We start from the raw sequence: 572,171 nt of genomic DNA on the forward strand, positions 1-572,171 counted from the left end.
TTTAAGTACAGACATACGAAAATAGTTAGTCATACAATACAATCATAGTTATTAGGGTGTAGTGAAATATATGTAATTGTATTTAAATTAATTTAGCAAAATAATTTAAAAATAAAATAATTTATATAAAAAATATTTCTTATATAACAAAGAGTTTTGCACATTTTTATATTTTTATTCATGCAATACCTAGAGCATATGCCGGAAATCGGTAATACCTAAGTTTGTCTTATTGCATTGTTTGTCATATGCATATCAATTTTGACACCCTATACCAGGGACATAGCTATAAATACTTCTTGACACCATTTCAGGGTGTGAGACAAATGGACAAAATTTGATTTTGACCACAATGTGCAATGTTACACCGCGAAATATTCGTCATAGACCCCCCTGCCATACCATTTTTCATATCTCCGTTCATTGTAAATTCTAAGGGGTAGTTTACACTATATGTAAATGTCATATGACATGAAATTTTCCATCGTTATATATTCGCTAATATGTGTAATATTGGAGATTTTCCTTACGCCATTTACTCTGTGCGTCCACACCAGCAAAAATGTAAAAAAATACGTCTCCACATTGCCTCCGTGGGTAAATATGGAATGTTTTTATTTCGTGTCATATGACATTGATAGATAGTGTAAACTACCTCTAAGCAAACATCAGGCCTCAATTATGTACCGATCGTTACGATTTTTTTATTTTCCAACCAGAATAGAACCCTACAGTTCAAATCTCTGAACTAACTTTGAGGAAGTCTACAATTTTGTATGACGATCAAATTATAACACTGTGAACACAAATTTTGGGGCAGAGATAATTCTTTTTGGAGATGAAAGCCCTTGGTGAGTATATTAAGAACCCCGAAGGACCTTCAATGTCTTTTTCGTCCTTTATTTTAAGAGCCGCTATTAAAGTACCACAAGATGCCGTTTTTCAGCTTCGAAATGTTCTGCAAAAATGTAAAATAAAGGACGAAAGAGACATTGAAGGTCAAAGTGCTCTACGAAAATAATCCTCATTAGGTTTGACTGAAGACATGTCATCTCACATATAAGCTAAATCATTACTGAACAAAGATATAACGCTAATTCCTGGTGACTTACAGGGTCTCTAGCAAAAACTTCATTACGCAATAACGCGGAAGTTCGACTCACGGCGGATCTGTCCTTCGGGGTTCTTAATATACTCACCAAGGCCTTTCTTCCCCAAGAGGAATTTTCCGTGCCCCAGACTTTCACCTCCATTTTGTTGCACAGTGTAATTAGTATGTGAAATTGTGTGAAATATGTACTTACTTAGCTGGTCCATTACACAACATTTGTTCCATAGACCGACTTGTTTGTGCCATCTATTCTTTGGCCTGCCAATTCTGCATGCACCGCCATGCGGCCCGAATTTATACGCCTTTGTAGCGGGTTCATCATCGCTCATTCTTATTATATGGCCTAGCCAACACAATCGCTGCATATCGATACGTCTAACTATACTGAAGTCATTGTATAGCTGATACAGCTCGTGTTTCGTGCGACGTCGATATTTACCGCTAACGCAGATTGGTCCTTAAATATTTCGAAGAATTTTTCTCTCAAACACGCCAAGCACTGCATTATCTGCTTGCGCAAGTACCCAGGCTTCGGAAACATACATGAGCACGGGTAGTATCAGTGTTTTGTAAAGCGTTATTTTTGTTTGACGAGTTGTGGCTTTGTTTTTAAAGTGCTTACGTACGCCAAAGTAGCATCTGTTGGCCAATACAATTCTTCTTTTTATTTATTGTGTTTACGGCGGTGCCGAGGTATACGAAGTCTTTTACAACCTCAAAATTATAGGAACCAACTTCAACAGTTGGTCCGAGCTCAATGGACGCATTGCGCGTCGACACCATTAACTTGGTCTTCTCGCCGTTTACCGCAAGACCCACTTTAGCAGATTCTCCTTCGACCTTCATAAAGGTATGCGTTAGTTCCTTTACTGATCGTCCCATGATTATATCATCAGCATTAGCAAGTAACATGTGGCTATTGGTGTAGATTCTGCCACTTCTTTTGACGTTTGCCTCTCGTATAACCGTTTCTAGCAGGATGTTGAAAAGATCACACGAAAGGCCGTCTCCTTGCCTGAAACCTCTTTTGGTACAAAACTCTTCGGAGAGGTTCTTTCCTATTTTAACTGAAGATCTTGTATCAGTTAGAGTCATTTTACAAAGCCAAATGAGCTTTGCGGGGATACCAAATTCAGACATGGCTTGGAATACCTTCGAACGTAACGGACTGTCGAAGGCTGCTTTATAGACAAAAAGGTGGTAGGTGTCGATCTGCATCTTTTGGGTCTTCTCCAGGATTTGCCGCAGGGTAAATATCTGGTCGATGGTGGACTTGCCAGGTCTAAAGCCGCATTGGTAAGGTCCAATTATTTCGTTGACGATGGGCTTTAGTCGTTCGCACAATATCCCTGACACTATCTTGTAGGCGATAGGGAGAAGACTTATGTTCCTATAGTTGGAACATAAAGTCTTATCTCCTTTCTTATGGACGGGACACAGGATGCTCAGGTTCCAATCTTCCGGTACGCGTTCTTCCTGCCAGATGGAGCTAACTAGCTGATACATACACCTATCAGCTTGTCGCCTCCGGTTTTTAACAGCTCGGCTGGTAGACCATCAGCTCCTGCTGCTTTATTATTCTTCAGCCTGTTTATTGCTGTCTTTACCTCATCTTGGCCGGGTGGTATATATTCAATACCATCTTCTGGGATTGGATCTGTGGTATCTTCGTCGACTTCGCTAGTATTAGATACCAACAAATTGGAAAAATGCTCTTTCCATATCCTTAGTACACTAACTGTATCAGTTACCAAATTACCTTGCTGGTCTCTACAGCAGGATGTGTCAGTACCAAAGCCATCAGTTTGATGTTTCACTCTTTGGTAGAATTTTCGGACTTCAATCTGTCTCCTGCACATCTCAATTTGTTCACACTCCCGCTTTTCCATCTCTCTCTTTTTCCTGCGCAAAAGACGTTTCTCCTCTCTCCTTTTCTCCCGATATCTCTCTCTTGCGCTACGCGTTGCTACTGATTGTAAAGTAGCCCTATATGCCGAATTTTTCTCTTCGGTAGCAGCACGACACTCCTGGTCATACCATGGATTCCTTGGTGGAGGTCTCTGGTATCCAACTACTGATTTTGCGGCTGTTTGCATGGAGTGGGCAATGTTTTGCCATTGTCCAGTTATGTTATCGGGACAAGCAGTGCTTTGATGTGTGAAATATGTACAATGTCTAAATGTTATGTTTCAAAATTATATTTCGGATGTAGAGAAATGATGTGAGTAGGTGCCGTTTGGGGTTGTGATCTTAAGAGATATTGGTTTGTCTTGATCGACTTTAGATCAGCATCAGGCGATTAGGCGCCCGTGTGCGCTCATTTAACGTTGCTCTCTCCACACACACAATTCAACCCATTGAAAAAGCATGCACTCACACAATGACGGACCGTAAAGTATGCCTGACCCTGCTTTAGATATTTTTAGTATATTAGAAGCGATGACGTTTACATTAACATATAGTTTTGAAGAAGGAGGAAGGTTAGCAGCTTCGAGCTTGCAAAGAAGACTCCAAGCTTTGCGACTGGTGTGCTTAGAGTCCATATTGTCGACGGTGTTGACCCACTCTGATTTTTTAACTTCGTAAAGGCATTTTATTAACTCATTAGCAACTTCTGGGCTTTTTTAGAGGTCCCTTCCACACAAAGCCCAGAAGTTGCAGAGGAGTTAATAGAAAAGCCTTGAGAAGCTAGAAAATCAGAGTGGGTCAACAATATGAATGTCAACTGTCATTAAAATTAAACAAAACAAGTGAAAAAGTATCAGTTGGCAAAGCCGACAGAGATACACCCTCAGCTTGCGACATAATGAAAAGAAGCAAACCCAATATGGGTTGCTTCTTCAAAACATTACTGTTCACGGTGCTCTTGAACCAAATTCAAATGGACGTTGCTTACACCTGGGAAGTTTTTGCGGATTCTGAAACTACAATGTTCATAGATGAGAAAAATCAAAAAACAAAACAAAATCGCCGGAGCGCTTTTTAAATAAAACGCGATTCAAGTTTACATTTTTAAGGGTTTTTTAGGTTTTCACGATTTTGCTTGGAAATCGCAAATCCTATCAAAATGGGACTAAAAAATGTTGAAGCTATGAAAATTCTCTACAAGATTGGCTTTAATGATGTCTTCGTAGTTTTTACCTTAACTAACTTTAAATGAAAACCGCTTACACCAGGGAATTTTTTGCGGATTCTGAAACGGCAACGTTTATAGATGAGAAAAATCAAAAAACAAGAAAAACCTCTGGATGGATTTTTTAATAATTCGCTATCAAAATTCACATTTTGCTTGGAAACCGCAAGTCCTATCGAAATGGGACTAAAGAAAATGTTGTAGCAGTGAAAATTCTGTACAAGACTGACTGATTTTTATATTCCCAGGTTTTACAAATCATATGTTCGATGTAATAGTCAGTAACACCCTCATCCCATTTGATGGTAAAGGCCCTGATATAGCAGTGTCCGGTGATGACTCCCGTCATTACTCTAACTTCTGCTTTACTCAGGTTCAACAGGGAATTCGTTCTTCGGCCAAATGGATCTTGCCACAATGCACCTAGGTTCATTATGCCATAATTAACTGGCTCTTTCGTCACAGAACGGTTCAATTCTTTGGAAAAAGTGGCAAATGGGTGGTATGATGGAGTCAGCGATTGCTAGATCTGCAGACTGCGATTCTCGGCTAGCTAATTCATCTGCTCTTTCATTACCCATATAGTCGCGGTGTCCTGGTACCCAGCATAGCCGAAAGCCGTTAGTTTGCGTTCCCAAGGCTGATCTACACTTAAGGACGACATCGGACTTGATGTTGCAGGATTTGATGGCTTTAAGAGCCGCTTGACTATCCACAAAGATAGTCACCGGTTCAAAGATTTCAGCATTCAAACTTTTTATAAACTCCGCTGCCTTCCCAATCGCCAAGATTTCAGCCATGAAGACACTACAGTTACTATCTAGCCTGTAAGCGTACTCAAGAGATAGCCTTTCACAGTAGACGCCAGCCCCCGTACCTTCCTCCGTCTTGGAACCTGTCTGTATAAAAAGCCAGACCGTCCAGAGGGGGGTTACTGCGGTTCCAGTCGTCCCTACTAGGGATAACGACATCTATATCGTCAAATCTCAGGACTGGTGATATATAGTCGCTTAGTTTTCCACGTTGGTTCACATTGATACCAGATTTATTCAGGATACATCCATGCCCATAGGCACAATCGCGCCAGAGATTCTGTTCATGCAGCCTTAGGGCACTACGAGTTCACACACTAAATGCTGAAGCTCAGAAGCCTTAGGTTCAGCATTACGTTCAGAGCAGCTTGGGATGTGCTCCTGGTGGCTCCAGTTATAAGAATCGCGGCAGCTCTTTGCACCTTGTCTATTTTGCTAGATGTCTATTTTTGGCGCAGTGAGTGCCACCAAACAAGAGAACAATAGGATAAGATGGGTCTCACCAAGGTGTCCATTCTTGCATGAATAAAGTGCAATCACTCCTCTCTTCGCCCGCTCCTCAGCATTCCTATTCCATCGTAATTGACAGTCCACGATTGTTCCAAGGTACTTGGCCTCGAGCTGAAGCTGCACTTCATCCAGTGTTGGTGGAACAAAGACGCTGTGCTTACGCTTCCTCGTGAACATTACCAGTTCTGTCTTAGTTGGGTTTATTCCACAACTTTGATGCCTTAATTATTCAGCTCCGTCAGAATATTGTTTATAACAAGTAGCCACAGTAACGGTGAGAGCACTCTACCCTGGGAGTGCCTCTAGTTACTGTTTTCCTAATTTTTGTTTCCCCAATATTGGAGTTTATAATTCTGCTTTTAAGCATATTATTTATCCAACAAGTTAGTGTTTCAGGTGTGTTAACTTTTTTAAGTGAGAGGTTTATGGATTCAAGTTCTACACTGTTGAAAGCTCCTTCTATGTCTAGAAAGGCAGCCAGTGTTAAGTTTGAGTTTTCCATCTTACTCTCAAAAAACCTAAGAACCTAATGGGTCTGTAGTCCTTTGGTGCAGAGTGACTGGGTTTTCCCGCTTTGCGAATGTAAATAACTTTTACCTCTTTCCACAGACCTGGTACACACGAGAGAGTCAAATACGCCCTATAGATCTCCTCCAGGATTTGATATAAACGTGGCCATGCAAATTGAAGCATCACCGGCGTTATACCATCCGGTCCAGGTGACTTATATGGCTTGAAAGTGTTGACAGCCCATTTATTTTATTTCTGCTAACCACCTTGCCAATGAGATCCAAATCCACAGCCTCTTGAATTTGGAAGTCGTCACACTCACTGTTAACGGTGTCCGCATCATTACAGCCTGGGAAGTGGGTTCCTGCCAAGAGGTTAAGAGTCTCTGTACCAGAATCTGTCCACGCACCATCTTGTTTCTTGATCCATCGGGAGGGGATTTAGGGTCCGTGGAGAGTAATCTTCGAAACCTAGTTGCGTCGTTGACTCATTCTATTTACTCACAGAAATTTGCCCAAGACTTTTTCTTTGCTCGCTTGATTTCACTCTTGTATTTATTGAAACTCACCTTGTAGGAGTCCCAATCAATGTCGAGTTTAGTCTCATGCGCCCTGGTGGTTTTTCTAAGCTCGCCAAGTTCCTTGTTCCACCACACCGGCTGAGATTTCTTCCCAGGATAGGTTAGTGGACAGGATTCCTTATGGCAATGGAGAAGAACGTCTGTAAGATTATTTACAGTCCCATTAAGTTCCTCAGCTGTTTCTATATTAATATTATGAGCCAGTTGATAACTCGTTAGTTCCGTGTATTAATCCCAGTTTGTTCTTCAAAAAAAACACCTCGAAGAATATCTTCATATGATCCAAGAAGAAACATTCTTTAGATACCCTCCAATTCCTTAGGAAGGAGTCTTCTAGATTCGAGAGGGTTAGGTCGATGACCTCCTCCCTATCCCTAATTTTAAAAGTTGGATCATTTCCCTTATTACATATTCGTAAATTATATGATAAAATAAATTCGAATATAGACTCACACCTTTTGTTGGTGTCCTTGCTGCCCCATTGAAAATGGTGAGCGTTTGCGTCGCATCCCAGGATCACGTTGCAGGATCATCTCATCGAGCAACCTTCGGACATCCAGGTTTGGTGGGTCTGGGTCCTCATAAGGCATGTATACGGATGACAGTAATGTGACCATCCCCGTACCATGCTCCAGCCTGACGGTACACATGTCACCGTTGCTGTAATTAGATAGAAAGATTAAATTTAAGCTCTTTTTACCTACTATACAAGTTGAAATTTGCATTGCTTAGTCCAGAAACCTTATTCTTATAGATATAAGGCTCCTGGACTAAGACAATATCTACTTCAGAGGTCGTGAGGGAGAAGAGTAGTTCAGCGGCGGCGGCTTTGCAGTGATGCAGATTAATCTGCAAGATGCGCAACCTTTGCGCTTCCCTACTCTTACTGAGTTTCGTGGGGTGCACTCAGTGGAAACCGAACCCATCCTGAACCGAAATTCAGTTTTCCCTCACGTTCTCAAGTAGGATTTCCTAGCTACTTTGGGAAGATAGCAATCCTCATACCAAGTCTGTAGAATATAAGTGATAATTAGTGTGTTAGTATATTAGTGAATATGAACCGACTTCTGACTTGGATGTCACTGCTTTCTCACCGGAAGTGGTGAATATTTGCATCGCATCCAAAGATAACCTGGCTAAAGCTCCCCAGTTCGTCAAGCAGCTTTTTCTGATCTTACCTGGTGGGTAGGGTGCTTCCACATGCAAAACATAGAGAGTGTCTAAAGGCTGCTCCGCGCCCCTTCTATCCGCACCATTGTGATGTTCTCAGTACCCAGTAATTTTTGTTTTATTGTCATTACAATGACACCGATGCTCCAAGTTGTAGTGTTACTTCAACACGAGGGGCACTAGAAAACCTTCTGGCCTAGGCAACATGCACTGTCGTCAGGCGTCATTTGACATTTTTTTTTTAAGTTTGACAGCTTTTAGCCTAAGCGTACTCAGGACAGTTTGACATACGACCATGTGTTGGGTTGTTTTAGTGTGTTGAAAAAATCACTTTGCAAAAAATGGAATTTACTTGTGAACATTTTAGTACGATAATTTTTCACAAATTTCGACGTAGACAATCGCGGCAAAATGGCATCGATCAAATTAAATCTTTGTATGTCGATAAAGAACCATCCTATAGCACTATGAAAAACAGATTTAATGAATTCAATCGTGGCCCGGCACTCGCCAAAAACGAAGGTCGTGAGGGTCGTCCATAATCGGATGTTGTGCCAGAAAAAAAAAAATAAAGCCGTGCGTGACGGGTAATGCAAGATCGCCATGTCATATACCGTAAGATAGAGGCACCCTTGGGATTTTTCTTTCACCAACTAACATTTGATGTTGCATGAACACCTGGCAGCAAAAATGGATTTTTCTCGTTATATCCAGCAAAATTGGTTAATCGTTCAAAAAAAGGCTATTGTGGAGCCTTTTGCGAATAAAAACAATCGAGGTGCTTGAAACGATATTTATAAGATCGTCACAGACGACGAATCTTGGATCTACGCTCGATTAGCTCTTCGAAAGCGAGCAAAATTCAACGAAAGTTGTTCATGGATGAGGACCTTCAAAGCAAATTTTCGCCTCTTTCTTCGGCAAAACTGACAGTGTGGCGACTATACGGCTTGAGAAATGTAGGACTGTTAATTCTGAGTGTTACACTACAATATGTTTGTCTGAAGTCTCCTGAAAAATTCGAAACACGAACAAGAGAAGAGAATCGTTCTGCATTATGACAATGCGGGCTACAACACATCGATTCAAACCTGCGCCCGTTTAACCGCACAAAACGTGGAATTTATGGGTCATGCGCCGTACAGCCCTGACTGGGGATTAAATGACTTCATTTGATTCCAACACATCAAGAAAAAAAAGGCGTGGTCAACGATTTTCGTCGCCAGAAGTTGCTGTAAAAGCGTTCAGAAACCATTTTTTGTAGGTGTCTCAATCAAGTCACTGTAAACAACCCAACACATGACTGTATGTCAAACAGTCCTGAGTATGCTTAGGATAAATACTGTCAAACTTTCCAAAAAAAATTCAAATGACACCTGACGACACTGCGTGTTGCCTAGGCCAGAAGGTTTTCTAGTGTCCCTCGTAACATATGAGCTCCAAAACCTTACTGTCTTTTAATTCAAATATGTATAAATAATTTTATTCTATTTGCTTTGGTTTTCGGGCGTATAGCTATCAACGGTCCTCATACGCTCTAGAACATTGTTATATTTTATTTGTGTGAAATACGTATCATATTTAACATAAATTCGATTTTAGCATTCCCCTTCACTACACCCTAATATATATATATAGGAAGACGGAACATACAGTGCAGTACACATAAATGGAAACATAAACCTATTATTAAAAATTTGAATGCGAAAAAAAAATTGTGGTAGGGAAATTAGAAAGTTATCAATCATATCATAATTATATTTTAGTTCAATTATATTATAATTTACAATAAAATAAAATTATGTATAAGAACTAAAGAAATTACATTTAAAAAAATCTGTTTTAGAAAAATTATTTCAAGTACGTTTCAAACTCCTGTAAAGAATTCGTGTTAGAAAAATAGTCTTTTATTTTTATTCAAGGAAACTTCCTTAAAAATCATAGAATTTATTTTACACATTTTCATAATTTTCCTACATTTTATGATTATTTTCTTAGATAAGTTAGTACCAAAATATTTTCCACTAGTATCATTTTCTAAATCCTCTGAATATAAAAATAAGTATTATAAATATATTATCATTATTTTAAAATTATACACATCTAGTAAATAGAGTTTAGTTTATATAATATGTATGTAAGTATAAATATTTAGAAAATTTATAAAGTGTAATTTATAAGTGTGTAATGTGTAAATGTCTACAGATATATTGTAAATGTATATGAATAAAAGTAAACAAAATATATATTAAGACAATTTATTTTACAAAAACAAAAAAAAATATCAGTTTATTTATTAAATGACTTCACATTGTAAAAAACTTAATTGCTCCCAAATATAGTTACAAAAACAAATTCCCCAAAATAAAATCTACAGTTTCTTCCCATACAATTTTAAATTTCAATAAAGTCCACAAACTAAACTAAAAACAATAAACAATAGTAATCGCATAAAATTTTTTAATTATATATATATTTTTGTAATAACCTCTTATATTAAATAATGTAATAATAATAAAGTCACAATTTTATTACCCCTCCATAATTGTAATGATTTTTCCGAAAATTAATATACAAACACTTAAGAGTCTAACAACAAACTTAACATTAAGAATAAAATAAATGAATAAACCCTAAAATAAAATTACAACAACTCTCAATAATAGAACATATATTTTGGAATACTAAACAAAATGAAATTTATAATAAATTAAAACAATACTATTTGTATGATTTACTTTGATTTTTTAGTTTCCTTTTTAATTTAATTGCATTATTGTTTTTTTTTTCATTTACTAATGAAATGTTTTTTGAAATATGAACATTTTCCATTTAAAAAGTTGTAGACTTTTCCTATGGCGTATACGCCTCAAGAACACGTATACGCAGTTAAGTACCCCATCATATTCTTCAATATTGAACATTAACCCACTTAGCGCAGATACTTTTTTGCGAGAATATGACAGTAAACTCCACGTGAGTTTTGTCTTTCTGCCGTTTCAAATTAAGTTTAATTCCACAGCAAATAAATTCCTGAGTATATATACTGTCAATCCAAAATGTGTGATGTTTGCCCCTGACGCAGGTGCTAATGACATTAATTGTTTAATATGTTGGATATGTATACACGTTCTCCATCTAAACGTGGTGGACGCTGTTGGTTTGGACTTTTCGGATCGTTATCGCGGGAAATATGAACAATAAAGTTATAGCGCTGTAACAGAAACCACAAGGACAACCTGTAAAAAATCGGGTCTTAAGTGGTTATGGCCTCTTACAAATTTTACGAAAATGAAAAATTTTTTTATTGGCTCAATTTTAAGCGCACATAGAATAGAATATGTTGCATATGCTGCATTGCAGTCGATCGGACATAAATTAGCTAAGATATCAGCGTTAGAAAGAGAAAAAATCATTGTGATTTGTATTTGAATGCGGTGAAAGCTGTAGCTCGAAAACGGATGATCCGATTATTATGGGATTATTAAACATATAAAAAGCCTATACAAAAGCGAAAGACTTTAAAAAAATGTTGACCGATTTATGGCGAAAAAACTATCCTTTTCTTTAGTTAAAATCGAAATGTTGAATTTGACAGTTCAAAATATTTTTAAAAATGCATACTTTTAAATTCCGTTTCGCTTAAGTACAAGATCATTACGTTCTTAATGATCCACAAAAACATGTGATTGGTTTATTCGTTTTCGAGCTACAGTGGGCACCGCAAATTGCTTTAGTAAAAACAGTGCTTCGTATGCGCCCATTTCTCAGAACACTCTTCAAATTTTTTTCAACAAAAAAAAAAAAAAAAAAAATCTGAAAGTAGTCCAATGTGTGATCTATCAGATGAAAACAAAATCTTTTAAACAATTTGGTAGATTTCTTGTTAATTAATGAAAAATTTCATTTTTCGTGCTCAATAAGTGGCCATATTTTTAAGTAGTCCTTTAATTCATCTGAAACAGCACAACTTATACTACATGTGGGATTTTTGTTGTTGAAAAATATTGCATAGTCTTGTGGTAAATGGATAACTGCGAAACGGATGGGCCGATCTTCGTATAGTTTCAAAAATTTCGATTTTAAGGAAAAAAAAACTTGGCAGTGTTTTGTCAAAAATTGGGCAAAAAAAAGAAAAACTCTTATGTATTTAACCCTGCGTTTACAAATGACAGGACAGTTGACTTCATGTACTGATTGTCAAAATCCCACAACTTGCCTGTGTGACGTAGGCGTCCCGACAACTGCAAAAACAGTTATAAAATGTTGAATGAAAATCGTCGATTTCTTTTTGTTTTCCGTTCACATATTTTGTTTTTGTTCATGTTCTTTTGTTTTCAACACATTTCAATTATTATCTCACTTATTTTTACAAAAATGTCAAAAATTTGTCTTCTCTAGTGTCTGTGAAAAAATGATGGACAGCTGGGAGACAAACGACAAATGTATGTATGTATGTGTTAGTAAATCAGAGTTATATTTGAAGACAAACTGTCTGGTGTAAACGCCTAGTAATAAGCTCAACAAACCATACGAGGGCTGCACTATCTGGCCTAGGCAACACCGCATGTTACCAGGTGCCATTTGAATTTTTTTCGAAAGTTTGACAGTTTTTGGCCTATACGTATTCAGGACAGTTTGTCATACGACCTTGTGTTGCGATGTTTACACTGACCTGAAAAATCACTTTGCAAAAAAAATTTAATTTACTTGTGAACATTTTCGTCGGAACACTTTTCACAATTTTAGACGTGGATAATCACGGCAAGAGTGCATCGATTCTATAGCACGGTGAAAAACTGGTTTAATGAATTTAATCGTGGCCGATACTAGCAAAAATACGAAGGAAGAAAAAAATTAAGCCGTGCGTGAGCGGATAATGCAAGATCGCCACATTATATACCGTTAGATAGAGGCATCCTTGGGCATTTCTTCCACAAACTAACACTTGATATTGCATAAACGCCTGGCCGCAAAAATGGATTTTTCTCGTTAGATCCAGCAAAATTGGACAATCGCTCAAAAAAGGCTCTTGTGAACAGGTACAAAGAAATTGTGTGAAAATAAAACCGATCGTTCTGCTTCAAACGGCGTTTATAAGATCGTCACAGACGACAAATCTTGGATCTATATATAGGAGCCCGAAACAAAACAGGAATCGAGCGTTTAGGTCTTCAAAAGCGAGCCAAATCCAACGAAAGTTGTTCATGGAAGCAGACCTTCGAAGCAAATGGTCGCCTGTTTCTTCGACAAAACTGATCATGTGGCGACTAACGGCTTGAGAAATGTAGGACGAATAATTCTGAGTGTTACACTTCAATTTGTTTGCCTAAAGTCTCCTGAAAAATTCGAAAAAAGAACAAGAGAAGACGAATCATTCTGCATTATGACAATCCGAGCTCTCACAAATCGACTCAAACCAGTGCCTGTTTAACCGGACAAAACGTGGAATTGATGGGTCATCCGCCGTACAGCCCTGACTGGAGATGCAATGACTTTATTTTATTCCATCATATCAAGAAAAAAAAGGGGTGGTCAACGGTCTTCGTAGCCAGAAAATGATGTAAAACATTTGGAGAGTTTGACATACGACCATGAGTTGGGTTGTTTACAATGGCCAATTTTCTCCGATCGATTTGAATTTTTTGCGGCATACTCTGCTACCTATACTTAAAAATCAGCCAATACTTTTTTTCGATTTTTTTAATGTGAGTAGAGGTAACCCCTTAACTGCAATTTTGTATGGGTGTATGAAGGGAATACCCTAAATATTGGGACATGTCAATACTTCAACTTGCCCTAGAAAAATTATACTTTGTAGTAAAGGTCGCAAGGACGATACACTATTAAAATTCAAAAACGATCCGGAAAGTGATTTCAAATTGGGTCAGAGTGCAAAGTGCAAATGTCTTTCCCATAAATTGGTAGAAATTGCAAAAAATATTACAGATATGACCATTTAAATCATCAGCCACATTTGCCTAGCAGGGTATAGGAGAAGAGAGCTCCACTTTTGCTATTTTCTTTTAAATTGGGGTGCATTCTTTTGGAGTTTAGGAACGCTGTACAAGCAACAAATTGTAAAAATAATCTTGCAGGCAACAAAAGACTGTGTCTTCCTCCATCTTAGACCCGTCTGTGTGTATTACCAGACCGTCTAGAGGAGAATTACCTTCAACCCATGTATCCCTACTAGGATATAGGATAAGAAGTGTGAAGTTCGCCACGATCCTGACTCTCGCAGCCTAAAAGCCGTTATTTGGCATTTGGGGTTCTCAGTGGTCAAAATACTTCTACACCAAAAATTATTGACATAGGCACACGTTTTGTTATAGTTCCCCATATAACGGTACCGCTCGATTTCGGACAACTTTACATTTTAATCTACTTTTTCGGCATACATTGGCTGTTATTCGTTGTTTGGGGTTCCTAGTGGTCAATAAACTTCCCCGCCAAAAATTGTAAACACAGATCCATGTTTCGGAATAGCCCCCGGTACCTCTCTATTTCGGATGCTTTCAAAATTTTGTCTACTTTTATGCCTTAATTGGCTGTAATTTTTATTTTCATTAGGTCTATTAGGTCTGTTCAATAACACAAAAAAATTTTACAAATTTGTACAAATTTGTACAAAACAAGCTTGTTCAGTAAAACAGAACTGTGAAATACTTGCAAGTACTTTTTACTTGCGAAGTTATCTAACAGACCTAATGTCTTCAAAATTTTCTCTCCATCATTATTGTTGGTTAGTATGGTGTAAGGTGTAGCTTTCTCATGTGGCTTCCTCGGCTGTTTTTGCTACATCTTCTATCAATTTCTTTTGTCTTTTCTTGCAGCTTTCCTGGCATCGGTGATTATACTCGCTTTTTTCCTGAAAACTCGTCCGAAAACGCCTAAAGAATAAGGATTTTATTACCTTGGCCAGTGTTAGGACATATATGTACATAGGTCCACTACTCCTGGTATTTATTGTTCTTTTTTTTCAGTCATATACAGTTTAAGAAGGATATTGTAAACTAACTAGTCGTTTGCACCAGAAATTTGTCTTGAAATACATCCCTGATTTACTAATACATACATACATACATTTGTCGTTTGTCTCCCAGCTGTCCATCGTTTTTCCACAGACAGTAGGGGTAACAAATCTTTGACACCTCTATTTTCATTGGACCATAGCCGTAAACCTCTCACGTATTTTCACATACTATATAAGCAAACAGTGGCTTAAAAGTACTAAAAAAACAAGTAAAAAAGTATCAGTCGGCTTTGTCGACAGAGATATACCCTCAGCCTGTATATATTGAAACAATTTTTCCCAAAAAACTTATGTATGTATTTAGAGGTTTTTATAAATTTTGGGAATTTGAACCAACGAAAATATTCATTAGGATTAGGGATCAAAAGTTTTGCGGAGGAGATACTAAAAGGAATGGATCTACATTCACCATTATGGAAGTGGATCTTCAGCCACTCCATATGGTGCCATATGGGGTTTTACACACTTCGGGATGTTTACTCAAGAAGTATGGACCTGTCCCTGAAAAAACGTTTACCATCAACAAAAATCAAAGTGATTCGATAGCAGGTCTTAAAGTGAACTTATCCGACATTTTGTGTAGGAGGTACCGGATGGATTGGACAAATATAGTCCATATTTGAACCTGATCTATATCTAGTAGATATATTAGGATGTGTAAAGTATGGACCTATTCGGCCATTCCCTTTAAGAGTTACCGTATGAACAAATTTTCCAAACATTTTTGAACTTTTGTGGGGGAGGTACCTGAAGGAGTGGTCCGATATGGCTTATCTTCAAACTTAGACTATGTTTGGACAAAATATTACTAAGGGCAAATTTTGGGCCGAATCGGCAGATCCGTTCTAGCGTTATTTTGCGCTCCAAGCACCTCACATCGTGTCATAGGGATTTTTTACAACTTTCAGGCTATCTTCTCAGGAAGTATGGACTTGCCCCTGATGAAACTTGTACCGTCGTATGGAGGGCAGTGAATACAAGTTGCTAAAACAAAAATCACAGTGATTCGAGGGATGGCCCTAAACTGAACATTTCCGAAATTTTGTGTGGGAGGTACTCGAAGGAGTGGGCTGATTGAGTCCATATTGGAACCTCATCTTCCCCTTGTAGAATGTATACGATATACAAAGTATGGACCAAATCGGTTACTCCCTTCAAGAGTTATCGTGCGGACAATTTTTCCGAACATTTTTGAACTTTTGTGGGGGAGGTATCTGAAGGAGTGGACCGATATGGCCCATCTTCTAACTTAAATCGAATCTGGACAAAATATTTCGATACCCAAAATTTGAACCGAATCGATTGATCCGTTCGAGAGTTATCGTGCGCACCAGCCAGCCAGACAGACAGACAGACGGACGGACATTGCTAGATCGACTCAAAATTGTCTGAAACGGATATCGTAAAAACATACTTGGGGTCTAAAACCATTATTTCGATGAGGCACATTTTTGGTCGTATCAAAGTGTAAATACCCTCTTTAGCCTAAAGGCTGAGGGTATAAGCACAATTTTGGCAGGTCCGATCTGGGTTTTCTATATTTTCCAAATTTATATTCACCACAGATGTTTCAATTTATAACGGAAACCCATCAATAAGATATTTATAGTGTCTAATCACAACGACAATCTGGATAAAAATTGTAAACCCTATATCAACAAGTAAAAAAGTATCAGTCGGCTTTGCCGACAGAGATATACCCTCAGCCTGTGTATATTGAAACAATTTTTTTTCCAAAAAACGCATGTATTTAGGGAGTTTTAAAAATTTTTGGCGTTTAAACTGACAAAAATGTTGATTAGGATTTAATATCAAAAGTTTTGCGGAGGAGATACTAAAAAGAATGGATCTCCAGCCACTACATATGGTACCATAGGGGTTTTTTAGAACTTCAGAGATGTTTGCTCAAGAAGTATGAACTTGCCCCTGAAACAACTTTTACCATCGCAATTGAGGCAGCAATGCAAGTTGCTTCAACAAAAATCAAAGTGATTCGAAAGCAGGTCTTAAAGTGAACATGTATCCGAAATTTTGAGTGGGAGGTACCGGATGGAGTGGACAAATATAGTCCATATTTGAACCTGATCTATATCTGGTAGATATATTAGGATGTGTAAAGTATGGACCAATTCGGCCACTCTCTTCAAGAGTTATAGTACGCACAATTTTTCCGAACATTTTTGAACTTTTGTGGGGGAGGTACCTGAAGGAGTGGACCGATATGGCTTATCTTCGAACTTAAACTATGTTTGGACAAAATATTACTAAGGCCAAACTTTGGACCGAATCGGCAGACCTGTTCGAGAGTTATTTTGCCCTCCAACCTCCTCACACGGTGTCATAGGGGTTTTTTGCAACTTTCAGGCTATTTTCTCAGAAAGTATGGACTTGCCCCTGATGAAACTTATACCGTCGTATGGAGGGCAGTGAATACAAGTTGCTAAAGCAAAAATCAAAGCGATTCGAGAGATGTTCCTAAACTGAACTTTTCCAAAATTTTGTGTGGGAGGTACCCGACGGAGTGGACCGATTGAGTCCATATTAAAACCTGATCTAAGTCTGGTACACGCTCCACGATGGGCAAAGTATGGACCAAATCGGTTACACCCTTCAAGAGTTATCGTGCGTACAAATTTTCCGAACTTTTGTGGGGGAGGTACCGGAAGGAGTGGACCGATATAGCTCATCTTCGAACTTAAACTAAGTTTGGACAAAATATTACGAAAGCCAAAATTTGAACCGAATCGGTTCATCCCTTCGAGAGTTATCGTGCGCTCCAGCCAGCCAGACAGACGGACGGACATTGCTCAATCGACTCCAAATTGTCTGAAACACATTTCTTCCAAACATACTTGGGGTCTAAAACCATTATTTCGATGAGGCACATTTTGCCCGTATGAAAGTGTATATACCCTTCATAGCCTAAAGGCTGAGGGTATAAAAATAAGAGCTGCTAAGAATGATATATGTTATGGTTACAGATTTCTTTTATTCAGATACTCATAATGAAATTTGATTTGGAACATTTCTTCTTTTAACAATATCCCCAAAAAGTGAAGGATTTTGTTAGATTTTGATCCAGTATTGAATTATATAAAATTAACTGTCCAAAAATAAAACAAATAATTTCATTCTAAAATATATAAATTTGTAATCTAATTTTCTTAAAAAAATAGTATATCGTTTATTCTAAGACTCATAGTGAAATTTTGTGTAGAATTTTTTCTTCTTTTGACACTTTTCACCTAGAACCAAGTTTCATATCACTTTCATGTATCCACTCGAAAAAAGAAGGAAACAAATTTCATCTAAAAAAAATTGGGAAATATTTTCATGTTTTTTCACCAAAATTGATACTAATATGTTCATGATATATAATATAAAATAAGTAGACATTTCATTTCTGTGGTGACTCATAGTGAAATTTGACGAAGAATATTTTTGTCTTTGACGTTATCTCTCCAAAATTATGGGATAATTTTGAATAAACTCAGATGAAGTCCGACTTTAACGCTAAAACGTGTTTTAAATTTTTAGAGATTCCTGGCGATTAAATAAAATTTACACATTTGGTGTATTCTGTGAACTATAGTGAAATTTTATGGCGAACAATTTTGTAGAATATTTGGATTTGATATGATCACATCTTTAAGGGGTTTTTGAAAGATTTTCGAAAAAAGAGCCAAAAAGACCCCTTTGATGAACTGCATGAGGGTTAAAATTTTTAACAAAAATATTCTCCACATTCTCTTCTGTAAAGTTTCCAAAGACACTATAAACCAAAAATGCAAGAATTCCATAATATCTTAACTCGATGATTTCGAAGAAACTAGAAATGGGCGAAACTTGTCCCACCTACTTGGATTACCTTTCGATGTAAACTTTAAAAACGCCGATACACGTGTCTCATATTTTTAGCTCTACTTTCATAACATAATCATTCCCATCGTTTTGAAAAATTGAATTTTGTTGCACATTGTAATTTTACAACAGTTTTTGCAGTTGTCGGGACGCCTAGGTCACATAGACAAGTTTTGGGTTTTTGACAATCAATACATGAACTCAACTGTCCTGTTATGTGTAAATGCAGGGCAAACGTACTTAGGACAGTTTGTCATGCGACCATGTGTTGTGCTGTTTACAGTGAATTTAGTGTGAAATAAAAGGGAATTTACTTGTGAATATTTTCGTCCGATAACACTGTGCAGCAGCATTTTTGGGGGGTGGAAAATTTCTTTTGGAGATGAAAGCCCTTGATGAGTATACCAAGAACCCATAAGGAAATTTTCGCCGTAGGTCAAGTTTCTGAGATATCGCGCGATGAAGTTTTTGATTTTTCCCTATAATACTTGGGAAAATAGCTCCATATCTCTGTTTGGGGTTATTGTAGCTTCGTTCTGAGGTGACATGTCTTCAGTGAAATCGATTGGCGAATCTTTTTGTAGGACGAGTTAGAGAATCGCACTACAGGGGCTCAATTCTCGTAATATTAAAATTGCATACGTTTGCAACTTTTCCAACTTTTTAACAATGGAGAAACGAAACAACCGTCACACGAATCATCTCTGAGGCTGTATGCACATCGGTCCATCATGTGTTAATGTTTGTCAAACTAGTATAGAGGAAAAAAGACTCACATTCAGCCAATCAATAAAATATAAAATTAAAGTCCCTATTTTTTAAATTCCAAATTATATTAAGGTTATGTTACCATATTTCAAGAAATTTTTTTCAAATCTTATTTTAATAAAATTTTTCAAAAATATATTAACTACCTTTAGTAACAATTTCCTATTGTTTTTTATAAATGTCCATTTTGCATTTTTTCGAATCAAATAACTTTCTTTAAGTATGTTTCTTGTTAAGTAAATGCAAACAAAAAACAAAGTAATGATAAAAATAATAAAACAAATAAGACTATCTAAAGGATATTTTTTAGCAACTAAAACAAATGTCAATCGTAGTAACCGAAGCAACAACAACAACATAAGGAAACCTTAAACAATATTACCGTAAAAATGGAAACAGAACAAGAAAAACACTCAACAACTTTTTGGATGCATTTTACTCTAAACAAAAGAAAATATTACCAAAAATACTACAACAGCAACAACAACATACAATAAAATTTATTAACTATAGAGAAAACAAAAACAAAATAAGAACTTTTATGATGAAACATTACAGACATACAACATTACTTACATACAAAAGAAAAGAAGAAGAAACTTAGAAAAACAACAAGAAAAATTAACTTTATAAATGAAATTTTACATTCAAAGTCGGAAAATAGATTTTACAAATAAAAGAAAATACTTAATAAAAAAGAGAAAAGAACATCATTTAAGGAAAAATCTGAAAAAAGAACGAAAGGAAATAGTTCATTCATCCCCATTTTATATTTGTTTGCACTGCAACATATGGGCTTAGACTGGGTCTGTGTCTATTAAATTTAAAATTTGGTTTTAAAAATATTTTAATAAAAAAAAAATATTAAAATATCTTTGAAATAAAAAATAACTTATCTGTTAATTTAAAAACTGATACCAGTTTCAATAACAATATTTTTGTCAGCTCCACATTTCTTCACAGTGAGCATATTTCGATATCTAGCTCATTTGATATGCAAATCAGAATCGCCTTTTTTTCTTCATGAATTGTATCATGTATATCAGTTCAGAATGCGAATATGTCGGCAAGACTATCTGTTGGTTATCCAGGACATATGTTCAAACCTAGCTTCAGCCTTTTGTTATTGAAAATTTATAAGGCAATAACAAGTAATAATGGATGTAAGAACAACAATTTGACGATGATTTATTTGTGCTTTTTCTTAGCCCATGTGTTGTGTATAAGGATCTTTGTCCCATTTTTTTCATTATTTATGTATTGTTTTCTTCATCATCTTTCATAACGTCATAAAATAATTTCCAAAAATTTTCTTAACTATTGTCCGTCCATTTATTTTTTGTAAACATTTTCTACACATATTCTTCGAAAAAACGTTTCCAATAAATTTTCTAAATAAATCCCTTTTTTAATGTAAGCTTATTTTTGGTAAATGTTTGTTAAATTTTATTTGTATTTATTTATAAATAAAAAAATTGTTACAAATTAGTTAAAATTAAGTTGTTGTATATTTTGGAAAACAAGCAACAAATGTGCACTGGTTAAATGCAAAAAAGTGAAAAGAAATTTAAATCCCCAGACACACAAATAATTTATAAAAAAAACATATATATTTAATATGAACAAATATATAACACAAACATGTGACAAAAATTAAATAAAAAACACAAAGCCTACAAAAAAAAAACAAAACACAAAAGGGAATAATATTAATGAATCTTTAAATGTAAATGTATATTGTAATAAAAATAACAACAACAAAATAAAAAAGGAACATTTGCCATAAATTGAAAAATAAGTGTTTTATTAGTACATATTTATTTTTTATCGGTAAGTTATCGGGGCTAGATTAAAACCTGGATATACATATGGTTAGAGATGGGAAATGGGTAAATACCCAAATGGTAAATAATCATTATTTTGGGCATATTGGGTAAAAATGGGTAAATACCCAGGTATTTACCCAAATTGTGGGTAAAAACTATTATATAAGTAATTTAGGACAAAATTCAGTCTGAAATATTACATGGTCCATTTAATAGTAAATTTTATTAATGTACATTTAAACGGCATACAGAACAAGTTAAAATTAACAATTAAACATATTATTTAAACACAATATTTTTGCAATATTAGATCATAACATCACTGTCCCTATCAGTATCACTCCCAATACAAATTATGGAAGAGTTAGGCGTAGAGTGGGTAATACCACTGGACGTGGATGGTGATTCATCCAATATTGGAGATAAATTTAAGATTTCCTCCTCAGGGCATATATTTTTCTGGGAATTACACCTTTGATTTTTCGCTCTATTGCAGAGATTCCAATTGTGAGATATGAAACATATTTTTGCAGCAGTATCTGCACTTAATCTGTTTCTCTTTTTGGAGTGGATAAAACTGTGAGTGCTGAATGAGCGTTCTGTGGCTGCTGATGTGCATGGAGCAGTCAAAATACGAACCGCTATCATTGTAAGTTCTTTTGTGACGCAAACACTGTTCCACCATGTAGTAGGATATATTTCTTGTACGCAGCTCCATACAAAATCTTTTGACCATAAATCCTCTCTAGCTTTATAGTTTGCTAGATCCGTCATTACATTTACATTAAATTTTAAACCCATATCATGAATAAATTCCATCGCAATTAAAAATTCAGATGAATTTAAGTCATGCCCAACGCTATTGGGGTCAAGTAAACTTGCTGCCAAATGTATGGGTTTAATCGTTTTTTTTTTCATCCTTTTATCAAAGGATGACAATAATTCTTTTTTTTTCGTCATCATTAATTTCGTTTGTTGCTGTTAATGTATTTTGCAGCTTATTACGAATGTCTTTAAATGCAAAATTCACACGATGTATATTGTGTTGATTTGATTCGAAAAAGGTTGTCCATTCAGCTATAGGTTGGAAGAGTTGTAAATTGATGTCTAACGTGTTCCAAAAATCTTCCGAGAGTAATGATGATTTTGTTGTTGGACTCAGGGTTATTTTTTCATGAACAGCCAAGGCTTGAAGGGATACTTTACTGTTCACTAAGCTTTTTAATGAAGTAGCATAACTGCCCCATCTCGTTTTAACTGGGAGTTTTAGCTGTTCTCCAGATCCTTTTTCTTTACAGATCTTAGCAAATGTCCATGAAAGGACCTTACTGTATTTAATAGTTTTGATTATATCAATAACTAGTAAAAAATAGTTCTTCACAGTGGGACATTTTAAAAAGTCTTCGCTGAGCAAATTAAGGCAATGGGCTACACATCCTAGTGGTACTACTTGAGGATATACCTTTTGAACCTCTTTAAATGCACCCTGCATATTCCCAGCATTATCGCCAGTGAGAGCTATAAACTTGTGCTCACCGTAAACATTCATTACTTTAATAATCTCATCGGCGATATATGCTGAGGTGTGCTTGTTGTCTTCAGTTGCCAAGCTTCGGACAAACACCATCTCGGGCTTTGAGATTAAAAAGTTGATTACACCTTCACTGCGCACATTGTTCCAACCGTCACACTGCAGATGCATGTAACTTGCTGCCTTCACTTGCTCAGTAATGTTTTTCGAAGTTTCATCATATATCTTGTTCAAGTACTTGCTGGAAATTGTCTTTCTATTTGGTAATTTAAATGAAGGATTCAATTCTTCGAAAAATTGCTGCCAAAGTGGATGCTCAACCATTGAAAAAGGAGCTCCAGATACAATAATTGCTCTGGCAAGTTTCTCTTCAAGGCTACCTTTGTAGTCATCGCATATTTTGAGGCTCGAGTTTGATGGTGGAAGGGAAGTTGATGCGCTTGAAACATCACTGTAGTGGTTCGAATTTTGCAATTGGGTGTTCTGTTCACTTGGAATCATTTCACTTACTTCACTTCTTAACGTAATTGGGCACTTGACGCAGTTGACCAAATGTTTGCCATTTTATTAACATTTGGGAATTTGTAAACCGTGTTGCAGTATCTGCAAAGAACTGCCTTTGAGTTGCTTGGATTTGTTGCAAAATGCTTTCATATTCGTTCATTTTTAGGTCTTCCCATCTTAAAAACGATCAAATTTTATTTTTCCATTTTTAACAGTCTTCACATTTTAACGCATACCTTATCAACAGATTAATCAGATAGATTAGTGTATTTTATACAGGTACAATACTTTTTTAGCGATTCTAAATTTTATTTGAAATAATTTTTTAGCCGATTGACAAATAAAAATTTTCAATTTTGTTTTTTTTTTTTAAATACCCAAATAAACACCCTGAAAAGGTATTTAAAAGGTATTTACCAGGTATTTACCCAAGTTTTGGGTAAATACCGGGTAGAATCCCATCTATACATATGGTAATATTCAACAAGTAAAAAAGCGTTAAATTCGGCCGGGCCGAACTGTTCATACCCTCCACAATAAAATATTCTGAACTAAAACGGAATAATTATTTTCTTTCCTGTCCACAATTTTAGGCGGAGTTACCTAAATAAGGTAAAAGGGCATAAAACATATGTATATTCAATCGGTCGGGAACCTTATATGGGGCTATATCAAAGTATGGACCTATGTTTTTGATGGCGAAGTTTTGTGACCACTGGGAACGTCTAATTGCGGATAAAAATTGTCAAAAATTGTAGCTAAAATAAAAACAAGTAAAAAAGTATCAGTCGGCTTTGCCGACAGAGATATACCCTCAGCCTGTATATATTGAAACAATTTTTCCAAAAAACGTATGTATTTAGGGGTTTTTAAAAATGTTGGGAATTTGAACCGACAAAAAGGTTCATTAGGATTAGAGGTCAAAAGTTTTGCGGAGGAGATACTGAAAGGAATGGATCGACATTGACCGTTATGGAAGTGGATCTCCAGTCACTACATATGGTGCCATAGGGGGTTTTTACACCCTTCGGGATGTTTGCTCAAGAAGTATGGACTTGCCCCTGACAAAACGTTTACCATCGTAATTGAGGCAGCGAATGCAAGTTGCTTTAACAAAAATCAAAGTGATTCGATATCAGGTCTTAAAGTGAACTTATCCGAAATTTTTTGTCGGAGGTACCGGATGGAGTGGACAAATATAGTCCATATTTCAACCTGATCTATATCTAGTAGATATATTAGGATGTGTAAAGTATGGACCAATTCGGCCACTCCCTTCAAGAGTTACCGTATGAACAAATTTTCCGAACATTTTTGAACGTTTGTGGGGGAGGTACCTGAAGGAGTGGACCGATATGGCTTATCTTCAAACTTAAACTATGTTTGGACAAAATATTAATAAGGCCAAATTTTGGACCGAATCGGCAGATCCGTTCTAGAGTTATCTTGCGCTCCAACCACGTCACACGGTGTCATAGGGGTTTTTTGGAACTTTCAGCCTATTTTCTCAGGAAGTATGGACTTGCCCCTAATGAAACTTGTACCGTCGTATGGAGGGCAGTGAACACAAGTTGCTAAAACAAAAATCAGAGCGATTCGAGAGATGGCCCTAAACTGAACTTTTCCGAAATTTTGTGTGGGAGGTATCCGAAGGAATAGGCCGATTGAGTCTATATTGAAACATTATCTAAGTCTGGTACATATTTTACGATTGGCAAAGTATGGACCAAATCCGTTACTCCCTTCAAGAGTTATCGTGCGTACAAATTTTCCGAACATTTTCGAACTTTTGTGGGGGAGGTACCGGAAGGAGTGGACCGATATAGCCCATCTTCGAACTTAAACTAAGTTTGGGCAAAATATTACGAAAGCCAAAATTTGAACCGAATCGGTTCATCCGTTCGAGAGTTATCGTGCGCTCCAGCCAGCCAGGCAGACAGACAGACAGACAGACGGACGGACATTGCTCAATCGACTCCAAATTGTCTGAAACACATTTCGTCCAAACATACTTGGGGTCTAAAACCATTATTTCGATGAGGCACATTTTGCCCGTATGAAAGTGTATATACCCTCGTTAGCATAAATGCTGAGGGTATAAAAAACGAAAATCGGGAGGTACCGTTATATGGGGGCTCTACCAAAACATGTACCTATATTGACTATTTATTCAGGGAGACTGTACAAAAACATGGACCTATGTTGACAGTGGAGATGTTATGTGACCACCGGGAACCTCAAACTTCAAACTACAGTTAGTTCGGTCGCAAAATGTAGCTACAATCCTCAAAATACAGAAAATCGGGAGGTACCGTTATATGGGGGCAGTTCCAAACCGTGGACACATGTTTACAGTTTTTTCAGGAGATATTTTGTGACTACTGGGAACCTTAAATGTTAAATTAAAGGTAGTTTGGTTAAAAATTGTAGCTAAAATCCTCAAACTAACGAAAATCGGGACGTACCGCTATATGGGGGCTATACCAAAACATGGGCCTATGTTGACAGTTTTTAGTGGAGATGTTTTATGATCACTAGGAAGCTCCACTGACAAATTACAAATAGTTCGGTTAAAAGCTGTAGCTAAAATCCTCAAAATACCGAAAATCGAGAGGTATCGTTATATGGGGGCTATAACAAAACATGACCTATGTCGGCAGTTTTTGGTGGAGATATTTTGTGATTACTAGGAACCCCAACTGTCCAGTTACAGGTAGTTTGGTCAACAATTTTTGTTAAAATCCTCAAAATACCGAATATCGGGAGGTACCGTTATATGGGGACTATACCAAAACATGGACCTATGTTGACGGTTTTTAGTGGAAATATTTTGTGACCACTGGGAATCCCAAATGTGAAATTACCGTTATATGGGGACTATACCAAAACATGGACCTATGTTGACGGTTTTTAGTGGAAATATTTTGTGACCACTGGGAATCCCAAATGTGAAATTACAGGTAGTTAGGTAAAAAAATGTAGCTAAAATCCCCAAAATACCGAAAATCGGGAGGTACCGTTATATGGGGGCTATACAAAAAAGTGGTCCGATATAGCCCAAATTTGAACTCGACCTGCCTAAGGATAAAAGACACTCGGGTACAAAAATATAGCTCTCTAGCTCAATTATTGCGAACGCTAGAGTGATTACAACAGACGGACATGGCTAGATCGTCTTAGAATTTTATGCTGATCAGGAATATATGTATATACTTTATATAGTCGCAAATGATTAGTTCGATGTATTACGAACAGAAAAACAAACCTAATATACCCTTCATGCTATAATGGAGGGTATTAATAGGTTTTACAATCGTTCAAGTAGAGTTTTACGGGCATGTTCTGGAATTCACCGTGCATCCATTTCACATCACACATGCACTTCACCTCTGAAAACAATTGCGTTTCTGTATTTCTCGTGAAAAGAGCTTTCATATTTCACGAAAGAACTTTATCATTAACAATGAAAAACACATAAGTCTGTGTTGGCGCATCAATGAATACACATATGTACGTGTGTGGGCACCCAGCAAACACAATGTCGGACGTCCGACGCGTCTGCTCAAAGTCGGAAGTTTTTTCCGACGTGTCTGACCGACTTCGGTCCGAACTCTGCCCATCTGGTCTGACGAACTTCTTCCGCCATCTGTCTCTCTCTTAAGGGGTTTTTTATTTTCTCTTGTGCTGTTTTGGCAAAAACCAGTGTAAATAAGCCGAGAGAGAGGAATTGTATATATTGCGCTCGCACATTATCGACAAATTGTAAATGTGCAATTGTTGATGTGCCGATGTTGATGAAGTAATATAATAATTGTTCCACAAACATCCCATGCGGGACAAAGGAGACTTCTTTCATATCAATGAGTGCACCCCAAATCATATTAGCTCAATGATACGGGACCTACTGTTTATTGCCGAGTCCGAACGGCGTGTCTTAAGACACCACTTGTGAAGAAGTTTTTACATGGCTGAAATACTCAGGAATTGTCGCTAACATTACTGAGGGGTATTTTTCCACCGTTGAAATTTGTTTGATGTTGCTTGGCCGGGGAATCGAACCCACGACATTCAATGTGCAGGGCGGGCGTGCATGCCATTGCACCACGGTGGCACCCGACGAACAAAAAATGATGAAGTACTAACGAAAAATTGAGTGTTTGTGTTTTACAGAGAACAAATTTGGTTTATTTTTGTCATGCGTGTTGATGCATGATAGTGTTTAAAGAGCATTCATAGTGAACTGTTGTATACATATTTGTTTATTTTTATGAAGTTAATGAAAGTAAAGATTTTCTTCGTCAAACTTCAACACTATTCCGTGGAAAGTCATATGTTTTATATATGGGGATTTCTGAGTGAAATCGGACACTATTTCAAGATGAGGTTTTTGATTTCCTTTATTTCTTGCTGTGGTGATGCTGCTGATCAGCAAAACATTTTGGTATATTTTCAGATTTTTTTGACTAACGGTTCCAGAGATATCGCGCCTTGAAAAAGTCAAATTCTGTAAAAACTACATGCAAAGAAATACTCATAACTTCTTTAATATTGGTCCAAAGGTCACCAACAATCTTCCTTGCCTTGTCTCCGGAGCGACTTTCTAGGCGAAGGAGTGAATAACTCACTTACAAATGCTGGCAGTGTTAATAACAATTGTTTTACATATTTCACAGATACTTACTAACTTACTTAGTTGGCCCATTACAGAACATTTGTTCCATAGACCGAACTAAGAAAAGATCTCCATTCCTCTCTCTTTTTCGCTTGACTTTTTGGAATACCGCGCCTTTTTATTTCTTCATCCACTTGTATGCTCCATCGAAGCTTAAGCCTGCCGATTCTGCGTGCATCGCCATGTGGCATGTATTCATAGGCCTTTTTAGCGGGTTCATCATTGCTTATTCCTATGATATGGCCTATCCAACGCAATCGTTACATCTCCATACGTTTAACTATATTCATGTCTTTGTATAGCTGATATAGCTTGTGGTTCATACGACGTCGACATTTACCGTCAACGCAAATCGGCCCGTGGATCTTTCGAGAATTTTCCTCTCAAACACACCAAGCACTGCCTTATCTGCTTGCGCAAGTACCCATGCTTCGGAGCCATACATTAGCACGGGTAGTATCAGCGTTTTGTATAAGGTTATTTTTGTTTGACGAGATGTGGCTTTGTTTTTAAATTGCTTACTTAAACCATAGTAGCATCTGTTGGCCAATACAATTCTTCTTCTTCTTATTTCACAACTGATGTTGTTTGTTGTGTTTATAGCAGTGTCGAGGTACACCAAGTCTTTAACTACCTCAAAATTGTAGGTACCAACTTCCACAGTTGGTCCGAGCTCTATGGACGCTTTGCGCGTCGACACCATCAATTTGGTATTTTCACCGTTTACCGCTAGACCCACTTTCGCAGATTCTGCTTCGACCTTCTTAAAGGTATCAGTTACTTCCTTTACTGATCGTCCCATGATGTCTATGTCATCAGCATAAGCAAGTAACATGTGGCTATTGGTGTAAATTGTGCCATTTCTTTTGACATTTGCATCTCGTATTACCTTTTCCAGCAAAATGTTGAATAGGTAACACGAAAGGCTGTCTCCTTGTCTGAAGCCTGTTTTAGTACAAAATTCTTCGGAGAGGTTCTTTCCAATTTCAACTGAGGACCTATTATCAGTTAAAGTCATCTTACAAAGCCGGATGAGCTTTGCGGGGATACCAAATTCAGACATTGCATGGAATACCTTTGATCGCAGGGGACTGTCGAATGCTGCTTTATAATCGACAAAAAGGTGGTAGGTGTCGATCTGCAACTCTTCGGTCTTCTCTAGGATTTGCCGCGCGGTAAATATCTGGTCAATGGTGGATTTGCCAGGTCTAAAGCCGCATTGGTATGGCCCAATTATTTCGTTGACCATAGGCTTTAGTAGTTCGCACAATATCCCTGCCACTATCTTGTAGGCAATAGGGAGAAGACTTATGCCCCTATGGTTAGAGCATACAGTTTTATCTCATTTCTTGTGGACAAGGCACAGTATGCTCAGGTTCCAATCTTCGGGTACTCGTTCTCCCTGCCAGATGGGGCTAACTAGCTGCTGAATACACCTTATCCGCGTGTCGCCTCCGGCTTCGAACAGCTCGGCTGGTAAGCCATCTGCTCCTGCTGCCATATTATTCTTCAGCCGACTTATTGCTGTCTTTCCCTTTTCTTGGCTGGGCGGTATACATTCGATACTATCTTCTGGGATTGGGTCTGTGGTATCTTCGTTGCCTTCGTTAATATTGGATACCAACAGTTTTGGAAAAATGTTCCTTCCATATCCTGAGCACACTATCTGTATCACTTACAAAATTACCTTGCTGGTCTCTACAGGAGGATGTACCTGTACCAAAGCCATCAGTTTGATGTTTCACTCTTTGGTAGAACTTTCGGACTTCATTATAGTTCCTGTACATATCGATTTTTTCACACTCCCGCCTTTCCATTTCTCTCTTTTTCCTCCGAAAAAACGTTTCTCTTTTCTCCTTTTCTCCCGCTACCTCTCTCGTGCGCTACGCGTTGCTACTGATTGAAGAGTAGCCTTATATGCCGCATTTTTTTCTTCGGTAGCAGCCCGACACTCCTGGTCATACCATGGATTCCTTGATGGAGGTCTCTGGTATCTAAGTATGGATTTTGCGGCTGTTTGCATGGAGTGAGCAATATTTTGCCATTGTGCTGATATGTTATCGGGAAGAGGAGTGCTTTCATTAAGCAATTGGGCTATCTGTTGTGTTTGCAGTTTACCGATGCCTTATTATACATTCAATACCATCTTCTGGGATTGGATCTGTGGTATCTTCGATGCCTTCGTTAATATTGGATACCAACAGTTTTGGAAAAATGTTCCTTCCATATCCTGCGCACACTATCTGTATCAGTTACCAAATTACCTTGCTGGTCTCTACAGGAGGATGTACTTGTACCAAAGCCTTCAGTTTGATGTTTTACTCTTTGGTAGAACTTTCGGACTTCATCTGGCTTCTGTACCTGTCGATTTTTTCACACTCCCGCCTTTCCATTTCTTTCTTTTTCATTCGGAAAAACGTTTCTCTTCTCGCCTTTTCTCCCGTTACCTCTCTCGTGCGCAACTACTGATTGAAGAGTCGCTCTCTATGCCGCATTTTTCTCTTCGGTAGCAGCACGACACTCCTGGTCATAGCATGCATTCCTTGGTTTAGGTCTCTGGTATTCAAGTATGGATTTTGCGGCTGTTTGCATGCTCGATGAATGTCCTCCATCTATCACAACGTGATCAATTTGATTACTAGTTCTTTGATCTGGATACAGCCAGGTGCCCTTATGAATATTGAGACGATAAAATCTGGTACTGCTATCTATCTATCAGCCTCATACCATATTGCTTTAATATAATGCATAATCGTTTGTGATCTGATCTGCCTTACCAAGATCTGTACTTACCGAGTACATCTGACAGTTCACCACGTGTGGGTCAGTGTCTACTTGAGATGGAAGAGGGACCAAGATAAATTCAGGGCTTTGTCATGTTAAAGCCAGTGACTACCGTATTTTTGTATCATTCATCCGTGTCTTGTCGTTACCTCGTATTTTACCTGAGAGGATATTCCGAATACGTGTTGTTCCAAATAAAGAATTGTTTTTCTATCTTCCTTTGTCTTTCAAATCCAGAGAACGAAGTTTATATTTTGACCTATGTTTACACATAAACAATTTTCATGCATAAATACTTTTTCTGTTAGAACAATTACGAGGGCTGATCGAAAAGTTTAGAGAGTAATAATGAAAACGCGAATATTTATCATCTAAAATAGTTTATTTTATTAAGTAGTCTCCAGCATGATTTATACACTTGTTCTAATTGTTGAAGCACTTTTACCGATTGAGATACCTCCAAAAACATGGTTTGTAAACGCTTAAGCTGCATCTTCTGGCGATTGCTGGCATTTTTCGAGCTCATACGCATAGTACCATGATTCATTACCTGGGACCATTTAATTTATAAACGTCTTTTGAAGCACTGCGATCGTACTTTTCCATATTTTCGTGCACCGAACGACACGAGATCCAACTAAAAACAAGTAAGAGACGGGGCCGACCATGTGATATCCTACACCACTTAATCTGGGCACTGTTTTCCACGGAATTTATTTTATATGATTGTGACACGTTATTTAACTGATATTTTTGCATAATTTATTATTGATTTTTTCAAAATAGTCTGGCTTAATATCAATGTTGTTGTTTTAATATTTAAAACAACTAATTTATTAGTAGAGAAGGGGTGGCATTGTTCGCCAAGGGGTAAGGCAGGGAAGACTAGTTTCGGCCTCTTCCGAACTTCGGAACAACCTCCTCTGGACCTCCGACCACCCTCCTTCGAACCTCCTATCACCATCCTATGAACCTCCGATCACCCTCCTCCGAACCTCCTACCACCATCCTCCGAACTTCCGACTACCCCCCTCCGAACCTCCTTCCACCATCCTCCGGACTTACGACCACCCTCCTCCGAACGTCCTAACAACTTGCCCTTTCTACCTTCAGTCCACAGCAACATCAAAAACTGTTTGCTACCACATACACCAAGACACAAACGTTAAAAAATAAATAAATTTTTCCTACTCGACTTTACTCTTCGAGTAAACTCGTACTCTATTTCGAGTATTTTCACTCCCACTCTTATTTTTATACCTGGAGTACTCGCGAGTGCACGCAAATAAAACAAAAGAGTGGAGAGTAAACTTCTTTTAAAACTCGTACTCTTCGAGTACTCCCATTTACAGGTACTTTTCACACGCGAGTAAAAACGAGAAAATCGGACTTTTTGCTCGCAATCTTCGAGTACTCCCACACGAGAGTACTTTTCACTCGCGAGTTAAAACGAGCAAATCGGAGCTCTGTCTAGGATTTCGTAAAACGAAATCATATAAGATATGTTCCTTTACTTCTGAAAATATTAAAACCGGCAAAAGTAGTAAAAGTGGTAAACTGCTCCCATATGAATTGTATTGTGCCTGAAGTAAAGGAACGTTTTTCGAGTAAAAAGTGGTAAAAGTTGAAGATTCTTGAACGTAAAGGAACAGAGCTATAATGTGCTAGTCTAAAAAGGCGTTAACAAGTGTTTTTGTAACATCTTTACATGCAAATGGGTCCACTGTGCATGGTCAACGTCGACTGAAATCAATACTTACTGAGAAGACAGATATTAATGTGTGAGAGAGAGAGAAAAAGAGAGTGATCATCTCACATTCAAATAGAATTCAAATTCTAGTATTAATCATGATCGGTGCAAAGTTCAAGCATGACAGAGTGATGGCATGCGGCAGCGACTTTACCTAAACGGCTCCACTTGTTCACTTAGTAGAGTTTTAAACAGGTTCATGTGTTTGTTGTTGCTATTGTTTCTTAAGTGTGCAGACATGTGTTGGTCATGAAGACAGTAATTAAAACTAGATAAACAATGCGGTGTTTGATTTAAAGTCGTAAACATATACCAACATAGGTATATAGAGTATTTTTGAAATATTTGTTGAGAACTCACACAAATATTTACATATTTAAATATGATTTTATTAACAAGGGGATTTTTTGCATTTAATGAATTCACCGTAGGTACTAGGTACAAATTCCAAATGTATATGGATGGATTTACTGCAACTTGCAAATCTTTTGATCTTATATGGTAATTTTTGTCCAGTGTTCTATGAGATTATTAAAGCTGCTTTATGTCGAAACTTTTTAATAAAACTAAAACTCGTTTAGAATCCAAAATGCCAAATTTCCGAAAATATGAAATTGGGCGGCAGCGTTTTGGATGGATGGTAAATATAAATTAGGACAAAGAATTGAAATTGTACAATCATAACTTTAATCCTCCAATCAATGAACATTATAGTCTCGATAATCCGGACACTCGTTAATCCGAACAACGCGGTAATCCGGATACCCAAATTATTTACACTATAGACTCTATAACCCGGATACCCCACACATTTTTTACCTCAATAATCCGGGTCACGTAGGGGATAAAAGATACCAAGGAACGGTCCTGACCGCCTTTAAAGAAAAGAAAAACAAGCCGCTCTAAAGTTGACGAACCCGCAAACGTTCACGCATTGGCAGATGTACTTGAAATGTTCAAGACCGACATTAGTGCCATACAGGAAATACGATGGATTGGGAAAGGCGTCACAACAACAACTAAAGGTGACGCACTGTATTATAGCTGCCATGACACAAATCATGACTTTGGTTGCGGATTTGTAGTTGGTCGGAGGTTAAAACATCTGCTCTGCAGCTTCATATCAGTGAATGAAATACTTGCTACAATACGGATAAAAGCAAATTCTTCAACATTAGCCTTATCTGCGCTCACGCTCCCACTGAAGACAAGGACGAACCGACCAAAGATATATTCTACGAGTGCCTAGAAAAAAACATATACACAATGTCCTGCCCATGACCTTAAAATTATTCTAGGCGATTTAAATGACAAAATAGGAAAGGAGAATTCCTTCGGCCCAATAGTCGGGAAATTCAGTATTCACAGTGAAACATCTAACAAAGGTATGAGGCTGATAGACTTTGCAGCTGCAAGAAACATGGTAGTTAGCAGTATCAGATTTAAGCATCTCGATATTCATAAGAGCACCTGGCTGTCTCCAGATCAAAGAACATGTAATCAAATTGATCGTGTTGTGATAGATGGAAGACATTCATCGAGCATGTTTGATGTACGATCGTTCCGAAGAGCAAACATATACTCGGACCACTACCTTGTTGCAGCAAAGGTACGTACCCATCTAAACGTTGCAAATAAAGTACGAACAGCCACAACATGGAAGTTGGACATCGATAGGCTGCAAACACAACAGATAGCCGCAGCATATTCCACTCAACTAGCCCATTTAATAAGAGCACTCCTCGTTCCGATAACATATCACCACAATGGCAAAATATTGTCCACTCCATGCAAACAGCCGCAAAATCCATACTTGGATACCAGAGACCTCCAACAAGGAATCCATGGTATGACCAGGAGTGTCGTGCTGCTACCGAAGAGAAAAATGCGCTACTACTGATTGTAGAGTCGTTCTATACTCTACAATCAGTAGTAGCGCACGAGAGAGGTATCGGGAGAAAAGGAGAGAAGAGAAACGTCTTGGAAAGGCGGGAGTGTGAAAAAATCGAGATGTACAGGAGCCAGAATGAAGTCCGAAAGTTCTACCAAAGAGTAAAACATCAAACTGATGGCTTTGGTACAGGCGCATCCTCCTGTAGAGACCAGCAAGGTAATTTGGTAACTGATACAGATAGTGTGGTCAGGTTATGGAAAGAACATTTTCCAAACTGTTGGTATCCGATAGTAGCGATGACGGCGAAGATACCACAGATCCAATCCCAGAAGATGGTATTAAATTTATACCGCCCAGCCAGGATGAGGTAAATACAGCAAAAAACCGGCTGAAGAATAATAAGGCAGCAGGAGCCGATGGCTTGTCAGCCGAGCTGTTCAAAACCGGAGGCAACATGCTGATAAGGTGTATGCATCGGCTAGTAAACACCATCTGGCAGGAAGAACACGTACCCGACGATTGGAACTTGAGCATCATATGTCCAGTCCACAAGAAGGGAGATAAGACTGTGCGCTCCAATTACAGGGGCATAAGTCTGCTCCCCATTGCATATAAGATAGTATCTGGCATATTGTGTGATCGACTATAGCCTATGGTCAATGAAATAATTGGACCCTATTAGTGCGGCTTTAGACCGGGCAAATCAACCATTGACCAGATATTTATCTTGAGACAAATCTTGGATAAGACCCAAGAAATGCAGATCAACACCTTCCATCTTTTTGTCGATTATAAAACCGTATTCGCCAGTCCTATACGTTCAAAGGTGTTCCAAGCCATGTCTGATTTTAGTATCCCCATAAAGCTCATTCGGCTTTGTAAGATGACATTAACTGATACTCCGTCCTCAGTTAAAATAGAAAAGAACCTCTCCGAAGAGTTTACTACCAAAAGAGGTTTCAGACAAGGAGACGGTCTGTCTGTGTGTGATCTCTTCAACATCCAGTTGGAAAAAGTCATACGAGATGCGAATGTCAAAAGAAGTGGAACAATATACACAAACGGCCATATGTTACTTTCTTATGCCGACGACATTGACATCATGGATCGATCGTTAAAGGAAGTAACTGACACCTTTGCAAAAGTCGAAAGGGAATCTGCTAAGGTCGTTCTGGCAGTTAACGGCGATAAAACCAAGTTGATGGTATCGACGCGTAATACCTCCACAGATATCGCATCATCTATGTATGTTGGTACCTACAATTTTGAGGTAGTAAAGGACTTCGTCTACCTCTGCATCGCCATAAATACAACAAACAACATCTGTTGTGAAATACGAAGAAGAATAGTGTTGGCCAGCAGATGCTACTTTGGGCTGAGTAAGCAGTTTAAGAATAAAGCCACATCTCGGCAAACAAAAATAACGCTTTACAAAACATTGATACTGCCCGTGCTAATGTATGGTTCCGAAGCATGGGTAGGTGCGCAAGCAGATAAGGCAGTGTTTGGTGTGTTCGAGAGAAAAATTCTTCGAAAGATCTACGGGCCAATCTGCGTTGAAGGCGAATATCGACGTCGTATGAACAACGAGCTGTATCAACTATACAACGACCTCAATATAGTTGAACGAATCGACATACAAGGTTTGCGATGGCTAGGTCATTTAAAATCGTGAAAAACTAAAAAAACCAAAAATGTGAACGTTGACCGCGATTTATTTAAAAAACACTCCGACCCTCAGCATTTATGCTAACGAGGGTATATACACTTTCATATGGGCAAAATGTGCCTCATCGAAATAATGGTTTTAGACCTCAAGTATGTTTGGACGAAATATCCATGTCCGTCCGTCTGTCTGCCTGGCTGGCTGGAGCGCACGACAACACTCGTACGGATCAACCGATTCGGTCCAAAATTTGGCTTTCGTAATATTTTGTTCAAACTTAGTTTAAGTTCGAAGATGGGTTATATCGGTCCACTCCTTCCGGTACCTCCCCCACAAAAGCTCGGAAATGTTCGGAAATTTATACGCGCGATAATTCTTGAAGGAAGTAACCGATTTGGTCCATGCTTTGCACATCGTGAACTTTCTACCAGACTTAGATGAGGTTCCAATATGGACTCAATCGGTTCACTCCTTCGGGTAACCCCGACACAAATTTTGGGAAAAGTGCTGTTTAGGACCTGCTCTCGAATCGCTTTGATTTTATACGGAAATGTGCAAAAAATCCCCCATGAAACCGTATGTAGTAGATAACTCTCGAACGGATTTGCCGGCCACAATTTGGCCTTCGTAATATTTTGTCCACACTTAGTTTAAGCTTGATGATAAGCTATATCGGTCCACTCCTTCATGTACCTCCCCTACAAAAGCTCAAAAATGTTCGACAAAATTGTGCGCACGATAACTCTTAAAGGGAGTGACCGATTTTGTCCATACTTTACACATCCTAATGTATCTAACAGATATAGATCAGGTTGAAATATGGTCTTTTTGACTTTTGTTGTAACAACTTTTATTCACTGCCCCCCATACGACGGTACCAGTTTCACCATGGGAAAGTCCATACTTCCTGAGAAAATATCCTGAAAGCTGCAAAAACCCCTATAACACCGTGTGTAGTGGTTGAGGCGCAATTTATCTCTCGAACGATTTGGTCCAAAATTTGGTCTTCGTCATATTTTGTCCAAACTAAGTTTCAGTTCGAGATGGGCAATATAGTTATTTCCCCCAATATTTAAAAAATTTCACAAAAATGGTATGCACGATATATCTTGAACGGGCAACCAATTTGGTCCAAACTTTTGATCTCCTAATATTTTGTCCAAATTAAGTTTAACTTCTAAAATGGTCCTTATCGGTCCTCTCTTTAGGGTACCTTTCTCACAAAAGTTCAACATTTATGTCTAAGTGCAGTTAGGGTCTGTTCGAAGATCCTTGGGAAATATATACCGATGCTGTTCCTTGTGGTCCCGTTTACAGCGAAATTATGTTTTCCGTGGACAAGTCCATGCTTCCTGGCATACTGATCCACAATTATACTATGACCCACTCAAGTGACTAGTGGGCGCTATATCAATCGAAAAGATAGAACCCCCAAAATAAGATCAACTTTCATAGTGAACTATGTCGGTCTATTCCTTCAAGTACATCTTCCGCAACATTTGACCTTTAATCCTAATCCACATTTTTGTCGGCAGGTTCAAATGTCCAAAAAGAGCCACAAAATTCTGTACGTAGCTGAAAGTTTCGATTCATATAAGGTAAGGGTCAGGGACGTACGCAGGGGGGGGGGCACTAAAACTAAACTAAAACTAATATTTTCTTAAGTTTCTGAACAGAAAATGTACATCATTAACAAGTTTTGTAAGAAAATATTTTAAAAATGTTTGTTTGTATGCTGTTTTTGAGAGAAACTTCAAATGAAATCTGAATTACGTCTTCATGTCATATCATTCCACTATCAAATGCGAATTCCTTAATGAATATACTCCAAGTTTGTGTCACATTTGAACTATATAGAGATCTCGAGGCTTAAAACTCATCGTGTAACAACAAAAAAACGAGTTCAGTATTGTGGGAATGGAAGTATATGAAAAATGTCTATTGGATAAAATTTATGCCATCGCCAAAATTTTGTTATTCTTTTTTAGACAAATTTGCTGCTAAACAGTATGATAAAATAATGAAGACAAATGAATTTTTATGCGTCACTTGATTTTTTTCCTTATCATCACCGAAGTATAATTGTAGCCTCAGACTTTAAGGTTACGAGATTATATACACTAGGACACGATACAAATAGGTCTCATCAAAATAATGATTTTCGACTCCACATACATATGTTTGGACGTTATTCTTTCCAGACAAGATGGAAGTACTTACCACCGTCCGTCTGTAACTCTGTTTGTCTGGCAGGTTGGAAATCATGATAACTCTCGAACGGATCAACCGATTTGGTCCAAGTTATGGATCTCATTACCTCCGCCATAAAAGTTCAAACATTTTCACTAAAATGGTCGAAGGGACTAACCGATTCGGTCTAAAATCGAGCCTAATATGGACTATCTCGGTCCGCTCGCAAAATTACTTCCAAAAGTACATCAAGTTCCAAGAGAATATGTTTGGACAACATCTTCAGGTCCCTCATATAAGTCTAACATAACTACAGTTTAAAGACTGTTCGAGGATCCTATGAACATTTTGTAGACCTGTTTACAGCGATATCCTATTTTTCGTGGACAAGTTCATTCTTTCTGACAAAGCTCTAAATACTACGGTGACAAACTAGAATAGCTTATGGGCGCGGTAACTATCGAGAGGAGTGTCTCTCAAAATAAGATCCATTTCTAAAATTAATTAGCTTATTATTAGCGAATAATTAAGTGTGGTTCAATAAGGATCGATTGTTATTTGTCCATCAAAGTATTTGTCATCGCGTCCAAAAACTTCTAATCGTACAATTAAGAAAAAAATTATAACGCTTCTTTTTAGCATTATATTAAAAGTAAAAATAATCATGGAAATAATCTCTTCCGTTAAATAACACTGTGCCGCATTTTTAAGGTAATCTTGTGCAAACAATTTGAAGTGAGGATATTTTGAAAGTACAGACCCAAAGTACAAAGGCCTAGTTGCGTTTTGTTGAGGCAAATCCAGCTTGGATTTTATGGCCCCATCTAGACATTGTTAAATATCAACTTTTTAAAGCAACTCGGGGCTATATCTATGAAACCAATGCAAATCTTCTTCTGACCTCTGAAAGAAATTTGTAGATAAAGGTCAGAATAAAATAATTGGACAAATAATGAACTGGAAAAACTACATTTATTGCCTCAATAAAAACTTTTATAATATATCTAAAAATTACATAATTTTTATAGATTTCGTACCATATCTCCAAAACTGTTAAATTTTTCTTAATGTTTTCATTTGGAAACACATCAACGACAACGGCAGCCGATATTCTTAAAAATTAGGCTAAGATCATCGAAATCGTAAAAATCTTGCTATAGCAAAGACAACGGCAATCCTTTGTGGTTGTAAAATTCTGCGATAAACTATAACGTGGGCCTGTATGATTAAAAACTTCAATATACTGAAAACGGGGCGTAAATTTTACATGGCGACTTTACCGAACGTGGCCCGATATTGTCTATTTTTAATTCTAAATATCTTACTCTGTAAATATTAAAAATTGTATCCTAAATATTATGAATTCTTTCTATTGAATTTATATACTTTGTACCAATAGTTCATATAAAATCCGAAAAATCGATTTTTTGGATCATTTTAAAGTAAATGTAGAATAGAATATGTGCCAAAATTTCCAGTCCATCGGACAAAAATTTACCGAGATATTAGCTTTCGCAGGGAAACATTTATTGTGTTTTGCATGTAGCATAGAAAGTAAAAACGTCTTTTCCTCGAAGTGGCACTTTTGTAGCCCACTGTAGCTCGAAAACGGATGCTCCGGTCTTTATATGTTTTTGTGGGACTATTATACACATAAATCATGTGATAACCGAGAGAGTTATTAAAAAACTGCTGGCGGAATACGAAAAATATAAATTTTTTACTGTGTTTTTTTTTAAATCGAAATTTTAATCAAATCAAAAACTGTTAAAAAATTTTAAAAATTTATTTTTTTATTTCGGTTTCGATAACGGACAAGATTTTTAGGTTCGTAATGATCCCACAAAAATATATGCTGATCGGTTTATTCTTTTTCAAACTACAGTGGGTACCGCAAAGTGCTTTAGTAAAAACAGTGCTTTATAGGCGGGCATTTGTCAGAAAGATTTTTCAAAAAAAAATAAAAAAAAAACAAGTAAAAGTCTATAGTCGGACGGAGCCGACCATGGGATACCCTATACCACTATCCCTGGACAATCGCTCTCCACGGAACTTCTTTTCAATGATTGTGAAAATTTAATTATCAAATATCAGAGATGTAATGTATAATACTTATGACCAAAACCAAAAAGTTATCTAGCATGACCAAGACATTTTTGTAGCAGGAAAGGAAAATTTAGTTCACGTAAAATGTAATGAAGCCCACTTATGTAGTACTACTACTTCGAGAGACAATAAGTAGCATGGGATAAAAATGTGGTTCTCTACACAGAACCCATTATATATTAGGCAGTAGGCCCGTTATCTAGCAAACACTTTATTGCAATTTACATCAGAGGAAAGGTCAGTAGTTTTTTCCATATGTAGGCTACTTTGCGAAATATATATGTCCTCAAGGAATTAAAATATTGACCAAAAATAAAATTTTTATTAGTTTTCTCGTTTAGAGTTAAGTTTTTCATACAAAAGTAATGGTCCATTTCACCCTCTAAAGAATATCAGATCATCATTCAAAATTGTAGGCATCTTTTTCGACCTATACTCTTACCCGGTGCAAAATTTGGTGACTATTGATGTATAATTGCGACTTCTAGCGAGTTTATTATTACACTACAAACAAATAACGGAATATATTAGGCTGTAACTCTGTTATCTGATCATGCACACCAACATAATTGGAATAATTGAAAGGTCAAGCGTTCCAATTTCAAGTATATCTCACTTGTCCGGAATGTCACTTCCAGGAATTAAAATATAAGCTGTATATTAAAAATTTTCACAATTTTCACACAAAAGTTTTGGTCCATTTAACCCTCTAAATATAATCCGATCGCCATCTCAAATTGCACGCTTCTCCTTTGTGATATACTCTTACCTTATTTAAAATTACGCGTTGATCGGACTATTATTGAGAAAATTGGATAAATATTATGTTTTGGTCCATTTCACCCGCTAAATACTTCACGATCATCACCACATTGTGGTATAGGGTATAACAAGCAGGGCTTCGGAGTCGAGCCATTTTTGGTCAGACTCCGACTCCGACTCCAGTCCAATTTTTTTCTCGACTCCGACTCCGACTCCAACTCCGGAGTCGACTCCGAAAATAGATAAAATAAAGTTCACAACCTTAATTACAGTCATATCAGTTTGAACTTTCAAGATACATTACATTGGGAGGATACCAAAACATAGTTCATAGTACTTCACACTTCAGAACATGTAGCAAAACCCTTCAAAGCAACTGCAATCGGACGGTATCGTTACAAGGTTTCTCTACCTAAACACCAACATATGAGTATATTTATAATTTTCCGAATTTGACTTATGTACCCAATGAGACTCGAAATATTAAATTACCATAATTACTGTCCGGTAACACTCTTTGTAATTTTTTGAGCTATGGAAAATTACCAATATTTTAACACCTCATCGTGATAGAAGACCAAAATAGCCTATTTCCCCTTAACATACACTTTCGTGGTTAAGGTTACTTGAAGCTCACATTTTTAGGTTTTTTATGTTTTCACGATTTTGGTAAGTCCTATCGAAATGGGGGTAAAGAAAATATTGTTTCTGCAAAAATTCCCTAGAGGATGGACCTTTACAATTTCGTAGGTTTTACCATTTTTGAGATAAAGAAGTTTAGGTCACAGTTTTAGGTTTTTATTGTTAGGTTTTCACCATTTTGCTTGGGAACGGCAAGTCTTATCGAAATGGGACTGGAGAAAATCATATAGCTGTGGAAATTCTCTACAAGACTGACTTTTGCAATATTTTCCTAGGTTCTACCATTTTTGAGATATATAAGTTTAAGTTGGTACATTGTAGTCATGGTATAGTTTTACAAAGAGGCGATATAGTCAGTGCAGAGAAAATTTTCACTGCTATAACATTTTCTTTACACCCATTTCCATAGGACTTGCGGTTTTCAAGTAAAATCGTGAAAATTTTAAAAAACTCCTATAAGTGTGAAGTTTGACCGCTATTTATTTAAAAAGCCCTCCGGCTATTGCAGTTTCAGAATTCGCGAAAACTTCTCAGGTATAAGCTCCTTCCATTTAAATTTGGTTAAGGGGCACCGTGGTAAGTCTTTCGTATGATTTCCCTTAAAGTACTAAAGGTCTTCAAAGAAGTCCAACAGGTTCTTTTACAGCAGACATAAATGACTTCTAATAAAAAAACAAGAGAAGACCAGTGAGTCTTCCTTAAAATGACCTGTAAATCTTCTAAAAGATCTTCCCCAAGTATATTTGGAGCATTCAAACATTATTCCAATCAATTGACCCAAAAATGCTTCCGATATGCATTTTGTAGTCAAAATAGAGATTAAGAGTTTTTTTTAAACTATGATCATTTAAATAAATTAAATTGATTTGACAAATGTTGATAAATGTATAACAGATTGTTGCCCGGAGTCGGAGTCGAGCTTTTTTTCACGACTCCGGCTCCGACTCCGACTCCAGCAAAATTTGCTAGACTCCGACTCCAGACTCCGACTCCAACTCCGACTCCGAAGCCCTGTTAACAAGACAAAAAAATAGAAGGTTTAATATATTTCTTATAAAAATTCATGAAAATGGCTTTTCTGATGCTTATAAGTGGCCATAACCCCTTAAAATCGCTTTACGTAACGCTACACAGCATTTGAATTTTTCATGATTTTTGGTCAAGTTGGGCCCCCCCCGAAATGAAATCCTGCGTACGTCCCTGCTAAGGGTATATCTCTGTCAGCAAAGCCAACTGACACTTTTTTACTTGTTTTGTTGTTGGTTGATTTTTCTCATATATGAACATTGTAGTTTCAGAATCTGAAAAAAACTTCCCAGGTGTAAGCTCCTTTCATTTAAAGTTGGTTCAAGAGCACAATGATTCACTACAGAGTGTTCGTGTTCCCGTATACAAAATTGTTAAAACTTTTCAATTGTATAAAATGAAAAGTACTAGAAAAGCAGTACTTGAAGATCATTGCAATTTTGGAACAGACCACATTTTTTCTTTTTATGTTTAAATTAAAATGTATGATAAATGAATTCTATTATATCAAATAATATGTTTTGTTAACAAAGGCTTTTTGAGATGGTCTAACTACAAAATCATGTGGTTTTTTGTTACTAGTCGGTACTCCAGAAAATTCGATAATTCGGACACCACCAAAACACATTGTGTCCGGATTATGGAGGTTATACTGTAAATACTAAGATACTTTTATGAATATTAACAACTAATGCAGTACTAATTTTCCCACCTCTGTTACGCTTTTACTTCTTTTCTATTTATGTTCTCTTAATCGAAAATAATTATAAAGAGAATAACCGAGAGGGATCTTGAAAAAATCAAACACTCGCTTAAAGCTATTAAAGAATAACAAAAAAATTAACGTCATAAAGCGATGTCATGTAGTTTAACATGCCGAGACTATCAATAAAAATAACATCAAGCCAACCCTCAACACTTAGGGTGCCACACTAACAATATTTTTTATGAAAATATTACTATTAACTTTTCGATAAAAATCTCATCCCTTAAAGATATTACATACATACATATATTCTCAAAGGGACAAGGGAGACTTCTGTAGAAAATATTACTTCCTCAAAAAATATTGGACACACCTGACCTTGACAAAACAAAAACTACTCTTTTAGGTTATCACCGCTTATCATTCGTTAACAAGCGATGAATTTTACTCAGACGATATTGGTGAGCACCGATTGTTTAGCATGCACGGTCTGTTGTTGTTGTGGTTGTGTATTCGTAAAGACGTATTGGAAACAGTGGGTTACTTCGTTTTTATACGCTCCATCATAATATGGAGTGTATATTAAATTTGTCATTCCATTTGTAACTAATCAAAATAATCATTTGCGACCCTATAAAGTATATATATATATTCTTGAACAGTGTACAATTCTAAGTCGATATGCATGTGCTTTTGGTCTGAACTTATATCAAGTTCGTTTCGGTACAGCCCCCCCATATAGCGGTACCGCCCGATTTCAGCTATTTTTACGTTTTTAGATACACTTTCAGACCGAATGAATTAGCTATAATTTGACATTTGACCAGAGACCAAGAAACTTCTCCACCACAAATTAAGGACATAGGTCCCTTTTTTATAGCCCCTATATAATAGTACCGCCTGATTTCCGGTATTTTGACGGTTTTAGCTACATTTTTTCCTTCTAAAGTATAGGTAATTTCGCAAATGAAAGAAAACTAATAATTCCATATTATCTCAGAGCATTTCATGATGGAGGGTATAAAAAGATCGGCCCGGCCGAACTTAACACTTGTTAACTTTTTTCTTTATATACAGGTAAAAAAGAAACGAAATAAGAAGAATATTGGAGTCACTGCAATAATCTTTGCCGGGTCTAAAACCATTATTTCGATGAGGCACATTTTGGTCGTACGAAAGTGTGTATACTTATATCGTCGGTGTCATGCTTAAGTGTTCCATACGCCATTTGCCTGATTCGAGAAAAACTCAAGTAAATGTTCAAGTCCATACAGGATAAAAATGGTGCAATAATGCAATACTTTCAGAGCTCAGTTCTACTTAACTAAACTCATAGAATATATCCGTAGTTTATTTTAGTAAGATATCTGTAATAGTCTAGAAGTTATGGCCAATTTTTATAATTGCGAAAAGTTGCTGAATTGTTCCATGGAATCTTTTCTTCATGTTTTTGCCAGTTTGTGTCACATGGAACACGTTTTGTCACATTTCAACCAAAACACTTTTTATTAATCGTGTTCCACCTCCCTTATATGAAGTGCTACTGTGGAGTTTAAAAATCAGGACTTTAAAAGAAACATTTATTTTTCTCATATAAATACAATAAGGACCATTATTATAGGTTTCCTTAACATTTATTTAAGGGATTGCCTCCACTTCTCACTATTTGTGTGTGGTAAAAATTTCGATCGGACAAAACGGATTAACATTTTGAATTTCTAAGGTAACATAAAACATTTAAACGCGTTTTTCTTATAATACCATTTTTGTAGTCGGTGTCCACACTAGCTTCAAGTCAAATGGACGTTTTTGCGTATATTTTTGTGGACTTACATCAAAATTTTGTCTTTAAACTAGGGATTTTTTTGTTTAAACTATTGATAAATTTTCATTTTCATATAACAATACAATATTCAAAAATATTTGAATTTAGAAACTATTATTCTTCAGTTTTTAAACCAAGTTCTTTAAAACAATTTGTTCCATACGCCACATTGTTCGTAACTTGGCAAAAATGGGCAATTTTTTGTTCCAAACGCCATCATTTTTGGTGCGGAACAATTCGTTTTTGTCTCTTTTTGTTCCATACGCCAAACGACATGGATATGGAACTAAAGAGTTCAAAGTTGTTTTGTTCCATACGCCAGGCTTTATGGATATGGAACAAAACGACAAGTTTTTTTTGGGTCACAAAGCGGATATGGAACATACTGGCATCTTAATATCGCAGAAACTATAAGAGATAGAGAAAAACCGACTAAAAAATCTGAAAGAGCATGGTTCAAAACCTTGTAAGGTACTTTTATCACAAAATGTCAAAAATGGCGTATGGAACACTTAAGCATGACACCGACGATATGTATACGAAAGTCTGAGGGTATACCGTACTAATTGAGGCTATTAAGGTTAATTTAGTGTTTTTAATGTTTTAAAATATGGTTTTTGAATTCCTTCATTTTTGCTGTGGCGATGCTGCTCATCAGCAAAACATTTTAGTATATTTTCAAATTTTTTGACTAAAGGTTCCCGAAATATCGCGCCTTGAAAAAGTTGAATTCTGTAAACACTATATGCAAAGAAATACTCATAACTTCTTTAATATTGGTCCAAATAGAAAAAAACACGGTGCTTTTGGAAGGTGCTTACACATGGGAAGTTTTTGCAGATTCTGAAACTACAATGTTTATAGATGAAAAAATCAAAAAAAAAGTGAAAATTGTCTACAAGATTGACCTTTATGATATTTTCGTAGGTTTTTTTTTTGAGGAGTCTGAGACAGCAATATTTATAGATGAGAAAATCCAAAAATATGAAAAAATCGCTCAGGAGTTTTTAAATAAATCGCGATCACAGTTCACATTTTTAGGTTATTTATGGTTTTCGCGATTGTGCTTGGTTTTCGATTGCGCAACTCCTATCGAAATCAGGTCACATTTTTACACATTCACATCCGATATGCCTGATGAGCTCAATTAAACCACCAGCGAAACGATCGTGCATATTGGTTGGTTCTCTAGAATTCACTTTTTTCAATACAAAATTCCGTAGGTCATGTTAGCCCGATTAATTCAATTAATTAAGAAAAAACCTTTTTTCTATTTTTTAATTTTTTATCAGCTATCTAATAAAAAATATAAAAAATGCACAGCGGGGCTTGGGTGCAATTTTCTCTAATATTTAAAATCAATTTTCTTCAATGACTAGCAGAACCCGCTCCGTGTTGCTGGCCCGTCATAATGAGATTTAATGACAACCTTTTATGGACTTGACAATTCAAAAATAGGTATTTTCTACCTCACTTCTTCGGCCCATTGTTGTAACCTTTTTTTCTCTCTTACGGACTTTGTCGGATTTTTTCGGCCATTGATGATGTTTAGGATTTATTATCGTCCATGTCCTCTGTCTTTATCCTAAAGCGATCTAATTATAAAAGTTTTTAAAAATGGTGCCACCGTGATGCAATGGTATGCACACCCGCCTTGCACACATAAGGTCGTGGGTTCGATTCCCCGGCCAGGCAACATCAATACACTTTTCAAGGTTGACAAAATACCCCTCCGTAATGTTGGCGACATTTCCTGAGTATTTCTGCCATGTAAAACTTCTATACAAAAGTGGTGTCTTAGACACGCCGTTCGGACTTGGCGATAAACTGTAGGTCCCATATCATTGAGCTAATATGAATTGAGGTGCACACATTGATATGAGAGAAGTCTCCCTTGTCCCTTATGGGATGTTTGTGGAACAATTATATTTAAAGTCGAAATTTCCCGCTTATTGAGACTTAAATGTTTTAGTTTTTCGTGGCTGATGGACCCTTGAACCTCGCCATTTAAGGAAATATTTAAATATATGGTTTTTCTTGATCGGGGGCGCAACCACCGTTGTCTCGAAAATTAATTTGCAAGTGGAGTGCATCTAAGTTTAGCAAATATAGCGATTATAAAATAATAGGCCCCCGACAATCGTCTACAAATATATAGCATTTTGGACCATCGGACATTCCTGAACATTTGCAAGAAATTAGGTTCAGTAGTTTTCAAAAAATAATGTATTGAAAAGAGTGGGCGTGGTCATCAGTTTTCAAGATGTAACATATTTAAAAAATTGGGCGTGATCCGGTCGGGTCTTTAGGCCCCAAAAGGTTCCTAGTTGTAGATTAATCTGTAATTTTTTAAACCGATAAATGCGAAGTAATTTTTGCAAATATAGCGATTTTTAAAAATATCGCATAGGGGAGGTACCCTGACTCCTCTAGAATACAATAAAATATTTAGCCTGTTTTCGGGGGCCATCCCTATAAATTCCCTGGCAACTTCAGGAAAATCGGTTGAATAGTTTTTGAAGACAAAATTTCAATTAATTTTCAACAAGAAAAAAAAAAGTGTATTTAAGATCTCTTCAGAATTTTGTGGCCCTTTTTGAACATTTGAACTTGCCGGCAAAAATGTGGATTAGGAATTAACTGCACTAAGACACAAATGTTGAACTTTTGTGGGAGAGGGAGGACCGATGGGCCAATTTAGAAGTTAAACTAAATTTTGACAAAATATTAGGAGATCCAAAGTTTGGACCAAATTGGTTGTCCCATTCATGTGATATCGTCCTAGCAGTTTGGTGACATTTTTTTAAATATTGGGGAGAAGTACCGGAAGTTGTGGACCGGTATTGCCCCATGAAACTAAGTTTGGATATAATATGACGAAGACCAAATGTTGGACCAAATCGGTAGAACAGTTCGAGAGTTATCGTGCTCTCCGACCGCCACATATGGTGACATAGGGGTTTTTTTACACCTTTCAGGCTGCTTTCCCAAGAAATATGGACTTGCCCCAGAAAAAAACTTTTATCGTCGTAATGGAGGTAGCGAATGCAAACCACTTCAACAAAAGTGATTCGAGAGCAGGTCTTAAAGTGAACTTATCCGAAATTTAGTGTGAGAGGTACCAGAAGGAGTAGACAAATATAGTCCATATTCGAACCTGATCAATATCTGGTAGATATATTAGGATGTGCAAAGTATGGATTACATCGGTCACTCCCTTCAAGAGTTATCGTACGCACAATTTTTCGAACATTTTTGAACTTTTGTGCGGGAGGTACCCGAAGGTGTGGTCCGATAAGGCCTATCTTCGAATTAAAACTATGTTTTTACAAAATAATACGAAGGACAAATTTTGGACAGAATCGGCAGATCCGTTCGAGAGTTATCTTGAGCTCCAACACTCGGTGCCATAGGGGTTTTTTGCACCTTTCAGGTTATTTTCTCAGGAAGTATGGACTTGCCCGAGATGAAACTTGTACCATCGTATGGGGTGCGGTGAATACAAGTTCTAACAATAAAAATCAAATCGATTCGAGAGCAGGTTCTAAACTGATCTTTTCCGAAATTTTGTGTGGGAGGTAGACGAAGGAGTGGACCGATTGAGTCTGTATTGGAACCCCATCCAAGTCTGATAAAGTTTCACGATGTGTAAAGTATGGACCAAATCGGTTACTTCATTCAAGAGTTATCGTGCGCATAAATTTTCCGAACATTTTCGAACTTTTGTGGGGGAGGTACCGGAAGATGTGGACCGACACAACCCGTTTTCAAACTTAAACTAAGTATGGAAAAAACATTACTAACGTCAAATATTAGACCAAAATAGTTCATCCTTTCGAGTTATCGTGCGCTCCACCCTGCCAGACAGACAGATGGTCAGGCAAATTTTAGAATTTCTTTTCAGACAATTTGGAGTCGATTTAGCCTTGTCCGTCCGTCTGTCTATCTGGCTGGTGCGCACGATGACTCTCGAACTGATTAACCGATTCGAACCAAATTTTGAACTTCGTAATATTTTGGCCAAACTTAGTTTAAGTTTGAAGATGGTCCACTGCTTCGGTGACCTTCCCCACACATGTTCAAAATTGTCTGTAAAATGGTGTGAACGATAACTCTCGAAGGGATCAATCGATTTGGTCCACATTTGGCGCATCATATAAATACTTCCAGATATAGGTCGGGTTCGAATATGGACCATATCAATCAACTCCTTCGGGTACCTCCCACAAAAAATTCAGAAAAAGTGAAATTTAAGAGCTTCTCTCGGATCGTTTTGAAATTTTTCTGCAGGTTGTCCTTCTAGCCCCCTTTACAATGGTACAATTGTTTTCGGTCGCAAGTCCATACTTCATGAGATAATGGCCTAAAAGCTCCAAGAAACCCGGACTGCACAAGATAACTCCCGCAGGAGTTTCTGCTTGGTCCAATTTTTTCACATCGTATTATTTCATCCATTCATGTATCAAATAGGAATATGGACTACATCGCTCCCGTCCTTAGGGTACTTCCTACACAAAATTTGGGAAAAGTGCAGTTTGAGGACTCGTCTTGGATCTATTTAAAAATTTTTCCAGAAGGTTGTTTTCATGGTTCCTATTACAACAGAACTAATTTTCTTCGGAGTAAGTCTATACTTCCAGAGGTAATGGCCGAAAGGCTTCCAAAAAAACCCGCCCCACATTACGACACCTGCAGATTTCACGAATTTTTAAGCAAACTCGTGATACAAAATTTATATATTTTATATACGACATAATTATTGTGTTTGATTCGTTTTTGGTAATTGGCTGGGGGTATATCGCCTTCAGCACAGTTGACTGATACCTTCTCACTTGTTTTTTACATGTTTACTTCTTATTTTCTTAATTATTTCTGTTTGAAAAGAAAAACATTGTTCCCCTATTTTATTCCAACATAACCCACTGTCCAGCGAGTGTTAAATACTCGCCACCAACAACAACGCCACCATTTGACCGTTTATCTCAAAAAACATTTGTTTTATTAAATCAATGATTGTGCGGTTGTGGCGTGGCGCTCATTGCCTGGCCCACTGCTCTACTCTCGTTTTTACTCTGTTCTCCGGTCTATTCTTCTTCTCTTCTCTTGTGTCTACTGAATAGACTCTTGTCTCAATTAACACTTGTTGATATTGTTTTGGGGGGATTTACTCGTGTATTGTTTGCCTGTGGTTCGGTCGGTGGCACTGGAACATTTCCCCACTGGGCGAAGAAGATTTGAAAGAGTGTATGGGGCTATTTGGTGAGCAGTAGTAGTACGGCGATAGCTTTCGTATAGACCGAAACATCCGTAAACAGATTCTCCAGCAGTGACACGGCGTGTTCAAAACAAAATCAAAATACCGAACCAGACAAAAAAAACCCGAATAAAGAAATTAAATAAATAATAACGCAAAAAACAACAACAGCAATTGTGCAATTGTTGAATGTTAATAGTGTGTTTTTGTTCTGGGTTGTTGTTGGCAAACGTTAAAAAAATAATAACAAAATTGTATTGTTTTGTGGAAAAATTAAAAAAAAAAATAACAAAATTACAAACAATAAGTTACCAAAGCAAATAAAAATTCATATTGTCATATCTCAAAGATATACAAGGTGTATCTTGTAAATTAAACAAGAAAACAGTGATAATTGTTTGTGTATTTTAAACAGGTGAATAAAAAAAACAACGTCACCCAACAAATTCACTGTGAACGAAGTGTTGTGTCTTCTTCGTAAGTGGTAAACTAAAAAAATTGAATATTCAAATTGATTAAAAAAACAACCAAGTCAGAAAACCAGTCCTTCAAAATCGTATGTTAAATACACACCAATCAAAACAAAAAAATATAGAGAAAAATCAAAGTTCTTGTCGACGAATTGTGGATAGTTCTGATTTCTTGTTTATCTGAAAAAAAAAAACGGAATATTAAAACCAATTTCAAAGGTGATTATCATTTATTAGTGGTCTTGGTGATCTATTCAAATCTTGTATGTAAATACAAAAATATAAAGAGTTAATATAGTGTGTAAACAATTACATCATTAATACTAAATGCATATACACATATACGTATGTATGTATTTAAACATTCATCGATAAGAATAAATACTTAATAGTTGTTTAATAGCTGCAATCAGCCGTACCAATTGTGGATCAGTACTGCTATAGATATTTATTTATAAACAAAATATATTTTTCATTACTGTTGGAATCAGGCCTCCCGTTATAGAACTGTGGCTCGGTGAACTTTGGCGACATGTTACAGCAGTCTTAAGGCCCAACATTTATTTTTAGACCTTTCACCATAAATAAGGGGGAGAGATTTTGATATAGCTCCCACATAAACATTTGCGGCCAATTTCATGTATTTGATGCACCAAACCCGCTACCCAGCAAAATGTTCGATGCCAAGGATGATATTGAATCATGGGTGCAAGTGATCTGGCATGTCATTTTTTGGACATTTTCACTCATGAATTTTATATGAGCGTGACCACCATAAGATGACTTTCATTTTCGGATCTTAAGATGACATTCATTGTCCAATGCTTTGACATGTCGTGAAAATGACCCTTTGGCATGAAATGTTCATGTCTTGTTTGGAAAATGGAAAATTCTGTATTGAAATATGAACTAATTTATCAGCAATTAGTACTTGGATACCAGAGACCTTCACCAAGGAATCCATGGTATGACCAGGAGTGTCGTGCTGCTACCGAAGGGAAAAATGCGGCATATAGGGCTACTTTACAATCAGTAACAACGCGTAGCGCACGAGAGAGGTATCGGGAGAAAAGGAGAGAGGAGAAACGTCTTTTCCGCAGGAAAAAGAGAGAGATGGAAAAGCGGGAGTGTGAACAAATCGAGATGTACAGGAGACAGAATGAAGTCCGAAAATTCTACCAAAGAGTGAAACATCAAACTGATGGCTTTGGAACTGGCACATCCTCCTGTAGAGACCAGCAAGGTAATCTGGTAACTGATACAGATAGTGTGCTAAGGATATGGAAAGAGCATTTTTCCAAACTGTTGGTATCCAATAGTAGCGGAGTCGACGAAGATACCACAGATCCAATCCAAGAAGACGGTATTGAATGTATACCACCCGGCCAAGATGAGGTAAAGACAGCAATAAACCGGCTGAAGAATAATAAGGCAGCAGGAGCTGATGGCCTACCAGCCGAGCTGTTTAAAACCGGAGGCAACACGCTGATAAGGTGTATGCATCAGCTAGTTAGCTCCATCTGGCGAAGAGCGCGTACCCGACGATTGGAACCTGAGCATTCTGTGTCCCGTCCATAAGAAAGGAGATAAGACTTTATGCTCCAACTACAGGGGCATAAGTCTTCCCCTATCGCATACAAGATAGTGTCAGGGATATTGTGCGAACGACTAAAGCCCATGGTCAACAAAATAATTGGACCATACCAATGCGGCTTTAGACCTGGAAAGTCCACCATTGACCAGATATTTACCCTGCGCCAAATCCTGGAGAAGACCCAAGAGATGCAGATCGACACCTACCACCTTTTTGTCGATTATAAAGCAGCCTTCGACAGCCCGCTACGTTTAAAGGTATTCCAAGCAATGTCTGAATTTGGTATCCCCGCAAAGCTCATTCGGCTTTGTAAAATGACTCTAACTGACACAAGATCTTCAGTTAAAATAGGAAAGAACCTCTCCGAGGAGTTTTGTACCAAAAGAGGTTTCAGGCAAGGAGACAGCCTTTCGTGTGACCTTTTCAACATCCTGCTAGAAAAGGTTATACGAGAGGCAAACGTCAAAAGAAGTGGCACAATCTACACCAATAGCCACATGTTACTTGCTTATGCTGATGATATAGACATCATGGGACGATCAGTAAAAGAAGTCACCGATACCTTTATGAAGGTCGAAGAAGAATCTGCTAAAGTGGGTCTGGCGGTAAACGGCGAGAAGATCAAGCTGATGGTGTCGACGCGCAATGCGTCCGTTGAGATCGAAAGATATTATTGTTCGAAAGATATTATTCACCCCTTTAAAAGGAAGAAGGATCAATAGAAATCCGTTGTGAAAGGAGAAGATATGCCAGTTTAAATTTTAAAATTTAAGAAACTCAGATTTTCACTACTTTTACCGTAATAAAAAAAAGAAGTGACCCAAACGAACTAAAGGCATTTTTCGTTGTCCATGGATCCCAGCACGATAGAATTTTGCATCAGAACGCTTGAATATTTTTCTAGTCAACTTTTGTAGCACAGTGCCATTTATCGACATTTTCCGAAAAGTTTGCATCTTCTCAAGGCCAAAACTGCCTGAAGGAGCGTTCCAATGCTTTTGCGATGTATTAGAGAATTCCTAATCAATCTCTTGGCTACAATTTTTGTATTTGCATTGCATGGAAAATCTCAATGGTTTAGCCGTTATATGCCAAAATGTCCAAAAAACGTGGATAAAAAACTTAAAGTCAAAATCGGGAGGCTCGATTTTCGCGGTATACCTATGGTCTAGTGGACTTTTTTGCTCAGTTCAATCCCAGGAATCAGAAACGCGAAGGGCTCATTAAGGTTTTCAAATCGCCCCGGCTTTTTTTGTTTTGGGAAGAAATAATGTCGCTACTTGTAGGGATGTACAAATCGACTTGTTTGTTTGTAATGATTCAAATGCTGATGAAAAAATCAGAAAATAGCCTGAAAGTTACAAAAAACCCAATGACACCGTGAGTAGTAGTTGGAGCGCAAGATAACTCTCGAACGGATCTGCCGATTCGGTCCAAAATTTGGCTTTCGTAATATTTTGTCCAAACTTAGTTCAAGTTCAAAGATGGATTATATCGGTCCACTCCTTCCGGTTCCTCCCCCACAAAAGTTCGAAAATTTTCGGAAAATTTGTGCGTACGATAACTCATGAAGGGAGTAACGGATTTGGTCCATACTTTGCACATTATGAAGTTTCTACCAGACCTAGATGAGGTTCCAATATGGACTCAATCGGTCCACTCCATCGGGTACCTCCCACAAAAAATTTCGGAAAAGTTCAGTTTAGGACCTGCTCTCGAATCGCCTTGGTTTTTGTTGTAACATCTTGTATTCACTGTCCCCTATACGAAGGTACAAGTTTCCTCAGGGGCAAGTCCATACTTCCTGAAAAAATAGCCTGAAAGTTGAAAAACAAACCCTATGACACCATGTTTATGGGTGGAAGCGCAAGATAATTCTCGAACGGATATGCCGATTCCGGCCAAAATTTGGCCTTCGTAATATTGTTTCCAAACTTAGTTTAAGTTTGTAGATAAGCCATATCGGTCCACTCCTTCAGGTACCTACCCCACAAATGTTCAAAAATATTCAGAAAAATTGTGCGCACGATAACTCTTGATGGGAGTGACCGATTTGGTCCATACTTTACACATTCTCATAATATCTACCAGATATAGATCAGGTTAGAATATGGACTATATTTGTCCACTCCATCCCGTACCTCCCACACAAAATTTTGGATAAGTTCACTATAAGACCTGCTATTAAATCACTTTGATTTTTGTTGAAGCAACTTACATTCGCTGCCTCAATTACGATAGTAAAAGTTGTTTCAGGGGCATGTCCATACTTCTTGAGAAAACAGCCCGAAGGGTGTAAAAACCAACTATGGCACCCTTTAAGTACCTTTTCCGCAAATTTTTTGAACTTTAATCTTAATCAACATTTTTGTCGGTTCATACGACCAAAATTTTGAAACCACTTAAATACATAATTTTTTTTTGTGAAAAAAGTGTTTCAATTTGCACAGGCTGAGGGTATATCTCTGTCGGCAAAGCCGACTGATACTTTTTTACTTGTTTTGATGAATTTTTTTCCTTTTTTTCGAGTTGGTACATAAAAGTAATATGAGACTTGGTTCTAGATGAAAAGCGTCAAAAGAAGAAAAGTTCTACACAAAATTTCATTATGAGTTTCAGAATAAACCATATATCTAGGTATACCAATTTCTTACGCAAATTAGATTACAAATTTATACCTTTTAGGATGAAAAAATTTAGGATAATAAATGACAAATACAGTTAGGATATAGCCATTTATGTCAATTTCTAGGGTAAATCCCCAAATGTCACAAAAAAAGTAGTTACTGTCATCATTTTATTATTTTGGACCAAGTTACTAAAAATACGCAATTTTACGAAGTCCGATTTCTATATTTTTCTATATTTTTCAAATATATGTATATTCTTCACAAATATTACAAAGGCTGTTTACATGGAGCGCACAACATCTTCTGTATAAATTTATAACGAAAACCAATCAATAAAATATTTATAGTGTCAAATTACAACGACAATCTGGATAAAAATTGTAAAATATGGCCTAAACCCTATATCAAAAACAAGGGCTGCTAAGAATGTTATATGTTATGGTTACAGATTTCTTTTATTCAGAGACTCATAGTGAAATTTGATTTAGAACATTTTGTTCTTTAACAATATCCCCAAAAAGTGAAGGATTTTGTTAGATTTTGATCCACGATGGAATTATTTAAAATTAACAGTCCAAAATTAAAACAAATGATCTCATCCTAAAATGTATAAATTTGTAATCTAATTTTCTTAAGAAAATAGTATATACATACCTTCTTTTGACGCTTTTCACCTAGAACCAAGTTTCATATTACTTTCATGTACCAACTCGAAAAAAGAAGGAAAAAATGTCATCAAAACAATTGGTAAATATTTTCATGTTTTTTCAGCAAAATTGATACTGATATTTTCATGATATGTAATGTAACTGGACATTAATTTCTTTGGTGACCCATAGTGAAATTTGACGAAGAATATTTTTGTCTTTGACGTTATCTCTATATAATTACGTTTTGAGCGACAATTTTGAATAAACTCAGATGAAGTCCGACTTTAACCCTAAAATGTGTTTTTAATTTTTAGAGATTCCTGGCGATTAGATAATATTTACAGATTTGCTATATTCTAAGACCTATAGTAAAATTTTATGACGAAAAATTTTGTAGAATATTTGGATTTGATATGATCACATTTTGAAAGAGTTTTTGAAAGATTTTCGAAAAAAGGACCAAAAAGACCCCTTTGGTGAACCGCATGAGGATTAAAATTTTTAACAAAGTATTCCCCACATCCTCCTCTGTAAAGTTGTCAAAGACATTATATACAGTCGAAATCGCTTATAACGTCAGTGAAGGGACCGACGGAATTTGTCGTTATAAGCGATTTCGACTGTACCTAGAATACAAGGTATCCAAGATATCCCAACTCGAATATTTCGAAAAAATTAGAAATGGGCGGAACTTATCCCGTCTACTTTGATTACTTTCAGATGTAAACATTAAAAACGCCGATACACGTGTCTCACATTTTTAACTTTACTTTCATAATCTACTCAGTTTTCCTTGTATTTTTTTGTCGCACAGTGTTATCAATACAAGTGGGAGTTATCCTACGAGTAATTTAAAGTGTCACAATTGGTTGGAAGAAATTAATTCCTTGAAATAAATAAATCACAAGTGTCATCAATCCTATGGCGCTCAAACTTAGTGTTGTTCCTAATTTAATTCTCTCCTTTAAAGGGGAGATTAGGCTCAGGAGTGTTAGAGTATATACATTTTTTAAATGTGACCTACGTAGCAGTACTTACAGTCGGAAAGGATATAAGAGGAGCGTTATCATCTGCACTATACCTTATAAACTCCTTCACAGCACAGAACGAACTGAGAACGCATTCGTATATCCTGTATTTAAATATTTAATTAAAGTTAATAAAATTATACGGGTATGTTCTTGGACACACATCACCTCTCACTTCACGCCTCAAGCATTTTGTTTACCCCATTTTCGCTTATTTTTCGAGTATTTTATGGACGGACTACGGTGTACTCTTCATTTTAAATACTCTAATGAATCATAGCCCAAATAAATTCGCAACAAATTTTAGTAAATGGGGTGAGCAAAATGCTTGAGGCGTGAAGTGAAAGGTGAAGTGTGTCTCAGAACATACCCGATAGTCATTCTTTATATTTTATCTTAGTTGGGGTAGCGAAGCGCACCGGGTTCAGCTAGTATAAAGTATATTTATTCTTGATCAGTATAAAATTCTAAGTCAATATAACCATGGCTGTACGCCCATTTGTCTGTTGAAATCAAGATACAGCTCGTAATTTTTAAGACAAAGCTTATTTGGTATAGACGATTTTTGTACATTTGGACGTTTGATATTGAAAATGGGTTATATCTGTCCACGTTTTGATACAGCCCCCATAGAACGATAGCTCCCGATTTACGGTATTTTGCAGGTTGTGGGCTCAATATCCCACCGAAATGACTGAAATTTGGTATTTAATCGTCGTTGGGAGTATAAAATATTCCACCTGAAATTTGTCGGTATAGGTCCACGTTTTCAAATAGCCCCCATAGAACGGTACCACCCAATTTTCAGTATTTTGCACCGAAACGGCTGAAATTTTGTATTTAATCGTCGTTGGGAGTATAAAATATTTCACCGGCAATTTGTAGATATAGGTTCACGTTTTCACGTTCTAGGGGGCTATCATAGAACGGTACCTCCTTCTATTCTACTCTTCGTTAGGGGTATAACACTTCTCACCTGAAATTTTTTGATATATATCCACGTTTTCATATAGCCCTCACAGAACTGTACCTCCCGATTTTCAACATTTTAAAGGTTGTGTTAATTTACCAATATCTTCACGAAAAATTTGCATTTTCACAAGACCAAAACTGCCTGAAGGAGCATTCCAATGATTTTGTGATGTACCAGAGAGTTCTTAACTATTGTCTTGACTACAATTTTTATCTTAGTATTGCATCGAAAACCTCAATCGTTTGGATGTTATAGGCCAAAATATTAAAAAAAACGTGACAAAAGATGGTGAAGTTTCTACATTTTCGACTTTTTGACGATGAAAAAGAAGTTTTTTCTAGGGAATTGTAGCCCGAGACAATAGCTACAACATTACTTTTGAAAATAAGTTAAAATTACAAATAGTTTATGAAATATCAGACCAAGAAAATTTTGCAAATTTTCCACAACAAAAAAACTGCAAGTCAAAATGTGGAAGCCCGATTTTCACCGCAGACGTATGGTCTAGTTGACTTTTTTGCGCAGTACAATTCCAAGAATCAGAAACGCCAAGCGCCTTAAAATGTTTAAATCGCTCCATCCTAATGTACATAGATAGTTGTACCTTGACTTTCAGCAACTAATATTATCAAGCTATTAATCGCTGACATAAATTCACGCAATAAATCTTTATGATGCCGTTAAGAAGCATCATTCTATTACAACAAGTGCAAATGACAACTTTCAATAAATTGTTTTAATTTAAATATTTGATTTATGCATTTATTAGACCGGCTACAAATTAGTTCTTTATCTAACGTTCCGGTAAGGAATGGAACAAAGTTGAAGATTAAAGTTCACGTGAATGTAAAAATGACGATTGACGTTAGTTGACACATTTTGCATTTTAATTCATATATGTAAATAATTAGTTTTAGATGACAAACGCTTCTGAGTTTATAATGAAGATGTTACAAAACTAGGGGTCGTTATTCAAAGTTACTTTGTTTTTGCTATTGTTTTGATATTAATGGCAATGTTTGGTACAAAATGACATGGGACTTTCATCTCAGCGGCCAGTAGAAGCGATATAATAATGATATGTGTCTTGAAATACGATGGAAATACAGGAAATACGAAGGATTGGGAAAGGCGTCACAACAACACCTAAAGGTGACGCACTGTATTATAGCTGCCATGACGTAAAGCATGAGTTTGGTTGCGGATTCGTAGTTAGTCGGAGGCTAAAGCATCTGGTATCAAGCTTCACCCCAGTGAATGAAGGCTTGCTGCAATTCGAATAAAAGCTAAATTCTTCAACATCAGCTTTATTTGCGCTCATGCTCCCACAGAAGAAAAGGGCGAACAGACCAAAAATATATTTTACGAGCACTTGGAAGAAACTTATGACCGTTGCCCTGCCCATGACATTAAAATCATTCCAAATTGCCAAAATTGGAAAGGAGAATATCTTTGGCCAAACAGTCGGGAAATTCAGTCTCCACAGTGAAACATCTGACAATGGTATGAGGCTGATATACTTTGCAGCTGCAAAAAACATGGTAGTTAGCAGTACCAGATTTAATCATCTCGGTATTCATAAGGGCATCTGGCTGTCTCCAGATCAGAAAACAAGAAATCAAATTGATCATGTTGTGATAGATGGAAGACATTCATCGAGCGTATTGGATGTACGATCGTTCCAAGGCGTAAACATTGATTCGGACCACTACCTTGTTGCAGCAAAGGTACGCAACGTAGCAAACAAAGTACGAACAGACACAACACGAAAGTTAGACATCGGCAAGCTGCAATCACAACAGATAGCCACAGCATATTCCACTCAACTAGCCCAATTGCTTAATCAAAGCACTCCTCATCCCGATAACATATCAGCGCAATGGCAAATCATTGCCCACTCCATGCAAACAGCCGCAAAATCCATACTTGGATACCAGAGACCTCCACCAAGGATCCATGGTATGATCAGGAGTGTCGTGCTGCTACCGAAGAGAAAAATGCAGCATATAGGGCTACTTTACAATCCGTAGCAACGCGTAGCGCACGAGAGAGATACCAGGAGAAAAGGAGAGAGGAGAAACGTCTTTTCCGCTGGAAAAAGAGAGAGATGGAAAAGCGGGAGTGTGAAAAAATCGAGATGTACAAGAGCCAGAATGAAGTCCGAAAATTCTACCAAAGAGTCAAGCATCAAACTGATGGCTTTGGTACAGGCACATCCTCCTGTAGAGACCAGCAAGGTATTTTGGTAACTGATACAGATAGTGTACTCAGGATATGGAAAGAACATTTTTCAAAACTGTTGGTATCAAATAGCAGCGAAGACGACGAAGATACCGCAGTCCCAATCCCAGAAGATGGTATTGAATGTATACCGCCCAGCCAAGATGGGGTAAAGACAGCAATAAATCTGCTGAAGAATAATAAGGCAGCAGGAGCCGATGGCTTACCAGCCGAGCTGTTCAAAACCGGAGGCGACACGCTGATAAGGTGTATTCATCAGCAAGTTAGCACCATCTGGCAGTAAGAACGAGTACCCGACGATTGGAACCTGAGTATCCTGTGCCCCGTCCACAAGAAGGGAGATAAGACTGTATGCTCTAACTATAGGGATATTGTGCGAACGACTAAAACCTATGGTCAACGAGATAATTGGACCATACCAATGCGGCTTTAGACCTGGCAAGTCCACTATTGACCAGATATTTACCCTGCGGCAAATCTTGGAGAAGACCCAAGAAATGCAGATCGACACCTACCACCTTTTTGTCGATTATAAAGCAGCCTTCGACAGCCCGCTGCGTTCAAAGGTATTCCAAGCCATGTCTGAATTTGGTATCCCCGCAAAGCTCATCCGGCTTTGTAAAATGACTTTAACTGTCACGAGGTCCTCAGTTGAAATAGGAAAGAACCTCTCCGAAGAGTTTGGTACCAGAAGAGGTTTCAGACAAGGAGACAGCCTTTCGTGTGATCTCTTCAACATCCTGCTGGAAAAGGTTATACGAGAGGAAACGTCAAAACAAGTGGCACAATCTACACCAATAGTCACATGTTACTTGCTTATGCTGATGATATAGACATCATGGGCCGATCAGTAAAAGAAGTAACTGATACCTTTATAAAGGTCGAAGGAGAATCGACTAAGTGGGTCTGCCGGTAAACGGTGAGAAGACCAAGTTGATGATGTCGACGCGCAATGCGTCCATTGAGCTCGGACCGACTGTGGAAGTTGGTTCCTATAGTATTGAGGTAAGTAAGCAGTTTAAAAACAAAGCCACATCTCGTCAAACAAAAATAACGCTCTACAAAACACTGATACTACCCGTGCTGATGTATGGCTCCGAAGCCTGGGTACTTGCGCAAGCAGACATGGCAGTGCTTGGTGTGTTTGAGAGGAAAATTCTTCGAAAGATCTACGGACCAATCTGCGTTGACGGTGAATATCGACGTCGCATGAACCACGAGCTGTATCTGCTATACAACGACATCAATATTGTTAAACGTATCGAGCGATTGCGTTGGCTAGGCCGTATCATAAGAATGAGAGATGATGAACACGCTAAAAAGGCTTATAAACACGCACCGCTTGGCGGTGCACGCAGAATTGGCAGGCCAAGGAATAGATGGCGCAAACAAGTGGATGATGAGATGAAAAGTCGCGGTATTCCAGAGTGCGAAGCAACAAATAGAGAGAATTGGAGATCTTTTCTTAGTTCGGCCTATGGAACAAATGTTCTGTAATGGGCCACCTAAGTAAGTAAGTAAGTAAGTCTTGAAAATACCCGGCAAGGACTATGAGTGCCAATGATTTCTTATAAAGAATTCTTATCTGGAAACAAGTTATTTCGCCGGAGTAAACAAATTGGAAATTCATGAGAACCCCTCTAACATGGTTGGATAAATATTTAACTTCTTAAGGGGTTAAGCGGATATAAAATTGAATAAACTTTAGAACCGCATATACATATGAAACATTACATAGGATAATCAAACGCACAAGAATGTCAAATATTCTAGTTATCATTGCAGAGGATGAATCTCAATGAGAAGCTGTTCTTGTTGCGGCTGGAGTTGCATAAGCCTGGCATAACTTTGATCGCACGCTCACTGCTCTGGTTGCTTCAGGAAATGCTGATTGTAGATTTATATATTTCCAGAGCTACAGATATTTCTTCAAAATCTTCAGTGCGAAACAATTGACGACTGAACTAATGATCAGCTAATGAGTAAGAAAGTAATGAAGAGATGTTACGCAACTTGTTCCAGGTTTCAGACACCAGAATAAACGCAAGAAGAGCAGGAATGGGGCGAGAGTTCCAGCGCGCATTTCAGATGTTTTGGAACTGCTTAAAATTTACAAAGGGGATCTCACTCCTCTCAGTGAAATGACGGAAGAGAAATTGCATGTAGTCTCTGCAATAATGCAGCAACACTGCATGTTTTGAATGATAGCTTTGCTCAAATATCGCCTTATTGACAGTGTGACCCTCTATATTTGTCGGTCATCCATGTACATGGTTTTTGGAAACGAAAAATTTCAACTGATATAATTCGAGTGCGAGGCAAATAGCTCAAATTACAAACTACAAAAATTGTCAAAATGAGGATAAATCGTCATATTCGACAACACTGGTGGTTTGACCTTTCGTTTCGAACATGTGCTGCACTCGCACTACAATGCCTTTCATTTAACTGGTTGTTGTTGTTGTTGTAACAGTGTTTATTATTATGTTTGTATGATCGTTCTTCTGTTCAATCTGGCTCTGGGTTTATCTCCAGTTCCAGGAAAGTTGCTGCTTCGATGGGATGTAACCACAGATCCACTGGAGTTAGATGAGTAGGTTTCGCTGGGCAGTTGAAACGGGCAGATTTCTTGCACAGCGCGGTCGATTTCCGCCCAATAAGAATGCAATATCCCGAGCGTAGTTGAGCCAAAAGTATTCTAGTTTGTCGTGGCAGCTGACGCTCCTCAGCTGCAATAGATGGGTGATGTGTTTCGAGGACTTTATTCACACTATATTTGCTTATGGCCTTAGCAACTGCATACGTAAAACAACATTGTTCCACAACATCCCATACGGGACAAGGGAGACTTCTCTCAACTGCATACGTGTGAATACTATTTAAACCTGCTTGATATGCCTGTTGATCTAGGGGTTCTCTCCTATATTGTTGGACCTCCCTCTCTAGAGCATGAATATCCTTCCTGATATGCCTGAATGTGTCGGGCCTAGGCAGCAGATGTGTTGGGATGGCTCTCACGGTAACACCCAAGCAAGTACTGCAACGAAAGCATCTCATTGTGTTGCTTTACTGGAAGAATCTTTGCCTCCTCATGTAGATGGTCCACTGAAGACTTGAGGAGGCACCCTGTTGCTGTTCTCAGGGCGGCATTCTGGCAGGTTTGATTTTTTTTCCAATTCGTATCACATAATCCCGGGGACCCAACTAGCGCCGCATAGCTTACCACAGACCGACCTATCGCGTTATATGTGGTCAACAAGGTTTCTTTACCTGCACCCCATGTGCTGCCGGCTAGGGACTTGAGGACCTTGTTCCAACTTTTCAGTTTGTCGAGATAGCTGTGAGGTGTACGCACAACGTGAAAGTAGTGTCGAATGTGACCCCTAAAATATTGTGGCAGTTTGTGGTCGGAATTCTGCTACCGTCGCACAGTGGAAAAAAGTACCGATTTAGCGCGCCAAAAGTAAAAGTCTATGTTTTATTGTATGTTTGTCCATAAATTCGATATGAACAGCTATAGATTGACAATTTTACTTCATTTATTAATATATTTGGTAAATTTGTATTTTTACCGTAGAATGGTACCTATCGATTTTCGGTATTTTAAAGATTTCTACCACATTATCCAACCGAAACGGCTAGGATTTGGTATTTAGTCTCCGTGGGGGTTATGCATACACTACTATAAACATTTTCGGTATAGGACCATGTTTTCATATAGCATAGACCGGTACCACCGATTTCGGTAATTTTGGAGGTTTTAGCCATATTATCCAACCGATATAGTTGAAAGTTAACATTTAGTCTTCGTTGGTGGTATAAAATATTCCGACGGAGAATTTTCGGCACAGGTACACGCATTGATATGGCCCCCATAGAAAGGTACCACTCTAATTTCAGCATTTTTACATAAAAAATGATATTAATAAAAATAGTAATAAAATAAAATGTTGCAGTTTGTTGCAGCTAAAATTTTACAAATTAGTTAACAACTATGTGTACTAAAAATAAAATAAAAAATCTACGCGCCATCCCGCGACACTCCTTAGTAATAGCTTTACCAAAGTGCTCAATTTGGAAAAAAATCGGATGTCACATGTTTTAAGTGTAAAATCCGAGTTGCAATAAATAACATCTATTATTCAACATTTTTTAAATCACCTGCTTCACGAAATGTTAAATTCAATAAAGCTTTAAAATTACTTTGTAGGAATAGTGCATGCGACGATCACAAATTTACTACTAAACTATATTATGAAAACTAAATAAACTATATTATGAAAACTAGTTCAAAAAATTTCAACCAAAAACGGACCGTTATTCCGCTTAGACTGATTCAAAACAAATTATTTTAAATTCCGTTGCATTCTGTGGACACCTTAGATTAATACTGCAACAATCATTTTTAAATTGGCGTATGTGATTTTTTTGACTTTTGGCGCGCTAGATCGGTATTTTTTTCCACTGTACGTCGACCACGACATTCAATTCTCTTCCAAACTGCGCTGTCCATGTGGTGAACAGAGTGGCTGTTGATTTTGTGGCGGAAATCTGCATATTCCGCGAATGGAAAAAGTTAGTAAGATCGGTTAAATAGTTGTTCAGTCTCTCACAGATGTCATCAGGATAGGTACCTGACGCCAGGATTGCGCAATCATCCACATACGTTACGATCTCGATGCCGTCTGGAGGGGGCGGAATACAGGAGAGGTTGAGGTTAAACAGTTCCGGAGATATCACCCCACCTTGGAGAACTCCCTATTTCACTCTACGGGGTTTTGGACTTCTTGTTCCTGAATTCCACGTACGATTGGCGTCCACACATATAATTGACTATCCAACGTTTCAAGCTTGGCTGGAGGGTTGTCTGCTCAATGTCCTCAAACGTGGAGTGCCTGACTGCTTTTCATAAGTCAAGCGCCACCATCACTGTTCTATCGCACGGCCGTCTCTGGTTGAGTCATTGACAAATATGTGTGGTAATGCCGTGCAGCGCAGTTATCGTGCTGCTTACGGAATCCATGCTGATGATCGGCACTTGGTAGCTATTTCTGATAGTGGGGAGGACTAAGGCCTCAATGGTGTTTGCTACGGGCGACAAAAGCGAAATCGGCCTGTACGATTCACTTTTGCTGGCATCCTTGCCGGGCTTCCGTAGTGGGACCACTCTGCCCATTTTCCAGACTTCGGGAACAATTAGGGTGGATAGCGACAAGTTGAGAACTTTAGTGAGATACTCCACTCCCGGCTCATCCAGCAGCTTCAGGATTACCATGGAGATTTCATCAGGGCCCAACGCTTTGGATGATTTAGCGTTGGAATTGGCAACATCATCCATTGTAAGCTGTGGTGGTTCCTCCTCTGCATGAAGAGATCTGATGCGACGTAATACTCTTCTCTTCGCCCTGTCATTCTCGGGGTGCTCGACAAACTGTCGATTGAAATAACTTGCGCACCTCTTCCGGTCAGTCAACGTAATGTCGCCAAACGTGACTGAGGTCCTATCTTCCCTTCTTCCAGGGTTCGAGAGTGACTTAACCGTTGCCCACAATTCACCTATACCGGCTTCAATATTGCAACTCTTCAGATGATTTAACCACTTGTTGCGCTTATGCTCGCCGACCAGCCTGTTAACTACTAGTGTCAGCTCCCTGACTCTGGGGTATTTGGGGTTGGTTCGACGAAACTCATCACGCTCATTTGCTAATCCCGTCGCCTCTGCTGGGAAGTTTGGTCTTACTTCGGGTATTCGACCAGCAGGGATATGGCGAACATCAGAAGGATTGGGCAGTCATTTGTACATATGTATATGTCATTTAGCTAGTATTCACCCTTGTTGTATCTACGACAATCATCATTAAATCATCTGAAGAATTTCAACATTGAAGCGGGAATAAGTGAATTGTGGGCAACAGTTAAGTCTCATTCGAACCCTGGAAAGAAGAAAGATAGGAGCTTAGCCACGTTTAGCGACGTTAAGGTAACTGATACGAAGACATGCACTAGTTATTTTAATCGACAGTTGTTGAGCACCCTTGGTTGACAGGGCGAAAAGAGAAGTGCTACGTCGCATTAGATCTCTTTCTCCCGTGGATGAACCACCACAATTTACAATGGATGAATATCATCAGGAACGCTAAACCATCCAAAGCGTTGGAACCTGATGGAAGCTCCAATAGTAATACTGAAACAGCAGAACCTAAGTTCTCAATTTGTCCCTAGACCAGAGACGCGCTTCTTTGCAAAGACAGTATAGTGAGGGCGCCCACTGAGTTGCTTTTGCATTTGCTTCTATCTCTCACTTACAGTGTAAGTGAATGAAAACAAACAATAAACATCATGTGGTTGTTGTTTTCTTCACTCATACATACACTCATACTAAAACATTGATGGATATTCTTGGGCGACGCACAATGGTTCAAGAATCGATTTTCCTGGCCAAAAATCAAAATTTTGTTTTGTCACAGATATTTAATTTCTATATGGGATTCGATAGTAAACATACTGAAACTAATTAAACCAAAAAATTAGTTAAAAATAGTGGAAGGTGCGGGCGTGGGGTGCCCCTAAAGACGAACATTTTTCCCATGTTTGAGAAATACGCAATTTTTGAAAACTTCTGGAAAAATGAATAGCTATTTCTCAGAAACTATAACATATATTGCGTTCGCTGTTCTTTTGTTAGGTAGGTAGGCTTGTGGCCTTTAAAAATAGGTTTAATAAATTACAGTAGCGTTTACACAACATGAGCTATTTTATTTTTCCTCAGGTACTAAATTTTATGAAATTCCAAATTCAGTGGACTAGAACTTTTGTGGAACAACTTGGAACAATGTTCTGTTTTCACAGAAATATGTCTGAGAGTCTCCTCTTTCAGTCCATATATACTTTTATTCCAGTCCCGTTCCGTCCGTTTAACACTTTTTTAAATTTATTGAAATTACATGGGTAAAAATGTGTGTGTTTTCCATACCATTTCCACATGAATTACAGCTTTTTTACACAAATTAATTTTTTTTGAGTATATGAGTTTTTATATGAGTTATATACGTTTTATGAAAAGAAGAAGCATTTTATTTGAATTTTTGAAAAAATTTAAATTTTTTGTACTTTTTTTCTCGTGAAAAATTTGTGAAAAAAATTTTTTAAATTTTTTTTCGAAAATTTTTTTAGTTTTTTTTGGTATTTTTATAGTTTATTAATTGGCGTTTGACCATCTTTAATATATAAGAAGATATAAAAAACACAAAAAACACTGATATATTGATGAAAAATAGTAAAAATATTCAAAAGTTTAACTTTGACCTTGAATTTCTCTGCAACTAACAGACCGAATTTGACCGGAAAGCTGATTGTGTTATCTGTCTAACAAAAAAAAATTGTGAAAATATCTATTTTGACCAGGAAAAAACGATTCTGAACCACTGTGCGACGCTGCCCTAGACACCCATATCGTTCCTTAAGTCTGGAAAATTGGTAGGTTGGTCCCGCTACTGAAGCCCGTAACAATGACTCTTAAGGCTTTATTCCTTCCCAGCGTCTGAAATAGCTATTTAGTTGCCGATCATCAACATGGGTTCCATAAACAGCACGGCAAGAATCTCCATGCTAAATTAGCATTGCTAATGCTGAAAAAGCTGGATGTGCGGGACTCGAGTATCTCACCAAATTTCTCAACCTGTCGCTAGCCACTCCCATCGTTTCTGAAGTCTTGAAAAAGAGCAGGGTTGTCCCGCTACTAAAACCAGGCAAGAATGCCTGCAAGTTCGAATCGTAAAGACTTAATTCGATTTTGTCGTCCGTAGTAGCAAAGACTATTGAGGCTTTATTCCTCACGCCAAAATAGCTATGCAGCATGGATTCCGCAAGGTGATGGTAACAAAATTCCGACCACAAACTATTCCAAGATTCTAGGGGTCACATTCGGCAACCTGTTCACGTTTTCCGCGTATGCCACAGCTACATATATGCGGCAATCTTAGATGTAGGAACAAGTCACTAGCCAGCAGCACTTAGGTGGATATAACGAAACCATTTCGACCACCATAAAAATTGGAAAATATGACCTTTTATGCCGAATAATTTTTTGGGCATTACTTCTAATGGCAAATGAGAATTTTTGTTATTTCCCATTACACTGTGAACCGAAATTTTGGGGGGGGTAGAAAATTCCTATTGGAGATGAAAGCCCTTGGTAAGTATATACAGAACCCCGAAGGACAGATTCGCCGGGAGCCGAACTTTCGCGATATGGCGTGATCGACCTTCAAACCTGTAAACCAGTTTTTTACTTCAAATCGTACTGAGTACGTTTATGCTAAACATATCAAACTTTCCAATGAAAATGTCAAATGGCGCCTGGCAGCAGCTAGTATTGTCTATGCTCGAAATTTTTTGATTAGGCCTCGAAGGCCACTCCTTCGAGTACATCCCACACAATTTTTCAAAAATTTTGCCACAAGTGCAGATTAGGGACTCTTGTCAGATCGGTATGAAATTGTGTGCAACAGGTTGTGCTCACCGCTCTCTTCACGACGGTTGATTTTTTTCGGGGGTAAGTCCATACTTCCTGCGATAATGTCTCAAAAGCTATAAATAAACCTACCCGCGCCAACTCTAATGAACATGAACCTTTAAGAATTGAGTATCCGATTTGGTCGAAACATTGCACATCCGAAAATATCTTCCAAACGTACATATATCAATTTCCAATAAGGAAAACATCTGCGGGTACCTCCTCCACAAAGGTTCAACTTTTATGCTTAAATGCAGATTATGATCTGTTAGAGTATCGTTTGAAAATGTTTACAAAAAGTACTTCATGTGGTCCTGTTTACGGCAATGTGATGTTTTTCGTGGACAAATCAATGCTTCCCGACGTAATGGTCCAGAAGCTCTAAAAACTAACTAAAATCCTGATACGACCGTTAACTATCGAAATGAGTGATTGACATTGGTCCAACCTTTGCGCATCGTAATATCATGTTCGAACAAGGACTATATCGGTCCACCTCTTGGGGTACCACACAAAATTTTTTCGCTAATTTGCAATTTAGGGACGTGTCTGGGATCCTTTCGAAATGTTTACAGCAGGTAGTCATTGCGGGTCATATAATTTGTATCGTGATCAAATCAATACTGACTGAGATAATTACCCTAAAGTCAAACATTTAGACATTCTAAGACTTTGTTTAGGATAGATAGTTCTCGTGGTACTTATTACAACAGTAAAGTTTGCTTCTTTTCATTACGTCACGGGCTGAGGGTATATCATTGTCGACTGGAACGACTAATACTTTTTTTACTTGGTTTATATAAAATCTATTTTATAAAAGAACAGCAACAAAATGCACCAACTTTTTAAAATATCGAAAAACATATGTAAACGTTACAAATGACATCGTATCAGCTTATCGCTAAACGAAAAGAATATTCATTCAACTTCTCGGAAAACTAATTTGGACGTTGACAAACAAAACCGATTGTAAATCGTCGCAACCACAAATGTTTATCGTTCACATTGGCCATTAATATTTGATGAGAGTGGTGCTAACTTTGGGGTAGGTAGAAGGGTGTCGTCGTATGAATCGATGATATCAATACCCCGTATTGGAATGAGAATTCGAAATCTGAGTGGACACAAGATTTTTATAGATACATATGTATATACATATGTATTTATATTCCGGAGAGAAAACACTTGATAAAGATGAGAAATTAGAGAGTACATGTTAGAAAAACGTCTACTTCTCCCTTCATATCTCTAAAATTCAGACCAACAACAATAACCTAGCCCAAGCAGCACTCTCTCGTGTCCGCTGTATAGAAGACGACGATCAATAATCGTTGTGCATTACATTTCTTTTGTTGTTATTGTTCTAACAAACAAAAAATAAAAATATAGTAAAAAACAAATAATTGATAAAATGCAAAAAAATTTAAAGACATACATACATACATATATGTACGTATGTACTTTTATGTGTATTTACGTGTTGAGGTATGTGCTACTAATAGTTAAATACGAATAGATGGTGCCCGCATATTCATTAGGCACTGAGTTTCAATAAAAATACAAGCATTAAGCTTTTTTATAAAAACTAATAAAAAAGAATCAGTCACCTTTGCCGACACCCTGTGTGCATTGAAATTTTCATTATGGATAGATCGAATACAGGCTATACAACTAAAATCCATTTTCACAAAAATTAGGTATCTGGTCAGTTTCAGAATTTCGCGTCACTTTTGGGACGTATTAACTTGAACTCGGTGAACTACTAATTTTTCAATGCACCTCTTAGGTCATAACAGCTCAACTCGAAACAGAAAAATAACGAAATTTGTGGGTATTGTGGCCGTTTCGAAAAAATGGCTAATAAAGTTTTGCTTATAAATGTGATTAGGTTTGAAGCGAAAAAGCTTTGCAGACGAGGTAGCTGAAGGAATGGACCGATATAACCCATTTTGAAAGTAATCTTATTTTGAGAGTCATTCCTTTCGATAGATATTGCGCCCACCAGTCATTTCAGTTAGATAGCATGGATTTTCCAACGATAAACATAATATCGCTGTAAACAGGACCACAAGAAGTATTTTTGGTAAAAATTTGCAAACGATCCTCGAACAGCTCCAAAATTGCACTCAAGCTAAAAATGTTGAACTTTTGTGAGAGAAAAGACCCGAAGATGTTTTTCAATATAGAACTTCTAGGAACTTGATGTACTTTTGGAAACATTTTTATAACGTGGGAATTTCTTGCAAATTCGGATACATAATTCGTAAGGATTATTTAGAGCTTTTGCGACATTGTCTCAGAAAGTATGAACTTACGTCCGAACAAGTGAAAAAGTATCAATCGGCATTGCCGACAGAGATATTTATACCCTCAGCCTATGTGAATTGAAACTTTCACCGACAGACAGACCGAATGTATTAAGGGTCTTTTCAGAATGTGTTCGCCCTTTTTGGACATTTGAAATTGCCGACAAAAATGTTAGGCTTAAAGTTCAAAAGTGTTGCGAAGGAAGTACTTAATGGAGTGGACCGACATAGTCCATTATGGATGTGGATCTTATTTTGGGAGTCATATCTTTTCGATAGATATCGCGCCCACTAGTCATTTCAATGGGTCATCGTATAACTTTCGGACCAGTATGCCAGGAAGCATGGACGAAAAACATAATATCGCTGTTAACAGGACCACAACGAACAGCATCGATATTCATTTCCAAAGGATCTTCGAACAGACCCTAAACTACACTCAGGCAAAAATGTTGAAGTTTTGTGGGGAAGGTACCATAAGGAGAGGACCGATATGGTTCATTTTAGAAGTTAAACTAAATTTGGACAAAATGTTAGGAGATCCAAAGTTTGGACCAAATTGGTTGCCCCGTTCAAGAGATATCGTGCATACAGTTTTAGTGAAATTTTATAAATATTGGCGGAAAGTACCGGGAGTTGTCGACTCGAACTGAGTTTGGACAAAATATGACGAAGGCCAAAGTTCGGACCAAATCGGTTGATCAGTTCAAGAGTTATCGTGCTCTCTAGCCACTACATATGGTGCTATAGGGGTTTTTACACCTTTCAGGCTGTTTTCTCAAGAAGTATGGAATTGCCCCTGAAAAAACTTTTACCGTCGTAATTGAGGCAGCGAATGCAAGTTGCTTCAACAAAAATCGAAGTGATTCGAGAGCAGGTCTTAAAGTGATCTTATCGAAAATTGTTTGGGAGATACCCGAAAGAGTGGAGAAGTATAGTCCATATCCAAACCTGATCTATATTAAATTGGTCACTCCTTTCAAAAGTTATCGTGCGCACAATTATTCCCAACATTTTTGAACTTTTTTGGGGGAGGTACCTGAAGGAATGGACCGATATGGCTTATCTTCGAACTATAACTAAGTTTGGACAAAATATTACGAAGGCCAAATTTTGGACCGAATCGACAGATCTCTTCGAGAGTTATCTTGCGCTCCACTCGCACTCGGTGTCACAGGGTTTTTTGCACCTTTCAGGCTATTTTCTCAGGAAGTATGGACGTGCCCCTGATGAAAGTTGTACCCTCGTAGGGAGGGTAGTGAATACAAGTTGTTACAACAAGAGAGCAGGTCCTAAACTGAACTATTCCGAAATTTTGTGTGTGAGGTACCTCACCTAAGTCTGGTAGAAATTTCACGATGGGCAAAGTATGGACCAAAGAGTAATCGTGCGAACATTTTCGAACTTTTGTGGGGGAGTTACCGGAAGGAGTGGACTGATATAACCCATCTTCGAACTTAAACTAAGTTTGGACGAAATATTACGAAAGCCAAATTTTGAACCGAATCGGTTGATCCGTTCGAGAGATATTGTACGCTCCAGCCAGACAGACGGACGGACATGGCTAAATCAACTAAAAATTGTCTGAAACGGATTTCGTCCAAACAAACTTGGGGTCTAAAACCAATGAGTCACATATTGCCCGTATGAAAGTTTATATACCCTCGTTAGTATAAATGCTGAGGGTATAAAGACTGTAGCGTCGCAAAAAGGGATCGCAAGCACAACCTGCTGCAAAAAAGTTCAGAGATGAGTTTCTAAATTCCACTTGTGCCAAAAATGCTGAAATTTTGTGTGGGATATATCAAAAGTAGTGGACCGAAATAGTCCATATTCCAATTTGATATATGTACGGAAGAAATCAAAATAGGGTTAGTCGTATCAAAGTGTATATAGCCTCGTTAGCCTAAAGTCTGAGGATATAAAAACGACACTAGACATGTCCCTAAACTGTTTTGAAAATGTTTAAATTTTGGGTGGCGGGTATCCGAACCTATGGATCTATAGTCCATATTGGTACTTTATTTACCAACCCAATTCGTAAGTTTTCGTGCTCAGCTGGCTTTTTGGGACATTATCTCAGAAAGTATGGACTTACCCCCGCATTCCATGACGATCCGAGAAGTGTTCTAAAACTGCACTTGTGCCAAAAATTTTGAAATTGTGTGGGACGTACCCGAAGTTGTGAAGTGACATAGTCCATATTCGAAGCTGATCTATGTTTGGACGAAATATTGCGAGGAACAGATTTTGGACCAAAACGATTGAACACCACGAAAAAAGTTGAAACTTTTATGACAGATGTAGCCAAAGAAGTGGACCGAACTTGATCTATATTCGGACAAAATATTTCGAGCCCCAAATTTTAAATCGGTTGATCCGAACAAAATGATATGAACAAAATGTGCCTCACCGAAATAATTGTTTTAGATTCAAAGAGTTGATTTAGCAATGTCCGTCCTTTAGTCTATTTGGCTGGTGAATTCGGTCCAACATTTAACATTGTTCCACAACATCCCATACGGGACTAGGGAGACTTCTCTCATATCAATGAGTGCACCCCGGTTCATATTCAGCTCAATGATATGGGACCTACTGTTTATCGCCGAGTCCGAACGGCGTGTGGAGAAGTTTTTCAAGGCTGAAATACTCAGTAAATGGCGCCAACATTACTGAGGGGTATTTTGCCACCGTTGAAAAATGTTTGATGTTGCTTGGCCGGGGAATCAAACCCCCGACCTTCTGCGTGCAAGGCGGGCGTGCATACCATTGCACCACGGTGGCACCCCAACATTTAGGTTTCGTAATATTTTATTCAAACTTAGTTTAAGTTCGAAGATAATCAACATCGGTTCACGGGAACCTCCCACATAAAATATCACAACTTTTCACTAAAAGGACGATAACTCTCGAAAGCAGAACCGATTTGGTCCATACTGTGCACGTCGTAACATTGCTACCAGACATATGTAGATAAGGTTCGAATATGGACTATATCGATCCACTCATTCGAGTACCTCCCACACAAATTTTCGTAAATGTGCAGTTTAAGACATGCTCTTGAATCGCTTTTATTTTTTTAAGAACTATTCGCTGTCCCCATTACGACGGAACAAGTTTTTTTTCAGGGGCAAGTCCATACTTTCTGAGAAAATGGCCCGAAGGCTGTAAAAACCTCTACGGTCACCATGTGTTGTAGCTGGTGCACACTACAACTTTCGAATTGGATTCTTCATGGGTGCAAACTTTGCATATCGACATATTTCTGCCCATCGTAGACAAAGTTCGAAGATGGTCCACTCCGTTCGGTACCTTCCCCACTTACGTTCAAAATTATTTGGTATAATCGTATACGCGATATTTTTTGAACAAAGCAACCTTTCAACATTTTTGTTTAAATGCAGTTTAAGGTCTTTTCTGGGATCCGTTGGGAAATTTTACCTAAGGCACTCCTTGTGGTCCTGGCAGCCACCGTCGTGCAGTGGTAAGTACGTCCGCCTTGCACTCAATCCCCGTCCAAAACATCCAAATTTTCGGCGTTGGCAAATCTGTCAGTGTAATGCTGGCTTACATTTCCTAAGTATTTCAGCCATGAAAAACTTCTCTACAAAGTGGTATAGTAAAACACGCCGTTTGGACTCGGCGATAAAAAGTAGGTCCAATATAATTTAGCCAATATGAATTGGCGTGCACTCATTGATATGACAGAAGTCCCCTTGTCCCTTCGGGGACGTATACGTATGTATTTTAGGGTTATGATAAAGAATGAACTCTTGCCTATTAAATAAAATTAAACATTATTCTATTTAAGTATTAGAAAAGGTCACGCACAAAACACTTTGAAAAATTTTTTTTTCAAAAAATACTAAGAATTTAAAAACATTGTTCTCAAAACATTATTTCTTGTTGCACGAATGAATGACCTTTTTTACCCTTTACTTAGGTAAAAACTCATCAAAATATATAAATAACCCTAATGTACATTCGTACTCTTTGTGGTCCTATTTACAGCGATATTATGTTTTTTGTGGGTAAGCGATAGCTATCGAAATAACATGCACATTCATATTTTTGTGCGCAAGACGTCCCGGAAAGGCCACAAAATTCTGATAAGTCCCTAAATTCATAATTTTTCTGAGGGTACATATATCTCTGTGGGCAAAGTCGACTGATGCTTTTTTCCTAGTGTATACTTCCTGAAGCTCTAAGACACCCTTTGACATTGTAACTTTTTCCCATCAATTTTTCAACGCCGAACTCAGCGAAGCACCAAAGTGCACTATGCCAAGTTTCTTATGGGTGAAAGTGTAATGTGTACTTCTCTTCATACGAGTGTGTTAAATGTAACACCCAGGTGACACCACGGAGTGATCAGAGGCAAAGACGAAAAATCAGGCCTTTTTACATTCGATAGTCACCGTTCTTTGGAATTTTCGGTCTCTCTCCTAAGTCAATAAATTCCCCATTACCTTACAGAAAAAATACAGATCACCGTGTTTTGATTGGCAAACGAACCTAACCCATGTCAAATCTATGTTATCTATGTTATGAGACATCATAGCCGCCAAAGACTTTATGGTAAATACAATTGTTGACATCCAACAAAAAAAAACAAATTATTGAAAATTTCATAATAACATTCCACGTGATTGTTGATAAACACATCGTATGTATGTATCGGCTACAAGAAATAAAAATTGAATTTGGTCCATCTCATTAAATTCATTCATATTAACAAGAATATTCTAAAATCGAAAAATATGGGTGACAAATTATTGTTATTTTCCATGTATGTAAATTTGTATTCATAAGCTATTTAACGAAGATATGCTAATTACTTTTGTACATCAAGGGATTGGTTGTTGGTAGTCCCAAGTTTTATTAGGTAATTTTACTTGAGGTAATTCCCAATTATTTTAGGAGAAAGAGATGTGAGACTTAGGTGAAAGCTTCCGCACACCCGCAAAAATATAAAATATACTTTGATCTTCTTCGAATACAATTAATAATAATTGATTTTAATAATATCTCTGTAAACAAGACCACAACTAACAGCATCGGAATACGTTTCCAAAGGATCTTCGAACAGACCCTAAACTGTACTTAGACACAAATGTTGAACTTTTGTGTGAGAGGTTCCCTAAGGAGAGGACGAATATGGACCATTTATGAAGTTAAACTAAATGTGGACAAAATATTAGGACCAAAAGACCAAATTGTTTGCCCGTTCAAGAGATAGCGTGCATACCATTTTAGTTACATTTTTGAAATGTTGGGGGGAGTACCATAAGTTGTGGACCGGTGTTGTCCGTCTTCGAACTGAAACTAAGTATGGACAAAATATAACAAAGGCTATTTTTTGGCCAAATTTCGGTTGATCAGTTCCAGAGTTATCGTCCTCTCCAGCCACTACATATGGTGCCATCGGGGTTTTTACACCTTTCGGGATGTTTTCTCAAGAAGTATGGACTTGCCCCTGAAAAAAACTTTTACCGTCGTAATAGAGGCAGCGTATGCAAGTTACTTCAACAAAAATCAAAGTGATTCGAGAGTAGGTGTTAAAGTGAACTTATCAGAGATTTTGTGTGGGAGGTATCCGAAGGAGTGGACAAATATAGTCCATATTCGAACCTGATTTATATTTGGTAGACATATTAAGATGTGTAAAGTATGGACGAAATCGGTCACTTTCTTCAACAGTTATCGTGTGCAATTTTTTCCGAACACTTTTGAACTTTTGTGGGGGAGGTACCTGAAGGAGTGGACCGATATGGCTTATCATCGAACTTAAACTAAGTTTGGACAAAATATTACGAAAGTAAAATTTTGGACGGAATCGGTACATCCGTTTGAGAGTTATCTTGCGCAACAACCACTACATACGGTGTAATGGGGGTTTTTGCACACTTCAGGCTATTTTCTCTGGAAGTATGGACTTGTCCCTGATGAAATGTTGTACCGTCGTATGGGGGCAGCAAATACAAGTTATTACAACAAAAACCAGAGTGAAGTGTTTCTTACATGAACACCTTTCGTTTGATTTGGCTCGCTTTCGAAGACCCAAACGGCCGATTTCTGCTTTGTTTCAGGCGCCTAAGCATAGATTCTAGATTCGTCGTCTGCGGTGATCTTATAGACGTTGTTTGGATCACCGCAATTGATTTTATGAACAATTTTTTTACCAATTCACAGGAGCCTTTTTTTGACGATTGTAAAATTTTGCTGGATCTAACGAGAAAAATCCATTTTTGCGGCCAGGTGTTTATGCAATATTAAATGTTAGTTGGTGGAAGAACTGCCCAAGGATGCCTCTATCTCACGGTATTTAACCTGGCGACCTCGCAATATCCATTCATGTACGACATATTTTTCTTGTGGTACAACGAACGATTTTGTGCGACCCTCAAGACCTTCGTTTTTCGGCGCGTGCCGACCACGGTTGATTTCATTAAAGTAGTTTTTTATATTCCTATAGGATGGTCCCTTATCGACATACAAAGATTTAATTTGATCGATACACTCTTGCGGTGATTATCCACATCGAAAGTTGTGAAAAATTATTGGACGAAAATGTTCACAAGTTAATTCCATTTTTTAGCAAAGTGATTTTTTCAGGTCACTATAAACAACACATAACATGGTCGTACGACTAACTGTCCTGAGTAAGTCTAGGCTAAATACTGTCAAACTTTCCAAAAAAAAATTCAAATGGCGCCTGGCAATACGCGGTGTTACCTAGGCCAGGTAGTTTTCGTGCATCCCTCGTAATATATTATACTCTGTTTCAAATTTCAATCTTCCATCTAAAATATTGTGATCTCTCTCTATTGAATGTATATACTTTGTGACAATATTGCATATACATATGTACATAAAATCAACTAAAAACCCTTTAAAATAGCTTTATGCAAAGATAAACAACATTTTTAATTTTCATGATTTTTTGTCAAGTTTTTACCTTGGGTTCATGAAAAAGGAGCGAATGACTTTGGCAAAAACTGGGTCTTTTTGTTTTTATCAATTAGTGGTGTTCGAATATAATTTCAGATGAGTTAAAAAATTAAACACAGTGTTATTTTTGTAAATGCTTTTAATCGGCACATTAATCCTTATCATTTGCAGAAGCTAGTCAAGTCAAGTAAAATTTAGACAGGTAATCAAAATACACAAACAATTACACAAATGTAAAAACGCTTTGTCATTCAGCGTGCGTTGGTTGACATTATAGTTTGCAATAAAATTAAAAATATGTTTTATTAAATGATATCTTCCAAGTCTGCATCTGTTTAGCTACAAATATCGGCTAATAAAGCAGAATCAAATTCGATTATAATTCCTCACAAGTAAACTTCTTTTACTTAACTTCTTTCCATCTCAAAATCGAAATATTTCACATCCACTCATTCTTTACTTTCTTTCCAGCATATTATAGCAACGTTAATGATCTTTAAAGATGTTGGAATTGGAAGATTTGCCAAGATTGGAATCCCTATCACCTATAAAGGACGTGGAAAATCCATTTCATACGGATCAAATGAAGATGACCACCAACTTGCCGCCGATCCCCACCACCACCACTACAATGGATAAGTCATATACCTATTGCAGTAGCAGCGGCAGCAATGTGAACTACGACTCGACAACAAATCAAGTGAATTTGGATAGATCAAATTTGAAAAACGCTTTGAATAATTGTAACCCGATTTTGGGCGGTGGTCCAAGATACATTTCGCAGGTAAGTAATCTGTTATCTAATTAGAATTTTTTTCAAACAAGGAGAGAAAGTTTTTTTCTACTAAAGAGAAACATAAGAGAATTGCAATTTCACAATGGAGAGTTTTTTGCATTTAGACTACATATATTTGTTGGTGAAGTGTATTACCATCGAAGGATGGATCCTGAAATTAAATGGTAAGTCAATTCCTTTTTTTTATTTAAGGATTATTTATTTATACCTAAATCTTGGTCAATACTCACATTAAGTCTGTACAAATGTTCTGTTTGTTCTTGCAACATGGGTTGGTTTTAAGGGGCATGTAACTGTTCACTGGGAGTCCTTTTGCTCCATTGATTTAAACATGTATGTATTAAGCCTTGAGACCGTTAGTCTGCAAACGTGAATCCTTCGGCTTATCTTGGCTTCCCCTGTGGATCCTGACGAACATTCTACAGGGTGATGTGGAACAGTAATCAGAAAATAAGCACTCATCCTAGTCTCCAGTTGCTGTTAAGTGGTATGCCCCAGGTTTATTCTGAAACGTGGCTCGGAATCTTCTGGTAATCATCAGCCTGTAGGGTTCGTAGAACCGATTTTCTTCCGCCTTACGCTTACCTTTGCGCCATACCACTTCACCAATTGTTCTGCTATACGGATGTCGTTTAGTTTAGGGGAGCAGAGATTGACTCCACCTTTTTGTTTGAGGCAGTAAGTCAACTTTACTCTTTTGCTTGTCGCTGCAGCTTCCTTAGAAGCTTTGGCTTGAGCATCTACAGGGGCTCAAAGTATGATTCCCTATGATCAGGCAATGATCCTGTGGCATCCTGCCTTAGAAGCTACTTACCGCCATGTGCCGATATAGGACCAGCTGATATCGGGCTTGCTTCCAGTTGAGCAGCCTGAGTCTCTTCCTCCATGTTACTCTCATCATCCCTAGTAGACTTGGCTGGGATCAATGAAGTGTCCAGCTCGTCGACAGTTAGGGCCGGATTGAGCTGAATGTCTTCCAGGGCTATGTCTTGGTTCTGCTCTTCTGGCACAAATCTTTTAAGTTGGTCTAGGAGTTCCCTCTAAGCTATCTTCAATAGTTTTTAGAGTCGAGAGTAGGTCGTCCCCGACCAATACTTCGGTCCTGTCAGCCGTAAATTGGTTTGCACCAATCTTGGCTATATCGTTGCGCTTTGAGTTCGCCGGTTCGTCTTTTATCCTATCATTAATAATTGGTGCACTTGCAGCAGATAAGGTGTGAACAGAATGAAATACGCCTTTTTTCACGCTCAGTTTCAGGTAAAAGATTAAAGGCCAAGTACTACCTAATTCAAATGCTACCTAATTCATTTGAATTAAGTAGTACTTGGCCTTTAGTCTTTTACATGAAACTGAGCGGTATAAAGCGGCGTATTTCATTGTGTTTCTACCTATACTGCTGTAGGTACCTAGGCATCCACACCTAAAACAGCCGGATCACAATAGCTTGATATCGACGACACATGGCTTGTGGTCTCACCAACTCTTGCCGCCGCTACTGGGTTATTTAGGCTCTGCACCGTAACTTTATTCCGTTTATTTTACTTCCTCATCGTAGTTGATTATTTTAGGGGTACTCTCCCGACCCCTTTTTGGCCCACGAAGAATCCAAAGGAGCCACAGAGTGCATAGGAGCAGACATCTATAAGAGATTACTCTCTGTTAGAAGCCACTTGACTAACCCCAGCAAACTATGGGTCCAAGAGATCACCAATGTTGAAGAGACATGTTGGATCAGGTCTGTCTAAGGCTACAGTTCTGATTCACGATGTCACAAAACGCCTTTTCTCATCCGCCACCCGGGAAGACGCGCCAAGTGGCAGAATTGTATGTCTCTTTCGGTACATGGCTTGATTGTACCAATTAGATATTCGTAGGCCAAATTTTAAGGTAAACTCAAATACGGAATCACCTCTAGCATAGGTATCGCTGCTTCTCCAGTGAATGTGATGAGCATTAGTATCGCATCCTATGCCGATCACGCATTTTCTCTCTAGCTTTCTGGATAATCTCTCAACGTGTTGGTCAGGTAGGTTCTCCATCTTATTCACAGGCGTCAAATCTTCATTGCAGATAACAAATTCATTTAAATTTTTCTTGGCAATTATACAGGTCCTTATTTTGTCTCCATTGTCACGTCTTAGTCCAGCAAACTTATTGTTGAATAAGGGTCCTGAGGTGAAACGTTTATATCTTTCTTAGGTCTCTGCACTCTGCCATTATACACGCTAATGGCAAGAACATCGTTCTCCGGACTGCAGATACTTACTTAAGTGGCTCTTTGCTCAGCGCCAAAACGGCCTAACCCACATGCCCAAAAAATCAAACAGACTATAAAGATCTTACCAGAACCTTTTGAAATAACTACTAAAAAAATTCCATATTACATTGAATAACACTAGGTTATACTACCTTCTAAAATAATGCAATATGCAATTTTTTAGAGTTTATTTCAAAAGGTTCCAGTTCAATATTTATAGTCAGTTTGATTTTTTTTTTTGGCATGTGGGTTAGACCGTTTTGGCGATGAGCGCCTCATTTGTCCTATAAGTCTAACTATGAATAGATTTCCAAGTCTGGAGGTTGGGATTCTTTCTATTGAGTATTGTCAGAATGGTACATGAAATCGCAACTTGAATATTTTCCAGTGGTTGCCAAGGCTGCTACTGTGATGTCAAAGAATGCTAATGATCGCTTGTTAGGCTGCTGCATACTGCGAACTGAGAGAATGGTTACTGAAATCGGAATTCCTCTTGGAATTTTCTTGCAGAATCATGGAAGAGTGCTCGCTTCCTAAGAAATATCTGGAGTAACCCTACCGTAGTCTTCCGATTTATAATACGATTTGGAACTCTAATTTTGTTAACAGAGTTCCTTCCTCTACTGCATGCTGCCTTGGGAGATTAGTTCTATCGGTTTCGGCCAATGTCGACCTGTCGTTGTTTGTTGTGTACAGGTGTAAGGTGTTCCTGTGCTCCTCTAGGACCTACTACACGACTTGACGTCATATAAAGATATGACGTCATACACATGCCGCAAATTTTGACGTTTGGTCTGGTAAATGGTCCGATTATTGTTATCGATGTAACACCTTATTATTCCACCTTGGCCTTAACTTAAGTTGAATGATTTAGTAAATTTCCTAAGCTTCGTTTTCCTACTTATAAGAATTCCTCTAATTTGCAATTCTTTTTTGGAACACACTAATGTTGAACCGTCAAAACGCGGAGATTTCCCTGCACTGAGAACCAAAATATATTATTACAGGTAATTCCTTTGAAAAAGTTGGTTAAATCCTATATAGTACAGAAAATGGATGGCAACCCTACAGCCTCCATGGCTGTGGCCAAAAGCGGACCGATATCACATTTCTTTATGAGGCGATCCTCCAAACTCTGAGTTCACTATAAAAGCCTACTCCATTCGAAAATTTGGTTAATATCTGTAAAATACCTTAAAACTTGATAGAAATCAGACAAAACATGGACCAATATTGACATTTTTGCGCGGGGAGATTTTCTATGCAATAAGAACCCCTAATACAGGATTACATCAAATTCGGTTCAACAACGTGATGGTAACAGAAAAATTATTCAATTCAGGATGATTCGTAATGCGGTAGCCACGCTAAAACTTGGACCAAGAACTCAAAAAATTTTGTTTGGGTATTTTTAGGTCACTATACCCATCAATAAAAATTTCAGTTCGATATGTTATCTAGAAGTATTTTTGTCACCCCTTCCCATGTAAGTACCACCACTGTGCACTAGGATTATGACTTTTTGACATTATTTCTCAAAAATGATTTCGTGTAGTGAGAATGAATGAACTTTTGCCTATTAATGCTTAAAATGACATTCATTCCATTATTATAAAAAAAAGTTCCGCACAAATCACTTAAAAATTTTTTTTTTTTAAATTCTGTGAAATGAAAAAAAAAATTTTTCTCAAAAAATTATTTCCTGTTGCACGAATGAATGACCTTTTGCATATTAATGGCTAAAAAAGCTTGTATTCCATTTAAATAATATTTAAAAGAAGGACCCGCAGAAACAACTTTTAATGTTTATGATATATGAAATAAAGTTATATATAATATTAAATGATATATATGTTATAAAGCGATGATAAAATTAGTGAAAAACATGTAAGAGCGGCTTTAAGCTCGGCCGGGCCGAACTTGTTATACCCCTTCACCAGAAGACTAAATACCAAATTTACAATATTTCAGTAGGATAATGTGGTTAAAACCTAAAAAATACCGTAAATCACGAGGTACGCTTCTATGGGGGATATAGAAAGATATATAGGAAGAAGATTAACGTCACATCCTTCACAATTATGAAAATCGGGAGGTACCGTTCTATGGGGGCTATATCGAAACGACGAAATTCAGTCGGAAAGGGTTTTACTTCCAACGTAGAGTAAATACCAAATCTCAGCCACTTCCGTTTGTTGTTGTGGCCACAACCCACAACCCAAAAAAAGGAAAATCGGGAGGTACCGTTCTATGGGGGCTATACGAAGGCGTGGACCTATACCGTCAAATTTCATATGGAAAGTTTTATAACTCAAATGAGAACAAAATACCAAATTTCAGCAATATCGGAGAAATATTGAGGCTGCAACCTTCAAAATACCGGAAATAGGGAGGTACCGTTCTTAGGGCCTATATGAAGGCGTGGACCCATACCAACAAAATTCTGGGGGAAATTTTTATATTCCCAATGAAGGCTATGTACCATATTTCATCCATTTCGGTGTGATAACGAAGCTAAAACATTAAAAATACCGAATATCGGGTGGTACCGTTTTATGGGGGCTGTATTAAGGCGTGGGCCTGTACCAACAAATTTCTGTGGGATAGTTTTATTACCCGAACGAAGGCTAAGTACCAAATTTCAGCCACATTGGATGAATATTGAGGTCACAACCTTCAAAATACCGAAAATCTGGAGGTACCGTTCTAAGGGGGCTATATAGAGGCGTGGACCTGTACCGACCAATTTAGAGTCGAAATTGAATACCCCTAACGAAAACTAAATACCAAATTCCAGCCATTTCAATGGATTATTGTGACCATCACCTTCAAAATACCGAAAATCGAGAGGTACCGTTCTATGGGGGCTATATGAAGGCGTGGACCTGTACCGACAAATTTCTTGGGGAAAGTTTCGTACCCCCAACGAAGAATAAATACCAAATTTCAGCCATTTCGGACTAATATTGAGACCACAACCTTCAAAATACCGAAAATCAGGAGGTACCGTTCTATGGGGGCTATATGAAGGCGTGGACCCTTACCATACAAAATTCTGGGGGAAAGTTTTATACCACCAAAGAACACTTAATACCAAAATTTCAGCCATTTCGATGTGATAATGAAGCTAATCAGCTAGTTAGCACCCTCTGGCAGGAAGAACGAGTACCCGACGATTGAAACCTGAGTATCCTGTGCCCCGTCCACAAGAAGGGAGATAAGACTGTATGCTCTAACTATAGGGGCATAAGTCTACTCCCTATTGCCTACAAGATCGTGTCAGGGATATTGTGCGAACGACTAAAGCCTATGGTCAATGAAATAATTGGACCATACCAATGCGGCTTTAGACCTGGCAAGTCCACCATTGACCAGATATTTACCCTGCGGCAAATCCTGGAGAAGACCCAAGAGATGCAGATCGACACCTACCACCTTTTTGTCGATTATAAAGCAGCCTTCGACAGCCCGCTGCGTTCAAAGGTATTTCAAGCCATGTCTGAATTTGGTATCCCCGCAAAGCTCATGCGGCTTTGTAAAATGACTTTAACTGACACGAGGTCCTCAGTTAAAATAGGAAAGAACCTCTCCGAAGAGTTTGGTACCAAAAGAGGTTTCAGACAAGGCGACAGCCTTTCGTGTGACCTCTTCAACATCCTGCTAGAAAAGGTTATACGAGAGGCAAACGTCAAAAGAAGTGGCACAATCTACACCAATAGTCACATGTTACTTGCTTATGCTGATGATATAGACATCATGGGCCGATCAGTAAAAGAAGTAACTGATACCTTTATAAAGGTCGAAGGAGAATCTGCTAAAGTGGGTCTGGCGGTAAACGGTGAGAAGACCAAGTTGATGGTGTCGACGCTCAATGCGTCCATTGAGCTCGGACCGACTGTGGAAGTTGGTTCCTATAATATTGAGGTAGTAAAAGACTTCGTCTACCTCGGCACCTCCGTAAACACAAAAAACGACATCAGTTGTGAAATAAAAAGAAGAATTGTATTGGCCAACAGATGCTACTTTGGTTTAAGTAAGCAGTTTAAAAACAAAGCCACATCTCGTTGAACAAAAATAACGCTCTACAAAACACTGATACTACCCGTGCTGATGTATGGCTCCGAAGCCTGGGTACTTGCGCAAGCAGACATGGCAGAGCTTGGTGTGTTTGAGAGAAAAATTCTTCGAAAGATCTACGGACCAATCTGCGTTGACGGTGAATATCGACGTCGCATGAACCACGAGCTGTATCTGCTGTACAACGACATCAATATTGTTAAACGTATCGAGATGCAGCGATTGCGTTGGCTAGGCCATATCATAAGAATGAGCGATGATAAACCCGCTAAAAAGGCGTATAAATACGGACCGCTTGGCGGTGCACGCAGAATTGGCAGGCCAAGGAATAGATGGCGCAAACAAGTGGATGATGAGATGAAAAGGCGCGGTATTCCAGAGTGCGAAGCAACAAATAGAGAGGAATGGAGATCTCTTCTTACTTCGGCCTATAGAACAAATGTTCTGTAATGGGCCAGCTAAGTAAGTAAGTAAGTAAGTAATGAAGCTAAAACCTTCAAAATACCGAAAATCGGGTGGTACCGATCTATGGGGGCTATATCAAAACCTGGACCAATGTAGCCCATTTGCATTACCAAACAACCAAATTTCAAAGCTCTATCTTAAAAATTGCGAGCTCTATCTTGATTTCAACAGACGGACGTGATTACATCGACTTAGGATTTTACCCTGATCAAGAATATATATACTTTATAGTCTCCGATGAATATTTCGATGTGTTACAAACGGAATGACAAATTTAATTATACCCTCCATATTATGGTAGAGGGTATAACAAAAGGTTATATCATTTTGGTTATACTTTTTTTCAGTTAAATATCTGCTTACAGTGCCAAATGTTCTGAAAAATAAAAACTTTAAAAGCTTTTTGTGCGGCAGCTTTTTTATCGAATCACGTTATAATTAAGATTTTATGTAATGAGTTTTCAATCATCAAAATATTATACAAGGATACGAGGTTGTAAAAAAGTCATAACCCTACTGCGCATCAGTCTTAAATAATTCAACAAGCAACCTATCAGCTCAGGATTTCTTATGATTCTCTGCTTTCACCGGCAGAAAATGTGCTCGATTGTTCCAGTATCTTCCACATCCTAACATAGCCTGCAATACTCAATACTGTTGACGCAGTCCTACGCCTGAGATTACCGACCAGATTGACTTCGATAACTAATAACCAGGTACGTCTTGCAGACCACCCCGCACCCACTCACTCCTTTTCGGGATTATTACTTTAACTGTGTCAAAGTTCAGGATTGGTGAAATGTATCCGGTTTCGTCCAATATTTTGCGCACAACTGACGGGTCTGGTACTTCATACGGCATACCCAATACCCTTTTCGAGCCCACTTTCAGGCTCACCGCTGTCGTATTGACGCCACTGTAATTGTAGAGTTGAATAAGATGTAGACTTTTCTTAGCTGCAATACAAATTCTTATCTTACCTTGTTTTTGTACAAATAGTGTTTCTGAACCAAAACGATGTCTTCCTCAGTTCTGGTAAGGGAGAGAAGATGTTCGGAAGACACCGCATTGCTGTTATGCAGGTTTATTTGCACCATGCAAAGCCCATACTGCTTACGTTCTTCGCTGTAACTCCGTTTAGATTATTGTCGGAAAACAATGTTTACGTCGTCGACCAAAACATGTTTTTTTGCCTTATCTGTCACGAATTATTTAAAAAACAATTGAATTGGAGATCGATATAAGCAAAGCATTACGACTGCGATCAAAATGATAGTCGGACTATCGATAGCTTGCAATGCGTCTGAACCAACTTTAAATGGAAGTTGATTAAACCTGGGAAGTTTTTGCGGATTCTGAAACAGCAACAGATGAGAAAATCAGTACTTCGACATTAGAAATTTATACTAATTATCCTATAAAACAGCGCCGACTAAGCAGCGCATTTACGTTTTTGTCATGACTTTTCATAATTTTATTGTCTTTACAAAAAACATCTGTACCATCTCTATACGACTTTTGATTTCTTTCGAGAAATCCCATTGGTCACTTATTAGCATCGCAAGGTAATAGTTCGCACTGTTTCTATTTTTATTCCGATCTTTTCTCCTACTAGTGCTTCTCTGAATATACGTTGAATAATAAGGGAGATATAAGGCACCCCTGTATAATACTCCTTGGGATGACAAATTCTTTTGTAGTTTTTAAATGAGGATACATTACAGCATATAGAATTTTTGCTAGGTAGGTTTCTGCTATCTGTTCTTTTAGAAGAAAGTGTTTTCTGCTATAAAGCCAAGCTTTCAACTTCTAGCTTACTTTCGTGTAAAATAATATTTTAAATTCCCCACAGTTTTTTTGTTTTTGAAAACAACGGCATGATTTCAGTGTTGCATTTTCCACAAAAAAGCTTCATATATGTTCCAGCAACATGTTGAAGGCAAAAGCTTTTATCTGTGTTTATAAACATAAATACTCTCTGAGAGCAAAAGAGAACGCAAGCACACCAACAAAACTGCAAAGTGGTGAAATACCTTCGACACGAGACAACATCGTATCTCTAAAAAGTCAGTCGAACAATATTTGGAAACATAGCAAACACGATTTGCAAAATACAACGGACAGAGCGAATGAATGTGACGTGCGAAAATACAAAATAAAAGGAAATTAGAATTGTGTGATTATTAATTCAAACACACAACAATAACAACAACGAGAGAGTGAATTAAATAATAACAAGTGAATTGAAAAGAAACCAACAACAAGTTTATAGTCATTGCGTATGAGGCGACGATAATTACGGATTAAAGTGCAAAATAAAGAAATAAAAATAACCAAACGTCGTCGTTAGTGAATAAATGAAAGAAAAACCTCCTCAAACATAAAATTAATCAGAGAAAAGCGGAGGAAAAAAGAAATACCAAACAACGTGAGTGTCACTGTGCTTTGTTGGTCGGTTTGGTGAAAGAAAGTTGAAACAAACCAAGCAAAAAAAAAAAAAAAAGAAAATAACGTGAAACCAGAACACGTCGGGTAAATTACAACAAAAAATCTACACAAAAGGTAGTGATAAAAGGAATCCGTTTTCTCGACAAGCAACGAGATACCAAAATGAAAATCATGTGTAAAAAAGCGCAACATATGCAAAGTTTTTTTGTTAAGCAAACACAGGGAGAGATTTAATTGCAAATAAAAGATAAAGCAGCAAAAAATTTAAATTACGGCCTTGCGTTTTTTTCTTAGTAAAACTTCAAATTTTATAAAACAAAAAAAGCGAAAAATATCAGCAAAATTTGTCGTCTATTATAAATCGCGCGAGTGTTGTCAAGGTGTTGTTGCTTCGAGTCCGTCCATAATAGGCATGTGTTTGTGTGCCTGTGTGTGATTTCACCATGTCTATGCTCTTTGGATTATTTGGTTGTTGTTGTTTCTGTCGATTTCATATGGCAAGTTTTTCAGTGTGCTTGGCTTCAATGATGTGGTTTTGTTCTGTTCTTTGTTAAGCTGTGTGTGTGTTGCGTTTGTTAGAATGAGAGCTTCCACTAAGTGGTGTTTCAAATAAAATGTCATTTAATATTCCTAAATTTTCTGTCTCTCCATCAATTCTTTTGTTTGTTGCATAAAATTACTTTGAAATGACACACTTATTTACATCAAGAAAAATAAGAACGAAGACGTAAAGAGAAATAAGAAAAACAAAATTCTGAGGAAATACCCAAATACCCCCACTTTGAAGGCAAATGTTATTGCCACCAACAACAATGCACATTGTGTGTGGTGAAGTTTGCAAATAAACACTCTTCCTCCTGTTCTAAGCTCATTTTTAATGCTCCCTGAAAGTGATGTCAACTAAATGGTAGGAAAAAATCGTCAAATACAAGAAATTTCGCAGATTTGAAGTTGCAGCTTAAATTTGAATGGGGAAGTTCTAAACAAGTAAAAAAAGGGCTAAGTTTGGCCGTCCAAACTTTTTATACTTTCTACCCTAAAATTTTCTGAATTAAAATGGAATAATTACACTGTGCTACAGTGAAAATTTGCAGGGGTTCTAATGCATAAATTCGGTTTTGTGGGAGTCCACAGAAGACGAAAATACCTTTGGTTTCTTTGGGTCACTTCGGGTTTTGATTTTATAACGGTAAATGTAGTGAAAAATGGGCATTCTTGGATTTTCAACTTTAAACGGACATTACTTCTTTTTTCCACAACCGATTTGCACACACTGTTTTTCATTATAAAGGAGAGAGTAATGCCTTTCGAACAAGCCATAGATTTTTAAAATCGGTTAACAAATGGCTAAGTAATAGTGGTTTAAGTGTGACAAAAACGCATTAAAAAACAGTAAAATGTTTTTCCTTGTGCTCTAGGCTGCGTAAATGACACCTAACAGTACAATTAATTACAGTTAGCAAGTAGGAAATTTAGTTGGCTTTCCAAAATAGGAAAAACCAACAAAATCCGTTGAAAAATCAATGCGTTATGGCATTTTTTGTGTTTCAACTTTTTGTTTTTTTTCCATATTTTCCTTTATAAAGCATTGATACCTTGTGCGTAATTGTTAAGCAGGATAATCACAATTAGAATCATACATGCTAAGATACCCATCTTTTATAAAGGAAAATATGAAAAAACCATAAAGTTGAAACACAAAAAATGCCATAACGCATTCATTTTTCAACCGATTTCGTTGGCTTTTCCCATTTTGGAAAGCCAACTAAATTTCCTGCTTGCGAACAGTAAATAATTGTACTGTTAGGTGTCATTTACGCAGCCTAGAGCACAAGGGAAAACATTTTACTGTTTTTTAATGCGTTTTTGTCACACTTAAACCACTATTACTTAGCCATTTGTTAACCGATTTTAAAAATCTATAGCTTGTTCGAAAGGCATTACTCTCCCCTTTATAATGAAAAACAGGGTGTGCAAATCGGTTGTGGAAAAAAGAAGTAATGTCCGTTTAAAGTTGAAAATCCAAGAAAGCCCATTTTTCACTACACTTACCATTATAAAATCAAAACCCGAAGTGACCCAAAGAAACCAAAGGTATTTTCGTCTTCTGTGGACTCCCACAAAACCGAATTTATGCATAAGAACCCCTGCAAAAAAATTTTGTCCACTTTTGTATCACAGTGTTATTTATCCACCACGGATACACCAAATGACTAAATAAGGTTAGCAAATGTTTGTTGTGTATTTACTAGCAAATGTATCTGAAAATGTCTTCAAACTGGCGGCGCCTATCGGCTATACCAAAACATGGACCTATATCAGCCCAGCTAGCATTTGGAAGTGAGTTACTCACTTCCTCTACCAAAAGTAATCGCATTCTGAACTTCTTTTCTATAAAAGAGCGATACTTTATCATTTTACAATAACAAATGTATTACTGTTCAAATTAGATCGATCTGCAAGAACTACCTAGTGTCACAGAAGAAGATGAAAATTCTGCATTTGATTGTTTACACAAACAATTTACATTGTTTTAATATTTCTTCTCGTGAGAGAGATACGGAGAGAGTTTTACAGCTATTCCAAGCATTTGAAAAGACCAACAACAAGAAAAATATCATTCAGTTTAATATTTCAAGTGCGAAAAGTACGGGAAAGTGAAATTTGAAAAATATAATTAATAATTTAATATTTAATATTTATGACTATATGATTGTGACTGATAATAAGCAGACAAATAATAATATGTATTGTGTATAATGTGAGTGATATTTAAATAAGAAAAAATAAATTTCATTTTCTTTATCATAGAGTGAATTTGAATATTAGAAAAAAAAAAAACAAAAAATCGAAAAAATTCCAAAAAGTCAAAAGTGCCAATAGTACTTATTACACTAATTCGACAGAGAAAATTAAAACAAATAAGTTTGCAGAAATAATGATAATATAATAGTGGTTTATGAATATTAAAATTACTAAAATTTAATTTGACTTTTAAAATGTACACATTTTCGATTTTAATTTTTGTTTTATTTATTTATTTATTTATTTATTTATGTATTTATTTACTTATTTATTTATTTATTTATTTATTTATTGGTCATTGCCACTATTTTATGGTAAAATATGCAATATCTTTCAAACAATGTACTTGTTTGTCGCCTAAAGGTACTATATCCAACAAGCTTTTTCTATCGCCCATTACCCGAAGCAGTCACTCCCGTGCGATAGAAACACACATCCGCGATATCGCATTCTAATTGATGTAGGCACACCGTTCGGGAAGAAATGAACCACGCACTCGTTTCCTCATAAATGTGTCTCATGCGTTGTCTTTGAAAGTATCGCTTTAGTCCAGAGTCGAAAGTCACGATGGCGATATTTTTATGAGGAAACGAATGCGTGGTTCATTTCTTCCCGAACGGTGTGCCCACATCAATTAGAATGCGATATCGCGGATGTGTGTTTCTATCGCCCGGGAGTGACTGCTTCGGGTAATGGGCGATAGAAAATGCTTGCTGGGAGGGATGGCCAAAAACACACATTTACAGATTATAACTTGCGCTAGTGTGAGTGGAAACGTAAACAATGCATCAACCTAACGAATGTGTTTATAGTTTACGTGTGTTTCGTATGCCCGCGGGCATAGGAAATTCGTTGTTGGTGGCCATCCCTGACCTATGTTGAAGAGACGTTGTTACCACTGGGAACCTCAAATGTTAAATTACAAATATTTCGGTAAAAAAATTTAGCTAAAAACTTGAAAATAGAGAAAATGGGCAGAGGTTGTTGACTGTTTCGAGTCCAGACTCTTGACTTTGGGGCGTGCTTCGTTCGTTGACTTAACTCTCTCCATTGTGTACGAGGGCGGTTCGGAAACTTCTTAGCCTATCAATGAAAGAGAATAGTTAGTTTTTCAAAAATATTTTTATTTTTCAATATAATCTCCTGAAACTTCAATACACTTAATCCAACGCTTTTCTAGCAATTCTATCCCTTGATTAAAATAGTTTTCCTCAAGGTCTTCAAAATAGTGGTTTACAACTGTAATTGCATCTTCATTTGAAGTAAAACGATTGCCAGCAAGGATTTTTTTAGATTTGGGAACAAGTAATAGTCACTGGGAGCTAAATCAGCAGAATAAGGTGGGTGGTCAAGCAACTCGTATTTTAATTCGTTGATTTTAGCCATTGTTAAAACACTCTTGTGCGCTGGTGCTTGTCTTGATGAAAAATTCTTTTTTGTGTTGTGAGCCTCGAATTTTGTACATTTAATTGATCCAAAAGGTTGCAATAGTACTCTGAATTTATTGTTTTACCCTTTTGCAGATAGTCAATCAATAAAATACCTTTGAAGTCCCAAAAAACCGTTGCCATAACCTTACCAGCCGATTGAATTGTTTTTGCCTTCTTTGGGGCACTTCCTCCAGCTTCAGTCCATTGTTTGGATTGTTCTTTTGTCTCTGGAGTATAGTGGTGGATCCATGTCTCATCAACAGTTATGAAACGACGCTTAAAATCCATTTTATTTTGATCGACTGTTAACAAATGCGGCACCCATCTTGCAGAAAGCTTTTTCATCAGTAGTTCTTCATGCAAAATTAAATGTACTCGATCATTTGAGATGCCCATGATATTAGCAATTTCACGCACTTTTATTCGTCGATTATTTAATACCATATCATGCACTTTGGCTACAATTTCTGTTGTTGTTGCTGTTTTTGGACGTCCACTACGTGGTTCATCTTCAATGCTTGTACGACCACGTTTAAATTCAGCAACCCAATTTTTTACTGTTGCATATGAAGGAGCACTTTTACCTAACACATTCACCATATCATTATGAATTTCTTGTCCCGATAAACCTTTTTTATGTAAATATTTAATGACATCACGCATTTCTAATTTTTCCATTGTAAAAAAATTGCGGATGCGTCTTTTTTGAACACCTGTTTCTATATGAACGAGTTGCCAGATCGAAACAAAATTTAACATGTGTTCATAACAGAGATGGAAGTTTCCAAAACACTTAACTTTTTTCTGTTTATACTGCGCTTTTTGTGCTAGGCTAAGAAGTTTCCGAACTGCCCTCGTACTTCAATGCAAAAGTCTTGGTTTTTGGTAGGGTCCCCAGGTCCAGAAGAAGGTGCCGGGTCGGACCTCCACAACTGTTTGCATCCATGATTGTATCTGGGATTGATTCAACTCTTTGACCTTCAACTCCTTCGATTTTAGACAGAACACCACATATCTGTGCAACGACAGAACCACCATTTAAAGAGAGGTTCGAAGTCAAGACCGCTTAGTCTATACACTATCGCTCCTAATTTGACCTGTGGGGGCTACAGGTGTCGATGTTGAGTTCAGCTTGGCCTCTTCGACCATTCCGATGAGTGAAAGTTTATTAAATTCAGGATTTCTGCTGGGTAGGAAAGGATGTGTCCTTTCAAACTTGCTCACCACCCTGAGATTGATCCTGATTAATTTGAGTTCCCTGCCAAATTATTTTCTTAGATAGATAATCGATCTACGATAATCCCTATACGCTTTTGCAACCGAGTCTCAGGACTAGATAAACTATCATCTGCCTCAGCAAGAACATAGAAGTTGCCTTCATTGCTAAGCAGGACTGTATTTAACAACTTCTAGATTAGATACCCATTGTCCGTCCCCTCCTACAGTCTCGTCAAGCGTAGGCTGAATTTCTCCCAACCTGATTTTTTCCAAATCATTGTCCATGGGCGTTGGGGAAGTCTTGCCTTCGTTAATCAAGACTGTATTTTACAACTTCTAGATTGGATATCCATTGTCCCCTCCTCAAGTCTCCTCAAGCTTAGGCTGAATTTCTCCGGTCCTGATTTGTTCCTAATCATTGTACATGGGAATTGCGAAAGTCTTATCATCGTTAAGATTTAGTGTTTTTGTATTGTTTAGTCCTCTTTAGTCCTCTAGTACCATAGCAAGAACTTGACAGCTAAGTCTCGTATGCTACATTGAAACACCCAGTTTTCAATGAAGTTCTGTTCTAAAACACTTGGCACCCTATGTGCAAACCTTGGAACACCAAAAGGCACGCATTCGTCTGACACATCGTAGAGATACGCAGTGAATTGCAATAATCGATTATTCGGTTTTCGTGAAAAACTTAAAACTCGATTTTCGGTTAGTCGATTATTTGAGAGTGTTCTAAAAGTCGACTTTCGCTTATTCGTTAACCGCCGAAAACCGGCGTTAGGGAATTTCTAATTCGTAGAAGGTCGCTACGTGGATAATCTTTGTTCGGTCACAATTTCCCTAGTTCAACACTTACAGAATATTGAATGGAGGAAATTGTGGCCTTAAGTCCCCTATAGCGCCAAAATTGTTATCCCTGGCGAGGGTTACACAGTTGGGCATATTTTTTTTTACTGCGCATAGGTCTCATTGTCCTCAATACAACAACATATATTTTATCTATGTTAAGTCCAAACTTCCCGAGATATAGACCGGCAAAGTTCCACAAACTCTCGTAGCCGGGTAAGTCTTAAATCCCCGTCAGAAGAACGTATATTTGGACAAACTTACAATTTATAAGACAATTTAGTTCGCTTTGCCGACTTTTGCATTTGTCCATAGAAGGAAACCTTAAATCCGCTCGGTGCGCTTGAACTAACATTAAATGAAAGATGATTGCACCTGGGAATTTTTAGTGGATTCTGAAACTACAATGCTCATAGATGAGAAAAATACAAAAAAAGTCGCCGGAGGGATTTTTAAATAAATCGCGGTCAAGGTCACACTTAGGGTTTTTAAGTTTTCACGATTTTGCTTGAAAACGGCATGTCTTATTAAAAATTTTGTAGCTGTGAAAATTTTCTACAAGTTTCACCTTTATGACTTTTTCCTATGTTTTACCATAACTATCTTTAAATGAAAGGTGCTTACACGTGGGAAGTTTTTACGGATTCCGAAACAGTGTTCACAGATTAGAAAAAAACAAAAACAAAAAAAATCACCAGAAGTTTTTGCGGATTCTGAAACATCGTTCATAGATTAGAAAAATAAAAAAAATAAAAACAAAATATATATGTAACATGACATTGTTTTATAAACAGGCGATGGTGTTAGTACAAAGTCGCAATTTGAACTTCTATATCTCAAAAATGGTAAGACCTTTCAATTAAAGTTAGTCCAGGCTCACCGTGGCTCCGATCGGCTATTGGGGAAATATTACAATTTATAAGATAAATTTGGATTTCAGTCACGGCCCTGAGATTAATCCATTAATGCAAGAAGTGCCCCGACAACTTTTATTCATACTTTTTGTTTGTTTTAGAATAAGAGTAAGAGAAATAAACCATTTCAACAACAACTTTTATCAGTTATAAATTATCTTAGGTTTTACAGACCGTCCGTTATATCGGACGCTATGCACTGGGGACACTTAGCGTGTGATATATTTTATTACTTGTCTGCGTTAGATGTGGTTTGTTGCATTTGAGGCAAATGAATTTACTCTTTTGACTACAATAAGTACATCATCTTTTGGTTGGATTGATGTCAATCATGTGATACTAAACGTCGTAACGAGTACAATCGAGTTAACATACATATATTGAAAGCAATGAACTTCTGGAGGAAGGCTTTCCATATCTTTCCAAACATTATGTGGCTATATACCGGCGGCAAGTTAGTAATTTTGTACAATTTGGATAGTATTTTATTAATATCCATGGATTTACTACAGAAATGTCCAGAAAATTGAAACTGGGCCACCAATTGCGTTGTCGCATTATTACCAGTAGGCAGCCACTAACAGGTCCATCAAATAAACCGACGTCTGTGGGGATATATAGAATGTACTGACACCAATAAAAACATAAATTTCGTCCATACCCACTTTTTACTCATCATATTTCTGAAGAGCATATCGACGCCTCCAAACAAAAGTATGCTAAGTCGACTTAGCATGTTTTCAAGTCCTTTACATTTTTATATTTAACGTCCTTTAACTTAAATTCTGTCAAATTTTGGTAATGATCGTACAATCCGAACAGAAGTTAGAAACAAATATTTACTTAGCATAGTACTAAAGGTCAAAGAAATTTCCAAACTTTTAGAGCTTGTCCTGCAAAACTCGCTTTTCAGAATTAGCAAACTATTATTTGGAGGTGTCGAACGTCCTTTAACTTAAATTCTGCCTAATTTTGGTAATGATCGGTCAATCCGAACAGAAGTTATAAACAAATATTGACTTAGCATAGTACTGAAGTTCAAAAAAATTTCCAAACTTCTCCTGCAAAACTCACTTTTTAGACTTAGCATACTATTATTTGGAGGTGTCGATATGTATTCCTTAGATTTTCAATAATATGCTCGAGAATGTCTTCCGTAAAAATACTTCAAAGAATTTTATTGGGGTCTTTGTGGACTGCGGCTACTGGGTGGGGCCGATTTCCAATCCCCTTTCAATTCGGTAACATAGATCTACTATACGCCAATTGTTTTCTCTTCGACTTTGAGTATCCGCTTTATTATTCCGGAAACGTTTCGATGCCGGTTCACTGTCATCTATATTCGACATATCATCTTTATATTCTACTTCTATATCTGCGTCCAGCAGAGAAGTGGTTTCATGTTCATATTCCCTGACATCGGAATCTGCGTCATTTGTATTCCCCTCAATGCGAGGAACTACAAAAATATTGGTCGCGATTATATCACCATTCTATGCAGAAATCTTTAACTTGGGGAGGATACGAAATAATAACGCGCGCAAAACCAAAATGTACTGACTTTTATAAATTTAATACGCATTTACTAACCTGCCGACTAATTGGTTCGATTTTTTAATATGTTTCTAAATTTTTTTTGCAATAACCAAGCACTATAAACTTGAAATTTGGAAGGAATCACTTCATATTTATAAATTGTGATATGCTGTCAATCAACCCAAACAGTTTTATACCAAACTAGCGGACCCGGCGAACTTCGTCTCGCTATTAAGGAATAAAATTTCATACAAATCTCAATTTTCGATTTTTCCAATTTTCCGACTTTTCCAAAATTTTCTTCCGCAAAGACCTTCTCCTCGAAAATGCGAATAACTGAGAAAAAATTTTACAGAAATCGGCCCAGCCGTTCTCATTTTATGAATTACTATACATTTTTTACACCATTTTTATATATATATAGATATCAAACTAAATAAAGAATTGACGTAAGAAATAAAAACGTCCGTTTAAACGAACGCTATGTACTAATGGGTTAATTTGACATTTTTACCACTGATAGGGGTTATTGACCTGAAATGTTTTTTGTTACTTTATAGTTTGATCACTCACATTATCAAAAAAGTTTACATTGAGTTGACATTTTCACATTTATTTGGATGCATTTTTAATTATCAGCGTTTTCTTTTATTTTGTAAAATTTAAAAAGGCAATGTTGACATCACTTATTCCCGTTATGGTTAGTTACTCTTTTTCTCTCTCGTACATAAATTTCCTCGTGTTTAACCTACTTGTGTGTATGAGTGTATGTCCATGTGAACGGACAAAAGCCAATATAGGTATTGCAGAAAATAAAATATTCTAAGAAATTCTAAATTTATTTCAAATTTCTTTCTGATTGGAATAAAATATAAAAATGTAATTTGCATATGCAAGAATGAAACCCACAAAATCAACCTCATAAACCGCAATAAAATTTAGCGATAATAGTTTCCACAGGCATTTTCTTATTAAAAAACTTTTAAAATGTTACCGCAGGTTGCAGAACAAAATGTGCTGTTTTTATCCTTAACAATTTGTTGATAATTTATTAAATAAAATATTTTACGATAAAAAATTCTTTGTATTATTTATACATTGTTTTTTTATGACCTCCTTCAACACGCCTCTCTTCTGCTGTATCGTTTGCTTAGTTTGTTTAGAATTAGCGTGTTGAAAAAAATTGCAAAACAAAGAAAGCATTCCCACCGACAATAAGAAAAAATACAAACTTTGTTTTTTTTTTTTCTGGTATGACGAAAATTGAGCAGACAATAGTGCAACAACACCACACCACCATCTCATCACAACACGAGTTTGACTCATAACACGACAACAACGGAAGCAGCAATAACAATAAAACAGCGACAACAACTACGACGACAGTAGAGCAGTAGCAACAATTTGAGAGTTCTTAAATGTGATTCATTTTTATTTTGGCGATGTGCAATTATACATTTAACCCATTGAGGAGGAAGAAGAGGGATTTTTCTTAGGAGTTAAAGCATACAGAAGTTTAGCATTTATCATTACGGATACCGTAAACATTGCGATTTTACCACATACAGGACCAGGGAGAACTGCCTGTTTCACTGAACGGGGGTTACAGTTATTATTTCTGAATTCCACGAAAAACTGACGTGTAAATTTAGTGCAAAATTCGGGCGTTTCGGGCACTATACTGCACGATATTCTCTTCGAGACTTGTGCGTACCATTTTGAACTTTTGTGGAGGAATGGACCGATATAGTCCATCCTTGAATTTAATCTAAGTTTGGACAATGATTACATGAGTTCATCTTATGCAGGAACCAAGCGGACAGACAGGGCTAAATATACTCCAAATTGTTTGAAACTTATTTCGTTCAAGCATACTTGGGTCTAAAACCATTATTTCGATGATAAAATCGACTACAGAATTGTTTGGCTTGTGAGCAGAATAACTCACGAAGCAAAATAAACGATATGGTCCCAACATAGCATAGCGTGATGCTTCTGGTAAATTAACTGTCAAAAAAATCAAAATTCAGTACACATTTGCCAAACTCATACTGTATGCTGCTGAAATCATACATGCCAGGGTAGTTGAAAAGTTGCAGTGTGTCGTGCGGGCTTGTGCCGCATCATGGGCAGATGTTTTGCACGGTGTCATCGATCCTTTGCCTATAAGAATTTAGACGGCTGCACCATTCCGAGCGTTGTTGAGCCAAAACTACTCTGGTTTGTCATAGCAGCTGAACCTCCTCAGTTGCGATAGATGAGGGATTGATTGATATTTCTGCAAATGTTCTTTTAAACCCGCTTGATAGGCTTGTTGATCTAGGGGTTCTCTGTTGTAACGTTGGACCTGTCTCTTCCGACATCATGAAGATCCCTTCTGACATGCCCGAGTGGGAGGTCCTATACAACATATGGTGATTACAGGAGAAGGCACTCTGTTGCTGTTCTCAGGGCGGCATTCTGGCAGGTTTTAATATTTTTTTATCGCGTTGCACTGTTGCTGTTCTCAGAACGGCATTCTGACCAAACTATATTTGATTGACAGGGTTTCTTTATCTTCACCCCACCCCAAGTGCTGCCTGGGGACTTGAGGGCCTGGTTCATACATCTGAACTTGTCGCAGACAGCTGTGGCATGCGCTGAAGACTTGAACATGCTTTCGTTTGTGACCCCTAGAATTTTGGGGTAGTTGGTGGTGGAAATTCTGCTACCATCAACCATGACATTCAACTCAGTGCCGTAGATATAGTGGCGGGAGTTCAGCCCTTCACAAATGACATAAGGGAAGGTATCTGACGGAATGGAATACAGTATAGGTAGATCTTAAGAACATCCGTTGATATCACCCCACCTTTAGGAACTCACTCTACAGTGCTTGAAGCTCTTCTTCCTGAATTCTACGTACGACATATAATTTATTGGTAGTCTGCTCGATGTTCTCAAACAACGTGGATTTATTGTTAGCGTAGACTGTTCTCTCACACGGCTTGCTCTGATTGCCTCCTCGGCTAATGTGGGTGGAGATGGCGTGCAGCGTTGTTGTCGTACTGTGCTGCTGATCGACACCTGGATAGCTATTTCCGACGTTGGGGATGATTAAAGCCTCAAGCATCTTTGCTACGGGCGACAAAAGCGAAATCGGTCTGTACGACTCAACTTGCTGGCATCCTTGTTAGACTTCGGGAACGATGTGGGTGGCTAGCAACAGGTTGAGATCTTTAGTGAAATACTCGTCTCCCGGCTCATCCAGCTGTTTCAGCTGTACCATGGAGATTCCAACAGGCCCCAACGCTTTGGATGATTTAACGTTGTGGTGGTTCATCCTCTGCAAGAAGTGTGCCCTGCCACTACCGCGGAGCTCGACAAACTGTTGATTGAAATAACATGCGCACCTCTTCGGATCAGTCAGCGTAACATTGCCAAACGTGACTGAGGGGTCTTATCTTACTTCTTCCCAAGGTTCGAGAGTGACATAACCATTGCCCACAGCTCACTTCTTTCGGCCCGTCGCCTCTGCTGAGAAATTTGGTATCACTTCGGGTATTCGACCGGCAGCTGTGATGATGCCTCGAACATCATTCTGCTACCCGAACATCAGAAGGCCTAGGCAAATTGATCTCTGAAGTGGTGATTAGTAACCTCTCTGAAACTATGCCAATAAGCTTTCCAATGATTGGCAGAAATGCAGCGTTCAGAGGCGGCAAATGGACGGTCTGTTGATGTAGACAATTATAGGGAGAGAACGTCATTTGTCAGACCAGGTGACACGAGGGTTATACCTGCCGAACTGTAACACTCTCCGCAAATTTTGGTAGGGGTGTCCTCATTGACCGCACAGAAGGTAGATCTATCTATCAACCTGCTCAGTCAGCAGTATACCTCACTACTCATGATTAGAATTAAAGTCCCGCAAGACCAGACGGTTATGACCCTCCAAAAACGGGCTAATGTTGGGCCTACACCCTGGAGTGTAGCTATTTATCGGCGGGATGTATACGTTAAGCAACACTACATCGGCAGTTCCACACCTGACTGCTATCCCCATACGTTCCAAGTGTGGGTCATTAGAGCCAGGCTCAAGCGAAATAGGTCGGTATTGAACAGACTGGTGCATTAGGATCCTCTGTATCCAGACTCAAAAATTCAGCTACTTAGACTGGATGCATCCATAAAGAATCGGGAGGCAGGTGAGAGGTGTTAGCTGGGCAGTTTAGAAAATGCAGCGAGTCGTGTAGTTCCAATCCACATGCCGGGCAAGTGTTGATTATAGTGGCGTCAATTCCGGCCCGATACGAATTGAGGCGGCTGCATCGTCCGGATATTAACTGGGCTAAAACCACTCGCGTTTGCCTTGGCAGCTGGCGTTCTTCTGCTGCGATTGAGGTGGTCTCCAAGTACGGCATTCACACTGATTTTCTGTATTGACTGCGCGACGGCATCTCTCTATAGATCATGAAGATCTCACCCATAAAACCTTTGCTCCTCATGAGGATGGTCCACTGGTGTTATGAGGAGGCACATTGTCGCAGTCCTCCAGGCGGAATTCTGGCAGGTTTGAATATTCTTCCACTGAGCAGCGCTAGCATTTGGATACTACGCTGGCGCCGCATAGCTCACCACAGACCGGCTTATTCTTTGTCAGCACCCCAAGTGCTGCCGGCCAGCAATAGCTGTGGCTTTTGCGGTCAACTTAAACATGCTATCGAACGTTACACCCATATTTTTGGGGTAGTTAGTGGTCGGAATCAGAACACCATCGACCAAAAAGTTCAGTGGGAGCCTCATTTCAGCCGTCCAAGAGTGAAATGTGTGGCAGTGGAATTAGCGTTGGATATTGTCATATTCCTCAGATGGAAGAACTGCACTAGGTAAGCTATGTACACTAGGGAGACACAAAAACACAAAATTTATTTTTTTCCTTTGGATTTACCCCCCCCCCCCCTTAATCTTTTCCATTTGACCCAAAAACCTTATATATGCAATTTTATGGCGATCGGTTAACGTTAACCTGTGCTAACCTAGCGATCTTTGTTTCCATAGTAATTTGTATGTGGCCAAAGGCGCATTTTTATCAAAATTCTCTAAATCCCACAATTATGGTCAGATCGATAAACAAATTACCAGTTCATTATTGTGGCTAAAAAATGAAAAAATGGAAAAAATTAGGGGGTAGGAAATCAAAAAAAAAAAATTGTTTTTTGGGTCACCCTAATGTACATATTTAACCTATCACATCGACGATAGAATCCTACAAGATCGTACATTCATCCACATACATTACGATGCCGTGTGGACGATGTGGAATTTCAAAAATGTATAAACCCGCCTTGGGAATCTTTCACTTTACGGTCTTGAACTTCTATTTCTGAATTCCACAAAAGACTTGAGTCCACTCACGGCTGGAAGGAAGTTCTCTTCATATACTCGTACAGCTGGGCATGGTATGATATCGAACGACTTGGATAGGTCAACCATACGGCGTTGAGAGGTTATGAGGTCGGGTGGTGTTATGTGTTTGTGACTATATCGGTTCAATCCTTCTGCTGCATACCTTATAAAAGATGCTTAAAAACGGATTCGCAAAGCAGGTTCAAGGCACATCATCGATCTCTTAAATCCAAAAATTATATGGTTATTATAATCCATATGCACCATAGTCTGTCTATCTTACATTGTAAATTTACCCAACGCTCAGTGTTATGTATATTATGGACTTCCGTATTATTGCTTACCTAGTTTCATTCCTTACATTGACTTTACCTTTAAATGCGCCTTAATGGACGAGCGATAGTTTCACAACAACATGTCAGCACATACATATGTCAACAACATAAGGAAAAGTATTTTGTAAACGAGGTGAATAAATTAAATAAACTAAAACGCGTCTAGCCACGTTTTTGTCTCTGCCTATCTCTCTCCGTGTTTGTTTTGAGCGAGGTTTACTTCAAAATCGTAGACTTTGATCTCTTGATAAAAAGGTGATTGAAAATGTGGTGATAAAGGGCGCGAAAAAATATTTAAAAAAATAAAAACATTATATATTATACATTAATATTATTACAGTGAAATTAGAAAATAAAATATTTTATCAAACAAGTTTGTTGCTGTTATCTTCATCGTCATTGCCGTCATCAAATAACAACCTGAAACACCCTCCACAACTTTTGCCCCCACAATGCGGCAAATATTTTCTTTGGCAAACTGAAAACCCGTTCAGATTGGTTTATTGTTTAAATTGCAATGTGCAAATTATCAAAATCAAGTTCAAGGACACGAAATAACACAAAAAAAAAAAACAAAACAAGAACAATAAAAAATAAGTAAACAAGAAAGATAAAATTAAAAAAGTAAAAAAAAATATTTCCAATAAATTTATTCTAATTTAGTGATATAATTTCTGTTTTTCGAAAATATAAATAAATAATTTCATGTGATGTGAAATATACGTTAGCAATAAAAAATTAACCACAAAAGAAATGAAATTAATTCCAAATGAATTAACAAATGTGAAAACAAAAAATCCACAATTACCACAATATTACCTTTTCAGTTGATTATTATTTTCATTTCCACCTTTCCGTTTTTTTTTAATTTCCGTGTGAAAAAGTGCTAATTTTTCCACAAAATAATAAGTAAAAGTTTTTTTGTTTTTATCCAGAACAAAGAAAAAGTCCAATCAGAAACTTAACAACGCAATTTCTTTGACTTGCTGTGTATATCCTATTTTAAAAATACCACCCGCATCATAATTTAAAAAGAAAACAACAACAACGAACACAATCAACAGCATCCAACTGCCTTGCAGCCATCATCAACAGCAGCAGTACCATCAGCAACAATTCACCTCTTTGGCCTTGTCGCTTACGAATTTCTTTCCTGTCAATGGAAAAAGAGTTTAACAACGTCTGCTGCTTTTAGCCATTTCCATTAAATTCTTCAAGGCAACAAGGTAAGTGAACTCTTTAAATATTTTATTATTTTGCATTCTTTAAACGGACCAAAATAGTCATACCATTTTATTTGCACTCTCTCTTAGGTTAGAGGTCATAACAATATCATTACAGACAGTCTATTTAAATGCGCAATTAAATGTTGACAAGTATAATAATCTCACTGAGTTACACGCGGGTAAGCAATGGAGCTCAGGAACTTTTTTGAATAGACCCTTTGGTATATATAAAACATACGATCTGGAGTTCCAAATTTATTCCGAGTTATATATAGGAGTCTACAGTACCTTTTGTACATATTTTGCATAATGTTGAGCCACTGAAAAATCTGAAAATAAATTTCTATTCCATTTGCAGCTAAGAGACAATAATTTTATGATCATATCTTATCGTAAGTCGTTTATTATGGGGAAACATATCCATAAATGTGTTTATGGCTCATTTGAGGCATATGGACCTAGGTCAAATCCACTTAAAAGGATCACAGCAATCTAGAGCTGTTTTTCACTTATTTGTTAAATAGAACAGCACCTTCCCATTCAGATGCTGTCGAAAAGGTATCACCTTTCCGGTGGTAGATTGTTACTGAATGAGGTATAACTTAATCCCGTGTAGAAATTGTTTTGTTCCCCGATGCGATTTGTACCAAATAAAAATGCAATTCCGATGTTTTGCTTGTCAGGGGGAAGAAAAATTTAATTTATATTAATCTCATTTAGAGTTGAGCTTAATGACCAATATTTTTTGCAAGTGAAAAAGGAAAGCCAACGATTCGAACTCACACTACCACCAATTTATGTGACTAGTTTCGCTGTTAGTTTAACGTTTCGTTTACAATTCTACGATGTTTTATTGCCGTTATCCTCTTATTCACATAAGACTTGACTTATTTACTAAGCACACAGCTTAACTCAAGAAAGCACAGAGCTTAACTGTATTAAGTTTATTCATTACTTCACTTGCGGTTTTAATTCGCGCTCTGAATTACAACTTCACTCACCCACTTGCTACTCTCCTGTATTTATACTCGCTCACTGGTACATAGACTGTTCAGGAGTAATACTAACCGATAAGGTTGCTATCGTAACGAAATGTAGCGCATATCACTAACTTGTTCGCGGGAATTTTTTTTCTATAGATGTTTTAGTATATAAAACATCCAATATTTGTAGTTCCAAAATTTTTCTTGTTATGTATTGGGTACTGCCAAAACAGACTCAACGCTCCCATACCATACTTGTGCACCAAATGTTGCACAGGCAACAAACAGCTTACAATATATGTTACGCACAGAGCGTCTGCTGAAACCCCAATCTGTCCGCATGACTATTTTTACCATAGCAGCTACAGCTGTCCTTCAAGCGATCAAAATGTGGCAGGAAATTTATGCTCTCAGCCATAATTATTCCCAGGTGTTTAACTGGATTAACGTACCGTATGTCATGTTCATCAATTCGTATGTGGCGATGACGACTAAGGGCCAAGCTGTCGTACAGTAGCATCAGCACCGTTTTGTCACTCGCCACCTCAACACCCACTCGGTCACTCCAGACCACTACGATACCCATGGTCTGCTCACCTCACCAAGAGGTTTTAACTCGACACCAATCTGACCTTCATTCACGAAAAGCAGAATACACACAGATCTTAAAAGTTGTCGCTAAGTTCCTAAGCTGTGAATCCATCATAAGGTTCCAAATAAATTGTCCACAGATAGATCCCTGATGACAGCCTCGCTCCACAACTTTGCGATCAAATATACCAAAAACGGAAGTCATATGCGCCCTTAAATATATCAAAGACATATTTGACCCGCTCAGAGTAATCTACACATGCATTTACGCGTAAAATAGAACTGATGCGAAGACAACCCCCCGCTGTAGCATTCCTTAAGGCCTGCCACTATAATCCGCTCCCAGCACTTTACAAACACCGGAAGAAGGATTATGCCCCAATTTCCCCTCACCCTACCAGGAGATTTAAGCAACACTACAACCCAAGCCAATTTGCAAGCATACGAGAAGTAACCATCACAGAAGCAACCACGAAGAACGAAAGCAATATACTCAATAAGGGGGTTTAGATAGATGTCTTTATACATCCTTGCAATCATACCGTCGATACCAGGCGATTTCCTATTCCCAATCCGCCAAACAGTGTCAAGTCCGGAGACTCATTCAATACTCCAACAAAAGGAGGAACTGAGGGTTCGATCTTCGAAATTATCTTCCCAGGATTGTCCCACCAACCCGAGCCAGTCATCGAGGAGCTAGTACTCAACGCCTGTTGGTCAATCTGACGCTACTGTTCCCCAGGGATCATCCCTGTTATCCTGTATAAAACTTCTTTAATTGTCTTCTTTACTCCTAAACATGCCGGTCTTGTACGTCTTAAGAGGCGCAAGGAACTTAGCTTACGCTAAACCACATCAACCGCATTGGTTCGTCGGCCATGTCGGCTCACGCGGTATACTTTCCCCAGGGGTCATACCTGTCGTCCTGTATAATGGTCTTACAATTATCTTGTTTACTTCTAAACAGTTCGTTCTTGTACGTCCTAACATCAGCAAGGACTGGTATGTCCAGCTCTTTGTAATCGCTCCCTTAGACGGAAAATCCCCTCTTTATCAGACCCAGTTGACGGGTCCACCACATGACCTTACTTGTCTTCCAAATACGGCGTCCACCAAGGAGTATTTCATTGATGCTTTTCATTGACTCATTAAACTTGCTGACCTGGTCATCTAGAGCTGCCTTGAAGTATAATGGTATGCATAATGAACCCAGTTCACGTATTGTTCCATCCAACCCTGGTAACGCTCAGAACCCTTCGTTCGTCCCCAGGGTGTGGCCATAATCTCAATGACTTTGTTCCCCAGACTTCACAAATTATCGAACCAAACTGTTAACTGTCACTCCTACCCCATTTACGACCGTGTGACGTCAATGTCGCTTATACCATAGGTATACAGATCCAAGGGCTCGATTAAGATCTCCAAATCCCTCGCTAACACCCATTCGATTAGTAAATTTCCACTTGTGCGATTGTAATGGCCTACCGTATTGACTGGTCATCTTGGAGAAGCACAAAGAAGATATTGCATTTGCATTTAAAACTAGGAATTGCGGACAACTACTAGGGAGAAGTTGTACCGCATCCATATACCCAAAATAAGACTAAAATCGCAAGCTGAATTTACAATAGATGCTAACCACCAACACTTTTTTCCATACAAAGCATACAAAGGCTCTTTGCCTATACCCAGTAAGTAAGAGAAAATTTGTTCTTAAGGATCTCTGAAGCCTGCACCAAATCTTCATTCTGGATCTGGTTGCTCTATTTCTTGTGGATCTGTGAAGCCTAAACCAAACCTTCATTCTGGATTTGGTTGCTCTTTTTTCTCTTTTGATGAAACGTTCTCGATGTTATGCTAACGCTCGCATTATCGGGATTCTATAAATATTTCCTCCGTTAAGAAACTAAAAGTAGTTATTCCACACTCTATCTTTATTCGGCTTCACCGTTATTCTAACGTCCTTAACAAAATCAGTGGGAGACATATACACATTTTTCTATTAGCTTATAATTTCCTTTTTTGTTATTTCTTGAAAATTCATGCCTAAGTTATGCCCAATTGCAACACCCACAAATTTGTTCACCAAACAAACAATAGAACTGCAGTAGATAGACACAACACTTAAACAAAAAAAGGAAGATAAGAAAAATCATTAAAAAGAAATGCAAATGATAAATTAGAAATTTATTTGCTTGAGAACTAGATTAAACAATTTGTTGTTGTTGTTGTTATAGCTTCGTGGTTCATTATAGGTCAAATTCAATTGTGTTTGTATGAGTTTGAATTCAAGGTCGTTGAAACAATATTACGCAAAGTGAGTAGGATTTTTGTAGACAATATACGTGGTTGCGTTGGTGAAAGGATGATTCCGATAGAATCAAAGAAGATTAAATACCACATTTCAGTCTTTCGGTGGGATATTGATGTCAGAACCATCAGAATTACGAAAATCGAAACGTGGACCTATACTCACGAATTTCAGTCAGAACGGCTTTTATCTCCAAAAAAGTCTAAATACCAAATTTCAGCCATTTGGTGTGTTGCTGTGGTCACAACCTTCAAAATACCGAACCGTTCTATGGGAAGGGAGACGTGGACCTATACCGACAAATTTCTGGGAGAAAGTTGTATACCCCCAACGAAGACAATGTACCAAACTTCAGCCATTTCGGTGTGATAGTGAGGCTAAAACCTTCAAAAAACCGGAGGTGCCGTTCTGTGGGGGCTATACTAAGTCGTGGACCTATACCGAGATATTTCATGTGGTACATTTAAGACCCCAAATGAAGACTAAATACCAAATTTCAGCCATTTCCGTGTTAGAATGAGGCTAAAACTTTCAAAATACCGAAAATCGGGTGGTACCGTTCTATGGGGGCCATATCAATACGTCGACCGCTATAGCCCATGTGCAATATCAAACATTCTAGGAGTAATAGAAACTTCTATACCAAATTACAAAGCTCTATCTTGAAAATTGGGAGCTGTATCTTGATTTCAACAGACGGACGGACCGACGGAAAGGATTATATCGACTTAGAATTTTACCCTGATCAAGAATATATATTCGATCCGATGAATATTTCGATGTGTTACAAACGAAATGACATATTTAATTATACCCTTCATATTATGGTGGAGGGTATAAAAAACCAGTAGTCCTTTTTTAATCTCCTGGTTTTGTAAGCAAAATTTGTAATAATTCAGGGATCAATTGCCCAGATTCCAAGATTGCCTAGATTTCCAATTGACGTAGATTCCTAATCGATGCTTAAAGAGTTCAGGTTTTCACTAAAAAATCATAATTTCAAAAACTGAAAAGCCAGTTGATTATTCCCTTCGCCGGGATGAAATCATGATATTGTTAGCGATCAGTAAATGTTGCAAGCTGTCAGTGCGTTTTGTAAACATTTTTCTCTGCAAAGAGGAAAGTGATGAAGTTAAGCCAATGGGGAATACTCCAGACTTAAACAATCAAATATTTTCTAACATAAAAATATGTTGGTACCCAAACAAATAAAATTGAGATATGTTACAAAATGTTGCAAACATATATTTGTTTGGACCAAACATATTATGTTTGGATCCAAACATATATTTGTTGGCAACCAGTCCCAAATATAAATTTGTTTGGATCCAAACAAATTTCTATCATTCAGCTGTGCCGACAGAGATATACCCTCAGCCTCGGACCTAAAGAGAGGAGGTAGTCACAATACTTCTGTCTATAGGGGTTTTTTTGAGTTTTTTGTCGTTTTACTTTTATTTTGTTTAGGAACAATTTTGCTCGCATCAAAGTGTATATACCCTATGTAGCCTAAAGGCCAAGGGTATAAAATTTCGTGACAAATCCACCACAGACCAGATATATATTTTGCAACAAATCCTGGAAAAGACCAAAGAGATTCAGATTGACACTTAACATTTTTTTGAATCCTTCGACAGCTCTATATGTTCAAAGACATGTCTGAATTTGATATTCCTGTAATGCTATTTTAGTTGTGTGAGATAATACACAGTCTTCAGCTAAAATAGAAAAGAACACTTCCGAACAGCATAGCACCAAAGAAGTTTCAGACTATAAGACTAGGGATAGGTAATGAGAAGCAATAATCGTTTTTTGATTTTTGTCTAAAACTAAAAATTCGATTTTTCGGTCTGCCGATTATTTCTGTTGTCCTAAATCTCAACTTTCGACTGTTAACCGCAGAAAATCGATCATAATCGACTATTAGACGATTTTCGAGATTTCTTTAGAACAGATGATTTTGTAGCTATCAGACAACTGTAAATCTTCCATAGTCAACTAAAATCGTAAATCGATCATAAAGTCGATTAATCGAAAATCCACGGCTTGACAAATATTTTTTTAATAAATCCACGTCTTGAAGGGCAAAGTAAAAATATTCTTTAATAAATCCACGCCTTGAAGGGCCAATAAGAATATTCTTTAATAAATCCACGCCTTGACGGACCAAGTAAGAATATTCTTTAATAAATCCACGCCTTGAAGGGCCAAGTAAAAATATTCTTTAAAAAATCCACACCTTGAAGAGCCAAGTAAAAAAATTCTTTAATAAATCCACGCCTTGAAGGACCAAGTAAAAATATTCTTTAATAAATCCACGGCTTGAAGGGCCAAGTAAAAATATTCTTTAATAAATCCACACCTTAAAGGGCCAAGTAAAAATATTCTTTAATAAATCCACTCCTTGAAGGGCCAAGTATAAGACATTCGTGTGATATCTTCAACATCCTACTGAAAAAGTTTTCAAGACATGCAAATGTTAAACGAAATTACCGGATGTGCCCAATTAGGGTTCGTTCATCAGTAAAAAGGCCAGAGCTCCGATATACTCTATTTTACACGCGAGTGGGAGTACTAACAAAATATGAGTTTTACAAGAAATTTACACTATTTTGTTTTGTTTGGTAGGGATCGCGGGTACTCCTTGTTGACAAAAGGGTGGAAGTCAAAATATTCCAAATAGAGTAAGAGTTCACTTACTCTAAGAGTGAAATCGAGTAAAAATAAATATTTTTTATCGATTTATGTGTTCGTCTGTAGTGGACAGTGCAAAGCTAAGAAAGCGTCTGAATCTGAGTAATTTCGAGCGTATTTCCCTCCCACTTGAACGAGCGAAGTATATGAGCTCTTATTCGAGAGTATACTCCATTTTTTTACTCGCAGAACACTCCCGCTCGAATTCGAGTAGATATTGAAATTTGCTAGAATTTCAGAGCGCTGAAAATAAGTATCTAATACTTTTGAAAAAGCTGAAAGATAATCTCCTATCGTAAAGTGGATCGAAAAGCACGATATTCCAAATTGCAAATCGCATTCTATAATACCTTATTTTCTTCATTCTAATCTTCTATATATTTTCACCTATTTATTAATATCCGAATATTGATGGCTGTACCTTCAAACATTTTGAAGAGTTATGGCTTTTGTTTGTCTGTCTACCTCATTTCCATGATGAAACACGTCATTATAATTATCTTATTTTATTTTGCTTGGAGATTCTTTTTAACATAAATCCATACAAAATAGACGCATACATTAATTATAGACCCCTCCGAATACAAACCAACCTCCATCATAGTTATGCTAGAGAGTTATGCTCGAATGCTTCGATAGTTTTATGCTTTGACTTGGTTGGTCCGTCCTATGTTTGATGGTAATTAATAACATTTTTTTTCATTTTTTCTTTTCCTTTGCAGATTCCGCTAATCTAACGCTAAAATATAGTTTTGTATTTTGGAAAGATATCTTTGCTGTAGATTTCTTCACGCACAACTAGAAGAAAAACAAAAAAAGAGACAATTCCGCTCGGGGCCATTTAGTTGGCCAACGAACGAGGTCATTATCGAATACATTAAGACAAAAGCTAAAGCATTGCATGCAGCAGCATCGACTTTAGCAAACAACTACAAAACGTTTTTGTGCGCTCACAATTTAGGAAGTTGGAAAATTGTTCAGTTTTGTCAAGTGAACACAAAATTGCGCGTATATTTTAAAGACAAAGAACAGCGAACAGAGATTGCAACGGAGGCGTGTAAAAATTCCAAGTAGTCACCAAACAAGGAGACGACGACCACCACAACGTTATTGAACTGTTGAAAATTATCAGACATCAGAGGAGATCAGCACGGGTTGTTCTTGCATTCATTGTCAAAACAGCAGCAGCCATACACCGAGAAACGACGACAGCTGGACTGTAACAAAACGGCAATTGCAGTAAAAATAGGTGGTGGCGGCGGGTAGGAGGTGGGGTTTTTTGTGCATATCTTTCCTTGCCGTTGGTGTGATCTCCCGCCTACACAAACAAATTTGTTTGTTACAACCATAACAACATCCAGCATTGCATTACTCGCCTATATATTGACCAAGAAAGTAGTCATCATCACCTCCATACCACCACCCACCCACCGTCTCATTTTAAGATAGCTACGGAAAACATTTCGTAAAACTCCTCCTCGCCTCTCATTTATATTTTTCTTTGTACCTCTACCACCATCATCATCGCCATTATTATTATCATCTCAAAATGATTTCGAATAAAAAATCCTATGCCATGAAAATGCTGCAGCTGGCTTTGGCCTTAAGCCTGTTGCATGTCAATCCCGATGATTATCTACAACAACGACTGCGTAACTGGGATTCCCAGCTGGAGCTGAGGGATGGCGATGGCTGGGAATTGGAAATGCTAAGGGCTGTGCCCATGGTTGAATATCCCTATGCCAATCGCAAGTCCATGATGCCGCTCATTGAAGATCTCATTTTGTACGATCATCAAAGTGAGAGTTTGGCTAATACGCAGTATAATGTTACGGCATATTTGCTAAATGTCTCCAATGAAGGTTCAAATCAAACTGCGGCCATGCAAGAAATGCAAGCCATACCTCCACCGTCGGTCGCTGCAACAACCACAAGCGGCAGTGCCCCGGGTTCCGCGACACAATCACCTTCGTCATCAGCTACTGGCTTGGAGAATGGCCGCAACACAACAACCACCGTTAGTTCAGTGATACTTGCCCCGGGTAGCTCAAATTCTACGCATCTGCACAATCTACCCACCCCGGAAATGGAAATGTTTCTCAACTCAGAATCAATGCAAGATCAACGTTCAATATGGGAACAAAATTTAGCCGATCTCAGTGATTTCAATGATCTGCCCATTATGAATTCACACTATGGCAATTTACCCCTAAAAGATGGCCAACAACAAGACACGTCATCGGGTCTCTTTGATTTGCCGCATTTGGATGTTTTCCTACCCACCTTTGGTAGTTCGGCAAATTCCGTAAACACTGAGACGGAGGGGGCTGTCGCCCTAAATGGTAGTTTTCCCAATCCTGATGATGAAGTTGCCATTAAATTGGAACAATTAGATGATGAAGATGATAAAGCCTTACTAGTGGGTGTTATGGATACTCGAGCAGCTACCTGTACAACGCTATCATCAGATGAAACTGAAATTGCCAATACCTGCATTAAAAAAGAAGAATCTGATGCTGAGGTGAATGCGGTAAAACAAGAAAAAGTTGAAGAGGAAGAAGTGGATTTAAGTCCATTTATCAGCAGTGTGGAATTGACCAAAGAGGTAATTGAAATTTGTAGATTATTTTATTGGTGATATTTAGTTTTAATTGAAGGCTAAATAATAATTTTGACTACGACCACAAATGCTTCTTGATTAGAAAAAAGAGGCATTGTATTACTAAAAATGCTACCTTAAAGGTTGTGAAACTTAAACAGATTACTAATGGGTCTATCTTGTATTGCCACTAAACTTGAGTTGCGTTGTCAGTTGTCTGCGCGACTGAGACGAAATGTTGTACCATTAATGTCAACTCAACTGGGTGGTCGATAAACATGTTATCGATCAGTGTTTTTTTAAACTTCTGACCTCTATTCGCCAAAAAAAAAAAAAAAACATTTTAAAAATAATTGCGCTTTGGATAACTCTTTTGTGTATTCTGGACAATATTTTAATATTTTGGCTGAGTTTTCGAGCAAATTTGGAAAACAACACAAGATTGGAATATAAACTGCCCATTGAATCTTCGGATCGTCAAGTTTTATTTGCTGTCCCAAGAAATGATAAGTTCGGTGAAATTATTTTTTGATGATGAAGAAAATGTACAGGATATTGCATCTATTAGAAGAAATTTGAGGGACAAGTCGAATCCATTGGAATTGCCATCTGCACTGTAAGCTGATGATCATGTGGAAAGATCTGTATAATCAGTAAATTATTTCAGGTTTAAGGCGTATTTTCGATTGCCAAAGGATGCCGTAGTTTACGTTGTGGAAACGTTAAAGGATGACTTCAAAGTAAGTTACAGATCAACAGCAATACCCCCACTTTTAAAAGTGTGCGCAGCGTTGCGATTCTTGGAGGACGGAAGTTTCCAAAAGTCCTATGGCAATGATTTCAACAATTGCATGGCTCAATCCACATTGTCGAGAGTATTGAAGGAAGTTGTCCACTTGATAGAGGACAAATTGTTCCAAAATTGGATCGTTTCGAAGTTGACAGAGGAGGAAAAAAGGCAAAATAAAAACCATTTTTATTCAAAAACGAAATTCCCTGGTGTAGTTGGCTATATAGATGGAGGATGTTCGTCATTTGTACTTAAACTGAACCTACTGTTTTGAGGCATTTTCTTTTTCAACTTTGCTTTAAAGTGAATCCAGACTCTGCCACTCTTCGGGTGTTCGTGTTGGAGGTTCATGGCTGTTTAAACTGTCCGAAATGGACCTCCACGCTTCATCCGCTGTGGCTTTGGTTTCACCAAAACTCCCGAACTCCTCGGGCTAAGTTTGGATTTTCACTCAGTTTATCAATTAATATTTCGAACTGCTGCTTTGTCGTTATTTTCACCATATTGATACACAAAATTAAATTATGATGCAAAGAATCAATAATTGTTAACAAAATGTTTATTTTTCCTTCTATTTTACTTCTTGTTTCTTCGAAAATGTTCACTGCAACTGAAAATTGGTGGTTGCTGAAAAACAGCCGCTTCGCCAACTGAGATTCGCAACTTCAGTTGAGAGTTGCCATACGTGGATCAATTTTGACAACTGGCAACGCCACTCAACGATAATTGTTATCGATGATCGACCCCTAAGTTAAATGTGGCTTCAGCAGACGTCATCTATGCCTTTATTAGTTGAAATCGCCCTAAGAACTATGCAAGAAAACAAGCCATTTTATGTGTATCAGCCTTATACTTTTTTTGTACGCCTAAAAGCATGCATCAAACTTAGTATAAGAAACAACAAATGGCGAATGTATGAACAGAATGATTTTTGCACATACTTTATAGTTTCGGGCTCTTAAGATTTGGGTAATTTTTCGCAGTTTAATTTTATTTAGCGGAATATTTCAATTTTTGTGTACAATGAACGGATTGGTCTTTTTTTAATCCATTCACCCCAAGGAACCAGGTCGTTCATTGCCTCATTTACGTTCAATATTGCATTTCACTGATCTGAAGGAACTATATCCACTCGTACAACCTAATAAACTACTACTAGAAGAGCTATATGAATGAGTTAAGCTAAATGAACGAGATAATCTACATTTATGAGCTATACAAACGAATTAGCTGGATATGGTTCTGTTCATTTTATGGAATCGTTCCTTTGAACTAGTTCGTTCCTACACTGAAAAAAAAATTGTAGCCATTTGATAAAGAAATTCAAAAATTCAACCAAAAATTAATCGATTTTCCGGCAATAAAAAAAATTTTCGTATTGACAAAATTCGATAAAATTTTTTGATCACAAAGTAAAAATACATATTGATAAAATTAAATTGTAATATTGATTAAAATATTTATCGATTTTTTTTTATTTTGAACTGATAAAACATTTCACATATTGACAAAAATATTTATCAAAATATTCCACATTTTGCTTGATAAAAACAAAATATTTTCTTGATTAAAAAAATTGTTGAATGCATTTTTTCCGATCAATAAAAAATATTCATATTTACAATTATTTTGTTGTTTTTTTGTTAAATACAAACCCAAAAGCCACAAAAAAAGATACATACACACATTTATAAATGGTCGTGGTTATTTATTTAATTGAAATGCCAAGTACAAGGCAACACCAGACGCATAGGTACATAAAAAATAACAGATGAAAGAAAGAAAAACAAATAAATCACTTTTTAATATAAAGTACAGGGAACATCATTGAACGTTGTTAAATAAAACACATTCTTCTGCCACATTGAAAATCATCAGCGGAAATGGGTATCTGTAATGTGAGAAATAGTACATCCATATATATTTCAAATATATAAAATGTTTTGATGTTATTACCAATATCACATGCGGTTGCTTCTTTGTTCAATAAAATATTCTTCTAATCCTTTTTCATATTCGTGAATTCAATTATAAAATGTATTGGGCATTTAATTTACTTGAAAAGCACCTTTACTTTAAGAAAACACACAAACATTGACTACCGATTCACACAGAACGACTGCTTTAAAGAGACTGCCAAAAATACCAAACTGACGGTTAAAAAATTTTATCTGCCTTTCTTAACCACAAACAGAACAAAACATGAGAACTCGTACCGTTTTTTTTTTTCTTTCCCTCTTCGTTTGTTAGGTTCATAAAAATCAGCAACAAAAAACAGTAACAAACTTACATACAAGCCTTCACCCGAGCACAAATAAATAAACAAGCCAAATGCCACACAAACGCTCCATCCCTTCATGCCGCAAAAATTCCATGAACATGCTTTGAAATATACATAGCAACGATACTCACATCTCATGAAAAAAAAAACACAGCACATTGTTGTAGCGCTCTCTTTATTTTAATATTGTTGTTTCTCTCGCTCTTGAGAGCGAAAACATGCGACAAACGTTGAAAACTATTTTAACTACAGAAATTTATTAATAACCAAATTTCAATAAATTATTTGTTTGAAAACGTTTATTGATCGCTTTCTAGTAACATTTTCATTTTTAATAAACACATTCCCTACATATTCGTAATATTTTATCGCCATTCGACAAAAATATGGTGATAAAGCTTTTAATCAAAATTTTCAGGGTGGCTTTTTTTCTGTGTAAATGACACACAGTGTTAATATATGTAAGTTTCCTCTGGTATTTGAGGAAAATTCTATTTTTATTAGTCTATAGTTTTTAGTTATCTGATTCTAACTCTTTGGTATCCAGATTAAAATAAAACACTGTAAAAATTAGCAAACTGGACCTGCTGCCCTCTTTAAAGAATTGGATATACCTAGGTGAGCGGTGTCATGTCTCTGTCTATTCGGACTCAACACGAATTTAGGCGGAAAGTCTTTATAGCACTAAAACCTTGGCAAATGGCGTTCTTTTGCTGTGCTCGATGCGGTGTCGACTCTGAGTACTGTATTCACACCATGTCTTTAAATTGCCTGCGAACTGCATCAATAAGTTGGCATCCAAGACTTCTTGATAGTCTCGTGGATCTAGAAGTTCTTGATTATGAAGATCTCTCCTGACGTGCCTGGGTAGGGAAAGAATGTGAACAAGATTGTGACAGGGGGATGCACACGGTGGCCAAACATTGCTAATTGGACTGGTTGCATCTATAGAGAAGCAGGAGACGGGTGAGTGGGTTTAGCCACTGTTTGTTGGCTAAAGGTCCTTAAAAACTATTCTTTATAAATCCAGTTGCTCTGGGCTCAAAAAATATTCATTGAAAATCCACGTTTTCTAGGTTTTTCTGGGCTCAAAAAATATTAATGCATGTCTTGGATATCGTGCTATCAATTCAGGCCCAATACGAATTGAGGCTGCTGCCGTCTGGATTTTAATTGTGCTGAAATCACTTTTGTTTGGCTTGACAGTTGTGGGGTTATTATTCTGCGATATCATTGTGAATGCTAACCAAGTCTGTCTGATTCGCTCACTGATCTTCAATCCTATCTCTGGATCATAAATATCTCTCCTGACGTGCCTGGTTGGAGAAAGCCTGAGCACTATATTGTGGCAGGCTTGCACACAGCGATAACACCCAAGCAGATAATGCTTCGACATTTTGGTGAGCTGATGTACCGGTAAAATCTTTGTTTCTTCACAAAGGTGTCATTCGGAGATACTCTGTTGCAGTCCTTGGGACGGCATTCTGGCAGGTTCGAATATTCTTTCACTATATATCGCTAATATTTGCATACCACAATGGCGCAACATAGTTTATACCCTAGACAGACGGCAGCGTTAATTTGCAATAAGATCTGCATTTAATTTTACCCTGGCAGACGACAGTTTCTGCATTTGCGAAACAGCTGATTGCTAGTAAACAACTGTTTTGTTGCTGTTTGCAATTTCAATTGTGTGTCAGAGCATAAATATGCTCTCCCTCTTACATGAATATGAGCTCTCTTTTACAGTATTGCCATATTGAAATATCTAAATTCAGTTTGATTTTGTACATTAAGAATGAGGATAATGTACGAACAAGGTTTCTCTTTCAGCACCCACAGTGCTGTCGGCCAGCGACTTGAGGTCATCGTACCTAGTTCTGATCTTTTCATAAAGAGCTGTGGCTTTCGCGGACAACTTAAACATTCTATCGAACTTTAAACGCAATACCTTGGGGTAGTTGGTGGTCGGAATTAAGACCAATGTGTTTATTTCAACCGTCTAGATTGTGAACAGTGTGGTAGTAGATTCGGCGTCGGATGTTTTTCGTATTCCGCAGATGGAAAAACTGCACTTAGTCAGTGGCTGGGTAGGACATCTGGGAAACAGTTTTCATCATGGGGAGGAGTAATGCCTCTCGGATCTTCGCTACTGGTGACAGGAGGGAAATCGGCCTGTATGCTTTGCCTCTGCTAACATCCTTGCTTCACAAGCAGGACCACCCTGCCAACTTTTCAGGCTTCCTGTACAATATGAGTGGCTAACGATAGATTGAAGACACTTATGAAATGCTTAGCTCTGCGTTCATCCAGTTGCATAAGCAATTGAGATTCCTCGTGGGCCTGACGCTTTGAATGATTTCGGGTTACGGATGATATCTGCAACATTGCTCATCGTAAATTGTGGTGGTACCTTCTTTATGATTTTATATTTGTAATTTATTTATAAATATAATTGTTAATAAATACCTTCGGTAAAAAATTTAAAACTATCCTCGAATTGACCTTAAACTATGTTATCCAAGACCCCAAGTATGTTTGGACGAACTCCGTTTCAGACAATTTGGAGTTGATTTAGCCATGGTCGTCCGTCTGTCCGGTTGGCTGGCTGAAGCGCACAATAACTCTCGTACGGATTAACCGATTCAGTCCAAAATTGGGCTTTCGTAATACTATTTTGTCTAAACTTTGTTTAGCTTCAAAGAACATAGAAGCTTGAACTTGTCCGCAAAAATATTTTATTGTAATCGAGACCACATCGGTCACTTCCTTATTAATTTGTCATGTTAAGCTGCCTGATGACAACCGAACAGACACGGTTACAGGATATGGTTTTTGGTACAAAGCGGTAACAAAGCCATAAGGATGAGAGTATAAAACAGTAATGGATGGGCACCAACATATACGCAAACATAATTTCCCATGCCCCAACAACGCTCAGATTCACGGGCATAAGCAATTACATATGTCTGAGTTAATTGTCCATTACTGATATAAGGAAACGAATCTGTCCTGCACTTTGACATGTTAAAGCTAATCAGGTAAAGCCAATCTGAACGCCTAAAATCATACATACCACTTATGATAGCTTTATTAAAAACGAATTACAAAGGAGGAGATATCATTGAAAAATTAAAGTCAAATAGTTCCCACGGTGCTCTTGAAGCCACTTTAAATGGAAGGTACTTACACGTGGGAATTTTTTGCGGATTCCGAAACTACAATGTTCATAGATGAGAAAAATAAAAAAAAATAGCCGGACATTTTTAGGGGTTTTTAGGTTTTTACGATTTTGCTTGGAAACCGCAAGTCCTATCGAAATGGGACAAAGAAAATGTTGTTGGTGTGAAAATTCTCTACAAGGTTGACCTTTATGATAATTTCATAGGTTTTACTGTTATTGAGATATAGAAGTTCAAATTGGGACAATGCATTGACTGTATCGCTACCTTATACAACAATGATATACATGGTGCGCCTTAACTAACTTTAAGTGAAAACCGCTTACACCAGGGAAGTTTTTGCGGATTTTGAAACTGCAATGTTCATAGATGAGAAAAATCCAAAAACAGGAAAAATCGTTGAAGGGGGTTTTAAATAAATCGTGGTATAAAATCACATTTTTAGGTTTATTTTAGGGTTTTGCGATTTTGCTTGGAAACCGCAAGTCCTATCGAAATGGGGCTAAACAAAATGTTGTAGCTGTGAAAATTCTTTAGAGGATTGACCGTTATGATTTGTCCATAGGTTTTGAGATATATATATATGGAGAGAATCGTTTAGCTGTGAAAATTCTCTACAAGATTGGCTTTCGTAACTTTTTCCTAGGTTGTACCATTTTCCAGATATATAAGTTTAAGTTGGGAAATTGCAGTTATCACATTGTTTTATAAGGCGGTGATACAGTCAATACATTGTCCCAGTTTGAACTTCTCATATCTCAATAACGGTAAAACCCACGAAATTATCATAAAGGTCAGTCAGGTAGAGAATTTTCATAGCTTTTTAGTTCTTTAGTCCCATTACGATAGGACTTACGGTTTCCAAGCAAAATCGTGAAAACCTAAAAAACCCCTAAACATTTCAACTTGAATCGCGATTTACTTAAAAAGCGCTCCGGCTATTTTGTTTTTTTTTTTCATCTATGAACATTGTAGTTCCAGAATTCGCAAAAACTTCCCAGGTGTAAAATTGCTTGGTGCTTCATAAATTAACAAAAATATGTATTGTTTTTAATTTTAAAAAAACTCCTAAAAATCGTATTAACAATATCGAACACTCTGCATTGTGGTGTTCATATTTAGTGGTGTGATTTTATTTTCATTGTAATCGAAATTGATATATTAATTGATATATGTATTTCACAACTTTCTGATAGCATTAGCAATTTTTTTTGTATTATTTTATATTTAGCTGCATTTTGATATCAGTGCCAATTTCATTTCAAAAGGCCAATGAACTAGAAAATAAAAATATAATCGCCAGCCTTTGTTAGACAAATTGTGCAAACGTCAAATAAATATGTATTTTTGTCAAGTTGATGTAATACTAAACAATAACGACACATGAGGAAGAAAAGTGAATAAAATATATGATTCAATACCTTATACAGATATTTATAATAAAAGACACGGTCATTTGGTTTTGGCCTATCTAAGGGAGGAATATAATTGTTGTTTGTTTGGAAAATTATTTTCGAACCTAAAAACAAATTTATAGCAAATTTACATTAGAACTTTTTGTGGAGTTATTCTCCTTAATTTATTGTGTGGGCAATGTAATTCATATTCTAAACCCATTGGAATTAATAAATCCACTACAATGTAAATTAACGATTGTATTGCCTTTAAAAATAGTAGTAGGGATTAATAACACAACCTACCTGACTCATAATCTCGTTAATGTTAATGATTATCTCGTGAAATGCATTGCACATTACCGCCAACAATTGAGTAATCATCGACCATTGATGATTAAATTGAGTGTTGACAAATATGGTTAAATGATCGAATCAAACAAATAAAATTGAATCATAAGCAAAGAAAATGCAATCATTTAATTTCAAAATTGTACATATTATGTTTAGATGACGGCGGTGTGTGCGCTTTGTGCTCACAAAGCATTTAGATCGAAATTGAATTGCATTCATATTAAACAGAAAAAAACGACGACAAACGCTAACAATAACAATCGAGGTCATCATTTTTTTGCAATAAAAAACACACAATTTCTAAAAATACAACAAAAAAAAAAAAAACAAAATAATCAACTTACATATCAATTTATACCTGCATCTCTTTTCTTCCAAAGAAGGCTCACTCTAGTCTAGCAAACTGGCTAGCTATGTACATACATATGTATCTAGCTAGGCTATTAGTAATAACAAATGACTTTTAAACCAAAATACAAAAAAACCATGAACATTTTTTGAACGGACAACAGAATACAAAATCATTCATTCACTCACTCAATATCATCCAGTTTTTAAGATGAACAAAATTTTTCGATTTCATATTTGTTATGCCTATTTTCTGGGTTTCAACAAGCGTTTAATTTTTTTCTAAAAAACATTTTGTTTTACATACTCAGTCAATTGCATAAATTTGCACACATGGTCATTAATTATTTTGTTGAAATGTATTTTTTTGGTAATTGCATAAAATGAAAATAGCTATAAAAATGCTATGTTTTGCATTGATTTAAATAAATTATAAAACGAATTCAGTTTTATGGATGAATACCATTTTTTAGGGATGCCTTAGAGGGGGTCGATAATGGTTGATTTATAGAGTAATTTTATTTCCAAGTTATCCTTTTTATACCATCAGTTTTTGGCTAGAAAGCGTAGGTATATACACTTTGATACGACCAAAAATGTGCCTCATCGAAATAACGGTTTTACACCCCAAGTATGTTTGGACGAAATTCTTTTCAGAAAATTTGGAGCCGATTTAGCCATGCCCGTCCGTCTGGCTGTCTGGCTGGTGCGATAACGATAACTCTCGAACGTATCAACTGATCCGAACCAAATTTTGGGTATCGTAATATTTTGTCCAAACTTAGGGTCCACTCCTTCGGGTACCTTCCCCACAAAAGTTCAAAATTTGTCTGTAAAATGGTGTGAACGATAACTCTCGAAGGGAGCAATCGATTTGCTCCAAACTTTGCAAGACGTATAGCTCCTTCTTAATATAGATCGGTTTCGAATATGAAGTATATTGGTCCTCCCACACAAAATTCGGATAAAGTGAAGTTTAAGAGCTCCTCTCGGATTGTTTTGAAATTTGTTTCAGTAAGTTGTCCTTGCGAGTCCCTTTATGACGGTACAATTTTTTTTTCTTGCGCAAGTCCATACTTTCTGAGATATTGGCCTTAATGTTCCAAGCAACCCTGACGGCACCAACCAAAATGGCAAATCCGCAAGATAATTCTCGCAGGGAGTTTCTAATTGGTACAGACTTTGCACATCATATTATTTCATCCAGTAATGAATCAGGTTGAAATATGGACTATATCGGTCCACTCCTTCGGGTACCTCCCACACAAAATTCGAAAAAAAGTGAAGTTTAAAAGCTCCTCTCGCATCGTTTTGATTCTTTTTTCAGTATGTTGTTCTAGCGGCCTCATTTTCAACGGTACAATCTTTTTCCAGTGTAAGTCAATACTTCCTGAGATAATGGTCCAAGCACCAAAACCCTCCCGGCATATACTAAAATGGCTATTGTGCAAGATAACTCTAAAACGTTTTCAAAAATTTCGTAATTTAACGTAATTTAATATTTCGAGTCCTTTATGAAGAAGTTTGGTTACTAAAAATGTTTGGTATATGTCAATGATTTGGTATAGCCCCACATTACGGTACATGCAGATTTTAAAAACTCGTGATACAAAATCAATATATTGTTACGGAATTAGATTTAACTAATCTCCGTGTAGACGTTGTTTTATTCCCCAGTACGATTTGTACTAAATAAAACAGGGTTCGTTGTAGATTACGTTTCTACAATGCTTTATTTACTGTATTACACTTATTCGGAACCGACTTTAATTACTAAGCACACAGCTTGTATCTAGTTAGCACGCAGCTCTTCTTTAACCGATCTGTTCAGTTCAATGCTTAAAACACAACTAACTCGTCATTGCTAGTTCCCATGTATTTATACCCCAAAATCTCCCTGTTCGAGAGTCCTCTAGAACACGTCTGGCAACACCTCGAATCTGTACAACAAACACACAGACGCACATTCGCACTAAGCGAACAACCAGACTCACATACATGGGGGAAGATCCCCAGCAAACCAAATGTCTGATGTCCGACACGTCTGAACAATTTCGGAAGCAAAGTCGTTCAGATTTCGTTCCGATTTCTAAACGATTTTTCGTGTAGGAAATAGTTCAGATTTTGTACCGATTTCGTTCCGATTTCGGAACGAATGTCGGAAAGAAATTTCCTTTCCGAATTTCCCAAGGATTTTCTTCAGATTTCGTTAAGAAATCGGACCGAAATCGATCCGATGTCGCTCCGACATTTCGTTCCGAAATTATGTCACCCACTTCATACAACTTTCGTTAAGATATCGTTACGATTTCGGATCAGAAATCGACGTATCGTCCGAATTTTGTTCCGATTTCGTTACGATGTCGGTACGATTGGTTTGCTGGGTCAATACAAGGGGACAAACACACTAATGACGTAATTACAACAACAAACAAATGCAAAAAATATAGAAGTAGCAAACTAAACAATAATTACATGATTATGACAAAACAAACAGAAGCACATTAACGAAAGGTAAAGTAAGAACTAGAATGATGAAGAGAATTCTACATGGTAGTTGTTGTTGCTTAAATAAAGTAACTGCGTAATAATAACTTTACGTTACAATTTAAATTCTTAAATTAACGGAAATAAAACTAAATTAACTTAAACCTATCAGTTACATTCGTAACAATATTTTATATCCTAACATTTCGAAGCTGACAAACATCATCTTGTGGTACATTTATAGCTGTTCTTAAAATATGGGACTAAAAGGACATTGAAGGAAGCGATAAGCTAAAACAACGGTCAACAAAGATATAACGCTAATTTCAGATGCCTTACAGGGTCTTCAGCAGAAACTTTATCACGCCATAACTCGAAAGTTCGACTCACGGCGGATATGTCCTTCAGTATTCTTAATATACTCACCAAGAGCTTTCATCCCCAAAAGGAATTATGTCTGCTCCAAAATTTCGGTTCACAGTGTTATTGACACAACGCATAACAAACCCCACCCAGAGCCAATTTTCTTTTTATGCGCTATTTATGGAAGGGAAGATTCTAATTTCAAACATTCTTATGACTTTTCCCGTTATCATTTTGTGCATTAATAGTAGAACAATGTTCACGAGTATGTTGAAGCTATCAACACTACCTTGGATTATTATCTATTACGTTTATATTAAAAAAATAATAAAATTGTATATGCGAATTTTATAACCAATCAATTTGTTTTTTGACCACACCCGAACAAAAAAAAAACGCTTAGAAAATCAATTAAAAATCGGAACGATAATTCTTAAGATTCTTCAAAAAATGTACAGAAAGTTAAACACAATCTTTTAAAAAATCGCTACAATTTCTAGGAAAATATTAGAGACATCGGCAAATTTCTAAAAAATATTCAGAAAATCTCGAAAAAAAAACGGAAACCAGAGCCCTCTAAAAAAAAAGTTAGCTGGGATGTTGAATAGGTTGTCTCCTTGTCTGAAACCTATTTGGCTACTAAAATGGTTAGGTTCTTTCCTATTTTTACTGAGAACCGGGTATAAGTTAAAGTCATTTTACATCTTGCGGGGATACAAAATTCCAATTTAGCATTTTCGAACTTCATTCTCGCTCCTAACACCTTTGTTTGTTGTTTTGCACTCCCGCTGTTCCATTTCTTTTTCTCATGCGGAAATAACGTTTATCCTCTCTCCATTACCCACGATTTCGATATAATTTTGCACATTTGTTTCTAGACTGAATTCAGTCGCACATTCAAAATTTCATCGAAATCGGAAATATATAGCGAAATCGGAAATATATGGGAGCTATATCCAAATCTGAACTGATTTCTATATAATTTGGCACACTTATTTCTAGACCGAATTCAGTCTAACATTCCAAATTTCATCAAAATCGGACGTATATAGCGTGAAATCGGGCGAACATATATATGGGAGCTATATCCAAATCTGAATCGATTTCGATATAATTTAGCACATTTATTTTCAGACCGAATTCAGTCACATATTCCAAATTTCATCGAAATCGGACATATATAGCGTGTGTGGTACAGAAAATACGTGAAATCGGCCGAAAATATATATGGGAGCTATATCCAAATCCGAACCGATTTCGATATAATTTGGCACACTTATTTGTAGACCGAATTCAGTCACACATTCAAAATTTTATCAAAATTGGACGTATATAGCGTGTTTGGTGCAGCAAATACGTGAAATCGGGCGAAAATATATATGGGAGCTATATCCAAATCTGAACCGATTTTCACCAAAAGCAATAGCGTTCTTCCTATGGCTAAACAAGTTGTAGTCCACAATTTTCAGCTGAATCGGACAAAAAATGCGACCTGTACGTTGCGAACAAAAAAACATGGACAGGCGGACGGACATGCAAAAATCGACTCAGAAAGTGATTATATGTATATCCCTAAAAGAAACTATTGGTCTATTTCGTTTCCTTTTGCATGTTACATACAAATGCACAAAGACATAATACCCCTTACCACTGTGTGGTGTAGGGTATAAAAAAATATGATTGATCCAACAATAGTCGAAGATCAAAATATGTATTGTAAAGTATTGTTAGATTCCGTATGTAGTATTGCGACTCCAACAATCGTTTTTGTCAATTTCATTAATTGTTTTTGTCAAATTTTTGTCAACTCCAACAATTGCTTTTGTCAAATTTAACAAAAGTTCTTGTCAAGTTTATAATATAATTCTCCGTTTCTTCGACCATTTTATTCTCTTCTCTCGGTACTCGATGACGTGGTGAAAAAACAATTTTGATAGGTTTTGTATGTATCTTGAACCAACTTTAAATGAAAGGAGCTTACAACTGGGAAGTTTTTGCGGATTTTGAAACTGCAATGTTCATAGATGAGAAAATTAAAAAAAAACAAAAAAATTGCCGGAGCGCTTTTTAAATAAATCGCGGTCAAAGTTCACATTTTTAGAGTTTTTTAAGTTTTCAGGATTTTTGGGAGTCGGCAAGCCCTATATTATGTTGTAGCTGTGAAAATTTTCTACAAGATTGTACTTTATGATATTTCCATAGGTTCTACCATTTTTGAGATATAGAAGTTTTTATACTTATATATCTCAAAAATGGTAGAACCTAGGAAAAAAATTACGAAAGCCAATCTTGTACAACATTTTCACAGCTATAAGATTCTCTTTAGTCCCATATAGATAGGACTTGAGGTTTCCAATCGTGAAAACCTTAAAAAATCTTGAAAATGTGAACCGCGATTTATTCAAATGCCGCTACGACTTTTTTGATTATTATCATCTATGAACATTGTAGTTTCAGAATCCGCAAAAACTTCCCAGGTGTAAGCTCCTTTCATTTAATGTTGGTTCAAGAGCACCGTGCCGAGCACATTTTTAAAATTAACATACAATATTGACGCTTTATTTTAATAAATCCTCATATGCATACATACATAGTTGAGCATTCAGTTTTCAAATCATCCATTAACCTATAATTAAAACTTTTCCGTTGAAAATTTATTCTATTTTAAGTGCAAGTTCTAAACAAAACCCCCAACTGCCCTTCTAACCATTCGAATTAATAGGGGTGTAACATTTTTTTATTTAAATAATTTTGTTTTAATTGAATATTCATAGGTTTATTGGATAAACTGGTTCTTCCTAAAGCTTTGTTTATACTTTTTCCTCTACAAAATATTCAAAATACAAATATATTTCGAAATAAATTCTCTGTAATCCAAACCCCTTTAAAAAAGTGATTTCGTGCCCTACTGTTTTTCTGAGTGTAACAAATCCACAAAATATCCCACAATCTATAAGATGCCCATATCTTGTTGCACTCTCGTTTTTTGCTCTCATTTCTCTGTTTGCAATCTATCAATCAATCCACTCATCAACGGATTAACCTTTGTATTTTGATGTAATTTCATTGTTAATTGATCAATTGATTTGTGCAGATATGTAAATGTTGCTTTTAAACATTTGATTTGATATTCAATCAGTTGTTGAACCAAACACATGAAAAACATTTATTATCGCCATAAAAAGTTGTGTGGTTTTAGCAGAAAAGTTGAGACAAATAGCCGGCCAGCTGTGCTTTTGTTGTTATAATTGTGGGTTTTATTTTAATACACCTTTTTAGTTGTGTGTTTTTGTTTGCTGCTCTGATTTGAAATGTTTGTTATGCATTCATTACTGTTGCTAGTTTTTTGATCCGGCATTTTTGTGGGGCGCTTTGCTGCTGTTTGTGGTGCTACTTTTCATGAATATAAATTTCATTTGATTTTGGCGTTTGGTGTCATTGACATTGACCAAAGTTTGTTTCTTCGACTTCTTGTTTCGGACGAGAGGGGGAAATTAGTGTGTTATGTGGATTAAAAGTGAATATTCGGCATTTTTATGTTCTATTACGTATGATCGGGTGAAATGTAACGGTCGTGGAAAAGGTTATATAAAACACGTAAAAAGCATAAGTCTGTTTTGCCGACAGAGGGCGACTTTTTCCATGACCGTTGCATTTCACATATACCCTCAGCCTATGGGATTTGAAACTTTCATCTACGGATAGACCGAATGTGTTTAGGGTCTTTTTTTGGACATTTGAACTTGCCGACAAAAATGTGAATTAGGATTGAAGTTCAAAACTATTGCGGATACTTGAAGGAATGGACCGACATAATAAGTGGATCTTATGTTGGGAGTCATATCTTTTCGATAGATATCGTGCCCATTAGTAATTTCAGTGGGCCATCGTATAACTTTTGGAGCATTATGCCAGGAAGCATGGACTTGTCCACGGAAAACAGGACCACAACGAACAGCATCGGTGTACATTTCAAAGGATCTTCGAACAGACCCCAAATAACACTTAGGCACAAATGTTGAACAAAAATAAAGCGATTCAAAAGTCGGTCCTAAACTGAACTTTTCCGAAATTTTGTGTGGGAGGTACTCGAAGGAGTGGACCGATTGTGTCGATATTAGAACCTCATCTAAGTCTGGTATAATTTTCATGATGTGCAAAGCATGGACCATATCGGGTACTCCCTTCTAGATTTATCATGCGGACAATTTATTCGAACATTTTTGAACTTTTGTGGGGGAGGTACCGGAAGTAGTGGACCGATAATATGGTTTTTCTTCGAACTTAAACTAAGTTTGGACAAATATTACGAAGGCCAAATTTTGGACCGAATCTGCAGAACCGGTCGAGAGTTATCTTGCATTACAACGACTACAACCGGTGTCATAGGGTTTTTTTCAACTTTCAGTCTATTTTCTCAGGAAGTATGGACTTGTCCCTCATGAAACTTGTGTCGTCGTATGGGGGGCAGTGAATACTAGTTGTTACAACAAATATCAAAGCGATTCGAGAGCAGGTCCTAAGCTGAACTTTTCCGAAATTTTGTGTGGGAGGTACCCGAAAGAGCGGACCGATTGAGCCTATATTGGAACCTCATCTAAGTCTGGTATAAATTTCACGATGTGTAAAGTATGGACCAAATCGGTTACACCCTTCAAGAGTTACCGTGCGCATAAAATTTCCGAACATTTTGGAATTTTTGTGGGAGAGGTATCCGTAGGAGTAGAGCAATATAACCCATCTTCGATCTTAAACTAAGATTGGACAAAATATTACGAACGCCATATTTTGGACCGAATCGCTTGATCCGTTCGAGAGTTATCATGCGCTCCAACCAGACAGATAAATCAACTCCAAATTGTCTGAAACGGATTTCGTCCAAACATACTTGGGATCTGAAAACCATTATTTCGATGAGGCACATTTTGCCCGTATGAAAGTGTATATACCCTCGTTAGCATAAATGCTGAGGGTACAAAAAATCGATTTCAGAATAGGTCTTAAACTGCACTTTTCCGAAATTTTGTTTGAGAGGTACCCGAAGGTGAGGACCGTTATATAATGCTATTGTCGTCTATGTAACGGATGTGTCCAGATAACGAGTGTATCAACCACAACATAGTGGTATAGAACATATCCGGAATAATATCTGGCGATACAGCCCCCATATCCAGGTAGTAATTTCGTTGAACTTCGACCAATTGTCACTGGTTGTTGCATCACTGAAGACACTTCATAACCAAGCAAGCTGTATAGGGGTATAATATACATATATCGCGTCCTGCAACAATAAACTCAGCCGACGGAGGGTGTCGAGCAGTCCTTGTCACAACTAACAAGGGACACGTTTTATTGTAGTACGGTTCAGAGCAACAAACCTTGTGTTTATAAAATAGTCGGTAAAGTCTGATTCTAATACTTTCCTTAATGATAGCTTTATATCTGCGCCCACAAAGAATCAGGAAACAATACCACTCAGGTTTGGCTGGGCAGTTAAACAAAAGTAGCAGTGTAGCCATGGTTTGTGGTGGCGACATAAACATGCTATCGTACGTTACCCCCAATATATTGGGGTAGTTAGTGGTCGGAATGAGGACACCATTGTCCCATATGTTCAGGGGAAGCCTCATTTCAGCCGTCCAGGTGGTGAAAAGTATCACAGTGGTTTTTGAGGCGGATAGTTATTCAACCTCTAAAACACGGCAGGAGGGAAGTCTTCTCTATGTTCTCGAGCAGCTTGGAATGGTTGAAGTAGTACCGAAGGCCTTTAATAAACCAAGAGCCAACATGAATGTTCAGTTCAACTCCTCTTCAACTGCATTCACCGGAGTGCATTGCTCAATGTGGTCAAGCCACTATCTTCGATTATGTTCACCTACTAACCTGTTGATTTCAAGAGTAAGTTTCCTAACTGCTCATTTGCTAGTCCCGTCACCACTGCCGGCAAATTTGGTCTAATTTCGGGTATACGACTAACAGGTAAATAGCGAAAGGCTGCAGCGGTGATGACGTCCTACAAAATTCTCTCAGCAACCCTAGATTCTCGGGCAATTGAACAGCTCTCAGAAGATTTAATTCGTAAATTTTCCAAACCCTTACAAATCAACTTTTCCGTATTTGAAAAAATGGGACGTCAGGGGGGTTAATCGAGTAATCTGTTAACGGATACGATGATAGAAAGATGGTCTGAGCTAAGGGAAATAACTAATTGCCAGAACACGTCATTTATCAGACGGGATGGTACAATGGTCATGTCTGGCGAACTATGGCAATATACTCTTATATTCGTAGGAGCGCCTTAGTTCACCGTGTAAAATTTGGAGCATTGCTGTATCCTGTATCTCTGGTTATTGCCTAGGACGGGATACCAAACTCAGGATGAACATTAAAGACCCCTAGCATCAGACGGTTATTGTCCTTCAAAAGCGAACTACTGTCAGGCATATAACACAAGGCACAGCTAATCATCTGCACTACTTACAACACACTATCCAGCACTACCTCAGCTTCCCAAATTTTACTGCTAACCCCATACATTCCTTGTCACTAGCTTAAAGATCAAGCGCGATAAGTATGTATAGAAGTACTCCTCTCCCGCTTGTAGTACGATCCTTCCTCGCGGACTCTGTCATTTCCACTTCTTTCGGGGACGAATACATTCTTGTTGAGTTAAACGTAGTCCAAACGTATATCAAGTTGCAAGAAGGTCTATATTGGCAAAACATCCCAAGACACAATAGTTCAAACATTTTCGCTTTAGTTCAGATTAAGCTCTATTCGAAATCGTTCTCAATAATTGAGCTAAAACGCTATATTTTTGAATCCCATTAGCAGGTCAATTTCGAAGTTGTGTCATATCGGTCCATGTTTTGGTATAGCCCCCATAAAAAGGTAGCACCCGATTTCAGGGACATGCTTTGAAGTTTTTTTCTACATTTTAGCGCCAAATTGGGTGTTTAGGGTTCTCAGTAGTCTAAATTGTGGGCAAAGGCCCACGATTTGTTACCGTGGGCCTTTGCCCACAATTTCTTTTTATAATAAATTTCGACGTAAATTGGCAGAAATTTGGCACATACGGTGGACATAGGGCCTTTGGCATAGCCCCCATAGAACGATTTGAAATTTTTAGCTACATTTACCGACCTAGGTACATAAGTATAATTTAGCATTTGGGGTCCCCTCCCAGTGGTTAAAAAACTCCTCCACCTAAAGTTGTGGATAGGAATTGAGCAACTAACGGTCGAACTTAACGCTTTTTTATTTGCTAGTAATCATATCTATCCTTCTACTTATTTCACCTATAGAAATATGTAATTTTATACCCTGAGGACAGATACTCGTAACTATTGATTAAAAATATTGATTAAAAAATAAATTTTAACTTCTTTCTTTTTCGTAGCATTTTTCTTTCGTGTTTTGTCAAGAACAATAAATCTTCTATAGTTAAACACATTAAAGATGACTTTTAGGTCATCGCCTTCGTCTTCTTCTATTTAAAAGAAACCCCAAAAAACATAGACAAAAATTACTTTCTCTTAGAAAAACAAAAAAAAACAAACAGCTTCGCTGCTGATTGTTCTATTTTGCTTTAATGTCTGGTCTTCTAACAAACAAAAAATATATGCCAAAATATAAGATGTTGGCTTAAATAAAAATGGCCAAAATATAGTCAAAGGAGAAGAAGAAGAAATATCATAGATCTCAAGTAAGACACAAACAAAACAAACTCACAGCTTAAGCAGAAGAAAAGATTTGTCAAAATAAAAATGCTTAAAAATATGTATGTATGTATGTATGTATAAGTTAATAACACGTTGTCATTTAAGAAGTACATGTCTGTATATGTGTGTGTTCGTGTAACAACGATGACTAAATTGTTAATGATTTTTGCTTCATTATGACGGCGGCGATGACCTTATGTGCGAAACTTAAACTTAACACAGAAAAATTCGGCTTAGAGAAGGTCTCTTTTTTGTACGCATTTTTTTCTGTTTCTTTTTCGCTCGACTGTACAAAGTAGAAACAGCCATGTATTTTGCGTTACTTTTTAATTGTTAACAAATAATTACTTAAAAATCCCCACACATACCTACCCCCTGTAATGAAATAACCGGTATCGTTAAAAAAAATGTTACGCAGAAAATGCAGATTTGAGCAAAAAAAAAAAATATTAAATATTTTTTACTGCTTTGTATGTGGTACGGGGTGTGTGCGAGCGATTTTTTTGTTTTGTTTGAATTGTGTGTTTTATTGTGGGAATATGACAAAATTGTTGCCAAAAAACACATATCTAAAAAATGTTTGCAGCAACAACATCATTCCAATAACAACAATAATAGATAGCATCCAAACAAAACAGACCACCATTAAATAAAACAACAACAAAAGATTCAAGTGATTTTTTTCATCATTCGCAGATTGTTTGGATATATTAGAGCATGCCGCAATGGAAGTAGAAAAAAATTTAAAAAGTTTAATTTTGAACATCTCGAGGAACATATTAAGACCCAACCTGGGTTATTTGATGTGGAAAGTACAACTGTGGAACATTTCAAAATTTTTCCTTCTGCGCACAGTGGTTCAGAATCGTCATTTTCCTGGTCAAAACTCTGAACAGTACCTTGTTGCTACTTCTGATCTTGTCGCAAATAAATATGGTTTGAGTCATCTACGAAGTCATGATATCGAACGTTACACCCAATATCTTTAGGTACTTAGGCGTCTATAGAAGCACACTTTCTTTCAGAAAGGGTCTATAGAAGCACTCTTTGTTTTGGAAAGGTTTCTTTTAGAAAGGGTCTATAGAAGCACTCTTTGTTTTGGAAAGGTTTCTTTTAGAAAGGGTCTATAGAAGCACCCTTTATTTCACAAAGGGTCTATAGAAGCACCCTTTATTTCACAAAGGGTCTATAGAAGCACCCTTTATTTCACAAAGGGTCTATAGAAGCACCCTTTATTTCACAAAGGGTCTATAGAAGCACCCTTTATTTCACAAAGGGTCTATAGAAGCACCCTTTATTTCACAAAGGGTCTATAGAAGCACCCTTTATTTCACAAAGGGTCTATAGAAGCACCCTTTATTTCACAAAGGGTCTATAGAAGCACCCTTTATTTCACAAAGGGTCTATAGAAGCACCCTTTATTTCACAAAGGGTCTATAGAAGCACCCTTTATTTCACAAAGGGTCTATAGAAGCACCCTTTATTTCACAAAGGGTCTATAGAAGCACCCTTTATTTCACAAAGGGTCTATAGAAGCACCCTTTATTTCACAAAGGGTCTATAGAAGCACCCTTTATTTCACAAAGGGTCTATAGAAGCACCCTTTATTTCACAAAGGGTCTATAGAAGCACCCTTTATTTCACAAAGGGTCTATAGAAGCACCCTTTATTTCACAAAGGGTCTATAGAAGCACCCTTTATTTCACAAAGGGTCTATAGAAGCACCCTTTATTTCACAAAGGGTCTATAGAAGCACCCTTTATTTCACAAAGGGTCTATAGAAGCACCCTTTATTTCACAAAGGGTCTATAGAAGCACCCTTTATTTCACAAAGGGTCTATAGAAGCACCCTTTATTTCACAAAGGGTCTATAGAAGCACCCTTTATTTCACAAAGGGTCTATAGAAGCACCCTTTATTTCACAAAGGGTCTATAGAAGCACCCTTTATTTCACAAAGGGTCTATAGAAGCACCCTTTATTTCACAAAGGGTCTATAGAAGCACCCTTTATTTCACAAAGGGTCTATAGAAGCACCCTTTATTTCACAAAGGGTCTATAGAAGCACCCTTTATTTCACAAAGGGTCTATAGAAGCACCCTTTATTTCACAAAGGGTCTATAGAAGCACCCTTTATTTCACAAAGGGTCTATAGAAGCACCCTTTATTTCACAAAGGGTCTATAGAAGCACCCTTTATTTCACAAAGGGTCTATAGAAGCACCCTTTATTTCACAAAGGGTCTATAGAAGCACCCTTTATTTCACAAAGGGTCTATAGAAGCACCCTTTATTTCACAAAGGGTCTATAGAAGCACCCTTTATTTCACAAAGGGTCTATAGAAGCACCCTTTATTTCACAAAGGGTCTATAGAAGCACCCTTTATTTCACAAAGGGTCTATAGAAGCACCCTTTATTTCACAAAGGGTCTATAGAAGCACCCTTTATTTCACAAAGGGTCTATAGAAGCACCCTTTATTTCACAAAGGGTCTATAGAAGCACCCTTTATTTCACAAAGGGTCTATAGAAGCACCCTTTATTTCACAAAGGGTCTATAGAAGCACCCTTTATTTCACAAAGGGTCTATAGAAGCACCCTTTATTTCACAAAGGGTCTATAGAAGCACCCTTTATTTCACAAAGGGTCTATAGAAGCACCCTTTATTTCACAAAGGGTCTATAGAAGCACCCTTTATTTCACAAAGGGTCTATAGAAGCACCCTTTATTTCACAAAGGGTCTATAGAAGCACCCTTTATTTCACAAAGGGTCTATAGAAGCACCCTTTATTTCACAAAGGGTCTATAGAAGCACCCTTTATTTCACAAAGGGTCTATAGAAGCACCCTTTATTTCACAAAGGGTCTATAGAAGCACCCTTTATTTCACAAAGGGTCTATAGAAGCACCCTTTATTTCACAAAGGGTCTATAGAAGCACCCTTTATTTCACAAAGGGTCTATAGAAGCACCCTTTATTTCACAAAGGGTCTATAGAAGCACCCTTTATTTCACAAAGGGTCTATAGAAGCACCCTTTATTTCACAAAGGGTCTATAGAAGCACCCTTTATTTCACAAAGGGTCTATTCCAGAAAGGGTCTATAGAAGCACCCTTTCATTCGGAAATGGTCTATAGAAGCACCCTTTCATTCGGAAATGGTCTATAGAAGCAACCGTTCTTTCAGAAAAGGGTCTATAGAAGAAACCTTTCTTTCAGAAAAGGTCTATAGAAGCAACCTTTCTTTCCGAAAAGGTCTACAGAAGCACCCTTTCTTTCAGAAAGCTTCTAAAGCAGCACCCTTTCTTTCAGAAAGGGTCTACAGCAGTACCCTTTCTTTCAGAAACGGTCTATAGAAGCAACCTCTATTTCAGAAAGGGTCTACAGAAGCAACCTCTATTTCAGAAAGGGTCTACAGAAGCAACCTCTATTTCAGAAAGGGTCTACAGAAGCAACCTCTATTTCAGAAAGGGTCTACAGAAGCAACCTCTATTTCAGAAAGGGTCTACAGAAGCAACCTCTATTTCAGAAAGGGTCTACAGAAGCAACCTCTATTTCAGAAAGGGTCTACAGAAGCAACCTCTACTTCAGAAAGGGTCTACAGAAGCAACCTCTATTTCAGAAAGGGTCTACAGAAGCAACCTCTATTTCAGAAAGGGTCTACAGAAGCAACCTCTACTTCAGAAAGGGTCTACAGAAGCAACCTCTATTTCAGAAAGGGTCTACAGAAGCAACCTCTATTTCAGAAAGGGTCTACAGAAGCAACCTCTATTTCAGAAAGGGTCTACAGAAGCAACCTCTATTTCAGAAAGGGTCTACAGAAGCACCCTTTATTTAATAAAGGGTCTACAGAAGCACCCTTTATTTAATAAAGGGTCTATAGAAGCACCCTTTATTTAATAAAGGGACTATAGAAGCACCCTTTATTTAATAAAGGGACTATAGAAGCACCCTTTATTTAATAAAGGGTCTATAGAAGCATCCTTTATTTAATAAAGGGTCTATAGAAGCACCCTTTATTTAATAAAGGGTCTATAGAAGCACCCTTTATTTAATAAAGGGTCTATAGAAGCACCCTTTATTTAATAAAGGGTCTATAGAAGCACCCTTTATTTAATAAAGGGTCTATAGAAGCACCCTTTATTTAATAAAGGGTCTATAAGACCTTTCCTTCGGAAATGGTCTATAAAAACACCCTTTCTTTCAGAAATGGGTCTATAGAAGCACCCTTTCTTTCAAAAAGGGTCTCTATCAGCAACCTTTCTTTCAGAAAGGGTCTCTATCAGCAACCTTTCTTTCAGAAAGGGTCTCTATCAGCAACCTTTCTTTCGAAAGGGTCTACAGCAGTACCCTTTATTTATGAAAGCGTCTATAGAAGCACCCGTTATTTATGAAAGGTCTATAGAAGCACTCTTTCTTTCAGAAAGGTTCTACAGAAGCACCCTTTCTTTCAGAAAGGTTCTACAGAAGCACCCTTTCTTTCAGAAAGGTTCTACAGAAGCACCCTTTCTTTCAGAAAGGTTCTACAGAAGCACCCTTTCTTTTAGAAAGGTTCTACAGAAGCACCCTTTCTTTCAGAAAGGTTCTACAGAAGCACCCTTTCTTTCAGAAAGGTTCTACAGAAGCACCCTTTCTTTCAGAAAGGTTCTACCGAAGTACCTTTCTTTCAGAAAGGTTCTACAGAAGCACCTTTCTTTCAGAAAGGTTCTACAGAAGCACCGTTTCTTTCAGAAAGGTTCTACAGAAGCACCGTTTCTTTCAGAAAGGTTCTACAGAAGCACCCTTTCTTTCAGAAAGGTTCTACAGAGCACCCTTTCTTTCAGAAAGGTTCTACAGAGCACCCTTTCTTTCAGAAAGGTTCTACAGAAGCACCCTTTCTTTCAGAAAGGTTCTACAGAAGCACCCTTTCTTTCAGAAAGGTTCTACAGAAGCACCCTTTCTTTCAAAAGGTTCTACAGAAGCACCCTTTCTTTCAGAAAGGTTCTACAGAAGCACCCTTTCTTTCAGAAAGGTTCTACAGAAGCACCCTTTCTTTCAGAAAGGTTCTACAGAAGCACCGTTTCTTTCAGAAAGGTTCTACAGAAGCATCCTTTCTTTCAGAAAGGTTCTACAGAAGCACTCTTTCTTTCAGAAAGGTTCTACAGAAGCACCCTTTCTTTCAGAAAGGTTCTACAGCAGCACCCTTTCTTTCAGAAAGGTTCTACAGAAGCACCCTTTCTTTCAGAAAGGTTCTACAGAAGCACCATTTCTTTCAGAAAGGTTCTACAGCAGCACCCTTTCTTTCAGAAAGGTTCTACAGAAGCACCCTTTCTTTCAGAAAGGTTCTACAGAAGCACCCTTTCTTTCAGAAAGGTTCTACAGAAGCACCCTTTCTTTCAGAAAGGTTCTACAGAAGCACCCTTTCTTTCAGAAAGGTTCTACAGAAGCACCCTTTCTTTCAGAAAGGTTCTACAGAAGCACCCTTTCTTTCAGAATGGTTCTACAGAAGCACCCTTTCTTTCAGAAAGGTTCTACAGAAGCACCCTTTCTTTCAGAAAGGTTCTACAGAAGCACCCTTTCTTTCAGAAAGGTTCTACAGAAGCACCCTTTCTTTCAGAAAGGTTCTACAGAAGCACCCTTTCTTTCAGAAAGGTTCTACAGAAGCACCCTTTCTTTCAGAATGGTTCTACAGAAGCACCCTTTCTTTCAGAAAGGTTCTACAGAAGCACCCTTTCTTTCAGAAAGGTTCTACAGAAGCACCCTTTCTTTCAGAAAGGTTCTACAGAAGCACCCTTTCTTTCAGAAAGGTTCTACAGAAGCACCCTTTCTTTCAGAAAGGTTCTACAGAAGCACCCTTTCTTTCAGAAAGGTTCTACAGAAGCACCCTTTCTTTCAGAAAGGTTCTACAGAAGCACCCTTTCTTTCAGAAAGGTTCTACAGAAGCACCCTTTCTTTCAGAAAGGTTCTACAGAAGCACCCTTTCTTTCAGAAAGGTTCTACAGAAGCACCCTTTCTTTCAGAAAGGTTCTACAGAAGCACCCTTTCTTTCAGAAAGGTTCTACAGAAGCACCCTTTCTTTCAGAAAGGTTCTACAGAAGCACCCTTTCTTTCAGAAAGGTTCTACAGAAGCACCCTTTCTTTCAGAAAGGTTCTACAGAAGCACCCTTTCTTTCAGAAAGGTTCTACAGAAGCACCCTTTCTTTCAGAAAGGTTCTACAGAAGCACCCTTTCTTTCAGAAAGGTTCTACAGAAGCACCCTTTCTTTCAGAAAGGTTCTACAGAAGCACCCTTTCTTTCAGAAAGGTTCTACAGAAGCACCCTTTCTTTCAGAAAGGTTCTACAGAAGCACCCTTTCTTTCAGAAAGGTTCTACAGAAGCACCCTTTCTTTCAGAAAGGTTCTACAGAAGCACCCTTTCTTTCAGAAAGGTTCTACAGAAGCACCCTTTCTTTCAGAAAGGTTCTACAGAAGCACCCTTTCTTTCAGAAAGGTTCTACAGAAGCACCCTTTCTTTCAGAAAGGTTCTACAGAAGCACCCTTTCTTTCAGAAAGGTTCTACAGAAGCACCCTTTCTTTCAGAAAGGTTCTACAGAAGCACCCTTTCTTTCAGAAAGGTTCTACAGAAGCACCCTTTCTTTCAGAAAGGTTCTACAGAAGCACCCTTTCTTTCAGAAAGGTTCTACAGAAGCACCCTTTCTTTCAGAAAGGTTCTACAGAAGCACCCTTTCTTTCAGAAAGGTTCTACAGAAGCACCCTTTCTTTCAGAAAGGTTCTACAGAAGCACCCTTTCTTTCAGAAAGGTTCTACAGAAGCACCCTTTCTTTCAGAAAGGTTCTACAGAAGCACCCTTTCTTTCAGAAAGGTTCTACAGAAGCACCCTTTCTTTCAGAAAGGTTCTACAGAAGCACCCTTTCTTTCAGAAAGGTTCTACAGAAGCACCCTTTCTTTCAGAAAGGTTCTACAGAAGCACCCTTTCTTTCAGAAAGGTTCTACAGAAGCACCCTTTCTTTCAGAAAGGTTCTACAGAAGCACCCTTTCTTTCAGAAAGATTCTACAGAAGCACCCTTTCTTTCAGAAAGATTCTACAGAAGCACCCTTTCTTTCAGAAAGGTTCTACAGAAGCACCCTTTCTTTCAGAAAGGTTCTACAGAAGCACCCTTTCTTTCAGAAAGGTTCTACAGAAGCACCCTTTCTTTCAGAAAGGTTCTACAGAAGCACCCTTTCTTTCAGAAAGGTTCTACAGAAGCACCCTTTCTTTCAGAAAGGTTCTACAGAAGCACCCTTTCTTTCAGAAAGGTTCTATAGAAGCACCCTTTCTTTCAGAAAGGTTCTACAGAAGCACCCTTTCTTTAAGAAAGGTTCTACAGAAGCACCCTTTCTTTCAGAAAGGTTCTACAGCAGCACCCTCTCTTTCAGAAAGGTTCTACAGCAGCACCCTCTCTTTCAGAAAGGTTCTACAGAAGCACCCTCTCTTTCAGAAAGGTTCTACAGAAGCACCCTTTCTTTCAGAAAGGTTCTACAGCAGCACCCTCTCTTTCAGAAAGGTTCTACAGAAGCACCCTTTCTTTCAGAAAGGTTCTACAGAAGCACCCTTTCTTTCAGAAAGGTTCTACAGAAGCACCCTTTCTTTCAGAAAGGTTCTACAGAAGCACCCTTTCTTTCAGAAAGGTTCTACAGAAGCACCCTTTCTTTCAGAAAGGTTCTACAGAAGCACCCTTTCTTTCAGAAAGGTTCTACAGAAGCACCCTTTCTTTCAGAAAGGTTCTACAGAAGCACCCTTTCTTTCAGAAAGGTTCTACAGAAGCACCCTTTCTTTCAGAAAGGTTCTACAGAAGCACCCTTTCTTTCAGAAAGGTTCTACAGAAGCACCCTTTCTTTCAGAAAGGTTCTACAGAAGCACCCTTTCTTTCAGAAAGGTTCTACAGAAGCACCCTTTCTTTCAGAAAGGTTCTACAGAAGCACCCTTTCTTTCAGAAAGGTTCTACAGAAGCACCCTTTCTTTCAGAAAGGTTCTACAGAAGCACCCTTTCTTTCAGAAAGGTTCTACAGAAGCACCCTTTCTTTCAGAAAGGTTCTACAGAAGCACCCTTTCTTTCAGAAAGGTTCTACAGAAGCACCCTTTCTTTCAGAAAGGTTCTACAGAAGCACCCTTTCTTTCAGAAAGGTTCTACAGAAGCACCCTTTCTTTCAGAAAGGTTCTACAGAAGCACCCTTTCTTTCAGAAAGGTTCTACAGAAGCACCCTTTCTTTCAGAAAGGTTCTACAGAAGCACCCTTTCTTTCAGAAAGGTTCTACAGAAGCACCCTTTCTTTCAGAAAGGTTCTACAGAAGCACCCTTTCTTTCAGAAAGGTTCTACAGAAGCACCCTTTCTTTCAGAAAGGTTCTACAGAAGCACCCTTTCTTTCAGAAAGGTTCTACAGAAGCACCCTTTCTTTCAGAAAGGTTCTACAGAAGCACCCTTTCTTTCAGAAAGGTTCTACAGAAGCACCCTTTCTTTCAGAAAGGTTCTACAGAAGCACCCTTTCTTTCAGAAAGGTTCTACAGAAGCACCCTTTCTTTCAGAAAGGTTCTACAGAAGCACCCTTTCTTTCAGAAAGGTTCTACAGAAGCACCCTTTCTTTCAGAAAGGTTCTACAGAAGCACCCTTTCTTTCAGAAAGGTTCTACAGAAGCACCCTTTCTTTCAGAAAGGTTCTACAGAAGCACCCTTTCTTTCAGAAAGGTTCTATAGAAGCACTCTTTCTTTTAGAAAGGGTCTATAGTAGCACTCTTTCTTTCAGTAAGGGTCAATGGCTGCACCCTTTCTTTCAAAAAGGGTCTATAGAAGCACCCTTTCTTTCAAAAAGGGTCTATAGAAGCACCCTTTCTTTCAAAAAGGGTCTATAGAAGCACCCTTTCTTTCAAAAAGGGTCTATAGAAGCACCCTTTCTTTCAAAAAGGGTCTATAGAAGCACCCTTTCTATCGAATGGGTCTACAGCAGTACACTTTCTTTCAGAAAGGGTCTATAGAAGCACCCTTTCTTTCAGAAATGGTCTATAGAAGCACATTTTCTTTTAAAAAGGGTCTATAGGAGCACTCTTTCTTTTAGAAAGGATCTATAGAAGAACTCTTTCTTTTAAATAGGGTTTATAGTAGCACTCTTTCTTTCAGAAAGGGTCTATAGAAGCACCCTTTCTTTTAGAAAGGGTCTATAGAAGCAAACTTTCTTTCAGAAATGGTCTATAGAAGCACCCTTTCTTTCAGAAAGGGTCTATAGAAGCACCCTTTCTTTCAGAAATGGTCTATAGAAGCACCCTTTCTTTCAGAAAGGGTCTACAGAAGCACCCTTTCTTTCAGAAATGGTCTATAGAAGCACCTTTTCTTTTAAAAAGGGTCCATAGGAGCACTCTTTCTTTTAGAAAGGATCTATAGAAGAACTCTTTCTTTTAAAAAGGGTTTATAGTAGCACTCTTTCTTTCAGAAAGGGTCTATAGAAGCACACTTTCTTTTAGAAAGGGTCTATAGAAGCAAACTTTCTTTCAGAAATGGTCTATAGAAGCACCCTTTCTTTCAGAAATGGTCTATAGAAGCACCTTTTCTTTTAAAAAGGGTCTATAGGAGCACTCTTTCTTTTAGAAAGGATCTACAGAAGAACTCTTTCTTTTAAATAGGGTTTATAGTAGCACTCTTTCTTTCAGAAAGGGTCTATAGAAGCACCCTTTCTTTTAGAAAGGGTCTATAGAAGCAAACTTTCTTTCAGAAATGGTCTATAGAAGCACCCTTTCTTTTAGAAAGGGTGTATAGAAGCACCCTTTCTTCCAGAAAGGGTCTATAGAAGCACCCTTTCTTTCAGAAAGGGTCTACAGAAGCACCCTTTCTTTCAGAAATGGTCTATAGAAGCACCTTTTCTTTTAAAAAGGGTCTATAGGAGCACTCTTTCTTTTAGAAAGGATCTATAGAAGAACTCTTTCTTTTAAAAAGGGTTTATAGTAGCACTCTTTCTTTCAGAAAGGGTCTATAGAAGCACACTTTCTTTTAGAAAGGGTCTATAGAAGCAAACTTTCTTTCAGAAATGGTCTACAGAAGCACCCTTTCTTTCAGAAAGGGTCATTGGGATCTCCTTTATTTTCGAAAGGGTCTTACAGCAGCACCCTTTATTTTAGAAAGGGTCTTACAGCAGCACCCTTTATTTCAGAAAGGGTCTACAGAAGCACCCTTTATTTAAGAAAGGGTCTACAGAAGCACCCTTCATTTAAGAAAGGGTCGGTCTACAGAAGCACCCCTTATTTAAGAAAGGGTCTACAGAAGAAGGGTCTATAGAAGCATCCTTCCTTTCAGAAATGGTCTACAGAAGCACCCTTCCTTTCAGAAAGTGTCTATAGAAGCACCCTTCCTTTCAGAAAGGGTCTATAGAAGCACCCTCTATTTCAGAAAGGGTCTATAGAAGCACCCTCTATTTCAGAAAGGGTCTACAGAAGCACCCTTCCTTTCAGAAAGGGTCTATAGAAGCACCCTCTATTTCAGAAAGGGTCTATAGAAGCACCCTCTATTTCAGAAAGGGTCTACAGAAGCACCCTTCCTTTCAGAAAGGGTCTATAGAAGCACCCTCTATTTCAGAAAGGGTCTACAGAAACATCCTTTCATTCAGAAAGGGTCTATAGAAGCAAATTTCTTTCAAAAAGGGTCTATTGAAGCACCAAGACGGTCATGTCACCTTCCCTAAGAAGACATTGTCTTCTTCGATAAGAAGACCTTGCCCCCTTCTTCTATAAGTGACCTTGTTTTCTTCTATAACTCTAAGTTTTGTCTTTAGACAAACACGCTCTGTAGCTATTACTTTTTAGCCTACTGATAATGGAGAAAGTAGTTTGTTCACATTATTATAACGGGTTATTCGATTCAGGTGGCTCCGAAATTTTTGCTGGGAATGGCTACCAAAAAAGTTCTTGGTAGTACCAGTTTTTATTTATGGTTTAAATAATATTCCCCATTCCCTCGACCCATTCTAATAACAGTGCATATGTTTGTAGTTTTTCGCAAATGTGTGTATATCTTCTGCTTGACGTTTTCGTCGCCGTACGTCGGTCGCATTCTCATACAAACATGAAATGTGAATCATTGAACTCAATATTGTCGGGTTTTTTCTTTCTTTCTCATTTACTTTTATTTTAACTTGTTCTCTACTATCTCTGCGTTTTGTTGACGTTGGGGGAATTCTCTCATTCCTGAACTTCATTGCCCTCATTGGGGAGAGCCAATAAATTTTGGTTGTGATTTCGATTTTTTTTTTTTTTGCAAATTGGTTGTTATTTTCTTTTGTTTTATTAACACTATTATTGTTAGTGTTGTTGTATTTCTGATTTTGTTATTTTTTGTTGTTAGCTTCTTTTATGAAAACAAAAAATGCTAAATTAATGCAAACAAAAACATTTCCAAACTCACGCGATTGTTAGAGGCTCCCCACTTAGTTTATGGTGTGGGTTTTCCAATTTTTTTGTGGGGATGGGTTTGCGAATCTTTTGGTCATTTAACACTTGAAGTTGGTGTTGGCGGTTGTGCGGGCCTCTTTCTTCTTCTTCCACTACTACTTCATCAAATTTTAACTGTATTTTTGGCATAGAAAGTCATAAATTTTTGTTAATGACTTACGAATTGTAATGTTAGGCAATTGGATATTAGGGTATATAGTAAATATTGTTAAAAAAATAAATAATTAATAGTGCAGATGTTGTTGGAGACAGGAACGTAGCCAGAGATACATCTATATCCCAATTCGGAAGTGGTACCCAATGGACAACATTTTAGAAAAATATTTAAAAAATTACTATTACGTGGAGGCGGGCCTCTTGATCCTTCAGGCAGAATTTGTTGTTGTAACAGCATATTATATGTTCCTTTTCTGTTTAATCTGACTCTGTTTTATCTAAAGGTCTAGAAATGTGGCTGCTTCGATGAGATGTAACACCAAAGCTACTGGAGTTAGTTTGGGTAGGTCTGGTATTGCAGTCGTGCGGGCGTCTACCGCATTCTAAGTAGATATTTTGCACGATGTCATCAATCCTTTCCTTATAGGAATTTAGGCGGCTGTCCCCTCCCGAACGTAGTTGGGAACTAATTTGTCTTGGCGATAGATATCCCCCATCCTCTTACCTTACATTCATACGATAGTTGCTTATGGCATCTTCGACAGGAAAATCGTGTGGGTTGCCATGCGGTACCATCAATCTTTCCTTAAAAAGAATTTAGATGGCTGCACCATGCACTGAACATAGTTGAGCCAAAGCTACTCTGGTTTGTCTTGGCATCATCTGCGACTGCACCTGTGTGAATGCTATTTAATTCTGCTTGATAGATTAGGCGTTCTCCCTTGTATAAGATCCATTCTGAATTGCTTCTGTGGAGGTTTCTATACGTCATATGACCCTGCCAGCAATTGGAAGTGCGTTTCTCACTCCCTCGCCTAGGAAGTTACTCCGGAGACACGCTAAGGAAGATCGTTGGTGAATTACACAAACAATTTCTATAGCCTTATTGTGATTACGTTTACTCGCGTATGCCGACACTTTAGAGTGACTTCTGAGTGACTTCCAAGGCGATTGTTTACATGTGTTTAATGATTCAACACGTTTGAACAAATATAGAACATTTTCTATCTGATGATTATATGAGGCGGTGGTGCAGTGGTAAGCATACTCGCTTTGCACTCTGAAGGTCCGGGTTCGCTTCCCAAGTCAAGCAAAAAACATCACATTTTTAAAATTACAAAATTAATGTAGGTGGAAATTGCAAGGAATAATTTCTCAAAAGCAGAAGGGAAATAAATATTAACAATTAAAAATAAAAAAATCAAAAATAAAAATAAGTGGAAAAAAAATATATTTTTCAATTCCAAGAACTATCGCGGAAATGATCTTCTAGAAGCGTCGTTGGAGTGACTTCCAAGGCGACACCCCGGCGTGGTTCATTTCTTCACAACGGAGGTCACTCCAGGGTGACTTCCGCGACTATCGCCTCGACTGTTTTCATCGCCCTAGGCGACACGCCTAAGTCACTTCCGCGATAGTTTTTGCTTGCAGGGGATTGTTACGATGACTCCCCCGGTAACACCAGAGCAGGTACTGCAACGAGAGCCTGCCATTGTCCTTCCGTACTGAAAGAATTTTATTCTCCTCATGCAGAGTGTTCACTGCTGACATGTGGAGGTATGCTGCTTCAGTTCTCAGGGCGGAGTTTTGAAGGGTTTTAAATATTATTCCATCACGTTGCACTAATATTGGCAGATCACACTTGCGCCGTGTAGCTTACCACAAACCGACATATCGCGTTAGATGTGCTGCCGGCTAGAGACTTGCGGACCTTGTTCCTACATCTCAGCTGGCCGCATATAGCTGTGGCATGCGCGGTCGACAAAATATACTGTCAAATGTGGCACCTAAAATTGTTGGTGTTATTCATGGTCGAAATTCTGGAATTCAATTCTGTGCTAATATCCGCAATGTATGTGGTGAACATAGTGGTCGTAGACACTTAGTGACGGATTCACAAACGACATTGTTGTTGTTGTAGCAACGTAAATATGTTCAGGTTTCTCTGTGTCCTGTTTCAAAAATTCGGCAAACTGGATTGGCTGCGTCCATGAAAAATTTGGAGAATGGTCATCGGGTTTAGCTGGGCAGTTAAACAAATGCAGTGCGTAGTGCGGCCCCAATCCACATGCAATTCATGTACAATACGAATTGAAGCGGCTGCATCGTCCAGATCTTAACAGGATCTTAATTAAATAGTCTTTGTCTTGGCAGCAGGCGTTATTCTGCTGCGATGGATGGGGTGCTGTCCGGCATTCATAGTTCAACCTTCTACTACCTGCTCAATGGCATCAGTTTTAATGATATCCAGCCTTCCTGATTCGCTCATTGATCAAGAGGTTCTCGTTTGTACCCTGGGACTTCTCTCTCTCTAGAAGACCAGACGACAAGATTGTACAATCTTCCGTATAAGTAAACGCTGGAGTTAGTGGAATAGAGGAAAGATAGAGGTTAAATAGTTCCAGAGATATCACCCCACCTTGAGGAAGTCCCTGTTTCAGTTAGGGGCTTCGACAATACATGGAACTTTGCGCTCATATTCGCGGTCCATGCGGTGAACTGATTGGCCTTAGACTTAGTGGCGTATATTTGCATATTCCTCTTGCTAAGCTTTTAACAAATGACAATACGTAACGATCTCAATACCGTCCGTCTAGAGGCGAAGGAGAAGAGGAAAAATAGAGGTTAAACAGTTCCGGAAATATTACCACACCTTGGGTAATTTTAATTTTTTCTTTATTCGAATTCTTGTTCCTGAATACCACGTACGACTGGTGTCCCAACACATATGTATAATTGATTATCCAACGTTTCAAACTTGACCGGAGGGTAGTCTGCTCGATGTCGATGTGAGTTCTTGACAATATCAACGACTTTTGATGAGTCAAGCGCCTCCTATACCACGGTTGTTATGGTTGAGTTCTCGACTAGTATGTGTGGAAATGGCATGCAGCGCTGTTGTAGTGCTTCAAGACCAATACTGAAAATAGACTATGTCTGACTCTGGGGAGAGTAAAGACTCAAGAATCATTCTTACGATTGACTAAAACGAAATCGATCTCTACGATTCACGTTGATGGCCTCCCTGCCTGGCTTCAGTAGGCTGAGAGCTATCGTAAGGTACTCAACTTTCGCTTTACATCCAGCTTTTTGAGCATTACCATGGATATCCCGTCAGGGTCTTAGATGATGTCGAGTTCCTAGTGGCACTGACATCACAATGCATTGCAAATTATGGCTGTTCCTCCTCGACAGGAAAAGATCTAATGCGACGTAGTACTCTTCTATTTGCCCTGTCACTCCCGAGGCCATGTGGATGGCTAATGCGACGTAGTACTCTTCTCTTCGCCCTCTCACTCCGGGAGGTGCTCGACACATTGTCAATTAAAATAACTTAAGCGCCTCTTCGGATCAGTCAGCGTAACCTAGCCAAAAGTTTCTAATGGCATTTGAAACATTGAGTTCTCGACTAAAATATTCGTGGAGATGGCATGCAGCGCTGTTGTAGTACCTTGGTGCTGATGATCGGCCTCTGGATAACTATTTCTACCTCTGGGTAGGAGTAAATCCCAACAGTCTTTGCTACTAACGGGTGACTAAAGCGAAATCTTTCCCTGCCTGGCTTCAGTAGCGGGACCTTGCTGCCCATTTTCCCAACTTCTGGCATGAGAGAGGTGAGATGCTCAACTCTCAGATCATCCAGCCTTTTCAGCATTACCATGGATATTCCGTTAGGTTGCAGTGCCTTTCGAGATGATTTTGAGTTCCTAGTGGCATTGGTATCACCGTCCATTGTAAAATGTAGTGGTTCCTCCTCGGTAGCAAGAGATCTAATGCGAGATAACGAGAGATCACTTCCCTTCGGTCTGCCACTTTAGGGGTGCTCGACAAATTGTCAATTAATATAACACTGTGCAACATTTTTGACTCAATCGCGTGCAAACAACTTCTGTCCAGAATTTTATGAAAGTAGAGGACCAATAGGCAAAAACCATATTTGGGTTTTGTTTTCTTAGATCGGGTTCGGTTTTTATGGCCTCATCTAAACATGGTTAAAGATGGAATTTTTAAAACAAATCGGGGCTTTATAATGTATCTAAAAATTCTATAATTTGTGTATATTTCGCAGCGTATCTCCCAAAATGATAAATTCTTCTTAATGTTACCTTTTGGGAAAATATTCTCTGGAATGTAATACACAACTCTTCAGAACATTATATTGTTGTAAAATGCCTCTATCGCCTTGTTTATAGCAAAATTTTCAACAACAATTTGGTAAATATTTCAATAATTCATTGAAATCCCCAACATGAGAATAAACAGCCTGTGTGAACATTGTTTGAAATAAGTTTTATAAAAGGCATATTATGAAACACAAACAACACAATGTGAAATAACCATTTTTGAGTTTCAGAATGTTCTGAAGAATTGATGGTCACATTATTTGGAAAATTTTTAGAATGGATACTTGTTTCAACTCCCAACAGTTTAGTTGTTACTGACCAGAATTTCAGAAATAATGTAAACTTTTCTATATTTTAACGAGTTTGTTGCGCTAGATTCAACTTTTCCTATTTCATCTTTTTGACACATAAGTTCTACTACTTTAGGGCTACAATATTGCTGAAGACTGCAAAGCAAAATTCTTATTAGTTTCGGAGATAAAGGTCCGATCAATGGAATAAAGCCTCATTTTAAGTCGGTTTAGATGAGGCCATAAAATCTAAACCCGATCTAAGAACACAAAACCCAATTAAGGTTTTTGTAGTCTCAATATGTACTTTGAGAAAATGCCCATTAGAAGTTGTTTGCATTTTCAGTGTTGCACAGTGTAACTTGGGCGCCTCTTCGGATCAGCTCCCTGACTCTATGATCACTGGGGTTGGCTTGACGAAGCTCATCACGCTCTTTTCCTAATTTGACCACCTCTGCTGGGAAATACGGTCTCACTTTGGGTATTCGACCAGCAGGTATATATTGTAGCCGTTCAGGTATATAGTGTAGCCGTATATAGTGAATAGCTAACCAAACATCAGAAGCGTAGGTCAGTTCTCCGAGGTGGTGATTGTTGAATTCTCTAAAACTAGGCCAATTAGTTTTCACATGAATGTTGAAAGTGCGGCTTCACAGGTGGTGATGATCGGACTGCTGAATATAGAGGAGATTGTCTAACACAAGAGAAACGACGGGTTGGCAGATGATGTAATTTTCAGACCGGGTGACACTGTGGTGGATGCCACCGATTTGCAATTCTGTTCAATTCCCATAATATTCACGCCATTTTGTATCAGCATGAAAATTAACAAGTAAAAAAGTATCAGTCGGCTTTGCCGAAAGAGGTATACCCTCAGCCTGTGTATATTAAAAATTTTTTTTCCAAAATACGTATGTATTTAGGGGGTTTTAAAATGTTGGGCGTTTGAGCCGACAAAAATTTTGATTAGAATTAAAGATCAAACGTTTTGCGGAAGAGATACTAAAAGGAATGGATCGACATTGGCCGTTATGGAAGTGGATCTTCAGCCACAACATATGGTGCCATAGGGGGTTTTTACACTCTTCGGACTGTTTGCTCAAGAAGTATGGACTTGCCCCTGAAGCAACTTTTACCATCGTAATTGAGGCAGCGAATGCAAGTTGCTTCAACAAAAATCAAAGTGATTCGATATCAGGTCTTAAAGTGAACTTATCCGAAATTTTGTGTAGGGGGTACTGGATGGAGTAGACAAATATAGTCCATATTTGAACCTGATCTATATCTGGTAGATATATTAGGATGTGTAAAGTATGGACCAATTCGAACACTACCTTCAAGAGTTACCATACGAACAATTTTTCCGAACATTTTTGAACTTTTGTGGGGGAGGTACCTGAAGGAGTGGACCGATATGGCTTATCTTCGAACTTAAAGTATATTTGGACAAAATATTATTAAGGCCAAATTTTGGACCGAATCGGCAGATCCGTTCGAGAGTTATCTTGCGCTCCAACCACCTCACATGGTGTCATAGGGGTTTTTCTGCAACTTTCAGGCTATTTTCTCAGGAAGTATGGACTTGCCCCTGATGAAACTTGTACAGTCGTATGGAGGGCAGTGAATACTAGTTGCTAAAACAAAAAATCAAAGCCATTCGAGAGATGTTCCTAAACTGAACTTTTCCGAAATTTTGTGTGGGAGGTACCCGAAGGAGTGGACCTATTGAGACAATATTGAAACTTCATATAACTCTGGTAGAAAGTTTACGCTGTACAAAGTATGGACCAAATCGGTCACTCCCTTCAAGAGTTATCGTGCGCACAAGCTTTCCGAACATTTTCGAACTTTTGTGGGGGAGGTACCGGAAGGAGTGGACCGATGTAGCTCATCTTCGAACTTAAACTAAGTTTTGGCAAAATATTACGAAAGCCAAAATTTGAACTGAATCGGCTTATCCGTTCGAGAGTTATCGTGCGCTCCAGCCAGCAGGACAGACAGACAGACAGACAGACAGACGGACGGACATGGCTAGATCGACTCGAAATTGTCTGAAACACATTTCGTCCAAACATACTTGGGGTCTAAAACCATTATTTCGATGAGGCACATTTTCATCGTATCAAAGTGTATATACCCTCCTTAGCCTAAAGGCTGAGGGTATAATAAGTAGCATTCGTGTTAAAGTCCCTAAGATCAGTCGGTTATGATCTTCCTGCACCGTCGTTCATAACATTGTAATTAGTAAATTTGTACTTTTCCTTACCTCGTTTGTTTAAGGCATCCAGTAGTTCATTCACTTCTTAAATGTCTATTCATTTTTTGAAAATTTACCCATGCAATTGTTTTTATGCGAAACACTGTGCCATTTAATCAGTTTATGAATATTTATCTATGTACGTACATTTTTTAAATTTACTAAAAATAAAATTTGCCAAAGTCGAAGCCTATATTATTAGCCTAGTCATCATGATTAATGATAATAAATATGGATTAAGAGCTCCCTTTAGTAGAGTGTAAAATTTTTCCAATAATCCATCACATAATATTTACGATAACAAAGTCCCACCAATATAAAACACACACTCTCGCACACAATAATTTTCAATACCAATAAAATGCAAAAAAAAATAAAATAAAAGTAAAAATAATCGGGTATGTGATGAAAACCGAATCGACTCGATTTGCAGAATCGAAATGGTATATAATCGGAGCGCCGTTTATGATATATATAGTTTTGCTTCGCAAAAGCCCCTTATTTGATTAATATTTTTAAAATCCATTTTCAATTTCATTAAAATATTCACCAAAATTAGAGTTATACGATATCGATTTATGGCAAAACGAGTCGAATCGTTTTCCATCACATACCTGAATGACAAACAAACACAAAATAATAGGGTCACGATTTTATTTTCATTGCTGCAATTTATGGCTAAAATGACAACAACAATGACTGCATCATCGCTTGATTTATATGACAATTCACTTGTCAATTGACAACAACACGACGTATCAAATTGTAAACAAACTTGATATAAAATTCACCGTCCACACAATACATTTCGTTGCAACGATACGAGCAGAAGCAGCAACAACAGCTGCTTGTCAAATCAAAGTCACCACAATCACCAACAAAAACATCTGATTTTTACCGGCTTATTTTCTTTGAATGCATTGCTTTTGTTGTTACTTTTGCCCTCTTTTTGCAGTAATTTCATTCGTTTGTTTTATTGTTGGGCACAATGAAAATAATTCTGTGGTAGGTTTGTTGGCGGCCTTCTTTCCACAGAGAGAGAGAGAGAGAGAGAAACAGCAGAGAACTAAAGAGAATAAAACAGATAACTTGGTGAGATTTTTGTTAAGATGAATTGAGCTTTGTTTGGCAACATGTTGCTAGGGAAGTTTACAGATAATGTGGGGTATTTGATTTAGCATGTGGTGTGTTTTATTACTTAGTCTGTACATAAACCAAAGTATGGTAAAAATACATAATTGAGTAAAGTCGTGTTAGATGGCGCCCTTCGTGTGGTGTATTTTTAATATCTAGACCAGTGTTGTCAGTATTGGGATTTTTTCCCAAATAGGGGAATTTTTATTTGAAATGGGGAAAAAATTCGACTTGGGGAATTGTGAAAATTTTGAGGAAATCTGAAACATATTTGCTGATTTTTGGGGAATTTCTTTTTTCACTAATTACTTCAGATTATCTGATCTTTTTTAATTTCAGGACATCAATAGTAGTAGATCACGCGTGATGCACAAATAACATGCATTATATACTAACTGTTCACAGTAGTAATAATTTATGACAGATTTGAGGTGTTATCATGCGTACTAGAACAGTGGGTTGAATTGAAATGAAGGGGACATAGCTGTAGAAATGTTTTCTGGATTGATGGGCAATGATGAAATTAATTTATTTAACATTCACTATGCAACACTGAAAATGCAAACAACTTCTAGTATGCTTTTTTGAAAGTACATATTTAGACTAGGGTTTTGTCCTTTCAGATCCAGTTCGGATTTTATGGCCTAATCTAAACCGGGCTAAATCTACACTTTTTTGCATTTATCAGGCCTTTATCTCAGAAACGAATAGGAATTTGGGCTTGCTGTCTGTCTGTTAGCAATATTGTAGCCCTAAACTAGTAGAACTTGTCTTTTGGAAAAACCACATAAGAAAAACTCCATCTCCAGGGCATCAAAATCTATAAAATATAGAAAATTTTACATAATTTCTGAAATTCTGGTCAGTATCGGCTAAAATGTTGGGAGTTGAAGCAAGTAACATTTTGCAAAAATCTTCCAAATAAAGTTCTCAACAATTCGTTAGAACATTCTGAAACTCTAAAATGCTTACTCCATGTTGTTTCAGCGGTATTTTGCATCACACCTTTTACAACACGTATTTCAAACACAGTTCACACCAACAGTTTATTCTCGCATTTCGGATTTCACTACATTATTGACATTTTTATTAAATCGTCGTTGAAAATGTACTGAAAACAACGGGATAGAGGCATTTACAACAATGACATGTTCTGAAGAGTTGTGTATTACATTCCAGGGAATATTGACGGTTTTGGAGAGACTGTGCGAAATGTATAAAAATTGTGGCACTTTTGCATATATTTTGAAATTTGAGGCAATGAATGTAGTTTTTCGAGTTCACTATTTCTCCAAATATTTTATTCTTGTCCTTATCTACAAATTTGCTTCAGAGGTCGATTAATCCAATTAATTAATTAAGAAAATTCGCATTGGTTTCAGAGATATAGCCCCGACTTTCTTTAAAAACTCAATATTTAACCATGTTTAGATGGGGCCATATAGTCCGAGCTGGATCTGACACAACAAAACCCAACTAGTGTTTCTTGTCGTTTGGGTCTGTACTTTCAAAAAATCCTCAGTTCGAATTGTTTGCACAAGATCACCTTAAAAGTGTTGCACAGTGTTATTAAACTTAAAAAGACTTGTACCGAATATCTTAAACGCTTTTTAATACAAATGCTGAATCCGATGCCTACAAATATGCATTTTTTTAACCTACAACCAAGTTTACCCCAATATTTGCAATTCACTGGGTCAACACAATTTTAGCTCTATAAGAACCTTTTTAGAACCAGTTCACGGTGCTCTTGAAGCAACTTTAAATGGAAGGTGCTTGCACCTGGGAAGTTTTTGCGGATTCTCAAACTAAAATGTTCATAGATGAGAAAAATCAAAAAAAAAAAAAAAAATAAGTAGGAAAAGCGTTAAGTTCGGTCGGGCCAAACTTTTTATACCCTCCACTACAAATTTAAGCCATTTCGGTGGATTAATGTGGCCACAACCTTCAAAATACCGAAAACCGGAAGGTACCGTTCTATGGGGGCTATATGATGTCGTGGAGCTATACCTACAAATTTCTGGGGGAAAGTTTTATACCCCCAAAGAAGACTAAATACCAAATTTCAGCCATCTCGGTGTGATAATGAGGCCATAACCTTCAAAATACCGAAAATCGGGAGATATCGTCCTATGGGGGCTATATCAAAACGTGGACCTATATAAACATTTTATGGTCGAAATGTTTCTTAGCCTCTGGAAACACAAAATACAAAGTTGCAACCGATTCTGTTGTCAAATCGGACTAATACATTCAAAATATATTAAAATGACGCGTACTTTATATGGGGCGTTATATGGGGGCTATACCAAAACGTGGACCTATATAAACCAACTTTGGTAGGAATGTTTTTTGGCCTCTGGAGACACAAAATACCAAATTACAACCAATTCTGTGGTAAAATGGGACAAATATGTTAAAAATTCCTTAAAACGACGACGCGTCATTTTGTATGGGGCCTACGATAGGGTGGACCTACATAGACCGCTTTCAATACCAAAAGTCCTACGTAACAAGCACTCCTTGGGAAAACTATGTGCATGGCTTCGTTTATATGGAAAGACGCATTGTGAAAGCAACAAAAGACAAATAAAACAAGTAAAAAAGTATCAGTCGGCTTTGCCGACAGAGATATACCCTCAGCCTGTGCAAATTGAAACACTTTTTTTCCCAAAAAAAAAAAACTTATGTATTTAGGGGGTTTCAAAATTTTGGTCTCGTATGAACCGACAAAAATGTTGATTAGGATTAAAGTTCAAAAATTTTGCTGAAAAGGTACTTAAAGGAATGGACCGACATAGACCATGGGGGTGCCATAGGGGGTTTTTACACCCTTCGGGCTGTTTTCTCAAGAAGTATGGACTTTTCCCCTGAAACAACTTTTACCATCGTAATTGAGGCAGCGAATGTAAGTTGCTTCAACAAAAAGTGTTTCAATAGCAGGTCTTAAAGTGAACTTATCCAAAATTTTGTGTGGGAGGTACGGGATGGAGTGGACAAATATAGTCCATATTCGAACCTGATCTATATCTGGTAGATATTATGAGAATGTGTAAAGTATGGACCAAATCGGACACTCCCATCAAGAGTTATCGTGCCGACAATTTTTCCGAATATTTTTGAACTTTTGTGGGGTAGGTACATGAAGGAGTGGACCGATATGGCTTATCTACGAACTTAAACTAAGTTTGGAAACAATATTACGAAGGCCAAATTTTGGCCAGAACCGGCATTTCCGTTCGAGAATTATCTTGCGCTTCCACCCATAAACATGGTGTCATAGGGTTTGTTTTTCAGCTTTCAGGCTATTTTTTCAGGAAGTATGGACTTGCCCATGAGGAAACTTGTACCTTCGTATAGGGGACAGTGAATACAAGATGGTACAACAAAAACCAAGGCGATTCGAGAGCAGGTCCTAAACTGAACTTTTCCGAAATTTTGTGTGGGAGGTATTCGAAAGAGTTTACCGATTGAGTCCATATTGGAACCTCATCTAAGTCTGGTAGAAATTTCATAATGTGCAAAGTATGGACCAAATCGGTTACTCCCTTTAAGAGTTATCGTACGCACAAATTTTCCGACCATTTTCGAGCTTTGTGGGGGAGGTACCGGAAGGAGTGGACCGATATAATCCATCTTTGAACTTGAACTAAGTTTGGACAAAATATTACGAAAGCCAAATTTTGGACCGAATCGACAGATCCGTTCGAGAGTTATATTGCGCTGCAACCACTACACACGGTGTCAGAGGGTTTTTGTAACTTTCAGGCTATTTTCTCAGGAAGTATGGACTTGCCCCTAATGAAACTGACAGCGTCGTATAGAGGACAGCGAATACAACTTGCGTAAACAAAAATCAAAGCGATTCGAGACCAGGTCCTAAACTGAACTTTTCCGAAATTTTGTGTGGGAGGTACCTGAAGGATTTGACCGATTGAGTCCATATTGGGACATAATCTAAGTTTGGTAGAAATTACACGATGTGCAAAGTATGCACCAAATCGGTTATTCCCTATAAGAGTTATCGTGCGCACAAATTTTGCGACAATTTTTGAACATTTGTGGGGGAGGTACCTGAAGGAGTGGACATATATGGCCCATCTTCGAACTTAAATTTGAACCGAATCGATTGATCCGTTCGAGAGTTATCGTGCGCACCAGCCTGCCAGACAGACAGACGGACGGACATTGCTAGATCTTCTCAAAATTGTCTGAAACGGATATCGTACAAACATACTTGGGGTCTAAAACCATTATTTCGATGAGGCACATTTTTGGTCGTATCAAAGTGTAAATACCCTCTTTAGCCTAAAGGCTGAGGGTATAAAAAGACCTCATAGAAGATCAGAAATTAATTTCATAGAGGACCACAAGGTCTTCTAAAAGAGGAACATGAGGTATTGTGGAAGACAAAGATCTTTTCATGGAAGACCAGAAGGTATTCTCAAAGAAGACAAAAAGATTTTCTCATAGAATAACAGGAGGTCTTCACATAGAAGATCACAAGTTTTCTCATAGAAGACTAAAAGACCCGAAAGACCATAAAAGACCAGAAAGACCAAAAGGTATCTCATAGAAGAACAAAGATCTTCGCACAGAAATCTAAAAATTCTTCTCATAGAAGACCATAAATGCTTTTCATAGAAGTCCAGAAGGTCTTCCTATAGAAAAGCGGAAGGTCTTCTAAAAGAAGACCAAAAGGTCTTCTCATAGAAAACGAACAGACATTCTCATAGATGGCCAAAAGGTATTTTCATAAATGACCAACAGCACCAAAAGCTATTCTCATAGATGACCGAGAGACCAAACCACAAAATACCAAAAGGTCATCTCATAGGAGTCCTGATGATCTTTTCATAGAAATCTAGAAGGTCTAATCATAGAAGACTAAATGGTCTTCTCATAGAAAAACGGAAGTCTTCTCGCAGAACACTAAAAAGTAATCTCATAGAAAACTAAAGGTCTTCACATAGAAGGCCTGATATTCCCATAGACCCGATGGTATTCTCATAGAAGACCCGATGGTCTTCTCATAGAAGACCAGATGGTCTCTCATAGAAGATCCGATGGTCCAGAGGGTCTTCTCATAAAAGACCAGAAAGAAGGTATTATATAGAAGAAGACAATAAGAACTTATCGTAGAAGATCAAAGGGTCTTCTCATGGAAGTCCAAAAGACCTATAATAGACGACCAAATAGTGTTCTCATAGACGGCCACTTGGTCTTCTCATACAAGAACGGAAGGTCTTCTCATAGAAGACCAAAAGGTCTTATCGTAGAATACGAGAACGTGCCTGCGGGCCCTATGGGCCGCCCCCTGACTGTACTATAAATTAATTTGTTTTTATACATAGTAGTCCCGGTCCACACTAGCGTGAATTTCATTAAAAAAATCATTAAATTATGCGTTTCTACTAAAATGTAAGAAAATTAACGCTAGTGTGGACCGAGACTTAGACTCTGACATGGCACTTTTCCTACATCGATCACTACAAATGAGAAGATTTACTGATTATCAATATTTCCCATCATGTAATGCTACTTTCATACCCCCTAATGCATTTTTAGAACAACCACTTGAGAGAATTTTTTTTTTTTTTTTTTAATAAATCACATGCAAAAATTTATTGTTTTTTACAACACTTTGCTACTTATCACCGATTCTACAGTGCATAGGTTTTGCACTCCAAAAATTATTTATAAAAAATCTGTTTACATCTAAACGTAACAAAACCTTCCTACCCTCTCCAACCAGCTCCGCCACTTCGGTCAAATTGTAAATATTGTGAAATCCAGAACGAGTTGGAAAATGCATTTGAATAGAAATGCATATGGCGGCAGATGATCCCGCTTTAGGCAAACATGATTCAGTGTAAGCTGAAACGCGTACAAACCGAGACTACTAATTCGATTGAATTTAAAAAAAAAAACAAATTGTTTTAATATTTTCCTCAACATGTGTATTAGTGAAGATTACAAGCATATGCACGTTTATCTTGCGGTAAAAAAAAAAAATGAAAAATAAAAAAGCCAACAACAATGAAGTGCTTTGACATTTCGCAAAATATTTAATTATCTCAGAGACATTTTGAAGAAGTTTTTTTTACATTGGCGTTTTTACAGTGGCAAAACTTTAATGAAAAATACGCCTCTTCTTTTCCTTGTGGTGTACTGTGACGACTAACTTGGATGACAATGACTTGCAATAAATATTTATTGTAATCTGTGTGCGAGTGTGTGTTTGGTTTTTTCTGTTCGCCAGTGTTTGATGTTTATAAGTTTTTTTGTTTTGTTTTATTTGATATCTCTACTGCACTTTTTTGCACTGAAGTTTTTAATTATTAATTTCTATAATTTGTGCGCAATTCGGTAGCCAAGCCATTCCAAGCCAAGCAATCATTTAGAGGTTTTTTCTTCGCGAACAAAAACTTGCAATTTATGGCGGACATTTGTTAAAGTTCCGTTAATTGCCTGCCTCCATATGCCACGCCACACCACACCATTAATTTTGCACTTCTTACTGTGGGGGGTTGCCATCTTCATTTGTTTGTTAGAAATAAAAAACAGGGAGAGAGAGATAGATACAAAAGAAAAAATATATGTCCCGGTCCACACCAGCGTGAATTTCAATAAAAAAAATTCATGAAATTAGGTGTTCTTAAATCGAATTCCCCACTACAGCAATTTTATGATTTTACTCTACCATGGAGGTCGATTTAGAGACGCATAATTTCATGTAATTTTTTCAATGAAATCACTCTAGTGTGGACCGGGACTATACAGTGACTGCCACTGAAAATGATGCAACCTGAAATAAAAAATGTAAACGTTGATAACTTGCAAACGAATTGAGATTTTTTAACAATTCAAAAAACAATTTTCTATGCTGAAAAGCTGTCTTTAAGATGGTATACAAAAATATTCCATTTACAGTGCCGTTAGGGTACTAAAATTTTACCCGAAAAAATGGAATTTTTTAAATTGATTACATAAAATCTTAATTTTAAGGTGATTCGGTGAAAAAACCTCACGCACAAAATTATATTAAAATTTGAATTTATCAGAATTATGTTATCAGAATTATGGGCAATTTTTCGAAGTCACTGTAAGCAGATATATAATTGGATATCTCTAATATATTTGCCTCATTCTTTCAAACAACTTATTCCACCAAAACACATGACGATAATTTTGAGTATCCTTATAATATTTCTGAATGCTCATGTATAATGATAAGAAATTTAGATTCCTCCATGGTGTATAACAATCTAAAAAACTTAAAGAATACTACCTCTCCTGGACCAGATGGAATCCCAGCTTGTATATTAAAACACTGTGCCGATAATCTGGCGTTACCTCTATCGATCATGTTTGATAAATCACTAAATTCTGGATATTTCCCAGCTATTTGGAAGGAATCTTTTATTGTTCCCCTTTTTAAGTCAGGCAATAAAGCAGATGTGTGTAACTATAGAGGCATTGCAAAATTAAATGCCATACCAAAACTATTCGAAAAACTTATCACGGACCTGTTATGTTTTCAAGTATCCTCTGTTCTATCAAAATACCAACATGGGTTCCGAAAAAATCATTCTACGGTAACAAATTTGTTAGAATTGACTACACGTGTAAATGCTGCTTTTATAAAAAGGAGTCAGACTGATTGTGTGTATACAGACTTCAGCAAGGCATTCGACAAAGTAAATCATGGTTTATTGATAAAAAAGTTACATCGTATGGGTTTCAGTGGTCTATTGTTGAATTGGATAAAGTCATACTTAATCGATCGAATACAAGTTGTAAAATTTGGTAGTGCAACTTCAAATAAAATTTATGTAACTTCTGGTGTACCACAAGGTAGTCACCTTGGACCAGTATTGTTTACATTATTTATCAACGATTTGCCAGACATAATACACTATTCTAACGTCCTAATGTATGCGGATGATGTAAAAATATTTTATTCCTTGAATCATCCTTCTGATCAACTGAAACTACAGCATGATCTTGACAGTTTTTATCAATGGTGCAACATCAATCTATTGGAATTAAATATTCTAAAGTGTAAACTCATGTCATTCTACAGATTACAAAAAATCAACACAAATTACTACTTTAACGAAAATATGTTAGAATCTGTCGATAGTATCAACGACCTTGGTATCCTCTTGGATCGTAGATTGGACTTCAGGGAACATATTTCATTAATTACAAATAGAGCATATAAAAACCTCGGCTTTATCAAACGTTGGAGCAAAGAATTTTCCGATCCAGCTGTTACTAAACAGCTATATATCTCATTTGTTCGTTCTCCTTTGGAATATGGATCAGTAGTTTGGGATCCAGCATATTTCATACACTCCAAATCTATTGAATCTGTACAAAAGCAATTTTTAATGTTCTGTCTTAGAAATCGAGGTTGGAACCCACAGACATTGCCATCTTACGAATTTCGCTTAAATTTGATTAAATTACCAACTTTAAAAAGTAGACGCACGATGCTAAATGTTACATTTTTACTAAATGTCATTCAGGGGACGATAAAATCAGAATTTATTTTGGAAAGAATTTATTTAAACGTTCCTTTCAGGCCAACTCGTCATTATCAATTTCTACAAATAAACTATTTCACCTCCAACTATGCTAATAACGATCCTTTGCGACGTATCTTTGTCGAATTTAATAAGTTTTATCATCTCATTGATCTGTCTGAAAATCGACATTCGGTCAAAAATAAAATAATATTATTCCTAAATACTTAAATTGTTAATACTCTGTTAATAAATTCTGTATATAGTTATTTTGTATTTAATGTAGTCTGTAAGGGTTTTTGTAATCTATAGGCTTAAGCAATAAAAAAAAAAAAAAAAAAAAAAAAAAAATAAACTTTAGATACACATGAGATATCCAAACTGACATAACATTTGTTTTTCACTAATTTTCCTTAATTCTTACTTACTTAGATGGCTTTTATATTAAACAGAACGTCTTGTTCCATAAGCCGAACTAAGAATAGATTTGTAAACGCACATATCTTTTGCTTTACTTCTCCAATTTTGGATGCCATGTTTTGTGATATCAAATTGGTCTTTCCATCGGAGTTTTGGCATTCCCTTGGGGCGTATACCATCGAGTGGCTCGTATTCAAATGCCTTTTTGGCGGGGCATCTTTCTCCATCCTGCTGACATGGCCAAGCCAACGCAATCGTTGTAGTTCGATACGTTTTACTATATCTATGTCGGTCGGCTGGTATAGCTCGTGGTTCATACGACGTCGGTATTCACCGTCAACACATATTGGTCTATAAATCTTTCGAAGAATTTTTCTCTCAAACACACCAAGTTCTGCCGCATCTGCTTTCACAAGTACCCATGCTTCAGATCCATACATAAGTGCGGGTAGTATGTATCAGTGTCTGGTAGTGTGTAAGTTTCGTTTGACGAGAGGTGGTTTTGCTTTTAAACTGTTTACTTAGACCAAAGTAGCATCTGTTGGCCAATATTACTCTTCTTTTGATTTCAAAACTGATGTTGGTCGTTTTACTTATGGCGGTGCCGAGGTAAATAAAGTCATTTACTACCTCAAAATTGTAGTTCTGAACATCAACAGTTGGTCCGAGTCTACTGGACGTCTTGCGTGGTGATACTATAAACTTTGTCTTATCGCCGTTGACTGCCAGACTCACTTTGGCAGACTCTTTTTCAATTTTCGCAAAAGTGGCTGTTACCGATCGAGTTGATCGACCTATTATAATCAATATCGTAGGCCAGTAACATTATATCCTTATTCTATATAGGGCTATTTTTATCTCTATCGGTAAATACATTCGCTTCTCGTATGACCTTTTCCAATAGAATGTTAAATAGGTCACACGATAGGCTGTCACTTTGCCTGAAACCTCGTTTTGTTTCAAAAGGTTCCAAGAGGTTCTTTCCTAATTTAACAGCTGATCTTGTATTAGCCGATATCATCCTGCATAATCTTATAAGTTTTGCAGGGATACTAAACTCAGACGTGGCTTGGAACACCTCTGATCGAATTGGGCTGTCGAAGGCGGCCTTATAGTCGACGAACAGGTTGTATGTGTCGATCTGTCTTTCGTGGGTCTTCTCGATTTACCGCATTGGTATGACCCGATTATGTTATTGACCATGGGTTATAAACATTCACACAGTACACTCGACAGCACTTTGTATGCGATTGGGAGCAGACTTATGCCTCTGTAGCTTGTACACACCGTCTTGTCTCCTTTCTTGTGTACGGAACATAGGAGGCTGAGGTTCCAATCGTTGGGTATGCTATCTTCCTGCCAAATTTCGGTAATTAACTGATGCATGCTTGTTTTCAGCATTTCGCCACCGGTCTTGAACAGTTCGGCGGGCAGCCAATTAGATCCAGCTGCTTTATTGTTTTTCAGCCGATTAATTGCTGGCAGCAATTTGCTGCCATGACCTCGCTTTGGCTAGGTGGAAGACATTCAACGTCTTCGTTTGCTATTGGTTCTATTGGATACTAAAAGCTTCATGAAATGCTCCATCCAGATCCTCAGTACGCTATCTGTATCAGTTACCAGATTCCCTTCATGATCTTTGCAGGAGAATGTTCCTGCACCATACCCTTCAGTCTGGTCTTTTACACTCTGGTAAAATTTTCGGACTTCATTCCGACTCCTGAACATCTCGAGTTTCTCACGCTCACGTTTTTCTTGCTCTTTCTTTTTTCTTCTGAAAATACGCTTTTCCTCTCTCCTCTTCTCCCGACATTTTTCTTTCGCGCTTCGTGTTGCTACTGAATGTAGGGTTGCTCTATATACCGTGTTCTTTTCTTCAGTAGCCTTACGGCACTCCTGATCGTACCATAGATTTTTAGGTGGTGGTTTTTGGTACCCAAGCACAGATTTTGTGGCAGTTTGAAGTGAGTGGCTATTATTTGCCACTGCGCTTCCACAATATCGGGACAAGCAATGCCGTCTTCCAGCATGTGAGTCAGTTGAGCGGAATAGGCTTGTGCTATCTGTTGTGTTTGCAGCTTCTCCACATCCAGCTTCCGTCCTGTGTTAGATCGCACTTTTGTCGCAACATTAAGTTGAGTGCGTACCTTTGCTGCTACAAGGAAATGGTCCGAATCGGTGTTCTCTCCTCATCTAAGACACTGGACGAGTGTCGTCCGTCTATCACAACATGATCAATCTAGTACTGCTCACTACCATGTTTTTTGCCGCTGCAAAATCGATCATTTCGCTGTCGGATGTTACCTCATGAAGGCTGAACTTTCCGATAGTGGGAGCAAAGATATTTTCTCTACCAATTTTAGCATTAAAATCTCCTAGAACAATCTTAATGTCATGTCCAGGGCAGCGGTCATATGCTCTATCCAGGCGCTCGTAGAATATATCCTCGGTCTGTTCATCTTTCTCTTCGGTAGGGGCATGGGCGCAGATGAGACTGATGTTAAAAAACTTTGCTTTTATACAGATTGTGGCAATTCTCTCATCAACCGGAGTGAAACAGGAGACGAGATTTTTAAGCCTCCTGTTTACCATAAATCCTATACCTAGCTCATGTTTTGTTTCATGGCAGCTATAATACAGTGCGTAATCGTTTGTTATTTTTACGTCTGCCCGCTTTCATCGCACTTCCTGTAAGGCGACAATATCAGCTTTGTACATACCAAGTACATCCGCCAGTGCGCAAACTGCACCTGCTCTGTAGTGAGTCCTGACATTCTAAGTGCAGATTCGCAGATCATGGTCCTTATAACGTTTGCGGGGTTCGTCAACTTTAGAGGGGTTTGTTTTTCTTCTTTTTCTTTGTTTTTTTCTTCATAGTAGGCGGTGTTTTGACGGGGTGAGTTACTAGCCCAACGCCCAACGCAAGTTTTTAACGTTCTTATGGGTGAACGCGCCGCACATGTTAAATCACTACCTTTGACGGATGTTAAAGGCAGCTCCAAAGGTGACGCCACGGGTAGGTCAGTGTCCACTTGAGATGAAAGAGGGGCCAAGATAAATCCTGGGCTTTGCCATGTTAAAGCCGGCCGAGACCGTTGCTTGGTATAATTCATCCCCTACGTCACCAAATAATTCTAAGAATCATAAAAATGTTTTAACGCTTTAAAAAAAAATATTTTCAACAAAAAATCAATTTTTTTGCAAAGTTGTTTAAAAATGTGTTTTTTTAATATTTGAATGGGCTTAATTTTATAAATTCGAGCAACAGGAAAACGAGACAAAATCGATTAGTTGTCAATGAGAGCCGTACCTAAAATTTTCTGAGCGACATTTTTGCATAACATTTCGAAGCTAAAAATCGACATCTAGTAGTGGTACTTTTATAACGCTTCTTAAAATAAGGGACGAAAAGGACATTGAAGGAAGCGAGTTAGAAGGTCGAAATGCTCTACGAAAATAATCCTCATTCGATTTGACTGAAGACATGTCGTCTCATAAATAAGCTAAAATAACTGATAACAAAGATATAACGCTAATTTCAGATGCCTAACAGGGTCTCCAGCAGATACTTCGTCACGCCATAACTCGGAAGTTCGACTCACGGCGGATCTGTCCTTCAGTATTCTTAATATACTTACCAAGAGCTTTAATCCCCAAAAGGAATTATGTCTGCTCCAAAATTTCGGTTCACTGTGTAATTTTTGAGAAAAAAAATTTCATTTCATACATATTGTCAAAAAAATATCTTTTTTAAATCGATTTGTGTGTGGTTTTTTTATATTTCAATGGAATAAAGGTTATTTTAGTGATTAATAGGAAAAAGTTCATTCATAAGTGATGCAGGAAATCATTTTTGAGAAAAAAATTTCTAAAAGACATAACCCAAATGCACACCCGCCTTGCACGTTGAATTCCCGGGTTTGTTTCCCCGGCCAGGCAACATCAAACATTTTTCAACGGTGACAAAATAACACTCAGTGTAATGTTGGCGACATTTCCAGAGTATTTCAACCATGTAAAATTTCTTTACACACCCTTTGGATTCGGCGATAATCATTGAGCTAATATGAATCATTAAATTGCAAAGACCAAAAAACGGTAGGTTCAGAGAAACTTAAAGCCTGTTCGAGGTTTGAAATTTTCGTCAAAGGCAGGCCTTGTAATTCTGGTAAAAAATATATTTTTCGAGGCAAGTCCCTGCCAAAATAGACCTTTTGCAAAATTTTCCTACTTTATTAAAAAAATCTCAATTCGCACAGGCTGAAGGACCAACAGACTCTCTGTTAATTATTACAAAAGTTAATATTGAATAACTTATATCCTGGGCGGATGTTAGCCTCTGGGATTGAGGATATCCAATCAATCCCAAGCTTCTGAGAAAATGTCCATGCGATCAATTTGTAAACTATACCTATAACTGTCGTTCCTGCCACCTTCTTTAAAGGAAATACAAATATGTCCTTGTATGTGAAAAAAAACTAACGTTTTGTTTAACATGTAATTTGCCTTAAACGCTTTTGTTTAACTGACAAAATAAAGGCAACCGTACCATTGTCAAATTTGAAATAATTAATGTAAAAACACATCAGGAGAACGAACAACACAAACAACCACAAGGAATGTATTGAAGAAAAACCGACATTGATCACACTGTGATCTAACCACACAATGTAGGTGGCAAACAAGTGAACAAATAAGACAGTGATTTGACTATGCGTGCGGAATGTGATTAATCTTCCTTGTTTTGTACAAAATGTCCTCCGCTGAGAAGGTTCTTCCTTTTTGTTTGTTTTGTTATTTGCTTTTTAGGAAGAGATCAGTGTGAGAGAGCGAAGATGCTCTTGCAGATCCACCAAACACAGCAAGTTGCACAAGATTTAGTTTAGAGTTGAATCACAGTTTGTGCTTGTTGTAAAGGTGTCATCAGCAAAGTCCAGATTGATGAATGATTTACTCTCTTTTACGGCCATCATTCATTTGTTAATGATCCTTACACCTTCTTAGTGCCACCGCAATGCATGCATGTTTTGGATCGATCTTACACTTGTAAATCGAACAAACTCATTACTGCAATGACTGGGCAGTTTTTCTGGGGCAATATTGGGATACTTTAAGTAGTGAACCGTTTTCTTTAGATGATCACAGTGAAACGAAAAACTTCAATTGAAGGAAATGGTGAATTTTACTTGTCGATGGTATAACAAAATAAAATAAGTCTGCTATATTTAAAAAAATTACCCCATGAAAACATAAACCCCTAACCACTGTGCTGCAATCACATTTACTGTACATATTTCCCATTTCCAGTTGCGGTTTTCCTCTTTATCTTCTTAACATAAAAAATAACACAAAAACTATTTGTCAAACACATATCGACAATTGAAATTAAATCCATCATCAGTGTCAGGTTATATAGGCAGAGCCCATACAACATGTTACAAACAGCAATGCCCGCTCACACTCTACAAAGAAAGAAATTGGAGTCGAAAAGTCTTTCTTGAAAAGATTTTTACTGATCAAAAATACATTTATCTTTTGATAAGAAGCGCTTCTTTTGATGACCATAATTCCTTCTTTTTTTTTCTTTTTTATTATGACCCTCTAAGATGTTCGGGTATCTTCTGATAAAAATCTTTGCTTTGAAGAACATCATTGATCACACTTTCTTCCATAATGTGGCAGGCGTACAGCAGGGCAAAGTTTAGATTCTACAAATACAATGCATTTTTTCCGTTAATGCTTTAATTCGATCAATGTCAATATTTTGATATATTTCAAAATGCAAAATTAAAATTAATTGCATTTTAAGTGGGCATACGATTTTAAAGAAACGATTTTGAATCGTAGAAAGTTCATAGCTGGAGGTATCTCGCATTTCATGAATGAATCCTTCGGAAGAAAAAAAACTTGTATGTACTATTCGGAAGGAAGTATATAAAAAAGTCATTAGTGTCCCATGTGTTCCAAATCAGCAAAACAATCGTTACGAAATCGGAACAAAATTCGGACGCTACGTCCGATGTTGGATCCGAAATCGTAGTGATATCTTAACGAAAGTTGTATGAAGTGGTTGACATAATTTCGCAACGAGATGTCGGAACGATATCGGAAGAAAACCCTTGGGAATCTTCGTACAGATTTCTGAACGATTTCGGAATAATGTCGTATGAAAATTGGATATACCTTCCGAATCTTCGTAAACTATTTCGGAATAATGTCGTAGAAAGATCGAAGGAAAAAATTTTCTCTGACGCCTTTTTATTGACCAATATTTCTATGTTATGTGTTTATACCCTCATCCCTTAGGCTAGAAAGGGTATATACACTTTGATATATCGGTCCCTCGGGTACCTCCCCCACAAAAGTTCAAAATTTTTCTGTAAAATGCTGTGAACGATAACTCTTGAAGGGAGCAATTGATTTGGTCCAAACTTTGCACATCGTATTATTCCTTAGTGATATAGATCGGGTTCGGAAATGGACTATATCGGTCCACACCTTCGGGTACCTCCCACACAAAATTCGGATAAAGTGAATATTAAGAGCGCCTCTCGGATGGTTTCGAAATTTTTTTGTCCTTGTTGTCCTTGCGGCTCCCTTTACGACGGTAATTTTTTTTCTTGCGCAAGTCCACAATTCTTGAGATATTAGCCTAAAAGCCTCAAAAAACCCTGACGGCACCGACCAAAATGGCAAATCCGCAAGATAATTCCAGCAGGGAGTTTCTGCTTGGTGCAGACTTTACACATCGTATAATTTCATCCAGTCATGTATCAGATTGGAATATGGACTATATCTGTCCACTCCTTCTGGTACCTCCCACACAAAATTCGGAAGAAGTGAAGTTTAAGAGCTCCTCTCGCAACGTTTTGATTTTTTTTGTAGGTTGTTTTAGCCTCATTACACGGTGCGCCTTAACTAAGTTTAAATGAAAGATGCTTACACCTGGGAAGTTTTTGCAGATTCTGAAACTACAATGCTCATAGATAAGAAATATCAAGAAACAAAAAAATCGCCGGAGGGATTTTCAAATAAATCGCGTTTTAAGTTCACATTTTTAGGGGTCCTATGTAGATGTGCCTAAAGAAAATGTTGTATCTGTGAAAATTCTCCACAAGATTGACCTTTATAATATTTTCCTAGATTTTACCATTTTAGAGATATATAAGTTCAAATTGAGACAATGCACTGACTGTATCGCCTCCTTATAAAACAATGTCATTACTGCAATTTCCCAAATTAAACGTATATATCTTGAAAATCCTACAACCTAGGAAAAAATAAATCATGCAATCTTGTAGAGAATTTTCACAGCTTCAACATTTTCATTATTTTGATATGACTTGCGGTTTCCAAGCAAAATCTTGAAGACTTAAGATAAAAGCCTAAAAATTTGATCTGAACCTCTATATCTCAAAAATAGTAAAACCTACGAAAAAACCTAAAGGTCAGTCGTGTAGAGAATTTTCACAGCTACAACATTTTCTTTAGACTCATTTCGATAAGACTTGCGGTTTCCAACCGAAATCGTGAAAACCTAAAAAAACCCTAAAATTGTGAATTTTGATCGCGATTTATTTAAAAATCCCTCCGGCGATTTTTTCTGTTTTTTTTATTTTTCTTATCTAAGTACATTGCTGTTTCAGAATCCGCGAAATCTTCCTATGTGTAAGCGGTTTTCATCAAAAGTTAGTTAAGGCGCACTGAGCATGATATTGTTTTATAAGGAGGCGATACAGTCAGTGCATTGTCTCAATTTAAACTTTTATATCTCAAAAAACGGTAAAACCTACGAAAATATCATGAAGACCAATCTTGTGGGGAATTTTCACTGCCATAACATTTTCTTTAAGCCCATTTACATAGGACTCGCGGTTTCCAAGCGAAATCGTGAAAACCTAAAGAACCCCTTAAAATATGAACTTAAATCGCGATTTATTTGAAAATCCCTCCGGCGATTTTTTTTTTGTTTCTTGATATTTCTTATCTATAAGCACTGTAGTTTCAGAATCTGCAAAAACTTCCCGTGTGTAAGCACCTTTCATTTAAATTTGGTTAAGGCACACCGTGTTTATTTAAAATATGTAAATTATGTAAAAATTGTATATGCGAATTTTATCACCAACCACTTTGTTTTTCGACAACGAACTAAAATTAAATTAAGGGGTTAATTTGTTAGATATATACAAAAGGTGGTTGTTGTGCGAAGGGAAATTTGTTGTGTGGGAGTAACCGATTTGGTCCATTCTTTGCACATCGTAAGATTTCTGCCAGACTTCGATGTATTCCAATGTGGACTCAAGTTCAGTTGTGGAACTGCTCTCACTTAAGTTCGAAGGTAAGCCATATCGGTCACTCCTTCTGGTATCTCCCTCACATAAGTTCAAAAATGTTCGTAAAAATTGTGCGCACGATAACTTATTAAGGGTGTGACCCATTTGGTCCATAATTTACACATCCTAATATATCTACCCACCACCACCGTGGTGCAATGGTATGCACACCCGCCTTGCACGCTAAAGGTCGTGGGTTCGATTCCCCGGCCAGTCAACATCAAACACTTTTCAACGGTGGCAAAATACCCCTCAGTAATGTTGGCGATATTTTCTGAGTATTTCAGCCTTGTACAACTTCTCTACAAGTGGTGTCTTAGACACGCCGTTCGGACTCGGCGATAAACAGTAGGTCCCATATCATTGAGTTAATATGAATCGGGGTGCACTCATTGATATGAGAGAAGTCTCCCCTGTCCCGCCTGGGATGTTTGTGGAACAATTATATAATATATCTACCGGATATAGATCAGGTTCGAATATGGACTATATTTGTTCACTACTTCGGGTACCTCCCATGCAAAATTTTGGATAATTTCACTTTAAGACCTGCTCTCGAATCACTTTTATTTCTGTTGAAGCAACTTGCAGTCGCTGACTCAATTACGACGGTAAAAGTTGTTTCAGTGGCAAGTCCATACTTCTTGAGAAAAGAGCCCGAAAGGTATAAAAAACCCTTATGACACCATATGTAGTGATAGGAGTGCACGATAACTCTCGAACTGATAAACCGATTTGGTCCAAAATTTTGACTTCGTCATATTTTGTCCAAACTTAGTTTCAGTTCGAAGATGGACAATGCCAGTACACAACTTAGGGTACTTCCCGTCCATTATTTAAAAAAATGTCACTAAATTGGTATGCACGATGACTTTTGAATGTGACACCTAATGTTGTCCAAACTTTGGACCGCCTAATATTGTTTCCAAATTTAGTTTAACTTCTAAACTGGCCCATATCGGTCCTCTCCTTAGGGTGCCTCCCCCACAAAAGTTCAACATTTGTGTCTAAGCGCAGTTTAGGGTCTGTTCGAAGAACCTTTGGAAATGTATAACGATGGTGTTCGTTGTGGTCTGTGTGTTTACAGCCATATTATGTTTTCCGTGGACAAGTCCATGCTTCCTGCCATACTGGTCCAAAAGTTATACGATGGCCCACTGAAATGACTAGTGGGCGCGATATCTATTGAAAAGATATAACTCCAAAAAAAGATCCACTTCCATAATTAAGTACCGCCTACTTTAATTCTAACCCTCATTTTTGTCGGCAAGTTTAAATGTCCAAAAAGGGCCACAAAATTCTGAACAGATCCTAAATACATTTGATCTGTCCGTATATGATAGTTTCAATTCACATAGGCTGAGGGTATATCTCTGTCGGCCGACTGATACTTTTTAACTTGTTTCATAGTATGTTGCTTTTTGGAGAGATGGGTTACTAGCCCAAAGCCGAAACCAGGTTTTTAACGTTCTTATTGATGAACGCTCTACTCGTGTTAGCTCACTACCTCTAACGGGTGTGAAAGACATCTCTCCAGGTGACATCGCGGGGTGGTCAGTGCCCACCGGAGATGCTAGAGGGACCAAGTTAAGTCCTGGTCTTTGCCATGTTAAAGCCGGTCAGGGTCCCCTAAGTCACCCACACTACTGGCATTAAATTAAATTCGTCTCACAACTCAAACCCCGAAGGAAAGAACCGATATACATATGTTTCTCATCTTCAAACTTAATCATAGTTTAAGAGGTGCACAGTTTGGTACAATTCCGTTTAATAAAAAAAAATAATAAAAATACTATATAATTTTAAGTATGTATATTGGGTGCCCTTAAGGATGTCTGACGTATTATCAGGAGCTCTTTGGCGTAAATGAATTATAAATGTTGGCCGACATAATATATTCAGTAATTTTCGATGTCATAATCACCACCAAATTTTCTACTAATAATATATCAAAAACAAAATCGAGGCAATTTATCTTTCTATGCCTATCGAACACCGTGAACGGAATATTAATTAAATATCTGAACTCAAAGGAGATGCACTTAACAAAGACTGACAAGAGTTTAATGAAATTTCATGAAACCGATTAGAAATGGATTTTCGATGATGATGATGCTGTTACTGGAAGCAGAAGGAAAAAGGCAAGAACTATTCATGTACTCGAATTTTCCATTAAAAATGGTACATGCGCATCCTTTTGTTTTAGACTCAAAAGAAATACCCCTAACTGCAAGTAAGGAAATTTGTTAGTCATATGTGTGTGTGTGACGAACAAGTATATAAATCTTATATCAAACGCTTGCGCACATAATTGTAACACCTACAGAGCTACACCAATGTATTTGTATACAACACCCTATATATAAAGTGTATGTGTATATACACAGGACATCAAAAGAGATATGGGTGTGTGTGTTCATGTGCGAATTCCTGCATCACTACACTGTCTAGAAATCTTTCATTATTTACCCTAAGCCTAAATGCAGCTACTACAACCTACTACCACTTACACACAGAAGTCATGTGGTGGCTGCTGAGACCAAATGATGCCGCCGCCATCAGCCTGCCAGCACTACCACCACCATCATCATCGTCATCATTACCATCTCCACACACTTTTAGCCATATTTGTTTTTCTGCTGACTAATCACGGGGTAGCATAGGCGTGGTTCCATTGCAAATGATTGATTACTGCCTTTTTTGTTTCTTTTATACATTTCTTTTTCATTTGGTTTCGTTTTAATTCCTTATATGCTCTATTCCGCCCGATAGCCTCTTTTATCCGGCCGCCTTTTTGTTGTATTTAAAAACACTTCTGTTGAGATTATAAGTTGTCTCGATTACAATATTTTGAAGCTATTAAGACAATATAGTATCATAATTTATTCTAGGAAATCGTAATTCAGCAATAGCTGAAGAAAATCATAATTCTATTACCGAATTATGATATTCTTCAGATATTCCTGAACGTTATTTTAACCGAAAGTTTATATAACTTTCCGAGAGTAATGGGCGTGTTCTACGCCATATAAAAGGTCTCTGCACAGTAGGTACTACCAAAATTTACAATGAGCGATGCTGCAGATATCATCCGAAACGTTAAATCATACAAAGCCTTGGTCCTACAAGGAATCTCAATGTTAATGCTTCAGCAACTGGATGAATCCGGAGTCGCCTTTATTTATCGGCAGCCACCCATGTTGTACCAGAAGCCTGGGAGTTTTTCAGGGTTGTCTTGCTACTGAAGCCAGCAAGGATGTTAGCATATACGAATTGTACAGGCTGATTTCCCTCCTGACGCCAGTAGCGAAGATTCTAGAGGCACTACTCCTCCCCATAGGGAAAAGTTGTTTCGCAGTTGCCAAACATTAGCGTGGATTGCGGAATATGCACAGAACCACAATAGAATTACACGACATAATCATTCATATCAGTCGAGGACTGAATCAGAACAGGCCTTGCAACCGAACAGAACATGGTGGCTATTGACCTATCAAAGGCCTTCGATACCATCAATCATGACAAGCTGTTCGTTGAACGCCAATCGTTTATTGAATTCCGAACTAAGAAATCTAGTCCACCATTGTTATAAGTCTCTATCTTTCGGAAATTCTACACCCTCAAGATGGCATAGAAATCGTAATATATGAGGCGTCGGGTCCTGCGGTTGATGACATATGTGATGACATACATATGTATATGGTAGGTTAAATATGTACATGGCTGACTAAGTACAGTTCTTCAATCAGAGGAAAATGTCCGCCTATAAATCCACCGCCACACTGTTTACCACCTGGACGAGACCTGAAATGAGGCTTCACCCGAATATATTGATTCCGACCATTTGCTAACCCAATATATTGGGTTTAACGTTCGATAACCAGCCTTATTCTAAATCAATGATGAACACGAAGAGATAATTTGTATGGTGAATCGTACGAAAACGTAAAGGGGAGTACTCTTCTTGTTCATCTATGTTCTAAATGTAACCTTCCCGTGAGTTTTGCCTCCCTGCCGTTTCAACGTAAATGAGAGAATCAAGTGGAATTTACGTTTAGAATAAGACCGAATATATTTTAGTCGTTCGTGCAAATCGCATCTATTTGCGACAAGATCAGAAGTAAAAAAAGGTCCTCAATTCGTTGAACGGTGCTGGCAAAGGAACCTTGTTCACATCTTACAAAGCAATTGGAAGATACGGAAGATGTAGACAACTCAATGTGTCGGGCCCGAATTAATAGCACGCTACACAACGAACATCTAAGCCACCTCTCCTGTCTTCTGATTCTTTGTGGACGCAGCCAGTCCACGTTGCCAGATCAGTGAAAAGATATACGAATGAACATATTTTCGTTGCTACAATAACAACAACAATAATAATAATCTTTTTTTTTGCCTTATTAAGGCGAAGGTCATTTTTTAGAGTGATATTTTAATTAATTCTCTTTCGAGTTGAGCTGTTATGACCGAAGTCCCACACATTCAACCATTATGCTACGTTTCACGGTTGGTTAGACCGATCATCAGGCATATTATAATGTTATTTTAGTGGGTGGACGAAGGCTATGCTTCGAAACTAGCATTTATACCACAAATCATTCGAAAATTGTATATTCGAATTATTTATTTATTTGTTTTAATGTTAGTTATTTAATTCCAAACCTTTCCTATAGTCCGACTTGGCTGGTAACCCTATTTTGCAATGCTTTATTACAAATACTAAAACAGCTTTTTTCCACCTTTATTTGTATTTGTCCTTCTGTATAAGAAGATTTTGATCATCAATATTTGTCATCGGAATCTTTGACAAGTTGATTGTGGCTTAGAACGCTAAGACGCAGGTTGTCGGAGTCCCAGGTTCGAATCCCAGTCTGGCTCATGCTTAAATCATTTTTTGTTTTGCCTTATTAAGGCTAAGGTCATTTTTAGAGTGATATTTTGATTAATTCTCTTTCGAGTTGAGCTGTTATGACCTAAGAGGTACATTAAAAAAATAGGAATCCACAGCTCAACATGAAAGAGAATTATTTTTTTGCAAAAAAAATTCATTTCTACCTATACCTGTATTCTAATGAGCAAATTAAAAAATTTTTCGATTTTGTAAAATCTAAAAGTGGTCATAACCCATTAAAGCTCAAAAGTTTTGCGGGGGGTGTACCTAAATGAATGGACCGACATAGTCCATTTTAGAAGTGTGTCTTATTTTGGGAGTCATTCCTCTCGATAGGTATCGCGGCAACCACTAATTTGAACATTTGGACGATAATATCAGGAAACATGGACTAGCTCACGAACAATATAATGTCTCTGTTAATAAGGCCACTAGAAGTACCTTCAGTAAAAATTTACAAAAGATCCTCGAACATTCCCTCAACAACATTTCAACAAAAAATGTTGAACATTTGTTTGGGTGGTACCCCAAGGATAGCCGATATGGCCAACTTTTAAACATAAACTAAGTTTGCACAAAATATTTCGAAAGTCAAAGTTTGGTCCAAATCGGGTGCTCTGTTTTTCGAACTTGATCTATTTTTATTGGTATTGGTCGGTTACAGCCTTCGAGTGTTATCGTGCGCATTATTGAAGCGAAAAGTTTTGAACTTTTGTGAGGGAGGTACCCAAGGGCGTGGACCGATATGTGTCCCATCTTCGACATGTACCTGATCTATTTATATCTGGTAGGATGTGTAAAGTATGGACCAAATCGGTTACTCGCTTCAAGAGTTGTCGTGCGCACAATTTTTTCCGAAAATTTTTGAACTTTTATGGCGAAGGTACCAGAAGGAGTGGACCGATACGGCTTATCTTCGAACTTAAACCAAGTTTGGAAAAAATATTACGAAGGCCAAATTTTGGACCTAATGGGCAGATCCGTTCGAGAGTTATCTTGCGCTCCCACCACTACACATGCCTTAGGGCATTTTTGCACTTTTCAGGCTATATCTGATTTCAGACTCCAATTACGTTTGGACGAAATCCATTTCAGACAATTTGGAGTCGATTTACCCATGTCCGCAAGTCTGGTGGTGCGCACGATAACACTCCAAGAATCAACCTATTTCGTAAATTTTGTCCAAACTTAGTATAAGTTCGAAGATGGACCATATCGGTCTATCCCTTCCGTTAATTACCCCCACAAAATTTTCGCTAAGGTTATTGGCACGATGGTTCCAGGAGGGACTAACCGAATTTTTCCAATGTAGGGATGTGGAAATATTACTTCCATGTATATTAAGTTCGAAATGGACTATATCGGCCCTCTTCTTTGGGAAAAGCATTGTTTAACAGCTCTTCTCGAACCGTTCTGAATTTGTTTAAAACATGTTCGCCTTGCCCCTTTTAAGACGGTGCAATTTTTTTTTTTTGGGCAAGTTCGTACTTCTACTGACGACGTCAACTAAACTGACTAGTGCCTAAGATAACCCTCGAAAAGGGAAACTGGTTTGGTCTTAATTTTGTACATCGTATTATTTCTTAGAGACTTGAATTACGCCCGAATATGGGCTGCATCGGAACACTCCTCGGGTGCCTGCCACATTTGGAAAGAGTGCCGTTTAAGGACTCGTCTCGGATTGTTTAAATTTTTTTCATTTTTCTTCCTTTGTGGCCCTTGTTACGACGGTATAATTTATTGAGGGTCAAAGTCCATTCTTCTTGGGAAATTGGCCCAATATTTCAAAGTATTGAGTAAGAAAATATTACTTACATTTAACAGAAATGTGTTTCCCTCCAAAAATAACGTTAATTCATGTCAGCTAAATATATTTTTTCACTTGATTTTCTACATTTTCATTAAATTTTTCTTTGGCAATTGAAAAGAATTTCTGTGACATTTTAAATAAATGAAAGGTACCACCATTTGTTGCCACAACCCATACAAGACACTGTGGGTCCATAGAAGTAGTAAGTAATGCATCCAATAATCTCAAGACTTAAATATGAAGTCGAAGAAAATAGTTTTCCATTTGATTTTTATTTTATTTTTTCTAAAAAATAAGAATGAAAAGAATAAAAAAGAAATGCCATTTCACCAGGCATTTCGGTCAGCCATCCAGAGCCAACCATTTCATTCATTACAATATTCATACAATACATACATATGTATGCATGTACATACATACAAATGTATTGCTTTTCATTTTCCCATTTGTGGCAGATGACGCTTTGGATAAATGCTGAAGAAGAGAAGTGCCAGCAGCAGTGCTGGAGTAGTGATGAAACATTTTAATTAAGGCATTTGTGCTGAGTCTTTTGACAGGCCGGCCTGGCCAACCAACCAACCCGGTAATAGTTTGGCATTCAGCAGCTAGCTGCGAAGTCATTATTGTCACAAAACACAGCTACCAACTGTCATTGTGACAGTTTTGTACAAAAAGGAAAAAATTTTGTAATGTCATGCTAAAGCTGTCAGCTATTTAATTTTTTGTTTTATTCTCTTGCTCCGAACTTCTTAATTTTTCTCTCTCGTTTTTTTTTTGTTCTTTCAATTGTTAATTAAAAGTAGACATGTTTTTACAATTCAATTAAAAACAATTTGAATTTTTTTCAAAAACTGTTTTATTATTTTCAAAAGTCAAATACCCACAGAGTAGAATAAATCCATCGTACCTGTTTTCAAATATTTCCGAAAAAGTCATTTCAGTTTTGTCCACAATTTTGTGGCTCATCCCACTAATGGCTGTGATTATCTTTGGTTAGTATCTCTCCACAAAAGAGTGATCCGATCGATTTGTTTGCCGTTTAAGGATTAAACGATTTAATCCTTTACTTGTTTTTCCCCCGCTACATTCGAAGCAGCAGGTACCTGTTTTTCTGTAGTATTTGTAGATATTTTGTTGGAGATTTATTTCGAAATCTCCCGTGATAATCTGATATTTTGGTTTGACATCCTACTTTTTTCTGTTGTTCCTCTCTTTTGTCCGGCATTTAAAATTACACAAAAAATATGTTAACTGTTTATCTTTAAAGTTGTTGACTTGTCAAAGGATTAACATATCACTTGTTTTCTTTCACATCTCCGCAGACCACATCATAATGTCGAAGATCTGTATTTTTCGGAACAATAGTTCTGTGAAATGCATTTTGCTTTCAGTCAGTCAGATAGCCAGTCGGAGTAGTTTTTTTTCGGTTGGGAGGGGCGTTGCTCTGTAGCAGCGTTAATAATGCATCATTAACGCTATAATTTGACTTTTGGCGTGATTAAGCAAAAAATCGCAAAAATTCCGCACACTTTTTGTGCACATGACGCTGCGTTTGATGAGTTTTTGGGATTTTTTGGCAACACCAAATGATGAGCACTTGTGGTTTTTACAGGGTAAAAGGGATCTGAGGTTTTTTCCAATGGATTGTCGTTTTACGAATGCTCGACAAACTAACAGTTTAATAGTGGGGACAAACATGATAAAAGGTCTGTCATGTGGTCTGTCTTTCGGAAAGGGTCTATAGAAGCACTCTATCTTTCAAAAAGGGTCTATAGAAGCACCATTTCTTACAGAAAGGGTCTATACAGGCACCGTTTCTTTCAGAAAGGGTCTGTAGCAGCAACTTTACTTTTAGGAAGGGTGTATAGTGTCTATAGATGCACCCTTTCTTTCAGAAGGGGTCTATAGAGCACCCTTATTTTCTGAGAGGGTTTATAGCAGCACCCTTACTTTCAGAAAGGGTCTAAAGAAGAACCCTTGCTTTCCGAACGGGTCTATAGCAGCACGCTTATAGTGTTGCATAGTGTCTATAGATGCACCCTTTCTCTCGGAAAGGGTATTTAGATTCTCCCCTTCTTTCAGAAAGGGTCTATAGAAGCACCATATTTTTCGGGAAGCCTTTCTTTCAGAAAGCCTTTCATTCAAAAAGGATCTATAGAAGGACTCCTTCTTATAGAAAGGGTCTATAGAAGCACCTTTTCTTTCAGAAAGGGTCTAAAGAAGCACCCTTTCTTTTAGAAAGGATCTATAGCAGCACCATTGCTTTCATAAAGAGTGTATAGTGTCTATAGATGCACCCTTTCTTTCAGAATGGGTCTATAGAGCACCCTTATTTTCTGAGAGGGTCTATAGCAGCACCCTTACTTTCAGAAAGGGTCTAAAGAAGAACCCTTTCTTTCAAAAATGGTCTATAGCAGCACCCTTACTTTCAGAAAGTGTCCATAGATTCATCCTTTCTCTCAGAAATGGTCTATAGGTGCACCCTTTCTCTCGGAAAGGGTCTATAGATTCACCCTTTCTTTCAGAAAGGGTCTTTAAGAGCACCTTTTCTTTCAAAAAGTGTCTATAGAGGCACCCTTTCTTTCAGACAGCCTTCCTTTCAGAGAGGGTCTTTAAGAGCACATTTTCTTTCAGAAAGGGTCTGAAGAAGCACACTTTCTTTTAAAATAGGTCTATAGAAGCACCCTTTCTTACAAAAAGGGCCGACTTGAGAACATTCTTTTTTTCTTCTCATCTTGTCGTAAATAGCTGTGGCACGCGCTGACGACTTAAACAAGCTAGAGCACCGTTTCTTTCAGAAAGAGTCTATAGAGGCACTATTTCTTTCAGGAAGCCTTTCCTTCAGAAAGCCTTTCTTTCAGAACGGATCTATAGAAGGACTCTTTCTTTCAGAAAGGATCAATAGAAGGACTCTTTCTTTCGGAAAGGATCTATAGAAGGACTCTTTCTTTCAGAAAGGATCTATAGAAGGACTCTTTATTATAGAAAGGGTCTATAGAAGCACCTTTTCTTTCAGAAAGGGTCTATAGAAGCACCTTTTCCTTCAGAAGGGGTCTATGGCAGCACCCATACTTCATGAGAGGTTATATAGAACCACCCTTACTTTCAGAAATGGTCTTTAAGAGCACCTTTTCTTTCAAAAAGGGTCTATAGAGGCGCTCTTTCTTTCAGACAGCCCTCCTTTCAGAAAGGGTCTTTAAGAGCACCTTTTCTTTCAGAAAGGGTCTAAAGAAGCACACTTTCTTTAAAATAGGTTAATAGAAGCACCCTTTCTTAAAAAAAGGGCCGACTTGAGAACCTTCTTTTTTCTTCTCATCTTGTCGTAAATAGCTGTGGCTCAGAAAGAGTCTATAGAGGCACTATTTCTTTTAGGAAGCCTTTCTTTCAGAAAGCCTTTCTTTCAGAACGGATCTATAGAAGGACTCTTTCTTTCAGAAATGATCTATAGAAGGACTCTTTCTTTCAGAAAGGGTCTACAGAAGCACCTTTTCTTTCAAAAAGGTTCTAAAAAAGAACCCTTTGTTTCAGAAAGGGTCTAAAAAAGAACCCTTTCTTTCAAAATGGAAAGCTCACCCCAGCCGTGTAATAAGTGAGGCCTTCTCTATATCCTTGAACAACTTGGTATGGTTGACGGTGTCGAAGGCCTTGGATAGATCAAAAGCTACCATAAGTGTTCGATATGGCCTGTAGTGCTATTTTGGTGCTGTGCATTCTCCGATGTTCGGCAACTGGGAATCTGCTTCTCATCATGGGGTGGAGCAGTGCCTCTAGAATCTTTGCTGACATCATGAGATTGAACTGCTGACATACTTTCCTGGCTCCAGTAGCGGGACTAACCTGCCTACTTTCCAGCCATCAGGTACAATATGGCTGGCGAACGATAGATTGAGAACACTTGTTAAATACTCAAACCCGATTTCATCCAGTTGGCTAAGCATTACCATGAGATTCCGTGCGGGTCCAACGCTTTGGGTGATTTAGCATTCCCGATGACATCTGTGACATCACTCATCGCAAACTGTGGTGGTACCTCCTCTGCTCCCAATCACTATCGGGGGGCACTATGGTACCTCCTCTTCTGCCAATCACTATCGGGGGGCTCTATAACCTGCCGGTTAAAATAACACGCGCACCTCTTCGGGTCTGTCACTGTCACATCCGTTCTATCATCCTTCTTTCCCGGATTCGAGGATGATTTCCAATGTTGCATTGTTTCGCGTAGTCTTCTTTGTCCGCTTATGTTCGCCTCCTAGCCTATTGACTTCAAGAGTAAGTTCCCTAACTCTTGGGTCCTCAAGATTCGTACGGCGAAGCTCATTACTCTCATTTAGACTGATTTCGGGTATTCGACCAGCAGGTATCGCTACATACCTACAGCAGCTGCAGCTATTATGATGTGCAGAAAAATTTTCTCAGCTTCCCGAATTTCTGAGGGAATGTGCATCTCTCTGAAACGGAGATTGGTAAATTGTGTATACACTTGCACACTTACATTTTCCATGCTTCAGAAAAATACGGCGGTCTGAGGTTATGAATTTAGGGTTCTGTTAACGGATACTCTGATCGGAAGATGGTCTGAACCAAGGGTAATAAGGGGTTGCTAGGACACGTCATGTTTCGTATTCTGATGACGACGACGACATGGCCCGAAGCATGTTCTCGCAGCATGCAGCAACACAGTCCCTGTCATAGTCCCTCATCCAACTGAAGTTGCTGAATTCTGGTTTCAATAGATTTTTTGGTGGAGGGTATAACAAGTTCGGCCTGGCTGAAATGACCTCCGTTTTAATGTGTTGATATTATTAAAGTGTATTTACGCTCCTTAGACTAAAAGCTGAGGTATAAAAATATAGAAAACTCAGATCGGACGGTGTAGAATTACCTTTTTTCAGTAATTTAAACTAAATTGCGTACGGTTAAAATATATACGACATATATGTCCTAACATAGGTTCGATCTATGTACGTATTTCTATTTTTCGTCCCTCTTTCATAATCTGTCGATTTTTGCTTTATTTATTTTTTATAAACTTTTCTAAAACTAATCGAAGATCCACCAGAACTCTGAAGAAAGATTATATACATAAAATCAAATAATATTTAAAAAAATACCTACTGTCTTTATTCGTTTGAGCTGCAGTGTATGTGTCGCATTCTAAATGATTCATCTTTGATTAATCGAAACGTTGAATAGTACATATTTTCCATATTGGTGTATTATAATTCGTAATCTATGTCATAGACCTGATATGTTTATTTCTTAGCTGATGTTATAGAGCATGTTAATCAAAACAAGTTAACACATTTCAAACAAATCGAACGCGTTACAACAAGACCGAAAAAAACATCAACAAAATTCAACCAACAGGGTTTTTTATCTATAACAAAATAAAAGAAACAAACAAAAATTACAAAAAAAATAAAATATAGACTTTTTCTTATCTATAACTTTTTTAGCACTTGCTAACCGCCTGCTGCCTGCCTGCTTGACTTTATAGTCCGCACGACGACTTATCAGTTTGCTGAAGTAAATGAATATATAATAGGCACGGCGACACTTGGGTTCTCTTCGAGAAAAACGAAGAAGAAATTCTAAACTGATGGTTTTTTTGCTAAGAGAGCAAGATAAAGTTGTGTTTTATGGATGAATGGGGACCCCATGAGGGACACAGTCGGAAATGGGAGATTCCGAATTTGTAGTGCTAGTCTCTTAGAAACGTTTATCAGTTAAAGACGTGCTGTAATTTTAATGTTTTTATTTTCGGAACGGAATCAATGAAAACTGAAACCAAAAGTGACAAAAACAAATTTGCACAATTTCTTTCTGAATTCAAAATCTCGAAAAAAAAGAAATAAATAAACAAAAAGCTAAGAAAAATAATTGTAACCAAATACATAACCTTGCACAATAAAAAAAATCTAATAAAAATTTTAATACAAAATTGTGAAATTATTTGTTTTTATTACTATTATTCGCCAAGCTACAACATGCGACATTATATCTCTAAAGTAGGTTTTTTTTATCAAAGATAAAATTTAAATCTTCGTCTCTCCCACCAGTGAAATTGCAATTCTCTTATTTTGTCAACAACTCTCTCCTAGCTTCTTCACTCGTTTTTTAATTAAAAATAATTTTGTTATTAATTTTGTCTCTTCTTTTCTCTTTGTTTTTTTTTTTTTCTTCTTATTTCATTTTCTATTCATATTTTTTCCAAATTGAAATTATGTGCGTGTGTGTGTTAAATTTTAACAAAAATTATAATTTGATAATTAAAAAAAAAATTGAAAAACAAAAATAACGAAAACATTTGGCAATTTTTACGCGTTATTTTTATTCGTGTCATCGTATCACCTCCGCCATCATCTACATAGGAAAGTGAAATTGTCGAAGTTCTTTGGAAACAAGATGTCGATTTGGGCTATAGCCTTACGCCAGCCCAAATGGCTGAGATTTCTGGCAGTGCAACGACAGCAGCCACCACCAATGAAGACGACATTGAAAAGTTGAAGGCCCTCGAGGCTTTAAAACTTGATAATGTAAGTTATATTCTGTTCTTTGTACGACGATATTTGTTGTTTTATCATCAAATGTGTAATCCTCATCATCATCAACAAAACAAAATCGGTCTATACAAACAAAAATAAACAAAATGTTGCCATTTGTATTATTTTCATCTCAATAATTTTGGGCATATTTTATAAGTTATTTGCATTATTTTATTATGTTATGCACAATTTAAAAAATTCCCATTGTAATCTTAACGTTCATTGTGATTTTTGTAAATACTGTATAGATATATTCTGAATCCGCGCATGTAGCTTTATAGATTTTAGGGGATTTTAAAGAGAATATAAAATAAACACAACATCACACTTACTAAATTATGAAAACGAGGGCAGTTCGGAAACTTCTTAGCCTAGCACAAAAAGCGCGGTATAAACAGAAAAAAGTTAAGTGTTTTGGAAACTTCCATCTCTGTTATGAACACATGTTAAATTTTGTTTCGATCTGGCAACTCCTACATATAGAAACAGGTGTTCAAAAAAGACACATCCGCAATTTTTTACAATGGAAAACTTAGAAATGCGTGCTGTCATTAAATATTTACATAAAAAAGGTTTATCAGGATAAAAAATTCATAATGATTTGGTGAATGTGTTAGGTGAAAGTGCTCATTCATATGCAACAGTAAAAAATTGGGTTGCTGAATTTAAACGTGGTCGTACAAGCATTGAAGATGAACCACGTAGTGGACGTCCAAAAACAGCAACAACAACAGAAATTGTAGCCAAAGTGCATGATATGGTATTAAATGATCGACGAATAAAAGTGCGTGAAATTGCTAATATCATGGACATCTCAAATGATCGAGTCCATTTAATTTTGGATGAAGAACTACAGATGAAAAAGCTTTCTGCAATATGGGTGCCGCATTTGTTAACAGTCGATCAAAAACGCATAAGAATGAACATTTCTCAAGCTTGTTTGGATCGTTTTGAGCGAAATAAAATGGATTTTAAGCGTCGTTTCATAACTGTTGATGAGACATGGATCCACCACTATACTCCAGAGACAAAAGAACAATCCAAACAATGGACTGAAGCTGGAGGAAGTGCCCCAATGAAGGCAAAAAAAAATTCAATCGGCTGGTAAGGTTATGGCAACGGTTTTTTGGGACTTCAAAGGTATTTTATTGATTGACTATCTGCAAAAAGGTAAAATAATAAATTCAGAGTACTATTGCAACCTTTTGGATCAATTAAATGTACAAATTCTAGAAAAACGTCCTGGCTTACAACAAAAAAAAAATAAATTTTCATCAAGACAACGCACCAGCGCACAAGAGTGTTTTAACAATGGCCAAAATCTACGAATTAAGATGCAATTGCAGTTGTAAACCACTATTTTGCAGACCTTGAGGAAAACTATTTTAATCAAGGGATAGAAATACTAGAAAAGCGTTGGACTAAGTGTATTGAAGTTTCAGGAGATTATATTGAAAAATAAAAATATTTTTGAAAAACTAAGTATTCTCTTTCTAGCACGTTCTTAAAAATTTGGAGATAAAATTCTCGAAGGTTATGTTTAAGGATGCGCAGCCATCTAATAATAAAGTGGCTGCTTCACTTGGAGGCCATAGGTTCATTGTGGATAGGTTTGAAGATGACCATAAGAATATTCCATGTTTATTGGACGAAGAAGTTTCCTAGGTTAATGCTATGGGATCTATATCTGATAATATGGCAAGACTGTCTATCTCGTATCTACCCAGTACTCGTTGTCTTCTTGTGTTCAACAAGGGACTGCTGCAAAATAGATGTTCGATCGTCTCCACATCTTCTGTATCTTTACATAATCTTAAGTAATCGATGCCAATGTCTTCCCATGTTAACGTTAGAGATCTAACCCTCTATTCAGCAATGCCATTTGTATTGTTTTCATCTCAAAACTCTTTGAACGAAATTGAGCCAACAAACGAAATGAACGACTCGGTTCCTTTTTGTGAACGGAATGAAAAAGATCGATCCGCTCAATGAATGAGATTGCCCAACACTATCCAGCTAACAATTTTTTCAGATTTTTTCGGAATTCGGAATTTCAAAAAAAAAAAAAAACTTTAAAAGAACATTCGAAAATGGACAGAAAATAGGATGAATCTCGGATACTGATATTTGAATGGAAATTCGGAAAATTATCGAACGTTGATCCGATATTCGGGAAATTATTGGACGAACATGTTCTGATGATTTATACGAAATTCGGAACATTTTCGGATGTTTGATGCGAACTTCTCAATAATTATTTTCTTTATTTGTTGAGCTTTATAAATTGGATTTTAAAGTATTCATTATAAAACACAGCCTTTCCTAATAAGGTTTCCATATGCCATCACGCTGTTGTTCTTTATTTGGCGTATCTAAAAAGAATTAACAATATTAATTATTATAAAAAAACTTTTTACAAAATGAGTATGCAAACTTCCCATTTTCATTTCTTTTAAAACATACAATAATTTTTTCCGCTACGTCTTACTCACTTTACTGCTGCGAAATAACTAAAAAACAAGCTACAGCATTACCTTGCCATTGATTGTAAACAATCAACTCTCAACCGAAGTTCGGGAATTTTGCTCGCGAGAAAAAGACAAAAATCAAAATTTCTATTCAGATTATGTGCAGAGTACTCGGAAATTAATCGAAAAAAACGAATTAAAATTTCCCTTCAGAGTATGTGCAGAGTACTCGGAAATTAATCGGAAGAAAAACGAATCAAAATTTACCTTCACAGAATGTGTAGAGCACTCTGAAAATAATCGGAAAATAATCTGATATCAGAGCCATCGGCAAAAATTTTTGACTTGGAAAAGACTTCACTTCTGTCACGCGATAATTTAGGGATGAGAATTGCCCCGGTAATAAGTCCCAGAGAAGGGAAGTCGTTAGTGTTGAGCAATCTCGTGCATTGAGCGGATCGATCTTTTTCATTCCGTTCACCAAAAGGAACCAACCTAATAAACTGTAAGAGCTATATATTAACAAGAGGGCTAAATAAACGAGATAATCTAAACAAACGAATGAAGTGGATATGCTTCCGTTGGTCCATTTCACGTAATCATTCCTATAAACTAGTTTCTTAATGAACGATGCACAGGAAGTTTGCCTATGTAGCAGTATAGATATATGTACATATATAGTCACGGGTTCCAAGAGACACGTTTCAAGTAATTTTTAACCAACTTTGTTGCATACCATATAGCAAACAGCTTTGCTTGAAAGACACTGTAGATATCGTTAGAGTTATGTGAATGTTTGAATAATAGATTTTCGCAATACCTTCCTCCAACTCGGATCCATCTGTGTATATTGCCAGACCATTTATAGGAGAGTTACATTAGGTCCAAATGACCTGTTTGGAAAATTACATAGAGACAATAAAACGCTCTTGTGATACCTTTTGCCTTCATTCAGGCTGCTTATCAATTAAATCAAATTCGCTTAATAAGCAAAAAGCCCCAAACCATTTCAATAGTGTTATTTTAAAGCTTAGTCTTAAACAGAAAAACTTCAGAAGTGTAAGAAAACAAGTAGGAAAGTATAAATCAGCTGTGCTAACGGAGCTGCTGGCTTTTTATGAAAATATTTTCTTGTCTTCAATGAAATTTTCCGTTTTTCTACTGACCTTCTATTACAAGAACTATTGGTCGTTTTTATACCCTCAGTCTTATGGATAACGAGGGAATGAATATACACTTTGATGTACCTCATGGAAATAACGATTTTAGACCCCACATACATATGTTCAGACGAAATCCGTTAACATTTGTCCATAAAATTGTGCGCGACAACTCTGGAATGAATCAACCCATTTCGTCCAAAATTTCGTGTTTGTACTTCGAATATGGACTATATCAGTCCACTCCTTCCGGTACCTCCCACACAACATTTTAACATTAGTCGGAAAAGTGTAGTTTAATGACATATCTCGGATCGATTTTACTTTTTTCGCCGTATGTTGCGACGATTCAATTTTTCCTAGGGCGCAGGTTCATACTTCCTCAGATAATGGGTCAAAAAACCTCATCGGCACCAACTAAAATAACTGATGAGCAAGATAATTTAAGATTGGTTGTCCGTTTTGGTGGCTGAGATTTTGCACATCGTAAAATTTCTTCCAAACGTACATCACGTTCTAAGAGTATCTATATCATACGTTCAAAAAAGGGCCACACAAATCTGTAAACCCCCTAAATACGTGGGCCGTTTTAGAAGTTAAACTAAAATTGGACAAAATATTAGGAGATCCAAAGTTTGGACCAAATTGGTTGCCTCGTTCAAGAGATATCGTGCATACAATTTTAGTGAAATTTTTTTGATATTAGGAGGAAGTACCGAATGTTGTGGACCGGTATTACCCATCTTCGAACTGAAAGTAAGTTTGGACAAAATATGAGAGTTATCGGTCTCTCCAGCCACTACATATGGTGTCATAGGGGTTTTTACAACTTTCGAGCTGTTTTCTCAAGAAGTATGGACTTGTCCCTGAAAAGCTTTCGTCGTCGTAATTGAGGCAGCAAATGAAAGTTGTTTCAACAGAAATCGAAGTGATTCGAGAGAGGGTCTTAAGGTGTACTTGTCCGAAATTTTTTGTGGGAGGTACCCGAAAGAATGGACAAATAATGGTATTCGAACCTGATCTATATTTGGTAGATATTTTAAGATGTATAAAGTATGGACCAAATAGATCACTCCCTACAAGAGTTATAGTGCGCACAATTTGTGCGAACATTTTTGGCTTATATTCGAACTTAAACTAAGTTTGGACACAATATTACGAAGGCCAAATTTTGGACGGAATAGAGAGTTATCTTGCGCTCTAACCACTACACAGGGTGTCACAGGGGTTTTTTGCACCTTTCAGGCTATTTTCTCATGAAGTATGGACTTGCCTCTGATGAAACTTGTACCGTCTTATGGGGGCAGTGATTACAAGTTACAACAAAAATCAAAGGAGGTACTGGAAGGAGTGGATCGATTGAGACCTAATCTAAGTCTCGTAGAAATTTCACGATGTGCGAAGAATGGACCACATCGGTTACTCCCTTCAAGAGTTATCGTGCGCCCGAATTTTCCGAACATTTTCCAAATTTTGTGGGGGAGGTACCGGAAGGAGTGGACCGATATAACACATCTTCGATCTTGAACTAAGTTTGGACAAAATATTACGAAATCCAACTTCTGGACCGAATCGGCTGATCTGTTCGAGAGTTATCGTGCGCTCCTGCCAGCCAGACAGACGGACGGACATGGCTAAATCAACTCCAAATTGTCTAAAACGGATTTCAAACACACTTGGGGTCTAAAACCATTATTTCAATGAAATATTGGTAGTTCCTTTGAACATTTATTGTTATTTTTATACCCTCCACCATAGTATGGAGGGTATATTAAGTTTGTCATTCCGTTTGTAACACATCGAACTAATCATTTGCGACCCTATAAAGTATATATATTCTTGATCAGGATAAAATTCTAAGACGATCTAGCCATGTCCGTCTGTCTGTCCGTCTGTCCGTCTGTTGTAATCACTCTAGCGTCCGCAATAACTGAGATAGAGTGCTGAAATTTTGCACCCGAGGGTCTTTTTTCCATAGGCAGGTTAAGTTCGAAGATGGGCTATATCGGTCCACTTTTTGGTATAGCCCCCATATAACGGTACCTCCGGATTTTTAGGTATTTTGACGTTCTACGCCATATTTTCAGACCGAATTAGCTATAATTTGGCAATTAGGGTTCCTAGTGATCAACAAACTTATATCCCAAAGGATATGGGCATATGTCCATGTTTTGGTATAGTCCCCATATAACGGTACCTCCCGATTTTCGGTATTTTGAGAATTTTAGCCACAATCTTTAACCGAACTATCTGCAATTTGACATTTGAGGTTCTCAGTGGTCATGAAACATCTCCACGAAACATCGTCAACATAGGTCCGTGTTTTGGTACAGCCCCCATATAACGGTACCTCCCGATTTTCGGTATTTTGAGAATTTTAGCTAAAATTTTTAACCGAACTAGCTGTAATTTGCCATTTGAGGTTCTCAGTGGTCATGAAACATCCCCACCAAACATCATCAACATAGGTCCATGTTTTGGTATAGCCCTCATATAACGGTACCTCCCAATTTTCGGTATTTTGAGAATTTTAGCTACAGTTTTTAACCGAAATAGCCGTAATTTGACATTTGAAGTTCTCAGTGGTCATAAAACATCTCCAACGAAACATCGTCAACATAGGTCCATGTTTTGGTATACCCCCATATAACGGTAACTCCCGATTTTCGGTATTTTGAGAATTTTAGCTGCAATTTTTAACGGAACTAGCTGTAATGATCGGTATTTTGAGAATTTTAGCTACAATTTTGTCTATTCAAAAATAATCGTCAATATAGGTCAATGTTTTGGTATATCCCCCTATATAACAGTACCTCCCGATTTTCGGGAATTTTCAGTGGTCACGAAATTTCTTCACTAAAATTCGTCAACAAGGGTCCATTTTTGAGGGTCTACATTGTTTTGATGAAACTACCCTCTATTTGACTCTTGAAGTTCCCTGCAGCTATAAAAATTTTCCGCCAAAAAATTTAAAGATAGGTTGACTCTTTGATATAGCCCCGTAGGTGGTACCTTTCACCTAGCTGAAAACATTTTTTTAGATTAGATTAGATAACACTGTGCAACAAAATGGAGGTGAAAGTCTGGGGCACGGAAAATTACTCTTGGGGAAGAAAGGCCTTGGTGAGTATATTATGAACCCCGAAGGACAAATTTTTGTTAGAGACCCTGTGGGCCATCAGGAATTAGCGTTATATCTTTGTTCACTGTTGCTTAAGTGCTCTACAAAAACAACAAACAAAGATATAATGCTAATTCATGATGGCTTACAGGGTCTCTTGAAAAAACTTCATCACGCCATAACGCGGAAGTTCGACTCACGGCGCATCTGTCCTTCGGGGTTTTAATATACACACACCAAAGGGCTTTCATCTCCAAAAGGAATTATCTCTGCCCCAACATTTGTATTCACAGTGTAATTTAAGCAATAGTGGGAGACAGTAGGAGTCTATCCATTGTCGAAAAGTTGTTCCACCTAAAATTGTAAAAGGACCCTAATTATTCCATTTTAATTAAGACTATTATAAAAAGTTCGGCCCGGCCGAACTTAACCACTTTTTACTTGTTATTATTATTATTTTTGCATGCACAACTAGAGATACCACCTTCATGAAAATTTTGTTACATTTTCCTTTAGCATTATCTCCAGCTGAGCGAGCATTAAAAGAAAATTCTGAATCTGTGTACATTTTTACATGTTGGCATTTGTGAGGCCATCAACCTTAAACTTTCTCATAATAATATGAGGCCGAGGAAATGTTTCGAATAGAAAATAATCACAAAAGCAATTGCAGAACTTAAGATATAAAGATTAAAGATTATAGTTTGTTAAGATAGTACGCACGAACTCGGGTGAGTGGGGCTTATCAAAACACATGTGCGTCTACCGTAACTTCAAATTTTGTTAAAAGGTAATTGCTGGGGTCGGGGGTGGTTAACTTCACTATAATAATTTGTGGTTTTTTACATTAATTGTTTAAACAAAAACAAATCAATAACATATTTCACTTGTTTTTCTTGTTATTGCTGTTTAGCCCAAATATGACTCCAAGGATATTGATGAAGATGACGAGCAGTTGGTGGCCAATGAATGGGCTGGCATACCATTTACCATTGATAATGAAACTGGTGAGTGTTTTATTTCTTATATTTAATTTGAAGGGACATATTAGTAATTGAAATAAATATTTCTTGGAATTTCGTTTGATTTTCCAAAGATTAGTTCAATTCTTACGCATGGCCAATGAAAACATAACTAAAAATTTCATAATACTAATAACAAAATGTTGAAAACACAACAAATATTCTCAACTGCAAAATAATTAAAGCCATAATAAGCAAAATAAATTGTTTTGTTGATGGGACATTTTACAGCTGGTGTGGGGGGAATAGCACCAGCCCGAAAAGCTAATCTTATCTTTCAAACAAAAACAAGCAGACGAAGAAAAGAAAACAGAAAATAAAGTATGCGACGTAAAATGGCAAAATGTAGAAAAGGCGCTAAAAAGATCATCATTTGTTTAATAAGTAGAAAAAAACTATTTCACTCGGAACATGGAAACTAGGTCCCGAGTGAGGAACATTTTAACTAAAATATATTTTTAGCAAAGCTATTTACATACATTGTTGAAAAAAAGATAAGCTAATATTGTTTGAATAGCAAACATGATATTTACATGTAGATTTTTCCTACACGATATTGTAGTGCTGGAAATATGAATACCCGTCGAACTCTCATGTCATTCCACGAGGCTAACGAGGGTATAAACACTTTGATACGACCAAAAATGTGCCTCAACAAAATAATGGGTTTATACTCCAAGTATGTTTGGACGAAAACTGTATCAGACAATTTGGCGTCGATTTAGCCATGTCCGTTCGTCTATCTGTCTGTTTGGCTGGCTCGAGCGACGATAACTCTCGAACAAAGTAACCGATTGGATCCAAAATTTGGCGTTCGTAATATTTTGTCCAAACTTATTTTGCCAAAACTTTAAATTCGCACAAAGGTCATATCGGTCAATTACTTCCGGTATATAGACCTTTTCTGACAGAAATGGTCCTTCTATTGACCCTTTATGAAAGTAAGGGTTCTTCTGTAGACCGTTTCTGACAAAGGGTGATTCTATAGAGCCATTCTGACAGAAAGGGTCCTTTTATAGACCCTTTGTGACAGAAAGGATGCTTCTACAGACAGTTTCTGAAAGAAACAGTGCTACTATAGACCCTTTCTGAAAGTAAGGGTGCTTCTGTAGACCCTTACTGACAGAAAGGGTGCTTCTATAGACCCTTCTTGACAGCAACGGCCCTTCTATAGACCTTTTCTGAAAGTAAGGGTGCTTCTATAGACCTTTTCTGAAAGTAAGGGTGCTTCTATAGACCCTTTCTGAAAGTAAGGGTGCTTCTGTATACCCTTACTGAAAGAAATTGTGCTTCTATAGACCCTTCTTGACAGAAAGGGTCCTCCTATAGACCCTTTCTGAAAGTAAGGGTGCTTCTGTAGACCCTTTCTGAAAGTAAGAGTGCTTCTAAAGACCCTTTCTAACATATCGAGTGCTTCTATAGACCCCTCTTGACAGAAAGGGTCCTTCTATCAAACCTTTGTGAAAGAAAGGGTGCTTCTGTTGATCCTTTCTGACAGAAAGTGTGCTTCTATAGACCCTTTCTGATTTAATGGGTACTTCTATAGACCCTTTCTGACAGAAATGGTCCTTCTATAAACCCTTTCTGAAAGATAGGGTGCTTCTGTAGACCCTTTCTGACGAAGGGTGATCCTATAGAGTCATTCTGACAGAAAGGGTGCTTCTACAGACCGTTTCTGAAAAAGATGGTGCACCTATAGACCATTTCTGAAAGAAAGGGTGCTTCTGTAGGTGCTTCTGAAAGTGCTTCTATAGACCCTTTCTGAAAGAGGCTGCTTCTGTAGACCCTTCTTGACAGCAAGGGTCCTTCTATAGACCGTTTCTGAAAGAAACAGTGCTTCTATAGACCATTTATGAGGAAGAGGTTGCTTCTATAGTCTCTTTCTGAAAGAAAGGCTGCTTCTATAGACCCTTACTGACAGAAAGGGTGCTTCTATAGACCCTTTTTGACAGCAAGGGTCCTTCTATAGACCCTTTCTGAAAGTAAGAGTGCTTCTATTGACCCTTTCTGAAAGTCAGGGTGCTTCTGTATACCCTTACTGACAGAAATTTTGCTTCTATAGACCCTTCTTGACAGAAAGGGTCCTTTTTTTGGTCGAGGAAAAAATCTTCGGAAGACTCTGGCTACCTGGTTTATGGTTTCTCCAGGTGTGAAAGTAGGGGTGCTTCTGTATACCCTTACTGACAGAAATTGTGCTTCTATAGACCCTTACTGACAGAAAAGGTGCTTCTATAGACCCTTTTTGACAGAAAGGGTGCTTTTATATACCCTTTTTGACAGAAAGGGGCTTCTATAGACCCTTTTTGACAGAAAGGGTGCTTCTATAGACTCTTTTTGACAGAAAGGGTGCTTCTATAGACCCTTTTTGACAGAAAGGGTGCTTCTATAGACCCTTTTTGACAGAAAGGGTGCTTCTATAGACCCTTTCTGACAGAAAAGGCCCTTCTATAGACTCTTTCTGAAAGTAAGTGTGCTTCCGTAGACCCTTTCTGACAGAAAAGGCCCTTCTATAGACTCTTTCTGAAAGTAAGTGTGCTTCCGTAGACCCTTTCTGACAGAAAAGGCCCTTCTATAGACTCTTTCTGAAAGTAAGTGTGCTTCTGCAGACCTTTTCTGACTGAAAAGGTGCTTCTATAGACCCTTCTTGCCAGCGAGGGTCCTTCTATAGACCCTTTCTGAAAGTAAGGCTGCTTCTGCAGACCCTTTCTGATAGAAAGGGTGTTTCTATAGACCCTTTCTGATAGTAAGGGTGCTTCTGTAGACCCTTACTGACAGAAAGAGTGCTGCTTCTGCAGACCCTTTCAGACAGAAAGGGTGCTTCTATAGACCCTTTCAGACAGAAAGGGTGCTTCTATAGACCCTTTCAGACAGAAAGGGTGCTTCTATAGACCCTTTCAGACAGAAAGGGTGCTTCTATAGACCCTTTCAGACAGGAAGGGTGCTTCTATAGACCCTTTCAGACAGAAAGGGTGCTTCTGTAGACCCTTACTGACAGAAAAGGTGCTTCTATAGACCCTTCTTGGCAGCGAGGGTCCTTCTATAGACCCTTCTTGGCAGCGAGGGTCCTTCTATAGACCCTTTCTTAAAGTAAGGCTGCTTCTGCAGACAATTTCTGACAGAAAGGGTGCTTCTATAGACCCTTTCTGAAAGTAAGGGTGCTTCTGTAGACCCTTACTGACAGAACGGGTGCTTCTATAGACCCTTACTGACAGAAAGGGTGCTTCTATAGACCCTTTTTGACAGAAAGGGTGCTTCTATAGACCCTTTTTGACAGAAAGGGTGCTTCTATAGGCCCTTTCTGAAAGAATGGGTGCACCTATAGACCATTTCTGAAAGAAAGGGTGCACCTATAGACCATTTCTGAAAGAAAGTGTGCTTCTGTAGGCCCTTTCTGAAAAAGGTGCTTCTATAGACCCTTTCTGAAAAAAGGTGTTTCTGTAGACCCTTTCTGAAAAAGGGTGCTTCTGTAGACCCTTTCTGAAAAAGGGTGCTTCTGTAGACCCTTTCTGACAGAAAGGGTGCTTCTGAAGACACTTTCTGAAAGAAAGGGTGCTTCTACAGACCCTTTCTGCAAAAAAGTGATTCTATAGACCCTTTCTGCAAAAAAGTGATTCTATAGACCCTTTTTGAAAGAGAGTTTGCCTTTCTGAAAAAAAGGATGCTTCTATAAACACTTTCTGAAAGAAAGGGTGCTTCTAAAGACCCTTTCTGAAAGAAACGGTGCTTTTATAGACCCTTTCTGAAAGAAACGGTGATTCTATAGACCTTTTCTGAAAGAAACGGTGCTTCTATAGACCTTTTCTGAAAAAAAGAATACTTCAATAGACCACTTCTGAAAAAAGGGTGCTTCTATAGACCCTTTCTGAAAAAGAGGGTGCTTCTATAGACCGTTTCTGAAAGTAAGGGTGCTTCTGTAGACCCTTTCTGAAAGTAGTGGTGCTTCTCTAGACCATTTCTGACAGAAAGGGTGTTTCTATAGAGCCTTTTTGACGGAAAGGGTCCTTCTATAGACCCTTTCTGAAAGTAAGGGTGCTTCTGTAGACCCTTTCTGACAGAAAGGGTGCTTCTATAGACCCCCTATCTCAAAGAAAGGAATCAATAAATAAATTCAATTTAGAAATTAAAAATCAAAAGATGTTCCAAATAAAATCTACGAATTTCGTATACCATCAAAATTATTTTCCTATAGAGGAACCTCATATATTAGACTTGCCTAAATAATTGATATTTAAAAAAAAAAATATTTTTTTTTTTTCATTTTTTGTTACAAATTTCATCCATCTACCCTCCATTTTATATTCGTTTATAAGTAACCAATTAAAAGCCCCACGCGTAGAACTTCATGAAAATAAATGTATCCATCCATCTTTGTTTCTTCCCCCTCCACTACTGGGTGACAGTTTTCATTTTCTTACGTATTTTGCCAACCCTTACTTCCTCAATCGAGTGTTTGCATATAAAATTTCAGAGAATTTAATCAACAAAGTTTTCCTTTCAAATTTTTATACCCTCCACCATAGGATGGGGGTATATTAAGTTTGTCACTACGTTTGTAACTACTCGAAATAATCATTGTAGACCCCACAAAGTTTATATATTCTTGATCAGCGTGCAATTCTACATCGATATAGCCATGTCCGTCCGTCTGTCCGTCTGTGGAAATCACTCTAGCGTCCGAACGGATTGACGTAGGTTTATGAAATTTTGGGAAAATGTGTTATATTTACGTAGGACTTTTGGTATTGAAAGCGGGCTATGTAGGTCCACGCTTTCGTATAGCCCCCATACAAAATGACGCGTGACGCGTCGTCGTTTTAAGGAATTTTTAAGATATTTGGCCAATTTTACCACCAAATTGGTTGTAATTTGGTACTTTGTGTCTTCAGAGGCCAAAAAATATTCCTACCAAAGTTGGGTTATATAGGTCCACGTTTTGGTATAGCCCCCATATAAGGCCCCATATAAAGTACGCGTCATTTTAATATATTTTGAATGTATTAGACCCATTTGACCACAGAATTGGTTGTAATTTGGTATTTTGTGTCTTCAGAGACCAGAAAACATTCCTACCAAAGTTGGGTTATATAGGTCCACGTTTTGGTATAGTCCCCACATAAGACCCCTTATAAAGTACGCGTCATTTTAATATATTTTGAATGTATTAGACCCATTTGACCAAAGAATCGGTTGTAACTTTGTATTTTGTGTTTCCAGAGGCTAAGAAACATTTCTACCATAAAATGTTTATATAGGTCCACGTGTTGATATAGCCCCCATAATACAATATCTCCCGATTTTCGATATTCTGAACGTTTTAGCCTCATGATCACACCGATATGGCTGAAATTTGGTATTTAGTCTTCTTTAGGCGTATAAAACTTTCCCCCAGAAATTTGTAGGTATAGGTCCACGCCATCATATAGCCCCCATAGAACGATACCTTCCGAATTTCGGTATTTTGAAGGTTGTGGCCACATTAATCCACCGAAATAGCTGAAATTTGTGGTGGAGGGTATGAAAAGTTCTGCCCGGCCGAACTTAACGCTTTTCTTACTTGTTCTTTTTGTCGTCTCAATATTTCATTTTTATACTTTCATGACATGATTAATTTATTTTTTCTTCTACTTCGAAAGAAGTTCTTGTCTTTCTTCTCACTCTTTGTATGCGTCTTCAAGAAACATGACAGTTTTAGTTGACAGGCTTTTTAATAGAAATGAAAAAAACAACAACGAACAATGGAGGCACAATGTCATTAATAATAAGAAAGGAGGACAAGAAGAAGCAGAATGTGAGGAGGCAGTATAGATGAAGTATATGGAGGTTATCATGAACGGCGATTCCCAGTGAATTTTTTCACATTTTCCCTTACGTTGCAACGGCGGAAAGACGAAACTCAAGGGGAAATTTCATTCATGATAACCCCCTATATGTATACATTATATGTACATATATCAGGTTAGCATATTCTAGATTTCCTATACAAAATATTAAACTTCTCTCATATCAATAAGTGTTCTCCGATTCATACTAAACCTAATATTTATAGCCGAGTCCGAAAGGCTTGAAGAGAAGTGAAATACACAGGAATATTCGCCAACATTAAACTGAATGCATTTATGCAAGCTTTGAACATGTGAAATTGTCTGACTTGGAAATCGAACCCGGGTATTCAATGTGCAATGCAGATGTGCTTACCCTGACGCCCAACAAAAGATATTAGCCTTTAAAATTGATGAAATATTGAAGGGCTTAAAATATATGTTCCTCATATCTTGGACTTACTGAATTATTTTCAAAATATCAGTGAAATAGATTTTTTCGGAACTACTATAGGTCCTCCTCCTCTTCTCATAATAGTATGTCTCAACACTGTTTGAGGAATTTTGGCCCCCTTTGACCCCATTATCAATATCTAATTTCAATACGCAATAGTATAAATCTCATGCTGAAAAAAAATAATTTATTTCTTCCCATTTAATTTCTTCACTTTGCTTTCCCCCTTCTGAGCTCCTTTCCTGATGTTATAATAAAACCTTCATTTTTCTTACACTTCGCCCTTTTGTTTACGTGATCCATGACAGTTGCCATTATTAAAGATTTTTTTTCGTCGTTTTGGTTGGAGCTCAAAGTTTTTCCATTTAATCCATTTTCTCATTATCAGAAGCCGTTACAAACAGCAGCAGCAGTGGCAGCACAACTAACTACAGTTGGCATGTTATATATATGTATAACACCCCATCAAGATTTAGCGTGAATTTTTACTGATTAACATAAGAAAAATGTGGTACAGCAAATAATGTAAAACGAGGTGGGAGGGTATGATAAGTTTGGGGAAATAAAAGTGTTGAGACTTTTTAGCGTATATAGTCAGACCTCCAGAAGGTCTTTTAATAGATGGCCACATGGAAAAGTTTCTGACATTAAGGCCAAATGGTTTTCGTATAGAAGAGCAAACAACATACGCTCATAGAACCCAAAGTGTCTTCTAAAAGAAGACGATCTGGTATTTTTAATGCCACATTCTGAACCTTTATTCTTACAAAAGACCTCTTCTTTTCAAACGCAGATCAAATGGTATTCAGGCATAGTTTCATTTTATTAGACATAATCCTATCTTCTCTTCGAAGACCATTCTGTATTCTTATATAACACTATAGAATATATTATGGAAGTTTTTCATAGTAAACTCTCTTAGAAGACGAGAAATTTTCCATACAAAAATAATCGCCTTAGACAAGGCCATAAGATATTTATATAGAAGACCATAAAGAGTTCTAATGGAAGATCACAAGGTTTTTTATAATAGACCTGAATGATGACCAGAAGATATTCCTTCTAACATAAAACGAAAAGGATCCGAATGATATCCCATATAAAACAAGAAGATCTTCCTAAAGAAGTGCTGAGAGAATTTCCCTGTACAGTGAGAAGGTCTTAATATAGAACAACAGAAAGTATTTACATAGAACACCACAAGGTCTTCCAGAAAGAATTCTCAGACATCCTTTACCGTAAAAAACCGTAAAATCTTCTGTTCGAAGAGAAAAAGGTCTTCGTACAGTTGAGCACAAAGTATATAAAGTATATAAAGAAAGAAAATGTCTGCCTCTAGAAAACAAGAAGTTCTTCCCATTGAAGTCCTGAAAGACTTTACATATAAGACGAGAAGATTTTCTCATAGAAGGTATACCCATGAAACACCAAACAACTTCAATTAGAAGACAGTAAGGTATCCTTATAAAAAACCTAAACATCTTCGTAGTGAATATTGCATGGTTTGCTCATAGAAACTCAGAAATTCTTTCCGTAGAAGACAAATAAGGTAAGGTTTCGTATAAAATACCTTTAGGTATTTTTATATAATACCGAAGAATTTCCCATAGAATAGCTGTAGATTTTCTCATAAAACCCCAGAAGAAAAGATCTTCTCATAGAAAACGTGAAAATTGTCTTTTAGAAGACTTGAAGGTCTTGTAACAGAAGGCTTGAAATTTTTGTCAAAGAAGACATTAAGGTCTTCTCCTAGATGCCTTGAATGTTTTCTCATACGAGACAAAAAGGTTTGCTTTTAGAAGACATAAAGGATTTGTCATAGAAAACACGACAGCTTTTTCATAGAAGAATTAAAGGTGATGTCATAAAGGCTTGAAGGTCTTGTCATAGACGACTTGAAAGACTTGTTATAGAAGACTTAAAGGACTTGTTATAGAACACTTGAAAGTCTTGTCAGAGAAGGCATGTCGACCTTGTCATATAAGTTTTGAATGTCTTCTCATAGAATACATAAAGGTCTTGTCATATATGTGAGTCTTGAATTAATGAGGAGGTCTTCTTATAGAAAACTTGTAGATCTTCGCATAGAAGTCTTGAAGGTCTGCTCGTAGAAGACTTGAATATCTTCCCATAGAAGATTTTGTCCTACAAATCGTAAAGGTCTTCTTATAGAAGACTTGAAAGTCTTGTCATAAAATACTGTAACGGCAACTTGAAGATTTTTCCTAGGTCTTCTCATAGAAGGCTTGAATGTCTTATCATAACTTGAAGGTCTTCTCATAGAAGACTTAGAGGTGATGTCATAGAAGACTTGATGGTCTTGTCATAGAAGACTTGAAAGACTTGTTATTGAACACTTGAAAGTCTTGTCATAGAAGACATATCGACCCTGTCAGTTTTGAATGTCTTCTAATAGAAGCCTTGAAGTTCTTGTCATGAAACACTTGCAGGTCTTTTTATAGAAGATCTGAAAGTAAGACTTACATATCTTGTCATATAAGTCTTGAAGTTCTTCTTATGCACGACTTCAAAGTCTTATCAGAAGTCAGAAGATACGAAGATACTGTCATAGGAGACGTGAAGGTGTTGTCATAGAAAACTTAAAAGTCTTGTCATAGAAGACTGAAAGGTCTTGTCATACAGAAGACTAACAGGTCTTCTCATAGACGACTTGAAGATCTTCTCATAGAAAGCACGACGGTCTTGTTATAGTAGACTTCAATGTCTTCTATTGTCATAGAATACATAAATGTCTTGTCATAGAAGACTTGAATGTTTTGTCTTAGAAGAGTTAAAGTCCTTCTCATAGAAGACTTGGAAGTCTTGAAGGTCTTCTCATAGAATACATGAAGGTCTTGTCATATATGTAAGTCTTGAATAAAAGAGGAGGTCTTCTTATAGAATACTTGTAGGTCTTCGCATGGACGTCTTGAAGGTCTGCTCATAGAAGACTTGAATATCTTCTCTTAGAAGATTTGAAGACTTTGCCCTACAGGTCTTATAGGTCTTCTTATAGAAGACTAAATATCTGTAGCGAAAAGTATGGGTTAAAGATCAACATCCCAAAAACTAAATATATGATTATATCCAAATCCAGAAACGAAGAAACAACCGAATTACAAATAAATAATGTACATATAGATAGAGTACAGACTTTTAAATATCTCGGCGTCAAAATAAATGAAAACTGGGATAACACAAAAGAAATACGATGCAGAATAGAAATGGCGAGAGGTGCATTTTTCAAATACAAAAATGTCTTATGCAGTCATGACATAAACATGGAAACAAAAATTCGATTTGTTAAAACTTATGTCTGGTCGGTCTTGCTGTACGCCTCAGAAGTATGGACGCTAAAAGCCGTTGACATAAAGAAACTAGAATCTTTTGAAACGTGGATTTATCGACGTATCCTAAAAATCCCATGGACACATTTGATACCCAATTCAGTAGTTCTGACAAGGGTAAATCGAGAACGTGAACTGATTACAACAATAAAAAGAAGAAAAGTGTCATATCTTGGACATATAATGAGGAACCGAAAATACAAGCTGCTCCAAACCATAATCGGTGGAACGATAGAAGGGAAGCCATCCAGAGGACGGAAAGAAACATCATGGATTGACAATATTCTGAAATGGACCGGCATTGAAAATTTCTCATTCCTACTGAGTGAAGCCAGAAATAGAGAAGCTTTTATGGAGATCACGAATAATATATGAATATACCTTAAAATTTGTAACAAATAATGATATATAATTGTATTGGTCGCTTATATTCGGAGATCGAATATGCAAATAAAGAAGAAGAAGATAGAAGACTTGAAAGTCTTGAAGATTTTGACATAGGCAACTTGAAGATCTTCCCCTAGGTCTTCGCATATAAGGCTTGAATTTTTCTCATAGAGGATTTTAAGTTCTTCTTCTAGAACTTGAAAGTCCTCTTATAGAAGACTTAGAGGTAATGTCATAGAAGACTTGATGGTCTTGTCATAGACGACTTGAAAGACCTGAAAGTCTTGCCATAGAAGACATGTCGACATTGGCAGTTTTGAATGTCTTCTCATAGAAGTATTGAAGGTCTTGTCATAAAAGACTTTTTATAGAAAATCTGAAAGTAAGACTTAAATATCTTGTCATATATGTCTTGAAGTTCTTCTTATGCACGACTTCAATGTCTTGTAACAGAAGATTCGAAGGTCCTGTCATATAAGACTTGAAATAGAAAGTCTTGTCATAGAGCACTTCAAAGACTTGTCATAGAAGACATGAAAGTCTTGAATGACTTCTCATAGAAGTCTTGAAAGCTTGTCATGGAAAAATTAAAAGTCTAGTCATAGACTAGATCCTTCCCCTTGAAGATCAGTAGATCTACAAACAATGTCAATTGGTCTTCTCGTGGAAACTGTTAAGTTTTCTAATAGAAGAACTCTAGAGACCCATGGGATATGATACTTACTCTAAACGTTGGGATGGCTATTTTTGAATCCAATTTAATGGGATCGTTGGAGCGTCAACATTTTTGTGCAAATCACACCTTCATTGACGTCTTCGTGTCCTCCAACAAATTTTAATGATTCTTACCTAATTGATCTACATGGGCAATTGCAAAAAACTTTCTGCATTAATATTTATAACACCTTTGGAAAAAAACACATTTATTGACCTCTTTGGATCACACAACAAATCAACAAAAAAATCCCAACTTATTGCCTTCGATGGCAACTCCACAAAGTCTCTCTTAAATCAAATTTGTTGGGTCCAACTAAAATTTCTGTTTATCCACTTAAATGGCCTCAACGGGATCTTCAAAAATTCATAAAATCGAAGGAAGTCAGCGAACCAAACCATACATACATATTGTTATGGAATTAGGCTTAACTTAACCCCGTGTAGATGTTGTTTTGAAGCCCGATACGATTTCTTCCAAATAAAACAACAATTCTTTAGATTAGGGTTCTACAATGCTTTATTATCTTTCCTTTATTTACTCGTACACGACTTCACTTTACTTAGCACACAGTTTGTCTCTACTTAAGAACACAGCTCTATTTTACTTCTTAATTCGTACTTCTTTTATAGCTGACGGTTTTAGTTCGCGATCTGATTTACAATCCATCACTCATCTGTTATTCTCCCGTATTTATACTCTCTCGCTGAGACATAGACTGTTATATAATCCTCAATCTAAGATATTATACAATGGTCAAACGAAATGACAATCAATTCGCAAACAGACGGATGAATGTAGACGACAAATGAGGCAGTGGTAGTAAATACGAGAGAGTAGAAGGATTACGAATGATTGATTGCACAATGTAGAACACTGATGTGCAGAAATGCTCTGCCTCACACACAAAAGTGTAAAAAATACATGAGTCTCTCGCAATTTGCCCTTCAGTGATGTAGAAGAATAATTAAGCTGTATGATTAAAAACAAATGTGGGAGAGCATCCAACAAAAACAATTGCAAGATAAACATGGAAAATAGTGAGTTAAATTCTATACAGTAGTTGTTGTTGTAAAACTAATTCAAATGAAGTAAATGTTTACTAAAAGTGTACGTTAAGATTCAAATTTATAAATTTACGGAAATTCACCTAAATTAAATTAAATCTACCAATTATATTCGTAACAATCAATATGTTTTCACAAACATCAGCGAAGGGTCTATGGAGATTTCTCTCATATCAATGAGTACACCCCCCGATTCGTATTAAGCACAGTGATGCGAGACCCAGTTTTTATCGCCAAGTTCGAACGGGGTATCTGAAGGCAACACCAGTAAAGAAGTTTTACAAGACTGAAATACTCAGGAAACGTCGCCAACATTACGCTGAGGGGCTTATTTGCCCCGGTTGAAAATGTGATGTTGGCTGACCCGAAAATCGAACCCAAAGGATACTCTGCATAATTTCACCTCCCTCGTTTCCCCTTATAAATATATTGTAAAACTTCGTACATATGTTTAGCAACTCTATGTGGCATATTAAAACGACACAAACACGTAAGAAGCTATTACCACCGGCATCTAGCACAAACATATCGAGCAGCAGCAGCAGGAGACTATAAGCACGAGTGGTAAAAAGTTTTTTTATTTCTTCTTTTTTCATGCTTTGAGAAATGATCAGAGCATGATTTGCCAGAAATTTGAAGAAAATAAAAATCTAAATTGTATTGTGTGTACTACTACTGCTTGCTGCTACTACCACGGCCGCCATACTTCCTCCCCAAACCGCCCTGCTTTAGATGGATATGGAATTTAATCAAAGAAGAACTCAAAGCCAATAGGCCCTTTGCAATGTAACATGCCTTGGTAGTGGCATACATAATGGGGTGTTGTATTTGCCAGTTGGTGGTAGTTAAGTTAGGTTTGATTGCCTATATCAGAAAAAAAGCCCAAAAACACATGCTGCTGCCTTATAGTCACGATGTACATAGTGGCCATATTACCCCACATTGTGTGCCAAGTAAACTTTGATTAGTTGTTTTCCATTCGTTTTTTTTTTTTCTACTCCTATCTGGGAAGTTTTGCCATAGGACGACGATAAAGAGAAAAAAGTTTACTTTCTTTTGTGTGGCTTATTTTCCTTTGTTGGCCATATCATACCATCATCCATCCACCCCCTCACCCAAAAGCAAGCTTTACTGTAATTCTTTCCCGGTAATGGTATCCCATCTAATAAAACATATTGTGTATGTGTACAAATGAATGTATCCCGATATCAGTTTTAGATCGTTTATTTTATGGCATGTTTGGCTGGCTAAATGTCAAACTGCTGGCCTGTCAGTTAAAATAAGAAAACGCACATTTGTGTTTATCTTGTGGATTTATCGTTTAGCCAGCCATATCCATTACCCCCCAAAATAAACACCAATATACACATACATATATCGTATACACCTAATATTGTATTTTCTTGTGTACATAAAAAATAAATAGGATATTTATGTAACATGTTTGTATAAATAAGTTTTTCTCTGTTCGTTTTATGTCACGAATAAGGATAAATGTTTTCTTTGATTATTTGTTTGGTAAGACGAGGTGTGAGGAGTGTTTGTAAGACATATTTTATAAGAAAATAGGCCAAATAAATCCTCTTATAGGGGAACAGAAAAACTTCTTCTAGCTGACCCAAGGTTTTTTAAAGTACCTCCCCCACAATAGTTTGAAAATGTTCGGAAAATTTGTGCGTACGATAACACTTGAAGGGAGTAACCGATTTGGTCCATACATTGCACGTCGTGAAATGTCTACCAGGCTTAGATTAGGTTCCAGGACCTGCTCTCGAATCGCTATGATTTTTGTTGTAACAGCTTGTATTCACTGCCCCAACCATGCGACGGTACAAGTTTCATCAGGGGCAAGTCCATACTTCCTGAGAAAATAGCCTGAAATGTGCAAAAAAAACTTATAACACCGTGTGTAGTGGTAGATGGTCCACTGAGGGCATGATAGGCACCCTGACAAGTTTGAATTTTTCCCCAATGCTTATCACATAATCCCTGGGACCAAATTGGACCCGCAAAGCTTACCAAAGACCGACCTATCGAGTTATGTGTACGAGTAGTCAACAAGGTTTCATTATCTGCACCCCTCCGCTGCCGGCTAGGGACTTGAGGACCTTGTTCCTACTTTTCAGTTTGTCGCACATAGCTGCGGCATGCGCGGACGCCGTGAACGTAGTGTCGAATTGACTCCTGGAATTCTAGGGCAGTTTTTGGTCGGAATTCTGCTACCATCGATCACGACATACAACTCTCTTCTCTTGGAGCCGCATAGCTTACCAAAGATCGACCTATCGCACCCCAAGTGCTGCCGGCTAGGGACTTGAAGACTTTGTTCCTTCTTTTCAATTTGTCGCAGATAGCTGCGGCATGCGCGGAAAACGTGAACATAGTGTCGAATGTGACCCCTAGAATCTTGGGGCAGTTTGTGGTCGGAATTCTGCTACCATCAACCACGACATTCAACTCTCTTCTATACTGTCCATGAGGTAATTAGAGTGGCCGTAGATTTAGTAGCAGATATCTGCATATTCCTCGCGTGGAAAAAGTTGGTAAGATCGGTTAAATAGAAGTTCAGTCTCTCACAGATGTCCTCAGGTCAGAGGATTGTCCTCAAACAGCGTGGAGTGCCTGACAGTATCAAAGGCTTTTGATAAGTTAAGCGCCACCTTTACTGTTCTGTCACACGGCTTTTCCTGGTTGAGTCCTCGACAAAAATGTGTGGAGATGACGTGCAGCGCTGTTGTCATTCTGTGCTGCTTACGGAATCCATGCTGATGATCGGCAACTGGATAGCTATTTCAGACGCAGGGGAGGACTTAAGCCTCAAGGGCCTTTGCTACAGGTGACAAAAGCGAAATCGGCCTGTACGATTCACTTTTGCCGCATCCATGCCTAGCTTCAGTAGTGGGACCACCCTGCTCATTTTCCAGACTTCGTGAACAATGAGGGTGGCTAGCGACAGGTTGTTTCAGCATTACCATGGAGTTTCCATCAGGGTCCAACGCTTTGGATATTATAGCGTTCCTGATGGCATTCATTGTAAACTGTAGTGTTTCATCCTCGGCAGGAAGAGATCTGATGCGACGTAGTACTCTTCTCTTCGCGCTATCACTCACAGGGTGCTTGACCAACTGTCGATTGAAATAACTTGCGCAGCTCTTCGGTTCAGTGAACGTAACGTTGCCAAACGTTACAGAGATCCTATTTTCCCTCCTTCCAGGGTTCGAGAGTGACTTAACCGTTGCCCACAATTCCAATTTTGCAACTCTTCAGATGATTTAATCACTTGTTCCGCTTATGCTCGTCGATCGGCCTGTTAACTCTCTGGTGAATATATTAGCGTGTGGCTAGAAGTGTAGAACATTTTCGAAGACTATCCCCAGTATTTTTGGATAATTGACTGTGGGTATATTCCGGTAGTCGACGTGATGTTGTGGTATGCAACGTTGTATGCTTTCAAAAGGTCGTTGGTCCTCTGTTTGCCAGATTGTAACAGGAAGGAGCGATGGACTGACGACGATGTCTGTAAAGCTCTGATAGTAATTCTTGTAGATAACTCCTCGTTGATGGAGGTGGCATCGGATTCATCTATCTGGTTAACCATAAACACACCGGATGAATCGTTCGAAAGTTAGGAATTTGTTATCCCCTTGCAGCAAGTGGAAAATGCTCGGGTGATAACTGGCCCCAATGCTATAAAGGGACGGAATATAGTGCTGGACTACTGGCATGGGCACTAGGTGTCCTCTTTGGTGGCTATTAAAATTAAAAAAAAAAAACATACATACTCTTTGGTAGTTTCTAAAAATTTTAAAAAACCATGACTTTTGCCCTCTTTGTTGACTTCTAAAAATCTTAACAAATTCACGCCTTTTCCCCCTTCCTTCCTTCCTGTCCTCTTTGGTGACTTCTGGCATGGGCACTAGGTGTCCTCTTTGGTGGCTATTAAAATTAAAATAATACATTTCCTCTTGGTAGCTTCTAAAAATCTTAAAAATCCATGCCTTTTGTCCTCTTTGGTGACTTCTAAAAATCTTAAAAAACTCCTGTCCTCTTTGGTGACTTCTAAAAATCTTAAAAAGATCCACGCCAACTGTCCCCTCTGCTGACTTCTAAACATCGTTAAAAATCCACGTGCATTGCCCTCTTTGGTGGCCTTTAAAAATATTTGTTTGTCCTCTTGGGATGGCCTTAAAAATCTTTAAAAAAATCAACGATATTGTCCTCTTGGGATTGTCCTAAAAATCCACGTCATTGCCTCCTTGGGATGGTCCTAAAAAATCTTTAAAAATGCACATTTACTTTCCTCTTGTGATAGTCTTCTATGGATAGCCCTAAAAATCTTTAAAAATCTACGTTTATTTTCCTCTTGGGATAGTCATAAAAATATTTAAAAATCCACGTTTTTATTTATTTAAAAATCCGTATATTGTCTTAAATATACGTATGTATGTATGTATGTTTTTAAGTTTTCTGAAGAATACAAAAATTTAAGGAAATGAAATGTAAAAGAAAGTGATATTTTTTCATGTATAAATGACTTGTATTTCTATTAATAATAAAGATAACAATTAAAAAATATAATTGCAAATCATTTAGTCACAAAATGAAAAATCCTTCTAAATGTTCTTTTCACACTACCATGACATTTTCTTTTTCTTTCACTTGAAATCAATGCTCAAAATGTGTGTTAATATCTCAATTCGAATATTACAAAGATATTTCTTTAAAAAAAAAACTAAAATAATTAATAGTTTTTAAGTTTTAGCCAATAATTGTCCTTTTTGTCATGGCCAAGAAGAGAATCCAACATTTTGAACAAAAGCAAAGGTATAAACCCGAATTAAGATGCATTGAAACTACATAATCAATATTTGAAACAAAAATGCAGATGCATTGTGCCACCAGGAACAAAATGGAAACGTGTTTCATAAAAGAAGAAAACTAATTTTCCAATACTACCACCATCACCATCGCCATTCAATATTCCACCCAACAACTATACTACATGTACATTTATTCAGGGGTATTATTAACGATTCCTAAAATGACTTTCATATTTATATTTTTATTATTTCATAGCCAACATTGTGCAGTTTGCTTCATTCGTTTTCTTTCCTACTACAAAAATTACAAAACAATAGGTGGTAGAAATAGTAGCGGCAATCGGCGACGGCTTCTTGGTATTAAGCCAAATTTTTCACATGGAATTTTATCCAGCAGTCAGCCAGCCAGTCAGCTATTCAAACAGTTCGCTTTAATCCGTCGGCTATTTCTCATCTGCAACTTCGTTTTCATTTCTTTGGTCTTTGGGGAATTGAAATATCAAAAAATTTGGATTTCCATTGTTTAAAAGATGGGTATCCATGTTGTGTTGTGCCCCCGTCCTTCCCTTATTCGCCTAACAAAAGCTGGAAATTATTTTTGTTGGCGGCTTATTCAGCATTTTGAATAAAACAAATCGTCATTTATTTTATAAGGCTATCGCCTATCAATATTCAATATTTAATAAATTTTACCATTATTAAGCATAATTTTGTGTGTTACTTCTCAGAACAGTTTTACAGGAAATCCAGGGGATTTGGTGGAAGAATTGAACTGCAGTAGAAGTAATGAAAAGAAATGTTTATTTTATATTTTCCTTTTTTAGTGAATTTTTCTCAGGATTCATTTTGTGATATTTCCTGTTTTGCAATATTTAGGAATTGTTGATTTTTGATGATATTTGACTGACTCACTAAAATCGTGTGACACCAAGTAATGTAATTGAATTGAATCTAGTTTGTCGTGATAGCCTTCGTTGCTATCTTGCTGTTATTGGAAATGGTTGGGTGATGGATGTAGCCATCGTGTAAAAACTCGAAGTTTCTTTTCGAATTTCCCCCCGACCAAACGTTCCGAATTCTGTGACCCGCTTCACACAAAAAGTACTTGTTTCGCAATCGGAAATGGAAACTTGTGCAGAGATTTCGTCCGAATTCCATACGATCTCTGCAAAAATAGTTTAGTAGATATTTATTACATTCTATCTTGGGCGGGTGTTGATTGCATTCATCTTTCACGAAAAAAACGCTTCGAAGATTTAGTAGATTGGTATTCTGTCAGTCTGTCTCAAATTCATAAACTGTCTGTGACGATTCACATGAAAGTTTCCAAAAATTATCCAATGTGTCAAACACTCTCTTTCAATTGTGATCCCGCTGTTCTACAGTATAGTCGTCAACAACAGAATCATCTTATCTGTCCTCAAGGTTTAGAGATGCTAAGAATCTATAGAATATATTTGACATATACCAAAGAATTATTTCATCCAGCTATTTCGGAGGTTTGATCCAAAATTATTCGTTCCAGAAGCCTTCTATAAAATAAAAGCTCCTTGAAGTCCTCTCTGTTTATATTTGCCATATTCAATTAAAGACAACCTTCCAAAGGTCTCCTATTGAAAATGTACTATGAAAAAAGCCTTTCTAAAGGTATGATAAGGAAGAAGACTTTTGGAGTTTTTTTTATGGAAGAAGATCTTCAAAAATTCTCTTAAGGGCTTCCCAAGATATTCTATGGAATAATACCTTCTAAAGGCCTTCTATAGATAAATTATGCCTTGTGAAGGTATTCTCTAGAAGAAGGATATCTTTTACTGGTCACCTATAGAGGAAGAAACCCTTGCAAATGTCTTCTATAGAAATAGAAAACATCTATAGAATAACAAGCCAATTTAAACATCTTCTATAGAAGAATAATAACTTATATGGGAGAAATTCATGTTCTATAGAAGAATACATTCTTGTATAGGAGTAGAAACCTTTCTAATCCTTATCAAACTTGACCATAGGGGGAATAAGGTGGTTGCTTATGCGGACGATGTGGTAATACTCGTCTCTGGTTTGTTCCCATCCGTGATAAGTGACATCATGAACGGGGCCCTGAAGTCACTAGATACTTGGGCCACAAGCTGTGGACTGGGTGTGAATCCAGGGAAAACTGAGATGGTACTATTCACCACAAAGACCAAATATTCAATACCTAATCTACCACGACTAAGAGGTCAAGAAATACCCCTATCAGACCACGACAAGTACCTAGGCGTCATCCTAGATTCAAAGCTATCATGGAAACGTAACATGGAACATCGTGCTCACAAAGCAACCGTTGCATACTACACGTGTCGCAAAATGTTTGGGAGCCGTTGGGGCCTTAAACCTAAAATGGTGTTATGGATGTACACCAGTATAATAAGACCAATTCTCACATATGGAGCACTAGTATGGTGGCCAGCAGTGGAATAGAAAACTACGCAGAAAAAACTATATAGCATACAAAGGTCAGCATGCATCGGGGTGACGGGGCCAATTCGGACTTGTCCGGCTGAAGCCCTAAATGTTATGATGCTCATTCTGCCAATAGACATACACATCAAAGCAATTGCAACATGTAATGCGGCAAGGCTGCGGTCTACAATGACTTTTGATCAGCCTTTTGAAGTCAAATTTCCAAGCAGGAAAGAATGGAATAATGGGTCACCAATGACAGGTCATGACATCAATGTATACAGAGATGGTTCCAAGATGAAATGTGGAGTCGGTTCTGGTGTCTTCTCATATGATGCAAACATATTTACATCCATAAAGCTACCTGACGACTGCAGTGTTTTTCAGGCGGAGATACTGGCCATAAAGGAAGCTTGTTTTATTCCCTTACAACTCTACACACCAAACTCGATAGGAATTTTTGTCGACAGTCAAGCGGCACTCCTTGCACTAAAATCAAACTCTGCCACATCGAAGCTAGTGAAAGATTGTAAAGAAGAACTTGCTAAACTAGGGCGTCTGTCAAGAGTAACTCTCACCTGGATCCCAGGCCATAAGGGACTAGATGGGAACGAAAAAACGGACGAACTAGCCAGAGCAGGATCCGCCTCTAACGAACTCCCAAAGGCGTCAGTCGCAACACCAATGGGAGTAGTTAAAGGGGATATCTTCAAATACTATCTTTCATTGGCCGAGAGTAAATGGGACAAAACGGAAACATGCCAAATATCAAAATCTACATGGCCTCAATACAACGCCAAACGCACAAAGTTCCTAATCAGCCAGAATCGATGGAACCTGGCAAGACTTATTGCAGTGTTAACCGGTCACTGGGCTATCGGTAACCACGCAATGCGCTTAAATATACCACACAACGACCACTGTCGCAGCTACGGAGATGAAGAGGAGGAGGAAACTGTTGAGCACCTCCTCTGTTCCTGCCCTGCACTAATGCAACGACGACTTAAAGCTATAGGACAGCCGTTCCTTCATAATATCGCCGAGATAGCCGAAGTAGGTCCGGAAAACCTTCTACAATTTCTCAACTCATCAGGCTGGATTTAACTGCCAATTTAATACTACGAAATAACAATCCTTGAACGATTGGTGTGGTTTTCAAAACGGTATTCCTTACATACTAATTGAAGCTATAAAGTGTAGCCACCACGTAAACCAACCACCAACCATAGGAGTAGAAACCTTTCTAACGTTTGTATATAGGTCTATAGAAGAATAACACCTTCTAAAGGACTTCTATTAAAGAAAAAGACCTTCTATAGAAGAAGAAAACTTTAACCTTTAAAATACCGAAAATTGGGAGGTACTGTTATACTGCGGTGGCTGTACCAAAACATGGATCTATCTCAACAATTTTCGTAGCAGAAGTTTTCGACCACTAGCAACCTCAAAAAACCAATTAAGGCTAGTTCGGTTAAAAATTGTAGCTAAAACCCTGAAAATCGAAAATCGGTAGGTACGGTTATATGAGGTATCCCAAAAAATTTGGACCTATGTATGTTTTTTTTTTTTTCAACCACTAGGAGCCTCAAAGGCATATGTTTTCGGTCACTGGGAACCTCAAAAACCAAATTGGGGCTAATTGGGATATTCTAAGACCTTTAAAAGGTCTTTAATAGAAGAAAAAGGCCTTCTTGCGAAGGCGAAAGAAAAAGATATTCTAAAGGTATTCTTTAGGAAAGGAACACCTTCTAAAGGTCTTCTATAGAAGAATACATTCTAGTGGTATTCTGTAGGAAAAGAAGGCCAATAAGGTCTACTATCGAAGAACACAGTCTAAAGGTCTCCTATAGAAAAAGAAGGAGACCTTCTAAGGGTCTTCTATTAACGAAGAAGACTTCTAAACGTCTTCTATAGAAGAAAAATGTCCTCTAAAGTCCTTCTATACACGGAGAAAAAAACACCTCTCTAACATATGTCCCAAACATATATTTGTTTGCAATCAGTCCCAAATATAACATATGTTTGGGTCCTGCAAACAAATATATTTTTGGGTGCAAACAAATTATATGTTTGTGGGCAAAAAAATACAAACCTAAAAGCCAAAAAAACACATGCACCAGTAGGCGTTTTCTGAGAGCAAGGGAGCGTAAATTTCAATGTAAAACACATTGAAATGTATGCTTGAAAATGTACACTTGCTCTCAGAAAGCACTCACTGGCTATCTCAATTTATAAATGGTGGTGGTTTATTGAAAGGCATAGAAAAAAAAAGCAAAAACAACAACAGACACATAGGTACATAAAAAATCCAAAGAAATACATAACAGACTTTAATAAAAGAAAAACTGAATGAAATAATTTAGAAAAAGTCGCACTTTTAAAAAGAAAAACATCGTAGAACGCTTCTCCTTAGTTGTGAAATAAAACACATTTTCCTCAAAGTTGAAATCATCAGCTGGAAATCGGCATCTGGAATCAAATGATTATATAATGTAATAAATAGGTACATCCATATTTTAAACATACATATGTATGTATGTATATGAAAAATGTATTGATGTAATTACCAATATTAAATGCGATTTCTTCCTTGTCGAATAAAATATTTCCATTCACCTTTAATTTACTAAAAAGCACAATTTCTCTCCGAAAAGACAAAACACTCTTCTTCACTCAACGATTGTATTTAGAAAACTGAAAAAATAACAACATAATTAATACCATTTTTTTCTTTTCCTCTTCGCTTGCTACGTTGGTTAACAACAACAAAGCACGAAACACACGTGTTTTACCGCATAAACACCACCAAAGCTTCTGCGTCTCCTATTACACCATACACACAACTCTTTATTATAAAACAGCATTCCGCAGCCGCGAGATCCCTGTTGTTACTCTCTTTGAAAAAAAAATCCTCTCTCCACCCATAAAAAATATGTTCTAACGTAATAAATATGTTGGTACCCAAACAAATAAAATTGAGATATGTTACAAAATGTTGCAAACATATATTTGTTTGCAATCAGTCCCAAACAAATATTTGTTTGGATCCAAACATATTTCTAACATTTATTTTTCTTCGTGTGGAAGAAGACTTTGTGAAGGTCTTCTGGGATGGAGAACATTTTCTAAAGGTAGTACGTTGACGAATAAAACTTCCTTAAGGTCTTCTATTGCAGGTCTTCCACTAAATAAGAGGACCTTTATAAAATCTAAGGGTATTGTATAGAAGAAGACCGTTTAAAAGAATTCTATGTAAGACCTTCTTAAGATCTTTTATAGAAAAAAGGAACCTCTTAAGATATGAAAACCTTCTTAAGATATATGTATATAAAAGATATACAGTCGAACTTTTCTAAAACGTAGCACTTGGGGACAGAAAATTTACTACATTATAGAGAAACCAAGGCAAAATGGTTAATTTGACCCACATACATGAGTAATAAAGATAGGAGTGAAATCAGAAGTAATTTAATTTTGCGTCTTTGCTTTATCAAATTCTTCACAATGAGCAATGTAAGAAAAAATATAATTGGAAACATTGTTTCGAGTCACCAAATAGTGGATAATTCATACTTAAATTCATACCGCAATCGTCTTCAATTAACATGGTCTTCAATCGTAACATCTTCAACATTATTTATGTACATATTGAGACCCTATTTTTGTCATATAAATATTATGTTCTTCAATATCAGCAGCTTCTTTAGCCGTACTAAGAAAGGCAGCGTTTGTAAAACAATGGCCATTTGTTTCCCTTTAGATGTCTAATTTACGAGAAACTAGGTACGCTAGTCATTGAAAATTCAACTTATTTTGAGGCAATTTTCAGTCTAGAAGCGCTGATAAATTAGTTCTGCTTCTCTTTTTAGTGTGCACTTCAGTAAAAAGATTAAGATTTCTATCGGCATTCGCTAATTAAGTCATTATTTTTGCTTTCAATTAGCCAATCACCCGTAACCACAAACGAAAATACTTTATTAGCATTATTATTGTCAAAATAGATCATTTCATGGAAAATTGGTTGCTGGACGTCCACGTTGACTGTCCACACGTTTTATTTCAATTAACCAAACGGCATGGCAGAAACAAAAACAACCACAATACGCCACGATTTCATTGAACTCTCTTCAAATGGACAATTAACCTATTTTTGGGTTAATAATTTCAATTTCTTGTTTCATTTTTTTTTTGTCTTGACACAACTGAATCAAAACCCCAAAAATAAAGCAACAACTTTATACAATTTTTGACGAATCATTCATTCATTGCTTAAAAAAAGCAACAAGACATGCAAACCTAATAACACTGCATACAAACATACATACATTTTTAATTAGATGAAATTAAATAAATTAGTTTAAATTTTTTCTTTAAAATTTTAAAGCAACAGCAGCGTTAAAGGCCGGCTCTTAGAGGAAGAGGAAGCTACTGAACACAGAGAAATAAAAATAATTACAAAGGAAAAGTACGAGTAAGACAAAAAAGCAACGAAACAAGAAACTAAAATTGCCACAGCATTGGGCGCCATTTCAAAAGCAATTTCTGTTAAGTTTCCATTTTGTGTGTTTCGTAGTGGTTGGCTGCTGCCTGAGCTGGAGGAGGTTGGTCGGTGGTTTTCTTTTAATTTTACATTCAACCACTCAATTATATGAGAAGCCATCCAATCCATGTGTGAGTTGAGTGTTGTTTGGATGTATGGGTTTTAGTTCGCAACTTTTGATTACAATGTTACATTATAACTTCCGCTTAATCTGGATTTTACTTCAAATTTTTTCTTTTGTGTTTAGTTGCTCTTATGAAATGCGTTTTAAAATGCATCATGAAGGCGTTGTTAGCCGTTTTAAAAGAAGGAAATTAATCTTATTATTCATTCATTGGTTAATTGTCTCTGATGGATTAAGACTTTATATTGAATGACCTACATGCAATTTCAGAAACGGCTTAGAATAGTGTCTGCACAAACAGAAAGGAATATAGAACAAGGAATCATATTTTGAAAAGAGAATCGGCAATATTTTGAGGTAGTTAGTGGCCAGAATTAGGACACCATCGATCAATATGTTCAGGAATAGACTTATTTCTGTCATCAAAGTGGTGAACAGTGTTGCAGAAGAATATGCAGCGGATATTTTTATACTATTCAAATGGAAGAACTGTACAAAATCAGCTAAATATATATTTTACATATCAAATATGTCATCAATGATTGGTCCTAAGCCAAGATCGTGGAATCACCCTTATACATTACGATTTCTATGCCATTCGGAGGATGTGGAATTTCAAAAAAAGCACAGGTTAAACAGTTCTGGCGATACCACATCGCCTTGGCGACCTCCCTGTTTTACATTAGGGGTCCAACGTTTTTTCTTCGATAGGTCAAGAACCACCAAAAACAATTCGGTGGAGCGACTTATTCTGGTTCAGTCTAGGAAACAAATTTTCATCATGGGGAGAAGTAGTGCCCCTAGAATTTTCGCTTCAGATAACGAGTTTCCTGTACAATTCGATTCTGGCATCCTTGCCGGACTTCAATAGCGATACCACCTCGCCAAATTTCTGATACAGTGTACCCATACTAATGATACATTTTAAACTTTTGTCAAATACTCCTCTCGGGGTTCATCTAGTTCCTTAAGCATTACCGTGTTTTTGGATGACATCTGCAACATCGCTCATCGTAAATTGTGGTGGAGAGTGCTCTTATACGCCCTATCACACTCGGGGTGCTCTATGTGGAGCGAACAGTTTTTGGTTTTTGTGTGGACTAAAGGTAGAAAGGGCAAGTTGTTCGAAAGTTCGGAGGTTCAGAGTAGGGTGGTTGGAAGTTCGGAGAAGGGTGGTCGGAAGTTCGGAAGAGGGTGGTCGGAGCCTCCGAACTTTCGAACAACTTGCCCTTTATACCTTCATTCCACAGCAACATCAAAAACTGTTCGCTACCACACACACACGAACACACAAACGGCCAAAAAATAAATACATTTTTCCTAATCGATTTTACTCTTCGAGTAAATTCGTACTCTATTTCGAGCATTTTCACTCCCACTCAAGCAAGTCTGAAATATGCAAGTCTGAAATATGCTTCGCGAGTGACGAGTAAAAATAGTATACTCGATTTATTTTTCATACTCGCACGAGTACTCCCGTTTGAACTCGCTCGAATTTCACTCGCCAGTAGAATTCAAGCGAGTATTTCGGAGCTCTGGGTGTGGGCGTTGCGTGCTCCTAAAGACGAAAAATGTTTTTCCAATTTTGGAAAATATGTAATTTTTGCAAATTTCTGGAGAAAGAAACAGCCATTTCTCAGAAACTATGTTAGGTTGGTAGAATTGTTGCCTTTAAGAGTAGTTTCAATAAATTACCATAGTGTTGTCACGAAGTGAGCTACTTTTTTTTCCTCAGGTACTAAATTTTTGTGAAATTCCAAGTTTAGTGGACTAAACCTTTGAGGGAATTTACTTACTTGGCTGGCCCATTACAGAACATTTGTTCTAAAGGCCGAACTAAGAAAAGATCTCCAATTCTCTCTATTTGTTGCTTCGCACTCTGGAATACCGCGCCTTTTCATCTCTTCATCCTCTTGTTTGCGCCATCTATTCCTTGGCCTGCCAATTCTGTGTGCATCGCCAAGCGGTTCGTATTTATACGCCTTTTTAGCGGATTCATCTTCGCCCATTCTGTTGATATGGCCTAGCCCACGCAATCGCTTCATCTAGATACGTTTAACTGTATTGATGTCGCTGTTTAGCAGATACAGCTCGTGGTTCATGCGACGTCGATATTCACCGTCAACGCAGATTGGTCCGTAGATCTTTCGAAGAATTTTTCTCTCAAACACTCTAAGCACTGCCATGTCTGCTTGCGCAAGTACCCAGGCTTCGGAGCCATATATCAGCACGGGTAGTATCAGTGTTTTGTAAATCGTTATTTTTGTTTGACGAGATGTGGCTTTGTTTTTAAACTGTTTACTTAAACCAAAGTAGCATCTGTTGGCCAACACAATTCTTCTTTTTATTACACAACTGAGGTCGTTTGTTGTTGTAGACGAAGTCTTTTACTACCTCAAAATTATAGGAACCAACTTCCACAGTTGGTCCGAGCTCAATGGACACATTGCGCGTCGACACCATCAACTTGGTCTTCTCACCGTTCTCACCGCCAGACCCACTTTAGCAGTTTCTCCTTCGACCTTCATAAAGGTTTCAGTTACTTCTTTTACTGATCGTCCCATGATGTCTATATCATCAGCATAAGCAAGTAACATGTGGCTATTGGTGTAGATTGTGCCACTTCTTTTTACGTTTGCCTCTCGTATAACCTTTTCCAGAAGGATGTTGAACAGATCACACGAAAGGCTGTCTCCTTGTCTGAAACCTCTTTTGGTACAAAACTATTCGGAGAGGTTCGGAATGAGGTGTGCTTTGATTAATCAATTGGGCTAGTTAAGTGGAATATGCTGTGGCTATCTGTTGTGATTGCAGCTTACCGATGTCTAACTTTCGTGTTGTGTCTGTTCGTACTTTGTTTGCTACGTTTAACCGGGTGCGAACCTTTGCCGCAACAAAGTCTACGTTTGTTCCTCGGAACGCACGCACATCCAACACTCTCGATGAATGTCTTCCATCTATCACAACGTGATCAATATGATTTCTTGTTTTCTTATCTGGAGACAGCCAGGTGCCCTTACGGATGTCCAGATGGTGAAATCTGGTGCTGCTAACTACCATGTTTTTGCCGCTACGAAGTCTATCCGCCTCATATTATTGACAGATGTTTTACTGTGGACAATGAATTTTGCGACTGTTGGGCGAAAGATATTTTAATTTCCAATTTTGGCATTAAAATCGCCTAGAATAATTTTAATGTCATGGGCAGGACGACGGTCATATGTTTCTTCTAAGCACTCATAAAATATATCTTTGGTCAGTTCGTACTTGTATTCAGTGGGAGCAAGAGCGCAAATAGAGCTGATGTTGAAAAATTTTGCTTTTATTCGAATTGTAGCAAGTCTTTCATTCACTGGTGCGAAGCTGGAGACCAGGTGTTTAACCTCCGACCAACTACAAATCCGCCACAAACTCGTGCTTTATGTCATGACAGCTATAATACAGTGCGTCACCTTTAGGTGTTGTTGTGACACCTTTCCCATTCCATCGTAGTTCCTGTATGGCAGTAATGTCGGCCTTGTACTTTTCAAGTACATCTGCCAATGCGTAGACTGCACCTTCTCTATAAAGAGTGCGAACATTCCAGGTGCAGATTCGCAGATCATGGTCCTTAAAACGTTTGCGGGGGTCGTCAACTTTTGATGGATTTGTTTTTCCTTTCTTTTGCTTTTTCATAGTAGGCTGCTTTTTCTAGGGGAGGGCTACTAACCCTGCGCCCAAACCCAAGCTTTTAACGTTCTTATGGATGAACGCGCGGCACATTTTAGCTCACTACCTTTAACGGGTGTTAAAGGCAGTGCCAAAGGTCAGTGTCCACTTGACTGGACTTTGCCATGTTCTACTACAGCCAAATAAGACATTTAGAAGGTCTTCTTCTCCTACAGACGACCTTTAGAAGATTCACTTCTTCTAGGGAAGAACCTTAGAAAATTTTTTTCTTCAATAGAATACCTTTAGAAGGTTTTCTTCATCTTGGAAGACCTTTAAAAGTCCTTAATTTTCTATACACAGAAAAAAATGTTATCCATTTGATAAAAAATTCAAAGATCCAATCAAAAATTTATCGATTTTCCGGCGATAAAAAATTGTCATATTGACAAAATTCGATAAAATTATTTGATCACAAAGTAAAAATACAACTGATAAAATATTTCACATATTGACAAAAATATTTATCAAAATATTCCACATATTCCATTTTATCAGTTCAATATAAAAAATCGATAAATATTTTAGTCAATATGTGAAATATTTTATCAGTTGTATTTTTACTTTGTGATCAAATAATTTTATCGAACTTCTTCAATATGATTATTTTTCTATCGCCGGATTTTTTTTTCTGTGTAGAAGACCTTTAGAAGGTAATCTTCGTTAGTATAAGACTTTAAGAAGGTCTTCTTATTCTATAGAAGACCTTTAGAATGTCTTCTTCACCTACAGAAGACTTAGAGGGTCTTCCTCTTAGCTTCAACCTCTTTTTATGTATGTGCCACCATATTTATGCCCTTGATCACCAAGCTTCCACGAATAATATTATATAAATATAAATATTTACGAATTTAATTTAATAATTTTAAAAGACCTCCTTTAAATATAAAACGGCTTTTGCTCATTTTTTTTAAAATTAGGGATATGCTATTGTTTTTGTATATGCTACGTAGTCGACAAAGGCAATTAATTTTCATCATTTTGTTGACGCTGAGTCTCGAACTCACATTCCTTATTACACATTACTATGTAATGAGCAAAATTTTGCTTTGTAAATATTAAAAAAAAAACCTTATAATTTTTCTCTTTTACTGGTAACGCGAGCTTGGTTACTGGGCTCACATGGATCCCAAATTGTTGCTAAGATTACTTCGTTTCTCCTCTAAAGATTCCTATGCCATCGTCAAATAGATTTTTGCTTTGTGTATTTACTTTGTTAAATAAATTCTTATTATCTCTTGATCAATTATATCTTTTCCGCGCATATGTACATAGCACATCGGCCCACGGACAGTTGATATTAAATAACACAAGAAAATTAATCCAATCTAAGCGTGGCAGTATCATAACATACGTAGGCTGGCATTCACCTGTATGAAAACAGATAGACAGACATATTGTTCTAACGCTCACTCAACGGATTTTTAATTACAATTTCAAATAGAATTTCGTGTTTATTTTTATATTTTACTAAAGTAGACAGAAAGTATTAAGACAAGTTGTATGATTTCAAAGTTTCCAACAGCAACAACAAATTTTCAATGACAAGCAAAAATGTTGTCGGTAGTTTAGTTTCTTGTTTTCTATTTCTTACTTCTTTGAGTATTACAAAATCTATTGATGATTGATTTTTTTCAAATGGAGTTATTACAGTGGCAAAGAAAATTGAGATTTCGAAATGTTTTAATATAAAGACAATATGTATACATCTCTATGTTCCAACAAACATCCCCGAAGAGACACGGGAGACCAATCTCGCATCAATGAGTGCACCCCGATTAATATAAGATCCATAATGTGGGACCTACTTTTTAAAAGCCGAGTCCGAAAGGCGTGTCTTACTATACACTTGGGCATATAGAGTGCACCTTGGTGGCACCCAAAATCAATACACAGATTTTACGCCAATCAAGATAAACCACAATCAAGGTTTACTTTTGCTTGCCACTGTATAATGAAAATATAGTTGTAATTTTACAAAAAAAAAAATCAAAAAAATTTGTTGTATTTTTTTTACATAACACCGCCGGCGTAACCATTCTCGTTTACAATACTCTCCACATATCTGGTTTTTTTTACAAGCCAAAAAAATAATACAGATAATTAAGCATAACAGCGAACAAAAAGACCCGACGAAAACCTTATAGAAATTTTAGTAATATTTTCAAACCAAAACTAAACAGAAGAAATATGCCTAAATTGCCTCTGGTTTTTTGAGGTTTTATTAGAGGATCGATACTTCTGTTTTTTGTAATCAATAGTTGTTTGCAACACTTATGTTGTTGTTGGTTTCCTGCTTATAGGCCATATACAATTTTATAACTGATTGATATTCACGTTGTTGTTGTTTTTGCTTGATTATACATTTTGTTTATATATAATTTTTTTTCATAATTTCAATTGAAATCAATGTACAATGGCTTCGGCATTAAGAAGGTATCCGTATCTGAACATGTGTCTGTATAAAGAATTGTTGTTGTTTCTCGATTTCTTCCACTTGTCCACAAATAAGTGCGAGTTCATTTGTCCACCATCCGGCCAAAGTTTGAATTGTCAATGATATTAAAAAGACATGTATCTGTGTTTGTAACATTCAAACGAAGGATGGGTTCCAAAATTTGTTTGGGGACATTTGGAAAATATTTTTATTTTGTTTAAAAAAAACTTAAAAAAATCTTAAAAAGACTTTTCTAACAAAAAACAAGAAAATTGATCAAATTGATATATGGAATGTGTGATCATTCCGAGGAGCAAACATCGACTCGGATCACCACCTCGTTGCATAGTATATAATAATATATAATTGTTCCACAAACATCCCATCAGGGGCAAGGGAGACTTCTCTCATATCAATGAGTGCACCCCGATTCATATTAGCTCAATGATATGGGACCTACAGTTTATCGCCGAGTCCGAACGGCGTGTCTATGACACCACTTTTGTAGAGAAGTTTTACATGGCTGAAATACTCAGGCAATGTCGCCATCATTACTGAGGGGTATTTTGCCACCCACGAACCCACGACCTTATGTGTGCAAGGCGGGTGTGCATACCATTGCACCACGGTGCATAATATATACACACCCGATTAAAAGTAGCAAAAAAAGATTGGTTCTATCATAAAGAAAGCGGTGTTCTATAGAACCTTTCTGAAACACAGGGCGTTTCTATTGACCCTTTCTGAAAGAAAGGTTGCTTCTATAGACCCTTTCTGAAACACATGGTGCTTCTAGGGACACTTTCTAAAAGAAAGGGTGCTTCTGTATAGATCCATTCTTTCTGAAAGCGTGCTTCTATGGACCCATTCTCTCTTAAAGGGTGCTTCTATGGACCCATTCTTTCGAAAGCGTGCTTCTATGGACCCATTCTTTCGAAAGCGTACTTCTATGGACCCATTCTTTCTGAAAGCGTGCTTCTACGGACCCATTCTTTCTTAAAGGGTGTTTCTATGGACCCATTCTTTCGGAAAGCTTGCATCTATGGACCCTTTCTGAAAGAAGGGTGCTCCTATAGATCCTAAATTGAGCTTCTATAGACCCTCTCTTAAAGAAAGGTACTTCTTTAGACCTTTTTTGAAAGAAAGGGTGCTTCTATAGACCCTATCTGACCCTTTTAGGGACACTTTCTGAAAGAGAGGGTGCTTCTGTATAAATCCTTTTTTTCTTAAAGGGTACTTCTATGGACCCATTATTTCTGAAATCGTGCTTCTATGGACCCATTCTTTCTGAAAGCGTGCTTCTATGGACCCATTCTTTCTGAAAGCGTGCTTCTATGGACCCATGCTTTCTGAAAGCGTGCTTCTATGGACCCATTCTTTCTGAAAGCGTGCTTCTATGGACCCATGCTTTCCGAAATCGTGCTTCTATGGATCCTTTTAGAACGAAAGGGTGTTTCTATGGACCATTCTGAAAGAAAGTGTGCTTTTATAGAGCCTTTCTGAAAACAAGGGTAATTCTATGGAACCTTTTTGAAGGAAAGGGTGCTTCTATGGGCCCTTTTGGAAAGATAGGGTGCTCCTATAAACCCTTTTGGAAAGAAAGGGTGCTCCTATTTGAAAGAAAAGTTGCTTCTATGGACCCTTTTGGAAAGACAAGATGCTTCTATGGACCCTTTTGGAAAGGTGCTTCTACGGACCATGTTGGAAAGACAAGGTGCTTCTATGGACACTTTTGAAAAGACAAGGTGCTTCTATGGACCCTTTTGGAAAGAAAGGGTGATTCTATGGACCCTTTTGGAAAGACATGGTGCTTTTATGAACAATTTTGGAAAGAAAGGGTGCTTCTATGGATCATTTTGGAAATACAAGGTGCTTCTATGGAAACTTTTGGAAAGAAAGGGTGATTCTCAGGACCCTTTTGGAAAGACAAGGTGCTTCTATCGACCCTTTTGGAAAGAAAGGGTGATTCTATGGACCCTTTCTGAAAACAAAGGTGATTCTATCGACCCTTTTGGAAAGAAAGGGTGATTCTATGGACCCCTTCTGAAAACAAGGGTGTTTCTATGGAACCTGTTTGAAAGAAAGGGTGCTTCTGTAGACCCTTTTGGAAAGAAAGGGTGCTTCTGTAGACCCTTGTGGAAAGAAAGGGTGCTTCTGTATACACCCTTTTTATACACCCTTTCTGAAAGAAATGGCGCTTCCTTCTATACATCCTTTCTGAAAGAAATGGTGCTTCTTTCTATACACCCTTTCTGAAAGAAATGGTGCTTCTTTCTATACACCCTTTCTGAAAGAAATGGTGCTTCTTTCTATACACCCTTTCTGAAAGAAATGGTGCTTCGTTCTTTACACCCTTTCTGAAAGAAATGGTGCTTCTTTCTATACACCCTTTCTGAAAGAAATGGTGCTTCTTTCTATACACCCTTTCTGAAAGAAATGGTGCTTCTTTCTATACACCCTTTCTGAAAGAAATGGTGCTTCTTTCTATACACCCTTTCTGAAAGAAATGGTGCTTCTTTCTATACACCCTTTCTGAAAGAAATGGTGCTTCTTTCTATACACCCTTTCTGAAAGAAATGGTGCTTCTTTCTATACACCCTTTCTGAAAGAAATGGTGCTTCGTTCTTTACACCCTTTCTGAAAGAAATGGTGCTTCTTTCTATACACCCTTTCTGAAAGAAATGGTGCTTCTTTCTATACACCCTTTCTGAAAGAAATGGTGCTTCTTTCTATACACCCTTTCTGAAAGAAATGGTGCTTCTTTCTATACACCCTTTCTGAAAGAAATGGTGCTTCTTTCTATACACCCTTTCTGAAAGAAATGGTGCTTCTTTCTATACACCCTTTCTGAAAGAAATGGTGCTTCTTTCTATACACCATTTTTATAGGTGTTTATATGAACCCTTTCTGAACGAAGGCGTGCTTCTATGGAACCTTTCTGAAGGAAATCGTGCTTCTATAGACACTTTCTGTAAGAAAGCGTGCTGCTATAGATCATTTCTAAAATAAAACGTCCTTCTATGGGACCTTTCTGAAAGAAAGAGAGCTTCTATATACATCTTTTCTGAAAAGATGTTTCTGTAGAATTCTTTCTGAAAAAACGTTCTTCTATAGACCCATTCAGAAAGAAAGTGTGCTTCTGTGGTTTTTTGTCGAAAGAAAACGTGTTTCTATGGATTCTTTCTGAAAGAAAAACGTACTTTTCGCGACCCTTTCTAAAGAAAGAGTGTTTCTATAAACCCTTTCTAAAAAATGGTACTTCTGTAGATTCTTTCTGAAAGAGAGGGTGTTTAATTTTCAACATTTTTCTACCGACCCTCGTATGATGTAATTGAGCTTTATTGATTTAGTTGTGGAGGGGGTCTGTCTGTCTGTCTGCCTGTACCCCCACCCCCTTCCAACATAACAATAAATCTGATTACATTGATACCTTTGATTTTCATCATCACCATCATCAGTTCACCTTGTTGTTGTTGTTATCATTCGTTTATTACAAAGTTGATTTTTGATCGTTTTAAGCAATCGTTGATTGTTATTATTTATTTATTTTTTTCTTGACGACGTTTATTTTGATTCAATTTTGTCCACCTTTGATTATTACTCCAGTATAGATGGTGTTTGTCGTTGTTGTTTATCAATATTGTTGTTGTTTTTTCTAGTTGAATTTTGTGTTTTTTTTTTTATAGCCGGTTTTGTGAAGTGTCAAAAAATGACAAATCAAAAAAATCAAACAGCGACCAAATGAATTTCAGTGATACTACAACAACATGATGAAGATTATGATTATGAAACAAATAAAACGTCTTATTGCCAATTATGTTTTAAATCACTCGAAAAAAAGACGAAGTTTTTGAAATTTATATCTGAACAAGAACAAAAAACTTAAGCTGATTGCCTGTTGTTTCTCTCTTTCTTTCTTTTTTTAAAGTTTAATGACATTTTAAGGATTTTAACGTTTTTTTGGTGGGTTACTTTTCCCAGAAAGAATGATATTCTAAAATTTCAGAGAAATATTGTAAAAATATTCAATATGAAAATATTGAAACTTTAAATTAGAATTACTACCACAAAATTAATTTTGTTGTGATATTTTTATTCTATTACGAATCAAATATTTAAAAACAAAAGATTGGTTGTAATTCGAAGCAATTTTGATTAGAATCGCCTTAGAGAAATTGACCATAAGATGTCTCTTGAAGGCTATTAGATTACTATGATGGCCTTCATAAATCTATTAGGCTCAGGTCGTCTCCTTCCTTTTGATCGTTGATGTCGAATTGTTATCCTCCCAAGGACTATCTGTACCGCTGTCGGATGAGTCTGCGCTACTTGCGGAACAATCTTTCGCTGAGTTGGTAAGCGTGGACGAGGTCGCTTACACTGCCTTCTTTTCTTTTGATGTATTTCTCACTGTTGATACATTTTTGGTAAATAAATTAATGTAAATATTAAATATATTGTGTCCAACCGTCTACCGTTAAGGTCAATTGGCATACAGTTCCCTATCTACCACCATTTATAGATAGATTTTAATCTAAAAAAGAACTACTTGAGTACATATGTATGTACATTGTGCATATCTCCACAAACGAAAAACGCTCCCAATTATCTGGAACAATGAAGCTAGCCGCCGTTCACCGAGACGACCACATGTCTATCTATAAAACCGAAAAACTGAAGATCGAAACCATTGATGATTACAACCGCCTGCCATCGCTGCCGCCACCTAAATACCCCCTTGTAATAACCAGCAGAATGAAAACTGAAAACTAATGTAAATGATATGGGCTAGCTGGTGTCTGGCTGGGCAAACATTATGTTGCAACATTTTTAATAATTTCTATACTCTTTTTTTCTTCACTCCGTTTTTCTGAGCAAACAAAATAAAAATGAAATTATGAATTTTTGATGAAATTTTGTAATGTAATGATGACCAAGTAAAAAAATGCACAAACAGAATGCAGTCATATGCTGCTGCTGCTGTTGCCTTTTTTGTGGCCATTGAAGTGGCAAACAGGACTAGCTGCTAGAGCAGAACAAGAAAACACGTTCTGTTTTCTGTTGGTTTAATATTATGAAAAAATGTGGTGGTACCTGCACATTTTAGATGGATTGTTGACCTACCTATAACTAAACAAAATGAGGGATTGAAATAATTCGAGGAAGGAGTGAAAAAAGACAAATATTTATAGAACAGATTTTTTGCAATTTATATTTTATATACTAAGAAAGTATTTTATTATTTGTATGAAAATTATAATAATGTTGGTCTTGTATGTACCCAGCTAAAATTTTTTCGCCGAATTCGGACAGAATATATGAAAAAATTTCCAATTTCCGAAAGTTGTATGGACGTGGTCACCGATGTCGGTACGAAAGTTGTACGGACATGGTCACCGAATTCGGAAAGATTTTTCTAAGGAAATTATAAAAAATCTGAAGTAAATCGGAAAAAAATTCTGGAAAATTCGCCTGAATATTTAGATTTTGTGAAGAATCCGAATTTGGAAGGAATTCTGAAAAAAATCAAAGAAAAGTTTAGCTTTTCTGAAAAAAAAATCGGAATAAAAAATCTTGGGCGCTGGCTCATTTGAAAATGACACAACAAATCCCACTCAGAGACCTTTTTCTTTTAATGCGCTATTTATGGAAGATTTTAATCTCAAAGGTTCTAATAATATTTCCTGTTGTTATCATGTTGTGATTAACCCACATAGCGCCGAGATTTTTTTGCTAGAAAACTTAAAATTTTGTATGAAAATTATATATTTGAAACTTTTAAAACATTTCTTAAAAAATAATTTTTCTCTAAAACGAATAGTTTTCCTGCAATCGGCTCTTCTTTTAAAAGTGTCGAAATTTTGAAGGATAATATAGGTGTATTCTTACGTGACAATCCTTTGGTTTTTGATTGAGAAAATATTCTTACTACATTCCCAACAAATCCCTGAAGTAATATGAATGCAACATTTTTGATTAAACTTTTATGGAATATTTAAATTTTTCATCAAAAGTCGAAAATTATAAAAAAGTTGATTTTTTAATTGCTTGCGTTTTAGACCAAGTGCGTGGAAATGTGTAGGACAAATGAAACTTTAAAGGCGTGGAATGACAGATAGCAGACAATACTATAACAAAATGCCCCACAAAAATATGCGAAAATTACCGACTTTTACGTCAATTTTTGCAACCATTTTTGGTGGCGTTTAAACGACCAGCAATGTGCAAGAGTTATGAGAGAATAGCATTATAACTTTTCCACATTTTTTCTCAAAAATGATTTCCTGTACCACAGATGAATGAACTTTTGCCTATTAAATATGTAAATAAACTAACGTTTATTCCATTGAAATATAGAACCCAACATACCAAATAAAAATAAAAAGTAATAGGACTTGAGAATAATATTATAAAAATAGAAAATTCACACACACACAATGCTTGAAATACTATTACATGAACAAACTTTTCTTAAGTCTGCCTGAAAAGTATTTTGTTAATTGACATTTGTTGATAAATTAGTTTTTGTAGAAACTTTTTTTGTGATCTTTTAGTTTTTATGTAATTAAATGTATATCTGCGTTGTGTTAACAAATAAATATCCGTGTTGTGCTAAAATATAATTGCAATGCCAAGAAATATAAAAAGTGTTGAAAGACAAAAAAGTCAATGAAGAAGTTCGGTTGAATTCTTAGAAACCAAAAAATTACGAATCCGAAGAAGTTTTCAGGATTGGTGACATAAATAGCGGTTGTGATGAAAGTAGAAGTGAATGCGAACAAAGTGAAAGTGATGAAAATTTGAATAATTATATAATTGACATTCATACATATGTTCCCATACACATCCCCTAATAGGGTGATTTATCTCATATCAATCAGTGCACGCCGCTTCATATTGACTTAATTATATGGGACCAACTGTTATCGCTGAATCCGAAGGGAGTGTTTTACGACACCACTTGTATAAAAGTTTTTCATGGTTGATCAGGAAATGTCGTCTACATTACGCTGAGGGATATTTTGCCACCGTTGGAGAGTGATGTTGATGATGTTTTTGCCCGACCTGAGAATCGAAACCGTGCATACAGAGTGCAAGGCGCACAACTATTGCACAAGAACGGCTATATAAAGTAAGTTCAATTTACAAATTTAACTGAAAAAATTATCACTAAATTTCTACTTTTTATAGATGCCGCAACTCCAACGACACATTCATTTAAGACGGTTCGCGAAAAATCGTATAAAGATGCGAAACAATTATATAACCAAAAAACGTAACTGTAAATATAATTATTTTAATTATATCATAGAGTGAAAACTTAAATCACTAATCAACTTAATTTAAATTAAAAAATAACAATGATAAAATACACTACACACTTTGTTAATTTATAACTAAATCTCAAAATATGAACTGAATTTATAAAATTTTAATAAAAAAAAATATATGTAAGCTTGTTTTACTATTACAAGGGTAAGCTTAAGATAATATTAATTGCATAAGCTTGTTCTACAATTACAAGGGTAAGCTTATAAACAAGGGTTCCGTTTCGATTTTTCTACAATTATGACATAAGCTTTTAACAACTGATTTCTCAAGTCTTTTATAAGCTTAAGGCTTATGTTGGCAAGCTTATTATAATATAATTCTCAAGCTTTTTTGGTATGTTGGGAATAGATTAAAAAAATATATATTTGAAAAAAAATTATGAAATAAAAAAAATCTCAAAAAATATTTCCTTTTACATGAAGGAATAAACTTATGCCTACTAATGACTAAAATAACGTTTATTCCATTCAAATATTGAAAAAGGTCACGCTCAAACTACATTGACAAAATTTTTGTTGAAACAAATTTCTTTAATTCTGAGAATCATAAAAATGTTTGTCAATTTTATGATTCTCAGATTTAAAGAAAATCAGTGAGAAACAAATTGTATATCAGTTTAGGTTTAAGTTAAGGTTTATTTTCAATTACATATATCTCTACTTACAGTGACTTCAAAAAAATTGCCCATCATTCTGATAAATTCAAATTTTAAAATCATTTTGTGCGTGAGGGTTTTCACCGAATCACCTTATAATTAGGATTTTATGTAATCTTATGTAAAAATTCATCGCGCGATATTAAGTCGTAAAAAAGTCATTACCCTAATGTTGAAGCTATCAACACTAGCTTGAATGATTGATAATATGTTGCATTTATTTAAAAAAATAAAAAAAATGTATATGCGAATTTTATAACCAGGCACTTTGTTTTTCGACAACAACCGAACAAAAATATCGCTTAGAAAATCGATTAGAAATCGAAACGAAGATTCTTAATATTCTTCAGAAAATGTGCAGAGATTCTTAAAAAAAACTTTTAGAATATCGGTACAATTTCTAGGGAATTATAAGAGAAATCGGCAAATTTCTAAAAAATATTCGGAAAATCTCTGGAAAATCGCTGAATATATACTGTTACGAATGTAACTGATAGGTTTAAGTTAATTTTGTTTAATTTCCGTTAATTTAAAAATTTTAATTGTCACGTAAAGTTTTATTACGCAGTTACTTTATGCAAGCAACAACAACTACCATGTAGAATTCTCTTCATCATTCTAGTTCTTACTTTACCTTTCATTAATGTGCTTTTGTTTGTTTTGCCATAATCATGTAATTATCGTTTAGTTTGCTACTTCTTTACTTCTTGCATTTGTTTGTTGTTGTAATTACGTCATTAGTGTGCTTATCCACTTGTATTGAGCTTCGCCCATGTATGTGAGTCTGGTTGTTCGCTTAGTGCGAATGTGCGTCTGTGTGTTCGTTGCACAGATTCGAGGTGTTGCCAGACGTGTTCTAGAGGATTCTTGAACGAGGGAATTTTGAGATAAACACAGTGGAACCAGCAACGGCGAGTTAGTTGTGTTTTAAGCGTTTAAGTGAACAGATCGGTTAAAGAATAGATGCGTGTTAACTAGAGACAAGCTGTGTGCTTAATAGTTAAAGTCGGTTCCGAATAAGTGTAATAAAGTAAATAAAGCATTGTAGAAACGTAATCTAAAACGAACCCTGTTTTATTTGGTACAAATCGATGAAAAATTTCATGAAATTTGACGTTCTTAGATCGAGTTATATATTAAAGTAATTTTATGACATTTCTGTTTTGGGGAACTCGATCTAAGAAAGCCAAATTTCATTAATTTTTTCAATGAAATCACTCTAAATTTCCCACAGATGCAGATCGATTTTGTACAAAATTTCAGCAAGATGTCCCAATTAGTCTGGTAGTTATTAATTTAGCGCCGCTTAAGAAGTGGTTTCGACCACTGTTCCTCGGACTCTATAAGACATGCGGTCTGCATAATATTCATATCAAAACCAGACAACGAAGATAGTATCCAAATACTGTTGGTAATATTTTCAAGTTATCGAAAAGATGTGGATAAAATTTTATTGTCATCCAAATGACGAAAATAACATTAACAGATTATCCAAATAGCGTTGATAACATTTTCACGTAATCCAAAAAAAATTGGATACAATTTTATAGTTATCCAAATAACTTGGATAAAATTTAAACATCACCATCATCATAAAAAGTGGATAGTATTTCCACATAACCAGAAAAACAAGAATAATATTTTCTAATTATCCAAATGACGAGGACAACATTTAAAGATTGTCCAAATAACGTGGATAACATTTTCACGTTATCCAAAAACGAAGATAATATTTTAAGTTATCCAAATAACGTGGACAATATTTCTACAATATCCGAGAAACGTGGATAACATTTTTTAGTTGCCCAAATAACATGGATAGAATTTAAACTTTATCCAAAAACGTGGATAATATTTTCACGTAACTAATTCTCCAAATAACGTGATATTTTCACGTTATACCCAAAAACTTAGATTACATTTTATAGTTATCCAAATGATTATCCCAATAAAGTGGAAACACATATGTTCACATTATCCAAAAAGGAAGAAGTCTCCCTTGTCCCGTTTCGGATATTTGTGGAACAATTATTATCCAAAAACGATGATATTATTAATAGTTATCCACTTAAACGTGAATAATATTTTCGCTTTATCAAAAAACGTTGATAACATTTTATAGTTGTCCAAATAAAGTGGATAACATTTTATAGTTATCCAAATCACGAAGATAAAAATTTAAAGATTACCCAAGTAACGTACAAAATATTTTTACGTTATTCAAAAACGAGGATAATATTTTTAAGTTACACACATAACGTGGATAATGTTTTCACGTTACCAAAAGAAGTGGATAACATTTAAAAATTATCCAAAAACATGGATAATATTGTCTCGTTATTTAAAAACGAGGATAATATCATCATGTTATCGAAAAAATGTGGATAATATTTTCATGTTACTCAAAACACGTGGATGGCATTTTAAAGTTATCCAAACAACGTGCATAATTTTTTTAACTTATCCAAATACGAGGACAATATTTTAAAGTTATTCAAAAAACGTATATAACATTTTATAGTTATCCAAAAACATTAACATATAAAGAATATTCAAATAATGTGGAAAATATTTTTACGCTATCCACATCTTTTTGTTACCTTATCCAAAAACGAGAATAATATTTTAAAATTATCCAAAAACGTGGATAACATTTTATAGTGGATAACATTTAAAGATTATCCAAATAACGGGGATAGTATTTTTACGTTATCCAAAAACGAGGATAATATTTTGTAATGTAACAACGTGGATAACAATTTATAGTTATTCAAATAACGTGGATAACATTTTATATTTATCCACATAACTTGTATAATATTTTTACTTTATCCAAAAAGCAATGACAATATTCTTAAGTTATTCAAATAAGGCGAATAATATTTTTATATTATCCAAAAAAAGAGGATAATATTTTCTAATTATCCAAATAATAGATGGAAAACATGGATGGAACATTTTATGTATATTTATCCAAATAACGAGTATAAAATTGAAATATTATCCAAATAGCGAGTATAACATTAAACATTATCCTAATAACGTGAATAATATTTTTACTTTATCCAAAAAGCGAGGATAATATTTTTAAGTTATCCCGATCACGTGGATAATATTTTCATTTCCACAGTTCTGAAAACCCCCTAATACATATTTTTTAGGGAAAAAGGAGTTCAAGATTCGCACAGGCTAATGTATATCGCTGACGTTGGTTACCGTATAATTTAGAAACATTATATCAGGAAACATGATCTTGCCCACGAATAACATAAAATCTTTGTAGACGGGACCACAAGGAACACCTTCGGTAAAAATTTCCTAAGGATTCTCGAACATAAACAAAAATGTTGACCAAATCGGTTTCTCCGTTTATGAGATATTCCGTGTACCTTGTTAGCTAATATGTTTGAATTTTAGTGGGGGAGGTACCGGCAGGGATAGTCCGATAGGTACCATCTTCGATCTTTGCCTAAGACTTGCAGAAGTATTACGATATTAAAATTTTGGGCACCAGCCAACACATGGTGGCGGTAGGAGTTTTTAAAGCTTTCGGGCCATTTTCTCAGGAAGTATGGATTTAGCCCTTAAATTTGTACCGCCGTAATGTGGGTATCGAATACAAGTTGTTACACACAAATCAAAGCGATTCGAGAACACGTCTTAAAGTGCACTTTTCCGAAATTTTGTGTGGGAGGTACCCTGACGTACAGGGCTAAATCCATTCCAAATTGTCTGAAACGAATTTCGTCATTGGGGTCTATAACCATTATTTCAATGCTACAGGAAATGTGTGGGCCGGTAAAGGGTTGACCGATGACAATTTAATGAAATTTGTCGGTATAGGTCCACGTTATCATATAGCCCCCATAGAATGGTACCTATCGATTTTCGATATTTTGAAGATTGTGTCCTCAATATCCCACCGAAATGGCTGAAATGGTATTTAGTCTCCGTTGGGGGTATAACAATTTTCACCAGAAATATGTAAGTATGTCAGTTGGGCGTCACTGTGGTGCAATGGTATGCACTCCCGCCTTGGACGCAGAAAGTCGTGGGTTCGATTCCCAGGTCAGGCCAGGCAACATCAAATTTTCAACACTGGCAAAATACCCCTCTGCAATTTTTGCGACATCTCCTGAGTATATCAGCCATGCTGAACTTCTCTACAAGTGGTGTGTTAGACACGCCGTTCGGTCTCGGCGATAAAAAGTAGGTCCCACATCATTGAGCTAATATGAATCGGGGTGCATTCATCGGTATGAGAGAAGTCTCCCTTGTCCCGTCTGGGATGTTTGTGAAACAATTATTATTATAATATGTCAGTATAGGTCCACGTATAAACGTCGCAGTTCCTCCCTATTTTCGGAAATTTGAAAGGTTTCAGCGTCATTGTCGAGAAATTGTTTTTTTGGCATCCCCTATGAATATGCAAGGAAAACCCAAAACAAAATCATGGACATGTAGCAAATATGACAAAAACATAGTTTTCGCTCTCCTGAAAATTTTGATACTCAGACTTATGTAGTTTTCATAGAAAACTGCAGAATTCCTTGAAGTAATATTTTGAAAATAACACTGTGAACACAAATTTTGGGCAGAGATAATTCCTTTTGGAAATAAAAGCCCTTGGTGAGTATATTAAGAACCCCGAAGGACAGATCCGCCGTGAGTCGAACTTCCGCGTTATGGCATGATGAAGTTTTTGCTAGAGACCCTGTAAGCCATCAGGAATTAGCGATATATCTTTGTTCATTGTTGCTTTAGCTAATTTTTGAGATGGCATGTCTGCAGTCAAATCGAATGAGGATTATTTTCGTAGAGCACTTCTACCTTCTAACACGCTTCCTTCAATGTCCTTTTCGTCCTTTATTTTAAGAGCCGCTATAAAAGTACCACAAGATGTCGTTTTTTAGCTTCGAAATGTTCTGCAAAAATATCGCTCAGAAAATTTTAGTAACGGCTCTCATTTACAACTAATTGATTTTGTCGCGTTTTCGTGGTCGTTTTGTGCATTTACAGTAAACAAAGATATAACGCAAATTCCTGATGGCTTACAGGGTCTCTAGTCTCGACTCATGGCGGATCTGTCCTTCGGGGTTCTTAATATACCCACCAAGGCCTTTCTTCCTCTAGAGGAATTTTCCGTGCCCCAGACTTTCATCTCCATTTTGTTGCACAGTGTAAACAGAGAGGTACAGTGATCGACACTTCGTTCTCTGGACTGGCAATAAGAAGAAGGTCCCATAACAAAGTTAAAAATCCAATCGAGCAGGACTTTATAATGCCAGTGCACTTTTTAGAAATTAACCAAAATAGAAATAGAAAAGCAGCAGTTTTGTGCAACTCCAATCACATGATATTCACTTCCACTAAATACTCTTGAACTGATCATGCAATTAAGTTCCATCCCCCATCAACGAATAGTTCAAAATCTCCGCCTTTTAACAAGCTATTAATTTCATCTCAAATAGACACTTGTTGGTTGGTTTGTTGTTACTTCCATCTTAAGCAGAATTATGATAATTAAAAACATTTTAACATATCGATTTCATTTTCAAAACTTGCCGAACATGATGATGACGATGATGTTGAATAAAACCGAAACAGCCAAAGCGGCAAAAATGGTGTTGTGAATGAATTTTACGATTTCAAATTACAAATCATCAACTACTACAGTTTTTATTTTTAGTTTTTTTTTTTTTTTTTGAATGTGGATGACTTTAATAAAGTTCTTGACCTAAAGAGAGCTAGCTAGAGTCCATCCAAAATGTAGATGACGTCGCTAAAGTGAGAATATAGAGAGAGTAAATGTCAAACAATGTAGATGACGGTGGTCAAAATAGATGACTGACTGAATCGCAACAACTTTACTTTTTTTTTTTGAAGACTAGACTAGATGAGTGTTGAAATTTCATGTTTTGTTTGGCGTGAATTTGCTGGTTATGATGATGATGACTACTTCGAATGAATCTATTTTATAAAATTATGCCCTCATCATCATTAGCCAGTTGTAGTAGCTGTAGTAACAGCACCAGCAAACGGCAACAATCAAAGTAATAATCCAAACAACAAGCTATGACAACAACAATGTTGTTCACATGTTGATGTTGAAACTTTTGATGTCTGAATTTTTGTTTTCGTCTTGTCTTGTTATAGAGGGTGGAGTACTACTGACTGCTTTAATTATTTTTGAAATAAAAAAACTCAAAATATTTTAAAAACTTTAGTTGACAATTGAGCGGTAAATGAACTCGGCTGAAATTTTATTTAAAAAAGATCAACGAATAAAAAAATTTTTGTCTACAGAAAGTGTTGAGTCTAATGTGAAACTAAAGGATGTAAAATTTGTTGGTAGGTTTTTCTAAAAATATAAAAGTAGATTGGAGATTACCTTTAATTTCCAATAATTAATTTGTATAATATAAATCTCAATTAGTTGGTATGAAATATATTACAATTTCCTCATGGCAGGTGTAACAAAATTGACATATATTTTTTTAATCAAAACAGACTGCAAAATATTGCATTACATACAAATTCACAGACATAACTGTCACAGTGACCCACAATTTACAATGAAAGCAAAAATAGTTGAAAATTTTTCACTGTCACTCTGATTAGTCAAAATACCTTTTATTGCCATGCAGTTTTGCTCTTGTAATACAAAAAATATAAATAGTCATAACATTTTGGAGTTTACGCAAGTTCATTGTTGACATACAAACCTACTAAATTTGTATCAACGTTTTACCTTTCACATAAATGCAAAGATTGAAATAAACCACGAAAGTGCAGGTATCTGAAAAGGCAAAGTTTAACAACATTTGTGATGAATATTTGATGTGATATTTTTTATTACTTACTTACTTAGCTGGCCCATTACAGAACATTTGTTCTATAGGCCGAACTACTTGCTTCGCTTTCTGGAATACCGCGCCTTTTCATCTCATCATCCACTTGTTTGCGCCATCTATTCCTTGGCCTGCCAATTCTGCGTGCACCTCCAAGCGGTCCGTATTTATACACCTTTTTAGCGGGGTCATCATCGCTCATTCTTATGATATGGCCTAGCCAACGCAATCGCTGCATCTTGATACGTTTAACAATATTGATGTCGTTGTACAGCAGATACAGCTCGTGGTTCATGCGACGTCGATGTTCACCGTCAACGCAGATTGGTCCGTAGATCTTTCGAAGAATTTTTCTCTCAAACACACCAAGCACTGCCATGTCTGCTTGCGCAAGTACCCAGGCTTCGGAGCCATACATCAGCACGGGTAGTATCAGTGTTTTGTAGAGCGTTATTTTTGTTTGACGAGATGTGGCTTTGTTTTTAAACTGCTTACTTAAACCAAAGTAGCATCTGTGGGCCAATACAATTCTTCTTTTTATTTCACAACTGATGTCGTTTGTTGTGTTTACGGAGGTGCCGAGGTAGACGAAGTCTTTTACTACCTCAATATTATAGGAACCAACTTCCACAGTCGGTCCGAGCTCAATGGACGCATTGCGCGTCGACACCATCAACTTGGTCTTCTCTCCGTTTATCGCCAGGCCCACTTTAGCAGATTCTCCTTCGACCTTCATAAAGGTATCAGTTACTTCTTTTACTGATCGGCCTATCATGTCTATATCATCAGCATAAGCAAGTAACATGTGACTATTGGTGTAGATTGTGCCACTTCTTTTGACGTTTGCCTCTCGTATAACCTTTTCCAGCAGGATGTTAAAGTGATCACACTAAAGGCTGTCTGCTTGTCTGAAACCTCGTTTGGTACCAAACTCTTCGGAGAGGTTCTTTCATATTTTAACTGAGGACCTCGTGTCAGTTAAAGTCATTATGCAAAGCCGGATGAGCTTTGCGGGGATACCAAATTCAGACATGGCTTGGAACACCTTTGAACGCAGCGGGCTGTTGAAGGCTGCTTTATAATCGACAAAAAGGTGGTAGGTGTCGATCTGCATCTCTTGGGTCTTCTCCAGGATTTGCCGCAGGGTAAATATCTGGTTAATGGTGGACTTGCCAGGTCTAAAGCCGCATTGATATGGTGCAATTATCTCGTTGACCATAGGCTTTAGTCGTTCGCACAATATCCCTGACACGATCTTGTAGGCAATAGGGAGTAGACTTATGCCCCTATAGTTAGAGCATACAGTCTTATCTCCCTTCTTGTGGACGGGCACAGGATACTCAGGTTCCAATCGTCGGGTACTCGTTCTTCCTGCCAGATGGTGCTAACTAGCTGATGAATACACCTTATCAGCGTGTCGCCTCCGATTTTGAACAGCTCGGCTGGTAAGCCATTAATACATTCAATACCATCTTCTGGGATTGGGACTGTGGTATCTTCGTCGTCTTCGCTGCTATTTGATGTTTGACTCTTTGGTAGAATTTTCGGACTTCATTCTGGCTCCTGTGCATCTCGATTTTTTCACACTCCCGCTTTTCCATCTCTCTCTTTTTCCTGCGGAAAAGACGTTTCTCATCTCACCTTTTCTCCCTGTACCTCTCTCGTGCGCTACGCGTTGCTACGGATTGTAAAGTATCCCTATATGCCGCATTTTTCTCTTCGGTGGCAGCACGACACTCCTGATCATACCATGGATTCCTTGGTGGAGGCCTCTGGTATCCAAGTATGGATTTTGCGGCTGTTTTCATGGAGTGGGCAATGCTTTGCCATTGCACTGATATGTTATCGGGATGAGGAGTGCTTTGATTAAGCAATTGGGCTAGTTGAGTGGAATATGCTGTGTGCTGTGATTGCAGCTTACCGATGTCTAACTTTCGTGTTGTGTCTGTTCGTACTTTGTTTGCTACGTTTAAGCGGGTGCGTACCTTTGCTGCAACAAGGTAGTGGTCCGAATCAATGTTTGCGCCTCGGAACGATCGTACATCCAACACGATCGATGAATGTCTTCCATCTATCACAACATGATCAATTTGATTTCTTGTTTTCTGATCTGGAGACAGCCAGGTGCCCTTATGAATATCGAGATGATTAAATCTGGTACTGCTAACTACCATGTTTTTTGCAGCTGCTAAGTCTATCAGCCTCATACCATTGTCAGATGTTTCAATGTTGAGGCTGAATTTCCCGACTGTTGGGCCAAAGATATTTTCCTTTCCAATTTTGGCATTAAAATAGCCTAGAATGATTTTAATGTCATGGGCAGGGCAACTGTCATATGTTTCTTCTAAGCGCTCGTAAAATATATCTTTGGTCTGTTCGTCCTTTTCTTCAGTGGGAGCATGAGCGCAAATAAAGCTGATGTTGAAGAATTTAGCTTTTATTCGAATTGCAGCAAGTCTTTCATTCACTGGGGTGAAGCGGATACCAGATGTTTTAGTCTCCGACTAACTACAAATCCGCACCAAACTCATGCTTTACGTCATGGCAGCTATAATACAGTGCGTCAGCTTTAGGTGTTGTTGTGACGCCTTTCCCAATCCATCGTATTTCCTGTATGGCAGTAATATCGGCCTTGTACTTTTCAAGTACGTCAGCCAATGCGAAGACTGCACTTTCTCTATAAAGAGTGCGAACATTCCAGGTGTAGATTCGCAGATCATGGTCCTTAAAACGTTTGCGGGTTTCGTCAACTTTAGAGGGGGTTGTTTTTCTTTTCTTTCGTTTTTTCATAGTATGCTGTTTTTTCTAGGGGTGGGTTACTAACCCGACGCCCAAACCCAAGTTTTTAACGCCATACATTTTTGTTAAACACTATCCTGACCGAAGTTGAGCCCAGACTTATAGCTGGCAAATAATCGATAATCTACACTCTATTTTAAAAGTCATAACTCGGATAACATTTCCACTTATGATATTTTCATGTTATCCCAAAAATGTTGATAAAATGTTAACGAAAACTTGCACAATTTATCTACATTATCCAAATAATATTTTATTTTTATCCAACACACATAGATGTCATTTTAAGTTATCCCAATAATTTCGATAAAATGTTAACGTTATCCAAATATTTTGGATACATTTTCCACATTATCAAAATAGCTTGGATAAAGTGTCGACATTATCAAAACAACTTGGATACCATTTTACTCGCACCCAACAAACTTAGATGACATTTTAAAGTTATCCCAGTAACTTGTAAAAGTTTTAAAATTATCCAAATAACTTGGATAACATTTTACTCTTATCTAACAAATGTAGAAGATATTTTAAATTTATCAAAATGACTTAGATAAATTTTCAACCTTATCCAAATAACTTGGATAATATTTTACTCTCGTCAAAAAACCTAGATGACATTTAAAGTTATCCCAGTAATTTGGATAAAATTTCAGTGTTATCTAAACAATTCGGATACATTTACCACATTATCCAAATAACTCGGATAATATTTGAGTCTGATCCTACAACGTTGATGAAATTTTATAGTTTTGTCTACACCATTTTCACATGTAATTGGAATAATTTCAGTTGTAATTCGAAAGATTTCAATTGTAATTTGAGAATTCCAATTGAATTTCGAATTATTTCATTTGTAATTTGATTATTTAATTTGAAATTTCGAATTATTTCGAATTATTTCATTACTTGTTGTGTATTTATTTCAGCTATAGTCCATATTTTGTTGCTTCAAAATTTGAAGAAACAAAATGTTTAACAGTGGATAATGAAATTGATTACTACGAGCGGAGGCAGAGAATACTATAGTTTCGGAAGCAGCCAAACTTCCTCATCAGTTCTCTTAACCGCTGACTCGGTGTCGATAAACAGGTCAATAAGAGTGACCAGAAAATTAAACAGAACGAGAAATTTTCTGTATCCTCCTAAATCTGTTGACCGCACAATTGAGTCAGAATAATCAAAATCATATACCCACTACTGTTTTTTTATTATTTCATTAGTAATTTGAGAATTCCATTTAAAATTCGTATTATTTCATATGTAATTTGAATTTTTCTACTTGTAATTCGAATTATTTCATTTGTAATTTGAATTTTTCTATTTATAAATCGAAGTTTTTCATTTGGAATTTTAAATGAAGAAAATAGAAAAATTCGAATTACAAAGGAAATAATTCGAATTACAAATGAACAAATTCAAATTACAAATGAAAAAATTCGAAATTTAATTGGAATTCTCAAATAACAAGTGAAATGTTTCGAATTTCAAATGAAATAATCAAATAACAACTGAAATTCTTAGAATTACATGTGAAAATGGTGTAGTAATGTTGATGAAATTCTAACATTAAATAACATGGATATTTTTTTTACTTTATCCAAACACCTTAGGTGCCATTTTAAAGTTATCCTAGTAATTTGGATAACTTATTAACGTTATCCAACAAACGTGGATGACATTTTAAAGTTATCCCAATAATTTGGAAAAAAATTAACGTTATCCAAATAATTTTTCACTTTATCCAAATAACTTGGATAATACTTTACTCTTTATCTAACAAGCGTGGATGACATTTTAAGTTATCCCAGTAATTTCGATAAAATTTATTGTTATCCAACAAACGTGGATGACATTTTAAAATTGTCAAAATAACTTGGATAATATTTTACTCTCACCCAAAAACCTACATCGATATAACTTGGATAAAATTTCCACATTAGCTAGAAATTCTGGATATTTTGCTTTTATCCAACAAAGGTAGATGACATTTTAAAGTTATCCGCGTAATTGGGACAAAATTTTATAGTTATCCAAATAACATGGTTAATTTTTCCACCTTGTCCAAATAACATGGATAATATTTTACTCTTGTCCAACAATCGTAGATGGCATTTTAAAGTTATACCAAAAATTTGAATACATTTTAACGTTATTGGATATTGGATAAATTGTTCACATTATCCAAACAACTTGGATAATGTTTTACTCTTATCCAAGAATGTAGATGACATTTTAAAGTTATCAAAATAATTTGGATAAAAAGTAAATGTTATCCAAACAAATTGGATAACATTTTACTATTATCCAACAAACGTATATGACATTTTAAAGTTATTCGAGTAATTGGGATACAATTTTATAGTTATCCAAATAACATGGACAATATTTTACTCTTGTCCAACAATCGTAGATGATATCTTAAAGTTATGCCAAACATTTTAATACATTTTAACGTTATCCAAACAGCTTGGATACATTTTTCACATTATCCAAACAACTTGGATAATGTTTTAGTCTTATGCACAATGTAGATCACATTTTAAAGTTATCAAATAATTTGGATAAAATGTAAATGTTATTTTGAAAAAATTTTAACGTTATCCAAATAACTTGGACTTTTTCACATTATCCAAAAACTTGGATAATATCTTAGTCTCATCCAAAAAAATAGATGACATTTTAAAGATCCCCTAATTATTTGGTTAACATTTTAACGTTATCCATCAAACGTGGACGACATTTTAAAGTTATCCAAATAAATTGGACAACTTTTTCACATTATCCAATAACATGGATAATATTTTACTCTTATCCAACAAGCGTAAATGGCATTTTAAAGTTATCCAAGTAAATTGGACACATTTTTCACATTATCCAATAACATGGATAATATTTTACTCTTATCCAACAAGCGTAAATGACATTTTAAAGTAATCCAAATAAATTGGACACATTTTTCACATTATCCAATAAAGTGGATAATATTTTACTCTTATCCAACAAATGGGGAAGACATTTAAAGGTATCCAATTAACTTGGATACATTTTCCACATTATCCCTATAAGTTGGATAATATTTTACTCTTATCTAACAAACGTTTAAACATTTAAAGCTATCCAAATAACTTGGACACATTTTCCACATTATCCAAATGACTTGGATAACACTTTATTCTTATCGTACAAACGTAGCGCTCGTTTTTAAGTTATCTCAATAATTTTGATAAAATTGTAACATTATTCAGATAACTTGGATAAATTTTCCACTTTATCCAAATAACATGGATACTATTTTACTCGTATCCAAAAAACGTGGATGACATTTTAAAGTTATCCCAAAAATTTGAATAAATTTTTAACGTTTTCCAAATAATTTTGATAATGTTTTACTCTTATCCAAAAAACGTGGATGACATTTTAAAGTTATCCCAAAAATTTGAATAAAATTTTAACGTTTTCCAAATAATTTGGATAATATTTTACTCTTATCCAAAAAACGTGTATGACATTTTAAAGTTATCCCAATATTTTGGATAATATTTTAACGTTATCCAAATAACTTGACTAATGATTTACTCTTTTCCAATAATTTGGATAAAATTTCAACATTATCCAAATAGCTTGGATAATATTTTACTCTTATCCAAGAAACGTGGATGACATTTTAAAGTTATCCCAATAATTTAGATAATATTTTAACGTTATCCAAATAATTTGGATAATATTTTACTCTTATCCAAAAAACGTGGATGACATTTTTAAGTTATCCCAATATTTTAGACATTTTAACGTTATCCAAATAACTTGACTAATGATTTACTCTTATCCAATAATTTGGATAAAATTTCAACATTGTCCAAATAGCTTGTATAAAATGTTAATGTTATTCAAGCGTGGATGACATTTTAATGTTATCGCAATAATTTGGATAACATTTTAACATCATCCAAATAACTTGGATAATTTGTCCACACTATCCAATGATTTTTGACAAAATGTTATCCGAATTATCCAATTAACTTTGAATATGTCCAAATACAAATTTATAATATATTAACACTTATCCAAGCAACGTGGATAAATTTGCCTTGCCCCCTTTACAAATAATTTTAATAACATTTCCACGTTACCCATTGAAATTCATTCATGTTGGGCTGGTTGGCTAGCCAGCTTCAATAATCATATTTGAGGCTATTCCAGCAGCACACCTTCAAGAAAATTCTCTACTTCCAAAAAAAAACCTGTCAAATGCCAACAACAACAAACAAATGTTACAACATGAAACCTGTTCTATGCGAAGAAAAAACTATATCTACATTTTATAAACCATATCAAATCCAAGCAACCGTTCAAACGACCATGTTGGAAAATATACAACAACACGAACCAGAATAACAAAGAACTAAAAAAACAACAAATTTTCAAATTGAAACAATGCCAACAACCACCAACGCCAGGCAGTCAAGGCACCCAACAGCAGCAGCAGTTGTAAGGCGACGGCGCAATCCAAAAAAATTTGAAAGCAAAAAAATTAACGTAAATGGTGCGAATGAACCCAAAACCCCAAGCCAAACAATAAAAAAACCCCAGTGGCGGAAAAAACAAGTCAGACTTCATCCAGAGTCAAATAAGAGCACGGAAAAATAAAACAACTCTAACCACCTTTATGTGGATTTTTTTCGGTATGGTCTCTGAGAGCCCAAAAAACAACAACACCATCAGGAAAAAAGGCAAAGCCATAGACATTTTAGCTCCGCCTCTTTTTCATACCCTGGTTAATGTGGTGTTGTGTTTGTTGGCTTGACTTGAGAGTTAACTGTGCGCCTGAGCAACTCTCATCATATCCAGTTATGTACTCTACTCTTGACTCTCAGTGATGCTTTTATATAAACTCACACACACACACATTCATCAAATAGCCAATATGCTTAATTGTTGTTGGTTTTTTGGATAACCACACCATGTTGTTTTGTTGTGGGGATATTATCCGAAACTCAGCCCAAGTGTGAGCGAGAAAGAAGCTGTGAATGCCTTCTCTGTTTGTTAAACCAGATGTGTTGTGGCTTTTTTATGAGGAAATCTTAAAACGGCAGCCATTTATGGGCTCCATGAATGAGAATAGCCCAATAATTTAGAATCGAATTTGAATTTTTATACTTCAAACATACGTTGAACGATTCAAGACGCGCTTTACACACTCCCGGTGCATGACGGCGGAATTTTAATGGCTTTGGCCTAAGACAGAAAAAAATGGAAATTCATTTTTGTGTGCATTAAAAAATATAGAATTTTTTACAAAATCATCTAAACAAAAATAATATTTGCAAACAAATATTTCCAAAAAAACAAACACCTGTTTCAAAGTGATTTTGTGAGAAAAATGCAAAAAAGTTTTCAAAAATAAAAGAACACCACATATTATATAACAATTCCAATTGTATTTAAACGGAAAACTACACACAACAATAATAAAGAAAATTGTTACCAAAAATTAATTACCAAAAACACCCCAAACTATTCGCCTAAAAATTATTCATGGGCACAGATTTCCCAAATGTATTGAAAAAAAAACCAAGTGAAAGTCTGCACAAAATTATTACAACATATTTAATATTATTAAATAATACTATATGAAAAAAAAACCAATTGCAAATAAAGTGTGGCCCAAATTTGTGAACAAAACAGTCACTACAAAAATAATTAACAATGGTAAATTATCAAAGATTACAAAAAAAATAATTGCCTAATAGCAAAAAATATGTGACATCTTTTTCTTCCTCTCTTTCTACGACTCTGTGTAACGATTTAATAAAACCAGTGTTGTGAAAACTTCAACGTCATATAAACTACAATTTAATACAAAAAATAATTGTTGTTATAGTCTATTATTTTCTACAACAAAATAAGTAGCAGCATCTTCAACCATCTTCGTGTTTTTCACTCTACATTTGCCAGTCAACATTTCATAACTTAATATTGGATTAATTCAATACGAATAAAAAAAAGGTTTGTAACATTTTTAATTTCCAAATTTGTAAAATGTAAAACATAAATTTTGGAATTATTTTTCAAATATTTAAAACCCAGTCCATAAAAGACAATGTGGAATAGCAACTTTGAGACCTAGAGGAACCTTGTCATAGACATATTGTTCACTTAGAATTACAAAATACACCTAGGTTATAGAAATCCGGGACCAATTTTATCAAGTAATATTTCATAAAGTTGGGAAATAAAATAAAGGGACTGATAAATTCAAAAACTGGTAAAGGAATTCTCCTGTTTCTTCTCCTTAAAGCTTCTGTTAGAAACTGAGCAATGAAATAAGAGTTATGTAGTTCCAGAACTATCAAGTTCATCCACCAAAAAACGAGATGTTTGTATGTATCAACACCCAAGATCAAAACAATGAAAACACAAAAGAACTGTAAATTCCGAGACCCATATAATTACACAGGGTGCGCCTTAACTAACTTTAAATGAAAGGTGCTAACACCTGGGAAGTTTTTGCGGATTCTGAATCTACAATATTAAGAGATGAGAAAAATCAAAAAACAAAAAAAAGCGCCGCTAGGATTTTCAAAAAAACGCTGTCAAATTTCGCATTTTTAGGGCTATTTTAGGTTTTCACTGGGAAACCGCAAGTCCTATCGAAATGACACTGAAGAAAATGTTGTAGCAGTGAAAATTCTCTACAAGATTGAATGGTATTTTCGTAGGTTTTACCATTTTTGAGATATAGAAGTTCAAATTGGGACAATGTACTGACTGTACCGCATTCTTATAAGGGTGCACCTTAACTAACTTTAAATGTAAACCGCTCACACCTCGGAAGTTTTTGCGGATTTTGGAACAGCAATGTTAATAGATCAGAAAAATCCAAAAACAAGAAATCGCTGCAGTGATTTTTAAATAAATCGCGTTCAAAGTTCTCATTTTTAGGTTTTCAGGGTTTTGCTTGTAAACGGCAAGTCAATTCGAAAAGGGACTAAAGAAAATTTTATAGAAGATTTATAGAAGATTTTGTAGAGGATATCGGTCTCGGAAGTATTAAGAAGGGAAGAAACACGAACATTGTATCGATGTCGGAACTATATGGAACTAGATTTGCCCATCTCTAAATGAAATATTGAAATATATTAGTCGTTGGTAAAGTGTCTTACAACGGATATTAGGGGTTATCCCTAGTTGTGCAGACCTAAAAACTCATTATTCATGAATTTTTCAATGAAATTACCAATATTTTTAAGACCACATTTATTGTCCAATCGATGAAAACAGTTTACCAGTTCTTTGTAGTGGCTAAACAAGTAATCCTACAAAAAAAATTTAAAATTGGGTCAGATTTTAATATTAGCTATTCGATATAAAGGCCCATGGACACTTTGAGGCCCCATTGGCACATGTTAACATATTCCGATTGATCTCAAACTTTGACAATATTAATTTTTAACAAAACTAAACATTTTAGGAGGGTGCTGCATAAAAAAATTGGACATCCATTTTTAAAACCAATCTAATATACACTTTGAAACGGCCGAAAATGTGCCTCATCGAAATAACGGTTTTAGACCCCAACCAACCCAACCCCGAACCAATTTTGGTATTCGTAATATTTTGTCTAAAGTTAGTTTAAGTTCGAAGATGGGCCTTATCGGTCCACTCCTTCGGGTAACTCCCCCACAAAAGTTCAAAATTTGTCTATACATTTGATTGATTGATTAAATATACATAGATTGGGTTCGAATATGGACTATATTGGTTCACTCCTTCGGTTACCCCCACACAAAATTCGGATAAAGTGAAGTTTAAGAGCTCCTCCAACTGTTCCAAGAAACCCTGACGGCACCCAAAATGGCAAATCCGCAGGATAATTCTTGCAGGAAGTTTCTGATTGATACAGACTTTGCACATCATATTATTTCATCCAGTCATGTTTCAGGTTGAAATATGGACTATATCGGTCCACTCCTTCGGGTAACTCCCACACAAAATTCGGATAAAGTGAAGTTTAAGAGCTCCTCTCGGATAGCCTTGAATTTGTTTCAACAGGTTGTCTATGTGGCTCCCTTTACGACGATACAATTGTTTTCTTGCGCAATTCCATACTTTCTGAGATATTGGGCACAATGTTCCAAGAAACCCTGACTGCCCCACCCAAAATAGGAAATCCGCAAGATAATTCTTGCAGGAGCTTTCTGATTGATACAGACTTTGCACATCATATTATTTCATCCACTCATGTATAAGGTTGGAATATAGTCATTGCTGCTCTTTTGGAATAAACAGGCATTTTTTTATAGCCTCAGCCTTTAGGCTAAAGAGGGTACATACACTTTGATATGATGAAAATGTGTTTCACTAAAATAATGGTTTAGATCTCAAGTATGTTTGGACGAAATCCGTTTCGGACAATTTGCAGCCGATTTGGCCATGTCCGTCCATCTGTCCAGCTGGCTGGAGCGCACAATAGTTCTCAAACAGATAAACCTACTTGGTCCAAGATGGGACCTAATATTTTGTTCAAACTTAGATCAAGTTCAAAAATGGGCCATATCGGTCCACTAAAACGGACACCTCCCCCGCCAACTTCAAAAATTTCCGATAAAATAGTGAGTACAAAAGACTCCCGAAGGGAGTAAACACGATTGTCTCCAAACTTCACGTTGTGATATTTCTTCCAGACATAAATCAGCTTTGAATATATACTATATATGCCCACTCGGGTACCTCTTACACAAAATTTCGGAAAGCTGCAATTTAAGACCTGCTCTCCGATCGCTTAGATTTGTTTGCAACAACTTGCATTCGCTGCCCCAATTTCGACGGTATAAATGTTTTAAGAGGCAAGTCCATACTTCCTCAGATAGCCCGAAAGCTTTAAAAGGCCCAAACGGTCCCCAGGTGAAGTAGCTGGTGCTCACGACAACTTTTGAAATGAATACTGGGTTGTTCCAAATTGTGCATATCGTAATACTTCTTAACATTTTAGACAAAGTTCGAAGATGGTACTTATCGGTCCACTCCTTCCGGCATCTCCCCCACTAAAGTTCAAAAATATTCGCTAACATGGTACGCGTGATATGCCATAAACACACCACACGATCCATACTTAGATTAAGTTCGAAAATGGCTATATCGATCCAATCCTTAGGATACCTGCGTCACACATAAAAATTCAGAATTTTCAGTTCAGTTTAAGGTCTGTTCGAGGATCCTTTGGAATTTTTTTGTCGAAGTTACTCCTTGTGGTTCTGTTTACAGCGATATTATGAGTTTCGTGGGTAAGTTCATGCTTCCTTATATAATGGCCCAAAAGCTCTAAATTATCTATCGAAGGGAATGACTCCCAAAATAAGACTCACTTACAAAATGGACAATGCGGTGTATTCCTTCAGGTACCTCCTCAGCAACACTAGGGTGGTTTTAAAACATCGATGTCTGATTTTTTTATGCTCCACCTCCCCCACCCCCCTGTTTTTAGTTTTGTTAGATTTTTAAGGTTGTCAACGTTTGAGTACAATCGGAATATGTTAACACTGGGGCCTCAAAGTGTCCATGGGCCCTATTTCAAATTTTTATTATAATAAAAATTACAATAAAATTATATAAAAATTTAGCACTAGCATCTGAGGCTATCGGCTAAATATTGCTAATATTAAAATCCGACCCGATTGTTGACTATTTCTTTCAGAAAGGGTCTATAAAAGAACTCTTTTTCAGAAAGGGTCTATAGAAGCAACCTTTCTTTCAGAAAGGGTCTATAGAAGCAACCTTTCTTTCAGAAAGGGTCTATAGAAGCAACCTTTCTTTCAGAAAGGGTCTATAGAAACACCCTTTCTTTCAGAAAGGGCTATAGAAGCAACCTTTCTTTCAGGAAGGGTCCATAGAAGTACTCTTTCTTTCAGAAAGGGTCTATAGAAGCACCCTTTCTTTCAGAAAGGGTCTATAGAAGCAACCTTTCTTTAAGAAAGGGTCTATAGAAGCACCCTTTCTTTAAGAAAGGGTCTATAGAAGCACCCTTTCTTTAAGAAAGGGTCTATAGAAGCACCCTTTCTTTAAGAAAGGGTCTATAGAAGCACCCTTTCTTTCAGAAAGGGTCTATAGAAGCACCCTTTTTTTAAGAAAGGGTCTACAGAAGCACCCTTTCTTTAAGAAAGGGTCTATAGCAGCACCCTCGATTTCAGGAAGGGTCCATAGAAGTACTCTTTCTTTCAGAAAGGATTTATAGAAGCAAAAATTCTTTCACAAAGTTTTATAGAACCACCCTTTCATTCAGAAAGCACAGTTTCTTTCAAAAAGGGTCCATAGATGCACGCATTCTTTCAGAAAGGATCTATAGAAGAACCCTCGATTTCAGAAAGGGTCTACAGAAGTACTCTTTCTTTCAGAAAGGGTTATAGAAGCACAATTTATTTCAGAAAAGTTTATAAAAGCAGAAAAGGTCTATAGATGTATCCTTTCTTTCAGAAAGGGTGTATAGAAGCACAATTTCTTTCAGAATGGGTCTATAGAAGCACAATTTTTTTCAGAAAGTGTGTATAGAAGCACCCTTTCATTCAGAAAGGGTCTATAGGAGCTCAATTTCTTTTAGAAAAGGTCTATAGAAGCACAATTTCTTTCAGAAAGGGTCTATAGAAGCACCCTTCCATTCACAATATTCTCTTTTTTCGTTTGCTAAATGTGGTGACAATAAAAAATGTTGCGTAAAAATCGCTACTGTAGGGATTTAAAATAAAACAAGTAAGAAAAGTATCAGTCGGCTTTGCCGACAGAGATATACCCTCAGCCAATGTGAATTGAAATAGTAATCTACGGACAGATCGAATATATTTCGGGTCTTTTCAAAATTTTGTGGTCATTTTGTACCTTTCAACTTGCCGACGATAATTTGGATTAGGATTAAAGTTTTGCGGAGGGGAATAGACGACATAGGAAGTGGATCTGATTTTGAGAGACATATCTTAATGTGAACCTATCCGAAATTTTGTGTGGGAGGTATCCGAGGGAGTGGACAAATATAGTCCACATTTAAACCTGATATATATCTAGTATATGTATTAAGATGTGTAAAGTATGGACCAAATCCTTCACTCAATTCAAGAGTTGTCGTGCGCACAATTTTTCTGAATATTTTTGAACTTTAGTGGGGGAGGTACCTGAAGGAATGGACCGATTTGTATTATCTTCGAACGTAAACTATGTTTGGACAAAATATTACGAAAGCCAATTTTTGGACTGAATCGGCAGTTATTTGCGCTCAAACCATTACATACGGTGTCACAGGGGTTTTTTGCGGGGTTTCTGGCTATTTGCTCAGGAAGTATGGACTTGCCCCAGATAAAACGTGTACCGTCGTATGGGGGGGCGGTTAATACAAGATGTTACAACAAAAATCAAAATCATTCGAGAGCAGGTCCTAAACTGAACTATTCCGAAATTTTGTGTGGTAGGTACCCGACGGCATGGACCGATTAAGTCCATATTGGATCCTTATATAAATTTGGTAGAAATTTCACGATGTGTAAAGTATGGACCATATCGGTTATTTTCTTCAAAGTTATCGTGCGCACAAATTTTCCGAAAATTTTCGAACTTTTGTGGGGGAGGTACCGGAAGGAATGGACCGATATAACCCATCTTCGAACTTAAACTAAGTTTGGACAAAATATTACGAAAGCCAAATTTTGGACCCAATCGGCTCATCCGTTCGAGGGTTATATCGTGCGCACCAGCCAGACAGACTGGCGGACGGACATTGCTAAATCGACTCCAAATTGTCTGAAACAAATTTCGTCCAAACATACTTGGGGTCTAAAACCATTATTTCGATGAGGCACATCCACAAGTAGCGGGAAAACCTCTAACTTGGCATCCCTGGTCAAATAACTTAAATTTTAGTTTTTTTTCGGAAATCAAAAAAAAAACACAAATAAATGAACTGCAGCAAACAATCTGCAACCTGAAATCCTCAAATTACAAAATAAAATATTTGGAAGTTTAAGAGAAATTATTCATAAAAATTTAGCATGAATAACGTTTCCCATTTTTTATTTATTAATTTTTTTAATTTAAAAAAAAAATTCACTTCAATCTACACTTTTTGAAAATCTTATTTTTAGTACGACAATTACATGAACCCATGTTGACCCCTCTTGACAATTGATAATAAAACTACATACGAGTATGTTCAGAAAAGCCTTTATGTTTCTCAAATTGCCGCTGTCAACAACTACTCCACATTAAATATTTACCAGAACAAATCGAATAAAAACTGCTAGAATAGCAATAGTGACAAATCAATAGTTTTATTCACCACTTCAACTTAATGCTCCTCCTCCCCAAACATATATGTACATGCATACATACATCCTTCAACCTTCTAAGCAAGTCCTTCTTACTTCCGTTTTTGTTTGACGATACAAAATAAACTACAAACGCCGCTTAATAATCAATAGAAATTTGTAACTGGCAATCAGTGGTGGTTGAACACGAACGCCCTTTAATTTCAAGGTGACAAAATGTGAGTTTGGTGATACGAATGGTCATTTACTAAAGAAGAAAAAAAGAAACACCACCAAATAACTCGGTAATAATTCCGATAATAACAGCAATCATAATTGTTCTTTAGCTCACACAAAACGAGCCTACTTTTTATTCTTTTCTAACTTGAAATTGTATAAAAGTGGACAATTATTATTTCAAATTGTTGTGTTGCATTATTTGCTGTTACACCCAAAAAAGGGATCAAAATGTTATGTTAACTGTCCGATTGTAAGATAGGCGAAGGAGTGGAAACATGGAATGTTTGTATAGGTCAAGCCTTGGTAACATTTGTTTTGAAAAAAAAAGAAAACAAAAACAAAATATTCAGTTATTCAAATACTATGTGGCTGAGGTGAAAAATAACATTGCAGTATTGGCCTAAAATAACATTCGATCTCCTTTACAAATTCTTAACCTAACAAATGACAGCTTGTCAGCCAATATTTTGTGGCCAAGAACCACTTGGTTATTTGTAGAATTTTACAATTTGTTTACACCTTGAAAAAAGGAAAATAAAGTTCCTTCTTTAATTTATTTCTGTTTCGAGTTGATCGAAGCGATTTGCAAATGGTCTATTGAAATATAAGGAGGTTTCATATCCTGCGTAAGAAAGTTCAATCATGCAACTATATAATTTAAACTAAATATGAGTTGTGAACTGCCAAATATAATTATCCCGGCGGGAATTCCTGCTTCGGTGTATATGGAATAATTATTTTTATTCCGACGGGAAGCAAAATGGTTAAGTTTCCAATTTTTGCAAAATCAAAAACAAATTTTAGTATATTTTAAAACTAAAATCTAAAATTGTTTAAAAAATATTCCAATATTTATTTTCCTTTAAATAAATATTTTTCAAAACACCCACTTTTTGGTGTAAAATTCTTAGAACTCCGCTATCTTATTCAAAATATTTATTTTATTTGAAAAGAAAACGTCGAACCTTTTACCAAAAGAAAAAAAAAAAAACACACACACCAGAAACTAACTGCAATGTAGCTACATATCTGACCTCTCAAACCATAATGCCACACATAATTATTATTATTATGGCCAAATGTGTGTCTCTCTTTAAGTGAGTTTAATAACCTTTTCTTCTTCTTCTGCCTCTTGGGTTTTAACTCCCAATCGCAACAAGGCCACAATTTTATTGTATAAAATTATGCTGCTTGTTTGGGCCATAACATACCGGTGTGCGTAGCCTCTGCTCTAGAACAACACCACTTGAAATGGGTTCAAAAAAAAAAAGAAAATTTAAATAAACATTCATTACCAAAGAATTGTCTAAGCCATAGGAAAAGAAAAAAAAAACAACACAACACAAGCAGAGAAAAAATAACACCATCTCGACCATCAGTCTCTTGATGAAGAAAATTAAGCCCGGTTTTGGTTCAATGATGTTGCTTGCTCTTGGTCAACAGAGCACAGCATAACCTGCACCTCTTAAAAATGTTTATTTAACCATGGTTTAGACATTGTTAGGAGGAGAACTTAGTTTTCCAGTTATCAAATGGTAACAATCTGAATTTTAGTAATGCTTTATGAAACAGAGAAGAAAAAAATGTAAGCCAAATGGTCCACTGATGTTATCTATTTTCTAGGCGAGGCGTGCCTTTTAGGTATTTTGTTCCAGTTGTAGTTTTAATTTTATTCTCTTTACAATTTTTATAACCTATAAGTCTTAGCTGCTTACAAACCCTCCTACTTATCCTTAAAGGTTTTAGCGCAGCCACCTTAACAAAAAAATGTTCCTCCAAATATCCTCGAAAGAACAAGAATGGATTTCCCTCAGATCTCACTGATCTACCTAATTTTATAGGAATATTTTGGTTCCATTGGGCTATAGCAATCACTTTCATGGCAGATCCCAATTGTTGTGTCGATTTTAGACTCTTAGAGAAATATTTATGCCCGAAATACTTAAAAAATACGACTAACATTTGCCAATGGGCATCTGCCACCTTTTAAAGCACATAACCTCCATTACATACATATGTTCAGATATCTGCAGCCTGCGTGTGGTAACACTCAGCTTTGCTTTCTCGAATGGATTCTTCAAACAGAAAATGTTCCCTGGAATATTCTTCAATAGACCGAAGATCTTTGAGGGGGATATTTTTAGAATGAAAAGACTATTCAAAAGGTATTTTCTTGCTAAAAGACCTCTAAAGATGAGTTTTGAGGCCAGAAAATACCTCAAAAGGTCAGGAACTGTAAAGAGTTATGATGTCCAAATAGTATATCTTTATTAAATCTTTTGAAATGCCTTTTATATGGGCTTATTAGTTTTATTTAATCTCGTTTATTGAGCGGATCGGTCCTTTTCATTCCGTTCACCAAAAGGAACCAGTTCGTTCATTTTGAATCGTTCAATATTACATTTCAGTGGTATTGGACAATCTCGTTAATTGAACGGATCGATGCTTTTCCTAATAAGCTAGAATTGCTATGGGAAATGAGAGGAGTTAAATATAAGAGATTATATAAAGGAACGATATATAAAGGTATGAGCTGTATATGGTTCCGTTCGTTCATTTTATGGAATAGTTGCTTGGAACTAGGTAGTTCATAAACAACATAACGCTAAAAATTGTTATTCAAAAAGAAAATAAAGTACCAAAAATTTATCGCAATGTAGAAGAGATTTTAAAAGGTCTTTTAAAAATAAAATAGTTTTCGGAAGATCAGGAAGTCATCACATATATGTACATACATCCACGAAGGTCAACTTTAGGCAGAAAACATTTCCCTACAGCAACTTTTTCAAAAGACTTTTCTTCTCACATTGTCCAATATGGACAGAAAACTCTCTCTCAAAATGGCTTCTATAATTTGTGGGATTTTCAAAACATATCTAGAGATCTTCAATGGACAGAAAAATACCTCAAAATAGGAAACTGAAAGCAGTAGCAGTGAAAATTCTCTACACGATTGACATTAATGGTATTTTTGTAGGTTTTACCATTTTTGAGATATTGAAGTTCAAATTGGGATAACTCATTGACTGTAACGTCTCCTTATAAAACAATGTCATGACTGCAATTTCCCTACTTAAACTTATATATCTAAAACATGTTACAACCTAGAAAAAAATACATAAGCCAGCCTTGTAGGGAATTTTCACACCTATAAGATTTGCTCAGGCCCGATATCTATAAGACTTGCCGTATTCAAGCAAAATCGCGAAACCCTAACTAAAAAACCTAAAAATGTAATCTAAGCTTCTTTATCTCAAAAATGGTACAACCTGGGAACAAATCATAAAGGTCAATCCTGTAGAGAATTTTCACAGCTTCAACATTTTCTTTAGCTTCATTTCGATAGGACTTGCGGTTTCCAAGAAAAATTGCAAAAACCTAGAATAACCCTAAAAATGTGAACTTTGACCGCGATTTATTTAAAAATCCCTCCACCGAATTGTTCATGTTTTTGGATTTTCCTCATCTATGAACATTGCTGTTCCAAAAACTTCTCAGGTGTAAGCAGTTTTCATTTAAAGCTAGTTAAGGCGCCCTGTACATGACACTGTTTTATAAGGAGGCGATACAGTAAGTGCATTGTCTCAATTTGATGTTCAATATCTCAAAAATGGTAAAACCTACAAAAATATCATTAAGATAAATCTTGTAGAGAATTTTCACTGCTATCACATTTTCTTTAGTTCCATTACGATAGGACTTGCGGTTTCCAAGCAAAATCGTGAAAATCTGAAAAAATCTTAAAAATGTGAATTTTGACCGCGATTTATTTAAAAATCCCTCCGGCGATTACTTTTAGTTTTTTGATTTTTCTCATCTATGAACATTATAGTTTCAGAATTCCCAGGTGTAAGCACCTTTCATTTAAAGTTAGTTAAGACGCACCGTGAGAACTTTCAAGAGGTGTTCTGTAGACCTAAGACTTATACAGAGATCTCAAATGGCAGAAAAATACTTCAAGTGGTCTTTTATAGAAAAAAGGAGGAAACATCCCTCTCTCTTATATAGGAAGAATGCTTTTCAAGAGGTGTTCTATATGCAGAAGTCTTGTACAGAGATCTTATTCAGAAGTAAACAATCTGCAACAACTAATGGCGAAAACACGTTGCAAAAATTCCGAACTGATCATCCGCTAGGGATCGCCAAGAAACAGCAGAATCTCACTGTCATCTGGCTGGTTCCACAGGAACGACATTCAACAGCACACCTATTCAATTGCGAAAAATCCTTTATCATATCTATATCCTATAAACTTGGGGCTTCGTCATATCGAATTACCTACCTCCCAAACCAACCTTTCCCGAAAGGGAAACCGCGCCCGAGAAGCAAATAAATAAATAATAATTAATAATAATAATACAAATTCGTTCGGCTTACTACCAAACTTCTGTTTTTTTGAAAAATATTTGATTCATTGTGTCTTCAATCAAATACATTTTTTACAACAATACGAGTTTGGTAGTAATTCGAACGAATTTAAATTCGAATCTTCTTAGAGAAACAGGATATCAAATGCGCAAACAAAAATTCCCGACAGAATTCTGACCGAATTCAAATTGATTTGTCGATTTTTTTTAGAAAATGTGTAGACGTGTTTGACAGTATGCAGACAAGCTATTAAGGAACTCACGTATAACTAGTTCAATTGAACAATCTATGAACTAGATCAGCCATTCTGTGGAGAAGTAGAATCTTCCAAAAATGTCTGATCGAATTTCGAAAGATGTGTTGAATGACATTAGGTTTGTTGGACTGATAAACTATGTAAAAATACAAATAAAGTTTTTTAGTTCGTGAACGAACCAGTTCTAAGAATGATTCTTTGAAAAGAGCATTTGAACTAGTTCAAACAATAGACATGTGGCGATTTTTATGGCCCCTGTTCTCAACCTATCCTAACCTTATGAACTAGTTCAATCAAAAGAGAGCATATGAACAACGGACAACACTTAAACAAAAGCGTTCTGATAACAATATTCATAAAAATATATAATGGAAGAACAACAGAAAAATAAAATGAACAAAATAACTCAAGGACTACTTGCAGTAAAATTTTCAAAACAACCCCCCAACAGTCCTAAAATAATACTTAAGAGAAAATTTTAAACTTTTTTGGGTGAGATACTAGAAGAAGTTGTGCGAACTTGATGCTGTTTTTTGAGACATATTTCGATATCCAAAAGTTAGACCAATTTCGGGCAATCGTATCCACCGTGCATTTTAGTTCCTCAATGTTGGATGTTTTAGAGTTCTTGGGATATGACGCCAGGAAACATGGAAATAGCTAGATCGTTGTAATCGGGACAAAAAGGACTATGTTCGATGAAATTATCAAAACAAACCTCGAGCAGTCCTTAAACAATACTTAACGCATCGACACATAAGAAGCATGACAATCTTGCTTAAGTCATATCTGGTAAATGACTAAAGACGGAGTTCGACGTAATTCAAATGTGATTCTGAAATCTTTTTATTAGGTCGAACTTGGTATTTAGTCATTTACCAGATATGACTTAAGCAAGAATGCCATGCTTCTTAAGTGTCGAGGCCTTCAAGCGATAATCTTGAACTACTGTGGGGGAGACAGACACTCAAATAAGTTGTCTGATATAAATCTTCTTTGAACTGGATGTACGATTGAAAGAAATATTACGATTTGTAAACTTTCGCCCAAATCGGATATTTAATAAGTAAGTTTTCGTGTTCATCAGTTATTTTTGCTGGTGTTGGCATTAATTATGGACTAACACCTGAAAACCTCCTGAACAAAATTCCAAAACGATTCTAGTCTATCTCTGAACTTGATTTAAGCAATGATCGGATTAAATGTTTTTCTAAAATTCTCCGCAGGTATTGGGTTAAATCGGTTACTCCCTTTGAGAGTTAACGTGTTAACTAGCCAAACCGACGGATGGACATAACTAGATCGACTCCAATGTAACCACTATTTTAATAAGACAATTTGTGGATCCATAAGTCTGAGTATAAAAATGGATTACCCGAAAATTCTAGCTTACTTTTGCTAAGCTGACAAGCTATTAACACAATTTAAGCTGTGTAGTTCATGCAAAAACTAGTTGAATTGAATGAGTTTTTGAAATGAGCGCATGTACAAAGTGAGTCAATATAGTTCTGTTTATGAGCTAAACGAACAACGAACACATAGAAACGTGTAACTAAGAACGACGATAAGAGCAAAATTAATAAGTTCAACTTGATCATACACACGTCTTCAAACAGTATACTTTTAAAAGTTCCGCGAACTCTAGACTTCCGAATGAACTCTGGAAATGAACTTTTTAGTCTAGAGCGTACAACAAGCCTACTCGACCTTGAGTGTCATGTATGAACATAACTAGATCGAATACAAGTTGTATTAAACTGATTTGGTTTTAAAATATGTGGGGTCTAAAAACATTATTTTCAAAAGACACATTTCAGATCCTGAGAATTTCAAAATTAATCAACAGATAATTCAAACTAAATTCTAAAGCAAGTTCGAAAGATGTCCGAAATTAGTTTTGCTAAACTGACAAGCTTTCTGTAACATAATTTGAATTGTGTATTTCATGAAAGAAGTTCACTCAAGTTCGAGTTCAATTAAATGATTATTGGAAATGGACCAAAAGATCTGAGAGTATCAAAATGAATGACAAAACAATTCAACTTAACTCTAATACAAATTGGGGTGATATTCAATATTAGTTCTACTAGGCTAACAAGCTATTATTACCTCATTTAGAGTTGTTTAGTTCATGATTTAACTAGTTTAGTTGAATGATTATTTTAAAAGAGCGTATGAAATAGGTCAGATAATATAGTCCAGTTTAAAAGCTGAAGGAGCAATTGCTAATGTTATGTAGTTCATATTTCATCATCGTTCACGTATAATCGTGCAACTGAGAACGACGATAATAGAACACTTAGTTAGTTCACTACACAAGTTCAAAAAGTATAGTTTCGCGAACGATTAAAACAATTGGGGTTATTCTGAACGTGAGTTTGTTCACTTTTCTCCCTTAAGTTGAAACGGCGGAAAACCAAAATTCACGGGGAATTTTCGTTCAGAATAACCCCCAATATGAAATAATTGAACTACCTAGTCTAGAGCATACAATAAGCATTCAAAGCGTCGATTATCTTCTCAACCTAAACTAACCTTATGAACTAGTTCAATTAAAAGAACTAAACTTTATAAATCACTTTAATTAAGGAACTAAAATGTACATCTCTAACAACGTAGAATCAATATATGACCTTTCATCTTTAACGGAAAGGTCACATTGGGCAGATATTTGCCAAAAAAATGCCATATATTTCTTTGCTAAGTATTATTCAATGGCAAACAAGAAAACAACTAATTTTAGGAAAACAAAAATATATGCCGGCAATGCGCTTTCGCATTGAGCATAATGTCAACAGAAAATGAACTCTGTATGAAATTCACACTTTTTTGGGCAAATATGGGAAAACATATTTGGATCAAATATTTAACTAATGTGACCACCTTATCTTTAGTTGTTCATACATAATTGGGTGTATGAATTACCAAAAAACTTCGTAATCCCAAAATACTCATTCAAGTTCAATATTTTGCCGATTCAATATGAATCAATTCATCTATGAGTAGATCGTTAGCCCCTTAGTTTATAGTTCATCTCACCATATATGAATTGATGTGGTTATTTCGAACTTTTATTAAAAAAAATGAACTAGTTCGTTCATAAACTCGTCCAAGATATTTCAATAGAGAAACAATTTGTTTACTTTTTTCTGTACGCAGAGGAGAGGTATTGTAGGAACAATCATGTTCTAAGAACAAAATAGAGTATTTAAAAAATCTGAAAATGCTAATGGCTAGAAGACAAAGGCTGATTTTGATAACTTCTATTTACACAAAAATTTTTACAAATTTGTAATTATGAAGTATTTATTGAAGTCTTTTTCCACCGTGGTGCAATGGTATGCACGCCCGCCTTGCACGTAGAAGGTCGGGGTTTCGATTCCCCGGCCAGGCAACATAAAACATTTTTCAACGGTGGCAAAATACCCCTCAGTAATGTTGGCGACATTTCCTGAGTATTTCAGCCTTGAAAAACTTCTCCGCAAGTGGTGTCTTAAGACACGCCGTTCGGACTCTGCGATAAACAGTAGGTCCCATATCATTGAGCTAAATATGAATCGAGGTGCCCTCATTGATATGAGAGAAGTCTCCCTTGTCCCATATGGGATGTTGTGGAACATTGTTTTGTTGTTTTGTTTCTTTTTCTTTATCAAGTCACCCTAGTGTCTTGTCCAGGAATCATTTTCTCAATACATACACATATACAATCGAAGGGGGGTTTCCTTCATGAATTATAATGCCTTCAGTTTTTGAAGTTTTGGATATCATGTCGACTAGTTTGTTGATATGATACATTGGTATCATGTCGACTAGTTTGTTGATATGATACATTAGCAGTGGCTTAGAACGCTGAGATCTCGACAACATTGTCTGTTTGTTGGAGAGGACCCAGGTTCAAACCTCAGCCGGGGCAGCCGGGATCTCAGCGTTCTAAGCCACTGCCAATGTATCATATCAACAAACTAGTCGACATGATATCCAAAACTTCAAAAACTGAAGGCATTATAATTCGTGAAGGAAACCCCCTTTCGATTGTATATGTGTATGTATTGAGAAAATGATTCCTAGACAAGACACTAGGGTGACTTGATAAAGAAAAAGACTTCAATAAATACTTCATACCCAGATAGCATTTAGAAGACTGTTTTTTCAAAAATCACATTGAGGAGTCTTTTTAGAGTCCTTTTGGTGATCAAAAATTGATTAAGTCGCTTGTGTGATCAGAAAGGGACTCGAAAGTGACTCCCTGTAATGATTAAAAAGAGTTCAATTTAAAATACAACAACAAATGTGTAGCAATCACAAATTAATCATTGAGGTGTTTAAAATGTGACAATTTTTTGTTATTTATTGTCACATTTTGATCATCTGGAAGATTGAAAAATGCTTAATCAAAAAAGGGTCATACAGGTGTTTGAAAAGTGATTATAATTATGTATACTCTGATCATATTTTGAACAGTTAGGTGATTAAAAACTGATTGCTTTGTTTTATTTTTATTTGGTTGTGAATAAAAAAATAAAATTCTCATATACACTTTCTACAAAATTTTGATATAAATGTAACGTATAATATTAAAGGTACAGACAAACACAACACAACAGGTTTTGCCAAGTGAAATGAAGAAGCAGTATACTAACCACCAAGCAACATAAAGGATAATTAAAAGACATAACAAAGCAGAAAAGACTATAAAACGAAGGAAAGAAACAAAGAAGAATAAAAAGAAAATTTTTTTAATTTATTTCGTCTAACAAAAAGACTCATAAATGACTCCCTAAAGACTTATAAATGATTATAAACATGACTCTAAAAAGACTCGAAAAAGGGTCCGAAATTAATCAACAAAACACCAATAAATGATTGAAATACGACTCGAAAAAGACTCATTTGTGATTTGTTTAGAAGAGTCGCCTGAGGTTGTTTGTTTTCCTACCGACAAAGGAGTCATTTATGATCAGAAAATGAGCTCATATTCTAGCTTTTTAATCGTGCAGTCGGATCAAAAAAGACTCGAATTTGATTAAAATTTTCAAAAAATGCTGACTGGGTAATTACAAATTTGTAAAAATTTTTGTATAAATAGAAGTTACCAAAATCAGCGTTTGTCTTCTAGCCATTAGCATTCAAATACGCCTGATGAGCCTGACTTAAACCACCAGGCGAAACGATCGTAGCGTAATGGTTGAGTGTGTGGTATTTCGCTAGAATTAATTTTTCAATACAAAACTCCTTAGGCCATGTTAGCTCGATTAATCCAATTAATTAATTAAAAAACTTTCATAAATAATGGCCTTCGTCCTAAAAAGAAATTAATAAATAAATAATCTGAAAATATATTTTGTTGGTGCAACAATATATTTTGTTCTTGACATAAAATATATGGTTGAAACAACAATATGTATTTTCAGATTTTTAAAATACACTATTTTGTTCTGAGGATATGATACATCTTCTCTGCGTGTGCATACATAATATCTACCCCATGGCAGAACAAAGAAGTTAGAGTAAATACTACAACAAATACAACTCAACAACAACCACATAGAAATTTGTTTTTGTTTGTAATGTTAGTGTCACCGGTACATGTAAACAAAACAAGAAAATGTCTATAAATTATTGGAATTTGTAAAATTAATATTTTTTCACATTTGATTGAATAGTTTTCAAAAACATGAATGAAAAGTCGTTGAATTTTCAATTTAAATGTTTCCATCCCTGTCCCTAATATACATCGAAAATAGAAATAAAAATATAAAATGTTGTATGGAATTTAACACTAACATTACAGCATTACAGATTTGAAACACCTTTTCCTCCACGCTTTAATTTTAAATATTGAAAACCAAGTAAATATTTTGGTAAATATTGGAAAAACATACATATATTTCTCTCTGCAAATTGATGACTCTCTGGGGTATTTTGAGGTTCCCTCTTCTACTACCACTTACAATTTTTTTCTTCTTGCTGCAGGACTGTCAATCAAAATATTTATGCATTTTTGGCCATTGTTCTCCCCCCGTCAATTGTGACTTGACTGTGTGAGATGTTTGCTTTCTTGTGAAATATTTTTGATTCATCTGCTTTTGTTGATTTTTAACTCTTTCTTTTGTCTTGCCACTCTGTTGACCACACTTTAAATAAAAACCATGGCCATTTTAGGGGTTTCTTATTTGGAATTTTGTCGGCATCTCTTGAGCAAAAAAGGATTTCTCTTATGTCTGTGTGTGTGTGTTTTCTTGGCCTTTTACAAATCCTTTTTACAAATTATTTTCTGATGTTTATCTTGATTTGTGTATTATAATTGATTTTCGACGTTTCTTCTTCTTCTTCTCCTTTTTGCATTTTAGGTGAATACATTCGTTTGCCATTGGATGAGATACTTAACGACGTTATACAATTTGCTGAATTGGCTGGCGGTGAAACGAACGAGGTAAGAAATATACATAATTTTGCCTACAGAAGGGTTTCTGTAGGCAAGAGATATTTTTGATTGGTTCTCTATACACAGAAGATCTTTTGAGAAGGACCTACATAGACAGAAGACCATTTTAAAATACTCTCTACAGGCAGAAATCCTTTCCAAAACGTCTTTATGGAGAAGGGATTTTTTCTTAAGTCTTTTCATAAGTTCAACTATAGAAAGAGGACGTTTTGAAAAGTTGAAAAGTTCCTGAGCAGGTCCACTATAGTGAGAAGGCCCTTTGAAAACGACATCTAAGCAATAAAGGCAACAGACCTTTTCAAAACGTCTTCTCGCAATAAATGACCTTTCCAAGATGATTTCTCTCTATAGAGGCCGTTTATGTCCTCTATGGACAGAGGTCCTCCTGAACAGGCCCACTATAGTTAGAAGGCCCTTTGAAAAAGGACGTCTAAGCAATAAAGACAGATAAATTATCTTTTCTCCCAATTAATGATCTTTTCAAAATGATTTCTCTCTATAGAGGGCGCTTCAGTCCTCTATGGAGAGAAGTCCTCCTCAGATGACCCACTATATGTCTAAAGACAAAAGACGTTTTCAAACGCCTTCTTCCAATAAATGACCTTTTCAAAACGATTTCTTTCTATAGAGATCGTTTCTATCCTTTTCTGAGCAGGCCCACAATACCCTTTCAAAAGGACGTCTAAGCAATAAAGACAAAATACCTTTTCAAAACGTCTTCACCCAATAAATGAGGGCGTTTCTGTCATCTATGGAGAGAATTCCTCCTCAGCTGACCCACTATATTGAGAATGTCCTTGAAAAGGACGTCTAAGCAATAAAGACAAACGACCTTTTCAAAACGCTTTCTTCCAATAAATGAATTTTTCAAAATTATTTCTTTCTATAGAGGTCTTTTCTGTCCTCTCCTGAGCAGGCCCACTATAGTGAGAAGACCCTTTGGAAAGGACGTCTAAGCAATAAATACAAAAGTCTTTCAAATGTCTGTAGGGGACCTTTTGGAAAGTATTTCTCTTTACAGGTCTTCCTTCTATAGAGGATCATTAAAAACCTAATGTCTCTGTATAGAACCATTTCAATATGTCTGTCTATAGCGGACCTTTCCAAAGAGTTTTCGATCTATGAGGACATCTTCAAAATATCTTCTCCCTATAGTGGACCTTCTGTCTTTTCATGTCCTATTCAAAAGTATTTATCTAAGTAGCAGACCTGTTCAAAAGTTCTCCGTCTGTAGAAAAACTATAGAGGACCTCTCAAAAGGTCCTACGGTTTATTCAATAAATTTTCTATCAGTTGAAAATCTTTAGAAAAGATCTTCTGCCTATGGAGAATTTCTTGAAAACCTCTTCTGTCTACAAATAATCTTTTGAAGAGGTCTTCAAGGATCTTTTTAAAAGGTCTTCAGAAGAAAAACCGGTCTGATAAAGTCAGTAGAGAACATTTTGAAAAGATCTATAAAGCACATTTTGGAAAAGTCTTCTGTCTATAGAAAACCTTTAATGTCTACTGAAGATGTTCCTTCATCCATAAAATACCTTCGACATCTTGGGGTTTTCTCTAATAAAAAACAAACAAAAAATAATTCCCCTTTCATCTTCCATCACAGGACGACGACACAACTGGTGCCAGTACCTCAAAAGCTGCTGCGGCGGCAGCCAACAATAAAAAACAATTGAAATCGGATAAAGAAGATAACAACAACGACTCGGATTCCCGCAACAAATCATCTGGTGACTTGGAATTGAAAAGTGAAGGTGGTGATGACGATTTGAAAGATAACGACGTTGAAAAGAAGCTATCCAATTTGGCAAAGAGTGAAGAAGAAGCTAAAGAAGACAACAACAACAACAACGCTGATCAAGAAGACGCCAACGACGACAACGATCTACCACAATCCGAGATCGAAGTCACTTCACTACCATCACCATTGTTTGATTTAGATGACGAAGCAAAAGAAGAACTAGCCGATCTAAGTATGATGTTACATTCTTCAGCCCCCTTTGCACCCCATCACCACCATCATCCACATCATCCGCATCATCGCGGTGCCAGCGCAGGAGGTGTACAAAATTATGGTGGTGTCAATAGTGCTTTCCATCGTCAGCCAAGTTCGGGTGGTTTTCATCATGGTCATCATCAGGTGAGTGAAAATAGAAATGTTAGATATTTTTACTCTTTAGAAGAGTGGGGGGTCCAGACAAGGGAAAATATATTGAAATAAAAAAAAATCCTTAAAAAGTCTTTATAATGTAGAAGGGATAGATGATTATATAAAGAGATCCTTGTATGTTTTTATAGAGAAGCTCTAATAAAATTCTATACAGAAGGTCTGAGGTTTTGTTTTGAGGCTTTGGGAGAGAAGCCCTATGCTTCTATAGAAAAGCCATTACAGGCTTTTATAGAAGAAGCCCTTATATGTTTATATAGAGAAACCATTATAGGCTTCTATAGAAAAGCCCATATAGGCGTTTATAGAGGAGCCCCCTATAGACCCATATAGAGAAGCACTTTAGGTTTCTATAAAGAATCGAGTATAGACTTAAATAAAGAAGGCCTTATAGGCTTCTAAGGAAAGCACTTTTAGACTTCTATAGAGAACCCATTTAGGCTTCTATAGAGAACCCATTTAGGCTTCTATAAAGAACCTCTTATAGGTTTCTATTAAGAAGCTATTTTGGTTTGTGTAGGGAAGCCTGTATAGACTTATATAGAGAAACATTTGTAGGCTTCTATGGAGAATCCCTTATTGGCTTCTAGAATGAAGCTTTTGACTTATATAGAGAAACCTTTATAAACTTCTAAAATGAAGCCCTTATGGGCTTCTTTAGAAAAGCCCTTATAGATTTCTATAGATAAACCTTTATGGGCTTCTATAGAGAATTCTTTCTAGATTTTTATAGGTAAACCTTTATAGGATATTATATAGAAGCCCTTAAGCACGTCTGTAACATCCTAGAGAAACCCTTATAGACTTCTCTGATGAAGCCCTTTTGGCTTCTATAGAGAAGCCCTTATAGGCTTCTATTGAAAAGTCTTTATAGACTTCTATAGAATCACTTTTACGAGCAAACGGAGCCTATAAAGTCTTCTTTTTAGGAGCCTATTAACTGATCTTTATAGGAACTTATAAAGTCTCCGTTATAGAGCCTATAAAGTTCGCTTTATAGGAGTCTATAAAGTCTCCGTTATAGAGCCTATAAAGTTCGCTTTATAGGAGTCTATAAAGTCCCCTTTATAGGAGCCAATAAAGTCCCCTTTATAGGAGCCAATAAAGTCCCCTTTATAGGAGCCCATAAAGTCCCCTATTTAGGAGCCTATTAACTGAGCTTTATAGGAACTTATAAAGTCTCCGTTATAGAGCCTATAAAGTTCGCTTTCTAGGAGTCTATAAAGTCTCCGTTATAGGAGCCTATAAAATCCCCTTTTTAAGAGCCTATAAAGTCCCCTTTATAGGAGCCTATAAAGTCTCCTTTATAGGAGCCTATAAAGTCCCCTTTATCGGAGCCTATAAAGTCCCTTTTATAATAATAATGCATACTTTGTGGAAGCCTATAAAATCAACTTTATAGGAACCAGTAAATCCAACATTACAGGAAACTATAACTTATAGGAAACTATAAAGCCAGTTTTATAGGAACCTATGAAGTCAGCTTTATAGGAACCTATAAAGTCAGATTTATAGGCAGCTATAAAGTCAGCTTTATAGGAAACTATACAGCCAGCTTTATAGGAACCTACAAAGTCAGCCTTATAGGAAACTAAAAAGCCAGCTTTATAGGAACCTATAAAGTCAGCTTTATAGGAACATATAAAGTCAGCTTTATAGGCACCTATGAAGTCAGCTTTATAGGAATCATTAAAGTCAGCTTTATAGGAAGCTATAAAGTCAGCCTTATAGGAAACTATAAAGCCAGCTTTATTGGAATCATTAAAGCCAGCTTTATAGTTACCTATAAAGTCAGCTTTATAGGCAGCTATAAAGTCAGCTTTATAGGAAACTATAAAGCCAGCTTTATAGGAAGCTATAAAGTCAGCTTTATATGAAGCTATAAAGTCAGCCTTATAGGAAGCTATAAAGTCAGCTTTATAGGAAGCTATAAAGTCAGCCTTATAGGAAACTATAAAGCCAGCTTTATAGGAATCATTAAAGCCAGCTTTATAGTTACCTATAAAGTCAGCTTTATAGGCAGCTATAAAGTCAGCTTTATAGGAAACTATAAAGCCAGCTTTATAGGAAGCTATAAAGTCAGCCTTATAGGAAGCTATAAAGTCAGCTTTATAGGAAGCTATAAAGTCAGCCTTATAGGAAACTATAAAGCCAGCTTTATAGGAATCATTAAAGCCAGCTTTATAGTTACCTATAAAGTCAGCTTTATAGGCAGCTATAAAGTCAGCTTTATAGGAAACTATAAAGCCAGCTTTATAGGAAGCTATAAAGTCAGCTTTATATGAAGCTATAAAGTCAGCCTTATAGGAAACTATAAAGCCAGCTTTACAGGAATCATTAAAGCCAGCTTTATAGTTAGCTATAAAGTCAGCTTTATTGGCAGCTATAAATTCAGCTTTATAGGAAACTATAAAGCCAGCTTTATAGGAAGCTATAAAGTCAGCTTTATAGGAAGCTATAAAGTCAGCTTTATAGGAAGATATAAAGTCAGCTTTATAGTAACCTATAAAGTCAGCTTTATAGAAAGCTATAAAGTCAGCCTTATAGGAAACTATAAAGCCAGCTTTATTGGAACCTATAAAGTCAGCTTTACAGGATCCTATAACGTCTGCTTTATAGGAACCTATAAAGTCGGCTTTATAGGAACCTTTAAAGTCAGCTTTATAGGAAACTATAAAGTCAGCTTTATAGGAAACTATAAAGTCAGCTTTATAGGAACCTATAAAGTCAGCTTTATAGGAACCTATAAAGTCAGCTTTATAGGAACCTATAAAATCAGCTTTATAGGAACCTATAAAGTCAGCTTTATAGGAACCTTTAAGTCAGCTTTATAGGAACCTATAAAATCAGCTTTATAGGAAGCTATAAAGTCAGCCTTATAGGAAACCATAAAGCCAGCTTTATAGGAACCTATAAAATCAACTTTATAAGAACGTATAAAGTCAACTTTATAGGAACCAGTAAAGTCAACATTATAGGAATCTATAAAGTCAGCTTAATAGGAAGCTATAAATTCAGCTTTATATGAAGCTATAAAGTCAGCCTTATAGGAAACTATAAAGCCAGCTTTATAGTAACCTATAAGGCCAACTGTATAGGAACCTATAAAGTCAGATTTATAGGAACCTATAAAGTCAGCTTTATAGGAACCTATAAAGTCAGCTTTATAGGAAGCTATAAAGTCAGCCTTATAGGCAACTATAAAGCCAGCTTTATATGAACCTATAAAATCAGCTTTATAGGAAGCTATAAAGTCAGCTTTATAGGAAACTATAAAGCCAGCTTTAAAGGAACCTGTAATATCAGCTTTATAGGAAGCTATAAAGTCAGCCTTATAGGAAACTATAAAACCAACTTTATAGGAACCTACAAAGTCAGCTTTATAGGAACTTATAAAGTCAACTTTATAGGAAGCTAAAAAGTCAGCCTTATAGGGAACTATAAAGCCAGCTTTATAGTAACCTATAAGGCCAACTGTATAGGAACCTATAAAGTCAGCTTTATAGGAAGCTATAAAGTTAGCTTTACAGGAACCTATAAAGTCATGTTTATAGGAACCTGTAAAGTCAACATTATAGGAATCTATAAAGTCAGCTTTATAGAAACCTATAAACTCAACTTTATAAGAGCTTATAAAGTCAACTTTATAGGGACCTATAAACCAACCTTAATAGGAGCCTATAAAATCATACGAGTATTTACAGGAAACTATAAAGCCATCTTTATAGGAACCTATAAAGCCATCTTTATAGGAACCTATAAAGCCATCTTTATAGGAAGCTAAAATGTCCTCTTTATAGGAATCTATAAATCCATATTTATAGGATCCTATGAAGTTATCTTTATAGAAACTTTTAAAGTCAACTTTTTGTGAAACTATAAAGTCAGCTTCAAAAACCTATAGTCATCGTTATAGGATCCTAGAAAGTATCCTCTATAGAAGCCTATAAAACCTCCTTTATAGGAGTATATAAAGCCCTCAATATAGGATCGTATAAAGTCTCCTTTATAGGAACTATAAATAAAGTCTTCTTTATAGGAGCCTATAAAGTCTCCTTTATTGGAGCTCCTCCTTTATAGGATCTTATAAAGTCCCCTTCATAGAAGCCTTTAAAGTCTCCTCTAGAGGGGGCTATAGTCTCCATTATGGGAATATATAAAGTCTATTTTTATATTCTCCTCTATAGGAGCCTATAGAGTCTCCTTTATATGAGCTTATAAAGTCTCATTTATAGGATCCTATAAAGTCTCCTTTATAGGAGCTTACACAGCGTCACCTGAAATGCCCAAACACGTAACCGTGTAGGAGTCTAGAAATTCTTCTTTATATGAGCTTATAAAGTCTTCTTTATAGGAGCCTATAAAGTCTCCTTTATATGAGCTTATAAAGTGTCCTTTATAGGAGCCTATAAAGTCTCCTTTATAGAAGCTTACACAGTCTCCTGTAGGAGCTTAGAAATTCTTCTTTATACGGACTTATAAAGTCTCCTTTATAGGAGCCCTTTATAGGAGACTATAAAGTCTCCTTTATAGGATCCTATAAAGTATCCTTTACAGGAGCGTATAAAGTCTCATATATAGGATCCTATAAAATATCCTTTATAGAGGCCTATAAAGTCTCCTTTACAGGAGCCTACGAAATCTACTTTATAGGAGTATATAAAGACTCTTTTATTGGAGCCTATACAGACTTTTAATGTCTTCTTTATATGAGCCTATAAAGTCTACTTTATTAAAGTATAGTCTCCTCTAGATGTTTACAAAGTCCCCTATAAAGTGTCCTTTATAGAAACCTATAATATGACTTTTTGCAGCATATAAAGTATCCGTTCTAAATGCATATAAAATCTTCTTTATAGTTCATAAAAGTCTCCATAAAGTTTCTTTTATTAGAACCTATGATGCCTGTTTTATGAAAGCCTTCAAAGCCTCCCTTAAATTGAATCTTTTTGTTTGATTTCATTGACCTTCCTGTAAGACGCAATTGTTAATTACGATCGTCTTAAAATTTCAAATTAACAACATCAGCAAAATGATAAATCCTCTATAAGTCTCCAATTTTTTATTTACAAAACCAAAAAAAATCCGCTTTCTGGGAATTCTCATCAATTGTTCGTGGTGTACTTTGTTACGTACGTTCTGGCCACTTCAGTGAGCTTAAAGACCCCGTTTACTGTTTCACCTCATAAGTGAAAAAAAAACAAAAAATCATTAGTGTTAATATTCACATTAATTGAATTACTTTCATTAAGCGTTTTGTTTGCTTGTTGTTGTTCAGCATCCAGACAAAATGCAACAGCAGCAGTCGCGGTAGTAGTAGAAGAAAAAAAACAACTAAATTATTAATTATTTAAAAGTTTCTTTCATTCATTCATGGGAGACAACAATTGCAAAAAAAGTTCCCCTTTTTGTGGCAAAATCAAAATAACAAACTGAGAGGCAGACATTCAGTCAATCCACAGATGCTGATCGGGTCTATGAAAATGAATGTGCCTGCCTGCCTACCATGTCAGTAGACTTAAAGTGTTGAATGGAAATGTTTAACGACTGCTAAATAAACTTGGCTTAAATCCCCAGTTTATCAACAGCATCACCACAAAAAACTGCTAAATTGACATTTAATTACAAAGCTTAGCCCCCCTCATTCTACTCTCCAGGTATAATGTTCGTCGCGTAGATGAGCAGCATTGTAAGATGAGATGTGTGTGGAGGGATAAATATGTTCAGACAGACATTCAATCACCGAGACCATCTTACGGTTGTCAAATCAGTAGTTGGAGTTTTTAGATAGTTGAATTTGTTTTCGCAATCGCTCTCACAAAAAAAACAAGAGGAAAAGGAGGAGGGTTGGCAAAACTGTGTAATTAATGTTAAAATGCCACTGCAGTGCAATTTTTGTGGGACCGTGGATAAAGGCAACTAACCAAAAATGAAGGTGGAATTACTTAGTAGGCCCTTTACCCCCTAAAGCAAAGATTGTGATATTTTAAAAAGTTTTGGCTGTTGATTTTCAAAAATTCTTTGACTCTTTTAACCAAATAAAGTTCTAATTATCCTTATGCCCCTTTGTGTGTCACCTCAAATTTGAATCAATCAACTGCAAAAATCAACACCACACTGAAGAAGAAAAAAAAAACAATTATAAAAATATTTACAAATAATTTTTTGACTTCTTCGCTAAGCCCTGCAAAACACTTGCTAGCACACACGTAGCATATATACAGGTCCACAAACAAATGGAGTTTTTAGATAGTTGAATTTGTTTTCGCAATCGCTCTCACAAAAAAAAACAAGAGGAAAAGGAGGAGGGTTGGCAAAACTGTGTAATTAATGTTAAAATGCCACTGCAGTGCAATTTTTGTGGGACCGTGGATAAAGGCAACTAACCAAAAATGAAGGTGGAATTACTTAGTAGGCCCTTTACCCCCTAAAGCAAAGATTGTGATATTTTAAGAAGTTTTGGCTGTTGATTTTCAAAAATTCTTTGACTCTTTTAACCAAATAAAGTTCTAATTATCCTTATGCCCCTTTGTGTGTCACCTCAAATTTGAATCAATCAACTGCAAAAATCAACACCACACTGAAGAAGAAAAAAAAAACAATTATAAAAATATTTACAAATAATTTTTTGACTTCTTCGCTAAGCCCTGCAAAACACTTGCTAGCACACACGTAGCATATATACAGGTCCACAAACAGGAGAGATTAGTAAATCTCTTCCCTAAGCCTGGGAAATGAAATGTAGGAAGGTATTTCGTGACAACAACAAAACATTAAATCTTATGTTTAATTGTTGTTAAATGCTACTGATGCTGTTGTTGATGCTGTGTATTTGTTTGCTTACCAAATATCACACCAAGTAAATGGACAATCATCAAGCAAAGCAACAAAAGCAACAACAACACCAACGAAAGCAATAGCAAAAGACTAGTAAAATCTCATGTAAATGGGTGTCATTAAGTACCTGACAAAGTCATGAAGCCGCATAATGATGCATGAATGTGCGGCTAAAGCCCAGCAAGGAATTCGCCAAAAACACAACAACAACTGCAACAATGCTACACAATACCACAAAAACCACCAAAACAGAGGAACAAACTAAAGAGAAAAACCACACACGTCATAAAGTCAGTAGCTAAATAATTACCACAAAATAAAGAAGAAGAATTGAGACAGACAAATGGACTAAATGGAAAAAAGGAGCAACGGATTCTAAGATGTGCGGTGTGTGTTTTTGTACCTGTTAAAGCGGCGCAATGCAAATCTAAAGGCTTAGGGAGAAACAGCAAAAGGATTAATTCACAGCGAGCTGCTGGTTACACTTGCTGTGCGCACACACATGAATCCTCATAATTATGCATGAATGTCATCGTTGTTGTCTCTTCTAGCCACTACTAAACATCAAAGCGGAACTTGTCCCCTGGAAATTTTGCATTTCTTTGAGCCATACATGTGTTGTAGAGATCAAAACTGTGATTAATGCAATTTCGCAAAAATCTCAAAGCAACAACAACAACAAAATCCTTTTAATGATTGTTGATCCTTTGTTCTTTTTGGCTCTCTCTGTCTTTAAATGGAAAGTCATCTCCATTAGACGATTGTTTTCTTTGCAAATCCTTTTTTACCGTTAGCAGCAATTGCTAGCTAGTACCGTTAAAACGGTAGAACCTTTGGCGGCGGTAATGATGAATGTCGGCATTGGCAATTGATGCATTTTTTAGAATTTGCAAAATCTTAAGAAGAGAGGATCAAAAGGAGCCGTCACAAATTCACAAATTTGCTTAAGAAATTTATATTTTGAATTTTATTTTCTTTAATTAATAATTACAACAGGGTTCCGTTAGGAGACTTTAGAGTGCTACTAAGGAGACTTTATGGGCACCTTACAATATGCTTTATAGGGTCCTATAAAGTAGTCTTTATAGGCTCCTAAAAGGGACTTTGTAAACTCATATAGGTGAGACTATAAAGGAGACTTTATAGACTCCTCTAAAGGAGACTTTATAGACTCCTATAAAGGAGACTTTATACACTCCTATAAAGGAGACTTTATACACTCCTATAAAGGAGACTTTATACACTCCTATAAAGTAGTCTTCGTAGGCTCCTGCAAAGGAGACTTTATACACTCCTATAAAGTAGTCTTCGTAGGCTCCTGCAAAGGAGACTTTATAGGCTCCTATAAAGGAGATTTTAAAGGAGATTCCTATAAAGTAGTCTTTATAGGCTCCTTAAAGTAGACTTTATAAGCTCCTCTAAAGTAGAGTGGCACCGTGATGCAATGCCCACCTTGCACTCTGTATGCTCGGGTTCGATTTCCAGACCGGGCAAAAATATCGCACTTTCCAACGGTGGCAAAATACCCCTCAGCGTACTGTAGGCGATATTTCTCGAGTATTCCAGCGATGTGAAACTTCTCTAAAGGTCCTAGGTCCCATATCATTGAGATAATATGAGTTTGGTGCACTCAATGATATAAAAGAAGTCTCCCTTGTCTATTCTGGGATGTTTGTGGAAAAATTATTATAAAGTAAGACTTAATAAGTTCCTATAAAGGCGACTTTATAGACTCCTGTAAAGGAGAATTTATAGACTCCTATAAAGTAACCATTATGGGGGTTATTCTGAATGAAAACTCCCCTTGAGATTTTCCACTTTCTCCTTTAAGTTGAAACGGCGAGAGAAAAAATTCGCGGTGTGTTTTCTTTTTATTCAGAATAACCCCCTATAAGTTCCTATATTCTACATTATAGGTTCCTATAAAAGCAGCTTTAAAAGATCGTATAAAAGAGACTTTAAAGGTGCGCCTTTTCTAAATTTAAATGAAATTAAATTTAAAAGAATTTCCACTTCTACAACATTTTCTTTAGACCCATTTCGAAACAAAATCGTGAAAACCTAAAAAAGTCCTAAAAATGTGAACTTTGACCGCGATTTATTTGAAAATCCTTCCGGCGATTTTTTTTTTGTTTATTTTTTTTTTTTTTTTATTTTTCTCATCTGTGAACATTGTAGTTTCAGAAACCGCAAAAACTTCCAAGGTGTAAGCACCTTTCATTTAAATTTAATTAAGGCACACCGTGTGTAGGTTTTAAAGAGGACTTTATATGAGACTTTATAGACTTGCATTGCCCAATAGGAAAATAGACGGTTGCACCTTCCCGAGAGTAGATGAGCCAAAACTACTGTGCATCTGAGACTGCATTTTGTCGTTGTTGTAGCAACGCAAATGTGTTCGTTCGTGTATTATTTCAGTTATCAGGTACCTCTGTATCCTGATTCAAGAATTCTGCAACCTGGACTGGTTGCGTCCATAAGGAATCAGGAGAAAGGTGGATGGGGTTAGCTGGGCAGCTAAACAAATTGCAGTGTATCGTGTGGTCCCAATCCACATGCTGGGCATGTGTTGGGTATCGTGGCGTCAATTCGGGCCCAATGCGAATTGAGGCGGCTGCATCGTCCGGATCTTAACTGGGCTAAAACCATTCGTGTTTGCCTTGGCAGCTGGCGTTCTTCTGCTGCGATGGATGGGGGGTGATCTCCAAGTACGGCATTCACACTGTATCTCTGTACTGCCTGCTCAACCATATCAGTGCGAATGCTAGCCAAGCCTGCCTGATAGGCTCGTTGGTCTAGAGGTTATCTTTTATACCTTTGGGCCGCTCTCTCTCTAGATCATGAAGATCTCGTCTGACGTGCCTGAGTGGAGGAAGCCTGTCCATTAAATTGTGACAAGGATGCTCACTGCGATAAAACCCAAGCAGGTACTGCATCGACAACATCTTATTGTGTTGAATCTTGTAAAATCTTCGTCTCTTCATGAAGATGATCCACTGGTGTCATGAGGAGGCAACCTGTTGCAGTCCGCAGGGCAGCATTCTGGCAGGTTTGAATCTTCTTCCACTGCGTAGTGCTAACCTTTGCAGACCACGCTGGCGCCGCGTAGCTCACCACAGACCGGCCTATTGCATTGTAGGTGGTCAACAAGGTTTCTTTGTCAGCTCCCCAAGTGCTGCCGGCCAGCGATTTGAGCACCTTGTTCCTACTTCTGATCTTATGGCAAATAGCTGTGACATGCACGGGCGACTTAAACATGCTATCGAACGTTACACCCAGTATTTTGGGGTAGTTAGTAATCGGAATCAGTGCACCATCGACGAATATGTTCAGTGGGAGCCTGATTTTAGCCGTCCATGTGGTGAACAGTGTGGCAGTAGATTTAGCGGCGGATATTTTCATATTCCTCAGATGGAAGAACTGCACTAGGTTAGCTATGTAGGCATTTAACCTATCGCATATGTCATCGACGATAGGACCCGACGCCAAGATCGTGGAATTTCAGAAAGGTAGAGGTTAAACAGTTCCGGAGATATCACCCCTACTTGGGGAACTCCCTGTTTTACTCTACGGTGTTTGGATTCCACAAACGACTGCCGTCCGCATATATAGTTGATTACCCAACGTTTCAAACATGGCTGGAGAGTAGTCTTCTCTATATCCTCGAACAGCTTGGCATGGTTGAAGGTATTGAAAGCCTTCGATACTGTCCGGTCGCACGGCCTTTTCTGGTTCAGTCCTCTACTGATATGTGTGGATATGGCGTCTAATGATGTTGTAGTACTATGCATTTTCCGAAATCCATGTTGATGTTGCAATCCCACGGCGGCCGGTTCTATGCACCGGATTGACTCGGAGGAATCTTCGACCAGGGGCCGTCACCTCAAGAATTATGTGTTTGTGTTCGTGAGACTGCACCTTTTTGAATGAATACTAGCTTGTTGACCTAGGGGTTCTCTCATTTATATCGTTAAACCTCTCTTCCTAGATCATGAGGAAAGCGATCAAGCCATGTGTGTCCGTCTGTCCATTTTAAATTGTAATCAAACTCCAGGACCGATCGTCACGAAATAAAGATTGGTCTCCCACCAGAATAGACACCTATTGTTATTGGTAATGATCGTGAAATATTTAGCGGGTGAAATGGACCAAAACCAGAATTTTTACCCAAATTGAGGACATTGTTCCGACATCTCAGCTTGTCTCAAATAGCTGCAACATTCGCGGGCAACGTAAACATGCTGTCGAATGTGGTCCTTAGAAACTTTGGGTGGTGACATTCAACTCTGTGCTCACCTATCTGTAGTCCACGTGATGAACAGAGTGACTGCAAGCGATTATTTGCATATTCCTCTCGCGGAGGAAGGTAATAAGAGCAAACAAATAAATTACCAAGATCTTACAATTATCCGCATACGTATGTCCTGAAACAGAACCAATGCTGATGATAGGCAACCGGATAGCTATTTCGGACTCTGGGGCAAGAGTCTTTGCTACGGGAGACAAAAGTAAAATCCGTCTTTATGATTCATCTGTGTTGGCATCCTAGCCTGCGTCAGAAGCGGGGCCATACTGCGCATTTTCCAGACTTCGGACACGATGTTGGTGGCTAGGCACGGTTTGAGAACTTTACTGACAACTCCCTGCTCATGCAGCGTTTTTATACCTTCCGCCATTGTATGGAAAGTATATTAACCTTTTTTCTGTTTGTAACACATCGAATTGGGTGCCACCGTGGTGCAATAGTATGCACACCCGCCTTGCACGATGAAGGTCGTGGGTTCGAAACCCCCCCCCAGGCAACATCAACACTTTTCAACGGTGGCAAAATACCCCTCAGTAATGTTGGCGACATTTCCTGAGTATTTCAGCCATGTAAAACTTCTCTACAAGTGGTGTCTTAAGACACGCCGTTCGGACTCGGCGATAAACAGTAGGTCCCATGTCATTGAGCTAATGTGAATCGGGGTGCACTCATTGATATGAGAGAAATCTCCCTTGTCCCATCTGGGATGTTTGTGGAACAATTATATATATATAACACATCGAACTAATCACTTGCGACTATATAAAGTATATATATTCTTGATCAGGATAACATTCAAAGACGATCTAACCATGTCCGTCAGTCCGTCTGTTGTAATCACTCTAGCATTCGCAATAATTGAGCTAGAGCGCTTTATTTTTGCACCCGAGGGTCTTTTTTTCCATAGGCAGATCAGGTTCAGATGGGCTATATCGGACCACTTTTTGGTATAGCCCCCATATAACGGTACCTCCCGATTTTGGGGATTTAAGCTACAAATTTTGCCCGAACCACCTGTAATTTGACAGTTGAGGTTCCTAGTGATCACAAAACATCTCCACTAAAAACTGTCAACATAGGTCCATGTTTTGGTATAGCCCCGATGTAACGGTACCTCCCGATTTTTGGTATTTTGAGGATTTTAGTTAAAATTGTAATTTGACAGTTGAGGTTCCTAGTGATCACAAAACATCTCCACCAAAAACTGTCAACATAGGTCCATGTTTTGGTATAGCCCCCATATAGCGGTACCTCCCGATTTTCGGTATTTTGAAAATTTTAGCTATAATTTTTGACAGAACTACCTGTAATTTGACAGTTGAGGTTCCAAGTGATCACAAAACATCTCCACTAAAAACTGTCAACATAGGTCCATGTTTTGGTTTAGCCCCCATATAGCGGTACCTCCCGATTTTCGGTATTTTGAGGATTTTAGCTAAAATTTTTAACCGAACTACCTGTAATTTGACGGTTGAGGTTCCCAGTGATCACAAAACTTCTCCACTAAAAACTTTCAACATAGGTCCATGTTTTGGTATAGGCCCGATTTTAACGGTAACTCCCGATTTTTGGTATTTTGAGGATTTTAGCTAAAATGTTTCACCGAACTACCTGTAATTTGACAGTTGAGGTTCCAAGTGATCACAAAACATCACCACTGAAAACCGTTAACATAGGTCCAAGTTTTGGTATAGCCCCGATGTAACGGTACCTCCCGATTATTGGTATTTTGAGGATTTTAGCTAAACATTTTCACCGAACTAGTTGTAATTCGACAGTTTTGGTTCATATTAATCACAAAACATCTCCACTAAAACTATCAACATAGGTCCATGTTTTGGTATAGCCCACATATAACCGTACCTTCCGATATTTGGTTTTTTGAGGATTTTTGCTACAATTTTTTACCGAACTACCTGTAATTTGACAGTTGAGGTTCCAAGTGATCACAAAACATTTCCACTAAAAACTGCCAACATAGGTCCATGTTTTGATATGGCCCCCATATAAGGGTACCTTCCGATTTTTGGTTTTTTGAGGATTTTAGCTACAATTTTTGACATTTGAGGTTCTCAGTGGTCACACAACATCTCCACCAAAAACTGTCAACATATGTCCCCCGCATTTTCGATATTTTTGACCGAACTATTTGCAATTCGAAAAACTGTCAACATAGGTCCATGTTTTGGTAGAACCCCCATATAACGGTACCTACCGATTTTTGGTTTCTAGCTACAATTATTGACCTAAGTATCTGCTATTCGACATTTGAGGTTCCCTGTTGTCACAAAACTTCTCCACCAAAAATATAGGTCCACACTTTGTTATTGCCCCATATAAGGTTTCCGACCGATTTTTATACCCTCAGCATTTATGCTAACGAGGGTATATACACTTTCATACGGGCAAAATGTGCCTCATTGAAATAATGGTTTTAGACCCCAAGTATGTTTGGACGAAATGTGTTTCAGGCAATTTGTAGTCGATTTAACAACGTCCGTCCGTCTGTCTGTCTGGCTGGCTGGTGCACACGATAACTCTCGAAAGGATGAACCGATTTGGTCCAAAAGTTATATATATATTTTGTCCAAACTTAGTTTAAGTTCGAAGATGGGTTATATCGGTCCATTCCTTCCGGTACCTCCCCCACAAAAAGTTCGAACATTTTCGAAAAATTTGTGCGCACGATAACTCTTGAAGGGAATAACCAATTTGGTCCATGCCTTGCACATCGTGATATTTCTACCAAACATAGATGAGGTTCCAGTATGGACATAATCGGTCCACGGCTTCGGGTACATCCCACACAAAATTTCGGAAAAGTTCAGTTTAGGACCTGATCTCGAATCGCTTTGATTTTTGTTGCAGCAACTTGTATTCACTGCCCCCCATACGACGGTACAAGTTTATCAGGGGCAAGTCCATATTTCCTGAGAAAATAGCCTAAAAGTTGCAAAGAGCCCCTATGACACCGTGTGTAGTGGTTGGAGCGCAAGATAAATATCGGTCCAAAATTTGGTCTTCGTAATATTTTGTCCAAACATAGTTTAAATTCGAAGATAAGCAATATCGGTCCACTCCTTCAGGTACCGTCCCCAAAAAAGTTGAAAAATGTCCGGAAAAATTGTGCGCACGATAACTTTTGAAGGGAGTGACCGATGTAATCCATACTTTGCACATCCTAATATATCTACCAGATATAGATCAGGTTCGAATATGGACTATATTTGTCTCATCCTTCTGGTACCTCTCACACAAAATTTCGGATAAGTTCACTTAAAGGCCTGATCCCGAATCACTTTGATTTGTGTTGAAGCGATTTGCATTCGCTATCTGCATTTGACGGTAAAAGTTTTTTCAGGGGCAAGTCCATATTTCTTGAAAAAGCAGCCCGAAAGGTGTAAAAACCCCCTATGTGACCATATGTGGCGGTCGGAGTGAACGATAACTCTCCAAGTGTTCAACCGATTTGGTCCAACATTTGGTATTCGTCATATTATATCCAAACTTAGTTTAATGGGGCAATACCGGTCCACAACTTCCGGTACTTCTCCCCAATACTTAAAAAATGTCGCTAAAATGCTAGGACGATATCACTTGAATGGGGCAACCAATTTGGTCCAAACTTTGGATCTCCTAATATTTTGTCAAAATTAAGTTTAACATCTAAAATGGCCCATATCGGTCCTCCCTAAGGGTACCTCCCCCACAAAAGTTCAACATTTGTGTCCTAGTGCAGTTAATTCCTAATCAACATTTTTGTCGGCAGGTTTAAATGTCCAAAAAGGGCCACAAAATTCAGGTCACCTAAAGACCTTAGGTGAAAGTTTCACTTCACATTGGCTGAAGGTATATATTTGTCGACAAAGCCGACTAACACGTTTTCTTGTTTTACCTTATTTAGTTATCAGTGATCACAAAATATCTCCGCCTAAAATTGTAGTCCAGAATATTTTATGGTGGAGGGTATAAAAAGTTTGTCCCGGCCGAACTTAACGCTTTTTTAGTTGTTCAACATTACAATGGAGATTTGGTTAGGTTCCTACGCTTTGGATGATTTAGCGTCCCTAATGGCATTTCCAAAATCACTCCCGGGTTGCTAACTGACAATTAAAATAACTTGCGCATCTTTTAGTACCCCCTTTTCAATTTCGTCAAACGTGACTGAGGTCCTATCTTCCTTCGAGAGTGATTTAACCGTTGCCCAGAAATCACTTCTTCTTCCGCTTATGCTCACCAGTGTCAACTTTCTGAGTCTGGGGTCACTAGGGTTAACTCGACGAACCTTATCATACTCATTTGCTTCATTTGCGGATGTCCATAAAGGCTCCCTTTAGGTTGTCTACTCCTTTTAGGACTTCTAGAAAGACTCCACTTGAGGATTTCTATTTAAATATTTATTTAAAATAAATTATTCTATTTAAATATTTAAATCAATTTATTCTATTTAAATATTTAAATTCCTGTGTCTATAAATATTTTATTTATTTAGAGACTGCCTAAAGGATGACTTGGATTCGAAGAGTAGCAGACCTTCGCTAGAGCATTGTGATAAATTTTTATCCATACATTTTTTCCTTCCTTCCTTTCCTTTGGGCATACGGATTTTATTCTTATATCTTTAGCCTGATGTAGAATACAAAATGTGTAATAAAAATTTTGATTATAAACTGTATCCTTCATGCCTTGGCAAAGGATATACAAAACATAAAGCCAAGTCCGCAATTTGTCCAAATGCCTTAGAGTGATGCGTTAGCTAAGGCGTTATTGAAAACTATTGCACTGTTACGTAGGTATGTACATACATATATACGTAAAATAAATATTATACTACTTTTTTCCAATAGAGCAGTGCGTGTTTATTTGAAACAATGCCCTAGGAGGTTTTAGTGCAACTTGAAATTACATAGTTGTATCTGATGATAATTGTAGACCAGGGTGAATCTTGAACTTCAAATGTGGTCACGTTAGGAAAACAAAAAAGCAAATAACAATACCACATTTCACAAAACAGATGTTTTTGTTGTTGTTTTTTTTATTTTTTTTTTAAAAATGTTGCGTTAGGGAAAGGCAGAAGTAATAAAGTTCCAAATATAGAATTATTATATTTTTTAATTTTTTGTTATTAAAAATGCATGGTTTGCCTTTCGGCAAATAAGGTGGGAAATATTTTTCATACATATAAAATATATAAAAATATTTTTTAATATTATTTAGTACATATTCTGCATTATATTGCTATATTTTTTCTATTTCAAATATTTTCAAACCCCTGTCTCATGGTTGGTGGTACGCTCTATTAATAACTACCAAATCTAACATTATTATATAACAGTAACAATAACCTAAACGCCAAAACATATTGTAACGGGTTTTTATTAATGTTATTATGTGTAGCTCTTTGGTGACAAAAAAGTGTTGAGCATTGACAAATCCAATTTGTGTGAATATTGTTTCAAATACCAAAGCATAGCAACAAATAATGTTTATCTACCACAATTGATGGTCAGTAGCCCAATAGTTATGTTATTCTTTCGAAAAAAATCATTTATACAACATGAAAAATCAATATTGATACATACTCACAATTCTCCTAACATACATACATGTACTGTCTGTACAAATTTATTACAGAAGACCATGCTTTTTTTAATTCCCCTCATCTCCCTCACACTCTTCTCCATGACATCGAATAATATTTATTTTTCATAATTTCTTACATTCTTTGTTGCTGTTGTTAATTTGGGGGGCTCCAATATTAACAGCAAAAACAACAACTAAAAATAATCTTTAGAAATTATTTTACCTGTTTGATTGTTATGAAAGAAAATATTAAATTGGCAAGAAGAAGAAGAGCATGACTGTGATGAGAACTAAATGTATTCTTACCTGTCTTGTCTTCCATGTGTTTATTTACTTAAGATTTTACCAATACTATTACATTTCTTATACACCTAGATCTTGTGGAATCAGAAAATAATAACAACAAACGAGAACAATAACAAAAAGTACACTAGAACATCTTTAGGGAGTTGTTATGGTAGTAGTTTGGTTCTGTTCCTTCAAAACAAAAGACTTAGCACACAAACTTCTCGACCATTTCTCTTAATGATTGTTATGTTGAGTGATGCCCAAGGTAAGGTGTGATGAGAGCAACAACGCACATGCATTCATCAAATGCAGTAAGTGGATGCCTTTACGTGTGTGTGTGTTATGTACTATTTGCGTGTTGCTTACACACACATTTATATATTAAATATGTATTTATGTGTGTGTTGAAAATATAAAACATGTCTCCCTTACCATGTTTCCATTCCATAACACTACTGTGTTGTTGTTGTCGCTATTGTTATTGCCTTTATGAATGATGTTTTGTCGCCTCGTCTCGTCATCACTCACCTCTCCTCAGAATCACATGCCAGTGTCTTACAGTCAGCAATTTGTCAAACACATTCAGTCAGTCAAACAATCTCGTGTTGAACGAAAGAGTAGCATCTCTAATACACACAATAAAGTGTTTTTTGAAAACATTTTGAAACGTTCTAAGTTGATCTTGGAAAGAGAAGAAAAAAGAAATTTTAAAAGAAAACACGTTTACATATAATTTTATAAAAAAATACAAAATTTCTTCAACCCACAATCGTTGATTCATTGAACAACATTTCAAAATTATGGATTTTAAACCGCCAAAAAGTCATCGGTCTTTAATTTGAATGACTTTGTCATTTTTGTTTTCGAAATCCATACAAAATCAAAAGTGCCACAAAATTGTGTTCAATATTTTAAAGTGTTTGTGCATTATTTAAGTGTGCTGCCAAATCAAATATCCACCTGTCAAATTTGGATTTTGACACATTTAATTTAACTGCAAAGTTCAAAGAATTCAAATTGCAGTCAGTGCTTTAATTGTTTATTCGAAATTATCTGTGATATTCTTTGGAGAATCCCAAATTATTTTTGGCTGTGTTGTTTTTGTTTTCTAATTATTTATAACAATTACACAAAGTGCAATATTTTAGTTATTAAGTTGTAAATTAAAGGTAATTGTTGTTGAAAAATAATAATCTATAAACAATTAAATTAAATAATTACTAAATATAATTTTATTTTAATTGGAAAGAACATAAAATATTAAAAAATATAAATAAAAAAAATTAAAAAAAAAATAAAAATTTTATTGTCAAAGGTTAAAAAATTGATTAATGACAGTTCAAACACGACAAACTATAATTTTTTAAGCTGAAGGTCTTGTTGAGAAGAATGTGAAAAAATATTACAATTATGTGTACGGTAAGCGGTAGCACCCTTTCTTTCAGAAACAGACTATGGGGTCTTTAGAAGAACACTTTCTTTGAGATGGGGTCCTAAGAAGCACCCTTTAGTTCAGAAAGGGTCTTTAGAAGCACCACTTAGTTCGGAAAGGGCCTTTAGAAGCACCCCTTATTTTAGAAGCACCCTTTCTTTGAAATAGGTTCTTTAGAAGCACCCTTTCTTTGAAAAAGGGTCTTTAGAAGCACGCTTTCTTTAAAAAAGGGTCTTTAGAAGCACCCTTTCTTTGAGAAATGATCTTTAGAAGCACCCTTTCCTTGAGAAAGGGTCTTTAGAAGCACCCTTTCTTCGAGAAAGGGTCTTTAGAAGCACCCTTTCTTTGAGAAATGGTCTTTAGAAGCACCCTTTCTTTGAGAAAGGGCTTTTAAAACACCCTTTCTTTGAGAAAGGGTCTTTAGAAGCACCCTTTCTTCGAGAAAGGGTCTTAACAAGCACCCTTTCTTCGAGAAAGGGTCCTTAGAAGCACTCTTTCGTTGAGAAAGGGTCTTTAGAAGCACCCTTTCTTTGAGAAAGGGTGTTTAGAAGCACCATTTCTTTGAGAAAGGGTGTTTAGAAGCACCATTTCTTTGAGAAAGGGTCCTTAGAAGCACCTTTCTTTGAGAAAGGGTGTTTAGAAGCACCATTTCTTTGAGAAAGGGTGTTTAGAAGCACCATTTCTTTGAGAAAGGGTCCTTAGAAGCACCTTTCTTTGAGAAAGGGTCCTTAGAAGCACCTTTCTTTGAGAAAGGGTCCTTAGAAGCACCCCTTCTTTGAGAAAGGGTCCTTAGAAGCACCGTTTCTTTGAGAAACGGTCCATAGAAGCACCCTTTCTTTGAGAAAAAGTCTTTAGAAGCACCCGTTCTTTGAGAAAGGGTCTTTAGAAGCACCCTTACTTTGAGAAAGGGTCTTTAGAAGCATTCTTTCTTTGAGAAAGGGTCTTTAGAAGCACCCTTTCTTTGAGAAAGGGTATTTAGAAGCACCCTTACTTTGAGAAAGGGTCTTTAGAAGCACCATTACTTTGAGAAAGGGTCTTTAGAAGCACCCTTTCTTTGAGAAAGGGTCTTTAGAAGCACCTTTTCTTTGAGAAAGGGTCTGTAGAAGCGCCCTTTCTTTGAGAAAGGGTCTGTAGAAGCGCCCTTTCTTTGAGAAAAAGTCTTTAGAAGCACCCGTTCTTTGAGAAAGGGTCTTTAGAAGCACCCTTACTTTGAGAAAGGGATTTTAGAAGCACCCCTTCTTTGAGAAAGCGTCTTTAGAAGCAACCGTTCTTTGAGAAAGGGTCTTTAGAAGCACCCTTTCTTTGAGAAAAGGTCTTTAGAAGCACCCTTTCTTTGGGAAAGGGTCTTTAGAAGCACCCTTTCTTTGAGAAAGGGTCCTTAGAAGCACCCCTTCTTTGAGAAAAAGTCTTTAGAAGCACCCGTTCTTTGAGAAAGGGTCTTTAGAAGCACCCTTACTTTGAGAAAGGGATTTTAGAAGCACCCCTTCTTTGAGAAAGGGTCTTTAGAAGCAACCTTTCTTTGAGAAAGGGTCTTTAGAAGCACCCTTTCTTTGAGAAAAGGTCTTTAGAATCACCCTTTCTTTGAGAAAGGGTCTTTAGAAGCACCCTTTCTTTGAGAAAGGGTCCTTAGAAGCACCCCTTCTTTGAGAAAGGGTCCTTAGAAGCACCGTTTCTTTGAGAAAGGGTCCATAGAAGCACCCTTTCTTTGAGAAAAAGTCTTTAGAAGCACCCTTACTTTGAGAAAGGGATTTTAGAAACACCCTTTCTTTGAGATAGGGATTTTAGAAACACCCTTTCTTTGAGATAGGGATTTTAGAAACACCCTTCCTTTGAGAAAGGGTCTTTAGAAGCACACTCACTTTGAGAAAGGGTCTTTAGAAGCACCCTTTCTTTGAGAAAGGGTCTTTAGAAGCACCCTGTCTTTGAGAAAGGGTCTTTAGAAGCACCCTTTCTTTGAGAAAGGGTCTTTAGAAGCACCCTTTCTTTGAGAAAGGGTCTTTAGAAGCACCCTTTCTTTGAGAAAGGGTCTTTAGAAGCACCCTTTCTTTGAGAAAGGGTCTTTAGAAGCACCCTTTCTTTGAGAAAGGGTCTTTAGAAGCACCCTTTCTTTGAGAAAGGGTCTTTAGAAGCACCCTTTCTTTGAGAAAGAAAGCACCCTTTCTTTGAGAAAGGGTCTTTAGAAGCACCTTTTCTTTGAGAAAGGGTCTGTAGAAGCGCCCTTTCTTTGAGAAAGGGTCTGTAGAAGCGCCCTTTCTTTGAGAAAAAGTCTTTAGAAGCACCCGTTCTTTGAGAAAGGGTCTTTAGAAGCACCCTTACTTTGAGAAAGGGATTTTAGAAGCACCCCTTCTTTGAGAAAGCGTCTTTAGAAGCAACCTTTCTTTGAGAAAGGGTCTTTAGAAGCACCCTTTCTTTGAGAAAAGGTCTTTAGAAGCACCCTTTCTTTGGGAAAGGGTCTTTAGAAGCACCCTTTCTTTGAGAAAGGGTCCTTAGAAGCACCCCTTCTTTGAGAAAAAGTCTTTAGAAGCACCCGTTCTTTGAGAAAGGGTCTTTAGAAGCACCCTTACTTTGAGAAAGGGATTTTAGAAGCACCCCTTCTTTGAGAAAGGGTCTTTAGAAGCAACCTTTCTTTGAGAAAGGGTCTTTAGAAGCACCCTTTCTTTGAGAAAAGGTCTTTAGAATCACCCTTTCTTTGAGAAAGGGTCTTTAGAAGCACCCTTTCTTTGAGAAAGGGTCCTTAGAAGCACCCCTTCTTTGAGAAAGGGTCCTTAGAAGCACCGTTTCTTTGAGAAAGGGTCCATAGAAGCACCCTTTCTTTGAGAAAAAGTCTTTAGAAGCACCCTTACTTTGAGAAAGGGATTTTAGAAACACCCTTTCTTTGAGATAGGGATTTTAGAAACACCCTTTCTTTGAGATAGGGATTTTAGAAACACCCTTCCTTTGAGAAAGGGTCTTTAGAAGCACACTCACTTTGAGAAAGGGTCTTTAGAAGCACCCTTTCTTTGAGAAAGGGTCTTTAGAAGCACCCTGTCTTTGAGAAAGGGTCTTTAGAAGCACCCTTTCTTTGAGAAAGGGTCTTTAGAAGCACCCTTTCTTTGAGAAAGGGTCTTTAGAAGCACCCTTTCTTTGAGAAAGGGTCTTTAGAAGCACCCTTTCTTTGAGAAAGGGTCTTTAGAAGCACCCTTTCTTTGAGAAAGGGTCTTTAGAAGCACCCTTTCTTTGAGAAAGGGTCTTTAGAAGCACCCTTTCTTTGAGAAAGGGTCTTTAGAAGCACCCTTTCTTTGAGAAAGGGTCTTTAGAAGCACCCTTTCTTTGAGAAAGGGTCTTTAGAAGCAACCTTTCTTTGAGAAAGGGTCTTTAGAAGCACCCTTTCTTTGAGAAAGGGTCTTTAGAAGCACCCTTTCTTTGAGAAAGGGTCTTTAGAAGCACCCTTTCTTTGAGAAAGGGTCTTTAGAAGCACCCTTTCTTTGAGAAAGGGTCTTTAGAAGCACCCTTTCTTTGAGAAAGGGTCTTTAGAAGCAACCTTTCTTTGAGAAAGGGTCTTTAGAAGCACCCTTTCTTTGAGAAAGGGTCTTTAGAAGCAACCTTTCTTTGAGAAAGGGTCTTTAGAAGCACCCTTTCTTTGAGAAAGGGTCTTTAGAAGCACCCTTTCTTTGAGAAAGGGTCTTTAGAAGCACCCTTTCTTTGAGAAAGGGTCTTTAGAAGCACCCTTTCTTTGAGAAAGGGTCTTTAGAAGCACCCTTTCTTTGAGAAAGGGTCTTTAGAAGCACCCTTTTTTTGAGAAAGGGTCTTTAGAAGCACCCTTTCTTTGAGAAAGGGTCTTTAGAAGCACCCTTTTCTTTGAGAAAGGGTCTCTAGAAGCACCCTTTCATTCTAAAAGGGTTTTAAGAAACAACCTTTCTGTGCTTCTAAAGACCCTTTCTTAAAAAAAGGTTGCTTCTAAAGACCCTATCTCAAAGATTGTTTGAGAAAGGGTCTATAGGAAGAATCATTTTACTTTTTCATCATATCAATTGAAACATTTTTTAAAACCGTTTTCAAAGTGAGTGAGGAAAAAACGCCATAACCTGTCGATCAATATCATCGGCACGATTTTATTTCATTTCGACGAACAGTGTCTGGATACGAGACACCTTAACCCATACACACACATCAAATAAAAAAATGAATTGCATTACATTTAGCACCATATGGTGCAGTTTTTTTTCTCCCTCTCTCTTCTTCGTCATCTTTCACACAATATTTCTTAATCCATTTGAATCAAAATCTCAACAATCTTTTTCAACTTTAGCCACGGCTGCCAAATAGCCGCCAAGGCTTTTTAAAGATATCAAAACTGCTTAATCTGCTCTACCATCATCCATCCACATATCCCCCCATTAGTTGGGCATTCAAGAAGCCTCCTTCATTCACACACACCAAAAAAACGAAAACGCACATACTGTGAACACTTGTCAATAATATTTGAACGAATGGAATTTATTTCAATTTAATTTCGATCGATCTTCCGTTTGCTAACAGTTTTTCAGTTCTTCGTCTGCTTAACTTGGCTTTTATTGTTATTCACTCACTCACTGATTTACATGCCGTCTTCTTCTTCTGCTTCGATGTCTATGGGTGCTGCGTCTATCTCGTCGTGATCATCATCGCCGTCGTCTGGTTTGAGAGGAAAATGTTAAAGAGATTGCGAGTGTTGGATCGCCGTTTGTCAGATTTTGATGCATTGTTCACGTTTTTTTTCTTCGTCAGTCTTCATTCTAACTTCATATACGTCTTGTCTTCATCGATTTTTTTCGACTTCATTTTTTGTTTTGAGTAATGGATGTGATTTTATGTGAGGAGTAATTGTTGTGTTTAACGAGGATAGTTTGGCAAGGTAGGAAAATAAATATTTTGGAAAATAATTTTTTTAGGAAAAGCTTTATTCAGCTACTTTTTCAGTAGAAAAACTCTATTCAGCTAACATTATAGCATGAAAAATGCAATTCAGCTAACTTTTTTGCAGAGAAAAATTATTATATTTCCCTACTCGAAACCTCAATTCAGTAAACTTTTTCTTCATAGACACGAGTTTCAACTAATTTTGCTAACCTTGCTAACTTTGTTTGCACTTTCTCTGCCCAATACATAAATTCAGCAAAGTCATATTACTAAAAATATCTATTCAGCGCACGGTTTCTTTATAAAAAACTTAATTCAGCTGATGTTTTCAACATAAAACCTTAATTCAACAGAATAAATAACAGAAATATAAATATAAATTTATTCATCGCCAAAAACAAAACATGAATTCAGCAAAACTACATTACCTAAAATATCAATTCAGTGGATTATTTCGGTATAAAAACTTAATTCAGCTGGCGTTTTCAACTCAAAACTTTTATTCAGTAGAACAAACAGAGAAATTCAATTACAATTTTTTAATATTCCAAAAATTAGAAACAAACAATTTTTAGCTACAAACTTTATTCAGCAAACTATTTACACGTAAAAACACGATTGAGCAAACCGACACCATTCAAAAATTCACTTTTGTGATCAAAAACTAAAATTCAGCAAAACTAAATTGCTGAAAAGATTAATTCAGCGGACGGTTTATGTGTAGAAATTTTATTCAGCTTTATTTTTGCCAAATATAATTCAATTCATTGAAAACATGTACATTTTTTTAATTATTAAAAATTATAAATAAACAATTTTTATATAAAAATTCTATTCAGCAAAACAACTTCATTCGAAAATTCACTTCAATGACCCTTTGATGTATTTAAAACCATATATTCAACTAACTTTTTTACCCTTGCAATCAATTCAGCAAGTGCTTTTTTACTTAAATATTAAATTCAGCTAAACTATTATTTATAAATCCTTTTCAGTTAACCTTTTGCTAACAAAACCCAAATTCAGCAACGCAAATCTATTATATCCATTATTAAATCTCTATTCATCTTACTTTTATTACGCATTCATTCTATTCAGCAAGCATTATTACTATACAAATGTTCAATTCAGCCAACATTTTCTCAATAAAATAAATAAAAAGCTAAATTTAGCAAACTTTTTATTCTAAATAATTTAATCTGTAAACTTTCCTCTATAAAAATGATTGGAAACAAAAAATGTTGTTTAAAAACTTTATTCAGCTAGCCATTTACTCATAAAATATTATTCAGCAAATTTATTTCATTCAAAAATTCACTTTAGTGACCCTTTGATGTATTTAAGACTCTATTCAGCTGATTTTTACCCTGGCAACCAATTCAGCTAATATTTTTTTTCTCTTTAAAGCTAAATAGTGCAAAACTATTTCTTATAAACTTAAGCAAACTTTTTGTTAACAAATACCAAATTCAGCAAACATTTTCTCCAAGGAAATTTAAAACGTCCTTTATTAAACCTTAGCTGACCTTTTTACAAAATCAATAAATTCAGCTAAGATTTCTACAATGCAAATGTTAAATTCAGCCAAAATTTTCTCAAAAAGAAAATTTCAGTAAAATTTTAAATTCAGCGAACTTTTTTCTTTTTAAAAATGATTGGAAACAAAAAGATCTTGTTTGGAAATTTAATTCAGCTAAGTATTTTCGCTATTCAGCTAACCATTTATACATAAAAATGTTATTCAGCAAAACAATATCATTCAAAAATTCACTTTAGTGACCATTTGATGTATTTAAGACTCTATACAGCTGACTTTTTTACACTCCAATCAATTCAGCTGGCATTTATTTTTTCAGTTAACTTTTTATTACAACGAACCAAATTCAGCAAAGCAAATATATTATATCCGTTATTAAATCTCTATTCAGCTAGCATTTTTAACATGCAAAGGTTCAATTCAGCCAAATCTTCTCAATAAAATAAATAAAGGGCTAAATTCAGCAAACTTTTTATTTTAAAAAAGCATAATGTGTAAAGGTTTATTTATAAAAATTATTGGAAACTAAAAATGTTGTTAAAAAAACTTAATTCAGCTAAATATTTCCGCTATTCGGCTTACCATTTACACATAAAAATGTTATTCAGCAAACCAACTTCATACAATAGTTCACTTTAGTTACTCTATGATGTATTTAAGTCTATATTCAGCTAATTTTTTATGCTGGCATTCAATTCAGCTAGTATTTTTTCCGTTTTAACTTTTATTCAGCTACCTTTGTTCAGAAGCAATCAATTCAGCTAAGATTTTTACCATGCAAATGTTCATTTTAGTTAAAATTTTCTCATTCAAGTAATTTCGCTTCGCATATTTTCAGAAAAAGCTAAATTCAGCAAACCTTTTTTTCTAAAACAGCTCAATCTGTAAACTTTTCTTTATACATACAATTATTTTTATATAAAATCTCAATTCAGCTAACTATTTCCGCTTCTAAACATTATTCAGCAAGCATTTTGGTGTATTTAAGTCTATATTCAGCTAACTTCTTTATGCTGGCAATCAATTCAGCTAGTATTTTTTCCGTTTAAACTTGTATTCAGTTACTTTTTTACCCAAGCAATCAATTCAGTTAAGATTTTTACCATGCGAATGTTCAATTCAGTTAAAATTTTCTCATTCAAGTAATTTCGCTTCACATATTTTCAGAAAAAGCTAAATTCAGCAAACCTTTTTGTCTAAAACAGCTCAATTTGTAAACTTTTCTTTATACAGACCATTATTTTTATATAAAAACTCAATTCAGCTAACTATTTCCGCTTCTAAACATTATTCAGCAAGCATTTTGATGTATTTAAGTCTATATTCAGCTAACTTTTTTATGCTGGCAATCAATTCAGCTAGTATTTTTTCCGTTTAAACTTTTATTCAGCTACCTTTTTTACCGAAGCAATCAATTCAGCTAAGATTTTTACCATGCAAATGTTCAATTCAGTTAAAATTTTCTCATTCAAGTAATTTTGCTTCGCATATTTTCAGAAAAATCTAAATTCAGCAAACCTTTTTTTGTCTAAAACAGCTCAATCTGTAAACTTTTCTTTATACAGACAATTATTTTTTTATATAAAATCTCAATTCAGCTACCTATTTTCGCTTCTAAACATTATTTAGCAAGCATTTTCATACAATGATTCACTTCAACAAGACTTTCATTACGACAAACACATTATTCTGTTTTCATAAAAACTCAATTCAGTTATTTTTTACTCCTATTTTCCCCATCCTGTTTCAACCTACCTCGTCATTTGAACGCCACATTACATTACCATGTATGCTGCTGTAGTATTGTTTTGTCTTCAGGAAGCTGTCGATGATCTTACCGGTCCCGTCCGTCACCGTACGCATGCTCACGTTCTTCAACATTTCATATTTTCAATTTGTTTTTGTTTGTCAGTCGTGTGGTTATGTTTCGTGGTTTGTTGACTGTTCGACGATGAGGGATTTTTCATGTTGTGTTTTATTTGAATTTGATTGTTTGTTTTGCTGCTCCTCTTACCCTCCCAAGAGGATGAGGAGAGGTGGCAAACATAAATGATCGATTACTTATTTACAGTAAGGGGCCAAAAGAAAACAAGAATATTTGTTCTCTTTTAACTGACTCTGTGGGAATGTAGCAGAGAATTCAGCACCCACACCTTGTGTGGACATGTCAGCAAATCCTATTTAACTCTTTCTAATTCAATTACAATTTTTAATTTCAATATTTATTTTTCTTATTCCAGGGTCGCATGCCCCTCAGTCGTGGTGTCTCAATGGAACAACGTTTACAGGATATCGCCAGTTTATTCAATCCCATGGGTGTTGTAGGTGGTGTTTCGGAAATGTCACCCTATCCCCACTATCCCACCCACCCATACACATATCAAAGTGCTCCACAACATGCTCAATATCCACCACCACCGCCACATCCCCACCATCATCATCATGCTGCTGCTATGTTACATCCCAATGCCTCTTTGGGTGATTTGTGCTCCACACAACCCCACTATGGCCATAATTTGGGTTCAGCCGTTTCCTCCAGCATGCATTTGACCAACTCCACACATGATTCAGATGTCACCGGTGCAGTGGGTGGTGCCTATAAAATGGAACACGATATGATGTACTATTCGGTAAGATTGTTATAAAGACAAATTTTAGGCAAGTTTTTAATTTCCATTTGCTTTTCTTTCAGAACGCCTCTTCAGATATGAATCACACCACAGATGGTTTTATCAATTCCATTTTAAATGATGAAGATTTACATCTTATGGATATGAATGTTAATGACAGTAAGTAAAGAATTTCTAATTGTAAAAAAAATTAGATATGTTTTAGGAAAAAAAAGTCGCAATATTTCGAAACTAAATGAATCGACAATTTGAAATAAGTATATACATATTCAAATCTAAAAGTTCCTTCTGTTCTCATTTATGTCAATTCAGCTACATTTTTTCGAATTCAGCATGGTCTTTACAAGGCAATCTTAATTCAGCAGATAAAAATTTTTATAGAAATCTAAAATTCAAAGCAAACAAATTAAATTCAGCATACATTTTCTGTAAGAAGTCTTAATCCAGCCAATAAAACTTCAATTCAGCATCTTAAATTGAAACAAAAATGTTCCTCAAGAAAGGAGGTAACAATTCAGCTACATTTTTTCAATCCATTGAAGCTGCAAAATTCTGGCAGAATTAAAATTTTTGCAAAGAATTTCGTACAAAATTTTAATTCAGCAGACAAAACTTTAACAATTATTTAAAAAAGTGAATATATCAATTGAGCTATATATTTTTCCAATTCAGTACATCAATAACCTATCACAAAACCTTTCAATTCAGCTCAAAACTTTATACGAAATATTAATTTAGTCGACATAATTTCAATACCGCAATTATTATTATTTATTCAGCAAACATTTTTTCAAAGACGTTAAAAAACAGAAAATCTCAATTTTACTTAATTTTTTATAAAAAAAAAATAAAATTCAATTTTTTTTCACATTAAAACTTAATTCAGCAAAGGTATAACTAACTATTTCTTGCCGAAATATAACATTTAGCAAATGTCTGCCACCAAAACATATTTATTCGTCACATAAACCTTATTCAGCTACATTTTCTACACCAATAACATAATTCATCCAAGATTTTTATTCGCACAAAATTCATTTCAGCCACCAGTTTTACCTCAATATCTAAATTCAACAAAACTTTTATTTCTACCAACAACTTAATACTAACAAAATCATAATTCAGGAAATAATTTTCATACAAAAGTTCATTTAAACTTCAAGCGTCTTAATTCAGCTTACATTTTATTCACAAACATTTAATTCAGCAACGTTTTCCTCACAAAAACAATTCAGCTGGATGTTGCGTACCAACAGCCACGATTATTTTCAACCACTTTTTTTCGACTAAATTCTTTACCTTAAAAGTCGTTACCTTACAATTTTTTACCTTAAAATTCAATTCAGCAACATTTTTTATATATAAAAACAACTTAATCTCATAACAAAATCATAATTCAGCTCCTTTTTTTCTTACAAAAATTCACTTAAACATTATTTGAAAGCAATTCAGCTAAGTTTTCTACACAGACGACTTAATTCAGCTAACATTTTGTGCGTTAAAATTGCATTCAGTTAATTTGTTTCTCCAAAAGAGTCAATTCAGTCAATAAGTTAATCACAAAAGTGTACTTCAGCAACGTTTTCCTCACAAAAACTATTTAGATATTCACATACAGAGAATTCAGCTGGATGTTGCGTACCAACAAATTCTTTACCTTAAAAATCAATTCAGCCGACAATTTTGCCTCTAAATTCAGCAACATTTTTATATGTTGAAACAACTTAATCTCATAACAAAACCAAAATTCAGCAACTTTTTTCTTACAAAAATTCACTTAAACTTCATTTGAAAGCAATTCAGCTAAGTTTTCTACACAGACGACTTAATTCAGCTAACATTTTGTCCGTTAAAATTGCCTTCAGTTAACTTGTTTCTCCAAAAGAGTCAATTCAGCCAATAATTTAATCACAAAATTGTAATTCAGCAACGTTTTTCTCACAACATTTCTTTTGATCTTCATTTACAATCAATTCAGCTAAAAGTTACATATCACAATTGAACTCTGTTAGATTTTTCTACACACAAAGCAAAATTTTTATCTGAAAAACTAAATTCAGCTAACTTTTCCGCTACAAAATGTAATTCAGCTAGCATTTTATTCAAAAAAACCCCAATTTATTTGAAATTCAGCTGCGTTTTCTTCACAAAGTTCTACTTTACTCACACGAGATCGAAATTCAGCTAAGTTTTCCCCACAAAAAATTCATTTGATCTCCGCTTACAACCAATTCAGCAGAAATTTACATATTATTAACTTAAATCTGATTTATTTTTCTACAACCTAACCAAAATTTTTATTTAAAAAAACTGAATTTAGCCAACTTTTTCGTTGCGCAAATAGAAACCATCTAGATTTTTCTTGTCAAAAATTCAATTCTCCTGAATATTTGTATATTTATAAACTAAATTCAGGTAACATTTTCCTTACACAAATATAATTCAGCTAGCTTTTTTGTCAGCAACTCAATTCAGCTGAATATTTGGTAACAAAGTCGAAATTCAGCTACATTTTCCACTCAAAATCCCAATTTTCTCTCACTTAAAAATCAATTCAGCTAATGCTTGTAAACAAATTCATCAATTCTCAATTCAGCTAAATCGTTCCTCCCAAAAACTTGTAAACAAATTCATCAATTCTCAATTCAGCTAACTCTTTCCTCCCAAAAACTCAATTCAGCTTAATATTTGGTACTAAAATCGAAATTCAGCTTCTTTTTCCACACAAAACGTGCATGAATACAATTCAGTTTAATTTTCCATTCAAAGAACTTCATTCAGCTAACATTTTCTCAATTCAGCTACTTTTTGCAAAAACACACAAACTGCATTCAGCAATTTCCTTCTTCATAAAAACTCAATTCAGCCAATTATTTAATCAAAAATTCATAATTCATAAATTTTTCAACAAAAAAACTCACTTAAAAACAATTCAGCAAATTTTTTATACAAACAACTTAATTCAGCTAACATTTCCTAAATTCAGCTGCTTTTTGCACCTCACACAAGCTTTATTCAGCTAACTCGTCCTTGCCAAAAACTCAATTCAGCCAAACAATCAGAATTTATCAATTTTTTCAAAACTAAACATCCGCTTAAAAACATCTAAGATTTTCTCAATACATTTTAAATTTGCTATTCACAATAATTTTCTATACAAACAACATTTTGCAACATACAAACTGCATTCAGCTAGCTTGTTCTTACCTAAAACTAAATTCAGCAAAAATTTACAGAGTTGTAATTAAACAATTTGAATTCATTAATTTTTCCCATCACAAAAATATGCCTAAAATAATTCTGCTAAATTTTCTATACAAACAACTTCATTCAGCTAAATATAGTTTTTCAACTCACAAACTCTATTAAGCTAACTCGTTCTTTCCAAAAACTTACTGATCAACTGAATTCAGAATTTAGGTTTTTCTTGGCGCAAATTGAGTGGAGCCAACTTTTTTCTCCCAAAAAGTCAATTCAGCAAACCATTCCTCTCACAAAAATCCTTTAGAATCAATTTTGTTAAATTTTTTGTATACAAACAACCCAATGTGTACCCAACTGGTATCGAATTTTAAGATAACCATTTAAAATAACAACAAGAACGTTGTAGTTAACAACAATGCCAACAAAATCATAAAAAGTTTATAAAAAGCTTATTTTATTCTATATTCTGATAAATATTGGCAACAACTTTAGCAATATCACCAAACGAAGCTTTCAGTTTTCAGTCATAAATGAGTAAAAGCTAACCTCCTCCACCCCCTACCCAAACAAAACAACATAAATATGACTCAAGAATTATTCTTTGAAAAAGAACAAAAAAAATACAAATGAAATTAAAAGTATTTTTTTTTCGTCGCAGAGAAGCAAAAGTGTGGGGGTCTGCGCTCTATTCATTCTCATGGTGGCTGGTCCCCCAACAGCAACAACAACTACTAGCTAGCTGGCTGCTTGCTAACAACTTGAAACTATGTGAGTGAGAAGAGCTTTTTACGATTCTCGTTTGCTAAAAAAATTGTATTTTTTCATTAATTAGTTGAAATTTGAGTGAGAAGCACACGGCGGCAAAATATTGACGTAGTAGTTGTTTTTTGTTCTACAGTTATCAAAATTACCAAAAAAAAAAATTATCTTTTTTTCACAGAACAACAACAAAATTAATTAAACGCCAAACTTAAGACAATGTGTTCTTAACTACAGAGCATAGCTTGTTATTTATGACGCAGTCATTGTCAAATACATTCTCTGCGTAACGGTTAAACAAAGTTGTGGTATTGTCATATCTCTACTTTTCATCATGAATCCAACAAGTGTGAATCGTTTACCTCCTCTATCTCTCTGCATTCTTAATTTGAAAAACTTGAAGAATTACGCATTTGAACATTTAAACAAATAGTATCTTAAAGATTGCATTATTCATCATATTACTCTCTACAATTACAAAAAGAAGAAGAAGAAGAAAAAACCAAACACAGATAACAATAATTCATGTTAAAATAAACAAATAAATTATATTAAACGGCAACCCGGCAACCAAAAAAAGCAGCGAAAAATTTCATACATAAATCATTTCTTAATCGAAAAGTGAGCAACAAGTGAGAGTGTTGTTGTGTCAAAAGAATAATAAGAAGAGAATTCTAAGATAAACAACAACGAATAGGTATACAAATTAATCGTGCGAAAATAATCAACAGGTGAGAATACGAACCATGACAACAAAAACAAGCAACCCATCAACCCAATTTTTTGCCGTTTTATATGGTGCTCAGTAAATTCTTAGAGAGATCGGTAGAAAGAGAGCATGCATGTAAAATTCCTTTAGTATGAAGTCGTTCTGCCTTATTTTGCAAAAATAAAATCACAAAACACAATCGTAAATTTTAAAGAGTTGGAAAAAGTATAGTGTTATCTATAACTTGGTCATATTGTAGATTCTACAATGTAGAACAAAAAAATTAAAAAACAAAAACAAACCTAACAAAACAATATTATTAAATATGTACAAGATTTTATGATGACTTTTTTTATACATAGGTATATTTATTTACCTATAACTAATACAGTGGTGGGTAAATAAATAAGGACGGTAGAGGTGTTTTTTTTTTCGTAAACGGACAGTTCTTTAGGATTTTTTTTTTTTAATATCGGATATTTGTAAATTAATTAAATACCTACCCCGTTTAGACTATGGTTGGTTTAGCAAATCCATTCGACTTAAAACGCCTGTTACAATATACACTTATAACATGTTTAAGTGCATTATCTCGATTTATTTGACAGATATTGTATGAAAATAGGTCTGTACGATACCCCAAAAGTTTGTACAAATTTGTAAAAACTTTTACAAAATGCTGTTCGATAACAAACTTGTAAAGTAAAAGAGAGCGAATTTGGAGAGACTTGTGAGAGAATTTTGGAGAGTTTTGGAGACTTTTTACTGAGAACTTACACGTTTTTGCATCAAAATTTTTCTTATTTTGTGGCACACTTTGCAATTTTTGTCAAAAATATAAACAAACATTTGGTTATCAAAATAATTACAAGATAAAAAGGAGGAGAGATAACTAAATAAATTATGGAAATCGACTTATTTTGTAAAATAACTTATTTTGTAGTTTGTGGTGATTATTTTATTTCTAAGGTATCAAATCCCAGCAAAAGCTGCGCATCCATGGAGTAGGAGGAACACTATGTGGACGGCCAGCCGTTAATTTATGATATGGAAAGAGAATTATTTTTGTAGCAATGGATAATCAAACAATAGTTGTGTTCCTTTACTTACCTGAGGTTACCATTTGTTACCATTTTTAACCTGTAAAGCGTTCCTTAACCCCAAAAAGTGGTAAAAACTTCGACTAATGAAGACATAGACGTCGGAACTCTCTCACCGACTATGTTCGAATTGAGTGTGTTCAATAAGAAACTCAATATAAAGTGCCAAAAAATACAACTTAACAAACATTTTGTTCTGGCAAAAGACTAAATGGGGATAGTTGTTGATGGGAGGGAACTATATCCTCAGATAAAAATATCCAAGAAAATATTGCAATTTTCCCCAAAAATCGTCTTCGAACTTTTTTGAGTTTTCGGGTTTGAGTGACTTGACCGCGGAAAAATTGAGTGATCCGACGTCTATGTCTTCATTAGTCTATGACCAGACGAATTTATTCAGGTAAAAAATGGCAGAACTGTTTTTTCGATATTTTTGACGATTATTTGGCAATGAAGAAAATAGTGAACAAAAAACAGAAGAAAAAGGCGAGCGCTGACAAAATAAAATTAAAAACTGTGAAATAAAAGAAGAAAATTGAATTTTTGTTTCTTTTTGGCATTGCTACCAGATCTACCATTTTTACTTTCCTTTACTTTTCTGGTAAAACTGTTCATAAGAAAGCAATTTTCCATTAAAAAAGTAAAGAAACAACGCTAATTTTCGTAAACAATCTTCGATTGTTAAATTAAATCTTATCCGCCAAACTTATTGTTTGTCAAATCAGCTTCTTGCAAGTTTTTGAATATTGTTGTTCGATAACATTCTACAACTTTTTAGCTTCGAGAGAGTAAAATAAGTGGAGAGATGTTACTGAGAACTTGCTAAGTACTTGCAAGTACTTCTTACTTGCGTACAGAAGTTATCGTACAGACCTAATGACAAGTTAAATCGACTGGATTTGCTTAATCCACCATAGTCTAAACGTACTATAAGTTGTCCTTTTCATACAATATATGTAAAATAAATCGAAATAAATCGCTATGGAATTGACATTTGAAACCCAAACCCACTGGGTTAATCCTGTTAAGTGTAACCGGGGTATTATACCCCGTATAGACTATGCTTGTTTTAGCAAATCCAGTCGGTTTAGAATAAATAGGACATTGCACATGCCAGTCCAAAAGTTTCACAGAATTTGTTTAGACATTACATAGCCTTCTTGTTGGTATGCTTAGAGTTGGAAGACCCATATCAACGGCATCTCTCCTAGGATATGGTGTAGTGCATTACACTTTTTAATATTTCATCGTAAACCTTCACAGAATTTCTTCCGAACCATTCTCTAGCATTCTTGCTGGTATATTTAGGATCATAACCTTGTTGGCAGACCCATCTCAACAACATATCTTCTCTAGCATATGGTAGCACAATACGTTTTTTAATGTTTTGTCGTAAACATATTGATTCATTATTGTTTTTGTCCAGTGTATCGGACCAACTCCATAATAATAGAATCAACCTATGGCTTTGCACTTGTTCCTCCATGTTAAATTATTTTTGTCGTCTTACGTATGACCGAAAACCTTTTTCACAATACAAAAACCACCTTTCTCCCTCATACGACCACAACATATTCCTCCATCTCTTTGCTTCCCAAATAGCAAACTTCATACGCTTGGTAATATGTTTCGCATTTCTTGGACTACAGGCTTTTAAATTATATTGTCTCAGGCATGTACGAACTGTGCTAAGGCACTTGTTCGTTCTGCTCTTGCGTATCACGTATCCCCGTTTTGCCGTAGTTGATTGCATTGTGGATCATTTTGTTAGAATTTCTCTGCAGGTTTTTCCTTAAGATAAGCTTTTTTATTATTTAGCGCTTATCTGCAATTTCCGCGAGCCGTTTTAGTTAAAATATGTGATTATTGTCATCAAAATTTTTTTCAATTTAGTTAAAACTTTTAAACAAAGTTGTTTTCGAAGTTATGTGAAAGGTGAATGTTGAAGCAATATTTTCTTTAGTGTCCCAATTTTTTCACCCACCACTGTATACATATACTTTATATAGGTGGTTATAACCGTATCAAAAACGTGTTGCTGTTTTGAGTGTTTATGCTTTTTTGCTAGACAATGAGAGTGATCGACCTTGTTACTTTCTTATTTATTATTTATTTTATAATTTTTGTATACGTTTTTGTTGTGTGTGTTATTTTTTGTCATTCTTACTGTCAGGGTTCGGAATAACAGCTTGGTTAACTCGTGCAGGATAAAGAAAATTTTCTCATAATACTTATCTAAATGTTTAAAATATTTTTTTTTTAATTTATTTTTGGCTTCTTAATAACATATTTGAATGAATCTCCATCTTTATTACGTTCCCATTTAATTATTGTCATAAACTCACTTTACACTTGCATTTAAAAAAGTATTTGGGGCAAATACGTCGTTTAATTCAAAGATTTAACAGATATTCAATGGAATTGACAACTTAAATGACCCATGTTTTATAAAATCTCATAGAAGTAAATTGAGCATTAGATGTAAATGCGGCTATATTACAATTTCGTATTAGTCATCTAATTTGTGTTCATAATTTAGACATTTAGCCTAGATAAAAAGAATTCAAATATTCACCAAACTACCAAATTTGGTTATTTACGGTATTTTATCCAGAGTAAACAAACACAGAAGGTACTCTGAGGTTCTCATTTTGCCAAATTGGCACGCAGCATTCCCTGTCTCAGACTCTGGATAGAGTATTAAATAGAAAAAGTTTCTCACAAATGTATACCTCATGTTGTGGTCCTCAACATTCGTATTCATAACGTTCTCACCTAATTCTTTACGTATTATAATCACACAAAAAATATATTTACATACATATACAACATTTGAGTCATTCATTTTGTTAACGATCTTGCTATTGTTAATTCATTTTTTCTTATTTTTTTTCTTTGTGTTTTTATTTATTTTATTTTGTTATTTTGCATTGAATTTGCCAACAACACGTTTTTTTTTAATTCTTGCCCTGTGTCTCTCTGGTTCACACTCATCTCTGCATTATAGCGTCATCATTTTCGATGTTGTTATTGCGTTGATTGTGTTTGCTGCTGCTATAAAGTTCAGAGACTATTAGGCAATCGAGTTCTTGGCTTGTATATATAAAAAATATACAAAAAAACAATAACAACAAGCATTCATAAAAAAATAGAAAAATATAAGGTGGCGGGCATTGATGTAAATATGTATGTATATATATTTTTTAAAATGCTGTATGCGAGATCATTGCTAATGCACAGTAATTCAAAATTAAGCAACAAATTAAATAAGTTTGAAAATAACTTAAGAATTTATTACGATAAGAAACGGAACGCCGTTTGCATTAGAGCTTTTTGTTGGGTTAACCTTCATTATGAGGATTTATATGTCGTATAAACATTGGAATTGACATTTGAAACCCAGTGGGTTTATTAAGTCCGGTTATATGCAAACATACTACCTATTACTGATTTATTTGACACCAAATTTTAATATATCAAATAAGAGATATCATGATAATGAGCCCCAACGCCCTGTTCCTTAACGTCAAAGAATCCACTTATATAAGAACAGTTCACTACTCTTCCTAATTTTACCTTTTAAACAAGTAAAGCTTTAATAAAATGCATCATTTATGTTGTAAATTCCTTTAAATATCTGATAAATTACGTATTTTCTAAAAACATTTTATTTAGGTGCCAGTGTAAATAAGGTTAACATAACTAAAATCTGTTGTTTATACCGTGTTCCGTTTTTCTGTGGTCCAATCATTAGCTTTGTCCCCTACCACACGGCGAAATAAATTTCATGAAATTTTGCGCTCTTAGATCGACTTCTATAGTAGAGTATTTTTTTTTAATTGCTGTAGTGGGTTAACTCGATCTAAGAACCCCTATAAAATGGGAAAGTTTCAGCGCAAGTTTCAGCGTGTGGCATACGACTTAATTCAATTGTCACATAAATGGTCTGTTCCTTTACTTCTGAAAATGGTAAAACCGGCAAAAGTAGTAAAAGTTGTAAACTGCTCACATATGAATTGTATTGTGTCTGAAGTAAAGGAACGCTTTTCGAGTAAAAAGTGGTAAAACTTGAAGATTCTTGAACTTAAAGGAACAGAGCTAAAATCGTTGTTCGTTCGAAAGAGTATCAACGGCATCGAAAGCAACGCCACCTAGTTGTCATTTCTTGCAAAATCACAATTCCCTAAATGTACTGATGTACATCCGTTTTTGTGCCTCTATTCTTTCTTATTTCAAATATTTGTATATGTTCAATTAATTTATATATTTTTTATTTTCACACCACTGTGCCTGGTTTGTTTATTCATTTGGCTCGAATTGCACATTGTTGCTTTTGTCATTTGTTTTGTTTTTTCGTCTTTTTTGTGATACCTATTTTGCGCTGTTTACTATTTATAAAATGCTGAGTCATCGTTCTTTTGACTGGTTCTCTAAAGAAAAACAAAACAACAATAAAACCAACACTCGCAATGAGAAAGATTGTTTTTTTTACTCTGAGAGATGGGCCAATGTAGGAGTCATCATTCATTTGACTGATTCTTTGAATGACATAAATAATGCTCTCATTGAAATGCATTTTTTGCTCTGAGAAATACACCCAGATTGAAATGCATTTTTTGTGGAGAATTTTTTGACATGTTGTCGCTAAGGAACACAAGGACACCTTGCTGGTGTTTTATGCAACTTTTTAAGTGGTTTACGGGTGTTACTATAACTTAAACTCCATTTACATTAGAGCTTTTTGCAGGGTTAACCTACACAATGAGAATTTTTGACGTATACTCAATGGAATTGGCATTTGAAATTCAGTGGATTTACTAAATTCGGCTATATGTAAACGTACTATTAGTCGTCCAAGATTTATATACAAGACTACAAAGTCACTGATTGTGGCGGTGAAAACTTGATTTGTCGCGCATGCCGTTATTCACAACTGTGCGGTTCTTTACTCTGAAATCATTGGTTTGTTTGTTTTGTTTCTTTTCTCACTCAGTGATACAATTTGATGGAAATGAATTTCTTTTGATACATTTTATGATTTAGCTACAGCTTGTTGGGGGTTTTACAGATTTTCAATGATTTTTATGCATGTATTTTTACTTCTTCATTTTTACATAGCATTTCTTTTAATCTGTGAAATTTTGGTCTGTTCCTTTACTTTTGAAAGTGGTAGAACCGGCAAAAGTAGCAAAAGTTGTAATCTGCTTCCATGTGAATTGTATGGTGTCTGAAGTAAAGGAACGCTTTTCGAGTAAAAAGTTGTAAAACTTGAAGATTCTTGCACATAAGGGAACAGAGCTTTTGTTGTGTCGCCCGGTTACTTAAGAATTTGACACTTTGCCTCATTCACTTCTTTTAACCGTTATAAAAACACCGACAAAGAATTCGTTTGTTTTTTTACACTACTTTTAATAACATTAACGTCTTTAAAAATCTAAAATTAATAATAAATAAAATTATATTTTCAATAGAAGCTGTTTCCCACAAATTGTGTATGATTTTTTTACCTTGACAATTAAAGCCGTGGTGAGAATAAATTACCGTTGAGTGCCGATTTATCTACAGGGTTGCCATATCTACTAGTTGTAATGTAAGGGAAATCTAGGGAACGTGTGAAACGTTTATTTATTTATTCAATTAATTTTGTGTAAACTGAATAACAATACGTTTAGACTATGCTTGATTTAGCAAATCCAGTAGATTTAAGTTGTCATTCAAGCTTAAGGTAATAACATTTACATTTAAAGTATGTATAATCAGGAAAATCAAAAGCAAATCCATTCCTTAAGAGATTTTGAAAAAAAACAAGTGACGACCAACCGATTACATAAAAAACGATGAGAATAATAGGCTCATAAATAAAACTACGATATCGAGATATCTCTTCCTTACCCTTGACACTATTTCAATGTTGGCAAAAAAAGAAAAAAAAAAAACAACCAAAATGCCATAAAATTGCCGATAAGAATTGAATGAAAATGTATTTTAGAAGTGTGGAGAATTAGTATAACGGCAGCTAGAGGTATATGGCATAATAAGTGTCACGTACTCATATTCACTTACTCACCTTCTTTTTGTTTTGCAAATAAATAAATAAAAAATACACAAATTCATATCTGCAATATACCTACACACAATATATATAAATATGTATATATGTATGTGTACATACAATTTTTTTTTTTTTTTTGCTATATAAGCGGCGTTATCATCAGAACAACAAAACAACCGAATGATTTTGCGTTCGTTAAAACGAACAACTTTTTTGAAATGAAATTGAAATCAATGAAACTGGGAATTTTTTATGCTGAGTCAGTTGGGGTTGGCAGTGAAAACTTCCTTTACCTTGATAGATGGTAGTTTTTCTGCACTCACAGGGCAGTGATGCGAGTATTAGACTTGACGGCTACCGTTAGCTGAATATTTTAGTTTGCATATTGTACTTAATTTTTTTTCTAACACATTCACAAATTACGTGAGTTATGAAGACATTAGGAACCACTTTTCCTCTTTGGGGTGGTAGGAAACATTTCACAAATAAATCCCTATTAAAGAGTCTCTACTAACCCAAAACCTTTCTTTTACTTTTCCAGGTTTTTGCCGCATGGTCGATGTCAACAACAGTACCAGCAATAATTCATCTGTTTTGGGCCTACCCACTGGCCCTGGTCATGCCGTTGCTGGTGCCATCACCACAGCTACAGGAGGTTCAACGGCTGGTTCCACAACTGCTGGTCTTTCAATGAGCGCCGCCAGTAACGTGGCCGCCTCTGCAGGCGCACCCGGCATGACAAACGAATTGATGAATACCACCGGCGCAGCAGCTCAAGCTGTCGGTGCCGGCGGTGCAGATCGTTTAGATGCTTCCAGTGATAGTGCTGTCAGTTCTATGGGCTCAGAACGTGTACCCTCACTTTCGGATGGTGAATGGGGTGAGGGCAGTGATTCCGCCCAGGATTATCATCAGGGTAAATATGGCGGGCCATATGACTACAGTTACAACAACTCAACTACCAATAATCGCCTAAATGATGGTAGTCGCCAACCACCAGTTGCTCAAAAGAAACATCACATGTTTGGCAAGAGATTTTTAAATGAACAACCATCAGCCGGTAATGTGGGTGCTGCTTCGGCAGCCAATGGTGCCACAGCTGGCAGCAATAATGTTGGTACCCTGGTACATGGTGGACCTGCTCACAGCATTAAATATGAATATGAAGCTTATCCTCCGGTAGCTGGTCTACATGAAAATATGGGCGGTCATGGTTTGGATAATGGTGCCATGGGTGGGCCAGCCTTGGGCAAAGATCATCATGCCTATGGTCCAGGAGCCTATTCGCTTGATTTCTCTTTACGCACACCCCGTACCCCACACGAATTGGTACAACACAATCACACCTATACCTTGCCACAGGGTACCGGCTCCTTGCCACGCCCTCAACAACGTGACAAGAAAATCTCCACATCATCCTCCACCAAATCCGCCAAATCTAGCCACAATAGCAGCAGTGGTAGTGGCGGTGAGGAGGAAACCTATTTGACACGCGATGAAAAACGTGCCCGGGCCATGAACATTCCCATACCAGTTTGCGATATTATTAACTTGCCCATGGACGAGTTCAATGAACGTTTATCCAAATATGATTTGAGTGAAAATCAGCTGTCATTGATTCGTGATATACGTCGTCGTGGCAAGAATAAGGTAGCTGCTCAGAATTGTCGCAAGCGTAAGCTGGATCAAATCCTCTCGCTGGAAGATGAAGTTAAGCAGGTGCGTCGCCGCAAAGATGAGCTGAATGCGCAACGTGATCGTTTGTTTGCCGAACGCAAAAGGGTTTCGAATAAATTCAGTGCTCTGCACAGGCATATCTTTCAAGTAAGTATCAAGAAAAATGGAATTCAATATATTTATAATATGGGGTAAATAGAGTTACGAAGTGTGGTGAATAATTTGCTGCATAATTTGACAGTGGTGATTAGGCTATGTGAGGAGTTTGGTTTATCAAGAGAAAAAAATTAGCCACATTTGTGAACCTTTGAGAACAATTTAGCCTTATCGGAAGTAAAAGTGTACATCACCAATGGTCCATTGGTGTTAAAATGATTTACGTAGCCCTTTGGAGGTTCACCAGTGGTCCATTTATGTAAAAATGTTCCACATTCCCCATAAAATATTCACCAATGGTCTATTGATGAAGAAATTATCCATATCGGAAGTAAAAAAGTTCGCCGATTCACCGATTGTTGGTTAGTATACAAATAAAAATGATCCAGATTCGCGCATAATGTACATGTACACGTTAAAATGCCAACATGTATGTATAACTTTTTCACCAATTGTCCATTTTTTTTAATTGTCCACATTGGCTCGTAAAGTTTCACCAATGGCCTATTTAAGAAGAAATTATCCATATCGAAAATAAAAGTGTTCACCATTGGTGACAAAATAATGTACGTTGGACCACTACAGAAACTTAAAATATACTCATTGATTGATAAAGTGTTCACCAATGGTTCATTTATTTAAAAAGTATCCACATTGGCGAATAAAATGTACTCCAATGGCCCATTGGTGTAAAAATAATGCACGTTGGATCATTATAGGCCCTTAATGGTTAATGTGTACATTAAAATATCCACATTGATGGATAAAGTGTTCACCAATTGTGTATTGATGAAGAAATTATCCAGTGTGAATGGTAAATTATCCATAGCGGAAGTATAAATGTTCACCAATGGTGCATTGGTTTAAAAATATACACCAATGGCCCGTTATTGTACAAATTTCCCACATATATTCTTTACAAATGACTTTTGGGTATACAATTCATCCACATTGGTGAATAAAATATTCACCTATGGTCCACTGAAATAAAAATTATCCACATTGGTGTATAAAATATTCACTTATTTACCATTGGTGTAAAAACTATCCACATTGGTGAATAAATAGTCCATAGTGTTTAAAATTATTGATATTGGTGAACAAAAAATCACACATATGGCCAAAGTTGACGTTCACCAATGACCCACTGGTTTTAATATTATCCACATATAATGTCCCCAATGGCCCAGTGTAAAATTAAGCAATATTATTAGATAAAATGTTCACCAATGGTCGTTTGCAGTGCAAATGATTCACATTGACATTGGTGAATAAATTGTCAATCACCAGTCCATGGTTGTTAAAATTATTCACGTTGGTGAACAAAAAATCAGACATATGGCCATGTTATGCACATTGGTGTACAAAAACTCCATCATTGATGCTCAACAATGACCGATTGATTTGAAAATTTTGATGAAGAAATTATCCATATCGGAAGTAAAAAAGTTCGCCGATTCACCGATTGTTGGTTAGTATACAAATAAAAATGATCCAGATTCGCGCATAATGTACATGTACACGTTAAAATGCCAACATGTATGTATAACTTTTTCACCAATTGTCCATTTTTTTTAATTGTCCACATTGGCTCGTAAAGTTTCACCAATGGCCTATTTAAGAAGAAATTATCCATATCGAAAATAAAAGTGTTCACCATTGGTGACAAAATAATGTACGTTGGACCACTACAGAAACTTAAAATATACTCATTGATTGATAAAGTGTTCACCAATGGTTCATTTATTTAAAAAGTATCCACATTGGCGAATAAAATGTACTCCAATGGCCCATTGGTGTAAAAATAATGCACGTTGGATCATTATAGGCCCTTAATGGTTAATGTGTACATTAAAATATCCACATTGATGGATAAAGTGTTCACCAATTGTGTATTGATGAAGAAATTATCCAGTGTGAATGGTAAATTATCCATAGCGGAAGTATAAATGTTCACCAATGGTGCATTGGTTTAAAAATATACACCAATGGCCCGTTATTGTACAAATTTCCCACATATATTCTTTACAAATGACTTTTGGGTATACAATTCATCCACATTGGTGAATAAAATATTCACCTATGGTCCACTGAAATAAAAATTATCCACATTGGTGTATAAAATATTCACTTATTTACCATTGGTGTAAAAACTATCCACATTGGTGAATAAATAGTCCATAGTGTTTAAAATTATTGATATTGGTGAACAAAAAATCACACATATGGCCAAAGTTGACGTTCACCAATGACCCACTGGTTTTAATATTATCCACATATAATGTCCCCAATGGCCCAGTGTAAAATTAAGCAATATTATTAGATAAAATGTTCACCAATGGTCGTTTGGAGTGCAAATGATTCACATTGACATTGGTGAATAAATTGTCAATCACCAGTCCATGGTTGTTAAAATTATTCACGTTGGTGAACAAAAAATCAGACATATGGCCATGTTATGCACATTGGTGTACAAAAACTCCATCATTGATGCTCAACAATGACCGATTGATTTGAAAATTTTCTACATTAATGTTCCCCAATGGCCTAGTGGTGAAAAATTTAGCAAAATTATTAAATAAAACAATCACCAATGGTCCTTTAGAGTGGCACTTATTCACATTGATTGACATTGGTGAACAAAAAGACAAACATTTTTTGACCATTGTAATACAAACGCTGCAAAATTTATTAAGAGCACTTCATCGCTAACTGAACAACTTTTTCCCTTTCCTCTCCTTCTTCCCTCTTCAACACTCATTAATTTCCTATTTCTCTTTTCTTCTCCTTTTATTCCAGTATTTACGCGATCCCGAAGGAAATCCCTGTTCCCCATCGGAATACAGTTTGCAACAGGCAGCTGATGGCTCAATTTATCTGCTGCCCAGAGATGCTGCAAATAAAAATGATACCACAAATCCCAGTGTCGGTGGGGGTGGTCTCTTGAATGGTGTTGCAGGTAGTCCCCTAAATGCGCAAAACATGCCCACAGCTAGCGGACATCATCATACACAAATTGCTGGTCATCCCCATTCAGCGTCTGGTGCTGGTGGTGGTCATCATTTGCATCAAGCGCCGTCACAACAACAGCAAACTGCTTTGCATACAGCAGCTGCTGCAGGTTCTTTGGCGCACAGTCATGTGCAACACCATCACCAGCATCATCATCAACAACAGCCACAACAACATCATCATCAGCAGCAGCAGCAACAACATCACCAGACAACACATGCCGCCCATGGTCATCATACAACAGGAGGAGGTAGTCAACATCAACAACAACCGCAAAAAGATTGAAATTTATTGTGGCAACATTATGCAGCGCATTGGTTTCAAATACATCCTCCTCCTCCAACAACTTCACAACAACAACAACATTATGCTCATTGTTATTTTTCACAAAATACACAGTATCCAACAAATACTACATCTAAGGCAAGCACTTGTACTTTAAGCTGTCAGGATCATCATTATCATCGGAAGCGTCATCATCATAAGCAACAGAAATATGGCAAGGCCCATATCTGTTATGGCATCCATCATACTCCATCACATCATCCCTATCAATATCATCAGCATCCTTCTTCTCATGGGCATTATGAGTCTACTTACTATTGATTAATTTTTTTTTTGTTTATTATTTTTTTAATTTTATAATTTTTCTTATTATTATATTAATAACAATTCAGGGGATATTTTCTTAATAATTTTTTTATTGTTAAGCAAAAGGATTATTGGGATTACAACAAAAACAATGAAAAAATATAACAAAAAATATAAATATAAAAAAATGTTTTTAAATATTAAGAAAAGTTATTATTTTTAACTTGATTTTAAAAATTAATGTAAAAAAGTTAATAATATACACCATAAGTATGTATGTATGAATGTGATTTGAATGAGAAAATTGGATAAAAAACTTATAATTAAATAGAAAAACAATAAAAATTACTAAATTTCGTTTATAACAATTTCAAAATTTTATGTTTTTATTGTAAAAAAAAATCTTAACTATTACTACTAGATTTTGTTTATAACATTTTCAACAATGCTATAAACGAAATCTTTTCTTAACAGATTTAAATGTTATGTGTGAAAACATGATTTATTTTTAAACAATTGTTTTAAACGAATTCTAGTTGTAAAATAAATTTCACAAACACACATTTTCATACATATTTATATGTACCACTAAACCATGTTGTGATTATATCACAAAATTATCTTTTTTTATTAATTATATAAAGGATTTTAATATGAACCACCAACAAATGTCATCCACGTCGCCGCCTATAACCCAAATTGTATTTTTCTTAATTTAATTTGAACAAAAATTTTTGAATTTGTGATAAATTATGGTTTCTTAATTTTATTATATTATAATTTGGAAATGTCTATAAAAAGCTTTTTTGTTTTCTTTTTTTTAGAAAAAAAATATTTACTTTTTGGTTAAATGGATTAGTTATTTTTATATATAAAAACACACAAATGTTATAATTTTAATTATATTAAGCTATTCTAACACAAAAACAAATATTTCGGAAATAAAATACATAGTACACAATGTAACCAATATTTAAACGGATTGAAAAAAACCTAATATTTTTAAAGTAGCCAAATAAGTGAGGTTATGTTTAATACTATTTTCTTTTCACACTTATGCTAAGTCGATTTTAGTTTTTAATCGTATTTTCAAAAATAAAAGCTGAGAATATCTATCTATCTAAGCATGTAAATATTGATTGTAATTGTATTGTATAACATAAATATTTAAACTATTTTTAAAAACAAAAACAATATATTTTTTTCATCTTTTTTTGTGAACATTTTGGTTTGGTCTTTGGAATGTTTTGGCACAAAAGTAATTGAAATGCAGTGCAGTAATCCACGTAACATGAAACATGGTACACTGCATATGAAAGGGTAGCAATTACAAAATGGATGTGATTGGTCTATAACGTTCCTTCATAATTCGACGAATTTTCCATGTTATCGTTATATGGGTGAAAACGTGAAATGACTGGATTCGTCGATCGAAAAGGTCAAGTGCGAAAATGGGTTTAAATAATTATTTTTCGTATGATGCTTTGGATGTAACTCCCATATATACATATTTTACAAATTCACAGGGTAGGTAGGGTATCATATAGTCGAGCCTGGCCGACTTTGATTCCTGTCATACTGGTTATTTCTTTTTCCTTTGCATTTCTACTTTTTATGGTTCCATGTAGTATTTTATGGTATATTTAATAATCCAATGATAAGATCATTTAGTAACACTGTGCAACATTTTTAAGGTGATCTTGTGCAAACAATTCGAACTGAGAATTTTTTGAAAGTACAGACCCAAACGACAAGAAATCCTAGTTGGGGTTTGTTGTGTCAGATCCAGCTCGGGTTTTATGGCCCCATCTAAACATGGTTAAATATTGAGTTTTTAAAGAAATTGATAGAGTTGTCCCAATTTACATTAGGCGAGTTTACTTACGGCAATTGTCAGTTTGTGGGTGAGAGAGGGTGTTGAGAGGCAAAGGGTTACCATATACCTCACCTCTCTCTCCATCAAAGTGACAATTGCCGCAAGTAAACTCGCCTAATGTAAATTGGGACGTTGTGTCGTTCCGGAGGGAACTAGTTCAAAGGAACTACTCCACAAAAGGAACGACCGGTACTAGGTCCGACTATGCGGTTCAACTAGTTCTTTTGCTCCCTCGTTCCTTTTTCTCCCATTCTTTTTGCTCTTCTCTTTCAGTTACTCCCATCAGTTCATTTAAGATCAGTTGTCACTCTCCCTGTCTTTTATTAGTGAATAAGAAATTTCATAGTGTCATTTCGTTTTTCGTTTCTTACTAAAAACCTGATCTTTGCCGAATTAAAAACAGCAATTGAAGTATTTTAAATTAGCAAAACATTTGTAAATTTGTTTTAAATATTTGTTTTCTAGCATGAAGAAAGCCGAAAACAATTTATTTTTCTTTTGTTTTAATGAAGAAGAAGCACGAACTGAGTGAACGAGTATGAGTGTGGGTATACATATAAAGGTTGGTACTAAAAGGAACTATGGAACTAACTGAACGATCTAGTTCCTTTTGCGGAACGGAACGAAAAAGATCGAACCGTAAAAGGAACGAGATTGCCCAACTCTAGATTTTGACATTTTTGCTGGAGTTTTTGCAATTTACCTCATTTTACAGTTCCCGCATTTTTTTAAGAAATTTGAATTTTTGACAATTCGCTCTTTTTTCTAACATTACTATTAAAAAAGTACAGGAACACAATGAAAAGTAGCATTGTAACAAAGTAATTTTATATTTTTTTCACATTGTTACAAAATTTTAATACTAAAATTTTTGTTGCAACAATTGACCATCTACCTTGTTAATTGTGATACGTGAAAAGTGTTGTGACTTTTGGTACTTTTTAGGCAAAAACAGGGTTGTATATCATGTGTACTGTGATTTCGATGTTGATTTCGCTGAAATCGCGAAATGAGATGATTTCATTTTTGTATGCGAAATCGTGATAAACGCCTTCGAAATCACGAAATGACGCTGAATGTAAACCAAACATAATTCCCTATTTGCAGTTGACTAATTTTCTCGGGGCAACTGTCAGTTTATAGTATGGAGAGAGTCGAGGAAAATAGAAACACTTTGCCTCTCAGCACCCTCTCTCTCTCTTCGACAAACTAAAATTGGTATAATATATATTTGCTTCAAAGATCAACCCAAACAGTTCAAAACAAAGAAATATTTACAATTGAAATCTACTAGGTGATAGCAATAATAGTTTTAAAGGTTTGAACCAAGTACATCAAGTTCAGTATCTAACAGACTGCGAGACGAAGTTCGCCGGATCCTTAGCACAAAATAAAATAATGTTATTTTAATTGTAAAACAAATCGTTCGAAATCATCTTTTAAACAAGAATCGGTATAATTGAGGGCCTATCTCAAAGGAAAATGATTGCGAACGAAAAACACCTAAACTTTGGTTTTCATGGCAATATTGACTTTGTGTTTGCTTTAAAACAACTACAAAATTTAAAAATCATACACGAGTTTAGTTGTTTTTCTTTCGTTTTTTATTTTCGTTCGACATAGTGAAGCAGGCTGTAAATTGCAAATTTGTGAATTTTAATTTAATAAGTTACAGGAATCCAGTACCTGTGTGCTCTTATTGGGGAGAGAAAAAAATTAAAAAATTGTGCTGAAGGAGATATAACCTCAGCCTCTGACCAAAAATATACATAAAATATATTGGTTTTGTATCACAGTTTGCTTCAAAATAAATGGAGTCTGTAATATGGGGCTATACCTAATCAATGACATATAGTGCAAATTTTTTAGTAAGCTAACTTAAATTTCGAAGAAGCCATCTTAGTATGTGACGGCAGGATTTTCGGGTCATTATCCCAGGAAGTATGGACTTACTCTGAAAGAAAATTGTACTGTTGTAATATAGACCGTGAAAAAACCTTCTGCAAAAAATTTCAAATAGATCCGAGACTGCATTTTCGCAAATTTTTTGTTGGAGGTACACAAAGGACGAGACCGATATAGACCATATTTCAATCAGATGCATGACTGGATGCATATTTTGGACCAATCAGAAATACCCTGCGAGAGTTATCTTATGAATTTGTCGTTGTACTTGGTGCCGTCAGTTTTCTTGGAGCTTTTAGGCCATTATTTGGTTGAAATCAGTTGATCCGTTCGAGAGTTATCGTACGCACCAGACAGATAGACAGACAACTTTCCTGAAACGAATTTCGTCCAAACTTACTTGGTGTCTAAAACCGTCATTTCGATGAGAATCATTTTTGGACGTATCAAAGTGTATATACCCTCGTTAGAATAAATGCTTGGGTAATATGGATGCCCCAAGAGCACTTTTGTGGTAGAATGGTGAATTATTTTAGTACGTTGCGTTGAATATTAGGTATGAACGTTATTCTAGAAATTGGAGATCTAATTATTTTGTTTACAATTATGCTCTTGCATTTTTTAAAAATTCTTTATTACATCATAGCTTTTGAATCAATATTATATATATATATATATATACAGTGAGTGTCAAAAATATTCCGTTTTAATTTTCACCAATAATAAAACCTCAGTATTTTAGAAGCCCATGCCCAATATCCAAAAAACAAAATACATAAACAAATGCTGGTCCTGTGACAATTAAAAAGTGTATGTAACATGGATCCATGGCAACCCTATAAGCGAGAATAGCAAAGAAAACGTTGTTAACCCTGTTTTCTATGCGTCAAAAATATTCGGTTTATGCATGGTTTAATAAGAAAGGTTAGCCAAAGCTTCATGTCAATTTAAATTTTTTTCATTCGAGTATGCCTAAAACTTCAAAACAATATAAACAAACTGTGTATGTGTGTGTGGTGTTTGAATAATATGCCAAACAATTTTAAAAACAATCGAATTCAATGATTTTTAAAATTGTTTTTAGACCATTTGTATGGAAGAAATTGGTGAGATTTGCATTGAAACAATCAGTTTATCATATTCACAACTCGATTATGTGGAGAAAACTTAACTCTTCATTCATTTTTCGCGTTTTTTATAAAATGCTCAAAAAATGCATTGTAAACAAACCCAATTGTTGCTTTTATTTTGAAGTTTTAGGAATTCAAGAAAAACAAGGGTTCTATAGATTTTTTCATTTAAATCTACCTCTTTACTTATACCATGGGTTTATGTAAATTTTTTTAAATATTTTGCCAAACAACAGGTCATTATCGAACTTTTTCTGCAATATTAGTATACATTTTAATAATTGCGAACAGAATCTTTGTTCCTGTGTGCAAAAATATTATATTTTATAGCAAATTATTAAAATTTAGCGCTAAGGAAAAACGCTATCCCAGAAAAGAGAAAACTGATCATATTTCATTATAAAAACAGCAGAAATAAAACGAAATTTTGGTTATTTTTGAATATTTAGTTGAATATATTTGAAATAATGTGCAAAAGTCACGAATATATGGAAATAATCGATTTCGTGAAACATATAAGCCAGCCAAAACCAAGAACTGGGAGGGAAGGTAGAGGAATCTCCTGAAAAATTACGGCTAAACCGCCTTAAGTTTCTTAAATTTGGTCACTGAGTAATAAATGACTTTTAGCAGATAGAAAATATGCACTTACATTACAAAAAAATGGTAAGGATAAAGCCTTTCGTGGCCTTGTAACACATCATAAATCATTGATAAATACATGTCTCCTAGAAGCTCCTTTGTACTTTTTGTGTTGGAAACTTGGTGGTATACTGATTTTCCTGCTTAGGCATTCAAAACTAACTCCTTTTCACCAAGTTTCTGATGTACATCAAGTTTTGAAGGTACATCAAGGTGAAACTTGAACTAGATTTTTGGTTACGTAAATAAGCCGATAATTTGTGATGTGTTACAACGCCATGAAAGGCTTTATCCTTACGAATTTCTTGTAATGTAAGTGCATATTTTCTATCTTCTGAAAGTCATTTAGGACTCAGTGACAAATTTCAAGAAACTTAAGGCGGTTTAGCCGTAATTTTTCAGGAGATTCCTCTACCTTCCCTCCCAGTTCTTAGTTTTGGCTGGCTTATGTGTTTCACAAAATCGATTATTTCTATATTTTCGTGACTTTTGCACATTATTTCAAATATATTCGACTAAATATTCAAAAATAAGCTAAATATCCTTTTATTTCTGCTGTTTTAATAATAAAATATGACCAGTTTTCTCTTTTCTGGGATAGCATTTTTCCCTAGCGCTAAATTTTAATAATTTGCTATAAAATATATTTTTGCACACAGGAACAAAGATACTGTTCGCAATTATTAAAATGTATACTAATATTGCAGAAAAAGTTCGATAATGACCTGTTTTTTGGCAAAATATTTAACAAAAGTTACAAAAACCGAATATTTTTGACGCATAGAAAACAGGGTTAACAACGTTTTCTTTGTTATTCTCGCTTATAGGGTTGCCATGGATCCATGCTAAATACGCTTTTTAATTGCCACAGGACGAACATTTTTTTAAATTTTTTTTTTCTAATTTTGTTTTTCAAAATAGTCAGGCTTAATCCCATAGTCGTTGTTTTAATATTTTATTAAAACAACTTTAATTTATTAGTGGGAAAAATAATAACTAATAAATTAAAGTTGTTTTAATAAAATATTAAAACAACGACTATGGGATTAAGCCTGACTATTTTGAAAAACAAAATAGAAGTCGTCATCCCAAACAAAAAACGCCAACCCTCCTAATTGTGAGACCGGGCACCGTCAAAATGTTGTTTATTGCTGTAGTATGCAAAACCAACAAATTAGTTATGTGCTTTTTCGTCGAGAATCGACGAACGCATAGCAGTGGGAAAAATTTGGATTTGTTTGCAAGTGAAGTTGCTAAAGTTTAGGTAGTGCCAAAGAAATTCTCGATCAGAGTGTTTCTTTGCGCACGTATCTATTTGAGCTAGCAATTGACAGTTGGGTATAAAAAGTTTCTTGTTAAAAAACAGGAAATAAGGGAACTGATGAAGATCTGTGGCGAGATCTGAAACTATAGTATTCCCTGCCGTACCCCTGGGTAAACATCCCCAATTTTTTTCCCACTAATAAATTAAAGTTGTTTTAATAAAATATTAAAACAACGACTATGGGATTAAGCCTGACTATCTTGAAAAACAAAATAGAAGTCGTCATCCCAAACAAAAAACGCCAACCCTCCTAATTTTTTTTCTAAAATACTGAGATGTTATTATTGGTGAAATTGAAAACCGAATATATATATATATATATATATATATTCTAAACTGATGAAGATATAGCTATGAAATTTGGAGGATATGTTTATTTTATAGAGTTACAAGAATTACAATATCAAGATGTGAAACTATATTGACAATTTTTGGTAGAACAAAATTTTTGGTAATTTTTTGAAAAAAAAATATTTTACCCTTTTTTGGCACAAAGATTGGATTTGGACACACTGTGTGTTGTCATTGGAGGTAATGAATCTCAGTGCGAAGCTGTCCTTCCCAGCTAACAATTTTTTCCGATTTTTTTCCGAATTCGGAACGAAACTCTGCACAAGTATGCGATTCTGATGTCGAATTCGTTCAGAAATCGGAACAAAATTGTGTGAAGGTGCCCACGAATTCGGAAAGTTTTATCGGAAAAAAATCGGAAGGAATATTAGAGTTTCTTTCCGAATTCTGAACGAATTCGCAAAAAAACTCTAATGAAAAAAAGGGAAATTTTAAGGGAATTTTCGATTATCTGCACAATTTCGGAAAAAATCGGAAGATTATCGGATGTTTGATCCGATATTCGGAAAAAAATCGGAAGATTATCGGATATTTTATCCGATATATGGAAAAAATCTGAATATTTTGGTAAGGTTTTATCCGAAAATCGGAAAAAATTCCGGTGATTTATATTTCGGAAAATGTTCGGATGTTTAATGCGAATTTTTTTATTCTTTATTTCGTCATCTTCACAAGTTGAATTTAATAGTATTCATTGGTGCTGCCCGCTGATATTGTGTGTTTGCAAAATTATAAAACAAAACTTTTCCTAATAAAGTTTCCATGTGTCATCACGATGTTGTTCTTTATTTGGCGTATCTAAAATAGAATTAACAATATTTGTTATTATAAACAGCTTTTTACAAAATGTGTATGCAAACTTCCAATTTTAATTTGTTTTAAAACACACAATAATTTGTTCCGCTACGTCTTACTCACTTAACTGCTGCGAAATAACTAAAAAACAAGGTACAGCATGCAAACAAAGCAAAGAAATTTCCCTTGCCGCTGGCGTTGTTTGTATACAATCAACTCTCAACCAGAGTTCGGGATTTTTGCTCGCGAGAAAAATACACAGATCAAAAATTCTTTCAGATTATGTGCAGAGTACTCGGAAACTAATCGGAAAGAAAACAAATCAAAATTTCCCTTCCGAGATTGTGCAGAGCACTCGGAAAATAATCGGAAAGAAAGGTTACGAAATCTCGGAAAAAATCTGATATCAGAGCCATCGGCAAAAATTGTTGGCTGGGTTCTTACGATAGACATAAATTTGTATGTATTAGTAAGTTTACATTTACGAATTTCACTCGATTTCAACTGTCAATCCCATTGCTTAAACGTCAAATGAAATCCAAATCCATTGGATGTGTTTTCATTTAACGTATACGAAAGGAAGTGACAGTTGAAATCGAGTGGATTTCGTAAATGTAAACCAAGCATATGATAATTATATAACAAAACAACTAACCACAATATTCGCTTATTTTGTATATTCTTTAATCTCTTCATTCTCTTTCTTAACATCAAGAATGAAAAAAACATGTATTAGAATCGAGGAAGCAAAAAGTCCACTAACAATACTTATATTATTATTATTCTAGCATATAAGAATCTATTGTAACACTCTAGATATTAACTTCTTTGCAGTGCATCTTATAAAAAACTGCTTTATTTCTATAATAATATAATTATCTACTACTTGTTAATATTTTCTTAATTTATATTTTGCTTGTATAAAAAGAGCTTATTTTTAATATAATCTGCTAAAATAAATTGAAAAATACAATAATTTTAGGCATTCACTTTTTTATTAGAAGAAATGTATAAAACAAAAATCATAAAAACAAACTATAAACTAAATAAAAACACCTTCTCCCCGATTTTTGTTAGAAATAATTTAATGTTGCATTTCTTAAAATGTTTAATCGCTGTTCATTTTTTGTTTTGAATCTTCTTGTAAATATGGTTTTGAATATTAACAGAACAGAATATAAGCTATATCGGGAACAACCGAAATATATATGTAAATAGAAAGATAGTTTTTTAAGGGGTAAATAATAATAAATATTATTAATAGTGCTATATAAAATACAAACAAACTTAATGTATATTATAGGGAGAACTCATCTAAAAATACACGGAAGTAACACTAAAACAAATAAAAATAAATTGTCTTTTTATTTATTTCTCTGAGAAAGCAATTAAAAAATATCAGTCAGCGTTGCGGACAGAGATAAACCATTAGCATGACAACAACCATTATGGGTACTTTACACGATATGTTTTTTACATATGAGTTGTCACTTTGCATACACATTTTGTATGGGAGAAGTGACAACTCATATGCAAAATACATATCGTGTAAAGTACCCATTAGCGAAAACAAGTATGGGTTGTTTTCCCCAATACGTTACTGTTATACAGTAGAACTTCGATAATTCGTAATTCAAGGGACCAGCCAATTTTTACGAATTATCGAGGATTACGATTTACCGAGATTAGGAATTAACGAGGTTAAAATAAAAAATACGAATTATCGAGGCTTTGTCATTTATTGAAACAATTATATAAAAATTCAGAAAAAAAAAACAAATACATATTTGATGTAAATTCGAATAATTGCCAAATCGGGGACTCCCTTTAAGAGTCATTTTAGTTGGTGGACGTAGTTTTTACAGCTTTGGGGTAATTATCCCAGAAAGTATGGACTTACACCCGGTAAAAATTATACTGTTATAATATGAGCTGCGAGGAACCTGCTGTACAAATTTATAAACGATCCTACATATGTTCCTAAACTGTACATTTGTGAAAAATTTGATATTTTGTGTGATAGATACCTGAACGAGTGGACCTATATAGTCCATAATCGAATTTGATTAATTTGATTTATTTTTCCCATAATTTACGATGCGCAAAGTTTGAACCAATGTCAATCACTCCTTTCGGTAGTTATCGTGCTTATCAGACAGTTTTTGTAAACAAGACCAAAAGAAGTACTTTAGGAGGAATTTGTCTGTCTTCCAAAAGCCCATAAACGACACTTTAGCAAACAAATTTGAACTTCTGTGAGGGAGGTACCCGAAGTAATTTTACGATGTAAAAAGTTTCGGGCAAGTGTGAAACTCAATTCAAAAGTTTGAGTGTTTATCACTCATTTGAGTTAATGCTGGCAGGGTTATTTGGAGCCTTTGAGACATCTCAGCAAGTATGAACTTGCAGCAGAAAAAAAGTTACAGTCGTGAAAGGGGCCACGAAAAGGGATTAAAATGCTAACTCCATATTAGCAAATGCATCGAAAATTTCTTCGAAATATGTTTAGCAACAATGAACAACGGCAACATGTAGTAACACATCACATAAAAATATTGCTAGCGAAGCTAATGCTATTTCATATTGTTGCTATAATAAAACAGCACCAAACAAGCATACTCATATTTTGCAGCACACATGATCAAAATATATCAGAAAAGAGAATAAAGCGGTGTACACACGATCAGTTTTGGCTGTCGATTTTACGGAAATATAGATAAGTGTCAAACTGTCCAGAAACAACAAAATATTTTGTGGTTGCCTGTTGACTGACACAGGGGTGCCAAGTTGGTGGTTTTTCCGCTACTTGTGGTGATTTTTGACGTACAAAAACCACTGTTTTAGCAGGAATGTCAACTGTTTTAAGGTAAAAATCGCTACAGACCTATGGTGCGTATGTGGCTGTAGCGATTTTTACCTCGGAACAGTTGGCATCCCTGGACTGACATATGTAAATGAAAGGCCACACTGACAAGCAAGCGATTATTTCCCAGCAAAAAGTTTCCATCCGTGGATGCAGTTTAATCAGTACAAGTGTACAGTACAATCGCCGTTGGAGTGCATCTTTTCCTATGAATTTTACAAGGGAGCGCGCAGCTAGGATGCACTCCATTTTGCTTCCACAGCACACAGCTAGGATGTACTCAATTTTCGATCCAAATCACAGTTTTTGATGTAGTGTTTTGAATTGAATTTAAAAGCACATTTCGGATTGTATTTTTAGTCAGTATAAAGATGCAATTAAATTGCAAGCCATTGCGGAATATCCCAAAATAAATAAAGTTCATTGATTATTAGTGTAAAACAAGAACTCAAAGAACTTTATTATATTTATTATATAAACACAAATTTTTTATAAAAATACAAATTTAAAAAAAAGTTTCAATTAAGTTCAATCACATTTGAGCTCACTTCCTCCGTTCTCAATTTAATCCAAGCGCATCTGATTTTCTTTAATCATCGTAATGTTTTATTCCCATCACTAGTTCAGCTTTCGACATGGACTCCAACTCCACTCCATTAAAAATTTCCGTCTCGTGAATTACCTCAAAAATTTTCGTAAATAAGTTTTATTTCTTTATTTTATAACAAATTCTCCGAAATGTATACACTCTTGTTTGTCTTTTGAAGAAATGTGTAGGGATCAACCAACTGGTTTTTTTCTGTAGGGATCTCTACAGCAACTGCTTATAAAATGTATCGAACGGAGTGCATTTTTCATAACTCTGTTGGACTACATCGAAAGATGTTGTGAAATCATAAGTCCAATTGTACAACTTCCAAAATTTTTTGCTGGGTTATTTTACCCCGCTTATGCTTGGTTTACATTCGGCGCTATTTCGTGATTTCGCGCGGAATCAAGCAAAGTTTATCATGATTTCGCATACAAAAATGAAATCATCTCATTTCGTGATTTCAGCGAAATCAACATCGAAATCACAGTACACTGATATACAACCCTGTTTTTGCCTAAAAAGTTCCAAAAGTTGCAACACTTTTCACGTATCACAATAAATAAGGAATTGGTAAAATCCTGTGGAAATTGGAGCGCAAGTGTAAACTTGGCAATAAGCAACATAGTTGCAGCAGCTTATAGCTCATTTAGACTAATAAATCCAGTACAAATCGCATTGCATTTAGATATACCTTGGGAGGATTTAAATGGCAGTCAGCTGATTTTTGTTCATAGCACAATTACCAAGGTAAATGCATCAGCCCGTCTGATCTAATTGTAAATTGAATTCGTTTCAAAAAACATACGGCGAATTACAAATTTATTGTTTAATATTGAAAATGTTAGCAAATTATGCTACTAATGCTAACTAATGAGCAAATAAAGACTTATTTTATCGTTTAGACATCGTAAATTTAGTCTTGGTTGATCAAAATCAAATTTAATTTTTTCGCCTTGTTTACAAAATTTAACATTTTAAATTATTTTTGTTGTAGCAATTCACCGATGCATCTACCTTGTTTCTTGTGCCAGCTTGCAACTTTTTGTATTTTCTAGCAACGAGTTGCAAAAAACAGAGTTGTATACGAGGATTTATGCCGGATTTAAAACAACTCCACTCAATAAGAGGATTTATTTTTGTATGGTAAATAAAAATAGAATAAAAGCTGATAATGCGCTAAATCCGGCTAAGCATATGTTTATATTTACGAAATTTACTCGATTTCAACTGTCAATTCCATTGCGCAAACGTCAAATGAAATCCAATCGATTTCAGATGAGTTTTCATTTGACGTATACACAAAGGAATTGACAGATGAAATCGAGTGGATTTCGTAAATGTAAACATAGTATAATGATGTCATATCTAAATGGCCGATGATTAAGTCTATTACCTCGATTTATTTGACATATACTGTATGATAATGACAACTTAAATCCACTGCAACCCAGCATAGTCTAATATTGCGGTTACACTAGAGCTTTTTGCCGGGTTAGGTCATGTTTATATTATAGCCTTTTGCAGGGTTAACCTTCTTTATGAGGATTTGTTTGACGTATATGTGATGGAATTGACATTTAAGGCCTGGGTACATAAGCTGCTTTGCCTGGTTGCCTTGCTTTCCTGCTTCATTTTTGACATAATAAAAATAAAAGAATAAAGGAGGCCGAGCAAATTTTAAACTGGGTTGCCATTTTCTTTTTTATTCTTTTATCACAAGTAAGCAAGGCAACCAGGCGAGGCAGCTTATGTATGTAGGCCTTTAGAACCCAGTGGGTTTGTTAAATCCGGCTATATATAAAGGTATTATTGACCCACTTCGAGATGATTTATTTGACGTTTGCGCTATGGAATTGACATTTGAAATCAAACCTTCTGGGTTAATCCGGTTAAGCTTAATCGGGGTATAATTGTACTGTTAAACGCATTTTACACTTGCATTTAAAACAGGTATTTTGGGAGTTTACGTCACTTATTTGACAGATATTAAGTCTTTTTGATAACTTAGCAAGTAAAAAGTATTTGCAAGTTCTTGCAACCACTTCTCGTTTCTATTTTATTGAACAAGTTTGCTAGCGAACAGCATTTTGTAAAAGTTTGTAGACATTTGTACAAACTTTTGGGTTATCGAACAGGCCTATTGTATGGAATTGAGAACTTAAATGATGTATTTTTTATGGAGCAACTGGAGTTTAGCCGCTCATCCCAATTTTTTTTTTTTAATTTACAGTTTTTTTTAATTGGCCGGCCTTCGGCCGGCGATTTAAGACTTTCTCCTATGGACAGGAGCAAATCTAGGGCAAGGGAACACAATTTTTTTCTAATTTAAAAATTTTCTCTCATTAAGTGGCTTTTTACAAGGGAATTTTTGGAACTTCAAATGCCCATATCTCGGGAAGTATATACTTCCCAAAAAAATTATGTGTACATTCGTGATCAGGGAAGTGAAATCTACTTGTAAAAAAAAATTCATCAAAATCGGAGCTGAGCGGCTAAACTCCAGTTAAGCCTTTTTTATAAAGCATTTCAAGTGTAAAATGCGATTTATGCATTACCCGTTTTCGGCTTTTTAGTTTTGCGAACCGCTTGAAAATCATCATGTTCCTAAAAATACCATCCATTCATTCAACGAATTCAACATGTTGCTAAAACACTTCATTTCTTATAAAAGTCGATTGGACCTCATTTCGATCTACAGTTCCCTACTCACAAACAAAAAATTTGCAAACTAGCCTCCTTGTCCATTGCAAATTGAGATAAAAAATAAAAGTTGGCCTAAAAATTAAAAATACTAAACATAATGGAACAAATGGAAGTTGATGTTGAAATGACAGCCAAGGCTAGTACATCCACTGCTGCAGCAGCCTCTGGTGATGGCAACAGTAAAGCAACAAATGCCGGTACAAGTGCAACATCATCCTCATCAAACGTTATGGCTGATCCAAGTACCGTGCCATCGGTTACCATATCGTTACATCCTTTGGTTATAATGAATATATCGGAACATTGGACACGTATACGGGCACAGGCGGGTGAAGTTTGTCAGGTCTATGGTGCTTTGATTGGCAAACAAAAGGGTCGTAACATAGAAGTGATGAATTCCTTCGAGTTGAAAACCGATGTTGTGGGCGATGATGTGTTCATCAGTGTGGAATATTATATGGCCAAGGAGTTACAATATAAGCAGGTATTTGGAGTAAAAAGATTTATTAAAGGAATATGGTTTACGGTTATATGTGTTGTATTGTAGGTTTTCAGTGATATGGACTTTATTGGCTGGTATACTACCGGAGAATATCCCACAGAAAAGGAATTGACAATTCACAAACAAATCTCAGAAATGAATGAATGTCCCATAATGTTACAATTAAATCCCTTATCGCGTAATGTTGACCAATTACCCTTAAAACTCTATGAATCGGTTATAGATATTGTTCGCGGCGAGGCAACAATGCTATTGGTACCACTCACCTACACCTTGGCCACCGAGGAAGCTGAACGTATCGGAGTAGATCATGTAGCCCGCATGTCAACCAATGATACTGGTGAAAAATCATTTGTTGCTGAACATTTGGTTGCCCAAGAGAGTGCCATCAAAATGCTTAAGACGCGAATTAAAATCGTACTGAAATACATACAAGATGTTGAGGCAGGAAAATTGCCAGCCAATCAAGAGATTCTACGTGAAGTCTATGCTCTCAGTCATCGATTGCCTGTGATGCAAGGCAATGCCTTCAAGGAGGAATTCTATACACAATGCAATGATGTTGGCCTTATTAGCTATTTAGGTGCCATGACAAAGGGTTGTAATGATATGAATCATTTTGTTAACAAATTTAATGTACTCTACGATCGCCAAGGCTCAGGCAGACGTTTGCGGGGTTTGTATTATTAAATGTGACAACTTTTTAAATTTTTTTATTTTATACTATGTCAAAGAAAAAATGGTATTTATTAAACACCAACCACCCTAGGATATTCATCAACTTGTGTCACCTTAGGTACCTCATCACTCGTATGGTCGACCAGACCATAGCTGAAATCGATTTGCAAACGAAAGACAAGTGAAGGAAGTTTTCTGTTTCATTTTTGTTTTTTAATTTTCATTATTTCATGATGATGATAATGAACCGCGAAAACGAATTACAATAAAGGAAAACAAAAATTCTGTAAAAATTAAATGTTGCAAGAGATTATTTCAAGGTATATGTTTGTGTTGAGATTTTTGCTTTAGATTGAATATATTTTACAGATATGAGGGAAAACGTACGGTAATTTTGGTGTTCCTTGTGTAACAATTAAGTCTTCACGAGTGTACCAAAATATACAGAGGCGATTTCTGCCATATGGAATTTTTACTTATTAGGATCTAATGCGCAGCAAGGATTAGCTTACCGGTCTTCCACGCAGAAGTTCGAGCCTACTGACGAACAACATAATTTCTGGCATCAACAACTATTTTACAAATGGAGTCATACCGTGTGTGGCTCGCCCTTCGAACTTATCGATTAGAAGGAAATCCCAATACGTAGAACTTAAACAAATAGCCCGAATTTTCTCCTTGTCCCCTGTAAGATGGTCGAAGATTTTTTTTTTAATATTCCCGCGCCATCCGTTTAAGCTAAGTTTGTAAATGTGAGCCAAAAAGTGCCCGATTCATAACTTCATCCGAGAACGTAGACTACAGACCACCCCCCTCAACCAACTGCGAACATCACGGACCATGTGCGGTCATTTGGATGTGACGAACATAGACTGTTTAAATAAAGATGCGAGCATATTATTGGTGAGACAACATAAGTTCCTCCTAGGTTGCCTTCTTCCTGGTCATACCACCACCTATCCACATTCGTGAGGTCTAACTTGCCATACAATGGAACATTGACCGACTGTAAATTGCCTTAGCGTTGAAATGACTACTTACAAATGTTGTTGTAGCAGCATAGGATTGATGCGGGGTTGACAGCCGCTGGCTGAAACGCTTTTGATTTCGGGTCAATTTGGTACCAAAAACCAGCTGCCGAGGGTTTGACTACTTACAAATGATGGCCTTCACCGGTGAGTATATGCTGGAGTTGTCAATGAACATCCACCCTTGATTGTGATTCAATCATATTGCCTCAACTTTGATCTGACTGAGTACAATTATCACAGGAATATCGCAGGACATATAACACGGAACCACACAGGATATTGTACATTTTCGTTGGCTCAGATCGACCTACCTTTTCCGTGCTGTAGCAGGACTTTTTTGAAGTTTCCATGTTTGTTCATAGTTGTTCTCTTGGGGAAAACCCCATCGAAATAATGGTATAGAGTGTTGCAGTCTGTGTTAGATCTGCTTGTGAAATATTTGGGTTTATTCCTTTCGCTTCCTATCCCAATAAATGTTCAACCATTTTCAATTCGATCCAGATGAGGACCTTTGCGTGAATCATTATAGTGCTTCTGGTCCGTGTTGTAAAGGCATATTTTTTTGAAAAAATTATGAATGAAAATTAAAAATAAACGCTGACAAACTTGTGGTTTCGGTAGGGCTTAGTGACAACTTTATTTTGGTCGCTAACTTAGCGAACGATTTCGTCATTTCGTCAACTACTGTAGTGGGATTCTATAATTTTATCCGTAAATATCGGTAAAATAAAAACGCAAGATTATGAATGAAAATTAAAAATAAACGCCAACAACAACCTGTTGTATCGGTGGGCTTAGCGACAACTTTATTTTAGTCGCTAACTTACAGAACAGTTTCGTTATTACATTAAAAGAATGACACTTAATTTTATAGATCGTCACCATAAATGCCCGAAGACGTAACCCACATGAAGCTTCTACGTTCAAAAACAACTATCCTATTCAAGAAATGGCATTTCGGTAAATGGGATAACATTGCAGATATTGTTGTAATGACGGATCCCAAAACCCAGCACTTTCGCGGTTTTAGTTTCAGTACATACACCGATTCGTATATGATTGATAATACTCGAAATATTCGCCGTCATAAGAATGATATTCTATAAAACAGTTTTTCATTTTATAAAGTTGTTTGCTTCTCCTGTAAAGTAAAGGTTTTGTGGGTTACGTCTTTGGGCATTTATGGTAACGAGATGTTTGTTGTTAACAAAAAAAAAAAAAAAACATGTAATTCCACAGCAGACCCCAGCAAAATGTTCGATGCCAAAGATGACATTCAATCATGGGTGCAAGTGATCTAGCATGTCATCTTTTTAGCATCTTCATCGATGAATTTTATATGAGCGTGGACCCCAAAAGATGACGTTCTTTTCTGGATCCTAAGCATGTCATTTTAAACAATGCGTTGACATGTCATTTCCACCAATGCTTTGGCATGTCATTTCCACCAATGATTTGACATATCATTTTCACCAATGCTTTGACACGTCATTTTCACCCATGCTTTGACATGTCATTTTAACCAATGCTTTGGCATGTCATTTTCACCAACCTCTTGGCATGAAATTTTCATATTGTTTGGAAAATGGAAATGCTGTATTGAAATATGGTTTTCATGAAAAATAAAACTCTTTATTAATTCAAACGAATTCATGAAATAACTACAATTAATTTATCAGTTTAGTTTTTCAAAAGTTTACATCCAAAATTGCAATGTAATCACCACCGCTGCAACGCAAAAGATTACTTCCTCCGTTCTCCGCAACTGATATTCTTTCATCTTACAAAAGGTTTTCTCAATTATCATCCCATCACCAGTTCAGATTTCGGCATAGACTCCAAATGCACTCCTTTAAGTATTTTTATTTCGTAAATTGCTTTTATTTTATAATTTTGTTATTTTATAACAACATTTTGGTAATTTATACTCTTTTGTTTAGTGACGGAAATATGTAGGGATCTACAACCCGGCTTGCTTTAGGGATCTCTAAGAACAAAATGTAACGAACGGGGAGGAGAGACTTTTTATGGAAAATACCATTTATGCTTAATTAATTTATTTTTAATTGTTTCTTTCCAAAAGTAGTTTCTTCTTTATTTTCAGATTCTTGTTCCTTTTCGTTTCGGACTTTTTTTTCAAATTCCAAGAAGCGAGATTTGATTGATTTCATTCTATGTCAGATTTAGAACAGACAAGGGAATAGCAATGTGTGCAGTCCGATTCTATTTTTAGCTCGATGGTTGGGACTTCATATAATACCAATTGTTTAGAAGTTTTAGTTGTTTGATATGCAGGAAATGTGAGACAACATCACGACGACAGTTCTAACAACTTTGGTCTGTTCCAGAAACTGCAAGAATCTACTTATTTTTACTACGATAACAATTTTTCCTTTATGTTATCGGAAAAAATAGTAAAAATTAGTAGATTTTTGCAGTACTGGAACATACCAAAATGAAAATAAACAGGTGTGTAAATAAAAACACAAACATCATCTCTATTGGATCGATGGAATGGGAACAAATGCTGATGAAAAGATCGGATCTTTCACGACTTCCTTTGCATTGGTTCAAATCCTAATGAAAAGATCGGATCTTTCACGACTTCCTTTGAACCAATGCAAAAGATGACATGAAATCACGTCATCGCAAAGAACTCCTTCCGTCAAATTTTGCTGGGACCCTTAAGCGGATTTGTTTCATAATTTTTAGTTCTTATTATCCACTTCCCTTCTCAGCGAAGCTTAAAAACGATTTTTTTAGATTTCACATCAATAATTTCTTTAATTGTTCTCAGATTTTTTTCTTTTCATATATTTAGAGTTTCAATCACATTCCTTTACTTTTCACAAAATCGAGTTACTATACATTTCTCTGTAAGTATACATCATATTTAAATTTATGTTGTTCATCTTCTGTACTCAACTTTTGATCTTAATGCAAGAAACAAACGCATTTATTTTAAACATTTTCAAATATTACGACATTAACTATTTATAAATTTTGGAAAAATAGATGATCATCTTACTCATTAATTTAAAAAGATAAGAATTAAAACAAAAATAAAACTTCTCGTTTTCTTTTTTCTCTTAACAAAAAAAATTACACTTATTTAGCTATACAACGTTATGCATTTCTCAGAAAAAAATTTCATAAATTTTTAAATAATTATAATTTCATTAAATAACTCAAAAGTATGCGTATCAAATGGAATTTTAGGGTACACATAGAAACGATCAGATACACTTAGAGAATGAAAGGAAGGGACTACGAGTTAATTAAGTATAACGAATTTTTGTGGTAAATCTACATTGGAACCTGTACAAAACCAAAGACTTCGCTAATGATCTAATAAGTGTGCATTAGACAGGTTCACTCTAAAAAAACACTAACTGTTCTCTTACGTATACTTTTTTCTATTAGTTAGGCTCTTTGAATTTGTAGACAAACCAACAAACACACTGCTCACTCCTTTTTCTATTCCTCCTTGTTAGCCGAAATGAGATTTTATTTTTGTGGCAAATTTTTCTTCTCCTTGTAGTTGTTATTATGTATATCTAATGATTGTAATCTTCCAATTTAAGCGTACCAGCATATTGTTGTAAAAATTCCACTTCCAATGGATGCATTTCTTTGGCAGGTATGACAACGGAATGCAATGGACCACCCATATCCATGGCAGCCATGTCACGCAATGTTCGAACCACAATTTGTTGATTGTCATGACCGACACGTGCCAAACCCACACACAGGGATTGATCATTAAGTATAGTGTTACGTTCCAAAGCATCCTTTTTATCGACTATGGCTAGCAATTGTTGTGCAGCTTCGGCCACTGTCATAAAACGTGGTGGCATATATTCTTTTCTCCCTCGCATCAACGATTCAAGTGTGGGTTCTTTGACCTTGATGTCTAGCAGACACAAGGTGTGCATATTATGAAGACGATTAAGTTTAATTTTATCATAAAAGCTATCAGGTTTCCAGGTTTCATCCCAATAGGGTATAGATACAGTTTCACCAAATTTATAAAGTTGAAGGCCACAACAACCGACAGCATTCATAATGGAGGCATTGTGAATCACTTTGTAGGGTATTTTCTTTTCTTTGGCTCTTAGTATGAAATCGGTGTGTGTTGTGGCGCCAAATGGATCGCCCACAACCAAAAGTGCGACATCCTCCTCAGCTGAGCCAGCTAATATCTCATCAGCACCCTGTTCGACAAGGTCACGGTCTGCCAACAGAACTGGACGTCCATAAAATGCCTCCTGTAGATATATATTCCCATTATTGGTTCTACTTTTCACTCTGTTAGACACAAGCTCTTACCAATTCCTCCTTGGGACAGCCCAATATTGATGTATACATCTCCAAATATACACGACTACATTGTTTTACAATTTCAAGGCCTTTCACTGTAATGTCCTTGGGATCTCCAAGTCCCAAACCAATTAAATAAAACATGTTAATGTTTTGTTACTACGTTTTGTGTGCGCAATATTTCACCCTCTTCCTACACCACAACAATGCACTCGCCACCTTGTCACGCCAATTGTTTGATTGGAAATTGTCCGTTTTTATGATTATTATTCAAGTTGTGCGAAATTTAATCTATTATTTATCCTTTTACAAAGATTTGGCTAACACGTTGTTGATTTTGTTTGATTCACTAGAAAGAGGGGAGAGCAGTACCTATATGCTAATCACTGAAAGTGATAGCAAGGCGTTGAGACTTTTTTGAATGTACTTTGTACTGCGGTAGCAATGTTATCATTTTCAGTGTAATTTTCTTTGATTTCACTGATGCAAACACAACAACCGACCGTTATAGAGTATTCAGATATAACGGAATTTAGTAAATACTGTGGATTTAAATTATGTCTGTTCGATAACTTAGTCCCGGTCCACACTAGAGTGATTTTATTGAAAAAATTTCATGAAATTATGCGTCTCTAGATCGACTTCCATAGTCGAGTAAAATCTTAAAATTGCTGCAGTGAGGAATTCGATTTAAGAACGCCTAATTTCATGCAATTTTTTAATGAAATTCACGCTAGTGTGGACCGGGACTTAGTAAGTAAAAAGTTTCACTGCCGAACGAAAATGAAAACGAGAGAAAGTTCAGTATTCTATTGCGATTATTTAGTAAACGGTTCTGTGATTTAGCTTAAGTTTAACTGTAATTTTTATATTTTTGATTATTTATTATTTATTTTTATTAATTAAATGTTGTGGAGTCCCGTTTTTTTAATAATAAGAAATTTATATTAATGCAAAATATTTAATAATCGAATAAAAAGACGCTCTTGAAAAAGTTGGAAACAAGCCAAAGAAACGTTGAGCAAACATGAAATAAATTATTTTATTTTCATTTATTAACCTGACCAAAAAAGTCCAATAAAAACATCTATAATAATATCAACATTGGTCAACAAAACACTCATCAGAAAAATAACTAATTTCGTGTATGATTTTTAAATTTTGTAGTTGTTTTAAAGCAAACACAAAGTCAATATTGCCATGAAAATCAAAGTTTAGGTGTTTTTTCGTTCGCAATCATTTTCTTTCGAGATAGTGAAACAGGCCATAAACGTTCATGGCTCCAATTATAAAAGAGATAAATATGCTTTTCAAAGTGATAACATGAGCCCGGGGACGATAAATTGCTCTCGAATTTTGAAACCATCTATAACTGGCACTATAAAGCGGGCTACACACGATCAGTTGTGACTGTCCGTTTTGTTCATGATATATATCATGGTACCATGGTTCAATTATTAGAAGGTTGGTCAGGTTCATGATCCATTTTATTTCCTGTATGCAGTAATATTGGCATCATTCTTTATAAACAGTATCTGCCAGTATCTCAAGTCCACCTTCTCTATGAAGAGTCCAGAAATTCTGGTACAGATTCGCAAATCTTGGTCCCTAAAACGTTTCCGGGAGTAATAAACATTTGATATCGTTTCTTTTTTCATAGTATGATGTTTTTATAGGGGTGGGTTAGTAGCCCAACGGCCAACCCAAGTGTTTATAGATGTTATGAATGAGATTGCGGCGTATGGGGGTATCAGGGTCCACTTGAGATAGAAGAGGCAGCATAGGCAGCATGATATGTCATGGGCATTATCATGTTAAAGCCGGTCAGTACCGTTGCTTTTTTCTTTTGCTCTACGTCACCCTCTCCATAAAGAAGTAAACTAACGTTAAATTCGTCCAGGCCGAACTTTTAATAAGCTCCCCCATGACGTTGTTCGCTACAACACATTTGACCAACATTTTATCAGTCACGTCAATCCGTTCGGACACTAGATTGATCTCTACAGGCAGACGGACGGAAATGGCTATATAAGTTTGCCTTAAATGATTATTTCATATGGATGCGTTAATAAATGAAAAAAATAAATTGTATTTAAAATCAAATGTAAACAAAACAAACATTGACAATATTTCAAATAGAATACTTGTTGCTTTTGTTATTAGTAATTTAGTTATAAGCAAACTGGCTTCAGAGTTGCTTTTTTAAAATTTCATGAACCAGTAGTGCGATTCTCTAACTAATTTTTTGAGTTACCGACGGTAACATTAAAACGCAAAATTATGAATGAAAAGTTCAAATAAAAGTTAACAACACTGTTGCTATCGGTAGAACTTTACGACTACTTTTTATTGGTCGCTAACTTACCGAATAATATCGTTAATTACCGAAATTGTAAGCATTTTAATTTTACCGACATTTGTCGGTAACTCAAAAAATGAGTTAGAGAATCGCACTACTGACCAACCTTCTAATAATTGAACCATGGTATATATACACTTTCATACGGACAAAATGTGCCTCTTCGAAATAATGGTTTTAGACCCCAAGTATGTTTGGACCAAATGTGTTTCCGACAATTTGGAGTTGATTTAACAATGTCCGTCCGCCTTCGTAATATTTTGTACAAACATAGTTTAAGTTCGAAGATAAGCCATATCGGTCCACTCTTTCAGGTACCTCCCCCACAAAAGTTCAAAAATGTTCGGAAAAATTGTACGTACGATAACTCTTGACGGGAGTGACATGGGTCAGGTTCGAATACGTACTATATTTGTCCACTCCGTCGAGTACCTCCCACACACATTTTTGGATAAATTCACTTTAAGACCTGCTCTCGGATCACTTTAATTTTTGTAGAAGCAACTTGCATTCGCTGCCTCAATTACGACAGAAAAAGTTTTTTCAAGCGCAAGTCTATACTTCTTGAGAAAAAAGACCGAAAGTTGTAAAAAACCCAATGGCACCATATGTAGTGACTGGAGAATTCCAACCGAACACTTCGTTCGTCCACACTTTGGATATCGTAATATTTCTTTGAATATTAGATGAAATTCGAAGGTGGAAGGAGTGGACCTTCCGATACCTCCCCCATAAAAGTTCGGAAATATTCCCTAAAATGTTACTCTAAGTATTGTCGAAACACAGTTTAAAAAAGCCCTATCTATCGATATCCCCGCAAATTTTTGCACTTTAATCCTATCCATACTGTTTTTTTTTTCATAAATTTTTAGATTTTGTATTTGTCTGTCATAATTAATTTATTTCGATAAATACTCTCATTTGTTAGAGATGGTACATATTTTATCGTCGTTTGGAGAGTAATTTAAATTGAACAATATACAAAAATCGTTCTTCGCTCTCCGAATTTTGTCTGGAAAATGAACTAATTAATGAATAATTTGGGCTCGAACATGATACAATAAGAAGGTAGCATTATCAGCCCAGCTGATGGTAACATAATGTGTCAATAGCATTGAATTTATGTCAAATTTTGACATCTTATGTTACAAAAACGGCAGTTGCTGCTATCTTCTTATTGTATCATGGGCTCGAACAACGAATAGAGGGCGAATTACCGTCAGTATGAACAATGCATAAAGCGGGGTACACACGATCAGTTTTGACTGTCAGTTTTGCTCAAGTATTCGGTTGCATGCCGGTGTGGCCGTTCACTTTTGTCAGTCATCAGGCAACCACAAAATATTTTGTGGTTGCTGGACGATTGGACAGTTATCGATAATTCCGAAAAATCGGCAGTCAAAACTGATCGTGTGTACCCCGCTTAAGACTCGTTGGGTGTAATTGTGGTTTCAGTATATGAATGTACCATGGCACAATTACCCAGGTAGTGGCATCGTAAAATTTTGAATATGTTATGTCAAAACTTTCTTTATGTTGTAGGGGAAATTACAACAAAAATAATTTTTTTTTATAAAGGGATTTGACTTTTCATATTCGATCAGCTGGTGTGATACCACTACCTGGTAGTTCTGCCATGGAATGTACCGAAAAACGCCAAAGAAAACAATGAACGGCTGACTTCCGAATCGCCAAATTCTTTGCAGTTTTTAAACTTCTTCAAAATATTTCAGTTGCACACTCATGCATTATTACTCGAAAATGCAACTGTGAACATTGTTAACATTGACGATGTGCAACAAATGACAGATGTTGGATGACTTCATAAATACAATATTTACATCCCAAGGATCGTCTACTATAGAGTAGATGATACCAAGATCATCAAGAGTAGATGATCCCAAGGGTCGCCTACTAAAGGGTAGATGACCTCAAGGGTCGTCTACTATAGAGTATATGACCCCAAGGGTCGCCTACTAAAGGGTAGATGATCTCAAGGGTCGTCTACTATAGAGTAGATGACCCCAAGGGTCGTCTACTATAGAGTAGATGAGCCCAAGGGTCGTCTACTATAGAGTAGATGAGCCCAAGGGTCGTCTACTATAGAGTAGATGACCCCAAGGGTCGTCTACTATAGAGTAGATGACCCCAAGGGTCGTCTACTACAGAGTAGATGACCCCAAGGGTCGTCTACTACAGAGTAGATGACCCCAAGGGTCGTCTACTACAGATTAGATGACCCCAAGGGTCGTCTACTATAGAGTATATGACCCCAAGGGTAGTCTACTATAGAGTAGATGGCCCCAAGGGTCGTCTACTATAGAGTAGATGACTCCAAGGGTTGTCTACTACTACTCTATAGAGTAGATGACCCCGAGGGTCGTCTACTATAGAGTAGATGACCCCAAGGGTCGTCTACTATAGAGTAGATGACCCCAAGGGTCGTCTTCTATAGAGTAGATGACCCCAAGGGTCGTCTTCTATAGAGTAGATGACCCCAAGGGTCGTCTACTATAGAGTAGATGACCCCAAGGGTCGTCTACTATAGAGTAGATGACCCCAAGGGTCGTCTACTATAGAGTAGATAACCCCAATCACTGTGTCGTTCGAGGACTATAGGATGTCTTTTTTATCCTCAGACGACCATAACGGAGCTTCGACGGAGGTCTGCAATAAAAGTACAACAAGACGGAGGTCTGCAATAAAAGTACAACAAGATGACATTTTTCAGCTTCGACATGTTCTGCAAAAATGTCGCTCAGCAAATTTTAAGTACGGCTCTCATTGACAACGAAAATTTTCGGTAAGTTAACAACCAAAATAATGTTGTCGCTAATTCCTACCGATAGCAACAGTGTTGCCAACTTTTATTGATACTTTTCATTCATAACTTTGCGTTTTGATTTTACCATTTTTGTGGGTAACTTAAAAACGAGTTACAGAATTCTATTACAGTTAAATGGAAATATTCCTTATCAAGTTCTAAAATGTCTCATCGTAATCAAGTCTTTATTCGAAACGGTCAGGGCCATATGGTCATCACACTTGCTTGGATAATAAAAGGTGAACTCTTGAACAAATATTGCAAAACGCTACAGAACTTATAATCTACCACCAAGGTATTATATTCACACCATTAGCCTCATCTTAATTTATTTGTATTGCATTAATTAAATGTATCAAAGTGTGTTCTTCTTAATGCTACGCTTGTTATTATGTATTTTGTTTTGGTTAGTTAATGCAAAGGTTAATGAAATTAAGTTTAATTTCCATGAACCTATCTATGCATCACTGAGAGCATTACAACTTTTCAAACAAATGCCTAAAACAACTGTCGAGGACATAATAAGCGTTGGCGTTTATTGACCGGCTATATGTCTACAAACAGATACTAAAACGAAATAGGTGCTAACAAATTTTCTCATTGTAAATCCCAGAAACCGAGAAACACACATTTTTCATGCATTATTGTCTGTGGCTCAATTATATAGGTTATTTCCGCAAAAGTCTTATTATTACTGCTGTTGTTATTATTATTATTATTATTATTAAATTTAAATGGAGCCGGTTAAACTTGTTGAAAACTTCATCGGGTATGAACGTTAAACTCTATTTGGTAATACATGTGGTGGCAATGAAGTGAAACAATTGCTCAGCGCCCAATAAACAACACCAGCCGGCAGTGAGTTAGATTGGCCGACTATTAGACAGACAATCTACACACACACACACACGGGTGAACGACTATAGTGGCAGAGAGGTTTGATTTAAACCCCGCTTAGAGTTGAGTTGTCCGTTGTACCACTGCCATGGTTTTCTTACACACATCTTCGAACTGATGAAGTTAGCTGTTTGCGGCGCCAATGCTGTTGCTGCTCTTATTGTTGGGGATGTATGGTGATGACGATCATAATGATGAACGTTGTGCACTTGTTTACCCCCAAATGTCTGGATCGGTGGTATGTTTTCAGTCGAGGCACCACCACTTCACACAAAACGACGTCTCAGACAATTATTTAGCGAATGTAAACGAAATATTTTATTGGTTTAATTTAAACATAACCGTTGAATAAATAAGACGTTGAGTTAAAGGTGCTGGCTGGCAGACGGGTTGTTGGCTACAAAAGTGATTGTTGCGCGTTAATGTTTTTAAATCTATTTCATCCGTTGTGCGTGGTGCGTGTGTGTTTTTTGAAAACGAAACAAAAATGAATTTAAAAGAACTATTATTGTTAATTTATTATATAACTACCGTAAGGCATACTGATGCTGTCATCGGCCAAAATCATGCTCACATTTATAAAATCTCTAATGGAGGATATCCTGCCAAATCGTCCACGAACAAATTAATATTACACGATATGCAATGTGCATTTATGCCCATTACAAATAACAGTTTGGAATTTGAAAATGTTATGCACCGAATGTATAATTTTCAAATGAAAAATCCGAAAATTAATAGTCCAATGATTTTTAAATTACCACTAGAGGAGGAATTAAACAGAGAAAATAGACCAAGAGAAAGGATGATATTTATGACACGCCAGGAGTTTATGGAACCAATATTTCCCAATTTAACAGAATCATACATGACATTACGTCGATTTCGTTACTCAAAAACTCCGCTAAATAAAAACATAACAGAGTTGATGAAAATCGAAATGAAGGCTCTTGATCAACAAACTCCTACTCAAGATGATGCATGGTCAAATTTGGGTCTGAACGGGTGGAATGGAGATATTGCACAACCGGAAACTACACAGGATTATCGTCAGAGGTAAATAGGCAATAAAATTTGAAAAAACAAATACATGCAAATCCCGCTCATCGCTATTGGCGTATTTAACGGAAAACAAACAATAACACTGGGCAATCAGGTTTAGTGGGAACTTCTAAGTGGGGGTCATAGAATCATAAAATGATAAAATGGCCTGATAATTAAAAACCCTTTTGATGGTTTGCTATTCTGAACGAATACCATCACTTCCATTTGGAATTTTTCGCCACATGGGAGGTACCTTTATATGGGGACTTTATCATACAAACACTTTTTGGGCTAATATCATCACTTCCATTTGGAATTTACCACACCCCATAGCAAATCGGTTTGGAACATGGTCTTGGGAGGTACCCGTTATATGGGGCCTGTACCGAAATACATTCCTATATTGAAAATCTTCTGCAGGAAGGTTTTCATGTCAAGACCCTCGAAAAGGTGTTGCCCACTGAGGAACGAAAATACCAAATTAGAACCGAATCAATTGGAAAATATGACCAAGAGCTTCGAAATAGCTAAAAAGAACTCAAAATACCAACATTTAGTTATCTAAGTAAATAGAAAATATGGGTAAAACGTAAGTCTGAAACACTTGAGCACCTTCTCTGCCGGTGTCCTAGACACAATACAAAAAACACAGGCTGTTTGGCGTGCATGAGATGGTATCACCCTCTTATTATACCCTCAACCATAGGATGGGGGTATATTAAGTTTGTCACTACGTTTGTAACTACTCGAAATAATCATTGTAGACCCCACAAACTATATATATTTTTGATCAGCGTGCAATTCTACATCGATATAGCCATGTCCGTCCGTCTGTGGAAATCACTCTAGCGTCCGAACCGATTGACGTAGGTGGATGAAATTTTGGGAAAATCTATTATTTGTACGTAGGACTTTTGGTATTGAAAGCGGGCTATGTAGTTCCACGCTTTCGTCGACGCGTCGTCGTTTAAAAGAATTTTTAAGATATTTGTCCCATTTTACCAACGAATTGGTTGTAATTTGGAATTTTGCGTCTCCAGAGGCCAAAAAACATTCCTACCAAAGTTGGTTTATATAGGTCCACGTTTTGTTATAGCCCCCATATAACGCCTCATACAAAGTACGCGTCATTTTAATATATTTTGAATGTATTAGTCCCATTTGACAACAGAATCGGTTGCAACTTTGTATTTTGTGTTTCCAGAGGCGTAGAAACATTTCTACCATAAAATGTTTATATAGGTCCAAGTTTTGATATAGCCCCCATAGGACGATATCTCCCGATTTTCGGTATTTTGAAGGTTTTGGCCTCATTATCACACCGAGATGGCTGACATTTGGTATTTAGTCTTCGTTGGGGGTATAAAACTTCCCCCCAGAAATTTGTAGGTATAGGTTCGCGCCATCATAAAGCCCCCATAGAACAGTAACTTCCGATTTTCGGTATTTTTAAGGTTGTGGCCACATTAATCCACCGAAATAGCTGAAATTTGTGGTGGAGGGTATAAAAAGTTCGGCCCGACCGAACTTAACGCTTTTCCCACTTGTTTTTCCTCCATAGACCTCGCAATCCTGTTAACTTATTGCAGGAGCCTTAAGTGGTTATGGGATGCGTCATCCTAGACAAAGCAAGTCCGATTAATTCCCTTTCCCTTCCCTACCTCCATATTATATCTACTCTCCTCTCCCAACTCTCTATCCTCGCACAGACCGGGAAAATCCTGAGCATGCATTTAGGAACATATCCCTCCCAAAATAAAAATAGAGACGATCACTTATAGTCGATGGGGTCACGGTCCCTGACCGAGATGATGTTTCCTCGTATCAATCCGGTTCATAGAATCTCTGTCCGATTTATCGCGCCATAAGATGCTATTAAGGTTTATTTATATGCATCATTAACGCTGAAGTTTGGGATATAAAGGCTTTGTACCTATATCTGGGATTCTTCTTAATAATGTTGGCTTAAAAGGCGGGATCACTACAAGTTTCTTAAATATAGTTTACAATGATCCAAACACATGAAGAATAGGACAAATGTGAATTGAATTGAATTCACAGCTTCGTAAAGCTTTGCTCATTGTTATATCCTACACCACTGTGTGGGGAGGGTATTATAAGTTGGTTTTGGCCAAAAAGTTTGTAACGTATCGAAATAATGGTCGTAGACCCATACATATACATATATACCAAAATGAATGTCTCGACGAGCTGAGTCGATCTGGCTATGTGTGTCCGTCCGTCTGTCCATCTAAACCTTGTAATCACGCTAAAGGTCGCAGTTTTAATCCGATCTTCACCAAATTGTTGATGAAGTTTCCGGAGCGGAAGAAGCCTATTGATTTTGGTGATGGTCGGATAATATTCAGGGGTCGAAATGGGCAAAAAACTTTTTTGTAGAAAAAGTCAACTTTTTATTTTAAAGAGAATATCTCCGCTTCTGTATGGGGTATATCAAAAGCAAAACCTGTCAATGAAAGCAGAATATATAACCTTTGCAACGATGTAACGTAGGTTGTCGTAGGTGGTCAAACAACGAAGATATCGCATAGCCGCTAATAGAACCCAAGTTTTCACTTTTGCGATTTTAACAATAATGACGAATATCACAGCTTTGGTTGGGGGCCTTCCAAAAACAAAGTCTGACTATGAAAGTAGAAAATCCCATCTTTACAATGATGCAAAGTAGGTTGGCGTAGGTGGCCAAATAACGGAGATATCGCAATAGTCGGTAATACATCCCGTTTTTCCATTTTTTTGTAATCATTCTACAGGACGCAATTTTGATCGGATCGTAACGACATTTTGGGGGTTAATGGGGGTCCTACGGAGGAAGAAGCCTATTGATTTTGGCGATGGTCGGATAATATTCAGTGGTGGAAATGGGCAAAAAAACTTATTTGGAGAAAAAGTCAATGTTTTATTTCAAGGCGAATGTCTCCGCTTCTATAAGTGGTATATCGAAATTTTGACGTCAATCTACTATCTTCTTCTACTAATACATCGACCAATCCATCAATAAATTTGTATTTTATTTGTGTTTAATAGGCCGGGGCGAAAAATTTCCAATTTTTTATTAAAAACATTTTTGTTCCTTGTTTTACAGTGTCACATCGAACACGCTAACCGAATATCCATATCATGAAATAACCAAAGATCTTTACGGTGGTATCTCATCAACTGAATACCTCAAAGATATAAAAGATGCTGTTTTGAGAGAAAAACAGGAACGTGAAGAATTGCGAAAGGAAATGGATGAGAATGTTTTTATAGCACGTTCTAATGACCCATTTGGATATTCAACAAAGTGGCAAAAGAGGTAATATCGCCTAATAAAATAAAATATCACCTAATAAAATACAATAGTTGACAAAATATACTTACATTTATTTCCAGGAATCAAACTAAACATAAACGTGATGTTTTGCGTTTATATTCAATGTTGAAATGTTCCACTGGTTGTGAGCCATTGGCGTATAAAGGTTATGGCTGTTATTGTGGATTTCTTGGTAATGGCGTACCGACTGATGGTATTGATCGTTGTTGTAAATTGCACGATAAATGTTATGAACAAAGTAATTGCCTGTCATATCTGGAATACTTTGTACCATATGTTTGGAAATGTTATCGTGGCAAACCTTTGTGTGCAATAGATCATGGAGAATGGGGAGGGCCAGATTCTTGTGCTGCACGTTTGTGTTACTGTGATTTAAGATTATCACGTTGCTTGCGACAATATGCATGCCCAAGTAGAAGAGCCGTGTGCAAGTCATCGTTGGCAAGAAGACTGCAAAATTTCATATTTACTTAGTGGGTTAAGATTTGTTGTTGTTATTATTATTTTAAAATAAATTTTTAATTTATTATTAGTAAATATTTTTTGTGTATTTTCTTAAGATAAACGTAAACTTTTTCTCGAACCACTTCTACCCTTAGATGTACTACCTCCACCACCTGTGGATGAAGAGGTTGAGCCACTGGATTTTGTGTCCCTAACATCACGATCCAATTTTGCATGTGTATCCAAAAAGTTGGGCATAAATTCTCGTATATTTTGACATTCTTGTTCAAATGCCAATACAACTTTGGCTGCGGAGGAATTTGTTTTTGTAAGGAAAAGTGCATTCTGACACATTAGTAAGACATCTCTTTGTAATTCATATACCGAACGTATAACCCCAGATTCGATGTTCTTTTTTATAGTACCAAAATCCATGGGTTTTAAACAAATTTCTTCCAATTTGTAGGGTAATGACTCATCATTTAATATCCGTTGTAGAGTGGTGGCATGTTTGCTATTCTGCAGTACATTGTAGATGCTCAGTAGGGATTTTTTATATGTCCTCAAATCCCTTGATTCATCTCGATCGCTTGAGGCTGGTGAATTTGGTATACTGTCTATGACAGGTGTTGACGAGTAGCGCCTTCTCGACCGTTGATTTGTTGTTGTTGTCGTCGAATGATCACTTTGTGTAGTCGTATCATCATCTATCATTGGACTTTCAGAACGATCACGATCTCTTAGCTTACGTAATGCAGTTGGTCGTGGAGTTAAGGTACCGCCACCACTATTATTGCTAGGCACTGCCATTTGTGTTGAGGGATTTGGCATTTCATCATCAGTCTTAGCATCGTGGGGACTCTTTCTTTGATAATGTGATGATTGCCTCTTGGAGGATGATAATTTCTCATCTTTACGAGTCTGTACACTAATGTCTGTCGATGAAGAATTTTCATCTGTGTCAGCTACCGATATGGCTGGTGGGGGCTGTAACATGGACATAGATGATGATGTATCCATAGTTCCCTCAATATTTTGTAAATCGCTTTGTTGTTGGATTGCGCTGGTATCACTGGTTTCACCTTGTTCTGGGGGATGATTTGATTCAGCTGAAAAATTGAAAATGAATTTTAGAGAATATTTGTTTAGCAAAAATAAAAAAATTATTCTAGGAATAGAATAGTAAATTACTTAAATAATAATTTTCTAACGATCAACCGAGTATTCGATTTTTTTTATTATTACAATTTATTAAAGAATCAGCATCTAAAGATTTTTTAAATTATTTTCAAAAAGAACGATCACGCCGTAGTTTCTAAGGATATATTAAAGGACCGAACCATTTGTTAATTTTTAAGATGAATTTTCAATATTTTCCAAGGACAGGCGTGGGTGATATTTTTAATTCTTTCATGCATTACAAAAAATGTTTTCAAAGAAAGTTTTTCAAAAAATATTTTTCATGCATTTTCCAAAAATATTTTTTAAGGTATTTTTAAAAAATATTTTGTATGCATTTTTTCACAAATTATTTTTTCTTTCATGCATTTTTCTAAGAATACATATTTTCAGGCATTTTATTTTAAAAATATTTGCATGGATTTTTCAAAGTAAATTTTTCTGTTAGAAATAAAACTACTTAAAATTTGTTCGATACATATTTTTAAAAAAAATATTTTTTATATTTAGGGCGAATTTTTTGAATTTTTTCATAAATATATTTTAAAGTATAGTACACATTGACAAGCAAAACTGACAGTCATCGAGGTCTATTTCGTGAATATCAAAGCCTAATTGAAAAATTTCTTTTATAATCTCTAAATAATATCGTAAATATTGTATTTCAAACGTTTTTAGGTAAATAAAAGTTGTTATTTGCCGGAAAATTGTCCTTAAAGTACGTTGACTGTCAGTTTTGACTGTTAGTGTGTACTCCCCTTAAGGGGTTTTCAAAGAATAATTTTCAAGTTTTTTTAATATTATTAACTACAATAAAAATATTTTTCATGGATTCTTCAAAGAAAATTTTTCAAAAAATATTTTCCATGCATTTTTCGAAAAATATTTTTTTTAAAGATTAAAAAAAATTACATGCATTTTTCAGAATCTAATTTTCAACAATTATTTAAAAAATATTTTTCATGCATTGCTTCATGCACTTTTTAAAAAATAATTTTTCAGATATGAAAGACATGGAATTTTAGAAAATGGGGTTTATCATGAACTGCAATTCCCCGTGAATTTTTTCACTTTCTCCTTAAGTTGCAACAGCGGAAAGACAAAACTCATGGGGAAATTTCATTCATGATAACCCCCAATATTTTTCTATTTCTGTAAGCGCGTAAGACTTGCACATTGAATGCCCTGGTTCGATTTCCAGGCCAGACAATATCACATTTTCAACGATGGCAAAATTGCCAAAAGCTATTTATATTTAACAAATGAAAAACTATGTTGAAATGCATAAGGTAAGTCGGCCTTTATATAACACGCTTCAACGCAGTACTTAAAACCATCAAAACAGATGTTAAAATAGCACGTAGAACTAGATGATTTAATAGAATAGCAACTTAATATGGAATATTGCAATTTCTTACCATTCATATCATCCACATCAGTTCGCAGCTTCGAATTTTCTTGTCCTTCATTATTACTCTGGCCATCATCTTCACACTCGGTTTTGATTGTGTTACTTGAGGTTTTACCATCTTCCATGCTAGGCATTACAAATATATCCTCATTTTTATTATCTTCTGAATTGGACACCGTGCCATAATCATTTATTTCCTCATTTTTATTAGAACTTTCATTAGCATTTGCTGTTTGTTCATGTTCATCCAACATTTCTTGTTTAATTTCCAGTTTTGTCGTTTCACCTTCTATTCCTTCTACTTGATCGGTTGATTCGTTTTTTGGAAATGCAGACTCCACCTGTTCTTTTAAAAAACTACTTTCATTAGATGATTCATTAAGACGATCCTTTGAGGATTCTAATGAAGCAACTGCCGCTAATGGCAAATTATCATTTGAGTCATCACTGGAAATAATTTCAGGTTTTGTTTCCGTTTTTGTTTCGGAAACATTTTCTGATTCTTGTTTAATATCTTTTGTATCAACAGTTGTGGTATGCGAACTATTGTCTTCCTGTTTTATATTTCCCACCAGCTCAGTAACAGTATTTTCTTCTAATTTTTGTTCCAATTCATTAACGGCATCTTCCAAAGCGGGTTCCTCTTCATCTACGCCCTTGAGAAAATCAACTTCTTCATCGATAACATCTGATACATCGATATCCAATTCATCAATGTTTCCAATGTTTTTGAAGACTTCCATTAATTGTTGCTCTTCATTTGGATCTGTATCATCGATATCATCTATAACTTGTGTTATATTTGTAGAAGCTGGCAAGTCATCTTCAATATCCATAGGTATTGATTCATTGTTAGAATCGTTTGCTGCAACATTTTCCGTTTCAGTCTTTGTTGAAGAACTCACACTGGCATCTAAAATTTTGGTTTCTGCTGTGGTGCTAGAGGATGATGTTGGCTTATTCTTTTCCAATAGCATTGACAAAGTTGGCGCCGATTGTGAAGGACTCAACATGCTTAGTTGAGTTGTGCTTGAGTTGGAACCAGCATCAATTGGTGGTCCACTAATGGGCCTGGTCAACAATTGTATTGCAGAATCTCCTGCCGGTATCAATGCAGGCTGATTCTGATTTGGTATAGATCCTCCAGTAAGCAGTGTTGTTATTGTTGGTGCACTGGTACGAGCAGACACCGAGGACGCACTTATGCTACTTGGAGCATTAGTAGCAGTTGGGGACTTTAAAAGGGAGGTCAACAATGGAGATGTACCTGCCGACATTTGTATGGACTGTCCACTGTTGGGAGTAACAGGTTTGATTGATCCAATTATTTCCTCCACATCCATATCAACTGCTGTTGTATCAGTTGAAGATTTCAATGAACTTGAAGATGAAGAATTGCTGGGCATTACACCACCAGCACGCCAATTTCTTTGTAGTTCCTGTTTACGCAACTCCCTTTCTCTTAACTGATTCTCCATCTTCATTTCCTCAATTCTCAACATTTCCTGTTCCTTTTCTATGTCCGACCACATTTCTAATATTTGTTCATCATCCAAGCGACCACATTGCAAAGCTTTAATTTCAGCTACAATGCTAGCATATTCCTAAAAGAGATTCCCAATTAGCCATAAATTCCTAGAGTAAATTTTAAATCTTAAGTTACCTCTTGTTGTTTTCTCAGCTCCATTTTTATCTCCTGCATTCGTTCTTCTGTAAGACGACGAACTATTGCCTCTGTGGGAGCTTCCACGGGAGATGATGCTGACAAACTACTTTCTGATGTCCGTTTCTTACGTTTAGGCGTTTCCACATCTTCCAATAGATGACCATATTGGACAGCACAATTTTTTTGCGAAAACCAATCTCCCGGACGAGCACTTAAATTATCTTTAGAACTTCCACACAAAACTTTCAATGTTCGACTCACAGACATCCAATTTTGATCACCACTCGACAAAACTGCAGATGCCAAAGCCAACTGTTCCCGTGTTGACCATTTATCCAATGGTGTGCGATTCATTTGCAGACGTTCCTGAACAGTAGCCATTGCGATAAATTCAAGAAATTAACAAATTTTTTTCGAATTTCGGGAGTTAGAGCTTGGCCAATTTCCAGATAACGCGACAACAAGCAACAAATCGCTATATATTTACAAATTTTCAGTACTTTCAATACTTTTTTTCCATTGGGCTTTGTAATGTTTTTGTTTGTCGGCTCCTGTCACTCTTGTCAAGATGTGTGTGTGCGTTAAGGGATCTATAGCTTAGCTGACAATAGTGAGCACATTCATAGCGTAAAGCTTAAAACAGATACAACGTTTGATTAAAGTTTTGCGTTGGGCGTCGAGAAAAAAACAGCAACAACAGGACGACGACGACACCAAAGTCCAGGGTTTATCTGTTTGTCGGCATATATATCAAATGAATTTGAATTTTTCGGCATCATGCCCAACAGTGTAAAAACGGCCAAAACGACACCAAACTTTACTCAAACGTTGTATGTGTTTCCAGCTTAAAACGATAATGGCCCCGGCACATACGGTCCGTTGTGCGTCGCGTCACGCTTTAATAACAACAACCACATGAAAAAAGTGTAAGTGATGCCAAGTTTGTTCTTGAAGTTTTCATGTGGTTGTTGTAACGCAACGCTCAACGCGCCGTATGTTCAGCGGCCGTAAAACGTTCGGCACATACGGTGCGCTGAGCGTTGCGTTACAAAAACCACATGAAAAAAGTGTAAGTGAAGCCAAGTTTTTTGAAAAACAACAATGTGGCTGACGCATAAAGCCTTTAAGCCCTCGGCACATACGGTCCGTTTAGTGACACGTTGGGACACGCGTTGTCCCAAAACAGTTTAATTATGTTTAACTTTAATGCGTCAGCCATATTGTTGTTTTTCAAAAAACTTGGCTTCACTTACACTTTTTTCATGTGTTTGTTGTACCGCAACGCTCAACGCACCGTATGTGCCGAGCGCTTTACCTAATTAACTGCGTGTTGCGTGTGCGTTCAAAAATACAAAAACAAAATACATGTATTTGTTTTTGTTGTCAATTTGAAATACATGTATTTTGTTTTTATGAACGCACACGCAACACGCAGTTAATTAGGTAAAGCCCGCGGCACATACGGTACGTTGTGCGACGCGTTGCGCGTTGAAAACAACAACCACATGAAAAATGTGTAAGTGATGCCAAGTTTGTTCTTGAAGTTTGCATGTGGTTGTTGTAACGCAACGCTCAACGCGCCGTATGTGCCGAGGCCTTAAAGGCTTTAAAGTTAAACATAATTTAACTTTTTTGGGACAACGTGTGTCCCAACGTGTCAGTAAACGGACCGTATGTGCCGAGGGCTTAAGCCCTTGGCTTCACTTACACTTTTTTCATGTGGTTGTTGTAACGCAACGATCAGCGCACGGTATGTGCCGAACGCTTTAAGCGTCAAATGAATAGGTGTGTACGATAACTTTCCCAGCAATAATTAGCTCTGTTAGTCCCGGGCCACACTAGAGAAATCTCACTGAAATTTGGACATGAAATTATGCGTCTCTAGATCGAGTTCCATAGTAGAGTAAAATCCTGAAATTGCTGTAGTGGGGAATTCGACCTAAGAACACTTAATTTCATGAAATTTTTTAATGAAATTCACTCTAGTGTGGAGTGAAAAAAATGCATGAAATTATGCGCCTCTAGATCTAGTAAAGTAAAATCATAAAATTGCTGTAGTGGGGAATTCGATTTAAGAACACCTAATTTCATGAAATTTTTTAATGAAATTCACGCTAGTGTGGACCGGGACTTTCATTAAAAAATTGCATGAAATTAGGCGTTTCTAGATCGAGTTCCATAGTAGAGTAAAATCACGAAAATGCCGTTGTGGACAATTCGATCTAGAAACGCCTAATTTTATGCAATTTTTAATGAAATTTACGCTAGTGTGGACCGGGACTTAAGGTGGACCGGGACAATAGAACTCGATCTCAAGGCCTGCGTACATAAGCTGCCTCGCCTGGTTGCCTTGCTTGCTTCTGATAAAATAATAAAAAAGAAAAGGGAAACCCAGTTCGAAATTTGCCCGGCCTCCTTTATTCTTTTATTTTTATTATGTCAAAAATTAAGCAGGAAAGCAAGGTAACCAGGCAAAGCAGCTTATGTACCCAGGCCTTAAGTCCCGGTCCACACTAGAATGATTTCATTGAAAAAAATAGGTCTGATCTTCATACCAGTTGTCAAAATGCATTATTGTGAATAAAATCACATACAAAATGTAAACAAGCAATTCACAGTAATGCATTATTGTGAGCAAATTTGGCGTTTTGCATGATTTGATGAAATTAACGATATTAAAAACTTCGCTTTCAAGTTATTCAGAATCATCAGTCTCATTGGATTTATATAAATTTTTATAATGAAAAAGTTGTAATATTTCTGTAGGTGGGTCAAAATTTCTACAACAAATGGAGTTGTTAGAAATTTGTTTATTTATTCTCAATATAGCTTCTAGTACTCGTACTGCATTTTATTTCTAAATTTGGTTCATTATAGAAAATACCTAGCAAAAAAGTTTGGAAGTAGTGCAATGCAGAGTTATGATTTCAATACATCTTTCGATGCAGTCCACACGGAGTTATGAAAAATGCACTCCGCTCGATACATTTTAGAAGCACGCGCTTATAGATCCCTAGCCAAGCAAGCCAATTTTTTTATCCCTACAGTCGCAGTCTTTTTTTCTGAACGCAAGAAAGAGTGTCTAAAATTATAAGAATTTGTTTTATAAAAATAAAGAAACATCTTTGTGTTTATTTCAGCTTGAGTCCATATTTTGTTGTAATTCAATTGTTTGAATAACAACAAAATATTTTAAAGTGGATATGAAATTGATTAGTTGCGGGCGAAGGGTAGGGAATACTACAGTTTCAGTTGTCACCAAACAACTTCATCAGTTCCCTTTTTCGCCGACTCTGTATCGATAGATAGATAGTTGTTTGGTGACAACTGAAACTATAGTATTCCCTACCCTTCGCCCGCAACTAATCAATTTCATATCCACTTTAAAATATTTTGTTGTTATTCAAACAATTGAATTACAACAAAATATGGACTCAAGCTGAAATAAACACAAAGATGTAAAATTCTGCAGTCCAACAATAAAAAAACGCCAACAAAAAAAAAAAATACAAACTAATGATACGAACATTGCTGTAATTCACGAGACGCAAATTATTTTTGAAGTGGAGTTAGAGCTTTTTTGGAAATTTGAACTGGAGTTGGAGGAAAAATTAAAAACCATTTGGATGATGAAGCAATATCAGTTGCGGTGTCACAAAAAGCAGAGCAGAGGAAGTAAACTCAGTAATGATAAAATTTAATGGAGAGTTCTTATAATTTGTATTAGTGTAATAAAGTTAATATTCTTGGAGGGTTGGCGTTTTTTGTTTGGGATGACGACTTCTATTTTGTTTTTCAAAATAGTCAGGCTTAATCCCATAGTCGTTGTTTTAATATTTTATTAAAACAACTTTAATTTATTAGTGGGAAAAAATTGGCGGTGTTTACCAAGGGGTAAGGCAGGAAATACTATAGTTTCAGATCTCGCCACAGATCTTCATCAGTTCCCTTGTTTCTTGTTTTTCAACAAGAAACTTTTTTTATTTTATTTTTTTTTTATTTTATTTATTTGCTTTGCAATTGAAGCCAATTTTGAGGCCAATTTATATAATTACAAAGAATCCACCTAAATATCATAGCTACTCTAAAAACAATTTCACATACATATATAATTCATCTTAAATCTAGAAATTGGAGATCTAATTATTTTAGTTACAATTATATTCTTTAATTTTTTTTTAAATTCTTCATTACGTCGTAGCTACTTCAATTTTAAAGCAACAGATTAATAATAAGTATATCGTATAAGTTATTAGTTAAATTATGAAATGAACATTATGAACATTATGTGGTATGCAAATGATAATAAGTTTTCGCGCAGTGATAAAAACTGGTTAAAGCTAGAAAAAATTCTTCATTACATCATAGCTACTCCATAGCATAGCAGTGGGAAAGATTTGGTTTTGTTTGCAAGTGAAGTTGCTAGAGTTTAGGTAGTGCCAAAAAAAATCTCGATCAGAGTGTTTCTTTGCGCACGTATCTATTTGAGCTAGCAATTGACACTTGGGTATAAAAAGTTTCTTGTTGAAAAACAAGAAACAAGGGAACTGGTGAAGATCTGTGGCGAGATCTGAAACTATAGTATTCCCTGCCTTACCCCTTGATTTGGATCGAAAATGGAGTGCATCCTAGCTGTGTGCCGTGGAAGCAAAATGGAGTACATCCTAGCTGCGTGCTCTCTTGTAAAATTCATAGGTGAATTCATAGGAAAAGATGTACTCCAGCGGCAATTGTTCTAGTGATTTAACTGCATCCGCGGATGCAAACTTTTTGCTGGGTACTCTTTCTACTTACTTGTTGGAACGGAAACATAGATAGCTCTGTTCCAGAACTAAAAAGTTTTTACAATTTTTACCACTTTTACACATTTTGCGTTCCCGTACACAAAATTTATATGAAAATCGTTTACGACTTTTACCACTTTATAAAGTACGGGAACAGGCCACATATTTAATACCATCTCCAGTTTACGAAGGATAACTTTCTTCATTGCGATTCGTAAACATTCGTGGAGATTTTTGTGTTGGCAACTGGTTCTAAAAATGTTCTTATAGGGCTAAAATTAGCTGTGTCTTTTTACGTGATAATTTGTAACAATTATTACGAAATGTTACTTAATGCTGTCTTTTTACACAAAAGTTCAGTAAAAGAGAGCGAAGTGAGAGAACAATTTTGACAGTTGTTTGCTGAGAAATTGCTAAAAGTTGCTGAAAGAATTTTTCCCAGCAACATTTAGCAAGTTCGATCAGCTGTTTTTAATCATCTGCTAATGATCAGCTGCTCAATGTTTACCTTATTTTTGTTGAAAAATACTATAAATATTACGATTCAGCTATATTTATTGATTATTTTATTAATATATTAATAATTTTTTATTTATTTTGCTTAAGATTAAAGAACTTTTTCATTGCATTGGAATTAGTTTTTCATTCATGCATTGGCGCCAATGTTGTTGTTTTGGTTATCAACTGTTATCAAGCTAAAGTTTACTAAATGCTGTCTTTTTACTTTTTTCTCTATTTTCGTATCAAAGAGTATAATCTCTCTTATGTCATGTTCACACGAGTGTTTCAATTACGTTGTTCGCCTGTCGAACAACGTACACGAATTAACCCGTTTCCACGACACCATTCGTAATTAACAGAAACGTAAACAAAATTTCCTTAATTTTTGTTTCCTTGTTTTCACGAAAATTTGAACCGAAAACACATAAAATATACATTAAATGAATAGGAAAAGCAATAGACCTTCCTTCAAATGAATTTTCTATATTTAACTACACACATTTCATTCATTTTTTCCATAAATTTTGAATAATTTTATATTTTCAATATATTTTTATATATTTCTATTTTAAAAATTAAAGAGAGAGAGACATGTCAAAACAATATTTGTGTATACAGACTTTCAGTTATTTGTTTCCTTTTTGTTTCTGATTTTTTACGCGATTTTAAACTAATGGACAAGAAATGTGTGTGGAATTAAGAAGGAAACACAACCATCTTTCTTCTGCATCTATATAAAATGTTTAGTTCATTAATTTTCATTCATCTTTTTCCTTTTTTCTAAAAATTTTTGTGTTTTCAACAAATTTTTCAATTTTGAATTTAGACATGTCATAATTAATTTTTTCGATAAATTCTCTCATTTGTTAGGGATGGGACATACTTATTCGTCGTTCAGAGAGTATTTCTAATCGAACAACGTAGAAAAATCGTCGTTCGTTCATAGAATTTTGTGTGGGGAAATAAGTAATTTATTCGTAGTTATGGGTCGAACAACGAATAGAGAACGAACGACGTACCGTGGAAACGGGCTATTACAAATACAACTGGCAGTAACGTTACAAACAAAAACAAATTCCTTTGTGGTTGTTGTTCGAGTTGTATTTGTTGTAGTATTAACTTTACCTTGTATTTGTTCTACCATGTTTTTAGGCATCCGTTTCAGCATATGTATTAACAAGCGTTTAAGATGTTCGGCACAGGTCTTTTTATACCCTCCACCATAGGATGGGGGTATATTAAGTTTGTCACTACGTTTGTAACTACTCGAAATAATCATTGTAGACCCCACAAAGTATATATATTCTTGATCAGGGTGCAATTCTACATCGATATAGCCATGTCCGTCCGTCTGTCCGTCTGTCCGTCTGTGGAAATCACTCTAGCGTCCGAACGGATTGACGTGGGTTGATGAAATTTTGGGAAAATATGTTATATTTACGTAGGACTTTTGGTATTGAAAGCGGGATATGTAGGTCCACGCTTTCGTATAGCCCCCATACAAAATGACGCGTGACGCGTCGTCGTTTTAAGGATTTTTTAAGATATTTGGCCCATTTTACCACCGAATTGGTTGTAATTTGGTACTTTGTGTCTCCAGAGGCCAAAAAATATTCCTACCAAAGTTGGGTTATATAGGTCCACGTTTTGGTATAGCCCCCATATAAGGCCCCATATAAAGTACGCGTCATTTTAATATATTTTGAATGTATTAGACCCATTTGACCACAGAATTGGTTGTAATTTGGTATTTTGTGTCTTCAGAGGCCAGAAAACATTCCTACCAAAGTTGGGTTATATAGGTCCACGTTTTGGTATAGCCCCCACATAAGGCCCCTTATAAAGTACGCGTCATTTTAATATATTTTGTATGTATTAGACCCATTTGACCAAAGAATCGGTTGTAACTTTATATTTTGTGTTTCCAGAGGCCAAAAAACATTTCAACCGTTAAATGTTTATATAGGTCCACGTGTTGATATAGCCCCCATAATACAATATCGCCCGATTTTCGATATTTTGAACGTTTTAGGCTCATTATCTCACCGAGATGCCTGAAATTTGGTATTTATTCTTCTTCAGGCGTATAAAACTTTCCCCCAGAAATTTGTAGGTATAGGTCCACGCCATCTTATATCCCCCATAGAACGGTACCTTCCGAATTTCGGTATTTTGAAGGTTGTGGCCACATTAATCCACCGAAATGGCTGAAATTTGTGGTGGAGGGTATAAAAAGTTCGGCCCGACCGAACTTAACGCTTTTCTTACTTGTTAACTTTAATAACTGTTGACTCAAAAAAAGTAAAAGTCAACAGCAAAGCATGGCTACCAATTATAAATATGCCGAGTCGTTTTCAATCGATTCCACTATTTTCTCAATCATAGCGATCATGAATACTCACGTAGGGAGCTTCTCACGAGTGAGTTGCAGCTCACTTCTCACTTCTCGACCTATCACAAATGACAAGGGAGGAGCGAAAAAAGTGAATAAGGGTTCACAAGTTGGAAAATTGAAAATAGTGCCGCATTTTGTGAACCCTTGAAAATATAATTTGTGTTGCCATATCGTTATTTTATTTACAAATAATTTTGCAATAACTAAATTCGTAAGTTTTTTATAAAACGCTACTTTATTTTAAATTAAATTAATATTTCTAAAACGAAAAATAATTTTTTAACAACAATCCACTTTAAAAATATTTGGTAATTGATAAAAATATTAAATGTTTGATATGTGGCAACATCTGTAACAGCTGTTTTTTTTTTTGTTTTGACAGATAAAATGTAAAAATTGTTTATTTACGCCCGAAGAATTTCTGCACTTTGCAAAAAAATGAACAAATATCGTTTAGAGGTCATTAAATGGCAAAAAGAAATGAAAATGTTTTATATTGTATTTTGGAAGATGACCAAAACGACAAACGCTGAGGAATACAAAGAATACCAAGCAAAATTTTTTGGAAGTTGTTCCATGAGATGCCAATTGGCATCTTGCCTTTAAATCAACTCTCGACGAATGTTCGGCAATTTTGTTCCCGAGAGAGAGAAACGAATCAAAATTTCCCATTAGAGCAATGGTGCACAAGAAGAGAATGCTATTTTGGGCTTTTGTATGGGAAAGAGAGTTGTAGTTAACTTTTTCGTAAAGACGCGTGCATGGCTGCATTAGAGTATGTGCAGATTACTTGCAGCATTTTCGAAAACAAGCGCACGAAAGTGTGCAGAAATTCTTAAACGAAATCTTCCTGAAGATCTCTTCAATTTCTGAGGGAAATTTTGAGAATTCCGTACATTTTCTGAACAAACTTTGGAAAGCCTCTTAAAAGAATCTAATATCAGAGCCCTCGGTAAAAATTGTTTCTGGGAATATCTCACTGGGGATCTTTTGTATTAGTTCAAATGATGTTGTGAAAGATCCCATCTTCAGCATTTGAAGGAATTTCAAGAATTATAAATAAATACCATACGTGAAACATCCGATCTTTTCTCCAGCATTAGGACCAATTTTATGAATGCTAAGTACAATTCAATTAAATTCCTTTCTTCAACATTTAAACCAGTGATGCCCTGCCAAAGGTTTGGTATAGATGCCATGCCAAGTTGTTGGTTAAGATACCATTCCAGTGGGTTATTGAAGATGCCATCCAAAATGATTTGGATCTTTTGGGGGTAACGGTCTTGTAAAAAGAATGAGCAAGGTGGTAAAAAGGTGACATGTCACTTGCACTCATGCTTGAGTAGCATCTTTGGCATCGAATGTCTTGCTGGGAACCTTAGCGAACAAAGAACAATTCAAAGGCACTTACGATAGGTCACTTATTATCTTGACTTGCCGCAAAGTTTGTAAGTACCTACATATGTATGTAGATTAAGTAATATGCACATTGTTCTATCGAGGAACAACAATTGCAGAAAGGGGTTGCTCCTGATTGGGTACTCTTCCATTCCTGTTGCCATCCAATGATTCTGAACCGCTTCCAATATCTGAAAAATGTTGGCCAACTTCAACTCCGACTCCAAATTACGCGAAACTTGATTGAGGTCTTCCTTGCTTCATTAAAACACGGATGAACATGTACAGTTTCCAAAATAATTTCTGATTGTTTTTTATTTGTTACTTTCAACGGAAAACACAAATAAATGCAATTAATTATCATTACAAATGCAAAATATTCGTTTTCGTCGATTTTTTTCTATAAAAAATGTCCATATTTACATTTTTTTGTTCAACTCACCTTGATTTCTGTAGTGAGAGAAAAGTGCCTCACATTCTCACTTTTTTTACATTTATGATAGCTACTTTTCTCACGAACGTGAGTTTCGTTCTCCCTTATGATGTTTATAATAAGGGAGGAGGCGAGAGTGAGAAAACTCACGGTGAGATGATGTTCATGATTGGGCTGAATATCTTCTTCATCTTTTATATATGGTTTCAAAATTCGAGTGCACAGGAGAAAATGCATATTAGCAATTTATCATTAGCTCTCCCCGGGTACATTTCATCGCTTCTAAAACTTACATTAAGCATTTTTATCTCTTTTATAACTGGAGTCATGAATGTTAAATAAAGTTAAATTTCATCATCGCCAATTAATCCAGAAATCATTTCTGCAGTTAAGGCCCCTTTAGCAGTTAAACTGATGGAAAATGTTATTTCAATTCAACACACTGTTCTAGTATACGTTCAGTTGCCGAACCGCATGATAACCCATCAAAGCTGTTATAAATTATTACAACTGTGCGTTAAGCGTGCGATACTACTATTCTCGTACTGAAATTTAAAAAGTTCAGATAATCTGAAATAATTAGTCAAAAAAGAAATTCCCTAAAAATCCCCAAACATTTTTCAGATTTCCCCAAAATTTTTCCAACTCCCCAAGTCGAAAATTTTTCGCATTTCTAATAAAAATTCACTAATTTGGAGAAAAATCCCCAATACTGATAACCCTTCTCTCTTCTGCTATTTTCTACCACATAAACTAGTATGTAGCTTTTTTGCTGGCATCTGATAGGCTGTTTCGTTGATTTTAAGATTTGGGCCAGATTGTTTGTAAGTTTTGCAATATTTCAGAAATACAAGAAATAAGCGGTCTTGTTGGAAAAATAGCAAAGCAGAAAAATCAGCACAGAGCTGAATCAGTTTTGGCCTCAGCTGAACAATAAATTAGAAAGAAAACAAAAAACAGGTTTTCTTACATATTAAAAATATTTATTAAAATTTTAACTTTAAATTACAATATACATAAATTATTGAGTACAAGGGTACAGTATGTAGAGTATATATTAGGTGTGTTCGTTTACTCAACAATTTGTACAAATTTGTACAAGTTCAGCAACTTCTTGTAATCGTCTAAGGTCTTTTGCATTGTACTGTAGAGTAAACGAACAGCATCCAGTAACAATTTGTACAAATTTTGAGTAAACGAACACACATATTAGCTCTGTTCCTTTACGTGCAAGAATCTTCAAGTTTTGCCACTTTTTACTCGAAAAGCGTTCCTTTACTTCAGACAACATGCAATTCATAAGGGAACAGTTTACAACTTTTACTACTTTTGCCGGTTTTACCATTTTGAAAAGTAAAGGAACAGACCAATTAATTATTTGTTGTATCCATTTTTAAACGTTTACATTTCATTCGTCGATTTTGAAACCACACTTTCACCTGAAAAGAATAAAAAAGATAATTCTTATTCCATCTTTATAAATTATTATTGATATTGAATTACGGATTATATTTTAAAAATACCTCTGTAAAAAAAACATGTGAGAATATTAATGGGTACTTTACACGATATGTTTTTTGCATATGAGTTGTAACTTCTCCCATACAAAATTTATATGCAAAGTGACAATTCATATGTAAAAAACATATCGTGTAAAGTACCCATAACTTACTTCATTGCATGTGGCCTTGTCCACTACCCCGGCTAATACTATGCTTACATTTACGAAATCCACTCGATTTCAACTGTCAATTCCTTTGTGTATACGTCAAATGAAAACTCATCTGAAGTCGAGTAGATTTCATTTGACGTTTGAACAATGGAATTGACAGTTGAAATCGAGTGGATTTCGTAAATGTAAACATAGTATACGTCCTGTACTCGCTATGATGCACACATGTCGATGTTCGTCTAAAGGGTTATTTACAGCCCAGCAAAAAGTTTGCATCCACGGAAGCAGTTAAATCACTGGTGCAAGTGTCACGAAGTGCTTCTTTTTCTATGAATTCCTCAGTGAATTTTACAAGGGAGCGCGCAGAAAGGAAGCACTCCATTTTGCTTCCGCAGCACGCAGTTAGGAAGCACTCCATTTTGCTTCCGCAGCACGCAGCTAGGAAGCACTCCATTTTTACAATTTTTACCACTTTTACGAGTTTTGCGTTCCCGTACACAAAATTTGTATGAAAATCGTTTACGACTTTTACCACTTTGTAAAGTACGGGAACAGGCCATTAATAAGACATTTTAGTTTTATTCTTATAGGCCGTTTATATATAACAAGGTTAACCCAGTGGGTCTGGGTTTCAAATTTCATTTCCATTGTATATACTTCAAACAAATCCTCATAAAGAAGGTTAACCCTGCAAAAAACTATAATATAAACGCCGTATTACATAAAAGTGCTTGTTGGATGTAATCCAAATGTGAGGAAAAGGATTGCCTTTTTCATTAGTCCACTGGAAGCGCATCCATGCATGTAATGAAATCCTCACTCCAACTTGCACCACTTCCATTTTTTTTTGCTGGGAGGATATGTTATTTTACATATCTCTTGTCACTTTGCAAATGCATTTTGTATATAACCCATATGTAAAAAACATATCGTGTAAAATACCCATAACTGAAATACATTAGAGTGTGTCCATGGCACAATTACCAATATTGTAGCACCGTAAAATTTTGAATATTGTTACGGAATTAGATTTAACTAATGTCCGTGTAGACGTTGTTTTATTCCCCGATACGATTTGTACCAAATAAAACAGGGTTCGTTTTAGATTACGTTTCTACAATGCTTTATTTACTTTATTACACTTATTCGGAGCTGTCTGTTATAGCTAAGTACACAGCTTTACTTTACTTCTTTACTAGTCGATGTTTACACTTCGGTATAAAATTCACAACTACTCAATGTTGCCATTCGTAACTCTATTTATACCCAAAATCTCCTTGGTCTAGAAATATCTAGAAATATGGCAACAACTCGAATCTGTGCAGCGAACACACAGACTCACATTCGCACTAAGCGAACATCCATACTCACATACATACAAGCACAGTAATGACGTAACTACAACAACAAACAACTACACGAAATACAAGAAGTAGGAACTAAACGATAATTACATTATTGTTGCAAAACAAAACAAACAAAAGAACATTAACAAAAGGTAATGTAACGACTAGAATGATGAAGAGAGTTCTACATGGTAGTTGTTGTTGCTTAAATAAAGTAACTGCGTAATAAAAACTTTACGTTACAATTCAAATTTTTAAATTAACGGAAATTAAACTAAACTAACTTAAACCTATCAGTTACATTCGTAACATTGCCTCCCGCTTAAGCCTGTTCGTCCCGAATAGGCACAGTTCCCTCTCTGTGGTATGGGCATTGGTAACACTGCCTCCCGCTTAAGCCTGCTCCTCTTGACTAGACGCAGTTCTCGTTCCGTAGTGGTGGCAACTGATTTAGATGTACCCTCTACTGCGTCAGCTTTGGATTTTTGCTCTTCTGGACGACGTTGCTTTCTCTCCAGGAATCCTGACGTTATACCTTCTTTCTTTGTGGTCACCTCCCTAAGTGCCACTTGGTCTTCATCGGACTTTTCCTTCCTTGTTGTACGGCCGCTTTTCGATGGACCTTTCCTCGACGTACATCTTCGCTTTCTCGTCCTCGTTGCTGGATTTTTCCGCTTTTCTACGGGCCAATTGTCTGCGGCTTCCACCTTCAGCGTACGGACATCGACAGCCTTTGGGCGATGTTTGCTTTTCTCGTTGTAGCCCACACTTATCGGTATTTCCACATTGGACCAAGTCATCACACGGTGCTTTATGTCCAGGTTTATATCGAAGGCAATCATGAAGTCTACACCAAGTATAACTTCGTCCATAATATCGGCCACTACAAAATCGAAATTTACCGATTTTCTACCCATGCTCAGCCTTTGGTAGGCCTTTCCATGCACCGTTGCAGTCTCGCCTGTGGCCGTCCGCAATTTAACTCCATTTAACGGCAATACCTTCCCTTTTACTAAATCCGGTCTAATAATGGACTTTGTTGCACCGGTGTCCAATGTCAAGGTACGCAATACACCATTGACGAAGCCTTTAACCGTCAAGTTGTGATTCTTCTGCTGGACTATGGCTATAGAAATTGTGGGACCATCGTTTTCATCCTCTGCCAGCGGCACCTCGTGATTAGCAGAACTTGCTGTATCTGATTCACCTGATGTCTCTCTTTGCAGAGTCTTGGCCACCGGTTGGTCGTTGCTTTTTGAAGGCGGTGTGGTGGATCTGAGCCTTGGTCGTTGCAATATGCATTCTCGTGCAATGTGTCCAGCTTTACGACATTTGTAGCAAGTCTTTCTCGTTTTACCAGCCCCTCGTTTCACACGCATTAGTGCATCCTTTAGCGGACCGACAACGGTCTGGGAATTGTTGTCCTCAACTTGCAGCCTCCTCACGTTGTAGGCTTTAGGTTTTACCAGCATCCTCGCGGTTTTCTTGGGCCAGGGCAAATGACACGGTTTCTACAAATGTTCCTATCGGTGCCGCATACGTCGCAAATTTTATCTCTGGATCACGAATACCACTTGCAAATGTCTCAATCTTTATGCGGTCCACCAATGGATGTGTCTCTCCTGGATATGCCAACTGCGCCAACCGCTCTATATCAGCCGCAAAGTCTTGTAAGGTCTCATTTGGCTTCTGGACTCTTCCCCTCAGTTCCATTCGGTAGATCTCTTGCTTGTGTTCACTACCGTACTTACGTTCAAGAGCAGCCATTATATCTCCATAGTTGTTCCTAGAAGCGGCGGGAATACTCTGTAATACGTCAGCAGCATCACCCTTCAATGCCATAAGGAGTGATACCGCTTTGTCGTTGTCGTTCCAAGAATCTCTAGCAGCCAATGTCTCGAACTGTAATTTGAACACATTTAAAGAGGTAGAGCCGTCGAACACTGGAGGCTTGATTTTTATCGTGTTATGAATAGCTCTCACTGGGCCGCCTTTGATTTCCAGTTCCGACATTTTCTTCTCAAGGTTCACAAATTTCTCATCATGGGCCAGAACTTTCTCGTCAACAGACAAAATCTTTTTATCCAACTCTTTAATTTGCACCTCCATGTTTTCTACTCTCTTTTCAATCACTATCGTGATGTTCTCGAGTTTCTCGTTAATTTTTCTAGAATTCTCTTCCAACTCCTCTTTTAAGTTTCTTGAATTTTCTTCAAACATCCTAGAATTTTCTGCCATTAAGTTTTCGGTGATTTTTCTAGAGTTCTCCTCCAACTTTTCCTCTAATTTTCCGGAATTTTCTTCGCTCTTTCTGGAATTTTCTTCAACCATTCTGCAATTTTCTGCTTTCATTTCCATCATAAGTCTGGAAGTTTCTTCATTCTTTCTAGAATTTTCGTCCATTTTAGCGTCTAATTTCTCCATCATTTTGGAATTTTCTTCACTTTTCTTATTAATTTCCTGCATTATCATATCCAGCATTGATTTCAAATCGTCACCCCTGGCAGCTACCGACGAAACTTCCTCAACGCTGGATTCGCCCTTTGCCGATAACTCGACTTCCTCCTTACCGTCGAACTCATATTCATCGATGTTCATTCCACGGCGCTCGAACTCTTCCAACAAGCGTTTTTGTAGTTCGGCCTTGTTGCCAGTAGAACACAACTCCAACTTACTTAGCTCCTTCTTCAAGTCTTCCACTCGTAGATCCTTAAACTTCATTGTAGGATGATCGTAATCTCACTGCTGACACCAATTGTTACGGAATTAGATTTAACTAATGTCCGTGTAGACGTTGTTTTATTCCCCGATACGATTTGTACCAAATAAAACAGGGTTCGTTTTAGATTACGTTTCTACAATGCTTCATTTACTTTATTACACTTATTCGGAGCTGTCTGTTATAGCTAAGTACACAGCTTTACTTTACTTCTTTACTAGTCGATGTTTACACTTCGGTATAAAATTCACAACTACTCAATGTTGCCATTCGTAACTCTATTTATACCCAAAATCTCCTTGGTCTAGAAATATCTAGAAATATGGCAACAACTCGAATCTGTGCAGCGAACACACAGACTCACATTCGCACTAAGCGAACATCCATACTCACATACATACAAGCACAGTAATGACGTAACTACAACAACAAACAACTACACGAAATACAAGAAGTAGGAACTAAACGATAATTACATTATTGTTGCAAAACAAAACAAACAAAAGAACATTAACAAAAGGTAATGTAACGACTAGAATGATGAAGAGAGTTCTACATGGTAGTTGTTGTTGCTTAAATAAAGTAACTGCGTAATAAAAACTTTACGTTACAATTCAAATTTTTAAATTAACGGAAATTAAACTAAACTAACTTAAACCTATCAGTTACATTCGTAACAATATGTTATGTCAAAATTTTCTTTATGTTGTTGGGAAAATTAAAACAAAAATATTTTTTATAAAGGGATTTGACTTTTCATATTCGAACTGCTGGTGTGATACCACTACCTGTGTAATTGTGCCATAGTTGTGTCAAAACACAAGATAGACACGGAGCTTAGCATGTGTGAGGTACGGGGATCAATGCTCAGCATCTCCAACTAACATTTTGTTTTTTATTTTATAAAAGTTTAATATTTTTAATTTGATATTTATTTACCTGTCTTTCTGTCAAATCCAAGGCCACAGCAATTTCATATCTCCTTAGGCGCGTCAAATAATTTGCGTGCTGGAATTCCTTTTCTAGTGATTTAATTTGTTCCTTTGTAAATGCTGTTCGTTCTTTACGGCTCGATGAAACTGTTGGAGGTGGCAATAATGTATTTACAATATTTGACATTTGCTTGGATTCGGTTGGGATAAGTGCTTCTGAAAATAATGAAAACATTTAAATTTGTTTATAGTTATTATAAAAAACGGAGGGATTATTTGATTTTGGAGATTTATTAACTACATTGCATAATAAGATGCGATATTTATATACACTAACGGCTATTATCATGATTAACATGTCTATTTATTTCACATGAAATTTATGAGAATACAGCTTTTCCAGATGTAATTCGAATTACTTTAATTTTAATTCGAGAATTCTATTTGAAATTCGTAACATATCATTTGTAATTCGCGAATTCCATTTGAAATTCGACTTATTCCATTTGAAATTAGAATTATTCGGATTGTAAGGTGGGAGTATTAGCACTCGTATTGCCGTCTGTTCAATACAGACCTATCACGCTTGAGCCTGGCTCCAACGAACCGTACACGGAATGCATGGAGGTAGCTGTCAGGTGTGAAACTGCCGAGGTAGAGTTGCTGAACGTATAAATCCCGCCTATTAATAGCTGTACTTCAGGTTATAGGCCCAATATTAGCTCGCTTTTGGAAGGTCATTACCGCCTGGTCTTGGGGGACACGACCGGGGTATAGTGCTGGCTGAGCAGATTGATAGCTCCACGGTTTGCACGGTCAATGAGGACACCCCTAGCAGATTTAGCAGAGAGTGTCACAGTTGAAATCGAGTATATTTCGTAAATGTAAACCAAGCATTAAGAGGTTAGTCGGTGAGCATAAGCGGAACAAATGGTTAAACCATCTAAAGAGTTGCAACATTGGAGCCGGAATAAGAGAATTTTGGACAACGGTTACATTGCTCTCGAACACTGGAAAAAAAGAAAAATAGGACCTCAGTAAAGAGCTCAGCACATACAGTCCGTTGAGTGCCGCGTTACAACGACCACAAGAAAACTTCAAGAACAAACTTGACATCACTTATACATTTTTCATGTGGTTGGTGTTTATAACGCGCGACGCGTAACTCAACGGACCGTAATGTATTTGACCCCTAATGTTTGGCGACTTTACGCTGACTGACCCGAATAGGTGCGGAAGTTATTTCAATCGACAGTTTGTCGAGCACTCCCTGAGTGACAGGGCGAAGATAGGAGTACTACGTCGCACTAGATCTTTTCCTGCCGAGGATGAACCACCACAATGTACAATGGATGATGATTCACACCAAACGCTTAAATGTCCAAAGCGTTGGGCCCTGATGGAATCTTCATGGTAAAACTGGATGAGCCGGGAGTAGAGTATCTCACTAAAGTTCTCAATCTGTCGCTAGTCATCCATATCGCTCCCTGAGTCTGGAAAATGGGCAAGGTGGTACCGCTACTGAAGCCAGACAAGGATGGCAGCAAAGGTGAATAGTACATACCGATTCCGTTTTTGCCGTCCGTAGCAAAGACCCTTGAGGCTTTAGTCTTCCCCATAGTCAGAAATAGCTATACAGTTGCAGATCATCAGCATGGGTTCCGTAAGCAGCATAGCACGACAACAGCACTGCCCATCTCCACACAGATTTTTAGATAACTCAACCAGAGTCGTCCGTGTGATAGGACAGTGACATGGAATTCGTACGTGAAATTCAGGTACAAGAAGTCCAAGCTCCAAAAGGCCTCGGCACATACGGTCCGTTGTGAGCCGCGTCATGTGTTTCAAACATCAAACAAGTTTGTTCTAGAAGTTGTCATGCGTTTGTTGTAACGCGGAGCTCAACGGGCCCTATGTGCTGAGGTCTTTAGAGTGAAACTGAGAACTGCAACAGGCTTCTCATGTCTTCAGTGGACCATCTTCATGAGGAGACAAAGATTCTTCCAGTACAGCAACACAATGGCTTGCCTTCGTTGGAGTACTTGCTCGAGTGTTACCGCAAGAGTCATCCTAATCACCATATGGTGGATAGGACCCCCCACCCAGACATGTGGGGAGGGATCTTCATGATGTAGAAAGAGATGTCCAACGTTGCAAAAGGGAATCCATAGATCAACAAGCCTATCAAGCAGATGTATATAGCATTTACATGGATGCAGACGCAGATGTCATAAACAACTACGTGTGAATGCGGTCCTATCGCAGCAGAGAAGCGTAAGCTGCCTCGACAAACCAGAGTAGTTTTGGCTCTACTAAGCTAGGGATGGTGCAGCCGTCTGAATTCCTGTAGGGCAAGGATCGATGACACATGGCGTTTGGCGTAATAACAATAAGCGATTATGAACCCCCTAAAAAGAGGTATAAACACGGGAAGGCCAAGGCTTGGATAGAGGGAACAAGTAGAGGAATGGAATTCTTATCTTTGTTCGGCTTATATGACAAATGATCTGTAGAGGTCCAACTAAGTAAGTAAACTCAACCATTACAGACACCAATAGCATTATCGAATTTTCAAATAATGGAAGTTAAGTTACTTATATAGACGTTTTTCAGAACCTACTCTTTTGAATTTGGGCAGTAATTTTTCATTTCAAATATTAGGTTGAAGTCCATAATTAGAGATAGTGGAACTATTATTACACGAGCTACTAACTGGAACATTGCCAATGATATCACTACCGATAGGCTTGATGCGTTTGTAGTTTAAATGAAATATCTGAACTTGTTTGAAAGGAACAAAAATAAAATATTTGGTGATGTTTTTTGTTTAATTATTTTGCATTAAGAATGCAAAAGAATTGGATATTTCATTTACATCCACAACTATATGTACATTGATTGGCACATTCAAGGAACGGGGTCAATGTGAGGTAATGTGTTGTTTTCTTTTCCATTCAATTATTTTGAATTAATCTCATTTCTTCTAAAATAAACAACATTTGTTAATACGAAGGCAAGTACATGCACCCCTGCCATTTACAGTGCCGTCTCCCCTGTTATTTTGTTTATGCCTGTGGTTTCCAGTCATTCCTGGAAATTCCTACACATGCGCTGTAAAGGCATGACAACACCAGTAGACAGTGATGGTAATAGTATTTTCTTTAAACTGTACCAAATTGTGTCATTATTGGGTGGCAAGAAACTGTAGTAAAGTAAAGTACACATTGACAAGCTAAACTGACAGTCATCGAGGTCTATTTCGTGAATATCAAAGCCTAATTGAAAAATTTCTTTTATAATCTCTAAATAATATCGTAAATATTGTATTTCAAACATTTTTAGCCAAATAAAAGTTGTTATTTGCCGGGAAATTGTCCTTAAAGTACGTTGACTGTCAGTTTTGACTGTTAGTGTGTACTCCCCTTAAGGAGATGGTCCTGTTAACGTCTGGTTGGAATGACTTAAAAAATTAGATACTGATCCAATATAAAGAAAGGGTGCTTCTATATACTCTTTCTAAAAGAAAGGCTGATTCTATAGAACCTTTCTGAATGAAAGGCGGGTTCTATAGAACCATTCTAAAAGTACGGTTACACTAGAGTTTTTTGCCGGGTTAACCCACTTCGCGAGGATTTATTTGACGTTTGCGCTATGGAATTGACATTTGAAATCCAAACCCACTGGGTTAATCCGGTTAAGTGTAACCGGGATATAAAAGAAGAGGTGCTTTTAAAGACCCTTTCTAGAAGAAAAGGTGCTTCTATGTAACCTTCTGAAAGAAGGGGTGTTTCTAAAGACTCTTCTATAGACCCCTTCTGATAGAATGGGTGCTTCTATAGATACTTTCTGAAAGAAATGGTTCGTCTATAGCGGCGGCGCTCAAAATATGTTGTGTATTAGTCTCTCTGAGCGAGTCTTTCCTTTGCTAAACCACGACAGATGAGAATAAAGAGAACATATGTTGTTGTTGCAGTCACGTTAACGTATATGGGTGATATTGGCTGCTCTATAGACCCTTTCTGAAAAAGGGCTGCTTCTATAGACCCTTTCTGAAAGAAAAGCTGCTTCTATAGACCATTTCTAAAAGAAAGGGTGCCTCTATAGACCCTATCTGAAAGAAAGGCTGCTTCTATAGACCCGACCTGAACGAATCGGTAATTTTATGGACCCTTTCAGAAAGAAAGTGTGCTTCTATAAACACTTTCTAAAAGAAAGGGTGTTTCTGAAGACCTTTTCTAAAAGAAAGTGTGCTTCTATAAGCACTTTTTGAAAGAAGGGATGCTTCTATAGACCCTTTTTGGAAGAAAGGCTGCTTCTATAGTTACTTTTTGAAAGAAAGGGTGCTTTTATAGGTCTTTTTTGAAAGAAAGGGTGATTCTATTGGTCCTTTTTGAAAAAGGGTGCTTCCATAAGTCCTTTTTAAAAGAAAGGGTGCTTCCATAGGTCCTTTTTAAAAGAAAGGTTGCTTCTTTAGTTCCTTTTTGTAAGAAAGGGTGTTTCTATAGGTTCTTTTTGAAAGGAAGGATGCTTATATAGGTCCATTTTGAAAGAAAGAGTGCTTCTATTGGTCCTTTTTGAAAGAAATGGTGCTTCTATAGGTCATTTTTGAAAGAAATGGTGCTTCTATAGGTGCTTTTTGAAAGAAAGGGTGCTTCTATAGGTGCTTTTTGAAAGAAAGGGTTCTTCTTCAGACCCTGTCGGAAAGAGAGGGTGCTTCTATAGACCCTGTCGGAAAGAGAGGGTGCTTCTGTAGACCCTGTCTGAAAGAAATGGGGCTTCTATAGACCCTTTGTAAAAGAAATGGGGCTTCTATAGGCCCATTCTGATGGAAAGTAGACCCCTTTCTGAAGGAAAGTAGACCCTTTCTGAAGGAAAAACTTCTTTTATAGACCCTTTCTAGGAAAATTTCTGAAATAAAGAGTGCTTCTATAGACCCTATCTGAAAGAAAGGGTGACTTTACAGACCCTTTCTGAAAGAAAGGGTGCATCTATGTATCCTTTCTGAAAGAAGTGCTGATTATACACCCCCGCTGACAGAAAGGAGATGGCCCTGTTAACGTCTGCTTGGAATGACTCCCAAAATTAGATCCTGATCCAATATAAAGAAAGGGTGTTTCTATATACGCTTTCTGAAAGAAGTTTCTATAGAACCCTATAGAATGAAAGGCGGATTCTATAGACCCTTTCTAAAAGAAGAGGTACTTTTAAAGACCCTTTCTGGAAGAAAAGGTGCTTGTATAGAACCTTCTGAAAGAAGGGGTGTTTCTAAAGACTCTTTCTGAAAGCAGGGGTGCTTGTAAAGACTCTTTCTAAAACAAAGGGTGCTTCTATAGGTCCTTTTTGAAGGAAAGGGTGCTCCTATAGTTCCTTTTTGAAAGAAAGGGTGCTTCTATAGTTCCTTTCTGAAAGAACAGGTGCTTCTATAAGTCCTTTCTGAAAGAAAGGGTGCTTCTATAGGTCCTTTTTGAAGAAAAGGGTGCTTCTATAGGTCCTTTTTGAACGAAAGGGTGCTTCTATAGGTGCTTTTTTAAGAGAGGGTGCTTCTCCAGACCCTGTCGGAAAGAGAGGGTGCTTCTATAGACCCTGTCGGAAAGAGAGGGTGCTTCTATAGACCCTGTCGGAAAGAGAGGGTGCTTCTATAGACCATGTCTGAAAGAAAGGGTGCTTCTATGGATCCTTTCTGAAAGAAGGGCTGGTTATATAGACCCCTTCTGAAAGAAAGGGTGCTACTATAGGTCCTTTTTGAAACAAAAGGTGCTTCTATATGTCCTTTTTGAAGGAAAGGGTGCTCCTATAGTTCCTTTTTGAAAGAAAGGGTGCTTCTATAGTTCCTTTCTGAAAGAACAGGTGCTTCTATTGGTCCTTTCTGAAAGAAAGGGTGCTTCTATAGGTCCTTTTTGAAGAAAAGGGTGCATCTATAGGTCCTTTTTGAAGGAAGGGGTGCTTCTATAGTTCCTTTTTGAAAGAAAGGGTGCTTCTATAGGTCCTTTTTGGAAGAAAGGGTGCTTCTATTAGTCCTTTTTGAAAGAAAGAGTGCTTCTATAGGTCCTTTTTGAAAGAAAGGATGCTTCTATAGGTCCTTTGTGAATGAACGGGTGCTTCTATTGGACCTTTTTGAAGGAAAGGGTGCTTCTGTAGGTCATTTTTGAAAGAAAGGGTGCTTCTATAGGTCCTTTTTGAAAGAAAGGTTGCTTCTATAGGTCCTTTCTGAATGAAAGGGTGCTTCTATAGGTCCTTTCTGAATGAAAGGGTGCTTCTATAGGTCCTTTCTGAATGAAATTGTGCTTCTATAGGTCCTTTCTGAATGAAAGGGTGCTTCTATAGGTCCTTTCTGAATGAAAGGGTGCTTCTATAGGTCCTTTCTGAATGAAAGGGTGCTTCTATAGGTCCTTTCTGAATGAAAGGGTGCTTCTATAGTTCCTTTCTGAATGAAAGGGTGCTTCTATAGGTCCTTTCTGAATGAAAGGGTGCTTCTATAGGTCCTTTCTGAATGAAAGGGTGCTTCTATAGGTCCTTTCTGAATGAAATTGTGCTTCTATAGGTCCTTTCTGAATGAAAGGGTGCTTCTATAGGTCCTTTCTGAATGAAAGGGTGCTTCTATAGGTCCTTTCTGAATGAAAGGGTGCTTCTATAGGTCCTTTCTGAATGAAAGGGTGCTTCTATAGTTCCTTTCTGAATGAAAGGGTGCTTCTATAGGTCCTTTCTGAATGAAAGGGTGCTTCTATAGGTCCTTTCTGAATGAAAGGGTGCTTCTTTAGGTGCTTTTTGAAAGAAAGGGTGCTTCTATAGGTGCTTTTTGAAAGAAAAAGAAATGGGGCTTCTATAGACCCTTTGTAAAAGAAATGGGGCTTCTATAGACCCTTTGTAAAAGAAATGGGGCTATAGACCCTTTGGAAAAGAAATGGGGCTTCTATAGACCCTTTGTAAAAGAAATGGGGCTTCTATAGACCCTTTGTAAAAGAAATGGGGCTTCTATAGACCCTTTGTAAAAGAAATGGGGCTTCTATAGACCCTTTGTAAAAGAAATGGGGTTCTATAGACCCTTTGTAAAAGAAATGGGGCTTCTATAGACCCTTTGTAAAAGAAATGGGGCTTCTATAGACCCTTTGTAAAAGAAATGGGGCTTCTATAGACCCTTTGTAAAAGAAATCGGGCTTCTATAGAACCTTTCTGAAAGAAAGTAAACCCTTTCTGAAGGAAAAACTCCTTTATAGACCCTTCCTGAGAAAATTTCTGAAAGAAAGGGTGCTTCTATAGACCTTACCTGAAAGAGAAGGTGGTTTTATATGGATCCTTTCTGAAAGAAGTACTGCTTATATAGACCGCTTTTGAAAGAAAGGACGCTTCTATAAACCCTTTCTAAAAGAAAGACTGCTTAAATAGACCCTTTCTTAAAGAAATTGTGCTTCTGTAGACTCTTTCTGAAAGAATTTGTGCTTCTTATTTGTACAAATTCTATAATATTATCTTCACATGTTCCAAAATAAAAACCGCCCAACTGGCATTCCATGGTAGAATAATAGAAGGTAGTCGCATCTGTCAAATTTGGATAAATACAACACTGTTTGTCTGTACGGGAGCGTGTCAAATGCGGCATGACATTTCATAATAAAAACAAAGTTGTTTATTATTTTTTTGTATTTGTAAAACAAGAAATATTGGATAATTAAACTAATGCTCTGACTGGTAAGGCGCCCTTATGAAAAAAACACTTTTGAACATCCTAGTCTCAACATTTCCTCTCTTATAGATGCGGTGGAACAACGATTTTTTTGAACTTTTACCGAAATAAAACAGAATCTGCAGGTATTTACCAAAACTGAGTTTCTTTTTAGAAGTCATTGATGGCGGACCACTAAATCCTTTGCCGCACTGTTTACCACTTGGACGGCTGGTATAACGTTCCAACTAAACATATCGGTCGATGGTGTACTGATTTCTACCACTAACTACGCCAAATATTGGGTATAACCTATTTGCGATAAGATCAGACGTAGGATCGAGATCCTCAAGTTTCTGGCCGGTAGCACTTGTGCTGCTGACAAAAAAATTGTTGACCTCTCACAAAGCAATAGACCGGTTTGTGGTTAGTTATGCGGAGCTAGCGTGTTATGCAAATGTTTGCGCTGCGCAGTGGAAGAATATTCAAACCTGGCAGAATGCAGCCTCTGCAACTCATGTCACCGGCGGACCATCTTCATGATGAGGCACAGATTTTACCGGTCCGTCAACACACCAAATGTTGCCGATGCAGTACCTGCTTGGGAGTTACCGCCTTGAGCATCCCTGCCACGATCCCCACCCAGTCATGTCACGGGAGATATCTTTATGATCTGGAGAGAGAGGTTCGAGAATCTGTAGATCAACGAGCCTATCAGACATGCTTGAATAGCACTCAAGCTGATGCAGTTGTACAGACAACACAAAGTTACAGTTTGAATGTCGTACTTGGAAACCACATTCATCGCCGCAGAAGAACCTCAGCTATCAAGGCACACACGAGAGGTTGCATTTCAGGTTGCAGAATTGAGGACACGGAGGAACCAGAATCAGATAACCGAATAAAATATACGAACATATTTGCTTTGCAACAAAAACAACAACAAAATTATCAATACATATTGACAATGGGCCTGCGCCAACACCTCCACTAGCAACAATTGCATGTGGTCAATATTGCAACAATCGCAGCTGAAGCAAAAACATTCACGACCATTACCACCAGACTAGGTAGACCTGCTGTTAAATAATTTAGACGTTTTTTTTACAATTACGACACCATTAGTTTTGTGTTATCTATCTATATATATAAAAATGGTGTAAAAAATGTATAGTAATTCATAAAATGAGAACGGCTAGGCCGATTTCTGTAAAATTGTTTGTCAGTTATTCGCATTTTCGAGGAGAAGGTCTTTACGGAAGAAAATTTAGGAAAATCCCTCTGGAAAAGTCGGAAAATTGGAAAAATCGAAAATTGAGTTGTTGTATGAAATTTTTGTTCCTTAATAGCGAGACGAAGTTCGCCGGGTGCGCTAGTATAGATATAAATATATAGTTCTTTTTAGTTACTTTTTATTAATAAAGAGATCTTAAAAATAACAAATGATATTTCACTTTTTTAAATTTGTTAGATACGGTTTAGTCACACACTATTGAAACAAAGCTTAACCGCTTTGTATAAGTGCTCCATGACGTCATCCAAAGCTTGGGTTTCTACTCCGAAAATCTCGTTGACAAGAACAGACCAGCTGCAAAGGGCTTGCATTCCTTACTGATTTTACCAATTTTTTTGTGTTTTCTAGCCCCTGGCGGACGACAGATTCTTGTTGTTTGGCCCGTCAAATAACGCAGCCGGAATACGAAGAACAGATCGATGTTTGTCTCAATCATTTCAGGTTCGTTGGGTAAACAACCTAATCATCAGCAACGAGGGATTTCTTCATATTTGGGATGGATTTCTTCAAATGTGCATTAATATGTTGTTCCACCAACAGCGGGAACAGTGAAGGGTACATCAATAGAAGGCTTTTCAATATCTATTTGTCTTTTGCACTTTTTGACGACCGAGAAAATCTAATTTGTAAACAACAATTTTTCATTTCAATTTAAAAAATCAAATCAAAATTAAAAAACTGACATTTGCACTTAAGTACATTCAAACTTATGTATACATGTAAACACACACATATGCATGTAAGCATTCTGTGTCAAATTCAGAGTGACAATGAATGTACTTCAAATTCAAAAATTGAAAAAAATTTAAATCAGATGTTAGCATGGAACTACCTTTATTCTTATACCATGCTGGCATTCTTGAAATATATGAATTATTGTGTTTTTTAGTATTTTGTATTTGTATTGTATTTTTAGTATTTTGTTAAGTGTGTTTGCCTATGAATAGAGTAATTAGGCGTACTGTTTATGATATCAACATTTTTCTCGCTTTCTTATACAGTAATTCAACCACCAAACGTACATATCTTCTATACTTTCATCCCCATAAAAGTACCAAATTCAGTGCAGCACAAGTGAATTTTCCACTCACGCTCATCACTATTAGATAAACTTTTCCGAAAAAATATACAAAAAGAAAAATACCCAAAGAAAGATGTGGAAATTTTGAAAATCTCTGAATTAAAAAATCGTCTGCGGAATAGTGAAGTGCATTTTTACGCCACCAGCAATAGTAGGTGTACAATGGAAAAAAGTTCCGTAAACATTTCACACTACAAACGAATGCACCAACGAATGTTGTGCACCGCTAAACTTGTGAGCTTATTTTCAATTATTATCGTGATATCGACAGCATTTATAACAAATGTCGAAGGAATTGACTGCTTCAAATGTGTCTCTCAAAATGGCAGTAATAAGGCTTGTGATGATCCATTTCATAATAACTACTCAACATCCATACTAGAGTCGCCCTGTATGGGAGGACGTAAGGGTCGAGATGGCCTATTTCCAGCAACTGCGTGTATAAAAATTGCCGGATACTATGATGATACGGGAGAAACGATAACAGTGCGAGGATGTGCCTTGGACAGTGGTACCCTTACAACGGACACTGAAATCATACGTATGTCTCATTGTGGAAAGTTCTATTATGATGACCGTTATGTTCATGGTTGTTTGCAGAGTTGCAGTGATGCTGATGCCTGTAACAGTTCTCCTCCACAACAACATCAGCATCCATCACTGGGTGTAATACAAGTTTTCCTAATCGCATTGGTGATAAGTCGTACCTTAGGAGCAAGGAGTTAGCGTAGTGCCGTTAGTGCTTCTTTCTTAAGAACAAAACTACACACATACATACATATGTATTTGGTAAAACCAAACCAAAGAACTAAATTGAAAATTGTTTTTATTTTATCTATGTATGCACAAATCTTTGTTCCATTGTTAGTATTGTAAGTTATATATCATTAACATTAGCACTTTATAGGAATTATTAAAATGAAAAATTAATAAAAATTTTAAAATACATATACAATTACAGATATTGTGTCTGTTGGATTGGATTTGAACATTGTGTGTGTTCGTTTACTAACTAATTTTTAAAAAAATTGTTACTGGATGTTGTTCGTTTACTCTACAGTACAATGTAAAAGACCTTAAACTCATTTTACACTTAATTCCATGCAATATCTGCCAAATAAATGACATAAACTCCCAAAACACCTGTTTTAAGTACAAGTGTAAAATGTGTTTAAGTCGATTACAAGAAGTTACTGGACTTGTACAAATTTGTACAAATTATTGAGTAAACGAACAGACCTATTAATATCATCATTTTTCCTGAGAACAAAAACGAGAAGTGTATTAAGATGCAATTTGGTTTTTTTCGTACGATAGAAAAATGTCTCATCGAAATAATAGTTTAGGCAAAACTTATGTTTGGACGAAATCCGTTTCAAACAATTTGGAGACGATTACTCCGGTCTGGATGGAGCTAACGATTAATCCGTAATGTATCAAAAAAATTGTTCCTCGTAATATTTTTTATAAACTTAGATCGAGTTCGAATATGAAGCATATCGGTCCACTCCTTCTGGTACCCTATTCTTCGCTAAAGTGGTGCACACGATAACTCTCGAAGGGACTAAACAATTTGGTCCGAACATTGTTCATCACAATATTTCTTCTGGTATACACGGTGCTCTTGAAGCAACTTTAAATGGAAGATGCTTACACCTGGGAAATTTTCGCGGATTCCGAAACTACAATGTTCATAGATGAGAAAAATCAAAGAAGCGCTTTTTAAATAAATCGCGATATAAGTTGACATTTTTAGGAGCTTTTTAGGTTTTCACGATTTTGCTTGGAAACCGCAAGTCCTATCCGAATAAGACTAAAGACAATGTTGTAGCTATGAAAATTCTCTACAAGATTAACCTTTATGGTATTTTCGTAGGTTTTACAGTTATTGACATACAGAAGTTCAAATTGGGACAATGCACTGACTGTATCGTCTCCTTATAAAACAGTGTCATGGCTACAATTTCCCAACTTAAACTTATATATCTCAAAAATGGTACAATATAGGTAAAAACTACGAACGCCAATATTGTAGAGAATTTTCACAGCTACCTGAATGATTGATCTGAACTTCTATATCTCAAAAACAGTAAAACCTACGAAAATATTATGCAGGTCAATCTTGTACAGAATTTTCACTACTATAGCATTTTCTTTAGCCTCATTTCGATATGACTTGTGCAAAATCGCGAAAACCTAAACATGTGAAATTTGACCGCGATTGCTGTTTCAAAATCCGCAAAAAATTCCCAGGTGTATGCGGCTTTCACTTAAAGTTAGTTAAGGCGCACCATGTATGGACTTGTTTTATAAGGTAGTGCATTGTCCCAATTTGAACTTCTATATCTCAATAACGGTAAAACCTACGAAAATACCATAAAAGTCAATCTTTTAGAGAATTTTCATAGCTACAACATTTTCTTTAGTGATATTTCGATAGGACTTGCTGTTTCTAAGTAAAATCGTGAAATCCTAACAAACCCATAAAAATGTCAACATGAATCGTGATTTATTTAATTTTTTTTGTTTTTTGATTTTTCTCATCTATGAACATTGTAGTTTCAGAATCCGCAAAAACTTCCCAGGTGTAAGCATCTTCTAGTTATAGCTGTTTCAATAGCACCGTGTATACCAACGACACAAAATCGAGGATCCTATGGACATTTTAACTGAATGTGGTCCTGTTTACGGCAATTTTATGTTTTTCGTGGACAAATCAATGCTTCCGACAAATCTTTCAATCTTACGATGACCAACTAAAATGTCGGCGGGATAAGTATCGAAAGGAATGACTCCCAAAATGAAATGATTCAGTTACCTATTCTGCAAAAGTTCAGTACTTTTGCGTCTTTAAAATCAAATCAAATTTATTAGCAAAACGGAACGTCCACAATCGTTAAGATAAATACCCTATAAGTTTCGATATATTGTCGGCAAGTTTATACACCAAAAAAAGGCCCCAAAATTCAGAAAGCTCCCAAAACATACATACTTATTAGGGAAAAGGCCGATCAATTCAATCCGCCCATCTCTGTTGACATGAGATGAATAAATAAAATTTATTCAACATTTGTAAAATTTGCGGTATTAGGCGGGGCAGAGATGTGATATGAAGCAAAATTAAGAAAAAAGGAGCCCAACGTTTTTATGTATTAGGGTTGCCCAAAAAAACGGCATTTTTTTTAAGTGTCTACATCTTCAATTTTTTTCATTTGATCCAAAAACCTTATATGTGGTCCTGTTTACGGCAATTTTATATTTTTCGTGGGCAAAATCCATGCTTCATAAAGACCTTTCAATCTCACGATGACGAACTAAAATGACGGCGGGATAAATATCGAAAGGAAGGACTCCCAATATGAGATAAGTTAAATGAAATGATACAGTTACCTATTATGCAAAAGTTCAGTACTTCTGCGTCTTTAAAATCAAATCAAATTTATTAGCAGAACGGAGCGTCCACAATTGTTGAGATAAATACCCTATAAGCCACCAAAAAAGGCCCTAAAATTCAGAAAGGCTCCCAAAACATACATACTTTTTAGGGAAAAGGCCGGTCAATTCGATCTGTAAATGGCTGAAAGTCTCAGTTCATAGATGCTGAGGGTATATCTCTGTCAACATGAGGTGAATAAATACATACAATTGATTCAACTATTGTCAAATTGGGGGTTTGAAGTTGTATTAGGCGCGGCAGAGATAAGAAATGAAACAAAACTAAGAAAAAAGGCGCCCAACGTTTATATTTATTAGGGCTGCCCAAAAAGAAGGCAATTTTTTTGAAAGGCCTACCTCTTAATTTTTTTCCATTTGATCCAAAAACCTTATACATATATGAAATTTTGTGGCGATCGGTTAGCGTTAACCCGTGTCACCGGAGCGATCTTTGTTTCCATAGTAATGCACCTTTGTCCCCATACAAATTACTATGGCAACAAAGATCGCTCCGGTGGCACGGGTTAACGTTAACCGATCGCCACAAAATTTCATATATGTATAAGGTTTTTTGTATGTGTATCCATTAATAAATAGCTGAATACCAGGTTAAAAATGCAAAAACCGAGCGGAACCAGAAAATATTATTGCTTATGGGGTGGGACATTCGGTCATCGGATTGATCAGATAGATAGCTCTACGTTTTGCCCCTCCAGAATTAGTGGCGAGTGTCACAGTTCGCCAAAAATAGCCGTCGCGCCACCTGGTCTGACAAATGACGTCAGCTGGCAACTCGTCTATTCTCTTGGGTCAGACTATTCCCCCATAACTGTCTCCATCAGCAGACCGCCCAATTCCATCACCTCTGAACGCCAGACATTCATTAATCATAGGAAAGCTAATTGGCTGAGTTTCTAAGAATTCACTAATCACCGCTTCAGAGATCTGCCCAAGCCCTCTGATGTTCGGGTAGCAGAATGGACGTTTCGAGACATCATTACTGCCGCAGTCGCTCGACATGTTCTTGCTGGTTAAATTCCCGAAGTGAGATCAAATCTCCCACAGAGGTGACGGATTAGCAAATGACTGTTATGAGTGACCGGATTAACAAATTAATGTTATGAGTTTCGTCGTGCAAACCTCAGTGATTGCAGAGTAAGGGAGCTGACACGGGAAGTTAACAGGTTGGACGGTGAGCATAAGCGGAAAAAGTGGCTAAAACATATGAAGAGTTGCAACATTGGAACCGAAATAATTGAATTGTGGGCAACGGTTAAGTGGCTAAAACATATGAAGAGTTTCAACATTGGAACCGGAATAATTGAATTGTGGGCAACGGTTATGTCACCCTCGAACCCTGGAAAGAAGGAAGATAGAACCTCAGTTATGTTTGGTGACGTTACGATGACTGATGCGAAGAGGTGCACAGTTACAGGGCGAAGAGAAGAGTACAACGTCGCATTAGATCTCTTCCTGCAGAAGATGAGCCACCGCAATTTACAATTGATGATGTCAACAGGAACGCTAAAACATCCAAAGCGTTGGGCCCTAGTGGAATGTCCATGGTAATGCTGAAACAGTTGGATGAGCCGTGAGTCGAGTATATCACTAAAGTTCTCAACTTTTAGCTAGCCACCCAAATCGTTGCCGAAGTTTGGGAATATAATTGATTATCTAACGGATAATCGGCAACTGGAAAGCTATTTCTGACACTGGGGAGGACTAAAGGCTCAAGGGTCTTTCCTACTGTCGACAAAAGCGAAATCGGTCTGTACGATTCACCTCTGCTGGCACCCACCCTCGAACCCTGGAAAGAAGGAAGATAGAACCTCAGTTATGTTTGGCGACGTTACGCTGACTGATACGAAGAGGTGCGCAGTTACAGGGCGAAGAGAAGAGTACAACGCCGCAATTTACAATTGATGATGTCAACAGGAACGCTAAAACATCCAAAGCGTTGGCCCCTGATGGAATGTCCATGGTAATGCTGAAACCACTGGGTGAGCGGGGAGTCGAGTATCTTACTACAGTTCTCTACCTGTGGCTACCCACCCAAATCGTTGCCGAAGTCTGGGAATATAATTGATTATCTAACGGATGATCGACAACTGGATAGCTATTTCTGACACTGGGGAGGACTAAATCCTCAATGGTCTTTGCTACGGTCGACAAAAGCGAAATCGGTCTGTACGATTCACCTCTGCTGGCATCATTGCCTGGCTTCAGTAGTGGGACCACAATGCTACTAAAACCAGGCAAGGATGCCAACAGAGGTGAAACGTACAGATCGATTTCGCTTTTGCCCGTAGCAAAGCCTCAAGGGTTTAATCCTCCCCAACGTTAGAAATATCTATCAAGTTGCCCATCATCCGTTGGATAATCAATTATATGTTTGGGCGCAAGTCGTACATGGAATTCGGGAACAAGAAGTCCATGCCCAGTAGAGTGAAGTCGGTCCTCAAAGTTTTGGTTATATCTCCAGAACTGTTAAACATCTACCTCTCCTATATTCCACCAGCTCCAAACGGAATTGAGGTCGTAACGTATACGGATATTTGTACGATATTGGGTCAGATACCTTCCCTGATGTCATGTGTGAAGCGCTGATTTGCTATTTGACTGATCTTACCACATTCTTCCACGCAAGGAATATGCAAATATCCGTCACTAAATCTACGGCAATTCTGTTCACCACATGGAGGGCCGGACGGCCTAGCGACCAAAATGCTAAAAAAACATAGGACCACATGGCATCCGATTCCTTACACACATTTTTAAACTGTACACAACGACGGTAGAAATCCCTGACACACGGAAAACTAGGAAAATTATACCCCTCCCAAAACTTGGAAAACCATTACACTCTTATCCCCCGCCATAAACATTCTTATTACTCCCTCCCTCACTGAGCATTTCAAACTCGCTGAACACCAAAAGGCTTTCGTCCAAGGAGAAATACCACAACAGCCCTCTGCGATATCTCGGCGAAAATCGCAGAAGTATTAAATAGCGAACACACACTGCTCCATCCTGATGGCTTTATATCTGTCAAAGGCCTTTGATACGGTCTGCCATACAACACTTCTAAACGACATTAGTGAGATCTCGCTCCCAATACCCTAAAAATATGGTTGCAAATTATAATGTCCAAACAAAGGAGGAACAAGCAAGGGGTACCCCAAGGTGGAGTACTATCCCCACTTCTATTAAATTTCTACGTGGCTAAGACACCATCCCCCACACCAATGTGGACCTAATTTCTTACGCCGTCGACTGCAGCATTATTTCCTCAGATAGGGTTATAAAAATGATAGAAAATAATTTAAATCAATACCTCCCAAAATCCTTTTGACAATACCTACCTTTACTTTTAAAACCATACAATTGATATGAGAGCAGTGCACAACTTTTGCCACTTTTACCATTTTCAAAAGTAAAGGAACATACCATATGTCTGTCCCGCAACCTGTAAGGAGCTACTAATTTTTATTACGAAAACAATTTTTCCTTTATGACATCGAAAAAAAAGTTGATTCTTTCAGTTCTGAAACAGACTAATGTCATGTTCACACGAGCGTTTCAATTACGTTGTTCGCCTGTCGAACGACGTACACGAATTAACCCGTTTCCACGACACCATTCGTAATTAACAGAAACATAAACAAAATTTCCTTCATATTTGTTTTTTTGTTTTCACGAAAATTTGAACCGAAAACACATAAAATACATATACATTAAATGGGTAGGAAAATCAATAGACTTTCCTTCAAATGTATCTTCTATATTTATCTACACACATTTCATTCATTTTTTCCATAAATTTTGAATAATTTTGTATTTTCAATATATTTTTCTAAACAATGTTTGTGTATACGGACTTTCAGTTATTTGTTTCCTTTCTGTTTCTGATTTTTTACGCGTTTTTGAACTAATGGACAAGAAGTGTGTGTGGAATTAAGAAGGAAACACAACCATCTTCCTTCTGCATCTACACAGTCTTACATAAGTATACGTACGCCCCATAAATCTCGGGTTTTAGAAAAAGTAATGATATTTATGAAATTCCAAGTACACAGATTTATTTCGTCTCACTAATAAACAATATTTAATACAACAATAGTATATTCCATAATATAAATAACGGTAAATTTTACAAAAACCAAAAAATGATACTTACAAAAGTATACATACGCCCCAAGGAAATATGAGTATTATCGTACAATTTATGGAATTAGCAGCAAAATTTATACATTTTATTGTTTTGGCGAATGTGTCTGGGTGTCCGAGATATATTTTATGTAAGACTGTGTATATAAAATGTTTAGTTCATTAATTTTCATTCATCTTTTTCCTTTGTTCTAAAAATTTTTGTCTTTTCAACAAATTTTTCAATTTTGAATTTAAACATGTCATAATTTTTTTTTCGATAAATTCTCTCATTTGTTAGGGATGGGACATACTTATTCGTCGTTCAGAGAGTATTTCTAATCGAACAACGTAGAAAAATCGTCGTTCATTCATAGAATTTTGTGTGGGGAAATAAGTAATTTATTCGTAGTTATGGGTCGAACAACGAATAGAGAACGAACGACGTACCGTGGAAACGGGCTATAATATAGCTAATATAGCTTTGTTCCAGAACTAAAAAGTTTTTACAATTTTTACGACTTTTACACATTTTACCCGAAAACCCTTTACAGTACACAAAAAAGTTGTAAAATGTTCACTTCTCTTTAAACAAAAATGGCGCTGAATGAGGATCTCTTTAAAAACTTTTTACTCGACAAATTTGAGCCTGTAAAAATAGTAACATGGATGCCGGCATCTGATTGGCTGGTACGCCGACTTTGACATTTGTTCCAGCTTTTTTGACAGTTTTTCCATTTTTTCGTTCGCGAACTTTTTGAAAGAACTTTTGTGTGAGAACAATTTTTTCTCTCTTTCTCTCCTTTACAAGCTTTACTATTAAAAAGTACGGGAACAAAGCTATTAATAGTAGCTTATAGTGAAGAAAAGCTATACGGAAAGGCGGATATGTAGTAAACGCTAGGCCGTTCGTTATTTTTATGATTGATTATATTACATACATATGTAGGTCCTGTTGATGTTTATCTTTAAATCAGCAAAACCTACCTTCAGATTTCAAATCCTTTCGACATGATGTCGCCAGACTTTGTTCACAACTTTCAACATTCCAATATTGCTGGGCGCTGCTTGGTGATAATAAATTTCCATCGAATTGTGTATAATTTTGATTATACGAATATGAATACGAGTTATTTCGATCACATATCACTGACGGATCTGATGTAGAAGTTACACACGGTGGTGATGTTCCAATACAAGTTTGATTAAATTGATTCATATAATAATGATGCATATCTCGATACGCATTATGATCATTTTGATTGGACACGGCTTGATTGTCACATTGCATAGCATGATAATGATTATAGGAAGAATATGTTTCCGTGGAATTTTCACAAAATAAAAAATCTTCCAAATTTGTTTGCATTTTGAGACTTCTTTTTTTTTCTTTTACTTAAAGTAGTATATTAAATATACACCAACTAAACACCATTGATACCAAAAGAAAACTAAATGAATGGAGGTTGTGACATTGTCTGTCATGACTTTGTGCAAATTTGTTTTCTCCTCCATGATCCATGTGACATCTTCTTTGAGTGGGTGTGATCTTTGTGTTTTGATTGGTTATTTGAGTCTGTGTCATAATGAAGTTAAGTTTTGATTGGTCCATATGTTTTTTAGATTAGAAGTTGGAGGAACTACACAAACATATGGCTGAACATCTTTACATGTGGTGGCATTGAGTCTGCTGTCACTTTATATTTGATGTGTTACAATCTGTTGTTGTTTGTGTTTCTTTAGACAAAAGAAGTATTGTAAATCATATGCTAAGTACCCGGAGGGTGTATAGTGTGGTCGATATGTGTCAATAGAGCTAATGATCATATACATTTTATACACTTATTATGTTTGTAAACAATGGATGAGAACAGCTACACTTAGAAAAAACATATACAGTATGCAAAGTTCATATTCGTACACCCCTAAAAAATTAATAAAATCGTTATTAATTCTATATTTTATGTGCAAATATGAAATAATTGATAGGAATTACCATAACGAAGAAAGATTTAAGAATAACAAAACAAATTTTTAATTTATTTCTTCATTTAGGTGTAGATGGCGCCTATGTGGGCGGCAAAGTTCGTATTCGTACACCTATAAGCACTATATATTTGGAGTTTTTAAAGATTTTCAAAGCGAAATACCGCATATTTTTGTTCTTTTCTTCTTTTGGAATGCCTCTGCTATAGAAATATGTAAAAATAACGGTAATTTTATTAAAATTTTTGCATGAATAAAATGTCGGACGAATATTTGAAATACTTAAGAAAAATGTGCTAGATATGATTAACTATTGTAATTTATTCCCGAATTTTGGACGAAAATAGCTAATTGCGGTCGTTCTGTAACAATATTCGAGGTCTAATATGAAAATAAATTTGGTCGGCGTTTGGGAATGCAAAGGAACGTAATCCGGGCTTAGGTAAAGTAAACACTTTTTTGGTATTTACTTAGTGAAAATCGCAAGTTTCGTTTTATATTTGACATTAAATGTATTGAAGTTTTAGAATACGGGTTCAAAAATCATTTTATGTCAAGACATATCGGAAATTACGAGGAATAATAAATTTTTCAGGAAGAACATTTCCCCAGAAATAATGAATTTCTTCAAAAGGTTACCCCACGTTCTTTCCTGGAAAATTTACTTCATTCTTTTGACATTTCTGTACTCATTTTGGATCCTTCGGTAAAGAAATATAATTTTCAAGAAGTAAAAACCATTATTTGGAAGCTATAACCCTCGTTCAAAGTAAGCGTAGAATTTCAGTCGTACGCAGACAGTAAGAAAACTTGTACAGTTTCATTTTTCTTCATAATTTCTCACAGTTTTCGACATAAAATGATTTTCGAAACCGTATTCTGAAACTTCAATACATTTTATGTCAAATATAAAACCAAACTTTCGATTTTTACCAAGTAAAATCCAAAAATGTGTTTACTTTACCTAGGCCCGGATTACGTTTCTTCGCATTTCAAAACGCTGACAACATTTATTTTTATATTAGACCTCGAATATTGTTACAGAAGGACTGCTATTAGCTATTTTCGTCAAAAATTCGGGAATAAATTGCAATAGTTAATCATATCTAGCACATTTTTCTTAATTACAGTCGGACCTCGATTATCCGTGATGGTCGGGACCGGAGGCATTACGGATAATCGATTTTCCCGGATAATGGAGGCAATGCTTTTATGCAGTTTTTGAGCATATTTTAAAGTAAAAATGACATAATATTGTACAATAATATGAAAATCTGCAATTTTTATTAAATTCGTTACGATAATCCACCAAATTTTAGAAGGATACATAATATCATCATCAGATTCATCTGAATGGACTTAGTCCCGTGGTTTTTGTGATACCATAAATACACAAATTGTGTAATACGGGAGAATTTCCAGTTTTCGTTTGTTTACCTTTTGTTTGCTTAATCAGATTAATTAGAAAGTGTGTTTTTACTCCCGGGCAATGAAGTTTATAACGAAAAATAAAAGAAATGGAAAAAAGTCCAAAATTACTTTTCTATCACGGATAATGGAGGTTCCCGGATAATCGATTCACGGATAATCGAGGTTCAACTGTATTTCAAAAATTCGTCCGACTTTTTATTCATACAAAATTTTTAATAAAATTACCGTTATTTTTACATATTTCTATACCAGAGCCATTCCAAAAGAAGAAAAGAACAAAAATTTGCGGTATTTTGCTTTGAAAATGCTTAAAAACTCCAAATATATAGTGCGTACGAATGCGAACTTTGCCACCCACACAGGCGCCATCTATACATAAATGACGGAATAAATTAAAAATTTGTTTTTTTATTCTTAAATCTTTCTTCGTTATGGTAATTCCTATCAATTATTTCATATTTGCACATAAAATATGGTATTAATAACGATTTTGTTCATTTTTTAGGGGTGTACGAATATGAACTTTGCATACTGTATACTCTGTTCCAGAACCTGCAAAAAGCCACTATTATTTACTACGATAACATTTTTTCCTTTATGTTATCCATGGTAGAACAAACCAGGTAAAATAAATACTACAACAAATACAACTCAACAACAACCACATAGACATTTGTTTTTGTTTGTAAACGTTAGTGTCAACGTACATGCAAACAAAATAAGGAAATGTCTATAAATGATTGGAATTTAAAAAACTAATAATTTTTCACATTTTATTGAATATTTTGAAAACATGAATGAAAACTCGATAGATTTTCAATTTGAATGTTTCCATGTCATTCCACTAAATGCATAATTTCTCACGGAAAGTAGAATTCTTGCAAAAATGTTTGGGGTCGCTGGTAATATTCTTAAAAAAAGAGAAGCTGTATCAATAGTTTGCTTTTGAAAACAAAAAAGCCCGTGTATATTAGGGCTTTATTCTTTTCAAGTTTAACAAAATACCACACATATTAACAACTATTGTACCGCCTCTATAAGAGGTGTCTTAGTGTGCGGCATGTCGTTCGGACCTAGAGGAGGATACATGTCAATGATATGAAGGAGTCTTCATGGGAAATAGTTTTTTCTGATGAATAAATTTGTTCTTCAAAAAATATATATCCCTAATATACATCGAACATAGAAATAAATATATAAAAAGTCGTATGGAATTTGACACTAACAGTACAGCCCAGTTCAGTCAGCTGGGTATGTTATCGGAAAAAATAGTAAATATTAGTAGATTTTTGCAGTTCTGGAACAGACCTATATATGTACATTGTATATTAATTTTTGTACTGTATTTTTATACGAATGTATTTCTAATGGTCAAGTAGGAAATTATAGAGACACCAAGAAAGGTCCTGATTGGCTTTAACATTGCATACTCCGGCAAGTATGTTGGTCAAGGGGTGTAATGCGGGAGGTTATCTGTATTGTATTAATAGGTCCGTCTGGTTACTTTCCCAGCAAGAACTTTCTCAGAGAGTAAGGAGTTTTTATTCTCTTTCCTAGAAAATTTTAAAAAGTAAACAGACACCTTCCCTGTAAAAACCAGCAAGCAAAATGACCCAAAAAAGAATTTTCCCACTTTTCAACTTTGTTCCCCAAAAAATCAATACAATTAGGCTTGCTATTTCCACAATAAAATTGTTTTTAATTTTCACAAACATAAATCAAGGAAAAAATAAAAACAGATGTTTCATTGTTTTTAAGAAGAAGAAGAGTTGCTAGCGCTTGCTAGAAGAAATTTGTCCAGCAAGTGAAAGAACTGTCAAAATGTCTCTCTCGAATCGCTCCCCTTTTCCGTTAACAGCAACAATTGGTACAAGTTGGTAAACATTTTGGGGTAACCAGACATACTTAATATCTGTCCAGTTCGGCTCTGGCTCTATTTTCAGGCCTAGCATGTTACTGCTTCGATTGGATATAACCAAAATACTATTGGAGTTAGTCAGGGACTTGAGAATGAGCAGATGTCGTGCGGGTCTGTGGCTCATGCTAGACAGATGTTTTGCACGGTGTAATCAATTCTTACCCCATAGACGGCTGCACTACCCGAATGTAGTTGAACCAAAGCTACTCTGGTTTGTCGTCGCAGCTGGCGATCCTCAGTTGCGATATATGGGGGATGTTATCCGAGGCCCGCATTCATACGATAGTTGTTTATGGCATCTGCGACTGCACACGTGTGAATGCTATTTAAACCTGTTTGATCGGCTTGATGATCTATGGGGTTCTCTTTTGTAACGTTGGACCTCTCTTTCTAGATGTTGAAGATCCCTCCCGACATGCCTGGGTGGGGAGTCCTATCCACCAAATGGTGATAAGGATGGCTCTCACTGCAATGAAAACATGCAATTGTGTTAATGTACTTTAAGAATCTTTGTCTACTGAAGACATAAGGAGGCAACCTGTTGTGGTTCTCAGGACGGCATTCTGACAGGTTTGATTATTTTTCCATCGCGCTGCACTTTTTCTCGCGGACCATACTGGGGCCTCATAGCTTACCAACCTATAGCACTGCCGACCAAGAAGAGGGCACACAAAATTCTGAATATTGGCAACTTTTAACAGTGCGTTAGTAAGGTTGAACGCACGCATGCTGCAAAACAAAAACAAATCAAAACATTTGCTTTCTTTTGTGTATTCTTTTGTTGCGTTCGGGTCGTGTGTGTGAATTGTCGAAAAACTTCGTAATTTCAACAATGCCAAAGATCGGCGTTGACCTATAGCCTTATAGGTGGTCAACAAGGTTTCTTTATCTGCAACCCAAGTGCTGCCGGTTAGGGATTTGAGGATCTCGTTCCTACATCTTAGTTTGTGAGTGGCCGTAGATATAGTGACGGATATTTGCATATCCTTGCGTGAAAGAATGTGGTTAGATCCACAGTTTATAGTTAGATCAATTAAATAGAAGTTCAGGATTTCACTTATGACATCTGGGAAGGTACCTAACTCCAAGATTGTACAATCATTCGCATACGCTACGATCTCAATGCCGTTTGGAGGAGGCGAAGGAAACTCCCTCTTTCACTCTGCGCGGCTTGGACTTCTTGTTCCTGGATTCCATGTACGACTGGCATCCGCACATACATATATTTTATTATCCAACGTTTCAAACTTGGCCGGAGGGTTGTCTGTTTGATATCCTCAAACAGTGTGAAATCTTTGACAGTATCAAAGCTGCTTACAGAACCCATACTCATGATCGGCAACTAGATAGCTATTTCTGACGCTGGGGAGGACTAAAGCCTCTAAGGTTTTTGCTACTGGCGACAAAAGCGAAATGGGCCTGTACGGTTCACCTTTGCTGGCATCCTTGCCTGGATTCAGTAACGGAACAACCCTGCCCATTTTCCAGACTTCGGGAACGATTTGGGTGGCTAGCGACAGGTTGAGAACTTTAGTAAGATACTCAAGTCGCATCCAGCTGTTTCAGCATTACCATGGAGATTCCATCAGGCCCCAAGGCTTTTGATGATTTAGCATTTCTAAAAATATTCGCAACATTATCCATAGTAAATTTTGGTGATTCATCCGCGGCAGGACGAGATCTAATGCACTACGTCGCATTCTCTTCGCGTCATTCCCGGGGTGCTCGACAAACTGTCGATTGAAATAGCTTGCGCACCTTACGTCGCCAAACGTAACTGAGGTCCTATGTACCATCTCGCCGGGGTTCGAGGGTGACTTAATCGTTGCCCACAATTAACTTATTCCGGCTCCAATGTTGCAACTCTTCAGATGATTTAACCACTTGTTACGCTTACGCTCACCGACCAACCTGTTGACTTACAGTGTCAGCTCCCTGACTCTAGGGTCACTGGGGTTGGCACGACGATACTCATCACGCTCATTTGCTGATCCCGTCGCCTCTGCTGGGAATTTTGGTCTCACTTCGGGTATTCGCCCAGCAGGTATACAGCATGCGGCTGCAGCAGTGATCATGTCTCGAAACGTCCTAGCTGCTACCCGAACATCAGAAGGGTTGTACAGATCGCTGAAGCGATGATAAGTGAACTCTATGAAACTAGGCCAATTAGCTTTCCCATGATTAATGAAAGCGCAGCGTTCAGAGGTGATAAAATCGGGTGTGATACAAGAGAAAGGGCAGGTTGACAAGTGACGTAATTTGTCAGACTAGGTGACACGATGGTTATGTCTCTCTCCGCTAATTCTGGTAAGGGAGTCATCATTGAGCGTGCAAAAGCTAGAGTTATCAATCCACGTTTGCGGGCTCTTCTGTACCAAATTGACCTGGAACCAAACAACACTCGTGCCCCGGCCAGCGTCTGCCAACTCATACACATGTTTGTACACACTTTTGAATTCCCTCATTATATCCGATAATTCGTTATAAACGATGACATTATGGATAAATGTAGGTTACTATAAAGTAACCTTAAATTTTTAAGAACTTCGTTCACTTTTTCTCTATGAACTTTAGAAAATTAACAGTTTCAAGATCAATTTCTCTGAGTGCATGTATGGGGGTGCTGATCTTCAATGGGTGCCAGAAACCAACCACACACATTCAAAGACATAAATACAACAAGATAGGACATTTTGTTTGTTATCATTCTTCAGTGAATGGCTTTTGAATTTAACATAATGTTATATCACGATATGGTGATATAACATTTTTTTCTTTTATACATTTTTACGTATTTAACCGAATTTACCGATCCAATTGACATAGAATTATTCTTGAATAGATCCTTGAATTCATAAATTTCGTTTCTGATACTATTACATGAAATGTTCCTCCTTGGTTGCGATTTTGAATTAACTGCAACCTGTTAAGGGTAATGTTTCTATACAAAGTTTCGTAAACATTTTTTTGTTGCATGCATTTTGTCTAGTCTTAGTTGTATTTATGTCTTTGACACATTCATATTTATTATTTGTTTACATTATGAAATATGACTACTTCAATAAAGTACATAGACATATTAATATGCATTACGGAAGTGCAATTGTTTGCTCTTCTTGCTTCCTTCCTTTTTGTCGGGTTATTCCACAAAGATTATTTCACAAAAGGCACGAACGGACAACAGCACAAGCATACATACATACATATGTTGGTCAGTAATAAGATATTTATTGCTCAATTAAACTTCTTTTCTAAACTGTGCCTACAATAGTCGGCATTCTTATCAAAGAAGAAAATGCCAAGAGTTTTAAGCCACATTAACAGAACATCTCAATCATAGTTCCAAATGATGTCGATTATATCTGCCATAGACAATTTTATTGAGCCCTCTTCTAGTGTGTCATTTGAAGTTCCGTAGTTTTATGGAGAGTTGAAGTTTTGTTGCAGCGACATGTGGAAGATTTTTAGTATGAGATTCTTTGCTTTGACGTGGTGAATTGTTTGTTTACATTGGAAATTTGTTAGTCTTTTTTTTGGTGATATGTAGTACGTGCGACTGATATTTTTATAAGGGGCACTATGTCACTACACACTACAAGTGTGCCTCTTTTCAATTTCAAATAATGTAAATAACAGTCTCTGGTTTTTATGACCAGCTTCCATATAGTTTGTTGCTTTTTTTAGTCTGTATAGAAAATACAAGAGCATGGAAACGATTTTAAAGAAAACCATTTGAGAATTGAGAGATTTACACTAATGGTTCATCCTCCATTTGAGCATTGAGAGATTTACACTAATGGTTCATCCTCAGGCCATAATTTAGCCACGCACTCAGAGAAAACCGAAAAGGAAAGGATCAAAGTCGGCCGGCCCGACTATATAATACGCTACACCACCACGATTTTAATATGATTTGCCTAAATTATTTTTAGACCAAATTCCGTCACATTTTCCAAATTTCATCAAAATTGGTCAAACATGTGATGTTTGGTGCAACAAATAGATAAAAGTCGGCGAAAATATGTATATGGGAAGTATATGCAACTCTGAATCGATTTCAATAAAATTTGGCAGGACTATTTCACGACCAAATCGAACCAGGAAATCACAGATAACTGTAACAAGTAAAAAGTATAGGTCGGCTTTGCCGACAGAGATATAGCCTCAGCTTGCGACATAATGAATGGAAGCAACACACATTATGGGTTGTTTTCCAAAACATTATGTGTGTTCCAGAACCTACAATAATCTGATATTGAAAAACATAGTAAAAATATGTCTGGAACAGACATATTATTGTTGTTATGAGTATTGTGCGAACTATCCGAAGTAAAAAATGAACCGATATAGACCATCTTAGAATTTAACATAAGTTTGGAAGAACAATTACGATGTCAAAGATTGGACCATATTGAGGACTCCTTCAAGAGCCATTCGTGTCCGTAGGGTTTTTACAGCTTTAGGGTAATTATCTCAGTCTGTATGGACTTAAGCCCAATAAAAATAAAGACGAGGACTTCCTGCCTAAAATGTTCATTTCATATCCATGACCCAAAACACCACCTTTGCGAAAAATGTTGACATTTTGTGTGAGAAGTACCCGTAAACCTGGACCGATATAGTTCATATGGGAACATGATTTAAGCGTGAAAGAAATATAAGGTGGGTGGGTGCTAGGTACCCATGGTACAATAATTTGGAAGGTAGGTCAGGTTCGAACAAATTGTGAAAAACAAGGCCTGGGTGTATTTGCTTATTCTGTCAGAATTACCATAACTGAATAAGCAACAGGTTGTACTGTTTATTTGATATTTTGGATCATTAACTAAAAACGCGAAAAATGAATGGGAGGCTAAATTTTCTTTACAGAGTCAGCTTCTGTATATGTTCAAAAGTCTGTTTCATCACAATGGTGTAATAAATATAAATAATAAATGTTGTAATAACAATTTTCATTTCGACTGAATTATAAATGTATAAAATATTTTGTCATATTTTTCAAAACCATACACATACATACACAGTTTCCGTATACTGATTTGAAAGAATAAGCAAGCCAATAGAAAAAATTGTAATCAGCTGTTTGCTATGCCCTTCCTTGTAATGATTCTACCAATGAACGGAAACAAACAAAACGATTCCCGTACCAATCACACAAAGCCACAAACTTTTCAGCTTCTCTGAATCGTTTCATTCTCACAACCAAAACAAAAACACAAACTTTTCAATGGAATAAGATGGAAACCGTACGATTGCTGAAATGTAACTTCGGCTATGCTTTGCTGAGTTGTTTCAGTCACCACCGAAACGACAAGTATTTTTGGGAAACGTTTGCCGTGTCAATGTCAATGACACACTCAGACACACACACACATGTGATTGCTTAACAACCCTATAAGTTACCACAGTGAATTTTATCAACCACCAAACGTTTTTGATTTATTCACATGTGTTTAGTACTATTCCGTTTTATATCTGCTCTTGTGGAGTTGAGTACTTTTCGCTTTTCGTTTTGTTCGTACTCACGAATGTAAACAAAACAAAACTAAACAGCGAGCTCGGCCAACGTGGGTTATGTTTCGTTTTGTATTGTTCCTATGGAAACGAAACGATTGGAAATGTTATTTAAAGTATTTTTACGTACGCTGGATTCTACCATGGGTACCTAGTTTTTGTGGTGTCAACTAAATAATTGCAAAATGAATGAATGTGCAATAAAATCGTGGGATTTTGTTACAATTAAGGATTTTTTGATTTTTATGGTATGTGGACATGTAGAACCATAATTTTTGATCATAACTTAATTTTTGTGTGTATAACATAGACAGTAGGTATAATCAGAAAAAGAGAAAGTCAGGTAAACGGTTTTGGAAAAAATTTGCTACATTTGGTCTATTCCAATTATAATAATGGTAAATCCGAAAGAGAAATCTTTAAAGTCACCTTACGAGAGGTGTACGTGAAGTATATACAACATCATATACCGCACCAAGAATGAAGCCAGGCTCAAACTGAAGTCGTTACATGACAGGCCCAAAATAGTAACCACACGAATTGAGAGGAGAATGAATAAAGAAATTGACGAAAGAGCCCAAAAGCAGAACCAGAAAATTGCCTTTTTTAACCAAAAATGATTTTGGATTATGTGTGCTACACGGAAAAGTCAGAAAAGTGCTACATAAACAAACACTCATCAGGAGTGACTAGGTTAAAACCATTGCCTTCCCACAGCACAATATATAGAAACTATTTAGACTTGTTACAGACAACTGGTCTGTTCCTTTACTTCAAAAAATGGCAAAACCGGCAAAAGTAGTAAAAGTTGTAAACTGTTCCAATATGAATTGTATTGTATCTGAAGTAAAGGAACGCTTTTCGAGTAAAAAGTGGCAAAACTTGAAGATTCTTGAACGTAAAGGAACGGAGCTAACATTTCACGCCATCTTTAGTATCGACATGACGTTATATTTTCTGATGAGACTAAAATTATGCTGTACTATCACGATGGGTCTCAAAAAGTGTAGCGAAAACCCCAGAATTTAATACATACCGTTAAGTTCGGAAAACTGTAATTTATGGTATGGGGTTGTATACCAAGCAGTAACATTGGGAGGAAATAATGACAGAGGAAGTTTATTTAGAAATTTCAAAACATGATTTAAGCAAAAGCGTCAAGAAATTTAGGCCTGTTGGCCCTGAAAATTCAAACAAATTGCAATATAAGTATTACCAAGACAACGCCCCTAAGCATAAATCTAATTTATGTAGGACTTGGTTGTTATACAACTGTACCAAAGACATTTACACCCCGTTCCAATGTCTAGATATTAATAGGCCTCCACTAACCTGGGGGACTAAATAAAATGCAATAAAGAAGAATGGCAAAAAATACCATTGGAATATGACATTCTGAAACTTATTTATTAAATTCAGATACGTTTACAACCTGTTTTTGATGTCAGAGTTGGGCATACGAAATATTAGAACCAACTTTTCGAAAAATACCGTGAAAGACTGAAAAGTTGTGAATTTTGCAATTCTTTAGTTGACAACTGTAGTTGATAACTGTATATACATTAGGGTTACCCAAAAAAAAAAATCAAAATTAATTTTTTTTTATTTCCGAGACTTTTAATACCAAACGAGGTTTCAGACAAGGTGACAGTATATCGTGTGACCTATTTAAAATCTTCCTGGTAAAAGGTCATACGAGATGCAGATGACATCGAAATATGCAGATGATATCGACATAATTGTTCTGTTCCAGAACTGCAAGAATCTACTAATTTTTACTATTTTTTGCTATAACATAAAGGAAAAATTCTTGTAGGTTCTGGAACACACATAATATTTCAATCAAAACTAGTCGGAGAAGAAGATCACAAGATCTTCTTATGCCTTGTTCATACTGACGGTAATTCGATCTCTATTCATTGTTCGAGCCCAAATTATGTATTAATTACTTCATTATACCCTCAGCATTTATGCTAACGAGGGTATATACACTTTCATACGGGCAAAATGTGCCTCATCGAAATAATGGTTTTAGACCCCAAGAATGTTTAGACGAAATGTGTTTCATCCAATTTGGAGTTGATTTAGCCATGTCCGTCCGTCTGTATGTCTGGCTGGCTGGTGCGCACGAACGGAGCAACCGATTCGGTTCAAAATTTGGCTTTCGTAATATTTTGCTCAAACTTAGTTTAAGTTCGAAGATGGGTTATATCGGTCCACTGCTACCGGTACCTCCCCCACAAAAGTTCGAAAATGCTCGGAAAATTTGTGCGCACGATAACTCTTGAAGGGAGTAACCGATTTAGCCCACACTTTGTACATCGTGAAAGTTCTACCAGACTTAGATGAAGTTTTAATATGGAGTCAATCGGTCCACTCCTTCGGGTACCTCCCACACAAAATTTCGGAAAAGTTCAGTTTAAGACCTGCTGTCGAATCGCTTTGATTTTTGTTATAACAACTTGTATTCGCTGTCCCCCATACGACGGTACAAGTTTAATAAGGGGCAAGTCCATACTTCCTGAGAAAATAGACTGAAAAATGCAAACGGCACTTATGACACCGTGTGTAGTTGTTGGAACGCAAGATAACTCTCGAACGGATCTGCCGATTCGGTCCAAAATTTGGCCTTCGTATTATTTTGTCCAAACATAGTTTCAATTCGAAGATAAGCCATATCGGTCCACTCCTTCAGGTACCTCCCCCACAAAAGTTCAAAAATGTTCGGAAAAATTGTGCGTACGATAACTCTTGAAGAGAGTGGCCTAATATATCTACCAGATATAGATCCGGTTCGAATATGGAATATATTTGTCTAGTCCTTCTGGTATCTCTCACACATAATTTCGGATAAGTTCACTTTAAGACCTGCTCTCGAATCACTTTGATTTTTGTTGAAGCGATTTGCATTCGCTACCTCCATTACGACGGTAAAAGTTTTTTCAATGGCAGGTCCATATTTCTTGGGAATACATCCCGAAAGGTGTAAAAAGCCCTATGTCACCATATGTGGCTCTCGAACTGTTCTACCGATTTGGTGCAACATTTGGTCTTCGTCATATTTTATACAAACTTAGTTGCATGGGGCAATACCGGTCCCCAACTTCCGGTACTTCTCCCCAATATTTAAAAAATTTCACTAAAATGTTAGGAAGATATCACTTGAATGGTGCAACCAATATGGTCCAAACTTTGGATCTTCTAATATTTTGTCAAAATTTAGTTTAACTTCTAAAATGGCCCATATCGGTCCTCCATTTTTGTCGGCAAGGTCAAATGTTGAAAAAGGGCCACAAAATTCTGAAGAGACGCTAAATACATTCTATCTGTCCCTAGATGAAAGTTTCAATTCACATTGGCTGAGGGTATACCTCTGTCGGCAAAGCCGACTGACACTTTTTTACTTGTTTTCCATACAAATTTCTGAGAGCGAAGAACGATTTTTGTACATTGTTCGATGATAAAATATGTCCTATCTCTAACAAATGGGAGACAAAATACAAAATTTAAAAATGTATGAAAAACAATTTTAGAAAAACTGCAAAACATGAATGAAAAGTAAACGTTGGAACGATTAGTATACATTCAAAGCATAGTAAATTTTGTCTTCTATTTCACTGCATTTGCATTTCTTGTCGATTGTTTCAAATTCGCGTACAAATCTAAAAACTACAATCGAATACCTGCCTGAAAGCCTTTACACCAAAAAGTTATATTGGCAGGTCTCTCTTTCGTTAATTTTGAAAATAGAAAATTTGAAAAACGGTATGAAAACATCGCAATTTTAAAAATATAACATAAAATAGATGTTTGATGGAAAGAAAATTATTTCTCCAGTTCATGTCATTACATATCTTTGGTTTGAAACTTCCTTTAAAATCAGCAAGCAAAATGTAAGAAAATATGAACTATGTTGGTTTGAGTAACCAACAAATATCGATACAGTTACCCCCTGTTTTTGTAAAAATTTTTATTCTTCTCACACGAATTGTCAAATTTTGTAGATCGATTTACAAGCTTTAGCGCAAATGTATAGCGCTGATTTTTAAATGAGGAATTCTTAACGATATATGGAACGGGCATGGTATAAGTAAAGAGGTAGATTTAAATGAAAAAAATCTATAGAACCCTTGTTTTTCTTGAATTCCTAAAACTTCAAAATAAAAGCAACAAATGGGTTTGTTTACAATGCATTTTTTGAGCATTTTATAAAAAACGCGAAAAATAAATGAAGCGTTAAGTTTTCTCCACATAGTCGAGTTGTGAATATGATAAACTGATTGTTTCCATGCAAATCTCACCAATTTCTTCCATACAAATGGTCTAAAAACAATTTTAAAAATCATTGAATTCGATTGTTTTTAAAATTGTTTGGCATCCCCTCATACCAATTGCGGATATTATTCGAATCTTCGACACAACTTTCGAAAACGATATCACATTCGAAGAATTGGCAATTGTTTTTCGGGTGTACACAAGCACGTTGTTCTTTTGTTCGTCAAAAGTTTAAAAACGATATCGTTTTCGAACATTTGGCGAATGTTTTTTCTTCACAAGAAAAATTGTTTCGAGAAACATTTTTTACTTTGAAATTTTTTTTGTTTCAAAAAAAAATTTACGTTGTTTGTAAAAAATTCCCATTTGCTTTTTTCAAATAATTTCGATATAAATGCTACGTATAATATCCCCTCATACCAATTGCGGATATTATTCGAATCTTCGACACAACTTTCGAAAACGATATCACATTCGAAGAATTGGCAATTGTTTTTCGGGTGTACACAAGCACGTTGTTCTTTTGTTCGTCAAAAGTTTAAAAACGATATCGTTTTCGAACATTTGGCGAATGTTTTTTCTTCACAAGAAAAATTGTTTCGAGAAACATTTTTTACTTTGAAAATTTTTTTGTTTCAAAAAAAAAATTTACGTTGTTTGTAAAAAATTCCCATTTGCTTTTTTCAAATAATTTCGATATAAATGCTACGTATAATATAGACAATAAGTGTTGATAAAGACAACATATGGGTAGGTTGCCAAACACAAGACAACAATGTTTATCAACAGTTAAATATCGCGTCGCAAACATAAAGAAATAAAAACGGAAAAGGTACATAACAGAAACTCCACAAAAAATGTTTTTCGCCACTATCGTAAAACTATCATCAATCATTCGCTAATAATATTATTAACGATATTCGAAATCGAAGGATTTCCTGCCACAAACTGAGCGACGAGTGAATCGTTTTTAATTCATTCTCGTGTGTCGTTCTCGAACAAAATATCCGCAAAACTCTCGAGAAACATTCGAAAACGATATCGTTTTCGATAGCAATGGTATGGGGGGTATTGTTTTGAAGTTTTAGGCATACTCGAATGAAAAAAATTAAATTGACATAAAGCTTTGGCTAACCTTTCTTATTAAACCATGGGAACGGGTATACGAAAAATTACGTATGTATGCCCTGTAGGAAATGTCAATAGTGAATCTATACTGACTTACTGCCCTGTAGGAAATGTCAATAGTGAATCTATACTGACTTACTACTGACATTGTCAACAGTACTACTGTACTACTACTACATTGTCAACTGTAGACAACTAATGTAATTTCCTATAGACATTTTGTATGAACGTGTCATTCGAAAGTCAGTACTGACAATGGAACTAGTATGTCAATAGTAAGTCAGTAGTTACTGAGGAACCATGTGTTGACATTGGAGGTAGTGAGTCAGTAGAGACATTGGAGGTAGTAAGTCAGTAGAGACATTGGAAGTAGTGAGTCAATAGAGACATTGGATGTAGTGAGTCAATAGTACATAAAGGGTCATATGGAGACATTGGTACCAAATTGTTCACTATTAAGTTTTTTTGGGCTATTTGAAACTTTTTAGATTAAAGGCTATATGGTGTGTTTTATGTTTTATAAGACGATGAACTCATGGCTTAATAAGAAAGGTTAGCCAAAGCTTTATGTCAATTTAATTTTTTTCATTCGAGTATGCCTAAAGCTAGGGTCACACTAGGCAAATATTTGCTCCAGCGACAGGAAGTGTGTGTTTACTGAGAGCAAGTGAGCATAGATTTCAAAGCATTATTTACGCTCATTTGCTCTCAGTAAGCGCACACTGCCGGTCGCTAGAGCAAATATTTGCCTAATGTGACCCTAGCTTAAGACTTCAAAACAACCCTGTAGGAAGTGTGGGGTCATGTGTTGACATGTCGCCACTTTGTCTACTAATATTGTGACAAAGTCAACACTTTGTCACCAGGTTGTCAACTATTGATACCTTTACCCTAATAAGAAGAAGCATTGTGTATATTGACAGATGATAGCAACGAAGCATCCTTTTTTTAATTTTCTTAATTGTTTGGCGTAAAATAATTTTTGCGGTTGGTGAAAAAAGTGTTTTTGTAAAAATCAATAAAATATCGTGAAAACTTTAGGCATATAATTTCAATAACAAGTATGAGCAAAAGAAAATATAAAAGACATGTGAAAAATAAACAATTCTATAGCAAAGTACGAATTCTGAGGCGACTAACAACATTTGTGGTGAAATTTGGACAATTAGACATTATGTGGAACCTTTAGAGAAGATTGTGGAGCCTGATGTATATATTGTCCCGTCTCGCTGGAAATGCTGAATGCAACTAAACATAATAATGAATTACAATGTTGAAGAATTATTTGGCAAAAATCGATTGTGAGATTTTTCCAATGTTATACAGCTGCAATAGGTAAGCAAATTTAAGGACATATTTTTTGTTTATGTTTATTTATACATGTTTATTCTTTTCAATTCCTAGATGTTATATCAACATTCAGCGAATCGCCTGATAAAACGTTAAGTGCAACAGAAGAAGAACTATTTTAAGCAGACAAGTCATTGGTGCGACTTGGCCAAGAAAATAAAACGAGAACGTTTTTTATTATTTATAAGTTAAAATATTTAAGCAGCCTTGAAAACATTGTCTTTATTTACTAACAGCCTGTTTCTGTATGTCGAAAGAAGAATGTGTGCGAATGAAACACGCCCAAACTCTTGTGTGTTTTTCAAATTTGTTTTTTGTTTTGAAGCAAAGGTAAAATTATTTCGAAAACTAAAGTTTGGGCGTGTTTCATTCGAACACATTCTTCTTTCGACATACAGAAACAGGCTGTAATTTTTACTTATGTGGAATCTTTGGCTTAGCCATTTAAAAAGATAAAAATACTGTAATACGCAATTTGTACATTTTTAGCATTTTCAATATTATTTGTTTTATTCTTTAATGAAATATAGTATTTAAACAAATGTGTAGCTTCATCTTCTTATTAAATGTACTATATAGCTGTTTTATCTATGAAAAGTTCCAAATAAGCTAAAAAATTTAGTATTGAAAATCTGGTACTATTGACTCACTACCTCCAATGTCTATACTGACTCACTACCTCCATTGTCTATACTGACTTACTACCTCCAATGTCTATACTGACTCACTACCTCCAATGTCAACACATGGTTCCTCAGGAACTACTGACTAACTATTGACATACTAGTTCCATTGTCAGTACTGACTTTCGAATGACACGTTCATACAAAATGTCTATAGGAAATTACATTAGTTGTCTACAGTTTGTCAGTAGTACTGTTGACAATGTCAGTAGTAAGTCAGTATAGATTCACTATTGACATTTCCTACAGGGAATATAAACAAACTGTGTATGTGTGTGTGGTGTTTAAATAATAGCTGTGTCTGGTTACCCTAAAATTTGTAACAATTTGTACCAATTGTTGCTGGAAGTCGTCTGTTAACACAAAAAACCAGCAAAAGAGAGCGATTCGAGAGAGACATTTTGACAGTTCTTTCACTGAGAGCTTGCAAATTCTTGCTGGACAAATTTCTTCTAGCAAGCACTTGCAAGCTCTTCTTCTTCCTGAAAACAATCATTCAGCCGTTTTTAGTTTTTTGTTGATTTATGTTTGTGAACATTAAAAACAATTTTATTGTGGAAATAACATAGTCTAATTGTATTGTTTTATGGAGAACAAATTTGTAAAGTGGAAAAATACTTTTTTGTTTCATTTTCTTTTTTATTTTTAATAAAATACAACGTGTTTGCTTCCTTTGTTGGCGGACAAATTGTTCTGTTTTGGCAAGTCAGCTGATTGCTTGCTGGTTTTTGCTGGGAAGGTGTCTGTTTACTTTTTACAATTTTCTAGCAAAAGAGAATAAAAACCCCTTACTCTCTGAGAAAGTTCTTGCTCGACAATTCTTGCTGGGAAAGTAACCAGACAGACTTAGTATGCCAAACAATTTTAAAAACAATCGAATTCAATGATTTTTAAAATTGTTTTTAGACCATTTGTATGGAAGAAATTGGTAAGATTTGCATTGAAACAATCAGTTTATCATAATCACAACTCGATTATGTGGAGAAAACTTAACTCTTCATTCATTTTTCGCGTTTTTTATAAAATGCTCAAAAAATGTATTGTAAACAAACCCACTTGTTGTTTTTATTTTGAAGTTTTAGGAATTCAAGAAAAACAAGGGTTCTATAGATTTTTTTCATTTAAATCTACCTCTTTACTTATACCATGGATGAACTTATACTTTTGTTTAAGTACTATATTTTATTAAAGAATAACATATAATTATGAAAATACTAAAAAGTACAAATTGCGTATTACAGTCTTTTTATCTTTATAAAGGGCTAAGCCCAAGATTCCACATAAGCACAAAATTAGTAAATAAAGCCAATGTTTTCAAGATAGACTAACCAATAATAAAAAAATCGTTTCCATTGTCAGAAATATCATTGCCTAAGAATTGGTGGTTCTTGGCCATAAGAATTGGTGTGATTTATCTGCTTAAAATATTAATTCTTCTGCTGCACTTCGCTTTTTATTAGGCGATTCGCTGAATATTGATATAACATCTAAGAATTGAAAAGAATAAACATGAATAAATAAGCATAAATAAACAAAATGTCCTTAAATTTTCTAACATTACAGCCGTATAAACATTGCAAAAATCTCGCAATCAATTTTTGCCAAATAACCCTTCAACATTCTAAATCATTATTATGCCGTGTCCAAACATCAGGTGTAAGATGCGTTCATTATTTCCAGCGAAACGGGACAATATTCGTCATCTTCTCTTCACCAGTTTCACCACAAATTTTGTCAGCCGCCTCAGAACCTGCATTTTAATATAGAATTGTCTATTTTTTCACTTGTCTGTTATTTTCCTTTCCTAATTTCCTTTGCTCATACTTGCTGTTATTAAAATTATATATTTTATTGATTTTTCACAAAAACACATTATTTTATGCCAAACAATTAATGGGTACTTTACACGATACATATGTTTTTTACATATGAGTTGTCACTTTTTATATACAAAATGTATACGCAAAATGACAACACATATGTAAAATTACATATCGTGTAAAACACCCATAAGAAAATGAAGAAAAAATTAGATGCTTCGTTGGGCTATCAGTTTTCACTATAAACAATGCTTCTTCTTATTAAGGTAAAAGTATCAATTGTTGACAAAGTGTTGACTTTGTCACCATAATAGTAGACAAAGTGGTGACATGTCGACACATGTCCCCATGCTTCCTACAGGGTGCCTTCTGGCTGCTGAGCTATGGATGACTAAATTATTACGAATATAGACGAACGAACAAAAATAAGTTACAAAAACAGGGAGTTAAAATGCTTATAATTTCGGCAGTTACCGAAAATTTTCGGTAATATGCTGTTTATCAAGGCCTACATAAGGTCGGCCATTCAGAGTTCTGTTAACAACTTTTGACAACAAACATAATAGATTTTATCCCTGTAGGAAGTGTGGGGTCATGTGTTGACATGTCGCCACTTTGTCTACTAATATGGTGACAAAGTCAACACTTTGTCACCAGGTTGTCAACTATTGATACCTTTACCCTAATAAGAAGAAGCATTGTGTATATTGACAGATGATAGCAACGAAGCATCCTTTTTTTAATTTTCTTAATTGTTTGGCGTAAAATAATTTTTGCGGTTGGTGAAAAAAGTGTTTTTGTAAAAATCAATAAAATATCGTGAAAACTTTAGGCATATAATTTCAATAACAAGTATGAGCAAAAGAAAATATAAAAGACATGTGAAAAATAAACAATTCTATAGCAAAGTACGAATTCTGAGGCGACTAACAACATTTGTGGTGAAATTTGGACAATTAGACATTATGTGGAACCTTTAGAGAAGATTGTGGAGCCTGATGTATATATTGTCCCGTCTCGCTGGAAATGCTGAATGCAACTAAACATAATAATGAATTACAATGTTGAAGAATTATTTGGCAAAAATCGATTGTGAGATTTTTCCAATGTTATACAGCTGCAATAGGTAAGCAAATTTAAGGACATATTTTTTATTTATGTTTATTTATACATGTTTATTCTTTTCAATTCCTAGATGTTATATCAACATTCAGCGAATCGCCTGATAAAACGTTAAGTGCAACAGAAGAAGAACTATTTTAAGCAGACAAGTCATTGGTGCGACTTGGCCAAGAAAATAAAACGAGAACGTTTTTTATTATTTATAAGTTAAAATATTTAAGCAGCCTTGAAAACATTGTCTTTATTTACTAACAGCCTGTTTCTGTATGTCGAAAGAAGAATGTGTGCGAATGAAACACGCCCAAACTCTTGTGTGTTTTTCAAATTTGTTTTTTGTTTTGAAGCAAAAGCAAAGGTAAAGTTATTTCGAAAACTAAAGTTTGGGCGTGTTTCATTCGCACACATTCTTCTTTCGACATACAGAAACAGGCTGTAATTTTTACTTATGTGGAATCTTTGGCTTAGCCATTTAAAAAGATAAAAATACTGTAATAAGCAATTTGTACATTTTTAGCATTTTCAATATTATGTGTGTTCGTTTACTCAAAATTTGTACAAATTGTTACTGGATGTTGTTCGTTTACTCTACAGCACAATGCAAAAGACCTTAGCCGATTACAAGAAGTTACTGGACTTGTACAAATTTGCACAAATTGTTGAGTAAACGAACACACCTATTATTTGTTTTATTCTTTAATGAAATATAGTATTTAAACAAATGTGTAGCTTCATCTTCTTATTAAATGTACTATATATCTGTTTTATCTATGAAAAGTTCAAAATAAGCTAAAAAATTTAGTATTGAAAATCTGGTACTATTGACTCACTACCTCCAATGTCTATACTGACTCACTACCTCCATTGTCTATACTGACTTACTACCCCCAATGTCTATACTGACTCACTACCTCCAATGTCAACACATGGTTCCTCAGGAACTACTGACTTACTATTGACATACTAGTTCCATTGTCAGTACTGACTTTCGAATGACACGTTCATACAAAATGTCTATAGGAAATTAGTTGTCTACAGTTTGTCAGTAGTACTGTTGACAATGTCAGTAGTAAGTCAGTATAGATTCACTATTGACATTTCCTACAGGGATATTATTGTGATTTGAGTTTCTTTGTATTTTAAATCACAACAATGTTTTTGACAACAAACATAACAATCAGATGGGCTAAGTGTCCAACTGTGCTGTTTATATTAGAGCTTTTTGCAGTGTTAACCTTCATTATGAGGATTTGTTTGAAATATAAGCAATGGAATTGACATTTAAAACCCTGTCGGTTTGTTAAATCCGGTTATATATATGGCCTGTTCCTTTACTTTTGCAAGTGGTAAAACCGGTAAAAGTAAAAGTTGTAGACTGCTCCCATATAAATTGCATGGTGTCTGAAGTAAAGGAACGCTTTTCGAGTAAAAAGTGGTAAAACTTGAAGATTCTTGCACGTAAAGGAACAGAGCTAAAAATGGCGTATAATGGTGTCGCCAAGGCACACCAATCAGCTGTATTTTTACTTTTTTTTTGTAAATTTGGTTTTCAAAATGTAATAGGGTCTACTCATGAAATTTGAAACTTCGAAATTTGGTATTATAAAATAATGTTTTTCATCCTAAACGTGTAATAACAATGACCTACGACAGTTCTGTATGCTTTATATTTACATTTTGATTCAAATTTGTTCTATTTTATAGGATTTTCAAAATGTATCTATGTTTTTCCTGAGAACATTATTTAGAACGACCCCATTATTCAATATTTTCTTTGATATCATGGCACAATTACCCAGGTAGTGGCATCGTAAAATTTTGAATATGTTATGTCAAAACTTTCTTTATGTTGTTGGGGAAATTACAACAAACAACGATCAGCTGGTGTGATACCACTACCTGGTAGTTCTGCCATGTTTGATATTAAATTTTTAATAACAACAATGTTGTTTTTGTAAATTTTTACAATGTTTTTAGTTGTTGTTATTCATGCATTAACCTTATAAAAAAAATATGCCTTGGTATGTATCATGTCGTATGAACGGGTTAATTCGTATACGAAATTGTGAGAGCGAACAACGTAATTAACAAGTACTGGTATGAACATAGCATTATAGAAGACTACAATGACATCTTACAAAAGACCGCAATGTCCATATTTACATTAGGCAATTTTCCTTGCGGCAATTGTCTTCTTATAGAAAGCCACTAGTTCTTCTTATAGAACGCCTCAACATCTTCTTATACCAGACCATAAGGTCGTTTCATAGAAGACCGCAATGTCTTCTTATAGAAGACAACAAAGTCCTCTTATAGAATACCACCAGGTATTTTTTAGAAGACCAAAAGTTCCATACAAAGAACTTCATCTTGATATAGAAAACCACAAAGTCTTTTTATGAAAGACCACAGGGCCTTCTTATAGAAGATAACAAGGTCTTCTCAGAGAAGTCTACAAGTTCTTCTTACAGAAGCCCACAAGGTCCTGTTATATAAGACCACAATGTCTTCCTATAGAAGACCACAAGATCTTCTAGTGGAAGATGCACAAGGTCTTCTTATAGAATATTGCTTAACTTTCTTGGGTCTTTCGAAAAATAGGCCTTATAATTTAAGGGTCCGACATGATTAATAATCCATGTAAGTTCAGCCTTGATATCACTATCATCATAATAATCTATCAAAAAAATCGAAGTTTTATTAATACAATTTTCGCAAAGCAGATTTTTTATAACAGCTCCCTCTAATCCGTCCGTTGCCAGTCGCCTTTGAATTTCAAGCCGATCATGAACTGAATGAAAATATTACATAAATTACTTTTATAATAGAAATTTATTTTTTATAGAAACTTACATTACTGAAGAAGAAAAAACGTAGTAGTAATAGGGCAAAACATACTTATAATCTATTTAAATTTTTTAGATTTTTTTAACGCTTTGCCGGAATTTTTACCTTGAACTTTAGATAAAGGTTTTGCCAACTCCTTGGCGGCATTAATTTGCATTTTATTTTTAGGTTTTACAACAACGGGAGGTTTTACTAACTTCTTGTTTGGCTTTTGTACGCCACCAGAGTGTGGTTTACGTTTTAACATTTGGTCAAAACGTTCAATATTTGAAGCCTTCAGTGATTTGCTAAAGTTGGTTTTAGTCTTTTTCGAGGGTTTCTCCTCCTCCACTTCTTCCTCCGATTCTTCTTCTTCATCATCATCGTCTTCCTCGCTATCATCATCATCATCGTTATCTACATCTTTGAGGAATCCATAGGATTCTTCATCTGATGATTGTTCATCCTCATCATCATCATCTTCGGCCATAGCAATATAATCTTCATCTTCTGAATCCTCTTGTATGGTATTACCAAGTAAATCTTCTAATTTTGGTTGTTTCTTTGCCTTTTTCTGATCTGTGGGTTCCTTTTGACTTTTGCGTTTGGAGCTGCCAGCAGCTGTATCTTCATTCTTGGTCTTAGGTTCAATAACAATTTTATTTATATCAATTCCAAGGTGTGCACATTTTTGGGCCAGTTTCTGTAACTTCCTAAGCTGTTTGGTGGTGCGTTTTGTGAAATTCTCTTCCGACCAATCATTGTGTTGTTTCATTTTGCGTTGAACCGAGGCGGTTTTACTTGACACCCAAACACTCTTACCAGACTAAAATTAAGTAAAAACAATGTTAATCGACTTAGGTGTAATTAAAAAAATTGTATTCAAAATACCTTGTTTTTAATTTGGCGCACTGTTGATCTAAAGTAGTTGTACTGTTGCTTCTCTGGAGGTATGTAAGCGGCCTTTACAAGTTTCTTAAACATCAAATAGTTATCCATTGTTTCGGCCGCAACTTGTGCTACTTCAGGGTATTCAAACTCTACAAAGGCATATCCTTTGCTGTTGCCAGTCCGTTTTGAACGGGCCAATCTTAGCCGTGTCACCTTTCCAAATTGTTCAAAGTAATTTTTAAGTTGTTGTTCAAAGAAACCATGGGGTAAATGTTTAATGAAAACCACACCTCGATCTTCTTTCGAGGCTTGTTGTTTTTTGTTAATTTTCTTTTGGAGCTGGAAAAAGATTGTTTTGTTAAAAAATGTCGGTTCCTTTCCAGTGTGTGAAAGACAGTTATTATACGGTACCTGTGAAGAGACTACAGTTTCCTTGGCTTTCGCGGGTTCTTCCTGTTTAGGAGATTTCTTAGTTTTCTGTTTAATAACCGGTGCCATTGTTAGAATTATTTTATATTTTTTCTGTTAACAAATTAAACAATATTCACAGTTTTTCATAAAAAGAAACACACGTGCAACAAACAAACACTCTCACCTAAAAAATCTCTCATCAGTTGTTCTGTGTTGCGGTAAAAGTTGACAGAATCACTAGCTTCTGTATATGTAATGCAGAGACTTCCTAAATAAAGAGCGTGTAAAAAATATCAAAAAGGCACAAGGCGATTTCTCAATCAATTGGTTTGTTCCAGTACTGCAAGAATCTACTAGTTTTTACTATTTTTTTTTTTTCGATAACATAAGGGAAAAAAATGTTATCGTTGTAAAAAGTAGTAGCTTCTTGTAGGTTCTGGAACGGAGCATATATCAAACATGTTGATCTTAATGCCGTGACAGAATCAATGGTGGCTTGCTTTGCTTTCTTCCCAAATGTCAAATTATAAAGGAATGCCAGAGCTGGCAAAAAACCTAAAATCTATTGAAATAAATAGAAATTTTCACGGCTTTTCGGTTTTGTGGATGGAGAAAGGAAGTCCGTAGTAACAATTGCCAATTTTTCGGAAAAGTATTGCTCTGTTCCAGAACCTGCAAGAAGCTAATCAGGGTTATCATGAATAAAAATTCCGCGCGGAATTTTTCCCTTTCCCCAATTTCATAATTTTTTATTTCCATATTTAAGTCCAAAAAGGGAATATTTTTGTCAATTCATCAAGAATATTGCATAATTAAGTGATTCAAGTAGTTTTCAAATTTTTAAAAAACTGATTTTAAAGTAATTTCACTTTTTAAAATTATTTTCCTCGCGGAAAATTCCGAGGGAAATATTCATGATAACCCTGAATATTTTTTACTTCGATAACACTTTTTCCTTTATGTTATCGAAAATAATGTTAAAAATTAGTAGATTCTTGCAGTACTGGAACAGACCATAAATTGTATTTTTGTGTCTTTTTATAAACTAAAAGTCCCAATCTACATTAACTAGGCGTTTACATCAGACAGTTTGTCTTCAAATACAACTCTGATTTACTAAGGCATACATACATTTTTCGTTTGTCTCCCAGCTGTCCATCATTTTTTCACAGACAGTCTGGTTAACAAATTTTTGACATTTTATTGAAAAAGAAGTGAGATGATAATTCAAATGTGCTGAAAACAAATGAATATGTACAAAAACAAAATATGTGAACGGAAAACGAAAAGGAATCGATGATTTCCATTCATAATTTTACAACTGTTTTTGAAGTTGTCTGGACGCCTACATCACACAGGCAAGTTTTGGGTTTTTGACAATCAATACATGAACTCAACTGTCTTGTCATTTGTAAACGCAGGGTAAGTGTACTACACATTTGGTCGGTTCCAGAACTCCAAGAATCTACTAATTTTTACTATTTTCTTCGATAACATAAAGGGAAAATTGTTATCGTAGTAAAAATTTGTAGCAATTGTCAGGTTAGGGTTTTTTTAATACGTTAATATCGATAGACAAAACTATCTATAGATCATGGCAGAACTACCAGGTAGTGGTATCACACCAGCTGATCGAATATGAAAAGTCAAATCCTTTTATAAAAAAAAATTATTTTTGTTGTAATTTCCCCAACAACATAAAGAAAGTTTTGACATAACATATTCAACATTTTACGATGCCGATCTTTTGATTCTTACTTAGAACTCAAAAATCGATGTTTCGATCTTCTGATTCTTACCCAGAACTCACTTGGATTAAAGAATCGTTCGATCGAATGTACAATGCTTCGCGTTTAATGCCAAGTTTACACTTGGGCTCCAAAATCCACTGGATTTCACGAAATCCTGAAATGCCCTCCGGTGTTTACACTTATTTTTTTTGTTGATTTCAAACATATCACAATGATCAAGGTAGATGCATATGCGCAGCTGATCGAATATGAATTTTCAAAACAAGTTGTTGTAAATTGAATTAATCATCAAAAATATACGACAATATATAACTTAACAACTTTATTTGGAAAATGATCGTAAAATTATCTACATATATACGGTGTTAATTGTGTATAGTACTAACAAATGAAAAAATAAAAAAATGATTTTATCGTTACGATATCATAATAATAAATTTTGATAGATAAAAGTTGTGCTCAGAACCTGTACAATATAAGTAATTGCAGTAGTTTTCCCGTTTAGTGCTAAAAATTCGTTCCCGTACTTCGAAATCTAGCAAGACTTTAAACAAAAATAGCGCCCTCTTCTCCTGTTTTCTGCAATACAATTTTGGCCTAGTAGAAACTAGCAGCAAGCATGTTCATTGGCATCTAATATGATAGCTGATACGTTGATTTTGACATTTATGCTCGAGTTTTTGCAATTTCCGTAATTTTTCCGTTCCCGTATTTTTTAAGAAATTTGTATGGGGAAGCAGTTTTTGACAATTTGCTCTTTTTTCTAACATTACCATTAAAAAAGTATGGGAACACAATGAAAAATAGCATTGTAACAAAGTAATTTAATATTTTTTTCGCATTGTTTACAAATTTTGATACTAAAATTTTTGCAGCAATTGACCATCTACCTTGTTTATTGTGATACGTGAAAAGTGTTGCAACTTTTGGTACTTTTTTGGGCAAAAACAGGGTTGTATATCATGTGTACTGTGATTTCGATGTTGATTTCGCTGAAATCACGAAATGAGATGATTTCATTTTTGTATGCGAAATCATGGTAAATTTTGCTTGATTCCGCGCGAAATCAGGAAACGACGACGAATGTAAACCAAGCATTAGGAAAGACACGTAAGGGGAATGGAAATGAAAAAAATTGCTCTTACCGGCAATTTTCAGGCAATTCCTTTTATTTTTCTCGTATTTGACAGAACAGCAAGAATCTACTATTTTTTACTATTTTTTCCGACAACATAAAGGAAAATTTTTTATCGTAGTAAAAAATAGTATATTCTTGCAGGTGCTGGAACAGAGTAATTGTTTCGAAAAAAAAAAAGAAACTTGTAGGAACAGGGGCTGGATTCTTGTTCTATGAAAATTTGAAATGAAAAATATTTCCTTTATAATTTTTTTCATTTGACAGTTTTTTCCTTTGTAAAAGTTTTCATTTCACATTTTCACAGAAACAGAATTGAGCCCCAGAATTGCCTTTTATAAACGCAAGAGGCAAGTTTAAAAAAGAACGAGAAAAATTGCCGTAAGTAAACTCACCTAATGTAAATCGGGACTACTACCATGAGAAAGTATGTCCATATTTATATTAGGTAATTTTCCTTGCGGCAATTGTCAGTTTGATGGAGAGAAAGGTGAGGCATATGGTAACCCTTTGCCTCTCAACACCCTCTCTCACCGACAAATAGACAATTGCCGCATAGAAAATTGCCTAATGTAAATATGGACTATTTTTCAAATAATTCGACGTGTCGCCAGGCAACTCTATCGATAAAGTAGATTAATCGATTATTTGAAAAAATAACTATTTACAGATCCCTAATGATGAGTAACCACGAAACTCACGAACCAATTCATTCAATATTTTAAAAACGGCATAGACGAGAGAAACACGCGAAGCAAAAAACGGAAAAAGTCACAGACATAATTTTCTCAAAAAGAAAGAACTGCAGATTGATAGATAATTCCTTTGTTTTAACGCGACGCGAAACTGAGTGATAAACAAAATAAAATATACAAAACATAAATAAAGAAAACACAAGAAAATTTTAAGGCAATGTCAATGCAAATGAAACAAAAGAAAACCAGCAATCAAATTAAAGTGAAGTGAATGAATTACAATCCCAAATAAAAAAGGGTGTGTAGCTTGATTTCTGTTGATGTGTAAACTGTAGCAAGTTTCCCCCGATGAAAAATTTAAGACAAAAAACATAAAAATGCGGAAGTTAAATAAAATATCGGAAGAAAGAAAATATTAAACAGAGGAAATATAATCTAAAAAAAAACAATAATTGTCAAAAGTAAAAACATACAAGAAGAAAAAACTTCTATTAAATTCTAAGAAATTGTGCATGTGTTTGTTTGTGGTCACTGAGTATGATGTGTGAGAGAGAGGCCGACAATTGAGAGGAGCAACAGCAAACAACAACAACAATAGCAAACAAGCCGAACACAACAAACCAACCATTTTAAACGAGAACATCATTTATTAAAAACAACAACAACAAACAGAACAAAGCAAAAAAGAAGGCCTGCAAATATGTCGACACAACGCATTAATGCAGTTGAAAAAGATTTGGAGAAATTTATCAAATTTCTGGCTTTAAAATCCACTCAAGTAGTAGTGCAGTCCAGACTTGGTGAAAAAATCCAAACCAAATGCAATCCTTTGGCTGGCAATGATTGGTTCAATATTGTCGTCGAAGATCATCCTGATGTTCATGCTGAGACGAAAAAAGCCTTGGCTCTGTCCGCTGGTGAAAATATTTTGAAACGCCTGCCCCTATGCGTGGAGATTTCTTTGAAAACTGCCGAAGGCGATCAAATGATATTGGAAGTATGGTCCTTGGATTTACAGTCAACCGGTGCTGCTGTCCAAAGCAAAAATAAAGATACCGCCACGGACAAGGCTGGCCTTAATCAAAACATCAATACATCACAACCCGAAACGCCATGTCTGAAGACAGCCCATGCCATCTACAATCGCATGGGAATGCTTTTAAAGTCATTAATTTCATTGACACGTGCCACGCCCGCATACAAATTGTCCAGACGTCAATGTCCCGATTCGTATAGCATTTATTATCGCATCTATGTGGAGAAGCCTCAGGTTCATGCATTAGGTGAAGGCCACAAGACTGTACGCATTGGTAATTTAAACACGATTGTGGGTAATTTGGTGATGAGCGTATCGTATCGTACCAAAATGACTATCACCCCCTCAGCCACAGCAGCCCAGGCAAGAACAAGGGAATCCAATACCATCATGATTGATTCGAATCATTTTAAACATTGTGATAGCAACAGTAAACAAAATGCGGGCAATACCAATAACAAGAAGGGATCTGCGGGTGGATTAGGAGGCGACAAGAAAATTATTGATATTGAGAAACCGCTGAGGCCAGGTGCCTTTACAGATGTGGGTAAATTGCGCCAATACACAGAAGATGATTTTGTTTTACCCGAAACGCCGCCATTTGAGTGGTTACTGCGTAAACCAAGGCATGAGAGTACTGGTAGTACGGGCACGGGTTATGGTGGTTCCATTGAATCGTTAAATCGCAAATGTGATTCACCACAAACTTCTCCCCTGGGCAATGGTCATCAACATAATATCAACAATAATGCTGCCAATACTAATAATAACAACAACAGTTCTGCGGCAACGAACAACAATGTACAAGCCTTTAAAAGTTTGGAAAACGATGAAAATTTGCAGCAACTCACAACGGCGACTGCTCAGTTGCCTCAAAAATCACCCAACAATTCAACACACTCCCAATCACCTGTCAAATCATTATTTATACCCGCCCCAATTAATACCAACAGCCGGCAACAGCAACAAGCCTCTTCGCCGCAATCCATTACCCTCGCCCATCACCTATCATCGGAGGATGAAAATCTCTTGAAAGAATTGAATTTTCCCTTTGCCTCACCCACCTCACATGTCAATGATTTGGCAAAGTTTTATCGTGATTGTTATCATGCCCCGCCACTTAAAGGCTTATCGGAGCTACAAGCCGAAACATGTTCACAGGCAGCCAATTCTGTGGGCAGCAATTCGCAACAGCAAACGTTATCCTCCAATACCTGCTCGAATTCCAAAACGGAATATTCATTTGTTGATGATCTTTCCAAGCAATTGGAACAGTTCGAAACCTCCCTAGAAGACTATGACAAATTGGTATCACAATTTAATACCCTACAAACATCATCGTCGACCGGTAGTCGCAGTAGTGGTGGTCTACAAATGAGTAACTAAAACCCCGGACTAGAAGTTGTCCGTCAGTCTTGTTCGGATTTGACATTTGTACATTTGTAGAAATCTAAATGCAGGAGGATATTTATAAACAACATAACTTTAATTATATTAATACTATGTATAGAAACAAAAAGAGAATAACAACAACATTAACGAAACAGAAACAAAAAACAAGGTACTGATATTTTGTAAATTGTAATTAAAAACAACAACAACTCTATTGTTTGTAATTATGTAAACAAGAAAAAACTAATTATTTTTAATTTTATTTTACAACTTGTATAGTTTTCTTCTTTTTTAGGTTAATGTTTAATTTCTGTTTGATAATAATGTTGATGTTGCTATATTGTTTAATTTATATATCTCATTTGAAAAAAAACGAACGAATGAAAGAAAGAATGCAAAAAATATACATTAATATTTACTTTGATAAGATACAAAATTCAATACAAAAACTTTTTGTTTTATTTTATTTTCTTTTGTTTTGGTTCTTTGGGTATTTTTTTATACATTTCTTTTAAGTTGCTTTGAGTTTTGCAAACATTTCTGGACACACAAAAGGTGACGAACTTCAACAATACTAATTGCATTTTGTTAAAATTTTTACTATTCGAAAATTAAATCAAAAAGTTAAATCAGATCGTAACAGAGAATAGGACGTAACACAGTACTTAGTTCTAACCAATAGTGTTCTTACAGGACTACAGAGGCAGGTTGCCAAGAGCTAGGAAAAGTAGGACTACAAGTCTAGGACGGCCAATTCTATTAAATTGTATAATTTTTATAGCATCCACCATATGATGGAGTGTATATTTAGTTTGTCATTCCGTTTGTAGCTCCTGGAAATAATAATTTTAGATCCCTCAAAATATATATATTCTTGGTCAGCGTGAAATTCTACATCGACATAACCGCCCGTCCGTCTATGGATACAATTTTGGTCACATGCAATGTAGGTCTGTAGAATTTTTATACCCTACACCACATTGTGGTCAGGAGTATTTTGTCATTGTGCATTTTTATGTAAAATACAAAACGAAATTTACTCCTATATGGACTGGTGCTAATTTCGGACACGGGATAAAAATATCTTTTCAATTGTAAATTTTTCTCTGACTAGCTGGAAACTATTTGTGCAGATTGTATATCTATTTATTGTCTTCTAAAAATCCATCACAAAAATACAAATATTTGTACGAAAAGCCAGAATATAATCATCAATACTCTGCTAATGAACAACACACATACATACATATGTATGAATGATCGTATTCATAAAGGTATACTAATTTCACTTGAATTATTGCCAAGAAAGTTTTAAAGAGTAATTAGCACAAAAAACGAAATAGTCACGTTTTGTGGTATTAGATGATAACAGACTATAGGTGTGTACGATAACTTTCCCAGCAATAATTACTCAGTCAGTTCCAGCAACCTCTCTCAGTGAATTTTACTCTCTCAAGCAAGAAAAATTGCAGAAAGTTATCGAACAGCATTTTGCAAAAACTTGCAAGAAAGTCAGCTGTTTCCGAAAATGTATGAAATTTGTTTTTGTTTCTTTTGATATTTTAAACCAAACGGAACAAAAACATAAATTTTAAAATTGCACTTTACTTATTAATGCTTTAATCCTATCCACAACGCTTTAGAATCTAAAAAATGCGCAATCGTGAAATTTTCTTGGTCGAAAATGTTAACATTTCGATTTGTTTACATTGAACATGTGATTAAAAGTCAGCTGATCAGACTTGCAAATTTTTGCGGGACAAATTTTCCCAGCAAAAATTTGCAAGTTCTCAGTCACAAAACTCTCCAAAAATCTCTCCAAACTCGCTCTCTTTTGCTGGATAATTTTGTTATCGAACAGCATTCAGCAAAAATTTGTACGAATTTGTACAAATTATTGGGTTATCGTACACACCTAATATATTTATTATACCTATGTACCTGTTCACTTAGTATTGCTCAATTATTTAGTTTTTAAAAATTGGAAGTTAGTGAGAGTTAAACCTACCATAGGTGAAGAATATATCATTTAACCCAGATATGCCCATTGCTTGATCGTGATCATTTTAAAAGTATTTTTATATTATTTTAGAAGCAAATGTGAAATAATAACAGTATGTTTATATGTTTTTTAAAAAAATTTTGAAAAAAGTGGTTTTTGAGGCCACTTTTGGACTCAGGGTTTTATTTTATAACTGGGAGTTATGGGACACAAAACATTTGACATATAGTCCAAAGACACCTTTTCGGCATCTAGTTAACGTTTTTTCGTAGTAGGCTCCACATCGTGTATGTTTTCGTTATAAAACTACCCAATAATTAATCGGTCATAACGAAAATCATTGTAAAAACTAAGCGATAGGTGGCAACTTCGATGAACTAGACCTCAAAACTCAAAAATAGTAGCTCAAAATAATGGAATCACATAATATCCCAAGAGCTACAGATGTGTACTGAGTATATCACCAAAATAAACGGTACTTTGATAAACATAACATATCAAATTAGCAAGAATTTTGTGTGTCCTATATATAGGACGTTGGGCATATCTGGGTTAAGAATATTGGACCTCTCAAGTATGTGGGCACTTTACTACATGTTATGGGAGCGAGCACCCTCTTATTTCCGAGTCGGGATGTCCGGTAGAAGGTACTAAAAAACTATTTTGTGTCTTCACATGACCCGTAAATTTGATAGGATTGTCTTGAATTAGCCATACGTTTGCCACGACAAAACTGTTTCGTTAAGGGGGCTCTCCTTGTCACTTTAAAAAGATCTACTAAATATTATTGGCTTATTTTGAAGTACAGGTAGTATAGAGACATGAGCATTGGAAGAGAACAATTTTTTGTGATTTTATGTAGAATGGCAACTTTAAAGTTTAAACTCGTGTTTCTCGAAACGGCATTTTTGATGTCGGTGCCAATGATAGCGCGTAAACGAATCGACCGATCTTCATATGGTTTGGTGAGCTTATTATATATCATAAGATTGTCTTTAAACGAGATTGATTTTTTTAAAAATTCTTTGCCCGATTTTTGGACAAAAGACGGTAATTTTTTCATTAAAATCGAAATTTTGACTTTGACAGCTCACAATTTTTTATATCTGTTTCGCTTAACACGTTCGCGGACGTGAATGCTATAGCATTCCGATGCAAAATGGCGTGAATGCTATAGCATTCACATTGTCAGCCAATTTTTGTTCATTTACTTGTATACAATCTTAAGTTTTGGTGATTAATATACATAATACGATTTATTTCAACAAGATACGTTCTATAATAAATAAAAAATAATAATAATAATCAATAATTAATAAATAGAAACAAAAAAACTAATTTCGAAAATAATTGGGTGTCATTTTTTTCACCTCTTTGAATTTGCTTGCGTCCGCGAACGTGTTAAAGACAAGATTGTTAGGTTCTTAAAACGCCCACAAAAATATACCAAGATCGGTCCATACGTTTTCGAGCTATCGTAGGCACTGCAAAACGCTTTTACAGAAAAAGGGGTTCCAAGGTAGCCATTTACCACAAGACTATGCCATATTTTTTAACAACAAAAATTCCAAAAGTAATATAGGATGTGCTTTTTCGGATAAAAGAAAGAACGACGACGAAATATTGGTAGTTTATTTGAAAAAAAAAAAAAAATATATATATATATATATATATATATATATATATATATATATATATATATATGAAAAATGATTTTTTGGTCTGCACAACTAGGGATACCCCCTTAGGCCTACATAAGTTGTGATTAGGGGTACTTTCGCAGTAGCCGCTATGAGTTCTTGCAGGAATATAGGGCTAAGATAGCATCCCTTGTCCGCACCTTAAAGTTCCTTTGCGCCATAATGGTCCACTCCTTCGAGTATATCCCGATAACTCGGGAAGGGAATAATCATTTTGCTTCAAATATGGTCTACATCGGGTAAAATTAAAAAAAAAATTGCAGCTTTAAAACATGTACCATAAATTGTAAAAGAAGTTGAAAATTTGCACTCGTACTTTTTATGGACTGACTGTTAGAAGATCGTGGGGAGGTGTGGTGTCTCTAGAATCTTAGCTGTTGGCTGGCATTCTTACCTGACTTCAGTAGCGGGACCAACCTTCTAACTTTCCATGGATGAGTAACGATAATTTGAGGACACTTGTCAAATACTCAACTCCGGGTTAATCCAGGTGCTTAAGCATTAGCATTGATATTCCACGGGCCCACCCAAAGCTTTTGATGAATTTGTATTTCGGATGACGTCTGCTATATGGCTCATCGTAAATTGTGGTGGTACCTCCTTGGCTGGAAGGTTTGTTCTATAAACTGTCGCTTAAAATATGTCAATCTGAGATTTTGTGAGGGAGAGAAGGGGTTCCGCAGCCGCACACTTTGCAGTTGTTGTGGCAGCTTCTACAAGTATATGTAAATCATTATTTTATTGATTCGGCTCTGCCTCCAGCTCCAAGTTTAGAAAGGACGCCACCTGAATAGGATTAGTCCAAAGAGAGAGAGAGAAAGAGAGAGAGGAGTTATGTCAGTCGGGTTGGCTGGGCAGTTTAACAGGTGCTGCGTAGTATGCGGACCGGTGCCACATGATGGGTAGATATTCCGCGTGCCATCAATCCAGGCCCAGTTAGCATTGAGGCGGCTGCACCAACCAGATCTAAGTTGTGCCAACACGACTCTCGTTTGTTGTTCTTCCGCTGCCACGGGCGGTGGATGATCTGATGATATTCGCACTGTAGGCTGCCAATGTCCCTAAAACCTGCCCGGTAGGCACATTAATCTAGAGGTTCTCTTTTATATCTTTGGACCTCTCTCTCTCTAGATTTCATTTCATGAATGGAAATATCAGTCACCCTGCAACCGTCCCACAGAGCATCAGAACCATTCACTGTTTGAATGAGGAAATCTCGCGATTCCTCATCCTTGTAGTTGAAGACCTTGACGCCTCTGTATACAGCTGCCCTGCTAAAGCCGGTCTTCCTATCATCAACATCATCGGATGTTATGACCCTCCTCAGAAGACCCACCACTAGCAACCAGTGATCATCATTGAGCCTGCCTTCAGGAACAGACCTATCAATGATCGCCACGAGAAGGTCATCCGGGGCGGTCGATTCTTGCGGGTCTGTGTGGCTCGTGTGGCTTCCCTCCAACGGGTTTTAGCGGTTTTTGCCTTTCCAGCTCACTTGATCGGTTGGCGAGCGGCCACCATCGCGAACTACGCCGACTGACTGTGTGACTGATGATATACCATCCTCTTGGCACCTGGGTGTGGATCCACAGAAGACCTCACTCTCTTTACACATGCTTGTTGTGAAGACGTTGTCTTCTGACCTCTAACCATTTTTGAACACTACTCTCCTTCGCGAACGACGACGGCTGACTGTTTGACTGGAGATCCACCATCCTCTTGGCACCTGGGTGTGGATCCTCAGAAGACCTCAATCTCTTCATACATGCTGTGTGTGACGGACCATCACTCCTACCAGCCACCCGACCTCCCGCAGCACCAACTCCATTCCCTTTCGGACTAGCACAATACCAATGTTATATTGCTTCAGGTGATCTGGGGACTTTTTCCCCTATGTTCGGCTACTAGCCTGTTGACTTCCAGAGTAATTTCTCTAACTCTTGGGTCTTCAGGGTTCGTACAACGAAGATCAACACGCTAATTTGCTGGTCCTGTTGCCTCCTTTGAAAAAAATTGGTCTGATTTGGGGTATTCGACCAGTAGGTATTTAGCGAACGGATGCTGCAGTGATGATGTCCTGAAAAGTTCTCTCCGCTACCCGGTGGATCTGGGGTAATGGGTGATTGGTAATTTCTTTGAACCCTTTCCAATAAGCTTAACCATGGTTTAGAAAATTATTGTCTTCAGAGGTTATTAAGTCGGGTGGTCAATTTACGGAGATGATGATAGAAAGGTGGTCTGAGCCAAGGGAAATGACAGGTTGCCAGGATTTGTTATTTATCAGACCTGGTGCCACAATAGTGATATCTGGCGGGGTGTGGTAATTTCCTCTTATCCTCGTAGAAGCGTATTCATTAACCGTGTAAAACTTGGGTCTATCAATTTGCTCGGCCAGCCATGCACCCTTTCGGTCATTACCTAGAACAGAATGCGAAAGAACATGATGAACATTGATGACTCCTAGTATCAGACGGTTATTGCTCCTAAAAGCAAACTAATATCGGACATATAACGCAGATATTCATCGGCGGTATGTATGCACTAAGCAGTTCTACCTTGGTAGTACCACACTACGTTCTATGTATGGGTCACTAGAGCCAATCTCAAGCGAGATAGGTCTGTACTATACAGACTGGTGTATTAGAAAGACAAGTCCTCATCCTCCCCTTTTAACCATCGCAACCTTGCAATCCACATGTGACGGTGAGCTTTGTTTCTGGGATCGTGGTAACTTTGATGTTTTTAGAGATTTGTTTCCGGGATAGTGGCAACCTGCATGTTTTTTCGACTGTTAGATGCTGCGATTATTGTGCGAGTATGTATCGTATTCCGATGACGACGAAGTTGGAGAAACGCTGGGGGATGTTTTTGCGCGGCAAGCAGTAACATAACTCTTACAGCAATAAATGAACACATAATTGTTGAGGTTACGAGTCAATCCGGTTCATAGAACGGCCGTCGTAGGCTTGAATTTGGTATTTAGTCTTCTTGATGCTACAAAATTTTCCCTCAAAATTTCTTCTGTATAGGTCTACGGTTTGATATACATACATAGCTCTCATAGAAGGTATAGGATTTCGGTAATTTGAAGATTTTGGTCACATTATCCAATAGAAATGACGAAATTTGTTAATTAGGTTCCGTTCGGGGTAATTAATATTCCTGCAGAGAATTGTTTTCATATAGGCCCCAAAGAACGGTACCTCCCGATTTTGCGAATGTTGAAGGTTTTCGCCACATTATCCAATCGAAATAGTTGGAAACTGACAATTATTTTTCGTATGAGGTATAAAATATTCCTGCAGAGCATTGTCGATATAGATCCACGTTTTTATATGACCCCCATAGAACACTCGATTATTGGTATTTTAAAGATTTTAACCACATTATCCTACCGAAATGGCTAAAATTTGGTAAATGGTCTTCGGTGTGGTCTTAAACACTTCTGTTGAGAATTTTCGGTAAAGGTTTACGTTTTTCATATAGCCCCCATAGAAAAGTACCTTCCGATTTTCGGTATTTTGAAACATTACCGCAGAGAATTATCGGTACAGGATCACGTTTTGATATAGCCACATATCAAGGTACCTCCCGATTTTCTGGTATTTTGAAGATAGCCCTCTACCCAATCCATAAAGCTGGAATTTGGTATTTAGCCTTCGTTGGGGGTATAAAATATCTCTGCGGAGATGGTCGGTACACGTTTACCTTTTGTTATAGCCCCCATAGAATTGTACCAGCCGATTTGCGGAATTTTGAAGGTTTTACCCGCATTATCCTACCGAAATGGCTGGTATTTGATATTTCGTCTGCGTTGGGGCATAAAATATCTCTCTAGAAAATGCAGAACCCTATAAAACGGTACCGTCCAAAATCCCAAACTCCCATTAAAATTTCATTAGTTTTGTTAATAAAAATAAAAAAATGTTTGAACCTTGATATAGAATATGAATGCCCAATGAGCTTTTAGACCTGCTCGCACTTTATTTTCTACTTCATTAAAATTTAATTAGTTTTATTGAATTGCAAAGTACAACAACAAAAGAGAAGTTCACAATTCGAAAAGGGGGACACATTTTGTAATAAAAAACAACAACAACTAGCTAAGTATTGTTAGTTCGTCACTTAAGTCAATGACTAAATAAGAAAAAAAACAACAAAACTAAAAACAAATAAATAAATATAAAACAATTACACACAAACGTATTGAAATGAAAACTGAAAAACACACACACACATGCAAAAAATACTAAAATTAAAGTGCCTTTTTAAGTTGACTTTTTTTGCTGGCTAAGCGATAAGCCAGTAAATTACAAAAATAAAATAAATCAAACAAATACACAAACAAAACGTTTTCGTTTTTCTTTTTTGATTTGTATTTTGAAAAAAAAAAATGTCATTAAATCAACGAGAAAATAAATTCCCTTTTGGTTTTAAATGAAAATGCATAGAAATTAAATTTTTTTTAAATAGATCCACAAAACTTATAGTAAACATAAACAACAGCAACTAAAATTGCCTACTCAACATACAGTAATGATGAATTAAATAGCAAAGAACGAAATAAATTAAAACACACAAAACTTAAGAAAAGAATCGACATCCAACTAAAAATAGATTAGAAGTAAAATAGGGTTTTTTCTTCAAAAGCACAAATTGTTAAAGTTCGAATTTTATAGTTCCAATGTTCTTTGAGAAAGAAAATAATTACACGTATTATTCTTACACATTCCAAACTTAAAAAAAAACTAATTTTGAAAAATATTTTTTTTATGTGAAAATCAATAAAATTAAATAAATTTGGTTACAAAATAATTAATTTAATTTCAGTATGCAACAACTTTTGTTACCATTGTTACAAATTACCTTATCAATATTTAGCACATAATATCGTCACCTGAAATGCCCATAGACATAACCCTCAAAGGGTTACGTTGAGGGTTAAGTCTTTGGGCATTTCAGGTGACGATATACTTTTCTTTTTCGTTCGAAATACTAGCACATATTTGGTACCTAGAGTACCCATATGTATGAAAACTTCTACTGATATGGCTACAATACTACTGAATTTGAAAAGCCTCAATTTCAAATCCGGTGCACCAACTTTGCATATTTTCATCAAAGGTACAGTACTTCTTTGCCATCAGTAATGCGATTTTTTAACTCATTTTTTGAGTTACCTACAAATCTCGGTAAAATTAAAACGCAAAATTATGAATGAAAAGTTCAAATAAAAGTGAACGACAATGTTGCTATTGGTACAACTTTACGACTACTTTCTTTTGGTCGCTAACTTATCGAAAAATACTAAATTTGTAAGCATTTTAATTTTACCGATTTTTGTCGGTAACTCAAAAAATGAGTTACATATTCACACTACAGGTTTTATTTTGGAACGACATGTATTTTTTTTTTTCAACTTGTTGCATATTTTTGGTATGAAAATTTTAAAATATTTTATATTTTTTATTTTATGATATGCGTTTTCAATTTAGTAAAAAAAATCTATGCATTTCCAGTCTTTGATAATATGCCAAATTTTTATATCTGCTTAACTACACCCAATTTCTAGACATTAAAGACGAAAATAACATTCAAAAATATATATTCGAATAAAATAAAATTGACAACATTATATATAGTTGTTGTTCTTGTGATAAGTTTAATTTTAAAAGAGTTTTATTCATATTTTTTGCTTGAAAAGACTTGCTAAATTTCAAAAATAATAATAAATAATAAATATATACATTCATTTAAAATTATAAACTTAGGTTGCAATAGATTTTTTTTAATGTAAGGAGCAAGAATTGTTGGTAAGTATTTAATTATTTATTACATTAACTAGTAGTAAATACAAAGTTAATAAGAAGGTGGCATTGGCTACTAAAGCCATCAGCTAATGCTGGTAGGTAAATTTTATATAAAACAAGTAAAAAAGCCGACAGAGATATACCTACCCTTAGCCCGTGTGAATTTAAACTTTCATCTACAGTTGAACCTCGATTATCCGTGAATCGATTATCCGGGAACCTCCATTATACGGGATATAATAAGAGTTTTCCCATTTCCTATATTTTTCGTTACACTTTCCAATAAATTTGATAAATCCAACAAAAGGTAAACAAAAGAGAACTGGAAATTCCGCCGTATTACACAATTTATGGTACCACAAGAACCATAGCACAAAGTCAATTTAGTTGAATCTGATGATGATGATATTATGTATCCTTCTAAAAATTGGTGGATTACCTTAACAAATATAATAAAAATTGCAGATTTTATTATTTTTGTGCAATACTATGCCATTTTTACTTAAAAATATGTTCAAAAACTACATAAAAGCATTGCCTCCATTATCCGGGAAAATCGATTATCCGTAATGCCTCCGGTCCCGACCATCACGGATAATCGAGGTCCGACTGTATTTACAATATGTAATCGAATACCGGCTCCTCAACACGGTGCGCCTTAATCAAATTTAAATGGAAAGTGCTTACACCTGGGAAGTTTTTGCAGATTCTGAAACTACAATGCTCATAGATGAGAAATATCAGGAAACAAAAAAAAAAAATCGCCGGAGGGATTTTCAAATAAATCGCGATTTAAGTTCACATTTTTAGGGGTTCTTTAGGTTTTCACGATTTTGCTTGGAAACCGTGAGTCCTGTGTAAATGGCCCTAAAGAAAACGGTAAAACCTACGAAAATATCATAAAGGTCAATCACAGCTACAACATTTTCTTTAGGCCCATTTACATAGGACTCGCGGTTTCCAAGCAAAATCGTGAAAACCTAAAGAACCCCTAAAAATGTGAACTCAAATCGCGATTTATTTGAAAATCCCTCCGGCGATTTTTTTGTTTCTTGATATTTCTCATCTATGAGCATTGTAGTTTCAGAATCTGCAAAAACTTCCCAGGTGTGAGCACCTTCCATTTAAATTTGGTTAAGGCACACCGTGTCAAGCGACATCATTATACCCTCAGCCTTTAGGCTAAAGAGGGTATTTACACTTTGATACGACCAAAAAGTATGTTTATACGATATCCGTTTCAGACAATTTTGAGTAGATCTAGCAATGTCCGTCCGTCTGTCTGTCTGGCAGGCTGGTGCGCACGATAACTCTCGAACGGATAAAATTTTGGGTATCGAAATATTTTGTCCAGATTCGATTTAAGTTCGAAGATGGGCCATATAGGTCCACTACTTCAGGTACCTCCCCCACAAATGTTCAAAAATTGTCGCAAAACTTGTGCGCATGATAACTCTTGTAGGGAATAACCGATTTGGTCCATACTTTGCACATCGTGTAATTTCTACCAAACTTGATGAGGTCCCAATATGGACTCAATCGGTCCACTCCTTCGGGTACCCACACAAAATTTCGGAAAAGTTCAGTTTAGGACCTGGTCTCGAATCGCTTTGATTTTTATTTACGCAAGTTGTATTCGCTGTCCTCTATACGACGCTGTAAGTTTCATTAGGGGCAAGTCCATACTTCCTGAGAAAATAGAAAGAAAGTTACAAAAAACCCTATGACACCGTGTGTAGTGGTTGGAGGGCAAGATAACTCTCGAACGGATGTACCGATTCGGTCCAAAATTTGGCTTTCGTAATATTTTCTCCAAACTTAGTTCAAGTTCAAAGATGGATTATATCGGTCCACTCCTTCCGGTACCTCCCCCACAAAAGTTCGAAAATGTTCTCTTGAAGGGAGAAACCGATTTGGTCCATACTTTGCACATTATGAAATTTCTACCAGACTTAGATGAGGTTCCAATATGGACTCAATCGGTAAAATCCTTCGAGTACCTCCCACACAAAATTTCGGAAAAGTTCAGTTTAGGACCTGCTCTCGAATCGCCTTGGTTTTTGTTGTAACATATTGTATTCACTGTCCCCTATACGAAGGTACAAGTTTCCTCAGGGGCAAGTCCATACTTCCTGAAAAAATAGCCTGAAAGTTGAAAAACAAACCATGTTTTGGGTGGAAGCGCAATATAATTCTCGAACGGAAATGCCGATTCCGGCCAAAATTTGGCCTTCGTAATATTGTTTCCAAACTTACCTTAAGTTCGTAGATAAGCCATATCGGCCCACTCCTTCAGGTACCTACTCCACAAAAGTACAAAAATATTCGGAAAAATTGTACGCACGATAACTCTTGATGGGAGTGACCGAATTGGTCCATACTTTATACATTCTCATAATATCTACCAGATATAGATCAGGTTCGAATATGGACTATATTTGTCCACTCCATCCCGTACCTCCCACACAAAATTTTGGATAAGTTCACTTTAAGACCTGCTATTGAATCACTTTGATTTTTGTTGAAGCAACTTACATTCGCTGCCTCAATTACGATGGTAAAAGTTGTTTCAGGGGCAAGTCCATACTTCTTGAGAAAACAGCCCGAAGGGTGTAAAAACCCCCTATGGCACCCCCATGGTCTATGTCGGTCCATTCCTTTAAGTACCTTTTCCGCAAAATTTTTGAACTTTAATCCTAATCAACATTTTTGTCGGTTCATACGACCAAAATTTTGAAACCCCCTAAATACATAAGTTTTTTGTGGAAAAAGTGTTTTAGTTTGCACAGGCTGAGGGTATATCTTTGTCGGCAAAGCCGATTGATACTTTTTTACTTGTTTTCTTCAATAATTATGTATAGAGAGGTTGCAAATTTTGTGGCCTTTTTTGGACGTATGAACTTGCCGATAAAAATATGTTTGGACTAAAGCTCAAAAGTGTTGCGTAGGAGCTACTGGAAGGAATGCATCAGCATAGTTCATTTTGGAGGTGGATCTTATTTTGGGAGTAATTTCTTTTCCATTGTTAACTCACCCTCCAGTCATGGAAGGAGTAACATTGGTATACATTTCAAAAGTATCTTCGAAAAGACCCTGAACTGTAATCAAACAAAAATGTTGAACATTTGTGGGGGAGGCACCTGAAGGAGTGGGGGATCTGCGAACTTAAACGAACTTGGACAAACTATGACGAAGGCAAAAATTCCTGAAGGAATGTTAGTTGCCCCCAATGCAGATTTTTAGCCATTTTGACAGTCAAATCTTCAACATACCGAAAATCAGGAGGTACCGTTCTGTGGGAGCTATATCTAAACTTGGTCCTGTACCAACTATTCTCTGCTGGAACATTTTATATTCCTAACGAAGACTAAATACCAAATTCCAGCTCTTTCGGTTGAAAACGTCGACCTATACCGCAATTCTCTGTAGGAACTTTCATTACCCCCAGCGGAGACTAAGTTCCAAATGCGGCTAAAACCCTCAAAATACCGAAAATGGTACTTCCATTCGATAGGTCCTACATCAAAATATGGACATTAGGGTTATGACTTTTTTACAACCTCGTATCCTTGTATGATATTTTGATGAGTTTTTTACCTAAGATTACATAAAATCTTAATTATAAAGTGATTCGATAAAAAAGCTTCAGCACAAAAAGTTTTTTAAAGTTTTATTTCTCAGAATTTTGGACATTTTTTTGAAGTCAGTGTAAGGCGATGTTTATCAGAAATTAAAGTATAGGAGCGCACGACATAACCAAAATGACGTAACTGTTTGTTTTTCACTAATTTTAACCTCATATGATTACATATATATAATTTATTTTATATATAACTTTATTTCATATATCATAAAAATTAAACGTGGTTTGTTCAGGACCTTTTTAAATATTTAAATGGAATAAAATTTATTTTATTCATTAATAGGCAAAAGGTCATTCATTCGCGCAACAGGAAATTATTTTTTGTGAAAACAATTTTTTTCGTTTCATAGGATTTTTTAAAAAAAAAAAAAAAATTCAATGTGGTTTTTGCGGAACCTTTTTTTAATAAAATGGATTTAACGTTATTATAGGCATTAATAGGCAAAAGTTCATTCATTCTCACTACAGGAAATCATTTTTGAGAAAAAATGTCAAAAAGTCATAACCCAAGTATATACCCCCAGCTAATCACTTTTAAATTAAAACAAGTGAAACTGTCGTGAGGTTTGACTGTGAGCAAATGAGATAATCCTTAGACTTTCAAAATATTCCTAAATTAAATAATACTCTCACAAATAAATGACCTTCGTCCTAATAAGACAGCAATTAAATAAAAATTCATAGCATGAGCCCGGCTACCATGAACCTGGGTCCTCTCCAACAAACAAATAATTTTGTCCAAGTCTTAGCGTTCTAAGCCATTGCCAATCTATTAAAGGCATTTCAATTCATGAAGAAAAAATCTTCGATTGCATATGTGTGTGTATTGAAGAAGGATTCTATGAAGACCAGAGACACTAGGATGACTTGATAGTAAAAGGGCTTCAAAAATACTTCACAACTGCAAATTTGCAATAAGTTCGCATCGAATAAAAACACCTTAAAAGTGCCTTAAACGTCATTCTGGATCTCCAACCTTTTGATATCCTAATCCAGTTTCAGGCGGCAAGAACGGCATTTAGACTCCGGGACTCCAGGATCGTGGCGAAGTTCACATTTCGGACATTCTAAAGTTTTAAAATTAATTGACAGTCGAATTGAATTAAATGACAGTTGTAGCGTAAGCGATTTTATGCCAATTTCGTTCAAGTTTGACTCCTTATCCGTTATCTTTGGCATATCTCTTCTGGACGGTCTGGCAATATACACAGACGGTTCAAAGATGAAAGAAGGCACTGGTGCTGTCGTATACTTCGAGAACCCTTCAATCAAACACTCATACAAGCTTGACGATAGCTGCAGCGTTTTTCAGGCGGATATTCTTGCTATCAGGAAAGCAGCAGAACTGGTGAAAAGAGTTGAATGTAATCATGAAGGACCGGTAACTATATATGTTTGTCGATAGTCAAGCGGCTTCAAGGCTCTCAAGTCATAGGCCATCAACTCTCGAGCTATCCTAGATTGCAGGAAGGCTCTGCATGGCATACGCAATATCGTAAAGCTATGTTGGGTTCCGGGTCATAGTAACATAATGTGAAACGAGGTAGCAGATGAACTAACTCTAGGTGGCTCTAAAGGCCTGGGTACATAAGCCGCTCGGCTTTCTTGCTTAATTCATTTCTGGTAAAAGACCAAAGACCAAGTTCGACCTAATTGAAATGTGGTTCTAACATTTCTTTATTCCTTCAACAGAAATGAATTAAGTAAGAAACCCGAGCGGCTTATGTGTCGAGGCCTTAAAGGCCTGCGTACATAAGCTTCCTTGTCTGCTTACCTTGCTTACTTCTGATAAAAGAATAAAAAAGAAAAGGGCAACCCAGTTCGAAATTTCCTCGGCCTTCTTTATTCTTTTATTTTTATTATGTCAAAAATGAAGCAGGAAAGCAAGGCTATCAGGCAGAGCAGCTTATGTACGCAGGCCTTAAAGGCCTGGGTTCATAGGCTGCCTCGACTGGTTGCTTTGCTTTCCTGCTTCATTTTTGACATAATGAAAATAAAAGAATAAAGAAGGCCGAGGAAATTTCGAACTGGGTTGCCCTTTTCTTTTTTATTCTTTTATCAGAAGCAAGCAAGGTAAGGCGCCTCGCCTGCTTGCTTCTCATAAAAGCATAAAAAAGAAAAGGCCAAGCCAGTTCGAAGTTTGCTCACCCTCCTTTATTCTTTTATTTTTATTATGTCAGAAATGAAGCAGGCGAGGCAGCTTATGTACCCAGGCCTTAAGTCTATCGACCTTCCGGTTGATGAAACTACACGTTAATGTACTATTACATTGGCAAACTTGGTGTGATCTTCAACTACAGGGAACATCAAAGATGGCTCTTGGAACCTGGTTGCAAGGTATCTAAAACAATCTGACCTGTGGTCGTTCGTCTTAGAATTACCTCCCTCCTCTCAATTGATAAGTTAGGGATAAATATCGCGGTGGGACTTATAACAGATCACTGCAGAGTGAGATCCCTAACATCGAAATGGGATGACAGCGGCATTGACTACTGCAGACTTTGTGAAGATGCGGAGGAGATAGAGACTGTCGAACATTTAAGGCGTGCGTACATAAGCTGCCTCGCCTGCTTACCTTGCTTGCTTCTGATAAAAGAATAAAAAAGAAAAGGGCAACCCAGTCCGAAATTGGCTCGGCCTTCTTTATTCTTTTATTTTTATTATATCAGAAATGAAGTAGGAAAGCAAGGCAACCAGGCGAGGTAGCTTATGTACCCAGACCTTTACTCTGCAGGTGTCCCATGTTGCAAACAAGAAGACACTGAATACTGGGTAGATATGAGATAGAGACTCTGACCTTCCTATCTAACGTAAATCCCATTGTTCAACTCAACTTTTGTGGCATGGCAAGGTCCCTAACTAACATAATTTATGCTAATTCTCTTCTTTCAATTTCAGTACATCAATTGGCCAACAATGCACATCTTCACCTCCACTCCATTATCTTACCACACCATCAACCTCTTCATCTTTGCCTGATCCGCATCTTAAAGTGAAGCAGTCACCTATACTATTAGATGGCTGCGCAATCTTAAACCTAACCTAACCTATCCATGTAAGGAGGATCACATACCCTATGTACCCGTGTGTCTTATGTCCGGCCAACAAAAACGGAGATACGTATTTTTACTCAAATTACGGAGCCATATGTCATCTCTCTATGGCCAGTTCAACACTTACTGCCTTTTTGCGACTATAAGGCTGTATTCGACAATCCCATGCCTTCTAAAGTGAGTCTGGCCGTAAAGATGAAATGGACGATATTAACATTAAAGAGTTTCAAAGAAGTGCTTCGGAACCTCTATAAATAAAAGAAACGACCTCAGATTTGAAGTAAGGAGAAGACTAACCGGATTTAACAAACCCCCGGGTTTTTAAATGTCCAGTCCATTGCTTATATTTTAAATAAATCCTCATAAAGAAGGTTAATCCTGCAAAAATCTTATATTATAGCTATAGCAGGCTATAATATTGGTCAAAGACTTTACTTTGGACTAGGTACTACTTTGGATACATTCCAAATTGAAACGCTATTTCGAATTACAAATAAAAATTATATGTGAAATAATTTTTGAAATTAAATTGGAATTCTAAAATTATAAGTGAAATGATTGGAATCAAATGAAATAATTGAATTATGTATCACTGAAATTCTTCGAATTACATGTGAAAATTGTGTAGTATAAAAAATGTGCTTATATAATTGCAGAACTCCATTTTCGAAATAATCGATATATAAATAACATTATTAAATTGCCGCAGTAGAATAAATACAAAATGATGTGCTTTTTTAAAATGAAATAATTTTTATTTTCAAAAATCAAATTAAAAATAAATTATTTATACATATGTACGTACATTCGCGACTAAAGCAATTATCCTGTTTTCAACAACCATATCACAATTCATGTCATTTTGTCTGGCGTCCATGTTATTAAGGGTCAAAGGTTGTTATTTGGTATCAATAGTATACAAATAATTACATGTATGTGCGTAATTAAAAATCAATTACGAAATTTGTTTTGAAATTTTTGAATTTTAAATACATAAATGCCAATTTAAAAAATGTGACATCAATGATTTGTCAATGTTAATTAAATACATGTCATGCAAGTACAGAGTATTACGTTTGGCGGTATAGGCTTTATAACAATGTTTACCGCTCGCGAAAAAACCCCATATGGTTTGGATTCAAATGCAAATAAAGCAATTAAAAAAGTTAATATGTATATTAAAAATTTCCAAAAATTGAGAATTTCAAGAATTTTAATATTAATAGCCTTTTAAATATTTATTAGTATATATAACATTATTATACGTAATCGGTGAGATTTATTCCCAGGTTGAATTATGTCTTTATCTATGAAGTTCGACATTCCGCTGTAACCTCAATTTATTTAATTTTTAATTTAAATTTACCGATTTTTGTTGGTAATTCCAAAAATGAGTTAGATATGAATTTGCCGATTGTGGACTTCCCGATTAAATGCTTACGCTTTGCTAATAAATATGAGTAAGTACCTTAAGGGATGGACTGGGGCTGGATTCTTGTTTTATGAAAATTTGAAATGAAAAATATTTCCTTTATAATTTTTTCATTTGACAGTTTTTTCCTTTATAAAAGTTTTCATAGAAACAGAATCGAGCCCCTGATATACATATGTACATTAGGGCTATAACCAAAAAAATACCACCACATAGCCGTGTAGAGCATGAAAAACTCTTATGAAATACTGCGTCAATTTTTCTCTACCGCGAAAAAAGTTTCCGCACCAAATGCATTGAAGTTCTGTAATGCATTTTTTAATTTTATCTGTCATAACAACATATGTTCTTTTCACTAAAATTTTTATTTTTTTGTAATCTAATTTAAAATCATTATCAAAGCGTTCTGGACCAATTTGTTCTCAAATCGCGCCATTTTGGACCATATTAGGATTTTTTGACACTATTGCAATTTTCGGTGTTTCTTTATAAACTCGTGAATTTTATGTTTATATTTGTTTAACCTATCGGACAAGAGAATATGGGGTCATTTGCAACGAATTCGCGAAAGTTACAGGCTGTTTTTGTTGACTTTGCTTGTGAGAATCGTATTTGTTTTCTACAAAAATACAACACCAGTACCATGTGGGGAATTTTGTCCTAACAATGAAAACGCGTTTCTATGATCGATTCGGTGAAAAATGTCTCCGCACCAACATTGATTACTAAAACCCTTTTGATGCTTTTTCTACTTATAATTTTAAATTTGCTTTGTTTGAATAAATATTTATAGAAAAAAATACAATTCTCACAGGCAAAGTCAACAAAACCAGCCTGTAACTTTCGCGAATTCGTTGCAAATGACCCCATATTATCTTGTCCGATAGGTTAAACAAATATAAACATAAAATTCACGAGTTTATAAAGAAACACCGAAAATTGCAATAGTGTCAAAAAATCCTAATATGGTCCAAAATGGCGCGATTTGAGAACAAATTGGTCCAGAACGCTTTGATAATGATTTTAAATTAGATTACAAAAAAATAAAAATTTTAGTGAAAAGAACATATGTTGTTATGACAGATAAAATTAAAAAATGCATTACAGAACTTCAATGCATTTGGTGCGGAAACTTTTTTCGCGGTAGAGAAAAATTGACACCGTATTTCAAAATAGTTTTTCATGCTCTACACGGCTATGTGGTGGTATTTTTGATATTTGCAAAAAAGTGCAAAAAGTTATATCCCTAATGTACATACATATTCCATTTTGGGAGACATTATATTCGATAATTATGGCGCCCAACATCAATTTTAGTCACTGTTGGATTTAGATATTTTGGACCATTATGCTAGGAAGCATGGGCTTGTCCAAGAAAAACGTAATATCACTGAAAATAGGACCACAAAGAATACCTTCGGTAAAAATTTCCAAAGGATTCTCGAACAGCCCTTAAATTGCATATAAGTGAAAATGTTGTACTTCTAGATGTACCCGAAGATATTGTCCGATATAGAAGCTTTGGAACATGATGTATGTATGTATGGAAGAAATATTACGATGTGTAAAGTTTGTCCGTATCTACATTAGGCAATTTTCCATGCGGCTATTGTCAGTTTGACAGAGGGAGAGGCATATGGTAATCCTTTGCCTCTCAGCACCCTCTCTCACCGACAAAGTGACAATTGCCGCCACGAAAATTGCCTAACACTTCCGTTACACATGCCAGTGAATTGGTGCCAATTGAGTACATGTATTATACTCGAAAATGCCGAAAAAGTGTTCGACTGGCATGCAGTTTTCTTGTGTGTTTACACATGCCAGTGCAAGTTCAATTCCAAAATTATTTTAAGCCGCATATAACACACAAAATTGCATTATATTTCAGATTTAAAACACAATTCACAACATATTCTACTATTTTTATTTTATTTTGTTTTAAAAAGATTGTTTTCAGTCATAAACATAATGAATCTGGTATTGCCGCCTTTTCAATATTGTATAATCTCAGAGGGGAAATTATTTATCAACCTATATTTGCATGAAAAACATCAAAATTATGTCTTTACTAACCACTAATATATTGCAGCTGCCAAGACGTATTATTTGTGTTTCCTAATCTTTTTGAAAATATGCATTAAATCTTTGCATTCTTAAAAGAAACAAAAATGTACATGGATTAAAAAATAGCCTCGGCAACTCTTTTTTCATTTTCGACATATCACTGGCAGCCAGCTCAAAATTTTGCTGGCATGAAAAATCTAGTGCCAGTGGAGTCGACAATTCAAAAAATGTAATTGTGGTAGTAAAATATTGTTTATGTATTGAATTTTTCGAACTGTCACTGGCATGTGTAAAGGTTGGGTAATGTAGATATGGACTTTCGACAAAATCGAATAATCGATACTCGTATGCCATCGTGCTCAGCCATATTTAGTCCATATTTACATTCGGCAATTTTCCTAGCCGCAATTGTCAGCTTGTCGGTGAGAGAGGGCGTTGACGATTGCCGCCAGAGATGGAAAATTCAATACATAGTACTTTTTTCAGTACCATTTCACTACAAAAAGTATCGAAGTACCCCCGCGACCAATTTAGTACCATTTCACATACTCTAGTCCCACACGTTGACAATTTTTATGTGAAACTAAAAATGCAAAATTCACACTCTACTTCTAAGATTGACATTTTCAAAAATCTGGATGTATGTATGGGAATTTACCAAATATGAACCTAAATTGATAATTTTTTTCTTCGTGGATCTCTTTCACCCATTGAGAATCCGAATCCGTTCACTACAGTAGACTAATTACACTATGCAATACTGAAAATGCAAACAACTTCTAGTATGCATTTTTTGAAAGTACATATTTAGACCACAAAAATCCTAGTAGGGTTTTGTCCTGTCAGATCCAGTTATGGCCTCATCTAAACCGGGCTAAATCTACACTTTTTTGCATTTGGAATTTGGCCTTGCTGTCTTCAGCAATATTGTAGCCCTAAACTAGAAGAACTTATCTTTTGAAAAAACCACATAAGAAAACCTCCATCTAGGGCATCAAAATCTATAAAATATAGAAAATTTTACATAATTGATGAAATTGTGGTCAGTATCGTCTAAACTATTGGGAGTTGAACCAAGTAACCTTTTGCAAAAATCTTCCAAATAAAGTTCTCAACAATTCTTTAGAACATTCTGAAACTCCAAAATGCTTACTTCATTTTGTTTCAGCCGTATTTTGCATCATATCTTTTACAACAGGTATTTCAAATACAGTTCACACCAACAGTTTATTCTTACATTTCGGATTTCACTTCATTATTGAAATTTTTATTAAATCGTCGTTGAAAAATGTAATGAAAACAACGGCATAGAGGCATTGATATGTTCTGAAGAGTTGTGTATTACATTCCAGGAAATATTTTTCCACAATAAATATTCAGAAAAAATTAACGGTTTTGGAGATACGGTGCGAAATGTATAAAAATTGTGGAATTTTTGCATATATTTTGAAATTTGAGGCAATAAATGTAGTTTTTCGAGTTCATTATTTCTCCAAATATTTTGTTCTTGTCCTTATCTACAAATTTGCTTCAGAGGTCAGAAGAAGATTCGCATTGGTTTCAGAGATATAGCCCCGAATTTCTTTAAAAACTCAATATTTAACCATGTTTATATGGGGCCATAAAATCCGAGCTGGATCTGACACAACAAAACCCAACTAGGGTTTCTTGTCGTTTAGGTCTGTACTTTCAAAAAATCCTCAGTTCGAATTGTTTGCACAAGATCACCTTAAAAATGTTGCACAGTGTTATTTAAAAGATTTCACTTCGAGCGGTATCGTAGTACCTTCCAATCTGATAACCTGCAATACCTCCTCTGTGGGCGCTATATTAGTGCTGGCAAACTATCGATAGTCCGACCATCGTTTTGGTTTCTGAACGATGGATTACAAAGTGTACATAAAAACGTGGACCGATAGAACCGATTTTCAATACGAAGCATAATAATAATTATAAAAAGGTATTTAAATTTTAATTTTGCATCCCTGAATTGCCGCAACGAAAATTGCCTAAATCTGCTAAATCGGTTACCCTCTTCGAAAGTTATCAATCGCACTATTTTAGCGAAAATATATGAATAAATCGATCAACGTTCGAAAGTTATCATGCGCTCCAACCAGCCAGATAGACAGCCTAGTGACTCCAAATTGTCTGAAACGGATTTCGTCCAAACATACTTGAGGTCTGAAACCATAATTTCGATTATACACATTTTGTTTGCATGACAGTGCATATACATATGTACATACACCCGTTACCCCAAAGGCTTAGGACATACCATGGTACAAATACACAGGTAGCCGCATCGGCAATTGTTGGTAACATAAGATGTCAACATTTGACATTAATTAAATGCAATTGACACATTATGTTACCATCAGCTGGCTTGATAATGCTACCTGTATTATTGTACCATGGGACATACCCACGAATGCAAGTTGCTTGAACAAAAATCAAATTGATTCGATATCAGGTCTTAAAGTGAACTTATCCGAAATTTTGTGTGGGAGGTACCGTATGGAGTGGACAAATATAGTCCATATTTGAACCTGATCTATATCTGGTAGATATATTAGGATGTGTAAAGTATAGACCAATTCGTCCACTCCATTCAAGAGCTACCGTACGAACAATTTTTCCAAACATTTTTGAACTTTTTTGGGGGAGGTACCTGAAGGAGTGGACCGATATGGCTTATCTTCAAACTTAAACTATGTTTGGACAAAATATTACTAAGGTCATATTTCGGACCGAATTGGCAGATCCGTTCGAGAGTTATCTTGCGCTCCAACCACCTCACACGGTGTCATAGGGGTTTTTTGCAACTTTCATGCTATTTTCTCAGGAAGTATGGACTTGCGCCTGATGAAACTTGTACCGTCGTATGGAGGGCAGTGAATACAAGTTGATAAAACAAAAATCAAAGCGATTCGAGAGATGGCCCTAAACTGAACTTTTCCGAAGTTTTGTGTGGGAGGTACCCGAAAGAGTGGACCTATTGAGACCATATTGGAACCTCATATTACTCTGGTAAAAAGTTTACGCTATACACAGTATGGACCAAATCGGTCACTCTCTTCAAGAGTTATCGTGCGCACAAACTTTCCGAACATTTTCGAACTTTTGTGGGGGAGGTACCGGAAGGAGTGGACCGATGTAGCTCATCTTCGAACTTAAACTAAGTTTGAGCAAAATATTACGAAAGCCAAAATTTTAACCGAATCGGTTCATCCGTTCGAGAGTTATCGTGCGCTCCAGCCAGCAGGACAGACAGACAGACGGACGGACGGACATGGCTAGATCGACTCCAAATTGTCTGAAACACATTTCGTCCAAACATACTTGGGGTCTAAAACCATTATTTCGATGAGGCACATTTTCATCGTATTAAAGTGTATATGGTAATATTCAAAAATGTTTTACAATCGTTGAAGTTGGGGTTCACCATTTAATAAGTCGTGAACTGTCAATATATTTTACACAATATGAATATATTTATATTAATTGAAGTGTTTTGGCCGGGGTCGCATAAAATGAAACATAACAAATAATTTATGTGGAAGCTGTGTTGGTGGTAATATTAAAAAATGGGTAAAAATGTGTTGAAGTTTACAAGTTTTTTTTGTGTTCTTTCTTGATTTCTGGTCAAACCACGGAAAATTTAGACCTGAGCTCAAAGAAAGAATTGAAGAATACCCCTTGGGCAACATGGTTCTAATGTATGACTTTTCGATATATACACTGCATCCTCCTAAAATCGATGCTGACATTTTGAAGTTTGGAAATCTGGGTTTTTTGAATTTTTCTTATAATTGGAGGGCGCAACCAGATAATTACCCAAACTATATATTGGATTGTAGAACTCGTGATTCCACGTCGATTGATGAATATCTCATGAGTGTGCTTCATAGAGCTCCCTAGTAATAGGAGTCCAAAGTCGAAATTTTGGTGCGTAAATTTTCTTTAAAAACCTATTTTTTGGCTTCAAAATTTACAACTGTGACTCAGGTACTCTTGAACCCCGCGTGATTTTAGTTTTTTTACGCGCCGGATCGAATGAGCCCTTACGAAATCCATCCACTAAAACGGCGGATATAGATACCTTGAAAGTAGGAAATTCTGCAAAATTATATTTTGATGATTCCGCGCATTCAACCGCGATTTTCTTTGGTTATTTTTACATAAATGGAATCCTTTATAAGCGATTATATTATTTTCCAAAACCGTGTGGCATAAATTACCGAGATTCTGGAGTAATATTCGTATTTCATATAAAATAGAATTTGGTAGCACATCCGCGGTTCTTGACGAATTTGTTTTAAATTTGTTATAATGACGTATTTTTTATAGGCGGTCACTGAAATCGGATGCGCCTTATAATCTCATGTACATCGCGCAATTTTTACCCACATAAAGGTTTTTTGAACAGTTAGATGCTACTGACTGCACACTTTGGCCGCTGAATGAAAAAATGCACACGCTGTGTCTGAAAAGCGCATGCGCCTTAACTGATTTTAACGAATTCGCGAATTATACGTTTTTTAACTTTAATATTTTTTCTTTGGTTGTAATTTCAATATTACTTTCTATTTCATAATCCTATTGTTTATCAATGTAAGCAAATACACTTTTGAGTTTGTCATCGCATTTTCCCTGAAGAAGTTTCATCAAAGTCCGTCAGTCCTTGCATCGAAATTTAGCGAAATAGTAATAACTCCCAAAAATGTTTTTCTATTTTTCGTATTAAACAAAAAAATATATTTTTGAAATAATTTCCAACACTAAGTTTTCGTATTTTATTGTTGCTGTAATATGGTAGTTATAAATCCTATCGTTAAAATTTTGGTCTCATATTTTTCTACGCGTTGTCTAGAATCTGTACATATTTTTAATTTATTTTTTCGAGTTTTATTTGTACTCTAAATTAGAATAAATTAAATTTACTCCAAGATTTTTTCAGTATTTCTTGATTTTTCGCGAAAATAGAAGTACATTTAGTAAATATTTAGGCATCTACGGATAGATATTAAATGCTGTTAACGCTTTATATATACATTTTCTTATTACAGCAAAAACGGAATTTTTAAATATTTTTTCTTTCTAAGGGAATAAAACCCCCCATAACTTCGGAGTGCAGCATCCAATTTTGTGAACGTGAACAGATTTGAAACTACGACTTTTTTCTTAACCTATGTTCCAAAAATTGCGGATGTGCTCGCAAAAAATTTTTTAACATTTCTTCCAATGGAATTGCAAAAGAAATTTGAAATTTACCATATACCCTCCTTAGCCTAAAGGCTGAGGGTATAAAAATGGCACCAGTTATTTAAGGCATTCCCGATTATAAACATGTAAACAGAATGTTTGTTTTGATCAGGGTTTGATGTGATCTGTATCATTTTTCATTATTCTTGGCTATCTTGTCGGGAAATGAATTTAATATTTTCTACTGTGATTTCTGAATGGGTATACTGTTCTTTTTTCTAGTTATGCCAATCGGGACGGACGGATGCTGTGGATGTGTATTGAAGTACAGTAGAACTGTCGGTGTCTTATTGAATGTATGATATTTGCTAACGACCAATTTCTTTATACGATTGTTGACCATACCGATGCTAAGGACAATTTGGTCTTAGAAATTTATTCTGAAATGTCAAATTTCAAAATTCAAGCAAATCACTAATTTTTACCACCTTTAGAAATATTTAACATAATTAAGGCCATTATTTTCCAAGATACGTTTTAATCGAAATTCGTAAAATATATATATTTTTTCTATTATAAATTATGTGATTATCTAGTGGCCAGCTGAAATCTCTTATGCTTGATTAATAATAATAATTAATAATTAAACAAAAACTTTTTTTAATATTATTATAATAATATGACGCGAACTATAGTTTCATGCTTGGTTTACAATGTTATTTAGTTTGCACTTGAATTCATATTTTTTTGTGGGCATTAATTTTTAATTGATTGCGATTAAGTTTCGTTTTCAAATCTGCATCACATGGAAAATTATTATAATGAGGTGATCACTACTATGTTTGGAAATATTGATAATCAGTTTATTAAAGTGAAAAATGCGGGATTCACAATAGATGCCATAGGGTTTGTAACCTAATCAGCACAATGTAACAAACTAAAATCAACAAATACGTCAAACTATTAAGAACTGACAAGGTGCATATGCAGTTTTATTATTTTGTTTGTAATAGAGGCAAAACGGAACACAAGAGAAGATATACATACATATGTATGTTAATCAAAAATCGCTATCAAAAGCAGAATTAGAAAAAAATAATACTTGGAATGAAATGCATTAAAAATGGGGTCTATTCACTAACAATTTCATGCTCATTGGGTGGCTAAAATTTGTAAAAATACAAATACAACTTTTAAAAATAACATAATGTTAGATAACCATGCTGTTAACTAAGAATACTAACAGGGAATGTTAATAAACCATGTAATTCACTACGGAAAAGCCACATCTTATAATATTATATATCAATTAAAAAGCAAATATGACGGGTGTCCCGTCCATGACATTAAAATTATTCTAGGCGATTTTAATGCCAAAATTGGAAAGGAAAATATCTTTGGCCCAACTGTTGGGAAATTCAGTCTCCACAGTTAAACTTCTGACAGTGGAATGGGGCTGATAGACTTTGCAGCTGCAAAAAACATGGTAGTTAGCAGTACCAGATTTAATCATCTCGATATTCATAAGGGCACCTTGCTGTCTCCAGATCAAAGAAAAAAAACATGGTAGGTAACAGCATCGCGGCATCCATAAGAAGAACTGGATGTCATCAGACAATTGCACATTTGCATTTGAAAACCTGAACGTTCGAGGACAGAGAAGCCATTCCACAGTCGATATGTCTGAAGAGCTGCCCAACTAACAGCGAAACTAGTCACATAATTTGGAGGTTGTGTGGGTTCAAGTCCTTGGCTTTCCTTTTTCACTTGCAAAAAAATTGCGATCACAATGCAGAACTCTAAACGAGAAAATTAATAAAAATCATTAAAAATGATCTTCGACAGGCGAAATTTGAAAAAAAGAAATAAAAAACAGGCTGATCCCGGCTGGGCGTGTTAGCGTTCAAAGCCAAACTCATAACTTCAAAGGCAGCATAAAAATGCATTTGTCATTAAGAAATACAATTCAACGGCCAAATATCCGTTATTGTATAAAAACACATTTGCATTTGAAAACCCAAAAGTTCGAGGACAAAGAAGCCATTCAACAGTCCAGCGAAACTAGTCTCATAATTTGGTCGCTGTGTTGGTTCGAGTCCTTGGCTTTCCCTTTTCACTTGCAAACAAATTTTGATAATCAAGCTTAACTATAAACGAGAAAATTAATAAAAATCATTAAAAATGATCTTCGCCCTAACAGGCAACATTTCACGAAAATTGATCACGTTGTGATAGATGGAAGATATTAATCAAGCATCGATTCGAATCACCTCCATATTGTAGCAAAGGTACATACCCCATTAAACGCAGCAAATTAAATCGAAAAGACACAACACAGGAGTGGGACATCGGAAAGCTGCAATCACAACAGATTGCCACAGGATATTCAATTTGCCGAAGTGCGTAATGAAGGAAGGCTCTTCTTTTTCCGATAACATAACAACACAGTGGCATGAAGTGGGCAATACACTCCATGAAAACAACCGCAAAATCCATACTTGGGTACCAGAGACGTCCACCTAGGAAAGTCGGTATAACCAGGAGTATCGTGCTGCTACCGATGAGAAGAATACGGTATGTAGGTAGGGCTATTCTGAAATCAGTTGCAAAGCGTAGCGCATGATGGGTATCGCAGGAAAAGGGAAAAATGGAAAAGCGGAGTGTGAACAAAAATGAGATGCAAAGAAGCTAGAATGAACTTCGAAAATTCTACCGACACATCAGTCCTGGTCATCCTTTTGTATAGACGAGCAAGGTAATCCGGTAAATATATGGTGTGCTCAGGATATGCATACATTCATATGCTTCCACAACATCCCTGAAGGGACAAAGTATACTTCTTTCATATCAATGAGTGCACGCCGATTCATATTGCCTCAATAATATAGGCCCTACTGCTTGCAACCGAGCCCAAACGGCGTGTCTTACGACACCATTTGTAGAGAAGTTTTTCATGCCTGAAATATTCCGGAAATGTGAGCGAACAATACCCTTAGGGGATTTGTAGCCGCAAAGTTCTACCGGTACAACAGTGCTGCCAACTTTTATTTGAACATTTCAATCTTAATTTTGAGGATATGGAAATAGCATTTTCCCAAACGGAAGGTATACTAGAGAAGACGGCGAAGATACCACAGACCCAATCCCGGAAGATGATATTGAGTGTATTTCATCTGAAGAATAATATGGCCGCAGGAATTGATGGTTTAACAGCCGAGATCTTCAAACCGGAGTCGACACGCTGATAAGGTGTATGTATCAGCTAGTAAGCAATGGTACAATAGCCGCATGCTACTTACTGACGACATTAGCATCATGAGTCGATCACTAAAGGAAGTAACTGATACCTTTAATAAGGTCGAAGGGGAGTCTTCTAAAGTGGATCTGACAGTAAACTGCGACAATACCATGTTGATGGTATTGAGGCGCAACGAGGCCATAGAGCTCGGACCTAATGTGGAAGTTGGTAGAGGTAGTTAAAGACTTCGTTTACCTCGGTACCGCCATAAACATAACTACCAACATCAATTATGAAATAAGAAGACGGATAATAATGGCCAATAGATGCTACTTTGGACTAAGAAAGCTGGTTAAAAACGCTTTGCAAAACACTGATGCTACCCGCGCTAATGTATAGTTCCGACGACTGGGTACTTGCGCAAGCAGCTCTTGGCGAAAGACCTGCGGCCAATATCAACGGCATCAGCTTAGTTAAAGGTATCAAGTTACAACGATACCTTTAAGAAGAATGACCGATGATGTGCCCAAAAATAGGGGTCGCATGGCGGTACTCGCAGAACACGATGGCCAAGGCTTTGAGGGAGTAAACAAGTGGAAGATGAAATCAAACAAGTAAAAACAGCGTTTGTATACCCTTCACCATTAATTATATTGAAACAAGCTGAAAATCGAGCGGTACCGTTCTACAGAGGCTATACTAAAACATGGACCTATTATATATAAATAATGTATGTATGCATTATTTAAATAATGTATGTGAGAGTGTGGGTAAAACCTTCAAATACCGAAAATCGGGAGTTATCGTTCTGTGGGGGCTATATCAAAACATTGACCGGTACCGACCATTCTCTGCGAGAATGTTTTAATTCACCAACGAAGACTTTATACCAAATTTCAACTATTTCGGTTGGATAAAGTGTCTAAGACTTCAAAAACTTCCAAAATTGGAGAGTACCTTTCTATGGGCGCTATATCAAAACGTTAACCTGTACCGACAAATTCCTAGAGAGAAGTTCTGTAGCCCCAGCGAATACTAAATAAAAAATTTCAAAAGAGGCTAAAACGGCATTTGCACTACAGCTTTTTGCCGGGTTAACCTTCTTTATAAGGATTTATTTAACGTTTGCGCTATGGAACTGACATTTGAAACCCAGTGGGTTTATTAAATCCGGTTAAGTGCAAACGGGGTATAAAAGAATAAAAATACTTAAAATAGGAAGGTTCTATGGGGGTATATTAAAACGTAAACCTGTACCGACCATTTTCTGTTGTTGTTGTTGTAACAGTGTTTTTGTTATGTTTATTTGTTCGTTCCTCTGTTCAATCTGGCTCTGGGTCTATCTCCAGTCCCACAAAAGTGGCTGCTTCAATGGGATGTAGCCACAGGTCCACTGGAGTTAGATGGGTAGGTTTGGCGGGGCAGTTAAAAAGGTGTTGTGTGTCGTGCGGGCCCATGCCGCATACTGGGCAGATGTCTTGCACGGCGCGATCGATTTCCGCCCAATAAGAATTTAGGCGACTGCAATATCCCGAGCGTAGTTGAGCCAAAACTACTCTAGTTTGTCGTGGCAGCTGACGCTCCTCAGCTGCGATAGATGGAGGATGACTCCGAGTACTTTATTCACACTATAATTGCTTAAGGCCTTGGCAAGTGCGTTCGTGTGAACTCTATTCAATCCTGCTTGATATGCTTGTTGATCTAGGGGTTCTCTCCTGTATCGTTGGACCTCTCCCTCTAGAGCATGGATATCCTTCCTGATCTCCCTGAATGGGCCGGGCCTACCCACAAGATGGTGATTGGGATGGCTCACACGATAACATCCAAGCAGGTACTGCAACGAAAGCATCTCATTGTGTTGCTTTACAGGAAGAATTTTTGCCTCCTCATGTAGATGGTCCACTGAAGATTTGAGGAGGCACCCTGTCGCTGTTCTCAAGGCGGCATTCTGGCAAGTTTGAATCTTTTTCCAGTTCGAATCACACAATCTCGGGGACCAGACTGGAGCCGCATAGCTTACCACAGACCGACCTATCGCGTTATATGTGGTCAACAAGGTTTCTTTATCTGCACCCCAAGTGCTGCCGGCCAGGGACTTGAGGACCTTGTTCCTACTTTTCAACTTGTCGCAGATAGCTGTGGCGTGTGCGCACGACGTGAAAGTAGTGTCGAATGTGACCCCTAAAATTTTAGGGCAGTTTGTGGTCGGAATTCTGCTACCGTCGACCACGACATTCAACTCACGTCCAAACTGCGCTGTCCATGTGGTGAACAGAGTGGCTGTAGATTTTGTGGGGGAAATCTGCATATTCCTCGAATGGAAAAAGGTGGTAAGATCAGTTAAATAGTTGTTCAGTCTCTCACAGATGTCATCAGGATAGGTACCCGACGCCAAGATCGTGCAATCATCCGCATACGTCACGATCTCAATGCCGTCTGGAGGGGGTGGAATACAGGAGAGGTAGAGGTTAAACAGTTCCGGAGATATCACCCCACCTTGGGGAACTCCCTGTTTCACTCTACGGGGTTTGGACTTCTTATTCCTGAATTCCACGTACGACTGGCGTCCACACATATAGTTGACTATCCAACGTTTCAAGCTTGGCCGGAGGGTTGTCTGCTCAATGTCCTCAAACAGCGTGGAGTGCCTGACTGTATCAAAGGCTTTTGATAAGTCAAGAGCCACCATCACTGTTCTATCGCACGGTTGAGTCCTTTACAGATATATGTGGTAATGGCATGCAGCGCTGTTGTCGTGCTGTGCTGCTTACGGAATCCATGTTGATGATCGGCAACTTGATAGCTATTTCTGATACTGGGGAGGATCAAGGCCTCAAGTGTCTTTGCTACGGGCGACAAAAGCGAAATCGGTCTGTACGATTCACTTTTGCTGGCATCCTTGCCTGGCTTCCGTAGTGGGACCACCCTGCCCATTTTCCAGACTTCGGGAACAACGAGGGTGGCTAGCGACAAGTTGAAGACTTTAGTGAGATACTCGACTCCCGGCTCATCCAGCTGCTTCAACATTACCATGGAGATTTCATCAGGGCCCAACGCTTTGGATGATTTAGCGTTCCTGATGGCATTGGCAACATCATCCATTGTAAATTGTGGTGGTTCATCCTCGGCAGGAAGAGATCTGATGCGACGTAATACTCTTCTCTTCGCCCTGTCACTCTCGGGATGCTCGACAAACTGTCGATTGAAATAACTTGCGCACCTCTTCGGGTCAGTCAACGTAACGTCGCCAAACGTGACTGAGGTCCTATCTTCCCTTCTTCCAGGGTTCGAGAGTGACTTAACCGTTGCCCACAATTCACCTATACCGGCTCCAATGTTGCAGCTCTTCAGATGATTTAACCATTTGTTCCGCTTATGCTCGCCGACCAGCCTGTTAACTTCCAGTGTCAGCTCCCTGACTCTGGGGTCATTGGGGTTGATACGACGAAGCTCATCACGCTCGTTTGCTATTCCCGTCGCCTCTGCTGGGAAATTTGGTCTTACTTCGGGTATTCGACCAGCAGGGATATGGCGAGCGGCTGCAGCAGTGATGATGTCCCGGAACGTCCTTTCCGCTACCCGAACATCAGAGGGATTGGGCAATTCTCTGAAGCGGTGATTGGTGAACTCTCTGAAACTCGGCCAATCAGCTTTTTTATGATTGACGAACGTGCGGCGTTCAGAGGTGATGAAGTCGGGTGGTCTGCTAATGGAGACAATTATGGGGAGATGGTCTGATCCAAGGGAAATGACGGGTTGCCAGGTAACGTCATTTGTCTGACCAGGTGACACGATGGTTATGTCAGGCGAACTGTGACACTCTACTCTAATTCTGGAAGGGGCGTCCTCATTGACCGCGCAAAACGTAGAGCTATCAATCTGCTCAGCCAGCGCTGTACCTCTCTGGTCGTTTCCGAGGGCCGAATGCCACATCTCACGATGCGCATTAAAATCCCCCAGGACCAGACGATTATGACCTTGCAAGAGCGGGCTAATGTCAGGCCTATAATCAGGGATACAGCTATTTCTCGGCGGGATGTATACATTCAGCAACTCTATCTCGGCAGCTCCACACCCGACTGCTACCCCCATACATTCCATGTATGGGTCATTAGAGACAGGCTCAAGCGATATAGGTCTGTATTGGACAGACTGGTGCAATAGGAAAGCCAATCCCCCACCTCTACTTCTGGTGCGATCTTTCCTCAGAACATTGTAACCATCACAATGCTCTAAGCTGTGGTTGTTGTTCAGCTTGGTTTCCTGCACCGCCGCGACCTTGATGTTCTTCCGACTCATAAAATCTACTATCTCCTCGATCTTACCTCGGAGTCCATTGCAATTCAATTGCAAAAAGGCTGCATTTTCGGGGATTGGGACAACAACGGCTGGTGTTAAAGGCTGCATGTGCGGTTGTTGTCGAGGGGACTGCGGGGGAGTTTCGTAATCAGAAGACGAGGGAGTCTCGTAATCCGACGACGACTCACTGGGAACTGTGTTCACACAGCATGCAGCAACATAGTCCCTGTCGTCCAGAGCAACCCACTCCTGACATCTATTGCATCTCACCGAAGGTTGGATGTGGGTGAAGATGCGAATGTGACAAACTGAGCACAGATATATTGGTCCTGGGTTTCCTCCGTCCCGGCTCGGACCAATAGAATTCGGAGCAGTCATTCCGGGATATGCTGCTCCCAACACAGAAGAACGAAACAAATACGAACATGTACACACTGAGGTGGCAGCCGCTGGCCGGAACATTGGTTTTGTGTTGTTCCGGGTCAATCCGGTACGAAAGAACCCGCTGCCGTGTGATTGTACCATTTTCTGTGGGAATGTTTTGTTCAGCTATTTCGGTTGGATAAAGTGTCTAAGACCTCACAAATTTCAAAATCGGAGAGTACCGTTTTGTGGACGCTATATAAAAACGTTGACCTGGTCCGACAAATTTCTGGAGACAGGTTGTGTAGCCAAAGCGAAGACTAATTTCAGCCACTTCCGAGGCATAATGACCCAGCAAAATTTGAAGGAAGGGGTTCCATGCGATGACGTGATTTCATGGCATCTTTTGCATTGGTTTAAACGAAGTCATGAAAGATCAGATATTTTCATTAGAATTTGAACCAATGCAAAGAAGGTCGTGAAAGATCCGATCTTTTAATCAGCATAGCATCTTTTGGGGTCCACGCTCATATAAAATTGATCGATGAAGATGCTAAAAAGATGACATGTCAGATCACTTGCACCCATGATTGAATGGCATCTTTGGGATCGAATATTTTGCTGGGAAGGTTGAAACCATTAAAAATACTGAACATCGGGAGGTACTGTTCTATGGCGGTTATATCAAAACGTGGACCTGTACCCACAATTTTTGGTGGAGAAGTTTTTAATCACTGAAAACCATAAATATCAAATGGCATTCAATTTTTATCGGGAATGTAGATAACAGTAAAATGTATCAGTAGGCTTTGCCTATGTGAATTGAAACTTTCATATACGGACAGATCGAATACCGGCTACACAGTCAAAATCCTTTTCCCAAAAAACTATGTATTTCAGGGGTTATAAAAATTTTGTGACCCTTTTTGGATATTTGAACTAGCCGACAAAAATGTGGATTAGGATTACAGCTCAAAATTTTTTTGTTTAGGAGGTACTTGAAGGAATGGATCGACATAGTCCATTTTTGAAGTGGTTCTTATATGGGGGGTCATTTCTTTTCGATAGATATCGCTCTTAGTTATTTCAGCTGGTCACCATATAACTTAGTGCTTTTGGACCACTATGTCGAAAAGCATGGACTACGAAAAACATAATATCGCTATAAAAAGGACCACAAGGATCTTCGAACAGACTCTAAAAAGACCAATATGGACCATTTTCAAATGAGACCAAATTTGAACATAATATTACGAAGGTCATATTTTAGATCGAATCGGTTGATCAGTTCGAGAGTTATCGTGCTCTCCAGCCACTACACATGGTGCCATGGGGGTTTTTTACAGCTTTCGGGCTGTTTCTCGAGAAGTATGGGCTTGCCCCTGAAAAACTTTTACGTCGCGTTTACGAGTACAAGTTGTTAAAACAAAAATCAAAGCGATTCGAAAGCAGGTGTTAAACTGAACTTTTTCGACATTTTGTGTGGGAGATACCCGAAGGAGTGGAATGATAGAGTCTATATTGGAACCTCATCTATGTCTGATAGAAATTTCACGATATGCAAAGTATGGACCAAATCGGTTACTCCATTCACGAGTTATCGTGCGCACTATTTTTTCAAAAATTGTTCAACTTTTGTGGGGGAGATACCTGAAGGAGTGGACCGATATGACCTATGTAGCTCTTTTTCAGTACTAAAAGTTCCACGGACTTATAATAGATTTCATCAAAAGTTTATCCACCTATTTCAATCCGTTCGGACGCTAGAGTGATTTCCACAGATGGACAGGCGAACGGAAGCGAAAAACACCCTAGAATTTCTCGCTGGGTTCTAAAATGACTATTTCGAGGAGTAGCAATCTAAATGACAAACTTACTATATCATCCATAGTATGGTGGAATGTATAAAAATTTAAACGTAAAATTATGAATTAAAACATAAATATTTTGTTCTTATTTTGTCGCTAACTGAGCGAAAATAAAATTGACGAAATTTATTTCAAAATAAAAAATATAAGAAAATTCGCCGCCACTATGCCAAGACTTCTAACGGCGTCGAATTATTAAACAGCCGACTATGAAAATTGTTTGAAATACAAAAACTCAAAATAAAACAGACTTCATTGTCATTTGAATATTCAAACATTTTTCAATTTCTTTAGATATGAAATAGACGTATTTTTTTGATTTTCTTAAAATTTTCATTTTTCGCTTTTTTCGAGAAGAAACGCGCCTTTATAGCTAAATGAGACGACATTTAGACATGCACCAACAAGATGCAGCATCAAATTCATAGTCGGAAATCGATTTGCGCTTAAAATATGGAGGCTGCTCTGGGGCTGGTCTCCAAGAAAATCTGGTCGCGAAAAAAACATATTTGCGGCCTTCCGGAAGTCAATTATGTGATATTATCTGATTCCGTTAGTAAAAATAACGGCTAAAATAGCAATTAGATGGACGTTGAGCTCCCGAATTTTGCGATAGAAAATTTGTTTGTTCCTTCAGATTCATAAAAAAATTCAAGAAGCCGTGAATCGAAGAATACCCCAGCTCAATTTCTGGATAACCCAGCGACTTAATCTTTTAGATGGCACGATCGTTTAACGGTTTAGGATAATGCATTTTTGAGGAATTTGAAAAATACTGAACGTTTTCTCTGTAAATGATGACATTAATTAATAAAATTTGACAATACCCAGTTGTTCAAGAAATAGCAATTGTCTACTTTGACATAGTTATGTAACTAGTTACTCATTGATCCTAGTTACTTTACACCCAAAAATGACACACAAAATAGCCTGTTGCCTGCTTTTGTCACTTGAAATGGGCTTCCCTGCCTATCATGTCATTTCTCTAGTTACGGGTAATGCGGCGTGTAATATATTGACTATTTTATAGACTACTGATGGATAGCGGTATATACAATGTTTCTCTCTTGAAATCTCTTTTCAACATAATTTCTCGTTTTGAAAACAAAATAGAAAAAATGTTTTGTCATTTTGTATAAAATTTATTTTTTATTCTGAATTCAAAAAAAGTTTTTTGGTGCGTTTGATGTGCAAAAACTTATTGTTAAATAAAGATGCAACAAACGTGTTATTGGGCTAAATTAGGAAAGGAAGAATATTTTTAGAAGAATATTTGGTAAGTATAGATGCTTTTTTGGGACAATACATTCTTTAATTATCTCATTAAACTTTTATGCATTTTATTTCAGGTACATCTGGATTATCTGAAGCACACTTGAGATGCACATTCCCAGGACCAAATAAACATAAGCAACATAAGTCCCAGTATCAAGGATTCACGCACAAGTTTCAATATCAAGGAATTTAAAGATTAACATTAAATTGTGCTTTGAGATATATGTATGTATATACACTAGGGTTATGACTTTTTGACATTTTTTCTCAAAAATGATTTCCTGTAGCAGGGATGAATGAACTTTTGCCTATTAATCACTATGCTATCGTTTATTCCATTGAAATATAAAAAAAGTTCACGCACAAATCGATTTTAAAAAAATAATTTTTTGAAAAATATATGAAATGAAAAAAAAAATTTCAAAAAAATATTTTTTGTTGCACGAATGAATAAATATAAGCTTACTAATAACTATAATAACGTTTATTTCATCAAATATTAAAAAAGTCGCGAAAAAAGTCACTTTGAAAAATTTTTAAATTTTTTGCTTTTGTTAACAAATTATATTTTTGAATAAAAGCGTTTACGACATTTTTACGATTCTCAGAATTGAAGAAAAATAGTGAGAAATAAATTGTATGTCATTTTAATTATCTCATGTGGTTCTAAAGTTTATTTTCAATTATATATCGGTTTTCAGTGACTTCAAAAAATTGTCCATAATTTTGATAAATTCAAGTTTTAAAATCATTTTGTGCGTGAGGTTTTTTCACCGAATCACCTTATAATTAAGATTTTATGTAATCTTATGGCAAAACTCATCACGCTATGATACAGGGATATGAGGTTGTAAAAAAGTCATAACCCTAATATACACGTCATGTAATTAAATAAAACGTGGTTAGCGCATATACAGATTAACTGTTATAATTATATTTTTTAAACTGATATAATATCCGTTATACGTTAAGCATTTACTCATTTAACTGATCAAAACATACTAGTGATTTTGGCTATCATTTCTAACTATCGATTTGACTGGTTACTGGTAATGCGATGAAGGGACAATTGAGTTTCTCAAGACTATCCAATTACCTGGTTACTGGTAATGCAATGAAGGGACAATTGATTTTCCAAGACTATCGAATTGCCTGGTTACTGGTAATGCAGTGAGGGGGCAATAGACCCCTTCCTATGACATCCCCATGTTAAATTCACCAGTCTATAACATTGCGAGTAGATTGGGCGGTAACTAGGGGTGTTTACCAGTAGCCAGCAAAATCGCTAGTTATTCCCTAGTTACCCGAACAACTGGGTATATTTAAAACAAATATGTACATACAAAAACAAAGGGGATAATTGCTCAAAGGAAATGCATTTTGGTCCAGGGTATTCTCGGCACGGAGTAAAAAAAATTCGAAGCGCATTTCAGGGTTTGTCAAAAACAGAACAAAAAAACAAAAATAGGAAAAAAGGACAAACACGAACATTGTAGCAAGATTTTGACTCAATGCGGTTCAAGGAGCCCGCCATGTGATTGAAATTAGTTCAACGACTGAGAGCCTTTCTTAATATCAATTTGTTTATCTCTAGTCCCAGGATTCTGAAACATTTCCTTCGATAATTATGATTTTACGGGCAAAGAGGCAAGATGAAAGGGCTCCCTCAACTCCAACAAAGGGGATAATTGCTCAAAGGAAATGCTAAGCGCTCGTTGGCGATAACTAAGACGGTTTTATTATTTATTAGTCGACGGACAGAATACATCCATGTTGGTCCAGGGTATTCTCGGCACGGAGTAAAAAATTCGAAGCGCACTTCAGGATATGCCATATTCGAAACTGTTCTGTGCTTGGTAAAATTATTACGAGGTGCAAATTATGGACGAAATCGGATACTCCCTTCGTGAGTTATTGGGCGCACTATTTTAGCGAAAAAATTAGCTTTTTTGGGAAGGTATCCGAAAATATGGATCAATGTGATCTGTCTTTGAACATAATCTAATTTTGAAAACGCAAAATAAAACAATTTAGACAAATTAAAAATATAATTTTTACATTGGAAATTAATTCCAAGAAGGTCCTCATTGCAATTTGGTGCATGGTTTAATAAGAAAGGTTAGCCAAAGCTTCCTGTCAATTTAATTTTTTTCTTTCGACTATTCGTAAAACGTCAAAACAATATACACAATCTTTGTATGTCTGTGTGCTGTTTGAATAATATGGCAAACAATTTTAAAAACAATCGAATTCAATGGTTTTTAAATTCGTGTTTAGAATATTAGTATGGAAGAAATTTGTCAGCTTATCATTGAAGCAAACATTTTATAATATCCGAATGTCGATTATGTGGAGAAACCTTGGCCCTTCATTAATTTTTCGTGTTTTTTATAAAATGCTCAAAATTGGTATTGTAAACAAACCCACTTGTTGTTTTTGTGTTTAACAATTTTGATGTTTTAGGAATTCAGGAAAAACAAGGGTTTTATAGATTTTTTCATTTAAATCTACCTCTTTACTTATACCATGATTTGGTGATCATTTTTAACTTTTAGTTGAACGGAACGCTGTAAAAAATCTATTTAGAAAATCCAAACTATAACAAAAGAAGACTTATAACACTGTGAACCGACATTTTGGGGGGTGGAAAATTCCTATTGGAGATGAAAACCCTTGGTGGGTATATACAGAACCCCGAATGACAGATTCGCCGTGAGTCGATCTTTCGCGATATGGCGTGATGAAGTTTTTGCTAGAGACCCTTTAAGCCATCAGGAATTAGCGTTATATCTTTGTTCACTGTTGCTTTAGCTTATTTTTGATATGACATGTCTTCAGTCAAATCGAATGAGGATTATTTTCGTAGAGCACTTCGACCTTCTAACTCGTTTCCTTCAATGTTTTTTCGTCCTTTATTTTAAGAGCCGCTATAAAAGTACCACAAGATGACGTTTTTCAGCTTCGAAATGTTCTGCAAAAATTTCGGCCAGAAAATTTTAGGTACGGCTCTCCTTGATAACAAACCGATTATGTCGAGTTTTCGTGGTCGTTTTGTGCATTTACCCTGTTTTTGTTCAGAAAAATACTACATTTTGTTTTTTGTATATTCGTTACAGAACATACAAAAACACAAAACACAGTTTTTTTTCTGAGCAAACAGGGGTAAATGCACAAAACGACCACGAAAACGCGACAACATCGATTTGTTGTCAATGAGAGCCGTACCTAAAATTTTCTGGCCGACATTTTTGCTGAACATTTCGAAGTTGAAAAACGTCATCTTGTGGTACATTTATAGCGGCTCTTAAAATAAAGGACGAAAAGGACATTGAAGTAAGCCAGCTAGAAGGTTGAAGTGCTCTACGAAAATAATCCTCATTCGATTTGACTGAAGACATGTCATATCAAAAATAAGCTAAAGCAACAGTGAACAAAGATATAACGCTAATTCCTGATGGCTTAAAGGGTCTCTAGCAAAAACTTCATCACGCCATATCGCGAAAGATCGACTCACGGCGAATCTGTCATTCGGGGTTCTGTTTATACTCACCAAGGGCTTCATCTCCAATAGGAATTTTCCACCCCCAGACTTTGAGCTCCATTTTGTTGCACAGTGTAATAAAGGGGGTATGATTTAAGTCTAACTTCTAAAGGCATTAGTTGGAATTATTTTAATAGTATTGATATTTAATATACATATGCCGCCAAAATTACCAGTGATAAACAAATGAATAAACATTTCTTATAATAAATTAGACAAATAAAAATAAATTAGAGTGCCGTTTTAGTTATGAGAATATATTATCTCTTGAATATGTAAAGTGCATTCCAAAAGAAAACAAAATTGTATTTTCATTATCATGAAATATGCATTTAAAAAGAGTTTACAAAACAAATGTAAACAAAAACCAGAAACCGACGAAAATTGATATGATTTATGGTCGTCGAGATATGTGATCACTTGAAACTCCAGTTTAAAGTAAAATAAATCACTGCGATGTTCCACCTTCCCTCCACAAACAAACGAACGAACAAACATTCCATTCACTTTCATTTCCAAGGGTGTTTCAATGTGAGTGTGTTATTCAGTGTTACAGTCAAACGCGATTAAAGTGAAATGTTTGAAGACAGTTACCCATAACCCTGCCCAACTGTATTAAATAAATTTCCATCAATTCAAGTAAGATGATCTTGGGAATTTGCCTTTAGAAATATGGTGTCTTGTTTGTTGATGAGATAGATGATCAGCAGGCCAGGCCCCTATTACTGCTGCACCATCACTTTCCCGTCAACTCTTCATCCTCTGAATTGGAAAGTTAGCTAGAAAATGCACTCACAGGTCTTAGAACTTAAGTGATGATTTAATACAATAAACAATAATATAATTCCATATACAATATTATTCAATTGCTGTTACATATACAAATGCCTGTCTGTCTGTTTGTATTAAGACATACCTACATTTGAATATCGGGTGTACTCGCACTTGGGCCACACTCACGAATGACAATGCGGGTTTTAGTGTTTGCGTCAATCAACCGGATCATAAAATCAAAACAAAAAAGCAATACAGGGGGGGTTAAGTGACAAATGAAATGAACAATAACAAATACTAAGTGAGCGATTTAAAATAAACCGGTACCGCTTAGTGACATTCTATGACGGATTGTTTATTTTTCAATTTTTCCACAGCTACAGATGCTACAAATTCTTGGGCTTAACTCGAATATTTCCAAAAATGTAGAAATGGGGGCATTCCTAACAAATGCGTAAGTTTTGCTAATACATTTTATTTGGATTAAATTGCAAAAGTATTGAAGCTTTGCGGAGAAGATGTCTGAAGAAATAGGTCGACATAGTTATTTTGATATTGGATATCATTTTGGGAGTCATTCCTTTCCCATTTCTTAGAGTTCTTGGGTAATCATGTCAAGAAGCATGGAATGTAGGGTGTCGTGCGGTCGCAATCCACATGCAGTGCATGTGTTGGGTATTATGTAATTAATTCGGGCCCAATACGAATTGAGTCGGCTGCATCGTCCAGATCATAATTGGGATGGGTGTGGTCTTCGAGTTCGACATTCACGCTGATTCACGCCATTCACATTTGTGTGAATGCTATTCGAATCTGCCTGATAGGCTCGTTGATCCAGAGATTCTCGGTATAATCTTTATGTTTTAATGAAGATGATCCACTGGTGTCGTGAGGAGACACCCTGATGTAGTCCTTAGGACGGCATTCTTTCTAGTAGGTTTGTTTTTGTCCCAATTTACATTGGGCGAGTTTACTTGCGGCAATTGTCATTTTGTAGGAGAGAGAGGTGAGGCATATGGTAACCCTTTGCCTCTCAGCACCCTCTCTCACCTACAAACTGACAATTGCCGCAAGTAAACTCGCCTAATGTAAATTGGGACTTTGTTTTGTCAGCGACAGTGGCTTGTGCGAATGACTTAACCCTGCGTTTACACATGACAGGACAGTTGAGTTCATGTATTGATTGTCAAAACCCCAAAACTTGCCTGTGTGACTTAGGCGTGCAGACAACTGCAAAAACAGTTGTAAAATTATGAATGAAAGTCATCGATTTGTTTTCGTTTTCCATTCGCATATTTTGTTTTGCCTTTTGTTTTCAGCACATTTGAATTATCATCTCACTTCTTTTTCACAAAAACTTCAAAAATTTGTTAACCCGACTGTCTGTGAAAAAATGATGGACAGTTGGAAGACAGCCGACAAATGTATGTATGTGTTAGTAAGTCAGAATTGTATTTGAAGACAAACTGTTTGGCGTAAACGCCTAGTAGACATGCTGTCGAATGTTACGCCCAATCTTTTAGGGTAGTTAGTGGTCAAATAATCTGGACACCATTGACCAATATGTTCAGGGGGAGCCTCATTTTTAGAGTTGTGCCAATATGAACAAACTGCGTATACGTAATATCACACGTTAGTTTGTATGACGTTACTCATACATTTTGGAACTAGGACAGTGAACTAGATGGTTCAATTGCTCAACTCTACTCATTTTAGCCGTCCAAGTGGAGAACAGTGACCGTAGATTTAGCGGCGGATATTTTCATATTACTCAGATGGAAGAACTGCACTAGGTCAGCAATGTAGACATTGAACCTATCACATCATATTATGTCATCGACGATAGAACCCGACGCCAATACCGTACAACCATCCGCATACTCATAAAATTACGATACCCATGCCGTATGGATGGTGTGGAATTTCAGAAAGGTAGAGGTTAAATAGTTGCGGAGAGATGACCCCGCCTTGGGGAACTTCCTGTTTTAGAGCTTGCAAACTATCGATAGTCGGACTATCGTTTTGATCACTGTCGTAAAGCTTTGGTTATATCGGACTCAGATGCAATTATTTTTTACATAATTCGCGACAGATAATCCAAATAACTTCTTTTGTTGGTAGGCCTAACCTTTCTTTTACGACAGCAATCAAAACGAACTATCGATAGTTTGCCAGCTCTTCCCTGTTTCACTCTACTGGTTTTGGACTTTTTGTTTCTGAATTCCACAGACGGCTGGTGTCCGCACATACATATAGTTTATTATCCAACGTTTCAAACTCGGCTGGAGAGTGGTCTTCTCTATATCCTCGAACAGCTTTACATGGTTGCCGGTATTGAAGTGCCAACATGACTGTTCGGTTGCACGGCCTGTTCTGATTCAGTTCTCTACTGATATGTGTGGATATGGCGTGTAATGCTCTTGTAGTACTCTGCATTTTGCTGATCCTTGCCGATGTTGGACAACTGCCAAACTGCTTCTCATCATGGGGAGGAGTAGTGCCTGTAGAATCTGTGCTACCTGAGACAGAAATCAGCTTGAACGATTCAGCAATGCTGGCATCCTTGCCTGCCTTCAGTAGCGGGACCACCTTACAAACTTTCTAGGCTTTTGGAACAACATAGGTGGCTAACGATAGATTGAGGATATTTGTTAAATTCTCAACCCCGGGATCCAATTGCTTAAGCGTTACCACTGATATGCCGTGTGGTCCCAACGCTTTGAATGATCTCGCGTTTCGGATTACGTTTACAACATCGCCCATCGTAAATTTTGGTGGTACCTTCTCGACTGATAGGGTTCTTCTTATACGACTTCTCTTCATCTTATCATTCTCGGGGTGCTCTATAAATTGCAGGTTAATTACGCATCTCTTCGGAACTGTCACTGACACGCCGTTGAAAGAAACAACCATTCTATCATCCTTCTTTTTTCGGAGTGATTTAACCATTGCCCCCTAATTTACTTAATCCGGTATCAATGCTGCATAGCTTCAGGTGGTCTCGACACTTTTTCAGCATATGCTCGCCTTCTAGCCTGTTGACTTCGAGAGAAAGTTCCCTAACTCTTGGGTCTTCAGAATTCGTACGACGAAGCTCATCACTCTTATTTGCTAGTCTCGTCATCTCTGCTGGGAAATTTGTCCTGTTAACGGAGTCCTGTTAAAGTAGACGATGATCGGAATATAAGGTGTGTTCGTTTACTCAACAATTTGTACAAGTTCAGTAACTTCTTGTAATCCGCTAAGGGCTTTTGCATTGTACTGTAGAGTAAACGAACAACATCCAGTAACAATTTGTACAAATTTTGAGTAAACGAACACACATACATATAATCAGAGCCATGGAAAGAAACGGGTTGCTTGGACACCTCTTTTACACTGTGCAACATTTTTAAGTTTGTACAAACAATTCGAACTGAGGATTTTTTGAAAGTACAGACCCAAACGACAAGAAGCCCTAGTTGGATTTTGTTGTACCAGATCCAGCTCGGATTTTATGGCCCCATCTAAACATGGTTAAATATTGAGTTTTTAAAGAAATTCGGGGCTATGTCTCTGAAACCAATGCGAATCTTCTTCTGATTTGTAGATAAGGACAAGAATAACATATTTGGAGAAATAATGAACTCGAAAAATTACATTTATTGCCTCAAATTTCAAAATATAAATAAATTTAATAATGAATAAATAAATTTCAATAATGAAGTGAAATCCGAATGTAAGAATAAACTGTTGGTGTGAACTGTATTTGAAATACCTGTTGTAAAAGATATGATGCAAAATACTGCTGAAACAAAATGAAGTAAGCATTTTGGAGTTTCAGAATGTTCTAAAGAATTGTTGAGAACTTTATTTGGAAGATTTTTGCAAAAGGTTACTTGGTTCAACTCCCAATAGTTTAGCCGATACTGACCAGAATTTCAGCAATTATGTAAAATTTTCTATATTTTATAGATTTTGATGCCCTAGATGGAGTTTTTCTTATGTGTTCTACTAGTTTAGGGCTACAATATTGCTAAAGACAGCAAGGCCAAATTCCTATTCGTTTCTGAGATAAAGGCCTGATAAATGCAAAAAAAGTGCAGATTTAGCCCGGTTTAGATGAGGCCATAAAAACCGAACTAGATCTGACAGGACAAAACCCTACTAGGGTTTTTGTAGTCTAAATATGTACTTTCAAAAAATGCATAATAGAAGTTGTTTGCATTTTCAGTGTTGCATAGTGTTATCAGGGCGAATGTCACAATCGAAAAGGAAAGGTCAAGTTATTTGGAATTTGGTTCGGCCTTTCTTTATTCTATTGCCACAAATGCCTTGCCACTTATGTACAGATGCCTTCAAACTCACGCGACATAGTTCTGTACTGGACAGACTGGGATATTAGGAAGGCAAGTCCTTCTCCTTCGCTTCTTATACGATCCTTTCGAAAACGTTGTAACATCGCAACGTTGCAAGCTAAAGGTGCCGGTGAGATTTGTTTCCTAGATCGAGTCGATTGTGATGTTCTTTTGACTCAAAAAGTCCACAATTTCGCTGATTTTGTTCGGAGACCGTTGCAATTGAATTGCAGGAACGATGCAGTTTCGGGCGCTGAACAACAACATGTGGCGTTAGATGCTGCGTTTGTTTGTTGTTGTGGTGGCTCCGGGGGTGTTCGTATTCCGACGTCGACGATCAATCTGACCACTATGTTGGACTGGGAGATGATATGGCACAGCAAGCAGCAACGTAATTCCGTAACACCCATTATCTACATCCATTACATTTCAACGATGTTGACATGTGGTGATCACGGATCTGGCAAACGGAACAGATCTATGGCCCGGGCTTCTTTTCTGTCCCGCCACTGACCCAAAGAGCTTGGAGCAGACATTCCAAGATATATTGCCGCTCCCATGGCAAAAAAAAAAAAACATACGAATGCAAATACACAATTGACGGCCTCTGGTCAAGGATTCAACCGAGTCAATCTGGTGTATAGAACCAGCAGCTGTGAGTTTGGTTCTCATCAGCCATTTTAGTTGACGCCGGCAGGATTTTTAGAGCTTTTGGACAATTATCTCAGGAAGTAAGCAATTGGCCCAAAACAAAAATATGTGAAAAAATGTTCCAAACAATCCGAAAAATTGAAGTGCACTTGTGCAAATTGTTTAAAATTTTCATGTGGGAAGTACCCAACATAGTCTGGAAGAAATATTATGGAGTTCAAAGGACCAAATCGTTAGATCGAGCACTCGATCTTAGCGAAAATATTAAACTTTTGTGGGGGAGATTCCGGAAGGCGAACTTGATCTAAGTTCACAAAATCTGGTTTATATTAATTCTTGTCCTTAAGAAGAAATGATTATTTTAATTAATTTGTTACGACTCCATACTTAAGATTGGTTATAAAGTGCAAGGTCATACATATTTGTGGGCAGACATATACATTGAACTTCTCGAGACAAACAAAATGATATTAAATATAATTTTAAATACTCTCTTTACTTGTGGTATTTTATTTTTATTAAATGTTATTGGACTTTCCATTTTTGTAATAAAAACAAAAAATAATAAACCCATATTTTCTTTGCAAACCACTTACTGATGTTATTAATGACAGACCGCAGCTGATTTTATGTAGATTATCGAAGACTTAAATCTCCGTGATATATTTTATTAAAATGCCTTAAACGTTATTGTAATCATTAAAAAAACATTTACACCATCTTCATAGGCTCTTCACATTGACATTGTACTTTTTATGTTTGCTATATGCTATATAATATATGTGCTATATGCTATATATGCTAATAATATATATTTGTAATAATATCATAAATTAACGTCACGATATAAATTAAATAATTCTCATCTATATTCTACTCAAGTGAAATTTTGTCGCGAATGCATAATGGAATCTTTTAAAAAAGATCCGTGACTGACATGTGCAAGGTGTTGTTCATCCTCCTCCATTTATTTGTGTTGTTCGTTGGTTGGCTATACTAAATAGAAGAAATATTTATTTATTTATATTTGTTTTAATCTTATTTTTTGCAATGTTTATTTTTGTTCTCTTTAAAACAAAGTGCTGCTGTTGTTCTGTTTTATTTCGCTTTTCTCCACTTATATTAAAAAAGTGAGATTCTGTTTGAGTGACTATTTTTGTCATCATAAAAAACATTTATTAGTGTACACAGATAGATTTGCATGTGTCAACATTGGTAACTTAAACAGTATTAGCCCGGTGTATTGTAGAATCATCAATACAAAGAAGTAAAAAATCGTTAAGTTCTACCCACAACCATAAAAAATCTGAACTAAAATGGAATAATTAGTTTTCTTTTCTGTCCACAATTTTAGGTGGAGATATTTTATGACCACGGATACCCCAAATGCCTCGGGAGGTACCGTTATATGAGCCTATACAAAAAATTTACCTATATTGACAATGTATGATGGATAAGTTTTGTGACCACTGGGAACCTCTAATGTCAAGTAACAGGTAGTTTGGTCAACAAATGCAGCTAAATTCCCCTAAACACTTAAAATCGGGAGGTATCGTAAAATTGCGGCTATACAAAAACATGGATCTATGTCGAAAAATCTTCAAAATATCAGGAAGTACCGTTTTTTGGGGGCTATACCAAAACATGGATCTATATTGGCAATTTTTAGTGAAGACGTTTTGTGACCACTAAGAACCGCAAATGTCAAAAAAGAGGTACTTCGGTCAAACAATTTAGCTAAAATCCTCAAAATATCTAAAATCGTAAGTTACCATTATATGAGGCCATATCAAAATCTGTGCCGATAGAGCCCATCCGAAATTCGTACTCTCTGTGTATTACTCTTTGTGTGTAAACGGGGAAAGCAAAGGATTTTTTTGAAATTCTAACTCTAATAGTACGAAAAGTATCTTTTAGCACTCTTTTGCAACAATTGATTCTTAAAACGATCAAATTTCAGGTTGAATGTTTTATACCCCCAAGGAAGACTTAATACCAAATTTCAGCCATTTCTGAGGAATATTGAGGCCACATCTTTCAAAATACCGAAAATCGGGAGGTACCGTTCTATGGGGGCTATATGTAGACGTGGACCTATACTGACAAATTTCAGGTGGAAAGTTTTATACTCCCAACGAAGACTTTATACAAAATGTCAGCCATTTAAGTGTGATGTTGAGGCCACAACCTTCAAAATATCGGAAATCGGGAGGTACCGTTCTATGGGGGCTATATGAAGACGTGGACACATGGGGACAAATGTCAGGTGTAAAGTTTCATACCCCTAACGAAGGCTTAATACCACATTTCAGCCATTTCGGTGGGATTTTTAGACCACAAATCCTTGTATATATTTTTGCATATGCTCATTTTATGCAAATATGTAAAATATGTCAAAATATGCACGATATGCAAAATATGCAAAAATTGCTGGGCCTAATTCGTTTTATTTTGGGATAAAACGAGTTTCTGTCTAATCAGGTTTTCTCTACGACCATCCTAACCATATATGCATTTACATAGGATTCCGCTGTCTATTGATCAATAATCGGACTCTTACTATATCATATAACCTAAAGACAATGTCAAAAAACCCCTCTACTAGGCGAATATGTGTGAACGGTCAAAGGGGACGCCACTGCCAGAATTAGTGGATAGTGCCAGAGCCAGACATAACCATCGTGTCAACTGGTTTAACAAATGAAGTTACTTTGCAACCCGTCGTTTCTCTCGGGTCAGACCATCTCCCCATAATTGTCACCATCAACAGACCGCCCGATTTCATCACCTTTGAACGGCGCACTTTCATCAATCAGAGAGTTCACTAATCACCGCTTCTGAGGTCTGCCCAACCGTTCTGAGACATCGTCACCGATGGGGCCGCTCGCCATATACCTGCTTGGCGAATACCCGAAGTGAGACCAAACTTCCCAGTAGAGGTGTCGGGATTAAAAATGAGTGTGATGAGCTTCGTCGTGCCAACTCCACAGTTAGGGAGCTGACTCTGGAAGTTAACAGATTGATCGGTGGCTAAATCATCTGACGAGTTGCAACATTGGAGCCGGAACAAATGAATTGTGGGCAACGGTTAAGTCACTATCGAATCCTGGAAAGAACAATGACATGACCTCATTTACGTTTGGCGACGTTACGCTGAATGAACCGAAACGGCGCCCAAGTTATTTCAATCGAGAGCTTGTCAAACACCCCGGAAGTGACAGGGCGAAGAGAAGAGTACTGCTTCGCATTAGATCTCTTCTTGCAGAGGAAGAATTACCACAATTTACAATGGATGTTGTTAAGAATGTCATCAGGAACTCTAAATCATCCAAAGCGTTGGGCCCTGATGGCATCTACTTTGTAATAGTGAAACAACTGGATGAGTCAGAAGTCGAGTTTCTGAATAAAGATCTCAACCGGTCGCAAACCATCCCCATCGTTCCCGAAGTCTGGAAAATGGACAGGATGTCTCGCTACTGCAGCCAGGAAAGGATTCCAGCAAAGGTGAATCGTAACTATTGATGCTTTACTCCTCCCCAGCTTCAGAAATAGCTATCCTGTTGCTGATCATCAACATGGGTTCTGTAAGCAGCACGATAATGGTGTCGCTTGACTTATCGAAAGCCTTTGTGATTGTAAAGCACTCCACGCTGTTTGAGGACATCGAGCAAACTACCTTCTGGTCAAGTTTGAAACGTTGGATATTCAATTATATATGTATGTGGAAGTCCCGTTGAGTGAAACAGGCGGTGTGATATCTGTGGAACTTTTCGACTTCTACTTCTCGTATATTCCACCCCCTCCAGACGGCATTAAGGTCGTAACGTATGGGGATGATTGTACGATATTGGCGACAGGTATCTTTCCTGATGTCAATCGTGAAAGGTTGTACTCCTATTTGACTTATCTTACCACATTTTTCCACGCGAGGGTTAGGCAAATATCATCCACTAACCACTCTGTTCACCACATGGACGGCAGAGGTCAGAACTGGGTTGAATGTAATGATCTATTTTAGAAGTACTACCTTAAAATTCTCGGGGTTACATTCTATAGTACGTTCACGTCGTCTGCGGAAGAAATCTTGTTGACCACATATAACGCCATAGGTCGGTCCGTCGTAAGCTGTGCGGCGCATGTATGTTCCGCAAATATAAGTGCATCGTGATGGAAAAACATTCAAACCTGTCGGAATGCCGCACTGAGAACTGCTTGATAGGCTTCTTGATCTACGGGTTCTACTTCGCATTCTAGATCATGAGGATTCCTCCTGACATGACTGGGAGGGGGTACTATCCACCATATGGTGTTTAAGATGGCTCTCACGGTAACACCCGCGCAAGTACTGCAACGGAAGCATGTCATTGTATTGCTGTACTGTAAGAATCTTTGTCTCCTCGTGTAGATGGTCCACTGAAGACAGGGGGGGGGGGGGGGGTGTCCTTTTGTACTTCTCATGGCGACATTCTGACAGGATTGAATATTTTTCCATCGTGTTGTACTTATGTTTGAAGACAACACTTGCGCCGTATACCACAGACCTACAGGTTTCTTTATCCGCACCCCAAGTGCTGCCGGCTAGGGACTTGAGGACCTTGTTATACCCTCAGAATACGGGCAAAATGTGCCTCATCGAAATAATGGTTTTAGACCCCAAGTATGTTTGGACGAAATCCGTTTCAGACAATTTGGAGTTTAATTAGCCATGTCCGTCCGTCTGTCTGGCTGGAGTGCACGATAACTCTCGAATGGATGAACCGATTTGGTTCAAAATTTGGTATTCGTAATATTTTGTCCAAAATTAATTTAAGTTCGAAGATTAGCCATATTGGTCCACTCCTTCAAGTACCTCCCCCAAAAAAACATCAAAAATGTTCGGAAATATTGTGCACACGATAACGATTTAAGGGACTAACCGATTTGGTCCATACTGTAGACATCAACATTTCGGATAAGTGCAGTTTAAGACCTCCTCTCAAATCGCTTTGATTTTTGTTGTAACAACTTGTATTCGGTGTCCCCATTACGACGGTACAAGTTTTTTTCAGGGGCATACTCCTGAGAAAATGGTCTATAAGTCGTTAAAACCTATTGCAGCAGTGATCGGTTTGGTTCATGCTTTGCACATCGTAATATTTCTGCGAGATATAGATTAGGTTCAAATATGGACTATGTAGGTTTACTACTTCGGTTACCTCCCACACAAAATTTCGGAACAGCGCATTTTAAGAGCTGCTCGCAAATAGGTTTGAATTTTATCCATCCATTCCTTCAGGTACCTCCTCCGCATCACTTGCGAGCCTTAGTTCATACGCCCAAAAGGGCCACAATATCTGAAACCCCCCTAATGGATAATTATTTTGGTTTGGTAGGCGGTATTCGATTCTATATCGTCCATAACTGAAGGTTTGAACTAGCACAGGCTGAGGGAATATCTCTGTCGGCAAAGCCGACTGATAGTTATTCACTTGTTGCTACATCTCATCTTGGTACCTCCTCCGCATCACTTGCGAGCCTTAGTTCATACGCCCAAAAGGGCCACAATATCTGAAACCCCCCTAATGCATAATTATTTTGGTTGGGTAGCCGGTATTCGATTCTATATCGTCCATAACTGAAGGTTTGAACTCGCACAGGCTGAGGGAATATCTCTGTCGGCAAAGCCGACTGATAGTTTTTCACTTGTTGCTACATCTCATCTTGCTGCAGCTGGTTGTGGCATGCGCTAACATGCTTTCGAATGTGACCCAGACAATTTTGGGGTAGTTGGTGATCGGAATTCTGCTACCATCGATCATAACATTCAACTCTATACTCACTTCTGCAGTCCATGTGGTGAACAGAAGGACCGTAGATTTAGTGGCAGGTAATTGCATATCCCTGACGTGGAAGAAGGTGGTAAGATCCGTCAAATAGGAGTTCATCCTTTCACAAATGACATCTGGGAAAGTAACTGACGCCAAGATAGTGCAATCATCCGCATACGTTACGATCTCAATCCTGGAGGGGGTGGAATGCAAAAGAGGTAGTGGTTAAACAGTTCCGAAGATATCACTCCACATTGGAGAACTTCCTGTTTCACTCTACGGGGCTTTTTGTTCCTTAATACCTCGTACGACTGGGGTCCATACACATAATAGAATAGGCCAAAAAAAAAAGAAGAGAATAAAGAGAAGAAAACTTTCCCAGTTTTAGGCCTCCAAAGGTTTCAGGCTTTGATGACAAAGGGGGTCATTTTGTTAGGACTATATCTTCCAAACCATTAGGAAATTTGAATTAATCTCAGAGGCAAAGTTGTAGCACATCTCAAAAAGAACAAAATTTGCGAACACATAAATTTCATTGAACTTCATCTTCTAGGTCATTATCGTCAAGATGTAATTCTTTTTACATTTTTTCTCGAGTTTTGGTCTACCCATCAAAATTGAAGCAAACAACCAACTACACAAATGTAACTTATATCTCAATAAACATCTTATTAGAAGATACGAACTCCGTTCAAACGGTTCTTAAAGGTCAAAATAGCAAAGCAAATGGGATTTTAATCCAGTTTTCCCTGGTTCTGGCCCACAGCTACTAAACCGTTCAATATTCAAGAAAACAATCAATTACAATAATGTAGCAAAGATATCAGTAAAGAACTTTCTGGAACAAACGAACTGTCTGTAAAAGGCTCTAACTTACTTTCTTAACTGGCCAATTACAGAACATTTGTTCCATAGACCGAACTAAGAAAAGATCTCCAATCCTCTCTGTTTTTCGCTTCACTTTTTGGAATATCGCGCCTTTTCATTTCTTCATCCACTTGTATGCTCCATCGAAGCTTAGGCCTGCCGATTCTGCGTGCACCGCCATGTGGCATGTATTCATACGCCTTTTTAGCGGGTTCATCATCGCTCATTCTTATGATATGGCCTAGCCAACGCAATCATTGCATCTCGATACGCTTAACTATATTCATGTCTTTATATAACTGATATAGCTCGTGGTTCATACGACGTCGATATTCACCGTCAGCGCAAATCGGCCCGTAGATCTTTCGAAGAATATTCCTCTCAAACACACCAAGCACTGCCTTATTTGCTTGCGCAAGTACCCATGCTTCGGAGTCATACATTAGCACGGGTAGTATCAACGTTTTGTATATTGTTAGTTTTGTTTGACGAAATGTGGCTTTGTTTTTAAATTGCTTAATCAAACCAAGTAGTACCATCTGTTGGCCAATACAATTCTTCTTCTTATTTCACAACTGATGTTGTTTGTTGTGTTTATGGCAGTGTTGAGGTGGACGAAGTCTTTAACTACCTCAAAATTAAAGGTACCAACTTTCCCAGTTGGTCCGAGCTCGCGTCGACACCATCAATTTGGTCTTTTCGCCGTTTACTGCCAGACCCACCGCCAGACACCTGTTCGTCCTTTTCTTCAGTGGGAGCATGAGCGCAAATAAAGCTGATGTTGAAGAATTTAGCTTTTATTCGAATTGCAGCAAGTCTTTCATTCACGTGGGTGAAGTTGGATACCAGATGTTTTAGTCTCCCACTAACTACGAATCCGCAACCAAACTCATGCTTTACGCCATGGCAGCTATAATACAGTGCGTCACCTTTAGGTGTTGTTGTGACGCCTTTCCCAATCCATCGTATTTCCTGTATGACAGTAATATCGGCCTTGTACTTTTCAAGTACGTCTGCCAAGGACGTGTTGGTTTTTGTGCGTCAAAAATCACCACAAGTAGCGGGAAAACCACCAAGTTGGCACCCCTGTCTGCCAATGCGAAGACTGCACCTTCTCTATAAAGAGTGCGAACATTCCAGGTGTAGATTCGCAGATCATGGTCCTTAAAACATTTGCGGGGTTCGTCAACTTTAGAGGGGTTTGTTTTTCTTTTCTTTCCTTTTTACATAGTAGGCTGTTTTTTTCTAGGGGAGGGTTACTAACCCGACGGCCAAACCCAAGTTTTTAACGTTCATGTTAGCTCACTACCTTTAACGGATGTTAAAGGCAGTTCCCCAGGTGACACCGCGGGGAGGTCAGTGTCCACTTGAGATGAAAGAGGGACCAAGATAAATCCTGGGCTTTGCCATGTTAAAACCGGTCAGGATCGTTCCTTTGGTATCTTCCATCCCCTACGTCACCCAAAACCTGAACCTGTAAAAGGTTCATAAAGGTCAAAATAGAAAACACTCTAGAAAATATTAGATTATTATACTTTTTTCCGATTCTGGAAGCGTACTCTGTAACTTTTTAACAACTTTACTCATTCTTTTTTTTACAACAATTTCATCTGTTCGTTTTGTAGTTGTTACAAAAACAAAAGAAATTTTAACAACTTTTCAATCGATAAAAGTTACAGAAATACTAAACCGTCCAAAATTTAAGAATACAGTCAACTACAAAACTTTACCTAAGATTTCAATAAACAACTTTATAGAACAACTTTTATCCTAATGATAGGCAACTGGATAGTTATTTATGACGCTGGAAAGGATTAAAGCCTCAAGGGTCTTTGCTACGAGCGACAAAAGCGAAATCCTTTGCTGGCATCATTATCTGGCTTCAGTAGCGGGACCACCCTGTCCACACAACCAACTCTGAAAATATTTCTTAAATCGATCACGTAACTGGCGCCCAAAGTAGTAATACCTTCACATTGGCCAGACTCTTGCGATATTATATACATATAAAAGTACATAAATCTTATAGGCAATACCAGACATACTCTCTATTTAGCAGGTTTGGATGAAACCATGGTAATTGTAATATTACCATCAATTTAGATGTACTTTGAAACCGGCATGGAAACCAAAATTTGGAGGTCTCCTAATGTCTCGATTCAAGAGCCAAAATCTCAAACTATTAGTTGTTTTGAATTTTCATAAGTAACGTACATCTAGACACTCTCTCGGAGCATAATCTAACCATTCGATTGTACCAACTGACAAGAATATAATTAATTTGTTATTAATTTCGCTTTTGGAGAAAAAAAATAGTTGCTAATAAGCACACGAATATTTTATTGCTTGTATTGAATATTGAATTCAATTTATTTTTGCAGAATCGATAAACCTCTAATAATTATTCCTAAACATTTGCATAAATCACGATGATATTCCCTACTTTGTTCGGTAATGCATTTGTCAAACACTGTGTACCTGGCAACAGAACTAGAGAAGAACAAACGGCGATAGCAACAACAGTTTTGCAATTAAAACAAAAGAAAACGAAGGAAACAAGTGAATGTTGTTGTCAAGCGCCCATTAAATAAAAAAAACGAAACATTGTATCATCTCCTTTGTGTGAGGAGCTCTCACTTGTTGGTTGGTTCGTTCGCCAATTCGTTTTTTTTTTTTCAATATTCGATGTGAAATGCAAAATGCATAATTTTTTGTGTCTTTATCGTACATGGCCGGCAAATCAGACATCACAACGGAACACACTCTAAGCCATGGCCAGCTATGTGACAAAAACAAAATTGGCAAATATGAAATACATACAAAAAGCAAGAAGCCAATATTTCTTCTATAGACGACTAGCGACCTGTTTATTGTTTCCAAGTGATTGACTGCCTGGCTGGCAGTGTACTCTAGGAATTGTTTTTGTTTTGATAAAAATCATGAAAGATATAATATTTTGCCTATGAATTGTGGAAAAAATGCCACAGGTGATTTACCTTTCGGCATTAAATTGTATTATAAATCTTCAAATAATTGTTTCCTAGACAAGAGTTATGATGCTTGATGCAGTAATGTGTGCTGGTTATTCGCCTTTGGGTATATTGTTTAAATAAAGAAAAATATGGAATAAATCAAATGCAATGTTAATAATGTAGGTACATATTTAATTTCCTAAAAATTGGTGATTAGAAACATGTGAATTTTTAGTTCTAATAATATTCTTCTTATCTTTTTATCAAGTTACTTATTTTTATTTAGTTTGTTTATTTTCTATGCCTAGCACAAAAATATTCAAAACGGCACAACTTCCCTTGCAGTTGCAACACAAAATCCATTACGTCCACTGCTTCAATATTTCATGATAACTTCACTGATAATTTAAAAAAAAATACTGCACCCAGTATTCGGTTTTAAACGACTTTATCAAAAAATACCAATCTAATTTTATGAAAGTAAACAAAGAATAATTAGAATGTAGCTCTATAAAATAAAACAATTTGTGATAAAAATATGCATGTCTGCTGAATAAGGTAGCAACAATAAACATTTCGGATTAAATTAAGAAAGTGGCGCCCAATGTAGTTGATTTCGATGGCTGCGTTTTTAAGGCCAATATTAAAAAGGAGAATATCTTTGTCCCAACAGTCGCTTAGTCCCAATTTACATTAGGCGAGTTTACTTGCGGCAATTGTCAGTTTGTAGGTGAGAGAGGGTGCTGAGAGGCAAAGGGTTACCATATGCCTCACCTCTCTCTCCTACAAAATGACAATTGCCGCAAGTAAACTCGCCCAATGTAAATTGGGACTTAATTCAGTCTCCACAATGAAACATCTGACAATGTGTAACGTGGTTTTGACGTAGGCTGGGGTAGAATTAGTCGTGTCCAGGGTCGCCATAAAGGCCTACTAAACCTTACGGAACAATAAGATGAGTAATCTCCCTTTCCTGGGGGTTAAATCGGATATTTATTGATGTAAAACTAATTTATAATCTACTGATGTTCAAATACGATAAGAAGGATAATTGGCTGGGGGATCGGCAAATTGGATTCAGTAAATGATTTGATGATGATCGGGAACTCGGTGATTCGCCGTTCGGTAATAGGCGATCTGAAAATAATCGGGAACTCGGTGATTCGCTGTTCTGTAGTAGGTGATTTGAAGATAAACGGGAACTCGGTGATTCGTATTGTAGATGTTCGGCCACTCGGTGATTCGTGTTGTAGATGTTCGGCCACTCGATGTTTTCCGTGTTCGGGGTTCGCCCACTCGGTGATTCGTGTTGTAGCTTTTCGGCCACTCGTTGTTCGTATGGTTGCTCGAGCCCTCGACTCTCGTGTTGTAGGGGTTTGGCCACTCGGCGATTCAGCACTCGGTTCGGTTGTTCGGGACGCGGTAAGTTAGTGTTAGCTCTAAATTAACCTTTACAGTATACTACTAGTACTGACTAGTGGAACAACACCCGAAGGTGAAGTGGAACAACACCCGAAGTTGGAGTGGAACAACATCCGAAGGTGGAGTGGAATAACACCCTAAGGTGGAGTGGAACAACACACGAAGGTGGAGTGGAACAACACCCGAAGGTGGAGTGGAACAACACCCGAAGGTGGAGTGGAACAACACCCGAAGGTGGAGTGGAATAACACCCTAATGTGGAGTGGAACAACATACGAAGGTGGAGTGGAACAACACCCGAAGGTGGAGTGAATGTACCACACAAAGGGGGTAGCTCTCAAAAATACTTCCCAACAATCGGTACATTACCGTGTACGTTGGCGGACTTAGTTGTACTCAAGCGCGTGTGACTAGCTCCCTGCAGTAGGAAGCCTGACCTTTCCCCAATAAACCGAAATATATGTGTGTGCAGTTGAACAAAGCGATTGAGAATTACACCGCAGTAGTAATCCACACAAAGTAATGTATGTACACCCAACTGTGTGTATTGGTTGACTGGCTGTGGCGCTGTTGGGTAGTGGGGGCCTTGTTGTTGGTTGGCTAGTTGTGATGCTTTTGGGTAGTGGGGCGTTGCTGTTGTTGGTATTATGTACGTGATCATATTGTCACGTTACAAATGGAATGAGGCTGATAGACTTCGCAGCCGTTAGCCGTACCAGATTTAAGCATATAGGCATTCAAAAGGGTACCTGGCTGTCTCCAGGTCAAAAAAACAAGCTATCAAATTGATCGCGTTGTGATAGATGGAAGACATTCATTGCGCGTCTTGGATGTACGATCGTCCGAGGAGCAAAACTAGACTAGGACCACCACCTTGTTCCAGCAAAGGTACGTACCCAATTAAACTTAGCATATATATTTACGAACAGTCACAACACAAGCTGCAATCACAACAAATATCCACAGCAAATTCCACTCAGTTGCTTAATGAAAGCACTCCTCGTCCTGATAACATATCAGCACAATGACAAAATATTGCCCACTCCATGCAGACTGCGTTAAAATTCACACTTGGATACCAGAAACCTCCACCAAGGAAAGAAAGGTATGACTAGGAGTGTGTGTTGCTGCTACCGAAGAGAAAAAATAGAGCTACTTTACAATCAACAGCTATGCGTATCGCACGAGAGATGTATAGGGAGAAAAGGAGACAGGAGAAACGTCTTTTCTCGCTGGAGGAAGACACAAAGTGGGAGTGTGAAAGAAAATCGAGATGTACAGGAACCAGTATGAATTCCGAAAATTGTATTAAAGAGTGAACCATCAAACTGATGGCTTTGGTACAGGCACATCCTCCTGTAGAGATCAGCAAGGTCATTTGGTAACAGATAGTGTACTTAGGATATGGAAAGAGCATTATCCAAATTGTTGGTATCCAATAGAAGCGAAGACGACGAAGATACCGCAGTTCCAATTCCAGAAGATTGTATTAAATGTATACCGCCCGGCCAAGATGAGATAAAGCAGCAATAAAACGGCTCAAAAATATTAAGGTAGCAGGAGCCGTTGGCTTATCTGCCGACCTGTTCAAAACCGTAGGCAACACGCTCATTAGGTGTATGCATCAGCAAGTTAGCACCATCTGGCAGAAAGAACGTGTACCCGACGATTGGAACCTGACCATCTTGTGTCTCTCCCGTCCACAAAAAAATGAGATAAGAATGTTTGCTCTAATTATAGGGCCATAAGTCTGTTCCCTATTGCTTACAAGATAGTGTCAGGGATATTGTGCGAACAACTAAAGCATATGGTCAACGAAATAATTGGGTAATACCAATGCCGCATTTAGACCCGGCAAATCCACCATTTACCAAATATGTACCAAATCAGAAAATCCTAAAAAAACCCAAGAGATGCAGATCGACACTTCCATCTTTTCGTCGATTATAGAGCAGGCTTCGACACCCCTTTACGTTCAAAGGCATTCCAAGCCATGTTTGAATTTGGTATCCCCGCAAAGTTTATTCGGCTTTGTAAGATAACTCTAACTGATACCCGGTACTCAGTTACAATAGGAAAGAACCGCTCCGAACAGTTCAGTAGCAAACAAGGTTACAGACAAGGACACAGTCTTTCGTGTGATCTCTTCAACATCCTGCAGGAAAAGGTTATATGAGATGCAGCTGTTAAAAAGTGGCAGAATATACTCCAATTTCCACATATTATTTGCTTATGCTGGCGACATTGACATCATAAGTCGATCAGTAAAATAAGTAACTGATAACTTTGAAAATATCGAAGGTGAATCTGCTAAAGTGGTTCTGGCGGTAAACGGTGACAATACCAAGTTGATTGTGTCGCCGAGCAATGCGTCCATAGAACTCGGACCAACTGTGGAAGCCGGTTCCTATAATTTTGAGGAAGTTAAAGACTTTGTGTGCTTGAGAGAAAAATTCTTCGAAAGAGCAATTGGCCAATCTGCGTTGACGATGAATATCGACGTGCTATGAATCGGCTACACAACGACTTTGGCATAGTTAAACGTATCGAGATAAAAGATTGCCTTGGCGAGGCCATGACATAAGAATGAGCGATAACGAACCCTCTGAAAAGGTGGATAAATACAGGCCACATGGCGGTACAAGCAGAACTGGAAGGCAACGGTTTCGATGGATCTAACAAGTGGAAGACGAGATCGAACCACACGGTATTCCAAATTCGAAAATCAAATCAACAAATAGAGAGGAATGGACATCTTTCTTAGTTCGGCGGACGAATATTTTGTAGAGGGTCAGTTAAATTATCACTCAATGATATGAGAGAAGTCACTTTTCTCCCTTCGGGGATTTGGTCGATTTGGTCCATACATTACACATCGTAATATTTATACTAGACATAGATCAAGTTCGAATACGGACTATATCGGTCCACTCCTTCGGCTACCTCCCACACAAAATTTTCGGAGTAGTGACTGGCTCGGAGAATAACATTCGAACAGGATACTGCGTTAGTCCAACTTTGGATATGGTAATATTTATGCGAACCTTAGATAAAGTTAGAAGACGGTTCTTATCGGTTCACTTCTTCCGGTATCTCCCCCACAAAAATTAAACAAAATTTGGTGAAAAGGATTTTTGTTGTGTAGCCGGTATTCAATCTATACATAGACTAAAGCATAAATTCACAGAGGCTGAAGGTATATATCTGTCAGCAGACACTTTTTTATTTGTTCATTAATCTTTTGGGAATAATAATTAGTTCGGATTTACAAGAAAATGGCGCCCAACGTTATTATATCCACAAATTGACCATTATCTGGACAAATGTAAGATAATATGCATACAATAAGCTCCTATGTTCTTAGGTGCGATATATACGTACTGGGATAATATCACTGACTGATGCGACAGTAATCCTTGAATCGGGTATTACGATGATGCAATCCAATGGCAGTCGGTTCTACGCCAGGAGCCGTCACCTCAACAATTATGTGTTTGTGTTCGTATACTTCTTTCACCATGGGAGCGGAACAATATCCCAGAATTCCTGCTCCGATCACTTTTGGTCCGTGCCACGATAGAAAAGAACCTCAGGCAATGGATCTGGTTCTTTTGCCAGATCCGTATCCACCATATGTCAATGGATGGATGCATTTCAAAGGCTGCTCAGGTTTTAGTTGAAATACGAGATACCCCCACAGTCTCCTCTACAACAACAAACGCAACATCTAGCACCCCAAGTTGTTGTTCAGCTCCCCGTTAATACATCATTCCTGAAATTCAATTGCAACGGTCTCCGCAACAAAGTTAGCGAAATGCTAGACTTTATGAATCGGAGGAACAACAACAAACGCAACAAAGTGAACGAAATGCTAGACTTTATGAATCGGAGGAACATCATGGTCACCGCGATCCATACGTGCGTACAACGTTTTGCGGAAGATTAGTACAAGAAGCAGAGGAGTAGAACTTACCTTCCTTATACACAAGTCTGTACAGTACATACCTATCTCGCTTGACTCTAGTGACCCATACCCATACCCGACGTAGAGTTGATTAGTGTACATAAAGCCAATGAATAGCTGTGCCTTGTGTTATATGCCCGACATTAGTTCGCTATTGGGGGGCAATAATTATCTTGTGCTAGGGGACTTCGATGATCACTTCGAGCTTTGGCAATCCGCCCTAGGCAATGAACAGAGGGGTACAGCTCTGGCGGAGCAAAGTGATAGTTCCACATTTTGCACGTGTCTTGGCCAACCGTATTTTCCCTTGGCTCAGACCCTCTTCCGATATTCGTCTCCAAAACAGACCATCGACTTCATAAACTCTGATCAAGAAGCGACGGGACCAGCAAATGAGCGTGAAGAGCTTCGTCGTACGAACCCCAAATACCCCAAGGTTAGCTGAAGCAATGCAAACAGGATTCGGGAAAAATGATAACAGAAGGGCTGTTACTTTTAACGGCGTGATCCGTAAAGGTGTGCGTGTTATTTTAAGCGGCAGTTTATATAACACCCTGAGAGTGATAGGGCGAAGAAGAGTGTGTTACCCCTTATAAGAACCCTCCCAGCGAAGGAAGTACCACGACAATTTAAGATGGGTCATCCGAAAAGCGAAATCATCCAAAGTGTTGGGCCCACACGCTCCAACCTTGGGCCAATGTGTCCTCAACCTATCGTTAGCCACCCATATTGTACCAGAAGCCTGAAAAGTTGGCAGAGTGAATCGTTTTTTTCTTGTCGCTAGTAGCAAAGATTCTAGAGACACTATTCCTACTCATGAAGAGAAGCAGTTTCTCCGTTGCCAAACATCATCATCGATTCCGGAAAATACACAGCATTACACGCTATATCCATACGACCGCGCCGTGCAAGACATCTGCCCAGTATGCGGCATGTGCCTGCACGACACAAAACACCTTTTCAACTTCCAAGCCAAACCTACTCATCTAACTCCAGTGGATCTGTGGTTACATCGCATCGAAGCAGCAACTTTCCTGGAACTGGAGATACTCCCAGAGCCAGATTGAACAGAAGAACGAACATACAGACATAATAATAATCCACACATATCATTCGAGGACTGAAACAGAGCAGCTGTTCGATTAAACTGTTATGGCGGCCCTTTGACCTATCGTAAGCATTCGATACCCCAACCATGCCAAACTGTTCGAGAATATAGAGACAGAGGGCTTCCCTCCAGATGTGTTTGAAACGTTGAATAATCAATTATATGTTTGGACGAAAGTCGTTTGTAGAATTCCGAATTAAGAAGTCCAAAACCCGTAAAGATAAACAGGGAGTTCCCCAAGGCTTCCCCTGATTGGTTGGTCGACACTAACTACCCCAAGATATTGGGTGTAAAGTTCAAAAGCATATTAAGTCGTCCGCGAAAGCCACAGCTATTTGTGACTTGACCAGTAGTAGGAGCAAGGTTCCTAAGTCGCTTGCCGGCAGCACTTGGAGTGCTGACAAAGAAATCTTGTTGACCTCTTATCAATTAATAGGCCGGGGTGTGGTAAGCTATGCGGCGCCAGCGTGGTATGCAAAGGTTAGCTCCACGAAGTGGAAGAATATTCAAACCTGCCAGAATGCAGCCGTGAGGATTGCAACAGGGCGCCTCCTCATGACACCTGTGAACAATCGTAATGAGGAGACGAAGGTTTTTTCCGGCGAATCAGAACAACAAAAGGTTTTCCCTGATTAGCTATTATCGCAATAAACATTACAGTCACGATTTAATGGACATATTTCCCTCACCCAGACACGTTAGAGATCTTCACGATCTACTCACTCACCTCAAGTAGAACACGAACGAACATACATATTTGCGTTGCTACAAGGACGAAAATATGTGTATGAATTATCCGCCGATAAATCTATGAGTTTCCCCCTGAACACATTGGTCGATAATGTTCGGATTTGCCGGCCTGTGGTAAACTATCTGGCGACAGTGTGGTATGGAAATATTAGAGATATGGAATGGAGTGATATTCATGAAAAATATAAAAATATAGTGTAAATGCAGTATACAGCGATCCATGGAAGGTAATACTGAGTGCCGGACGGTGCAGCCGCCTCACTTCTTTTTAAGCCCGAATTGATTGGACGATAATCAACACATGACCTGTATGTGGACTAGGACCGCCTGATATGTTACATCTTTTTAATTACCCAGGTAAACCCACTCATCTGGCTCACTCATTGTTTAGGATCAGTCCAGGTTGCACCAGATAACTGAAATTATACACGAACGAGCATATTTGCATTGCTACAATGACAACAACAATAACGTCGTATCTGCAATCAATGGTAGTTGTTGAGTCATAATAACTCAGCTCAAAAATATTTGCTAAAATTGCACGTTTGCAAACCTCCAACCCACATTAAATGTACCTCCATAATGTCTCGATAGCCAAGAGTTGGCCAAATAAATAATTTCAAATAATTTGCGTTGTTAACAATTTTTGATGAGGTACTAAAACTTACAAAAAGACTATAGCCTCCACATTTTATGCAAAGACAAACACAACTAATTTGGGTTAATTACAAACTTGGCTAGGCTGTATCTGTCTGTCCGTCTGTGTCTCCCTCGGTGACAAAGTTTGAGTGTTGTTGTCATTATTTTATTGCTGGTTGTGGTTTTCTGAGCAATACCCAAAGGCCGTTTGTGCACTCAACTTCTGTTACCATATTTGGTAATGGAAACACGTGTGTGTCAAAGTTGTATTTTAACTACCCGAGTGATACGACCACGTTCTCAGCTCCACCAAGCATCTGCGAAAAATATTTCCACTTATGTAAGTTGTTGGTTGGGTGTATTCTCTTCAAGATGATGATATGCAAATTCTAAATACATACTTGGTGAATTGGTCATGCACAAGCGATAAGTTAGGTATTCACTTAGTCAGTTGTGGAAGAAGAAGAGGTGTTTGTGGTTACTATAGTTGGAGTGGAAGTTGTTTGTTTGAGAAGTATTGTATGGGTGGTATAGTCAGACTCGGTTCAGACTCTTTGCCACATATCGCCCAATGCCATGGCATGGAAGAATGAAAAAAAAAAAATACTACAAGTCGTTGATTATTAAGGGAGAAGTAATCCCCAACAATTAACACTCACATCTTATAGTGGACTTTATTGGTTTCAGGAAAAAATTAACTCAAAAAACTGTCATATAACGAGCATACATACATATATACATGCGTATGTAAATATGTTTAAACTATGCACATATTTTCTCTACATTTTAAATTATTTTGATATTCGCGTACAATGTTGAATTCAATTCAGTTTTCAATGTGAACGGAATGAAATGCATTTGGAATTGGTAATTTTTTATTGACGTCATCAAGGCATTTTCGCATAAACATAACACATTGATCTACATTAAGTCACAGTGGTAAATTTAAGGGGAATATTTGTATCGCTTACCTATCCGTGGACAAAAAAGATCGGGGTAGTTTTTCTAAAATAAATAACTTCGATGGGGAAATCTTATCGTCATATGTTCCCACAACACCCTCGAAGGGGCAAGGAAGACTGTTTTAATATCAATGAGTGCACGCCGATTCATATTGGGACCTACTTTTTATCGCCGAGCCCGAACAGCGACACCAATTTTAGAGAAGTTTTTCAGGGCTGAAATACTCAGTAAATGTCGCCAACATCTTCTGGTCTGGCATTGAACCGCAGACCTTCTGAATGCAAGGCGGACGTTCTCACCACTGTACCACGGTGGGGAAATGTAATAAAAGGAAAACAATGACAATGTGGGGCCTGAATAATCCAGTACCGGCGGCAAGGGTGGGGTGGCCACAGACCATATTTCGCTGAGATCAAGCTATTGAATTAGGTTTGGATGCCTCGGCACCTAGAGTCGTACAAGTTACAATATCATTTGAAAATAGTGATAAAATAGTTAACGACACGGAATTTACTATCGACAATGCTTGACCCAAGAATGGTGCAAACCAGTCTTCATCTGACAGGACCGATACTATGGGCGGGGACGGCCTACACAAGACTCTCATGACTTTTGGGAATAGTTTAGAGAAGCAAAGTAGGAATAGTCTCGACGAAATGGAAAGGCTTGGCCTAGAAGAGCAGTGCCAGGACATAACCCCAGAGGACAATCTGACAGTGACCAACGACGAGCTGGATACCACCAAGTTCCGGCCAAGTATGATGTAGAAGAACTCAGGTGGACAACTGGCCGCAACATTAGTTCCAGCTAGTCCTACATCGGCAGGATGCCACAGTCATTGACTGAGAATCTAAGGAAGCTTCTACAACAGTCAATGCCTCTAAGGACAGAAATACCAAAGATTGAAAATTAGGTCTTCCTCACAAGATGTGAGGCTCAGGGGATTAAGGCCTTCCTCCTAGAAGGCAAGAAAGTAGAGGAGATGAAACCTGCGCCTCGAAGCCGAACACAAATCCGAAAGGTAAGAAGATGGCGAAGAACAAAACAACAAAAAAAAACATTGTTCCACAACATCCCATACGGGACAAGGGAGACTTCTCTCATATCAATGAGTGCACCCCGATTCATATTTAGCTCAATGATATGGGACCTACTGTTTATCGCCGAGTCCGAACGGCGTGTCTTAAGACACCACTTGTGGAGAAGTTTTTCAAGGCTGAAATACTCAGGAAATGTCGCCAACATTACTGAGGGGTATTTTGCCACCGTTGAAAAATGTTTGATGTTGCCTGGCCGGGGAATCGAACCACCGACCTTCTGCGTGCAAGGCGGGCGTGCATACCATTGCACCACGGTGGCACCCAAGAAGATGGCGAAGAAACTTACACCAAAACCGAGCGAGATCAATAAAGGCAAACAATTGTCCGTGCGGCCTGTCTCTAAACCCGACCTTTAACTGAGAGTCAAGGGTAAAGTTAAAGGGCGGTGTGTTGTAGACAAGTCTTCAGCCTGTATGAAATTTGATGTGGTTGGTTTGCCTGAGAAAAAATCAACTTCTGAGAATTCGAAGCGAAGTTAACAGTCTAAAACTGTGAAACGTGTTCTCTCCTACGGAGGCAGACAGCTTTCAGCCAAGAAGACTGTGATTTCTCAGACAGCTAACTCATCGACTTTCCACGGAGTAGATCAGAGAATTTTATCACTTAACTGAGAATTTTAGCACTTAATCGCAAGTTGAATTCCGTTTGAGTAACATCATTATTTCGGCGAAGGCAAATCAGGGACATCGGCCGTTTGACAGGGCCTTCCTCAACATGGGTCTCAAAGTAATCAATTGTCACAAAGATAAATCACTGGGTTTCCTTGTTTAGGTTGTTAATGCTAATTGCTGTCTCCATATCTGAGATACATTTCAGAAAGGTGTTACCTGCTGGTTACCCCTAACCATAATAGAAAGTCTGCTCATAAAGTCGAACGTAGAATAAACTTCTAAGCACCCCAGTTTTCTGTCCTACTCCATTTGACTCAAACACCAGTGACACAATTGTCCCCATTCAAAAAATAGTTTTAAATGAGCAAAATTGCGAATGATCTAAATGATATCCAAGTAGCGTTATCCTTCCAGTTTGTATTGTATTATTTCCCGCGAGGCAAGATTGGTTGGACCAATTAATGTGGTCACTGAAGAATCCTCGACCAGGGGCCGTTACCTCAACAATGTTCGCGTATTTTTTCAACATATGAGCGGCAATATATTCCGGATTGACTGCTCCTGCTTAATGTGTATAATGTGTAATGTGCCGATGATTAGTTTTGCCCAGCGTTATATTCCCGATATTAATTCGCTTTTGGAGGGCAATAACCGCCTGGTGCTAGGGGACTTCAATGTTCATAATGGGCTTTGACGTTCTGTCCCAGGCAATGACCAGAGCGGTATAGCGCCATTGTGGCATTCTGTCTGATAACGTGACGTGGCCTAGCAACTTGTAATTTGACTTGGCTCAGATCCCCTTCCTGTCATCGTCTCCGTTAACAGACCACTGTACGCCGAGAGTTCAGATCATTTACCAATCACCGCTTCATAGTGTTGCCTATTTCCTCAGATCCTCTGTTAGCTGAGAAAATTTTCCGGGGCATCATCACAGCTGCAGACGCTCGCTTCATACCTGTTAGTCGAATACCCGAAACTAAACCAAATTTTCAAGTATGTTGTACGAACCCTGTAGACTCAATAGTTAAGAGAACTTACCCTTGAAGTCACCCGTAAGTAGGCGAGCAAAGGCGGAATAAGAGGCTAGGCCACCTGATTAACATTGACTTAGGGTGAGGTAAACTATGAGCAACGCTTAAATCGATCACTCTCGAATCGAATGATATGGTGTGACAGTGAAAGATCCAAAGAGGTGATAGTGAAATTTTAACCGGCAACTTATAGAGCGATCAGTGATCGAAGAGGAGTTGTTAAGCCATATAATCGTAGAGACCTCTCAACCATTGAGAAATGTTGCAGATGTCATCCGCGAAAGCATTGAAAGCGTTGGGTTTGTTTGCTCAACGTTTTCAAACAGCTCGGAGTGCTTTACAGTCCTGTCCTATCACACGATTTGCTCTGGTTGAGTCCTCGACTAATATGTGTGGAGATGCCGTGTAGCCCTGTTGTAGTGCTGTGCTGCTTTTGGAACCATACAGATGATCGGCAACTGGATAGCTAGTTCTAGCGCTGGGAAGGAGAGTAACGTCTAAAGAGTCCTTGCTACGGGCGACAAAAGCCAAATAGGTCCTTTCACCTTTGTCCTATCTTCCTTCTCTCCAGTGTTCCATAGTGTCTTAACACTTGCCCACAATTCATTCATTCCGGCCTCAATATTTTAACTCTTCAGATGATGTTCCGCTTATGTTGTTCCGCTTATGCTCACCGACCAACCTGTGAACTTCCAATGTCAGCTCCCTGACTCTGGGATCTTCGCCTCTGCTGGGAATTGTGTTGTCACTTCGGGTATTCGACCAGCAGGTTTATGGCGAGCGGCTGCAGAGGTGATGACGTCTCGGTACATACTTTACTTTATCCGAACATCAGAAGGCTTGGGTAGGTTTCTAAAACGATGATTGGCAAACTCTCTGAAACCAGATCAATTAGCTTCAGGTGATGAAATCGGGCGATCTGCTGATAGAGACAATTATGGAGAGATGGTCGTACCCAAGAGAAACGACGGGTTTCCGCGTGAAGTCATTTGTCAGACTAAGTGACACGATGATTATATCTGGTGAATAGTGACACTCTCCGTTAATTCTTGTGTGGTCATCGTCATTGACCGTGCAAAGCGTAAAGCTATTAATCTGATCAGCCAGCACTATACTCCTCTGGTTTACGAGGACCGAATGTCACAACTTATGATGTGCATTAAAATGCGCCCGCCCCCAAGACCAGTCGGTTATAACCTTTCAAAAGCTGCTAATGTTGGGCCTATTACATGGAGTACAGATATTTATCGGCGAGATGTATACGTTAAGCAACTCTACCTCGGCAGTTCAAAAACTGACTGCTACCCCCATACATTTCTGTATTGAACAGACCACCACGCACCTCTACTTCTGGTGAGATCCCTCTATCCTGCTGCGTTGCGACATTTTTTCTCTTGACTCACACACTCCACTATGTTACATCGAAGTCCATTGCAATTGGTTGGTGTTTCGTATTCCGATGTCTTTTCATTGGAGGCTATGTTCACGTAGCATGCAGCAACTAGTCCCTGTCGTAGTCCCAAACATAAACGAGACCAGTAGTGCGATTCTCTAATTCATTTTTTGAGTTACCGACAAAATCGGTAACATTAAAATGAACAAGTAAAAAAGTGAAGGTACCCTAAATATGGACCATTTTCGATGATAAACTACATATGGATAAAATATTAGAAGATCTTTGGATCCCCTTGGACCAAATCGGCATGCCCGTTTTAGAGATATAGTGCGTACATTTTAGTGATATTTTTTAAACTTTTGTGGGGGAGGTACCCGAAGGAGTGGACCGATATGGCTCACCTTCGAACTTAAACCAAGTTTGGACAAAATATTACGAATACCAAACTTTGGACCGAATCGGCTGATCCGTTCGAAACTTACCGTCCGTTCCAGCTACTGATGTCGTAGGGGTTTTACAGCTTTCGGGTCATTTTCTCACTATAGAACTATAGACTTCACTATAGACTTGTTCCGTCGTAATGGGGACAACGAATACAAATTGCTACAACAGAAATCAAAGAGATTCGAGAGCAGTTCTTAAAGTGAACTTATCCAAAAATTTGTGTGGGAGGTACCCGAAGGAGTGGACAAATATAATCCATATTCGAACCAGATATATATTTGGTAGATATATTGGGATGTGTAGAGTATGGACCAAATAGGTCACTACGATCAAGATTTATCGTACGGACAATTTTTCCGAACATTATTGAACTTTTGTGCGGGAGGTACCTGAAGGAGTGGACCGATATGGCTTATCTTCGAACTTAAACTATGTTTGGACAAAATATTACTAAGGCCAAATTTTGGACCCAATCGGCAGATCCGTTCGAGAATTATCTTGCGCTCCAACCACCTCACACGGTGTGATAGGGATTTTTTGCAATTTTCAGGCTATTTTCTCAGGAAATATGGACTTGCCCCTGATGAAACTTGTACCGTCGTATATATAAACAAAAATCAAAGCGATTCGACAGATGGCCCTAAACTGAACTTTTCCGAAATTTTGTGTGGGAGGTACCCGAAGGAGTAGCCCGATTAAATTCATATTGAAACCTTATCTAAGACTGGTACACATTTCAGGATGTGCAAAGTATGGACCAAATCGGTTACTCCCTTCAAGAGTTATAGCGCGCACAAATTTTCCGAATATTTGCGAACTTTTGTGGGGGAGGTACCGGAAGGAGTGGGCCGATATGGTCTATCTTCGAACTTAAACTAAGTTTGGACAAAATATTACGAAAGCCAAATTTACCGAATCGGTTGATCCGTTCGAGAGTTATCGTGCGCTCCAGCCAGACAGACAGACAGACGGACGGACGTTGCTCAATCGACTCCAAATTGTCTGAAACACATTTCGTCCAAACATACTTGGGGTCTAAAACCGTTATTTCGATGAGATACATTTTGCCCGTATGAAAGTGTATATACCCTCGTTAGCATAAATGCTGAGGGTATAAAAATTATGAATGAAATGTTCAAATAAAAGTTGACAACACTTTTGCTATCGGTAGAACTTCTCGACTACTTTCTATTGGTCGCTTACTTACCGATTAATATCTTTAATTACCGAAATTATAAGCATTTTAATTTTACCGATTTTTGTCGATAACTCCAAAAATGTGTTCATATAAAAGTTGAAAACACTCTTGCTATCGGTACAACTTTACGACTACTTTTTAATCGTCGCTAACTTACCGAAAAAAGTACTGGACTACTAATGACAACTGCAACCTAGATTCAAAATGTCCGCGGTTATCTGGGTGAGCTAGAGATGAAATTCATGGTTGGTTTCATTACAGGTCACTCACCATATAACAGCGTTTGCATAAGAGATTTTTGCCGGGTTAACCAACTTTGAGGATTTATTTGACGTTTGCGCTATGGAATTGACATTTGAAACCAAGTGGGTTCATTAAATCCGTTTAAGTGCAAACGGGGTATATAATTAGGTATTTAAATGACGTATACGAAAAATATCGATGTTGTCACGGATGTTGGACATCGGTAAGCTGCAATCACAACAGATAGCCACAGCATATTCCACTCAACTGGCCAACTGCTTAATCAAAGCACTTCTCGTCCCGATAACATATCAGAACAATGGCAAAACATTGCCCACTCCATGGAAACATCCGCAAAATCAGTACTTGGATACCAGAGACCTCCACCTAGAAATCCATGGTATGACCAGGAGTGTCGTGCTGCTACCAAAGAGAAAAATGCGGCATATAGGACTACTTTACAATCCGTAGCAACGCGTAGCGCACGAGAGAGAAATCGGGAGAAAAGGAGAGAGGAGAAACATCCTTTCCGCAGGAAAAAGAGAGAAATGGAAAAGCGGGAGTGAGAACAAATCGGGATGTACAGGAGTCAGAATGAAGTCCGAAAATTCTACCAAAGAGTGAAACATCAAACTGATGTCTTTGGAACTGGCACATCCTTCTGTAGAGACCAGCAAGGTAATCTGGTAACTGATACAGATAGTATGCTAAGAATATGGAAAAAGCATTTTTCCAAACTGTTGGTATCCAATAGTAGCGAAGTCGACGAATATACCACAGATCCAATCCCAGAAGATGGTATTGAATGTATACCACCCGGCCAAGACGAGGTAAAGACAGCAATAAACCGGCTGAAGAATAATAAGGCAGCAGGAGCTGATTGCCTACCAGCCGAGCTGTTTAAAACCGGAGGCGACACGCTGATAAGGTGTATGCATCAGCTAGTTAGTTCCATCTGGCAGGAAGAACGCGTACCCGACGATTGAAACCTGAGCATCCTGTGTCTCGTCCATAAGAAAGGAGATAAGACTTTATGCTCCAACTATATGGGCATAAGTCTTCTCCCTATCGACTGCAAGATAGTGTCAGGGATATTGTGCGAACGACTAAAGCCCATGGTCAACGAAATAATTGGACCATACCAATGTGGCTTTAGACCTGGCAAGTCCACCATTGACCAGATATTTACCGTGCGGCAAATGCTGGAGAAGACCCTAGAGATGCAGAGCGACACCTACTACCTTTTTGTCGATTATAAAGCAGCATTTGACAGCCCACTACGTTCAGAGGTATTCCAGGCCATGTCTGAATTTGGTATCCCCGCAAAGCTCATTCGAGATCCTCAGTTAAAATAGGAAAGAACCTCTCCGAAGGGTTTGGTACCAAAAGAGGCTTCAGGCAAGGAGACAGCCTTTCGTGTGATCTCTTCAACATCCTGCTGGAAAAGGTTATACGAGGGGCAAACGCCAAAAGAAGTGGCACAATCTACACCAATAGCCACATGTTACTTGCTTATGCTGATGATATAGACATCATGGGACGATCAGTAAAAGAAGTAACCGATACGTTTATAAAGATCGAATGAGAATCTGCTAAAGTGGGTCTGGCGGTAAACGGCGAGAAGACCAAGTTGATGGTGTCGACGCGCAATGCGTCCATTGAGTTCGGACCAACTGTTGAAGTTGGTTCCTATAATTTTGAGGTAGTCAAATACTTTGTAAACCTCGGCACCGCCGTAAACACAACAAACGACATCAGTTGTGAAATAAAAAGAAGAATTGTATTGGCCAACATATGCTACTTTGGCTTAAGTAAGCACTTTAAAAACAAAGCCACAACTTGTCAAACAAAAATAGCGTTTTACAAAACACTGATACTACCAGTGCTGATGTATGGTTCTAAAGCCTGGGTATTTGCGCAACCACATGAGGCAGTGCTTGGCGTGTTTGAGAGAAAAATGCTTCGAAAGATCTACGGACCAATCTGCGTTGACGTTGAATATCGACGTCGTATGAACCACGAGCTGTATCTGCTATACAACGACATCAGTATAGTTAAACGTATCGAGATGCAGCGATTGCGTTGGCTAGGCCATATAATAAGAATGAGCGATGATGAACCCGCTAAAAAGGCGTATAAATTCGGGCCACATGGCGGTGCACGCAGAATTGCCAGCCAAAGAATAGATGGCGCAAACAAGTGCAAGAATATATGACAAGGCGCGGTATTCCAGAAAGCGATGCACTAAACAGAGGGAATCGGAGATCTTTTCTTAGTTCGGTCTATGGAACAAATGTTCTGTAATGGGCCAGCTAAGTAAGTAAGTGTGGTTGTTGTTATATATTTCTCTATTTTATGGACTTGTTGAAGAAAAATTTGCATTTTGCATTATTTTGCATATGTCATATGTTTTGATTACAATTTAATCAGAAGCCAAAAATATGCCCAGTCCCAAAATTGGACATGAATCGGACCAAAAATAAGGGTTGCATAAAATTCCGCTGTCTAGCTATGACATATGTAGGTCAACGTATTAAATTACAAAAGTTACGCTAGCTAGGCCATCTAAGCCAAATTGATAAAAGTCTGCTCAAAAACTAAATTTCTAGAAAGGGTTAAATCAATCCAGAACCTTGCCAAACCAAAAACCTTGACCTTTCAAAACCTAGAAATAATATTTGTTTGACATACAAGCTCTGCTCAGTCCGTTTACAACAAACTACGCCGCTTGTTGGTTTTTTAATTTGCATTACAAAAAAATTGTTTACTTTTTTCCAAAGATCAACGAACGATGATCTTCTCAGATAGTTTACATATTTTTTGCTGATTGTGCAGATTTTATGAAAGCTGTCTTCTCACATTTTCGCTCACATTTACATGCCATGTGTTAATAAAAAAACAGTAAAAAACCTGCCGCCAGCTATCGAAAGTCGCCGGTGTTGGCATCATTTTTCCGGTTTTGTTTTCAAAAGCAGTGCTTGGTGTGTGGTGTAAACTTCCTTCTTCTTCTCCCGACCATTATGACGACCGACAACTTATGAATGGAATTCCGAATTCCAGTGTTGAAGAAAATGCCTCAAAGGTAGGTATTCGCATATAAAAAATAAATAAAATATGAAGCAATGAATGCAGCGATACATTTCAAAATGAAATTGCACAAAATGTACAATGGTAATTTCTTCTTTTGTTAAAAAACAATTGTAAAATTCATAAAGACATTTTATTCAATTTAAGGTTAACAAGTTGTTGACGAAATTTGTTGTTGCAATTGGAAACTTTCAAATTATTAGGCGGCTTACTGATCAAACCCCAGGCAAAATTTATAAAAATAGTTTGAAATAAAATATGTATATTGTAATAAAATGTACCTATGAAGTTGAATTTGAAGACAGATCTCTACATGAACCCTAAAAATATGAATGAAATAACCCGAATTGGTTGATAGATAACACCAAATTGCGTTGTGTTTATATTTCAAAAAACCATTCCCGCAGATTTCTCAAAATTTTATGAAAAAAAACAAAACCACATTGTAACAATCCACATTGTTACTTGGAAATTCCTTCTAAACCAGAACATTCCTATTCCATAAAGAATGCTGACCAACAGCTACAATAACATCCACAGCTATTACTGATAATTTTTTTTCTTGTTGTTGTTTTTTGTCACTAGGGTCAAAGATCAATATTGAAATAAAAAACAACAACAAAATCCAAAACAAAACCTTCGTTCAATGTACTTAAACGAAATGTGTAAATACCGGTAAATACATTTTTTACAATGTTTTTTGAACAATCAAAAACCAACAACAACAAAGCAAACCAATGAAACCCTGCACCTCGTTAACAAACTACAACCAACTGCAAACTCTCTGCTGATAGATAACCCACCGCCAGCAATTCATTGTATGCAACAAGTTAGCCAGACACCACCCGATCGACCAGCTAAACCAAGTGCCAGCGATGTGTTTTTTATACACGTTTGCAGTCTATTTTTAGATTTCACAAAAAATACGCAACAATAAAAACAACTATAGCGGCATGAAGACAACAAATTCCCACCGAAACAATTCCATGAAAAAAATACAATTTGATCGTCATAAATCTTGATTTAAGGCGGCAATTTGTTCGAATGGTTTCGTTTTTGTTTGTAACAAAATAAAACCGAGTCGCATATTTTTTTCTGGAAAACTATTTAAGTTGGTTGTAAATTGTTGCTTTGACATTTTTTCATCTGTTTTGGAGATAAAAGTGGATTAAAGGGTACCGTCTTCAGGAAATGAGATTTAGTTCATTGATAAGATATAACCAGTGTAGGTGGTTTCACGACCGTCGCAAGCCAATGAGATGACAGAATCCTCCACAGGACAGCTTTAGGATAAGCGATATCTTTACAAGATGGTAAAGAAGAAATTGTGAAAACTCACTGGGAGTTGATTTTCATGATTGGGCTGAATGTTTAAAGAAGTCAGGTCGTCAGCAATTCTTACTCTCTCCTAAGGCTGGGAACAAGTTCGGTGTTTTTGACGGGCAGTCATTGAGTACCAACAGATTTCTGCCATTTCGTTTGGCAAATGTGTTTAAAACTTTGACATTTCGAAAAAAATCGGGATGTTCCCCCTACTCGTATGAGGGCTATATAAAAATGTGGACCTCCAATTTTAGCCATTGCATTGAATAACGTACCTACAACCTTCAAACCGAAAATCGGGATGTAACGTTCTATGGTGGACATAACAAAACACTGACCTGTGCCGACCATTCTTTTCGGAAATGTTGTACACTCCCAATGAAGACTAAAACACACTTCCAGCTATTTTGTGTTGAATAATGGCTAAAACCTTCAGAACTCCCAAAATCGGGAGGTATTGATATTTTAAATACCGACAGAGACAAAATACAAAATTCTAGCCCTTTTAGTTGTATAATGTGGCTAAAATCTTCAAAATACCGATAACACTGTGCAACAAAATTCATTTTTTTTTTCAAAATGATGGGAAAAACCGAATTGATTATGAAAGTAGAGCTAAAAATATGAGACGCGTGTATCGGCGTTTTTAAAGTTTACGTCGGAAAGTAACCAAAATAGGCGGGGCAAGTTCCGCCTATTTTTAAATTTTTCGAAATAGAATCATTGTGGCGTTTTTTTTATTGTTTTAATATTTTAAAACAACTATTTTATTAGTGGAAAAGATTTGGCATTGATCGCCAAGGGGTAAGGCAGGGAATACTATAGTTTCGATCCACGCCACTGGATCTCATCAGTTCCCTTGTTTCTTGTTTGTGGATATTCTCCACCGAAGTTATTTTTCAATAACTTCTTCAACAAGAAACTTTTTATACCCAAACATCAATCGTCAGCTCGAAGTATAAAGGTAAGCAAAGAAAAAAGTTCAATGAGAAGTTTTTCCTTGGCAACCTCACACAACTCCGACGAAAGTGTCTGCGAAAACAATTCAAACCTCTTCCACTAGTATGTGTCGTCGAATTTCGACGAATGCACACACCAAAATTTGGTTGGTGTGCTTTACAGCAAAAACAACACACGTCGTGCCAGTGTCTTCAATTAGAAGCATTGTGGCGTTTTTTTATGGGATAGCGTTTGCAATTTTGTTTTTTTTTTTTTTTTCAAAATAGTCTGGCTTAATCCCATTGTTGTTGTTTTAATATTTTAAAACAACTATGTATTTTATTAGTGGAAAAGATTTGGCATTGTTCGAAATATTCGAGTTTAGATATCTTGGAATCCTTGCATTTCAGGTATATAGTGTCTTTGGCAACTTTACTTAGGAGGGTTTGGGAAATATTTTTGTTAAAAATTTTAACCCTAATGCGGTTCATCAAAGGGGTCTTTTTTGTCCTTTTTTCGAAAATCTTTCAAAAACTCATTAAAAATGTGATCGTACCATAAAATTTTACTATAGGACTCAGAATACACCAAATCTGTAACACTTGTCTAATCGTGAGGAATCTCTAAAAATGAAAAACACGTTTTAGGGTTAAAGTCGGACTTCATCTGAGTTTATTCAAAATTGTCCCACAAAACATAATTTTAGAGAGATGATGTCAGAGACAAAAATATTCTTTCACCATAGGTCACCAAAGAAATGAAATGTCTATTTACATTTTACAGCATGAAAATATCAGTATCAATTTTGCTGAAAAAACATGAAAGTATTTCACAATTTTTTTGATGAAAAATTTTTCCTTCTTTTTTCTAGTTGATACATGAAAGTAATATAGAACTTGGTTATAGGTGAAAAGTGTCAAAGAATGAAAAATTCTACACAAAATTTCACTATGAGTTTCAAAATAAACCATAAATCTATGTACACTATTGATTACAAATTTATATATATTAGGATGAATTTATATGTTTTAATTTTGGACTGTTCATTTTACATAATTCCATACTGGATCAAAATCTAGAGAAGACGACAAAGATACCACCCATAAATCCAATTCCATAAGATGGTATGGGTGTATACCGTCAGGCCAAGATGAGGTTATGACAGCAATAAACTGCCATAAGAATAAAAGCATCAGGAATCGATGGCTTACCAGCAGAACCGGAAGCGACACTCTGAGAAGGTGTATGCATCAGCCAGTTAGCAACATCTGGCAGGAAGAACGCACCCCGGGACGATTGGAACCTGAGCATTCCGTAAGACCATGTGTCGTCATCAGAATAGGAGAATCCAATGTAATTACTCGCCATATACGTAGTGGACCAAATTTCCCAACAGCATTAAGAAATGAGCGCAATGAGCTTCGTTCTGTCAACCCAAGTGACTCCAGAGTCAGGGAGCTGACACTGGAAGTTAATAGGTTGTCGGTAAACACAAGTGGTTAGATCATTTGAAGAATTGAAACATTGGAGTCGGAATAAGCGAATTGTGGGCAACGGTTAAGACACTCTCGAACCCTGGAGAGGGGGAAGATAGAACCGCAGTCATGTTTGGCGATGTTACGGTGACTGATCCGAAGAGGTGCGCAAGTTATTTCATTCAACAGTTTGTAGAGCATCCTGGGTGTGACAGGGCGAAGAGTAATACGTAGCATGAGTTCTCCTCCTGCCGAGGAGGAACCATCACATTATACAATGGATGATATTACGAATGCCATCGCGAGCGCTAAATCATCCAAAGTGACCATGTGTTGGGTTGATTACACTGACATGAAAAAAATCACTTCGCAAAAAAATGGAATTTACTTGTAAACATTTTCGTCCGATAATTTTTTACAACTTTCGACGTAGATAATCACGGCAAGGCATCGATCAAATATGATCTTTGATCGATAAAGGGACATCCTATATCACTATGAAAACTGGTTTAATGAAATATTGAAAAAAAAAACGAAGGTCGTGAGAAAAAAATCAGGTCAGAAAAAAATTAAGCAGTTCGTGAACGGATAATGTAGTATCGTCATGTTATTTACCGTGAGATAGATGTGTCCTTGGGCATTTGATATTGCATGAAAACCTGGCCGCAAAATGGATTTCTCTCGCTAGATGCAGGAAAATTGGCCAATCGCTCAAAAAAGGCTCATGTGGATTGGTGCAAAGAAATTGTGAACAAAACAATCGCGGTGCTTCAAGCGACATTCATAAGATAGGCACAGACGACGAATCTTGGATCTATGCTTAGGAGCACGAAACAAGACAGGAATCGACCGTTTGGGTCTTCGAAAGCGAGCCAAATCCAACGAAAGCTGTTCATGGAAGAAGACTGCGTGGCGACTATACGGTTTGGGAAATGTAGGACCGTTAATTCTGATTGTTACACTACAATTTGTTTGCCTGAATTCTCCTGAGGAATTCGAAAAACGAACAAGAGAAGACTAATCGTTCTGCATCATGACAATGCGAGATGTCACACATCGATTCAAACCAGCGCACAGTGGTCGAAACCACTGATCTAGCGGCGCGAAATTAATAACTTGGAAACGAATGAAGATATCTTTCTGAAATGTTGCACAAACTCAATCTGTGTCTGTGGGTAATTATGGACTAAATATGAACAACATAGGCAAATATATTGGTATAGCCCCCATATAACGGTACCTCCTGATATTCGATATTTTGAGGATTTAAGCCACCTTTTCCTTCCAAATTAGTTGTAATTTGGTACATAGGGTTCCAAGTGATCACTAAACCTTTCCACCAAAAATTGTGGACATAGGTCCACGTTTGGGTATAGGCCTCCCGACTTTCTGTAGTTTGGGGATTTATAGCTACATTTTCCGACCAAATTAGGTGTAATTTGGTATTTGGGGTTCCCAGTGGACACAAAAATTCTCCACCAAAAATTGCGAACATAGGTCTACATTTTGATATAGCCCCCATATAACCGTACCAACAGATTTTGGGTATTTTGAGGGTTTAAGCTATTTTTCAAGACCATTTATCAGCAAGATTTGCAGCTATTTGCAGCTAAATTTTGGTTATTCGGAATCTAGGGAGTCCAATTTAATTATTAAAAAAATAACTGGACCGAACCTCGGTGGACCTTTGTAGTTACGCTCCATCCAACAAAAGTATATTGCACTAAAAACATACAAAAAATAATAATTTTTGAAAATTTATTGCTTTATAACTATGTAACTTAAGGCCCCAAACATTTTATTTTAATTTAACTTAAACCCTCCCCTATCAATAAAAAATAAACTTTGTTTAGTTTTATTACGAATTTATTTAACAATTAAACAAATATGAGATCAGGTTTTTAGCAACAATTTTATTAAAATCTGATCCGTCAAAATTTCTTGCACTTGACACTGAATAACTGAGTGAATATTTACAACAACAAAAAAGTAAAAACAAAATCTTAGTCAGCAGAGTGTCTGTAATCGATATATTGGAAAATATTTCGCAATTTTATACTTTGATTTTTTGACTTTCGCGCCGCTAGATCTAGATTTCGTCCTCTGTGCAGCGCCTGTTTGACCGGACAAAACGAGGAATTGATGGGTCATGGAGATCCAATGTCTTCATCTGATTCCAGTACATGAAGAAAAAAGGAGTGGTCAACGATTTCCGTCACCAGTAAAGCGTTCAAAAAACCATGTTTTGGAGGTGCCTCAATCAAGCCACGATAAACAACCCAGCACATGGTCGTATGCCAAACTGTCCTGAATACGCTTAGGCTAAAAACTGTCAAACTTTCCAAAACAAATTCAAATGACTCCAGGCGACACTGCGAATTGCCTAGGCCAGAAGGATTTTTAGTGTCCCTCGTATGTGTGGACGCCAGTCGTACGTGGAATTCAGGAACAAGAAGTCCAAGCCCCGTTAAGTGAAACAGCGAGCTCACCACGGTGGTCTAATATCTCCTGAACTGTTGAACGTCTACCTCTCCTGTATTCCCTCCCATCCAGACGTCATGAAGATCGTAACGTGTGCGGACGATTATACGATCTTGGCATCAGGTATCTTCCCTGATTTCATTTATGAAAGGCTGAACTTCTTTTTGACTGATCATACCATCAAATATCCGCCACTAAATCTACGGTCACTCTGTTCAGAATTCCGACCACAAACTACCCCAAAATTCTAGGAGTTACATTGGACAGCATGTTCACGTCGACCGCCTATGCCAGAGATATCTACGACAAGCTGAGATGTAGGAACAATGTCCTCAAGTCCCTAGCCGGTGGCACTTGGGGTGCCTCTTCATGTCTTCATTGGATCATCTGATTGAGAAAGCAAAGATTCTTCCAGTACAGCAACACAATGGCATGCTTTCGTTACAGTACTTGCTCGGGTGTTACCGTGAGAGTCATCCTAATCACCATATGGCACCATCCAGGCCTGTCATGATCCCACCAAGGCATGTCAGGAGGCATCTTCATAATCTAGAAAGAGAGAAATCGGAAACCTCCTCAGAAATAAAATATATCCAGATTTAACATCCATACCATTCGCTTACTACGAAAACATAATTGGCTTTCGTTTTTTGGTAATTTAAACCTTCTAAAATTAGAAGTGCAAAATATCACCCATTTGAATAGACAACTTGACTAAAACCTTCCTCATGCACCGGTGGGGAAAGAGGAAATTTCCGTTTAATAGTATCCAATTTGACTTGTTACAAACAACTACTCAATATAATTGCCATAATATCTAATTACAATTTGCATCACAGGAAATATTAACACCTTCTCTTTCAATTGTATTTTTCTTATTTTGTCTTTCAATCACTAGGATGGAGAGCCAGTAATGCAGCATTTGTCGGCAAACAATGTTTATGCCAATAAATCATATGCTCAGCATGGCCATTTAAACATTAAACAATTACGAGGGCGTTTCAATTTGTTTGGTAATTTCCGCTGGAAACGGGTTGAATGGAGCAATTATGCAGAGCCAGCAGCAAGCAGCGACAGCAACACCACCACCTGGGAATTAATAGCACCCAAATTAAATACAACAATAAAAAAATGCAGTACTCGAAAAAAAAAACAAAACAGCAATGGGTGTTGTGCTGCTATCCGCACGTAGGCGCTCTTAATAGATTCAAATAAGAAATTCAAAAAGAAACCCAATTTCTTTAATAGCTTCATCATCAGCCACAAACAAAAACGCTGGCCAATGGTGTTAATTAAAATCCCACGTGGAAAAGTCAAAACAACAACAACAGCTGAAATTTTCTTGAGTTTTTTTCGGGCATTATTTCATCTTCCTTTTGATATTCCCTTTAAATGACACACTACGCCCAAAATGATTAACTATTCAGACATAAAGAACCAGACGGGGTTTTTGGAGTAATAAAAGAACATTAAAACTATTTTTAAATGATACTTCATTTGACACTTACATGCAAGACCGACCACCTTGCCCAAGGGGGGACATTTATGTTCCAATTGTCTGGCTGGCGCTCTCATTTGAGAGTTTTTATTGTCTTCAAGATGACGTGTCATTTTTGTATTTAAGGCTTAAAACTGTTTTATGCTTTGCTTGTGAGCCCACTCATATACGAAGGTAGATGACAAAGTCAAAAAAATTGTTGGTACTTGAGAATTTTATTATGTGAGAAGAAAGACTAAAAGACAGCTGAGATTGATATTTAGAGATAGATGGGATTTTTAGCCCGTATGTATTCCATAAAAAGAAATTATCACAACATATGGAACAGATGTTTCGAATAATTTTTAATTTTTTGTTTCTGAATACACCAAAACTCGTTACTTATTCAAAACACCGGAAATATGTAGTTAAAAATATAAACACATTTTAGGGTTAATATTGCACTTTGTCGTATATGGTGGGAAAATACCCACGACGGCGGGTTCTTCGATACCGGAATGAGTTGGAACCAAACAACACCCGTGCTCCGGTCAGCGACTGCCAACTCAGTGCATACATGTTTGTATTTGTATCGTTTTTCTGTGTTGGGAGCAGTATATCCCATTATTTTAGTCCGTGCCGGAAGGAGGAAGCCTCAGGACTAATATATTTATGCCCAGTTTGTCACATCCGCATCCACAACACTCAAACTTCGGTGAGATGTAATAGATGTCAGGAGTTGTTCTGGACTCTTCCATGCGACAGACTATTATGACACGGACTATGTTTTTTCATGCTGCGCGACTCCCTCTCAGTCCCCCCAACAACAGCCACACACGCAGCATTTTACACCAGCCGTTGTTGTTCCAATCCCAGAAAATTCATCCTTTTTACAATTTAATTGTAATGGACTCCGGGGTAAGATCGAGGAAATAGTGGATTTCATGAGTTGGAAGAATATCAAAGTCGCTGCGGTGCAGGAAACCAAGCTCAACAACAACTGCAGTTGACATCGTTGTGATGGTTACAACGTACTGATGAAGGATCGCACCAGAAGTAGAGGTGGGGGATTCGCTTTCTTCTTGCATAAGTCTGTTCAAAACAGACCTATCTCGCTTGAACCAGACTCTAATGACCCATACATAGAATGTAGGGGGGTAACAGTCAGGTGTGGAACTGGGCTGCGTACGTATACATTCCCCCATAAATAGCTGTACTCCAGGTTATATACCCAACATTAGCACGCTTTTGGTGGGTCATAACCGTCTAGTTTTGGGGGACTTTAATGCTCATCATGAGTTGTGGTATTCGGTCCTCGGAAACGACCCGAGGGGTATAGTGTAGGCTGAGCATATTGATAACGGTATGTTTCACACGGTCAATGAGGACGACTCCACCAGAATTAGCGGCGAGTATCACAGTTCGCCAGACATAACCATCGTATCACTTGGTCTGGCAACCCATCCTTTCTCTTGGATCAGACTATTTCCCCATAATACATCTGCAGGCGGTCCGATTTCATCACCTCTGAACGCCGCACTTTCATCAATCATAGTTTTAGAGAGTTCACCAATTACCGCTTAGAGAGATCTGCCCAACACATCTGATGTTCGGGTAGCAGAAAGGACGTCCCGAGTCATCATCACTGCTGCAGGCACACGCCATATTCCTGCTGGTCGATCACCAGAAGTGAGACCCAAATTCCCACCAGAGACGACGGGATTAGAAAATGAGCGTGATGAACTTCGTCGTGCCAACCCCAGAGTCAGGGAGTTGACACTAAAAGTTAACAGGTTGGTCGGTGAGCACAACGGAAAACGTGGTTAAATCATTTCAAGAGTTGCAAAATTGGAACATGAATATTTGAATTGTGGGCAATGGTTAAGTCACCCTAGAACTCTGGAAAGAAGGAAAAAGGACCTCAATCACGTTTGGCGACGTTACGTTGACTGATCCGAAGAGTTGCGCAAGTTTTTTCAATCGATAGTTTGGCGAGCACCCCCGAAGTAACAGGGCGAAGAGAAGAGTATTATGTCGTATTAGATCTCTCTTCCTGCAGAGGATAAATCACACAATGTACAATGGATGATGTTGCGAATGTGATCAGGAACGCTAAACCATCCAAAGCGTTGGGCACTGATGGAATCTCCATGTTAATGCTGAAACAGCTGGAGGCGCCGGGAGTTGAGTATCTCATTATAGTTCTCAACTTGTCGCTAGACATCCACATCGCTCCAGAAGTCTGAAAATGAGCAGGGTGGACCCGCTACTGAAGCCAGCAAGGCTGAATGCAAAAGTGAATCGTACAGACCGATTAAGCTTCTGTCGCTCGTAACAAAGACCCCTGAGGCTTTAGTACTCCCCAGCATTAGAAAAAGCTATCCAGATGCCGATCATCAGCATGGGTTCCATAAGCACAGCACAGCACGAAAACAGCTCTGCACGCCATCTCCACACGTATTCGACTCAACCAGAGCAAACAGTGTGATAGAACACTGATGGTGGCTCTTGACTTATCAAAGACTTTGATACTGGCATGCACTCCACACTGTTTGGGGACATCGAGCAGGCAACCCTCGGGTCAAGTTTGAAATGTTGGATAATCAATTGTATGTGTGGACGCAATTCAGGAACAGGTAGTCCACGCGTTATAGAGTGAAAATGGGAGATCCCCTAGGTGGGGTGATCACGCCGGAACTGTTTAACCTCTATCTTTCCTGTATTCCGCCCACTCCAGACGGCATTGCTATCGTAACGTATGCTGATGATTGTACAATCTTGGGGCCAGGTAGTACCTTCCCCGATGTCATTTGTGAAAGACTGAAATCTTATTTTACTGATCTTAACACCTGTTTCCCAGCGAGGAATATATCCAGCACTAAATCTGCGTCCAAACTGTTTACCATATTGTCGGCAGAGGTGAGAACAGAGTGGAATATCATGGTCGATGGTAGCAGAATTCCTGTCACAAACTACCCTGTCGTCAGCGCATGGCACAGCTATATGCAACGAGCTGAGATGTAGACCCTAGCCGGCAGCACTTGGGGTGCACATAAAGAAACCTTGATGGCCACATATAACGCGATAGGTCGGTCTGGGGTAAGGTATGTGGCGCCATTTGTCTCTTCATTAAGATGATCCACTGGTGTTTGAATATACTTCCTCTGTGTGGAGCTAACTTACCGCAGACCGGACTATTTCATGATAATATGTCAGGATCTTGAGGATCTTGCTCCTACTTCTAATTTTGTCGTATATGGCTGTGGCTTAAACATGCTGTTGAACTTTATACCCAATATCTTGGGGTAGTTAGTGGTCGGAATCAGGGCATCGTCGACCAATATGTTGAAGGGATAGATAGTTTAATATTCCTCAGATGGAAAACTGCACCTATCTCGTAATACGTAATACGATTCGACGTCGAAATCCTACAATCATATGCATACATTACGACCTCTATGCCGTCTCGGGGGTGTGTAATTTCAGTAAGGTAGAGTTTACCAGTTTCGGAGATATCACCTCGCCTCACAGTGCGAAATTTGGGAAGTTTAGTGGAACTTTAAGGGATTTTCAAAGTACATGAAATTAATTAAACTTTTATTGAATTCGTTAGCTAAGTACTCCACTGCAAATGGTCGATACACAGTTTGCCGATTTACTCCACGAAACGACTAAAAAATGCACTTAAAGTTGCACTTTTGTTTAATAATTTTTTTTTTGTAAGAAATGTATTTTTCATTCATTTAAAAAATGGAGTGGCGCGGACAAATGGTAAGTCAGTATGCCATGATTTATTTTTCTAAATATTTTACAAAATAATTATGATGTTTAACACTTTAAAACAATGCAAAAAACCCTTATTGTTTTCGTGCAATTTTAGTCGGAAAGAAGTGATTTTTTGAAGTTTTCAAAATTATAATTTTTTATTTTCCGTGGACTTTTCAAAAGTGTGTTCCGTACATTCACGTGTTAAGGTATATATAATCTGAAAGATTGGATTCTCCTCTGTTCGCAAAGCTATAAAACTGCTGCGGTATCGCGCGGTCTTTGGAGATATTCAAGATTTTCTAAAAAGACTTCGGGAATTTCATTCAGTTGCATTTTCCAAAAGTGGAAGGTAAACGCGACAATGAACGCCATTGTTGACTGTGTTTTGAACAAATGGACTCACTAATTCTAACAATGATAATTTCTGTAAAATTAAGAAATCTCTCGCAATTTTCCATAGTTTTGACCTCTAAATGTTGGTGATTTACATATAGTGCAACATTTTTAGATGCTGCGGTGCAAATACCAAAATACGTTAAAAATTGTAATGCAGTGCAGACCTGAACTTGATCTGAAAGACATTATTAACACAATTAATGGTACAGACCTGCTGAATGGACCAATAAACATTATAGATACAAATGAAAACAAAAAAATATTGACATTTTACTCCTTAATAGATGTGTAGGGTTGTGGGGCTTCACCCAGAAGTGGACCTATGTTGACAGCTTTTGTATGAGGAGGTTTTTTATTCGCTAACATCTTAAAATTTACATTTGCATCAAAATCGGCTGCAATTTTTGTCTTTAACCTTTAAAATACCCAATATGAGGGAACCCGGCATGTGGGGGCTATTCCAAAACGCGAACCTATATTGAAAATATTTTGTACATAAGTTTTCTATCTGCTGAAAACTCAATATACCAATTTGCATCAAAATCGATTGAAAAATGAATGTAAAACGTAAAAACGTCAGCCACCGTTACATGAGCGCTACAGGAAACCGTGGGTCTATGTGGCCCAATTTGAGCCCCACACTGTCCACTAATATAAGAAACATTTGTGCAAAATTTTAAGAATCTACACCTTTTCCTTTAAAAGTTATTAGTAAAGTTCCGCTAAAGTGCTCATATTTTGCACTGTGAGCCTTGGGGAACTCCTTACTTCACTCTGCGGGTTTTGGACTTTGGATTATGTTATCCAACGTTTGAAATACGGGGAAAAGAAGTATTCTCTTTATCTTCGAACAGCTTGGCACCGTTGACGGTATCGAAAGCTTCAGATAGGTCAAGGGCCACCATAACTTTTCGATCGCACGGCCTGCTCTGATTCAGTCCTCGACTGATATGGTGTGTAATGCTGTTGTGCTAGCAACTGCGAAACCTGTTTCTCATCAGAGAACCTTGCTTCTCAGGGTTTATCCAGTTGCTTCAGTACTACCATTGATATTCCGTGTGGGCCCAACGCTTTGGATGAGTTAGCGTCTCGGATGACATCTGCAACATTGCCCATCGTAAATTGTGGTGGAACCTCGGCGTAGCACACTCCTCTTCTGCCCATCACTTCCAGTGTGCTCTCTTCGGGTCAGTTACTGTCATGCCCTTGAAAATAACAGCCGTTCTATCATCCTTCTTTCCAGGTTTCGACAGTGATTTACCTGTTGTTCACATTTTAATTAATCCTGTACCAATGTTGCACTTTTTCCGCTTACTAGCCTGTTGACTTCAAGAAGCCTGATGGGGTCTTCAGGGTACGTACGACGAAGCTCATTTTTTAGTCCCGTCGCTTCTGCTTGGAAATTTGATCTGATTTCCAGTATTCGACCACCAAGGTATATAGGGAGCGGCTGCAGCAGTGATGATGCCCAGGAAAGTTATCTCAGCTACCCGAGGATCGGAGGGAATGGTCAGCTGTCTGATGGGGTGATTATTAAATTCTCTGAACCTTTGACAATGAGCTTTTCGGTGGTGAGACGTTACAAAGTCGGTTGTTCTGTTAACAGAGACGATGATAGGAAAGCGGTCTGAGTTAAACGAAATGACGGGTTGCCTGACATGTCGTTTATCAGATCGGGTGCCCACAATGGTGATGTCTGGCAAGCTGCGAGAATCTAACGGTGCAAAATGTACAAAATTTGCTCGGCTTGTCCATTCCCTCAGATCCTGGGTAGCTGAGAGAATTTTCCTGGAAAGTTAACAGGGTGGTGCTGCTACTAAAGCCAAGACAAGGCAAGGGTGCCAGCAGAGGTGCAATTACGCAAGTTCCAGCTATTCATCGGCGATATGTACTCATTAAGCAACTCTAGCTCGGCAGTCCCACACTTTACTGTGACTACCATATATTCCATGTATGGCTAGTGACCCATACATGCTCAAGCGAGATTGGTGTCTCTTATTCCGACGACGACGAAGTTGAATACGTGCAGTGAGTGTGAAGTGTACCCATCATTCCCTACATCCATTACATCTCACCGAAGTTGACATAGCACCAGATGGTAATCGGCCTCCAATAGCAAACAAATGTCGGCTTCTGAGACCTGCCCATACCCTCAGATCCTGGGTAGCTGAGAGAATTTTCCTGGAAAGTTGACAGGTTGATCCAGCTACTTATGCCAAGACAAGGCTGCCAGCAAAGGTGAATCGTACAGGCCGAACTCCCTCTTGTCGCTAGTAGCAATGATTCTAGAGACATTACGCAAGTCCAAGCTATTCATCGACGGTTACTACCATACACTCCATGCATGGGTCACTAGAGTCAAGCACAAGCGGAATTGGTGTCTAGTATTCCGATGACGACGACGAAGTTGGAGACGCGCAGGGAGATGCTCTGGCGCATTAAACTGCAACATAATTCATATCGCAGTAATCCTGGTCGCGAGTAAGACCCGATCTGCCTCTGAAGTGCACCCATTCCCTACATCTCACCGACGTTGACATATGGTGGATGCGGATCTGGCAAATGCAACATATCCATGGCCCGGGGGTTCTTCTTTATCCCGGCAGTGACAAAAAGAGGTCGAAGCAGGCATTCTGGGATATATTGTCGCTGCCATGGTGAACAAAGTTACGAACACAAACACATAATTGTTGATGTTACGGACCCTGGTCGAAGATTCCTCCGAGTCAATTCGTTAAATAGAACCGGCCGACGTGGGATTGCCAAAGTAGAGATCAATATCTGTGCCTCTACATGTGGATTGAAGATGGATATTGAATTCATTTCAGCTGTACCTTTCGACTTTCCGTTAAGATACAGGCTCTGCCTCCATTAATAGAAACTTTCCATTTCGCAATTTTGGTTGAGACTGGTTGCAAGGTGTTATTTACTTACTGACAATACCTTACTAACGTGTCTTGAACAGCTCGACTGGTGGTCAATCTGTTCCTGTGGATTTACTATTTTTCAGTCGGCGGTACCCGTTAAATGCAATCTTCGGGGATTGGTTTTGTGGTAACTTCGTCAATGCTACAATGGGGTATCAATTCCTGTTTCAATTCTGTTGGATTTATACCTGTTCCAAACCATTTTTTCTGCGTTTCTCTTCTTTACTTTCCTCAAGATTCGTCGTGAGTTACGTGTTGCTACATATTACCGGAAAATCTTTTCTGCTTTCTTCTCTTCGATAGCATGACCCGCGGTCATCTCACGAATTCCATGTCCGAATTTTTCGGCTGTTTTTATACAGTGGATAATACTTTGCCATTGTGTCGATATCTTATATGAAAGAGGAGTTCTTTCCAAGCAATTGGTTATGTCGTGTCTATTTCGGGTTAATTAGAGTGGAGTCGTGTGCATTTTGGGTTAATTGGAGTAACCCAAAAACCGAAGACGATTAGACGTTTATTGCTAGTAGTATCTAGTAGTATGTATTACCGAAGTACAGAGTTATGTATTTTACCCCTATGCATACAACTAGTTGAATTTCTTTCCGCATGATACCAAAAAGAAAATCCCCATGAAATTTAAAACCATTCAACAACCCTCGTATTTAAATTTGATCAGTCATTTGTGTATAAAAATTGTAACTGAGTGCAGCTTAAATTCGAATGAATGATGAATGAATAGAGTGAATGTATTTCTTGTTCATGTCGGGTCGAGGAAGTCGTGAGAGAGGAAACAATATTAACATAACATCGAAACACAACAACGATGCCGACAAATAACAAGAAGCAAGAAATTTTAGGTACTTATAAAAAATATAAACGAACATAAATAGATTTTACGGCAGCTGTGTTAAACTCTGTCAGATGTATAGACGGACAGATAGATACCTAGCTGAAGCAATAGATAAATACAACAATTGTTGAACCCCTGGGTACAACAACAACAATTCATAGAAGCAAATAAATACACACTCACACCTCTATTCCATCTATTGGCATGCACTCGATCGAGTGGCTAGGTCGTCTACATTCCAAATGCTGTTGCTCGTTGTATTTGAGATTCCAAAGCAGCAGAATAGCCCATTATTGTTGTTGGTTGGCTGACAGCCGGGCCGGGCCTTGCTGCTGGGCTATGTTGCATTCATTTACTCATTCATTCATTCATGTCGATCGACGGACGACATCGTGGTTGTTTGTTTGTATACGTTTTCCATTGGGGGTTTTTCTTATTCTTCTTGTTTTCTTTGTTGCTTCTTTATGTTTTGTTTTCACTGTTTGTTCTTTTCTTAACATTTTGGTTGGTTTTCCATATTTCTTCGTAACAAATGTCTTTTCTGGCACAGTGGTTTGGAAACGATTAAATGTGAAAGCTTTTTTACATTTTTGCTTAAATCATTTCTGGTAAAAGAATAAATAATGAACTGACCATTGCACGATGGGGCCAATGACAGGTTTTCGAGGCAACAAATCACTGGGGCAAGCTAGACCTTCCAAATATTGTACAGATGTTTATAATGGGCTTAGAAACTAATATGCCAAATTTGGTTCATATCGGTTCATATATACATATAGCTCCCGTATATATGTTCGTCCGATTTCAAGAAATTGATGGACCAAACACGCAAATTCTGCCCAATTTTTATGCGATTTGGGAAATACCGCGAAATTAGGACTACAAATAAGCTCGCCAAGTTATATTGAAATCGGTTCAGATTTTGATATTGCTCCCATATATATTTTCGCCCGATTTTGGGTATTTGGTCACCAATCCCGCTATTTATGTCCAATCTTGACAAATTTCATCAAGATTGGACATAAATGTGTGACGGATTTTGGTCTAGAAACATTTTTGGCAAATCATATTGAAATTGGTTCAGAATTGGATATAGCTCCCATATATATGTTCGCCCGATTTCAGGCAAATGATTGACCATGCATGCAAATTCCATCAAATTACAATGAAATTTGGAAAATGTTACGGAATTCGGACTGCAAATAAGTTTTTCAAGTTATATTGAAATCGGTTCCGATATAGAAATAGCTCCCCTATATACATATGTTCAAATTTCATGGTTTTGTCTGTGGTCTCTTATAAGTTAATAAAACAAGGTTCCAAATTTAGTAAAAATCGGCTAAGATTCCGCCACAAAAGCCAAAGTTTGTCTGCGATATCTTGGAAATTATATATTATTATTATATACATCTATTAAATTTTTCCGAAATCCAATTGATAACATTAATGGGTTTCCGATTATTCTCCAACCAAAACATAAAAATGTCCATATTTTTAAGTATTACGACATCTGAAATCAGATTTTTATGAAAAGGCGCAGCTGGGCGCAGCTAATTTTTTCACAAAATGATAGTACACATTAATACCTTTCATCACATATATATAATATCCTAGATCTACCTAGATCTCAAAAGTTATACTCCAGAGAACACATGGATAACAAAGCTAAATACCCCAAAAAAGACATAACATCTTAACTCAAAAATACATTTACCACACATAACATTTTTATTATTTGTTAACACTATCTTTTTTCACATACCCATTGAAGAGCTTTCCATGTTTAAAAAATATAAAAATGTTGAAATGTTTTTTTTGGCGCCAAAAATGCTTTCACTACTTATTTATAATGAATGTCGGAAAATGATGCATAAGAAAATATGTCACCATTGCCAGATCTGTATGTCGCTATGTGATGTTACCAGATTGATTTATTTTTTTATTTTTAGTGATTCAGAGTGTTGGCAATCGAAATCCGTTACTATTTTTTTCAAATTGTTCACTTCAAAAATTGACTTTTTGCCTCGAAAACCTGCTATTGGCCCCATCGTGCATTGTTGCAAAATTTTACTGATCGCTACCAATATCATGATTTTATCCCGGCGAAGGGAATTATCAATTGGCTTTTCAGCTTTTTGAAATGATGCCTTTTTTAGCGAAAAACCGAACTCTTTAAGTGTCTAGTATTCTCAAATAAATGAGAATCACACTCACCTTTCGGCTTTCCCAAAAAACATCAGATAATTCCCTTCGCCGGGATGAAATCATGATATTGGTAGCGATCAGTAAAATTTTGCAACACTATCAGTTCGTTTTGAAAAACATTACTCTCTGTAACAGAAAGTAATGATGAAGTTTAAGCCATTGGGATAATACTCCAGACTTAAAAACAATCAAATGAGATTGAAACTTCAACCAAAACAAAACAAACAGAATAAATAATTTTTTTTTTTGTTTTGCCTTATTAAGGCGAAGGTCATTTTTAGAGTGATATTTCAATTAATTCTCTTTCGAGTTGAGCTATTTAGACCTAATAGGTACATTGAAAAATTAGGAATCCACCGAAGTCCCACACATTCAACCACTATGCTACGTTTCACGGGTGGTTAGACCGATCATCAGGCATATTGAATGGTGTTTTTTAGTGGGTGGACGAAGGCTAAGCTTGGAGACTAGCATTTATATCACAAATCATTCGAAATTTGTATATTCGAATTATTTATTTATTTTAATGTTAGTCATTTAATTCCAAACCTTTCCTATAGTCCGACTTGGCTGGTAACCCTATTTTTCAATGCTTTATTACAAATATTAAGGCAGCTTTTTTCCACCTTTATTTTATTTGTTCTTCTGTATCAGAAGATTTTGATCATCAATATTTGTCATCGGAATCTTTGACAAGTTGATGGTGGCTTAGAACGCTAAGACGCCTGCAACCGTGTCACTTGGTTGTTGGGGTCCCAGGTTCGAATCCCAGCCTGGCTCATGCTGAAATCATTTTTTTTTTGTTTTGCCTTATTAAGGCGAAGGTCATTTTTAGAGTGATATTTGAATTAATTCTCTTTCGAGTTGAGCTATTTAGACCTAATAGGTACATTGAAAAATTAGGAATCCACCGAAGTCCCACACATTCAACCACTATGCTACGTTTCGAACTAATTCGAACTCGAACTAGGTTCCCCTTTGTCTTTACCATTCCGAGGCCTTTACCATTCCGGACTTACATATTTTACCTTGCAATGTAGAGGTTTTGCAAAGGTTTCTTCAGTTTACTCTGTCTTGAGCCGCAGCTTTGACTGTTGTGGGTTCAAAAAGCAAGGAAGCCAAGCGACGAGGCTGCTTATGTACCCAGGTCTTTAATCTATCTCCAGTTTTGGAATGTGTCTGTTTCGATGTGATGTAACCACAGCTCTACTGGAGTTAGTTGAGTAGGCTTGGCAGTGCAGAGTGTCGTACATGCCTGTGCTTCATGCTGGGCAGATGTTTTGCTCGGTGTCATCGATTCTTGACCTTTAGGAATTCAGACGGCTGCACCACCCCGTAGCTAAGCCAAAACTACTTTGGTTTGTCTTGTTGATCTAGGGGTTATCTTTTCTAACGTTATACCTCTCCTTCTAGATCACGAAAATCGATCCTGACATGCCCGGTTGAAGCTTCCTGCGATTAGGATGGCTCTCACGGCAACACCTAAGCAAGTACTGCAAAGAAAGCTTGTTATTGTATTGCTGTACTGGAAGAATATTTGTCTCCTCATGTAGATTGGTCACTGAAGACATGAGGAGGCACCCTGTTGCAGTTCTTAGAACGGTAAAAAAAATAATACAAATAAAATAACACGCCTGTACTCATGTTCACACCATACAGTCCATACAGTGTTGATTATGAATCGACTTTTTTCCCTCTGTGTTGGTACTTGACGACCTTGTTTCAATATCTCAGCATGTCGCAGATAGCTGTGGCATTCGCAGACCCCTAGAATTTTGGAGCAGTTTGTGGTCGGAATTCTGCTGCCATCGACCATGACATTCAACTTGGTTCTCATCTCTGCCGTCCATGTGGCGAACAGTGTTGCCGTAGATATTGTGCCGGAAATCTGCATATAACTCCCGTGGAAATAGTTGGTAAGATCGGACAGATGTCATCAGGGAAGGTACCTGACGCCATGCCGTCTGGAGCGGCGGAATACAGGAGAGGCAGAGTTTGCACAGTTCGGGCGATATCACCCCACTTTGGGGAACTCACTGGGGCTTGGACTTCTTGTTCCTGCATCCCAAGTACGACTGGCGTCCACACATATAATTGATTATCCAACGTTTGAAACTTGACCGGAGGAGTGTCTGCTCGAAGTCCTCAAACTGCGTGGAGTGCTTGACAGAATCAAGGCTTTCGATAAGTCGGCCCACAATCACTGTTCTATCACACGGCTTGCTCTGGTTGAGTCTTTGACTAATATGCATGTGGAGATGATGTCAAGCTCTGTTGTCGCGCTGTGCTGCTTACGGTATCCATGCTGATGATCGGCAACTGGATAGCTATCTCCGACGTTGGGGAGGACTAAAACCTCAAGGGTCTTTGCTACGAACGACAAAATCTTGGCTTCAGTAGCAGGTGCACACTGCCCATTTTCCAAACTTTGGGAACGATGTGGTTGGCTAGCGACACGTTGAGAACTTTAGTGAGATACTCAACCCCTGCACATCCAGCTGTTTCAGCATTACCCTGGAGATTCCATCAGGTCCCAACGGTTGGGATGATTTTGCGTTCCTGATAACATTCGCAACATCACCCATTGTAAATAGTGGTGGTTCATCCTCGGCAGAAAGAGATCTAAAGCGACGTAGTACTTTTCTCTTCGCCCTGTGACTCCGTGAGTGCCCGGCCGACAAAATGTCAATTGAAATAACTTGCGCACCTCTTCGGATCAGTCAGCGTAACATCGCCAAACGTGACTGAGGTCCTATCTTCCTTCTTTCCAGGATTCGAGAGTGACTTAGCCGTTGCCCACAATTCACTTATTCCAGCTCTAATATTGCAACTCTTCAGATGATTTAATCACTTGTTCCGTTTAAGCTAACCGACCAACCTGTTAATTTACAGTGTCAGCTCATTGACTCTGGGATCACTGGGGTTGTCGCGACGAAGCTCATCACTCTCATTTGCTAGTCCCGTCGCCTCTGCTGGGAAGTTTGGTCTCACTTCGGGTATTCAACCAGAAGGTATAAGGCGAGCAGCAGAGACGATTTCTGCTATCTGAACATCAGAAGGGTTGGGCAGATCTCTGAAGCGGATATTAGTGAACTCTCTGAAACACGGCCAATTAACTTTCCCAAGATTGACGAAAGTGCGACAATCGGGCAGTCTGCTGATGGCGGGCGGACAAGAGAAACGATGGGTGGCCAGGTGACGTCATTTGTCAGACCAGGTGACACTTTCCACTAATTCTGGTAGGGGCGTCCTCATTGACCGTGCAAAACTTAGAGCTATCAATCTGCCAGCACTATACCCCTCTGGTCGTTACCGAGGACCGAATGCCAAAATCATGATGAGCATTTAAGTCCCGCAAGACCAGAGGGTTATGACCTTCCAAAAGCGTACTAATGTTGGTCATATAACCTGGAGTACAGCTATTTATCGGCGGGATGTATACGTTCAGCAACGCTACCTCGTCAGTTTCACACCTGACTGCGAGATAGATCTGTATTGAACAAACTGTTGCAATAGGAAAGCTAATCCCCCACATCCACTTCTGGTGCGATCCTTCCTCAGTAGGTTGTAACCATCACAACGATGTAAGCCGTAGTCCACTATTTCCGCGATCTTACCAATCGCAATTAAGCTGTAAAAAGGATGCATTTTCAGGGAGTGAAACAACAGCAATGGCTGGTGTTAAGTGCTGCGGGTGCGGCGGCTGTTGGGGACTTTGGGGGAGGAACGTAAAGTGACGACGCACAGTGTCACGACCGTGGCCAAAAATGGTAAAAACTAAATACTTCGTTGAAAAAAGTTATTGATGGGGAGTGATAGAAAACATACTAATTAAGAAGAATCTGAATTTTGGTACTGATACGTGAAGTAGTTTTTGCTATATGAGGATTTAAATCCGACAATTTTAGTTAATACGTATTTTTGTGTGTTTTTTCTAAAATTAATAAATTATATTATGCGTTAATATTTAAAATTTAAAAGTAACGTTCGCTACAAAAATTGTTCCTAAGTTCCCTTGGGATGTAATAAACTTGGCTACACTTTTGTTTGCATGTAAATATTAATCATATGGTGTTTACATTTACCCGAACCTGTATTACTAAGTTTATTACTTTTCTGAAGCAAATGTTAAATTGAGTGGAGTGGGAAAAAAATTGTATAAAAGTGTATATCGATATTTGTTGCTGTATGAGTAGTAAAAAGTGAGTACTTCAAATATATCAAGGTCCCAGCTGCAGAGGTTTGCAGACGAATGTGTCATTTCTCTTTTTCAGCGACCACCTCACTGAGAGGATACCCTCTTTTTTAACAAATCGTTTTGCGGTGTTGGCTATAGCGCGAAAACGAAAGAACCGATCATCATATATTTTTGTGGGCTTATTAAGTACCTAATAGTCTTGCTTTAAAACGAGAGAATTTTTAAAAATATAAATTTTTAAAAAAAATTGTGAACAGCGAAAATCAAAATTCGATTTTTTACAAAAAATTGACCGTTTTTTGACCACTAATCGGTCAAAAATTTTTTTAAAGGAAATTTCTCATATATAACGACAAGAGTTTGATATATTCAATATGCTCACAAACAATATGAAGATGAAACACCAAATTTCAGTCATATCGGGTGGATATTGAGGCCACAACACTCAAAACAGCGAAAATGAGGAGGCACGGTTCTATGGGGGCTATAGGAAGACGAGGACCTATACCGACATATTTCTGGTGGAAGGTTATAAGTCCCCCAACGGAGACTTAATACCAATTTTCAGCCATTTCGGTGTGATAATCAAGCTAAAACCTCCAAAATACCGAAAATCGGGAGGTACCGTCCTATGGGGGCTATATGAAGGCGTGGACCTATGCAGACAAATTTCATGGTGAAGGTATAATGCCCCCTGCGAAGACTAAATACCAAATTCCAGCAATTTCGGTGTAATAATGAGGCTAAAATCTTCAAAATACCGATAATCGGGAGGTACCGTTATATGGGAGCTATATCAAAACGTGGACCTAAGCCCACAATTCTCTGTTGAAATGTTTGATACCTCTGCCGAAGACTAACCACAAAATTTGAATACTTTCGGTTGGTCATTGTGTCTTTAACATTCAAAATACCGAAAATCGGGAGGTACGGTTCTATGGGGGCTATATCAAAACGTGGACCGACCAACCCAAATTTTTGTCCTGAAGATTGTAAATCAATAATAGGTACGTGTACCAAAATTGATGCACCTACGACAACTCCTTCTATTTTTGGCCACAGTTAATATGAACTCGCAACATAGTGCGACGATGACTCACTGGGGCTGTAAGCACGCAGGTATTCTGGGATATGCTGTTCCCAACACAGAAAAACGATACAAATACAAACATGCGTACATTGAGATGGCAGCCGCTGGCCCCGGGTCAGTCCGGTACAAGAGAACCCGCTGCCGTGGGATTGACAAGTACACAGTGTGTGAAGTTGACGTCCGAAGAGGGTTGTATTATGCGCATTGGCATCACTCTTCCGATTGCCTCCAAACATCGTAATATTTTTTTTTTTCAAGCTATGCCTTCTGTTTCGAATCACTGTGCCTCTGTGAATTATCGCATAGGCATGCACAAATGTTTGCCGGTTTGACAGCCTGCCTGCCTGACTGTCTATCTTCCCATATTCATTTGTCCAGCTGTCAAATCTTTTCGTATCGGGGTGTGTTACAAGAAATACGACTATGAGAATAGTCTTTTATAACAACCCGATGCCTTTCTTCTCCTTTCCTCTGTCTCTTGCTGGGTGGATATGCATATCTGCACGTCACTGCTCTAGTATTAAGTACTTGTGCATACAGATGTTGTTGTTGCAGCAGCAGCTGCAATTACTTTTCTACACCCACTTTTTCCGTTGTTGTTGTTATTGTTGTAAATTATTTAGTTTGGTTGGTGGTACCAGCCACCACTGTCATCAGTTTCTTCCATTGATACGGTTTTTTATCATCACAGCGAGTAGCATTTGCTCTGCTGTCTAATCTCTTTTCTCACTTTACTTCTTTTTGGTCTTCTCAGCATTGTTGGTATTTCATAAATTGAATATTGATTAGTAAACGAGACTTGTTGAACTCGAGCCCTAAGTACCTACTTCGTCGTGTTTACAGCAACAATAACCCCTAAACATTGTTTGTAGCCCTTGACAAAAAGGAAGTGCATATGACACAGTAGATTTGTGACAATTTAGAGGAAATTGTGAGCAGGCAGCCGAAGTGATCACCTGGACTTGTTGATCCTTTTTTGTTCAGATACAAGATAAGGGGGTAAAATGCTAGTTATACATGCTTTTGTCTAGTAATTTTGGGAAACAATGGATTTGTAATATTCTCAATGAAAATAAACAAAAAAGGATTTCCCAAAAGGAAAAGGGGTTGGAAAGGAAAATTTGATAGCTTCTTAGACATACATATGTACATATGTATGTACATGTCTATGCACTTTTCTGAAATCTTGTTAAATAAATTGCTTAAAATAATAAAAGAAAAACTTGTTGAACATTTAATAATAGCATTTGGATTGAAAAGTACAAGGGTTGCGTTTGAAACGAATGTTAATTGCCGACTGGTTAATTTGGAAATTACCGTGAGGGAAACCCACCGTAAAACCAATATAATTTTTATGACGTCATAAAATTCTTGCTTTCCGGCATGTAAATACACAATTTATATTTAATACATCCGATGATGTAAAGAAAGCTGTTTCAGGCGCGGCAAAAATCTCTCGGCTGTTAAAGCGTTTTCCTTGTTTTGCTTGGGGGACAAACAAACGTTCTGTTTCGAATAGGCACTCAGAACTGTAAATATAATAATTTGCAGAAAAATCTACTGAAAATGTGGTCAAGACCCTCGAAATACATGAAATCGGCAGGTATCCTTTTATGGGAGCTACATTAAAACATTATATAAAACATTTATAATTTTTGCCAAATATTAACTTAACCAATAACTGAACATATTGGAAAATTGTAACTTAATCAAACATTAAATGTAGATAAAACCGTTAACACACTTCATATTGTTTATAGTACCCAGTTATGAGGGCATCGAAAATACCTATTCAAATCCCTTAATATGCACCAAAACTGCGTTCATTGTAAAAATATTTACATTAGACCACCCAAATGCTTCCCTGAGTTAATCTCCATGTTTTGGAATCTCACCTCACTGTGCGTCGTATGAACCAAACTTTACCATCCGACCGAACCAGGGTTTCGGAGTTGGAGTCGAAATCTAGCAAATTTCGCCGTAGTCGGAGTCGTGAAAAAAAGCTCGAATCCGACTACGGGCAACAATTTAAACTACATTTATAACGTTTTGTTAAATAAAAAATTCTTTAAATCTGTTAACTGACCTTAATTTAAATACAAAATGCATATCGGAAACATTTTTGAACATTGGTGGCGTTTTTTATTGTGATAGCTGTTACAATTTTGATTTTTTTAAAATAGTCTGGCTTAATCCCATTGTTGTTGTTGTTGTTCCACATATTCCTGGGGAAGACTCACTGGTCTTCCCCTCTTGTTTTTTATTCGAAGTCATTTATATCTTCTGTGAAGGTACCTATTGGACTTCTAAGAAAGACCTTGTAGTACTTTAAGAGAAATCGTACTGAAAACCAACTGGGCTTTTATAGGATGATCTTCCTGTCATTTTTCTAAACAGCATATTCGTGTGCTGTGAGGAAATTTTGGTCTTTTGAAGGACTATGAAAGAACAAATGAGGAGGTCTGCTTTTTTATTACAGAATAGCATGTGGTCATCTCTAAGTAAACCTATTTGACCATTTGTCTCTCTATGAAAGACCTATTCATATTCTATCCTGTTGTTCTTCGATAAGAAGACATCAAATGAATTTTCGATTAAATATAATGCCCATATCAGTCGTGTGGGGTAAATTTGTCAATCGATTTATGGCATATATTGTTAGATACTTTTTAAATTAATTTTAAAAAATTAAAAAAAAAAATTAAATTTAAAAAGTTATCATGGTGAATTATTGCCAATAAATGTAACCGTTTCAAATGTAACCGTAAGAAGATGATTTAGAAGACTAAATACTACATATCAGCCATTTCTGTAGGATAGTACGGCTAAAATCCTGAAAACCCCTAAAAACCCCCCCATGTACCAGTGCTGACACATTTCTAGAGGGAAGTTTAGTAGCCCCAAAGAAGACTAAATATGTATTAAATTACAACAATTTCTATAGGATATTGCAGCTAAACCCCTGAAAACCCCGAAAATCGGGCGGTACCGTCTTATGGGGGGGGGGGGGGGGTAACCCAAAACGTGAACCAGTACTAACACATTTCCGGGGAAAAGCTTTGTAGGACTCAATACTCTTCAATCATTTTTTCGTTCAAAAATAATAAAATAAATCAACAAAATAGCAAATCAATTTTTTTACTTCTACACATATAGTGTTCGCGCCAGTGTTCGAAATTTCGAACACCATTTTCCGGGAAAAAATCTAAGTTCGGTCGGGCCGAACTTTTTATACCCTCCACCACAATTTTCAGTCATTTCGGTGGATTAATGTGGCGACAACCTTCAAAATACCGAAAATCGGAAGGTACCGTTCTATGGGGGCTATATGATGGCGTGGACCTATACCTACAAATTTCTGGGGGGAAGTTTTATGCCCCCAACGAAGACTAAATACCAAATTTCAGCCAACTCGGTGTGATAATGAGGCCAAAACCTTCAAAATACCGAAAATCGGGAGATATCGTCCTATGGGGGCTATATCAAAACTTGGACCTATATAAACATACCAAGTTACAACCGATTCTGTTGTCAAATGGGGCTAATACATTCAAAATCTATTAAGATGACGCGTGCTTTATATGGGGCGTTATATTTGGGGCTATACGAAAGCGATGACCTACATAGCCCGCTTTCAATACCAAAAGTCCTACGTACTTATAATAGATTTTCCCAAAATTTCATCCACCTACGTCAATCCGTTCGGACGCTAGAGTGATTTCCACAGACGGACAGACGTACGGACATCAGAGTTCGAAAATAAACAGTACACTAACATAGTGTACCGCTCCGAGTACAGTATCACTAAAATATTTTTAGCGTTAGTGTTCCGGAACACAAACACTAAAAAATATTTTAGTGATACTGTTCCGGAGCACAACGATAAACGTAGTGTACCACATTTTGGTACACTAAAAACGTTGGGTACCGCAGTCGGAACACCAAAAATCGTAGTGCTCCGCAGACGGAGCACTAAAAATCGTAGTGCTCCGCAGTCGGAACACTAAAAAATTACGTAATGATAATGTACCACACACGAGTTTATTATGATTTGCGAGGAAAATTAAATATTTATAATTTTTGAGATAAGTACAAATTAAGACATAAAAACTCAGATACACCTCTTAAATCCATGTATGTATACATATTAATTAATAACGTTGGGAACTTAAGTAGAAAATATGAAAAACAGTGATTCGGTTGTTGTACAATGGCGCACTACAAATTGTAGTGTTCTGACTGTGGATACATGAGTTTATTATGATTTGTGAGGAAAATTAAATATTTTATAATTTTTTTTAATAAATACAAATTAAAAAATTAAATTTAATAGAACTCGTGAAAAACGCTTGATTTGATTTTTGGACAATGGATCAATAAAAATCGTAGTGTTCGGCTGTGGAGCACTAAAAATCGTAGTGTTCCGACTGCCGGATCACTAAAAATTTTAGTGTTCCGACTGCCGGATCTCTAAAAATCGAAACGCTGTTAATTATAATTTCTGAGGAAAATTAAATATTTGATGGGTTAAGGGACGAGCAAAAATTAAAAATAAAAATTAATAAATAAAATGCACGTGTTTTAAATTAGTTACAAACGTTGAGAGCTTTAGTAGAAAATTAGAAAAAAAAAATCATCTGGTTGTTGTACAATGGCGCACTAAAAATTGTAGTGTTCCACGAGCCGCAACACTTAACAAATAACGTAAAGGTAATGAACCACACATATGGTTCTTATGATCTGTGTACATATGTTAGATTTTTTGATAGGCATTTTAATAATATTCATTTTTGCTTTCATAATAACACTATCTTATTATGAATAAACATAATTATAATTATTATAAAAATTTGTACCGCATACATCTTGTCATATTTTCTACTAACGTTCTCAAATTTTGTAACTAATTTTAAGTACATGGATATAACATGCTCATCTTAATTTGTATTTATTAATTTTTACTTGACCCAAAAGCCATCAAATATTTAATTTTCCTCATAAATCATAATAAACAGATGATTACCTAAACGTCGAACAGTAAAATTTTTACTGCTCCATTGTCCAAAAACCAGTCAGATGTTTTTCACATTTCCTACTAATTTTTATTTCTTAATTTGTATTTATTAAAAAAAACACGTGGTACACTTTTTAGCTATCCGACAGTGGGTACACTACGATTTTTAGTCATCCGGCAGTAAGACCACTACGATTTTTAGTGCTCCATTGTCCAAAAACCAAAGCAAACATACATGGATGTAACATTTTATCTTAATTTTTATTATCCAAATATTTCATTTTCCTAAGAAAACATAATTCCTTTGTTATTTTTTAGTGTTCCAACACGTGGTGCGCTACGATTTTTAGTGATCCGGCAGTTTATTCTAAAAACATAATATATTTAATTTTCCTCACATAATAAACAGACGATTATCTTAACATTATTATTAGCGTTTCGGCTTGTGGTACGCTACGATTTTTAGTGCTCCGACAGTCGGAACACTACGATTTTTAGTGTTCCGCAGACGAACACTACGATTTTTAGTGTTCCATTGTCCAAAAACCAAATCAGATGTTTTTCACATTTTCTTTTAAGTTTTATTTATTAAACAAAAAATATATAAGATATTTAATTTCCTCAGAAATCATAATAAATTAATGTACGGTTCATTACCTTATAGTTTCAAAACGTGGTACAAAACGATTTTTATGCTCCGGCACGACGCTCTTTGTGCTTCATTCCACAAAAACTAAATATTGTTTTTTCATAATTTTGACCAAATTTCGCAATGTGTTTAACTAATTTAAACATACATGGATGTAACAGTTTATCTTAATTTTTATTTGATCAAATTTAACCAAATATTTAATTTTCCTAAGAAAACATAATACCTTTATTATTTTTTAGTGTTCCAACACGTGGTGCACTATGATTTTTAGTGATCCGGCTGTCGCAACACTAAACTTTTTGTCCTCCGCAGTCGGAGCAATAAAATTTTTAGTGCTCCGCAGTCGGAGCACTACGATTTTTAGTGATCCGGCAGTCGGAACACTAAAATTTTTAGTGGTCCCCAGTCGGAACACTACGATTTTTGGTCCTCCGCAGTCGGAGCACTACGATTTTTAGTGCTCCGGCATGCGGAACACTACGATTATCGTTGTGTTCCGGTACAGTATCACTAAAATATTTTTTAGTGTTTGTGTTCCGGAGCGGTACACTATCGTAGTGTACCTATCCACCTTGGTACGGTACAGAACGGTACGGTACGATACAATAGTGTTTATTTTCGAACACTGACGGACATGGCTATATCGATGTAGAATTGCACGCTGATCAAGAATATATATAGTTTGTGTAATCATTGTAGATTATTTCGAGTAGTTACAAACGTAGTGACAAACTTAATATTCCCCCATCCTATGGTGGAGGTTTAAAAATTATCACATTTTAAACGCCTCAATGATTTATTTGTGATTGCTACATTGCTTACATTAATCATTACAGGGAGTCACTTTCGAGTCCCTTTCTGATCATACAAGGGACTTAATCAGTTTTTGATCAACAAAAGGACTCCAAAAAGACTCCGCAATGTGATTTTTGGATAAACAATCTTCCAAATGCTGGCTAGGTACTCACAAACCCCCTTTCTTCCCCATTATTTTTACAAGGGCATGTCGCACTCAGTTTCTAGTTATTTTATAACCACTAGAATAACTAATTATTCTGTGGCCACTAGAAGTTGATAAGTAAGGTGAAAAAAATTCTATTTTTAGAACAGTTGATATTAAGAATTTGTTTTTAATTTCATCACACTTCTTACTTTTCTTTTACTTTATTTTATTTCGCTCTCTGCCCGTGTTGAACACACGAACCCTCTGATTTCTAGCCAAAGACACTACACACTGTGCCAAGCACACGAACATTAAGGGTTGCTTAAGAACTAAAATGTGCAGTGCACATGTGCACCACGAACTGTTATTTTTTAATTAACAAAAACTCGCGTGCCGACGATGAGCGTTGAACACACAACCCTTGGATTTATAGTCGGACACACACACACACTGTACCACCGTCCTCATTACTTAGTGAGGAGTATAGTAAGTAGGTTTGCCTTGTAAATTTTTTAAGAAGTAACCCATTACTTTACTTGTACTGCGAAAGAAGGTTGTTTACATTACTTTGTAATGGGTTACGTAATGACTAACGGATCCGAATTTTTGCGGGGGAGTGTGTCCTAATTACGCTGAAAAAGTATTTTTTTCTCCATACTATGGTAAAATTGATCATCCACAAAAATTTAGATAGGACACTGAAGTTTTGGAAAGACCGAATTAGCTATTATTTGGCATTTAGGGTGATCAAATCTGCACCAAAAATTACGGACATAGGTTTAGCCCCCATATAATTGCACCGCCCGATATCAGTTATTTTCAAGATTTTATCTACATCTATAAATTCTCGGCCTAAATTGGCTGAAATTTGGCATTCTAAGTTCAAGGTGGTCAAAATTGCGAACATAGGTCTACGTTTTAGTATAGCATTTTTATACTATCAGCCTTTAGGATAACGAGGTTATATACACGTATACGTATATACGTACACGCAGAAAAATTTATGTTAGAAATATGTTTGGATCCAAACAAATATATGTTTGGGACCGGTTGCAAACAAATATATGTTTGGATCCAAACATAATATGCTTGGGTCCAAACAAATATATGTTTGCAACATTTTGTAACATATCTCAATTTGATATGTTTGGGTAAAACATACTTTTTATGTTAGAACATTTTTTTCATGGGTGGAGAGAGGATGTTTGTCAACGAGAGTATTAACAGTGCTCTCGCGGCTGTGGAATGCTGCTTTATAATAAAGAGTTGTGTGTATTGTATAATAGAAGACGTAGAAGCGAAGAAGGGGGCTTTGGTGGCATGTATGCGTCAAACTCGTTTGTTTCTTGTTTTGTTGTTGTTAACCAACGAAGAAGAAAAGAAGAAATGATATGAATTATATTTTTTTTCTTTCTTCAGTGTTTTAGTTGCCTTTGTAGAGTCAAGACGGTAAAGTGTGTGAATAAATCAGTGTTTTGTGTTTTCTTAAAGAAATTGTGTTTTTAGTAAATTAAATGCCCAGTACATTTTATAATTGAATCGGAAAGTTGAATGGAATTATTTTATTGGACAAGGAAGAAATCGCATTTAATATTGGTAATTACATACATACTTATGTATATTTGAAATATGGCATATCCATATTTATTTATTACATTACATAATCATTTGATTCTAGATGCCGATTCCCCGCCGATGATTTCAACTAAGAGGACAATTTGCTTTATTTCACAACTAAGGAGAAGCGTTCAACTACGTTTCTATATATTTTTCCTTTTTACAGTGTTTTATTTAACTTGCCTTGGTGTGTGTTTAGTTCAAATCTGGTAACTCATTTTTAACACGGTTGCAGTTGACCAATCGAACTAAAACTTTGCACACTTCTCAGATTTGGATGACAATACACGAATATGAAATCAAAACCAATATTGGTCCATTTTTACACTGTTTTACAGTGTTTTATCTAATTTGCTTTTCAAATCTGGTAACTCATTTTTCACATAGTTGCAGTTTACCAACCGAACTTAAAATTTGCGCACTTTTTAGATTTGGATGACAATACATGCATATGAAATCAAAACTAATATTAGTCCATTCTTACTAGAGTTGTGTCGTTCCGGAACGAACTAGTTCAAAGGAACTACTCCACAAAAGGAACGACCGGTACTAGGTCCGACTATGCGGTTCAGCTAGTTCGTTTTGCTCCCTCGTTCGTTTTTCTCCCATTCTTTTTGCTCTTCTCTTTCAGTTAGTTCCATCAGTTAAAAAAAAGCAAGTGAAGTATTTTTAATTAGCAAAACGATTGTAAATTTGTTTTAAATATTTCTATTCTACCACGAAGAAAGCGGAAAAAATGTATTTTTCTTTTGTTTTGATGAAGAAGAAGCACGAACGATATGAACTGAGTGAATGAGTATGAGTGTGGGTATACATATAAAGGTTGGTACTACACCTTTTTCAGATGTAATTCGAATCATTTTAGTTGTAATTCGAGAATTCCATTTGTAATTCGTAACATTTTATTTGTAATTCGAGAATTCCAGTTGTAATTCGAAACATTTCAATTGTAATTTGAATTATTCCATTTGTAATTTGAATTATTTTATTTGTAATTCGAATTATTCCATTTGTAATTCGAATTATTCCATTTGAAATTCGAATTATTCCATTTGTAATTCGAAGTATTCCATTTGAAATTCGAATTATTCTATTTGTAATTCGAATTATTCTATTTGTAATTCGTATTATTTTATTTGTAATTCGAATTATTTTATTTGTAATTCGAATTATTCCATTTGTAATTCGAATTATTCTATTTGTAATTTCAAATGGAATAATTCGAATTACAAATAAAACAATTCGAATTTCAAATGGAACAATTCGAATTACAAATAGAATAATTCGAATTACAAATAGAATAATTCGAATTTCAAATGGAATAATTCGAATTACAAATGGAATAATTCGAATTTCAAATGGAATAATTCGAATTACAAATGGAACAATGCGAATTACAAATAGAATAATTCGAATTACAAATAGAATAATTCGAATTACAAATGGAATAATTCGAATTACAAATGGAAAAATTCGAATTTCAAATGGAATAATTCGAATTACAAATGGAACAATGCGAATTACAAATAGAATAATTCGAATTACAAATAGAATAATTCGAATTACAAATGGAATAATTCGAATTACAAATGGAATTCTCGAATTACAATTAAAATTTTACGAATTACAAATAGAATAATCGAATTACAAATGGAATAATTCGAATTACAAATGGAATTCTCGAATTACAATTAAAATTTTACGAATTACAAATAGAATAATCGAATTACAAATGAAATGTTACGAATTACAACTAAAATGATTGGAATTACATCTGAAAAAGGTGTAAAAGGAACCATGGAACTAACTGAACGACCTAGTTCCTTTTGCGGAACGGAACGGAAATTATCGAACCGCAAAAGGAACGAGATTGCCCAACTCTAATTCTTACAGTGTTTTTACGGTGTCTAACTTGACCCCCTTTTCAAATCTGGTAACTGATTTTTAACACGGTTGCAGTTGACCAATCGAACTAAAACTTTGCACACTTTTCAGATTTAGATGACAATACATGAATATGAAACCAAAACAAATATGGGTCCATTGTTTCCTATAGCCCCCATATAACGGTACCACCCGATTTCCGGTATTTTGCTTTTCAAATCTGGTAACTCGTTTTTCACGCAGTTGCAGGTGACCAATCGTACTTAAACTTTGCACGCTTTTCAGATTTGGATGACAATACATGAATATGAAATCAAAACTATTATTGGTCCATTCTTACAGTGTTTCTACGGTGTCTAACTTGACCCCCTTTTAAAATCTGGTAAGTGATTTTTAGCACGGTTGCAGTTGACCAATCGAACTAACACTTTGCACATTTTTCAGATTTAGATGACAATACACGAATATGAAACCAAAACCAATATGGGTCCATTTTTTCCTATAGCCTCCATATAACGGTACCACCCGACTTCTGGTATTTTGAGGATTTTGTCTTCATTTTTTAGCCCGAATTTGCTGTAACTTGGCATTTGGAGTTCTCAATAGTCCAGGAACTTCCCCACTAAAAATTGTGGACGTATGTCAAGGTTTAATATAGCATCCATATAACTGTACCACCCAATTTCAAGCATTTTAATCTACATTTTCTGCTCAAATGGACTGTAATTCGGCATTTGGGGATCTCAGTGGTCAAAAAATGTATTTACTAAAAAGTTAAAAATAAAAAATAATTTTAAAAAATTAAGTTTCAGTGTTTTATTTAGAAATGCACTTAAAACTAAAAAATAATTTGTCGCTTAGCCTCAATATATATATATATATATATATATATATATATATATATATATATATATATATATATATATATTCTTTCTCATGATAGAATCTCTCAAATAAAACGCTTGCCGTTTAATTTTGCCACCATTCATAATTTAAATGCAAGCGTTTTATTTGAGTGATTCTATCATGAGAAAGAATATATATATTGAGGCTAAGCGACAAATTATTTTTTAGTTTTAAGTGCATTTCTAAATAAAACACTGAAACTTAATTTTTTAAAATTATTTTTTTATTAAAAGTGTGACTACAAATTATTTCAATCAGTTTTTTTAATTAAAGTGTGTTATGTATTTCTTTGGAGTTTTGTATGTACCTATGTGTTTGTTGTTCTTTTGCCTTTTAATAAAAAACACAACATTTGTGTGTATACTACAGAGATAGCCAGTGAGCTCTTACTGAGAGCAAGTGAGCACACATTTTAAAGTGTTTTACATTGAATTTTACGCTCCCTTGCTCTCAGTAAGCGCCCACTGGTGCATGTGTTTGTTTTTTTTTGTGCCTTTTGGGTTTGTATTTTTTTGCACCGAAACATATAAAATGTTTGCACCCAAACATAAAATTGTTTCCACCCAAACATATCTTTGTTTGCACCCAAACATAAATATCTTTGCACCCAAACATATATATGTTTGCACCCAAACATATATTTGTTTCCACCCAAACATATATTATGTTTGGGACTGTTGCAAACATATATATGTTTGCTGCAAAATATGTTTGGGACATATGTTAGAGAGGCCGATTTTTTTTTGCGTGTATGAATATACGATCAAAATGTGCTTATCGACATAATTATTTTAGACACAAATTATGTTTGGACAAAATCGGTTTCAGACAATTTGGAGTAGTTTTAGCCATCTCCTTCCGTCTGACGGATCAACCGATTCGGTTCAACATTTGGAATTCGTAATATTTAGTCCAAACTTAGTTTAAGCTCGAAGATGAGCCAAATCGCTCCACTCCAGGTATCTCCCACATAAGCATTCAAAACTTTTCGCTAAAATGGCTCGCACGACAACTCTGGTCCATACGTCGCACATCGCAATATTTCTACGAGGCATGTTTTATTTGTAGATCATCCAAACATACTTTAAAGAATTCCATCTATGCGTTCTTGAACAAACCGTTTTCAATGATTAAACCAAAATATCTACTTAAAACTGGCACAAATAATACAGAGATGGTCCGATATGGCCCTCTTCGAACATAAACTAAGTTTGGACCTATATAATAAAAACTTCTATAACAAATTATAAAGCTCTATCTTAAAAATGACATGACTACATCGACCCAGAATTTTATCCTTATCAAAAATATGTATACTTTATAGCGTTGCAAATAAGTATTTCTATGCGTTACAAACGGAAAACCCGACTTAACATACCTTCCTTCTCAAATATTTTCCAACCGAATTCATTGGCTTTTCCGATTTTCGAAAGCTTCCTTACAAATAACACTGTGCAACAAAATGGGGCTCAAAGTCTGGGGGTGGAAAATTCCTATTGGAGATGAAAGCCCTTGGTGAGTATGTACAGAACCCCGAAGGACAGATTCGCCGTGAGTCGAACTTTCGCGAATGGCGTGATGAATATTTTGCTGGAGACCCTAGAAGCCATCTGGAATCAGCGTTATATCTTTGTTCGCTGTTAATTAAGCTTATATTTAAGATGGCATGTCTTCAGTCAAATCAAATGAGGATTTTTTTCGTAGAACATTTCGACCTTCTAACTCGCTTTCTTCAATGTCCTTTTCGTCCTTTATTTCAAGAACCGTAATAAAAGTGGCACATGATAACATTTTTCACCGTCGGAATATTCTATAAAAATGTCGCTCGGAAGATTTTAGGTACGGTTCCTAAAGAAATAAAATCGATAAAATCTTGTTTAAGCGGTCGTTTTTCACTTTTACCCGAATCTTGCTCAGACAGACCTATATCTATTTATTTCAATATATTATTGTTAACCTATTGATGACCTAGAATTCTCGGAGCCATTAAAACAGTTGGATCTCGTTTTGCTAAGCACGTTAATTTCATTATTTTTTGGAATAAAGATCCGTATATCCGAATTATGGAACCGGTTATTCTGATATTAAAACCGAATTTTTATCCGGTTTTTATGAAACGATTAACCGTATATGTATATCATTATAAAGCTATTAAAATTGTCAATCAGATATGATTAATATCCGTTAGACATTTTAAGCGGTTATGGTGCTGGAACAAAAAATCCGTAATTTTGAACCGTTTCTTAACGTTTGTAAGGATACATTTCTGTGCGTGAAAAAAATTATGATCATGACCAGGGGGGTGGAAAATTCTTTTTGGAGGTGACAGCCCTTGGTGAGGACATACCGAAGCCTGAAGGGCAGATCCGCCGTGAGTCGAACCTTTGAGTTTTGGCGTGTTGTATTCTGGGATGGTGACCCATTATTGCAAGTGTAAAAAGTTACGTAACTGAATTTTAAGTGGGTTTAGGGTGCTACTGGAACAGTATGTGCAAAGTCAAATCGATTAAAGACGATTTATGTAGAACATTAAGTGTCTTACTCTTATCCTGCCTTGTTGTTTATGTCCTTGTTGTTGAAAAAGATATAAAAATATACTTTAAAGAAAAGGAAAGATACAATTTCGGGATTAAAATATTAAAACAAAAAAAAAATCCTCAGGCGATTTGGCTAGGGCATATCACAAAATAATCTTACGCCGACATAGCACATATTGTCCCAGTAGAACCCTAAACCCACTTGAAATTCAGTTGCGTAACTTTTTACACTTGCAATAATGGCTCACCATCAAAGAATACAAACCGCCATAACTCAAAGGTTCGACTCACGGCGGATCTGCCCTTCAGGCTTCGGTATGTCCTCACCAAGGGCTTTCACCTCCAAAAAGAATTTTCCACCACCCAGGTCATGATCATACTTTTTTCACGCACAGAAATGTATCCTCACAAACGTTAAAAACGGTTAAAAAATACGGTTTTTTTGTTCCAGCACCATAACCGCTTGAAATGTCTAATGGATATTAATCATATCTGATTGACAATTTTAAAATATTTGTAATGATATACATATACGGTTAATCGTTTCATAAAAACCGGATAAAAATTCGGTTTTAATATCAGAATAACCGGTTCCATAATTCGGATATACGGATCTTTATTCCAAAAAATAATGAAATTAACGTGCTTAGCAAAACGAGATCCAACTGTTTTAATGGCTCCGAGAATTCTAGGTCATCAATAGGTTAACAATAATATATTGAAATAAATAGATATAGGTCTGTCTGAGCAAGATTCGGGTAAAAGTGAAAAACGACCGCTTAAACAAGATTTTATCGATTTTATGTTTTTGGGAACCGTACCTAAAATCTTCCGAGCGACATTCCGAAGCTGAAAAATGTCACCTTGTGCCACTTTTATTGCGGTACTTGAAATAAAGGACGAAAAGGACATTGAAGGAAGCGAATTAGAAGGTCGAAATGTTCTACGAAAAAATCCTCATTTGATTTGACTGAAGACATGTTATCTTCAATATAAGCTTAAACAACAGCGAACAAAGATATAACGCTGATTCCAGGTGGCTTGTAGGGTCTCCAGCAAAATATTCATCACGCCATATCGCGAAAGTTCGACTCACGGCGAATCTGTCCTTCGGGGTTCTGTATATACTCACCAAGGGCTTTCATCTCCAATAGGAATTTTCCACCCCCAGACTTTGAGCTCCATTTTGTTGCACAGTGTAATTACGGTAATTTGGTATTTCGGGTCTCATTGGGTATATAAGTCAAATTCGGAAAATTGTAAATATACTCGTAGGTCCTTGTTTCGGTAGAGAAACCTTGTAACGATACCGTCCGATTTTAGTTATTTTGAATGGTTTTGCTACATTACGGATTTCCAACGCGAAGAAAACCAACAATAAAGGTCCATGTTTTGTTATACTTCCCGATGTTACGTATCTTGAAGGTTTACACTGAAATTACTGTAATTTGAGTGGCGGAATTTATTTTCGGAGTCGACTCCGGAGATGGAGTCGGAGTCGTGAAAAAATTGGACTGGAGTCGAAGTCTGACCAAAAATGGCTTGACTCCAAAGCCCTGCGACCGACATCGATATAATAAAACGTATTGAGCTACAATGATTGGTTGGATCATGTCAGTAGGATGGATAAAGATGCCCCCGCCAGATAGTCATATACATAAATACGAGGCACTCAAACCAATCATTTTTCTTTTGGCCCTAATTTCCAAAGAATTGTTGACTTTTTAACTGATCCCAATCACATGATGCGACCACAAGGCCACACCCTCTTTTTTGTTGTTCTAGACGTTTATAATTTTTATTGCATTTTAATGGAGTATTGAACGTTAGCTGATTAATAGTTCTTGTGGGAAACTTTACAACAAATTGATAAAAAGAAAGACTCACAGTTGAGAAGTGTTTCCTCTTGAAACAATCTACGATAAGACCGCTACTCCCTGCCACATATTTTTTCAAAATAAAAACTAAATACCATACCAATCCCCCTTAATATTTCGAAAGATATACCACACAATATTGTTCTATTTTCCGTCATGACTTTCTCACGCCTAATAATTTCGTATGAGTTTTTGTATTTAATCATAGTTTTCAAAAATGTCCAAATTTGTTCTGAGGGGATTTTTCAAATCTTAAATTAAAATCCATCAACAAATTGAATTATGAGCTTCGTTTCGATGTTGTTGTTGGTGTTGTGGTATTTGTTATGGATGACATTTTAAATTTTAAAGGGGGTGGTTTTAAAACGCCGGCATTAGATGAGTCACATAGTCAGTCAGTCGTCACTCGCTCAGTCGTTTTTATCATCATCATCGCCACCATTAACGCTTGTTTGCCTCAATCATTGTCACTTCAAATGCTTTTTTCTTTCTTTCTTTCGTCTAAATAAATTTAATTTACATTAAATGTGAGCAGTGCTTTGGTTTTATTGTTGTGTTTCTTCTTCTTCTTCGAAAAATCACGTGATGACATAGCAATGAGGGTTTTTATTTTATTATCACACTTGTTGCTGTTGTTATTCTGATTGCATTTGAAATCACAACAAAATGTATAGATAAAATAAATACAGTGGTGTAGCGTTAAAAGGAATTTGTTGTAAATTTCAGTTAGCACATTTACACTAAGTGCACTGTTCTGGAGGGAGGAAGAGGGACTCTAATCAATTCACCAAATACTTATGTATACATATGTTTTGCACGGTGCCGTCGATCCTAGCCCTGTAGGAATTCAGACGGCTGCACTATCCCGAGCGTAGTTGAGACACAACTACTCTGGTTTGTCGTGGCAGCTGGCGCTCCTCAGCTGCGATAGATGGGGGGTTGCTCTCCGAGGACCGCATTCACACGATAGTTTTTTATGGCCTATGCGACTGAATCCGTGTGAAAGTCCTCCTTGAATGCTATTTAAATTTGCTAATAGGCTTATTTATCTAGGGGTCTCTCTTGTATCCGTTGGAGCGCCAGTAACACACGTACAAGTTCTGATACGACAGCATGCCATTGTGTTGCTTTACTGGAAGAAACGTAGTCCCCACTGAAGGCATAAGAAGGCATCCTCAGTTGCAGTTCTCAAGGCGACATTTTGACAGGTTTGAATATTTTTCCATCGCACTGCACTTATATTCGCTGACCAAACTGGGGCCGCATAACCTACCACAGACCGACCTATCTCGTTATATGTGGTCAAAAAAATGTCTTTATCTACACTCCAAGTGACGTCGGCTAGGGACTGGATGACCTTGTTTCTACATCTCTTAGAATTTGGCGTAGTTTGCGGTCGGAATTCTGCTAACATCGGCCATGACATTCAACTCTGTTCTAACGTCTGCTGTTCATGTGGTGAACAGAGTGTCCGTAGATTTAGCGGCGGCTATTTTCATATTCCTCGCATGAAAAAAGGTAGTAAGAACAGTCAGTTTGGAGTTCAATCTTTCAAAAATTACATCAGGGAAGGTGCCTGACGTCAAGATCATAAAATCATCCGCATACGTTACGATTTCAATGTCGTCTGAAGGGTGCGGAATACAGATAGAGGTTAAACAGTTCCGGAGTTATCACCCCACCTTGGGGAACTCTCTGTTTCACTCTGCGGGACTTCAACTTCTTGTTCCTGAATTCCACGTACTACTGGCGTCCACACATATAATTGATTATCCAACGTTTCAAACTTGGCGTGATGCTCGATGTCCTCAAACACGGAGGACTGCTTGACAGTATCGAATGTTTTTGACAAGTGAAGCGCAATCATCGCTGTTCTTTCACACGACTTGCTCTGGTTAAGTCCTCTAATAATAGGGATTGAGATGGTGTCCAGCGCTGTTGTCGTGCTGTGCTGCTTATGGAACCCACCCTAGTGATCGGCAAATGGATAGCTATTTCTAACGCTAGGGAGGACTAAAGCCTCAAGGGTATTTGCTTCGGGCGACAAAATCGGTTTGTACGATTCACATTTGCTGGCATCCTTGCGTGACTTCAGTACCGGGACCACCCTGTCCAATTTCCCGTCTTCGGAATCTATGTCGGTGGCTAGCGACAGGTTGAGAACTTTAGTGGGATACCCGACTACCGGCACATCCAGCTGTTTCAGCATTGCCATCAGGGCCTAAAGCTTTGTATGATTTAGAGGTCTTGATGACATCACAACATCATTCATTGTAATTTATGGGGGTTCATCATCGGCCGGCAGGAAGGGATCTATTGCGATGTAGTATTCTTCTATTCGCGGATCGGTCAGCGTAACGTCGCCATACGTGACTGACATCCTATCCTCCTTCTTGTGGGCACCGGTAAAGTCACTTTCGAGCCGTCGCCCACAATTTACTTATTCCGGCTCCAATGTTGCAACTTTTCAGATGATTTAACAACATGTCCCGGTTATGCTCGCGTCAGCTCCCTGACTCTGGCTGGTTGGCACGACGAAGCTCATCAAGCTCAATTGCTAATCTCGTCGCCTCTGCTGGGAAGTTTTGTCTCACTTCGGGTATTCGACCAGTAGGTATATGGCGAACGGCTGCAGCGGTAATGAAGTCTCGGAACATCCTTTCTGCTACCCGGACATCAGAAGGTTTGGGAAAACCTCTGAAACTGTATTTAGTGAACTTTCTGAAACTCGACCAATTAAGTTTTCCATGATTAATGAAAGTGAGGCGGACAGAGGTGTTGAAAGACAACTATGGGGAGATGGTCTAATTCAAGTGAAACCGTGTGACACAATAGTTATACCTGGCGAACTGTGACACTCTCCGTTATTTCTTGTAGGGACGTCCGCATTGATCGTGCAAAACGTTGAGCTATCAATCTGCTTAGCCAGCACTATACCCCTAGGACCGAATGCCATAACTCATGATGCGCATTAAAGTCCCTCAAGACCAGACGGTTATGACCTTTCAAAAGCGGGCTAATGTGGGGCGTCTAATGTTAATAGGCGGGATGTATATGTTCAGCAACTCTACCTCGGCAGCAACTCTACCTTCAAGCAAAAGCTAATCTAGAAAAGCTAATCTCCCACCTCCAATTCTGGCGCGATCCGTTCTCAGAAAGTTGTAACAATCACAACGCTGTAAGCTGCAGTTGTGGGAGGTGCATATGATGCTGGGTTCGGCCGCTGACAGAAGAAGGCCTTTTCAGGTATTCTATAGACAGAAGTACATCACCTGAAGTCTTTTAAAAACGGAAGTAGATCAATTGAAATCTTATATAGACGGAATAAGTCCTTTTGAGAGCTTCTATAGTCAGAAGAAGCCCTCGTGAGGTATTTTATAGACCTTTATATTAGATAGACCTTTTTTTCGAAACAGTTTTGGTTTCAGGTCAATCCGGTAGGAAAGAGCCCCCTGACGTGGGATTGCGCAGTTGTTGTTGAGCTTGGTTTCCTGCATCGCGGCGACCATGAAATCCACTATTTCTTCGATCTCACCTCGGAGTCCATTGCAATTAAATTGCAAAAAGGATGCATTTTCAGGGATTTCTGATGACGACGACTCACTGTGGCCCGTCGTAATTACTCGCATGGACGAACAAACCCTGAGATGCACTCACTCCCGACATCTATTGCATATCACCAAAATGTATGTGTGGTGCATGCGGATGTGGGGGCATGAGCACAGATAAGACTGATGTTGAGAATTTTGCTTTTATCCAATTAGTACCAAGATGATCATCCAAACTGAAGAATAGATGTTTTAACTTCCGACCTACTTCACTGCCATTAAAGGTGGTTGATATTACGGGCAATTCTTTTTATGTGAGATGAATGAGGTACCAAGATTAATCATGGACCTGTGCTGTGGTGTCGTATGATAATATTGGATCTATCATTGGGTTAAAATAGAATCGATGAGAAATGTTCTCTTATTAATTTTCTCGTTTAGAGTTAAGCTTGATGATCGGAAATTATTTGCAAGTGAAAAAGGAAAGCCAAGGACTCGAACGCACATAGTCACCAAATTACGTTGCCTGGTTTCATTGGTGGTAAAGCAAATCTTCGGACGTATCGACTATGTAATGGCTTCTCTGTCCTAGAACTTATCGTTTTTCAAATGCAAATGTGTTTTATACATTTACGCGGATACTTGGCCACAGAAATGTATTTTCTTCACGACAAACGTTTTTTTTTGCGCTGCCTTTGAAGTTATGAGTTTTGGATTTGAACGCTAACACGCCGTGACAACATTTTTTTGATATGTTTTCAAGGACGTGGGTTCAAATCCCAGCCGGGCTCAGCCTGTTTTTTATTTTTTGAAATTTTGCCTGTTAGGGCGAAGATCATTTTTTTAATGATTTTTTATTAATTTTCTCGTTTAGAGTTAAGCTTGATGTTCTCTTCTAAGATATTCCAAATAAATTGTAGTTTAGTTGCCACTGTATTACATTACGGAAAAGTAGATTTATATTTAATACACTAACACTTCGACACAAACATCTAAGAAATGATGTAAAAAAGTATTACAAAAACTGAACTGTAAAATAATCGCCAACGATGATGATGACAACTTGCGGTTTCAAACACTTTCATAGAATATGAATCAGTTAGGTTTTCTGTGCATCTATTTGATAATACGATTAACTGATTAATCAGGAATTTAATTTGATCGGCACAGCAAAATGACAGATTGAATTACAACTTATTTATTTATTATTTGTTGTTTTTGTTTGTATTTTCATTAACATTCATTATTAAGGTACAAATAAGAAGCTTATAAGGAAGGAAAATGTATGTATACTGCATGTCATTCTGAAGCTGATTGTGAGAACCACTTTTGGTTTAGTAGTACTCTGATACAAAGTAATCAAAACACTATAAGAAACTTAAAATTGAACTACTTCGTCTTTTCTGAAAAAAAAATATTACATAAGGCTGGACTCCACAGCCCTGTTCTAAAGATGCAGTTGAGGAAAGCGGATATTAAGCATGGAAAAATTTCTCGATAACTTTTAATGAATAGGTTTGACTTAAATTTTTCTACCGAAAGCCATCAAAGTAAGAATAATACCCTAGACAGACGGCAGCGTTAATTTGAATTAAGATGTGGATTTAATTTTAGCCTGACAGACGACAGTTTCTGCATTGCTGGTTTGTTGTTCTTTGCACTGCATTTTTTGTTTTCCTTGTGTCTCAGAGCATGAACATGTTCTCTCCCTCATATGAATATGGTCTCTCTTCTACGGTATTGCCATATTGGAATACCTAAATGCTCTTTAAATTCAGTTTGATTTTCTGCATTAAGAGTGTGGATAATGCACGAATTAATTTGAATTAAGGCAGATAATGCAAATTAACGCTGCCGTCTGTCTAGGGTATAAGTTTAAATTTAACATTCTCAAAAAATGGGAAAAGATGTTATTGGATTAGATCTAGTCCCACGATTTGGATTAGATCTAGTCCCATGATTTTTGATACGTTTGTATTCATATTTAAGTACTCAACTGTGAAACAATGGCGAATGAATTACGTGGCCGAGAAAAAGTAATTCGACCAAAAGAACGAATAAAAAAACAGAGCTCCGATTTGCTAGTTGTTACTCGCGAGTGAAAAGTACTCGCGAGTGGGAGTACTCGAAGAGTGCGAGCCAAAAGTTCGATTAGCTCGTTTTTACTCGCGAGTGAAAAGTATGTACCTACGAGTGGGAGTACTCGAAGAGTACGAATTTAAAAAGAAGTTTACACTCCTCTCTTTTGTTTTATTTGGAAGCACTCGCGAGTACTCGAAGATTAAAAATAACAGTGGGAGTGAATATATTCGAAATAGTGCACGAGTTTACTCGGAGAGTTTAATCGAGTAAGAAAACGTTATTTATTTTTTGACCGTTTTTGTGTGTGGTGGCGAACAGGTTTGAGGTTGTTCGGAAGTTCAGAGGAGGGTGGTCGAAAGTTCGGAGGTGGCTAGTCGGAGGTTCGGAGGAAGGTGGTCTGAAAAACCCTGCGGCCACAAAATAAAATGACTGATGAAAACGATATCTTATGAATTGAGTAAGTATCCGATTTGATAGAAACTTTGACATCGTAAAATGACATCCGAACGTAAAACAAGTTCCAAGAAGTTCTTTATCAAACATCCTCTTCGGGTACCACTAAAAAAATTGCATGGACAAAAAAATGCCTCTTGAGGTCTTCTCTGGAAAAAGAATACACTTGGCGGTCTTCCTTAGACAGAATAAGACCTCTTGACGTATTCTATAGATGGGAGAAAGCCCATTGTGGTATTCTAGACAGAAGAAGTACATTACTTGTTGCAAATATATCACTTGTAGTCTTTTTAAGGCGGAAGGAGATCACTTGAAGTCTTCTATAAACGGAAGTATATCACTTGAAGTTTTCTATAGTCAGAAGAAGCTCTCTTGGGGTCATCTATAGACCTTTTGAGATCTTCAATACAAAAAGAAGACCACTTGAGGTTTCCATTACAAAAAAAAACCCTTAAAGTATTTTATAGCTAAAATAAGATCTCTTGAAGTATTCTGTAGACAAAAAAGTCGTCCTGAGATCCCGTAAAGACAAAACAGGCCTTTTGAGCTTTTCTTTTGGGCAATAAACAACTCTTGAGGTCTTCTATAGACAGAAGAGAACCCCATAAGGTCTTCTTTGTGTCTTCGATACACAAAATAAGGCCTTTCAAGGTCTGCTATTGAACAGAAAAATGTTTTGGGGTCTTCTATTTATGAAAGAAGAATTCCTGACACCTTCTATAGACGAAATGGACCTCCAAAGGTCTCCTCTGGACAAACGAATACCTCTAGCCGTCTTCAGTGGAAGAAAGACAGTGGTACCCGAAAAAATACTGTCCAGCCGAATGATTTTTCTGTCCAACCATTTATCCTAAAATTGCAGACAAATGGGAATAACTTATTCCCATATTTGGTGCAGATCAATTTGCTGGCACTTATAAAGAATCATATAAGATCATAAGATTGATGAAAAACGATTTACCCTCTAAAAATAAAACACTGTAGTAGGAAGAAATAGGAAAAAAATTGGTGCCACAGCTGAATGACCGGCTGCGACTCCCACGCCAGGCAACATCAAAATTTTCAGCGGTGACAAAATATCCTTCAGTGTAATGTTGGCAACATTTGCTGATTATTTCAGCCATTTAAAATTTCTCTACAAGTGGAGTTTTAAGACGCACCGTTCAGACTCGGCGATGAACATCATTGAGCTAACGGACAATTCGATAATTCGGACACTGCTAAAACTTCTGGTGTACTGATTATCGAGAAAGAAAAGCAACAAACATAGATATGTGAAAATCTATTCTTAGTTCGGGTTATATGACAAATATTCTATAGGTGGTCACCTAAGTAAGTAAATCTACCCGCAAAATGCTTAAGTATGATTATTATTAGCTTCGTTCCCGTACTTTTTTAGTGGTAAAAGTGTTAAAAGAGCCAACCGTCGAAAATGAGTTCCACATACACATTTTCCAAAACGTACGGGAACGGAAAAACTGCAGAAATGTCAAAAAAACTTTAACAAATGTCATAGTCGGCGTGTCATCCAATCAGAAGCCGGCAAACATGTTGCACATATTTGCTCTCCCAAATTCGTCATGTAAAAAGTTTCTAAAGAGAGAGAGCTATTCAGCGCCATTTTTGTTCAAAGAGAAGTGAACATTTTGCATAGAATGTTTGCGAAAAATTTGCAAAATATGTTAGAACTTTTTAGTTTTGGGACTTACTTACTTAGCTGGCCTATTACAGAACATTTGTTCCATAGACCGAACTAAGAAAAGACCTCCAATTCTCTCTGTTTAGTGCTTCGCTTTCTGGAATACCGCGCCTAGTCATCTCCTCAACCACTTGTTTGCGCCATATATTCTTTGGCCTGCCAATTCTGCATGCACCGCCATGCGGACCGAATTTATACGCCTTTTTAGCGGGTTCATCATCGCTCATTCTTATGATATGGCCTAGCCACGCAACCGCTGCATCTCGATACGTTTAACTATATTGATGTCGTTGTATAGCAGACACAGCTCGTGGTCGATATTCACCGTTAACGCAGATTGGTCCGTAGATCTTTCGAAGAATTTTTCTCTCAAACACGCCAAGCACTGCCTTATCTGCTTGCGCAAGTACCCAGGCTTCGGAACCATACATCAGCACGGGTAGTATCAATGTTTTGTAAAGCGTTATTTTTGTTTGACGAGTTGTGGCTTTGTTTTTAAAGTGCTTACTTAAGCCAAAGTAGCATCTGTTGACCAATACAATTTTTCTTTTTATTTCACAACTGATGTCGTTTGTTGTGTTTACGGCGGTGTCGAGGTCTACGAAGTCTTTTACTACCTCAAAATTATAGGAACCAACTTCAACAGTTGGTCCGAGCTCAATGGACGCATTGCGCGTCGACACCATTAACTTGGTCTTCTCGCCGTTTACCGCCAGACCCACTTTAGCAGATTCTCCTTCGACCTTCATAAAGGTATCGGTTACTTATTTTACTTATCGCCCCATGATGTCTATATCATCAGCATAAGCAAGTAACATGTGGCTATTGGTGTAGATTGTGCCACTTCTTTTGATGTTTGTCTCTCGTATAACCTTTTCCAGCAGGATATTGAAAAGATCACACGAAAGGCAGTCTCCTTGCCTGAAACCTCTTTTGGAACAAAACTCGTGGGAGAGGTTCTTTCCTATTTTAACTGTAGATCGTGTGTCAGTTAGAGTCATTTTACAAAGCCGAATGAGCTTTGCGGGGATACGAAATTCAGACTTGGTTTGGAATATCTTCGAACGTAACGGGCTCTCGAAGGCTGCTTTGTAATCGACAAAAAGGTGGTAGGTGTCGATCTGCATCTCTTGGGTCTTCTCCAGGGCCGTAGGATAAATATCTGGTCGATGGTGGACTTGCCAGGTCGAAAGCCGCATTGGTAAGGTCCAATTATTTCGTGGGCTTTAGTCGTTCGCACAATATATGTGCCAGTGCCAAAGCCATCAGTTTGATGTTTCACTCTTTGGTAGAATTTTCGGACTTCATTCTGTCTCCTGTACATCTCGATTTTTTCACACTTCCTCTTTTCCATCTCTCTCTTTTTCCTGCGGAAAAGACGTTTCTCCTTTACTCCCGATATCTCTCTCGTGCGCTACGCGCTGCTACTGATTGTAAAGTAGCCCTATATGCCGCATTTTTCTCTTCGACACTCCTGGTCCTTGGTGGAGGTCTCTGGTACTGATTTTGCGGCTGTTTGCATGGAGTGGGCAATGCTTTGCCATTGCGCTTTGATTAAGAAATTAGACCAGTTGAGTGGAATATGTTGTGGCTATCTGTTGTGATTGCAGCTTACCGTTGTCCAACTTCCGCATTGTGTCTGTTCGTGCTTTATTTGCAACGTTGAGACGGGTACGTACCTTTGCTGGAACAAGGTAGTGGTCCGAGTCTATGTTTGCACCTCGAAACGATCGTAGACCAACACGCTCGACGCATATCTTCCATCTATCACAACGTGATCAATTTGATTGCTTTTCTTTGATCTGGCGACAGCCAGGTGCCCTTATAAATATCGAGATGCTTAAATCTTCTGGTACTGCTAACTACCATGTTTCTTGCAGCTGCAAGGTCTATCAGCCTCATACCATTGTCAGATGTTTCGCTGTGGAGACTGAATTTCCCGACTGTCCAAAGATATTCTACTTTCCAATTTTGCCATTAAAATCACCTAGTATAATTTTAATGTCATGGGCAGGGCAACCGTCATAAGTTTCTTCAAAGCGCTCGTAAAATACTTTGGTCTGTTTGCCCTTGGCTTCAGTGGGAGCATGAGCGCAAATAAAGCTGATGTTGAAGAATTTAGCTTTTATTCGAATTGCACCGAGTCTTTCATTCACTGGGGTGAAGCTGGAGGCCAGATGTTTTAACCTCCGACCAACTACAAATCCGCAACCAAACTCATGCTTGATGTCATGGCAGCAATAATACAGTGCGTCACCTTTAGGTGTTGTTGTGACATCTTTCCCAGTCCATCGTATTTCCTGTATGACAGTAATGTCGGCCTTATACTTTTCAAGTACATCTGTCAATGCGTAAACTGCACCTTCTCTATAAAGAGTGCGAACATTTCAGGTGCAGATTCGCAGATCATGGTCCTTAAAACGTTTGCGGGGTTCGTCAACTTCGATTTGTTTTTCTTTCTTTCTTTCGTTTTTTCATAGTAGGCTGCTTTTTTTTAGGGGAGGGTTACTAACCCGGCTCCCAAACCCAAGTTTTTAACGTTCTTATTTATGGGTAAACGCGCGGCACATTTTAGCTCACTACCTTTAACGGGTGTTAAAGGCAGCTACCCTAGGTGACACCACGAGGAGGTCAGTGTCCCCTTGAGATGAGAGAGACATCAAGATAAATCCTGGAATTTGCCATGTTAAAGCCGGTCAGGACCGTCCCTTGGTATCTTTCATCCCCTACCTCACCTTTAGTTTTGGGACACAACTATTATTTTACCATCATAAGCTAAAGTGTACATTCATACTTGTTTAAATGTGTATTAAAAATAAAAAAATAATACGCAATAGATAACAGAAAATTCACCTTTTTATTTATAAAAAAGTTTTATAATTTAACAATACTAAATACTTTAACTACTCTACGGTCTTTCCAGCTTTCTGTTTATTGAAGGGCAATGACATTTTGTACTTGAATTGTTTGAATTGTATCTTCATTATCATTCGTTAATACGAGTATCCAAGTGTTTCTGTTTTTTACACAGAATTATTATACAATGCACTCACGTTCCCATCATAAATGAATATTTCATATTAAAATGGAATTGGAATCAGAGTATACCCTGTGATATCTTCGAAGCGAGTATTACAGTAGTTGTAAAAATGTAATATTGTTGACAAGTTATAGCCATATAAAATCGCGCACAGCATTTTTGAAAGGTGGAGTGGGATACCTTTTTTAATAATATGTATCTATAGGGTTTTACACCTATATGAAGTGATAGAAGTGTCACAAATTTTGATAAGATTCGTTATAAAGGGCTCTTTGTAAGTTTATTTAATGATTCGGTGCATTCTTATTATGGCGTAATTAAATGACAAGACAAGTTTTGTGTCATGAAAAAAGTAAAAGGTGTGGTTAAATATTTAAATTGTTGTAAGGTTTTGAAATCACATTCCGCTACAGTAGTTATGAAAGAAAAAGATCACGAGACTTTGGGAGGATAAAAAGTGACAAAAAATCATTAGAAATTCAGATGTTATATGGAAATCCAGAGATAAGTGTCCGTTTTACAATACTCAATGTTGTTGTCCTACCACCTACTTGTCATAGATGTGATGTCGCAGTGACCAGGAATGAGCCTTGCGGCGATTCTGATCGAGACTGAAACATTCGTGCACATTCTCTGCCGAAGAGGCTTATTCGAAATATACATATATTCTTTGTTTGAGCTATTCAAAATGGGTTTATTCTGTGATTTCTATGTCATTCAATGAATTCTTATGTTATCACAATCATTCAATATATCAGCAGCAGTGTCTCCATGACATCACATGACGACAGCATACCAAGATTGCATTCATATGAACCGGGATTTCCCGTTCATTCCATAAAAGAAATATAATATAAATTGGCCGTACCAAAGCATTGGACTTTGTTACTTTTAATTCAATATGAATTGAATTCAAAATAAGAAAAAAACCTTCAGTATTTGCAATCAATATAACATTCTACTCTACTAAATTAACCCACATTTACAATCAAAAAGCATACCTATCACGAGTTCTTCTTTCATGGAAATCTTAAGTTCTTAGTACAAAGTAAGGGAAACATGTGTTACATCCAACACCGTTCATATTAGCACAATTCTGGTCTTATCAGCTAACACATACATAAGTACGTGTATGTACGTATAGAATGCCGTAACATTTTGTCAAGAAGGCAGATCATGCCAGCTATTCTCGAGGTGTATGCTGATAATGAGGGGCCAATAAATGTAACGACAGTTGAACACTTCAAAGCAAATAATTCCACATCCACACTACAAAGACTTCACGAAGATAACACAAATCACCCACTAGTTAATTAAATTGAAATAAATTAATGGAGAAAAACGTAACTCAAACAAAACAGATTCGAAAACAAAATAATAACAACAACAGAACAATTGAAAACGTCAACCAACACTTGAAAACAAATAAATAAAAAAACGAAATTATGAAATGCACCTGTTGAGCAATACTCCTTGCCTTTAGAGGTCTGTCGAAACGACTAGGGGAACACCCTTAATGACAATTGATAAAGAAAATGAAATCACGAGGTGTATTATTAAAGTAAATGATTAGAACAGCCCTCAAGACTTCAGTCAGTTTTTATTTCGAATTCATTGAGGATACACAATTTTGTTCTAGATAAACTTTCCCGTACTCCAAAAACCAGCAAAATTCAAACTTTTCTTAAAAAAATGGAGCTAAATGACGCCTATATAAGCCCTCAGCCTTTTGCAAAACGAGGATATATACACTTCCATACGACCTAAATGTGCCTTATCGAAATAATGGTTTCAGACCCCAAGTACATATGTTTGGACGAAATCCGTTTCAGACAATTTGGAGTCGATTAAGCCAAGTCCTTCCGACTGTCTGTCTGGATCGCACTATAACTTTGGAACGGATCAACCTATTCGGTCCAAATTTTGACTTTCGTAATATTTTTTTGCAAACTTAGTTTAAGTTCGATAATGGGTCATATCGGTCTACTCCTTTGGGTACCTCCCCACAAAAGTTCAAAACATTTCACTAAAATGGTGCGCACCATAATTCTCGAAGGTAGCAAGAAAATTTCTATGAGAGACAGATCAGGTTCGAATATAGACTACATCGGTCCACTCATTCGGGTATCTCCCACACAAAATTTCGAAGAAGTGCAGTTTAAGACCTGCTCTCGAAGAACCTCTCGAGACCTATCTCGCCCTGCCGAGGTGGAGTTAATGAACGTATACATCCTGCCGATAAATAGCTATACTCAAGGTTATAGGCCTTGGAAACAATGAGTTGTGAGTTGTGGTCCTGTGTAACGACCAGAGGGGTTTAGCAGATTGATAGCTCTACGTTTTGCATGGTCAATGAGGACACCCCTACCAGAGTTAGCGGAGAGTGTCACAATTCGCCAGACATGACCATCGAGTCACCTGCTCTGACAAATGACATCACCTGGCAACCCGTCGTTTCTCTTCAGACCATCTCCACATAATTGTCTCCATCAGCAGACCTCCCGATTTCATTAACCTACTTCATATACCTATTGGTCGAATGTCCGAATTGGACAAATTTGCCGGCAGAGACGACGGGATTAGCAAATGAGCTTCGTCGCGCCAACCCCAATGACCCCAGAGTCAGGGAGCTGACACTGAAAGTTAACAGGTTGGTTAGTGAGCATAAGCGCAATAAGTAGCTAAATCATTTGAAGACTTGCAACATTGGAGCCGTTGGAGTCATTCTCGAACACTGTAAAAACTAAGAGTTAAATTTGGCGAGGTTATGTTGACTGATCCGAAAAGATGCGCAACTTCTTTGAATCGGCAGTTTGTCAAGCACCCCGAAAGTGACAGGACGAAGAGAAGTTTACTACGTCGTATTAGATCTCTTCCTGTCGACCACAACAATTTACAATGGATGACGTTGCGAATACCATCAGGAACGCTAAATCATACAAAGCTCATCCTGTCACTAGCCACCAAGATTGCTCCGAAGTCTGGAAAATGAGCAGGGTGGTCCCGCTACTGAAGTCAGGCAAAGATGCCAGCAAAGGTAAATTGTGCAAAGCGATTTCGCTTTTGTCGCCCGTAGCAAAGACTCTTGTGGCTTTACTCCTCCCTAGTGTCGCAAATAGCTATTCAGTTGCCGATCATCAGCAGGGGTTCAGTAAGCACATATGTATGTATGGAGTGGAGAACTTAACCAGAGCAAGCCGTGTGATAAAACATTGATGGCGGCGCTTGACTCATCCAAAGCTTTTGGTACTGTCAAACACTCCACGCTGTTTGAGGACATCGAGCAGACTACCCTTCGTCCAAGTTGAACAACCAATTATATGTGTGGACGCCAGTCGTACGTGGAATTCAGGAACAAGGTGTAGAAGCCCTGTAAACTCAAACAATGATATCCCCAATATGGTGTGATATTTTCGGAAACGTTTAACCTCTAGCTCTCTTGCATTCCGCCCACTCCAGACGTCATGAAGGTCGTATCGTATGAGGACTATTGTAAGATATTGACGTCAGGTATCTTCCTTGATGTCATTTGTGAAAGGCTGAACTCCAATTTGACTGATCCTAACACCTTATTCCACTCGAAGAATGTGCAAATATTCGACACTAAATCTACGGCCACTCTGTTGATGGAGGGCAGAGGTCAGAACTGAGTTGAATGTAATGCTCGATGGTAGCAGAATTATGACCACAAGCTATCCCAAAATTGTAAGGGTCACATTCGCCAGCATCTTCATGTCGTCACAGATATCTGCCACAAACTGAGAAGTAGGAATAAGGTCATCAAGTTCCTAGCCGGTCTATCGCCAGTGTGATCCGCGAATATAAATGAGGCGCTATAGCAAATGTATTAAAACGTGTCAGAATGCCGCCCCGGGAACAGCAACAGGGTACCTCTTCATGTCTTCATGGACCATCTACATGAAGAGACAAAGATTCTTCCAGTACAGCAACACAATGGCATGCTTTCGTTGCAATGCTTGCTCGGGTATTACGGTGAGAGCCATTCTGATCACCATATCGTAGATTACATCAGCGGAGATAAGTCTTGCCGTCTCGAAATTCGATGACTCCAAATCGCCAGACTTCGATTGACTTCCCAAAGAGAAGGTGGAATGCTGTGCACTGAGACGGTTAAGTATTCCAGCATATCTTGTAGCTATACTCCAGGACTATTTCCGCCACAGAATCCGTATATATGAAACTGATGAAGCTACAAAGGAATGCCAAATAACAAGAGGAGTACCACAAAGGACTGTTCTTGGACCGCTTCTATGGAAGTGATCATGGTGTTACATCAAATCATGTCAAACGTCAAATTTGCTCACAATAATGCATTGTTGTGAATTGCTTGTTTACATTTTGTATGTGATTTTATTCACAATAACGCATTTTGACAACTGGTATGAAGATCAGCTGTTTTTGGTGTTACACCTTATTATTCCACCATGGAAGTGGTGTATGGTGGTGTCATGGCACAATAATACAGGTACAACGGCAAAAACAACTGATCTTCATACCAGTTGTCAAAATGCATTATTGTGAATAAAATCACATACAAAATGTAAACAAGCAATTCACAACAATGCATTATTGTGAGCAAATCTGACGTTTTGCATGATTTGATGTAACACCTTCTTATTCCACTATGGGTGGTGTCTCAAAGTTAAAACTTTCGGAGAAAGACAATATTATTGGGCTTGCAGATGATATTGCCCTAGTTATAGTTGCCGAAGAAGCCAAAACAATCTCTGAAGCTAGCATAGATCATGTCTGTTTTTACAAGACCTGTAGTGGAATTCTGTAACTCATTTTCGAGTTACTGACAAATATCGGTAAAATTAAAATGCTTATAATTTAGGTAATTAACGAAAATTTTCAGTAAGTTAACAAGCAAAATAAAGTTGTTGATAAATCCTACCGATGCACTATAGGTAATTTGCCCAGTTTTTGAGGCAAAAAGTCGATTTTCCATCTTTTAATAATAATATTTTTTTAGTTGGCATTGAAAAAAGAACATGCCAAAATTTATTAATATGAATGATATTTTTCAAAATAGCGCCATTATCGCGGTTTAAATTGCGGTCAAAGTGAGAATTTCGAAGAAGAAGTAAAAAAATATATATAGTAAGGCATATTTCAATGTATTTAAAACCGCGGAAAAATAAACCAAATATAAATATATGTAAAATGAAATAGATTGGCAATTGCGAGAGGAATTTATTTAATATATAATATAGCTTAAACATTTTGGGTAGCGACCAAAAAACACAGAAAGTCAGAAATAAACATTTTATTTTTCTTAAACTCACTTCATATAGACTTATACTAAATTGGCCGTGTTTGGCCGTGATTTTGCCACCTAGAACACATTACTGAAAGTCTTCTTCAATGGCATCACTAGGTTTCAAAACCCGATTTTACCCGTTTTTTGATATTTATGAGATTTTATTAGGTTACTTCTCAATAAAAAGTCTTAAAATTGTGGAAGTTTGGTTTGAGGAAATAAATAATAAATGTAAAAAACATTGTTGTTTACAATTCCATTGCAAGTAGAATAAGTAATGGCGACAAATTGTTCGGTATATCCGAGGTTTTCTGTAAACGGTGCGGAAGTAGTAAGTATTATTTTATCTCTCTATTACATATTAATCATTGATACGGTTTAAAGGAGTACTAAACTCGTCTTTATTAACGTATATTCAAAAAATATACAAAACTGTAGTAACAATTCGTTGGAAAATCTAATCGCGGGGGCAAAATTTGTGTTACTTACTACCGTGATCGTTTTCATCAGTTTGTTGTGTATAAGAAAACTAATGAAAATGGCATTAGAAAAAATAGCTTTGATCGTTATATACGTAGTTGCTTATAACCGTTGTTTCTTATATCCGAATTTATCTGTAAAAATCTTTGTTTTATCTAACTTTTATACATAAATAATTTAAAAATTTAAAAAATCCTTTAATTCCGCTGTTATTAATTTTTGTCTCAAAAACAGGGCAAATTACCTATAGTGCGATGGCAACAGTGCTGTCAACTTTTTTTTGATAATTTTCATTCATAATTTTGCGTTATAATGTTACCGATTTTTATCGGTAATTAAAAAAATGAGTTACAGAACTCCACTACTGGGTAATTAGCCAATCAAAAAACGCAAGCAGCCTTAATTACAAGTCGAAGAGTAATAGTAGAAAGAATAAATATTCAAATTGGAGAATGTGCAAAAACAACAGCAGAAAACCTGAAATACCAAATTTAATACAATTTTGTACTTTTCGTCCACCTATAGTACTATTTTCCAAAACCACTTTCTTATTTAAACCCTAAACACCAACAATGTTCCTTACATTAATTTTATAATTCCAACTCTATCCCTCCACTTAATACGAAATGGTGTCAGATTTAGAACAATTTTGTTTGTGCTTTCCCATCTTTCAATTTGAGCGCAGTTAACTTAATTTCTATAGATTCATTCTTGAACAGCTTCCTCATTGATAGCCTCGTGGATTCCTGACTGACTGGCTGATGGCATACAATTGCTTATTTGTGGAACGACAGATTTGAGCTTATAACGAAGCGCCTTGCAGTGCCTGTGGCTTTATGCTTTCTTTTGCTCGTTAGCGCTGCATTGTCACCCTCCCAATGACTATCTGTACTGCTGTCGGATGAGTACGTGCTACTTTCGGAACAATCATATATCACTGAGCTGGTAAGCGGTACTACTGTACTGCATATCGTTGCGGTGCCCTGGTATTACCTGCTGAAAATCACAAATTCAGAGGTTAGGGTCGCTCACAATTTTCTTCATTGAAGATAGTAGTAACATTACGTAGGGAGAAAAATTGCAATGGTGATTGAAAAATAATTACAAGTCAAGTAACAAAATAAAACGACGATTTTAAATTGTTAACTTTGGAGTTTCTATTCAGGAAACATCATTTCTCGACAAAATACTAATATGAACGTCATACATAGAATACGATACTTGTTTTGAAAACTTAATCTTGAGGTGATTAGATAGACGTCAGAATAATTCACAAAGAATGTATTTGATAACACAATCAAAACAATTTTATCAGCAGCGATTATATCTAGTTTATATCTAACAAATAAATACATATGTATGTATGCCATTTACGTACATATAGGTACATATGAACTCAGTCACGTACGCAAATTTTGTTAGGTTGTTGTCTTGTTGTTTTTTAATTCCTAATGTTTTTAACTAACCGAACTATAGACTAGAATTTCGTATTCACCAGTGACGATGACACTGACCTGCGACAAATCAAATTAAAAAAAGATTAGAAAGAAGGTCATAGAAAATTTTAAAAAGTTATGAAAGCTAAGAAAAATATTGTGAAATGATATTTTTAATTTAAAGCATTCAATGTTTTATCAGGGAACAAAATGAGATAGTAGTCCGAATCCGAATGTACATATAGTACGTACTGCTCAAATGTCAACCTATACCTAAACGTGGTACACCCCACTGTTAATGTAATCGCATCAAAGTCACAAAACTGAAGAACAACCTTAAAAAACTTCGATCTTGAGGTTATGCTTGGTTTATATTTACGAAATCCACTCGATTTCAACTGTCAAATCCATAGGTTAAACGTCAAATGAAATCCAGATGAGATTTCATTTGACGTTTAAGCTATGGAATTGACAGTTGAAATCGAGTGGATTTCGTAAATGTAAACTTAGCATTAGAGACGACTTTAAAAAGGGCGGCATCACGAAAGCAAATAATCACGCAATAAATGTACATTAGGGCGACCATATATATAGGACCCAAAATACCCAAAATCGGCCTAATATGCATATTGGAGCTATAACAAAGTCCGATCCGATTTTCAAAAATTTTTATAAAACTTTTTAAACTTTAGAGAATTTTCGTGGAAATGCACCCTATTACTATGGAAAAAAGATCGCTTGGTTAAGGAAAACCGATCGCCATAAAATTTCATATATAAGGCTTTTGAATCGAATGGAAAAAAAATAGGCGGTAGGAGTTCCAAAAAAAATGTTTATGGGTCGCCCTTATGTACATATTAAATTAAGAAACAAGGCAGAGCTTTATTTTAGAAGACAATAACTGGCTGGTCCAGAGAGTTAATAATGCGCATCATGATCTATAGCATTTAATCCTAGGACATGACCAGAGGGCCATATTTCTGGCTGAGCAGACAGATAACTCCTCATTTTGCAGCGTAAGCGAAGAAGCCCTCGCCAGAATTAAAGGAGACGGCCATAGTTCGCCTGACACATCGATCATATTACATGGACTGACGGATGGCGTGACTTGAAAACCTGTAATTTCATTTGGATAGCCATCTTTCTATCCTCATTAATAGACCACTAGACTTCATTGAGGGTTCCCAATGAACCAAAAAACTTTTCTGATAAAAATTATGTACTTAGGTCCACGTTTTGATATAGCTCCAATAGAACGGTATCGCCCGATTTTCGGTATTTTCAAGGTTTTAGCCACATTAAAGAACCAATGTAGCTGATATTTGGTATTTAGTCTTCGCCAGGTCTTGCGAAATATGTTTTACAGAGAATTGTTGGTATTGGTTCACGTTTTGATATGAGCCCCGTGGAAAGGTACCGCCCAATTTTCGTGTTTTTAAGGTTTTAGCCACATTATCCACACAAAATTACAGAAATTTGGTGTTCAGTCTTCATATATTTTTGTGAGTTAGGAGAATTTTCCTTAAAATTTTTTTTGACCGATTAATGGTCAATAAACGGCACATTTTTTGTTAAAAATCCAAATTTTGACTTTGTATTCTTTTCCTTGACGGTGTATTCTTTTTCGGGGATAAGTACGTACTTTTTGAGATAATGGCCCTGGAGCTCCAAAAAATATGCCGGCACAAACTAAACTTGGTTGTGCCTAACATAACACTCGCGTACATACTTGGATTACGTCCAAATATGGAACGTACATCGTACCACTCCTTAGGGTATCTCCCACACAAAATTTGGAACATGTAAAGTTTAAGGTTTTTTATACCCTCAGCATTTATGCTAACGAGGGTATATACACTTTCATACGGGCAAAATGTGCCTCAGCGAAATAATGGTTTTAGACCCCAAGTATGTTTGGACGAAATGTGTTTCAGACAATTTGGAGTCGATTTGGCAATGCCGGCCGCTGGTGCGCACGATAACTCTCGAACGGGTGAACCGATTTGGTCCAAAATTTGGCTTTCGTTATATATATCGGTCCACTCCTTCCGGTACCTTCCCCACAAAAGTTCGAAAACGTTCGAAAAAATTGTACGCACGATAACTCTTGAAGGGAGTAACCGATTTGGTCCATACTTTGAAATGTGTACCAGACTTAGATATGGTTTCAATATGGACTCAATCGGTCCACTCCTTCGGGTACCTCCCACACAAAATTTCGGAAAAAGTTCAGTTTAGGGCCATCTCTCGAATCGCTTTGATTTTTGTTTTAGCAACTTGTAATCACTGCCCTCCATACGACGGTACAACTTTCATCAGGGACAAGTCCATACTTCCTGAAACAATAGCCTGAATGTTGCAAAAAAAAACCCCTATGACACCGTGTGAGGTTGTTGGAGCGCAAGATAACTCTCGAACGGACCTGCCCTTTTGGTCCAAATTTTGGCCTTTTGTCCAAACATAGTTTAAGTTTGAACATAAGCCATATCGGTCCACTACTTCAGGTACCTCCCCCACAATTTTCAAAAATGTTCGGAAAAATTGTTCGTACGGTAACTCTTGAAGGGAGTGACCGATTTGGACCATACTTTACGCATCCTAAAATATCTACCAGATATAGATCAGGTTCAAATATGGACTATATTTGTCCACTCCATCCGGTACCTCCCACACAATATGTCGGATAAGTTCACTTTAAGACCTGTAGTGGGATTCTGTAACTCATTTTTGCTGTTACCGACAAAAATCGGTAAAATTAAATCGCAAAATTATGACTAAAAACATAAAGAAAAGTTGGCACCACTGTTTGTGTCGGTAGAGGCTAGCGACTACTTTTTATTCATCGCTAACTTACCGAAAAATTTCGTTAATTATCGAAATTATAAGCATTTTAATTTTACCGACAATTATCGATAACAGCAAAAATGAGTTACAGAATCCCACTACTGATATCGAATCAATTTGATTTTTGTTGAAGCCACTTGCATTCGCTGCCTCAATTACGATGGTAAAAGTTTTTTTTTATGGGCAAGTCCATACTTCTTGAGCAAACAGCCCGAAGAGTGTAGAAAACCCCTATGGCACCATATGTTGTGGCTGGAGATCCACTTCCATTACGGTCAATGTCGATCCATTCCTTTTAGTATCTCCTCCGCAAAACTTTTGATCTTTAATCCTAATCAACATTTTTGTCGGATCAAACGACCACAGTTTTTAAAACCCCCTAAATACATATATACGTATTTCAATATACACAAGCTGAGGGTATGGGTCATTATTATATGTGTTATTTTACTATCTGATGGATTTGAAAACGCAAAATAAACCAATTTAAAGACATTAAAAATATAACTTTTACATTGAAAGTTAATAGGTCTGTACGATAACCCATACGTTTGTACAAATTTGTAAAAACTTTTACAAAATGCTGTTCGATAACAAACTAGTAAAGTAAAAGAGAGCGAATTTAGAGACAAAAGTGAGAGAATTTTGGAGAGCTTTGGAGAGTTTAGTTTACAAGTTTTTGCAAGGAAAATTTTTCTTGTAAAAACTTGCAAGTTTGATCAGCTGATTTAAATTCGAATGTTTTGTGGCGGACTTCTTGGCAAAAAACATAAACAAAGGTTTGGTTATTAAAATAAATAGAAATAAAAAAGGGAAAAATTATTAAATAAATTATGGAAAACGATCATGTAAATAAAATAACTTATTTTGTAGTTTGTGGTGACTATTTTTTTATTTTATTATTTATTTATTTAATCTTTTCCGCCAACATCTTCTTCTTCTTCAAACACCTGACTTCTTGAAAGTTTTTACAAATTGCTGTTCGATAACAATCTGCAAATTTTTAGCTTCGAGAGAGTAAAATTGGTGGGGAGACGTTACTGAGATCTTGCTGAGTACTTGCAAGTACTTTTCACTTGCGAAGTTATCGTACAGACCTAATGCCAAGAAGCTCCTCCTTGAAATTCAATCATCACTTTTAATTTTAATTTAAGCGGAACGCTCTAAATCTGTTCGATAAATCCAAAATATAACAAAATATATATCTCTGTCGGCAATGCCGACTGATACATTTTTACTTGTTTTGTTTAATTTAAACTTCCCAACCCTGGAATGCTCATGTATTATAGTACGTTTATATATAGCCAGATTTAACAAACCCACTGGGTTTCAAATGTCAATTCCATTGCTTTTATTTCAAATAATTCCTCATAAAGAAGGTTAACCCTAAAAAAGGCTATAATATAAACATGGCCTTACTTTACTTTATAATAAACACTGAGCAAATATTTTTGTAACAATTCATATAATTATTCTGTCTACATATGTATGTACATATCGAATAAAAACAACTACAAATGCATATTGCATAATATGTATTGTTCTGCTATTGTTTGGAACACAGCTGTTTATACATGCAATACTTATTCAATATTTATTTACTCAATTAAAACACAAAAAACTTGTTTTTCTGAAAATAATAATAACAATAATACGTAACAACCAACGATCAAAACCATTCTCCACACACCGGTTTAAGTGGTGGTATTCAAAGTTGCACTGAGAATATTCGCCAAAACCTTGACATTGAAGAAGTTCCTTTGTTTGCAATTTTTCGGAAAACGTCGAAGTTGATAAAAATCGTCCATGATTTTTATTTTCAGGCAATCAGACAAATGACACGTGCCTAAATGGTTGATAACAACAATTGAGTTAATTTTTTTGGTATTCAATATTAAATTGGTAATATTTTGGAATTGATTGAGATTGCTATGGTGAAGAAATAGCATACCAACAAAAATTAATAGCCATTGTTCAGATTTCAAAATCCCCCACACTCATTGTGACTCATTCAAATAATTAGCAACTACCAAAAGTTAATTGCTTTTTAAATATCAATCACCTCCCTGCTTTAAAATTGAATTCTTTCAAATCAAATTCAAAACAATTTTTGTTTCAATTCTATTTGCTAGATTTGCAATTTGTTGTTGTTTGTTGTGTTTTGGCCCATAACATTTCCGCTATGCACGTTTTTTATACAGTATTTTTTTTCTTTGGCGTCTATATCTCCTCTGTCGATAGACTTCCGTGTTTCAAGTCATTTGTATTGACCGTCGCCTACCCCAGCAGCAGCCGCATGCCGATTACAAACGACAAAACGGTCAATTGCACCAACCACATGTTGTACACGATCTATAATTAGTTTTCTGAATTGAAATTGATTGTAAATATGATAGAAGGAAGATACAGAATAGACAAACTTACATAGGGAAGCAATATGAGGATCATCAGTTAAGAACAGTGTTCTGATTGGATCGATGAAAAGATTTTGTATTAATTTCTGGTTGGAGTTGAGCTGAATGATCGAAGAGGTTTTGCAAATGAAAAAGGAAAGCCGAAGAGATTCCCACACAACCACCAAATTATGCGACCGGTTCTCCTGCTAGTTACTCAGTTCACCAGGCATATCGGGTCGGGTGTAGAAGTGGCTTTCAATCGGTCATATATTGTGAACCCATCAAGCGAAGTTTTTTTCACGGATTCGAGCCGACATTGGACAAAATTTTGGTCTTGACATTTAGATTGCGCGCCAAATTCCTTCTCAGTAAGATTCAACGTTTGCTGTACCTGGTGTTATCTGAGGAGCTGCTCAGGTCTCACTTCACACCGCGGCTGATCACAACAATTCATAGCCACCGGCTGTCAGCAGCACGTCGTCACGTCAAGAACGTCGTCTCCGGCACCTCAGAGTAAATCCATTCATTCGCGGCAAACTGTTTAACCTGTCCAATGGTTCCGTTTCCTATTGCAACAGTATAGGCTCTAATGACCCGTACATGGAATTTATGGGGTTAGCAGTTAGGTGTGGAACTGGCGAGGTAGAGTTGCTCTACGTATACATCCCGCCGATAAATAACTGTACTTCGCTTTTTGAAGGTCACAACCGTCTGGTCTTATGGGAACATTAAGGCTCATCATGAGATGTGGCATTCGGTCCTCGGAAACGACAAGAAGGATATAGTGCTATAAGCTAATTGGAGTTCACTAATCATTGCTTCAGAGATCTTTCGAACCCTTCTGATGAACCTCAGAAAGGACATTCCGAGACATCATCACTGCTGCTGCCGCATGCCATGCTGTTCGAATACCCAAAGTGAGACCAAACTTGCCAGCAGAGGCGACAGGATTAGAAAATGAGCTTGATGAGCCAACTCCAACTCCAGTGATCCCAGAGTCAGTGAGCTGACACTGGAAGGTTGGTCGATGAGCATAAGCGGAACATGTGGTTAAATCACCTGAAGAGTTGTAACATTGGAGCCGGAATAAGTGAAATGTGGACAACGGTTAAGTTATTCTTGAACCCTGAAAAGAAGGAACATAGGACATCAGTCACATTTGGCGACGTTACGCTGATTGATCCGAAGAGGTGCGTCAGTTATTGAAATCCACAGTTTGTCGAGCACCCCGGGAGTGATAGGGCGAAGAAAAGAGTACTGCGCCGCATTCCATCTCTTGCGGCCGAGGATGAACCACCACAATTTTCAATGGATGGTGTTGAGAATGTCATCAGGAACGCTAAATTATCCAAAGCGTTGTGCTCTGATGGAATCTCCGTGGTTTGTTCCATAAGCCGAACTAAGAAAAGATCTCCATTTATCTCTGTTTGTTGCTTCGCACTCTGGAATACCGCGCCTTTTCATCTCTTCATCCACTTGTTTGCGCCATCTATTCCTTGGACTGCCAATTCTGCGTGCACCGCCAAGCGTTCCGTATTTATACGCCTTTTTAGCGGGTTCACCTTCGCTCATTCTTATGATATGGCCTAGCCAACGCAATCGCTGCATCTCGATACGTTCAACTATATTGATGTCGTTGTATAGCAGATACAGCTCGTGGTTCATGCGACATCGATATTCACCGTCAACGCAGATTGGTCCGTAGATCTTTCGAAGAAATTTTCTCTCAAACACATCAAGCACTGCCATGTCTGCTTGCGCAAGTACCCAGGCTTCGGAGCCTGGGCACGGGTAGTATCAGCACGGGTAGTATCAGTGTTTTGTAGAGCGTTATTTTTGTTTGACGAGATGTGGCTTTGCTTTTAAACTGCTTACTTAAACCAAAGTAGCATCTGTTGGTCAATACAATTCTTCTTTTTATTTCACAACTGATGTCGTTTGTTGTGTTTACGGAGGTGCCAAGGTAGACGAAGTCTTTTACTACCTCAAAATTATAGGAACCAACTTCCACAGTTGGTCCGAGCTCAATGGACGCATTGCGCGTCGACACCATTAATTTTGTCTTCTCACCGTTTACAGCCAGACCCACTTTAGCAGATTCTCCTTCGACCTTCATAAAGGTATCAGTTACTTCTTTTACTGATCGTCCCATGATGTCTATATCATCAGCATAAGCAAGTAACATGTGTCTATTGGTGTAGATTGTGCCACTTCTATTGACGTTTGCCTCTCGTATAACCTTTTCCAGCAGGATGTTGAAGAGATCACACGAAAGGCTGTCTCCTTGTCTGAAACCTCTTTTGGTACTAAACTCTTCGGAGAGGTTTTTTCCTATTTTAACTGAGGACCTCGTGTCAGTTAAAGTCATTTTACAAAGCCGGATGAGCTTTGCGGGGATACCAAATTTAGACATGGCTTCGAATACCTTTGAACGCAGCGGGCTGTCGAAGGCTGCTTTATAATCGACAAAAAGGTGGTAGGTGTCGATCTGCATCTCTTGGGTCTTCTCCAAGATTTGCCGCAGGGTAAATATCTGGTCAATGGTGGACTTGCCAGGTCTAAAGCCGCATTGGTATGGTCCAATTATCTCGTTGACCATAGGCTTTAGTCGTTCGCACAATATCCCTGACACGATCTTGTAGGCAATAGGGAGTAGACTTATGCCCCTATAGTTAGAGCCCTTGTGGACTGGGCACAGGATACTCGTCGGGTACTCGTTCTTCCTGTTAGATGGTGCTAACTGGCTGATGAATACACCTTATCAGCGTGTCGCCTCCGGTTTTGAACAGCTCGGCTGGTAAGCAATCGGCTCCTGCTGCCTTATTATTCTTCAGCCGATTTATTGCTGTCTTTACCTCATCTTGGCTGGGCGGTATAGATTCAATACCATCTTCTGGGATTGGGTCCGTGGTATCTTCGTCGTCTTCGCTGCTATTTGATACCAACAGTTTTGAAAAGTGTTCTTTCCATATCCTGAGCACACTATCTGTATCAGTTACCAAATTACCTTGCTGGTCTCTACAGGAGAATGTGCCTGTACCAAAGCCATCAGTTTGATGCTTGACTCTTTGGTAGAATTTTCGGACTTCATTCTGGCTTCTGTACATCTCGATTTTTTCACACTTCCGCTTTTCCATCTCTCTCTTTTTAATGCGAAAAAGACGTTTCTGCTCTCTCCTTTTCTCCCGATATCTCTCTCGTGCGCTACGCATTGCTACTGATTGTAAAGTAGCCCTATATGCCGCATTTTTCTCTTCGGTAGCAGCACGACACTCCTGATCATACCATGGATTCCTTGGTGGAGGTCTCTGGTATCCAAGTATGGATTTTGCGGCTGTTCGCATGGAGTGGGTAATACTTTGCCATTACGCTGATATGTTATAGGGATGAGGAGTGCTTTGATTAAGCAATTGGGCTAGTTGAGTGGAATATGATGTGGCTATCTGTTGTGATTGCAGCTTAACGATTCGTACTTTGTTTGCTACGCTACCTTGCAACAAGGTAGTGGTCCGAGTCTATGTTTGCTCCTCGGAACGAGCGCACAACCAACACGCTCGATGAATGTCTTCCATCTATCACAACATGATCAATTTGATTTCTTGTTTTCTGATCTGGAGACAGCCAGGTGCCATGTTTTTTGCGAGGTCTATCAGCCTCATACCATTGTCAGATGTTTCACTGTGGAGACTGAATTTTCCGACTGTTGGGCCAAAGATATTTTCCTTTCCAATTTTGGCATTGAAATCGCCTCAAATAATTTTAATGTCATGAGCAGGACAACGGTCATATGTTTCTTCTAAGCGCTCATAAAATATATCTTTGGTCAGTTCGTCCTTGTCTTCAGTGGGTGCATGAGCGCAAATAAAGCTGATGTTGAAGAATTTTGCTTTTATTCGAATTGTAGCAAATCTTTCATTCACTGGTGTGAAGCTGGAGACCAGGTGTTATAACCTCCGACCAACTACAAATCCGCAACCAAACTCATGCTTTATGTCATGGCAGTTATAATACAGTGCGTCACCTTTAGGTGTTGTTGTGACGCCTTTCTCATTCCATCGTGTATGGCAGTAATGTTGGCCTTGTACTTTTCCAGTACATCTGCCAATGCGTAAACTGCACCTTCTCTATATAGAGTGCGAACATTCCAGGTGCAGATTCGCAGATAATGGTCCTTAAAACGTTTGCGGGGGTCGTCAACTTTAGAGGGATTTGTTTTTCTTTTCTTTTGTTTTTTCATAGTAGGTTGCTTTTTCTAGGGGAGGGTTACTAACCCTGCGCCCAAACCCAAGTTTTTAACTTTCTTATGGGTGAACGCGCGGCACATTTTAGCTCACTACCTTTAACGGGTGTTAAAGGCAGCTACCCCAGGTGACACCACGGGGTGGCAGTGTCCACTTGAGATGAAAGAGGGACCAAGAAAACTCCTGGACTTTGCCATGTTAAAGCCGGTCAGGACCGTTCCTTGGTATCTTTCATCCCCTATGTCAGTGTAAATAATAGCTATCAATTTACCGATCAACAGCATGGGTTCCGTAAGCAGCACATCATGACATCTCCACACATATTAATCGAGGACTCAGCCAGATTAAGCCGTGTGATAGAACAGTGATGGTGACGCTTATGGGTATGTTCCCTGCAATCAAAAACTATCGCTGAAGTGACTTAGGCGTGTCGCCCATTTATTTTTTTTTTTCTATTTATTATTATTTAAATTATTTATTATTTAAATTTTTTTAAATTTTATTTTTATTTTTATCTAATTTTTTATTTTTATTTATTTTTTTAATTTGTTTATTTTTATTTCTCGTCTCTTTTAGAGAAATTATTCTTTCAATTTCCGCCTACATTAATTTTGTCATTTTAAAAATGTGATGTTTTGTTGCCTTACTTGGGAAGCAAACCCGGACCTTCAGAGTGCAAAGCGAGTATGCTTACCACTGCACCACCGTCTCATATTATCATCATATAGAAAAATGTTCTATATTTGTTCAAATGTGTTGAATCATTAAATAAATGTAAACAATCGCCTTGGAAGTCACTCAGAAGTCGCTCCGAAGTGTCGCCATACGCGATAAAAGGTAATCACAATAAGGCTATAGAAATTGTTTGTGTAATTCACCAACGATCTTCCTTGGCGTGTCTCCGGAGTGTCTTCCTAGGTGAGGGAGTGAGAAACTCACTTCCAAATGCTGGCAGGGTTGCTGGTTGAAAAAAATCTGTTTAAAAATCCAAGCTTATGTGTATGTTGTTGGTTGAAAAAATATGTTTAAAATTCACGATTATGGATCTGTAGCTGGTTGCAAAAAATATGTTTGAACATCCACGCTTATGGGTCTGTTGCTGGTTGCAAAAAATATGTTTAAAAATCTGTTGCTGCTTGCAAAAAATATGTTTAAAATCCCACGTTTATGGGTCTGTTGCTGGTTGCAAAAAAAATATGTTTAAAATCCCACTTTTATGGCTCTGTTGCTGGTTGCAAAAAAATATGTTTAAAAATCCACGCTTATGGGTCTGTTGCTGGTTGCGAAAAATATGTTTAAAAATCCACTCTTATGGGACTGTTGCTGGTTGCAAAAATATGTTTAAAAATCCACGCTTATGGGTCTGTTGCTGGTTGCAAAAATTATGTTTAAAAATCCCCGCTTATGGGTCTGTTGCTGGTTACAAAAAATATTGTTTAAAAATGTTGTTTACAACATTCCTCTTAATGACCAAATGTCCATCATCATCATATACTATGAATCATGCTCTTAATATAGACATTCTGCATAAAAATCTGGTTTTCTAATACGGTGCGGCGACAACCACTTTCACAGACACGCAAACTATAAATTACAAAGATGTGTTGTAAATGTCTGGCTGGCACTCACAACAAGTGTAATAGAATACCTCACGCATCTTTTCATCAACATGATCTCTGGACTTCGTTCAATCACTCGTCTACATATTTCTAGACCCTTCCAAGACTATCAGTGTTTGTTTGTTGTTATTGTGTACACACCGAGTGGTATTTTCCATAGAGAATATTTTCCGGGTTTTATCCATATTTCTAATAGATAGTACATGTACATAACTACATGGCGCTATGGCGTACCTGACCACCACCATTAGGCATTTATTTTGAGCCCTATTACAAATGAACTGAAATTTAAATGAATTCTGTAAATATTTTCAGTTGTTTTTGGTGCTGTTGCCAACCACCTTAAGAATGTTTTTGGTGCTGGCCAAAAACACGAAAAACATAATTTAAGATCATTGTGGTGTTGTTTTTTGTTTTTCTCTTGAATTTTTATTTGTTTTGTTGTGTTGTTTTTTCTTTCGATTACAGAAGAAAACAACAACACTCTTCCCATGTAGTATGACATGGCATGTAACTACGACAAAAATAGCTTCGATCGACTGTTGCTATGTTCGTACGTGCCGTTTGTCGCGAGTATCTGGGGAAGTCTATTCCCGCAGCCTATCACCTTCGTGCGTCTGTTCATCTATCTACCCGTCCGTCCATACGCACATGATTTGTTTTCATAGATATTTTTACTTATTTATAGCCAATTGTTGTTGTTCGATTTATACGTTTATGAAATGTTGACCTTGTTGTTGTTTACATTTTACAGTTTTTTTTTGTTTTGGTCGTATGATCATTGGCCAATGTTTTCTTTTGGACGCTCTAATTCTTTAAAACAGAAGAAATTACGTGACACACACCGTCCTGTTGTGGTAATTCTTTATCTTCTTGTTGTGTAAGGTAAATAACTTCTAATGAAGCCATTATGATGATAGTTGTTGAATTTATTAGTTGAGGAAGAAATCTGTATGAATGAAAAAGTCACACTCATGAGCTCATTACATCAAATACCTTGTGGATAAGAATCAGTGTAATTAATACCAGGTGAAAGTTAATGATTCCATTTTAAATGATTTTCAAAATTGTCGGATAGTCGTGCATAACTAATTATTATTATGTACCCGTAAAACAAGTCCTATCTTCTTAATTTGGGATAATTTTTAGTATCATTGTGACGACAAAGCATATACTAGTGTCGCTTGAGAGTACATGTTATCTTATTAAATTAATTAAAATGCATTAAATTCAATTGAAATGCATTATTCGATTTTGCAAGATCATTTAATATTTTCAATTTTAAATTAACTTTGTCACGTTTAATTTCCGTTAATAAATCACTTCCGATGCGTGAATACATGCCAAAGCTGAAAACTACGAAACAGTTGAATGTAAGTCTACACTATTTACCACTAGATGTCGCACTAATGAATGACCATAGTATGTGTGGATTTTTTTCAACGGAACCATAAGCGTGGATTTTTAAACATATTGTTTGTTTTAAGCAGACACAAACTAGATTTTTAAACCCATTTTTTCAAGCAGCCACAGGGCCATAGGCGTGGATTTTTAAACAATATGTTTCCCGTCTTGGTTCGGTTTATCCTTCTACCACAGGCTACCAGCAAAAAATGGCAGAACTGATTTTTTTGACTTTTGTTTGACGATTATTTCACAATGAAGAAGAAATTGGACGAAAAACAGAAGAAAAAGTCGAGCGCTGACAAAACTAAATTAAAAACTGTGAAATAAAAGACGAAAATTGTTTTTTTATGTTTCTTTTAGACATTGCTGCCAGATCTACCATTTTTCCGTTCCTTTACTTTTCTGGTAAAAATATTCATGAGAGAGCAATTTTGACACTTTTCTCTTTTACCACTCTTACCATTAAAAAAGTAAAGGAACAAAGCTTTTATTGCGGAAATAACAAGTCTAATTGTATTATTTTTTTTAGAACAAAATGGCAAAGTGGAAAAAATCCATTTTTGGGTCATTTTCCTTTTTATTTTTAACTAGCAAAATGCCCGCTACTTCGTATGCGGAAAAGAAATAATATTCAAATAAACATTTAATATGGTGAACACTGAACATTTTTATGTACTTATAGCTATTTAAATTGATATTTAATTTCTTTCAAGTACTGTTCGTGAATGTTTTGTTCGAATCTCAAAAAAAAAAAAGACCTCTACACTTCAACAGCGACCTACATTTTAAATTTCAATCCGAATTTTGGAATTTGTGATATCAAAATGTAGAAAACCGATCGATTCCCCGGTCAGGCAACATCAAATTTTCGACGGTTGCAAAATACCCCTCGTTAATGTTGGCGACATTTACTGAGTATTTCAGTCATGTAAAACTTCTCTACAAATGGTGTCATAAGGCACGCCGTTCGGACTCGGCGATAATCAGTACGTCCCATATCATTGATCTAATATGAATCGGGGTGCACTCATTGATATGAGAGAAGTCTCCCTTGTCCCGTCTGGGATGTTTGTAAAACAATTATTACATTATTTAGAAACCGAATTCGTGTTAACATAGAAACAATAGAACATTATTCAGTACAATTTTTAGAATCTAGTACCTTAGCTCATTAGCTTGTTACAGTTTTAGCTCTACTTGTTCACCCAATGTCAATAGTATTACATGTGGAAACCTTTCATACATTTAAAGGTGGATTTTAATAAACATTCTGATCCAATCTCAACAGTGATCCTCACAACAAATTTCAATTATCGATTCACCCAATACCAGTGCTTCAATATTTAGTATTACTTAATACTCCTAGTACATTTATTGTACGACCACTTCTAAAAATGAACCTGTCAAATAGATAATATACCTATTCCTTAGCCCAATACCACACACTAATTATATTATTCCAGCTTCATTGCTACACCAACGTCAAATTTAATACCATTGTGTATTTCTCAATAAGTCAGCCAGCCCTAAGCCTAATTTCAGAATTTGTATGCATTTAAAAAAAAATGTTATCTAAACACCAACACCATCCCTCAACAACAATTCGAAATTCCACTTTATCCCTTCAACGCCAAACTGGTACCAAATTCAGTAAGTTAAAAAACTACTGCCTTTTATCCAAAACATAATCCCAACCGCAATTTAGTATTTTTCGTAAGTACGTACACATAATATCGAATTTCACAATTTCAACTCTACTAATTTACACAATAATAGTTTGAACCAAATTCTGTGCCATTTTGTAATTTTGTAAGTATATCCACAACCACATCCATATCTCAACCCTACACATCAAGAGGGTCTATAATACCAAATTTCCGAATTCCATCTCTATTATTAATACCATTAATACTTTTCATATGAAATAACTATCTCCAACAGTAATTCCAAATTTCAGGATACTACCCTATCCGTCCACCTAAAACTAAATTGTACGAAATTAAGTACCATTTAGTACTTATCGTAACCATAAGTACGAACTTCCAAAACTATCTCAGTCCTACACTCCAACAGTAATCTAAAATTCAGGATTCCAGCTCTCTCCATTCACCCAAATATAAATTGTACCAATGTAGTACCACTTAGTACATTCCGTGCCCATAAGTACGAAAATAACCCTCATATCTCAATCCTACTCTTCAATAGTAGTCTTAATTTTAAAATGCAAGTTTCCAGCTTTATCCGTTCACTCAAATCCAAATTGTACTAAATTTAGTACACTTTAGTACTTTTCGTACACATGAGAACGAATTTCCTTTCATAAACACCACCTCCCATCCTTTATTTCCATACCAAATTTCACGATTCTAGCTATAGCCGTTCAAAATACACAACTGGTACTAAATTTTATAACTTTTAGTACTTTTCGTACACTTCTAGGTCGAAATTCAAAAAAACCCTTTGGTACATCTTTCTAACTCTCCACCAGTGACCCTCATCCCAAATTTCAGAATTCTAGCTTTTCCCGTTTGCCTAATACAAAGGGTACCATATTTAGTACCATTTAGTACTTTTCGTACCCTTCCAGATCGAATTTCCAAAAACCGAGCCTTATCTCACGCCTACATACCAACACCAACCTACACTCAAAATTTCAAGCTTCTAGCTTCATCCGTTTCGTCTGGGCATTGATTATAAGGCGGTCAGCCACACAAATGAGACAATTTTTAGTACATTTTAGTGCTTTTCGCATCCTTCTAGGACGAATTTCCAAAAACCCAGCCTTATCTAACACCTTCGCCCCAAGATTAACCCTCACACAAAATTTCAAGATTCTAGCTTCAGCCGTTTCGTCTGAGCGTTGATTATTAATCAGTCAGCCATACAAAAAGCACCATTGTTAGTACATTTTAGTACTTTTCACACCCTTCTAGGACAAATTTCCAAAAACCCAGCCTTATCGGGCACCTTCGCCACAAGTCTAACCCTCACCCAAATTTTGGGAATTCTAGCTTCAGCCGTTTCGTCTGGGCGTTGATTATTAATCAGTCAGCCACACAAATGTTACCATTTTTAGTACATTTTAGTGCTTTTCGCACCCTTGTAGGACAAATTTCCAAAAACCCAGACTTATCGAGCACCTTCGCCTAAAGACTAATACTCACACAAAATTTCAGGTTTCTAGCTTCAGCTGTTTCGTCTGGGCGTTGATTATTAGGCGGTCAGCCACACAAATTTGACCATTTTTAGTACATTTTAGTGCTTTTCGCACCCTTGCAGGATGAATTTCCAAAAACCCAGCCTTATCGAGCACCTTTGCCCCAAGACTAATCCTCACCCAAAATTTGGGAATTCTAGCTTCAGCCGTTTCGTCTGGGCGTTGATTCCTAGTCGGCCCCCACACAAATTTGACAATTTTTAGTACATTTTAGTGCTTTTCGCACCCTTGTAGGACAAATTCCCAAAAACCCAACCTTCGCCCCAAGACTAACACTCACACAAAATTTCAGGTGTTTAGCTTCAGCCGTTTCGTCTGGGCGTTGATTCTTAGTCGGCCCCCACACAAATTTAACCATTTTTAGTACATTTTAGTGCTTTTCGCACCCTTGTAGGACGAATTTCCAAAAACCCAGCCTTATCGAGCACCTTCACCCCAAGACTAATCTTCACCCAAAATTTGGGAATTCTAGCTTCAGCCGTTTCGCCTGGGCGTTGATTCTTAGTCGGCCCCCCACACAAATTTGACCATTTTTAGTACATTTTAGTGCTTTTCGCACCCTTGTAGGACGAATTTCCAAAAACCCAGCCTTATCGAGCACCTTCGCCCCAAGACTAATCCTCACCTAAAATTTGGGAATTCTAGCTTCAGCCGTTTCGTCTGGACGTTGATTCTTAGTCGGCCCCCCACACAAATGGTACCATTTTTAGTACATTTTAGTACTTTTCGTACCCTTCTAGGACGAATTTCCAAAAACCCAGCCTTATCGAGCACCTTTGCCCCAAGACTAATCCTCACACAAAATTTGGGGATTGTAGCTTCAGCCGTTTTGTCTGGGCGTTGTAGATCACATCATCACTTTATTCTTTTATATATATAGATAAAATACAACATTTTTGCTTAATTTGGTTCCTTCATTGGCGGAAAAATTGTTCTATTTTGGCAGGTCAGCTGATTGCTTGCTGGTTTTTGCTGGGAAGGTGTCTGTTTACTTTTTACAATTTTCTTGCAAAAGAGAATAAAAACTCCTTACTCTCTGAGAAAGTTCTTGCTGGAAAAGTAACCAGACACATTTTTTTACACGCTCAAATTTGTCGAGTAAAAAGTTTTTAAAGAGAGCGAAATTCAGCGCCATTTTTGTTTAAAGAGAAGTGAACATTTTACAACTTTTTAGTGTACGGAAACGGTTTTTCGGGTAAAATGTGTAAAAGTCGTAAAAATTGTAAAAACTTTTTAGTTCTGGAACCAAGGCAAATTCATATAAGGTATACGCATGAATTACAACAACTAACAAATTTACAAAAACAACATTGTTGTAAATAGGTTTGTACGATAACCCAAAAGTTTGTACAAATTTGTAAAAACTTTTACAAAATGCTGTTCGATAACAAACTTGTAAAGTAAAAGAGAGCGAATTTGGAGAGAATTGTGAGAGAATTTTGGAGACTTTTGTTACAGAGAACTTACAAGTTTTTGCAAGCAAAATTTTCCTTGTAAGAATTTGCAAGTTTGATCAGCTGATTTAAATTCGAATGTTTTGTGCCGGACTTTGCAATTCTTGGAAAAAGCATAAACAAACATTTGGTTATTAAAATAATAACAAGATAAAAAAGAGAAGAGATAACTAAACAAATTATGGAAAACGACTTATTTTTTAGTTTGTGATGATTGTTTTTTTTTCTAAGGTATCAAATCCCAGCAAAAAACGGCGCATCCATGGAATAGGAGGAACACTATGTGGACATCCAGCCGTTAATTTATGATATGGAAAGAGAATTATTTTTGTAGCAATGGATAATCAAACAATTTTCGTATACAATCTTCGATTGTTAAATTAAATCTTATCCGCCAAACTTCTTGTTTGTCAAATCAGCTGACTTCTTGCAAGTTTTTGCAAATTGTTGTTCGATAACATTCTGCAAATTTTTAGCTTCGAGAGAGTAAAATAAGTTGAGAGAAGTTACTGAGACCTTGCTGAGTAGTTGCAAGTACTTTTTACTTGCGAAGTTAGTCCCAATTTACTTTACTAGGCGTTTACACCAGACAATTTGTCTTCAAATACAACTCTGATTTACTAACACATACATACATTTGTCGGCTGGCTTCCAGCTGTCCATCATTTTTTCAGAGACAGTAGGGTTAACAAATTTTTGACATTTTTTGTAAAAAAGTGTGGGATAATAATTGAAATGTGTTCAAAACAAAAGAACATGAACAAAAACAGAATATATGAACGGAAAACAAAAAGAAATCAACGATTTTCATTAATAATTTTGCAACTGTTTTAGCAGTTGTCTGGACGCCTACGTCACACAGGCAAGTTTTGGGTTTTTGACAATCAATACATGTACTCAACTGTCCTGTCATGTGTAAACGCAGGGTTAGGCGAGTTTACTTGCGGCAATTGTCAGTTTGTGGGTGAGAGAGGGTGTTGAGAGGCAAAGGGTTACCATATACCTCACCTCTCTCTCCAACAAACTGACAATTGCCGCAAGGAAAATTGCGTAATGTAAATATGGACTTATCGTACAGACCTATTGAAAATTAATTGTTAAAGAAAATATTGAATAATAGGGTCGTTACAAAATTTTTTTCAGGAAAAACGTAAATACATTTTGAAAATCATCTAATCAAAATGTAAATATAACGCATTCAGAACTCTCGTAGGTAATTTTTATTACACGTTTAAGATGAAAAACAGTATTTTAATCCCGGTCCACACTAGCGTGAATTTCATTAAAAATTGCATGAAATTAGGTGTTCTTAAATAGAATTCCCCACAGGTCCACACTAGCGTAAATTTCATTAAAAAATTTCATGAGAATAGGCGTTCTTACCCCCTGTTTTTGTAACTATCATGGTTTAATAATAAAGGTTAGCTAAAGCTTCCTGTAAATTTAATTTTTTTTCTTTCGACTGTTCCTAAAACGTCAAAACAATATACACAATCTTTGTATGTGTGTGTGATGTTTGAATAATATGCCAACAATTTTAAAAACAATTGAATTCAATGATTTTCAAATTTGTTTTTAGAATATTTGTATGGAAGAAATCCTTCAGCTTATCATTGAAACAAACATTTTGTCATATCCACAACTCGATTATGTGGAGAAACCTTGGCCCTTCATTCATTTTTCGCGTTTTTTATAAAATGCTCAAAATTGGTATTTTGTAAACAAACCCACTTGTTGCCTTTTTGTTTACTGATTTTGAAGTTTTATGAATTCAGGAAAAACAAGGGTTATATAGATGTTTTTCATTTAAATCTACCTCTTTACTTATACCATGGTAACTATTTTTTGTTCGTTCGTCTATATTCGTAATAATTTAGGCATCCATAGCTCAGCCCCCAGATGACACACGGACCTAAATTTTCGTAGACTCGTTCCATATATAGTTAAGAATTCCTCTTTTAAAAATCAGAGCTTTACATTTGCGCTGAGGCGAGTAAATCGATCAACAAAATTTGACAATTCGTGTGAAAAGAATAAAAACTTTTACAAAAACAGGGGGTTAAATCGAATTCCCCACTACAGCAATTTTATGATTTTACTCTACTATGGAAGTCAATCTAGAGACGCATAATTTCATGCAATTTTTTCAATGAAATCATTCTAGTGTGGACCGGCACTAATGTAAATATGGACATATAGGCAAAACTCGCCGCCACCAAGCAATCTTTTTGACGAGTTCGAATTATTAAACATCCGACTATGAACATTTTTTGAAATAAAAAATTCTGCTTCAATGTCATGGCACAATTACCCAGGTAGTGGTATCACATTAGCTGATCGAATATGATAAGTCAAATTCCTTTATAAAAAAAATTATTTTTGTTGTAATTTCCCCAACAACATAAAGAAAGTTTTGACATAACATATTCAAAATTGTACATTGCCACTACCTTGTACACGTAAAATTTCAACATTTGTTGTTTTGTATGAGAATTTAATTTACAATAACTTATTTTAGCAGTTCAAGTTCGATCAGCTGGTATTTTCTGTTTCATCGAACAAAAATAACCACGGTAACAACTTTTTCTCGGAAAATGTTTTGTATTTGTCGCCTTTGAATTTTGACATTTAAAATCTTTGTTTTTCTTTGAATTCGCTTGCCATGGACCTACAGATTGTTCTTAAAAATCTTCATGGCGTCATGAGATTTTATGCAACATGTTTCGGGTTTCAGACATCAGAATAAATGCATGAAGACCTAAAATAGTACGAGAGTTTCAGTGGGCATTACAGCTGTGTGGAATCTGCTTAAACTTTACAAAAGGGATCTTACTCCCCTCAGTGAAATAATGGAATAGCAACTTGATGGTGCAACCCATCTGGAACATACGTTAAGTTTGTATATGTCCCGGCACCTAAATCTTTGTCCTTGTATCTAAACCCGTTAAAACCGCACGCATAGTCCCGGTCCACACTAGAGTGATTTCATTGAAAAAATTGCATGAAATTATGCGTCTCTAGATCGACTTCAAGAGTAAAGTAAAATCATAAAATTGCTGTAGAGGGGAATTCGATTTAAGAACGCCTAATTTCATGAAATTTTTTAATGAAATTCACGCTAGTGTGGACCGGAACATAAGAAGCTCATATCGACATATTCCTAACACTTGCACCTGGCCGAAAAACGACATGGTTGGACGCCATCAAAAGTCGTTGCTTAGTGGCGGCGAGTTTTTTACTAAGCGTTTACACAAGGAAATTTGTCTTAAAATACAACCCTGATTTACTAACACAAACATATGTCGTTTGTCTCCCTGCTTCCCATCATTTTTTTTTACAAACAGTAGGGGTAACAAATTTTTGGCATACAAAAATAAGTGGATAAGTGAAATGTGTGGAACACAAAAATCGATGATTTTCATTCACAATTTTACAGTTGTAGTAGAGTTGTCCGCAAGCCAACGTCACATAGGCAGGTTTTGGGATTTTTGCAATGAATACATGAACTCAACTGCCCCGTCATGTGTAAACTCATGGTTAGTGTATTTCATAACAGTAGGTTAATCGCTAGACGATTCCTTTCTACCATGGTACAATAACAAAGGTAGATGCATCGAATTGCTACAACAAAGCAACTTTTTTTGTAATGTAAAATTTTTCGCCAAATGGTCTCTTGTTGTCTCTTTTTGTCGCTTGTGTTTGTCTATAAAGCGAACACATGCTATCTCTTACTTACCGAATCATATGGTTTTTTGTTTTGATTTTTCATGGCGAACTCCTAGTTTTTTGACGTTTTAGATTCGATCAGCTGGTCTGAGGCATCTACCTTGGTAATTGTACCATGCTTTCTACTTTATTTGGTTCTGTTGATCTTTAAAGAGAATCATTCGATTGAACTATTTCATTTGCAAACTAGGCAACCCTATCAACTAGTCGACTTGTATACCCCTATCGTGAGAGAGTAAAGTAGTTTCAGTAGTTTCTATCTCTATTTTATTTAGTTAATTTATTTAGTGTTAAATAAAAGGTAAATTTCAAATAAAAGGTGAAAACCCATATAAAAATATACAATAACAACAAATAAAGTGCCGTGGAATAAAATAAAAGTTATGCAAAGTGATTTCAAATATTTTGTAACCACAAACATCGTCTTGTCGCCCATTTATGATAAAAAAGAAATCGTCTTCGTGTGTTATCTTGCTTGATTTAGGAGGAGATCAAAATCCAGATCCATAAGACAAAAAACCAATAACAGCAAGCGTTTGGAGAGTTAAACAACAACAATTCTTAGATTCAGAATAATATAATGGTTGGTTAAATTGCAAAAGGAGGAATACAAATTTTTGTGTTCATTAAGTCTAGGAAGGAGGTGTTGGGAGGGAATGACCATGCTACTAGTTGATTTCTCAATTATCAATGTGCAAACAAATTAATGAATTGTGCTCTTTTGTTGTTTCATTTGGCAAAATTTCATTTTCATATTTCACATTTAGTTTCGTGAGAATTTTTGCAGCGAACGTACGTGTGCATTGCCGTGTGATCGAACGACGTTATTGCAAATTGTGCTGTCATCTTCTTTTGTGTTGTTGTCATCTATATAGAATATATCTTAAATATGCCTCCCGTTGAGTAAGCATCCATACAATTACAGTTTCCTCTGTAGAGCCGTAAAGTTAAAAAAGTGCCCAAGGAAACGCCTTTATATGGAGAAATAAGTTCAAGTGGCTCGTGATTTGTTCATATTACTCTAAATTCCAATGACCATAGTCTATGTCTACACAATTTGAATTGGCGATCATACCATCATCAAACACCAACGAACATTGTTGTAATCCATTTACTGCACCTACATTTTACAATAAATTTCATAGAATTTGTGAATGAAATCAACTTCAAAGTACAGGTGAATGGACAGACAAACACTATTCACACTATTCACTGATTATGGCAGTCTACACATCCGATGTCTAACGCCCATACAAAGCAAAATTCATTTGTACCTCGTACATAATAAACAAATCAGCGTAAAAATAACTTCTACTCTACCCCCGCGAGACATGTCAATGAAAGCAACCGCCTAACATAACGACACCTACGATTATCTCATACTTGGTTGGTTATTTTGCAAAACAAAAATGCCATTTTAAAATGCCCTAATTTTTCTAAATTAAAGAACAGAAAATATGAAAAATTTATATTTTATTAATAGTTGAGCATAGTATTTTATGTTCAGTGAATAGCTCTACAGATGTTACAGAAAATAGCTTTTAAGATATCCATCTTCCACCTCCCAATTTCTGCATGGGCATTTTACAAAAGGCTGTTATACATAGCGTTATGCTTTAATTGAATTGAATTTTTTCAATTGTTTGGGGTGTTCATCTTCATTGGGCTCCAGACCGTCGATGATTCAAAAAGTTTGTTCATTGCCTTCTAGTCGTCCAGATGTTTATGTTGGGTTTTTATGACGTCATTGTTATTAATAGATGGATCTTGGATCTTCGTTTTATTAATTTTGTTGCTGTTGTTTCTTCACCTACCTCTCCCACAATGTTTTCATGCTCTCAACGCACTCTCTGTATAGTGTATCTGTGTGTTCTTGTTTGAATAAATGAGTTTGTGTTGGAATATATTTTTGTTTATGGGTGAATGTTTATTCTGATTGGAAATGTTTTGGATGAAAGATCTTTTTGTTTGTTTAACCCTCATCGACGATGTGGTATGTTAAAAATATTTACTTACCTCTTCAAAATTTGTTAGAAAAAAAATTATCTTTTGTCTTAAAACAAACCCAATAGTACGTAATAAATCTTGGCATAGTACGTAATAAATCTTGGCTGGCCAACTATGCTCGGATCGAAATGAAATTTTTATCACAGGTAGATCTCGTCACCCTGATCACAAATATATATAACATTTGTTGCGGAAGTCCATACTTCCCGAGATATGGGCCTTTGAAGTTCCAAAAATTCCTTTGTTAAAGGCCAGCTGATAAGAGAAAAATTTTAAATTTAAAAAAAAGTTGTTCCCGTGCCCTAGATTTGCCTTAAAACCCCGGCCGAAGGCCGGCTACTTAAAAAAAGTACAAGTTTAAAAAAAATTTTTTGAGCATAGTGCGTCAACTCATCTTGTTCCGAAATCCCATGGCGAGGGTTCTCTGTACCGCATTAAGCCGAAACCTCGCGTTCCGGCCAGCGGCAGCTCAGTTTTGTCTCGTTTTTTTTTCTGATTTGGGAGCGGCATATTCGTGCCGGGTCGGAAAAAAATTCTGTACCAACATGGATTCTTTTACTCGTTGGAGTAATAAATAATAAGGCCGACGTAGTTTTCGTCAAGGAGACCAAAGCATTTCCTGTAGACAATGATCCCCATTATTTCGTAAAAATTGTATTTGCATATTGTCAAATTTTGTTAATCAATTTTATCTTCCCAGAGAAAACATAGAACATTGATTTTAAAATGACGGATTATTCTTATTATTGAAGTGGACTTCTTGGATTCTTGGCTTCTTGGATATTTGTGAATCATTTGCAAAATCAGGGACCCAACGTCTAATTGCTAATTACAATTGTTTTGCTTTTATTATTGACAACAGAATCAGATGATATTGCATAATTAACTTTCGAAGGGAGAAATATGTTTTTTCACGAATAGATTTTCTTGGAGACCAACAGCCTTTATCTTTTAACAGAAAATCGATTTCCGACGATGAATTTGATGCTGCATTCTGCTGGATTGGATTCCTGCATTTTTTGAATCTGAACGAACGAGCAACTTTTTTCTTTTGCAAAATGAGACGATCTAACGTTCATTTTGTGACAATTTTAGCTTTTATTCCTGACACCGGGATAAGATTATATCTCCAAGGAATCTTTTGAAGCTAGATAAAGACTAGATTTGCTTGGAAATTAGACTTTTGGCAGTCTTTATCTCTTTTATCCGCAAATTGACTTACTACAATGAAATTCGTACTTTAGTTTTTTGGTGGTTACATAAATGCTTCTTCGTTAATGCAGTAAATACGCGATTTTGTTCTAGAAAAGCAAAAAACTAAAATTTTAAGAAATTTGAAAAATTACGTCTTTTTTGTATTTAAAGAAATTGAAAAATGTTCGAATATTTAAATGACAACGAAGTCTGTTTTTTTTTTATTTTTGTATTTCAAATTTTTTCATAGCCGGATGTTTAATAATTCGACGGCGTTAAAAGTCGTCGCATAGAGGCGGCGAGTGATTCCTACATATTTCCCATATTATTTTTATATGTCTGTGTTCCCATACTTGTTTTACCATGAGAGTTGCAGTATATCCCGACAGACTGCTCCGGCATCCTTTTATCCGTCGCGGTACAGAGAAGAACTCCGGACCATGGCTATGTTCCGTTTGCCAGATCCACATTCAGTGAGATGTAATGGATACTTAATGTTTGCTCTGATCTTAGCCACATCCAAGGCTTCTGCGATATGAGTTATGTTGCTGCACCAAAACACCCCAGAGTGTTCCAAACTTCGTCGTCTAAGTAACCCAACAAAAACAAACGCAGCAATTCAATTGCAACGGTCTCCGCAACAAAGTCTGTGAAAGTGTAGACTTTATGAGTGGCAGAAACTCATGGTCGCCGTGTTCCAGAAAACAAAGCTCACAGTCTCCTGAAGCTCAAAACGTTGCGATGGTTATAACGTTTTGCGGAAGGTATATACCTGTCAGACCTATCTTACTTGAGCTTGACTCTGATGGTCCATACATGGAACGTATGGTTGAAGCAATAAAGTGTGGAACTGCCGATGTAGAGGGGTCTAATGGGTACATATCACCGATGAATAGTTGTGCCTTGCGTTATATGAGAGATATTAGTTCGCTATTGGAGTGAAATAACCGTCAGGTGCTAGAGCTTTGGCATTCCGTCTTAGGCAATGACCAGAGGGGTACAGCGCTGGCCAAGCAAATTTTTAGCTCCACATTTTGCAAGGTAAACGAAGACGATTCTAAGAGGATTAAATGAGGTTGCTACAGCTTGTCAAACATCACCATTGTGGCACCCGGTTCTGGTAATGAAGTGTCCTGGCAACATATGATTTCGTTTGGCTCAGACCATTCCTTTCTTTCAGCGTCTCCATTAACAGACCACCTGACTTCATAATCGCTGAACGCGGTACTTTTGTGAACCATGGAAAAACAGATTGGTTAGGGTTCAGAACATACTTACCAATAACCTCTTTAAAGAGCCGCCGATTACCTCATATACTGCGGAAACTGCACAACCGCTCGCTACATACCCGCTGGTCGAATAAAAAATTTGGTCAATTTCCCAGCAAAGACGACGGGACTAGCAAATGAGCGTGGTGAGCTTCGTCGTACGAACCCTGAAGACCCAAGAATTAAGGAGCTTACGGTTGAAGTCAACTGGCTAGCAGGTGAGCATAAGCGGAAAAAGTGGCTAGAGTACCTGAAGCAATGCAACATTATTGCTGGATTGTGTAAATTGTGGGTCACTCTTGAATCCGGGAATGAAGAATGGTAGAACTGCTGTTAATTTCAACGGCGTGACAGTGACAGATCCGAAAAGGTGCGTGTGTTATTTTAAACGGCAATTTATAGTGCACCCTGAGAGTAATAGTTCGAAGAGGAGTGTGCTATGTCGTATAAGAGCTCTCTCAGCCGAGGAGATATCACCACAATTTACAATGAGCAATGTAGCAGATGCAATCCGAAAAGCAAAGCGTTGGAACCACACGGACACTCAATGCAAATGCTTAAGCCACTGTATGAACCCGGAGTTGAGTATTTGGCAAGTGTCTCAATTTATCCTTAGCCACCCATATTGTACCTGAAGCCTGGAAGGTTCGCGTGGTGGTCCCTCTACTGAAACCAGGCAATGATGTCAACAGAGACGAAGAGTACAGGCCGATTTCCAACCTGTTGCGAGTAGCGAAGAATCTAGAGCCAATACTTCTCTTCATGATCAGAAGCTGTTTACCCCGTTGCACAACATCAACATGGATTCTGGAAAATACACAGTTCAGCAAAGGTGTTGTTACACGAGATATCCACGCATATAAGTCAAAGACTGAACCAAACAGGTTGTGCGACCGAACAGTCATGGTGCCTCTGGATCTGTCGAAAGCCTTTGGTACCGCCAACCATGCCAAGCTATTCGAGGATATAGAGAAGACTTCCCTCCAGCCGTTTTTTGAAACTTTAGACAACCAACTATATAAGTGGACGCCAGTCGTACTTGGAATTCAGGAATAAGGATTCCAAAACCCGTAAAGTGAAAAAGGGAGTTCCCCAAGGCGGTGCGATATCTTCGAAACTACCTTTCTGAAATTCCACACCCACACGGCATAGATATCGTAATGTTCGCGGATTATACACTGTTAGCGTCGGATCCTATCGTCGATGACATATCGCTAATTTACTCAAAGAGTGACACATTTCAAAAAATCAAGTTTCGAGAAAAACGCGTTTTAAGTTGTCGATTGAAATTTGACTTCCCAACTTAAAAAGATTATTACACAAAAACTAAAATAACTAGTTGGACCATATTTTGCAGACAACTAGTCAGATATCAGCGCTAAATTTCTGTGCAAGATCAAGCATGACTTGAAGTGTTTTAGTGCTTCATAAATGCAAAAAAACTTTTTTGATGATTTATGCCAAACTCTTAAAAAATAGGCTGTAACTCGTTGAGTTTTAGAGATATCAACTTGAAAATTTGACACAAGATATCGTAGAAAAAAACCCATTTTTTGTGTTATGCCACTCTTTGAGTAAATGAGCGATATGTGATAGATTGAATGTCTACATAACTGATCTAGTACAGTTCTTCCATCTGAAAAATATGAAAAATCCGGCGCTTAGTTCATTGCTACTCTTTTCACCACTTGGACGGCTGAAATGAGGCTCCCACTGAACATATTGGTCGATGGTGTACTTATTCCGAACATAAACTACCCCAAAATATTGGGAGTAACGTTCGATATCATGTTTAAGTCGTCCGTGCAAGCCACAGCAATTTGCGATAAGATCAGAAGCAGAAACAAGGTCCTCAAGTCGCTGGCCGGCAGCACTTGAGGTGCTGACAAAGAAACCTTGTTGACTTCTTACAAAGCAAAATGCCTGTGGCGGCAGCGTGTTATGAAAATGTTATCGCTACACAGTGGAAGAATATTCAAACCTGTCAGAATGCCGACCTGAGGACTGCAAACAGGGTGCCACCTCATGATACCAGTGGACCATTTTCATGAGGAGACGAATGTTTTACCGTTGCGTCGACACAACAGGATGTTGTCGAGTAGCTGCTTGGGTGTTATCGCAGTGGGTACGAGGCCCAAAGGTGCAGACAAGAACCTCTAGACCCAGAGTCTTTGGATAGCATTTACACTAATGTAGTCGCGCAGGCAGTACAGAGATACAGGGTGAATGCCGTATTTGGGGACCACCCCCCACATGATTTTATCAATAGTTTGCCCAAAAAAGTCAATATCTTAAGATTATCGCCAACCAAAGTATATTCAAAACCAACGTTTGATGTAGTGCGCCTTTCCATGTCACCATATGCCGCCCATTAAATGTAATTTCATTTAACTTACCACTGATATCGAAATAAGACATTAAATATTTTTGTTTGGTTAGTGCCCAAGTAAACGTCACAATTTTAGCGGTGTTTCGTATGAATCACAACACAAGCGAAGTTTGATAAGGAAATGATCGACCACATAGGGGTATGAAAATAAATGCATTGATGACAGTTTATAACTAAACGTTGCTAAAGAAGGATTGAATATTTTGAATAAAGTAGAGAAAACGGAGAATTTGAAAAAAATGATTACCTCTCAAAGAAGATCAATGATGTACTACCCTAAGAAACTTATTAATTTTACAATAAATTTACTTACGTTTTATCTTTTTCTTTTCCTTTTACAGATTACAGGCAGCTAACATGTCATTGGGGGCAATGCATTGCACCCGATGTGCAGATGGTTTTGAACCAAATGAGAAAATAGTCAATTCCAATGGTGAATTATGGCACACCCAATGTTTTGTGTAAGTTTTTTTACCTCCTACTGTATTTGTAACAGTTCCTAAATATTGTCGTTTTTTAATTTTCAGCTGTGCTCAGTGCTTCCGGCCTTTTGAAGATGGCATTTTCTACGAATTCGAGGGACGCAAATATTGTGAACGTGATTTCCACGTTCTATTTGCCCCCTGTTGTAATAAATGCGGTGAATTCGTTATTGGTCGCGTAATTAAGGCCATGTCGGCCAGTTGGCATCCACAGTGCTTCCGTTGCCAATTGTGTTCCAAAGAATTGGCCGATTCTGGTTTTATACGCAATCAAAATCGTGCTCTGTGTCACGAATGTAATGCCAAGGTTAAGGCTGAAATCACTGGACGTTATGTGTGCCAAAAATGCCAGTAAGTAGTTTTTTAGAAAGTGCGGTTCCCCATTTTATTCTAAGATAATAACGATTTGTCTTCTCCTTGAATTTCAGTGGTCTTATTGATGATGAGCCGTTGCGTTTCCGCGGTGAAGTCTATCATGGTTATCATTTCAATTGTACGGCTTGTGGTCAAGAATTGGATTCAACAGCCAGAGAAGTTAAAAGTCGTCCTGGCTTGGCAGCTAATGATATGGTAAGATTAAAATTATTAAAAAGAGACCGGGGGAGGAAAAAATCAGTTATGCTCGTAATCGAATTAGCATATCGAACGTACTGTATTAGTCATGGAAAGAAAAAAAATGCAAATCCAGTGGCAATACCACGGCTGCGGGTTCTTCGAGACCGGATTGACCTGGAACGAAATAACATCCGTGTTCCGGCCAGCGGCTCCCAATTCAGTGTACACATGTTGGTATTTGTATCGTTTTTTGTGTTGGGAGCAGCATAAATTGGAATGCCTGCTCCGGATGGTTTTGGTCCGTGCCGGGACGGAGGAAAACCCATTACCAATATATTTGTGCTCGGTTTGTCACATCCGCATCTACACCCAAATCCAAGCTTCGATTAGATGCAATAGATGTCGGGAATGGGTACATCTAATGGGTTGTTCTGGACTCGTCCATGCGAGGGACTACGATAGGGACTCTGCTCAGCGTGCTGCGCAAACACAGCCACCAATGAGTCGTCATCAGATTACGAGATTCCCCCGCAGTTCTCCCAACATCAGCAGCACACGTAGCAATTAACACCAGCCGTTGTTGTTCTAATCCCTTGTATCCTTTCTGCAATTTAATTGCAATGGACTCTGAGATAAGATCGAGGAAATAGTGGACTTCATGAGTCGAAAGAATATCAGGATCTCGGCGGTGCAGGAAACCAAACTCAACAACTGCATCTTACAGCGTTGTGTTGGTTACAACGTACTGAGGAAGGATCGCACCAGAAGTGGAGTTGGGGACTAGATTTCCTATTGCACCAGACTGTTTAATAAAGACTTTTCTCGCTTGGGCCTAGCTGTAAATAAATAACTGTACTCCAGATTATAGGCCCAACATTAGCCCGCTTTTGGAAGATCATAACCGTCTGGTCTTGGGGGACTTAATGCTCATCATGAGTAGTTGCATTCGGTCCTCGGACAAGACCAGAGGGTTATAGCGCTGGTTGAGCAGATAGATAGCTCTACGTTTTGCATGGCCAATGAGGACGCCCATACCAGATTTAGCGAAAAGTGTCACAGTTCGCACAGTCTGAAAAATGTTCTCCAACAGCAGACAGCCCGATTTCATCACCTCTGAACACCACACTTTCATCAATCATGGGAAAGCTAATTGGTCAAGTTTCAGAAAGCTCACTAATCACTTCTTCAGTGATCTGCCGAACATGCTGATGTTCGGGCAACAGAGCGGACGTTCCGAGACATCATCACTGATGCAGCTACTCGCCATATACCTGATGGTCGAATCCCGAAGTTAGACCAAACTTCACGGCAGAGGCGACGGTATTTGCCAATCCCAGTGACCCCGCAGTCAGGGAGCCTGACACAGGAAGTTTACAGTTGGTCGGTGAGCATAAGCGGAACAAATAGTTAAGTCATCTGAGGAGTTGCAACATTGGAGGCGGAATAAGTGAATTGAGTGGCTTAACCACTCTCGAACCCTAGAAAGAAGGAAGACAGGACCTCAGTCACATTTCGCGACGTTGCGCTGACTGATCCGAAGAGATGCGCAAGTTATTTCAGTCGACAGTTTGTCAAGCACTCGGAATTGACATGGCGAAGAGAAGCGTATTACGTCGCATTAGATTTCTTCCTTCCGAGGAGGAACCACCACCACAATTTACAATGGATGATAGTGTAAATGTCTTTAGGAGCGCTAAGTCATCCAAAGCGTTAGGCCCTGATTTAATCTCCATGCTAATGCTGAAACAGCTGGATGTGCCGGGAGTCGAGTATATCCTAAAGTTCTCACTCAACACATCGTTCCCGAAGTCTGGAAAATGGACAGGGTGGTTACGCTACTGAAGTCAGGCAAATATTCCAGTAAAGGTGAATCATAAAAATCGATTTCGCTTATGTCGGCCGTAACAAATACCCTTGAGGCTTTAGTCCTCCCCGGCGTTAGAAAATTGCTATCCAGTTGCCGATCATCAGCATGGGTTCCATTAGCAGTACAGCACTACAACAGCACTGCCCGCCATCTTCACACATATTAGTCGAGGACTCAAGCAGAGCAAGCCGCGTCATAGAGCAGTGATGGTGACGCTTGACTTATTAAAAACCTTTGATAATGTCAAGCACTCAATGCTGTTTGAGGACATCGAGCAGGCAACCAACCCTCCGGTCATGTTTGAAACGTTGGATAATTATATATTTGGTCTCCAGTCGTGCGTGGAATTGGAATTCAGGAACAAGAAGTCCAAACCCCGTAGAGTGAAACAGGGAGTTCCCCAAGGTGGGGTGATATTTCCGGAAATGTTTAACCTCTACCTCTACCTATTCCGCCCCCTCCAGACGGCATTTAGATCATAACGTATGCGGATGATGTACGATCTTGGCGTGAGGCGCCTTCGCTGAATATACAAATATAAAAATATCCGCCACTAAATCTACGGCCACTCTGTTCACCACATGGACGGCAGTGTTGAATGTCATGGTCGATGGTGGCAGAATTCCGTCCACAAACTACCCAAAAATTCTAGGGGTCACATTTCACAGCAAGTTCATGTCGTCCGCGCATGTCACAGCTATCTGCGACAAGCTGAGGTGTAGGAACAAGGTCATCCAGTCCCTAGCCGACAGCTCTTGGGGTGCAGATAATGAAATTGAACCGAAGAATTTCTTAGTGCAAGGCCGACGACAATAATTCTGCACCAACCATGGTGTTTCCCAAAAATCAGTCCAAATTTCTATAAATTATACCCAGGAGTCGTGTGCCCGGTATACAAGAGTCTGGGCCCTGGCAGACGTGTACATTTATATCATTCTCTGCCGTCTTTGCCTATGAGAAAACGTTGAAATTTTCCAGGTTTGATAACAAATTATAAGGAAATTATTATGACGACTACTTCTATTTGTTATCCTCAGCTTGTCGTCTACATTGCCTGCATATTAATAAACTGTTGTTGCATTTTTATCTTTTTTCAGAATGAATTATATTGCCTACGTTGTCATGATAAAATGGGCATACCCATTTGTGGCGCTTGTCGCCGACCAATTGAAGAGCGCGTTGTTACAGCGCTGGGTAAACATTGGCACGTTGAGGTTAGTATTAATGAAAAAAAAAAACAAAAAACGATTAAGCTGTAATTGACTAATATCCGCTGACTCTTCTTTCTTCCTTTATTGACTTTAGCATTTTGTGTGTGCCAAATGTGAGAAACCCTTTTTGGGACATCGTCACTATGAGAAACGTGGTCTGGCATACTGTGAGACCCATTACCATCAATTGTTTGGCAATTTATGCTTTGTGTGCAATCAAGTCATTGCAGGAGATGGTAAGTTTTTATATTTTTTTCTTACTTGGAAATTTTTGATATCAACTTACTTGACTCTCTTTCTTTTCCAGTGTTTACTGCCTTGAATAAAGCCTGGTGTGTTCATCATTTCGCCTGTTCAGTTTGTGACATGAAAATGACTCAAAAGTCGAAATTCTATGAATACGATGAGAAGCCAGTGTGTAAGAAATGTTATGAACGTTTCCCCGGAGAGTTGAGGAAACGTTTGCGTACCGCTCATGAACTGACCATGAGTAAGAAGATGTAATGGCGTCAATTTATGAATTGGCCTCCTTAAAGAAAGCCTAGCAGAAATAAGGAAGCTAAGCAATTGTATAACAAAACTAAAAATTAAAACTAGTGCCTTAATGAATTACAAAACCCATGCAGGAATCATAACAGTCACAGTCAGTTACACAGCATCCAGTTTTTTGAGTGTTTAACAGGGCCTCCATTGAAAACACAATTTTGTATAGTTTTATTTACAATCGATTTTTATAGACATTTTAAGAAGATTTACAAAAATGCAAAACAAACAAAACCAACCGCCAATCAAAAGCAACAACAAATAAGCCAAGAAATGTTTTAAAAGCCAATGCGAATATTTAGTTGTTTTAAACTAACATTTTTGTAAAGGTTTGATATTGTTTTTTTATTTCACTTTTTGTTTAATATTAAAGGACTATGTAAGCCATACATATAAAAAAACATACATATACAAAACATATACATAATTATAACGATTTACAATTACAAAAACCTTACATCAACAGCACAAACTAAGAAAAAAAAAACAAAAACACTAAAAATAAATTGTGTCTTATTTTAACGTACAATAAAACCATAGATAAATTAATTTAATTAAAAAATAAAAACGTGTTAACAGTATATGATATTCTAAATATTTTTTCTTTTTCAAAACAATAAAATAAATTTTTGTAAAATACAATAATTTATTTACTTCATTTTATATTTGTCTCTATGTGTTCTGATCTTTGTATTGTGTTCTTTAAGCAGCTAAAATAACATGAGTGTATTTATGATTCAAATTGTTTTAATTTTAAATTTATATTATTGTATTTCAAATGCTTCTTTTTGCCGCCCTATATTCTAATTCTGAGTCATACTAAACCATTTATTTTATTTAAACTATTTTTGTATTTAATTTCAATTACAATAAATAAAAACATCTCTCGAAAACCCAAAAACAAAATCAACCACAAACCACATTTAAATGTGATTCAATTTTTTACTGAAGGTCAATAACGAGGTGTGTATATTATAGAAAAAAGCCATTCACCCAAATCCAATCTTCGATGAGATGCAATATATGTTGGGAATGTGTACATCTAAGGGGTTGTTCTGGACTTGTCCGTGCGAGGGACTACGTCAGAGTCTATGTTGCTGCATGCTGTGGCAACACAAGCCCTAATGAGTCGCAGCCGTACACAGAATTTAACACCAGTCGTTGTTGTTCTAATCCCTGAAAATGTATTCTTTTTGCTATTTAATTGGAATGGACTTCAATGAAAGATCGAAGAATTAGAGGACTTAGGTTAGGTTAGGAAGAGGGGTGATTCAAGATCACCACATGTCCTTAAAAAAGGGCATACACTTAAGCCAGAAGAGGCCTGTTGTGCGCTCTAATTTTATGTGTCTGGAAGTTGTTGTTAGTTTATGAGTTCCGTCCCATTGACGTAGTCCCTCAAGTTTTTGAACCCGATGTCCTTGATATGGTCGAGTCCTGTAATTATATCGTTTCCCATTAGTTGAGTTCTCAAGTTTGTGAAAGCCTGGCAGTGGCAGAGATAGTGTTCCAACGTTTCGTTGTCCTCGCCACATGCCCTGCATTCACTATTCTCTGCACAGCCTATCCTGTACAGATGCGCTTGTAGTCCTAGATGCCCTGTGAGGACACCGATCAGTCTACTGATATCCTTTTTACTCATCACTAGGAGGTCACTTGTTTTGTCCTGGTCTGGGTTTCCCCATAGGATTTTTGTAGTTTTTCCCTTTTCCTGGTTATTCCATAGGGTACATGAGCATTCT

At 36.9% G+C, this 572,171-nt stretch overlaps 10 protein-coding genes across 38 annotated transcripts; 6 read left to right on the top strand and 4 right to left on the bottom strand.

Annotated features, from left to right (window-relative positions):
* The first annotated feature begins 50,545 nt into the window (after positions 1 to 50,545).
* On the top strand, positions 50,546 to 308,729 carry cnc (NFE2 like bZIP transcription factor cap-n-collar). Of its 23 annotated transcripts, none has more exons than XM_073959444.1 (11): positions 87,648 to 88,144; positions 103,438 to 103,728; positions 111,030 to 112,912; positions 181,583 to 181,747; positions 189,419 to 189,512; positions 260,526 to 260,608; positions 262,227 to 262,760; positions 289,889 to 290,278; positions 290,341 to 290,437; positions 302,644 to 303,926; positions 306,735 to 308,729. In XM_073959444.1, exons 3-11 carry the CDS (start codon positions 111,857 to 111,859, stop codon positions 307,230 to 307,232), a joined length of 4,200 nt encoding a protein of 1,399 aa, XP_073815545.1. In that variant the 5' UTR covers positions 87,648 to 88,144; positions 103,438 to 103,728; positions 111,030 to 111,856; the 3' UTR covers positions 307,233 to 308,729. The 23 variants fall into 23 exon arrangements, with proteins under 23 accessions (XP_073815561.1, XP_073815558.1, XP_073815559.1 ...); XM_073959450.1 differs by having other exon boundaries at positions 87,648 to 88,114; XM_073959446.1 differs by having other exon boundaries at positions 87,648 to 88,010.
* A 12,970-nt stretch (positions 308,730 to 321,699) lies between these two features.
* CSN6 (COP9 signalosome subunit 6) lies at positions 321,700 to 323,197 on the top strand. Of its 3 annotated transcripts, none has more exons than XM_073959437.1 (3): positions 321,700 to 322,203; positions 322,267 to 322,897; positions 322,991 to 323,197. In XM_073959437.1, exons 1-3 carry the CDS (start codon positions 321,817 to 321,819, stop codon positions 323,050 to 323,052), a joined length of 1,080 nt encoding a protein of 359 aa, XP_073815538.1. In that variant the 5' UTR covers positions 321,700 to 321,816; the 3' UTR covers positions 323,053 to 323,197. The 3 variants fall into 3 exon arrangements, with proteins under 3 accessions (XP_073815538.1, XP_073815539.1, XP_073815540.1); XM_073959438.1 differs by having other exon boundaries at positions 321,701 to 322,203; positions 323,018 to 323,197; XM_073959439.1 differs by having other exon boundaries at positions 321,702 to 322,203; positions 322,267 to 323,155.
* Positions 323,198 to 325,535: 2,338 nt separating this feature from the next.
* On the bottom strand, positions 325,536 to 328,675 carry Dph5 (diphthine methyl ester synthase). The gene is made up of 2 exons (XM_073959440.1): positions 328,260 to 328,675; positions 325,536 to 328,198 (listed from the first exon to the last, which is right to left on the bottom strand). The coding sequence occupies exons 1-2, from the start codon at positions 328,392 to 328,394 to the stop codon at positions 327,488 to 327,490; spliced, it is 846 nt and encodes a 281-aa protein (XP_073815541.1). The 5' UTR covers positions 328,395 to 328,675; the 3' UTR covers positions 325,536 to 327,487.
* A 6,539-nt stretch (positions 328,676 to 335,214) lies between these two features.
* LOC141388881 (uncharacterized) lies at positions 335,215 to 339,248 on the top strand. Its single transcript, XM_073959443.1, has 3 exons — positions 335,215 to 335,386; positions 338,481 to 338,693; positions 338,771 to 339,248. Exons 1-3 carry the CDS (start codon positions 335,259 to 335,261, stop codon positions 339,183 to 339,185), a joined length of 756 nt encoding a protein of 251 aa, XP_073815544.1. The 5' UTR covers positions 335,215 to 335,258; the 3' UTR covers positions 339,186 to 339,248.
* Brd8 (Bromodomain containing 8) lies at positions 339,177 to 344,003 on the bottom strand. Its single transcript, XM_073959441.1, has 3 exons — positions 343,409 to 344,003; positions 341,753 to 343,349; positions 339,177 to 340,264 (listed from the first exon to the last, which is right to left on the bottom strand). Exons 1-3 carry the CDS (start codon positions 343,790 to 343,792, stop codon positions 339,267 to 339,269), a joined length of 2,979 nt encoding a protein of 992 aa, XP_073815542.1. The 5' UTR covers positions 343,793 to 344,003; the 3' UTR covers positions 339,177 to 339,266.
* Positions 344,004 to 354,138: 10,135 nt separating this feature from the next.
* btn (buttonless) lies at positions 354,139 to 378,498 on the bottom strand. Its single transcript, XM_073962734.1, has 3 exons — positions 378,195 to 378,498; positions 359,599 to 359,807; positions 354,139 to 354,361 (listed from the first exon to the last, which is right to left on the bottom strand). Exons 1-3 carry the CDS (start codon positions 378,496 to 378,498, stop codon positions 354,293 to 354,295), a joined length of 582 nt encoding a protein of 193 aa, XP_073818835.1. The 3' UTR covers positions 354,139 to 354,292.
* Positions 369,657 to 370,371, top strand: LOC141391022 (uncharacterized). Its single transcript, XM_073963939.1, has one exon. The coding sequence runs from the start codon at positions 369,789 to 369,791 to the stop codon at positions 370,350 to 370,352; it is 564 nt and encodes a 187-aa protein (XP_073820040.1). The 5' UTR covers positions 369,657 to 369,788; the 3' UTR covers positions 370,353 to 370,371.
* Positions 378,499 to 401,079: 22,581 nt separating the features above from the next.
* On the bottom strand, positions 401,080 to 402,793 carry LOC141391023 (MKI67 FHA domain-interacting nucleolar phosphoprotein). 3 transcript variants are annotated; one of them, XR_012409542.1, is made up of 4 exons: positions 402,560 to 402,737; positions 402,149 to 402,487; positions 401,285 to 402,083; positions 401,080 to 401,222 (listed from the first exon to the last, which is right to left on the bottom strand). XR_012409542.1 is itself a non-coding variant. In XM_073963941.1 (4 exons), exons 2-4 carry the CDS (start codon positions 402,644 to 402,646, stop codon positions 401,337 to 401,339), a joined length of 1,173 nt encoding a protein of 390 aa, XP_073820042.1. In that variant the 5' UTR covers positions 402,647 to 402,670; positions 402,744 to 402,793; the 3' UTR covers positions 401,245 to 401,336. The 3 variants fall into 3 exon arrangements, 2 of the variants coding, with proteins under 2 accessions (XP_073820042.1, XP_073820041.1); XM_073963941.1 differs by lacking the exon at positions 401,080 to 401,222 and adding an exon at positions 402,744 to 402,793 and having other exon boundaries at positions 401,245 to 402,083; positions 402,560 to 402,670; XM_073963940.1 differs by lacking the exon at positions 401,080 to 401,222 and having other exon boundaries at positions 401,245 to 402,083.
* A 3,337-nt stretch (positions 402,794 to 406,130) lies between these two features.
* Positions 406,131 to 409,017, top strand: Atg13 (Autophagy-related 13). Its single transcript, XM_073959469.1, has one exon. It carries the CDS (start codon positions 406,841 to 406,843, stop codon positions 408,560 to 408,562), a length of 1,722 nt encoding a protein of 573 aa, XP_073815570.1. The 5' UTR covers positions 406,131 to 406,840; the 3' UTR covers positions 408,563 to 409,017.
* A 150,073-nt stretch (positions 409,018 to 559,090) lies between these two features.
* stck (LIM zinc finger domain containing stck) lies at positions 559,091 to 571,335 on the top strand. 3 transcript variants are annotated; one of them, XM_073959472.1, is made up of 7 exons: positions 559,091 to 559,214; positions 566,113 to 566,232; positions 566,299 to 566,604; positions 566,682 to 566,823; positions 569,773 to 569,889; positions 569,981 to 570,122; positions 570,194 to 571,335. In XM_073959472.1, the coding sequence occupies exons 2-7, from the start codon at positions 566,129 to 566,131 to the stop codon at positions 570,388 to 570,390; spliced, it is 1,008 nt and encodes a 335-aa protein (XP_073815573.1). In that variant the 5' UTR covers positions 559,091 to 559,214; positions 566,113 to 566,128; the 3' UTR covers positions 570,391 to 571,335. The 3 variants fall into 3 exon arrangements, with proteins under 3 accessions (XP_073815573.1, XP_073815572.1, XP_073815571.1); XM_073959471.1 differs by lacking the exon at positions 559,091 to 559,214 and adding an exon at positions 559,664 to 559,816; XM_073959470.1 differs by lacking the exon at positions 559,091 to 559,214 and adding an exon at positions 565,938 to 566,039.
* Positions 571,336 to 572,171: the final 836 nt, after the last annotated feature.

This window comes from Musca autumnalis, unplaced genomic scaffold (genome assembly GCF_047663935.1).
Source record: "Musca autumnalis isolate F117 unplaced genomic scaffold, ASM4766393v1 scaffold_1, whole genome shotgun sequence".
Lineage (NCBI taxonomy): Eukaryota > Metazoa > Arthropoda > Insecta > Diptera > Muscidae > Musca > Musca autumnalis.

Excerpts from the sequence above, each read along its gene's own strand:
- stck (XM_073959470.1), top strand. The coding sequence starts at position 566,011 with ATGATTACCTCTCAAAGAAGATCAATGAT. Across the intron at positions 569,890-569,980 it reads GTAAACATTGGCACGTTGAG|CATTTTGTGTGTGCCAAATG; the intron begins GTTAGTATTAAT and ends TATTGACTTTAG. Across the intron at positions 570,123-570,193 it reads TCAAGTCATTGCAGGAGATG|TGTTTACTGCCTTGAATAAA; the intron begins GTAAGTTTTTAT and ends TTTCTTTTCCAG.
- cnc (XM_073959444.1), top strand. The coding sequence starts at position 111,857 with ATGATTTCGAATAAAAAATCCTATGCCATGAAAATGCTGCAGCTGGCT. Across the intron at positions 262,761-289,888 it reads TTCATCATGGTCATCATCAG|GGTCGCATGCCCCTCAGTCG; the intron begins GTGAGTGAAAAT and ends TTCTTATTCCAG. Across the intron at positions 290,438-302,643 it reads GGATATGAATGTTAATGACA|GTTTTTGCCGCATGGTCGAT; the intron begins GTAAGTAAAGAA and ends TTACTTTTCCAG.
- LOC141388881 (XM_073959443.1), top strand. The coding sequence starts at position 335,259 with ATGAAAATCGAAATGAAGGCTCTTGATCAACAAACTCCTACTCAAGAT. Across the intron at positions 335,387-338,480 it reads ACACAGGATTATCGTCAGAG|TGTCACATCGAACACGCTAA; the intron begins GTAAATAGGCAA and ends CTTGTTTTACAG. Across the intron at positions 338,694-338,770 it reads TCAACAAAGTGGCAAAAGAG|GAATCAAACTAAACATAAAC; the intron begins GTAATATCGCCT and ends ATTTATTTCCAG.
- Atg13 (XM_073959469.1), top strand. The coding sequence starts at position 406,841 with ATGTCGACACAACGCATTAATGCAGTTGAAAAAGATTTGGAGAAATTT.
- Dph5 (XM_073959440.1), bottom strand. The coding sequence starts at position 328,394 with ATGTTTTATTTAATTGGTTTGGGACTTGGAGATCCCAAGGACATTACA. Across the intron at positions 328,199-328,259 it reads GCTGTCCCAAGGAGGAATTG|GAGGCATTTTATGGACGTCC; the intron begins GTAAGAGCTTGT and ends ATATATCTACAG.
- CSN6 (XM_073959437.1), top strand. The coding sequence starts at position 321,817 with ATGGAACAAATGGAAGTTGATGTTGAAATGACAGCCAAGGCTAGTACA. Across the intron at positions 322,204-322,266 it reads AGGAGTTACAATATAAGCAG|GTTTTCAGTGATATGGACTT; the intron begins GTATTTGGAGTA and ends GTTGTATTGTAG. Across the intron at positions 322,898-322,990 it reads CTCAGGCAGACGTTTGCGGG|GATATTCATCAACTTGTGTC; the intron begins GTTTGTATTATT and ends CAACCACCCTAG.
- btn (XM_073962734.1), bottom strand. The coding sequence starts at position 378,498 with ATGCAATGTGACAATCAAGCCGTGTCCAATCAAAATGATCATAATGCG. Across the intron at positions 359,808-378,194 it reads AAAGGATTTGAAATCTGAAG|AAGCACTTATCCCAACCGAA; the intron begins GTAGGTTTTGCT and ends CATTATTTTCAG. Across the intron at positions 354,362-359,598 it reads TGGATTTGACAGAAAGACAG|GTGAAAGTGTGGTTTCAAAA; the intron begins GTAAATAAATAT and ends TATTCTTTTCAG.
- LOC141391023 (XM_073963941.1), bottom strand. The coding sequence starts at position 402,646 with ATGGCACCGGTTATTAAACAGAAAACTAAGAAATCTCCTAAACAGGAA. Across the intron at positions 402,488-402,559 it reads AAACTGTAGTCTCTTCACAG|CTCCAAAAGAAAATTAACAA; the intron begins GTACCGTATAAT and ends ATCTTTTTCCAG. Across the intron at positions 402,084-402,148 it reads TGCGCCAAATTAAAAACAAG|TCTGGTAAGAGTGTTTGGGT; the intron begins GTATTTTGAATA and ends ACTTAATTTTAG.
- LOC141391022 (XM_073963939.1), top strand. The coding sequence starts at position 369,789 with ATGGAAAAAAGTTCCGTAAACATTTCACACTACAAACGAATGCACCAA.
- Brd8 (XM_073959441.1), bottom strand. The coding sequence starts at position 343,792 with ATGGCTACTGTTCAGGAACGTCTGCAAATGAATCGCACACCATTGGAT. Across the intron at positions 343,350-343,408 it reads AGCTGAGAAAACAACAAGAG|GAATATGCTAGCATTGTAGC; the intron begins GTAACTTAAGAT and ends AATCTCTTTTAG. Across the intron at positions 340,265-341,752 it reads TGATGTGGATGATATGAATG|CTGAATCAAATCATCCCCCA; the intron begins GTAAGAAATTGC and ends TCAATTTTTCAG.